This window comes from Scyliorhinus canicula, chromosome 2, assembly GCF_902713615.1.
Source record: "Scyliorhinus canicula chromosome 2, sScyCan1.1, whole genome shotgun sequence".
NCBI classification, from domain to species: Eukaryota; Metazoa; Chordata; class Chondrichthyes; order Carcharhiniformes; family Scyliorhinidae; genus Scyliorhinus; species Scyliorhinus canicula.
Window position 1 is genome coordinate 230,193,867 of NC_052147.1, and position 426,823 is coordinate 230,620,689.

Below are 426,823 nucleotides of genomic sequence, written 5' to 3' on the forward strand. Positions count from 1 at the left end.
AAACGCCCTCCATCATGGATGCTTGTAATCATTGTCTAAAAGTGCTAAAATTGGCTAAAATATCCATAGCAGGAATAAGATCATTTATGAGATGCACCCCAGTTATGTTGATGGCTATCCCAAGTGAAGTCTCCACTGCAAGTGCCCAAGTTTTTGCCAAATGCTCAAAGGCAGACTGCAAAATAGTCAACAGTTGGCTCAATTTAACCATACTTGGAATCGCATAATAGAAGGTGATTAATTCTCCTGTAGATGGCAGTGTTATGTCATCACATAGCCTTGCACAAGTGATAGTCGGCCATACCCAAGGCGATTCTAGCAAAGGTCATTGTGAAGTTATGTGACTTCAATTTTTCTATCAGTTTCCAATGGATAGCAACAACAATTTGAAATTTTATAGCATCTTTAGTATAGTAAATCATCACAAGATGCATTGGATAACACCTTTATATCTGCAATGCAGGAACATTATTAAACAAAACTTGACACTGAGCCACATAAGGAGAAATTAAGAGAGGTAACTAAAAACTTGACCAAAGGACTAGGTTTTAAGGACTATCTTCAAGGAATCACTGAGGCAGAGATGTTTGAGAAGAAAATTTGGTGCCTAGGCAGCTGAAGGCAAGGAACAATGTAAATCGGGGATGCACAAACTCACGAGGGTCTGTACGCTTTCCCGACTACTCAAAAAGAGAGCTTAACCTTCTGGATTTTTGCCATGTGTTAAATGTTCAACACCCACCACTGCTACTGCTTCATTACCGATGCTCAATGCATCAGCTTGTTCTTTCCCTTCAATATTGCTACATTCATCTTCCTAGTCAGTGTTGGTCTTTTTTCTGTGAAGAGGCGGATTGACGTTATGAGCACCGTAGACACAAGTATTTTTTTGGTTGTTGGATTTTTATTACTTAGAACATTATCCATATGCATAAAAAGGGCGTGAAAACACTGATTAAACAAATTGTAAAATGATGTATGCCAATAGTGCTGCGCACACTTTGAAAGCTTTTCCCTGCTGATATATTAATTGTTACTTGTTCATATGTAATGAGCTTTTGGTGCTTGCAAACTGTGCCTCATGCTGTGTGTCAGATTTGCTTTTAAACACACCAGAATTGGAAATTCACACAGTATTCTTTCACCTTAGAATTACTTTCTTCGTATTTCTTTCTCATTGGGACGAGAATAAAATTTGCTTTATTTTTCCACTTCTCCCATTTGCCTTGCTGTATCCTTTTCTGTGTCATGAAAGCATGTTTTTTTTTGCACATACCTATTACTACTATTACAACCACTATTTTCCTCTATGACCATTTATGTTCTGTGCTGCTACCACAGTGATATTCTGTAATATCATCAAAGGCTATTGCAGAAAATAAAAGGTCATGTTATTGGGGGTAACATATTGGCATCGATAGAAGATTGGCTGGCTCACAGGAAGCAGAGGGTAGGCATTAATGGGTGTTTCTCTGGTTTGCAGGATTTGACGAGTGGTGTGCCATAGGGATAGGTGCTGGGACCTCAGCTGTTTCCAATTTATATAAATGACTTGAGTGAAGAGAGTGAAGGAATGGTTGCCAAATGTGCTGATGACACAAAGATAGGTAGGAAAGTAAGCAGAGAAGAGAACGTAAGGAGACTGCACGAAGACAGAGATAGGTTAAGTGGGTAAGCAAAGATCTGACAACTAATGTGATAATGAGATGCAGAGATATTTAGGTGTCCTCGTGCAGGAATTACAAAAGGCAATATGGAGGTGCAGCAATTAACTGGGGAAGCTAATAGAGTGTTATAATTTATTTGCGAGGGGAATTGAATAGTGAGGCTATACTTCAGTTGTACAGGGCACTAGTGAGACCACATCTGGAGCTCTGTGTACAGTGTTGGTCACTTTATTTAAGGAAGGATGTAAATGTATCAGAAAGAGTGCACAGGAGGTTTATCAAACTAATACCTGGAGTGGGTAGGTTATCTTATGAGGAAAGGTTGGACAGGCTAGGCTTGCATCCGGTGAAGCTTAGAAGAGTAGGAGTCCACTCAATTGAAACATATATAACATTCCATGGAGTCTTGACAGCGTGGATGTGGAGAGGACATTTCCTCTTGTGGGAGAATCTACAACTCAGGGTCACTGTTTAAAAATAAGTGGTTTCCCATTTAAGACAGAGGTGAGACACAATTATTTCACCCAAAGGGTCATGAGTCTTTGGAACGCTCTTCCAGAAAAAGTGGTGGAAGAAGAATATTTGAATATTTTTAAGGCAGAGATGGATAGATTCTTGGTAAACAAGAGGGTGACTAGAGGTTGGTGGGATACAGATTTGAGGTTATTATCAGATCAGCCATAATCCTATGCAGGCTCGAGGGGCTGAATGGCCTACTTCTGCTCATTGTTTGTATATGTTTCATATGTGTGTAAATACCATTGTGCATTTCTTTAATTTATGAAGCTTCTTCTCGACCATTAGGCAGACCTTCTCCTTCACTCTTTCAATGACAAATATTTTTTCTTGTTGACTCATTTCTGTACCATCATAAATCTGTTTGCAATGGTACATTCTTGATGTTATCAATGCATACAGGGTGCGGTTTAACAAAACCCTATTTTGGGCAAGAATAGAGGGGTGTTCCTCGGAGCCTGCAGCGCCGAGAACGACCCCACTATTAAACAGGATTTTGGTTGTTTTGAGGGTCTCGGCAAGGAACGTCTCACCGAGGCCGCACTTAGCTTCATTTCCTGCACTGACTTGCTGATTAGGGGGTCCTCGAGCCCCCCGCACCCCACTTCATAAGGGCAGAACCCCCCAGGCCTGATCCCCAACACAGGCCATCCTACGGCAAGTAACTCACCTCCTGACCCCCTAAAGCCTGTCCACCCTCTACAATACACAAGTCAGGAGAGTAATGGAATACTCTTCATTTGCCTGGATGAGTGCAGCTCCAACAACACTCAAGAAGCTCAACACATCCAAGGCAAAACAGCCCACTTGATTACTCCCCCTTCAACAAATATTCAAACCCTCCACCACTAAAGCAGTGGGAGTCGTGTGTACCATCTACAAGATTCACTGCGGGTACTTGCCAAGGTTCCTCAAACAGCATCTTCCAAACCCACGACCACTACCAGCTAGAAGGACAAGAGCAGCAGATACCTGGTAACTCCACCACCTGGAGGTTCCTTCCCAGTGCACTCACCATCCTGACTTGGAAATATATCTTCATTCCTTCACTTGCTGGGGTAACATCCTGGAAATCCCTCCCCAACAGCACAGTGGGTGTACCTGCACATCAGGGACTACAGCAGTTCAAAAAGGCAGCCCCTCACCACCTTCTGAAGGGCAACTAGGGATGGGCCATAAATGCTGGCCTAACCAGTGAATTTTACATCCCATAAATAATTAATTTTTAAACACTGGCAAATTGGCACAGTAGCTTATTGGAAATGTCAAAAATCATTAATTGCTGCAGGTTTGATGTTGCAGAAAGCTATTTTTTCATCCACTGATATACTCATACTCTTAGTAACTCCCCTTTGAAAATTATACACCAACAAATAGGAATTGATGTCCTTACGTTCATTAGCAAAATACCGAATGTCTCTTTCAGATATTATTTTGTCCTTTAACAATAAGGTTGGCAGGTGTCACATTTGTAAAGAAAAATCATTTTCCAATATTACAGTGGTATATTGTGAAGCAGACTTGTGGGATTTGTGTATATGTTTGTGTGTGTGTGACTAGTTTAATTAAACTGAAGACAATCAGACGGCAAGATTTAAATCATCAAAGGGTTGGATGTAAAAGCAGGCATTTGAAGTGCAAATTAGCAAAGCTACATTGTATTCAAACAAACAACATGGATGGATTTTCATGAGGCGATAAAGGATTGTTTGTGTTTATTTGTTGAATTTCAAAGGGGAATAGAAGGAGCATTTAAAAGTGGCAAAGATCATAAATGAAGAAAGCAATGTGATTAAATTTATTTAACCCAAAACTAGTGGCCATAAAGATAAAGTGAAAGATTTTAATATTGTGGGAAAGGTAACTTATAATGAAAGTTAAGAACAATGGGTTTAAAATTGAAAGTAGAAAAACATATTTACGGAAAGATTGAGAATTGTGTGAGGAGGAGTGGCCATGTGATATCCTGAAATGTGTGCTTGGCGAGGGCAAACCTATGAACTGAGCAGTCTCTAGCCACCCCAAATCAGGCCTGTTTAGGGGCACAAAGGGCACATTGTATTCTTCTCTATGAAGTTTAGGTATTTATGAGTCATCAATTAGCTGAGGTCTGCATAAAAGACAGACAGAAAGCGCACTCAGTAAGCTAGTGCTTTTCAAGGAGACACATCCTGAGTGAGGCACATCTAGAGTGGAGATTGCAACTTGGTAATTTGGTGCAGTGAGGTAATCAGGAAAGGTAAGTGGAAAATCTAATTCTGCTGTTTTTCAGTTAAAAGTGCAGTGTGTAGCTTAGTGTCTGATTGGTTGAAGCTGCCCCCGCCCTAATTGCTGAGAGGCAGTTATCTGTCAATCAGCTGAGGCCTGTTTAGGGGCACAAAGTGCACATTGTATTCTTCTCTTTGAAGTTTAGGTATTTTTGAGTCATCGATTAGCTGAGGTCTGCGTAAAAGACAGACAGAAAGCGCACTCAGTAAGCTAGCGCTTTTCAAGGAGACACAGCCGGAGTGAGGCACATCTAGAGTGGAGATTGCAACTTGGTAATTTGGTGTAGTGAGGTAATTTGGTGCAGAGTGAGAGAATGTGCTTTTTCGGAGGTGCTTTTTAACCCTGGTAAGTGACTGGTAAGTAGTTTTTCTTTTCGTTGTCTAATTTATTTATTTTTATTTTGAAATTGTAGTTGCATAAGTTTACCTAAGGTTTAAGACATGGCAGGAGATCCCAGACCCATGTCATGCTCCTCGTGTGCGATGTGGGAGCTCAGGGACACGTCCACTGTCCCTGGCTCTTTCATCTGCAAGAAGTGTGTTCAGTTGCAGCTCCTGTTAGACCGATTGACAGCTCTGGAGCTGCGGATGGACTCACTTTGGAGCATCCGCGATGCTGAGGAGGTCGTGGATAGCACGTTTAGCGAGTTGGTCACACCGCAGGTGAAAGTTACTGAGGGAGATAGCAAATGGGTGACCAAAAGACAGAGCAAGAGTAGGAAGGCAGTGCAGGTGTCCCCTGCGGTCATCTCCCTGCAAAACAGGTATACCACTTTGGAAACTGTTGAGGGAGATGGCTCACCAGGGGAAGGCAGCAGCAAGGTTCATGGCACCGTGGCTGGCTCTGCTGCACAGCAGGGCAGGAAGGAAAATGGCAGGGCTATAGTGATAGGGGAATAAGGGGATCGTAAGGGGAATAGACAGGCGGTTCTGTGGACGCAATCAAGACTCCAGGATGGTATGTTGCCTCCTTGGTGCAAGGGTCAAGGATGTCTCGGAGCGGCTGCAGGACATTCTGGGGGGGAGGGTGAACAGCCAGCTTCATGGTGCACATAGGCACCAACGATATAGGTAAAAAACGGGATGAGGTCCTACAAGCGGAATTCAGGGAGTTAGGAGTTAAACTAAAAAGTAGGACCTCAAAGGTAGTAATCTCAGGAATGCTACCAGTGCCACGAGCTAGTCAGAGTAGGACTGTCAGGATAGATAGGATGAATGCGTGGCTCGAGAGATGGTGCAAGAGGGAGGGATTCAAATTCCTGGGGCATTGGGACCGGTTCTGTGGGAGGTGGGACCAGTACAAACCGGACGGTCTGCACCTGGGCAGGACTGGAACCGATGTCCTAGGGGGGGTGTTTTCTAGAGCTGTTGGGGAGGGTTTAAACTAATGTGGCAGGGGGATGGGAACCGATACAGGAAGTTGGAAGGTAGTAAAACAGGGACAGAAGCAAAAGGAAGTAAGGCGAAAAGTGCAAGGCAGAGAAGACATAGTCAAAAATCAAAAAGGGCGACAGTACAAGGTACAGTGACTGAGGGGAGCTCGGTGAATAGGCCCAGTAATACTAAAAGGAATAAAACTGGAGATGTTAAGATTCAAAACAGAGGTAAAAAAACCAACATAAGTGTACTTTACCTGAATGCTCGTAGTATTCGGAATAAATTAAATGAGTTGATGGCACAAATCATCGTAAATGACTATGATTTAGTGGCCATTACTGAAACATGCTTAAAGGATGGTCACGACTGGGAGTTAAATATCCGAGGGTATCAAACTATTCGGAAGGACAGAGTGGATGGTAAGGGAGGTGGTGTTGCTCTGTTATTAAAGGATGACATCCGGGCAATAGTAAGGGATGACATTGGTGCTCTGATGGATAAGGTTGATAAGGCGAAAAAGTCACTGATAGTGAGGAAATGAATAAATGAATGTGATAAAATTAGAATTATTAGTTAAGATAGGATAGATAGTAGGGCCGGTCCGATGTTAGTAGGGCCGGTCTGATGGTAGGGGGCTCACAGACAAAGGACAAAGAGATTTAGCCAAAGCCTGTTTGAAACCATCGGGGGAGGGTGGCCGCATGGTGAGCAAGGTGAAAAGGATGCTGGGGTTACAATGCAAAGTGACCAATTAGGATATAGGGCCAGGTCAGGAGGTGTATAGAATGACCAATGGGAAGCTTATATGTGAATCTTACTGTGATTTTGAATATATCAGCAGAAGTTTCTTTGTATACTCTCTCTCTTTATTCTGGGCTCTCAGAAGACAGTGTGTGTGTCCTGAGGTCCTATGGATTGAGTCAGCCTTGCAAGTTAGTTATTATTAAATGATATGATACCTGCAAATCCATCTCAGATTTTATTGAATCTAGACTGACAGCAAATTAACCAGGAATCAACAATAGGAGTAGTCTATCGGCCACCAAATAGTAACGTTATGGTGGGGCAGGCAATAAACAAAGAAATAACTGATGCATGTAGAAATGGGGTTTGGTACGTTTCGGCGTGGCCAGTTTGGCGTGGCCGATTCGGCGTGGCCAGTTCGGCGTAGCCGATTCGACGGAGGAATTTTTCGGCGGAGGGACGTTTCGGCGTCAAATTAGTTATTGTCGCAAAATGTTTGTGCAGCCCATTTCTTGTATCTTTTCCTTCCAACCGCCTCAGATATCGTGTTTGTGCACCAAACCGGGTCTCTTAAAGAAAGGCACCAACATTAAACTCTTAAAGAAAGCCGGTGTTACTGAAAGTATTGAAGCAGCTGCCCAGTGATCTACACTGCTGTCTGACTTAACACATTGTGTAAAGTCACAATATCTTCAGTAACACCGGCTGTATAAAGTCAGACCCGGTTTGGTGCTCCGCGGGGGAGCTTATGGACCCCAACTGTCAGTTGTGTCAATTTCAGCGGCCGGCTCACTTTGATCCGGAGAGGGAAGCTGCTCTCTCACTGAAGCAATCAGCGGCCGCTGAAATTGACACTGCCGGCTGCTCTCTCCCTCCAATCAGAAACATTAAAACTTAAAAGTTGGATTGGAGGGAGAGAGCAGCCGGCAGTGTCAATTTCAGCGGCCGGCTCACTTTGATCCGGAGAGGGAAGCTGCTCTCTCACTGAAACAATCAGCTGGCTGCTGAAATTGACACTGCCGGCTGCTCTCTCCCTCCAATCAGAAACATTAAAACTTAAAAGTTGGATTGGAGAGAGAGAGCAGCAGGCAGTGTCAATTTCAGCGGCCGCTGATTGCTTCAGTGAGAGAGCAGCTTCCCTCTCCGGCTGCTGAAATTTAGGGGGTTTTAAATTTATTTAAAAATCTATGCTAGCGCTTCCCATTGAGAGTCTACGGGGGTCTGACCTCTCCCCCCGCCCCCAGTAGACTCTCAATGGGAAGCGCTAGCATAGATTTTTAAATAAATTTCCGTCCCTCCGCCGAAAACCTCCTCCGCCGAATCGGCCACGCCGAAACGTCCCATTCCAATCGGCTACGCCGAACTGGCCCCGCCGAATCGGCCACGCCGAACTGGCCACGCCGAAACGTCCCATCCCTGTAGAAATGGTACAGCAGTTATCATGGGGGATTTTAATCTGCATGTCGATTGGTTTAACCAAGTCGGTCAAGGCAACCTTGAGGAGGAGTTTATAGAATGTATCCGCGATAGTTTCCTAGAACAGTATGTAATGGAACCTACGAGGGAACAAGCGGTCCTAGATCTTGTCCTGTGTAATGAGACAGGATTTATTCATGATCTCATAGTTAGGGATCCTCTCGGAAGGAGCGATCACAATATGGTGGAATTTAAAATACAGATGGAGGGTGAGAAAGTAAAATCAAATACTAGTGTTTTGTGTTTAAACAAAGGAGATTACAATGGGATGAGAGAAGAACTAGCTAAGGTAGACTGGGAGCAAAGACTTTATGGTGGAACAGTTGAGGAACAGTGGAGAACCTTCCAAGCCATTTTTCACAGTGCTCAGCAAAGGTTTATACCAACAAAAAGGAAGGACGGTAGAAAGAGGGAAAATCGACCGTGGATATCTAAGGAAATAAGGGAGAGTATCAAATTGAAGGAAAAAGCATATAAAGTGGCAAAGATTGCTGGGAGACTAAAGGACTGGGAAATATTTAGGGGGCAACAGAAAGCTACTAAAAAAGCTATAAAGAAGAGTAAGATAGAGTATGAGAGTAAACTTGCTCAGAATATAAAAACAGACAGTAAAAGTATTTACAAATATATAAAACAAAAAAGAGAGGTCAGACCCCCGTAGACTCACAATGGGAAGCGCATGCATAGATTTTTTAATAAATTTAAAACCCCCATCGTGGATCTAATTAAAACAACCCACAGAAACTTACCAGGAACTTACAAGGTCTTGCTGTCTGCACCCCATCTGCCGCACGCGCTTGCACCCTGCGCTGCATGTCAGTTTCAAAGGCAAGGCTGTGTGAGCTGCTCCTCTCTCACTGAATCTCAGTGAGAGAGGAGCAGCCGGCAGTGTCAATTTCAGCCGGCAGTGTCAATTTCAGCGGCCGGCTCACTTTAATCCGGAGAGGGAAGCTGACAGTTGGGGTCCATAAGCCCCCCCGCCGTATATCGCGAACCGCGGTATTGCGGAGCGCGGTATAATGGGGGACTACTGTATTAGTCATTTCTGGTTGATTTTCTTCATATTTGATCTCTTGTAGGTTGTCAAGAGTAGATGAGGTTTTAATTGATGCGGTCTCACTGGATTTGTGCCAAGCCACCTATATACACACCAAGAACAGGAAGCTTGAGAAACTCGGCATCACCACCAGCAGCAACCAAACCTCCCCCAGTACCACAGTAGAAAACAATACAGGGAAATCTTGTCAGACTACACCCTTCAACCAGACAAAATCGAAATCCTCCACAGAGAGCTCAATTTCTGCACCACTTCCAAACTTGACCCAAACAGCCTCGCAGCAGACACTGAGGGATTCTCAGGCTAATGAGGCTCTGGGAGTTCTTCCACAGACCCCAAGAGGCCAACAGTGAACCCAATGAGACAACCAATGAGAACAGCAGATCGAGAGCTCTACGGTGCGGCAACCAAAGAGGAAAGAATGAATTGGACCCCTCCGGAAGGCCGCTGCCCTGGACTCGACATGTATGCTCAAGCCTTCAGGAGTCGCGTCAATGCCAGATTCATCAGTCACATTCACAAGACAGCCACGAATGACACCTAAGCACAACGCAACGCCATCCGTGCTCTCAAGATAAACCGCAACATTGTCATCAAACCAGCAGACAAAGGAGGGGCCACCGTCTTACTGAACAGAATAGTCTACTGCAAAGACGTGTACCGACAACTCAACAAACAGAAACACTACAGACGGTTACCCGCAGATTTGACCAAATAACACACCCGCCAACTCAACAGACTGATCAAGACCTTGGATTCAGATCTTCAGAGCACCTTACAAGCTCTCATCTCACACACTCCCCATGTTGAAGATCTCTACTGCCTTCCAAAAATAAACAAGGCCAACACACCAGGCTGTCCTATTGTATCAGGCAATGGGACCCTGTGTGAGAACCTCTCTGGCTACATCGAGGGTATCTTGAAATCCATTGTACAAGGAACGCCCAGCTTCTGTTGCGATACAACGGACTTCCTACAGAAACTCAGCACCCAAGGACCAATTGAACCAGGAACATTCCTCGTCACAATCGATGCCTCGGCACTCTACATCAGCATCCCTCATGACAGCGGCTTTGCTGCAACAGCCTCAGTACTCAACACGGACAACTGCTAATCTCCAGACACAAGTCTGCAACTCATCCGCTTCATCCTGGATCACAATGTCTTCACCTTCGACAACAAGGTCTTCATCCAGACACACAGAACAGCCATGGATACCAAATGTGCACCTCAATACACCAACATCTTCATGCACAAGTTTGTACAAGAGCTCTTCACCGCACAGGACGGTTAACCGACACTATACACCAGATACAGCGATGACATTTTTTCCTCTGGACCCATGGCAAAGAATCACTGAAATGACAAAGACATTAATAGATTCCATTCTGTCATCAGACTCACCATGGACTACTCTCCAGAATCAGTTGCATTCTTCGACACATGCATCTCCATCAAGAACAGTCACCTCAGTACTTTGCTTTACCGTAAGTCCACGGATAACCTCACGGTGCTTTACTTCTTCAGCTTCCACCCTAAACACATTAAAGAAGCAATCACTTATGGACAAGCCTTCAGTATACACAGGATCTCCTCAGATGAGGAGGAACATAACGGACATCTACAGACGCAGAAAGACACCTTCATAAGAGCGGGATATGGTGCTCAACCCATCAATCGACAGTTCCAACGCGCCACAGCAAAAGAACACACCAACCTCCTCAGAAGACAAACATGGGACACAACCGACGTTGTTCAGTACATCCCTGGAGCGTAAAAACTATGACATCTTCTTCAGAGCCTTAAACACATAATCGATGAAGATGAACATCCTACCAACTGTCCTGGCTTGAGACAATTCACACCTCCTTAACCTGTGATTATCCCTCCTTCCAGTCGTACCATCTGGACCTGTCAAGACTTAATCACCTGCAAAGACTCACATCAAAGGATCATCTTGCATCATTAGCTTTGCGTTTATATGCTGTGTTTGTGTAACCTACCTCTTCACTCACCTGATGAAGGAGCTGCGCTCCAAAAGCTAGTGATTCCAAATAAACCTGTTGGACTTTAACCTGTTGTTGTCAGATACTTGTGCAGGGGAAATAAAAGCTAAATCCACCTGGGACATCCCAATGGAAACGAATAATAACTTACCTTCAAAAAGATACAATTAAAAGGTATTTAATGCTTCAGGAAATGGACATCAAGAAGAACAGGAAGCTGTGTAAAGATAGGGAGGGGGAGGTAGCACTAGTAATCAAGGATAGCATTGGCACAATAGTTAGAGATGATCTTGGTTCAGGAAATCAGGAAGAGCAATTGTTCTGGCTGGGGATTGGAAATAGTCAGGGAATGAAGTCACTAGTGGAGTGGCCTATAAGCATGCTAACATTAACCACAGTGTCGGACAAAGTATGCAAAAGGGGCTTGTGATAAATGGACAGCAATAATCACGGGTGATTTTAATCTACATAAACTGGAAAAATTGATTGGCAGTAGCAGCTTGGAGGAGGGGCTTGCAGAATGCTTTTGAGATAGTTTCTTGGAACAGCATATTCTGGAATCAACCGGGGAACAGGTTATATAAGAATTGGTATTGTGTAATGTGACAGGATTACTTAATGACCTCATAGTAAAGGAACCCCCGAGGTAGTAGCCACCGCAATATGTTTGAATCTTACATGCAGCTCGAAGGGGAGAAGAGTATGTCTAAGATTACTATTTTAAACAAAAATAAAGGCAACTATGTGGACATGAAAGCTGAGCGAGCTGAAGCGTACTGGGATTTGAGGCCAAATGACAGATCAAAAGCAAAGCAGTGGCAGGCTTTTAACAGGCTATTTCAGAATAAGTATATTCCTACTACAAAGAAAAATTCAACGGTGCGGCCCCCGGCATTCGTGGTTAACTGAAGGAGTTAAGGAAAGAATCAAGCTTAAGGCTAAAGCGGATAACTGTGCAAAGCTGAGCGGCAGGTCAGATGATTGGTCAGAGTATAAATTATGGCCAAAAATGACTAAAATGTCAGAAGAAAGAAATTATAATATGGGAGGAAGCCTGCTAGGAATGTAAAAACAAATAGTAAGAATTTCTGCGATATTTAATAAAGAGAGTAAGTAAAGTGAGTATTGGTCCTCGGGAGAGTGCCAATGGGGAGTTAATAGTAGATAATAAGGAAATGGCAGATGAAATGAACAAATATTTTGCTTTTTCCTTCACTGAAGAAGATACAAAACATTCCAGTTACAACTGCAAATCAGGAGGTAGAATGGAGAGAGGAATTTGATGAAGTTACAATCACTAGATAAGCATACTGAGCGGGCTGACAAGTGTCTGGGTCCGGCTGGACTTCATCCTCGGATCTTAAAAGAGATGGCGAATGAGTTAGTAGATGTATTGGTGCTAACCATCCAAACTTTGGTAGATTCTGGAAAGGTTCCAGATTGGAAAGTAGCAAATGTTCCCCCTCTATTCAAGAAGGGAGGGAGGCAGAAAACAGGAAGCTAGAGGCCAGTTAGCTTGACATTTGTTGTGAGGAAGGTGCTAGAATCAATCATTAAAGAGGTTATAGCTGGGCGCTTAGAAAAGCTCAAGGTAATTGTGAAGAGTCAGCATGGTGCTGTGAAAGGAAATCAAGTTAAACCACCTAGTGGAGTTCTTTGATGGAATAATATGCACTGTGGATAAGGGGGATTCTGTAGGTGTACTGTACTTGGATTTCCAGAAGAAATTTGATAAGGTGCCACATTATGCGTGATTGCAAAAAATAAAAGTCCATGGTTCAGGGGATAACATGTTAGCGTGGATAGAAGAATGACTGGCAGAAACAGAGTGTATGCTTAAATAGATATTTTTCTGATTGGCAGCATGTTGCAAGTGGAGTCCAACAGGCACTCTGGGAAAGTATGAAGTGTAATGTGGGAAAGTTGTTCACTTTGGCAGAAAGAATAAAAAGGCAGAGTATTATTTAAACAGAGAATAGCTGCAGAATTCCAAGGTGCAAAGGGACCTTGGTGCTCCAATGCTTGAGTCACAAGAAGCTAGTATGCAGGTTCAGCAAGTAATGAAGAGACTACTGAAATTCTATCTTTTATTATAAGAGGAATTTAACATTAAAGTAAGGATCTTCTACTTCAGTTACACAGGGCAATGATGAAACCCCATTTTGAATACCATGTGCAGTCTTGGTGTCCTTATTTAAGGAAGGATGTAAGGAGGCAGTTCAGAGGTTTACGAGAATGATGCGTGGGATGAGTGGGTTGTTGTATGGGGAAAGGTTGGACAGACTGGGCTTGTTTTCACTGGAGTTTTGATGAGTGAAAGATGACTTGACTGAAGTGTACAAGATCCTGAATGGTCTTCAGAAGGTCAGCATGGAAAGAATGTTTCCGCTTGTGGATGAGTTCAGAAATAGGGGGTACTGTTTTAAAATTAGGTGTTACCCCTTTAGTGCAGAGATGTGGAGAAATATTTTCTCTCAGAAAGTTGTGCAACTTTGGAACTCTGCCTCACAAGGCGGAGGAGGCAGGGTCATTCAATATTTTTAAGATGGAGATGGATAGATTCTCTTTGGGGTAGATAGAAATGTAGAACTTGAAACACAAACAGAATAGCCATTATCTTCTTGAATGGCAGAGCAGCTCAAGGGGTCGTATGTTCATATCTTTGAATTATAAATTGTCTATTGTATGTAAGTTAAAATCAATGAGTGAAATATAAGCTACTGTACTTCAGTTACGTTGGCCCTTCTATTAAACATTCCATTGCCAAATGTCTGAAACTATGTTATCTAATTTTTAGAAAACACTTTATAAACATCAATAAAAATAGCAAAATTGAACCATTTTACTGTAATGCTATATTGAGTCAGCATTATACTATTCATTGCAATTTGAAGGCAACATCAATCACCATTTTAGCAATTGTGTCATATCCTGTGACTGCTGTAATAATTCTAGTATATTCATAATGAATCAAAATGATCCCATGGCCCTATTCAAAAAGAGCAGATGGGTTATCCTCAATGTCCTGGCCAATAATTATCCATTAACCAATATCTCTAAAGGGAAAGAAAAAGTAAGACTTGTATTTATATAGTGCCTTTCGTGATCATGTATCCCAAATTTGTAGTAAAGAAGTACTTTTGTAGTAAAGAAATACTCTTGTGATATTTGTTAACAGATAAATATTGGCCAGGGCACTGGGGATAACTCGCCTCCCCTTCTTTGCACAGGGCCATTGAATTATTTAGATCTGACTGACAGAGCAAATAAGGCCTCAGATAACGATGCATCTGAAAGGCGACACGACACCTTCAACAGAGGAATGCTCCCTCAGCACTGGAGTGTCAATCTAGATTTTCATGCTAAGGTCCTGGAGTGCAACCTGAATCCATAACGTCCTGACTCAGAAGCAAGAATGCTACTAATTGAACCATGGTTGACATAGTAGGTAAGATTTCATTATATGCATGTTAATTTTCACAAGTAAGTTTTATTAGCAGCATGTACTTGTACATATAAACAGGTGAACAAATACTTAAATGTTAAAACACGACTATCAGCATTATGATTGCAATTTAAAATTCTCACCTGACCTTTTGCATGAGGTTCAATACAGAGAACAGTAAAAGCACTATCTTTCAGAAACGATCAAGGTTTATGGGGATAAGGCTGAAAAGTGGAGTTGAGGATTATCATATCATGATCATGATCTTGTTAAATGGCAGATCAGACTTGATGGGCCGAATGGCCTACTTTTGCTCCTATGTCTTATTGCCTTATGTTCTTATTGACAGGAAAACTGGCAAAGTTATCCATGCTCCACTTATGTATTACTCTGGATAGTTAATGAGAGCAGCACTATAGAGTAAATATGTATATCTGTAACTTGATTTATGTTATTCTCTAAGTTCATGGATGAAAAAGTTGTGAACAAAATGCCCACAAAAGTAAGGAACCATTCATTGCACAGTGAACTTAATATGGCTACCATCATTTAGTGAGAATTTCTCTTAACTTTTAACAAATTTTCATCAAAATTAAAATGCAACACAGAGAAAGCTCAGAAGAAATTCACAATTTCTTACAACTGAAAAGAGAAACCCAACTTGGCATAAATATCATAAAATGTTCACTTGCGTTTTGTTGAACTTCTAATAATGATACAGGAATTTTCAATAATGAATATCAGTAAGAAAATAAAATGGTACACGATGGGTCAGATTTTACAGTAAAAATAATAGCTAAGCTATCAGCATATTACTATCACCACCTTCTCAAGGGCAATTAGGATGGGCAACAAATGCTGGCCTAACAAACGATGCCCACATTCTGTGGAAGAATATTTAAAAACTGATGTGCAAAATGAATAGCTGCCTCCATCCACTACACTTGAGCCATTAAGCACATAAATTGGGAAGCTACTGTCTGAATGATTCCCCCAGATTGCAATAACAATATCTCACCATCTGACCAATAAACTACTTGTATCATGTTACTGTACCTATCTAATACACGTACATTAAAATCACTTGATTAAGTTAAGATTTGTCCATTCAAATGTAACTGCACTCACCAACAGCCTTTATTACTACCAAATAACCTAGCTGGGACTCTTGCTCATGTATTTGCTTTGTTTGATTCCTTGTTCCACACTGTAACCAATCACTGTTTGTCGATGTACCATTTGTCAATGTACTATTTTTTGTCTACTATTTACGTACTGTGTACATTCCCTTAGCCACAGAAAAATACTTTTCACTGTACTTCGGTACATGTGGCAATGAATCAAATCAAATCAAATCAAAAAAATTTAACTTGAGCGAGTGTGGAATCCCATTTCTTTGCATTTGAATTATTGTTGGAAATTTAAACTAAAAAGTATGTATTTATTTTAATTTTTCTTTCCCTTTTATCTTTTTCTCTATTAATCCCATCTTTCTTTTCCACTCTTTTTTTTGCTTTCTGGATTTGATTTGACATTCACTGTTCTAACTGGCGGTGTGCTCATGTTTATTTTTCAATCTCATTGGTTTGAGAGATACACTGTTGTCTGTCTGGTTTACACATGGCCCAGATGCTCTGTAGAGGGCACTGCAATTATTCGGTGGTTTGCTGAAAAGAACTTCCAATGCAAAAGCTTATAGAAAGCTAAGAAGTTTTGTATACACTTCAAATTTGCTGTCTCCTTTCTTCTGTCCAGTCCTGAAGGCGTGTCCTAGGAGTATTGCACCATCAAAGCTAGTAGTAGCCCATGCAAATGACAATACTTCATTAGTAAACTTAGATAATGGGTGAGTAAGTTATTTGATTGAGAAGTCTATAACAGCAGTGCCTTGACAGCTACCCAATCCCTATATGATAGCCACCTTCCAGCAGGGGGTAATGGTTAGTGATTAGGAGCAGCCCCCTAATTTTCCTCTCCCAATCTCAAGGGTTTTTGGTGGCACAATGGTATACATAGAAACATAAAAAATAGAATCAGGAGGCATCATGGTGATCATCAAGTTCAATACCCTGATCCCGCCTTTCTTAGCCCCAAGAAAAATATCTAATTCCTTCTTAAAATAACTCAACTACTTTGAGTTATTTCAAGAAGGAATTCCACATTTCACCACTCTCTGGATGAAGAAATTGCTCCTCACCTGAGTCCTAAATGGTTAACCCCTTGTGCTTAAACAACGACCCCTAGTTCTGGACTCCACCATCATCAGCAACATTCTTTTTGAATCTCCCCTGTCAAATCCTGTTAGAATTTTGTACGTTTCTGTGAGATACCCTCTCACGTTTCTAAACGGCAACAGTTGGGAGGGCATTGCCCTGAGAGTCCTCAACATCGACTCTGGACCACATGAAGTCTCATGGCTTTAGGTTAAACATGGACAAGGAAACCTCCTGCTGATTACCACATGCTGACCACCATGAGCTGATAAATCAGTACTCCATGTTTTTTTTAATGTATTTTATTGCAAACATGTATCAAAACAGGTTACAACACATAAACACCCCAGGAAACATACTTCCCAGCAATCAACTATACAGTCTCCTCCCCACCCGCCGCCAATGATGAACAGCTCCTCAAATATGGTCACAAACATCTCCCACCTTTTCTCAAATTCCTCTGCACAGCCCCTTAACTCATATTTTATCTTCTCCAATGCAGGAAGTCGTACAGGTCACCCAACCAAGCCGGTTGACCCGTCTGTCATCTTCCCCACTTAACTCCCACCCCCTTAATTCCACCCTATACCTAGCCAATCGCAGATGGCCCCCTTCTCCGCCCCTGACCATGTCATCTCTCACCCCCTGCCACGTCTCAACAACCTCCCCCATTCCCACCTTTTCCCTCCTCGGCCACCCCTTTCAGCCTTCTCCCCACCACCTCACTTTCGTTCACAAGCATCAACTGCTAGCATGGCAGCCTCTGCGCAAAGATACCCTCACGTCACTCCTCAGCTCAAGAAAGAAGGCTCCCTGCTGATTTCCCTCCCCCACCCAAACAAACATTTCTCCTGAGTCCCAGGCCACCTTCCCAAAAGAAAACAAACAAATGCAAAACACAAACAGTCCCATAAAACAGGAGACATTTCACCCCTTACAATCCCAACAGTAAACAACAAAGTCAAAACAGGACCCCCTCCAAACCAGAGGAGACGAAAATCCCCCAATCCCTACCGCACTTCGAACATATTCCCAACCATTATGAAGTGCCAGCACCCCAGTTCCCAAGCATTGTCCACTCAGGTCTCCCTCAGTTTATGCTCCTTAATGAAGTCTTTGGCTGCTTCTAGGGTCTCAAAATAATACTCCTAACCACCGAATATCACATAATTTTACTGGGTAGAGTATCACAAACCGGATCTGCTGCCGCTATAGCACCACCTTGACCTTGTTGAACCCTGCTGACCACTTTGCCAACTCGGCTCCAATGTCCTGATAAATTCAGACCTTGTTCCCTTCCCACTCACAGGAATGCTTTTCCCTGACCCAACACAAAATTTTCTCTTTCTCCACAAATTTGTGGAGCCTCACGATTACCGCCCATGGTGGCTGCCCTGCTCTTGGCTTCTGCCTCAGGGACCTATGCGCACGGTCCATTTCAGGCACCTTGTCTCGCACCCCTTCTGCCAGCAGCCCCGCCAGCATCTTCAAGACACACCATGTGGCACTCCCACCTTCCACTCCTTCAGGCAGGCCCATTATTCGCATGTTCTGCCTTCTTGAGGTGCTCTCCTGCTCCTCCACCTTTGCCCTCAATGTTTTGCACAGGTGCCTTAAGAGCCCCACCTCTGCCTCCAGAGCCACCACATGATTGCTGTGGTCCGAGATCACTCTTTCAATCTCCTGAATCTGTGACACCCTGCACCTCCAAACACCTTTCCACCCGTTCCAGAGAACTCTTCAGGGGTGCCACCGCTCCTTCAATGGCCTCTGAGTGATCCTCCCGCATTTCCTTCCTCTGCTGGTAAAATTCCTCCTTAATAAAATCTATCAACTGCTCAATATGGGGCCTTCCATCTGGCACCGACCCTTCCCCCGCTGCCATCCTTACACTGGATGCTGCAGCACAAGCTTCCTCTAACTCTTTGGCCAGGTCTCTCACCATCTTCTGCCAGGGTTGGTAAGCAGCAGACATGCCACTCCCGGGGGAAACTTCTCCTCCAACCTTCACCTACACCTTTTCATCAAAATTCCACCCAGTATCAGGTAAAAAGTGCTCTTTCCTGTGCCTTCAAGCAGGAGCTGCCCTGTGTGCAACGACTCACACCATGGCTGCCACCGGAAGTCCAGTACTCCTCCATGTTGAACACCACTTGAAGGAAGGACTGAGGGTGGCAAGGGCGCAGGATATGCTTTGGTGGGGGACTTCAATGTGCATAACCAAGAGTGGCTCGGCGGTACCACCACAGACTGGCTGACCAGGTCCTAAAGGGCATTAGCTGCTGGACTGGGACTGCAGCAGATGGTGAGGGAACCAACAAGAGGGAAAACATACTCATCCTCAACAATCTGCCTGCTGCAGATGCATCTGCCCATGACAGTATCAGTAGAAGTGACCACCGCACAGTCCTTGTGGAGACAAAGTCCCTTCTTCACATTGAGGATACCCTCCATCGTGTTGTGTGGCACTACCACCCTGCTAAATGGGATAGACTTTCAGGACAAGGTGACCAACTCAAAGATGCTGGTCTGCTAATTCCCTTAGCATACACTCATTGCTAAGCCTGTGTCATTGCTTTGTCCGTGCTGGCTCAGCCAAGTTCATGGGATAGATGACGATCAAATACCTTCCCTGGTGAACTGACCACTGAGTCATGACCTCCTGGATGTCCCTACATGAGCACATGTAAGCGAGATGTAAGCAGGGCTTTTCACAGTAACTTCATTTGAAGCCTACTTGTGACAATAAGCAATTTTAATTTAATTTTTAATATGGAGATGATGCACAATAGCACTGACAACTGTGAGACAGTCCCTGAAGGACTTGGGGTGCGATTCTCCGACCTCCCCCGCCAGGTCGGAGAATCGCCCGGGGCCGGCGTCAATCCATCCCCCGCCGTGTCCCGAATTCTCCGCCCCCCGAGATTCGGCGGGGGCGGGTGTCACGCTGTGCCGGTCGGCGGGCCCCCCGCGGCGGTCAGCGGCCCCCCCCCGTGGTGGTCAGCGGGCCCCCCGCAGCAATTCTCCGGCCCGCCATGGGCCGAAGTCCCGCCGCTGACCAGCCTGTCCCGCCGGTGTGGATTAAACCACCTCTCTTACCAGCGGGATTGGCGGTGCGGGCTGCCGCCGGGGTCCTGGGGGGGGGCGTGGGGCGATCTGACCCCAGGGGGTGCCCCCATGGTGGCCTGGCCCGCGATCGGGGCCCACCGATCGGCGGGCGGGCCTGTGCCGGGGGGGGGCACTCTTTTTCTTCCGCCTTTGTCATGGTCTTCACCATGGCGGAGGCGGAAAAGAACCCCTCCCCTGCACGTGTGCCGGTATGATGCGCTCCGGCACATGCGCGGACTTATGCCGGCCGGCGAAGTGGGAGGGGGTCAATCCCAGCCGGCGGAGAGTGAACCACTACGGCGCTGGCCTAGCCCCTCAATGTGAGCGCTTGGCCCCTAAAGGTGCGGACTTCCACACCTTTGGGGCGGCCCGACGCTGGAGTGGTTCACGCCACTCCAACATGCCGGGACCCCCCCGCCCCGCCGGGTCGGGGAGATTCCCGGCCCATCTCTGCAGATTAACTGCTTGGATGTACATTGGAGGAGGTGAACAGAAATTAAAACCTCAGCGAGCTGAGAAGAGCATGCAGAGAAAACAAAGGCCAGCAAATGGGTCAGCATGGTAGCATAGTGGTTAGCACAGTTGCTTCACAGCTCTAAGGTCCCGGGTTCGATTCCCAGCTTGGGTCACCGTCTGTGCGGAGTCTGCACGTTCTCCCCGTGCCTGTGTGGGTTTCCCCCGGGTGCTCTGGTTTCCTCCCACAGTCCAAAGATGTGCAGGATAGATGGATTGGCCATGCTAAATTGCCCTTAGTGTCCAAAAACGTTAGGTGGAGTTACTGGGCTACAAGCATAGGGTTGAGGTGTGGGCTTAGGTAGGGTGCTCTTTCCAAGGGCCAGTGCAGACTCGATGGGCCGAATGGCTTCCTTCTGCACTGTAAATTCTTTGAAATCCTGCACGCTCTCAGTTCTCTGACATCCTCTGTAGCAGAGACTGCCATGCCAGAGTATTGTTCTGGAGCCACACCAACTGAGGCTTAACACAGAGTTCATCACCATGATGCAAAATGGAAGGGTGCTAAGAAGAAGCAGCAGTGTTGCCCATGCTGCATTAGATTTGCAAGCCACTCACGATCTTTTCAATTCTTCACACAAGAAACTTTTTTTTTTTTAAATTTAGAGTACCCAATTAATTTTTTCTAATTAAGGGGCAATTTAGCGTGTTCAATCCACCTACCTTGCACATCTTTGGGTTGTGGGGGCGAAACCCACGCAAACACGGGGAGAATGTGCAAACTCCACACGGACAGTGACCCAGAGCCGGGATCGAACCTGGGACCTCAGCGCCGTGAGACTGCAGTGCTAACCCACTGAGCCACCGTGCTGCCCCACACAAGAAACTTGACCTGTCCTTGAATTTTTCCAAAGCAATACTCACATGTTAAACCTGATCAGCCAAATATTCCCTCTCCAACATATGCTGAAAGACTGGAATACTCTGTCAAAAGACCAACAGTGGACCATCTGCGCTAGTTCAAACCTCTGTAAACGACCTCCCTTACCGGCGGGACCAGGCAGGGCAGGTGGGCTCCGGGGTCCTGGGGGGGCGCGGGGTGATCTGTCACCGGGGGGTCCCCCCACGGTGGCCTGGCCCACAATCGGGACCCACCGATCTGCGGGCGGGCCTGTGCCGTGGGGGCACTCTTTCCCCTCCGCGTCGGCCGTGTCAGCCTCCACGATGGCCGACGCGGAGGTGACCCCCGTCAGCAGCCGCTGACGCTCCCGCGCATGTGCAGACTTCCGCCAGCCGGCGGAGTCCCTTCGGCCCCGGCTGGCGTAGTGCCAAAGGCCTTTCCCGCCGGCCGGCGGTGCGCCAGCCACTCCGGCGCGGGCCTAGCCCCTAAAGGTGAGGGCTTGGCCCCTATAGGTGCCGGGGATTCCGCACCTTTGGGGCGGCCCGACACCGGAGTGCTCCACGCCAGTCCATCCTGCAGGGACCCCCCCGCCCCGCCGGGTAGGGGAGAATCCCGCCTCAGTTCTCTCAATTCGCAAATGTCCAACCTACCATGGAAGGACAATGAAAACACTTCAAAGACACTCGGAAGCTGTCCTTGCAGCATGGTGGCATTGATGACAACTAATAAGAGCTCGATACCAATCATTCAGAATGCTGATCACTTTTCCATCAAGCTGCATCGTGCTTAGAATCCCAGCATCTTATAAAGAGGCAGAGCAGTGACAAGCGGCTGAGAAGGAAAGAAAAGGAGCCAAACCTGCACTCCAGAGCCCATTACCTCATGAGACATCCTGCTCTATGGGGTTCCAATAACTGTGATCAAGAATCAGCCTGTTGAATGACCTGAAGACCCATGGCAGGAACTCACAACCCAAAGTAGATGTGATCCTCGAATCATCGGAAAGCTGATACAACTGCATTTTTGAAAAAAATGTTTTTATTGAATTGTTATATTTTATATCCAATAAACAGCAGCATATTATTAACGATTTTGACCTTAGAGATAAAGGTGGGAATTAACTGCCAAGATAAATTTACAGAATTAAATGCAATAAGTCTCAGATATATATACATCCCATTACGCAACTATCCTAGCAGAGAGCAATGTTTGCTATTTGGCACTGTGATCTTATTTTCTCTCCATGTGAGGAGATATAATTAACATAAAGAGCATCTTCAGTTACTTGTGTCATGGTAAAGGCAAATCAGCAAAGTTCTAGGGAAATTGAAAATGCTACTCAGCATCGCTCGCCTGCTTGGATTGCCGGGTGAACATTCCAGAATGTTTCTTTCTTACATTTTTTGTGTCTTACTTACTGTCAAAAGGCTCTTTCTGCTTAACATGGGTGCTATCATTGTTGGTTTCCACTGAATAGAGGGCTGGTTTAGATAGAGTCAACAACAGCTGGGCCGAATAGAAGACAACAGATAAGACGGGGTAGAAGTGGTCAAGAACCATTCTCTTGGATCTATTTGTCGAGCAGTGCATCAGAAAGCTGTGTTTATCTCCTGGACTATTGCAGACATTTTCCTCCTGCTGGAACAAGGGATCATGAGTTAGCTCTCAAAGACAGCACAGTTTTAAATTTCTTTGCTATGAGTTTATTCTGGTCTGCTATGAGGGACGTCAATAACATTTCCCAGTGAATTGCATTCAACAGGTCACCAATTCCCTGATCATTAAAGAGGACTAAACAGTGCATCTTCTTCCTCATGACCTCAGAAGTTGACACAAGCAAGCCCAGTGACTGGCAGCAATAGCTGGTTTCCCCCAAATCCAGAATTTAGTCAAATAAAATGGCATCAAATAACAGAGCAAACCGTTTTATGATATGTACTCGAAAAACTTTCCCATCAAACGGGAATTCAAATTCTTTATTTCAAACCACCAATAAACTGCAATTCAATTTTTTCTGAGGTGACAGCAGAGCAAACAAAAATTAACAACCCCATTTGGAATTATAATAATAATGGTAATTTTTATTCATGTCACAAGTAGGCTTACGTTAACATTGCAATGAAGTGGAGATGCTGATGTTGGACTAGAGTGGGCACAGTAAGAAGTCTGACAACACCAGGTTAAAGTCCAACAGGTATGTTTCGAATCACTAGCTTTCGGAGCACAGCTCCTTCATCAGGTGAAGGAGCAGGTCTCCGAAAGCTAGTGATCCGAAGCAAACCTGTTGGACTTTAACCTGATGTTGTCAGAGTTCTTACTGTGCCCAATGCAATGAAGTTACTATGAAAATCCCCTCGTCGCCACACTCCGGCGCCTGTTCGGGTACACCGGGGCAGAATTCAGAACGCCCAATTAGAACATGAATAAAGCTGAGTTGTCAATCCAAGAATTTTAAAACATTGAAAAAGATGAAAAAGCAAAAAAGAGAACAAGGGTGGAATTTCCCCATTTTGAGACTTAGTTGTGGAGGTGGGAACGTGGAGTGTTTTCTGCTATGGAGGCCAGTAAGAAAACAGGCCGAATCCTCTGATCCCCACCTCAATAATGATGCACTGAGATGTTTTACACCTTATTACAAGGCAATGCAGGCCTGGATGGTGCACAGTCCGCTGTTGTGCCCGGATGCCATATTAAAAAGGAATCCAACATTACTGACCCACTAGTGAATAAGGAAAGTGGACCGCCTGATAATGAAGCTAGATCTTTGAGCCATCTGACACCAGAAGGTGGCCCCCCTGAGAATGAAGATGGATCTTCTGGAACATTCTGAGGCTGGAAGACGGACCCCATCCAGGACATCTAATCTGCAAGGTCCACCTGCTTCTCCTCACCCACTGCTGTATTGTTCCAGAGCCGAGGGTTCTGGGCAACCTCCACCTTGACACCTTGAACTTTGGAGGCAGTCCCAGGCATTGTTCAGGTGAGTCCTGACACCTGCACGCCATGTTGTTCCAAACGTGTTTCAAACTGGCATGTTTACCTGCTGGCATCGTGGAGAATTTGGCCTGGGTGGGGGGAGATCAGGCTTTCATTTACATAACATTTAATTTACAAACTAATTTGCAAATGAGTTTCACACTAGCCTCTGGTGGGTTTTCTGACCTGACATGGCAGTCACCAGCCGAGGATCCGGCTGTAAATATACACTGGCACAAAACTGATTTCTGGGTCACGGACTATTATGGGCCAGGGTTTAGAGAACACCATGGAGTTCACCTGACCCACAACTTTGAATAGATTTTGGTAATGGGAAGCTCAAGGGCCCACTTTACAGGTGTGATGCAACAAACATCTAAAAGTATTTTTAAACAAAAACAATGGACGGGATTCTCTGCTATTCGGTGGGGCGTGCCATACCAGCGCCGAGGAGTGGCGTGAACCACTCCAGCGTCGTGCCGCCCGGAAGGTGCAGAATCCTCCGCACCTTCAGGGGCTAGGCTTGCAGTGGCGGAGTTTGTGTTGCGCCAACCGGCGCCGAAGGGCCTCCGCCAGCCGGCATGAATTGGCGCATGCGTGGGAGCGCCGGCGTGTTCTGGCGTGATCCCAGCACATGCGCAGGGGAGTTCTTCCCCGCAACGGCCACGGCGGACCGTTACAGTGGCCGGCACGGAGTGAAAGAGTGCCCCCGTGGTACTGGCCCGCCTGCAGATCGGTGGGCCCCGATCGCGGGCCAGGCCACCGTAGCACCCCCCCTCGGGGACAGATCCCCCCGGCAGCCGTCGTCGGGGCGGGATTCACGCCATCCCCCGGCCCGGCGGGGGTGGGAGAACCCTGCCCAATGTTTATTCTATGAACCCAGTTAACATTTTATAAACCCACAGTAAATATCTTACCAACTACCAACACTGATAACCCCCACTCCAAAAAGATACAGTACTCTATAGGTAACCCTTAATAACTTTCCAAACAACATCCGTAAGTCAAAAAACCCTTTTTAACAAAGACAGGGGGCATGATTCTCTGCTCCCCCAGGCCGGGTGGGAGAATCGTGGGGGGGGCCAGAGCGGCCCTCCCACAATTCTCCCACCCCCCCCCCCCCAAAATGGTGTGTCGCGTTTTTCATGGGGACCGCCGATTCTCCGGCCCGGATGGGCCGAGCGGCCTGTTCACGCCGGTGGCAAGCACACCTGGTCGCTGCCGGTGTGAACAGTATGCGGCAGGTAAGTGTGGGGCCTGTGGGGGGCGGAGAGGGGATCGAGCACCATGGGCATGCTCGGGAGGGGACTGGCCCGCGATCGGTGCCCACCAATCATCGGGCCGGTGTCTCTAAGAGACGCACTCTTTCCCCTCCGCCGCCCCGCAAGATCAAGCCACCACGTCTTGCAGGACGGTGGAGGGGAAGACGGCAACCGCGCATGCGCGGCTGACGTCACTTAGGCGCCACCGGCCGAGTCATTCTCGGCGTCCCACCTTGACGCAAGCATCAAGGCCCGGCGGCCGAGTTCCCCGCAACGCCGCTCCTAGCCCCCTGGGGGGAGAGAATAGGGGGCGAGGAGCGGCCTCCGACACCGGTGTGAAACACTCTGGGTTTCACGCCGGCGTCGGCCGTTGCGGAGAATTTCGCCCAGTAGGTTTGCTTTCTTTACAGAAATAGGTATTACTTTGAAATCATCAAGTGATCGGGAGACATTCCTTAGATTGCAGAGAAAAAGATCAATGCACATCTGATTGGTTTGAATGCAGCTCTCCAACAGAAAGTAAAACTAAACACAGAGCCAAAAAGAGCGTTCGGCTCCACCCATTCAATGACATCACTGCAGCCATTTGATAAATCACATTTTCCTCAAAGGAACATTCACATGACACCCACAATATTCTCCCTCCACCTCCACCATTGATCTGGTGACAGGCTTTGAAGAATTCTGCCCTGGGTATTTTCAGATAGAAAATTTAATGAAATTCCATAAAGAAGGGTTTCCAAAACGTTTCAAGTCATGGAATCCCGAGTGAGTGCCCAAGAATGTCTTGGAACTCCAAGCATTTTCATAATGACGACGCCTATTTTTTGTCGCAAAATTGGTTGCAAACACAGAAATCAATGTGAATAAATCTTTTCTAGCTATAGTCTTTGTATATATTAGGAAGTAGGAAGAGGCACACAGTCACAAATTGTGATGACTGTAGAAATTGTTAGATGTTACATTTATATTTATTGCTGTATTTTTTTCAAAAGTATGAGTTAAGGATCCTTTCTCCCACATATACCCATCCCTCTCTCCCATCACACACACTCACCTGTTTCTCTCACACACACACCCTTCTCTCACACACACACTCACCCCCTCTCTCAGACATACACACTCACCCCTTTCACATATGAATACTCATTCCCTGTCTCTCACAACATAACCATTCACCCCCTCACACAACCACATACACACTCATCCTTTCCTCTCACACATACACATTCACCCCCTCACACAACCACACACACACTCATCCTTTTCTCTCACACATACACATTCATCCCCTCACACAACCACATACACACTCATCCTTTTCTCTCACACATACACATTCACCCCCTCACACAACCACACACACACGCATCCTTTTCTCTCACACATACACATTCATCCCCTCACACAACCACACACACACACACTCACCCCTCTCTCTCACACATACACTTCCATCCCCCTCTAACACACATACAGACACTCACCCCACTCTCACATGCACATTCACCCCATTGCCTCTCCCTCACACACACACTCACTCCCTTCTCTCTCTCTCACTCAAACACACACAAACTCACCCCCTCTCTTAAGAAACACATTTGTCGCCCAATGACTGAATTACAGTGGACTGAAAACCAGGGGCTGGTTTAGCACACTGGGCTAAATAGCTGGCTTTTAAAGCAGACCAAGGCAGGCCAGCAGCACGGTTCAATTCCCTTACCAGCCTCCCCGAACAGGCGACTAGGGGCTTTTCACAGTAACTTCATTTGAAGCCTACTTGTGACAATAAGCGATTTTCATTTTTCATTTTCACTTACATTGAACAAATTCATAAAATTCATAACAGATAAAGTAATCAGGGACACAATTCTACATTCTCCTGTTGGTGGGTTTGCAGGAGGTGGAGGAACCATAAAATTCCTCAGATAATCTTCCCACCAGGTTCCCGCCTTCCCTAACCTCTCTGAAATTTTACAGTGGGAAAGGTGACGCCTTGGCCAATCTGCAGCCCTTGCCACAATTGAGGCCCTTGAGTGGCCAATTAAAGACAAGTTAAGTTTGCAGTCCCAGTCTTGTTCACTGCAGCTCCGAGCATTGCTGAGACTATGGCGTTTCTGGCCAAGCAGATAGGCCAACAGTTTCCTAAGGTGGAACTTATTCCCGACTGAGGGGTGGAAGTCTCGTGTCCAGCCAAATAGCATTTGGTGGAACGTTAAATGGCTGCAGGGCAGCCAGGGTCGCTGAGGATGCATTATCTGCTGACTCTTCTGATGCTGAAAGGGAAACCCCACCATTCTAAAAATCATGCTATCATGTGACAGTCATGTAAAAACAAAAAGTGACAAATAATTCGGCAGGAAACAGGGAAGTGGTGGACAGGGTATTAAAAGAAGGAATGTTGAAATAAAATGGAATATAAGTACACCATTCCTACATTACATGTAATAAAGAATAAAGAACATACAGATGCTTCATTACTTAAGCACTTCACTGAGGACACAAACCACATACGGAATAAGGCTACATTGGTACCTTTCAGTGCTACATCTTACAGGGATGACTTTAGCCAAACCTTTGAGTTGCCTTGATTGCTCTCATATGGTGGTGGTAACCAGGTCTGAAATTTGGTAGTTTGCAAAAGAGAATTACCAAACTTGTCACAAATATTAACTCCTCTTGTTTGTGACATGAAGGGAGTTTTGATATGACTGGTATTGTAGACCTGATATCAATCTCAGTGCACCCTTCTGTATTCCTTCTGAGTGGTTTACATGAGGCCAGGGTGTCATGTAGAGACAGCATATTCAAACAAGGAATGAATGTGATAAAGTCAGGTTAGATCAACAATAGGTCATGGACAGGAGTCTGAAAGGGATGAGGGATCTGGGAAGAAAAATAGTTTTTTTTTAGTACCCTGCCTACTTAGTCAGGGTGGAATGAGATAAATTGGCACAAAGATTAGCAACTTTGTGGGATTCCTACAACATTAGAAAATTTAAGCCACTGGCAACTCAGTGCCTGTGCAACTGGCAACTTTTATGTGTGGTTAATGGGAAAAACAGGTGATCAACTAATTAAGATCACTTTTACAATGCCCGGATTTACCTGAATCTGTTTCAAGTTGCTTCTTGCATGCAGGAGGATCAACAAAATTGGACCGGGAAAAATGAGCAGAGATCAAGTAAATCAGATTTTCCCCAAATGGTCCAATTAGTGACAGCAACTTTTCAGCAGGATCATTAGATCAGTGAAGGCATAATTATCAAATTTAAATGCGAGTGAATTGTCTTTATCCTATATGCTGAATATACAAGAAAGGCTGTCAGTGTATTCACCTGGCCTTATTCTACATGTTGTAAAATGATTTTACATTCAAAGAGTACTTTCATGATCAAATAACACAAAGTGATTCATTTGTCAAATTCATGATTCAGTGGTAGCAGGTTCATTTTGTAACATTCTGAACTCTGAGTCAAAAGGTTGTGGCTTGAAGGCTCATTCTACTGGCACGAATGCAACATTTAGGCTCAAAATGCAGTTCAATAATGAGGGAGTGCTGCATTATTGGAGATATTCTCCTTTGAATAAGATGGTAAACTGATTGGGGTGTGAGCAGAAGTCAAGCATCTGCACACACTGCAGTTCAGTTAAAGATATGTTTGTAGATTAGCAGTTTCTTTCCAAGCAGTTCAGAATTGTGTGGCTGTAAGGTAAGCTGAAACAAGTTGAGAAGCAGCTTCTGAAGAAATACAGCCAGAATTTCTGCATGGTTCTGTCAGGATTCAGGTCTTTTCTTTAAAACAGTCTCAAAGATCGTGTCTGTAAAGCAAGTATGCCTGGGTCTGCTAATTGTATTTAAAAGTGGATTGAGTTCTGAAATGGTTCTGTTGCTTGCATTTTAGTAAAGATGGCAATTAAGGTTTATTGTGTCACTGTATTGATTAACATTGAGGGAGAATTGTAAGGTACTTTTCTTGTGTGATATTAACGATAGTTCATAAAAGTAATGAAGTTTGTTTTAATATACCATATCACTATTTCATGTGAATGCTCCCTTGGAGTGAGGAATCTTTTCCTCACAGTCTTACAAAATTAAAATAAAATATCAGGGTTGCTGTTTGGTATCCTAGCCAGTGTTGGGGTCTGGTCCAGGATTGTAATATCCAATCCTGGACAAAATAGAGTCAGACATTGGATGAGCCAAAATGATCTAAATACACTCCCAAAATTATTCTCTTAGGAATAATAAACAGGAAACAAAATACCTGAAAAAGGCTTTCACTAATGCAAATAAAAGAACACTTCATAAATTTTAAAAGCTTGTAATATGTTAAGTGTTCTCATTGGATTATTGAGGTTTATCCTTAAACATACTTCGTCTTATTCATCCTATTATAATGATCACGATTAGGTTAGAATTATTATCATGGTGAAATGAATAACGTTTGTAAATACACACATTGAGGGGCGGTTATTGGTATATTTTTCTATCTTTATGGCTGCCAATCCTGCATAGTGAACTGGAAGGTCACATTTTGTTATTATTTATTAATCAAAACAAACAGCTTTAATAATCTGTAACATATAATACATTGACTTTGACCCGTGGGTACACTTTCCTTTTTGCTGTGGTGAAGACTGTGCGACAGTTGTGGGAGCCAATCACTTGGTGTAGAGTGGATGGTGTGTGACACTTCCCATTGGAGGTAGGCGACACTGTGTGTGTGTGTGTGTGAGAGAGAGAGAGCAGAGAAAGGAAGGAAGGGAGAGGGGGAATCTCTGGCCCGTCTGCAAGACCGACTCAATCAGGCCGAGTGCATCAAGCAGACGAGAGAGGGAGAGAGAGGATCAGACAGCACTCAGCAGCTGCAGCCACAAGCCACCCAGTCGCCCCCTCCAAGCAGTGAACATGGCAGGTATCCTCGCCTGGTTCTGGAATGAGAGGTTTTGGCTGCCCCACAACGTGACCTGGGCAGATCTGAAAAACACGGATGAAGCCACTTTCCCGCAGGCGGAGGACCTCTACCTAGCCTTTCCTCTGGCTTTCTGCATTTTTATGGTTCGGCTGATTTTCGAAAGGTAGGGAACACAGACTCGTCTCAGCTGCTTCAGATCTGCCGAGTATAGGCCTGGCTCTCTAATGTAATATTTAAACTGGCGTTGTTTAAATAAATATCCCGTACAATAGTGCTTATCATTGTGCTCTGCCACCTTCTGTCCTCTGTGCCGGCGAGGTTTTAATAAATATATTGCATTGTAACGTGGCCATTTCAATAGAGCCGAGTGGTGGGTAACGGGGCGAAGCGAGCTCAGTAAACTTGCTACATGCCCACTGGGTGATAGTCCATCGATCGGTAAACACTTCCTCCAGTCTGCAAGCCGCAGCCAGCTGCCCAGGATTCACTTGCAGCGCGAAGGAGATAACCAATACCTAGCCCTACCTAGCCAGGCGAGCGCAATGTGTGCAAAGTATATCCTTTGCAAAAGGTGACATGATAGTCACACGCCGCCTGTGGACCTCACTCCGACAGAAATAGCCCTCGGAAATCAAATCTAGCTTTGGGAGTTTAGGGAAGCGCCGTTAGTTCTCATTTGGGAAAGTCGGTGATGCCTCGGTTGTGCAGGGAGCTGTGAGCAGAATTGTCTCATTGGGAATTTTTTTTATTCCTATACCTGGGGAAAGCAGTGATAGTTCAAATGTCGAGGTTAACAATTCCCTCAAGGGCATCATTCAGCAGATGCAGTGAGAATGGGTGTGATGCCACCAGGAATGGATCTATCGGGCAGACGTTCCAGATATGGACAGTGGTAAAGATAGACCTGGATGGCCATAGTCACAATTTGAGCCTTTCCCCATCTTCCCTGGCATGTCCTCAAGTGGCCCAGGGGTGTCCAGATTTTCTGTGCGAAGTGGCAGCCTGAGACTTCACCACTCGGTCAGCTGCCAGGTTCTTTTCTTTTAAAAAAAAATAATGTTTATTGTCACAAGTAGGCTAACATTACAAATAGGCAATGAAGTCACTGCAATGAAGTTCTGGTTGATGAGGTAAGTTTGCAATTCAGGAGATCACCCACCTGCTACGGCATTATAACTCTCACAAAGAGGTGGCTTTAATGTTGGCAGTCGAGCCCAATAAAGCAATAATATGCAGCTGGCATTGCCACACAACAAGCTTTTCAAGACAAGACCTAACGTAGTGAGCACCTTTTAAAAAAATCACTTCCATCATATTCAAATCAACTTTTTTGGCCCAGCGTTCAGTTCTTAATGATGGGCATTGTCATCCTTCATTGTGGGCAATTGGAAAGATTTGTAAAGTAGCAACACCGAGGATGAGCTTGAAACAGTTGAGTTTTGACAGCCAGAACCATTAAGCCTGCATATATGAAAATGCAGAATAAGAGAATTTTAATATGTTGGATACCATACAATAAAAAAACTAATGATTGAACTTTTAAGGAATTGTATGCAGTTTTTTATTTTAGATAGAAGATATCATTAATTGAATACAAGCCCTGTATTCACTTGATGCTTTAATTCTGTGGCAACTTTTATATTTAACCAACTCATACTTTCTGATCCGTCTACTCTATTTCTCATAGTATTTGCAGTGTTCATCTCCACCGTGACGTTTTACTTCAGTCTGAGTAATCAGTAAGCTATCAACCTGCTTGGTAAAATAATTTTGCTTGACATGAAAACTGTTTATTTTGATTTCCAAGTGTTAGCAATGATATAAATCTAATAGGACTATTTTCTGCATTCTCTGTCTTTGTTCTGTTTGTCATATTGTGTTAAAAATATGTTTGAGATTTTGTTGGAAATACCAATCAAAGGGTATCTTCATGCTTTATTTGTGCTAAAGCCACACTACTACCCCCCTCTACAAACCACTGACAGGCTATTTTAGACTTGCAGATCTTGGAATCATAAAATTGGACAGCACAAAAGGAGACTATTCCGTCAGCCATACCTGTGCCAGCTCCTTGCAAAGAGTTGTATAATTTAATCTGATGCACCAGTTTTCCTCAGAATCCTGCATTATAATCCTTTTCAAGTGCATGACAAATAGCATTTGAAGGTTCCTGAGGAGTCTGCTTCCATTATCCTTTCAGGTAACACATTTTAGATCTTAACAACCCTGTGTAAAGAACTTCGTTCTCATTTCCCCTCTAGTTCTTTTGCCAATTATTTTGAATCAATGACAACTAGTTACAGACCCACATGCCAGAGGAAACACTTTCTATCTATTTGCTTTATCAAAATCTCTTCTGCTTTTGAGCAGTTCTAATATCTCTGTGGTTTAAGGACAACAGTCCCAACTTCTCCAATCTGCTGAATCCCCCTATTAGAGTCAGAGGTTTACAGCATGAAATCATTCTAGTAAACCTCCTTTGTACTTTCCTTGATATGGTGCCGAGAACTGTACAGAATACTCCAGCTGAGATGTTATCATTGATTTGTAAAGGTTTATAATGATTTGCTTGTTTTTGTATTCATTGTTTACAAAGTTAAGTATCTCATCGACTTTCTTAACTGCCTTATCAACGTGTCTTGCTACCTTCAAAGGTTTAAATGTGTACCTCCAGGCCCTTCTTCTTGCATCTCCCTGTTCCTGAAAATGATTCAATTCAACGATACGTATTATACTGTCTCTTCATGTTATTCCTTCCAAAGTGCGGCCCTTAAACTTATCTGCATTAAATTGCATCTGCCACCTGTCTGCCAAATTCACCAATTTGATTTAATCCAACTGAAGTCGACAATTACAAAATGTAGTAATTGTTCTCAAATTGTACTCTATATGCTCAAGTGCAGGTTATTTCCTTTCACCCCATGTACTTCTGTTTCCCAAATAAGTCTGTTTTATATAAAATGGGAAGAATATAGGGGGAAACAGGAGAATGTGAACAACTGGATTGCTCTATGAAAGAGGAAGTGCAGACTTAATGGGTCAAATGGCCATGCTGTACTGCTCTATAATTCCACGTGATAATTAACTAATGTCTTTTGAAAGTCCATATACACAACCATCAAAAGTCCAACCGAGATTTAATGCTTTGAATCTAATAATTAAATTCTTTGCTGCTGGCTTAATCTATTAATTGGTATGTTCATAGTCACCTCTAAGCTTCTGACCATTCGATAGTGCTGTTTTCCTGAATCAAAGGAACCTGAATCTATTGACAATTGTCTGGAATGCATTCTTGAACATATGCTTTCCTCCGAACTCTCGCAGGGACTGTTCAGAGTTGCTTCATTCATTTTGTACAATATAAGCAAAATTTGTTTTTACTTAATTTAGACAATTATATTTGGTAAATAAAAGTATTGAGGATTTGGAATTAATTTTGAATATTTGTTTGTACTTTAGTGTTTCAGAACACAGTGTTACTCATATGAACTTCCATGTTTTATCATGAAACTGCCAGTACATGGGAAAATGTTCATGTTCAGTTGTATGAGAAGGAACTGAAATAGAATGCTTACCTCTGCATTCTAACCTCCAGCACTTGAGGCAAATGTGATTATAGTATCGGTAGGGGCTTTTCACAGTAACTTCATTGAAGCCTACTCGTGACAATAAGCGATTTTCATATTCATTTTCGGTATGTGTGATACTAAAATATTTGGTAGCAATATTCTTGATATATTTAGTCAGTTGCACTCAAGGTCACTTATTTTTCTTTAATACTTCCCAGTTATAAACAACTAAAAATTGGGAATTTCTGTTGAATATAATGTATAATATTTAATCTTCTATGGAAAATGAAATCAATGCCATGTCAGAGAAATTACAGTATTCCATGTTAGGATAGCTAGTTGGATGCTTAACTTACTTGTTCAAAAGATTTTGGAAACAGTTCTCAATATTGCTGTTAACTTGGTCTGTGGGAACCTGAAATTGGTGCTTATTTTAATTGATAGTGTACACAGAAAAAAGTTGATTGAAGACTTGAATCGTGTAAATTTTTGAAATGCTTAATTTCATTATTGAAATGTAAATGGTGTGATGAAAATGCGAGACAACATAACATATATACATGAACTGTACATAATGTTGAATAGGCACTCTTTTAAGGTAGAAAAGTAGAGAAAGGATTGAAAACCAGAGAGAAAATGCTGGAACATCGCAGCAGGTCTGGCAGCAAAGGCTTTGACAAAGGGTCATCTGGACTCATAACGTTAACTCTTTTCTCTCCCTGCAGATACTGCCAGAGCTGCTGAGATTTTCCAGCATTTTCTCTTTGGTTTCAGATTCCAGCATCCGCAGTAATTTGCTTTTATCCAGAGAAAGGATTTACTTTTATACTCCTTTGAACTTTATTTACTGAAGTCTTTAGTCTCTGTCTTTAGAGGTCTGGAATTTAGTGTCATAAGTACTTCCTTACATTGTCCCCATACAGTTAAAATGTAGTTTAATTTACTCAGTAATTAAAAGCAAGTGGCCTAATTATTAGTGAGCAGGATCCTGAAATGCTACCCCCAAACTGCCGGTAACATTTCCAAAATTACATTTCATAAAAATGGAAATTGACTTGCTCAGTGACTGTCAATCAGTGGCCCTGCCAGTTATTAATTGAGATGTATTTCCAAGAGCATGAATTGATTGAAAATTTTCCAAAGGTTCCTTCATGTAGTTGTAGATTTGTACCAGCATGTACAGTTCAATTGCTGATTTTGTCAATCATTTACATTTTTAAATCCAATGTGTTCAAAACTATTGGAATTAATGGGTTGAACATGATGAAGATTTTCTTGACCATTTTGTAATTTATGATTTGATGTCCTCAGATATAAGGTTTGCAATCCCCACTCTGAGATATTGCTTTCCTAAGCTTAAAATTATCATAGTCGATGAGTTGCAGTTGACATAGACCAAAGGACATCATTGCAGATTAAAAATCAGTAAAAATCTCAGAAATTCACCTAATCTCATTTAATAAAAACAGAAGTTGATTTATTCAGTGATTGCGAAACAATGGTTATTAATGGGGATAAGTATTTAATATACCAAGGTTGAATTGCAGATGTACTAAGAATTGAATCATAAAGCTGCATCTTTTTTATATTAGCGTTTATTATTATTTCTCCTGAAGCACGTGTTATTCCTGGAAAAGATCCTTCCTTATTCCTTTGGTACCTTTACACTTAATATTTGTACTTGTAGCTGTAGTAAGATAATGAGAGATGAATGCTTATAATCCAAAACGAACTAAGGATTATCACAATAATTTTAATGCAAAGTGAATAAACATATTTTGGTGTTGATCCATCAGCCTCCCCGGACAGGCACCGGAATGTGGTGACTAGGGGCTTTTCACAGTAACTTCATTGAAGCCTACTCGTGACAATAAGCGATTTTCATTTCATTTCATATTGCTATTTTGAAATAGTTTGAGAATTCTGTAAATATAACATTTTGGTTCAACGTAACTCCCAAATTGAGACCCAATGATGGGGCAGTAAACAGAGTAAAATTGGTTCAAAGAGGTTCCTGTCTCGAATACCCTATAAAATATCTGCCACTGGTGCTGGTGGATTGGTATGATAGTGAGCATTAACTGTCGGGTAATTAGTGCATAGTTAGAGATGGTTATGGGCCACATGACAGGAGAAGGTACATCTGCAGCAGGACAAAGTAGTCAATCTTGGAGTGCATTTTGTGAGGATTTGAGTAAAAGTTGCATTCCTTTTCTGGGTTACAGGGCTCACCGTACATTAACTAGGTATTTGCATGCATGTTAGTTTGTTCTGGATGCCTCTTCTGATTAGCCTTCTAATTTCATCACGTAGGGTCATTAATGACCCTGTTACCAATTTTGCACCCTGGTTGAGACTCAAATTACAGTGTGAGCTTACCCTTAAACAGTGGGCAACACGTTCAGCATTTTTCCTGTCGGGGAGAAATGGTTGATGGGCAGTAAACACAGATTTCATAGAATAGGAGCTGTCTCTGTGGTGCAGAAAGTTGGGACTGGTACCCCATGTATCTGTCAGGGTTCTTCATGTCAAGCCTTGATGAAGGGAGAAGTATCACATTCAGTTCATGTTTGGCGGAGGGCAGAAACACTATCATCTTCTTTGGTGTCCATTTGCCAAGGAAAGGAGTCATTAAAAGAGAAAGGAGTCAATTGGACATATTTGATGTTGTCAGTGATATGGGGATCTTTACCCCTTGAAGTGCTCCACCTGGACCCAGATTTCGAAGCCCAACCGACTATGTGGTGGATCAAGCTCCCAGGGAACTTAGTTAAATAGCTTCTGTCACAATTTTGGTGCAGCCAGCCTCTGCCTCATGGGGATGTGTATGTCTAGGATCTGGGCCAGTACAAGCGTATTTTTGTTTAAATTGAAAAATTACATTGCACTTATTATTTTCCATAGCATGAATACCTGTAACATGCACAGAAATAACAACTGTGTCATACAATTACCAAGTGATGACCATCTCCAATAAGGGAGAATCTCACCATCTGCTCTTGACGTTCAACAGCATTTCTGGCATCAATGGCTCCACAACATCAACATCCTGGGGTTACAATTGGCAGCTACACGCAAGAAGCTCAATACCATCCAGGACAAAGCAGCCTGCATGATTGGCACCCCAAGCATCGCCTTGAAAATTCATTCCCTCCACCATGAAAGCACATGGGCAGCAGTATGTACCATCTACAAGATGCACTGCACCAACTCATCAAGGCAGCATCTTCCAAACCTGTGCACTCTACCATCTATAAGGACAAAGGCAGTAGCTGTTTGGAAAAACTGTCACCTGCAGGTTTCCCACCAAGTTATACACCGTCCTGACTTGGAACTTTATAGCCACCCCTTCAATGTTGCTGGATCAAAATCCTTGAAATCCCTCCCTAACAACACTGTGGGTGACCTGCAGCATGCGAGAAGGTGGCTCACCACCACAGTCTCAAGGGAAAATAGGGAAGGGCAATTAATGGTAGCTTCATCAGAGACATATGCATCTAATGAATGAACAAAAAATGAGGTTTAACAGTTGTAAAATTTGTATTTTATGAAGTGACAGAAGAACAAACTATAACTAAAAACCAAGCCATGCAATTTTGGTTGTAGGAATACTCCTAGAATACCACATTCAAGAAAGTTTATAAGAATTTCAAAATAAATGGGTTTAGCAAGGATAGCCAGTGTGAGTTGTTAAAGCAAACGGTATTTGATTAATTCAAAGGATTTTTTGAAGAAATGACTGATTAAATAGGTAAAGTGAATGTGATAGATTTATAAGTACTTTTAGAAGGTGTTCAATAAGGTGTCTCATGGGGCTGATTAGAATATTAGTTGACAGACAGAAAACTAGCTCCCGTTTTCGCCAGGCAGGTTTGGCATCAGGAGCGGAAAATCTCATGCAATGTCTAAATCATGTTTCAAGCCAATATAGAAGTGTGACATTATTGTCTCCTCCTCCTACCTTTCACAGAGCATCATATCATTATCATAACATCATTTCCATTCATAAACATCTAATTATCAGGCCCCTATGACTGAATTAAGTCCCCCCCCCCCCCCCCCACCGTATGAAAGTCCATTCACATCAGCTTGACGGCAGGCCGGCATGAATCATGACTGGTCTCCCAAGGTGTACCCCTGGCAAGGAGAGCTGCCAGAAGAACTTAGGTGAGTGCATCACTTTGCGGGAGAGGATCGTATCTGGGTATTACCGCCCGACATTGCCTCCAGTGCCAGGGGCATGTTGAGGGGGGAGGGGATTCCAAGTGAACTATTCGCGGCCTTTAAAGATGGTGCCCTGATTTTCAAAAAGCAAAGATGCTGGTGGGGTGGGCTCTGCCAGAATAATGTTGTCGGACCCGCCCCTTGTCATTATTTTTATTATGTCCCTAATGATACAGTGGAGAATGGAAAAAGCCACTTTTTGTGCCAGTGGCTTCAATGCTGCTTTCCCCCCGCTATTGGCCTTTGCCAATATTTAGGAACATTTCGCTCAAAGTGTCAAGGCAATGCTGTCTAATAGATCAATCACTAATTACATGGGGCTATCTGGGTATTTAGATGTGCAATTGCATTTCTGATTAGTAAATAAGAAGTGAATCTATACATTGTCGTTCGACATGAGGGCCGGAATTCTCCAACGGTCAGGATTCACTTTTCCTGCTGGCAGCGCTCCCCCGCCAGTGGGTTCCGCAGCGGCGTGGGGTGGTTTCAATGGGAAATCCCATTGATAAGCGACGGGAAGATTAAATCCCACTGCCAGCGAACAGCAAATGGCCAAGAAACACGCAGCTAGAGGAACGGAGAATCCCGCTGGCATTCTCAATATTCTCAAAATGCATATTTGTACCAAGTATGCATGAACAGTTTAATTGTTTTGCATATTTGTTGGTAATATATTAAGAATATAAACAAGTTAGCAAGTGATTTAGATCAGAAATAGCGTCAGGATGTGGCTGTACAGCCCGTTGAACCTGCTCTGCCATTCAATAAGATCTTGGCCAATGTTTCACCTCAAAATCATTATCTCCCCCTATTCTTTGATTCATTTAATATCCAGCAATCCGTTGTTCTTTGTCTTCAATATAACCATCAACTGAGCACCACATCTTTGGCGATTGAAAATTCCAAATATTCACAACTCTGAGTGAAGAAATCTCTCCTCATTTCAGTCCTCTATGGTTGACTCCATATCCTGAGACTGTGACTCCTAGTTCTAGACTCTCCAGCCAGGGGAGACAACGTCTCAGAATTTGCTCTGTCACACTCTCAAAGATATATATTTCACTTAGGTCACCTCTCATTTTTCTAAACTATAGAGAATATATGCCCATTCTACCTGGTATACTAAATTGTTGTGAGTGCTTGGTATCTGAATGATTATGATGCTTATTATGTAAATATGTAAAGGGCGGCATGGTTAGTGCCAGGGGCCCGGGTTCGATTCCGGGCTTGGGTGACTGTGTGGAGTTTGCGCGTTCTCCCCATGTCTGCGTGGGTTTCCTCTGGGTGTTCAGGTTTCCTCCTGCAGTCCAAAGATGTGCAGGTTAGGTGGATTTGCCATGCTAAATTGCCCTTAGTGTCCAAAGATGTGCAGGTTAGGTGGGGTTATTGAGATATAGCAGGGGAGTGGGCCTAGGTTGGGCTCTCTTTCAGATGGCCGGTGTAGACTTGATGGGCTGAATGGCTCCCTTCTGCACCGTAGGGTTCTTCCAACATTAGTGCATAGGGTAAAGCGATATTGCTGTACCTATAATTGTGGCTAGTCAGCAATGATATTCGTCAACTCTGGTGTTTGTCAGATGTGGTTTATCTCAGAGGTCAGTGCAAGGCCTTTATCCTCCAAAGAGTTGTTTTGAACTAGGTTTTAGGGAAAATAATCACAAAGTTTGCTGATGCCACTTAGGGGACTCAGCAAACAGTGAGGACGAAAGTGAAAAACTTAAGGAATACATTGACAATTTTGTGAAATGCACATAAATAGACAAAAGACACAGTTTAATTTGAGAATTCTGAGTTAATATATTCTTGGAGAAAAAACATGGAATGGCTTGATATACATCATAGAAAGATGCCAAGGGATATGACTGCACTTAGAGGTCTAAGGGTTCAAATATGTAATGTAAAGGACAAGTGTAAGTAAATATAGTTGGGGCCTAGGAATAATTTCTCTCATGGAATAGTTGAAACAAAGATTATTGCATCTTATAAGGAAAAATTGGACCAGTGTTTGAAATACACAAAGTTATGAGACTATTTGGAAAGAATGGGGAAAAGGAGCGAATCTTGAAATGCTGCGCTAAATTGCCTCCCATAGTACCTACATAATAATATTTTATTGTCAAAAGTATGAAGTTACTGTGAAAAGCCCCTAGTTGTCACATTCCGGCACCTGTTCAGGTAAACTGGTACGGGAATTGAACCCGCTGCTGGCCTTGCTCAGCATTACAAAGCAGCTGTCTAGCCCACTGAGCTAAACCAGTTATGTTATGATTACTATTCACTAACACTCTTTAATTACTTTGCTTAGCAGTTAAAGTCTAAATAAACCTCTCTTGTGGCATTATTTTATTGCCTCTCAAAGACAGAGAGATTCAGTTGAAAGCATGGGGTAAAACTAACAATGCTTTTTACTCCGTGGACACATTGCTGAAATTGCCCAGAAGAGGCAAATCAAAGCACCCTGAGACAAAGCGAACAAGAGCTTACCTATGAAAACACCTAGAAACCAGAAATACCTAGAGTAAAAAGAGTAAAGATATCCAGCAAATTAACCATTCATATGATTCTAAATTTGAAAGTTACATGATAATGCTAATGTTGTCTGTTATTATGGAAATTTTGAGGAGCCCCAACGATTGTGAAATATATCATTTGAAGATTTGTTGCATGGGCATTGTAAAACAAAATGTCTTTGAAGAAACTAGTCATTAACAAAGGGTACATTTTTCAAAGACAAATAATTTGTCATGATGGGAATAGATAATTTAGAAATTAATGAATTTTCCTTCCAAAGTCTTGTTCCATAAGCTCTCAATTCCAGAAAGATGCATAAAAGACCTTCAAGTTGACTTACCTGCTGATCTTCTCTCCTTCACTGTTTCGCACAGTGGGGGAGATGTATGCCATGCAAGAAGCCTGACAACTTTGCCACAGTTAGTTGACTGCTCTCTAAGACAGGGCTTCATAATAAGAGAGAGGTGAAAGTCATACAAAGAACAGCACAGTGACAGGTCCTGTGGTCTGGTCTGTACATGATACCACCCTTGGCCAAAATCCTCAGCACTTCCTAGTGCCGTATCCCTCTATACCCATCCTATTCATGTATTTGTCGGGATGCCTTTCGAACGCCGTGAAAGTATCTGCTTCTACAACCTCCTCTGGCAGCGCATTCCAGGCACTCACCACTCTCTGTAAAAAATCTCGTACATCTGTTTTAAACTTTGCCCCACGGACCTTAAACCTATGCCCCCTAGTGACTGACGTCTCGACCCTGGGGAGGAGTACCTGCCCACCCACTATATCCATGCCTCTCATAATCTTGTAGATCTCTATCAGGTATCCCCTCAACCTCTGTATTCCAATGAAAACAGCCCGAGTCTATTCAGCCTCTCCGCATAGCTAACACTCTCCAGACCAGGCAACATTCTGGTAAACTTCCTTTGAACCCTCTTCAAAGTCTCCACATCCTTATGGTAGTGGGGCGACCAGAATTGTGCGCAATATTCCAAGTGCGGTCTTAGCAAGGTTCCATACAACTGTAGTATGATGTGCCAGTTTTTATACTCAATGCCCCGACCAATGAAGGCAAGCATTCCATATGCCTTCTTGACTACCTTGTCTACTTGTGTTGCCACTTTCAAAGCTCTGTGAACCTGTATGCCCAAATATCTCTGACGTTCTAAATTCCGAAGAGTTTTGTCATTTACTGTATATTTCCCCTCTACGTAAGACTGACCGAAATGCATTACCTCACATTTGTCCAGATTAAACTCCATTTGTCATTTCTCTGCCCAAGTCTCCAAACTATCTATCTACTGCTGAATCCTCTGACAATCATCAACACTATCTGCGAATCAGACCAACTGCATTTTCCTCCAAATCGTCTATGTATACTATAAACAACATGCCCCAGCACAGATCCCTGTGGAACACCACTAGTCACAACCTTCCATTCAGAAAAACACACTCTGCCATCTGTGACCCAGCCAGTTCTGTATCCATCTTGCCTCTGATCCAGCGTGACTTTCCCTTTGTACCAGTCTGCCATGAGGCACCTTGTCAAAGGCTTTACTGAAGTCCATGCAACAACATCCACCACCTTCCCCCCCCCCCATCAAACATCTTTGTCACCTCCTCAAAAAACCCTATCAAGTTACAAAACCATGCTGTCTATCGCTTATGAGCCCATTTGGGTATAAATCCTGGCCCTGAGAATTCTTTCCAATAATTTGCCTCCTACCGATGTGAGGCTCACCGGCCTATAGTTTCCTGGATTATCCCTGCTACTTTCTTAATCAGCGGTACCACATTAGCTGTTCTCCAGTCCTCTGGAACCTCACCTGTAGCCAATGAGGATCCCAAGATGTTAGTCAAGGCCCCAGCAATTTCCTCCCTTGCTTCACTCGATATTCTGGGGAAAATCCCATCCGGCCCAGGAGATTAATCTACCTTAATGTCTTTAAAACACCCAAAACCTCTTTTTTGATATTAACATGGTCCAGATTATCCACACACCCTACCTAAGAATCAACTTTGACAAAGTCCTTTTCTTTGGTGAACAGTGATGCAAAGTACTCAATTCATACCTCACCCATTACCTCTGGCTCAACACATAGATTTCCCCCACTGTCCTTTAGTGGTCAAATCCTTTCCCTGGCCACCCTCTTGCTTTTTTTACATATGAATAAAAAGCTTTGGAATTCACCGTAATCCTACTTGCCTGGAACTTTTCATGACCCCATATAGGCTTCCTAATTTCCCGCTTAACTACCTTCCTACTTTCTTTATACTCCTCAGTGGTTTTGACTGTCCCCATGCTTCCAGTCTGCACAAAAGTCTCCTTTTTCTTTTTGATGAGGTTCACAATATCCCTCGTTACTGAAGGCGCCCTAAACTTCCCATACTTATCCTTCATTCTCTCAGGAACCTGACTTTCCTTAATCCTAATCAACTGTTGTTTGAAAAGGGGCTGGTTCAGCACAGTGGGCTAAACAGCTGGCTTGTAATGCAGAACAATGCCAGCAGCGCGGCTTCAATTTTCCTGTACCGGTCTCCCCGAACAGGCATCAGGATGTGGTGACTAGGGGCTTTTCACAGTAACTTCATTGAAGCCTACTTGTGGCAATAAGTGATTATTATATTATATTATTATTATTTCATGTCCGATGTTGATTCACCCACCAACCACCCAATCCAAATTCTTCAATTCTTGTCTAATGTTATCGTAATTTGCCTTTCCCCAGTTTCGTACTTTAACCTGAGGGTTACCCTCATCCTTATGCAAAAGTACCCTAAAATTTACGGAATTGTGGTCACTGCTCCCAAAATGTTCCCCCACTGAAACCTCAATCACCTGTCCAAGCTCATTCTCCAATGCCAGGTCCAGTACTTCCTCTTCCTTAGTTGGACTATGTACATATTGCATCAAGAAGCCTCTCGCACTAAGTGAGTCCCAGTCAATATAGGGGAAGTTAAAATCCCCTACCACAATAACCCTGTTACTTTTGCATCTCTCCAAAATCTCTTGACCTATCTGCTCCTCTAACTCTCGCTGGCAGTTGAGGGGGCCTGTAATAAACCCCAACATTGTGATTGCCCCGTTCCTGAGCTCTACCAAGATTGCCTCATTGTATGAGCCCTCTAAGGTGTCCTGCCACAGTACGGCTATAATATTCCCCTTCATCAATAATGCTATTCCCCCTCCACTTTTACCTCCCCCTCTATCTCTCCTAAAGCACCTATATCCTCCAATGTTGAGCTGCCAATCCTGCCCTTACTTTAACCACGTTTATGTGATAGCCACAACATCATAGTTCCAAGCACTAATCAGTTAATCTGCCTTATCTGCTATACTTCTGGCGTTGAAACAAATACACTTCAAACTACTGTGTTTGAGCAGATGTGGTGATGTTGTTGTTCTCTTATTTTTGTTCTCTATTTCCCTTCAGTTATTACACTTTCTAAGCTAATGCTCTGGTTCCCATCCCTGCCATACTAGTTTAAAACCTCCTGAGTGACTCCAGCAAAGTTCCCAGCCAGGACATTGGTGCCCCTCCAGTTTAGATGCAACTCATCCTTCTTGTACAGATCCCACCTGCCCCAGAAGAGATCCCAATGGTCCAGAAATCTGAAACCCTCCCTCCTACACCTCCAGTTTAGCCACGTGTTTCGCTACACTATCCTCCTCTTTCTAGCTTCACTGGCATGTGGCACAGGGAGTAATCCTGAGATTACCACCCTCGAGGTCCTGCTTTTTAGCTTATTGCCTAACACCCTGAACTCCTTCTGCAGGACCTCATCGCTCTTCCCGCCTATGTCGTTAGTACCTATGTGTACTATGACCTCTGGCAGTTCACCCTCCCCCTTCGGGATGTCCTGTGTTCATTCAGAGAGATGCTTGATCCTGGCACCAGGGAGGCAACATACCATCCTGGAGTCTCTTTCACATCCACAGAAGCATCTATCTATTCCCTTTACCATAGAGTCCCCTATAACTATCATTCTCCTGCACTTTGCCCTCCCTTGCTGAGCAACAGCACCAGTTGTGGTGCCAATGTTCTGGCTGCAGTTCTTGTTTTCCCCTGACAGGCCCACCCCCACAACAGTATCCAAAACAGTGTACTTGTTAGAGAAGGGGACAGCCACAGGGGATTCCTGCACTGACTGCCTGCCCTTTCTAGCGGTCACCCATCTGTCTGCCTGCAGCTTGGTGTGGCCACGTCTCTATAAATCCTATCTATGATGCTTTCCGCCACATGTGTGCTCCGAAGTGCATCCAACCGCTGTTACAATCAAACCGCATGGTCTGTGAGTAGCTGCCATTGGTTACACTTCCTGCAGACGTAGGCGACTGGAACGCTGAAAGTGTCACGGATCTCCCACATCTCGCAGTTAAAGCACTGCACCCCGCTGAGTGCCATTTAAGCACTAGTTAATTAATTAAAAATAAATACTTATTAAATTATTTTTTTTTAACAGACAATTTTATTGAGGTATTTTTGGCATTATAAACAGTAACAATATACATTAGTGTGCAGATACCAATTATAAAAAACATAGTGCAAATAACAGTACCACTCTCGCAGATAGATCCGCCTATTCTTCCCCCCTACTCTACACTATTCTACACCCCCCCCCCCCCCCCGCTGACGATTAGTTCCCCGTGAAGAAGTCGATGAATGGTTGCCACCTCCGGGCGAACCCCGATAGTGATCCTCGTAAGGCGAACTTGATTTTTTTCCAAGCCGAGAAAGCTTGCCATGTCCGACAGCCATACTTCGGTCTTTGGGGGCTTTGAGTCCCTCCGGGCCAACAGTATTCGTCGCCGGGCTATCAGGGAACTAAAGGCCACAACGTCGGCCTCTATCCCCTCCTGTACTCCCGGGTCTTCCGACACCCCAAAAATTGCCACCTCTGGACTCATCGCCACCCTTGTTTTCAGTACCCCGGATATGAAGTCCACAAATCCCTGCCAGTATCCCCTGAGTTTTTGACATGCCCAGAACATGTGGATATGGTACGCTGGTCCTCCCCCACATCTAGCACACTTGTCCTCCATCCCAAAGAAATTGCTCATCCGGGCCACCGTCATGTGGGCCCAGTGAACTACCTTGAACTGAATCAGGCCGAGTCTTGCACATGTTGCGGTTCCATTTACCCTCCTCAGAGCGTCTGCCCACACGCCTCCCTCCAACTCCCCACCAAGCTCCTCCTCCCACTTAAGTTTCAGTTCCTCAGTCCCTGTGTCCTCCACTCCCATAAGCTCCTTATAAATATCCGAGATTCTCCCCTCTCCTACCTCACCCCTGGAAATTACCCTGGCCTGGATCCCCCTTGGTGGAAGGCGTGGAAAGGACGGGACCTGTCTACGTACAAAATCTCGCACCTGCAAGTACCGAAAGTCATTCCCCCTCCACCCGCTCCCAAACCGACCCCGTACCCACCATCCATTTCCTGATCATGGCTATGTTAGCCGCCCAGTAGGAGTTGCTGAGGTTCGTCAACGCCAGTCCTCCCTCGCTACGGTTCCATTTCAGCATCCCCCTCTTTACCCGCGGGGGCTTCCCCGCCCAAACAAATCCCAGGATGATTTTATTGATTCTTTTAAAGAAGGACCGCGGAATGAAAATAGGGAGACACTGAAAAATAAACAGGAATCTCGGGAGGATCGTCATCTTCACCGTCTGTACTCTCCCCGCTAGTGACAGTGGGAGTGCATCCCACCTCCGAAGCCTGCTCCTCATTTGCTCCACCACCCTGGACAAGTTTAACTTATGCATCTTGCCCCAGTCGCGCGCCACTTGTATCCCTAGATACCTAAAACTTTCCCCAACCAGCCTAAATGGTAGCTCCCTCAGCCAATTCTCCTGACCCCTCGCCTGCACCACAAACATCTCGCTTTTTGCCATGTTCAACTTGTAGCCCGAAAACCGGCCAAACTCCCCTAGGATTTCCATAATCCAGTCCTTCCCTGCCGCTGGATCTGACACATACAAAAGCAGGTCATCCGCAGAGAGCGAGACCTTGTGTTCTATCCCCCCCCCCCCCCCCCCCCCCCGACCATTCCCTTCCATTCCCTCGCCGCTCTCAGAGCAATTGCCAGCGGTTCTATGGCCAACGCAAACAGCAGTGGAGAGAGGGGGCATCCCTGTCTTGTCCCGCGGTGTAGTCTAAAATACTCAGATGTCGTCCTGTTCGTCCATACACTAGTCCTTACACTAACTCTTATAGCAGTTTAACCCAGTCCACAAAACCCTCTCCAAACCCAAACCGTCCAAGCACCTCCCATAAATAGTCCCACTCCACCCAGTTTAGCGTCTACATTAATCAGGGAGATTGGCCTATAGGACCCACAGACCTCCGGATCCTTATCCCGTTTTAATATCAGCAAGATGTTGGCTTGTGACATCGTCGGGGGTAGCACCCCATTGTCCCTCGCCTCGTTAAACACCCTAACCAGCACCGACCCCAGTATACCTGCAAACTTTTTGTAGAACTCCACTGGATACCCATCCAGCCCCGGGGCTTTACCCGACTGCATGGCCTTCAGGCCCCCCATTGCTTCTTCAGCTCTAATCGGGGCCCCCAGCCCCTCTACCATCCCCTGCCCACCTTTGGGAAGATCAGCCCATCTAAGAAGCGCCTCATCCCCTCCGGCCCTGTGTGGGGTTCCGAGGTATACAGCTTACTGTAAAAGTCCCTGAATACCCTGTTCAGTCCTGCCGGGTCTCCCACCCGGTTCTCTGCCCCGTCCACTACCGTCCCTATCTCCCTGGGCCGCCTCCCTCTTCCTAAGTTGCTGTGCAAGCATTCTGATGTCTTTCTCCCCATACTCATACACAGCGCCCCCGGCCTTTCTGAGTTGCTCTACGGCCTTCCCAGTGGATAGCGCTCCCAGCTCCGCCTGCAGTCTCCGTCGTTCCCTAAGTAGCTCCGCCCTCGGGGAGTCCGCATATTCCCTATCCATCCGTGTCCATCTCTGCCCTATCCGTTCTGTCCCTATGGGCTCGGATTGAGATCAGTTTCCCTCTCACCACTCTCTCACAAACCCTCTCCTCTGCCAACAATCCCACCTCTAACCTCCATTGTGGGCGCTGGTACCTTTCTTTGCAGACCAGCAGGTCGACCCAATGTGGAGCATGGTCCGAAATAGTGATCGCCGAGTATTCAGTTTCCCTCACCCCCTCCAAAAAGTCCCTCCTCATAATAAAGAAGTCAATACGGGAATAAACCTTGTGAACATGTGAATAGAATGAGAACTCCTTCGCCACGGCTGGCTGATTCTCCAGGGGTCATTTGTCCCATGAACCCTCTCAGTTCTCTTGCCATTGCCGGGACCCTGCCCGTTCTGGAGCATGACCGGTCCAGGTCGGGGTCAAGGACTGTATTAAAGTCCCCACCCATAATCAACTTGTGCGAATCCAAGTCGGGGATTTTCCCCAGCAGTCTTTTGATGAAATCTACATCATCCCAGTTTGGAGCGTAAACATTCACTCGCACCACCTTCACCCCCTCAAGCTTGCCCCAGACCATGAGAAATCTACCCCCCCCCCATCCGCAACTGTGCTGTCCGCCTCAAACTTAACCTGTTTGTTAATCATGATCGCGACCCCTCTGGTCTTAGCGTCAAGCCCCGAATGGAAGACCTGGCTAACCCAGCCCTTCCGTAATCTAATCTGGTCCGCCACTTTCAAATGTGTCTCCTGCAGTAAGATTACATCCGCCTTCAGAGCCCGTAAGTGCACGAACACACGTGTCCTCCTGACCGGCCCGTTTAATCCTCTAACATTCCAGGTGATTAGCCTGGTTGGAGGGCACCCCCCCCCTCCCCCCACGCCGATCAGCCATCCCCCTTCTTGGGCCCACACCCTGCCCATGTGCCGCGCCTCCCCTGGTCCGCCTCTTGGCAGCTCCCACCCCCGACCCCTTCCCCCTGTTACCTGGTTCAGTTCCCTCCCTCATCAGCAGATCCTTTTCTCTCTCCCCCCCCCCCCCCCCCCCCCCACCTCGCTCCCGTTGACTAGCTCAAAGCAGCTAGCCTGTGGCTTTCAACTCCGGCACCACCATGTCTCACACCTATTGCCCCCCTGCTCCCCTCCCCACCGCCCATCAACACCACCTCCCCAGAACAACCCTGTTTGAGCAATCGCTCTGGGAACGAGACAGAGAGAAAACAAACAAAGCACAAAGCAACATTCCCAGAAGAAGAAAAAGCAAAGAGAACCCAAAAAGCCCCCCAGCACCCAACAACTTAAACTTTAACTATCACTTTGGCTTTAACTTTAAAACTTTCAAACAGGCAAACACAAACACAAGAACACCCCCAATTTTAAGTAAAAGAGCATGCCGAACGACATCGCTAACACGAAGGGCAATCTGTGAACAACTGCAGACATCCCTTAGTACACTCTAACTTGTGACCATGGGTCCTCAGTTCGGCACCAGTCCATGCCCCTTAGCGAAGTCCATCGCTTCCTCCAGGTCGTCAAAATAATGTTGCTGGTATGTGACCCAAAGCCGCGCCGGGAAAAGTAGCCCAAAGTTGACCTTTTTAAACAGAATCTCTTTAATTTGTCTGTAGGCTGCCCTCCTTCTGGCCACCTCCTGGCTCAGATCCTGGTAGATGCGCTGGACACTGTTGTTCCATGAGCAGCTCCTTGTGCTCTTGGCCCACTGTAGAACCCGCTCCTTGTCCACAAACCTATGGAAGCTGACCACCATTGTCGTCGTCGTCCCCCCCCCCCCCCCCCCCCCCCCCCCTTCGTGGCTGCCTCGCCTGCACTCTGTGTGCCCTGTCCAGCTCCAACGGACGCGGGAAGAAATCATCCCCCACCAGCTTCTGCAGCATGTCTGCCACATATGCCGTGGCATCCACTCCCTCGGCCCCCTCTGGGAGCCCAATGATTCTCAGATTCTGCCGGCGAGACCTGTTTTCCAGGTCCTCCAGCTTGTCCATCAGCCTTGCTTGCTGCTCCTTCAACGTACTCATTTCCACGTCAACTACCGTTTGGAAATCCGCCTGCTTTTCCACTGTCTTCTCCAGTGCCTGGACCTTCTTAGCCTGAGCACCCAGCCTCTGGTCAAGTCGCTGGAGCGGTTCCAGATTATCCCGCTTCAGTGCTGCGAAGCTCTCTTTCATGATCTGCAGCATGTTGTCCAGTGCTGCCTGGACCGTCCTTTCCGTGGTCCATTCATCGTCCATCTTCCCTCACACTTGAGCTTCCACACCACCTTTGTTCAGCCCTTTCTTCGCCTGTTTTCGCTCCCTTCTGCTCCTTAAGTCCTTACAACTCTGTATGGATTCAGATCTTGAATGCTATTGCTTTTCACTCCAACGCTCAAAAGCTCAAAAAAGTCAGGGAAAAAGGTCTTAAAGTCAGACCGGAGTGAGAGCCACCAAATGTGCGACTTACTCCCTCATAGCCGCCACCGGAAGTACTTATTAAATTATTATTAGATTAAGTTACAATTAACTATTTGGTCCCTGGCACTAGATTTCTACTGTAAAATTAAATGCTAAATACTAATCTCCGCCCTCTGGTTTAATTACTCCTCCACCAAGTTAATTAATGTGGTTTTTTAAAAATTAAACATTTCACATTTATTTGAAAACCTCCAAATCAGAACAACTTTTCATGAAAACATTAGTTTAAGTTGTATTTGTTTACTTTTCTTAGCAGCATAGATTGAACCAATGCCACGTTAAAACGCTAAAACTTCACACTAAAACACAATACTGAAGCTGAGATAATAAAGGAACATATGCTGACTGTAGCTTAAGTTTACTAAGGTATTGCGCAAGTGGGTAATGGAGGGGGAGGGGGCAGCATGGAAACGGATGGAGAGGGCGTCCTGTGGAGATACAAGCCTGGGGGCCCTGGTAACGGCGCCGTGGCTGCTCCCTCCTACGAGGTATACCACGAGTCCGGTGGTGGCGGCTACCCTCAAGATTTGGGGGCAGTGGAGGCGACATAGGGGAGAAGTGGGGGGCTCGATGGAGGCTCCGTTAAGGGGGAACCATAGGTTCGTCCCAGGGAACATTGATGGGGGATTTCAGGGTTGGCACAGAGCGGGCATCAGACAGCTGAGGGACCTTTTTATTGATGGGAGGTTTGCGAGCCTGGGGGAGTTGGAGGAGAAATTTGGGCTCCCCCCGGGGAACATGTTCAGGTATCTGCAGTTAAAGGCATTTGCTAGGCGGCAGGTGGAGGGATTCCCTTCACTTCCCGCGAGGGGGGTGAGCGACAGGGTGCTTTCGGGGGTCTGGGTCGGAGAGGGGAAGATATCTGATATCTACAAGGTTATGCAGGAGGCGGAGGAGGCGTCAGTAGAGGAGCTGAAAGCTAAGTGGGAGGGGGAACTGGGGGAACAGATCGTAGACAGGACATGGGCTGATGCCCTGGAGAGGGTTAATTCTTCCTCCTCGTGTGCGCGGCTTAGCCTCATCCAATTCAAGGTGCTGCACCGGGCCCACATGACTGGGACGAGGATGAGTAGGTTCTTTGGGGGTGAAGACAGGTGTGTCAGGTGCTCGGGGAGTCCAGCGAACCATGCCCATATGTTTTGGGTATGCCCGGCACTGGAGGAGTTCTGGAAGGGGGTGTCGAGGATGGTGCCGAGGGTGGTGGGATCCAGGGTCAAGCCAGGATGGGGACCCGCGGGGTTTTTTGGGGTTGGGGTGGAGCCGGGAGTGCAGGAGGCGAAAGAGGCCGGTGTGCTGGCCTTTGCGTCCCTAGTAGCCCGGCGAAGGATCTTGCTACAATGGAAGGATGCGAGGCCCCCAAGCGTGGAGACCTGGATCAATGACCTGGTGGGTTTCATTAAGCTAGAGAAGGTCAAATTCGCCCTGAGAGGGTCGGTACAAGGGTTCTTTAGGCGGTGGCAACCTTTTCTCGACTTTCTGGCTCAACGATAGGGTACGGGTACAGTAGCAGCAGCAACCCGGGGGGGAGGGGGGGAAGGGGGAGGGAAAAGGTGGGGGGGGGGAGGGAAAAGGTGGGGGGGGGGCGGACGATGACTATGTTTGTTTATTTAATTTAAATTTATTTTTAAGTTCTTTTGTTGTTCATTGGGGTTGGGGGGGTGGGGGATGCGTCAATACGGTCTGGGGGTGTTACAGTTATTATGGGTTATTTTGTTGCATTTCATTGTTTGTCGTTATGTTTTATATTTTCTGTAAAAAATTCCAATAAAAATTATATTTAAAAAAAAAGTTTACTAAGGTATTATGTAATTATAAAGGCAGCAATCAAATGTTCACAAGTATATCTTCCATCTGAAGACCAGGTAAGTTGAGGATGAAGTCTGGCAGCAGTCTAAGCTTTAGATGCCCAGCCCAAAGACACACTGACTATACAAAACATGGTCTTATTTTCCCATCTCACAGTGCATCTTCCATCACCAATATTATCCCAGGAACAGGAACTAGCTGTGTGCAGACCAGCTCCATTCTTCTGCATTATCACAGAGGTTACAATATACTTGAAGGTTTTCCCAGCTCAGTGAGCTGACTCAGACACAGTTCCACCACACTTGTCGTCCACTGATTAACTCTGCTAGGCTGATATGCATTTGCACCAATTGCAGCCTCAATTGACTCTTTAATAATGCCACTAATTTCATCAACAATAAAAGCAGTCTCCTCTCCGCTCTGATATTCGTCCATTTTTCAATTAATGGGTTTTAATTCGTTTTTCAATGTTTTTTTCCAAATATAACAGAGATTCCCTACCAGCCAATCAGGTCACCAAATAACCTGTTTCAGTGATTTTAGTTGATAGATAAATATTGATGAGGACACTAGGGAGAAAGCCTCTGCTCAGCTTCAAAATTCCAAAAATGCAAGATGCCCCAAAAATAAATAGAAACGAATCACACAAAAAAAATGGTTTGGGAAAATCAATCTGAGCTCCTCAGCTCCTCATAATGACTCTTATTTTCCGGCCCCATTACAGCAACTATATGTATGTTTGTATGTAATTGTGTTTTAAATGGTTCCAATGTCTTCAACTTTGCCAATCCACCCAGAATTCGATCATGTATGTCGATTATTCTCATGTGGCACAAGTTTTACTTCTGTCTGTCTACACTTTTAACAGTTTTTTGGCATGAAAATTGTGCCACTGGGCATCATCCACATGTAGCTAACAAGCCATGGACACGAAACAGGCAGCTGGAAACCCGGCTGTGAATTACATAATTTGCGCGGATGGCAATATAATAGCCCTCGAGTTGGTTATGTCTTCTTCGTGTCTTGGTGATTATAATTGGACACAGTATTCAATGAATGGTCTCACTAGAGTATTAATCTGAATTGTACATTGATGTTTGCTCTATAATCTGGAAAACTATTAATTTCATTGATTGCTGTGACAGGAGATGTTGAGCATTGCTTCATCTTTTTCAACTCGACATTTAGCAGTTTCAGTATCATTCATGAAGTACTGATTCTTTTGTTTTGTCCAGCGTACAGTATTATCGATGTGCCTGCATTGAATTCCCTCTGTCATTCTTCTCTCGTTCATATATATTTTGTTCATGTTAATTCATTGTTCCTGATCTGACTTCATATAATTAAATTATAACTTACAGGTGTGTCTCAGGTTGATTCAAATTAATTTTCTTTTTAGTCTAATTAGTTCTAACGATACTGGAAAAAAGTATTTGTAGTCAGATGGCCTCCTATTGCCTTGATTTCAGCAGAAATCACATGTTTTATTATGAGTCACTGTATTCGGTTAAAACTCGTACAGCAAGGGCAGCACGGTGGCCTAGTGGTTAGCACAGCTGCCTCACGGCGCTGAGGTCCCAGGTTCGATCCCGGCTCTGGGTCACTGTCCGTGTGGAGTTTGCACATTCTCCCCGTGTCTGCGTGGGTTTCGCCCCCACAACCCAAAAATGTGCAGGGTAGGTGGATTGGCCATGCTAAATTGCCCCTTAATTGGAAAAAATAATTGGGTACTCTAAATTTATTTTTAAAAACTCGTACGGCTCATGGTATCTTAGAGATAGTTTTTAGTTCTCCGAAGATGAAACTTTCACTACAGCAAATGGAATGTTTGCAACTAAAGCAGCTTGAAAACTATTAAAAGATTTGGGCCATTAAGACTTAAATGGTCAACAGTTAGAATGGTAAAGCAGGTGAGCTTATTGCGCTGGCGAATTGGAGGTGAGGTATCGAGAATGCTTATGAAGAAGTGCTGCCCTGAGAGTTGCTTTGTTTTGGGAGGTAAAGCAACAATTAATTTAAAATCATTCAGTGAGCCTTAGAAGGCTTCATCATGGAGATTTTGCTGGGGGAATGAGTGCTCTGCAGTTTGGGAAAAGGCATACTGAACAGGTGGTACTGTCAGCAGGCTCCAGGCAACAAAAGTGTTGCTGTTAATTGTCTGTCTGTAGTTGAGCTCAGGAGAAGTCCTAGGAGCCATTTGATAGCTCTTTGCTGTTCGGGCTCAGGAGAGATGCTGGGAGGCCGAGACGTTTAAAGGCTAGGAATCCTACAGCAAATAACTCGCCTCCTGCTCCCCCCCCCCCCCCCCCCCCCCAAAATAAAGCCTGTCTACCATCTACAAGGCACAAGTGAGGAGTGATGATGTGGAGATACTGCCGTTAGACTGGGGTGGGCACAGTAAGAAGTCTTACAACACCAGGTTAAAGTCCAACAGGTTTATTTGGAATCACAAGCTTTCGGAGCATAGCTCCTGCAGTATGGTAGCACTATTGCTTCGCTGGGGCAACATCTTGGAACACCCTTCCTAACAGCACAGTGGGTGTGCCTACACCGCAAGAACTACAACAATTCAAGAAGGCAACTCATCACCACCTTCTGAAGGGAAACTAGGGATTGGCAATAAATACTTGCCTAACCAGCGACGCCCACATCCATAAATCTATTTAAAAAGCGGTGTCAGAAGATCACTGTCCCCTTTCTGGAAAGTATTTGGGCTCAGAAAGCCTGGTAATTATTTATAGTTTGGTGTAGCTGGGGAGATTGGAGCTTGATGAAATCCAGGGGCAGTGCCAAGGCAGTGAAGCTAACCATCTATTAAAGAACTTTAATTGCGGCAGTAAATAAACACTGGAGTTCAAACCTAAAACACCAAGGGCATGGAGTCTTGGGAGATGAAACTGAAAACCTTGAAGTCCCTCAAGAGGGATAGAAAGTTTCAATGAGATTGGTTGACTCACAGTGTTTACCAGCATCTGGGTGGGTTGCTGAGAAATCCATGTCTTATTTGTTGCTGTTAATTGTCTGTCTGTAGTTGGGGCTCAGGAGAAGTCCTGGGAGCCATTTTATAGCTCTTTGCTATCAAAGAGCTGTTCGATTGTCCTGTTAATTCATATGTGCCACATATTAATCTTGAATGCTGGTGTAGAAGTTAGATATTGTAAACTCTTTTATCCTTTTGACCTTAAAGGCTATTTTTGGTTGTTCAAAACCCATGAAATTTGTGGCTTTATTCGCTTAGCAAGTATCTTGAATCTCAAACTTTATTTACTTTAAACAAAACATCATTTGTCATGAACTGGATCTTACCAAAATCTTGGGAATCTGGTTTAGGATCAAAACAATACCATGAGGGCCTACAAGATCAAAAATGGGGTTAGGCCCTATACAAATCTACATAAGGGGCGTAATGCCTGGTCGGGGCCTCCATTGCAAAATTGATTTGGCCTGAGGCAGCCAGCACCAACTGCACACAGGATAGCCAGGTCTACATCTGGCCTAATAGGTAGTTCTTAGGTTGCAACCAACAAACTTAAATTAAAAAATATACTTGCTATACTTATGTAAACATGGAGCTGATAGGGACATGTTGTGGATGCTTGGTCAGCTCTCAACATGGCTAAAAGACTGAACCAGAGCTGTAACCTTTTCTAAGTTTTAAGACGGTGCCGAAAGATCGATTCGTTCCAGGAGTGATAGTATAAGAAATAGCAAATGGTTATTTTATAAACAAACTTTATTAAAACAGAAAACAATATTCAAACTTTAAAACTTCAACCCTAACAGTTGCAAATTAAATATAGTTTCTTATTCTTAACACACAAATTCCCATTAAACACCACTTTAAATAAACATCCAGGTCTCGTCCCATTTACACTGACAAGCTGTTTGATGGTCCACTCCCATTTATACAAAAGAACAGAGCTGTGCTATTGTTATGCAACTAAGCTCCCAATGATGGACAAAGAGGCCAGCAGACTCTCTAATGGGCTAATAGCTGGTAAGACAGGAATGTCCTGAAGAACATTGGATCTGGGGGCATCCTGTGTATTCTTACTAATGACTGGGACAATATAATTCGGTCAGGTATGGGCGTATCCTTCTGACTCTGTGCGAGCATATTTTTTTGATTAAATGGGGTACTTTAGGTAATCCCTGGTTGCATGAAATAAAATGGATCTAATTGCCTTTCTGATTCATAATTATCCAGTGACCTGACTTCCACTCTGGGTTTCACCTCCCAGTGGAACTTCACAAAGTCATGGAAAAGCAGCCAGAAAGATCCACACAAATTGCTGTGGTCGGCAGTAAATTTGAACAATAATCATCCATCAAAACTGTCTCACAGATAAGCTTCAACAAAGGGTGTATTCTGCCATTCATTATCTGTGTACTGTGTATACTGAACTATGGATACTGCACCACACACCACATATGCTCCTGTGGATGTGTGTATACCTCTACTCGCTGACTACCAGCTACCATTGTAACACCGGCACCTGACTGAGGATAGCGAGATATTAGGAACCTGGATACAAAAATGGTGTCCAAGATGTAGCAAGTAATTTAGGGGTTAAACAGACTGAAGGAAAAGACTGCCAGCAGCAGAGTCAGAGGGATATGCCCACAGCCTGAGTTACATTGTCCCATTCAGGCTTAGCCTCATTAGTAGGAATACACATGATGTCCCAGTTCAGGCAGGATGATCCACTCAAGCTCCAATACCAGTAGGGACAACTTTATTTGACCAGACATAAGCCCATCACAGAGTCTGATGACCTATTTGGAAGGTTATTTTCATATAAATGGCATAACTCTGTTCTTTTGTATAAACAGGAGTGGGCAATCAGCCAAGATAACAATAGATTCAAGTCTGGCCACCTCAGAGGAGATTCTTTGTTTGAGGGGCTGGGCTGAGCATATATAGAGAAAGAGAGACAGGAAATACTGTTTTCAATTGTTGCAGAGAGGCTGTGGAGGTCACCCAGAGAGGTCATGAAGGAAGCTGCTTCAGATTACAGACTTTCAAAAGGGTTCTAAAACTTGACTTGCAGCAGAGAATTGCTTCGTAAATACAAATATCATCTTTGCTTGTCTTTATAAGTGGAATGAGAGCTGTATGTTTATTGCATGTGTTGTCTGATGGGAACCAATATGTTAAGGTTGAGAAACTGCATGTAATATGTTAGTGTTAAACTGAAGTAAAAGTTTAAATATTGTTTTATTTTCTTGTAATAAAGCTTGTTTATAAAATAACCAAGCCCTATTTCGTATATTATCACTCTTGGAATTAATCGATCTTTCTGCACTGCAGTAAATCTTTAAAAGGTTACGGCACCTGGTTCAGCCTCTTAACATCGGTTAAGAGCTGACCAGGCATCCGTAACAGGAGCAAGAACCTTATGGTAATGGAATCACTGCTCATGCCCATCATTGATCTTTTAGTGGTAGGGCAGGATTTCTGCCATTCTGCTGATCTCCCACAAGAGTTAGAGGAGTAAACAAGGTATGGCAGATGATGCATAGAATCCCCATGGAAATTGAGGGCCAATGAATCTCTAATCCAACCATGCTCAGATTTTAAGAGACCATGGTACCATCCATGCCATTATTCAGCTGCTGAGCATTTTCTTAGATTATGCAATCACCTAACTGGGAGCAGATCTCAGGCTCACTACTTAACTCCTCTGGTTGGATGCGTCTATGTTAATACTTAAATGATGCTGCTGCGATGAAGTGCTGATTTCCTCTGAGAACTGCAACTTCTAACTGGATCGCAATCAGAAGAGAAGCATAAATTAAAATGCTGACTTCATTGGATTGGATTGGATTGGATTTGTTTAGTGTCACGTGTACCGAGGTACAGTGAAAAGTATTTTTCTGCAAGCAGCTCAACAGATCATTCAGTACATGGGAAGAAAAGGGAATTAAACAAAATTCAAGAAAATACAAGAAAATACAAGAAAATACATAATCGGGCAATACAAGATATACAATGTAACTACATAAGCATTGGCATCGGATGAAGCATACAGGGGTGTAGTGTTAATGAGGTCAGTCCATAAGAGGGTCATTTAGGAGTCATGACGGTGGGGAAGAAGCTGTTTTTGAGTCTGTTCGTGCGTGTTCTCAGACTTCTGTATCTCCTGCCCAATGGAAGAAGTTGGAAAAGTGAGTAAGCCGGGTGGGAGGGATCCTTGATTATGCTGCCCGCTTTCTCCAGGCAGCGGGAGGTGTAGATGGAGTCCATGGATGGGAGGCAGGTTCGTGTGATGGACTGGGCGGTATTCATGACTCTCTGAAGTTCCTTGCGGTCCTGGGCCGAGCAGTTGCCATACCAGGCTGTGATGCAGCCCGATAGGATGCTTTCTATGGTGCATCTGTAAAAGTTGGTCAGGGTTAATATGGACATGCCGAATTTCCATAGTTTCCTGAGGAAATATAGGCGCTGTTGTGCTTTCTTGGTGATAGCGTCGATGTGAGTGGACCAGGACAGATTTTTGGTGATGTGCAGCCCAAAGAATTTGAAACTGCTCACCATCTCTACCTCGGCTCCGTTGATGCTGACAGGGGTGTGTATAGTACGTTGCTTCCTGAAGTGAATGACCAGCTCTTTAGTTTTGCTGGCATTGATGTCGTTACACCATTCCACCAGGTTCTCTATCTCCCTCCTGTATTCTGACTCATCGTTATTCGAGATCAGGCCCACTTTGGTCATAACGTCAGAAAACCTGTAGATGGAGTTGGAACGAAGTTTTGCCACGCAGTCGTGTGTGTTCAGGGAGTAGAGTAGGGGGCTAAGTACGCAGCCTTGCGGGGCACCGGTATTGAGGACTATTGTGGAGGAGGTGTTGGTATTCATTCTTACTGATTGTGGTCTGTTGGTCAGAAAATCGAGGATCCAGTTGCAGAGTGAAGAGCCAAGTCCTAGGTTTTGGAGCTTTGTGATTCAGGATACCTTGTGATGCCTACATAGAAAAATCTTGTAAGTCACAATGTTGCTTTAGGTGTGTCCATGGGATTGGAATGTTTCCCATAGATTGTGTAGGAAAGATTTTTGTAGATTTGTTGTAAGATATAGATGATGAGAATTTCAGTTGTAAATTGTGGCTGAATGTGTGTGTGGTTGAAGTAATACCTTGTAAACAATTAATGAACAATAAAGTTGTTTTGTAGAGCTGTAGTCAATTTAGAACTAGCTGATGGAAATCTTTGTGCTGAGACTATTTTGATCATCTACTTGAAGTAGACAACTGTTGAGTTGCTTTACGGTGGTAATTTTTTCATGTCTGCTGACTTCATCTGTATTTAATCTCCGGTCCTGTAAACAACCTGGGAATTGCAGTTTAACGGGATGGATTCTTCAGTTCCCCAGCCGTGTGTTTCTCGGCGGCGCACCATTTGCTGGCGGCATGATTCTCTATTTCTGTCTCTTGTCAATGGGATTTCCCATTGAAGCCATCCCATGTCGCCGGGAAATCCATGGGCAGGGGCCCGCTGCCAGGGGGAAAAGAGAATCATACGGCCGGAGAATCCCTGCCAACATGTGCTGTCGCTTCCACCTCTTCAATGGCCTACTATGCTGTGCTGTACTGAAGAGGGTACACCGGGAAATTAAGCAATGATCACCCCATTCAATACTGCATCTGTAAAATGGGTGTTGCGATTTGTGATTTAGTTCATGCTCCATTAATTGTGGATAGATTGATTGTTGACTGAACTCCCAATGGTCAGTTAACTTTGAATGTTCATTTCCCTTTAATGCTGCATACTTTAACCAACTGCAACAGTATAGAAAATTCAGCCACCCTGCTTGTGGTGTCTCAGCAATAGCTTATTGTGTGGATGGTAGCTGACTGTGAATATGTTGTGAGGGTTGAATCAGAGTGGAATGGACTTCACAGAAGCAGATAGGTGGTTGGCCCACTCTGTACCATACTCATCCTAGAATGCCTATATCAGGAAAGTCAGACCAGAGAATATTAAAGGAGAGTGAAGGCCGTATTGTTACAGAACAGGTTTACTTTAGGGCCACAAAAAGGATATTATATTATGTCCGAGATTCTTTGGCCTCCCCGCGGAGTGTTTTTCGATAGCGGGCTGTGGCCCGCTGTTGGCCAGCAGGCAGTACCTTCTGGTCCCGCCGCTGTCAGTGGGATTTCCCATTGAATCCCAACATTGCTGGAAAGAGGACTAAAATGGGTGACCCACGGATACGCCAGAAGTGTCAGAAAAGGGTCCATCATGAGGCCAACCAGCGGTACATGTTATTTATACTGAATGCCTGTGCAATCACACACAGCCCTTCCCAACTACTGTTAATTAAAGGAACAAACATCCAACTTGCAGGTGAGGTGCTTTTGGCTTCTGCTATTGCAAAGTTAGTGGAAGTGATGTAAATTTTTTTTGGGACTTTCTGTGGTATGTTGCTGTGTACATGCAGTGAGGCCAGAGCATCTGGTGACCTAATGTTACACGCGATATTGACGTGGTTGTAGTGCCTTTGGGGCTGCAACATGACCAACAAATGGAACAGAGGCTGTGGCGAGGGGAAGCTTTGTAAAGAGGAAGCAAGAGAAAGTCTCTTCACAGAACCACCACCAATTTTTCAAGTACACTTCAATAAATTAAGAAATTGGAAATCTCATTCTAGGGCGTGATTCAGCAGAAAAATGTTAAAGTCCGCTTTTGGGTGCGTGTAGCGGGGTGTTTCTCAGCATTACAGCCGCCGAGATCCACCCCATTATTCAACGGCACTTTGCTGTCTTATTTGGCCTTGGGGAGTTTCTCCCTGCCATGGCCGCATTTAGAGGGATTTCTTGCTGGCAAGCTGATCTGAACAGCAGGGACGGCTGTTCACAGATCGGGGCGCAATTTTAATCGGCTGCCCCGATCTAACACCTCCCTCCCCAACCTTGTCAAGGTCCCTTTGAACCCAAGTAAGTCTACTTGTGACACTAATAGAGATTATCATTATTATTACTGGAGTATTATGTGCAGTTTTGGTCACCACATTACAGAAGAATGTAATTGCTCTGGAGAGAGTGCAGAGGAGATTTACAAGAATGTTGCCAGGGCTCGAAATGTGTGGCTTTGAAGGAAGATTGAATAGGTTGGGATTATTTTCCTTGGAACAAAGAAATCTCAGGGGTGACTTGATTGAGATGTACAAAAATTATGAGGGGAAGCGATAGATTGGACAGGTTCAAATTGTTTCCCTTGGTGGAGAATTCTAGAACCTGGGACATAGATTCAAGATAAGTGGCAGACAGTATAGAGGGGACATGAGGAAGAACCTTTTTCATAGATTTCATAGAATTTACAGTGCAGAAGGAGGCCATTCGGCCCATCGAGTCTGCACCGAAAGAGCACCCTACCCAAGCCCATACCTCCACCCTATCCCCATAACCCAGTAACCCCACCCAACACTAAGGGCAATTTGGACCCTGAGGGCAATTTAGCCTGGCCAATTCACCTAACCTGCACATCTTTGGACTATGGGAGGAAACCGGAGCACCCGGAGGAAACCCACGCACACACGGGGAGAACATGCAGACTCCACACAGGCAGTGACCCAAGCCGGGATTCGAACCTGGGACCCTGGAGCTGTGAAGCATTTGTACTAACCAGCTGCCCAAGTTGGTGGTGGAGGCAGAGACCCTAAATTATTTTTAAAAGTACCTGGATCTGCTCCTTAAGTGCTATAAGCTACATGACTATGGACAGCGTGCAGGAGAGTGGGATTAGAAAGGGCACCTGGGTGCCCTCGGGCAGGCATGGACAAAATGAGCCAGATTACCTCCTTCTGTGCTGTAACCTTTCTATGGTTCTATGACAGGTATTTACCCAATAATGTGGAAAATTTCCCAAATATGTCCAATTCACAAATCCAATGAGGCCAATCAGGGGACTTTTTGGTGCAGGCCCCAAGCAGCTGCAGCAAGCGGAGGTTTGATCAAAGGTATCCAGAGCAGGGAGTGCACTTTAAACTCTCGTAATTCAAACAGTTCATCACTTTACTCTGCTGGGTGGAAATTGTGGCCCCTTTTCTTCATAATCCTGCTCCATCTGCTGCAGTGCACAGAGGATGCTGACAGAGAAATGGAAGCTGGGTTGATATGGGGGCTGCTCACAGCCATGCCACTAGCAGTGAAATACGGTGCATAGACAAATTTGTGACTTTTCTTCTCTATTTCCATTGGCTGTCGGTACGTCATGAATTGCGTCCCTTTGCCCAAAAATCATGGCAGGTGAATTCAGTGCATTTCTATTGTTGTTGATGTTTGCATACATTTTAGTTGAATTAGTGAAATTAGTTCTAGCACAGTTGGAAAAGGCACATTTGAAAGTATATTTAAAGGTCTAACTTACATTGAATATCCAAACCGCATAAGTCGGGCAATATTGGCAAAGTTGCGAATGTCTGAATCTTACCCACTCCTTTCAGGCTGGCCTGGTTCTTTCAATGAAAACACAGTGCAGATGCACAGAATATATAGAGAATCTTCTCTGTGCAATTGGGTGGGTTTTGAATGAGTTAAAAATCTCATCATGTATCCAAAGGCGTGACATATGCCTTTTCATATATGAGCACTGATGTTTGCATCCCTGACTGTAATTATCCTGTCAGAATAGTACTGGTTGATTTAACTATTACCATTTGTGTTGGAAGCATTGTAAAAAAGATAATTTAATTTGCAGTTAATGTTCAGAAAATTAAATTTACCTGTGTGCAGAGAGCTTCTGGGAATCCAATTCTTGGCAACCTTCGATGAAGGTAAGTGTGTTAATTCTCATCCTGGTAATATTCCAAGCCCTTCTTTTGTTGGAAGAGTGTCACATAACCTTGCTTGCGTGTGTTTACCCAATTCCTGAAATTCTTCCTGAAGGTTTTGAAGTTGTAGTGAACAGGTAGATGTGCAATCTGCAGAGTACAATGCAAGATGATGATGAATCTTGGATTTGGGTTAGAGTTTGCCAATTGTGGACATTTAATATCTCAGTTAGAAGAAAGTAGAAGTCATAACCATGAATGAGTAAAATTGAGCTTTCAATTAATGTTTTGTGTTCTGTATACTTTAATGTTTTCCTCAGGAGTGTTCAGCGACAAAGACCTCAAAGGTTTCAGTGCTTAGAGGTACGTAGTGGGGAATGGATGGACGTACTCTCTAAATACAGTCATGGGAAGTCACAGTCACTGTGATATGCTTATCAGTGCAAAACAAATCCAAACGATTTCACACTTATCACAATTAACAAGAGCACACTTGACAAGGACCAGGCAACATTTGACTTTGGATAAGCCTGAATCTCAGCCACAATTTTAGGAAACTGGCAATGAAAATGTAAAGTATTATGTTATTTTAGGAAGTTAGAACAGAAAGCACTGAAAGCAGGAAGTAGTAACATGTTGATTAGCCAAGTAAAAACAAGAAATATTTACCCTGCAATGTTTCTGAAATGCTGCAGAGCCACTTATACTGGTTTTGCATTTCTGAAAGGGGACTTGAACTAACTATTGCTGGCCAACATTAGCCGCCACCATGAATTGTATTTTTTGCATTTTTCTTTGTCATGGGAAGTGAACATCATCTGTAAAGTCAACATTTATTGTCCATCTCTTTGAGAAGGTGGTGATGAGCTGTTTTTCTAAACTGCTGCAGTCCATGTGGTTTAGCTACACCCATAGTGCTGTCAGAAATGGAATTCCAGGAATCTGACCCAGCGACAGTGCAGGAAAAATGATATATTTTCAAGTCAGGGTGGTGTGTGACTTGGGGGGCAACTTCCAGGTGGTGGTGTTGCCATGTATCTGCTGCCTTTGTCCTTCCAGGTGGTGGAAGCCAAAGTTATGGAAGATGCTGTTGAAGGAGCTTTGTGAGTTTCTATATTGCATCTTGTAGATGGTACACGTATACTGCCATGGTGTACTGCTGAAGGAGGGAATGTGTTTAATGTGGTGGAAGGACTGTCAGTCAAACTGGCAGCTATGTCCTGGAGCTTCTTGAGTGCTTATTGGAGCTGCACTCATCCAGGCAAATGGAGAGTATTCTATCAGACTTTTGACTTGTACCCTGATTTTTAAAAATTATTTTTATTCAAATTTTTCAACAAAAAATTTTCTCCCAACAATAAAATAAACAAAGCATGGAAAAAACCGAAACAAAAGCTCCTCCCCCCCCCATACAAAGCAATAAATTAACTACAAAAACAGAAAGTAACAAACACATGGTTACAAAAACAAACCCCCTTAACAGACCGATAGTCTCCCTCTCCCCCCCCCCCCCCCCCCCCCCGGGTTGCTGCTGAAATTGACCACCCCCTAACACTCTGCCAGGAAATCGAGAAAGGGCTGCCACCGCCGAAAGAACCCTTGCACCGACCCCCTCAGGGCAAACTTAACCCTCTCCAGTTTAATTAACCCAGCCATGTCGCTAATCCAGGTTTCCAGGCTTGGGGGCTTCGCGTCCCTCCACTGTAACAGGATTCTGCGCCGGGCTACTAGGGATGCAAAAGCCAGAATACCGGCCTCTCTTGCCTCCTGCAGTCCCGGCTCCGATGCCACCCCAAAAATAGCGAGCCCCCAGCCTGGTTCCACCCTGGAACCAACCACCCTGGACAAGGTTCCCGCCACCCCCTTCCAGAAGCCCTCCAAAGCCAAACACAGCCAGAACATGTGGCTGTGATTCGCTGGGCCTCCCGAACACCTCCCACACCTGTCCTCACCCCCAAAGAACCGCCTCAGCCTGGTCCCAGTCATATGCGCCCTATGCAGCACCTTCAGCTGAATTAAGCTGAGCCGTGCGCAAGAAGAGGATGAATTCACCCTTCCCAGGGCATCCGCCCACGTCCCTTCGTCGATCTCCTCCCCCAGCTCCTCCTCCCACTTCGCTTTCAGCTCCTCCACCCAGGCCTCCTCCCCCTCCTGCATCACCTGATAAATTGCCGAGATCCTACCCTCACCGCCCCACGTCCCCGAGAGCACCCTATCCTGCACCCCACTTGGCGGCAGTAGCGGAAACTCCGTCACCTGTCGCCTAGCAAACGCCCTAATCTGCATATACCTGAAGGTATTCCCAGGAGGGAGACCCCACTTCCCCTCCAACTCTTCTAAAGTCGCAAACTTCCCATCGAGGAAGAGGTCCCCCATCCGCCTGATACCTGCCCTATGACAACTCAAAAACCCACCATCCATTCTCCCCGGTGCAAACTGGTGGTTGCCCCGTATCGGGGTCCAGACTGAGGCCTTCCCTTACCCCCTATGCCGCCTCCACTGCCCCCAAATCTTGAGGGAAGCCACCACTACTGGACTGGTAGAATACCTTGCTGGGGGGAGTGGGAGCGTGGCCGTCACCAGCGCCTCCAAAGTCGTGCCCACACAGGGCGCCACCTCCATCCTTTTCCATGCGGCACCCTCCCCCTCCATCACCCACCTACGGATCATTGCCACATTCACAGCCCAGTAGTACCCACACAGGTTGGGCAACGCCAGACCACCTACCTCCCTGCCTCGCTCCAGGAATACCCTCCTCTCGGGGTCTTCTGCGCCCACACGAACCCCAGAATACTCTTATTAACCCTCCTAAAAAAAGTCTTCGGGATCAAGATGGGGAGACACTGGAAGAGAAACAAAAACCTCGGGAGCACCGTCATCTTAACCGGCTGGACCCTGCCCGCCAAGGAGAGCGGCAACGCATCCCACCTCCTGAACTCCTCCTCCATCTGTCCCACCAGCCTCGAAAAGTTTAGCCTATGAAGGGCCCCCCAGCTCCTGGCTATCTGGACACCCAGATATCTAAAGCTCGTCTCCGTCCTCTTCAACGGGAGCTCTCCTATCTCCTTCTCCTGGTCCCCCAAGTGCAGATGGGGAGCTCTTCCCCACATTGAGCTTATAGCCCGAAAAGTCCCCAAACTCCCCAAGTATCCTCAACACCTCAGGCACCCCCCCCCAGATCCGCAATGTACAACAGCAAATCATCCGTGTGCACCGACAGCCGGTGCCCCCCCCCCCCCCCCACACCCCCGGAGAGACGAGGCGTACCCCTGCCTCGTCCCCCGGGAGAGCCAAAAATCCTCCGACCTCCTCCCGTTTGTCACCACGCTCGCTACCGGAGCACTATACAGCAGCCTCACCCACCTAATAAATCCTTCACCAAACCCAAATCTCCTCAGCACCTCCCAAAGATAGCTCCACTCCACCCTATTGAAGGCCTTCTCCGCGTCCATCGATGCTACTATTTCCGCCTCCCCATCTGCCACCGACACCATTATAACATTAAGTAACCGCCGCACATTGACATTCAGCTGCCTCCCCTTCACAAACTCCGTTTGGTCCTCATGGATAACCAGCGGGACCACATCTTCCACCCTCCTGGACAGTATCTTGGCCAACAACTTTGCGAGATCGGCCTGTAAGACTCACACTGGAGGGAGTCCTTATCCCGCTTCAGAATCAGTGAAATTATTGCTCTGGACATCGTCGAGGGCAAAGCCCCCCCTATCCTCATTCAGGGTCCTCACTAATAACAGGCCCAGCAGGTCTGAGAACTTCTTATAAAACTCCACTGGGAACCCATCAGGTCCCGGTGCTTTCCCTGTCTGAATGCTCCCCAACACCTCAATCAGCTCCTCCAACTCGATTCGGGCCTCCAGCCCATCCGCCCTCTCCTCCTCCACTCTTGGGAATTCCAGCTTATCCAAAAAGCGGTCCATCCCGCCCCCCTCCCTAGGAGGCACTGACCGGTACAGCTCCTCATAGAAGGACCTGAACACCCCATTAATGTCCCTCGCACCCCGCACCAGGTTCCCTCCTACATCCCTAACTCCCCATATCTCTCCCGCTGCCTCCCGCTTCCGGAGCTGGTGGGCCAGCATCCGACTTGCCTTCTCCCCATACTCGTATACCGCCCCCTGCGCCCTCCTCCACTGCACCTCCGCCTTCCGGGTGGTCAGTATATCGAACTCCGCTTGGAGACTACGACGCTTCCTCAAAAGCCCCTCTTCCGGGACATCCGCATACCTCCTGTCCACCCTTACCATTTCTTCCACCAACCTCTCCCTCTCAGCCCTCTCCCCCTTCTCCCTGTGCGCCTGAATATCAGCTCCTCTCTAACCACCACCTTCAGCGCTTCCCAAACCACCCTAACATGCACCTTCCTATTAGCATTAGCTTCCAAATATCCCTCTATACACCTACGGACCCGCCCACATACTTCCTCCTCTGACAGAAGCCCCACATCTAACCTCCACAGCGGGCGCAGGTCCGTCCCCTCCCCCAGCTCGAGGTCCACCGAATGTGGAGTGTGGTCCGATATGACTATCGCTGAATACTCCGCCCCCACCACTCTCGAGATTAGCGCTGAGGACAAAAAAATCAAACCGGGAATAAGCCTTATGGACATGGGAGGAAAAGGAGAACTCCCTACCTCCTGGCCTCAAAAAACCTCCAAGGATCTATCCCTCCCATCTGATCCATAAACCCCCTCAGCACTGTGGCCGCCGCCGGCCTCTTGCCCGTCTTAGACCTCGAACGATCCAGAGCTGGGTCCAGCACTGTACTAAAATCCCCTCCCAAAATCAAACCCCCCGACTCCCAAGTTCGGAATCCAGCTCAACATTCGCTGCATGAAACCTGCATCGTCCCAACTGGGGGCGTACACATTAACCAGAACCACCCGCTCCCCTTGAAGCCTACCACTCACCATTACGTATCTGCCACAGCTATCCGCCACCACACTCGACGCCACAAACGACAAGCTCTTACCAACTAAAATCACCACCCCTCGATTCTTTGCATCTAGCCCCGATTGGAAAACCTGTCCAACCCAACCTCTTCTCAGCGTCGCCTGATCCGCCACCTTAAGGTGCGTCTCCTGGAGCATGGCTACGTCCGCTCCCAGCCCCTTCAAGTGCGCCAGGACCCGGGACCGCTTTACGGGCCCATTCAGCCCCCTCACGTTCCATGTGACCAGCCAAATCGGGGGGGGGGGGGTCTTCCCCCTCCTCTGCGCCGGTCAGCCATAACTCTCCCTCGGCTCACCACGTCCCTGCAGAACCCCCTCAGGCCCGTTCCCCACGGTGGCAGACCCTCCTCCCAACCCCCTCCATCACCAGCAATTCCCCTTCGGCCTCTCCAGCAGCAACCCGGTACCTCCCCCTTACGAAGGAGGACATGGCCTCCGGACCATGTACATCAGTCCCCAGCCCCAGTCTTCAGTTCGAGTCCAACTTCTCTGCCTGAATGAAGGCCCAGGCCTCCTCTGGGGAATCAAAGTAAAGCTGGCGGTCTTTGTAAGTGACCCAGAGGCGTGCCGGCTGTAACAGGCCAAACTTCACCCCCTTCTTGTGAAGCACTGCCTTCGTCCAATTAAAACCAGCCCTTCTCTTCGCCACCTCCGCGCTCCAATCCTGATAAATCCGGATCTCTGCATTCTCCCATTTGCTGCTCCTCTCCTTCTTCGCCCATCTCAGCACACACTCACGGTCAACGAAGCGGTGAAAATGGACCAGCACCGCCCTAGGCGGCTCATTCGGCTTGGGCTTCCTCATCAGCACTCGATGGGCACCCTCCAGCTCCAAGCGCCCCTGGAATGACCCCGCGCCCATGAGCGAGTTCAACATCATGGCCACATAGGCCCCCAAGTCAGAACCTTCCAGCCACTCCGGGAGGCCCAGGATCCGCAAGTTCTTCCGACGGGAGCGGTTCTCCATCTCCTCCATCTTCGCCTGCCATTTCTTGTGGAGCGCCTCGTGCAATTCCACCTTCACTGTCAGGCCTAGGATTTCGTCCTCGCTCTCCGAGGCCTTTTGCCGTAACTCTCGGATCTCGACACACTGAGCCGTCTGAGTCGCCATGAGCTTGTCCAGCGAGGCCTTAAACGGTTCCAAAAGCTCAGCCTTCAGCTCTCTGAAGCAGCGCTGAAGCAGCTCCTGCTGTTCTTGCACCCACTACTGCCTCGCTGCCGGCTCCCCGCCCGCCGCCATCTTGTTTCTCCTGCCTCGCACCTTTCTCTGCTCCAAAGCCGATTTTTTTAACCGCTCCGCTCCTGGTCCAGTCCATCCACCGGCAGAAAAGCGCAGTGGATGTGTTCCGACACTGGGAAAAGTCCAACCAGCACCGCAACGGGCCCTTAAAAGAGCCCAAAGGACCAAAAATAGCGGGAGCTACCGAACGTGCGGCTTAGCTCCGCATCATCGCAACCAGAAGTGACTTGTGCCCTGTTGATGTTGGACAGGCTTTGAGGGTCATGAGGTGAGTTACTCACCATAGAATTCCCAGACCGTAACTTTCCTTTGTAGTCACAGGATTTATGCGACTGGTCCAGCTAAAGCTCTGGTCAATGTTAATGCCCAAGTAATTGACGGAGGATTCCGCAATGGTACCATTTATGGCACAAATGGTAATTGCCACTAATTAGCACAAGCCTGAATGTTTCCAGGATAATATCTGACTTGGAGGTGAGCTTGGAGATGGTAGTATTCGTAAGTGCCTTCTGCTCTTGTTCCTCTGGGTTGTAAAGGTTGCGGGTTTAGAAGGAACTGCCCAAGGAGCCCTGAACAGATGTTGTAAAGCATGTCTTCAAATCAATGATCTGGCATAAGCACGCAAAAAAGGGAATGGGTTGTGTTGCAAAGAAGTGTTAAAAAAGAGCACAGAAATTTATTGAGACTAACCAGAGCAGGACAGGTGGAAGGAGCAGTCAATAAAATGTGTAGTATTCTGGGCATTATCAACAAGGGCATAGAGAACACGAGCAAGGAGAATATGCTGAACATTTACAAGATACTAATGAGAGCTCAGCTGGATTATTATGGGCAGTACAATAGGGAGGTTGTGAATGCATTGGTGAGATTGTGGAAGAGGTTTGCAAGAATGGTGCCAAGGATGAGAAACTTCAGTTTTCGGATTCGAATTCGGATTTGTTTATTGTCACGTGTACCGAGGTACAGTGAAAGGTATTTTTCTGCGAGCAGCTCAACAGACCATTAAGTACATGGGAAGAAAAGGGAATAAAAGAAAATACATAATAGGGCAACAGAAGGCATACAATGTAACTACATAAGCATTGGCATCGGATGAAGCCTATAGGTGTAGTGTTAATGAGGTCAGTCCATAAGAGGGTCATTTAGGAGTCTGGTAATAGCGGGGAAGAAGCTGTTTTTGAGTCTGTTTGTCCGTAGTCTCAGACTTCTGCATCTCCTGCCCGATGGAAGAAGTTGGAAGAGTGAGTAAGCCGGGTGGGAGGGGTCTTTGATTATGCTGCCCGTTTTCCCCAGGCAGCGGGAGGTGTAGATGGAGTCAATGGATGGGAGGCAGGTTCGTGTGATGGACTGGGCGGAGTTCACGACTCGGAGGTTTCTTGCGGTCCTGGGCCGAGCAGTTGCCATACCAGGCTGTGATGCAGCCAGATAGGCTGCTTTCTATGGTGCATCTGTAAAAGTTTTGAGGATAGATTGGAGAGGCTGGGACTGTTCTCCTTGGAGAGAAGTAGGCTGAGAGGGGATTTGATAAAGATGTTGAAAATCATGAAGGGGCTGGACAGAGAGAGAGGGAGAAACTGTTCCCGCTCACAAATGAATAAGAACGGCAGGGCACAGATATATGGTGATTTGCAAGAGAAGCAAGTGCGAAGTGATAACAAACTTTTTCACACAGTGATTGGTTCAGGTCTGGAATGCACTTTGACGAATACTTGCCAAAATTAAAGCAACCTTTTTAAAGTATGGAGCCAGGAACAAACATTTTTACTTGTTACTTATTTGCTTGAATCATTCTGGCCAATCGCAATGTAAATTTTACCAAAACAAATACTACAATCCAAATACTCCAATCTCCTGGAGAGCTTAAACACTTCTGGGTCTAACTGTCTGCTAAACCTGATCACTATTTGAGGACTATCCTGGAATACAAAGATAATGCCTGACTAAATTATTTTCTTGGCTGCAGATCATCTTCTCAAACCCTACTTACTCCCCTCCGTCCTCACCTCCACCCACTATTGCGAGAAGCTTCTGGATGTCTTTGTCACAAAGGGTGAGATATTACGATTAGCTGCCTCTGCCACATCGCTTGCTCCAACAAGCCCACCTCGCCAAATTTTCTTTAATGCTCCTCCTTGCCCGAGCCCTGATGTGGCATCTTTCTCTAGTTTATTTCCTATCTCGCTGGAAGGTGTTTCTGAGCTCATCTTATAAGAACATAAGAACTGGGAGCAGGAGTAGGTAATCTGGCTCTTTGAGCCTGCTCCGCCATTCAATGAGATCATGGCTGATCTTTTGTGGACTCCCGCCCAAAACCATAACCCTTAATCCCTTTATTCTTCAAACAACTATCTATCTTTACCTTGAAAACATTTAACGAAGGAGCCTCAACTGCTTCACTGGGCAGGAAATTCCATAGATTCACAACCCTTTGGGTGAAGAAGTTCCTCCTAAACTCAGTCCTAAATCTACTTCCCCTTATTTTGAGGCTATGCCCCATGGTTCTGCTTTCATCTCCCAGTGGTAACAACCTCTGGAGGTCCCCAACTTCACAGATGACAGTCTTCAGCAAATTAAATTCACTCCACGTAATATCAAGAAATGGCTGAAGGCACCCAATACTGCAAAGATTATGGACCCCGACAATATTCCAGCAATAGTACTGAAGACATGACCTCTGAACTGTTCCAGTACAGCTACAACATTGATATCCGCCCGGCAATGTGGAAAATTGCCCAGGTATGGCCTGTACACAACAAGTAGGCCAAATCCAACCCAACCAATTATGATGCCATTCATCTACTCTCAATCATTAGTAAAGTGATGGGAGGAGTCATCAATAGTGCTATCAAGTGGCACTTACTCAGCAATAACCTGCTCACCAATATTCAGTTTGGTTTCCGTCGGGGTCACTCAATTCCTGACTTCATTACAGCCTTGGTTCAATCATGGACAAAAGAGCTGAATGCCAGAGGTGAGGTGAGAATGACTGTCCTTGACACCAAGACAACTTTTGACCAAGTGTGGCATCAAGGAACCCTAGAAAATCTGGAGTCAATGCAAATCAGGGGAAAACTCACGTTGGTGTCATACCTGGCACAAAGGATGATGGCTGTGATGGTTGGAAGTCAATCACTGCAGGAGTTCCTTAGGGTAGTGACCTAGGCCCAACCACCTTCAGTTGCTTCATCAAGGATCTTCCACTTATACTAAGATCAGGAGTAGGGATGCTCACTGATGACTGCACAATGATCAGTACAATACTGAAGCAGTCCATGTACATATGCAACAAGACCTGGACAATATCCAGACTTGGGTTGACAAATAACATTCATGACTCACAAGTGCCAGGCAATGTCAACCTCCAAAAAGAGAGGATCTAACCATTGCCCCATGATACTCAATGGCATTACCATCACTGAGTCCTCCACTATCAACATCCTGGGGGTGACCAATGACCAGAAACTGATTAGTTGGAATCCTATGGCAAGTAACTCCCATACCGACTCCCCAAAACCTGTCCACTATCTACAAGGCACAAGTCAGGAGTGTGATGGAATACTCATCCCTTGCCTGGATGAGTACAGCACCAACAACATTCTAGGAGCTTCACACCATCCAGGACAAAGTAGCCCACTTGATTCCACAGATATTCACTTCCTCACCACAGCAGCAGCAGTGTGTACCATCTACAAGATGCACTGCAGGAACTCACCAAAGCTCTTTAGGCAGCACCTATCACACCCATAACTGCTACCATTTTGAAGGACAAGGGCAGCAGACACATGGAAACACCACCACCTGGAAGCTATCGCCCCAAGTCGCTCACCATCCTTACTTAAAAATATATCACCGTTCCTTCACTGTTGTTAGGTCAAAAGCATGGAACTCATTCTCTAATAGCACTGTGGGTGTACCTACACGACATGAACTGCAGTGGTTCAGGAAGGCGGCCCACCACCACCTTCTCGAGGACAATTAGTGATGGGCAATAAGTACTGGCCTTGGCTGCGACGCCCACATCCCATAAATACATTTTTAAAAACCCCCCTTAAAGTTACCCTTTTAACCAAATGTTTAGTCACCTGCCCTAATATTTCCATCATTGATTGTCAATGTATGTCTTATTTTGCATCTTTGAGATACCTTGGAACATTTTCCTGCCTTAAAAATGCTATGCAAATTCAAGTTATTGTTGTTGAACTTAAAGATATGCTACATTTTTTCTAAGCTGACTGGTTACACTTAATGCTTAGAAAGTCCATTAACTGATCAAACTGTACCTGTAATTATTACAGATTAGCAACTGAATAAGGAGTAAATGAACCCCTTGACCCTTGGTTGACTGATTGGAAACTCTAGCACCATGATTCAGGAATGTTTGTTTAATGATACTGTGAATTCCATCATCATTATAAAGGAACTAATGGTAAAGAGTCACCAGGCAAACAACCCCTCAATCAACATAGAAATCTCAATGCCTGTGAAAACATCATCAGCTGAGTAAACATTGTGACTCCAGCTGTAAAAAGTCAGCAAAAGGTTCCTAATCAATAGAAGACAGCACAGAAATTGGTCTTTGGCTATTGAGTATTCAAAATACGAATGGTAGACAGAAAGAACAAGGTTATGAAGGATGCAACAAGCCTTGTTAATTGTTTGGCTCAATTAGAACTAGAACTAGAAAATTGCCCTTCCTATTTGCAGTTAAAATACCAAAATAGTAATGTGTTGACATGTGCTCCAAACTTCTCAACAATCAATCTCTCAATTGGTTATCGAATTTAAATATTAGCCCATGTCATTTGTATACCTAAATGTCTCTCAGGGTGTTTGAGCGATTAATAGGACTCTTGCTTTTCTTTGCAGAGAACATTCTCCAATAAATCACTTTGTACAGGTACCTTTTGAAAAGGATATTGTACAGTCATATACTTAAAGGTGACTTTTAACACCTAAAAATGGATGGGTAAGGATTGGTCAGATGTTAAAAAGTTTAAAAAGCTAAAACCTGGCCCGAGCCTGTCTCCAACTTATCCGTATGCTATGTTAAATAGAGATGGGATGAGGAGTTGGCAGCCAACATGCTCCCAGTGGCGTGCAGAGGTCTGGTGATGCCCGGGGCAAATCTTGATTGTATGCCCCAAAGACTCAAGTATAAGGCCTAATATACTGGGAAATATTATGAGAAAGGAAAACATTTTGAATATATAAACACAGATGAAACATGAAATAAACGCTTTATTCGATTTTAATATAAATCAATCAAATTTATTAAGTTCTTTTCCCCAAATGATACCTCCTGTCACAAAACACCTGAACTACTTCACTTTTACATCAGCTGTGAGAAATTCTTTTTCAATGCTTATTAAAGCCAGGTTGGTCAGTCGCTCCTGTGACATAGAAGACCTCAGATATGTTTTTATTAATTTCAGTTTTGAAAATGACCTTTCACAGCTTGCGACTGAAAATGCGATTGTAAGCAGTAATCTGTATGAAACACACAGCGTCGGAAAGACATCCCTCCCATACTGCAGTAAAGACTCCAGAGCATCTTTAGGATCAGGGGGAACTCTATTCCCTCCAGCTCGAAGGAGCATCACAAAATCAATAATTTTGTCATATAACTGAATTGCAACCACAACATTGTCATAATAATTTGCAAAGTCTGAACATTCCTTTTTTAATTTCTCTCTTTCTTGTTCATCTTCAATCACTACTGAATTCAAGTTCAGAAGAAAAGAAAATTGGTCACTGAGTCTTTGAAGACGGACACTGCGGTCTTCAATTTCAGTTTTTAATCTGTTCACAATCTCTACCATTACTCTATTCATTTCTTCTTGTGCCGTCAGTCCACTATCTCTTTCTGACTCTCCAGGCATTATTCTTCTTCTCCTTGTTCGTGCAATTGGTATTCCCCAATTTTCACAATATTCATTGGCTAACCATTTTCTCTCCACAATTTCTCCGTTTGTGGAAACTTTATCAAACCACTGTTTGGAAAATGATCTCCCATCCTTCTCAGCAAATGGACCACTTTTATTCTGATATCTTTCAGGGCCATGTTGTAATATTGTCATCTTCAAATGATCTGGAATCGGTTTCTTCAAACAGCCAAAATCGCTTCTTTGCAAAAATATGCTAAAATCTTCTTTATTTTCTTCACATGGATCATCATCCTGACAACGAGACTGAGGAGAGAGAGTATTATGTTCTGACCGAGCTGAATCCGTATCAGAAAAATCCTTCTCTGCACCCACATCATCTTTTACTTCTCCAGGTTCTCCTACTTTTTCTTTACTTCTTTTTATCCATGCATCTAATGCCCCTCTTTGATGGGACTCTTCTTTGACTCTGGCCCTCTTTTTTTTTCCTGTTCTGTGCTCCACTCGGTTGTACACGAAATACTCGTAACATTTCATTTTCTATCTCAAAAACCGTAAGACGCATGAGAAAATGGGAAGAAAATGGTAAACAATCGGTCAGTTGCAGACGGATAAACCATATTTCATTTCTTTGTTCCTTCGTATCAAATTATTTCACACTGATTCTCCACTGATAATTTTGTGCAATTTATATCATAGACTTGCAAATTAGTGGTATCTGTATTCGAATATTAGCATGTTAAGGAATAAATGTCTCCTATTCTGAGATTAAATGCCATAGCAGTCCTCTGATCATCCAGGCTTCACTCTTACTACATCCCACGTAAATATTTCAGTAAATATCACCAAAAAACCTATAAAAAACATAGTTGCACCCGTTCTAGAGCTATTCACTGACCTGAGTAGGTAAAAGAACTAATCTAGATGCACAAAAAGCTGAAGAAAAGACGAGTTATGACTCGAGGAAACGCAGGAACGAACAGCCACGTCTGCTTGTTGCTTTTGATGGTTGCACCACGTACATCATGCGCATGCGTGTGGGGGGATGGGGAGAAGCACCATTTTCTCTAGACAGAAAGGGTACACCATGTTAAAGGAATAAAGGGCAAACAACTGCCTCTGCAGTGCGGTGAGCCTCCAAAAATTGATTTATCACCACTGAAATTTTAAAATTACTATCTTATTTCCTTCTCTGATTGAATGCCCCCATCCAATGGATGCCCGGGGCCAACGCACCGTCCCCCCCCCCCCTCTCTCTCTCTCTCTCCTCTCTCTCTCTCTCTCCCCCCCCCCCCCCCCCCCCCCCCCCCCTCTGCACGCCACTGCATGCTCCCAGGAGATGAGTTGGCAATTTAAATACAAAGAGATGAGGAGGAATTTCTTCAGCCAGAGGGTGGCAAATCCGTGGAACTCTTTGCCGCAGAAGGCTGTGGAGGCCAAATCACTGAGTGTCTTTAAGACAGAGATAGATAGGTTCTTGATTAATAAGGGGATCAGGGATTATGGGGAGAAGGCAGGAGAATGGGGATGAGAAAAATATCATCCATGATTGGATGGCAGAGCAGACTCGACGGGCCGAGTGGCCTAATTCTGCTTCAATGTCTTATGGTCTTAATGAGTTTGGCAGTCTCTACTTTATGCTGCTTTGCAGGTTTGGCAGTGATTGGTTAGGATTTCCAGGCCTTGGGAAACCTGGCAGCTGGAGGGAGGCAAGGAGAAGATAAATGCCTTTATAGTATTGCTTGTGGGCCAGGAAGAACAGAATGTTTCCCCCCCAGTCTCCCAATCTCCATCCTCCTCATCGGAACTTCCAGGGTGAGGGATCAGTCTCTCCAACCCCTAAACTCAGGAATCAGACTCACCTCCATCCCAGCTGAGATCAGACCACCATTTCCCTGCCCCTTTGATTGTGGATTTGACATACCCGCTCCTGCAACACGATCCAGAGTCCTCCTTGCCTAACTGGAAGCCAAGTCTGTCAATCAGGCTGACACCTGAGCAGAGAGCCTGTCAGGTATAAAGCACACATAATGTAGTGGTAAAGGAGGGAAATTGAGATTGGTATCTGAAAATCCTGCCCCCCTCCCCATCCTTCTGCCCCCTTACCTACATAATCTGCTTCTATGAATATCTAGGTTATAATGTACAGTCACCATTATTAATTTTGCTTCTTTTTATCTGAGGTTATACCTTAAGCAGTTTGGTCTCAGCTTCAATAATGATCCTCTATTACCTCAGTAGTCAGTAGCAGCAGAATGAATTACCAACTAACATGTTGGGCTAGTTATCCGTAAGCAATCTGAAACTTGTGAGGGATGAGGTAAGAGTTTTGCAACAAACAAAAGGAGAACTAGTGTTACAAAATTATTAGTTTGTGGCTTGCAATGCATTCAGCAACATTAAAAAAAATTGTTGATGTACAATATATTTTTGTCTGCGATTTGAAGAGATTATATATAAATTGGGAAAATTCAAGGCCAAAAATTGAACCTCACCGTGACCGTTTCTCAGCTATAAAATAAATCTTCAGAGAAAATATTTTACAGAGTGATTTCTCGTGCATGATCAACAAAATTTGATTAGTAGCCGCCAGCTGTACCGAACTCCCATTAACCTATCAGGTACCATAAACTACCATGAGAATCAGAAAGAACACAAAAATGTAGAACACAATGCATTCCTTTGTCACTGTTCAATGTTTTTGATTGGGTCATTTGCTATATCCAGTGGGAGTTAATAGTCCAAAATTTGTGTACGTACAATAACTTTATAAGCAGCTCAGTATGAATGAAGGGAAGCACAAACATATTTGTTTGATAGCCAATGTTGACTTTGCAAATATGAGTCCGAAAAGCACATTTTGATATAATAAAGCATCCCAACATAATTTACAATATGAGACTGAGTGAAAATGGCATAAGTGTTAGGAAGCGTCACGGTGGCATAGTGGTTAGCACTGCTGCCTCACAGTGCCAGGGACCTGGGTTCGATTCCGACCTCGGGTAATTGTCTGTGTGAAGTTTGCACATTCTCCCCGTGTCTGCGTGGGTTTCGTCCGGGTGCTCCGGTTTCCTCTCACAGTTCAAAGATGTGCAGGTTAGGTGGATTGACCATGCTAAATTGAAGTTGCAGGAATAGGGCGGGGGATTGGGCCTAGACAATGTGATCATTCAAAAGGGTTGATGCAGACTTCTGCACGGAGGGATTCTATGATTCTAAACTAACAAAAGATATATCCAAAGAGGTAGGTTTTTAATTAAGGAAGAATGCTGGCAAGACTGAGGGATTTAAGGAGAAACCTAAAGTATGGGGCCAGGATGGCTGGAGGCTCTGTTGCTGACCATGGAGTAAGGTTTACATGGAAGGCCAGAGTCAAAACAGGAAAGGGCATGTATTGGTATGGAGGGCACAGATTGGGTTAGAGGAGGCTATAGAAGTTGTGATATGCAAGGACATCTTATCAGTTCAGTGTGGTGAAGGAGAGTGAATAGAGATCAACAAGGGCAAGGATGAGAGGGGTGAAATATTGTACATAATGAGATACAAGTAGTGGATGTTTGAATGTGTTGTATTTTGTGTTGGCACAACTAGGGGAGCTAGCAAAATGACTTGAATTAGTTGGGCTGATGGGTGATGAAAGCTGAAATGTGGGTTTCAGTTGTTGTGGAGTGATATTATGTGAGTGGACGTGTGCAATCTTGGTGTTAGCTGGAATGTTAGCTTGAAGCTCCACCATGGATCAAGCAAGTACCAAATTTGTTCAGCACCATGTCTGTGCTAAGTGAGCAGCTGGGATGAAGACAGACTCAGGCTAATGTTGAGAAGTTTTGGAGCTGAATAAAGTAACTTTGGTCTTGGTTATTGCTAAACGAGAAAATGTTCATCTCCGACTTCAGGGACCCACATAATCTGTTAATAACTTCTTCCTCAAATGGTTTCACCAGAAAATTTTCAAACATATTTATTTGATCATATTGATTAACTCTCGAAAAAAAATGAAGTAACAATGGTGCAACTCCATCGTATTCTGGCAGGAATGTGGTGAAGTATTAGACTAGTCCCAGGTTTCCCACAGAGCTTCCGAGCTAACAAAATGTAGCAGAGGGTGAGACCAATGATTCAGACTTTCATTCTGAAGGCCACAGTATAAGATGCACTAAGGACTGCTTTGGTGGTAGAAGTGGTGCTGTGCAGTGGGTTTAGGCCTGAACCGCCAAATGGAAGATTTCTGATTCAATGTTTGCATGTCTTGATTCCTGAACGAAGAAGGCCAAGGAGGATCATTTTCCTCTTTCTGTAGAGACAGCAACGCAATCCTCCCTTGAACCACCTGACCGCATTAGGATTTCCAGTTTACTTTGCCAGGTGTGTTGTGTGGTTGAGATGTGCTCCTTCAGGTGTGTCGTCCTACTTGGGCTATATAAATTAAGGAGACATCCTTTGGACTCCAACATTGGAGGCCTTGGGATATTGGATTTGGACTTGCATTTAGTAAGTTCCTCAAATGATCAATTGAAAAGCAGAATCAGAATGTTGACATACAACAACAATGATTTCCATTTATATTGCACTTTTAAGTTAAAAGGCACTTCATGGTGGCACAGTGGTTAGCACTGCTGCCTACGGCGCTCAGGACCCGGGTTCGATCCCGGGTCACTGTCCGTGTGGAGTTTGCACATTCTCCCCGTGTCTGAGTGGGTTTCATCCCCACAACCCAAAGATGTGCAGGGTAGGTGGATTGGCCACACTAAATTGCCCCTTAATTGGAAAAAAAATAATTGGGTACTCTAAATTTATTTTTTTAAAAGGCACTTTACAGGAATGTTACAAAGAACAATATAGAACAGGAACAGGCCCTTCGGCCCTCCAAGCCTGTACCGGTCATGATACCAACCTTGGCCAAAACCTTCAGCAGTTCCTTGTGCCGTATCCCTCTATCTCCATCCTATCCATGTATTTCTCAAAAGAACAAAGAACAATACAGCACAAACATAAATTGACAACAAGCTACATAAGCAAATATTAGAACAGATGACCAAACATTTGATCAATAAGTTGGATTCCAAGGAGTGTCCCAAAGGAGAAGAGAGAGGGTGAGAATTTTGGATTTTTGGGCCTGGGCTGCAGAGACACAGGGAAAGTGCAAGATGCAAGGATTAGAGGAATGTAAGGATCTCAGAGGATTATATAGCTGGAGGACTTCAAGTACTTTGTAAGCAATCCCTCTGGATCAAGGATGAGATACTTCCCCTCTGATTCAATGGGTTTTGAGGCGGCAGTTAAGTCCAATGCACAATCAGCAGGCCATGCCACATATAGGGAACTGGTGCTTGGAGGGTTGAGAAAATGAATCGTTGGGAGGTTTGTTTCTTCTCTTGGAAACCTCAACTTCACCTCTGCATGTTGTATTTGAAGCCTCTCAATGTTTTTTATGCTTTCCAGAATAAACCTTTTTCAGTGTGGTCTGTCACAAGACAGGGACTTGCACAAGTTGATGGAGGCATTTGACCTCTTCAAGGTTGCTTTGAGGATGTTCCTAAATCATGCCTGGTGTCCTCTTGGGAGTCTGCTGTTACAGTTATGACTGTCCTCATCAGCTTCCCTCGATTCAGTTATGACGTCTAATCCGGTTTGCAAGCTTCTGCCATGGGTCTTCATTCCTGACTCCAGTTCGTTGGGCGGATGGGGCAGAATATCACACATGATAGTGGCTTGTGGTGTGCTGGATTTGCTTCATTTGGTAGTAAATCCCTCCCAGTCATTATTCTCCTTCAAGGACAATTTCTTCAATGGTCGTTTGCTTTGTGGTCACCCCATTGAATCTGAAGGGTGCAGCGGAGCCATTACTAATGTAATTTGTTTAGTGCTCTTATGTGCCACTGAGTTACAGTCCGCGTCTCACTGCAGTATAGGCATGTGGTGATGACAATGGCTCTGTATACTAGACTTTTGTTGACTTGCTGCTGTAGTTTGTAGAAGGATGGGTTGGCAGAGCTGATCCAGTGTTGGGTCTCCTCAGCAATGGTGGCCTTTTGAGAAAGGAGGCTGCCAACATATGGAAAGTACTTATCGCATTACAGAGTCTCTATCTACCCCAACAAGGAGTGGTGGGATATTTGACTGATCAGGTGTGAGTTCACCTGAGGAAGGAGCAGTGCTCCGAAAGCTAGTGTTTGAAACAAACATGTTGGACTTTAACCTAGTGTTGTAAGACTTCTTACAGGTGTGGGTTGACATACAAGTTTCGTTTTGGCAACATTCAAGATCAGGCCGAGTCTCCTGTATGGAGAATTAAAGAGATAGAGATGGTTTACGGGTCTGATTGAGCAACGACACTATATTCATCGACAAACTATAGATCATTGATATATGTTTTGGTCAGCTTAGTTTTGACACAGAGGATATTGAGGAAAAGGTGGTGGAAGCAGAGTCTTTGACAATTTTCAAGGCAGAGGTGGATAGATTCTTGGGAAGATTATCGGGGATAGACGGGATGCAGATTTAAGGTTACTATCAGATCTGAATAAGTGGTGGAGCAGACTTGAGGGGCCAAATAGCCTACTCTTGCTTCTTGTTCGTATGTTTGTCTCATGAAGCAGTTTCAGGATCGTGATGAAGCTTCTTGGAGCACAAACCTCATAATGGACTGAGTCACATTTTATGGTCATGCCGATGAATGCAATGAAAAATTGGATTGTTCTCAATAGTTTTCCTGGATTGGTGTGACAAAAAAAGATCTGTCAGAGGTTCCTCTGGAAGGTTTAATGTCACGCTGTGTTTCTGGGAAGATTTTCAAAGCCACAGGGAGTAGGCAATTCAGGAAAATCTATGTCAGGATTTTCTCTTGTTATGGACAAGAAGGAAATACCTCGATAGTTTCCACAGCAGGTTTTATCTCCCTTCTTAATAAAAGCTACAATTTTTGCATTCCTGACGTCGGTGGAGAAGTTATTTTCCTCCCAAATCAGCAGGTTGAGTGCATGGATGTGAGAAAAAGCCCAACAGCTTTGAAAAGAGCTCAGCTGGAATATCACTGGGCCCCAGGCTTTGTTGTTCCCCTTCGTTGAACTGTTCGTTGCAGCTCTCCCAACAATGGTGGGCCACCCATGGATTCTACCAGAGGGTAATGTGGGATAGCCTGCAGAGTAGCAGCTGCCACTATGGATTTGTAGTTGAAGAGTTGTTCAAAATGTTTTTTTCCAAAATTGACAGATGGCATTGTCATCCTCAAGAAGAGAGACAGCATCTTGTGAGCCAATGTGTTTTTGTCCATTTGATCTTGGTCTGTGTCATAATATGCAGACATGCAGATAATGATATACAGGCAGGCACAGACAGGCAGCTAATGAACACAGAACAGGACATGACCAATGAGCAGGTAGGACACTCAGGGGTGGTATATCACTATAAAAGGCACAAGCACTCACACTCAGCCTCTTTCCACTGATGAACATCTACAGAGTGAGTCAGGGTGTATTTACAATCTCACACCTCCAGCACGTGGCTAGGAGCTAGTCTGGTTCAGTCAGACAGAGTAACCACACAAGTCAAACTCATAGAGAACTGTGCTAACTGTGCTACTTGTTCAATAAATCAGATTGAACTAACTTCAAGGTCTGGATTATCCTCTTCTTGTCCATCCTCTTCTGGATGTGTCTTTGGGTGTCAGCTTTGGACTCTTGAAATGCTTTTTAAATTTTTGGAAATTCAAGGTACCCAATTCTTTTTTTTCCAATTAAGGAGCAATTTAGCGTGGCCATCCACCTACCCTGCACGTTGTTGGGTTATGGGGGTGAGACCCACGCAGGCATGGGGTGAATGTGTAAACTCCACACGCACAGTGACCCAGGGCTGGGATCGAATCCACGTCCGAGGCGCTGTGAGTAACCTTTTAATTGCCTTAAGGCGACCTGCTGCTTGTGGCTGGTAGCTGTTGCGCAACTGATGTGGCCTCCAGGAATTTGGTGGGACTGTAGTTAGGAACTAGCACATTAGCTAGCATTGGGAACGTCAGCATCTGTCCACCTCTGTTCCTATACCCATATCGAGGGCAAAAATCATTGATTCAGGTTCAGAGTTCTGAAGAAAAGTCATCAGCCTGAGACGTCAGCCGCAATTTAATGGTGACGCTGGAAATGCCTTACGATGTTTAACGAGATCTCGTGAGCTAATAAGCTAATTTAAATATGTCTGCATTGTATATGCTTAGGACCTGGGAACTAATGATCTCGATGGGAGACATCACCAGGGATCCGTTTAGCACAAACATGGACCAGGCGTAATGGCACCTGGGGGGGAGTCTCCCAGGTCCTTAGAGACCTCTGTATTGTTGGGCTCTGGGCAGGGTGGTACCCTGGCTTTCACACAAGCGCCTTGGATCTACCATCCTGGCACCTTGGCACTGCCACCCAGGCTGATAGGTGCTTAATGCCAGGGTCTGGGCCGGGGTAGGCCTTATCCTTAAGAGGTGGGGTGAGGGGGGACTTGAGGATCCCCTGAGAAGTGGGATTGGTGTATTGAGGGGCCCGGAGGCCATGGTGGGGTGGCTGAGGGAGTCGGAAGATCGAGGTGGCATTTAAATATGGTGGTTTGATCTGCAAGTCATCAAGAGGCAAGTGCGGCCTCAGCAGGGCGTTCCTATCCGAGGCCACAAGAAATGGCAAAGTGGCGTTAAATAGCACAATATTCCTCAGCGCTGGCACCCACATTTGTGCTGATTTTTGCATCTTATCTCTGCTGACTGGTAGAAATTCAGCCACAGATTAATTATTCAAAATCCTTTGACGATGTGCTTGGAGAAAGGACAGGAGACAAATTTGTTTCTGATAAACAAACCACACAATGCACTTCATCAATTTTAACATCTCTCGGGCTGTCTTTCTAGACTGGACCAAAATACAATAATTTACCAGCATCTTAACACCAAGGCTTCTTGATTGGGCTGGGCCTGTTGCAAACAGTTTCTGTTCCAAGGGATATCTGAGCATTCACTAGGTGCTATTCCCCCCAACGGGTGTCTCTCCATGAGGCACTCAAAACCGGCTGCTAAATTCAACGGGAGCGCAACGTGGCCGGTAATGCCGGGTGAAGCTTCCCGTGAGTTTCCCCACAGCCACGACGATTCATGGGATCTACTCAAGTCCTGTGGGGCAGCGCAACCAGAATTCCGCCCACAATGTGCAGGAACAGGCCACGAGCGCTTAAGTAGGTTTTAAACCTACTTCAGAATACTTACCCACGATTGACCAGCCTCACGGGATCCACCGGCCTCCCCAGCAAGGCCTCAGCTGTCCGCTGTTCAGTACTGGTCCACACAAATTTGGATCAGGTGGAAAGGCACCCGGGGCAGGGGTGGGGGGGGGGGGGGGGGGGGGGGGGGTCATCCTGGCCATCGGGGTCCCTGGGTGGTAAGGGATAGTGCCCCCCTGGCCCTCCCTCTGGAACTCGAGCAGCTTGGCAGTGTCTGGCTGGCACCTTGGCACTGCCACCTGCCACTGCCAAGTTGCCCCCGGGTAGCACCGCAAAGCCAGTAGGAGCACTGGCAAGGTGGCAGTGCAAGGGTGCCCAGGTGGGAGGTTGCACTGCTATGGGTCAGGGCCTGGTAGCGGCATGCCCGTGAAAGGAGGGTGAGGGCCTATATAGGGGGGTGGGTGCAGGGCAGATAAGAAGGGACCTTTGGGAGGTTAGGGGCTTGGTGATGGGTGGGTGTCCGTAGGGGTATGTGGAGAGCCTGAGGAGTTGAGGCACTGAGGGACCCCATAGTGTGGTGTTCTCATTAAGAGGATGTGAGATAATGCCCACGTGTGTGGGAAGTGACATTACCCATGATGGGGGGTGTAGGAGACCCACAAGCTCACTTAGAGATCTGTCGACCCTTTCAAAATAGCGGCATGCTCTCTGGGTTCAACTCCCCAGTGATGGAAAAAATTCAAAGGGCGCGATTTAATGGTGAAGCTGCACCCGAAAAGCAGCTTAGCACAGCAGGATCTACCCGGCTCGCAATGCCTTGCGAGATCTCACGCAATCTCGCGAGATGTTACGATGGAAACCCAGCCCATAATGGGCGGGATCACCTTTTAGCAAATCTGCATATTAAAGCGAGACAGGTAGTTTCACTTTAATGTGCAGATTCATAGAATCATAGGCCCATTAGGTCTGCACTAACCCTCAGAAAGAGCACCTTACCGAGACCCAATCTCCAGCCACTCCCTGTGACCCCACCTAACCTAATCTTTGGACACTAAGGGACAATCCACTTAACCTGCACATTTTTGAACTGTGGGAGGAAACCGGGTCACTCGGAGGAAACGCACATGGAATTGATCCCAGGTCCCTGGCATTATGAGGCAGCAGTGCGAATCATTGTGCCACCATGCTGACTATTCTCGAGGTACCTGAGGCGTGGAATCAATCTCCTTCACTTCCGAGACATCGTGCGAGTGCCGTTCACTACTGGTCTCCACAAATAGGGATCAGATGGAACGGTACCCGGCGGGGTCTCTCAGGGGATCGGAGGAGTCCAGTGTCAGGCTGGCACTGTCAGGGTGCCAAGCTGCATTGTTCATGCGGTGGCGATCGGGCCGGGGTCCTTGTGCGGGTGTTGGGGTAGTGTGTGTGTGGGGGGGGGGGGGGGGGGGGGGGGGGCAGAGCTCCTCAGTGCACAAATTCCCCGCTGAGGCCCCCTATCTAACTGGTGGTGTGTTTAATAGCTAAATACTTTCGCTATGGGGCTTTCTTCCCATTTAGTTAAATCGCGCTGTCGGTGTGGGCTAAACTGGTGAGAAACTCCACAGGGCTCAAAAAAGTGACCAAGTGTTGTTTGAAGGCAGTGGGAACTCGCCGGCAAAGCGGTGGAAAACTCCCAGCAAAACCTGACATTAATGACACTTAGAAACCTCTCCGTTAGATTGCGCCCCTGGTCTTTGAAAGTCTGACTGTGGACTGCACCATCTTGGTATGGACAGCAAAAAGGTGGACAGGCTAGCTGACTGCAAGAGCAAAATATGGCAGGGGTGGAAGGTTGAATGTTACCATGCTCAGAGAGGACAGCTGGTCCACAAAGCCACTGTGGCGAATGCCTGACAATCTGTTTCAGCAGTGGGGTTTGTGGGATAAATGCAGACAAGGTACCAGGAAAGCCCCTCTACCGTTCCCCAAATAATATCACGGGACCTTTTGAAATAACCTGATAGGAAATCCTCCACTGTGCAACAATCCTTCAGCGTAGCACTCGGAGCATGTCTTAGGTTCCGTGCTGCTGTCGCAGGAGTGGGGCTTGAACCCACAATCGTCTGTTTCTGTGACAAGAGTGCCACCACTGAGCCAAAACTGAAACAAAAGAAGGTTGAACAGATTTCAAAAGCCAGGCTGGCAGCTTACAGATCAATGACAGCAGGCAGTGTTACATTTTTAATGGAATTCATTTATTATGTATCCCTTTTTAGTGCATGAAGGCAGGTCTTTACTGTTTAAGCCAGCTCTGTTCTCATTGCTAAAGTTTCTGATCCTGTGTTGATGAAATTAGTCATTGGCAGTTGCGTGAACTTTAATATTTGTTTCATTTTAATTTCAACACTGATACATTTTTCCTTATCTGGGTTGGTTCCTTTTAAAAAAAAACACATGTATTGCACGGTGCCATTTCAGAAGGTATGTTGAGAATGCAGCTAAATATAAAAGATTATATTTGAAAAGGTGCACCACAAATTGGCGCAGGATTTAGCATGAATTGGGAGCACATTTACAGTTATATTTGGAAAGGCCACAGGATGCACAAGTAACAAAAATCCACAGTAATTTGTTCTGAGCTAGGTTCAGAGCAGATGGTATTTTCTTCTGTTTCCATCCCTTTGTGCAGTTAACCTGGCAGTGCCTCACCTTATCATTCATCAACCTTAATTTTGGTAAAACCCCCTTTCAAATTATGATTTGAACAATAGAGATGGGCCAGAGAGGGAAGTGACATTTATTTATGCTTGCCCTGAAACTCGTGATTTAATTTCCAAAATATAGCGGAGCCCATTTATATTCAATGCATCTTTCTAAAACATAAGATAGATAGATAGAGAAATACAGCACAGAACAGGCCCTTCGGCCCACGATGTTGTGCCGATCTTTTGTCCTAGGTTAATCATAGAATTTTGGACACTAAGGGCAATTTATCATGACCGATCCACCCAACCTGCACATCTTTGGACTGTGGGAGGAAACTGGAGTACCCGGAGGAAACCCACGCACACACGGGGAGGATGTGCAGACTCCACACAGACAGTGACCCCAGTCGAAATCGAACTTGGGACCCTGAAGCTGTGAAGCAATTGTGCTATCCACAATGCTACCGTGCTGCCCTTAGGAAGAAATTAATCTACATTATTCTACCCTAATCCATGTACCTATCCAATAGCCGCTTGAAGGTCCCTAACGTTTCCGACTCAACTACTTCCACAGGCAGTGCATTTCATGCCCCCACTACTCACTGTGTAAAGAACCTACCTCTGACATCCCCCCTATATCTTCCACCATTTACATTAAATTTATGACCCCTTTTAATGGTTTGTTCCACTCGGGGAAAAAGTCTCTGACTGTCTACTCTATCTATTCCCCTGATCATCTTATAAACCTCTATCAAGTCGCCCCTCATCCTTCTCCGTTCTAATGAGAAAAGGCCTAGCACCTTCAACCTTTCCTCGTAAGACCTACTGTCCATTCCAGGCAACATCCTGGTAAATCTCCTTTGCACCTTTTCCAAAGCTTCCACATCCTTCCTAAAATGAGGTGACCAGACTGCACACAGTACTCCAAATGTGGTGTGGCCTGACCAAGGTTTTGTACAGCTGCATCATCACCTCACGACTCTTAAATTCAATCCCTCTGCTAATGAACGCTAGCACACCATAGGCCTTCTTCACCGCTCTATCCACTTGAGTGGCAACTTTCAAAGATCTATGAACATAGACCCCAAGATCTCTCTGCTCCTCTACATTGCCAAGAACCCTACTGTTAACCCTGTATTCCGCATTCATATTTGTCCTTCCAAAATGGACAACCTCACACTTGTCAGGGTTAAACTCCATCTGCCACTTCTCAGCCCAGCTCTGCATCCTATCTATGTCTCTTTGAAGCCGACAACAGCCCTCCTCACTATCCACAACTCCACTAATCTTCGTATCATCTGCAAATTTACTGACCCACCCTTCAACTCCCTCATCCAAGTCGTTAATGAAAATCACAAACAGCAGAGGACCCAGAACTGATCCCTGCGGTACGCCACTGGTAACTGGGCTCCAGGCTGAATATTTGCCATCCACACCACTCTCTGTCTTCTATCGGTTAGCTAGTTTGTTATTAAGGAGTTACATAAACTTACTATGTACACAGGAATCAGGAGATCTTGTGGTGGAATGGGTAGTGTTCCTGCCTTTGAGCCAGAAACTTTGGGCTCGGGTTCTACCTCCGGATGATGGCCAAGGAGGGACGTTCATAATGTGGTCAAACAGGTTGAGTATCAACCTGCAAACCCGTCCAACACAAGCCAGTGGTAGGTGCTAAGAGTGGGAGAAAATCCTGGTCAGCCATGTGATGGGAAAATTGTTGGGGCCTCTACCATCACCATCCATAGCTCCAGACTGTAACATGCATGTCAAAGTGCATATTACACAGCAACTCAGAATCCTTCAGTGAACTGTGTCATACCACCACACTGGAATGCAGCAGGCATCAGAAGAGATAGATGTCAGCTGCATAGTTCACAGCAAGTGCATCTAAAATGGAAATTAGGATTGTGCAATTACACTTTGTGCTGTGACAGGAATATTTCAACAGTACAACTGAATGTGATTTATGAATTATAGAGTAGTGAGTTGCATTCTTGCCTCTCAACCAGAAGCTGTGGTTTCAGGTCCCACTTTGGGACTCAATAGCATGCAAGATGCGATCATAATGTGGCCTAGCAGGTTGATTCTCCTTCCAGTATACCTATGGCAGATGGTAAGAGTGAAAGTGTATCTGCAGTAAAGCTCTACCATGCTCGATATGGAGTGGCACCCCTCAAGCTATAACCTCTGTTCCAGGGAAAACTAGCTATGGAAACAGATATAAGCCTGTGTGCTTTGTCTGCCTCGTGTGCCTTTAGACATGAGAGGATTTGACTTTCATATTGTTTGATGTAATTGAGCAGACACCGGACTCTGGGCAGGGTGGGGATTTACGAATATGTTAACTGAATGTGAATTTGAGTGGTTTAGTCAGTCAGCTTAGATTCCACGATCATGGTGAGGTACAGCGTCAAAAGTTTTTATACACCTTTTGTTGGTGTAACTTGGAACTGAAGTAAGACAGAGAAAGAGTAGAGGCTGGAATGGTGTCGACACTGTGCAGTTGGGGAAATTTACTGGTATTGCATGTGGCCATTACTCCTCACTGTTAAGTTAATTCGACAACACAGCCATAGTGGAGGCATGCCATCTGTCTGAGCATGCTAATAAATAAATATTTGTTTCAATAATTGTACTGGATATTATAATGGAAGATGAACAAAAGCCAACTCGACAGTCAACTGCAGTCAATGTAATTACATAGCTCCCAACTAATGTCAAATTCTGCCTTAGCTCCTTTCTTAAATAATTAGCAATTTCAAAATGAATCTCAAACACTTTTTATTTTACTGCAACATATTAGAATTGAATACTTATCAACTCCTAAAGAATGTTCTGCTTAGACTGTGATTTCTTAATGACAAATACATTCGAAAAAAACTATATATCAATTTTTAATGTATTTTTTCCTTTCCAATCATTACTTCTTTTTCATTTTGAAAGTGAGTTTGCATTAATATAACTTAAAGAGATGGGCGGTGATAATGAATGGTTGCTGCAATGATTCTTCACATACAAACATATGAATCTAGAGCAGGAATAGGCAGTTCTGCCCCTTGAGCCTGCTCTGCCATTCAATACGATCATTGTTGATCTTATCTCGGCCTCATCTCCATCTGTTAGCCCACTCCCCATAACCCTTCATCCCGCTGCCAATTAAAAGCCTATCTATCTGCTCCTTAAATTTGTATAGTGGTCCGGCATCCACTGTCCTCTGGGCTGGAGAATTACACAGATTCAATACCCTTTGAGTGAAAGCCTAATAACTATAGCCTCTCATTCTAGAATATCCAACAAGGGGAAACACCTGCTCTACATCCAGCCTGTCAATTCCCTTTAGCATGTTAAAGACCTCAATTAGATTCCTCTCATTTCGCTCATTGGGGCAGCACTGTAGCACAGGGGCAGCACGGTAGCACAAGTGGCTAGCACTGTGGCTTCACAGTGCCAGGGTCCCAGGTTCGCTTCCCCGCTAGGTCACTGTCTGTGTGGAGTCTGCACGTTCTCCCTGTGTCTGCATGGGTTTCCTCTGGGTGCTCCGGTTTCCTCCCACAGTCCAAAGACGTGCAGGTTAGGTGGATTGGCCATGCTAAAACTGTCCTTCATATCTCGATGGGCCGAATGGCCTCCTTCTGCATTGTATGTTCTATGCTCTAAACTCCAGCAAGTAATGGACCTAAACTGCTCAATCTCTCTTTATGAGACAAGTGCTCCATCCCTGAAAGCAATCTAGTGAACGTTCTCTGAACTTCCTCGAATGCATCTAGTGCATTTATGTCCCTCCTCAAGCAAGGGGAACAAAACTATGCGCAGTACTCCAGATGCCCTCTCACCGACATACGAGCAGAAACGTAAGCGGGTGAATCCGGTTAAGACGGTCACGCAATGCTGGTCCGAGGCAACAGAAGAGCTTCGAAGTGACTGCTTGGAGTCAGTGGACTGGTCCATATTCAAGAACTCAGCAGCCAACCTAAATGAGTATGCCACAACCGTCACAGACGTCATCAGCAAGTGTGTAGAGTGTGTAAAATAAAGGGTGAGGGATAGAGTGAGTGAGAGGGAGAGAGTGAGTGAGAGGGAGAGTGAGAGGGAGAGAGTGAGTGAGAGGGAGCGGAGGGAGAGAGTGAGCGGAGGGAGAGAGTGATCTGAGAGAGATGGTGAGTGAGAGGGTGGGCGAGTGAGAGGGTGTGTGAGTGAGAGGGAGAGAGTGAGTGAGAGGGAGAGAGGGAGTGAGAGTGAGCAGAGGGAGATGGTGAGAGAGGGAGAGAGTGAGTGAGAGGGAGAGAGTGAGTGGAGGCAGATGGTGAGTAAGAGGGAGAGAGAGAGTGAGCGGAGGGAGAGAGTGAACGGAGGGAGATGGTGAGTGAGAGGGGTGCAAGATCAGAGGATTTCAGTCGGGTGGAGGTTATGGGTGCTGTTGAAGGGAGTCTGGGGGTAAGCACTTTACTATTCACAGATCTAACTGATGCAATTCATGTATACAATATATTTATTGTAAGTAGGCCCCACGGAGATTCACAGGAGTGTTACCAGTCAAAACATGACATAGAGCAGCAGAAGTAAATGTGGAGTTTAGTGCCACACAATTCCTAATGAATATGTTAAATGAACATTTCTCAGCGATCAGGAGGCCTCTTTTAAACTTTACCTTGCGGGTACCTGCTGTTCATCAAGCCAACTTCACCAAGCCAATTTTACACCCCTCCACCCCCATTTGCCTACAACAGCCTTACTAATACAGAAAATCCCAATAACTCAGTTCTCCTTAATTGTGTCACAGGTCAAGTTCAGTCCAGGTGCCCCATGGATCTTGCTCTTGCCGCGACTGATTTGTCAGGATACAGCTTAAAAACAATCTTCCACCTTCATACTTTTGTGTCACTGACCTGGCACATGTCCTTTTTAAAAAATACCGGAGGCAGTCCTGATACAGGCTGGAATCCCCTCCGGCTGCTCACGGGCTCTTCCTTAAGCCCCTGCTCAAGCAGCAATGCTAACAGCCTCTCAACGCCATATTTTTTTTGATGAGTTGCAAAGTGTTTGACTGGTCTGTTGGGGTGGAGGTGGATTAAATTTATGATTGCCGCCGGGTCTGCCACTCTCCCCTCGCTGCCCTCAGTGTCACGCTCCTGGATCCCAATCCTGGGTTTATGATCTTTCTTGGGCTGCTGTGGCGGGTGCTATTTAAAACCTGTTCTGGGCAGTGGCTTCCCATGGCATGCCAGTGTACTGCAGCACAACAGTTGGGAACTTCTGGAACAGATGGATATATTCACGTAAAAGAGAAAAGGGGGTATCAGATACACACATTCTAGCAATCAGAATGCCACTGGCACAAACCTGGGGTAAATTCAGCTGCCCTCCCTCGTGACCTGAGGAAATGGCTAACCAATGTGTCCAGAAATATTGCTTTAATGAACAAAGCAATCTGTATATCTATAGAAAGATCTTAAGCAATATTTCATTTGTAGGGACATAGGAACAGAAGTAGGTCATTAAGCTCCTAGCTCAAGCCTGTACCTTCGATGAGATCATGGGTGAACTGTGAACTAATTCCATATGCAGCATACTGTTAGTGACTGAACAATTAATCTGTAATGTAATCTTTAGCTGTAATTGGATACATTGAACATCTTGGACATGAATGAAATAGATTGTTGATCAGATTAGGTTTGTAATTGAATTAAAAGCTTAAAAGAAATGGATGCCTGAATTCTGATCTCGAATTGCAATTACTGATTTGAGAGAGATGGTGGTGTCGTGGTAATGTCACTGAATTAACAATCTAAAGGCCCAGACTAATTCTCTGGGGATATCGGTTTAAATTCCACCAGGGAAGCTGGTAGAATTTAAAGCTAGCTACAATTGAGAGCTAGTCTTAGTAATGATGATCATGAAACTATCATTGATTGTCACAAAAACCCATCTGGTTCACTAACAGAACTGGACTAGCAATATATATGCTGCAACTCAAAGAACAGTTCAGAGGCTGGGAATTCCAAAGAGAGTAACTCACCTTCTGATCCCCCCAGAACATGTCCACCATCTACAGGGCACAAGTGAGGAGTGTAATGGAATACTCCCCACTTGCCCAGATGAAGGCAGCTCCAACAACACTGAAGAAGCTCAACACCATCCAGGATACGGTCACAAACATCCCTCACCTTTTCTCCATTCCCTCCCCTACAGAGCCCCTTAACTCATATTTTATCTTCTCTAACTGCAGGAAGTCGAAAAGTCATCCGACCAAGCTGCTATCCCTGGTGACGATGCCGGCCGCCACTCCTGTAAAATTTGCTGTCATGCAATCAGAGAGGCGAAGGCCACGACATTAGCCTTCCTCCTTTCCATGAGCTCCGGCATCTCTGAAACCCCAACTATCGCCACCAAAGGGTTCGGGTCCACCTCCTTCTCCACTATACTGGCTAAGACCGCGAACACTCTTGCCCAGAATCTTCCAAATTTTTTGTAACCCCAAAACATGTGCGCGTGATTCGCTGGCCCCCGCCCACACCTCTCACACTCAACCGCGACCCCCTGAAAGAACCCACTCATTCTCGCCCGGGTCATATGCACCCTGTGCACCACCTTAAACTGTATCAGGCTCATCCTTGCACAAGAGGCGGTCCCGTTTACCCTACACAGTGCCTCACTCCATACTCTACAACTGATCTCCCAATTTCGCTTCCGATTTCTCCTTGATCTTCATCACCCGCTCGCTTCCCTGTTCCCCCAGCCACTAAAATATATCCCCAATTCTTCCCTCCCCTTCCACATCCGGAAGCAATTGTCGCTCCCTGAGGGTGTATACCGGCAACCTGGGGAACCCCCTCCAGACCTTTCGCGCAAAGTCCCTAATCTGCAGATACCTGAACTCACTGCCCTTCGGCAGCTCTACCCTCTTCCTTAACTCCTCCAGTCTGGCGCGCCCTTCCTCCAAATACAGATCCCTCACTTTGACCAACCCCACTTACCTCTGCCTTCTGTTTACAACTATCCATCCCCCCATCTCAAACCCATGGTTCTCGCACAGTAGCGTTGACACCGACATCCCTTCCACCCTAAAATGCCTCCTCAATTGATTCCATATCTTCACCGTGGACTGCACCACCGGGCTCCCTGAATACCTACTCGGAGCCATTGGCAAAGCTGCCGTTACCATAACCCTCAAACTAGACCCCTTACAAGATTTGTCCTCCATCCTAACCCACTCTATCCCTTCCCCTTCCCACCATCGCCGCACCTTTCCACATTTGCTGCCCAATAATAATGAAGCAAGTTCGGCAACGCCAACCCCCCTGCTGCCTCTGCCTCTGTAGCAGGGTCCTTCCCACCCTCCGTACCTTCCCCGCCCATACAAAGTCCGAAATGATTTTGTCCACTTTCCGAAAAAAGGCCTTTGGTATAAAGATCGGGAGAGCCTGAAAAATAAACAAGAACCTCGGCAGAATATTCATTTTCACCACTTGGACCCTCCCCGCCAATGATAAGTGCAGTGTATCCCACCTCCCTGGCCTCCTCCACCAGCTTCATTAAGTTCCACTTTGTAGCCCCGTCATTCGCTCGTTACCTCAATCCCAAATACGAAAACCTATCCCTCGCTGAAGTAAATGGCACCCCCCTCCCCCAAATTAGCGCAGTGTCCCAGCTCATTCACCAGGAAATCCTCGCTTTTCCTTATATTCAGTTTGTACCCCTCCAAATTTGAGAACTCTTCAAACCTCCCCAGCAGGCCCATAATCCTTCCCTTACTCTCCAATGGATCCGAAACATACAGCAAGAGGTCATCGGCATAGATCGACATCCGTTGCTCCTTCTGTCCCCTCATAAACCCCATCACTCCGCCGACCCACGAAGAGCCATAGCCAATGGCTCTATGGCCAGCGCAAACAGCAATGGTGACAGCGGGCATCCCTGCCTCGGACACCTCTGTAGGTCAAAGCTTCGTGAGCTCATATAATTCGTCCTCACTCTCGCCCTTGGTGCCACATACAGCAACCGTACCCATGCCACAAATCTCAGCCCAAACCTTCCCAAAACCCCGAACAAGTACCGCCACTCCACCTGATCAAATGCTTTCTCCGCATCCATGGACACCACCATCTCTGGTACCAGAGCCCCCGATGGATTCATCACTACATTCAACAGCCATCTTATATTACTTGTGAGCTGCCTGCCCTTCATGAAGCCTGTTTGATCTTCTGCCACCACCCCAGGGACACACTCCTCCATCCTTCCCGCCAACAACTTAGCCAATACTTTCACATCTATGTTCAATATTGATATGGGCCTATACGACCCACATTCCATCGGGTCCTTCACCTTTTTTGGGGTTAGTGTGATTACTGCCATTGTCATCGTTTTCGGCAACACCCCTTCTCCAGTGCTTCATTAAACGCCCCCAACAGATGTGGTACCAGGTCCGTCGCAAATTGCTTATAAAATTCCGACGGGTACCCATCCGGCCCAGGGGTCTTCCCTGACTTCATACCCCTGATACTAACCAGCACCTCATAGAGTCCCAGGGGCTCCTCCAATGCCTGCCTCTTTGCTTCCTCCACTGGAACTCCTTTTCTAACAGCACACCACATGGACTGCAGCCGCTCAAGAATGTTGCCTTCATCGCCTTCTCAAGCACAATTAGAAATGAGCAATAAATGCTGGTTGCCTATGATGCCCACATTACAAGGATGAATAAAAATAATTCTCCCATTGAGAGAAATCTTCCATTCCTTAACTGGCCTGACCAACATGTAACTCTAGGTCCACAGTAATGGGGCTGACTCTCAGTGCAATGGTCTAGTTGGCTAATATGTTTAAAGGCAATTAGAAATGGACAACAGAAGCTGGCCTACCGTGACACCCACATTCCACCAAAGAATTGTTAAAAATCTTTCTAAACTGGTGGACAATTTGGAGGTGGAAGGCAGTCAATGCTGAAGAGGCCTGCAACTAATTACAAGAAAGCAGTAGTAAACTTGCAGAATGGGTATATAATTGGTAAATAATTTTCACCACTGACACAACTGTGAGGTATTAAAGTTGATAGGAAAAATGAGGAAGCGGAATATTACTAGGAAAATAAATACGAATCTAAATAAGGTTGAGGAGCAATGTGATACAGGAGTACAAATACATAAGTTATTAAAAGTAATGGCGCAGATTAATAAGATAATAATGTAAATGCAAAACCAAGCTCTAGAATTTATTTCTAGCGAGATATAATTGAAATATAGAAAAGTTATGCTAAACTTACATTGAACCTTGGTTAGACTTTGTTCGCAGTAATGTGTGAAGTATCAACATATGATGAAAAGGATGTAGAACAACAAGATGATACCAGAACTGCAAAATTAGACCTATCAGCAATGGATGAGCAGGCTGTTTCTTTTCTCTTGAAAGGAGAAAGCTGAGGCCTGACTTCGTAGGCCTCTTGAAAACTATGACAGATTTTGATAGAATAAACACAACGATAATGGAGGAATTTTCCCAGGCATGAGGAATGAAGTTTGAACATGTGCAGGGAGTTGACATTGACATGGATCAGAATCATGGCATCAGCTTGTCCTTTGGGTCTGTAAGAGAAAGTGCATCAACCCCATACTCCCAGAACACTGAGATCCACTGCCATAAAAGCAAATTACTGCGGATGCTGGAATCTGAAACCAAAGAGAAAATGCTGGAAAATCTCAACAGATCTGGCAGCATCTGTCAGGAGAGAAAAGAGCTCACGTTTCGAGTCCAGATGACCAGGCGTGTGAAAATAACTTAAAGAAGGATTGGATGATGTGAGGGGTCAGCACACTGTCTCCAACTAGGAACTTCAGTTCATTTCAGTCCTGATTAATGGGATGAATGTTTTCTTAGTCTGGCAATGGTAAGGGTCCTACATGGGTGCCATGGTAGCATGGTGGTTTGCACTGTTGCATCATAGCAGCGTCACGTCACTGTCTGTGAGGAGTCACCACATTATCCCTGTGTCTGCGTGGGTTTCCTCCGGGTGCTCCGGTTTCCTCCCACAAGACCCAAAAGACGAGCTTGTTCGATATATTGGACATTCGGAATTCTCCCTAGTGTACCCGAACAGGTGCCCGAGTGTGGCAATATGGGGATTTTCACAGTAACTTCATTGCAGTGTTAATGTTAGCCTACTTGTGACACTGATAAAGATTATTATTATATAATTGAGTGGTCTCCAATGGGTACAGACACAGTATAAAACTGCCTTTAGTTTAATACTGATAGGAAATGTTTCAAGGTTGAAAGGCTGACAGTCAAATGTATTATTGGTACACCAAGAGTGTTTTTTCTGAGGTTATGATTAAGGCATGTCATTGTAGGAAAGTGCTGTGAGCGATTGATGTTGACAATGAGGACTTGACTTTTAGTCCCCGCTGGGGTTGCGATTAGAGGCAGGTTGGACCCTTTTTTCAGCGATGGGATAGGGGAATCTGAGGGTCATGTCCAAGTAACTAAAGGATATTCCAGTTGGCCTCCATGTTCCCACAGACAGCCGGCGTTAGCTTAACTGCTCGGAGGTTGTCTCCCAGTGACAGACAGCGGTGTTAGCACGTCAGGCAGCCCTAGACTCCCCTGCCTAGTGGGTGGGTGCAGCAGGTGCAGGCTGCCTGTAGATGGTCCCATCCCACCCCTCCGTGGTGGCTGCTGTGTATGTTTTACACAGACTCACCAATCTCACAGCAGGATTGGTAAAGTATTATTTGTAGATTCATTACAGAATGGCCCAACGGACAGATCTACTTTATGGATTCAGCAATCATTACTCATAAAAACAGCACAGCTAGCTACAATTCCTCCATACGTAAGAGCTGGTCACATGCTGCTTTACATCCTGGTTACTTGCTTATTTTCATTTTCCCTTAAAGTGATACCACAAAAGTGACCTGGCTGCAAAAGCTATTTCTTAGTTTCAAAAGATTTGACGAGAGGTCACCTCCATTTTGAAGCACCCTCTCCCTCATTTTTTCCTTCTTTTGCATCCTGCTGCCCTTTTGAAGCAAATAGGCCTCTGATTGCCCTCCAGTTTCGAGAGCTGCCCACCATCCTGAGTTGGACAGTGAGTTCACCCTCTGGTCATCCATTGACCGCCCCAGAGAAAATCATAATGAATGACTGCTTCCCACGCATTGCAGTCTTCTGATCCGTATTTCAGCCTGATGATGGGGTTCAGAGGCCCACAGGGACAATCCTGTGGTGCTTGCCTGAAATGTTCAATGACCTGGTGTTCAGCACAAAATGCCACCAAAATAATGAAGAAAAGTAAAAGTATTCTCTCAATTGCGATGCATAGCTCATTCAGAAGCTATTGTACACCTCACCCATTTAGAAATGTTCTAATTTTCTCGTTCCATGAATTCATTGTAACAACTACCACTGATCCTGCACTTTCACATAACTTTTTAGGGCTCCTTAAGCAATGTTAATGTACACACAGACACACACATGTACATATATAAATAATACGAGGATACTGTTGCCTACTTATAACTTCAGAACTACAGAAGATACCTATCCCAATGCACTCTTATTTTATGCACTGGTCTTTAATCTCAATGTTTAGGGGTTTTCTCCTATATTTATTTATTTCCTCTGGTGATTAAACATGTAGAGATCATGCAAAGTTTATTAAGCTTATGTAGATTAGACATTACACGTATGATGTGAGTATTTACAAATGCAAAGACCATTTTAAAATGAAAATCTGTTTAATGTAGTTTTTACCTGTAATGAATCACGACTCATTTAAATTGGGCTCCTCATCATAATATTTAAGCTTCCCTTATCATGCAACGGCATATTTTCTTTATTTAGTTCGTTGAGAAGTATAAAAGGGATTTGACTTTTACATTCTTTATTACTTATTCCACCCACAGAATTTCTTGCTGCTTTTAATCACAATTTATTCTCTACTCATCTCCCTGTGCAGTTCCTGATGCTTATGAATTCAGTGCAAATATCCTCTAACTTCTGTCTCTCTGTTTTAAAAAAAAAAAATTCTAATCTTAGCTCAAAGTCTCTCGGGGCAGAATGGCGGCGCAGTGGTTAGCACTGCTGCCTCACGGCACCGAGGACCCGCGTTTAATCCCGGCCCCAGATCGCTGTCCAGGTGGAGTTTGCACATTCTCCCTGTGTCTGCATGAGTCTCACCCCACAACCCAAAGATGTGCAGGGTAGGTGGATTGGCCACGTTAAGTTGCCCCGTAATTGGAAAAAAGAATTGGGCGCTTAACATTTTTTAAAAAGAGAACAAAATGTCTCAATTAAGCAAGTACTTGGTGCTATAGATTTGTTGATCAAGCATCTTTTTTTAAGTACTGTTCCTGTAGAAATGAAATAAATGCTTAAACATTTTACGCTAATTACAAAGTTGTCCCTTGTGGTTCTATGTATTTCAATATTTGATGCATTTTGTTGGCCCTGGCTTTTTAACCTGTTTTCAATAATCAAACTTGTAGCTTCAGCTTTGTCTGAGTCATTTCATACATTGTAGAGTTTCTTAGTTGTCGTATGTGAAAATGTTCTGTCTCGTGCCACTCCTCGCTGTCATTGGATTGGCAATTTTTGGTACTTTAACAAAAAGCTGTTTTCCCAAATAGTATTGAGAAGGCAAATGCAAATCAATTGTTCAGCATGATAAAAAATTAACCGCTATTGAATTGAACAAAACAAATGTGAGGCAAAACCAACAATTTTAAATACGTTTGTACATAGAGGTTGTAATAAAAGGTATTTTTAAACAAGGATCAGGCCTGACCTTCTGCGCTCCTTGGAGGGCGTGGGGACTTGGTCGGGGGGAGGGGGGAGTGTTGGGCCTCAGGTGATGGGCCTCAAAAGGGTAAGTTGAGTCTCTGGGGATGGAGGGCTTACACCTTAGGGTGGGGGGCGGGTCAGGCCTTGTTGGGGGGGGGGGGTCGAGCTTTGCGGGGGGGGGGAGGAGGGAGTGGAGTGTGTTGGGATGGGTTGGGTCTTTGGGGGTAGGGTACTGGGTCAGGTCCCTGGGCAGTGGGGGGTTGGGTCAGATTGTGTCCAAAGGAGAGGTCAGGTTGGGTAACACCTCAGGCACTCGAAGATCGGCTTACGGGTGGATGAGGATGGTGAAGGTCGGCGGTTGGGCCTTGTGAAGAAGGGGTGGTTCCAATTGAGGTGCGAGGCGGGGGCAAAATTCCATTGGGAGATAGTTCCATGGGAGGGGGAAATCCTGTGGGGATGGGAGTTCGTGAGGGGGAGTTCCGGGAGAAAGGAATACTGTAGGGATATAGAGTCCCTTGGGGGGGTAGTCAGAGAGCGTCTGTGGAGGAGTGGGTGTGGTTGTGTACAATAGTTACTCAGAAGTTGGAACTGGTTGACACAAAGTATGGCCGAGTAGTGGACAGTGTAGAGATTAGCTGAAACCTTCAAAACAATATAGAAGGATTGGTGGATTGCGCGATAAAGTGGCAGATGGAATTTAATACAGTGAAGTGTGAGGTGATGTATTTAAGGAGGTCGAACAGTTGTATGGCGTACACAATAAATGGGAATATACTAATGGGGTAGATGAAGTCAGAGATCTTGGAGTACAGGTACACAGATCCCTAAAGGCAGCAGTTCAAGTAGACAATGTTGTTAATAAAGCAGATGAAATGCCCTCCTTCATTGGCAGAGGTATAGAATATAAAAGTAAGGATATAATGTTAGAATTGTATAAAACACTGGTAAGGCCACAACTGGAATATTGTGTGCAGTTCTGGTCACCACATTTCGGGAAGGACGTTATTGCTCTGGAGAGAGTGCAGAGAAGGTTTACAAGAATGTTGCCACTGCGAGAAAAATGTGACGATGAGGAGAGATTGGATAGGTTGGGGTTATTTTCCTTGGAACAAAGAAGGCTGAGGGGTGACTTAATTGAGGTGTACATAGTTATGAGGGGAAGAGATAGCATGGACAAGATAAAATTGTTTCCCTTGGTGGAGAATTCTAGAATTAGGGGACATAGATTCAAGGTAAGTGGCAGAAGATGTTGAGGGAACATAAGGGAAAACTTTTTTACGCAGAGGGTAGTGGAATTCTGCAATTTGCTGCCCAAGTTGGTTGTGGAGGCAGAACTAAACTCTTTTAAAGGAACCTGGATTTGCAACATAAGTACTGTTAGTTACAGGGCTATGGACCGGGTCCAGGAAGGTGGGATGAGAAAGGGCACCTGCGGGTCCTCGGGCTGGCATGGACAAGAAGGGCTGAATAGCCTCCTTTTGTGCTGCAGCTTTTCTATGATTTTATGATTCCATGGTTTTAATGCTTCTAATTTTTTTGGCGTAACAATTGGAATAACAATGTTGGGACCATGCAAAGTTTGTACAGTCATTAGCATTGCTGCCTCACAGCACTAGGGTCAAGAGTTCGATTCCGGCCTTGGATGTCTGTCAGTGTGGAGTTTGCACATTCTCCCCATGTCCGTCTTGATTTCCTCCCAGTATTCCTTTTCCTCTCACAGTCGAAAGGTATGCAGGTTAGATGGGGTTAAGGGATAGGGCAGGGGTGTGGGCCTAGATAGAGTGCATCTTTCAGAGGATCGATGCAGGTTTGATGGGCCTAATGGCCTCCTTCTACACTGTAGGGATTCTATGGATTAAATTGCATTTTCGTATGGTTCCCAGTGCAAGATAATTTCGCAAGCCAATTCCTGTGCAAATGTTTGTTTGAAAGTAAAACCAGCGATAGCCAAAATGAAAAGAGGGAACTGCAAGTTTTACTATAAGCAGATATATCTATAACTTAATGCTGAATTTTATGCCTTTCCAACTGTTTTCATTGGTCAGTTTAAGGGGTGCATCTGTTAATGGATTTATTTGGAGGCAGTGCCTGGCACACTTGGGGCATATGGGGCAGGTGGAGAATTGGAGCATGTGACACAGGAGTGCCTGCCGACAGTTGGTGGTGCTCGCAGGGTGTTGGGTGGATGGTGACAAAACAAAAAGTTGATGGTAAGGGAACCCAACAACAAAGTTATTCTGACTGGAGAGATTGTTTCCATGAAAGGTGGAATGGGATTGAAGGGAGGAATGGACATGGCAAGATCAAGTTTGGGATGTCATGGAAGAGAATAGAAAAGAACGAGAATGGCATGAGAGAGGTAGGATGGATGGAATTGTGTGGCAAAGGATGAAATGAGATAACAGATTCAGCGAGACATGTCCTATTCGCTGGAGCCCCAAAGCGACACCCGACCCCTAAGCCGCAATACCTATGGGAGGGTCCCCTGAACCCCTGCACAGGGCAGGCCTGGCCAGATCATCACAGTGCAAAAATGCCAGCTTGGCACTTTGGCAGTGCCAACATGGTACTGCCCCTGCCAGCACCACATGTGCATATTGGCCATGACAAGCTGGCACCAACAGTGCCAGGGTACCACCCTGCCCAAAGGGCATGCAACTGGAGACATCCGATCTCCTGGGATACCCCACGAATGCCATTCTGTCTGGTCTCTTTTTGTGGAAACCAGAACTGAATGGTGCTCGCCTGAGGTCTCCAGGGTGGAGGAGATAGATCCCACACCTTGGGTACCTCGGGAATCTGCACATTAAAGTAAGACTAGCTCTAATATGCAGATTTACTAAAAAGTGATCACGTCCACAATGTGGCCGTAAAATTGCTCACAACGAAGACAAGAGTCTATGCCCTCCAGTGTTTTTACACAGTCTAACACCAATTTTCACGCCATCCCACAAACCCAGACTCAAGGTAGGACCACTTATACTGTTGCAACAAAACTTGAATCCTGAACAAGTATTTTGTCATGAAACAAGATTGGTAGTTAGGGATGTGTTTTCTTTGATAGATGCTGAAATTATAGCAGGAATATTTCAAGGAAGTAGTGTTCATTCCTCGAGCAATATTGAGTCCAACAGATTTAAACCAACCTTTTCAGCATAAGAGGAAGCAATTCCTATTTAGGCTTTCATATATGACGATTATTAACAAACCACAAGGCAAGACTCTTTGCAAAATATGTATTTATAGTGCTAGGCATATAACTACACAGGAAGACCTTTATGTGGTTTCCTCCAGAGTGGGAAGTTTCGATTCTATTAGTCTTTGGTGAAAGATTAATGCACAGAATCATTGCATTTACATTGTTCATTGTAAGCTAGATAGAGATATATCTGAACTCCGTTTACAGTTGAATACATTTAAGGCTGGTATAGACAGATCTTTGGGGTATCAGGGAATTAAGAGATATGGGAATGGGCAGAAAAATGGAGTTGGAGCCCAAGATAGCCATGGTCACATTGAATGGCTCGATGAGCCATTTGGGGTGAGATCTTCCAGCTAGTCATACTGGTGAGATCTTCCAGTCCAGCTGACGTCAAGCCCCTACTGCTGATTTCCCGGCGGCGTGAGGTGGATTGAATGGGAAATCCCATCGCTAGCAGGCCAACAGCAGGCCACCTCCCCCCTGCCGAGATACACACTGCAGGGAGGCTAGATCATCTCACCCGTGGCCTACCCCTGCTTCTGTTTCTAGTGTGCTTGTGTACGCAGAATCTATAATTCAGAAACAGGCCATTTGACCCAACCAGTCTATGCCGGTATTTGTGTTTCAAAGGGCTTCCTTTTTAAAATTCTTTCAAGAGGTGTTGGCATCACGTGGCATGACCAACATTTAATGCCCATCCTTAATTGCCCTTGAGAAGGTGGTGATGCGTTGCCATCTTCTATAGGTAGACCTACATTTATTGCATCTCACCCAATCGGTATCCTCTATTCCTTCCTCCCTCAACTCAGCTTCAGTTGAAATATTGAACAATGATAGTGATCCTTTATTTATATTGTTCTTTCATGGCTAGTCATCTGTCACAGGTAATTATGCTTCTATCACTGTAGTAAGTACAATGAAGAAATTGCACCAAAATTATGTAAGTGATTGATGAGCAAACTTATAAATGCAAACAAAGCCAACTGATTAGAATTTGACAATTGCTGGAATTATTTCATACTTTTTTAACAGGCACCCATAACTATGGGAACACCACTAATTTTCGTTATTTTCTAAATTTATCACAGTTGCATTTATTTTATAGGTCAGTAACAGGAACAGCCAATGTGGTAATGCAGAGTGTGTATGGGAGTTTGAGCCATATCTAAATTGATAGGTGACTTTATTTTCGTTGGACATGGTGACTGATTTGGAATGAAGCTCCTCCACACATTTCAAACCCAGTCCTGACGTTTTTGGCCCTAGTCTGAGCTTGCAATGGAACTTCTTTGATGGAAAGGAAAATCACACAGGGTATAGCAGTTGTCCAGTCTTCTACAGCCTACCAACCAGATTTGAATTTTACCTATATCTCTGATAATGTCATCCAGACATACTTGAAGCTCGGGCAGCTCGGTAGCATTGTGGATAGCACAATCGCTTCACAGCTCCAGGGTCCCAGGTTCGATTCCGGCTTGGGTCACTGTCTGTGCGGAGTTTGCACATCCTCCCCGTGTGTGCGTGGGTTTCCTCCGGTTGCTCCGGTTTCCTCCCACAGTCCAAAGATGTGCAGGTTAGGTGGATTGGCCATGCTAAATTGCCCTTAGTGTCCAAAATTGCCCTTAGTGTTGGGTGGGGTTACTGGGTTATGGGGATAGGGTGGAGATGTTGACCTTGGGCAGGATGCTCTTTCCAAGGGCCGGTGCAGACTCGATGGGTTGAATGGCCTCCTTCTGCACTGTAAATTCTATAAGCTAGTTATTTGACTGTGTCATTCTTTAAGTAACTTGCATGAATAGTTTTTTCTTTGAATATGTTTTGATATGAACTGATATTGAATTTGACATGAAAACTGATATTTTTCAAGAATTTTCCAGATGGTGACGAAAAAGATTTAATCGAGAAGTCCATCATACTTAAGCCTGAGAACAATTATAATAAATTTATTTCATTGCCAGTTATTTGAAAAATAGCAATGCCATGTTTGGTACCAGAAAGAGAATAGTTACTTGGTAGTATAGACTTGAATATTGGTGAAAAGAGAAAGCTTTTCACCTTGCACCCACCAGGACAAATAGAACAATGCCAAATTTCAAACAGTTACAGCACTTTATACGACAGGAGGAAAGGGTGCTGATATGTCGGCAAATCAACTCTAATTCGCTGTTGGCAGATATTGTCTCTAAACAAAATGTGTACTGTTAAATGTGATTCAGCGATTGGGCAGCAGTTGGTGAACAACCCTGAGCGGACTAATGTATACACTAACAGCAAATTTAAGATGCGGAGATGCCGGCATTGGACTGGGGTGAGCACAGTAAGAAGTCTTACAACACCAGATTAAAGTCCGACAGGTTTGTTTTGAATCACTAGTGATTCAAAACAAACCTGTTAGACTTTAACCTGGTGTTATAAGACTTCTTACTGAGCTAATTTAAGATAATCAGTGGAACTCATAACATGACTCATTTACTCTTGATATAAGTGACATTTATATGCAGGGACCAGTTTTCTGAAACCAAAAGGAATATGTTCAAGCCTCGCGCCTTTATTTAATTATCTGGGTGCTTTGGAGCACGTAGTTCCCTGTTGTTTTCTCCATGGCAACCACTCAGCCAATCAGAGTCAACATGCCAACCAGTTAATTCTCTTTCCTCCTGTCGTATAAATTGGTGCAATTGTTTGAAATGTGGCATTCCTGATGAGTGCATGATGAAAAGCTTTGGCACCATGTCTCTTTTCAGCAATATATAAAGAAAACATTCCAGAATTGCAGCAAAATTCACTGAAGGACAAATGTAAGGTTGTATTGATTTGTTCCCGTAACCCATTATCATAAGGCAGGTTTAATTTGTATACCAGCTTGTATTCTAACTTAATGTGTCCTTTTTTCTTCTTTCATGGATGTGTGCATCTCTGACTAGGCCAGCTTTTATTGCCTGCCCCTAATTTCACTTGAGAAGGTCATGATGAGCCAATCTCTTGAACCATTGCAATTTTCCTAAAGGGCATAAGTGAATCAGATGGGTTTTTACAACAAACGATACTTCCATAATCACCATTACTGAAACACAATTCAGCGATCTGGTGGCACAGTGGTGAACACTGCTGCCTTACAGCGCAAGTGACCCAGTTTCAATTCTGATCTTGGGTGACTGTTTGGAGTTTGCATTTTCTCCCAGTGTCTGCGTGCATTTCCACCGGGTGCTCTGGTTTCCTCCCACACCCTAAAGATGTGCAGGTTAGGTGGGGTTATGGAGTTATGGGCATAGGGTGGGGGAGTGGGCCTAGGTAAGGTGCTCTTTCAGAGGTTCAGCACAGACTCAATGGGCTGATGGCCTCTATCTGCACGGTAAGGATTCTATGGTTCTATGGACATGTATTTTAATGAGTCGAATTTATATTCCACCAGTTGATCTCATGAAACTTGAATCCCTGTCCTCAGACTATTACCCTGGGCCTCTGGATTACTAATCCAGTGACAGTACGTCAACACCACCACCTTCCTTGATTTAGTGAGTCATTTTTTAATATCTGTATTTTCACAGGTTCATTGCCAAACCATGTGCTTTAGGCCTCAAAATTCAAGCAAATGGACCGCAAAAAGCTCAGCCAAATGCTATCCTGGAAAAAGTCTTCACTGCAATCACTAAGGCAAGTACATATTATTCAATGAAGTGAAAGTGTGCAAAAAAGATAAATTAGTTAATTTTCAAACTTTGTTTTTGTAAATATTGCCCTTATCTTTCTTTGGATGACACTGCTGGTTTCCTCCTCCAACTGGTGATAGCTTGGACTGTGTGGTCTTCTCCACAGCTGCAGCCAAGGTTGATTTGTGTGAGCCAAGAAAAGGTAAAAGACAAGATAAACATGATACTCTCTATCTCTCTCCAAACGTAAAGCACATTTTACTATGTGGAGCATCCTTTGTTGTGTTTTATCTCAGAAATTTGAACATTAGGAAGGCAGCACGGTGGCGCAGTGGTTAGCACTGGGGACTACAGTGCTGAGGACCCGGGTTCGAGTCCCGGCCCTGGGTCACTGTCCGTGTGGAGTTTGCACATTCTCCCCGTGTCTGCGTGGATTTCATCCCCACAACCCAAAAGATGCGCAGGTTAGGTGGATTGGCCATGCTAAATTGCCCCTTAATTGGAAAAAAAACAATAATTGGGTACTCTAAATTTATAGAGAAAAAAATAAAAAATAAAAGAAATTTGAACATTTTATGTTAGAATGGCCTCAGTTCAGACTGTTTTTCTTCTGAAATACAAGAAATCACTGAGCATTGATTGTAGTACCAATGGTAATTTCAGCCAGTCTTGAACAATCTATTATTTAAGTAATTGGGCTGGATTCTCCAAGCCTCTGCCAAAATCGCGTTCGGCACAGGGACGGTGAATGGGCGTTCGCGCGAGAATCGTGGCTGGTGCCGCTGAAGCGATTCTCTGATCCCCGGAGAATCTCTCGCGTGCGGTCTACTCGGCGCAGGTAGGGGGCCACTAACAGAGGCCCCCCCCCGCCGCAATTCACCGAGGGTAACTGGCCGAGTTCCCAACGTCGTGGTTCTAACTACATAGATCGATTTGATTTATTATTGTCACATGTATTAGTATGCAGTGAAAAGTGTTGTTTCTTGCATGCTGTACAAACAATGCATACCATACACAGGGAAGGTAGCAGAGACTGCAGAATATAATGTTACAGTCATAGCTAGGGTGCAGAGAAAAGATCAACTTAATACAGGTAGGTCCATTCAAAAGTCTGATGGCAGTAGGGAAGAAGCTGTTCTTGAGTTGGTTGGTACGTGACCTCAAACTTTGGTATCTTTTTCCTGACGGAAGAAGGTGGAAGAGAGTACGTCCGGGGTGTGTGGGGTCCTTAATTATGCTGGCTGTCTTTCCGAGGCAGCGGGAATTGTAGACAGAGTTGATGGATGGGAGGCTGGTTTGCGTGATGGATTGGGCTACATTCACGACCTTTTGTAATTTCCTGCGGTCTTGGGCAGAGCAGGATCCATCCCAAGCTGTGATAAAACCAGAAAGAATGCTTTCTATGGTGCATCTGTAGAAGTTGGTGTGTGTCATAGGTGACATGCCAAATTTCCTTAGCCTTCTGAGAAAGTAGAGTCGTTGGTGGGCTTTCTTAACTATAGTGTCGGCATGGGGGGACCAGGACAGGTTGTTGGTGATCAGGACACCTAAGAACTTGAAGCTCTCGACCCTTTCTGCTTTGTTCCAATTGATGTAGACAGGGGCATGTTCTCCACTACGCTTCCTGAAGTCAATGACAATCTCCTTTGTTTTGTTGACATTGAGGGAGAGATTATTGTCGTCGCACCAATTCACCAGATTCTCTATCTCATTCCTGTACTCTGTCTCATCATTGTTTGAAATCCGACCCACTATGGTGGTGTCATCAGCAAATTTGAAAATCGAGTTGGAGGGGAATTTGGCCACATAGTCATAGGTGCACAAAGAGTATAGTAGGGGGGGCTGAGGACACAGCCTTGTGGGGCACCGGTGTTGAGGATGATCGTGGAGGAGGTGTTGTTGCCTATCCTTACTGATTGTGGTCTTTGGGTTAGAAAGTTCAGGATCCAGTCGTAGAGGGAGGAGCCGAGGCCAAGGCCGAGTTTGGGGATGAGTGTCGTAGGAATAATAGTGTTGAAGGCTGAGCTGTAGTCGATAAATAGGAGTCTGACATAGGTGTCTTTGTTATCTCGGTGTTCCAGGGTAGAGTGCAGGGCCATGGAGATGGTGTCTGCAGTGGACCTGTTGCAGCGGTAGGCGAACTGTAGTGGATCAAGGCAATCGGAAGGCTGGAGTTGATTCGTGCCATGACTAACCTTTCGAAGCACTTCATGATGATGGGTGTCAGAACCACAGGACGATCGTCATTAAGGCACGCTGCTTGGCATTCTTTTGGTACAGGGATGATGGTCGTCTTCTTGAAGCAGCTAGGGACATCAGATTGTTGTAAAGAGAGGTTGAGGATATGCGCGAATACCCCCGCCAGCTGATCTGCGCAAGACCTGAATGTCCATCCGGGTACCCCATCCGGGCCAGTGGCTTTCCATGGGCTGACCTTCAAGAAGGCTACTCTGATGTCTGCAATGGTGATTGCAGATACAAGTTCACCCGAGGCTTCTGAAGAATAAAGGGATTAAGGGTTATGGTGTTCAGGCTGGAAAGTGGAGCTGAGTCCACTAAAGATCAGCCATGATCTCATTGAATGGCGGAACAGACTTAAGGAGCCAGATGGCCTACTCCTGCTCCTAGTTCTTATGTTCTTATTATGTTCTTTTGTTCTGGGGTGGAGGGCGTTCTCTCGCTGACCTCTTGCTCAAAGTGTGCATAGAAAGTGTTTAGCTCATCAGGGAGGGGTGCATTGGAGCCGGTGATTTTACATGCCTTCACCTTGTAGCCTGTTCTGTCTTGCAGGCCTTGCCATAGTCGGCGGGGGTCCGTGTGGCTAGCCTGGGACTCCGGCTTGGTCCGGCAATGTCTTTTGGCATCTTTGATGGATCTCCTCAGATCATATCTGGTCAGGGCCACCTGACTTGAATGCCTCAGACCCAGACTTCAGCAAGCAGTGGCTATCCCTGTTCATCCACGGTTGGGAAACACGCGGATTTGTTTCTTTGGCACACAGTCTTCTGCACACTTACTAATGAAGTCAGTTACTGTAGTGGCGTACTCGTTCAGGCTGTTCGCAGAGTTTTTAAATACTGACCAGTCCACTGACTCTAAGCAGTCCCGTAGGAGATCATCGATTCCTCGGACCAACAATACACAACTTTCTTGGATGGATTCTCCCGCTTCAGTTTTTGCTTTTTGGCCGGGAGCAGGAGCACAGCTTTGTGGTCAGATTTGCCAAAGTGTGGGCGGCCGATAGAGCGGTAGGCATGTTTGATATTTGTGTAGCAGTGGTCCAGGATGTTTGGGCCTCTGGTGGAACAGGTGACGTGTGTCGGATGGCGGCTGCGGACTCAGTCTGCGGCTGCCCTGGTTGGGGGTGGAGGGATCCTTCACGGCGGGGGGGGGGGGGACCCTCATGGATGGCTAGGCCACCATGTCGAATGCGGCAGCAGGCACAGGCCGCCGCCGTGCGCACGCGCGGACTCCTGACCGAAGGTGCAAGGCCCCGTACCCGCAGCCAGAGGTGCGAGAAGCACTCCGAGGCCCTGCTAGTCCCCTGCAGGTAGGATAATTCTCCAAAGATGGGGCTATGTCCCCACGCCAACGGTGAGACGCCAGCGTTTTGAGGCTGGCGTGGGGACATAGCCCCACCTTTGGAGAATCCAGCTCATTATATTTGAAACTAGCCAGTAGAATTCTTCACTTTTACATATTGGCATAGCGGATTTCACAGACATGCAGCAACTTACGCATACAATGCAAATTACTTTTACCATTAAAAGATGTTCTCATTTATTTCAATACAGTTATATGAATCCAAAGATTTCCTGGGTAATTTTTGGAAGCTGAGCTGCATTAGGGAGTGCTAAAAATAATGCACAATTGAATAGCCAGTCAGAAAACACCAGCAAAAATATTGCTTAACTAAGTAAACAGTCATATCCAGCTGTGAAGTGGTTATTTGTTTTGCAAGCAATGGTGAGAGAGTGCAGAAGGCTTTACTTGGTCAAGATTTATGGACCATATTAGAGCATTGTGAAATACATGAAGTTGAGAAAAAAAAAGTATCCAAATGGTTAGACAAGTGTAGAAGACCATTGCACAGAACGGCAGTAGGAAGTCATCTAGCAGGTGAGACTGAAAGGATATTTGAAAAATAACCTATTTCTTACAAAGTATTTGTTTAGAGGTCAGATGTTCCTGCACAGTTTCTGTCAGCAAGGTATCTGTATTCAGCTGGTGATGTTTTCATTTAACCGTTGCTGCTTAAAGTGCGCAGTGTAGTCTTCACTTATTAATTTATATATTTATATTCTCCTGACAGAAAAAGATGGGTGGAGGGATTTAGCGGGCCAAATCTTTTGCTTTCTTTTAAGACATTAACAAGGAAGTCATCAGCCGGGAAAACATGCAGAAGAAGAGTGAAGCATGAGCTGGAGGACAGGAATATTCTTTTTCTTTCAGCTGAATGTTTAAAATGATTGATGATGCCGGCGTTGGACTGGGGTGAGCACAGTAAGAAGTCTTACAACACCAGGTTAAAGTCCAACATGTTGGTTTCAAACACTAGCTTTCGGAGCACTGCTGAGGAAGGAGCAGTGCTCCGAAAGCTAGTGTTTGAAACAAACATGTTGGACTTTAACCTGGTGTTGTAAGACTTCTTACTAAAATAATTGGATGATAAAAATTTACAGCACAGAGCAGGCCACGCTCCATGGTGCCTGTGTCAGCTATGAAGCAGCTACCTGACTTAAACCAACTTTCTAGATTTTGGCCAAAAGCTTTGTTGATTATGAGACTTCATATTCAACCTTTTGATTCTGTTTGAGTATGAGCTAAACTTCCAAGCCCATTTACTCTCCATAACAAGCACCAGCTACTTCTGCTTCTCCTACCTCGGCCAGTCTACCACTGAAACTTTCATTCATGTCATTGTTGTCTCCATACTCAAAAATTCCATGTTCCCCTGACTGCTTTCCTATCTTCCACTTTCCATAAACATTGGTTCATCCAAAACTTTGCTGCTCATGTTTTATTCCGTACAAAGTGTTGCTCATTTGTCATCTCTGTCCTTACTCACCTTCTCTCTTGATCTTAGCACCCCGATGCCTACAATTTTACATTCTCATCCTTGTGTTTAAAATTCTCCAGGACCTCACAACCTTCTGTCTCTGCACCTTTGTGCACTGCAACCTCCCACCCCAAAGCTCTCCATTCCTCATTCTTCGACCTCTTTGAATCCCTTCCCTTTATCCTTTTGCAGATGGGCCTTCAGCTGTTTATTGCTGTTGTCCTGGGATTCCATCTGCAAACCCCACTAACTTTCCATCTCCTTAAAACCCTCATTGACCAATGTTTTGGTCATCAATAAGAATGGTACTTTCCCTGGCTTAGTGCCCATTAATTTTCCTCATTTATCATTAAAGTGCCTTTGGATAAAAGCAAATTACTGCGGATGTTGGAATCTGAAACAAAAAGAGAAAACGCTGGATTATTTCAGCAGGTCTGACAGCATCTGTGGAGAGAGAACGGAGCTAACGTTTCGAGTCTGAAAAACTTTTTGGAATGTTTTTTCTGCACTAAAGCTGCGACATGAATTCTAGCTGTTGTTGTACAAGGTGAGAGGTTGGAGATTTGGAAGGCTGATTCCTGTTGCTCTTCTTATTGATATCTTGTACTTGAAAACAGATAGCAAGAACTGAGCATTGCTTTTCAACTTGCAGTAAATCCAGGTGTGAGCATGTACAAACAATTAAATTCTATGTTAAAATAAAAGCAAAATACTGCAGATGTGAAATATAAACAAAAAGTACTGGAAAAAAGTAGCAGGTCTTGCAGCCTCTTTTGAGAGAGAAACTCAGTTCTGAAGAAGTTATATCAAAACGTTATCTCTGTTTGTTACTCCACAGATGCTGCCAGACAGGCTGAGTTTTTCCAGCACTTGCTGTTTAAATTAACTACCTTGTGTGGCTTATAGTGAGATCAATTATGAGTGAAGGAGATATAAAGGGCACTGACATGCAGATGGTAAGCAATTCAAGAACTTTATCAACATTTGGGGACCCATTGTAAATTGGAGTACATTTCTTGAAAGTGGTTGGCTCCTCTTAACTTGTGTGATAGCCATCTTGCATTGATTCTCAGCACCTTACTTTGCAGCCTTTGTTGCAAATGAGATCTCACTCCTCTGCCGAACTTCATCCAGAAGCACTTTTGCACCTACATTGGTGAAGCTGAGGCTTTTTGATTTCCTGCAAGGATAGCAAGCCTTTTTCATGCCCTGTGTAATCCTATTTCCATGGCTACCTGACATTTGAATCTTCTGAAGGCTTTTTAATTCATACAGATGTATATTAGCTATTTTTTCCCACCCCATACACAACCCCAAATGGGCAAGCTCCCAACCTTTGGTGTTGTCAACTCCTGGAGATTGCCCTGATTTGTATAAATTAGGCTGATCCCAGAAATTATAGTGGTGTCAAGAGATTTCACACTGGTTGGGTGAAATCATGTCCAGGCTTTCTGTCTCTGTGTCTGAGAGAAAAAAATCCTAAGGGGGCAATTTTCCAGCCCTGTTCTCCACAGACGTAATTCCCATTATGGCCGCTAACTCTCACGAGTGAGCAATACCAGGATTTGCACCGGGGAGGTCCACTGCCGGCAACCTAATCAGGTGCACACCGAGCGAGGGTGTGAACATGATTACCACTAATTTCCACATCCAATGAAGGAATAAAAGGAAATCCACTTAGCTAAGTGGTCAATACAGGTATATACTGAGATCCTTTTGTGGCAAATTGCTGAAGACAGTTTTTGTCAGTGAATAAAAGCAGAAAATGCTGGAAACACTAAGCACATTTGGCAGTCTGCAGCATTAAGAATTCTCGGTGGAATTTTCTGTTCCTGAGACTGAGGGGGCGCAATTCTCCCATCGGGAGACTAAGTCCTCACGCCGGAGTGAAAACCGGAGTGTTTCACTCCGGCGTCGGAGGCTGCTCCCAGCCCCCTATTCTCCCACCTCCGGGTGGCTAGGAGCGGCGCCGCGTCATTTACGCGCGTCGGGCCATGGCACCGCGTAAAAGCGGCGCCGCGTAAATTCTGGGCAGAATTCTCTGTTCCTGAGTCTAAGTGCCAATATCACTACCGGTGAGGGGCTAGCATTGGCGCCACGTGACACACCCGCTGAATGTGCGGAGAAAGGTTGGAGAATCGGCGTGTCCCGTGCTGCACATTCGCAGGACTGACATGCTGCAGCCGCTTGTACCCCCACACCCACCACACATGCCCCGGTCGCGCCGGAAAAGATGTTGCTGGCCATGCTGGACCGCGTAACCACCCATCCCAACCCCACAGCCCACCTCCTGACCGCTCCCCACCACTCCCCCAGCCCTGGCAGAAACCCCCTGTCCGGTGACATGGATCTCAGCCGTGTGTTGTGGTGCTGGACACTGTCCGCATACTCTCCCTCTCTGCAACGGCAAACTAGGCTTACGACTGCTGGGACCACAAGTGGCCTTCGCCATCGGGAACTTGGCCCATCAGAGGTGGAGCATCACGGGTGGGCCGGCTAATGACATACCAACGGATTGTGACTGCGCACGGCGTGCGTCCCACTGATGCCGATTTGGAGGGGCGGAGCATCGTGACCGGCATCAAATGGGCACCTGCCTCGATTCCGGCATCGGGAGCCATTCTCTGCCCAATCAACGTTCCCAATTTCGGCGTTGGGCTATGGAGAATCTCACCCTAAGTGTTGGCGCCTGGGCAGGATTTGTGGACTTCCACGACAGCAATACTGGTGCCGAACCTGGACAGATTCAGCGACAATGGAGGGGCTAGCACCGGTGCTGGGTGGAACATAAAGTGTGATTCGCCGGGTCCATGATTGATACTTGGGAGGCTGACAAGCTGCAGCAGCATATCTGCATTACAATCCCCATGCACACTCATCCCATCTAACAAGATGGCACTGGTTGTCTGGAGCGCGCCCATCCCCCTGACGGGTCAGCTTGGGCCAGAGAGCACCTAGCACCTGTGGCCCTAACTTCACAGTAGGCAGTCAGGGGCGTACGCAGGTCATGGCAATGGTGTTCTGTGTCTCGCCAGCCCAACCCCACAGCCCACCTCAAGGCCAGCGCTCGCTTCTCCCCCGGCCCTAGCAGATTCCCCCGAACGGCGGCACGACTGTCAGCGAATTATGGTGATCTTAGATACTTTCCATACTCCCTTTCTGCTCCTCAGCAGCCATTGCTCCTTATCACGATTTTGAAAAACACATGTGAACCGCAACATCAGGAATTTGCCCCATTGGATGCAGAGCACCGCGGAGGCCCTGAAGAACACCGGGTCAGGCCTACTTATGATATGCCAACGGTGTTTACAGTACATGCATTCTGGAACACATTGACGCCGCTGTCAAGGTGACGGGGAATTGCGATTTGGTGTGAAACCGGTGCCCGCCACAATTTCGGCATCAAAACCGATTCTTTGCCGAATCCCGTTACCTGATTCCAGCGTCGCCCGACGGAGAATCCCGACCATTAACTTTTGAGTATTTTAGAAAATGATTTTTCTTTGTGGATTTTTTTTGTTGAATAAAAACAATGCAGTAAACTCACTGATAGCAGATACATTGGGCGGGATTCTCCCCTACCCGGCGTGACGGAGGGTGCCGGCGTAGGGGAGTGGCGCCAACCACTCAGGGGTCGCGCCTCCTCCAAAGGTGGGGAATTCTCCCCACCTTTGGGGGCCAGCCCCGCGCCGGAGCAGTTTGCACCGGTAGACTGGCGCAAACACCCGGCGCAGTTGGTAGCGGGGCTGGCCGAAAGGCTTTCGGCGGTCGGCGCATGCGCCGGCAGTGACGTCAGCGGCAGCTGGCCGCTGACCTCACTGCCGGCGCATGCGCGATGCGGGGTTCTCCTCCGCGTCCGCCATGGCGGAGGCCGTGGCGGCGCGGAAGGAGAAAGAGTGCCCCCACGGCACTGCCCCGCGGAGTGAGCGGGGGGCCCTGATCGCGGGCCAGGCTTCCGTGGGGGCACCCCCCTGGGTCCGATCGCCCCCCGCCCCCCCCCAGGACCCCGGGGGCCCGCTCGCGCCGCTGAGTCCGCTGTTTCTGAGGTGGTGTACACCTCGGCGGCGGGAGAAGGCCTCCCAGCGGCGGGACTTCGGCCCATCCGGGCCGGAGATTTAAAGGTGAGTTTTAAAAAAATGAAATCCTGCCGGCGCCAGCTGTTTTCACAGGCTGCCGGCGGGATTTGCACAACGCCGGTTTTTTACCGGCGGGAGAATTAGGAGACCTGCGGGAGCGGAAATCACGCCGCTTCCCGCCAATTCTCCGACCCTGCGTGGGGTCGGAGAATCCCGCCCATTGTTTTAAACAGACGGAAAGACAGATATTTACAACTTACAAGGGGCGGCATTCTCTCCTACCCGGCATGGCGGAGGGTGCCGGCGTAGGGGAGTAACGCCAACTACTCAGGGGTCGGGCCTCCCCAAAGGTGGGGAATTCTCCCCACCTTTGGGGGCCAGCCCCGCGCCGGAGCGGTTTGCACCAGAAGACTGGCGCAAAAAAACGGCGCCCGGTAGCGGGGCTGGCCGAAAGGCTTTCGCCGGTCGGCGCATGCGCGATGTGGGGTTCTCTTCCGCTTCCGCCATGGCGAAGGTCGTGGCGGCCGCGGAGTAAAATAGTGCACCCAGGGCACTGGCCCGGAGTCTGAGCGGTGGGCCCGATCGCGGGCCAGGCCACCGTGGGGGCACCCCCCGGGATTCGATCGCCCCCCACCCCCCCCCCAGGACCCCGGGGCCTGCTCGCGCCACTGATCCCGCTGTTCCAGAGGTGGTTCAAACCTCGGCGGCGGGAGAGGCCTCCCAGCGGCGGGACTTCGGCCGATCCGGGCCGGAGAATCACCGCAGGGGCCTCTCCGATCGGAGTAGCGAGATTCCCACCACCGCCACTTCCCGGGTAGCGGAGAATCTCTGCCACGGCGGGGGCTGGATTTTCGGCGGCCCCAGACGATTCTCCGACCCTGCTGGGGGTCGGAGAATTTCGCCCAAGGAAAGTGATGAGGAGGTACCTGATGATGGAAAGTTGATTACTTCCATCCAGGCAATAAGATTGACAGACAGAGCTGAGGGCATAATGGTCTGAGCAGGGCTATGGCAGTTTATGCTCTACCCTCCTGTCCCCTCCCATCATAAGCCTGCAAACACTAACATTGCAATATTTACAGATCCTGCCCATCAAATTATCCAGACTGTTCGCAACCAGCCTCCGGTCCCTCGCAAACACATTGCAGCATACTCACTGACTTTCTTCTGAAATATATAACTTGATCTTTTTGTTTTAGTTATTATCTTCATTGGGTATTCAAAATTGTTACTGAGAGGAAACACTTTGAATAATTGGTTCATTAATATACCATGACAGATAATTGGACATGATCATTTTGTGTTTGCACAGGCAGTTTCAATGTTAAATGCTGACAAACAAGCATTTTCTAAAATAATTAAAAGGAGTATGATTTTGGACAGCAACGTGTCCATGCACAAGAATTTAAAAATTGTTTATTGATTGCCCACTTAGAGTCAAGATCGGGTTCAGTATTCAAGTTAATCAGGCTATAAAAATCGTAGGATAACTGGAAAGGTTGTTGGAGGGGAGGGGGTACGGTGGAAGGACGGACCTGGGGTGTGTGTACGGGGTAGAGGTGGTGCGGTAGGTGGAGAGGAGGGTGAGAGAAGAAGATTGGGGAAGACAGAAGGAGGAGTGAAGGACTGTGAGATATGGGCTGTACGGCACTGTGCCATGGCCCATTTCTTCATTGTAACAAGGGCCAAGCTGGTGGATGGTGAGGGGAAGTGTAAGCTGGATGGAGAAGAGAGGAATGAAAGATTAGAGAGAGGGGGTGGATGAGAAGGGAAACTGGTGGATGGGTTTCTTCATTTCTTTTTTCTTTTGTCCAATCAATCCTATTTCAGTCTTGTGTGATACCTTAAATAATCAATTTACCAATCATTTAATTTGTTTATCACATTTTCCTTCATCCAGTTTTCTATGGAGAGCTGTTCATTTGTTTGTGACTTTTTGATGAAGGCCATTCGACCCATCTTTCACTGGTTAATAGCAACTTTCCCGTTCAGCATTTCCATTCTCTTCAGTGGCAATCACTTTATGGTCAGGTTGATCTTATATAATGTTGTTCTGCTCACTTGCAACTACCTTGGATGCAAGGGATCACAGATTCTCTTCTAAAAGAAATACTTTATCATTTCTGAAGGTATTATAGGGGGCTGTCATGCAGCCCTTTGTGATCAGTTAGTCATATTGGTTTCCAATGCCTAAAATAGATAAAGTAAGAGCATTCTGAGTGACACAGTGGTTAGCATTGCTGCCTCACAATGTCAGGGTCCCGGGTATGATTCCGGCCTTGGGTAACTGTCTGTGTGGGGTTGCATGTTCTCCCCATGTTTATGTGGGTTTCCTCCAGTTTCCTCCCTCAGTCCAAAGATGTGCAGGTATGTGCAGCACGGTAGCATGGTGGTTAGCATAAATGCTTCACAGCTCCAGGGTCCCAGGTTCGATTCCCGGCTGGGTCACTGTCTGTGCGGAGTCTGCACGTCCTCCCCGTGTGTGCGTGGGTTTCCTCCGGGTGCTCCGGTTTCCTCCCACAGTCCAAAGATGTGCGGGTTAGGTGGATTGGCCATGCTAAATTGCCCGTAGTGTCCTAAAAAGTAAGGTTAAGTGGGGGGTTGTTGGGTTACGGATATAGGGTGGATACGTGGGTTTGAGTAGGGTGATCATGGCTCGGCACAGCATCGAGGGCCGAAGGGCCTGTTCTGTGCTATACTGTTCTATGTTCTATGTTCTATATGGTGGATTAGCCATGCTACATTGCCCTTTAGTGTCTAAAGATGTGCAGATTCGGTGGGTTGGCATGATCAATGTGTGGGGTTATGGGGGTAAGGACAGGGGAGTGGGCCTAGGTAGCGTGTTCACTTGGAGGGTTGATACAGATTTGATGGGTCGAATGGCCTTCATCTGCACTGTAGGGATTATATGGATGTTTGGATTTATTATCACACACCACTTTTTTCTATGTCGATAAAGGAGTGAACTGTGGTAATGATAGCTTAATGAACATGTCAAAATTTCAGTTAATTCCTTTGATGAAATGCAAATCAGATTAAGCAGAGAAGAATGCTAATTTGTTATACCAAATTCACACTTTTAATGCATATAAAGGTAAAGGATTAAACATTTAATCGTGCAGATTGTGCAAACCACTGATCACTCACATACAAAGCCAGGGTTCACAATCAATCCCAGGAAATGTTTTATACTTTGACAGCTATTAAGATTCTAAATTTGTCTGTGATAGTCTTATTCCTTATGGGACATAAATCCATCGTACAAAGCTGTCTTCACATTCATCATTGACACCAGTCATTCACAAGATTTGTTACATTTTGCCACAGAGACAGATGGTGCGTTTTAGTGTGTGCTACAGTGAAAAGTGTACTATTAATAACCATTGTGACTGCAATTAAACTATCTCCCCAGATTTTTATCTGGAAAAACTTGTAGTTAATAATCTTCTTTTGGAAAGACTTTCAGTATGCATCTAAGTATTCAGTGTAACTTTTTTTTGCTGAGTTGACTTCCTTAACAGCAGTGGTTTCTAGAGATAGAAGAGCTGTGTTTTATTTTATCCAAATGGTTTAAATTTGCACCTTTTCAAATGGCGAACAAGAACCAAATTGTGTCTTTTTTGTTGCTTTATTTTTTAAAAAATCGTTTTATTGGCATTTCTCATATTTATAAACAGTTGTACATCTACATCACATTTTTCTTACCCGGCCAACAAGCTGCCCCCAAGTACAGTGGGCAACACGGTAGCACAGTGGTTAGCACAATTGCTTCACAGCTCCAGGGTCCCAGGTTCGATTTCCGGCTTGGGTCACTGTCTGTGCGGAGTCTGTATATTGTCCCCGTGTGTGCGTGGGTTTCCTCCGGGTGCTTCCGTTTCCTTCCATAGTCCAAAGATGTGCAGATTAGGTGGATTGACCATGCTAAATTGCCCTTAGAGTCCAAAATTGCCTTCGTCTGGGTGGGGTCACTGGGTTATGTGGCTAGGGTGGAGGTGTGGGCTTGGGTAGGATGCACTTTCCAAGAGCCGGTGCAGACTCGATGGGCCGAATGGCCTCATTCTGCACTGTAAATTCTATGACTATCCAGGAAGCCTTCCTCCGACCCTTGGATGACATATTTAATCTTCTCCAGGTGGAGAAATTCCGAAATGTCAGCAAGCCAGTCTGCAGCTGCGGGTGGTGCTGCCGATCGCCAGCCGAGCAGCATTACAGAAGCAAAAGCAAGGGTGTTGGTTTCCTTTCCCATGTGTAGTTCTGGCTGCCCCGATACCTTGAAGATTGCCACTATCAGGCATGGCTTCACCCTCACGCCCACAGCCGTGGCCATTGCCTCAGAGAAGGCTGTCCAGAACCCAGCAAGTTTGGGGCAAGCCCAGAACATGTGGGTGTGGTTGGCCGGGCCCCTCTGGCACCGCTCACATTTGTCCTCCACCTCCGGGAAGAACCTGCTCAGTCGGGTTCTGGTCAGGTGCGCTCTGTGCACCACTTTGAGCAGCATGAGGCTCAGCCTTGCGCAGGAGGAGATGGAGTTAGCCCTGCTCAGTGCTTCGCTCCAGAGTCCCCACCCTACCTCCGTCCCCAATTCGTCCTCCCATTTCTGTCTGGTCTTGTCTAGTGGTGTTCGGGCTCTGTCCATTAACTGTGTGTATATTTTCCCACATAGCTCTCCCGCCTTGCTGCTTGTGCCTATCAGGTCCTCGAGTAGTGTGGTTTCTGGAGCCTCGCGATACCCTACTGTCTCTTTGTATAGGAATTGTTTTATTTGGAGGTGTCTCATTTTGTGTCATTTTGTTAGTTTCCACTTCCTCGTCAGTTCGTCCAGTGTCATCAGTCTGTGCTCTACGTAAAAGTTCCCGTCAGTGTGCCCCCGTCCAGCCTCCATATTTTGAAGGTGGTGTCTAGCATGGCTGGGAAGAATCATATATCATATATAATTTACAGTGCAGAAGGAGGCCACCTGGCCCAATAAGACTGCATCGGCCCTTGGAAAGAGCACCCCACTTAAGCCCATGCATCCCTATTCCCGTAACCGAGTAACTCCACCTAACCTTTTTGGACACTAAGAGAAATTTATCATGGCCAACCCACCTACGCAGCACATCTTTGGACTGTGGGAGGAAACCATAGCACCCGGAGGAAACCCACGCAGACATGGAGAGAACGTGCAGACTCCGCACAGACAGTTACCCAAGTGGGAATAGAACCTGGGACCCTGGAGCTGAAGCAACTGTGCTAACCATTATGCTACCATGCTGCAGATCGGTGATTGCCACAGATGGGGGCCATGGGGAACATTTTAGTTAGCCCGAAGGGTTTGGTAAAGCCAAGCCCCCCCCCCCATACACACACACAAACGCCATGATTAGACAGTCTACATTTTGGACAAAACAGGAAAGGAACCTCAGCAGTACGTTCAGCTTGATCGCCTGCACTCTCCCCGCCAGGGAGAGTGGGAGTGAGCCCCACGTTTGTAAGTCCCTTTTTTACTTCCTCCACCAGGCTGGTCAGTTTCCACTTGTGGATCTGTGTCCAGTCTCTGGCTATCTGGATCCCCAGGTAACAGAATCTGTTCTGGGCTGTTTTGAATGGGAGCCCCTCCAGCTCTGCCCTTCCCCCGTTTGGGTTCACTGGGAATGCCTCACTTTTGCCCAGGTTAAGTTTGTAGCCCGAGAAGGTTCCAAACTCTTTCAGTATTTGCAGTATTGCCTTCAGTCCCTTCTGTGGCCTTGAGACATAGAGGAGCAGGTCATCTGCATAGAGTGAGACTCTGTGCTCTCTGTCTCCTCTCCGGATTCCCAGGGGGTGGGGGTGGGGGGGGGGGGGGGGGGGGGGAGATGGGCGGGCAGGCGCCTGATGTTCGTTGTGAGCTGTCTACCCTTTACAAAGCCCATTTGGACCTCTGCGACCACCTCTGGTACACAGCCCTCCAGCCATTCGGCCAAGGCCTTTGCGAGTATTTTCGCATCCACGTTCAGCAGTGAAATGGGTCTGTACGATCCACATTCCGTCAGTCTTTATCTTTTTTGGGTATCAGTGAAATTGTGGCCTGCACTAGCCTGGGGCAGAGTGCCCCTTGCCAGTGAGTCTGCGAACATGTCCCTTAGGTGTGGGGCAAATTTTTCGTAGAAGTCTGCTGGGTGCCTTCCCCGCCTGCATGGCGTTGATGCTCTCCATGATTTCTCCCAGATTTATTGGTGCTTCCAGCTCCCTCCATCTGTCTACCCCCACAACTGGTCTGTCTAGGAACTGTTTCATTCCCTTTGGGGGGCTCGGAGGCATACAGTCCTCGATAGAAGGTCTCAAATGCCCGATTGACGTCCTTTGGTTCTGTTATCATTCTCCCTCTGCCACACTTTATCTGCGCTATTCCCCTCATGGCTGCCTACTTTCTCAGCTGGTGAGCCGACCAGCCTTTTCTCCATGATTGTAGAAGGTCCCCCGTGTCTGGCGGAGTTTCGGACTCTGGATCCGGGGTCAACCGGTGGACGCGCCCCTGCACTCCGGGGTTTCCCTTTGTTAGGGGGATGTCCATATGGCTGCGGTCGCTGCTCTCCCCATGAGGTCGGGCCTCAGCACTCCGGGTTTTCCCTTTTTCCAGGGGGCACCCAACATGGCCGCCAGCTATGTGTACGCCCCTGCACTCCGCGATCTCCCTTCGCCTTGATGCCCTCCTGAGTGCCTGTTTGCAGCGCCAACTTGGTTCCTCGCCCTGCTCCATGCCTGCCGAGGTCTGTGTCAGTTCTGCTTCTCTTGCCTCTTTGCTTGTCTTTTGTTCTGCGCTCCTCCCCCAACCACCCCCCCCCCCCGCAGTCTCTGTCCCTCTGCCCCCCTGCTGTATTCTTCCCCCCCCCCCCCCCTTCTGCCCCACCCTTCCCCCCTCTCTTTGTGCCATGCGCTCCCTCTCCGCTGAGAGGTGCGCCGCGGCCTTCCTTTCTTTCTGCCCTCCCATGTTGGCCCTCCTCACTAGCACGGTGGCTCCCCTCCAAGCTCTGGCCTTCCTTTACTTGCCTCCTTCCACCTCTTGTCACGCCCTCCTGTCTGCTTTTCTCACTCTCGCTCCCCTTGCTCCGCTCCCCCTCCTCACAGTGAGGGAAGAGATGAGCCTGTAAACGAGGCAGCACAATCCTCCGTAAAACAGAATACAACATGTACAGTTCATTATCTTCTTGTCTCTGTTTGCGGTCTGACCTCCACTCTTTGTTCCGATTCTTTTTTTCCTTGCCCCTGCGGCTTTCACTGTGCTTGCAGCTGTTCCTCCCCCAATTTGTTTGATTTAATTAATTTGGCCCCCTCCGCTGGGGTGTTAAAGTACACCTTGAATATTACCCAGAGTCTGGCCGGGAATAACATCTCAAATCGCACCCTACTTTTGTAGAGTGCTGATTTTACTCTGTTGAACTCAGCCCTTCTTTTGGCCAGGTGCTCCCCAACGTCCCGGTACACCCTTGTATTCTTCCATTCCCATGTACACGATTTTGTCTGCTGGGATTTTAAAGGATCTTTTTCCCAGTCCCGGACCTGTGCAGCTTTGCAATAATCGCTCTGGGCTGCTCCCTGGCTTTGGGCCTGGGTTGAAGCGATCTGTGCGCCCTGTCCATTTCTGGGGGGGTTTGGAAAGCCCTCCCTCCCCACTAGCTTGCCCAGCATTTGGGCGATATAACTCATTGAGTCTCTCCCCTCGATCCCCTCTGACAGGCCCACTATTCTGACGTTCTGCCGTCTGGACCCGTTTTCCTGGTCCTCCACTTTCCCTCTTCGGCTCCCCTGGGTCGTTACCGACCTTCTCACCTCGGTTTCCGGAGCTACCATCCTGTCACTCTAATCCGAGGCGGCCTTCTCCAACTCCAGGATTGTTTTCTCCTGTGCCTCCACCTTCCTTCCCAGGCCATCGATGGTTCATTGCATTTTGTCCGTCGCCTCCAACAGCACCTCTTCATCATCATGTGGAGGTCCATCCTGATCGCCTCCTTTATGGTGTTTAGCTCCCTTTTCAGCACCCTTCTCCATTCTTCCCCCTGTGCTGGGTGGGGCATATTGTTCACCACGTCCTGTTCCTGTTCCGCTGTTTGGCTGGCCAGCTTTTCCCCTTCCTGTTTCGCCTGAACCTCCTTCCTGACTCGTGGGGTCACCTGCCTGCACACCTGCATCTCCTGCCCTTTTCCTTGGTCTCCACTGTTGCTCCTTGCATCCTGCCGTCCCCCTGATTCATTATTACGTGCAGGCATATTCCTTTTATGTGCCCTTTGCGTTTTGCTGGGTGTTGGTGGAAAAAAATTAGTTTAAAAAAAAAACAAAGATTTGTTTTTCAAATTTCAGGAAAAGAAAAAAAAACTCCTCTCCGTGCTCTTTAAGCCCTCCTGACTTTAAAGTTGTTTCTTCTTTCCTCTTCGTGTCCAGCCCAACACCTATTCAGTATCTCTGTGCTGTGGGGGATTTAAACAATCAAGTCTATTTATAGCTCTTGGACGCAAGTTCAAAGTTTAAAAAAAGGGAACAAAGTCGCGATTCCCCATGGAAACACCCCCACATGCAGCCGCTCCCCTGAACACACCGAGACCAGTTTCTAAAACGACTTGTGTTTGTGAGATCAAATCTAGCTGTTCAGGAAGGTTTGACTCCATTTGCCAGTTTCATCATCCATTTCTTGTATCTTTGTATTGGTCTCTGTAACTGGCGGAAATTGGAGATTCCATTTGTAATGAACTCCAATTGGCTTTATTGGTTGGCCAATTGGAGTATGAGTTCCCTCAATGATAGCTCATTGAGGGGGCCCATATAGGCACCTGTGTAGGCTTTGTGAGCCAATCTTACGTTGACTGGACTGCTAGCAGCACTGTTTGTAGCTGCTCCTGTAATATCGTTATTGTAAATAAATATTGGTGTGGTGACGGAACTCTTGCCTCCCGTGGATTGCTACACCATTCAAGTGCGGGCGCTCGGTCGATATCTCCCCGCGTGTGATATCTGAGGCTGGTTTAGCACAGTGGGCTAAACAGCTGGCTTGTAATGCAGAACAAGGCTAGCAGCGTAGGTTCAATTCCTGTACCGGCCTCCCGAACAGGCGCCGGAATGTGGCGACTTGGGGCTTTTCACAGTAACTTTATTTGAAGCCTACTTCTCTCTCTCTCTATCTGTGCTGTCTCTTCCTTCGCTTTCTCTCATTCACGCCATCAAGTAACGACAGCTGGTTTCCTCCGATCGGGATTTCCCTGGTGCTTTTCTCAACGAAAAATAAACTGGCAAAAAGGATCAAAACACTGGGCCTTGGCAGGAGCCACCTTTTGTGTGACCTGCTTTCAGGCACCCTCTTCCTTTCATCTTTTGTTGCTTTATTGAATGAGTGTTGGAGTTAACAGAGGATAGCTTATTGATCAAAAGTCGTGATTTCCAAACAAGTCAGCAGATCAACGTGGGAAACCTGGAGAAAAGGCCAAACGAAAAAGTGTTTTTTGTTGATTCTTTCATGGGCATTGCTGGCAAGGCCAGTTTTTGTTGTCCATTTCTAACTGCCCTTGAACTGAGTGGATTGTGAGGACACATCTGAGGGCAGCTAAGGACCAACCACATTGCTATGGATCTGGAGTCACACGTAGGACAGGTCAGGTAAGGATGGCCACCTGAGAGAAAAAATGCTGGAAAGTCTCAGCAGGTCTGGCAGCATCTGTAGAAGAGAAAAGAGCTAACGTTTCGAGTCCAGGTGACCCTTTGTCAAAGCTTTTGGGAGCGGGAATTCAGAAGGCCCAATTCACTATTGGTGAATGGTGGGGCAGGCCTGGGAGGAGGTTGCCAGGGAGGTGAGTGGTCATGACCAACAAAAAAGGTTCACCCTGCAGTGCTAACCCTGTCGCGAAAGGGTGAATGCTTGAATCCACTCCTTAATGGTAAGTGAAACTCCTGCTCACTCCAAACTCACTCTCCCAGTTTGAGCGACAGGCTGCAGAGCTGCCGGAGAGGATGGGATCACAGAAGGCGAGATTGGCCTCTCCAACAAGTCTCCCTAGCCAATCACTAATCTCTCTATTCCAAATACCAACAAGTAAAAATAAAGGATGCCCTCCTGCAGACGTCATAGCCCCCAGCCCACCTCTGAAGTGGAGGCAGAACTACCATTTGATAAAAAACCTCCACCAGTGCAGGTGCATGCACCTTGTTATCGGTGGGATGGAACCTAGTTCGAGAGTAAGCTTAGCTTCACAGCTGACGATTGCCTCACGGACACGGGTCCACAGCAGGCAGAGACGGTGACAGCCAAAGTCTCCGAGTCTCAGAGGACTCCTGGAGACCAGGACCCTGCTGAGACCGAGTCCAATGACGAACCTCTGGAATGGACCCGAAGAGACATGTTGGAGATGCGGAGACAGGCAGCGGAACATCAGACTGGGTTGGCAGAGGCCATTGCCCGACAGGAATAAAGGACACAGGTGTCTGCCCATGGTCTGTCTGATATCGTGGCTTCTCCATGGGAAGGGTGGCAGCTACCTCGCAAACCCAGATCCAGCAGTTTCTGCTGGAGTTACACTCGTACCTGCACACCAGCGCTAAAGTCACCGTTCCACCAGTTGATAGGTGAGAGGGAAATTGGGGAACTTTTATCTTAACTCAGGTCTCTCTTCTCAGAGAGTCAGGGAGGAACCATTGGGTATCCAAAGAGAGGAGGAGCTTCAGCTAGGCACCTCCGAAGCCCCACGCAAGAAACTCCCAAGGGTGTCCTGCCACTCCAAATCCCCACTGACAGTCACCCCATCAACTCGAGCATGTCAAACTGGGGAGGGTGCACCTGATCCAGTGCAGGAGAACTTTAGCATGTGAGGGACATCCAAGCCTCTGAGCACCAGAGTATGCCGCAGTTAATAATAATAACAATCTTTATTAGTGTCACAAGTAGGCTTACCTTAACACCGCAATCAAGTTACTGTGAAAATCGAGAGTATAGCAGTCAGCGGGCCGCCTCCACCTCTGCTGAGGCTGTCGGGGCTGCAGCTAGATGTAGCGGGAGGGTTAGAAAAATTAAGAAGTTTTGATTGAACAGTGGTGGCTTGGGTTTTTACTTATTGCATATACTTTTCACTTCTGTAAATTTGCCTCAAAGTCTCACAGATTGAATGGCTGACCTGTGTGACTGAAGGTCCTGTGTTACACACACACACACGCACACTGAACTCCCATCTGGATCCTCAGTTGCATTAATTCTCATCTTTGATGTCAATAAAGGCACATCCTATGTGACACTGATGCTTGGCCAATACATCTGTCACCCTTAAATCTCAGACAGACATTTGGGTTCAGGAGAATTGCTCGTCTAGGTTAGTGATTATCCTGCTGTTGTCGCACTGAAGTATGTTTCTGGATTGCACAATTATTTGTCTCAGCTAACATTTTAATGGTTCTCCAATGTGTACTTTGCAATGGCATTTATTTGATGACAGTGATTTTTTGGGAAAAGCCGTATTAAACACCGAACACTATCAGCTTTTGTGCCTCTCCAGCTTGTTATTGTTTAAGGCTGAACATCATTCCAGGCTGAGTTCCCACTTTCCCTGTGCATGATGTTGAACTAGGGAAGTCTAGGATCAGTCGGGAACATTGCAGATGTCTACCAGTGGGGTATGAGTGTGTAATGTTAGAGTGTGTGCTCATTTTGATGAAGCCGTCTCCTTACCTGTAAGAATCTTATATTGCTCCTGGACAGCTGCTTAGCAATGCTTTGCATGGTATTTGTGTAAAGGCACAGCACACAACTCAATATGGAATAATAATAATAATATTTATTGTTGTCACAAGTAGGCTTACATTAACACTGCAATAAAGTGACTATGAATAGCCCCTAGTCGCCACATTCAGGTGCCTGTTCGGGTATATGGCAGGAGAATTCAGAATGTCCAAATTCCCGAACAGCACGTCTTTCGGGACTTGTGGGAGGAAACCAGAGCACCCGGAGGAAACCCATGCAGTCACAGGGAGAGCGTGCAGACACCTCACAGACAGTGACTCAAGCCGGGAATCGAATCTGGGACCCTGGAGCTGTGAAGCAACAGTGCTACCCACTGTGCTACCTGACAGTGCACTCATTAACTTTGGGTATATGGAAAGAATTGACCTTTGTGAATTGGATTGTGTCGAGGACTGTCATGCTTCAAAAGCAATGCTTTTGCATATCTACTAAATCCTCAGCAAAGTATGTTCAGGGAAGATGTTCCCATTGATTGTGTGTCAATACTGACCGTGTCACATTACTCCCTAATGTGGACCTTTGCCATGGCCGGTACTATTCCATTGGAGAGTGAGGACGCAAAGATCATCGGCAATCTCCTCCCTTGCTCCCTGTTATAACCTTGGGTATATCCCGTCTGGCCCAGGGGACTTATCTGTCCTGATGCTTTTCAAACGTCCAGCAAATCCTCCTTCTTAATATCAACCTGTTTGAGCCTATTAACCTGGTTCGCACTGTTCTCACGAGCAACAAGGTCCCTCTCTCTAGTGAATACTGAAGCAAAATATTCATTTAGGGCCTCCCCAACCCCCTCAGACTCTCGACACAAGTTCACTTCATTATCCTTTATCGGCCCTACTCTCACTCTGATCATCCTCTTATTTCTCACATGTTGCCAAGGCTTCTGTGTCTTGCAAGTATGATCCATCATTCAGGCAGAAAGTGACTAATGCTACTTCCGTGATCATTGTGAGACTTAAAATCTTTCCTGTAATGTCCATGCTGAGACTGAAGGTGTTGTTGCTGCCTCTGCATCAAATACAGAAGAAAACTCTGATTATGAAATCTTACCAACATCTTTTCTCCTGGAATCTTGCAGCCAAGAGATTGTCACAGGCAGGCCTGCCATCTTGTCCCCATGAAGTGACATCCTCATATAGCTCGTCTGAATCCTCACCCTCTTCAGGGTCATCTCCGACCAAACTTCTTCGACCAAAAAGTATTGGAGAGACCGGTCCAAATATTGGAATACATCTTTTGAGAGCCAAAGGTTTGTCCTATTAAAGACATTGTGGTGGAATATGCTGCATTGTATCTCTCCTTGATGCACTCTGTGTCTCATGAACATATGTCATTGGTATGTCTTCTGGGGTCAGCTCTTTGGTATCGAGCACAAACATGTAGGATCTGCTTTTTGTGCTCACAAAGGAGCTGTACATTCAAAGAGTTCAATCCCTTTCTATTTATGACTCTCACAGGCTTCTGTGAGGCAGCTCTTCAGTCAGTAGTACCGTAAATTTGTGCGAACCCTGAGATCACAGCAAATCCCACAGCTCAGGCAGCCTGGCTTGCATCATCATGAAGAACTGCACGTAATGGTGAGCTTTACTGAAAAGGCCATCTGTGACCTCCCTTATGTATTTGTGTGTCGCAGATTCTGTAATTCTGTAAAGGTCACCAGTGGAGCCCTGGATGGACCCTCTAGCAAATAAGTTAATTGCGGCAGTAATCTTCGAAGCAACCGGCATTGGATGCCCTCCCAAGTCCTTGTGGTGTGAGTTCTTCACAGAGAAGGTGGCAAATGAGAGCTATCACATCCCTAGACAAGCAAAGGTGCCTGTGGCAATTCCTGAATTTCCCTCCTCTTTTTCAGCACTGGGGACCCAACTGATTCTTGGCTCCTCAGGGAATCTTCCCTAAGCTGTGCCAATCAGTGATGTGCCCTTCTTCTCCTCATCATAGCATTCGACAAGGCAGTCTTGCCTGCATCCTCCACTTCTCCTTGTATCTGTGAACAGATATAATTGAGCAATCAATAGTGGCTCCCCATGAATTGTCTCCCTCCATATCCATGGCAGGAACCAGTCTCTAGCCCTTACCCTTCCCACAGTCTGCAAATAACATCCCCCAGCCTCCCCTTGCAGGATGATGACATAGAAACATACATCGAAAAAGTATCAGGAGAAGCCCATTTGTCCCTACGAGCCTGCTCCACCATTCATTATGATCATCAAGTTGAACACTCTGATCCCGCCTTTCCCCCATATCCTTTGATCCCTTTAGCCCCAAGAGCTACATCTAATTCCTTCTTGAAGTTAAACAACGTTTTGGCCTCAACTACTTTCGGTGATAGTGAATTCCACAGATTTACCACTCTCGGGATGAAGGAATTTCTCCTCTACTCAGTCCAAAAAGGTTTGCCTATTATCCTTAAACTATGATCCCTAGTTCTGGACTTCCCCACCATCGGCAACATTCTTTCTGAATCTACCCTGTCTAATCCTGTTAGAATTTTATAAGTTTCTATGAGATCCCCTCTCACTCTTCTAAACTCCAATGAATATAATCTTAACCGACTTAACCGCTCCTCATATGACTGCCCCGCCATCCGAGAAATCAGCCTGGTAAACCTTTGTTGCACTCCCTCCATAGCAAGAACATTGGATTGGATTGGTTTATTGTCACGTGTACCAAGGTTCAGTGAAAAGTATTGTTCTGTGTGCAGCTCAAACAGATCATTCCATACATGAAAAGAAAATACATAACAGGGCAAACTTAAAATACATAATGTACGTACATAGACACACGCATCAGGTGAAGCATATCCTTCCTCAGATAAGGATACCAAAACTGCCCATAATAATCCGGGTGTGGCCTCACCAATGACCAATACAATTGCAGTGAAACATCCCTATTCCTGTACTCAAATGCTCTCGCTATGAAGTCCAACATACCTTTTGCCTTCTTTACTGCCTGCTGTACCTGCGCGCTTACTTTCAGCAACTGATGCACGTGGAGGTCAAGGTCTCGCTGAGTATCCACCTCTCTCAATTTTACACCCATTCAAATAATAATCTGCCTTCCTATTTATGCTACCGAAGCAGATAACCTCACACTTACCCACATTATACGGCATCTGACATGCATGTGCCCACTCACTCAGCCTGTCCAAATCCTGCTGAAACATTTCTGCAGCCTCCACACAGCTCACTCTCCCAACCAATTTTGTATCATCTGCAAATTTAGAGATAATACGTTTAGTTTCCTCGTCCAAATCATTAATATATAATGTGAACAGCTGGAGTCCAAGCACAGATTCCCACTAGTCACTGCCTGCCAATCAGAAAAAGACCCATTTATTCCATCTTTTTGCTTCCTATCTGCTAGCCAACTTTCTATCCATCTCAAGACACTGCGTGCAACTCCATGTGCTTTATCTTTACATTCCGGAGTTTGACAGGTAGCTGAGCAAAGGGGCAGAGATAGGCTACATAAGTGGGCAGAAATTTGATAGATGAAGTATAATGTGGGAAAATGTGAACAGTGTTGACGCCGGCGTAAACTCTGGAGTGGGGTATGCCGGCGTCAACGGACCTCCTGGCCCAGTTATTCTCCGGATCTCAGAGGGCTAGAACGGCGCCAGAGCAGCACACAGCACTGCACTGCACGGCCGGCGGCGTGCGTCCGTGCACGTGCGCGACGGATGGCGCGGGTCCGCCCATGCACGTGATGGCCATCTCCGCGATGGCCCCCATCCAACATGGATAAGCCCTACAGGGGCCCTGCGCGGAGGAACATAGGCCCCTCCTGGAATGAGCGCGCCCGCCGATTGGTAGCCACCGATCATGGGCCTGGCCACCATGGAGGCCCACCCCCCGCCCCCCCGGAGTCAGATCCCCCCCCCCCCCCAACCAGGACGATACTGCAGCCAGAATGCCGAGGTCCCGCTGATTGGGACCATATGTGAACCACGCCGGCGGGCACTCGGCCCATTGGGCGCAGACAATCGCCGCGGGGGCTGCTTTCAATCTCTGGTGACCGGAGAGAATCGGCGGCCCGGCGTCGGAGCAGCTTGGCAGGATTCTCTCGCCCTCCTGGCGTCCTCTCCGACCCGGCGCGGGCTCGGAGAATCCCGGCCGTTAACTTCTGCAGGAAGAACAGAAAAGCTGTATATTATTCAAATGGAGAGAGATTGCAGAACTCTTGCGGTGTAGAAGAATCTGAGTGTCCTGACACATGAATCAAGAAATCTAGTATGCAGGTACAGCATGTGATTAGAAAGGCAAATAGACCATAAGACAGAGGAGCAGATTTAGGGCAGTCAGCCCATCGAATCTGCTCCGCCATTCAATCTTGGTTGATATTTTTTTCATCCCCATTCTTCTGCCTTCCCCCTGATAACCCCTGATCTCCATATTAATCAAGAACCTATCTATCTCTTAGTGATTTGGCCTCCACAGCCTTTTGCGGCAAAGAATTCCACAGATTTACCACCCTCTGGCTGAAGAAATTCCTCCTCATCTCTGTTTTAAAGGATCATCCCTTCAGTCGGAGGCTGTGTCCTTGGGTTCTAGTATCTCCTACTTGTGAAAACATCCTCTCCACGTCCACTCTATCCATGCTTCTCAGTATTCTGTAAGTTTCAATGAGACCCCCCCTCATTCTTCTAAACTCCAATCGAGTACAGACCCAGAGTCTTCAAACACCCCTCATTTGACAAATCCTTTATTCTCAGAATCATTCTTGTGAACCTCCTCTGGACCCTCTTCAAGACCAGCACATCTTTCCTTAGATACGGGGCTTCAAACTGCTCACAATATTCCAAATGGGGTCTGACCGCAGCCTTATACAGCCTCAATAGTACATCCCTCCTCAGCATGAATGCTGACATTGCATTTGCCTTCCGAACTGCCAACTGAACCTGCTTGTTAACCTTAAGAGAATCCAAAACTAGGAATCCTAAGTTCCTTTGTGCTTCTGATTTCTGAAGACTTTCATATTTAGAAAATAGACTATGACTCTTCTTGCAACAAAAGTGCATAGCTTTGCACTTTTCTACATTGTATTCCCTCTACCACTCCTTTGCGCATTCTCCTAGTCTGTCCAGGTCTTTCTGCAGCATCTCTGCTTCCTCAACACAACCTGTCCCTCTACATACGTTTTAATCATCTACAAACGTAGCAAAAATGCCCTCAGTTATTTCTTCCAGATCATTAATGTATAATATTGTGAATAGCTGTGGTCCCAACACTAACCCCAGTGGAACACCAATAGTCACTGGCTGCCATCCTGAAAACGACCCATTTATCCCCACTCTCTGACTTATGCCAGTCAGCCAATCCTCTGTCTTGCCCCAAACACCATGGGCTTCTATCTTACTTCGCAGCCTCCTCTGTGGCAGCTTGTCAAATTCCTTCTGGAAATCCAAATAGATCACGCCCACTGGTTCTCCTTTGTCTAACTTCCTCATTACCTCCTCAAAGAATTCTAACAGATTTGTCAGGCATGACCTGCCCTTGACGAATCCGTGCATTTCTGACTACTCCGCAATCTCATCCTTAATAATAGACTCTAAAATCTTACGAATGGAAGATTGTTGTTCATTGCAAGGGGAATGAAATATAAAAGTAGTGATGCTTTGCTACAGTTATACAGGGAATTGATGAGACCACATCTGGAGCACTGTTTACAGTTTTAGTTTCCTTAACTAAAAAAGGATATGATTGAGTTGGAAGCTGTTCAGAGAATGTTCACTCGACTGATACATGGGATGAGGGGATTATTTTACAAGGAAAATTTGGACAGCCTGGACCGAGATCCATTGGAGTTTAGAAGATTGACAGGTGATCTTTTGAAACAAAGAACAATGCAGCACAGGAACAGGCCCTTCAGCCCTCCAAGACTGTACTGGTCACAATACTACTCTTGGCCAAAACCCTCAGCACGTCCTCGTGCCATATCCCTCTATACCCATCCTATCCATGTATTTGTCAAGATGCCTTTTGAATGCCATTAATGTATCTGCTTCCACAACCTCCCCTGGCAACGTGTTCCAGTCACTCACCACCCTCTGCATAAAAAAACTGCCTTGCGCATCTTCTATAAACTTTGTCTCACGGATCTTTAACCTATGCCCTTGGTGACTGACCCCTCCACCCGAGGAAAGAGTGCCTGCTCACTCTATCCATGCCCCTCATAATCTTGTAGACCTCTATCAGGTCACCCCTCAAACTCCATCATTCTAATGAAAACAGTACGAATCTATTCAATCTATAGTGTGGCGACTAGAATTGTGCACAATATTCCATCTGTAGCCGTACCATGGTTCTGTACAACTGTAGCATGATTTGCCAGATTTGATACTTGATGTCCCGTCCAATGAAGGCAAGCATTCCGTATGCTTTCCTGACTACTTTATCCACTTGTGTTACCACCTTCAAAGATCTGTGGATCTGCATGCCCAGATTTCTCTGACTTTTGATATTCCTAATAGTTTTGCCATTTACGGTATATTTCTTCTCTATTTAAGACCTACCAAAATGCATTACCTCACATTTGTCCGGATTAAACTCCATTTGCCATTTCTCTGCCCAAGTCTGCAACCAATCTATGCCCTGCTGTATCCTCTGACAATCCTCAGCACTATTTGCCACTTCACCAACCTTGGTGTCATCTGCAAACTTGCGAATCAGACGAATTACGTTTTCCTCCAAATCGTTTATGTATACTGCAAACAACAGAGGCCCCAGCACCGATCCCTGTGGAACACCACTAGTCACAACCTTCCATTCAGAAAAAAAGTCTTCTACTACTACACTGTGCCATCTGTGACCAAGGCAGTTCTGTATCCAGCTTGCCATCTCACCTCTGATCCCGTGTGACTTCAACATTTGTACCAGTCTGTCATTGTGGGCGGCATGGTAGCACAGAGGATAGCACTGTGGCCTCACAGCGCTAGGGTCCCAGGTTCGATTCCCCACTGGGTCACTGTGCAGAGTCTACATGTTCTCCCCGTGTCTGTGTGGGTTTCCTCGGGGTGCTCCGGTTTCCTCCCACAGACCAAAGACGCGCAGGTCAGGTGGATTGGCCACGCTAAATTGCCCTTAGTGACCAAAAAGGGTAGAAGGATTATTGAGTTACGGGGATAGGTTGGAAGTGAGGGCTTAAGTGGGCCGGTGTAGACTCGATGGGCCGAATGGCCTCCTGCACTGTATGTTCTATGAGGCACCTTGTCAAAGGCTTTCCTGAAGTCCATGTAAACAACATCCACCACCCTCCTCTCATCAATCATCTTTGTCACCTCCTCAAAAACCTCTATCAAGTTAGTGAGACATGACCTCCCCTTCACAAAACCATGCTGCCTCTTGCTAATATGTCCATTTGCTTCCAAATGGGAGTAGATCCCGTGTCGAAGAATTCTCTCCAGTAATTTCCCTACCACTGATGTAAGGCTCACCGGCCTGTAGTTCCCTGGATTATCCTTGCTGCCCTTCTTAAACAAAGGAACAATATTGGCTATTCTCCAGTCCTCCAGGACATCACCTCAAGCCCATGAGGATCCAAAGATTTCTGTCAAGGCCTCAGAAATTTCCTCTCTAACCTCCTTCAGTATTATGGGGTAGATCCCATTAGGCCCTGGGGACTTATCTACTTTAATATTTTTCAAGATGCCTAACACCTCGTATCAACATCCACCAATTCCTTCTCTTTGGTGAATACTGATGCAAAGTATTCATTTAGTACCTCACCCATTTCCCCTGGCTCCACACATCTATTCCCTTGCCTGCCCTTCAGTGGGCCAACCCTTTCCCTGGCAACCCTCTTGCTTTTTATGTATGAGTAAAAAGCCTTGGGTTTTCCTTAACCCTATTTGCCAATGACTTTTCATGACCCCTTTTAGCCCTCCTGACTCCTTGCTTAAGTCCCTTCCTACTTTCCTTATATTCCACACAGGCTTCGTCTGTTCCCAGCCTCCTAGCCCTGACAAATGCCTCCTTTTTCTTTTTGACGAGGCCTATAATATCTCTCGTTATCCAAATGTTCCCGAAATTTGCTGTATTTATCCTTCTTCCGCACACGAACATGCCGGTCCTGAATTCCTTTCAACTGACATTTGAAAGCCTCCCACATGTCAGATGTTGATTTACCCTCAAACATCCGCCCCCAATCTAGGTTCTTCAGTTCTTGCCTAATATTGTTATAATTAGCCTTCTCCCAATTTAGCACATTCACCCTAGGATCACTCTTATCCTTGTCCACCAGCCCTTTAAAACTTACTGAATTGTGGTCACCTTCTGACCTGTTGCTCCGGTACCCACCCCCCTGCCATGCTCGTTTGAACCCTCCAGTGTGACACTAGCAAACCCCGCGACCAGGATATTTATGCCTCTCCAGTTTAGATGCAATCCACCCTTCTTATACAGGTCACACCTGCCCCAGAAGAGCTCCTAGTGGTCAGATAACGGAAACACTCCTTCCTACACCAGCTGTTTAGCCACATGTTTAGCTGCTCTATCTTCCTATTTCTAGCCTCACTGGCACGTGGCATAGAGAGAGTAATCCCGAGATTACAACATGAGAGGTCCAGACTTTTAACTTTCTGCCTAGCTCCCTGAATTCCTGCTGCAGGACCTCATGCCCCTTCCTGCCTATGTCGTTAGTGCCAATATGTACAACGACCTCTGCCTGTTTGCCCTCCCCTCCAGGATGCCTGCTACCCATTCAGAGACATCCTGGACGCTATCACTCTCCTCACTTTGCCCTTCCCTGCTGAGCAACAGAGTCAGTTGTGGTGCCACTGTTCTGGCTGCTGTTGTTTTCTCTTGATTTGCTATCTCCCCCAACTGTATCTAAAACGGTATAATTGTTAGAGAGGAGGACAGAAACGGGGATTCCTGCACTGACTGCCTGCCCTTTCTCGTGGTCACCGTGTGACCACGTCTCTATAACTCCTATCTATGATGCTTTCCGCCACCTGCATGCTCCTAAGTGCATCCAACTGCTGTTCCAACCGAACCACGTGGTCTTTGAGGAGCTGCAATTGGTTAAACGTCCTGCAGACGTAGTCGACAAGAATGCTGAAAGCATTACGGATCTCCCACATCTCACAGTTAGAGCACTGTCACCCACTGAGTGGCATTTAATCACTAGTTAATTAATTTAAAATAAATCCTTAAATTGTTATTAGATTAAGTTATAATTAGCTATATGGTCCCTGGTGCTAGATTGTTACTGTAAAATTAAATGCCAAATACTAGTCTCTGCCCTTAGGATTAGTTACTCCTCTACCTAGTTAAATAATAAGTTTTAATTAGTTTTTGCAATGTCTTTTTTTTCAAATTTAACACAGATTCCCTACCAGCCAATCAGATTTACTGTGACGTTAATTCTCAGTTTTTCCCCCCATAATTTGAAAACACAGAGAGACACAGACACAAATACCACTTACCTTCCTAGACTGCACTCCGGTTTCCTCCCGCTCAGCTCCGCTCCGATATGAAAGACTTACCTGCTTTACCTGCTCCTCACCAATTAGCTCTCTCCCTTGTAGTCACCTGCAGCAGGGCAAGGCCACTCACTGGAAATTTGAGTGCAACAAATCAAGAGACAAAAAGCATTTCCTCCCGCCCAGCCTCGAATTCCCACCTAGCTTCAAATTCCCAGCTCCAAACTCACACTTCGATGTGCCTCACTTGGGATGTGTCCACTGGGTCATTGGGAGTGCTCACTGGGAGTGAGCTTCGAATCCCCTTCTTAAATAAGCCTCAGATGACTCACACACCTGGTAACTTCAGAACAAAGGAATAAGCACCGCTTGCCTCCTAATAAGGCTTTAGGTGATTGACAGTTAACTGCCACTAAGTTGGGGCAGCACAGTGGTTAGCATTGCTGCCTACAGCGCTGAGGACCCAGGTTCGAATCCCGGCTCTGGGTCACTGTCCATGAGGAGTTTTCACATTCTCCCCGTGTCTGCGTGGGTTTCACCACCATAAGCCAAAAGATGTGCAGGATAGGTGGATTGGCCACGCTAAATTGTCCCTTAATTGGAAAAAATAATTGGGTACTCTAAATTTATTTTTAAAAAAAAGAACTGCCACTAAGTTATGTGAGTGGTTGGGGTAGCCCTTTATTAACTTTTATTGCACAACTTCCAGATTAAACTGGACTACTGAAACATTTAGGATACTACGGAACTTGACAGGGTGGATATTTACCCATGTGTGAAAGCTTAGCACCCAAGGACATAGTTTAAAAATAAGACTTCCCACTTAAGATGGCGGTAAGAAGGATTTTCTTTCTCTCGGAGGATCGTGGATCTGTGGAACTCTTGCTCAGTGAGAGGTGGAGGCAATGTAAATGAATATTTTTAAGGTATAGATCGGTAACAATGGAATTAATTGTTATTGGTGTGTGGGTGGGGGGGGGGGGATTCTGAGTGGAATATGGAGCTGAGGCCATAATTACATCTTATTGAATGGTAGAGCAGGCTCAAGGGGCTGAATGGCCTACTCCTGCTCTTAATTTGTATGTTTGTATTTATGTATGTTCATATGACAAAGTGGCCTCAGCCCCAGAAAACGTCTCTGATATATTCTCCAAACAACATGGCCTCAGCCCGGATAGACTCTGACCCTTCCACGGACAGTCTTTTTACTCTTGTCATGTGAAACTCTGACCACAGGATTCCGATTAAAATAAAGAAGCTTTTGTCGGACTCAGAAGTGAAAACTGATGCACAGTGAAGAGGAAAATCACGAGAGCACAAGTATTTTTTAGAATTTATGAGACATATTGAAAAGGACACGTACCTCACCCTCAGACTAATTAAGTTGCCTCGAACAAACAAAGTATTAAGAAGAACCAAAGTTAAAAGGTCCTTAGTTTGACAGAACATAAATTCCTTTGAATTACAGCTGTTACTGCAGCCAAAAGAAAGAGGCTATAAAAGAGATAACAGAATGGAACCAATAAGTGACTTTCTGTCCAAGTATATATTTAAAACTCTCAACACATAAGAGAAAACTAAATGAAACCACTCTTAGAATGACCTGCTGACCGAACATATGTTAAAACGTTTGACACTCAAACCAATATTAAAAGAAACGCCAAGCGACTTTTAAGGACAGACTTCAAGAAGATTAAGTGAAACTGCAAACATAGTTGCTTAACTCTAAGGTAACTGCTCAATATAGAGAAAAGGGACATTTGGGCTATTAACAGAAATAGAAAAAAATATACATATAAGGAACGGGTCCAGAACGGAAAACTGCTCCTTTCCCGCAGTTTCCAAAAAGGGAGAGAAAGGAGTCAAATTCCTTTTCTCAGTCTGTCGAATAAGTCTCTCAAGACTTTGATGAATATATGCCTATTATTCTTTCAAAAATGTATTAGGTAGAGATACTGGGAGATACTTTCAGATTTCCACGTTTAAATATATTTTTCTCTTAATGAAGATTAGCTGTCAGCAGATAATAACAAACTGTTAGCAGATTCATATTTTGAAGGCTTTGTAACTTTGAAATGGTTATAATAAAACCCCATTAAAAATATAAACTGTATTTTTACTTTGAGTAAGTTTTAAATCCTAGACGCTCTTTTAGGATGTCTTAAATGACAAGGATCCATGCTTAAAGGAATAAATAATTTAGTTTTGAGTGGTCTACCCGACAAATCTCCCACTAGCGGGTAACAAATCTTTTTAAGACCTGGAAGAATAATCTCCCTCTCGTGAGAGCTGTCCTGTTAAATAGCTTTCCCTCCTTTGGGGGCTTAGTCAGAAAGAGACCAGTAAGATTAGCACTTGGAGTCAGGAAAGTCCTAATCACTCACATCCCCCAGGAAGTCTTTCACTCTTTCACTCTATTCCTTGACCAATCTCTACACCTGTATCCACCTCACCCTCTCCTGTACCACCACATAGTCCTGACTTTGCCCCTATTTGTGTTCGCCTCCAGTCCTGTCTCTGACTCACCCCTCACTGATCATTTTCCCCCGGTCAGTCCTGCCACCATCACACCTTCCCCTCACATGTTTTTACTCCCTCGGCCTTACCTTCCTCTCACCCCTCCCTCTTGTGTTACATAGAACATAGAAAATACAGCACAGAACACTGTTTCACACTGTCTTCTCCAACAATATCGCCCCTCTTTTTCTTAAATACTGAAGAAAAGTACTCATTCAAGACCTCCCCTATCTCTTCAGACTCGATATACAATTTCCCGGTACTGTCCTTGATTGGACTTACCCTTGCTCTAGTCATTCTCATATTTCTCACATATGTGTAAAAGGCCTTGGGGGTTTTCCTTGATCCCACCCGCCAAAGGTTTTTATGCCCTCTCTTAGCTCTCCTAATCCCTTTCTTCAGTTCCCTCCTGGCTATCTTGTATCCCTCCAGCGCCCTGTCTGAACCTTGTTTCCTCAGCCTTACATAAGTCTCCTTCTTCCTTTTAACAAGACATTCAACCTCTCTTGTCAACCATGGTTCCCTCACTCAACCATCGCTGCCCTGCCTGATGGTGACATACATATCAAGGACACGCTGTTCCTTGACAAGTTCCACATTTCAATTGTGTCCTTCCCTGACAGGCTATGTTCCCAGCTTATGCACTTCAGTTCTTGTCTGACAGCATCGTATTTACTGTGCCCCCAATTGTAAAACTTGCCCTGTTGCACGCACCTATCCCTCTCCATTACTAAAGTGAAAGTCACAGAATTGTGGTCACTATCTCCAAAATGCTCCCCCACTAACAAATCTATCACTTATCCTGGTTCATTACCAAGTACCAAATCCAATATGGCCTCCCCTCCCCATTCTTGCCTCTGCCTCACTCCTCCCCAGTGGCCGGGGGTCCTGTGCCCAGTTTTGGCGCAGATTGTGCTACAGGCACCTGACATTTTGCAGTCGCGGACCTAAAGGAAGCGGAAAACAACATCTACTGACCTCCAAATCATGGATTAACTCAAGCTCGCCATGCGCCTGCCACTAATACATGGTAATGAATCAGACCATTCTAATTATATGCTGGCGGGGCACTTACTTTGGAAAGGCAATATAATTCCGGTAAATTGGCCTTTTTAATGATCATTCGTGAGATTCCTCACACTACGCAGTGGGAAACTCGACTGCCGTCAGAGGCAGGAGAACAAAATTACAATCCAATTTTCCGCTGGCGGGAAACTGACTTTTTCATTCACTCCAAATTTAGTGTCCCCCCTCGCCATGAATCCCACCACTGGTGGGAGTGGAAAACCCCACCCCCTGACTAACACAGATGCTGCATTTCCTGCAGTCAGTGCACTTCATTTTTCACCTGTAAATTCACTTTGCTGCAGATCACATGCTCTTAAATGTAACTCAATCTCAAAATTGTTTTGGTAAACAAAGATGAAAATAGCCAAAATGTCACAGCAACCTTATTTTCTTCAATGTTGGGCAAGATGTTGCTGTCGGAGTGAACTTAATGGTGTCTGCCATGAGTCGGAATTACAGATTTCAGTTAGTCAGATGTTTAAGATTTGAAATGTTCTCCATGGCAAGTTTCTGAAAGTCCAAACTGGTAATGTTGAAATGAGGAAAATCAGACATCTAAGGCTGGATTCTCCGCTGTTGGAATTCTCCGTTTCGCCGGCAGCCCAGGGATTTCCCGACGGCGTGGGGCTGCCCACAATGGGAAAACCCATTGGCCAGCTGGCGAGAGGGAGTATCCCGGGGGCACGCCGCACCAGAAATCTGGTGCAGCGGGACGGAAAGGGGGGGGGGGGGGTCCCAGGGGTCCCAGAGGCCCCAGAGTGGTTTCCGAGGCTACTGGAGGCCTTGGGGTGGTCAGGCTCTGGGCAGGGTGGTCTCCTGGCACCCTTGACACTGCCACCCAGGCGACCTGGCACTCCACTCTACCTCCTCCTTTAAGATGCCACTTTGACAAAGCTATTAACTAACTGCCCTCAGCCCACTTTATGTGTCGAATTCTGTTCTCTAACACACCTGTGACATCAAAGGCTTTATAAAAATACAAGTTGTGAAATAAGAATCCACACTTGAAATAGTTAATTTCCAGTATCAGAGATTGATTGGCAATAATGAATAGTTATTACATTGTTCCTCGGGAAATTAGACTAGAATAGAAAATACAACTTTCTGTGGCAGTTTAGTTCTAGCCTACTGTGAAAGTACAGCAAATTTATGCCACTCAATGCAAGTCAGAAATGTTGCAGACAACCAGATGCCATTTTTGCAGAGTATCGCAACCTGCACAGCAAGTTTTGGAGTTTTGAATCTAACCACTTTTTGTATCTCACCTGATGTTACATTGCAATTGCCATCACCATTAGTTTGGCCAGAGAATCATGGCCATTATCTCCATCGGCATGCACGGTCAAATGTTGGTGCAAAGCACCTTGAAACTTCTTACTGCGTTAAAGACACTATAACAATGTAAGTTGTTGTTACAGCTTTGGTAGGACTACTGAAGGCAAACAAAGAATACTATACTCAGGGTCCAGTACACCTGGGCTTGTGACCAGTTTTGGACCCTCAGCTTAAGGAAATATATTCAGGCATTTAAGAAGGTGCAGTGTGCAGGTTGCAAAGGATGCATCGGTCTTAGGCAAATATCAATTTTCCTGATCTCTTAGATATGTGGGGCTGGATTCTCCGATTTTTAGGCTATGTCTGGAGAAAGTGTCTAGATTTACGGTGAAAAAGTCGGCGTCGCCCCCACACCGATGCTCCATCAGGTGGGGGGGGGGGGGGGTGGGAGTAGCAGCCGTGCCACATAAAACCTCTGGCGTTCCGACAGAAATGGCCGGAGAATTACCGGGTCCATGGCAGTGCATGCACACAGCGACAACCTGCAGCTGCCGCGCCGTAAAACATGCCGCCGGCTGCATGTGGACCTGGCCTGCCAGATAGCACACCCTGTAATGCCACTCGCCACCCGATCCACCCCCCCCCCACCAGTCCCCCCAGTCCTCGCCGAAGCTCCCCCGGCCAGCGGAATGACAACCCCCCCCCCCCCCCCAACAGTTGCGCCGCTGGTCAAAGTCCATCGCCACCACGTGAGGGCGACGAAAACTCAGAGCACAAGTGCTCCACGCAAACGGGAAGCCGACACATCGGGGGCGGAGCATCGGGGGAGGGCCTTCAGGTGATGTCTGAGGCCTTCCCAACGGCGTGTGGCACACTCATCGATGACACCATTCTGGAGGGGGCGGAGCCCCCGATTTCGGCATCAATAGGGATTGTCTGTCCGATCGGCAAATACGATTTCGGCATCGGCAATCTGAGAATCCCGCCCAATTACACAGGAAGGTCTGTGTAATGAACTCCAATTGGCTTTATTGGTTGGCCAATTGGAGTATGAGCTCCCTCAATGATAGCTCATTGAGGGGGCCCATATAATCACCTGTGTAGGCTTTGTGAGCAGTCTGAAGTTGACTGGACTGCTAGCAGCACTGTTTGGAGCTGCTCCTGTAATATCGTTATTGTAAATAAATATTGGTGTGGTGACGGAACTCCTGCCTCCCGTGGATTACTACAGTCTGTACAATTTGAAGTTATTTACTTTGCTAAAGTGTAGCCTTGGAGTGATTATTGTTTTTAAAATGATGCAATATGGTTCTTTGAAATGGAATGGATGCTGCGATTGGAGGCCATGCCGCTAGATTCCAGCTGGTATGACTTGTCACAGAATCATTATTTTCTGGAGCTAATGTAATTAACATGTGTTATATCCTTTAAAAGGGAGGTTGACAAGTTCCTGAAAGAACATTTGCAGCGACAGGAAGTTAATTGTATACATTATGGTGTGTCTCTTCAGAGATTTCTTGGAGCAAGTGAGGGATTTTGCAGAGTACGCCCGGAATGTCCCAATTGGTATTCTCCAAGAAATGGCATTACGAGGAAGTGAAACGACAGAGAACACGGTTATGCTGTTAACTTTCCTTGCCCTTGTATATTTGCACGTGCAGACTGGAGATAGGCTCTGGGTCGACTCTGATATGTGGCTTGGAGGGTTCACCCAGGCAGAATCTGAACCAACGATCAATCACCATTCTGAAACCTACGCTGGAGAATTCATCTCTTCTTCTTTTTTGCTGTGACCTGTGTATGAATCAGCAAACATACAGTTAGTTAGTCTTCCCTCCACATTTATTTACAGATGTTAACCGTCACACATTTAAATCTTTGGAATAGCGTGAAACGTACAGATAATGATGGACACAAAAAGGCATTCTATTCCATCCAGCCTTGTCTACATAACTGTGATACCTTATGCATTACAATATATAAACATCCCACTTTACCCACCAATGAGATTGAGGTGAAAATTCAGGTCAATTTGCAGAAAAGGTATCTGGTAAAAACCCCTTATAGCTGATCAAAACTAATCCAGGATGTCAGTCTTGCCTTGATCGAACCATGTATTACAAGGAGATTGCTTTGCTCCTTCTACTCTGCAAACATCTGAAATCAGGGCTTCAGATCCTTGTCTCCATTGATCTCCAGCTCAGCTCTGTTACCAGCAGCCACTCCCCAAAAATACACTGATGTATTGAAACCAGTAGGTGGGTTGACCAGAGTTCACACTTCTGTGTAATTAGAGCTTGTAAACATTGTTTTTAATAAAGTGCCTACAAATTCATGTGGAGCTGACCCCTTTCATTCACTGGGAGCAGATCCAATGCATTAAAAATAAAATCATGGGATGGAGAATACATGTTGGCCATCCCAGTGATGCCCACTCTCCATGTCAGAATGTATTGTCCATCCCATGATTTTATTTTTAAATGGACAATACATTCTGACATTGCTAATGAGATCTACACGGGGAGTGGGCATCACTGGGATGGCCAACATGTATTCTCCATCCTTAAGTGTCTTCGGGAACTTGGTGGTGAACTGTCTTTATGAACCGTTGCAGTCTATTTTTTGTAGGCGCACCGATAATAGTGTTCCAGGATTTTCACTCAATGACAGTGAGGGGACAGTCATATATTTCCAAGTGAGGGTAGTGTGTGTCTTGGAGGGGAACTTACTGCCCTTTTTCTTCCAAGTGTTAGAGGTCACAAAATTGGAAGGTGCTGTTGAGGGAGACTTGGTGAATGCTGCAATGAATTGTGCTGATGGTGTATGCTGCTGTCACTTTGCATCAGTAGTAGAGGGAGGGAATAGTTCATTGATGGTTAGGTACAAATCATTCAGCCTGTTTTGCAGTGATGCCATGTGTAGTATGATTGGCTTAGATGTCCTGGTGGAACTCCAGGTTGGTGCGGCAGAAGAAGATCTGGAACACAGGGTGTGGAAATTTCTTGGAACTTGGGGAGCAGTGTGGTGGTGAGGGCGATAGAGAGAAACTAGGTGGTGATGGGGGAACTTTCCTGAAACTTGGGTTGAGGCAGGTGGCAGAAAGGCCTACAACTGAAGTGGGGGAGAAGGCCTGGAACATGGCGGTACGAGAGAGGTAGGCCTGAGATTTATGGGTAGCCTGGAACATGAGGCTGTGAGGGAGAAATTGTGGAACTTGGAAAGGGAGCAAGGCCAGGAACTTGTGTGATGGGCAGTGGGTGACTAGGAACTTGGAATAGTGGCAGGAAGAAGAAGGCCTGAAAATAGTAGGGGTCTGAGGGAAGGAAAATGGCTTGGAATTCAGAGGAAGTTGGGAAACTAGGAACTCAAGAGGAGGGATGGAGAACACGGCCAAGAACCCGTTGGGATTGGGTGGTGGTGGGGGGAGTGGGGAGGGAAGGCGTTGGTGGGGGAGAAGTAGACAGAATGAGGAGAGGCATATATAAACTGCATGATACAATTTTAAGAAGGGCACCGGACGTGAGTGATTTGAAGGTGGCAGGGTAAGACGGGAAGGTTACAAAAGGATTCCTGGGTCCTTGGCCTTTGTGATATAAACGTAGAACAGAAAAGATAGGAAGTTTGCTAAATCTCAGCTGGAGCTGTGTGGCTTATACTGGGCACTACAATTTAGGAAGGATGTGAAGACTTCAGAGCAGATACAGAGGAAATTTAGTAAATGGCCCCAACATTGAAAGGTTTTAGTTTTGTGAATACACTGGAGAAGCCAAGGGGGTTCTCCTGAAAAAAATGAGAGCATATTTTGTATTCCTGCCAACATGCTTTATGTTGCATTTATATTATTCGCCAGACTTTTCTGTTGGCCATCTCTCACCCACAATGAACGTGAGCCCATCGAAACTCGGTCACATGTATCCGAACTTGCAGCAAGTCCCATTCACTGATCTACACTGGCTTACCATTCTCAGTGTTAAAGTTCTCCAGCTCATGTTGACATCCTTCCATCCCTCAGGCCTCTTTAGCTGAAAGCAGGGGTGTGGGCAGTATGTGTTCCCTGAACACAGGAGTGTGAGAGCTTCACAGTATCTGAACTTGGTATGGTGAGTATCCTGTCTATTTCAAATTGAGGAGCGTGAGTCTCTGAAAGCAGTAGTGTTATCATTGGGAGTTTTGGAGCTTGTCTGACAATGACTAGATCTAATTTCACAATGCAGAAACACTGAACAACACTGCAGGATGCACAATCAAATTATATATTCCAGACAAAGTGTTCAATGTATCTTGTCTCCCGAGGGCAGCAATCAAAAATCTAGTCCAATCCACTTGTGGTGTAAGTAAAACACTGACAATATTTTGTTTAGTTCATCTCTGTTGGGCAAATACAGCAATTTCATGGCATTCAATGCATTTTGATGGTGAGGTTGTCAGCCGTTTCTTTTGGAGCTCATTGCAGAGTGGACATGGATTTTTGAGTTTGCCCACACATTTTCCCCTTACCTGAAATTGCTGTCGCTTTTTCACATAGGTATTAGAGAGCATCGTTACTTGGACATCATTACCACTGCCCATTACAACACAAACACTATTCAAAAGGAAAGGTGCATTTAAAAAGCTTGGTAACAGCTGGGAACGTAGAGCACATTGCTTGCATATCTCCCTCATGATCTTCATAATGCCACACATTTTCCTCGAAGGAATGACACTGCCAGAGCACACCCCGGAACAGCAATGTGGATTAAGCAGTTAGAAAATCTATTTCTGTACTCCCAGATGTTGATCATACTCTTCTGGCTAGGATTCCTGTTGGTTTTGCAATTTGTTGTTTTGGTGGGAACTGTTAACTTTCTACATGTACATAAAAGATGCAGCATCATTTTAAGTTGTAACACTTTTCTGTTTAATAATGTATGAAATTTGGAGTAATTTAAATAGGAACTAATCATGCTGAACAACGAATGAAAACAAAAGGTATTTGGCGGGACTCTCTGTTCCCGGCACACCCGTTTTCTAGTGTGGCCCGCCCCCACCGGCAGTGGGGCCCCCTGTCCCGGCAGCCGGCTGATGGGGTTTCCCATTGTTTGCACATCCACGTCCTCGGGAAATCTGTGGGCGTGAGTACGCTGCCAGCGAAGCGGAGGATCCCGCTGACTAAGAATCCAGCCCAATGGCTTTCATTTTCATTTCAAGAACCTGGGAGTGAGAAGAGAGGGCGGCATGGTGGCACAGTGGTTAGCACTGCTGCCTCACAGCACCAGGGACCCGGGTTCAATTCCGGCCTTGGGTGGTTGTCTGTGTGGAGTTTGCACTTTCTCCCTGTGTCTGTGTGGGTTTCATCCGGGTGCTCCGGTTTCCTCCCACAGTCCAAAGAATGACAGGTTAGGAGGGGTTGTGCGGATAGGTTTGTGGAGTGAGTCTGTGTAGAATGTTCTTTCAGAGGGTCATTGCAGACTCTCTGGCCCAAATGGCCTCCTCCGGTACTGTAGGAATTCTATAGTTTTAAAGAGCACTCTGGAATTCCATAAACTTTGCAGTTTCACTGTCCTCCTTTAAGTCCTTGATTAAAACCCCCCTAATCCTTCTTCATTTCCTTCTGTCCCAGTGCCTATTTATTTGATGGCACCTCTCTGAAACACTTTGGGATGTTCTTTGATGCTAATGGTCCTGGATTAATGTAAATTGTCATTGTTGTTGAAGAAGAATTTCTTAATTGGATGGTTTATATTTTTTTTAGCATCCAGATGAAAAGAGACTGGAAGGGCTTTCCAAACAACTGGATTGGGATGTCCGCACAATTCAGCGTTGGTTTCGGCAGCGAAGGAACCAGGAGAAGCCCAGCACCCTTACCAAATTCTGTGAGAGCATGTACGGATTTAATCTGTTGTGTTTTACTTAGGTAAAATTAAAGAGAGTTTATAATATGACAGTATGAGAAAAGGGTTTCAGTTGCTGGCATTAGGTCTGCTTGATGTATTGGAAGTATTCAAACACGTTACATGTGTAGTTTTGATTTTGTTGTGGAATATAAAGTATAAAAAACAAAGGGATACTTGTATTTTTCTAAGCACGGTGTTAATAAAAGTAATGTGAATTGTCAATAAAGGCTAAACTAATAGAACAGATTAGAGCCACTTGGTAGTACTGAACGTGGGTATCCCTGAAAAAAGAGACATGCTGTTGAAGCTTTTTGCCTTGCACTCATGAAATGAAATAAAAATGAAAATCGCTTATTGTCACGAGTAGGCTTCAATGAAGTTACTGTGAAAAGCCCCTAGCCGCCACATTCCGGCGCCTGTCCGGGGAGGCTGATACGGGAATCGAACCGTGTTGTTGGCCTGCTTGGTCTGCTTTAAAACCCAGCGATTTAGCCAGTGAGCTAAATCAGCCCCTATGGGGACAGATGCAATAATGCCAGATTTCACAGGGAGCAAAGATTTGTACGGCATGAGAAAAAGGGTGCTAATTGGGTGACATGTCGGTCCTGAGTCTTGAGGTGTTGCTGTGGCGAATGCACCAGGGAGCTTTTGTTTCTGTTTATTCAAAGTAGGTGAATGTCTGGACATATTCCTTTTGCCTGTGGAGGACAGGTCCCTGTATATCAATGTATGTAGCTTCTAGTGAGCCACTTTGTAAGCCTGACTGCTAATCTTAAATTGGTTGTTAGTGTAATTTTTAGCACACTCGGGATTGTTCAGCATAATCATAGAATTATATCTAATATTAGACATTATTATATTCTGAGCTTTGCAAGCACAGGTTCATTCAATACGGTCAATACTGAAACAGCTGAAAGTATGGGCTGTTCGATATAATCTCAAATTGTTGGGACATAAAAAACGATGTTCCATTGCACCCTATCTTATCTATGACAGGTTTCACACAACATGAATTGGCCAATTGGTTGAGCATGTTGCTACAATTAGTGAGGTCTTGCTTCAATTATCCAGGAGCTTGGTTAGATCGCTTGGAGTACTGTGTGCTGTTTTTGTTTTTTTATCTCAGACGGATATTGTTGCATTAGAGGGTGTGAAACAATGATTCACCAGACTTGTTCCGGTGATGGCGGGACTGTCTTATGAAGAGAAATTGAGAAAACTAGGCTTGTATTCACAGAATCACAGAATACTACAGTGCAGAAGAGGCCCTTCGGCCCATCAAGTCTACACCAACGCATGAAAGGCCCTGACCTGCCCACCTAATCCCACTTGTCAGCACTTGGCCCATAGACGTGAATGTTATGGTGTGCCAAGTACTCATCAGGTACTTTTTAAAGGATGTGAGGCATCCAGCCTCGACCACCCTCCCAGGCACTGCATTCCAGACCGTCACCACCCTCTGGGTAAAACCTCTCTCGAGGTTCAAAGAATGAGATGTGATCTCATTCAAACTTACAAAATACTTAAAGGAATAGATAGGGTAGATACGGGTAAGATTTTCTCTTGCCTGGGGAATCTAGAACTAGGGGCAAGAATATCAAAATAAGGGGGAAGCCACTTAGAACTGAGATGAAGAGAAATGTATCCATGCAGAGGGTTGTGAATCTTTGGAAGATCTCTACCCCAGAGGGTAGAGAAGCTCAGTCATTAAAGGGATTGATATATTTCTGATTAACAATAACAGGTTTAAAAAACATTGAAGTCTCTAATCAACCATGATCATCTTAAATGGCAAAGCAGGCTCAATTGGCTGAATCGCCTACTCCTGCTCCTCTTCCTAACCAGTTCAGAGATTCACAAACACGGTGCAGGATTCCTTCACTTTCATGAAAATTATACAGACATGCATATCGATGCCAATGCCTATGTGCTCATTCGACACTGCGTGCCTACTCATTAATAAACCACTGAAGAAAGCCATAGAGATTTGTACCGCATAGCTATTTCACAGCAATTTAGATGTGCCACCATGTTCTGAATCTGTGTTCATTGATGTTGGATGTTGGATTTGTTTACTGTCATGTGTACCGAGGTACAGTGAAAAGTACTTTTTTGCGAGCCTCTCAAACAGATCATTTAGTGCATGAGAAAGAAAATAAAATAAAAAGAAAATACATAATAGGGCAGGACAAGGTCCACAATGTAACTACATAGACACCGGCATCGAGTGAAGCATACAGAAATACACATTGGCACTAACGACATAGGTAGGAAAGGGGACAAGGATGTCAGGCAGGCCTTTAGGGAGCTAGGATGGAAGCTCAGAGCGAGAACAAACAGAGTTGTTATCTCTGGGTTGTTGCCCGTGCCACGTGATAGTGAGATGAGGAATAGGGAGAGAGAGCAATTAAACACGTGGCTACAGGGATGGTGCAGGCGGGAGGGATTCAGATTTCTGGATAACTGGGGCTCTTTCTGGGGAAGGTGGGACCTCTATAGACAGGATGGTCTACATCTGAACCTGAGGGGCACCAATATCCTGGGGGGGAGATTTGTTAGTGCTCTTTGGGGGGGTTTAAACTAATTCAGCAGGGGCATGGGAACCTGGATTGTAGTTTTAGGGTACGGGAGATTGAGAGTATAGAGGTCAGGAGCACAGATTTGACTTCGCAGGAGGGTGCCAGTGTTCAGGTAGGTGGTTTGAAGTGTGTCTACTTCAATGCCAGGAGTATACGAAATAAGGTAGGGGAACTGGCAGCATGGGTTGGTACCTGGGACTTCGATGTTGTGGCCATTTCAGAGACATGGATAGAGCAGGGACAGGAATGGTTGTTGCAGGTTCCGGGGTTTAGGTGTTTTAGTAAGCTCAGAGAAGGGGGCAAAAGAGGGGGAGGTGTGGCGCTGCTAGTCAAGGACAGTATTACGGTGGCGGAAAGGATGCTAGATGGGGACTCTTCTTCTGAGGTAGTATGGGCTGAGGTTAGAAACAGGAAAGGAGAGGTCACCCTGTTGGGAGTTTTCTATAGGCCACCTAATAGTTCTAGGGATGTAGAGGAAAGGATGGCGAAGATGATTCTGGAAAAGAGCGAAAGTAACAGGGTAGTTGTTATGGGAGACTTTAACTTTCCAAATATTGACTGGAAAAGATATAGTTCGAGTACATTAGATGGGTCATTCTTTGTACAATGTGTGCAGGAGGGTTTCCTGACACAATATGTTGACAGGCCAACAAGAGGCGAGGCCACATTGGATTTGGTTTTGGGTAATGAACCAGGCCAGGTGTTAGATCTGGAGGTAGGTGAGCACTTTGGAAACAGTGACCACAATTCGGTGACCTTTACGTTAGTGATGGAAAGGGATAAGTATACCCCGCAGGGCAAGAGTTATAGCTGGGGGAAGGGCAATTATGATGCCATTAGACATGACTTAGGATGTGTTGGTTGGAGAAGTAGGCTGCAAGGGTTGGGCACACTGGATATGTGGAGCTTGTTCAAGGAACAGCTATTGCATGTTCTTGATAAGTACGTACCAGTCAGGCAGGGAGGAAGGGGTAGAGCGAGGGAACCGTGGTTTACCAAAGAAGTGGAATCTCTTGTTAAGAGGAAGAAGGAGGCCTATGTGAAGATGAGGCGTGAAGTTTCAGTTGGGGCGCTTGATATTTACAAGGAAGCGAGGAAGGATCTAAAGAGAGAGCTGAGACGAGCAAGGAGGGGACATGAGAAGTCTTTGGCAGGTAGGATCAAGGAAAACCCAAAAGCTTCTATAGGTATGTCAGGAATAAAAGAATGACTAGGGTAAGAGTAGGGCCAGTCAAGGACAGTGGTGGGAAGTTGTGTGTGGAGGCTGAGGAGATAAGCGAGATACTAAATGAATACTTTTCGTCAGTATTCACTCAAGAAAAAGATAATATTGTGGAGGAGAATGCTGAGACCCAGGCTATTAGAATAGATGGCATTGAGGTGCGTAGGGAAGAAGTGTTGGCAATTCTGGACAAGGTGAAAATAGATAAGTCCCCGGGGCCGGATGGGATTTATCCTAGGATTCTCTGGGAAGCCAGGGAAGAGATTGCTGAGCCTTTGGCTTTGATTTTTAGGTCATCATTGGCTACAGGAATAGTGCCAGAGGACTGGAGGATAGCAAATGTGGTCCCTTTGTTCAAGAAGGGGAGTAGAGATAACCCCGGTAACTATAGGCCGGTGAGCCTAACGTCTGTGGTGGGTAAAGTCTTGGAGAGGATTATAAAAGATACGATTTATAATCATCTAGATAGGAATAATATGATTAGGGACAGTCAGCATGGTTTTGTGAAGGGTAGGTCATGCCTCACAAACCTTATCGAGTTCTTTGAGAAGGTGACTGAACAGGTAGACGAGGGTAGAGCAGTTGATGTGGTGTATATGGATTTCAGTAAAGCGTTTGATAAGGTTCCCCACGGTCGTCTATTGCAGAAAATACGGAGGCTGGGGATTGAGGGTGATTTAGAGATGTGGATCAGAAATTGGCTAGTTGAAAGAAGACAGAGAGTGGTAGTTGATGGGAAATGTTCAGAATGGAGTTCAGTTACGAGTGGCGTACCACAAGGATCTGTTCTGGGGCCGTTGCTGTTTGTCATTTTTATAAATGACCTAGAGGAGGGCGCAGAAGGATGGGTGAGTAAATTTGCAGACGACACTAAAGTCGGTGGAGTTGTAGACAGTGCGGAAGGATGTTGCAGGTTACAGAGGGACATAGATAAGCTGCAGAGCTGGTCTGAGAGGTGGCAAATGGAGTTTAATGTGGAGAAGTGTGAGGTGATTCACTTTGGAAAGAATAACAGAAATGCGGAATATTTGGCTAATGGTAAAATTCTTGGTAGTGTGGATGAGCAGAGGGATCTCGGTGTCCATGTACATAGATCCCTGAAAGTTGCCACCCAGGTTGATAGGGTTGTGAAGAAGGCCTATGGTGTGTTGGCCTTTATTGGTAGAGGGATTGAGTTCCGGAGCCATGAGGTCATGTTGCAGTTGTACAAAACTCTAGTACGGCCGCATTTGGAGTATTGCGTACAGTTCTGGTCGCCTCATTATAGGAAGGACGTGGAAGCTTTGGAACGGGTGCAGAGGAGATTTACCAGGATGTTGCCTGGTATGGAGGGAAAATCTTATGAGGAAAGGCTGATGGACTTGAGGTTGTTTTCGTTAGAGAGAAGAAGGTTAAGAGGTGACTTAATAGAGGCATACAAAATGATCAGAGGGTTAGATAGGGTGGACAGCGAGAGCCTTCTCCCGCGGATGGAGGTGGCTAGCACGAGGGGACATAGCCTTAAATTGAGGGGTAATAGATATAGGACAGAGGTCAGAGGTGGGTTTTTTACGCAAAGAGTGGTGAGGCCGTGGAATGCCCTACCTGCAACAGTAGTGAACATGCCAACATTGAGGGCATTTAAAAATTTATTGGATAAGCATATGGATGATAAGGGCATAGTGTAGGTTAGATGGCCTTTAGATTTTTTCCATGTCGGTGCAACATCGAGGGCCGAAGGGCCTGTACTGCGCTGTATCGTTCTATGTTCTATGTTCTAAGTGTAGTATTAATCAGGTCAGTCCATAAGGGGGTCGTTTAGGAATCTGGTAACAGCGGAGAAGAAGCTGTTTTTTGAATCTGTTCATGCGTGTTCTCAGACTTTTGTATCCATTTTGTAATAATTCAAACTCCTCCTCCAAGTCCTCCAAACGAGGAAAGCTGCCGTCAATGAACAGATCCTCTAACTGCTCAATACCAGCTCACGATCATCTCCGAAACCCTCCATCTAACCTCCCTGGCACAAACCGGTGGTTGCCACAAATCGAAGTCCACACCGACGCTCCCTCCACTCCCATATGCCTCCACCACTGTCCACACACCCTCAAAGCCACGACCACCACCGGGCTTGTGGAGTACCAAGCCGGGGAGAATGGCAGAGATGCCGTTACCAGTGCCCCTAAGCTTGTGCCCTTACATGATGCCACCGCCATCCGTTCCCACACCGACCTTTCCCCCACTACCCACTTCCTAATCATAGCTATGTTTGCCGCCCAATTATAGTTCCTAAAATGCGGTAGTGCCAACCCCCCTCCCTCGGCTCCACTCCCAACAGCACCTTCCTTACTCATGGGGTTTTGCCCAGCAACACAAACCCAGAGATCGCCACATTGACCCTCTTAAAGAAGGCTTTTGGATTAAAAATAGGGAGACACTGGAATATAAACAAAAATCTCGGGAGAACCGTCATTTTTACAGTCTATACCCTCCCCGCCAGTGACAACGGGACCATATCTCACCTTCAACAGTCCTCCTTCACCTGCTCCACTAACTGGGCCAAATGTAATTTATGTAGCTGCTCCTACGTCCGGGCCACCTGGATTCCCAAGTATCGAAAACTCCTTCCCACCATTTTGAACGGCATCTCCCCCAGTCTCCACTCCTGCCCCCCTCGCTTGGATCGTGAAGACCTCACTCTTACTCATATTCAGTTTATACCCCGAAACCCCATCAAATTCCCCCAGGATCCTCATAATCTCTCCAATCCTCCCAGTGGGGTTCTGTCCGGTATCCTAGCAACTGTTGAGGTCTGGTCCGGGTTCCTAATAATTGGCATTGGGATTCCTACAGCTCCATATGCTACAAGATTGGCCTTTTGGACAATTTTATAAATAGGGCCTGAGTCATTTGCTCGCTGTGCAAACTTGACACTGAAATACATCACATTACCCCTATTCTGTGGGATAATAGATGCCCTGATCAGATCATTCCTCGCTGTTCATTGCACATCCTCACAAATTGGCCTAAGGCTACCACTCTTGGACCTGAAAAGTGCCCTGAAAAGGACAGTGAGGAGCAGGGGTTTGTAACTTTTGGGCTGGGGGGAAAGTGCTAAATGAAGTATCTTAAGGATAATTGTTGATAAATGTACTGTTTTCTAATTTACAATAATAGCGTGGATTTCTTGGCCCTATTGTGGCAGGACTGGCCGCGGGAAAATTTGGCAGCCCAGCCAAAAGTCTGTTCACTTTTGATATGTTTGGACGATCCTGGCAGTGGGCTGGGCCAGAAAATCCTGCCTAATAACTTGGATTCAAAAACCTAATGCAGGCTGAACAAGTTCATTTACAATACTAAACTAAGAAGGACCCCTCATGAATCTGTGGATGAATCTGGGGAACTACAAAATTAGTAGGTGGGTCATAGTGATCAAATTTAATCTGGACAATTGTAAAGCAGTGTATATTGGATGAAGAAAAGGGACCACAATTAGTCAGTAAACTGGGAACAAATAAATTAGTAAATACTTGGAAGGTACGAAGATTTTGTTGAATTGATGCTCAAGGCATATAATTATTGTAGGAAAAGTACCAGCAAAGTAAATAGAACTGCTGAATTATTTAACCAGAAAAGTAATGTACACATTAGCGAACATTCTGTTCATGACCCGCAGCATTTCCATCAGATGACAATTTGAACTCTTGTTCAAAGATAATGAAAGGCCAATGGTAAGTCAGAGAGGGAAAAAAACACTAGACAAAGCAATACGGTCAGAACACTGAGCAATGAGGAAAGACAGGAAAAAGATTTAGAATAATTTTTATTAGTGTGACAAGTAGGCTTACATTAACACTGCAATGAAGTGACTGTGAAAATCTCGAAGTTTTGAAAGAAGGCAGCTGAGATGACTTTATAAAGACAATTATAAATGGTATAAATAAGGTGGATCCGGAAGACTACTTCAGAGTAAACTTCATGGATCACAAAAATGGAGAGATCTAAATAGTCTCTGATCTGCACCATTGAGTTGGGATTCCAGATCACCAGCGTTCTGTAGCATTAGGAGGTGGATCGTTTGGAGCATAAATAGCAGCATAGACTATAGTTGGGCCAATTGGCCTGTTAATGTTCTGTAATTAATCTTACCATATTTGGTGGTTCTAATGTAAACTGGAAGGACAGTCCAAGCAGTGAGTGCAATATTGACAAGCCAGGTTTGAATGAAGAATACAACAGAAGGCTGACAAAGTAGCAGGTACATAGATAAGTCCTTAGCTCAACAAGTTGACTGTTATGCAGGTGCACTGGTAGACCTGGAAAAAGATGGGTGAAGACATTGTAAATTGTTACAAATGGAGAGCACTCAGTTCATAAAAACATTTCAAAATTTTTATAGAAGATGCAACAAAAATATCTCGAAACATATGGAAGAAGAAAAGGGATCACAAGTAGTCAGTAAATTGGGAACAAATAAATTAGTAAAAACTTGAAAGGTATGAATTTTTCATTGAAGATCAATGCCCCAGTGTTCAATGAATGAGCAATAATAGACAATATAAACATACTAACCACTTTCCCTTTTCTTTTCTGATCACTTTACCTTCCATATTTAGAATTACAAAGTTAACCCTTCACACAACAGTGTTTAAAGAATTGCAATAACTTGAAAGCTTACAGTATTCATCACCTTCTACTCTAATAAGAATTAATTTCATATAAACCCTTAAAGCTATTTTCCCACTTTTGCATGATTGGAACATAGGAGCAGGAATAGCCCATTGAGCCTGCTCTGCCATTCGATATGATCATGGCAGAGCAGGCTCTTCAAATCCGGTTTCCCAAGTCCACACCTTACTTCCTGCAATTGAGAAATGTCTGCATATTTGCTCTAGAATATGTTTGATTGTTCTCTAACAATGAACTGCACCCTCCTGCTACGACAAGAAAGATCTGTGTTACCTTAAGCTCCTGGTGGTAGATCAAATATTCATGGGGTGGGACCGGGGATGCTGATGCTACTAGGAAGGATATTAATTCCATAGAGGGAATGCAATAACGGTTCACCGGCCTTGTGCCCAGGATGGTTGGTCTCACTGAAGAGATAATGGAGAAAATGGGCCTGCATTCTTTAGAATTAATGTGTACCCACTAACCATGTACAGGCACTGTGCCAGCAACCTCATAGTTATAGTAGAGTTCCAAGTTGCTCTTCATCGGGAGTGAGTTCTTCAATCTTGGCGATTTGCTGTTCCATTTCCCTGTATCTCACGGGCATTGTGCACATTTCTCCTGCAAGAGTCAATCAGGAGCGGGTTGTTTCATGGGTGGCATCGGACGCAAGAGATTTAATGTTTATCGCAAGAGGGTTTCAGTACAAGAGTAGTAAAGTCTTGCTTCAATTGTATAGAACCTTGGTTAGACCTGCCTGGGGTACTATGTGCAGTTTTCGTTCCCTTGCATTAGGAAGGATATTGATGTCACAGCGGGAGTGTAATAAAGGCTCACCGGCCTTGTGCCTGGAGTGGTTGGTCTCAGGGTCCTATGAGGAGAGATTGGGGAAACTAGACCTGTATTCTCTAGAGTATTGAAGAATAAGAGGTGATCTCATTGAAACTTCTAAAACACATAAAGGGACAGACAAGGTAAATGTATGCAAGATGCTTCCCCTGGTTGGGAGGTCTAAAACCAGGAGACACAACCTCAAAATAAGGGGAAAGCCACTTAAGACAGATAATTAGAACTTGTTTTACTCAGAGAGTTGTGGATCTTTGGCATGCTTTATCCCAGTGGGCTGTGGAGGCTCAGTCTTTGAGGATGTTTAAAATAGAGGTTGATAGATTTCTAAATGGAGAGTACCATCGACATTGCAAGACCTGCGGTCACAGAGTGCGCGGCAGAGTGCGTGGTAATGGAGATTACTGGGCCGTTCATGGGGTCCATGTTTCTGGTTCTCGTAGACATCCACTCCATCTGGCTGGACATGCACCAGATATCCACCACCACCTGGAGAACTACCATGGAGCAATTACGGTAATCATTTAGAACCCACTGGATACCAGAGGCATTAGTCACAGAAAACGGGACCCCGTTCACTAATGAGGAGTACCAATCATTTTTTTTTTGTAATAATTTTTATTGAAATTTTTACAAAATACAAAATATAAACATCTTAACTCTATTAACATCCAACCGCGGTAACACCCCATGAACAATACCCCCCCCCCCCCCAGCTTCAAGAGCAACTTCAAACAAAAGGAAAGAACAAAAACAAAGAAAAAGAAAAAAAAGAGAGAGAGATAGCACCCTCCACAAACCCATGTGCACAGTTCTCCCTCCCCCCAATCCTTACCCCCCCCCCCCCCCCCCCCCCCCGGGTTGCTGCTGCTATCGGCCCATTTCCCTACCTTTCCGCCAGGAAGTCCAGGAAAGGCTGCCACCGCCTGAAAAACCCTTGTACTGATCCCCTCAGGGCAAATTTCACCCTCTCCAATTTAATGAACCCCGCCATATCAGAGATCAGGGCTCCATGCTTGGGGGCCTCGCATCCTTCCATTGGAGCAAGATCCTCCGCCGGGCTACTAGGGACGCAAAGGCCAGAACACCGGCTTCTATCGCCTCCTGCACTCCCGGCTCCACTGCAACCCCAAAAATTGCGAGTCCCCAGCCTGGCTCGACCCTGGATCCCACCACCCTCGACACCGTCCTTGCTACCCCCTTCCAAAACTCCCCCAACGCTGGGCACGCCCAGAACATATGGGCGTGGTTCGCTGGGCTCCCCGAGCACCTAGCACACCTGTCCTCTCCCCCGAAAAACCTGCTCATCCTCGACCCAGTCATGTGGGCCCTATGCAGCACCTTGAACTGTATGAGGCTAAGCCTCGCACAGGAAGAGGAGGAATTCACTCTCTCCAGGGCATCCGCCCACGTCCCCTCCTCAATCTCCTCACCCAGCTCCTCTTCCCATTTACCCTTCAGTTCCTCCACCGAGGCCTCGTCTACCTCCTGCATTACCCGGTATATGTCCGAAATCCTCCCTCCTCCGACCCACACCCCCGAGAGCACCCTGTCCCGTACCCCACGTGGGGGCAACAAGGGGAACTCCTCCATCTGCCGCCTGGCAAACGCCCTAACCTGCATGTACCGAAACATGTTCCCAGGGGGAGCCCAAACTTCCCCTCTAACTCCCCCAAGCTCGCGAACCTCCCCTCCACAAACAGGTCCCTCAACCTCCTAACCCCTGCCCTGTGCCAGCCCAGAAATCCACCATCAATGCTCCCTGGGACGAACCGATGGTTCCCCCGTATCGGAGCCTCCATTGAACCCCCCATGTCTCCCCTGTGCCGTCTCCATTGCACCCAAATTTTGAGGGTAGCCGCCACCACCGGGCCTGTGGTATACCTCGTTGGAGGGAGCGGCAAAGGCGCCGTTACTAGTGCCTCCAGGCTCGTGCCCACACAAGACGCCACCTCCATCCTCTTCCACGCTGCCGCTTCCTCGTCCATTACCCACTTACGCACCATCGCTGCGTTGGCCGCCCAGTAGTACCCACAGAGGTTGGGCAACGCCAGCCCCCCCTATCCCTGCCTCGTTCCAGGAACACTCTTCGAACCCTCGGAGTCCCATGCGCCCACACAAATCCCGTGATACTCCTGTTGACCCTCCTAAAAAAGGCCTTCGGGATAAGGATGGGGAGGCACTGGAACAGGAACAAAAACCTCGGGAGCACCGTCATCTTGATGGACTGCACCCTCCCCGCCAGTGACAGCGGTAACATATCCCATCTCTTAAACTCCTCCTCCATCTGCTCCACCAATCTTGTGAGGTTGAGCTAATGCAGGGCCCCCCAACTCCCAGCCACCTGGACTCCTAGGTACCTGAAGCTCTTCCCTGCCTGCTTCAGTGGGAGCCTACCAATCCCCTCCTCCTGATCCCCCGGATGCACCACAAACACCTCACTCTTGCCCAGGTTCAACTTATACCCCGAGAAACCCCCGAATTCCCTAAGAATCCTCATCACCTCCGGCATCCCCCCCACCGGGTCCGCCACATACAGCAACAGGTCGTCCGCGTACAGCGACACTCGATGCTCCTCCCCACCCCGCACCAGGCCCCTCCAGTTCCCTGACTCCCTCAGTGCCATGGCCAGGGGCTCAATCGCCAACGCGAAGAACAAGGGGGACAGAGGGCACCCCTGTCTCGTCCCCCGATACAGCCGAAAGTACTCTGACCTCCTCCTATTTGTGGCTACACTTGCCATCGGGGCCTCGTAGAGCAGCCTCACCCACCGGACAAACCCCTCCCCAAACCCAAACCTCTCCAACACCTCCCACAAGTACTCCCACTCAACCCTATCGAAGGCCTTCTCCGCGTCTAATGCCACCACTATCTCCGCCTCCCCTTCCACAGCCGCCATCATAATGACGTTGAGGAGCCTTCGTACGTTTGTATTCAACTGCCTTCCCTTCACAAACTCCGTCTGGTCCTCATGTATGACCCCAGGCACACAATCCTCTTCTAGTGGCCAGGATCTTTGCCAGCAGCTTAGCGTCGGCGTTCAGCAGCGAAATCGGCCTATATGATCCACACTGCAGATGGTCCTTGTCCCGCTTCAGGATCAAGGAAATCAGCGCCCGTGACATAGTTGGGGGCAGAGCACCCCCCCTCCCTTGCCTCGTTAAAGATCCGGACCAACAGGGGGCCCAACAGGTCCAAATACTTTTTATAGAATTCAGCCGGAAACCCGTTCGGCCCCGGCGCCTTCCTCGACTGCATGCTCCCTATCCCTTTGACCTCCTCCTCCAGCTCGATCGGCGCCCCTAGTCCCTCCACCTTCTCCTCTTCCACCCTCGGGAATCGCAACTTGTCCAAGAAGCGCCCCATTCCACCCCCCTCCACCGGGGGTTCAGACCGGTACAATTCCCCATAGAAATCCCTGAAGACCCCATTGACATCTACCCTCCTCCACACCACCTTCCCAGCTCTATCCATCACTCCCCCAATCTCCCTGGCCGCGTCTCGCTTCCGGAGCTGGTGCGCCAGCATCCTGCTCATCTTCTCCCCGTATTCATACACCGCCCCCTGTGCTTTCCTCCACTGAGCTTCCGCCTTTCTGGTCGTCAGTAGGTCAAATCTGGCCTGAAGGCTACGCCTCTCCCCCAGCAATCCCTCCTCTGGGGCCTCCGCATATCCCCTATCCACCTGCACCATCTTCCCTATCAGTCTTTCCCTTTCCCTCTGCTCCCCCCTCTCCCTATGGGTTCGGATGGAGATCAATTCCCCCCTCATCACCGCCTTCAATGCCTCCCAGACCGTCCCCACCCGAACCTCCCCGTTATCATTGGCCTCGAGGTATCTCTCGATACACCCCCGGACCCTTCCGGCCACCTCCTCATCTGCCAGCAGCCCCACCTCCATGCGCCAGAGCGGACGTTGATCCCTCTCTTCCCCCAGCCCGAGGTCAATCCAGTGCGGGGCATGATCCGAAATGGCAATGGCCGAGTATTCCACTTCCTCCACCCTCGACACCAGCCCCCTGCTCAGGACAAAAAAAAATCAATCCTCGAGTAGGCCTTATGTACATGGGAGAAAAATGAGTATTCCCTGGCCCTTGGCCTCGCAAACCTCCAAGGGTCCACCCCCCCCCCCCCAATCTGGTCCATGAATCCCCTCAACACCTTAGCCGCCGCCGACCTCCTACCCGTCCGGGACTTGGATCGATCCAATGGGGGATCCAGTACTGTGTTAAAGTCCCCCCCCCACGATCAGGCCCCCCGCCTCCAGGTCCGGACTGCGGCCCAACATACGCCGCATAAACCCCGCATCGTCCCAATTTGGGGCATAAACATTCACCAACACTACCCGCTCCCCCTGCAGCTTGCCACTCACCATCACGTACCTCCCGCCACTGAAGCCACCACCTTCAACGCCTCAAATGACACCTTCTTCACCACCAGGATCGCCACCCCCTTACTCTTCTCATCCAGCCCTGAGTGGAATACTTGGCCCACCCACCCCTTCCTCAGCCGGACCTGGTCCACCACTCTCAGGTGTGTCTCCTGGAGCATGGCCACATCCGCCTTCAGTCCCTTCAGGTGCGCAAATACTCGGGCCCTTTTGACCGGCCCATTCAGCCCCCTCACATTCCAGGTTATCAGCCGGATCCGAGGATTCCCTGCCCCCTTCCCCTGCCGATTAGCCATACCCCATCCCTTGCCCACCCCCGGCCAGCGTCCCACGCTCTGCCAGTTTCCCACGGCGGCAACTGAGTACCAACCATTTATGCGTGCCAATGGAGTAAAGCACATCCGTACCACCCGTCCTCAAATGGTTTGGCAGAGCGGGCGGTTCAAGCATTTAAATAAGGCATGAGGAAACAGAATACAGGCTCCCTTAATAAAATGCTGGAAAAGTTCCTGTTCCATTATCAGACCATACCTCACATCACAACAGGGTAAACATTGGCGGAGCTATTCATGGGCTGATACCTCCAAACCTGCCTGAGCCTTGCATTCCCAAGTCTAGAAGTAGAGACAAAGCAGAACATCCAGAATAAGTATCACTACCACTGGATGTCTGGGATTTGTTTTAAACCCGTAGACGCCATTTATGTCCAGAAATTAGGTGACAGCTTCCATTGGTTCCCTTGGATCGTGCAGAGAAAACAGGCCCATTTCGTACAAGGTCAGAATTCGAGAGAAGACCTTGTGCAAACATCTGAACCACCTCAAGGGCAGGGAACCTGCCTCAGAGGAAACAACGGCAGGTACGTCAGTGCCTCTACCACCCCTGGTACCGCCGTAAAGTCAAGAGGCACAACCCACCGTGGGCCAGCATCCAGATTATCAAGATGATGACAATTCGGCATCGGGGATGGACACGGAAGTACCAGCACTTATGGATGGAGCCGAGCACCAGCCAGTGACCCTCCGTTGTTCGTTGCCAAAAGGCGATCAGCGGCTCGATACCCGCCCCCCCCAACCCAGCCCGAGCACTGGCAGAGGCACAACCACGCGTGAAGCAGCGAAGAAGGCCCATCCTGCTGACCACTGGAGTGGAATGTTCTGACTTGGGGTGGAAGGGTTGTAATAACCTTCACAAGACCCACGGGGATAGTCTAATCGGTCTCACCATGGGACTCGTGGAATACGGGCTTCCCCGCTAGTGGGCAGAGGCCCAACCAGTTGGGACTCATTACTAGATCATGTAAAAACCGTCCCGGACAGGGTCCAGCATTCAGGTAGTACCGACAGGGAATTATTCTCTGTTTACGCTGGCATAGCGGCAGTTTTCTGTAGCTATAATAAACTTATGTTTATTCATTTACAAGGGCCTCTTGGGTCATCATAAGAACAAAGAGGCAGACTTTAAAAAGAACTGTAGTTAGGAAACCACCTGCTCACCTGCGTTGATGGATCCCTGCAAAGTTATATAAATAAACAATCTTATCTCTCCTTTGAATCTGCCTTGCCCTGTCAATCATAAAGGTCTCAGGAGGCAGTGGTGTGTGAAATGGAATGTAAAGAATGCAGTTCAAAGCTTTTAGCTTTCTGGGCATACAAACAGGCTTCTACAATGAAATTGACTGAGAAAACTATTTCAAAAGTTTCTACCACATTAAAGCAATTACTTTTACCTTCATCTCACAGATCTTTACACTTGGCATATTGACTTACTTTTTTTAATGTTTCAGGGTACGTATGGGAACACCTTCACTTTCTTATGAGAGAACCTTAATTTTTAGATACTGACAGACTGTTTAAAGCGTGTTTGACTGCAGATGTGGAAACTTTCACTTTATTATCAGGAAACTTTAATTTTTAGATACTGGCAGACTGTCTAAAGTATTTAAAGCCTGCAGATGGGAACAGCAGCCAAGTGACCCCCATCCCAGGAAAGACCCATGACCTGAATCCCTACAAATTAGGACCTTGGACTACAAGCTGCCAGGTTCACGTTTCTCAAGGGCTGCACCAATTCACGCCAGCGGGACTCCCGGCTTTGGGGGGGGGGGGGGGGGTGGGGAATGCCTGGAGCATCCCTGGAGGCAAGTGAGTTAGGTGTCCTGCTTGTGAATCACATTCAAAACAGTTCTAAAGAGCTTTATGTGTGTTCCAACCGGATCTGGGTGGCAAACTAATTGGGGACATCGAGAACCCCGTTATGGCTGGCAGGATGGGCCACAAGAGTCACACTGGTCCAATGCGGGATTCAGTGGGCCGTTGGGCACCCACCGCTAGGGGACAACCCCACAGAATTCCAGCCAGAAACTCCATTTAACCTGCCTTTGCTCCAAGTCCTGTGAATGCTAGAGAAGATAATCATTTGTCCCACCTCATTATATCAGTCAGCAGGAGAGATCTCATGGAGGTTAGTCGATGCAAAAGAGAACAAATAGCTTATAACTAATTGATGGAGAATATTTATTACATACTGATAATTATCTCAACCTATATTAAATTATATATGCTGCTGAAAAAAATGCTTGGAGCTGCCTGCATGATATGGAACTATTAGAACCGACTTGTGGTATTGTCACTTCACGTGATTTATGGTTTCTTAGAATGTGTTTTTGAAACTTGAAATGTTTGGTGCCAGAATTGCAGTGATGCATAACGCACAACAAATTCTGAAATTGTTGTTAGGCTAATAATTTTTGTCAGTCCAGACAGGGCATTAGCCGAGCTAGATGCATCACACCATTACTCACATAGCAATTTAAACTTGACATTGGAAATAGGTAAGCGTGAGCTGATAACAAATGTACATTCCAATCAGACAGATCTCAAGCAATGTGTCAAGCAATAGCTCAGATTTATGTTCTTTTTTGCCCAGTAATCTATAATTTTTTTATGAATGCAGTATGGTGGATAAATTATAGTTTTGGGAGCTGCAGTCCATGGATGACACTGGCATATTTTATTGTTGATTGGCTTTGCTTATTGCAATTCATCCAGCTGTTCAGGCCGACAGTATTCTAAAATCTTCAACTGATAAAGGCTGTATAATAGTCACTGTAATACCCTTAAACGACCTTTGTATTTGAGCAGTTAATTAGAATAAAGCCATAATAAATTAGAATTTCAGCAGTCCTATTTTGTATGGTGTGGTTTGTGGGGTTTTCAGGAAAGACATTGAATGCACCTTTTTCATCAATTGATTCTAAATATTGCTTAACTGGCAATCCTCAAGTGAGGAAGATGTAAAAGCCCTTTTGCTCTAATGTTATGAATTATTCAATCAATAAATCAAATTACTTAAAATGAACTGCTGACTTTCATAAGCAGGTTTACCTTGAAAGCATTTCCAAAGTGCATTATTATGAATAATTAGTAAATTCAAAATTGGCTTTGAATAGTGAAATCAGTTGGAGTCAGTTAAGATTTCTGTGCTGATTTTTTTTGTGCTGATATGAACTACCCACAAAGCATTGGGTGGCATTTCCCGACATTTGTCAGAGTGTCAGGCAGACTGAAAACTGGCATGTTTCTTTCCAGAAACACAACTGCGTTTTTGAGCCAGATGTTCTGGAACATAGTGACAGAAAATCTAGGGCCATGGTTTGCGGCATCATTCTGGCAGGGCGGAATAGAGCCAGAAAGGCCTGCTCCACAGACATTGGGGTGCAGACTTCAAGGGGCGCCCCGATATGCATTTAAAATAAGTTCCCCCAACCCCCCCCCCCCTCCATCCCATGAACAGGGAAGACCACCCATCAAGCTTCGGGGTCACACCCTCCCGACCACGGAAGTATCTGGGGGCATTTTCTCCCTGTTCCCCCTCCCCCTCGCCAAAAACGTATTGGGGGGGCACCCCCCCCCCCCCATGTTCTGTCTTCAGGGTTCTTCCCTCTCCCCCCTCACCACACAGAAGGGAAACTCCCCCAATGGAGTAAGGTTACCCCTGGAAGTGCCCGCTCATCACTACCCACATCAGTGCCCAATTCTGCCCACTTAACATTGCCCACTTCAGTGCCCACTTGGCATTGCCCCCTGGTAGGGTGTCAGGTTAGGTGGATTGGCCATGCTAAATTGCCCATAGTGTCCAAAAAGGTACGGTCGGGTTACTAGGTTATTCGGTTGCTGGGTTACGGAGATAGGATGGAGGTGTTGGTTTGGGTAGAGTGCTCTTTCCAAGGGTCAGTGCAGACCCAATGGGCCGAATGGCCTCCTTCTACACTGTAAATTCTATGATTCTGATAAGGTCACCTGCAAGATCTCGGTTTGAGATCTTCCCTGTCATCCACCAGTGACGTGATCAAGTTACACCTAGAAAGGGCGTGCACCTGATTTCCATCAATTTAAATTTAAACGTACTGAAATAGCTTTACACCTTAGCGGCTGGCCCCTGCTGGCAGCATGATGTCCTGTGTCGCGAATGACTACAGCTTTTCAAAAGCAAAAACCAGTTGTGATGACCAGATCAGAGGTGCGGAGGTGCCAGGAGACACCGGGGATTTAGGGCCAAGGCTGGCCATTGCCCCCTGACACTCTACCAAGGGGCAGTCCCAAGTGGGCACTGAAGTGGGCATGAGTCTCCGGCCTCATTGTGCTCTCGCTCGAGTGAAACAAGTTCGGTGAACAGTGGGGAGGCTGAAAACGAGAATCGCGCCAGACGACAGTTTGCGATGCAACCGGTGTAGACGAAATATGGGGATGTCGCCGTATTGGTATTGTGGTGAGAAGCCAATTATCACCACGTAGGCCCTATTTCTTTACAATTAACGGGAGTGACCACATATCCAACAGCCTCCCGCCATTCAGCGGCTTCCCCAGCAACTGGTCACACTGGCACCAATTAGGACTCCTATTGAAAACGTGAACCTGACGGAAGGGCTTCTGTGGGAAGCCGAGGAAGTGAGTAGCCATCTTTGACAAAAATCTTGAGGGTGCTAGGCTTGCCACCCCAGTGCTCGGCGGGGAGTGGGGGAATCCCTGGCTCGGGGTGGGGGACCCCCACTGACTGCCGAAGCCTCTGCCCGTGCAGCTGAAGACTATTGCTAAAAATAATTGGCAATCGTGGGTGACCACCTGACACAACCCAAGTGGATTCCCGTGGGTGGGAGGAGCATGTAGCATGTGGGAGTCAACCCTGCAGGAGGCAACACCACACATGCAGCAGCCAACACCTGAACACCCAGGGTGCTGGGATCGCGTTGGCACTGTCAGCGGGTCACTGTCGAGGGCCAGGGGATGATGATAACACGCAGAGAGCTAAGTGCCAGTGCTCCTCAATCTATGCCATATTCTGACACCTGCCTGTCTGCTAAGTGCTCGCTCACACCCATCACCTGCATGTGGCGTGCCTGCGGGTGGGGAGGGGGGGAGGGGGGGGTGGAGCAGATGCCTGGAGAGATGGACCAAGGTTTCGGAGTTCACCTGCAGAACATCCATCCTTCAAGGAGGTGAGGATTCTTATGTCCGGCACACCTCCTCCTGACGGTTGTGGTAGAGCTTTTCCTGAGGGGACGCAGAGAGGGCATCATTACCCACACGCACGTTCACAGTGGTGTGAGTGTGGGGAGGGGAGGTAGTGGTGCAAAGGAAGGACTGTAGGGAGGGGGAGGTGAAGGGAGGGTTGTGGCCCGCATGGAATGTTGTGGGGGGGGGGGGGGGGGGTGAATCCTCCGTGTGGCCGGAAAGGTCTCAGGGCGGGGGGCTGCGTGGTACGCTGGTTGGGGGGGGGGGGGGGGGGGGGGGGCCTCCGATGCGGCCTGGCCAGCGATCGGGGCACATTGATCGGCGGGCCGGCCTCTCTGGCGGGGGCCTCCTTTCCTATGCGCCGGTCCCTGTAGTCCTGCACCATGTTGCGTCGGGTTTGACGCGTTGAGGGAAGGCACTGCGCATGTGCGCGTTGGCGCCGGTGCCACTGCGTGTACGCGGATCCCACGGCATCCAATTCGCGCCAGGTTCAGCAGCTGGAGCGGCATGAACCACTCCATTGCCATGCTGGCCCCTTGTAGGGGCCAGAATTAATCGTTAGGTCGGCCCGTTCATGCCATCGTAAAACGCATTGGCGTTTCCGATGGCATGGACCCTCTGCCGCGGGATTAGAGAATCCCGCCCCAGGTGACCTCAGACTGACTGGAGACCAGGGAAGAGGGAGTTATTTGTGCATGATCTGACTGTTATTTCCCCTGTTGTTTTGTAGTTGACCCACAGTTAATGTTAATGTTAATAAATCGTTTACAGTTTTAGCTACAAGTATTCTTGTAATATAAATCAGACCATCCAACAAGAACATTACACTATTGGCGGCGCGAGGCAGAGAATTTCGGCCCACGTCTTTTTCCAGACATTCTTACAAAGGCACATTCTAGAAGTAAATGATGACAGTCACTTTTCTACTGAAGCCATCTCAAGAACAGTGTGCGGTGGGTCGTGACTCTGTATGGACATGAAGGATTTAACTGGTAAGGCCATTCTCATCAACAGCCAAGCTTTGTCTTGGTATTTGTTGCAACATTTTGGCGATGAGGAATTCTACCAAATGACTTTGATAGTCTACTCAGAGAATTATCCAACTCAATCTACACATAGCTTGGTACAGTCGCACCCGTGTCCATCAGGATGAGGGATACGCTGGTCACTTTATCCATCTTTATCCAGAGCATGGTCCATTTCAATTGGCAGATAAAATGGAAGATGACTCGAGTGACTGCCAAGACACAAAAGCAGGGGAAGAGAGTGATGGGCAAACAGGAATCAATGTAGGAATGGGGTCTGTCAGTTTATAAAGATTAGACAACTGGAACCCGTGAAAGTAGACAATGATCAAGTGTATCTGTGACGCTCATCAGGGCTTTATTGTACAAGTGGAAATGAGCAGTATTTATGAGAGAGTTTGTGGGGCTTGATAACTTTTTTATAAATTTAGAATACCCAATTAATTTTTTCCAATCAAGGGGCAATTTAGCATGGCCAATCTACCTACCCTGGGGGGGGGGGGGGGGGCCGGGGCCCGGGACCCGGGACACGGGACCGACGCAGACACGGTGGGGGACCCACGCAGACACGGGGAGAATGTGAAAACACCAAACAGACAGTGACCCAGAGCTGGGATCGAACCTGGGACCTCGGAGCCTTGAGGCAGCAGTGCTACTCACTGCGCCACTGTGCTGCCCGAGGGCTTGATAAATTGACTGTGTTGATTAGAATGCCCAGATTTTACACAGTCTGGTTCAAACAAAGCTAGTCAATGAGGAAGAAGATGGGAGCCTATGGCAAGAGGGTATTGTTTATGTTCGGGATTGAAAATCGTTTCTTTAACCTTCTTACTTTTCAGCCAAAGGAAATTGTGGCTGATCCATGACTTGATGCTGGCCAAGCAGTCTGGCAGATTAGAGTTAGTTGTGCAGTCAAGAGAAATGATAGAGAAGCAAACTGTAATGCATTAGCTTCAAAAAGAAGGCTGACCCCCTTATGTAGATGTTATCACGGTGGGGAAGTCTGCAGATGAATAATACAATAAAATATGCTACTGATTTTACTGATTCAAGTGCATGATGGAGGCAGAGATAGGTACTTCTTGATCTCTTCCACAAGGAAAATCCATTTTATAGATGTTAATAGAGTATGAAGGAGGAGGGAGGTCTGTTTTTATTGTGGGAAAAATGTAGTGGTGTTGGTACAATACATTGATAGATGGAATAAATGTCATACATGAATACAAATTAATAAATGTGTTAACAAAGCCTGGCAGAGTTTTGTCTCTTTGGAAAAGAAAATCACACTTTTCGATCAAAGTGGTCAGTCAGCAGATGAATTGAAACATTAATGCACAACACAAGAATTAGGAACAGGAGTAGGCCATTCGACCCCTCAAGCCTGTTCTGCCATTCAATAAAATCACACGTTGATCTGATTGTGGCCTCAACTCCACCTTCCTGTCTGCCACCTGTAAGATATATCTAATGTAGCCTTGAATGTATTCAATTACTCAACCTCCATTGCACGGTGGAAGAGACTAATGATCCTCTCAGAGAGAAAAGAAATCTCCTTACTTCAGTCTTCAATTGGAGACCCCTAATTCTTAAACGGTGCCCCTCGTTCTTGTTTCACCCACAAGAGGAAACATCCTGACAGGCATCCACCCAGTAAAGCCCCTTTAGAGTATTATATGTTTCAATAACATTACCTCTCATTCTTCTCAACTCCACTGTAAGCCCAGCCTGTTCAAAATGTCTTCAAAAAATAATCCCTGCATCCCAGGAATCAGCCATGTGAAACTTCTTTGATCAGCTCGAATGCAATTATATATTTTTTTATTACCAGTATTTTAGTATTCTAGGTAGTCCAAAGAAAAATGGAATGTAAAATAAAACAAAAGGAGTGCAGTAATGGCATTGAAACTTTTGTATGAATTTTGTTGTTACACACTTTAATTTAAATTCTATATGCACCCCAGAGCCGAGCAACCCTAGAAATCCATTATAAATTGAAGCAAAGATCCCTCATTGATGTTAGAACATAAGAAAACAAGGTGTACATCGAAATGATGGCACTAATCTTATTTCACACGTTATTATGAATCTCCTCTTATGTAAATGCAGGGGAGAGCAAACCCGGCGAAGATTCAACAGAACCCATTACATAAATGAAATTCTGAAAGACAGGTGAATTTGTTGTAGATTGCTATGAGATGATACAAATAGGAACGAGAGATAAAATATAAACATGATACGAAGTGATCAGCTCCAGAAAACAGTTTGGTTTGATGAGTGAGTGCTCACTGAAAGCTTCCAATAAATGCAAATCTGGTGCCATCAATAGTTTTACGCATGGTGATCCATTTAAACTGTGTGCAGACTTTGAGGTGATTTAATGCCATTATCACAAAACAATTATTCACTCAGAAAGGACAATTGCTGCTGTTTACAGAACGATTCAGAACAAAACAGTCACATATTTCTGAGAGAAAATTTTCTTATTTTTTCAGTCACAGTGGTTGTCCACAGACTTTACTGTTTGATCAATATAGTATTGTGCTACAGAAACCTTGAACAGTAACTTTCTGTGAAAAAAATCTTTGCGCTTTGCAACACTTTTTTCACTTGCTCAAAGCTGCGCTGCCTCCAGTTTAGATGCATAATTATTCTTCATTTTATAGTATGATTATGGAGGTAATTTTAACTAAAACAACACACTGGTTCTGTCTCTCATCGTTTGTTGATAATCTTGACCGAGGAATTTCAATTCTTTCACATTTTATTTCTTGCCCGAGAGAACAGCAACGCTTATTTTTGAATTACCAGATTTCTCATTGCTAATTTTTTTTGTTTATTATTGAAGAAATGCAAGAGACCAAGAGCAATGATGATGTAAAGCTGGAAGGAATGTGATCTGTGCAGGGGTTGCAAAAAGGTATCGGCAGGTTAAGTGAGTGGGGAACAATGTAAGGAGTATAATTTGGGGAAGTGAAAGGTCACTCATTTTTGGAGGGTATACTTACACAAGGAAGATAGAAAATTAGCGTGCAGCTACTGGAAGCAATTAGGAAAGCAAATGGCAAATTGACCTTTAGCGCAAGGGGTTTGGAGTACAAGAATGAGAACTTTGGTGAGACCACACCTGGAGCATTGTGCGCAGTTTTGGTCTTCTTATTTAAGGGAAGATATTTTTTGGAAAAGTATCTTTGTGCAGTATGGCCATAGGCTTGACATAGCCATGTGACCTCTGATGTCAGCCTTTGTGTTTAAAGGCTTAAGAGCAGAAGCCATTTTATATAGCACTTGGAACATGGCGTCAAGCGGAGAGTGCAGGTGAAATTCAGTATATATTGACAGCTGTAAGAGAGCCAGCAGTTGTCAGAAACAGTGGAGAATAATTAAAACTTCAGTCTGTGACTTTGTACAGGAAATTTAAGGCAACACGGTGGCACTGTGGTTAGCACTGCTGCCTCACAGCACCAGGGAATGGGTTCAATTCCGACCTTGGGTGACTGTGTGGAGTTTGTACATTCTTCCCATGTCTGTGTGGGTTTCACCCGGGTGCTCCAGTTTCCTCCCACAGTCCAAAGATGTATACACATGACTGTGTGGCAAAATTTGGCTCCAACTCCATTACAGGTTTGCTGATGACACGACAGTAGTGGGTTGGGTCTCGAACAACGATGAGTTGGAGTACAGGAGGGAGATAGAGATCATAGTGGCATGGTGTAACGACAACAATCTGCCTCAACATCAGCAAAACTAAGGAGCTGGTCATTGACTTCAGGAAGCGAAGCATCGTACACAACCCTGACTGCATCAATGGTGCAACGGTGGAGATGGTTGACAGCTTCAAATTCCTAAGTGTGCGCATCACCAACAATTTGCCCTGGTCCACCCATGTTGCTACTACGACCAGGAAAGCACAACAGCACCTCTACTTCCTCAAGAAACTAAGGAAATTCGGTACGTCCACATTGATTCTAACTAATTTTTACAGATGCACCATAGGAAGCATCCTATCTGGCTGTATGACAGCCTGGTATGGCAATTGCTCGACCCAAGTCTGTACGAAACTACATAGAGCTGTGAAAACAGCCCAGTCCATCACACAAAACTGCCTCCCATCCATTGACTCTGTCTACACCTCCCGCTGCCTTGGGAAAGCGTGCAGCATAATAAAAGATCCCTCCCACCTGGGTTATTCTCACTTCCAATCTCTTCCATTGGGCAGGAACTACAAAAGTCTGAGACTAACAGGTTCAAAACAGCTTCTTCCCCGCTGTTACCAGACTCCTGAATGATTCTCTTATGGACTGAACTGACCTCTTCACACATCCTTTCTACTGAGTTGTACTGCACTCCGTATGCTCACCCGATGCCTATGTCTATGTATTTACATTGTGTCTTTATGCATGTCCTATGTTTTTCATGTATGGAACAATCTGTCCGGACTGTACACAGAACAATACTTTTCACTGTACCTCGGTACATGTGACAGTAAATCAAATCAATGAATCAAAGGTTAGGTGCATTGGCCATGTTAAATTGCCGCTTAATTTTAGATTGAAGACCCTATTTTCAGAATGAACTATATCACTTTCACACTTAATGTAACATTCTGTCATATTATGGTTATTGTTTCCTAAAGACTCCTTTACAGCAAGGTTATTAATTAGTCTTTTCTCATTATCAGCCATGATTGAATGGTGGAGCAGACTCGAGGGCCGAGTGGCCCAATTCTGCTCCTATGTTTTATGGTCTTACTTGATACTAAATTTAAACCCAATCTCTAGTTGGCTTTTCAATGTACTGCTCCAGAAGCCCACCTTGTACACACTCCAGTAATTCATCCTCCACAGTGTTTGTGCTAATTAGGTTTATGCAGTCTATATGTAAACAGAAGTCGTTCATTATTACTGTATTTCCACTGTTTCAAAAAGCTCCAGTTTCCTGATTTATACTGTGCTCAACAGAACCACTATAGTTTTGTGGCCTGTAAACAATTTCCACCACTGTCCTCGGCCCCTTGCTGTTAACTCCACCCAAACTGATTCTACATCTTGATATTTCTATCCAAGATCCTCTTTCACTAATATACTGTTCACACCCCCTATTAAAACAACACTACACTACATCCTTTACCTTTCTGTCTCTCCGTCCTAAATGACGATTATCCTTGAATATTCAATTCTCAGTCTTGGGCATCTTGCTACCACATCTCTATGATGGCAATAAATCATGCCCGTTTACCTGTATTTGCGCCTTTAAAACATCTACCTTATTGCGAATGATGTCAGTGCATTTAGATAGAGTGCCCTCAGCTTTGCCTTTCTAACATTATTCCACACTCTGATCTGAACTCGACGCTTGCCTTCACCTCATCTGATTTCTAATTTTGCTTGCTACTTTACTTCCTGCTACCAGTTTTGCTTTCCTCTAACTGCTCCCTCTCAGGTTCCCTTATACCTGCCAATCTAGTATAAATTCTCCTCACAAGCACTAGAAAATCTCCCTGCAAGGATGTCAATCCTAGTCCTGTTAAGGTGCGACCCATCCATTTTTACAGGCCCCACTTGCCCCAGAACCGATGCCAAAGACTCAAAGGTCTGGTGACCTCCCTCCTACATCAATTCTCCAGCCATGTGTTCAATCACTCAATCCTCCTATTACTTTGCTCACTAGCATGTGGCACAGGGAAGAATCCTGATATTACTGCTTTTGAGGTCCTTCCTTTCAAATTTCATAACTCCCTAACATTTGCTTTCAGGATATCTACCAATATGGATGACGAGGTCTGGCTGGTCATCCTCTCCCAGAAGAATGTTCTGTAGCCGCTCTGTGACATCCTAGACCCTGGCAGGAAGGCAACATACCAACCTGGAGTCATGTCTAACGCCGCAGAAATGCCTGTCTGTTCCCCTGACTAATGAATCCCCTATCAGTTTGCTCTTCCACTCTTCATTCTCCCCTTATGTGCAGCTGAGCCACACACAGTGCCACAGACATGCCAGTTGGTGTACTTCTCTGTGGAGCCATCACCCTCACCAGAGTCCAAAATTGAAAACCGGTTAGTGAATGAGATCGACTCAGCAGGCTTCTGCACTACTTGCCTGGTTCTCGTAGATGAGTCAGCTCTGCTATGAACCAGATTTACCCAGCTACCTACTTAACTAAATACATTATGAACTAAATTAAGCCAGGTTATATGATAGAACAATTCTCACGGCAAGAGGACAAACTAACCTGACAGCCCAATGTAATGAGATGAAAGAGGAAATGCAGTTCCAAATAGTAGACACCAGGAAAAATCCACTCGACTCGGCTGAAACAAGTTAAAGGCTTGGGACTGGTAACCATCCATGTCCCAGACAGAAGAGGCTTCCAGTGTATCATATGGTACAAAGGGTGGGATTTTCCGGCATTGACTTTTCACGCTCTCCAAATTTTCCTGTCCAGCCCACGACGATACCTGTCGGGGCCGGGAAAAGAATGGCCAATGCCTTAGGCTGCTGAACAGAGAACATACAGTTCAGAAGGCGGCCATTTGGCCCATCGAGACTGCACCGACCCACTTAAGCCCTCACTTCCACCCTACCCCCGTAACCCAATAACCCTCCTAACCTTTTTGGTCACTAAGGGCAATTTAGCATGGCTAATCCACCTAACCTGCACGTCTTTGGACTGTGGGAGTAAACCGGAGCACCTGGAGGAAATTCACGCAGACACGGGGAGAACGTGCAGACTCCTCACAGACAGTGATCCAGCGGGGAATCGAACCTGGGACCCTGGCGCAGTGAAGCCACAGTGCTTGCCACTTGTTTTACCGTGCGCCCTAAACATATTCTAAAATAGTAACAGTGTTTTCATAATTCTGGGATGTCTTCCTAGTGAATATCATCTTGAAGCAGGTGAGAGGGTGTGACCAACTGGACATCTTCTGAGAGTTCCAGCTGCCCTCAAGTCCAGCCTGAAAGACAAGGGCCAGGATTCTCTGCTATCTGGTGGGGCGCACCATACCGGCGCTGAGGAGTGGCGTGAACCACTCCGGCGTTGGGCCACCTGGATGGTACAGAATCCTCCGCACCTTCAGGGGCTAGGCTGGCGCTGGAGGGGTTGGCACTACACCAGCCACCGGCGGTGCGGTTGGCGCTGCGCCAATCGGCGCCAAAGGGCCTCCGCCGGCCGTCGTGAGTTGGCGAATGCGCGGGAGCCCCAGCGTGTTCTGGCGTGATCCCAGCGCATACGCAGGGGTGTTCTTCTCCGCGCCGGCCATGGTGGACCGTTACAGCGGCCGGCGCGGAGGAAGTGTCCCCACGGCACAGGCCCACCCGCACATCAGTGAGCCCCGATCGCAGGTCAGGCCACTCTGGCCCCCCCTCCCCCCTCCCCAGGGCCAGATCCCCCCAGCGCCGCCCGAGGACTCTGCAGGCCACCCGCAGAGCCAGGTCCCGCCGGTAAGGACCTTGTTTGATTTACACCAGCGGGACTGGCTGAAAACGTGCGGCCACTCAGCCCATTGCGGAGCAGTGAACCGCCGGGGGGTCGCTGCCAACGGTCCCCGACTGGCGCGACGCGATTTCCGCCCCCGCCGAAAAACTGCCGCCGGAGAAACCGGCAGCCAGTGTCGGGACAGGATTCACGCCGTCCCCCCCTACCGATTCTCCGGCCCGGCAGGGGGGCGGAGAATCCCGCCCAAGATAGAGGAGCTTGAAAAGATGGGAGTAATGGATAAAGTGACAAGTCCTACAGGTTGGATTAGCAGCATGGTATCAGTGAAAGAAAACTGGAAAGCTGAGTGTGTGCAGAGATCCAAAGGGTTTCAATAAAGTTTTGAAGAGCTCTCACTACCCCCTGTCAATCAGTGAAGACATTTGCAGCAACTTTACCACCCTAGGTGCAAAGGATGGATACTGACAAGTGAAGTTGGATAAAAGTAGCAGTTTTCTGACTATGTTCTGGATGTCATTTGGGAGGTACAATGGATGTGCATACCGTATGGTATGCCATGTGACATGACAGAAGGGTATCAATGCAGACAGCGTGAGATAGTCAATGATCATCCAAGAGTGGAAGTGATCGGAGGTGATCTGCTAGTTTATGTATGTAGAGATATGATTAAAGAAGGCATTGCTGACCATAATCAGAATCCAGTGAGACTGTTCGAGAGAGCTCATGTGATTATCCTGAAAATGAATAAGAAAAAAACTGAAGCTGCAGAAGATTGAAGCCAAGTGCAGAGGTGATGTTCTGACACCAAAGGAATTTGCTCTAATCCTGATAGGGTACGAGCTGTAGCACCCTACAGATATGAAGGCAGTGCAACCATTTGTTGGATCTGTGAACTACCTAGCAAGGTTCATAGAATTATAGAATTTACAGTGCAGAAGGAGGCCATTCGGCCCATCGGGTCTGCACCGGGCCTTGGAAAGAGCACCCTACTTAAGCTCACGCCTCCACCATATCCCTGTAAACCAGTACCCCACCTAATTTTTTGGATACTAAGGGGCAATCCATCTAACCTGCACATCTTTGGACTGTGGAAGGAAACATGAGCACCCGGAGGAAACACACGCAGACACGGGGTGAAAGTGCAAACTCCACACAGACAGTCAACAAAGGCCGAAATTGAACCTGGGTCCCTGGAGCTGTGAGGCAACAGTGTTAAACACTGTGCCACTGTGCTGCCCCAAAAACAATAAAGACACTGCATAAACCCACCTTTGGACAAGCTTGTTGTCACCAGTCTTCATATCTCCTTAGCGCTGTGTCAAATTTAGTTCTGATAATGTTTTTGTGAAGAGCCTTGAAAAGTTTTACAATACTAAAAGGCGCTGTATAAATACAAATTGTGTATCTAACAGGTGACATGCAACTCAACTAAGAGAAACCCCAGTCACCAGTTTATTTGACCTTCAATGGCATTACAATGACCATATCCTCCACTTTCAAGATCTGGGAGGGGGACAGGTAAGGTGGGGGGATGCTGGCCACCATTGACCAGAAGCAGAATTGGACCAGCCATAATAACCTCTATCAGTGAGGACAACAAAAGGAGCAATGTAATGGGAACCTTCAAGTTAATCGTTAAGTCACCACTGGACATGTTTTGCCTATGGTTTGCCATAGGGGCTGGTTTAGCTCACTGGGCTAAATCGCTGGCTTTTAAAGCAGGCCAGCAGCACGGTTCGATTCCCGTACCAGCCTCCCCGGACAGGCGCCGGAATGTGGCGACTAGGGGCTTTTCACAGTAACTTAATTGAAGCCTACTCGTGACAATAAGCAATTTTCATTCATTTCATTTCATGTCACTACAAATTTTGGAATTCACTGCCTGCTTCCATTGTGAAAGCATCACCACAGAACTGCAGTGCTTAGTGATCGCCAACACCAAGCTCTCCGAGAAATTAAAGATGGACAATAAATTAGCCCTTGCCATTGTAGCCCACATTCTGAATATTAAGGGGAAACAGTAAAGATTTGGGCTTCAACCAACAGCTTTGCTTCGTGAACAGTTTCTGTAAAAAGACAGATGTTGCTTGGGAAACCAGTTACTGGAGAACATGTAAGATGCCATAAATTTGTCAGTTAAGAAAGAGATCAAATATTTTTTTTGAGGATATATCGACCTTGATTACATAAAGCAACCAATGTGCACAATAATTCCAATCTTAAACCATAACTTACAAAGGAATTCTTCTCCTCAATAAGAATTAATGGTTCAATGCCTCTGGTGCTTACGTTAAATGCTGGAATACCCTCCTCCCTATCACTACTGAAATTAAATCCCCAAAACTGTCACTTCCCAGGATTAAAATGACGAAACTGGCATCTGACAAATCTAATCGATGAAGTTGACGCAGTTTAAGGCAATCAAATAAAGAACTACATTTTTAGGAGGCTTTATCAAACAGAATGAAAATTCTACATTCAGCAGTAAGGTATTTGTTAATATTACTAACGATAATGGTGGAGTCTGCAGCATTGACACAAAAAATAGCCGAGAGTTCAATGCCAAGAATCCTGGATTTTTAAAAAACATAATTTCTTGATAAAAACATTACCTTCATTTTGTATAAAACCCTATCCAAAATTGAATATATGCACCAAAGGGAGCTGAACCAAGAATGCCCCTTGAATTTAACTTTGTCGACATCCAGATTCTTGGTTTTGTACAAAGGTTCCACCATACAGTACATTGTCAATATTGTTCCTATTATCCCCCTGATCAGTGATGACAGGAAAGTTACCATCACAAAAAGAATATATATATATTTATACTTATATAATCATATTACATAATAAAATTTGCTCCTATGGTGAGTCTCATGTACTTCTTGTGAATCTTTCCAATTCCTGTGTGAAAGTACAATATTTTGAGGATGACTGCAGCATCCCAGCTAGTTTTGCAACTGGTGATTTTGATCGATTTTTGCTGTAGCAATTGCTAACATTTGAAATTAATTGGTCCAAAATGTGTTCAAACTGAATAGCCCTAGGAAATTATACCACAAGAATTGAAGCAATTTTGTCAAGGGTGCCATTATTTCCATCATTCATGCATCAACAAATGCTGACTGGGTAAAACTATCATATAAACATAGTTATAACGGAAGCTACAAAGAAGTTACATGCAAAAATTATTACTACAAGATTAGAAAGTGTACAACGCACCTGATCAAACAAGTTGCTAACTTACAAACAGCAAAAACAATTTTATTCCAATTTGATAGATGGAAAAGGCTGCTGTGGACAACAGAAAATAATCTGAGATGATATTATAAAACTCTGTTTAAAACCGGGTGAGAGGGTGTCATTCCACCAAGGTGGTCACGAGGTGATGCAAAACTGACATTTACCTAGGCATCATTTTTAACCTGTAATAGTACTAATTCCTGATTATGTGGAGTTTGGACATTTGCTAATGCGCAAAACTATGCTACAAATTATTTTTAAACTATTAAGTTTCTCTAAAATCTCTTTTAACATTAATTTGGCACAAGCAACTTAGATTCACTTTTTTTTAAATTGCTTCACCAAAACATCATGTTGAAAAAGCATCAGAAGGATCATTTTGTGTCATTTAAACAGGTTTGAAACTCTCACGTATAAATAATTGGCCGAAGTGATAACGTGCCAAGAACTAAGTTTTGATCACCTTGACCACATTCAAAGCCAAGGACTGATTCTCATCCTCGGTGTACAATAATGTTTTTAAAATTACCAAGTACAGAACATACATAGGAATTAAGAGGAGTAGGAGTAGGACACTCGGTCCCTCAGGCATGCTCTGCCATATCTGCCTACCCCGATAACCTTTCACATCCTTGTTTATCAACAATCTATCTAGCTCTGCCTTAAAAACATTCAAAACTCTGTTTCCACTGTCGTTTGAGGAAAAGAGTTCCAGAGGCTCACGACCCTCAGAGAAAAAAAGGGTCTGTCTTCAATGAAAAACCCCTTATTTTTGAACAGTGATTCCTAGTTCTAGATTCTCCCACAAGATGAAACATCCTTTCCACATCCACCCTGTCAAGACCCCTCAGGGTCCAAAGGTTTTGATCCTGCTGTCTCTTAGCCTTCTAAATGCTAGTGTATACAAGCCTCACCTGTCCAACCCTTCTCATAAGACAAGCCACTCATTCCTGGTATTAGTCTAGTAATCTCTGAACTGCTTCTGAAGCTTTTATGTAAGTATCCCCATCTTAAACCTTGCTTTCCCTGCTTGAACATTGCTTTCCCTGTGTAATCCCCTTTATGTTCCATTATGCTGGCTGCTACAATTCTGCAGATTACTTTTAAACTAAAATAACCCCATCAAATGTGCTGTTTGGACTGGTCCAAGAATTCCCTCAGTACAGTGCACTATTTGGCATGGTCCAGTGCTGTCACATTTTGATGAACTTGGTTAGCAGCCAACCAACTCTTTTGGAATCCCGAGACTTGTGTGGCTTTCGGCTTTGATTGAGAAAGAGTTTCAGAAGTTCTGGAAGAAGGAGGGCAGACCCCATTTTAAGTTTACTTCTGCTTAGTCCAGGAGAGAGCAGAGACACAGGTTTCGACAGTATCATCTAATGTCTGGTGATTTCAACTCACTATAGCCAGCCTGTGAATGTTCTAACTTCTAGGTGAGGAGTTGTGGAAGGTACAGCTCTGATATATCTCCTGAGATCTCTAAAGGCCTTGAAGAAAATACCTTTTTCTTTCTCTCTACACCACAAACAGCTAAAACCTGCCAGAAGACCAGACCAGTGGCCGAGAAATGGAGTGGATAGAAAATCCTCTGTTAAATTCTCAGGCCGAAAATTCAAAGTTTATCTTCACGAGACTGAAAGCCAATCTGGTGGAAGTCAGTCAAGTGACAATGACTCCCTAGGAGAAATTCTACAGCCTGTGGGTTCTAATTGAAGACACAAACCAGATAGTCTGATCCAAACAGTGGGTTTCACCACTTAGCGTCCCGGGGCGATAGCCGATAACAAAGACTACAACCTCAGCAGCGAATATACTACGTCAGCAGCGAAGATACTCATCTCATGTCCCTTTTAAAACCCATTATTTTGATCCTTCTTTTCCTCACTGTGTGTCTGTCTTGTGTATATGTGGTTGGAGGGTGGGATGGTAGAATGGGGAGTAATTAGATTAGCAGACTGTTGTTCTATTATCACCAGTACATGTTTATCTCTTCTCTTGTTATAAATAAACAGTTATTAAGTTTTACTTACAAATCTGGGGCGGCATTCTAAATGCGGAGTAGGGGAGTGGCGCCAACCACTCAGGGGTCGCGCCTCCCCAAAGGTGGGGAATTCTCCCCACCTTTGGGGGCCAGCTCCGCGCCGGAGCGGTTGCCACCAGAAGACTGGCGCAAAAAACCAGCGCCCCCGGCAGCGGGGCTGGCCGAAAGGCTTTCGCCGGTCCGCGCATACGCCGGCAGTGAAATCAGCGGCAGCTGGCCGCTGACGTCACTGCCGGCGCATGCGCAATGTGGGGTTCTCTTCCGCTTCCGCCATGGCGGAGGCCGTGGCGGGCGCGGAGGAAATAGTGCAGCCAGGGCACTTGCCCGGACTCTGAGGGGGGGGCCCCGATCACTGGCCAGGCCACCGTGGGGGAACCCCCCGGGGTTCGATTGCCCCCCGCCCCCCCAGGACCTCGGGGACCTGCTCGCGCCGCTGAGCCCGCCGTTCCGGAGGTGTTTTAAACCTCGGCGGCGGGAGAGGCCTCCCAGCGGCGGGACTTCAGCCCATCCGGGCCGGAGAATCGCCGCAGGTGCCTCTCCGATCGGTGGCGGAGAATCTCTGCCACGGCGGGTGCGGGATTTTAGGCACCCCCAGGCGGATTCTCCGACCCTGCTGGGGGCCGGAGAATTTCGCCCCAGCTGGTGCCTGTAAGCCATTGGAGAAGTCCAAGATTCAAAGATCTCAGAAAATATATGCGAGTTACTGAAAGTACTATGATGGTAATGATAAAGTCACCCTACATTGTGATGCTGGCAAGACATTACTTGGAGCAGTCCTCATGCATTTGTATCCAGAGTGTTAACACAAACTGAACAACACTATGCACAGATTGAGAAATTGGCTACTGTTTTTGTTTGTGAGCATTTTGTCGCTCTTTGGAGAGACAAGGAGAGACAAACTGATTTTAGAATCTAACCACAAACCAATTCAAAGCATCTTTCTCCAACGATTTCTACCTGCTCCAAATTGTATGCAAAAGATGTTACTTCATTTGGAGAGATAATCATTTGCTCATGAAGTAGAAGCAGGGGAAGAAGATGTACATTGCCGACATGCTGTCAGTAGCTGAACTCTCTTTGAATGAAGTTGATGAGTGTGAAACCATCCAGACTTATCAAGAAGCAACAGCATGACATACTCTGGAAAACAGAAACCCAGTAGAGACATTCAACGGAATTTTCCCACCCGGGGGGGGGGGCGGCACGAATCCCGTCGCGCTGCCGTATTCTCCGGCGCCGGTTTTTGGGCGGGAGCAGGGGTCACGCCACACCGGTTGGGGGCTGTTGGCAGCGCCCACCCACCGGCAATTCTCCGGGTGCTAATGGGCCGAACGGCCGGCCGTTTTTGGCCAGTCCCGCCAGCGTGGGTTACACATGGTCCCACACAGCGGGACCTTCCACAATTCCTCACCTAGAAGTTAGAACATTCAAGGCTTCAAGGCGGCTAGGGCGGTCCTCCCGGGGGTGGGGCACAGTGGCCTGGACCACAATCGGGGCCCACCGATCTGTGGGCGGTCCTCTGCCATGGGGGGCACTCCTTCCTTCCGCGCCAGCCCCTGTAGGACTCCGCCATGGCCAGCACAGAGAAGACATCCCCTTGCGCATGCGCCAGAATATGCCGGCCGGTCTGCGCACATGCGGAAGTGTGGAGAATTCCACACTTTCGGCAGCTATTGACGCAAGAGTCGTTCGCTACAGTTTTCCTGCCAGCGTGGGGACTTAGTCCCCGTAAAGGTGAAACCCACCTATTAAGTCTGACAGACAAGCGTCTTGCTCATAACAAGCAAATGACACAACATGCAACTCTCCAAGTGCTGCAGGAAGTGGTGATGAAAGTATGGCTGGAAACCATGAAGGACACACCTATTATAAGAATATTGTGCATGTTGGGATGAACTAATTTCCCAAGATGGTATCTTGTATAGAGGAAATAGAATCATCACCCCTATGCTTATAGTTTTTAAGGTCTTATTTTGTGGGTCATCGTTTGTAAGGGCTATATTCTGTAATAACGAGGAGCAGGGAAGTCTGGCCCCAGGGTAATTGATATTATTTAATATTAAGTATCTTCTCGAAGTTTTTAATTAATTTAAAGGGCAGGAGGACTCAAAGTGGTGGTGTGCTGATCCTGCTCTATGTGGGAAGCTGGGAACATTTCATTTGCCCGCGGCCAGTATATGTGCAGGAAGTCCCTCCAGCTGCAGCCCCTGGAAGCCCAGGTTCCGCAGATGGAGCTGTGGCTGGGGACACTGTGGAGCATCCGTGAGGCAGAGAGTATCATGGATAGCATGAGAATGGTCACATCACAGTCTAAGAGTCTCCAGGCAGCAAGGGAATGGGTGACCACTAGGCAGAGCATGAGGACTAGGAGATAGCGCAGGGACTCCTGTGGGTATTCCCGTGGAAGTCAGATATACCGCTTTGGATACTGTTGAGGGAATTGGCCTCTCAGGGGGAGACAGCAGCAGCCAAATTTTGTGCACCACTGTTGGCTCTGCTACATAGGGGAGAAGTACAAAGTGCAGGAAGACAATAATTATAGGGAATTCAATTGTAGGGGAATAAATAAGTGTTTCTCTTAAGCCATAAACAAGACTCCAGAATGGCACGTTGACTCCCTGGTGCTAGGATCAAGGATTGGATTGGATTGGATTTGATTAATTGTTATATGTACTGAGGTGCAGTGAAAAAGATGTCTCAGAATGGTTATGGGCCATTTCAGGCGGGGTTGGGGGAGGTGGCGGCGATGTGAACAGCCAGTGCTCGTGGTACACATTTGTACAAATGACAGAAGGGAATAAACAGGGTTGAGGTCCTAACAGCAGAGTATAGAGAGTTAGGAAGTTACTTGTAAAATAGGATGTCAAAGGTAATGATCTCAGGATTACTACCAGCGCCACATGCTGATCAGAGTAGAAATAGCATGATATATTGGATTAAAATGTGGGTGAAGAGAGGTTGTGAGGGGGAGGGTTTCAGATTCCTGGGACATTGGTACAGTTCTGGGGGAGGTGGGACCAGTACAAAGTGGACAGGTTACACCTGTGCAGGACCGGGTCTGATGTCCCGGGGTGGTGGGGGGGGGGGGGGGGGGGGGGGAATGATAGTCTAACATTAACTTACAGAGCTACTGCATGCCATCTGGGTGGCACCCACACTGTAAGGTCTCATCTGGGTGCCGATTAGTATTGGTGTCCACAAGCAGAGACCAGTCGTGATGGCCATTCAGGGGTCCCAAAGGCCATTGGAGCCCCCCAGGTGTTTGGAGACAAGGCAATACCCTGGCATGCACATTGGCATCCTGGCACCCTGACAGTGCCAGGGTGGCATTTCTAGGGTGCCAGGGACACTTCCTGGGTGCCAGGCTGACAGTGCCCAGGTGCCAGGTTAACACTGACAAAGGTCTGGGCCTGAGGGGCACCATGCCTATGAAGTGAGGGGGGCTTATGAAGGGGCCTCATAAAGATTGGAGAAGTTGAATGGGTGAGTTCTTAAAGGGGGTGCCAAAAGGAGATAGGAGAACTGAAAAGGGGAGGCACTTGGCTACCCCCTCGCAGGATGTGCTCACGTGAGGGAGCGGGGGGGCGGGGGTGCATGTTGGGACAGGTGAAAGTGGATCAGTCTAGAATGACCAGTTTACTGTACATGCCTGATGATTTTCATTCTAGGCCATGAATGTATCTCACTTGCAAGTGCAAATCATAGTTTATGCAGCTTGTTTTTTAATGATGAAAAGGGGGATGTTTGGAGAAGTGTCTTTGTGCATTGTGACCAAAGACGTGCCATTGTTATAAGTCATCCTTGGTGCATAAAAGTTTGAGAACATAAGCCATTTCAACCACCAGTTGAAACAGATGTACTTGTATTGGAAGCAGTACAGCAAAGGTTTACTAGATTGGTTGCTGGGATGAGTGGCTTGTCCTGTGGTGAGAGGCTAAGTAAATATTTTCTCTGGAGTTTAGAACAATAAGAGATCATAGAAAGGCTGACAGGGGGATTCCTGGAAGGATCCAGAAGTGAAGAAATTCAGGACTGTGGTGATCGTAATGCCCACTGGCCATGTGTGCCCACATGGATTACTTCTATATGCCCTGTCCTAGGCTTATCTCCTCCTTCAAGCTGGAGCTGTGTGCCCACCCATTGTGGAACAGTATGTTGCTGTGGAGAAGGCTGCTGCTCTGTAGGTATTGTTGCTGCTGCCGCTGCATCTGTTGGTGTGGGTTCTGCTGCTGTTTGTGGTGTAGCTGCTGCTCCTCTTGTTCCTCATCAGAGGTTCATGCTAAAGCACTGTAGTGAAGGCGGACAGCAGCGAAGTGCAAATCAAGATTAGGAGAGCAAAGAACGGACTTCTGAAAAGCCGTAAAATCACAATTGAAGCAGTGAGATCAAGGTCTCAAAAGGAGTGCTGTGAGTACAAGCCTTTCACAAAAACAGGCCAATGGCTGTGCGATGTTACTCTGGAAAGACTTTCCAACCTGCCAGTTTTATTGAGCAGTAAGTCCCCACTATGCATGTTCCTTGTTAATCCTGACCAGTGCCACATAACTTGGGAAACCAGAACATTGGCTGTTAAAGCACGAAGATTGGGTTACATTCACAATTGACTATCTATTCCCATGCTGAACCTATCCTACCCAGCAGTTGCACAGAGCTTTGCTGTTTAGCTCCAAACACGCCTTGGTTAAACCTGGAAACGGTTGGGACCATGCCAGATTTCCAACCCAACTCCACTTTCCAGGGCTTGAACTTCCACCTGCACCTGAATCTGAGCCTGCCTTTCATGTGGCGGTTAAATTATTGCTGAGAAAATCAATTTAATACATTTCATTAATTCCCTTTCGCAAAATGTACCATGCTGGAAATGTTGTGCTTTTTGAAAATAAAAATGACAAAATATATTGATTTATCAATTTAATAGTAAGTCTGTTTTCAATGGCTAGAGATGTGAATAATTAAGATTGCTTCAAGCTCGGAACGATGTGTGAGGAATTGCTTAAAGCAATGAATCAAATTTGCCTTTTTATTGTGAAGCAGGTCATTACTGCAACCCAGTGGATAAGAACTATCACTGTCACATTTAAGCTATTTAAATCAGTAAATATTTTTGAACTAATAATGTACTGGAGATACTTTTGCGCATACAGTTGTAATTACCAGAGTAAGCCTCTGTGTTAAAATGCTATTCCTTTTGCTATTATATCTTTAAATTTCTTACAGCAGAGTACATTGACGCCATGTTCTTGACTGATGTTCCTTTTATTTCATGAGATAGTGTAACCATATGAATTTTAAAAAGCTAGATGAGTGCCAGTTTCTAATGAACACTCTGTACTTGCGAGGCCTATGGTGGGTCGTTCGTATCTTGCAAAGGTTGTGACGGTGTTGCAGGAGGCAAAGTCACCCCTTATTGTAAATCTAACACAAGCAGGACTGATTCATAGTCATAGAGGTTTACAGCATGGATCAGTTCAAACTGGAGCATTTTCCTCTCATCACTCTTTTTTTCCATGGTTGGTTGATATTTTTCTTTTCTCTCTCGTGTTGAATTATCATACCCTCCAGGTTTCATCCTGCCGACTTGTAGAATGTGTTTTGTTGTGTCAAGTACACAACCGTAAGAGCCTGATTTGCCTCATGGAAATCTGACAATTGAGGTCAGGACTGATGAGCTGAAAGTGTTCGGAAATGAGAATTTAGTTTGGCATTTTCCAAATCCATCAGAAATGTCTGACAAATCTAGAGGACATTTAAAAATATCTGTAGAATCTTCATGAAACCCTACATGCTTTCCTTTGCAATCTACATTGTTTACCCTGGTGCTTTGTTGCAGTAGTGATTTAAAAACCATTTAGACCGTTTTTTGCACACTGTTGATCCCTGACATACAAAAATCTCCGACCTTATCCTCCGTAAAGATTGGTGGTGCAACTTATCAACCCTATATTTTCTTTACATTCCTACCTGCCCCAATTAAATTTCCCATCATAGTTATGAAGGCTGCCCAATATTTAAAGCATATTTTATTGTGAATTAATAGTTTGATATTCTTTTCTTTGGTGCCTCTGCTTTTAATTAGATTTTTCTTGACTTCCATCATTTTCCTGATCCTTTTGCTTGTAAGATTTTCTGTGTTATTACATAGTACCAACTTGTTCCTCACATATTTAATCGTACTGCAACTTAACCATTTTGGTTTGATTGCACTTTCAGTTGTTCTGATGTTACTAGGATGTTTGAGTGCTTAGCGTCACTGCTACTGAGTTAAAGGTGACACAATAATTTACTCTCCGAGTTTGTTTTCATTGTTACACTGGTAACAACATGATAGCAGTTTACTCAAATGTGATTTTCAATGTTACCAAATTCAAACAGATCTGTTTATTGGCATTGATCTAATAGGTCACCTAATTCCACCCATGTAGATAGGATGCTGTCACTTTAATTAGCCTCGGTTACAAGAACAATTATACAGGAATATATAAAGGATGCTGCCCACTTTTACATATGTGTTGCATTCCACAGCTATCAATAATGAAGGGAGAGGCTTTAATTTTCTTTCCATCACAGGACTGACCAGAATCTCTCGTGGTCTTACTGTACATCATTGGTGTGTGTTGGAAGGATTATAAGTTGATACTCAACAGAGTTGGTCATGCGCACGCCTTCCTTAGCCCTCAAGTCCTGGAGTGGATCTTGAACCCAGACACTACCAAGACACCACAAAATCTTCCTCTTGTGAAGAATGGTCGAACCTTATTCAACTTCCATAATATAATTGGACCTCAAAGTATCTCAGTACACACTTCTATTACCAAACATATTACCTGCAGACGTATTTAGATTTGTGCTCCTGGTAAGATTGTGATTTGATTGCAAAATAGGTCATAAGTGGAGAAACAAACATTAGCTGCCGCTGTGAAATAATGACACTTGTCTTAATTGTCTGCTTTGAAAAAAGTTAAATAGCTTGACATTTAATTGCAAGCAGTACTTGTTAGAAATGATTATAGCTAGGAAGGAGAAACCACGTTGTGTTGTCCAAGGGAGACTTACTGATTAGCATCAGCTTCAATCTGCTTTTCATTTTGTGATAATGCATTACATTATGGAAAAATTGTACTTCCTCAGGTAAAGTTAAGGGTTGCCCTTCAGAGTTTACAATGCCCAACAGCAGCACATTATACTTCAGGGTCACTCAGAATATTAAAAGAGCTGAAGTTTATGGAGGGTGTTTGTGGAAAGCCTGTCAGCAGAACATTTGAATAGTCGAATCTGGAGGTAATAAAGGGATGACTAAGGGTTTAAAATATAGCTTATTCCAGTAAAGGAATTGAAATTTTAAAATAATTTTCCATTTTTACTGAAACAGTTGTAATGTTCACCCTGACAGTACCAAGCACTGACGTGAGCCAGACTATGCAATATCACAAGGAAAAGATTTAAAAATGTAATTCTGTTCTGGACAGGCCACGTAACAAATTTTAGATTTGGAGGTGGTAATTTTCCCTTCACCACACCACCAGCCCATTGAAAATTCATAACTGTGCTGGAGGCATTGGGATTCGATTCTGGCACAACCTCCAATACTGTGTTTTCAAAGCTTGCGCACTGGGTCCCAACTGCATGACCCTTTGTGCAGTGAGTTTAGTCATGGCCAAGGCTACTGGTGTTGTTGGTATGATCATGACTGACCTTGACTACTATGAGGTAATCAAATCTCTTGCATCACTGTTTCCATGCTTCCTGGCATTGATCTCCGTAGCTATCTGCTCTCATTACCTTCTCTGTGTGTGCCTGGATTCCTTCTTCACGCTCCATGGATCCATTACACCTCTCCTCCTTTCTATCTAGTTCATCGAGACCTTCAGTGCAGTGTCCAAGAGCTTTGATGTGTCATCCTTCAATGTTTCCCTTGTCAGTATCACTTCCTGTATGACTGCCAGCACCTGATCCAGCCATAAATCCCTTGAAGAGGTGCAGGCTAGCTTTAAGCAGTGCAAGCTCGCATTAAGTAATACAAGCCACTTATGATACTGGTCCTCTGCTGATGTGTCCAACCAATCAACAATGTTGTTCACGCTGGCTGGGCGTTGAAATCATTGAAAAGAGCAGACAGCATTAAGACTAATTTAGTTCCCTACATCTTGCCACTGCTAGCTGCCAACATCGCATTGCCAAATTAAGCTTTATGTCACTGTATCATATGACAGGCAAAGATTTATTCCTGAACAAATTTATATAGGAAAAGGACTGTAATAGCACGAGAAAAAATAAGTTTCAATCATTATCATATACTTCTTATTTTGATGTTTATATTACTGTATGTATTAGACAGGCTGAAGCTACTATGAGTACTTCATCTGTGAGTCAAACAAAGATGTAGCAAATTTGTTAAGTGAGTTCAACAAGATTCCAGGGTCAATTCAACTTATGTGCACCCAGAATGATCAACCATCACAAGGACAATGGCGTCCTGTTCAGTATTGCAACAACTAATAAAAGCAAACTTGTTACTCTTGACATGTATTTGCATAAACGTATGCCTGTTTCCATCTTAATATTGGACTCTTTTTTAGATGTGTTTTGTAGCAGATCTTGACCTTCATAACTATTTCATATTCTCCTAATGTTACTGTTATTGATTTTGTAAGTCTCTGATATAATTTACAATGAGTAACTGCTTTTTTATGATTGTTGTATATTTTCTTCCTCTGCAGGTGGAGGTTTACATTTTACCTTTACGTATTTTCCTATGGTGTAAGGTTTCTGAAGAAGGTAAGGCTTACCATGTTGAAATATGTTGGAATATCTTTTATTCAATTCACTAATGTTAATGACACAAGTTGATGGAAGCATAGCAAAGAGAACACTGCTTTACGCTCATATCTGCTTTCTGTTTAAAATCCGTGAAGGAATGGTGTATTTACGATATGTGAATAATGTTGAGAAATGAGCCTGAAGATGAGGTTAGGTGGATTGGCCATGCTCAATGCATGGGGTTACAGGGATAGGGCGGAGGAGTGGGCCCAGGTAGTGTGCTCTTTCGGAGGGTCAGTGCTGACTCGATGGGCCGAATGGCTTCCTTCTGCACTGTAAAGTCCATGACTATCCAGGAAGCCTTCCTCCGACCCTATGAATGCCTCTTTTTCATTATATCCAACATACTGCTGGTCTTGAGAAAGTTAATAGACTTCAAGAATGGGGCTATATGCTAATCAGACATTTGAAAGACATTCTAACTATGGACAGTGCAGAGAAAAAAGACCTAGGGTGGGATTTTCCTGTCCTGCCCACTGAGGAACTGGAACTACCCATCCTAAGTAACGTACGCTGGTCCGTCACATTTTCTGTCCCACCTGCAACAATTCCCGCCATGGGTGGGACTGGAAATTCCTGACCTTTAGTCTGACTGTGATTTAGGTCACTAAAAATAAGTATTAAGCCAACTTAATGGCCACGCGGAGGTAAATTATAGTGTTCCACTTGATACCTATACAACATTGGATTATTTACTTAATATCTATAAAATATTGAATTCTTTACTTAATACCTATACAATATTAGACTCTATGTATTGCTAAAGTCCTTCTGCAATTCTAACTGTATGGAAGGTCAGTTTCGCAGATGTTTCGTGAATTTATATGATAGTTGTGTGCATTTTGAAATTGCTGCTTTAAAACTACTGGTCATCTCCCACATAATCATGGATAAGATCAGAAATCCCTGATGTAATCATGCAGTTATGATTGGGTGTTTTATTGACTATTTGTAACTTTTAGTTTTCATGATTATGATTCAAAGTTTGTGAAAGATGATGAAAACCATTTTATATTTCTATTGAGGATTAAATTGAGTAATGTACTTGATTGTATTCAGCTGGCTGGCAATATGGTGCAACGTGAAAAAAATGAAAAATGAAAATCGCTTATTGTCATGAGTAGGCTTCAATGAAGTTACTGTGACAAGCCCCTAGTTGCCACATTCCGGCGCCTGTCCGGGGAGGCTGGTAAGGGAATTGTGCAATTTAATATTGGGCTGAATAGTTTAATACCTTAAATTCAGTAAGAGCTCCTATGATACTCGTTGCAGTGACCTGGGAGTTAGGTGTCTTTAAATAAGCAATGAATGAGTTGAGCGAACACTTATGAGGTGGGCATCAGATTAAATACCTGTTAACATGGATGGAGCTGTTTCAAAATAAATGTCATAATCAAATTCAGAAAATCTGAGAGCATTTAAACAGACATAGTTATGATTTTTAAAGTGTCATGGGTGATTTGCGGAGAATCGTAAAGGCTGCTGTGGGACAGGCCGTGACCCACGGCAGCCTTCACGCCCACTTCCGGGGCCGATTCCCCCCCTCCCCGGGCGGGGTTAGGAGCGCGGCCCCATGCGTCACGGCGGCGCAGCCTTGACGACAGTCGTCATGGCCGCACGTCAAGCATCACGCCGGCTGACGCGGCCGATGACATCAGCCGCGTATGCGCAGGTTGGACAACGCCAACCCGCCGCATGCGCAGTTGGCGTCTTTTCCCTCAGCCGCCCCGCAAGACGAGGCGGTTTGATCTTGCGGGGCGGCGGAGGGAAAAGAGTGCGTCCGTTACGGACGCAAGGCCCGCGATCGGTGGGCACTGATCGCGGGCCTATGCCCCCCTTGGAACGGGCATCTGGCACCCGTTTCACGACGGCAGCGAGCAGGTGTGTTTGCTGCCGTGTTGAAATGGCTGTGAAGGCCCGGCCGCTCGGCCCATCGGCCTCGGAGAATCGCTGCTCGCCGTAAAAAACGGCGAGCGGCGATTCGTGGCGTGGGTCGGTCATGGGGGTGGGGAGAATAGCGGGAGGGCCTCCCGATATTTTTCACGCCCTCCCGCTATTCTCCCACCGTGGGGGGCGAAGAATCGCACCCCATACATTTTCAGATGTGTGTGGTTCAGTTTGTAAACACTATGTTAGGGCCAATTTTCCAATGCTTCCAGTGTAATGTTATTTCTATTGGGAGCACATATTGCGAAATTGTGAGACGTCCCTGATATAAGCTCCAGTGGGTAAAGCACGTAATCGCAAAATCAATCTTTATTTATCAAAATCAAGCTTGTGATTAATCCTTATTCTTCTCAGTAAAGGAACTACCAATGTGATACGTGAGATTTACAGAGGAGGTGTGTGTCCTTAATGGGATTAATTATCCCTATATTTTAGAAGTTAAAATATGCCTCATGGAAAACTCCATTAGCCTAGATAAATACAAGGAGTGCTTTGACTGGAAGAACTAGAAAGTGCTGAGAGTGATTCCTAATAATTACATGTCAGAAATACAGTACCAATTGATGAATCCATCATTAAGCTTTCAATCTCTTTTAAAAATACAATAAATTAAGCTGAATTAAAATTTCCCCCTGCAGACTTAAAATCTGTTACCACTTAGTCAGAAAACATTACGGAGTATATCCTTGCTAATTTATTATTTCAACAATTGCTGCGAATTCAACTCAAAAGCATAAATTAAACTAACCATTAGGATTATGACATGTGATGAGAACATAGAATCCTTTGCCAGAAATCTTTGCTGAAGTCTCAAGTAGCAGGAATATTAAAGGGCATGCAGGAGAACAAGATTAGACTATGTGACTCATGAAGAGAAACCAGCCAAAAAAAATCAAATGATCTATCTCTGTGCTGTATTCCAAGATTCTATAGGACCTACTGTCCTTGGTCCCTTCTGCCTGAGAGTTAAACAGCACCCAGCACACCTGTAACACACTTGCCAATGCCAGCAATCGGATCTGGAAATTCAGCGGCAGTGGCAGGCAACCATGTTACATTTTTCTAAGTTTCCTTGCACTGGAGCATCCAGCAAATTTTTCAAATGGCAGTAAACATGGGAATCCCTCCTCTTACATCTTTCATAATGCTCCACCTGGCACATCCCTTCTGCAGGTATGTGCTGGCTCCATAGGACTTCCCCAAAATCCACAGGGCAATATTAAATGGCTGAAATGGAGAACTGGGTTTCTATTGATTTCTCAGCCTGTACTTGCATAATGCTCAATATATCAGGCAAAAGAGGTACATAGAAATCAGTCCTTAGGATTCTGAAGATGATGGGCGGGATTCTCCGTCCCGCCAACCTTTTTTTCCGACGTGGCGCGCCCACGCTGGCAGCGGAATTCTCTGTTCCCGCATCCGGCCAATAGGTTTCCCATTGTGGACCATCCTATGTCATGGGAAGTGCGCGGGCATGGGTGCACTGCCGGTGAGGCAGAGTATTCCACCAACGGAGAATCCCGCTACCATCTCTGTATTCTTTAATGGTTTCTCACTAAGTGACAACAGATTATTTTTGTGCTAAAGTGATGTTTACAGGGTTATTATTACAGGAATACTAAATAAACCTTTTTGTTTCCTATATTTTGTGCTTTAAGTCAACCAAGGATCTATAATAAAAACTGAGGCAGCTGAACCTGGACACTCCAGCCTTAAAATGTCAAAATTTGTGCCTTTGTAGGATCTGGAATTTTTGACTTAGTCACTGGACACTCAGGTTTCCACTGCAGCAGCACCATGATACAAATTTCATTGATTTGTAGGATGTGCTAAATAAGCAGTCAGAGTGCTAGTGGCAACCATGTGCAAAGAATAGAGTTAGGGATGGCTGATGTCAGCCAAGTTCAATTCTTTTACCTTCCCACCTGTCCTTCGGAATGTGTGCCACTATTTAAAATACACGGTTTCCTATAACTAAGATTTAGTGTTTAGTTAAACTCAGATTGATTTGCTGACTTTTGGCCATATATGCAATTATTCGAGTAATATTTCTACTGTTATATTCAAGAGACCATTTTCTATATTGGAAAGCATTGTGTTTCAAGCCTGAAGTAATATCTAAGGGCTGCACAATGGACTCCTCAGTGGGAATCCCAAAATACACAGAAATATAGAATGGTTAAAATGCAGAAGGAGGCCATTTAGCCCATCCTGCCTATGCTGGCTGTCTGCAAGAGCAACTAAACTAGTCTAATTTCTCCACCCTGTTCCCATAGACCCGTAAATGTTTTCTCTTTATTTGCATGCAGGAGGTAGTGAAGAGACAGTAGAGGCAATCAGACTGACCGGGCAGCAGCATAGGACAGTCAGTCATCTGGACCAGGCTTGTCCAACCTTATGGCATAGTGTTGGCAGTTGTGGTGGGATGAGATGGGCTTTAGGGAGAGCGCAGGGGGCAATGAGTAAATGTCAGAAAGCTGAGGATAAGCACAACATTAAACATGAATTTCAAAAGCTGATGTATCCAAAAATAAAGCTTGCTGAGCAAAAGAATAAGTCACAACAATAAATTGATATATTTTTAATAAAAACAACCATTGGAGTGTGAAAGAGTGAGACCATGTGTGTCCGGCTCACTCGCAGTCTCAGGGAGCTCAGTCACTCCCCTCACCTACCGTGAGAGTTCTTTTTTGTGTGTGGTAGTTGAGAACCCTGAGACTGGGAATTAGGCTGACAAATACTGTGATTTAACGCCTAAAAGGGAGGTCCATTTGGGCGCATATTGTGAGGTGTTTCTCGGCACCTACAGCACTGAGAATGACGCTGATATCAAACGGGGCTTTTTTATAGTTTAGGTCGGAAACATCCGGCCAGTGCCCCATTTACCTCACATAATTTTTCAATGTTGCCCCGATCTTTTGACCCGCTGGGTCTCCCCACCGGGGCCACAGGAAGGGAGGATTCGGAAGAACTGGAAGCCGGGCAGGACTGGAACCAATGTCCTCGGGGTGCTTTTGCTAACACTGTTGGGGAGGTTTTAAACTAATGTGGCAGGGGGATGGAAACCAGATTAGGAAGTTAGAGGTCAGTAAGGAGGCAGCAACTAAAGCCAGTAAGGTACTAGATAATAAACTCAATGTGACTAAGGGGAAGAGTAGCCAGGGAAGAGATGATGAATGCAAAGGGACAGGTGGTCTGTCGTGCATTTGTTTTAATGCGAGAAGTGTAGCAGGTAAGGCAGATGAATTTAGGGCTTGGATTAGTACCTGGGAATATGATGTTATTGGTATTACTGAGACTTGGTTGAGGGAAGGGCAGGACTGGCAACTGAATATCCCAGGGTATAGATGCTTCAGGAGGGATAGAGAGGGAGGTAAAAGGGGTGGAGAAGTTGAATTACTAGTCAGAGATAATATCACAGCTGTGATTAAGAAGGACACTATGGAGGATTCGAGCACTGAGGCAATATGGGTGGAGCTATGAAATAGGAAGGGTGCAGTAACATTTTTGGGACTTTACTACAGGCCTCCCAAAAGCGAGCATGAAGTAGAGGTACAAATATGCTGACAGATTATAGAAAAATGTAGGAGCAATAGGGTGGTTGTGATGGGAGATTTTAATTTCCCCAACATTGAATGGGATTCGTGTAGTGTTGGAGGCGTAGATGGAGCAGAGTTTGTAAGGAGCATCCAGGAGAGTTTTTTAGAGCAGTATGTAAATAGTCCAACTCGGAATGATCCCGGCCAGGTGGTTGAAGTTTCAGTCGGTGATTACTTTGGGAATAGCGATCACAATTCTGTAAGTTTTAGAATACTCATGGACAAGAATGAGAGTGGTCCTAAAGGAAGAGTGCGAAATTGGGGAAAGGCAGAGTATAACAAAATTCGGCAGGAGCTAGGGAATGTGGATTAGGAGCAGCTGTTTAAGGGTAAATCCACATTTGAAATGTGGGAGTCTTTTAAGGAAAGGTTGATTAGAGTGCAGGACAGACATGTTCCTGTGAAAATGAGGGATAGAAATGGCAAGATTAGGGAACCATGGATGACGGGTGAAATTGTGAGACTAGCTAAGATGAAAAAGGAAGCATACATAAGAAAAAGGAAGCATACCCTGCAGCAGGGTAGCATGGTGGTTAGCATAAATGCTTCACAGCTCCAGGGTCCCAGGTTTGATTCCCTCCTCGAAGCTCTCCTCTGAGTGGGTCCCTTGGATGGCATGGGGGTGAACAACTCCAGATGATCCGGTCCAATCAGATGGAGATCCTGCAAGAAAATGGACATGTGGTCAGTGAGAGGGAAGGGTAATTTTGTTTGACAGGAGCAACTCACTTGAGACAAGTCATATGGGTGATATCCTCACCAGCGGATCCTCACCTCTGCGGCGCAAGCCAACCTCACTCTCGGTGACTGCTCTCTCCTCGGGCGGGACCGCGATTTACAGGGCTCGTTCCTCATAGAGGGTAAGGGCTATCATCTTCTGTGGGGAGAAACAGAGGGAATATGGATCATGGGAGGTCTATAGCAGGTTGCATGAGTGGGCACCGCAACTGGACATGAAGGGGTTGTACCAGTAGGTGCCAGAGAGTGCTGAGGAACAAGCAGGAAAATCTGAAGTGGGGAGGGTGCGAGGTTCAGCCAGTGATTTGGGGGGGTGGTCGGGAATTTGAAGGCTGGCAGGCAGAACTGATGCCAGGAAACAGATGGTAACTCCCCCTTGGAGGTTGTTGGTCTTCTTCCTACACTGGACAGCGGTCCTCCTGGTCATGTTGCCCTCACTGACAGCAGCTGCCTCGCAGGTGTATTCGTGGCCCTGCTTCTGGCCTTCCGACCCTCTCGGGGGACCAGGATGCCCCGTCACTCATTCACAGTATCGAGAAGACTTGTGAGGTTGGAATCCCCAAAGCGAGGAGAAGATCTGCATGCTGCAATTCTTGTGAGTTGACTGGGAGTGGGTAGTGAGGCAGTGTTTAAAAGATGCTTCTCCTTGTTAGTAGCGGGTTGCTGAGGCGTGAGTCTGGCGAATCAGACAGTGAGACAGCCAGTGATGGTGAGAAGCCTGTGGGAGCTCATTACCGCCAGTAAAGTGCCATTAAGTCCGGGCTGCCCGAGAACTACAGCTGTCGAGAAACACCCTGGCAATCGTTCCTAAAATTATTTCAAATGACTTCAAAATGTTTCCATTAAATTGCGCCCTTCGTCTTTCTACAATAATATTCACTGAGGTCAAATGTGTTATTATCAAAACAACCATGGAGATATGAATAGGGCCTGGATTTGAGGCACCAGGGAGTGGAGAGAAATTTGCCAATGACAAGTTCTAAATATGCATGAAAATACAACCACTATGGTCATAAATACAGCAGGTGCAGCTCCTATCAACAGTGGACTCTGGTGATGTGGGGATCGATGTGTGCTGCATAACATTTGAGATGTTCACCAAACTGCAAGTTGACATCCACCCAGGCATAGGGGGTTCATACAAAAAATTCATTCCATGTTATATTGTAATCCTTCTTTGTCCCTGGGCAAAACTCTAAACTGCATCTGTGCTGTGCGATGGTCCTCATGTTCTGGAAGGCATTGCAATTAATTCCATTTTTTCTGCACATTTGAATGGTTTACCTGCAGGGAAGCAGTAGATTTTTATGAAGGTTGAGGACTAGGAGTAAATTCAAAGCACTCTGAGCCATCGTACACTATCTGAGACAGAACTTAATTAAGAAAATTTGAGATATTATAAAGGAGAGTGTTATGGCAATGACAAGACCCTGATAAGGTCATGATGGGAAAACAGTACTTATCAAACATGGCATCAGTATGCTTGCTCCGAATTAATTACAGAATTTCAGACTTGACCAGCTCATCGAAGTAAACGAGGCACCTTGGGCGGAATTCTCCGCTCCCGTGATAAATCGGGAAGGCCGTCGTGAACTCGGCCGAGTTTCACAACGGCCTCGGAGGCCGCTCCTCGCACCTAATTTACCCCCACCCGGGGGACTAGGAGCGGCGCTCTGTAAATCTCGGCCGACGGCGACGCCTATGTGACGTCAGCTGCGCATGCGCAGGTTGGCCGGCTCCAACCCGCGCATGAGCGGCTGACGTCACGGCGGCTGACGGCTCCAACCCGCGCATGCGCGGTTGCCGTCTTCCCCTCCGCTGCCCCGCAAGACGTGGCGGCTTGATCTTGTGGCGAAGGGGAAAGAGTTCGTCGCTTTGAGACGCCGGCCCGACGATCGGTGGACACCGATCGCGGGCCAGTCCACTCCCGAGCACGGCCGTGGTGCTCACTCCCCTCTCCGCCCCCCACAAGCTTCAAACCAGCTTTTGGCGCCCATGTTCACGATGGCAGCGACCAGGTGCGGTTGCCGCCGTCGTGAACCGGTCGGGAACGGCAGGCCGCTCGGCCCATCCGGGCCGGAGAATCGCCGGTCGGCGTGAAAAACGGCTGGGAGAATCGCGGGGGGCGTGTCGTGAGTCGCCCGACCTTCCCGCGATTCTCCCACCCGGCGTGGGGAGCGGAGAATTCCGCCCCTTGTTTTGGACGTGTTTAGTTGGGTGTTTCTCAGCTTCTGCAGGACTGAAAACGACCCCACTATCAAACGGGACTCTGTTTCTCCATTTGGCCTTGACAAGGAAAGCCCTATCCAGGCCCCATTTACATTGATTCCTGCCATTTTTTTATCTCTCAACCCCTTCTGCTTCCTCAGCCTGGCCTCTAGACCCCCCCAACAACCCAACTTACCTGTTAGTGGGTCCTCGTGCACCACCCTCACCCCACCTCATAAGGGCAGGGCACTCTTGGGCCCGATTACTGGCATGGGCAACCTGGCACTCTGGCACCTTGGCACTGCCAGCCTGGCACATTGGCATCACCCTGCCAGCTTGGCAGTGCCACCCGGGCACCCTGACAGACCACAGAACAATCTCAGAACAGAACTAGAAGCAGAGATCCTCATGATTGTGAATTTTTTTGGTTGATATTTACACACTGGGAACAATGAAAACTATTTTTAAGTTTCCTCCATGGGTTTCCTCCTGGTGCTCTGGTTTTCTCCCACAGTCCAAAGACTACAGGGTAGGTGGATTGGCCATGATAAATTGCCCTTAGTAACTAAAAAGGTTAGGAGGGGTTATTGGATTACGGGGATAGGGTGGAAGTGAGGGCTTAAGTGGTTCCATGCAGTCTCAATGGGCTGAATGGCCTCCTTCTGCTCTGTATGTTCTATGTTCAGAATGAGGAGACCCTAAGTCTTCAAAGACCAAAAAAGGTGTTATCAGTATCAATTTTCAAACTGTTGTGCTGAAGTGAGTTCCTTTGTTTCAAAGATAAAAATAACAGTGTTGAACACGGTAGCACAGTGGTTAGCTCTGTTCCTTCACAGCTCCAGGGTCCCGGATTCGATTCCCGCTTGGGTCAGTGACTGTGTGGAGTCTGCACATTCTCCCCGTGTCTGTGCCAGTTTCCTTCAGGTGCTCCGGTTTCCTCCCACAGACAAAGATGTGCAGGTTAGGTGGATTGGCCATGTTAAATTGCCCTTAGTGTCCAAAAAGATTGTGAAGGGTTACTGGGTTACGGGGATAGGGTGGAGGTGTGGGCTTAAGTAGGGTGCTCTTTCCAAGGGCCGGTGCAGACTCGATGGGCCGAATGGCCTCCTTCTACACTGTAAATTCTATGATTCTATGATCAGAGATAGCTGATTAACATTTATACTCGAAGTCCAGGTGAGTAGGTTTCTCGCTACCATGGAGAGGAGGGTAGAGGAAGCCATTCTGAAATTAGATTATAGGCTCCCCTATAAACCGAGAAATATCACAGTCAGAAGGAGGGATTTACCCTCCCCATCCCATGGCGTATTTTCCAACGGTGAGACATCCTGCCATTGGCTGGCAGCAGGATCCCCTGGTCCCACCGATTTACGGCATTTTGCATGTGCCACGTCCTCTGCGACCAGGGAACAGGTCGCAAGGAGTCACCATCAGCTGGACTGGAAGGTCCTGTTGGCAGGAGCGACCGGAAAAGTCCACCGAGAAAGGGAATTGCAGTTATAGTTTGATCCTGGATGATCTGCAGCTGATTGGGAGTTGGGGGGAGAAAGGGATAGATATTAGCAAGGCCTGCACCATAAGCAAAGAAAATGTTGACTCTTTCATTCGCCACATGGAATCCTTGTGGGAGCTTGTGCTTAATTTGAAGACTTGAGTTTGTGAAAAGTTAAAGAGGTTAAAGGGTTAACCTAGCTGAAGCTGGAGGGAGAATCTCAGGAACATTTTAGAGCGGAAGATAGTATTTAGAAAGAAAAAGAAAATAAAGTTAATCCTTAGGAGCTGGGAGAACTTTGGATTGGTTCCAGGAGATTGGTTGACCACTTAAAAGACAGAATAACATAACCAAATTGGGGTTTTTGGTTGCCTTTATAAGCTGCAGATGGGCTTCTGGTCACAGCCACAAGAAGCTTGTTGGACATGCACCAAAAGTTAAGGAAACATATGGTGGAGGTGCCAGAGGCCATGCGCTGCTTCGTGTGGAAGATTGCGGAGTCCAAGCAAGCCATGAGTTCTGCCATGTCTTAGGTATATGAGCACATAGCTTCCTCCATGGAGATATTGGAAACCTTCATAGTCAGGCCCAGCAAATAATCTATATGTGCTCTGATCTGAAATCTGTCACTCTACCCATGGGCTCCATACAACAGTAGATAGGCATGCGGGAGTGAGGCACCTGCACCTCCCTCCAGGTGCCCTTTGTCCTCAGAGAAATAGGGAGGTGACACCGACAACAAAATGGAGGAGGAGAACGTGCCATCCGCGTGGTGTTTCCTTTGGACACCTTCAGGGTGAGGCCTCTCCTCATTTCCTCTGCCATTGACCCCATTGCCTTCAGTAGGTGATGCTATGGAGGATGCCCCTGCACTCATTCTGTAGATCCTTAGTAAACTGGAGCCATCAAGGCCTTGGACCTCCAGAGGACACCCGCCATGGTCAACAAAGGCAACAGGGTACCACACTGAGCAGTCTGCCTGCACCTCAGCTGCTGATGTCGGAGTTGTCCTGAGGCATAGTGGACGTAAGCAAAAAGTTAAGAAGGTACGAGAGCACAATGGTGGCTCTGGTCTTCAGGTAGTCACATCTAAATATTGCACATTATATTGGTTTCATTTCACTCATGTGTTCATCCTTATCATTTTTTGAGATTGGCTGTCAGAGGCTAAATGTGCCTGCACACTTCATGTTTGGCATGCAGTGATGGCTGCAGTGAATTTGGGGACATTTCCTTTACTGTAAAGGAAACAATGTTTGTGTACTGTTTTGTACTCACCAGTCATAGGAACATTTTCTGAGCATGCAGGCTCCTCATAGTGAGTCCGCCAAGTTAACTGTGTGAAGTTTCATTCATAATGCTGCTGAGCAATGTGATTTTCTTGTCTTCCTGTATGAACTACACCGAAAACTCCTTCCTCTACCCACCCCCATCAGTGGCCCCTTCCCTCTTGGACCTGGACTTTTGCCCACTGAAAGCAAGCTAGCAGAAATAGCCAACAACTCAATCAGACTCATCCTCCACCTGGGACTCTCCACTCTTCCTCTTCCACATTTGCGTTTGTGGCCATTCCTCTTGACTCTCTGTATCTTCCCTCTATCAACCTTGACCCTCTCACCATCACGCTTGATCCTGTGACAGTACACAAACCATCTCACCCCCATGATCCTACCCGCTCACTGCTGACATTCCTCCTCTGTCTCTGGGCCCTCCCCCTATCATTCTGTACATGTCCTTAGAATCCCTTGACTCATCTCTGAAACCCTTGATTATCTCTACCTCCAAATGGACCTGCTCTTGTTCTGCACCGACCTCCACTGGTAACTGGGGACCTTCCCAATGGTCAGACAGTTTTCTCATTTAAACATGCAGCACCTGAGAGTGGACAGCACAGAACAGTCCTGGAGAGGTTTTTAGGCCCCTCATTTTGTATTTCCTGACAGCTCCCTCTCTCCCCTGATCACACTCATTATGCCAGGCCCTTCCTGTTGAGCACTGCCCAGACCCCACATGCTCTCCTTTCTCAAAGCCCTCTTACTCCCATAGATGTCCCTGACCCAAACACTGTGCAGAAGGAGGCATTTGGGCCATCGAATATATGCACCAATCCTCTGAAAGAGCACTCTCCCCATGCCCCCTCCCCAATTTTATCCTGTACCCCTTTGCACAGATCATGGCGACCTAACCTGCACATCTTTTGGGCCTCACGGTAGCATGGTGGTTAGCATCAATGCTTCACAGCTCCAGGGTCCCAGGTTCGATTCCCGGCTGGGTCACTGTCTGTGTGGAGTCTGCACGTCCTCCCCGTGTGTGCGTGGGTTTCCTCCGGGTGCTCCGGTTTCCTCCCACAGTCCAAAGATGTGTGGGTTAGGTGGATTGGCCATGCTAAATTGCCCGTAGTGTAAGGTTAATGGGGGATTGTTGGGTTACGGGTATACGGGTTACGTGGGTTTAAGTGGGGTGATCATTGCTCGGCACAACATCGAGGGCCGAAGGGCCTGTTCTGTGCTGTACTGTTCTATGTTCTATGTTCTATCTCTGGACATTCCGAGGGGAAATTTAGCATGGCCACTCCACCTAACCTGCACATCTCTGGACATTCCGTAAGATCATAAGATATAGGAGCAGAATTTGGCCATTCGGCCCATCGGGTCTGCTCTGCCATTCGATCATGACTGATATGTTCCTCATTCCCATTCTCTTGCCTTCTCCCTATAACCCTTGATACCTTTATTAATCAAGAAATCCCCTTATTAATTAAGAGCACCAGATTTGAGCTTGAGGTGTTGTTACCTACAGGGCTACAGACCAAGAGCTAGAAGGTGGAATGAAACAGAATAGTTATTTCTTAAAACATAAGAACTTTGAGCAGAGTAGGAAATTTAGCCTCTCGAACCTGCTTCACTGTTCAATACAATCATGGCTGTTCTGATCATGGCCTTAACTCCACCGTTCTGCCCATTCTCCATAATCCTTCAACCCATTTCTAATTAAAAATCTGTCTAACTCCTTAAATGTGCTCACTGTCCCAGCATCCACCGCAGTCTATGGTAGTGAATTCCACAGATTCACAACCCTTTGGGAATAGTTTCTCCTCATTTCTGTTTTAAATTTGCTACCCCTTACCCGAGACTATGACCTCTCATTCTCGAATACCCCACAAGAAAAAGCGTCCGCTGCACCACTACTTTATCCATAGCTTTTATCATCTTGTCTACCTCAATTTGATCTACCTTCATTCTTCTAAACTGTAAAGAGTATAGGCCTAAACATCTCAATCTCTCTTCATAAGACACTCATCTCTGGAATCAATCTAGTGAACCTCCTCTGAACTGCCTCCAATGCCATTACACCTTTCCTCAAATAGGGGGACCAAAACTGTACACAATACTCCAGGTGCAATCTCACCAATGCCTTGAATTTAACTTCAAAAGTTTTAATCTCAAGAGCATTCAAGGGATGTAAATGTTTTGAAAATAAGAACTCGCCATTGCACAGCATGAGGCCGGCGACTTAATCTCTACATTTCAATCTGCCGTTGCAATACTGGAATTTCACAGCATGTCTCATTCATTTCTCTTGCCTTCCACATTTCCCGCTCCCGGAAGCCACATTAAATTCCTCCCCAAGAAGGGAAGCTTGGCATATTTTTCAATTCTTAGCCTGGGGCCAGTGCCCTCATTTCTGACCCCATCATTGTCTCAGCTAAGATTATATAACACAGAACAATAGCCATAAATGTTCATCATTCCTGCTTCGTATGGATGAGCCGAATTCCACTGAGTGCATTATGAATTTCTTTTAAAGCAATTGATTTTAAGATTACGAAGCATACGATAATAAATTGCAACACAATAATAGAAAGCTTTATTAAGCAACTAATAATGACACGCTTTCTACACAGGATGCCGTTATTCCGATGATAGAAATTCTGTTTACTACAGTTAAAAAATGATCAGAACTGAAACGAATGTCATAGAAAGGCTTGTGCAGCACAATCCTTGTGATGGTTGTATGGTTAGTTTCATTGCTGTAATAAAGCAAATGGCCAGTAATAAAAACACAGATGTTCAACATTTTAGAAAGTGGGCTACAGAAAGACATAACAGTGATCAAACGAAAAACAGAACTAGAATAACTAGTAGAAGAATGGAATTATTTTCAAACTATTTTTAAGAATATGGAGATTGATTTATCTTTTGTAAAATTGGGGTAAAATAACAGCCGGAATCACAGCAGCTGAATCAGATAGGTAATAGGAGGGGTGACGCCGATTTCCGGCGATGCATTGGGTGGAGGGTGGGGGGGAGTAATAAGAATTTCTATTTTTAAAGAAATCAAAAAATAGTGAAGCCTGGAAGCCTTTAGAAGTCAGCTGAAGATAAGAAATAGAGCAGAAGGCACAAGACAAAGATCATGGACAGCAGCCAGAGGAATCCAAGGAAACGTTTTCAGCTATAAATAAAAAAAATAATAATCTTTTATTTTTTATCTTTCACAAGTAGGCTTACATTAACTCTGCAATGAAATTACTGTGAAAAGCCCGTAGTCGCCACATTCCGGCGCTGTCCGGGTACAGAGGGAGAATTCAGAATGTCCAAACTTCCTAACAGCACGTCTTTCGGGCCTTGTGGGAGGAAACCGGAGTGCCCAGAGGAAACCCACGCAGACACAGGGAGAATATGCAGATTCCGCAGACAGTGACCCAAGCAGGAAACAAACCTGGGATCTTGGTGCTGTGAATCAACAGTGCTAACTAATGTTAAAGACCCAAATAGTTTCTTTATATTTGGTTCAAATATTGCAGAGAATTCAACCGATGGGGCATGTGTTGAATGTTCTTTAAAGGCTGGCCATTTCTTGAAGTTTTCAGCTGATATACCATCATGCCGAAAGAGAAACCAATAGCAAAATGGCAAAATAACTTGGATGTCAAGACTAATTTTAATAAAACATTTATGTTACACTAATTACTAAAAATGTAAACAAAATTACAATTTCTAACACCTTTTTTCTGCACATTTACTTCATCCATCTTCTCTAAATTTTATTTGATTTTATTTCCATCTAAAACCCATTTTTCTATTACTTGATTTCCTCTGTTAGCTGGATCTCAGAGAGGCGGGGGTCATATTGAAATTATTAGGAGCTAAAGCAAAAAAAACATAGACCATACAGTGCAGAAAGAGGCCATTCGGCCCATCGAGTCAGCACCGACCCACTTAAACCCTCACTTCCACCCTGTCCACGAAACCCAATAACCCCTCCTCACTAAGGGCAATTTACCATGGCCAATCCACCTAACCTGAACGTCTTTGGACTGTGGGAGGAAACCAGAGCACCCGGAGGAAACCCATGCAAACACGGGGAAGAATGTGCAGACTCCGCACAGACAGTAACCCAAGCCAGGAATCGAACCTGGGACCGTGGCACTGTGAAGACACTGTGCAATCCACTTGTGCTACCGTGCTGCCCATTTTATTAAATGGTTGCATTGCAGTGGCAACACTGTCAGAAGGCATAAGTATAATATTACGAGTTTAGACATTCAGCTTTGTAGTAAGGACAGATGAGGGGGTGGAGCAGGGACCAAGGTCCTAAAATCCAGCCCAATTTGGTTTTTTATACTCTTACTGTCCAATGAGTCTGCCGCATAGATCATAAAAATTCCAGTGAATCTACAGTGCATCTCGCCAAACTATGAATCTGGGACTGGGAGGGGGCAGAATGCACATTGTCAGGCTGTTTGTCCAGGGCAATAAACAGCAAAATGATGACAGGAGAGACAGGACTATATGAATTATGTTGCACGTGAAATTAATTTCTTACAATGTAAATTTTAGGTTACAAAATTTTGGTTTGAATTAGCTGTTTGTGGTGTAACCACTGTATTATCAGCACTAGCATTAATTGTGCTGTAAGACAAACAGTGCATTTCATTATTAATAAGTCAATTTTTATTTACGTTCTGAGAAAACCTTGTGTTACAACTATAGTGGCAGATTTTATTTAACATCTACACACATACCCCTTATGGTAATGACTGACAGGGTGCCCAGGTGGCATTGCCAGGCTGGCTAATTATTTAACCTGATACAGTGCAATCATTCTAGTGCCTTCCAGTCATCTCTTTGGGACATACAATACATTCCACCATTAATAGACAGAAAAACTGCAACTATCAACTAAATAATTATTTTGTGGTGAATAGAAAGTTGATCAATATGAGGAAGGGTAGTCAGTGATGAAAAATGGAATGCCTTTATACATCTCATTCCTTCTCCAGGAACTGGATTAAAGATGCACCCATTTATTTTAGTCAGAACCATAACAGTCACTAGATCTGAGAGAGACCTCCAAACAGTTTGCACTTGATTTAACAATAGCTTTGGAAATAGATGGATAATGTGTTCAGCCTTGGTTTGTAGAAACATTTTGGCATTGTGGATCTATGAAAAGTAAGGATACATATGCAATTTGTTTTCATGGTTATAATTGGTCTGGACGATTTATGATTTATTTCTCTTGTCATCGTTGTACACTCTGCAATGGAGAGTGATAATCCAGAGAATGTGTTGCCTGCCTGGTGCCAGGTTTTGGGATATCTGCGCACGGCTGGAGAATGATTTGCAGAGGGAGGGGGAGGATCCTCATACGACAAACTCTTCATTCCAGGGATCATTCTTGTGAACCTCCTCTGGACCCTTTCCAAGGCCAGCACATCCTTCCTTAGATATGGGGACCAAAACTGCTCACAATAGACCAAATGGATCTGACCATAGCCGTGTACAGCCTCACAAGTACATCCCTGGTCTTGTATTCTAGCCCTCTCGACATGAATGCTAACATTGCATTTGGCTTCCTAACCGCTGACTGAACCTGCACGTTAACCTTAAGAGAATCGTGAACAAGGACTCCCAAGACCCTTTGTATTTCTGATTTCCAAAGCATTTCCCCATTTAGAAAATAGTCTATGCCTAGATTCCTCCTTACAAAGTGGATAACCTAACACTTTTCCACATTGTATGCCACTTCTTTGCCCACTCTGCTAGCCTGTCCAAATCCTTCTGCAGCCCCCCCTCAACACTACCTGTTCCTCCACAGATCTTTGTATCATCTGCAAACTTAGCAACAGTGCCTTCAGTTCCTTCTTCCAGATCATTAATGTATATTGTGAAAAGTTGTGGTCCCAGCACAGACCCCTGAGGCACACCACTAGTCATTGGCTGCCATCCTGAAAAAGATCCCAACTCTCTGCCTTCTGCCAGTCAGCCAATCCTCTATTCATGCCAGGATCTTGCCCTTAGCACCATGGGCTCTTAACTTATTGTACAGTCTCCTGTGCAGCACCTTGTCAAAGACCTTCTGGAAATCTAAATAAATCATGTCCACTGGTTATTCTTTGTCTAACGTCCTTGTTACCTCCTCTGAGAACTCTTACATATTTGTCAGACATGACCTCCTCTTGACGAAGCCGTGCTGACTCAGTACTATTTTATCATGCACTTCCAAGTACTCCGCGATAGTTTACAAGAAAAGTAGATACTATTATATACAAAAGTGTTCTAACCATGACTAATCAAAGAAATATGAAAGAAATCGAGGATAGTATTAAATGAAAGGAAGTGTCAAATAGAATGGCTAAAAAGAATTATATGGCCGAGAACTGGGAGAAGTTTGAAATCTGCAAAGAAGGAGAAAGAAAAAGATTAAGGAAGGGGGAATAGAGCATGAGAACTAGTGAGAAACATAAAAAGGGATGGTGAAAATTACAAATGAGCAAAAATTAATGTGGGTACAATGCCTGCAAATTCAGGGGAATATAATGGGGAATAAGGAAATGGCGGAGAAACTAAACAAATATTTTGTGCCTGTCTTCACATAGGAAAATTCTAAAAACTTACCAGAAATAAAGGAGAATTGAAGGACTGATGTAAGCAAAGAACTGCAAGATATTAATATTAGTACAAAAACTTGAGAAATTAATGGGAATTAAAGTAGATAAATACCCTGGATCCCTGGATCTGATGAGCCACAACCTAGAGTGTTGAAAGAAGTGGCTTTAGAGATCGTAGATGCATTGGCGGCCACCTTTAAAAGTTCTATGGACTCTGGAGTGGTATCTACAGATTGAAAGCTGGAAAATGTAACCCCACAAAGAAGGGAAAGAGATAACGGGGAAATATAGACCTGGTATCCGAACATTATTAGTAGGGAAATATTACAGTATATAATAAAGTATGTGACACCAGGACATTTAGAACATAATGGTAGGATTTATGACAAGGATATAATTTTTAACAAATTGAGAAGGTGGGCCCAGTGAACATAGAATCCCTACTGTGCTGAAGGAGGCCTTTCGGTCCATCAAGTCTGCACTAACTATCTGAAAGAGCACCCTACCATGACCCACCGCCCGTAACTGCACCTAACCTGCACATCCCTGGACATTAAAGGACAATTTTAGCATGACCAATCCACCTAACCTGCATACATTTGGACTGTGGGGGTGAAACCAGAGCACCCAGAGGAAACCCATGCAGACACGGGGTGAACATGCAAACTCCACACAGACAGTCACCCAAAGCCAGAATTGAACGCGGTCCCTGGTATGTGAGACAGCAGTGCTAACCACTATGGCACTGTGCCACTCACATATGGTACACTTAGATTTTCAGAAAGCCTTTGATAAGGTCCCACATGAGTTTAATAAAGAATATTAGAGCACATGGGATTCGGGGGAATATACTGGAACGGATTGAGAACTGGTTAATGGACAGAAAACAGAGGGTAGAAATAAATGGTTCATTTTCAGGTTGGCAGGCTGGGACTATTGGGGTACCATGAGGATCAGTGCTTGGGCGCCAGCAATTAATAATCTCCAAGCACCTGTGCCGTAATCCCGCTCGGCACGGGGGCGGAGAATGGGGCATCAGATCCGCGATCAGATCCGATTCTCTGACTCCCAACCCCATGCGCGTGGTCGATGCGGCGCCGTTTGGGGGCCATTGAAGGAGGCCCCCCCAGTGGCGATTCTCCGTGGTCGACCAGCCGAGTTCCCACCGAGTTCCCTCAGCGTGGTTCCTCTATGGTTTCACCCGGCGGGAGCTCGGCCTCACGGCTGCAGTGGCCGTCCTGTGGGGGGGGATCAGATTCCGGGGGGCTGTGCTGGGGAGCCTCTAAGATCGCCAGGCCCGTGATCGGGGGCAACTGATCGGCGGACGCGTGCGATCCGGTGGGGGCTATCTTCTTCCACGCCGGCCCGCTGTGTGGCTCCGCCATGTTCTTCGGGGGCTGTGCAAAAAGGGCCACGGTGCGCATGTGTGGACCCACTGCTGGACGTGCAGGGCCCTGTATCGGCAGCAGAAGCTGCGGAGTGTAAGCCGGGGCCTTGCTAGCCCCTTTAACACCGGAGAATCACTCTGGACTTTTTGGATTGGATTTGTTTATTGTCACGTGTATCGAGGTACAGTGAAAAGTACGTTTCTGCAAGCAGCTCAATCATTCAGTACATGGGAATTAAACAAAATTCAAGAAAATACATAATAGGGCAACACAAGATATACAATGTAACTACATAAGCATTGGCATCGGATGAAGCATACGTGGGTGTAGTGTTAATGAGGTCAGTCCATAAGAGGGTCATTTTGGAGTCTGGTGACAGTGGGGAAGAAGCTGTTTTTGAGTCTGTTCGTGCGTGTTCTCAGACTTCTGAATCTCCTGCCCGATGGAAGAAGTTGGAAAAGTGAGTAAGCCGGGTGGGAGGGATCCTTGATTATGTTGCCCGCTTTCCCCCGGCAGCGGGAGGTATAGATGGAATCAATGGATGGGAGGCAGGTTTGTGTGATGGACTGGGCAGTATTCACGACTCTCTGAAGTTCCTTGTGGTCCTGGGCCGAGCAGTTGCCATACCAGGCTGTGATGCAGCCCGATAGGATGCTTTCTATGGTGCATCTGTAAATGTTGGTCAGGATTAATGTGGAGATGCCGAATTTCCTTAGTTTCCTGGTGATAGCGTCGACGTGAGTGGACCAGGACAGATTTTTGGTGATGTGCACCCCTAGGAATTTGAAACTGCTAACCATCTCCACCTTGGCCCCGTTGATGCTGACAGGGGTGTGTACAGTACTTTGCTTCCTGAAGTCAATGACCAGCTCTTTAGTTTTGCTGGCATTGAGAGAGAGATTGTTGTCGTTACACCACTCCACCAGGTTCTCTATCTCCCTCCTGTATTCTGACTCGTCGTTATTCGAGATCCGGCCCACTATGGTCGTATCGTCAGAAAACTTGTAGATGGAGTTGGAACCAAGTTTTGCCACGCAGTCGTGTGTGTACAGGGAGTAGAGTAGGGGGCTAAGTACGCAGCCTTGCGGGGCCCCGGTATGGAGGACTATTGTGGAGGAGGTGTTGTTCATTCTTACTGATTGTGGTCTGTTGGTCAGAAAGTCAAGGATCCAGTTGCAGAGTGGAGAGCCAAGTCCTAGGTTTTGGAGCTTTGATATGAGCTTGGCTGGGATTATGGTGTTGAAGGCGGAGCAGTAGTCAACAAATAGGAGTCTGTTGAAAAACGTCTGGAGTGATTCGCGCCAGTTTTCTGGCGAGCGTGGTGACGTAGCCCCGTTTACAGAGATACCCGGTTAGAGTATTTCATAAATGGTGAGAGGCTCGGATGTGTTGAACTTCAAAGGGACCTGGGTGGCTTTTGTCCTGAGTCAGGGAAAGCTAACATGCAGGTGCAGCAGGCAATCAAGAAGCCAAATAGTATGTTGGCTTTTATTACAAGAGAGTTTGAGTATAGGAATAAAGATTTCTTACTGCAATTATACAGGGCCTTGGTGAGGCTGCACCTGGAGAATTGTAGTCAATTTTGGTCTCCTTACCGAAGGAAAAACATACTTAACATAGACGGAGTGCAACAAGGTTTCCTAAACTGGGCTGGAGGGATTGTCCCACGAGGAATGATTCAATAGACTGGGCCTTGAGTCTCTGGAGTTTAGCAGAAGTGAGGTGATCTCATTCAGACATATAAGACTCAACAGGATAGATGCAGGGCAGATGTTTTCTCTGGCTGGGGTTCCAGAAGCAGGGGACTCTGTCCTAGAATATGGGCCTGTCATTTAGTACTGTGATGAGGAAGAATCTCACAGAGGGTGCTGAATCAACGGAATTCTCTGCTTCAGAGGGCTGTGGAGGCTTGGTCGTTGAGTAATTTCAAGACTAAGACTGATAGGTTTCTACATATTAAAAACATCAAGTGATATGAGGATAGTGCAGGAAAAGGTCTTGAAGTAATCGTCAGTCATGATGTTATTAAATGCCAGAGTAGGCTCAAATGGCCTAATCCTGCTCCTATTTTGTATGTTTGAACTTTTTGATGAATGCCAAACTAATGTGTTGAAGTTTCTTCTTTGTTTTTAGTGTAATTTTATTCATCTTCCTCAAGTGACTCTGGAAAACCGCAGTGCCACTCTCATTCCAGCGAGCTCCATAATAATATTCACAAAGCTCAGAGATAGCGAGGATCAGATTCTACTTAAGTAGCTTGACAGCAATTAATGTTTATCTGATTACATTCCAGTGAAGCACATTAAATGTTTTATGACTTTTAAAGTTGTAAAAAGCAGTGCAAGCTATGGTTGTAACAAATGCAGCTCACCTCCCCAATATGTTTTACTATACAGAAGGAATCATTGGATCACCGGACAGCCCTTGGTGATAGGATAAGAATACTTAAATTCTGCTGTTGCCCTCTGTGTTCCTTCATTTATATGTACAGTCAACTCCACCTCTATAGCGAATTTGTTTATCCACATGAATGTAGTTGTACACGTGTAATCATGGTTCACGGCCCCAAAACTTCACTCATCCACGATTATAAACATTGAACTCTCACCTTTCCCAAAGAGAGAGCGCGCACTGTGCATGTTCGCCATTCGGGATTTTACACTTAATGAGGATTTGTGGGAATGGAGCCCCTGTGAATGGTGAGAATTGACTATATCTCTGTACCTTCTGTAAATCCACTTTAGGTAATCTCGATCCCAGTGTGATGTTGCTTCTCATCAACACCGCCCCCTCCTATTTTCTGTAGGTTGTATGACATCAAAAGTAACACTGTGAAGCATCAACCAAGAAGTTGAAATTGATACGTAAACAGCAATAAAATATTTGGTAACATTACTCTGGAGCAAAGCACACTTTAATACCAGACTGGAATTTTATACTCATAGACCACATACTTTATGTTGTATAATTTACAACAGTTTCAATTGAGACTAATTGAGAATTCCTTCAGATTATCAAACAGGAGCAATGATCGGAATGCCATCATGGTCTTTTATCATGTTTCCCTCATTAGTTTGGAACAGCTGCATGTAATTAAAATAATGTCAATTGTTTAGTAATATTTTGTTTTTATTCTCAAAGATTTAACACTGGTCTATTGTTTTCATTCTGTTTGATATTGTTTTAAATGTCAGTTGGTTTAGTTAGTTGAATTTTTGTTTTCAATCTAATTAACAAGTTTGGATCTTGTTCCTGCAGTTGTACCGGATAGTTCTACTTTTTTTGGTCTTTCGCAGGGTGTGGTTGTGAATAGCTAGGCCAGCATTTATTGTCCATTCCTAATTGTCCTTCAGAAGATAGTGGTGAGCTTCTGTCTTGAACCACTGCAGTCAATATATTGTAGGTGCACCCAAAGTGCTGTCAGGAAGGGAATTCCAGGATATTGACTCAGTGGCCGTGAAGGAAGGGTGATATATTTCCAAGTCAGGATTATGGGTGGCTTGGAGGGAAACTTGGTGGTGTAGTTCCCATGCATCTCCTGCCCTTGTCCTTCGAGGTGATAGAGATCACAGGTTTGGAATGTACTGTTGAAGGAGGCTTGGTAAGTTGCTGCAGTGCACCTTGCAGATGGTACTGCAGATGGTACTCGCCTGCCAACGTGCATTGGTGATAGAGAGGGTGAATATTGAGGGTGGTGGATGGGGTGCCAATCAATTGGTCTGGATGGTGTTGAGCTTCTTGGGTTGTGTTGGAAATGCATTCATCCAGCTAAATGGATCTCATCTTGTTTCTTGTAGATAGTGGACAGACTTTTCCGGAGTCAAGAAATGGGTTATTTGCCACAGAATTCCCAGTCTCTGTCCTGCTCTTGTCGGCACACTATTTATATGGCTGGTCCAATTCAGCTTCTGGTCACTGGTAACCCCTGGGATGTTGATAGTGGTGGATTTAGTGATGTTAATGCCATTTAATGTCAAGGGCAGATGGTTGAATTCCCTTGAACGTACCCAACATACGAACATATAAATTAGGAACAGAAGTAGGTCATTGGGCCCCTTGCAGCTGCTTTGCCATTCGATAAAATCATGGCTGATCTCTTTGTGTTGAGTTTTACATCTACCCCATAACCTTTGGTTTCCTTGCTCAACAAGCATCGATCTATCACTATTTAGTGATCTCCCTTCCAAGGCAGAGACTTCCAAACCGCCCAATCCGCTGAGAATCCCATAGGTGGGTGTGCGCTGTCAGTGGGAAAAGAGAACCCCAACAGCTGGAGAACTCCAGCCATTGTAAATAATTGTGGCCCCAGAACAGATCCCTGTGGTACTTCACTTGTTACAAGTTGCCACCCGGAAAATGCCCCTCTTATCCAAACTCTCTTTCTTTATCAGTTAGGCAACTAATATACTATCCTCAACACCATGGGCTCTTATTAAGAAGTGTTTTGTGTGGCACCTTATTGAACCCTTTTTGGAAATCCAAGTATATAATGGGCGCCATTCAACTGAAACATTTCTATGTCAGGTCTCAGGCAGTTTAGGGGGGCATTTCTCAGCGCCCGCAGCCCGGAATAAGACCCCGCTATCCAATGGCACTTTGCTGGTTTTTCTGGCCTCGGCGAGAAATGCCCCGTCAAGGCTGCATGTACATCACTTCCTACACTGGTGACTCCAGCTACTCGGGGCAGATCTTTCAACCCCCCTCAGCAACCCCACCACAGCCTCCGGACACCCCCCCCCCTCCCCCCACCCCCAGTCATCCAACCCACCTCTTCCAGTGACCTCGAGCTCCCTCACCCACAGTTAACTTGGCACCTTGACACAACAAGCCAGGCACCTCGGCAGTGCCCTGCCAGCCTGACAGTGCCACCCGGACACCCTGGACGTGTCGTTGAATCATGTCCTACATCTACTGGTTCCCTTTTATCTACCTGCTCCGTGTCACCCCAAAGAATTCTAATAAATTTGTCAGGCATGATGCCCCCTTCATGAAGCCCATGCTGGCTCTCCTTCAATATATTATGCTTTTCTAAATGCTTTGTTATTATATCCTTTAAATTGGACCCTTACATTTTCCCAATGACAGATGTTAAGCTAACTGGCCTTTAGCCTTTAGTAACTTAATTTATATCTCCCTCCTTTTTTGAAAAAAGGTGATACATTGGCAGTTTTCCAATCCTCTGGGACTTCTCCAGAATTTACGTATTCTTGGAAGATTATTACCAGTGCATTCACTGATGCATCCAGTAAATCCTTTAATATCCTCGGATGCAACCCAACAGGTCCAGAGGATTTATCGGCCTTTAGCCCCATTGGTTTCCCTAATACTGATTTCCTTAGTGACTGTTATTGTATTTATTTCCTCCCACTTCTGCCCCTTGATTAATTATTTTTGGAATTTTATTTGCATCTTCCCCTGTGAGGATAGGACTCTATCTATTCCCCTGATCATCTTATAAACCTCTATCAAGTCGCTCCTCGTCCTTCTCCGTTCTAATGAGAAAAGGCCTAGCACCCTCAACCTTTCCTCATAAGATCTACTCCATTCCAGGCAACATCCTGGTAAATCTCCTTTGCACCTTTTCCAAAGCTTCACATCCTTCCTAAAATGAGGTGACCAGAACTGCACACAGTACTCCAAATGTGGCCTGACCAAGGTTTTGTACAGCTGCATCATCACCTCACGACTCTTAAATTCAATCCCTCTGCTAATGAATGCTAGCACACCATAGGCCTTCTTCACAGCTCTATCCACTTGAGTGGCAACTTTCAAAGATCTATGAACATAGACCCCAAGATCTCTTTGCTCCTCTACATTGCCAAGAACCCTACCGTTAACCCTGTATTCCGCATTCATATTTGTCCTTCCAAAATGGACAACCTCACACTTGTCAGGGTTAAACTCCATCTGCCACTTCTCAGCCCAGCTCTGCACCCTATCTATGTCTCTTTGAAGCCGACAACAGCCCTCCTCACTATCCACAACTCCACCAATCTCCGTATCATCTGCAGATTTACTGACTCATCCTTCAACTCCCTCATCCAAGTCGTTAATGAAAATCACAAACAGCAGAGGACCCAGAACTGATCCCTGTGGTATGCCACTGGTAACTGGGCTCCAGGCTGAATATTTGCCATCCACCACCACTGTCTTCTATTGGTTAGCCAGTTCGTTATCCAACTGGCCAAATTTTCCACTATCCCATGCCTCCTTACTTTCTGCATAAGCCTACTATGGGGAACCTTATCAAATGCCTTACTAAAATCCATGTACACCACATCCACTGCTTTACCTTCATCCACATGCTTGGTCACCTCCTCAAAGAAGTCAATAAGACTTGTAAGGCAAGACCTACCCCTCACAAATCCGTGCTGACTATCCCTAATCAAGCAGTGTCTTTCCAGATGCTCAGTAATACTATCCCTCAGTACCCTTTCCATTAATTTGCCTACCACTGAAGTAAGACTAACTGGCCTGTAATACCCAGGGTTATCCCGATTCCCTTTTTTGAACAGGGGCACGACATTCGCCACTCTCCAATCCTCTGGTACCACCCCTGTTGACAGCGAGGATGAAAAGATCATTGCCAACGGCTCTGCAATTTCATTTCTTGCATCCCATAGAATCCTTGGATATATCCCGTCAGGTCCGGGGGACTTGTTTATCCTCAAGTTTTTCAAAATGCCCAACACATCTTCCTTCCTAACAAGTATCTCCTCGAGCTTATCAGTCTGTTTCACACTGTCCTCTCCAACAATATGGCCCCTCTCGTTTGTAAATACTGAAGAAAAATACTTGTTCAAGACCTCTCCTATCTCTTCAGACTCAATACACAACCTCCCGCTACTGTCCTTGATCGTACCTACCCTCGCTCTAGTCATTCTCATATTTCTCACATATGTGTAAAAGGCCTTGGGGTTTTCCTTGATCCTAGCTGCCAAAGATTTTTCATGCCCTCTCTTAGCTCTCCTAATCCCTTTCTTCAGTTCCCTCCTGGCTATCTTGTATCCCTCCAACGCCCTGTCTGAACCTTGTTTCCTCAGCCTTACATAAGTCTCCTTCTTCCTCTTAACAAGACATTCAACCTCTCTTGTCAACCATGGTTCCCTCACTCAACCATCTCTTCCCTGCCTGACAGGGACATACATATCAAAAACACGCAGTACCTGTTCCTTGAACAAGTTCCACATTTCACTTGTGTTAAAGGCAGCGCAAAGGTGAGCAGTGTCTCAAAGGTCAACTAGGAACTGGGAACGTATGGCCCAAGTGGGGTGGGGGGAGGGGGGCTAATGGTGAGGAAAAAACAGATCAATGGAAGGAATGAAAATAAACTGACAGAAATAAAAATGTGGTGAAGATGGAGGAGAGAGTTCACAGTCTGAAGTTGTTGAACTGAATGTTAAGTCTGGAAGGCTGTAATGTGCCTAATCGGAAGATGAGGTGCTGTCCCTCCAGTTTGCGCTGAGTTTCACTGTAACATTCCACTATAACATGGCCAAGGATGGGCATGTGGATGTGAGAGCAGGGCAGTGAATTGAAATAGCAAGCCACAGGAAGGTCTGGGTCCTGCTTGTGGATGAACCGAAGGTGTTCTGCAAAGCGGTCACCCAGTCTATGTTTAGTCTCTCCAATGTAGAGTAGACCTTATTGGGAGCAGCGAATGCAATAGACAAGATTGAAGGAGCTGCATGTGAAGCGTCGCCTCACTTGAAAAGCGTGTTTAGGCCCTGAGATGGTGAACAGGGAGGAGGTGAAGTGGCAAGTGTTAAACCTTCTGCAATTGCATGGGAGGGTGCCATGGGAAGAGGGTGAGGTTGTTGGGGGTGATGGAGTAGTGGACCAGGGTATCCCGGAGGCCCCATGATTCTTTGAATGCAGAAGCTGGTGGGTGAAAAGTGAGGACAAAGTGGGCCACATGCTTGTTCTGGGAGGGAGGGGAAGGGGTGAGAGCAGAGGCGCAGGAGATGGGTCTGATACGGTTGCGAGCCCTGTCGACCACAGTGGGTGGGAAACCACGATTAAGGAAGAATTAAGTCATGTCAGCAGCACTGTTTTGGAAAGTGGCAGCATTGGAACAACTTCATTAGACAACCCGCACATTCCAGATATCAATTTCATAAACCTTCTCTGAACCGCCTCCAATGCATATACATCCTTTCTTAACTCAGGAGACCAAATCTGTACAAAGTATTTGAGTTGCACTCTCACCGAAGACCTGTATAACTGAAGCATAACATCCTTACTTTTATGTTCAATTCCTCTCATATTAAAGGGTAACATTCTACTAGCCTTGAGTATATGCTGCACCTGCATACTAACCTTTTGTGACTCATGCACGAGAACACCTAAATCCCTCTGCACCTCAGCATTCAGCTATTGTTCTCCAGTTTAGTAATACTCTGCCTTTTCATTAATCCTGCCAAACTTCACACTTTCCCACATCAAACTCTACCTGTCAGATTTTTGCCCATTCACACAACCTCTTTATATCCATCTGCAAACCTCATATGGCTTCTTCACAATACACTTTCCTACCTACCTTTGTGTAATCTGAACATTTAGCACCCGTGCCTTCGCTCCATGTCAGTGATGTAACTTATAAAAAGTTATGGCCATATCCTTGTTCTGGGAGGCAGGGGGAAGGGGTGAGAGCAGAGGTGCGGGAAATGTCTCAGACAGAGTTGCCACTCATCCCATCCTGCCAATCACACAAAGACCCATTCATACATACTATCTGTTTTCTGCCAACCAGCCAGTCTTCAATCCAGGCCCTCTACACCATGAACTTTTATTATTTGCAATAACCTTTGATGTGGCACCTTTTCAAGTACAGTGTCCACAACACATGTTACTCTTTCAAAGAACTCAAGTGAGTTGGATAAACATGATTTCCCTTTCACAAAGCCAAGCTGATTCTTCCCAATTACCTTGAGCTTGTCCATATGCTCAGCTATAACTTCTTAAATGATCAATTCTAACACCTTCCCCACGGTAAATATCAAGCAAACTGGCCTATAATTTCCTGTTTTCTTGAATTGAGGGGTTATATTTGCAACTTTCCAGTCCCATGGAACTTTTCCAGAATCTGACGAATTTTGGAAAATTAACACCGTTATTTCATTAGCCATCTCTTTTAAGACCCTAGCATGAAGTCCATCAGGATTCAGAGACCTGTCAGCCCGCAGCTCCATGAGTTAGCTCAGTACCGCTTCCCCAGTGATTGTAATTTTACCAATTTCCTCTCTTCCCTCCAGCTCCTGATTTACAACTATTGCCAGAATGTTTCTTGTATCCTCTATGGTGAATACAGAAGCAAAATTCTGGGCATAATGTTTTTCCTGGCAGTAATCTTTTGTGGTTTACCTGTGAAGGGTTACGTGTATGGTGTTATTATCGTCCGGTACAAATATATCGTACAGTTTATGTTAAATAAGGAGATGTTTGCATTTGGATTTTGGATTTTGTTTATTGTTACGTGTATCGAGGTACAGCGAAAAATATTTTTCTGCGAGCAGCTCAATAGATCATTAAGTACATGAAAAGGAAATAAGGACACAATTAAAATGTGGAACTTGTTCAAGGAACAGAAACTACGTGTCCTTGATATGTATGTCCCTGTCAGGCAGGGAAGAGATGGTCGAGTGAGGGAACCTTGGTTGACAAGGGAGGTTGAGTGTCTTGTTAAGAGGAAGAAGGAGACTTATGTAAGGCTGAGGAAACAAGGTTCAGACAGGGCACTTGAGGGATACAAGACAGCCAGGAGGGAACTGAAGAAAGGGATTAGGAGAGCTAAGAGAGGGCATGAAAAATCTTTGGTGGGTAGAATCAAGGAAAACCCCAAGGCCTTTTACACATATGTGAGAAATATGAGAATGACTAGAGCGAGGGTGAGTCCGATCAAGGACAGTAGCGGGAGATTGTGTATTGAGTTGGAAGAGATAGGAGAGGTCTTGAACGAATACTTTTCTTCAGTATTTACGAATGAAAGGGGCCATATTGTTGGAGAGGACAGTGTGAAACAGACTGTTAAGCTCGAGGAGATACTTGTTTGGAAGGAAGATGTGTTGGGCATTTTGAAAAACTTGAGGATAGACAAGTCCCCCGGGCCTGATGGGATATATCCAAGGATTCTATGGGAAGCAAGAGATGAAATTGCAGAGCCATTGGCATTGATCTTTTCATCCTCACTGTCAACAGGGGTGGTACCAGGGGATTGGAGAGTGGCGAATGTCGTGCCCCTGTTCGAAAAAGTGAAGAGCGATAATCCTGGGAATTACAGGCCAGTTAGTCTTACTTCGGTGGTAGGCAAAGTAATGGAAAGGGTACTGAGGGATAGGATTTCTGAGCATCTGGAAAGACACTGCTTGATTAGGGATAGTCAGCACGGATTTGTGAGGGGTAGGTCTTGCCTCACAAGTCTTATTGAATTCTTTGAGGAAGTGACCAAGCACGTGGATGAAGGTGAAGCATTGGATGTGGTGTACATGGATTTTAGTAAGGCATTTGATAAGGTTTCCCATGGTAGGCTTACGCAGAAAATAAGGAGGCATGGGATAGTGGGAAATGGCCAGTTGGATAACGAACTGGCTAACCGATAGAAGTCAGAGAGTGGTGGCGGATGGCAAATATTCAGCCTGGAGCCCAGTTACCAGTGGCGTAATGCAGGGATCAGTTCTGGGTCCTCTGCTGTTTGTGATTTTCATTAATGACTTGGATGAGGGAGTTGAAGGGTGGGTCAGTAAATTTTCAGACGATATGAAGATTGGTGGAGTTGTGGATAGTGAGGAGGGCTGTTGTCGGCTGCAAAGAGACATAGATATGATGCAGAGCTGGGCTGAGAAGTGGCAGATGGAGTGTAACCCTGAAAAGTGTGAGGTTGTCCATTTTGGAAGAGCAAATATGAATGCGGAATACAGGGTTAACGGTAGGGTTCTTGGCAATGTGGAGGAGCAGAGAGATCTTGGGGTCTATGTTCATAGATATTTGAAAGTTGCCACTCAAGTGGATAGAGCTGTGAAGAAGGCCTATGGTGTGCTAGCGTTCATTAGCAGAGGGATTGAATTTAAGAGCCGCGAGGTAATGATGCAGCTGTACAAAACCTTGGTACGGCCACATTTGGAGTACTGTGTGCAGTTCGGGTCACCTCATTTTAGGAAGGATGTGGAAGCTTTGGAAAAGGTGCAAAGGAGATTTACTAGGATGTTGCCTGGAATGGAGAGTAGGTCTTACGAGGAAAGGTTGAGGGTGTTCGACCTTTTCTCGTTAGAACAGAGAAGGATGAGGGGCGACTTGATAGAGGTTTATAAGATGATCAGGGGAATAGATAGAGTAGACAGTCAGAGACTTTTTCCCCGGGTGGAACAAACCATTACAAAGGGACATAAATTTAAGGTGAATGGTGGAAGATATAGGGGAGGATGTCAGAGGTACGTCCTTTACCCATGGAACGCACTGCCTGTGGAAGTAGTTGAATCGGAAACATTAGGGACCTTCAAGCGGCTATTGGATAGGTACATGGATTACGGTAGAATGATGGGGTATAGATTAATTTGTTCTTAATCTCGGACAAAAGTTCGGCACAACATCGTGCGCCGAAGGGCCTGTTCTGTGCTGTATGTTTCTATGTTTTTCTATGTTCTGAAAGAAAATACATAATAGGGCAACACAAGGTACACAATGTAACTACATAAACACAGGCATTGGGTGAAGCATACAACGGTGTAGTGTTAATGAAATCAGTTCATGAGAGGGTCATTTATGAGTCTGGTATTAGTGGGGAAGAAGCTATTTTTGAGTATGTTCGTGTGTGTTCTCAGGCTTTTGTACCTTCTGCCCAATGGAAGAAGTTGGAAGAGTGAGTAAGCTGGGTGGGAGGTGTCTTTGATTATGCTGCCCGCTTTCCCAAGGCAGTGGGAGGTGTACATGGAATCAATGGATGGGAGGCAGGTTTGTGTGATGGACTTGGCGGTGTTCACGACTCTCTGAAGTTTCTTGCGGTCTTGGGCCAAGCAGTTGCCATACCAGGCTGTGATGCAGCCAGATAGAATGCTTTCTATGGTGCACCTGTAAAAGTTGGGAAGAGTTAATGTGGGCATGCCGAATTCCCTTAGTTTCCTGAGCAAGTATGGGCGCTGTTGTGCTTTCTTGGTGATAGCGTTGACGTGCGTTTTCACCAAAAAGTCAATGCTCTGTGCATTCCAGCTTATTTCTGTGGGAATGCAAACGATGAACCTGCCCTGTATGAAGGAAAAGTTTTTGTGTGTACAAAGATTCTTGCACTAACTTTAATAATAGCCTGATGCTTGTGAAGCTTTTCCTCATTCGCTGCCAGGTGTAGTAGATTTGGGATATTACATTCACTCAGTCAGTGACATGGGACCTGCACCTGGGAAATGCATCCAATAGGGGTCCCAGGCTTCACTGGAGCTCTTGTTGCACCGTCTTCAACTAGTCATGACAGAAGTCTTTGATACCTTTGCCATGATAAATATGACACTGCCAAATTTGTTTCCTTCCTTTACTGACAAATTTCAAGCTATTCTCTTATACAGCAAAGCTGCAGGGCTTTAAATAGGGGGCTGGTTTAGCACAGTGGACTAAATAGCTGGTTTGCAATGCAGACTAATGCCAGCAGCGCGGGTTCAATTCTCACACTGGCCTCTCCGAACAGGTACTGGAATGTGGCAACTAGGGGCTTTACACAGTAACTTCATTGAAGCCTATTTGTGACAATTAGTGATTATTATTATTAATACTACCACTGAGCAAGGATTTAGGCTTTTGTTCTTTCCCATGATATTACCCTTATCTAAATACCAACAGCCAGCTATGGGCCACTTGATTTTCCAGAGACCGACAGCTTGTTCCAGGCAGAAAGTGGGCCATCAACAGGACAATGATGCCTGGCAGTGTGAGTCAGAACCAAACTGATTTCCAATGTGGTTTCCCTCTCGAAACCAGCCGAGAAATAAGATCATCCTCACTGTATTTGTGTATCAGTGTTATACAAAGTGACTATGCAGTACTCATTTGGGGCAACAGTTTTTTTTAGAATAAGTCTATGGGTGAGATCGTCTGGCTGTTCACACCGGCAGGATCTTCCGGTCCTGCCAATGGCGCAGTCCCACTGCGGGATTCCCGCCGGTATGTGGTGGATTCAATGCGAAGTCCCAGTGGCAGCGGCAGAAGCTCCCGCCACTGGCCAACAGCGGGCTGCTTCCCGTGAAACACGCCATGAGGAGGCCAGAGAATCCCACCCTTGGTTACAATGATCCAGATTAATTTCAATTCAGAAGTTACCTGGAGCTTATTCTTGGAGATGACGTGGTGTTACCTTCCATGGAGATAATGTTAATCTGAAATTATTCTTTTGGATTTTAGTTTGAAGGGAACCTATTTTTCTCTTGCACAGTAAGTTTTCACTTGTTCTGATAAAGATGGCAGTTATTTGACATCGCTGTCAACACAATAACAGAAGTTATTTTTTCAGTATGTGCCAATTTGTTACCTAGCAGCAGTATACCAAGCTGTCACAGGATGCTTTGAGGAAAACAACAAAGAACCAATTACGGCAGAAATAACAATGGATACACATTTATGGGCGCGATTCTCCGCCCGGCCGACTTTTGCGACAGCCCGACACGGCCCAGTTCCCGACGTAGTCACGTCCGGGAAATGGGCTAGGAACGGGGCCGCGTCAATCACGTGCGCGATGACGCCGGAACGCGACAATAACACGAACACGCCCACGTGACCCCGCCCGACGCCGTAAGTAAAAAGGCGCGGGCGAGCACAGAAACTGTAGGCCAGGATGTCGGAGCTCAGGAGAGCAGCCCCGCGATTCGTGGAGGCTGACGTGGAGACGCTGCTCGAATCAATCGAGCAGAGGAGGGGCATCATCTGCCCACGTAGAGGGCAACGCCACCCTGCCAGCGCGGTGCGCCAGGTCTGGCGTGAGGTGGCTGCTGCCGTTAGTGCTGTGGGGCAGACCCCTCGCTCTGCAGAGCAATGTCGGAAAAAGATGCACGACCTCACCAGCGCTGCCAGGGTAAGTGCCAAGAGGGTGCCCCCGGGTCACAACCATCCCTCCCCCCCTTACTTAATCACCCACCTCCCCCCCCCCCCCCCCCCCCCCCCCCCCGGCACGGGGGGTGGAGGGGGATTGGGGCAGAGTGAGTTGAGGGTGGTTCACAAAGTACTCACAGACCCAGCGCTCTGGCCCCCGTGGAGAGATGCAATGGTCTTATTACAACTTGACCCCCAAACTGTGCCAGTATCTGAACGGACTGCTGATACCTGGTGTATTGTAATGATCTACCTATGCCCCCTCCCCCAACAGGACAAGACCGCTCACAACACCCGTGAGCGGAACAAGACTGGAGGGGGTTCGCACATCCTGCACCCCCCCACCACGTTTGAGCAGAGGGCACTGGAACTTGTTGGGGGATCTGCCACCCGGGAGATCGCGCAATGCGAGGTTGGCGGAGCTGCAACAAGTGAGACAACCCTGCATGACAAACACCCCCCCCTCCCCCATCCTCTGTCCCTTCACACACCCTGCCCACTTGGACACCTCCCCATCCTCTGTCCCTTCACACACCCTGCCCACTTGGACACCTCCCCCATCCTCTGTCCCTACACACCCTGCCCACTGGAACACCTCCCCCATCCTCTGTCCCTTCACACACCCTGCCCACTTGGATACCTCCCCCATCCTCTGTCCCTTCACACACCCTGCCCACTTGGACAGCTCCCCCATCCTCTGTCCCTTCACACACCCTGCCCACTGGAACACCTCCCCCATCCTCTGTCCCTTCACACACCCTGCCCACTTGGATACCTCCCCCATCCTCTGTCCCTTCACACACCCTGCCCACTTGGACACCTCCCCCATCCTCTGTCCCTTCACACCCTGCCCACTGAGACCGTCCAGCGCCCGGCCGAGCGTCTCTAAATAACCCGTTTCATTCTCTTCCCTAGGACGTGATGCCGAACGATCTGCCTCCAGGCGGACACAGGCATCTGCCCCCACCTCACTCAGGGCCGCACGACAGAGGGTGCCTGATCAGCGGGGAGTCCCATCCTCCCCAACCGAATCTGTGGAGCAGGACGCCCAGAGGGCGGCGAGAGAGCAAGAGAGAGAAATGGCCCGCGAACGCCCTGCGGCCACTCAGCGGGCCGATGACATAGAGGAGGTGTCCACTCAAGACGACCTCGAGCTTGCGGCACAGCTATCTCCCACACCATCCACCATCCCAGAGACACTCACCCCGGTTGGGCTATTTAGTTATGAGGCTCCTGGGTCACAGTCTGGGTCGCACGTCACAGCTGAGCAGGTACAGCAGGTGGAGGTCGGAGCAGCCGAGGGCCCGGACTGGCGGAGGGCAGGCCGGGCCCAGCATCCACTGAGTTGAGGGTGGTTCACAAAGTCCAGTTTTCCGAGTTCCTGGACTTTCTCAACCCACCAGCACAGCCGATGCATCAAGAAACCCAGGGACACAATGACGGGATGAAGGCTGTCTTCCAGACTCTGCAGACGCTGTTAGAGGAGTCGAACTGCGCCCACGAGCAGGGAGTGGTGCCGCTCATGGCAGAGACCCAGGCTGACACCGCACGGGTGGCATCCGCGGTGGAGGCAATGGGTCAGGTTATACAAGGCGTTGGGCTTAATGTGCACGCGTCATCCTCGGCCCTGGACAGGGTTGCCCTCTCACAGGCAACAATGCACCAGAGCCAACACGACATTGCCGGCGCGCTGCGGGCCTCGGCCGAGTCTCAGCAGGTCATGGCCCAGTCGCAGCACGCCATGGCACAGTCACAGCAGTCCATGGCACAGTCCCAGCAGTCAGTTGCGGAGAGCATCAACCGCCTGACACATGTGCTGGATGGCGTTGTGCACTCACAGGTTGGGATCGCACAGTCCCTGGCGGGAATGTCTAACTCCCTGGACTCCGTCTCTGCAAACCTTCGGATCCTGGAGGATACCGTTGCAGGCCTCCAGGACTGGCAGCGCCAGGTGTTGGTGGTGCGACGGGGCACCTCCCTGCTCGCACCCCTGTCCCAAAGTGAGGCCCGGGGGCCACCGGGCTCCCCGAGGGAGGAGAAGGTTTCGGGGCCCGTCCCATTAACTCCATCACGGGACGTCCCGGAATTCTCGGCCTCCCCCCGTCCCATCCCTGGTGCATCGGGTGGGCAGCAGGCAGAGCAGGGTGGCACAACGTCACCCGAGACGCCCGCAGAGCAGCCTGGCCCATCAAGGCCAGGTCGCCCCAGGAAACGCTTGCCGAAGGAGAAACGAGTCGAAGGGGGCGATTCGCAGCAGTCCTCCTCCACTCCTGCTGTATCATCTGGGGAATCACTTAGACGTAGTGGTAGGGCCCGTAAGGCAACAAAGAGAGACACTGAGTAAGTTGGCATGGGTGAAGGGCACAGTTTAGTTGTTGGGGCTAGGGCACCTGTAAATTATTGTTAACATTAAATGCACTGTTCCACCTTACTTGTAATACCGTGTGATTATTCCACAGCCACAGGAATCGTGATGGTGACCGAGTGTCGCTGGGGTTGACGAGCGGTGAAACTTCGGTGCCGGGTGTGCAGTCCCAGCCCCTCCCCCCACCCCCTCCCACAGCTCCCCCACGCGGCCACGTGATGGAGTGTCCGTGACAAACTCAGCGGCCACCAAGGTGGATGGTTCGGCTATTGTCATGGGTCAGACTCTCTCTAACGATTCTGAGTTCACAGCTCATCGTAGAGCGGGCTGTCATCATTCCACATGGCACTGATCACACGCGCTGACACAGCCATCGATGTTGTACCATACCGTCTGGACCCAGTGGTAAGGGTGATGTCGAAGTGGAGCAGTGTACACTGAGAGGGGGTGGGGGGGGTGTGCTGGTGGCAGTTGTGTGTTGACCCTCTGCACGACTAGCGATGCAGGTGGTGGTTTGGTGTTCAGCGGGGATGTCGCATGCGACGCGTGAACCGTGCTGCCACCAAGGCGTCGCCTGCCCGCCTTCCTCGCCGGGTCCGTCGTGCCGCCTCCTGGGCATCACCAGCACCCGGGTCGTGTCTGCGTGCTGCACCCGCCACTCTGCCAGACTCCTCCTCCTCCTCCTCCCTCTCCTCCTCCTCCTCCTCCTCTGTGCTGGCACCACTGCCACTGGCTTCTCCCTCCGCCTCCTGCAGCAGGTCATCTCCCCTCTGCATCGCGATGTTGTGCAGCGCACAGCAGACCACAACAGTGCGAGCGACCCTCGGCCTGGTACTGCAGGGCCCCTCCGGAGCGGTCCAGGCACCTGAATCTCATCTTCAGGAGGCCAAGGCAGCACTCCACCACACCCCTGGTTGCGGCATGGGCCTCGTTGTATCGTGTTTCCGCATTGGTCTGAGGCCTCCGTATAGGCGTCATCAGCCAAGACCTCAGTGGATAACCCCTGTCGCCTAGCAACCAGCCCCTCAGCCGGGGGGGACGTCCCTCAAACATCGCAGGGATGTACGACTGCGCCAGTATCTAGGAGTCATGCACACTCCCTGGGAACATTGCACAGATGTTCATGAACGTCATGTGGGTGTCGCATACCACCTGGATATTCATGGAGTATGTCCCCCTCCTGTTTGTGAACACCTCCCTGTCCCCTGCAGGTGGGCGCATGGGGACGTGAACACAATCGATTGCCCCCTGCACCATCGGTATCCCGGCCACGCTGGCAAATCCACGAGCTCGTGAATCTTGACTTCCTCGGTCCTCGGGAAAGGTAATGTAGCGGTCCGCGATGGCATAGAGGGCGTCGGTCACATCCCGGATGCACCTGTGGACCGATGACTGGGAGATCCCGGAGAGGTCCCCGCTCGGAGACTGGAAGGAGCCGGTCGCATAGAAGTTAAGAGCGACCGTCACCTTGATGGCAACCGGGATCGCGTGTCCTCCCCCCGTTCCACGTAGGGCGAGGTGCGCCTCGAGGTGACAGATGTGTGTCACCGTCCGCCTACTCAGCCGGAGTCTCCTCCTGCAGGTGATGTCCGTCGTTGTTAGGAAAGAGATGGGGACACGGTACGCCCTCGGCCTTGGTCGTCGCCTCTGGTGCCGTGGCTGCACCCTCACTCTCTCCTCCTCCCCCTCCTCCTCCTCCCCCCCCATGCTGCTCGACGACTGGCAACTCCTCGGCCCTTCCCTCTGCTGCTGCAGCTGGCCCTGCATCCACTGCGGGTCGTGGCTGTGGATGCTGCTCCATCTCCAAATGCAGTGCAGCGGCCCCAACCACTGCGCAGAACATAGCCGTTCTGTTCACAGACGTTGTGCTAACCTACAGAAGGGTGGTGGGGGGCAGAGAAAGGGGGCATGTTAGACGGAGGTTAGTCGACACCTCGGCAGCCGCCTGCCACGGGATACCTGTGTGTCCCGGTGGCCTGGTCGTGCTGCTGACACGCGGGCAGCCTAACCCCTGATCGCTTTCTGCATCCAACGGGCAGTTAACTACGTCCTCTTCACCGGTGCGTCAGTGGCCTGTGGCCGTAAACCACAGGGGAACCAGCGGCCGTGTCCTCGTGACTGGCACGCCATGGCATGGTGGCAGACATTTTGTAACCGGGGTTGGACGAGTCACTCGCTCACTCTCTCCCTACCCCCCCACTCCCACTCCCCCCCTCCGCCTCCCCCACTCCCCCCTCAGTCTCACCCACTCCCCCCTCCATCTCCCCCACTCCCCCCTCAGTCTCCCACACTCCCCCATCAGTCTCCCCCACTCCCCCCTCCGTCTCCCCACTCCCCCCTCTGTCTCCCACACTCCCCCCCTCCATCTCCCACACTCCCCCCTCAGTCTCCCCCACTCCCCCCTCAGTCTGCCCCACTCCCCCCTCAGTCTCCCCACTCCCCCCTCTGTCTCCCACACTCCCCCCCTCCATCTCCCACACTCCCCCCTCAGTCTCCCCCACTCCCCCCTCAGTCTGCCCCACTCCCCCCTCAGTCTCCCCCACTCCCCCCTCAGTCTCCCCCACTCCCCCCTCAGTCTCCCACATCCCCCTCCGTCTCCCCCACTCCCCCCTCCGTCTCCCACACTCTCCCCTCAGTCTTCCCACTCCCCCCTCCGTCTCCCCCACTCCCCCCTCCGTCTCCCCCACTACCCCCCTCGGTCTCCCCCACTCCCCCCCTCCGTCTCCCACACTCCCCCCTCAGTCTCCCTCACTCCCCCCTCAGTCTCCCCCACTCCCCCCTGAGTCTCCCCCACTCCCCCCCTCCGTCTCCCCCACTCCCCCCTCTGTCTTCCCCACTCCTCCCCTCCGTCTCTCACACTCCCCCCTCAGTCTCCCTCACTCCCCCCTCAGTCTCCCCCACTCCCCCCCTCAGTCTCCCACACTCTCCCCCTCAGTCTCCCTCACTCCCCCCTCCATCTCCCACCCCCCCCCCCCCCCCCCCCCCCCGGCGCTCTGGACCCCCTCCCGTTCTCGGAGATGCCTTCCCCGTTGTGGCCAGACTGCAGCAGTGCGCTGAGCGGTGCGCTCACCTACTCGAAGCTCTCGTCAGCCAGCACGACTGGTTGACGAACTTGAAAAGCAGGTGTGTTGGCTGGCGTGAAAACATGGCGTGAGGAGGTCGGGACTTCGGCCCATCCGGGCCGGAGAATAGTGGGGGGCCAATAAGTCGGGCTTCTGGTCGTGTCGGGGGGTCTTTCGAGGCTTTTGCCGGGAATGCCGACGTGTAGTTTGTGCGGGGTTCGGAGAATAGCGGGAGGGCGTCGGACCGGCGTCGCCGTGAAAATATGCGCGGCACGCTATTCTCCGAACTGGCGTGAGAGCGGAGAATCGCGCCCATGGTGTCCTGGAAATTGTAATGTTGACAGCATCTTTTACTTTTTCCATTTTATTTATAATGCTTTGTGATATTTCAGTATCAGGATCATCATTCCTGGTTGAAAAAGAACTGTTCACTTTAGTTAGGATGTAAATTTCCAGAGTTAGCATTTTATCAAAATCTTGCTGTCATCAGCACTTAGAATAAAGTCAGTGGTGATTCTCCCATTCGGCGGCAGAGTGTCCATGGCGTTGGAAACGCTGTCGTGCTTCACGACGGCTTGAACGGGCCGCTGGGAGTACCGATTCTGGCCCCTACAGGGGGCCAGCACAGCCCTGGAGCGGTTCAAGCCGCTCCAGCCTCCCATCCCGGCGCGAACTGTGCGTCGCGGAATCCGTGCATGCACAGTGGCGCCGGCGCCAACCTGTGCATGCGCGTTGGGCTCCCTCAACGCGCCGGCCCCGACCAACGGGAGTTCAGGGGCTGGCGCAGAAGAAAATAGGCCCTGGGAGCAAGAGGCCGGCCCGCCGATCGTTGTGCTCCGATCGCGGGCCAGGCCAAATCGGAGGCCCCCCCCGGGGTCGCAGTCCCCCCCAACAGGCCGCACCCGACGCTGCGCACAGAGTTCCCGCTGGCTGCGACTAGGTGTGGATGGTGCCGGCAGGACTCTGCCTTTTTAGAGCGGCCGCTCGGCCCATTGGCCCATCCGGGCCGGAGAATCGGCAGCCCAGCCACGTACGGCAGCCCAGCCGCGTACAGCAGCCCGCGACCGGCACCGCGCCAAACGTGCCGGTGCCAATCGCGGAGAATTGCATGCCCAAGTGGCCCGGTTGCAGGGATTCTCCAGTCCGGCCCGGCTGGGAGAATCCTGCCCAGTAACTCACAACTGCTGTATTTATAAAAGTCTGTTCCAAGCCACGTGTAATGTTCTTGTCGGATGGCATGATGTATATTACAAGAACACTTGTAGCCAAAGCTGTAAGTGATTTATTAACATTAACTGTGGGTCAAATATATCAAAAACAGGGCAGCACGGTGGCCTAGTGGTTAGCATAACCGCCTCACGGCGCTGAGGTCCCAGGTTCGATCCCGGCTCTGGGTCACTGTCCGTGTGGAGTTTGCACATTCTCCCCGTGTCTGCGTGGGTTTCACCCCCACAACCCAAAAATGTGCAGGGTAGGTGGATTGGCCACACTAAATTGCCCCTTAATAGAAAAAATAATTGGGTAATCTAAATTTAAAAAAAATATATATATCAAAAACAACTGATAACAAAAATAATCTTTATTAGTGTCACAAGTTGGCTTACATTAACATGGCAATGAAGTTACTGCGAAAAGCCCCGAGTCGCCACACTCCGGCGCCTGTTTGGGTGCACGGAGGGAGAATGCAGAATGTCCAATTCACCTAACAGCACGTCTTCTGGCACTCGTGGGAGGAAACCGGAGCACCCGGAGGAAACCCACGCAGCAACGGGGAAATCATGTAGACTCTGCACAGGCAGTGATCCAAGCAGGAATTGAACCCGAGACCCTGGTACTGTGAAGCAACAGTGCTAACCACTGTGCTATTGTGCCTCCTCAGGTTATCTCTGTGGTGACTCTGCTTTCAGCCAAGTTGTATTCTTTTGGGTGGCGATTGATTACTTATCCTTCTGCTCCGTCACAACTGCAACGTTTAATATAAAAATCATCATTTATTTGAAACTTTAAGAAACCAGTAATGACAATGCAGAAACAGATTTGTCATAAGCTTTTCACTGTGTCATCATAAATAAAAACAGGTATTAAAAATGTGACTGAAAAATGAATGGTAATATCATAAGAGGTATGTATAATATTATTCTCTTGTCATCAACACAGCAGCAATATTAAAGAAGCCAGTGTGTTGTGTACGTCTATTTGAATAGCAATGCATCAGAAATGTTTCTAATTTCCACGTTAATATATTCGTAGAAATAAATTATTTGACTTACAATTAGAAAACTCATCGAGGCAGCACGACGGTGCAGTGGTCAGCACAGCTGCTTCACGGTGCTGAGGTCCCAGGTTCGATCCCGGCTCTGGGCCACTGTCCGTGTGGAGTTCGCACATTCTCCCCATGTGTGCGTGAGTTTTGCCCCACAACCCAAAGAAGTGCAGGTAGGTGGATTGGCCACACTAAAATTGCCCCTTAATTGAAAAAAATGAATTGGGTACTCTAAACTTATTTTTTTTAAAAGAAAACAAGGAATAATAATAATTGCTTTTTGTCACAAGTAAGCGTCAATGAAGTTACTGTGAAAAGCCCCTAGTTGTCACATTCCGGCACTTGTTCAGGGAGGCTGGAACAGGAATTGAACCCACGCTACTGGTCTTGTTCAAGCCAGCTGTCTTAGCCCACTGTGCTAAACCAGCAGTAAAGCAATTTTAATCTTTAAATTCATCAAGATATAATCAGCAATGCAGAATGGAATAGCTACATGAGGCAAAGAGGAGAAGACATAACTTAGCTCGTAAATAAAGATACATCTTTATATTCGAAGAATGTTGCCCTGGCTTTTGTCTTTGTTCTCTCATTTTTACATTTAAAACATCATTTAATTGTGAAATTTAAATTATTCTATGAAATTCAAATCAATGTAAGTCAAAGATAATTAAAGCAGCCTTTATGTCATGTAAGACAATGGTTTGTCGGTGGTCAACTCTGTGTTAAGCATCCACTAATGTGGCTCAGGAGCCTGCTCTGGCATGGCAGTCTCTGCCACATTTGTTACAGAGAAAGCCAGCTGAGAAGGTATACAATTCACTGGCCTGTGTTTTCTCAGCCTGCGTTTCGTTTCTGCTTGCCTCTTCCAATGCACTTCCAAACTGTGGGCCTCCAAAGATCACGGACTTCAGTGACCACCTCCCAGTTGTTAGTGTCCGCCATCTTCATATCTCTCCTGCAGGTGTCCTTGTAGCAGAGGTAATGGGCACCCAGGAGGTCGAGACACAATGGCCAATTCACCATATAGAAAGTCTTTGGATATACTCCATCATACATCCAATGAACACGGCCAAGCGAGCACAGGCACCCTTGGTTTCGCAATAATTGTATGCTGATGGAATTAGCGTGCTCCAGGATCTCTGTGTTTGTGACCTTGTCCTGTCAAGAAAAGCAGAGGATCTGTCCAAGACAGTTAATGTGCAAACTGTGCAGCCTTTTTTAATGCAAAGCATATGTTGTCTAGGTCTCAGCATTGAGGACTGCACAGAGGACACAGGCTTAGAAGACTCACAGTTTGGTGTTCTCAGTCAGGTAGTTTTTGTTCCACACTCTCTTACTCAGTTTGGACTTGGCAGCTGCACATTTTCAATCAGCATCAAGTGGCAGCTTGCTGGTGATTGTGGAGCCGGTATATACGAACCTGTCAACAACCAACCTCCAAGGCAACATGGTCAATGCTGATTGGTGACACTATTGCCACATCTAGAACAGTGACATTTGTCTTTCTCTTGCTGATGGTCAAACCCAAACATTTTCCAGACATGAGAGAACCTGTCCATTTGCCGCTGAAGGTATTCCTCAAGATGGAATGTTGCGGCATCGTAAGTGTAGAACAACTCTCTGTTGAGGCCTTTGTGCGTTTTTGTCTTGGATTTCAGCTGAGCAATGCTGAACAGATTTCTGTCAGTTCTGGTATGTAAACAGACACTCTCTGTACATGACCTGAAGGCATCTGACAGCAGTAAAGAGAGGAATATGTCAAAAATGATCAGTGTCAGAACACAACCTGTTTCACTCTACTGTGGATCTCACAGAGTTCAGATGTTGTCCCGTCCTAGTTGACCTTCCACATCATGTTGTCAGGGAAAGAAAAGAATCACATTGTACAGCTTCAGCAGCAGCCAATTTTCTCCAGCAGCTTTAATGCCCCTTCTTTTAGCTGACATTGTTTAGATGCCTTGGTGAGATTGATGAAGGCAATATACAGTGGGCTCAACATAAGAACATAAGAACTAGGAGCAGGAGTAGGCCATCTGGCCCCTCGAGCCTGCTCCGCCATTCAATGAGATCATGGCTGATCTTTTGTGGACTCAGCTCCACTTTCCGGCCCGAACACCATAACCCTTAATCCCTTTATTCTTCAAAAAACTATCTATCTCTTCCGGTGGCGGCGATGTCCGAGTGAGCCGCACATTCGGTGGGCTCTCACTCCGGCGGGACTGAACAGCTGTTTCCCCGCGATAGCGGGACCACGGAGGCGGCAGAAAGGCTGCCGGGAACAGAAGAGGAGAGCGGGCTGCAGAAAATGAAAGTGTGGGAGGCCAGCAGGTGAGGAAGAAAGAGAGAGAGACGGAGGCAAGGAGGAAGCTGACCTGCAGGGTAAGATGGCGGACCCACGGACCTTCCTTCCTCCAGGACAAAGGGAAAAAAAAGTTTGGAGTTGCTGAGGAGGGACAGCTTGGACCCACTTCAGATGCCCAGGAGGGGGTAAAAATTTAAGGTGCTGGGCAAAGGAAAGCGGCAGCGAAGGCGCTGAGGAGCGGGCTGCGGCATATGGAACAGCGGGATTCCAGAAGGCAGAAGAAGAAGGAGAAAAAGGGACAGAGACAAGGACCTGAAGAAAATTACCTGGGACCTAAGATGGCGGACACACGGACCCCGGACTCAGCAATCCAGTTGGCGCTGGATAACATGCTCCAGGTAATGAAGTCCAGTTTTGAAGCGCTGAAGCGGGACAGCTTGGACCCAATCCAGAAAGCGGTGGATCAGCTGAACCAGAGGATGGACGCCCAGGATGTGAAAGTTAAGGAGCTGGGAGAGGCGGTGGAGGAGCAGGCGGATGCGCAAACGGTTGCAGCGGTAGAAGTGGACGGCCTGAAAGAGCGGCAGAGAAGACTGCTGGACAGAGTGGAGGAGCTGGAGAATAGAATCCGCAGGAACAATCTGAGGATGGTCGGCCTCCCGGAGGGGGCTGAGGGAGCTGATGCCGCAGCGTTTGTAGCAGACCTGCTGAAGCAGCTGATGGGAGCCGAAGCCTTTCCACGACCGTTGGAGCTGGAGGGGGCACACAGAGTGCAGGCAAGGCAGGGGCGGCCGGGCGGACCCCCCCGCCCGATGGTGATTAGGTTCCACAGGTTCGTGGACAAGGAGCGGGTGCTGCAGTGGGCAAAGAGCGCCAGGAGCAGCACGTGGAACAACAGTGTTCTCCGCATTTATCAGGATCTAAGCCAGGAGGTGGCTCGGCGGCGAGCAGCCTTTAAGAATGTCAAGGAGGTGCTGTTCAAGAAGCACGTGAAGTTTGGTCTGCTGTTCCCAGCCCGGCTATGGGTCACGCACCAGGGTCAACACCACTACTTCTCCGAGCCCGAAGAAGCGATGGATTTTGTGAGGGACCTGGGGCTGGTCCCGAAAGGAGGCCCCAAGGACGCGAGTTAGGGCCCGAGGATTTTTGTGGGAAGGAACGCCGAATGTGCCTGGACCGCTGCTCAACGGTTTGCTGGGCCAAAGGGGCCAAGCGGAACATTTGAGACTCTTTCCTTTGTTCATGGACATTTATGTGCTTTTTCTCTTTTTTCTGTGGTTTTTTTCCCTTTTTATGGGTTTTTTTTTTTTTTTTTTTTTCCCTGTTTGGGCTTTTTGTGCAGCTCGTGGAAGACACTGGAACCGGCTTGCCCCAGTGGGTGGGGAGGAGGGCGGGGAAACAAGGGGAATGGGACAGGAAGGCGCCGGAGTGTTGAGTCACCGGGCTAGCAGATTGGCTAGTCAAGGAAGTCAGATGGGGGGGAAAGTAACAGCCAGTAGATGGCGGGGGTGGGGGTATCGGGGGATGGGGTTAGGGGAGGGGGGGGTTGTTCTGCTGACGGGAGAGGGACTTGAAATAGGCACTGGAAAGGAGGTCGAGGGTGGAGGCAGCCAAAGGGCGGGCCAGGAATGGCGCGACGCACGGGTCAGGGGCCGGCCCGAGAAAGGCTATGGCTGACCGGCGGGGTGGGGGGGGTGGGATGTGCCCCCCGACCAGGCTGATCACCTGGAACGTCAAGGGACTGAATGGGCCGGTTAAGAGGGCGCGGGTGTTCGCGCACTTGCGGGCCCTGAGGGCGGACGTAATTATGTTGCAGGAGACACATCTGAAAGTGTCAGACCAGACCAGGCTAAGGAAGGGCTGGATTAGCCAGGTCTTCCACTCGGACTTGGACTCGAAGACCAGAGGGGTGGCAATCATGATCAACAAGCGCGTGCAATTTGAGGCAGAGGGCATATCTGCAGACAGGGGGGGCAGATACCTGATGGTACGGGGCAGACTGGAGGGGAGAAGGGTGGTGCTGGTGAATATATATGCCCCGAACTGGGATGACGTGGACTTTATTAAAAGAGTGCTGGGGAAGATCCCGGACTTGGATTCTCGCAAGCTAATAATGGGAGGGGACTTTAACATGGTCCTTGACCCGACTTTGGATCGGTCGGGTCCCAGAACGGGTAGACTCTCAGCAATGGCAAGGGAGCTGAAAGGGTTTATGGGGCAAATGGGGGCAGTGGACCCCTGGAGAGAGGGACAGCCAACAGGAAGGGGCTACTCGTTTTACTCGCACGTCCATAAAGTATATTCCAGGATAGATTTCTTTGTAATAAGCAGGGACTGTATGGGGGAGGTAAAGAACACGGAATACTCAGCAATTACCATTTCAGACCATGCCCCGCATTGGGTGGACCTGCAGCTCGGGGGAGCGAGTTATCAACGCCCGCAATGGAGGCTAGATGTGGGACTGCTGTCGGAGGAGGGGATCTGCGAGAGGCTTCGGAAATGTATAAAAAATTACCTGCAGGTGAATGACACTGGGGAGGTCTCAGCGGCGACCGTGTGGGAGGCGCTAAAGGCAGTAGTTCGGGGGGAGCTGATTTCAATTGGGGCCCACAAAGCCAAGGCAGACCGGGCAGAGATGGATAGATTGGTCAGGGAAATGGGCCAGATAGATGAAGAGCACGCGGAGTCCCCGGGGGAGGTTTTACTCAGGGAAAGGCGGAGGCTACAGGCGGAACTGGGGGCACTATCCACGAGCAGGGCCGTGGAACAGCTTAGGAAGGCGAGGGGAGTGGTGTACGAGTATGGGGAAAAGGCTAGCAGACTGTTAGCGCAGCAACTCAGGAGGAGGGAGGCGGCCAGGGAAATAGGTAGAGTGAGGGACGAGGGGGGGCGCAAAGTGGAGGATCCGGCAGAATTGAATAGGGTATTCCGGGACTTCTATCGTAAGCTGTATACTTCGGAGCCGCCGGAAGAACCGGAGGGGATGAAAAGGTTTCTGGACGGGTTAACATTCCCAACAGTTGGGGGGGGGCAAGTGGAAGAGCTGGGCGCCCCGATTAGAGTAGAGGAGGTATTGGGGGGCCTAAAGGCCATGCAGTCGGGGAAGTCCCCGGGGCCGGATGGATACCCAGTAGAGTTTTATAGGAAGTTCTCTGAGCTGGTGGGCCCGGTCTTGGCGAGGGTTTTCAATGAGGCAAGGGACAGAGGGACCCTGCCGCCGACAATGTCACAAGCCACCATATCTCTGATATTGAAGCGGGGTAAAGACCCGGAGGTGTGCGGGTCCTACAGGCCAATCTCCCTGATTAATGTAGACGCCAAGCTCCTGGCAAAGGTACTGGCGGGGAGAATGGAGGACTGTGTACCGGAGGTGATTGGGGAGGATCAAACTGGGTTCGTTAAAGGTCGGCAGCTGGCGGCCAATCTGAGGAGATTGCTCAACGTGATAATGATGCCCCCGGCGGGTAGAGATGTGGAGGTAGTGGTGGCAATGGACGCCGAGAAGGCCTTTGACCGGGTAGAGTGGGACTATCTATGGGAGGTGCTCGGACGGTTTGGGTTCGGGGAGGGATTGGTGGATTGGATCAAATTATTATATCAGGCCCCGAGGGCCAGCGTCAGGACTAACAGAGAAGTGTCGGAGTACTTTAGGTTGTACCGAGGGACCAGGCAGGGCTGCCCGCTCTCCCCGCTGCTGTTTGCGCTGGCCACAGAGCCGCTGGCGATTGCGCTGAGAGCCGCAGAGGATTGGAAGGGGATGGTGAGGGGCGGGGTTGAACACAGGGTTTCTCTTTATGCAGACGACCTGCTCCTGTACGTGTCGGACCCAGTGGCCGGGATGGGAACTATACTGGGAATGCTGAGGGAGTTCGGCCAGTTCTCAGGATACAAATTAAATACGGTCAAGAGTGAAATGTTTGTGGTCCAGGCAAGGGGCCAGGAGAACAGATTGAGAGGGCTACCGTTTAGGCTGGTTGAGGAAAATTTCCGGTATTTGGGAATCCAGGTGGCACGAGACTGGGGCAGGCTGCATAAGTTAAATTTGGCCAGGGTGGTGGAGCAAATGAAGGGAGAGTTTCGGAGATGGGATGCACTCCCGCTGTCGCTGGCAGGGAGGGTGCAGACTGTAAAGATGACAATCCTCCCTCGATTTTTGTTTATTTTTCAGTGCCTCCCGATCTTTATCCCACAGTCCTTCTTCAAAAGAGTTAACGGGCTGATCATGATCTTTGTCTGGGCGGGAAAGTCTCCGCGGGTAAAGAAGGCGATGTTGGAGAGGAACCGCAGCGAGGGAGGGCTGGCTTTGCCGAGTCTGGTCAATTATTACTGGGCGGCCAACATCGCTATGATAAGGAAGTGGATGGTGGGTACGGGGTCTATTTGGGAGCGGGTGGAGGCGGCTTCGTGCAGGGGCTCCAGTTTGGAAGCCCTGGTCACGGCTCCTCTACCGCTGCCGCCGGCCAAGTACACCACCAGCCCGGTAGTGGTGGCGACCCTGCGGATATGGGGCCAGTGGAGGAGGCATGTGGGGGAGATGGGGGCGTCTGTCTGGGCGCCAATCTGCGACAACCATCGGTTTGCCCCCGGCAGTATGGATGGGGGGTTCCGAGTATGGCGGCGAGCAGGGGCGGGAAGGGTGGGTGATATGTTCCTGGAAGGGAGCTTCGCGAGTTTGAGGAGCTTGGAGGAGAAATTTGGGGTGGTAAGGGGAAATGATTTTAGATACCTACAGTTGCGGGACTTTGTTCGTAGACAGGTCCCATCTTTCCCGCGCCTCCCGCCAATGGGGATCCTAGACAGAATAGTCTCTGGGAGGGATGAAGGGGAGGGTAGAGTCTCGGGTATTTATAAGGTGCTCATGAGGGAGGAAGGGTCCCAGACAGAGGAACTGAAACTTAAATGGGAGGAGGAGCTAGGCGGGGAAATGGAGGATGGGCTGTGGGCAGAGGCCCTGAGGAGGGTAAACTCGACCGCGACATGTGCTAGGCTCGGGCTGATCCAATTTAAGGTCGTTCACCGGGCCCATATGACGGTGGCTCGGATGAGCAAATTTTTCGGGATAGAGGACAAATGCGCTAGGTGCGCGGGAGGACCAGCGAACCATGTTCACATGTTTTGGGCATGCCCTGAGCTGAGGGGGTACTGGGAGGGATTTGCGGGGGTCATGTCCCAGGTGCTAAAAACAAGGGTGGTGATGAGCCCAGGGGTGGCAATTTTTGGGGTTTCGGAAGACCCGGGCGTCCAGGGGGAGAAAGAGGCCGATGTGCTGGCCTTTGCTTCCCTGATAGCCCGGCGACGAATACTATTGGCGTGGAGGGACTCAAAGCCCCCGAAGACGGAGTGGTGGCTTGCGGACATGTCGAGTTTCCTGGGGATGGAAAAAATCAAGTTCGCCTTGAGGGGTTCTGTGCAGGGGTTCACCCGGAGGTGGCAACCATTTATTGACTTCTTTGCGGGAGAGTGAGCGTCAGCAGCGGGGGGGGGGGGGGGGTTAGAGTAGAGTAGGAGGGAAAATATGGCGGGTAGTACCGGTGGGAGGGGAGCGGGCTTGTGCAATATGTTACGGTGGAAGTATTGAAAGAACGTGGATGTTTGCACATTTTTGCCTTTTTTGCTTCCTTTCTGATGATGTCTGTAACTGTTTATAAAGCCAAAAACTACCTCAATAAAATTGTTTATTAAAAAAAAAACTATCTATCTTTACCTCAAAAACATTTAATGAAGGAGCCTCTACTGCTTCATTGGGCAAGGAATTCCATAGATTCACAACCCTTTGGGTGAAGAAGTTACTCCTAAACTCAGTCCTAAATCTACTTCCCCTTATTTTGAGGCTATGTCCCCTAGTTCTGCTTTCACCCGCCAGTGGAAACAACCTGCCCGCATCTATCCTATCTATTCCCTTCATAATTTTAAATGTTTCTATAAGATCCCCTCTCATCCTTCGAAATTCCAAAAAGTACAGTCGCAGTCTACTCAACCTCTCCTCATAATCCAACCCCTTCAGCTCTGGGATTAACCTAGTGAATATCCTCTGCACACCCTCCAGTGCCAGTATGTCCTTTCTCAAGTAAGGAGAACAAAACTGAACACAATACTCCAGGTGCAGCCTCACTAACACCTTATACAATTGCAACATAACCTCCCTAGTCTTAAACTCCATCCCTCCAGCAATGAAGGACAAAATTCCATTTGCCTTCTTAATCACCTGTTGCACCTGTAAACCAACTTTCTGTGACTCATGCTCCTTTGTTCACATTTATCTTTCAACTGCCAGACTGAGAATCCATAGAATCTCTTACCGTCTGAAGGAGTCCATTCGGCCCATCGAGTCCACACCGACCCTCCGAAAAGAGATGGCAGAGAATTTGAATAGCTTGAATGCACATTTTAAACCCATGTGATACATATGAGTGATATGTACTCAACGCTAGAGTTCAGTGTGAAAACAGACTATTGAATGGTACATGATGACAGCAACCCAGCTGGCAGAGCCATGTAAATTCAGACAGCTAAAAGATGATCTGATTAAAAATAGAATGCAGCATTTTCCAGATTCAATGTGCAGCAGCTCAACGTTCCCTGGAAGCCATCAACCCAGCAGAAACATTGTTTGTTTTTGTTTATTGTCATGTGTACCGAGGTACAGTGAAAAGTATTTTTCTGCGAGCAACTCAACAGATCATTAAGTACATGAAAATAAAATAAAATAAAAGAAAATACATAATAGGGCAACCCAAGGTCTGAATCTGACAGAGAAGTTCTTTGCTCAAATAACACAAACCACCCAACATGAGGTCTCCCAGGCATGGAAGTTAGTCCATGGGCCTCGGGGGAATCTAGCACAAACATGTTTTTGAGAGTTGCAAATCTCACCTCTTGCAAGATTTAACAATTTCATTGCATCACCGAGTCGGACATGACGAGACCATTTGACTACGCCCAGGGAGTGAGTTTAAGGATTCAGCAAGTGCTGCAGACCAAACCTCTGGCAATAGGAAATGCTGGAGGAGATTCATGATCAAGTGATGGGGGAGGAGACACAAAAGTCTGAGAACACGCATGAACAGATTCAAAAACAGCTTCTACCCCGCTGTTACCAGACTCCTAAACGACCCTCTTATGGACTTACCTGATTAATACTACACTCCTGTCTGCTTTGCCCGATGCCGGTGTCTATGTATTTACATTGCGTACCTTGTGTTGCCCTATTAGGTATTTTCTTTTCTTTTCATGTACTAATGATCTGTTTGAGGTGCTCCCAGAAAAATAATTTTCACTGTACAAAGAACAAAGAAAAGTACAGCACAGGAACAGACCTTTCAGCCCTCCAATCCTGCGCCGATCATGCTGCCCGTCTAAACTAAAATCTTCTACACTTCCGGGGTCCGTATCCTTCTATTCCCATCCTATTCATGTCAAGATGCCCCTCAAACGTCACTATCGTCCCTGCTTCCACCACCTCCTCCGGCAGCAAGTTCCAGGCACCCACTACCCTCTGTGTAAAAAACTTACCTCGTACATCTCCTCTAAACCTTGCCCCTCGCACCTTAAACCTATGCCCCCTAGTAATTGATCCTTCTATCCTGGGAAAAAGCCTCTGACTGTCCACTCTGTTTACACATGACAATAAACAAATCCAATCCAATTCAATCCATGCAGAAGCTGAAAAGCAAAGAGAAGAATCTACAAATCAGTTAGTTGCAACAGAGAGATTTAATGGTGTTCCTATCAGGCAGTTGCATGAGGAAGCTGCTTATGTCAACTGTTATTCAGCTGCTGAGATCCCATTCCTATCAGATTCAATGGCAGCCTGTGTGAAAGTGATAAATGGTAGTATAAGATATAACTACTCAACCCGCAATACAAATGATCAAGCTGACTGACTTTAATAAAACGTAGGGTCAGGATGGATGCCTGCAGGCTCAATCACACATTATTCAGGGATAGTTTGAGGATATGTTGTATGTGCTGTTGCACTTGCCACTTTGGATCTTTCAGAATAAATATCCTTTCCTTGACAACATTGGGTTTGTAACTCTGATATAATCACTATATCTATGATATTGATATTCACATAAGAATGAAAGAAAATCTTTCGGTATTTTATACACCTAGTAATATAATTATGTAATTGGTCAGTCTATTGAATCAATTTGGTGGAGACAGTCTTTTGTTGCTCCCTGACCTCTGTATCATGCTATCTTGTGTAAAATCTATCTTGCTTATCCTCAGTTCAGAGGATAACTAGCGAAGTACATGTAGCAAGTGTGGATGTAATCACTGAGCATCGGGCTTCAGAACTTTCTGTTGATGGATAACTTCCAGCGACTGTTTTTAATGGATGAATTGAACTGTAACTTCGCTATTGCAGAACCTATTAGTTTTCTTCTAAAGCCAAACTCAGAGCATGCATCCCTGGTATTTACCAAGATGGGGAAAAGTCGGGAGAATATAACGATTGGGAAAGTTGGAAATACGGGTATCCCAGGGTCCTGCCAAATTTAAAATCAAGGCCTGGTCTACATTTTTGGATTCTGTTTCCCGCTCTAGCTCACCAGATGAAAAGATTGGCTGTTGAATGGGAAGTCCTTTGACACCAGACCACAGCCAAGGAGTGAGAGTAAGTTGTAGATTGAAAAATGTTGGTGGGGGGCAGGAGATGGAATAGCCCAACGATATTCATCTGGAGACTTGGGCGGACATCAGTTTGCGGGGGTGGGGGAAGTTGTTAGCACCAGAGGTGGGGGCAGGAGAAGGGAACAGTCGCAGGGGCCAGTGACAAGCATGGGGGTGGGTGGACAGCGCAAATTTGTTTAGGGTTAGAGATTTGCTTGCTGGATCCTGCAGTAGCTCTCTTGTTCGTCTTGATCCTCAAACAGTGCTGGAATGAATTGGAACATTGAATCCAACCATTCCTGCCTTTCTGCAGTTTCATATCTCATGAGACTTGTAAAAAACAAGCCTAAAACTCAGGGACAATCTGAGGCACCTAGCCTCATTCAACTATGAAAAATGAAAATCGCTTATTGTCACGAGTAGGCTTCAATGAAGTTACTGTGAAAAGCCCCTATTTAAACTAAGGACCATCTCCCAAGCTGACACTTTCAAATTTCCAATTTTCTGTAGCTATCAGTCCGTTCAGTTACCCATTCACCTCCATTTTGATACCTTTGTCTCCACCACGCACCTGCCCGTCCCTCATAGTATGACTCTTTTCTCCATGTTTAAGGGATGCATACTTGATCATTTACAGTGGACAGCTGATCAGGTCTAGTTACACTACAGAAAGCACTATTGAGCCTTGCTGTCCCCTGCAAAACTGTTTAATTTCCTGACATCATCCTAGAATATTAATATACATAACAAACCACCTATTGAAACCCCTCTCCCTCTAGCCCTGAACTGACATCTCTCTCTAGTTTCTCTCCATTTCCATTAATGTTCTGTCAAGCTCATCCTAGTCAAATCTAAGTAGGCATCTACCTCTTCCCACAGTACAAAATGGCCTTTATCAAAGTCACAAGTATCATCCTATGTGACTGTGACCATAGTTTTCATCTTGCTTGTAACGTTTTACATGGTTGACTACACCAGCCTCCTCCAGTGCCTCTATTCTGTAATTCAGCTTGATGAGACTTCCTCACCTGGTTCGATTTTTATGTATTAAGCCCTAGTCAGAGAATCACCTGTAATGGTTTATCTCCCTATTCCGACGCTGTTGCCTCTGGAGTCCCTGCAAGGATTTATCCTCATTTTGCTGCTGTGTCACATCTAACACTACTCTTCAATGAGGTCATCTTAAATTCAACGTAAGGTTCCAAATATATACTGATGCCACCCAGGCCACCCTCACCATCTCTCTTGACCTAGGGGGGTTATGGAGATAGGTTGGAGGTGTGGGCTTGGATAGGGTGCTCTTTCCATGGGCCGGTCCAGATTCGATGGCTGAATGGCCTCCTTCTGCACTGTAAATTCTATGATACCTCTCCAATGTCTCTGATTTTTCACAGTACACAGCTGACAGCTGAATGAGCAGAAACTTCAGCCAACCAAATATTGGGGAGGCAGAAACCATTGTCTTCAGTTCCTGCCACAAACTCCGTTTCCTCCCCACTAACTCCACCTCTCTCCCTGGCCACTTTCCAATACTGAACCAGGCAATCTGGAACCTTGGTGTCCCGTTCACTCCTAAAATGAGCCTCTCACCACATGTCCGCTTCAACACCAAAGCCGCATATTTCCATCTCCATAATATTACCTGTCTCCAATCCTTCCTTAACACATCTGTTGCTGAAACCCTCATCGATGTCTTTGTTACCTCTGGGCTTCATTGCCCCAATGCTCCCCTGGCTGGCATCCCATTTTACCCCCTCCATAAACCTGAACTCATCCCACACTTTCCTGTCCATCTATTAACTCACACCAAGTCCTTGTCACCCATCACATCCATGCTTGCTGATCCACTTAGGCTCCTGGAGCAATTGCTTGATTTCAAAATACTCATCCCTGTTTTCAAATCTCCCCATGGCCTCGCCCCATCTTGACTCTGCAACTCCTCCAACCCTATAGCCGTCTGAGATATTTGTGTCCTCCAATTCGGGCTTCTTGCACTCCCTAGTTTCAGTTGCTCCACTATTAACAGCTGCACCCTCAGCTGCTTAGGTTTTTAGTTCTGGAATTCCCTCCAGAAATCTCTTTGTATCTCAAACTCCCTTTCATTCTTCAAGACAATACTTAAAACTTATGGTTAGGTGGATTGGCCATGCTAAATTGCCCGTAGTGTCCTAAAAGTAAGGTTAAGGGGGGGTTGTTGGGTTACGGGTATATGGTGGATACATGGGTTTGAGTAGGGTGATCACAACATCGAGGGCCGAAGGGCCTGTTCTGTGCTGTACTGTTCTATGTCTGTGTCTTATCACAGTCACATAGAATGATACTTGTGACTTTGATAAAGGCCATTTTGTACTGTGGGAAGAGGCAGTCTTTGGGTCACCTGCCCACTATGGCTGCTTATCTGGCTGGGTATCAGGTTTTGTGGAATATACCTTGGGATTTTTTAATGGTACTGTCTGCAATTTATTGTTGTGTTAGGATCACATTTCCCACGTGTAGATGTTAACCAACCGCCAAGTTAATTAAGAGCCAATTGAGGCCAATAGACCCACTGGAATTTTCCAGTTGACTTTCAGGTTCCGAGAGGCAGTGGAAGACATTGGCTAGTTGAAGTACCTGGACACATGCACCCGGTGGCAGTCCAGGAGAGAGGGGGCAGCGCTTCAACAGGCCTAGAGGCTCTTTCAGCCTGCCTGAATGCAGGAACAACCCTAGGCTAGCCTGTAGAGGCTCCTCCCTTGCCAATTAAGAGATACCTCCATAAAAATCAGAGTGAGTGACTGTAACCCCCAGAGGCTGGTTCAGCCACCCTTCAATAGCCCTGACCTCTGTTTTCAGCCCTCAGAGGAAAATTTCAACCCTATAGCCTCGTCATGCTGCAATTTTTTGAAAAACAACATTATAAAGTTAGGTAAAAACTAAGAAAAATGTTGCTTGAGCTGAGGTTTTAATAGATCAATAGAAAGTATCGGGGACTGTTTATTTGAATAGAAATAATGTGCAGGGTTACAAGGGAATTAGGAGAGCTGGTGCAGACTGGATGGGCCGAATGGCCTCCTGCACCGTAACAATTCTGTGATTAAAGAAAATATTTTCTGCTCCAGAGCCACTAGAACTGGATGCCCACATGAGAATTGAAGACCTTGGCAGATAATAACACATTGACCTTTGTTTATATCCCTCAGGAACATTTCAATTCCACATGCAGTAGTCTAGACATGCACCACTCAGAGCTGAGGGTCAATACAACACACATAATGAAGCAGCACTCCCTTGGAACACATGTTCAAATTCAACCAGATTAAACTGTTGATGTGGTCTGTGTCCTGTGGAATTAGATTAAATGGAACCATTCTACTAGGAATTGATAACTGCTTTCTTTATTCCTATTCCATATTTGACGTGCTACTTTTCTCCGTTCGTTAATCACGCTTTTAGCACTTTCATTGTTACTGTCATGGTATAGGCTCATGCAAGTCCTTTGGAGTTTGCAATGTCGGTATGTCCTGGCCAATCAACCAGACACTATTGTGGTCAAATCACGTCAATATGACTGACAAACACAGATAGAATTTCAACAGCACCCAGTTTTGAGCATAAAGATAGTGAAGCTACTGCAACGTGCACCCGAACCGAGAGCCCCAAGGCACCGCTTGTGCCTCCACTGGCAGATTACCCATTTAAGGAAGTCAAAATCAGACTTGCTACCTCCGTGATTTGAAGCTATGAAGAGAGATGGGAAGCAGCAATGGGGAGTGCTGATTGAGATACTCGGGAGTTTAGGGAGTTGCTCTTCTCTCAGCTCCACTGTAAGATTTTTTTTCTTTATTCTGTCTTCCCTTTAATTGGAATCCACTGCCTAAGGCTTTGGCAAACACGGAATAATCCTGAATGGAGCAGGACTGCTTGCTCTGCAATGCCACAACCTCCAGAGAAGAGCCTGAGTTAGGTCCTTCAACTATATATGTAAGGACCTGCCAAATATTTTAGACAGGGACCAGAAACATTTGTGCTAATGGCCTGACTCATTACCAAGTTAGTTGTAAATGGGTACTTCAAGGTCCAATTTCTACCTCACTGTATTTGCAACCTTCCAGTTAGGCACAGAAATGCGATTAACTTTGAAACAGATCCCCATGCATACCTTGTGTTAGTCATCAGGCTTTTCAACTCTGTACTTTAAAACTGTGAAAATGACTACATGTGCGACAGCTTTAACATTAGGGAGTCTCATTACTGTCGGCTGAAAAACACAATTCCCAAGTCACTATTCGTTCTATTGAACTATAAGCTGTGACAGTGAATACTGCCAGGATAGGGTAGGTTTCTGGACTAGCTGAGTGTTGACATTAATTATTACCATTTGCCAGTATTTTTACTACTGATAGACAAGGAGAAATCTATTTTGTTTTTGTTCTTGTGTGCCTATAAAAATTGTAGGATGTGTGCTTATAATTCATGATTTGCAGCACAGCTGATTATTTCCTCCGAGAATGTTTCGCCGAATTCTGAGACAGAAGTTAGAAAGGATAAACCTGTAGTTAAAATAAAACTAACGTTTTCATAAAAAAAGAGCACATTTGCACTTTTTCCTCTTTGAAGCTAATGATAAATATGTCAAGAACGGGTTTTGTTATTGTATTGTCTTGTGTTTGTTTTCTATAATGTCTCCTCTTTTTCTTTCTCATTTGTTTCTTCACTGGGTATTACTTTACCGAACATTAGGGGAACTCAAAATAGGAGGTGAAGGGAGGAGATTAATATTGGGCCAATATTTCCAAATAACATATCGACCATCAGTCTTTCTACCCAATTTTGTTTTTATTCGTTCTTGGGATCTGGGCAGTACTGGCTGGGCCAGCATTTGTTGCCCATCTCTAATTGTCCTTAAACTGAGTGGCTTTCTAGGCTATTTCAGTGGGAGACCATTAAGAGTCAAACGCATTGCAGTGTGGGTCTGGTTTCACATGTAGGTCATACCGGGTAAGGATGCCAAATTTCCTTCCCTGAAGGACATTAGTGAACCAGAAACGAAAGAGAAAATGCTGCAAAATCTCAGAAGGTCAGGAGAGAAAAGAGCTACTGTTTCTAAGACCCCCCACGCCGGCGGGAAAATCAGCACGAACCACTCCGGCGTCACCAGCCCCCAAAAGTGCGGAATTCTCTGCACTTCTGGGGGCTAGGTGGATGCTGGAGTGGTTGGCGCCGTGCCAGCCGGCGCCAAAGAGACTGCACGAGTTAGCGCATGCGCCGAAGGGATCTCGCACCTGCACAGACCGGCCGGCGTATTCTGGCGCATGCACAGAGGGTTGTCGTCTCCGCGCCGGCCATTGCGTAGTCCTACAGGGGCCGGCGCAGAAGGAAGGAGTGCCACCACGGCACAGGCCCGCCTGAAGATCGGTAGCCCCCGATCGCAGGCCAGGCCACCGTGGGGGCCCACCCCAGGGGTCGGGTCTCCCCGCCCCCCACCCACCCCCGAGGACCGCCCCAGCCGACTTGCCTGCCAGGTCCCGCCGTGTGGGACCATGTCTAATCCACACCGGCGGGAGTGGCCAAAAACGGACAGCCGCTCGGCCCATCGGGTCCTGGAGAATTGCCGGGGGGTGGGCCGCTGCAATGGCCCCTGACTGGCATGGCGTGAACCCCACCCCCACCCGAAAACCGACACCGGAGAATACAACAGCCGGCGTCAGGGCGGGATTCGCGCTGCCTCCCGGGGATTCTCCGACCCAGTGCGGGAGCAGAGAATACCGCTGTTCAAGTCCAATGACCCAATGACTCTTTGTCAAACCAAATGGGTTTTTACGACAATCGGAAGTGGTTTCATGGTCATCATTAAACTTTGAATTGCAGATTTTTATTGAATTGAAATTTCACCATCTGCCGTGGTGGGATTCGAACCCGGAACCACAGAGCATTATCCTGGGTCTCTGGGTTACTTGTCCAGTGACAATCCCACTATGCCACTGCCTCACCTGCCATTGGAAAGCGTTGCTGAGGTAGGGTTGGGGTGTTATCTGGATGGGAGAAACTTCAAGTTGATCATTTAAATGCGAAGAACATAACATTCAAAGTAGGAGCAGCAGTAGGATATTGAACCCCTCAAAACTGTTCTGGAAGTCATTAAGGTTATGGCTGATCTGACTATGGCCTTAACTCCACTTTCCAGCCTGTCTCCCACAACCCTTGACTCCTATTTCAATCAAAAACCTGTCTAACGCAGCTTTGAATATATTCAATGGCCCAGCTTCTACTGCTCGCTGGGGGGAAGAGAATTCCAAACACTAATGACCCTCTGAGAGAAGTAATTCCTCCTCATCTCCATCTTAAATTCTAAAATTGAATTAAATAATATCACCCTGTTGTACTGACAAGCAAAAATTATAATCCGGGCTCAGTGCAGGAGTGATGGTCTTTCCTTTCATATTCAAATATAGAAGCTCCTTTTTTTGAATGCTTCAATCAGGGTGCCTTCTAATTTATTCGATGTTTTCCTCTTTCATGAAAGTGCTTTGATTCCCAGTTGACAAACTAAAACCACAGAAGGCACCAATTTACTTTGAATAAGAAACTGAAATCTTATGTGGAGATATAATATTTTGCAATCTGATTATAATGTATTTTCTCTCACTAGTTTTCCTCTATTAATTTCATCTTCACCACTTGTATCGAAGACATAAACACATTTATGGGCAATACTCAAAATGGGGTCTGACCAGAGCCTTATACAGCCTCAGAAGTACATCCCTGTTCTTGTATTCGAGCACTCTCGATATGAATGCTAATATTGCATTTGCCTTCCTAACTTCTGACTGAACCTGCACGTTAACCTTAAGAGAATCGTGAACAAGGACTCCCAAGTCCCTTTGTGCTTCTAATTTCCTAAGCATCTTCCCAGTTAGAAATAGTCTATGCCTCCATTTCTCCTTCCAAAGTGCATAACCTCACACTGTTCCACATTGTATTCCAGTATTCCATCTGCCACTTCTTTGCCTACTCTCCTAGCCTGTCCAAATCCTTCTGCAGCCCGCCTGCTTCCTCAATACTACCTGTCCCTCTACAGATCTTTGTATCATCTACAAACTTAGCAACAGTGCCTTCAGTTCCTTCCTCCAGATCATTAATGTATATTGTGAAAAGTTGTGGTCCCAGCACCGACCCCTGAGGCACACCATTAGTCATTGGCTGTCATCCTGAAAAAGACTTCTTTATCCTCACTCTCTGCCTTCTGCCAGTCAGCCAATCCTCTATCCATGCCAGGATCCTACCCTTAACACCATGGGCTCTTAACTTATTTAACAGTCTCTGATGCGGCTCCTTGTCAAAGACCTTCTGGAAAGCTAAATAAATCATGCCCACTGGTTCCCCTTTGTCTAACTTCCTTGTCACTTCCTCAAAGAACTCGAACAAATTTTTCAGACATGACCTCCCCTTGACAAAGCCGTTCTGACTCAGTCCTATTTTATCATGCACTTTCAAGTACTCTGCGATCAGAGCGGGAGCGGAGGAGCCGGAGCGGGAGCGGAGGAGCCGGAGCGGAGGAGCCGGAGCGGAGCAGCCGAGGAGCCGGAGCGGGAGCGGAGGAGCCGGAGCGGAGGAGCCGGAGCGGCAGCGGAGCGGCGACAGGGGGGCCCAACAGCAGCAGGTCCATCCCCTCTCCCTCCCCCCCCCCACGCGGGCCAGGAGCGGTGCGGCGGCGGCGGCGGCCCCTCTTCTCTCCCCCCTCCCCCCCCACGCGGGCCAGGAGCGGTGCGGCGGCGGCGGCCCCTCTTCTCTCCCCCACCCCCCCCACGCGGGCCAGGAGCGGTGCGGCGGCGGCGGCCCCTCTTCTCTCCCCCCCCCCCCCAGCCAGCAGCGGGGACACCCCCCCCCCCCAGCCAGCAGCGGGGGCACCCCCCCCCCCCCAGCCAGCAGCGGGGACACCCCCCCCCCCCCCCAGCCAGCAGCGGGGACACCCCCCCCCCCAGCCAGCAGCGGGGACACCCCCCCCCCCCCCCAGCCAGCAGCGGGGACCCCCCCCCCCCCCAGCCAGCAGCGGGGACACCCCACCCCCCCCCAGCCAGCAGCGGGGACACCCCCCCCCCCCACCCCAACCGGCAGCGACCACCGGCCCACTCGCCCCTCCCCCCCCCCCAACTGATGTGACCACCACGTGGCAAAGACAAAGGGACTCTCTCTCTCTCCTGGTTGAATGGGGAAAGAAGACAAAAGAAAAAAGAGACTTGTATTTCTGTTCTTCCCAAAAGAAAACTGGTAAAGAGAAAAGGGGTAGGGGAAATAAATTTAAAAAAAAAAAATATATATATATATATATATATATACATATATAGATATATAATAATAAATAAAATAAAAATAGGGTGCGGAAAAGGGGGAAAAAGAAGAACAAGGAGAGAAGAAAAGATGAAGGGGAAGGGGGAGAAAAAAGTGCCAGAAGGGAGCCAAGAGAAAGGGGGCACCGGAAGTAGACTGGGCAAAGGGAAAGCCAGCTCGGGCGAACGAGTCAACACGCGAAGCGGCGGGAAGGATGCTTCGCCGCATCCAGAAGAGCTGGACGGGCGGGCAACCTCTCCCCTGGGGTTAGAGGGGGGCGTGAATTGGAAGGAAGCCTTTGCCGAGGTGGTGAGGGAGCAGCTGCAGGCAATCAAGGCAGAGTTAAAAGCAGACGCAGAGGCCGCAGCACAGGCAGCAGTGACCAGGGCCATGTCAGGGGTGCAGCAGGTTCTGACCAGATTGGAGAAGAAAGTGGATGCCCAAGGGAAGATACTGGAAGCCCAAGGGAAGATACTGGAAGCCCAGGGGGCAACCATTAAAGAGCTGGAGAAGGCAGCGACTGACGCGAGCGACCGGGTCATATCCCTGGAGAGGGGAATGGTGAAACTGAGTGCAACACAGGGGAGCCTGAAGGGCAGGGTAGACGACCAGGAGATCAGCTCGAGAAGGCAAAATATTAAGATAGTGGGCCTGCCAGAGGGGATAGAGGGTAGAAATCCCACAACATTCGTGGCTGCGATGCTGGGCTCCTTAGTGGGGCGGGAAACTTTTCCCACCCCACCGGAAATGGACAGAGCTCATCGGTCACTGCGCCCGAAGCCCAAGGAAGGGGAAAAAACCGAGAGCAGTTATAGCCAGACTGCACCGGTACCGGGATAGGGAGACAATCCTGCGCTGGGCCAAGGAGAATAGAGCCTGCAATTGGGACGGGCACGCCATCCGAATCTACGAGGATTTTGGAGCGGACATAGCTAAGAGACGGGCGGAGTTCAACAGAGCGAAAGCAGCTCTCTATAAGAACAAAGTACGTTTTGGTATGCTGTACCCAGTAAAACTCTGGGTCACATACCAACACAAGGAATATTTCTTTACAGCCCCTGCCGAGGCGAATAGATTCGTCGAGGAGCACGGGCTGGAAAAACGCCATGGGAAGTAGGGACGAGGGGCCCATGGCAAGGAGATACGTCATGCCGACGGGGGGGTGGGGAGGGGCGAGGCAAAGCCAGCCCCCTCCCCCCTGGCAGGAACACCCAGAACGGAAAACAACCCAATGCCCATGGGCCCGCTCCAGGTGGGAGGCCAGGCCCCGGCACGAGGGAACGGGAGTACTGGAGAGGGGAGAGGGGAAGCGGGACAGCAACCTCCGAGAGGGGAGCCACCGTGCTAGCAGGAAAGCTAGCGAAGGGGGCGCGCAACAGAGCAGGGCTGCAGCGCACCCCCAACAGGGGGGAAGGCGCCAGGCAGGGGAGGGGGGGGATCACCCATCAAAGGTGGGAGAGCAAATGGGGACAGGAATGGGGGAGAGAGGGGCAATGGAGGGGTACACAGGGGTATCCCCGAAAGGGATAGAGCGGGGGGGGGGGGGGGCACTCGGGGGCGAGAGACCAGGGAGGGGAAACGCAGGGACGAAGGGACAAAAGAGGCCAGTAAGGGAATAGGGCCACAAAGTGCCACAGACAAGGGCTCGAAACAGGGAACTGCTGCAAGCACCCACCCAGTACGGTCTGTGGGTAAAGGGACCCCCCGGAGTGCAGGGGACTACCCGCGTGGCGGACACAAAGTGGACGGCCATGGCGGGTGTCCCCGGGACAAGGGGGAACCCCGGAGCGCAGGGACCCGACCGCATGGGGAGAGCAGTGATAGTGGACATCCTGGACGGCCCCCTAACAAAGGGAAACCCCAGAGGGCAGGGGCGCGTCCACCGGACAAATATGGTTAACCCCACAGGAGCAAGGGGGCAGAAGCCCCCCACCAGAATAGTCACCTGGAACGTAAGGGGACTTAACGGCCCAGTGAAGAGATCTAGAGTCCTCACCCACCTTAGAAACATGAGGGCCGACATAGTCTTCCTCCAAGAGACGCACTTGAGGGAGCAGGACCAACTGCGGGTAAGAAAGGGCTGGGTGGGACAAACCTATCATTCCTGTTATGGGGCAAGGGCCAGGGGGGGGTGGCGATCCTGATTGGCAAGAGGACAATGTTTAGGGCGACAAAGACGGTTACGGACCCAGGGGGACGGTATGTCATGGTCAGCGGGGCCCTGGATGGGGCGCCGGTAGTTCTAGTTAACGTGTACGCGCCCAACTGGGACGACACGAGCTTCATCCAAAAGACCATGGCAGAAATCCCGGACATAGCGACGCACCGACTAATCATGGGGGGGGACTTCAACTGTGTACAGGACCCAACGACGGACAGATCAAACCACAGAACGGGGAAAACCTCAAACATGGCAAGGGAACTCAGCCACTATATGGAGCAGATGGGAGCAGTAGACCCCTGGAGATTCGCCCACCCGGGGGAGAAAGAATTCTCTTTCTTCTCCCCAGTACACAACGTGTACACCAGAATTGACTTCTTTGTGGTGGGGAAAACGGTGCTTCCAGAGATAGACAAGGTGGAATACTCCGCAATTGTGATATCAGACCACGCTCCACACTACATGGATGTGCGGCTAGAGACGGGAAGGGCCCAGCGCCCCAAATGGAGGTTGGACTGTGCCTTACTAGCTGACAAGGCCTTCAGCGAAAGGATAGCGCAGGCCATAGCGGAGTACACTGAGATCAACCAAAACGGGGAGGTCTCACCCTCCACGTTCTGGGAAGCGCTTAAGGCCGTACTAAGAGGGGAAATCATAGCCTACAAAGCGCAAAGAGATAGGGAGGAAAGGGTGGCTAGGCAGAAGCTGGTCGACTCCATACTGGAGGTAGACCATAAATACTCCGAGGCCCCGACTGTAGAACTCCTGGCGGAGAGAAAAGAATTACAAAGGAACTTTGACCTGCTCTCCACCAGGAAAGCAGTACACCAACTCCGCCAGGCACGCGGGGCCCTATACGAACACGGAGACAAAGCCAGCCGCCTGTTGGCCCACCAGCTGAGAAAGCAGGCAGCCACCAGAGAAATTGCGCAAATCAGAGATACCAGAGGCACGTTGGAAACAGAACCAGAGAGGATTAACAAAACCTTCAAGGCCTTCTACCAAGAGCTGTACACCTCAGAGCCCCCAACGGGGAAGGCTGGGATGAACCGGTTTCTTGACGGACTGAACATACCAGTTGTGGGAGAGGGCAGAAAACGGGATCTGGAAGCACCACTAGCACTGGGAGAGATCATGGAGAGCATTAGCTCCATGCAGGCGGGGAAGGCGCCGGGACCGGACGGATTCCCGGCGGACTTCTACAAAAAATTTGCGACAGCGCTAGCCCCGCACCTGCGGGAGATGTTCACAGACTCGCTAGCTAGGGGCACGTTGCCACCCACGTTAGCACAGGCCTCAATCTCGCTGATACCTAAGAAAGACAAAGACCCAACGGAATGTGGGTCATACAGACCCATATCTCTGCTGAATGCAGACGCCAAAATACTGGCCAAAATCCTAGCCAAAAGGCTAGAAGACTGTGTACCTGAGGTGGTCACAGAGGACCAGACGGGCTTTGTCAAAGGTAGACAGCTGACCGCGAACATCAGGCGCCTGCTGAACGTGATAATGACCCCCTCCGGGGAGAGAACACAAGAGGTGATCGTCTCCCTGGACGCAGAAAAGGCCTTCGACAGAGTCGAGTGGAAATACCTCATAGAGGTACTGGAGCGGTTCGGGCTTGGAACAGGGTTCACCGCTTGGGTAAAGCTCCTGTACAACGCTCCCATGGCGAGTGTACAGACCAACAATACCAACTCCCAATACTTCCAGCTGCACAGGGGCACCAGACAAGGATGCCCACTGTCCCCGCTGCTGTTCGCACTAGCAATCGAACCGCTAGCAATCGCGCTCAGGGCAGCAAAAAATTGGAGGGGGATCCGAAGGGGAGGTAGAGAGCACAGAGTCTCACTCTATGCGGATGATCTGCTCCTCTATATCTCGGACCCACAAAGCAGCATGGACGGAATCATCGCGCTCCTGAAAGAGTTTGGAGCCTTCTCGGGCTACAAACTCAACATGAGCAAAAGTGAGATCTTCCCATTACACCCGCAAGGGGGGGGGGGGGGGGGGGGGGCAGCACTAAAGGGGCTGCCGTTCAAACAAGCCCGACATAAATTCCGCTACCTGGGGATCCAAATAGCCCATGACTGGAAAGGGATCCACAAATGGAACCTCACCAGCCTGACGGAGGAAGTTAAAAAGGACCTGCAAAGATGGAACACACTCCCGCTCTCCCTCGCGGGGAGAGTTCAGACGATCAAAATGAACGTACTGCCCAGGTTCCTCTTCCTGTTTAGATCCATTCCGATCTACATCCCCAAGGCCTTTTTCAAAGCGCTGGACAAACTCATCATGGCGTTCGTATGGGGGGGTAAAAATGCTAGGATCCCAAAGAAGGTCTTACAAAAAACAAAAACCAGGGGAGGGTTAGCCCTCCCGAATCTACAATTCTACCACTGGGCAGCAACAGCCGAGCGAGTAAGGGGATGGATCCAGGAGCCAGAAGCTGAGTGGGTGCGTGCGGAGGAGGCCTCCTGCATGGGAACCTCCCTCCGGGCCCTCGCCACGGCAGCACTCCCATCCCCACCCAAAAAACACTCCAGCAGCCCAGTGGTGACAGCCACCCTCCAATCCTGGAACCAACTGCGGCAGCAACTTGGCCTGACCAAAATGTCGAACAGGGCTCCCATCTGCAACAACCATAGGTTCAAACCAGCACTGACCGACGCCACCTTCAAAAGGTGGAGGCAGGACGGGGGAACATTGACAGTCAGGGACCTATACACGGACGACAGGATCGCAACACTGGACGAACTGACAGAGAAATTTCAGCTAGCTGGGGGGAACGAGCTACGGTACCTGCAGCTCAAAAACTTCCTACGAAAGGAGACAAGGACGTACCCACAACCGCCACGACAGACACTACTGGAAGACCTACTGGACGCAAGTATCCTAGAGAAAGGGAACTGTAGTGACATGTATGACCGACTGGTAGATAGGGACGACACCGTACTGGACGCAACAAGGAGGAAATGGGAGGACGACCTGGGGATGGATATAGGGTGGGGACTCTGGAGCGAAGCACTGCATAGGGTCAACTCCACCTCCACGTGCGCAAGGCTCAGCCTGACGCAACTAAAAGTGGTACATAGAGCCCACCTAACAAGAACCCGTATGAGTAGGTTCTTCCCGGAGGTGGAAGACAGATGTGAGCGGTGCCAAAGAGGCCCGGCCAACCACGCCCACATGTTCTGGTCTTGCCCCAGACTTGTGGAGTACTGGACAGCCTTCTTCGAGGCTATGTCCAAAGTGGTGGGGGTGAGGGTGGAGCCATGCCCGATAGTGGCGGTCTTCGGGGTTTCAGACCAGCCAGATCTATTCCTGGGGAGGAGGGCGGACGCCCTTGCCTTTGCCTCCCTGATCGCCCGCCGTAGAATCCTGTTTGGCTGGCGGTCAGCAGCACCGCCCAGAGCTGCGGACTGGCTGTCCGACCTCTCGGAATCTCTCCAAATGGAGAAAATCAAATTTGCCATCCGAGGGTCGGACGACGGCTTCCACAGAACGTGGGAGCCATTCATGCAACTGTTCCGGGACCTATTTGTGGCCAATGTACAAGAGGAAGAATAGTCGGGGGAAGGTAGCGGGAGGGGGGGGGGGGGGGGCTAAAGGTTCGTTACGGGGGTTCGATGGCTAGCTAAGGCCCAAAACCAAGCTAAATAAACATGTTGAGGGGGGGGGGGGGCGCAGTTACTACTACGAAGATGCTTACCTGTAAATATGTATGTTAATTTTTGCGTGTTTGTTTTTGTTTGTTTTTTTTTTTGTTTCTCTCTCCTAACAATTTGTAATTTGTTCAATATAAAATACGAAAACTGAATAAAAACATTTATAAAAAAAAAAGTACTCTGCGATCTCACCTTTAATAATGGACTTTACAATCTTGCCAATGACCAAAGTCAGGCTAACCGGCCTATAACTTCCCATCTTCTGCCTCCCTCCCTTCTTAAACAGGTGTGTTACATTAGCCACTTCCCAGTCCTCTGGAACCCTTCCTGCCTCTAGTGATTCCTGAAAGATCATCACCAATGCCTCTCTAATCTCCTCAGCTATCTCTTTTAGATCCCTGGGGTGTATTCCATCCGGTCCAGGTGATTTATCCACCTTCAGACCTTTTAGCTTCACCAGAACCTTCTCCTTAGTAATGGTCACTGCACTCACCTCTGCCCCCTTGTTCTTCTGGAACTCTGGCATCCCACTGGTGTCGTCCACCATGAAGATTGATGCAAATTAACTATTTAGTTCATCTTCCATTTCTTTGTTTCCTATTATTACTTCTCCAGCCACATTTTCCAGTGGTCCAATGTTTATTTTTGCCACTCTCTTACCTTTTATATATTGAAAAAAACTCTTCCTATCTTCTTTTATATTACTAGCTAGCTTGCACTCATGCTTCATCTTCTTCCCCCTTATTGCTTTTTTAGTTGTCCTCTGCTCGCTTTTAAATTATTCCCAATCCTCTGGCTTCCCACTAATTCTCGCCACTTTATATGCTTTTTCTTTAGCTTTTCTGCTGTCCTTGACTTCCCTCTTCAGCCATGGATGCCTTGTCCTCCCCTTAGAATGTTTCCTTCTCCTTGGGATGAATTTCTGTTGTGCCTCCCGAATAACCCCCAAATAACAGCTATTGCTGTTCCACTGTCTTCCCTGCTAGGCTCCTTTTCCAATCATCTCTGGCCAGCTCCTCCCTCATGTCTTTGTAGTTACTCTTATTTAATTGTAATACCATTACATCTGATTGCAGCTTCTCCTTCTCAAACTGCAGGGTAAATTCTATCATATTGCGGTCACTACTCTCTATGGATTCCTTCACCTTAAGTTACCTCATCAAGTCTGCCTCATTACACATCGCCAAATCCAGAATTGCCTGTTCCTTAGTAGGCTTTGTCACAAGCTGCTCCAAAAAAACATCTCTTAGACATTCCACAAATTCCTTTTCTTGGGATCCATTACCAACCTGATTTTCTCAGTCCACCTCCAGATTGAAGTCCCCCATGAATATTGTAATATTGCCTTTTTTACATGCCTTTTCTATGACCTGATTTATTTTCTATCCCACATCCTGACTACTGCTAGGGAGCCTGTACATAACTCCCATCAGGGTCTTTTTACCTTTACGATTCCTCAACTCTATCCACAGAGATTCTATGCCTTCTGATCCGATATCGCTCCTTGCTATCGATTTAACTTCATTCTTTACTGACAATGCAACCCCACCCCCTTTACCCATCTGCCTGTCCTTTTGGTAGGACACATATCCTTGGATACTTAGATCCCAGCCCTGATCTCCTTGCAACTACGTCTCTGTGATGCCCACAACATCGTACCGGCCAATTTCAATGTACACAACAATCTTGTCCCGTATACTGCGCGCATTTTGGTACAACACCCGCTATCCTGCATTGACCACCTCCCTTTTAACACATTTTTGCTCTGCCTGAGGTGATGTTGTTCTTTTATTTTGGTTCTCTATTTCCCCTTCAGTTGATACACCTTCTAAACTAACGCTCTGGTTCCCACCCCCCAGCCATACGAGATTAAATCCTCCTGAGTGAACCTAGCAAACCTCTCTGCCAGGATATCGGTGTCCATCCAGTTTAGCTGCAACCCGTCCTTCTTGTACAGGTCCCACTTGCCCTGGAAGAGGTCCAAAAATCTGAAACCCTTCATCCTACACCACCAGTTTAGCCACGTGTTTAGCTGCACTATCCTCCTATTTCTAGCCTCACTGACAGTTGGCATCCTGAGATTACAATCCTCGAGGTCCTGCTTTTTAGCTTACTGTCTAACTGCCTGAACTCCTTCTGCAGGTACTCATCACTCTTCCTGCCTATGTCGTTAGTACCTTTCTGTACTACGACCTCTGTCTGTTCTCCCTCCCCCTTCAGAATGTCCTGTGTTCATTCAGAGACATCCTTGACCCTGGCACCAGGGAGGCAACACACCATCCTGAAGTCTCTTTCACGTCCACAGAAGCACCTATCTGTGCCCCTTACTATAGAGTCCCCATATAGCTATTGCTCTCCTGCACTTTCCCCTCCCCTGCTGAGCAATAAAGCCAGTTGTGGTGCCACTGTTCTGGCTGCTGTTGTTTTCCCCTGATAGGCTATCCCCCTCAACAGTATCCAAAATGGTCTACCTGTTAGAGAGGGGGACAACCACAGGGGATTCTGCGCTGACTAGCGGTCATCCATCTGTCTGCCTGCACTTGGGTGTGACTTTTGGCTGGATTCTCCCCTACCCGGCGGGGCGAGAGGTCCCGGCGGGATGGAGTGGCGTGAACCACTCCGTCATCGGGCCGCCCCAAATGTGCGGATTTCTCCGCACCTTTAGGGGCCAAGCCCTCACCTTGAGGGGCTAGGCCCGCGCCGCAGTGGTTGGGGCCCCGCTGGCCGGCAGGAAAGGCCTTTGGCGCCACAACCGGCAGAAGGGAGTTCACCAACCAGCAGAAGTCCACGCATGCACCGGAGCGCCAGCGGCTGCTGACGTCATCCCCGTGCATGCGCAGGGGAGGGGGTCACTTCTGCGTCGGCCATCGTGAAGACTATGGCCAATGCGGAAGGAAAAGAGTGCCCCCACGGCACAGGCCCCACCCGCTGATCGGTGGGCCCCGATCGCGGGCCAGGCCACCGTGGGGGCACCCCCCGGGGCCTGATCTCCCCACGCCACCCCAGGAACCTGGAGCCCACCCGCGCCGCCAGTCCCGCCGGTAAGGGAGGTGTTCTGATTCACGCTGGCGGGACCGGCATTACAGCAGCGGGAGTTCGGCACATCGCGGATCGGAGAATTTCCGGGGGGGGGGGGGGGGGGGGGGGGGGCTGCCAACAGGTGTGGCGCGATTCCCACCCCCGCCAAATCTCTGGTGCTGGAGACTTCGCGAGACGGCGGGGGCGGGATTCATGCCCCCCCCCCCCCCGGTGATTCTCCGACCCAGCGGGGGGTCGGAGAATCCAGCCCCATGTCTCTATAACTCCTATCTATGATGCTTTCCATCACCTGTGTAGATTGTGAATGGCTGCCGATCAAGCACTGACCTTTGTGGGCGGATGTTCATATTTTCCTCTGTGAAGACAGGCACAAGATATTAGTTTAGTTTCTCTGCTGTTTCCTTATTCCCCATTGTACCTTCTCCTGACTGCTTATACTGTTATTATAATAATTATCGTTGATGTTTTCCTTTTTATATATCTGTGAAACTTTTAACAGTCCTTTCCATTTTGCTGCTAGTACATGCTCATATTCTATTTTCCTTTTTTAAAAATCTTTTTGCAGAATTCAAACATGCTCCCAATCCTCAAGTTTTGTTTTGGCCATTTTATACTTCCTTTGATGTGCTGCCATCTTTGTTTTATTTTGTTAGGCACATTTGGAGCACTTTCATTGCTGCAGTTGTGCATATTATTAAAGGGATGTAATTTTATTATACATTATGTATTAGTTCTTTAGATGTTAGCCATTGTCTGCCTATCGTCATACCTTCCCAAACTGCCAGAATCAGTTTTTCCCTCAAACCATCATAGTTTTCTTTGTTTAGATTTCGAATCATAGAATCCCTACAGTGAAGAAGGAGGCCATTCGGCCCATCGGGTCTGCACCGGCTCTTTGTAAAGGGCACCCTAATTAAACCCACACCTCCACCCTATCCCCATAACCCTGTAACCCCACCTAATTGGACACGAAGGGGCAATTTAACATAGCCAATCCACCTAACCTGCACATCTTTGGACTGTGGGAGGAAACCGGAGCACCCGGAGGAAACCCATGCAGACAAGGAGATAAAGTGCAAAGTTCACACAGACAGTCACCCAAGGCCGGAATTGAACCTGGATCCCTGGAGTTGTGAGGCAGCAGTGCTATCCACTGTGCCACCATTAAAATCCTAGTTTCTGATTGAACTACATTATTTGCAAACTCAATGTAAAATTCTATAATACTATGGTCACTCTTTCCTCAAGGCAGCAGGGTAGCATGGTGGTTAGCATAAATGCTTCACAGCTCCAGGGTCCCAGGTTCGATTCCCGGCTGGGTCACTGTCTGTGTGGAGTCTGCATGTCCTCCCCCTGTGTGCGTGGGTTTCCTCCGGGTGCTCTGGTTTCCTCCCACAGTCCAAAGATGTGCGGGTTAGGTGGATTGGCCATGCTAAATTGCCCTTAGTGTCCGAAAAAAAGTAAGGGGGAGGGGGGGAGGGGGGGCGGGGGGGGGTTGTTGGGTTACGGGTATAGGGTGGATACGTGGGTTTGAGTAGGGTGATCATGGCTCGGCACAACATTGAGGGCCGAAGGGCCTGTTCTGTGCTGTACTGTTCTATGTTCTATGTTCTATAACAAGATTATTAATCAGCCCTTCTTCATTGCGCAATACTAGATCTAAAATAGCTTGAACCCTGGTTGTTTCCTTAATGTGCTGCTCTAGAAAACTATCTCCCATACATTCTAAGAATTCATTCTCCACAACATTAGTACTATTGAGGTTTACCCAATTTCTATGTAGATTGAATTCGTCCATGATTACTATATTACCCTAGTTTCATGCACCTCTAATTTTCTGATTTATGCTATGATTTACCTTATCACCACTGTTTTCTGCTCCTTGCTGCTTTTTAGTTCCAGCCAAACAGATTCTACATCTTGATCTTTAGAACTAAGCTAATTTCTCACTACAGTACTAATGCCCTATTTAGTTCACAGAGCTGCCTGACCATCTTTTCCCTGCTTGCTGTTCTTTCTTTTGGTTTCCTTGTCATTTCTCTTAAATTTATCCAATCTTCCTATACATGAGGTGGCATGGTGGCACGTAGTAAGTACAGTGGCACTGTGATTAGCACTGCTGCTTCACAGCGTCAGGGACCCAGGATCAGTTCCAGTGACTGTGTGGAGTTTGCACATTCTCCCCATGTCTGCGTGAGTTTCCTCCGGATGCTCTGGTTTCCTCTGAGAGTCCAAATGATGGGCAGGTTAAGTGATTGGCCATGCTAAATTGCCTGTAATGTCCAGGGATGTGCAGGTTAGGTTACGGTAATAGGTGAGATGGGCGGGGCAATGGACATGGGTAGCATGCTGGTACGGAAGGATGATGCAGACTCAATGGGCCGAATGGCCTCTTTTTGAACTGTGGGGATTCTATAATTCTATGATGCCTTCCCCGTCCTATTTAGTTTCAAGCCTTCCCCAGTGATTTGGCTTGTTATAACACTGGTCCCAGAGTGGTTCACGTGAATTTCATCACAATGGTACGGCACCCACTTTCCCCAGTACCAGAATCCACTTCTCCAACACGAGGCTTTGAGCCACGCATTCATCTCTCCAATCTTATTTGCACTACGTCAATTTGCATGTTGAGCTCAATCAAGCATTCACCATGGGGTTCCTTCCCACAGCTGTAGAAACAAATTTTCTTCGAGCTGACTGTATTGAAACTAGTGAAGCAGGTTGAACCGATGGCCACATGGCTCAACAGGCAGCTGACTTTTTTGATTGTTAGGTCAACCTTCTGTTCACACTCTGACGCTGCCTAATAGATGTTTAGCCTGCTTCAGAGGTTTTAATTATTCACTCTACAGTCTCCCATTGTACAATGGAGTCTAACTGGATTCATCTCTGCAGGACTTGTTGACACAACTGTCAGGGAGACTGTAAACTTTGTTTGACAGTTTTAGGAGCTGCTGAAAGAATTATGTTTCAAGGAATTTTTTTTTGAATGCTTGTTGGATTATTTAGATTTCAAAGATTTCCCAGTGCTATTATCTTGAGTTCTGCCCATGGTGGATACTGGAAGTTTGCTTCATAGGCTCAACAAATGTCTAAATTTTAATGTATAAACACAAGACCATAAGATGAGAAAATATAGGAACAGAATTAGGCCATTCGGCTCATCGAGCAAGCTCTGCCATTCAATCATGGCTGAAATGTTCCTTATCCCATTCTCCTGCCTTCTCCCCATAACCTCTGATCCCCTTATTAATCAAGAAACCAGACTTGTGCTTGAGGTATTGTTACCTACAGGGCTAAAGACCGCAAGCTGGATGGTGGAATTAGCCAGAATTGTTCAGAACTAGGAACAGGACTGGGCAATTTAGCCTTGAGCCTGTTCCACCATTCAATATGACCATGGCTGATCACATCCTGGCCTCATTTCCACCGCCCTGTCCATTCTCCATCACCCTTTAACCCATTTCAAATTTAAAATGTTAGATTTACTCACTGCCTCAGCACCCATCGTAGTCTGGGGGTATCGAATTCCACAGATTTACAGCTCTTTCGAAGAAGTAGTTACTCCAAAAATCTGTTTTAAATTTACTACCCCTTAACCTGAGACTATGACCTCTCGTTCTAGAATGTCCCACAAGAGGAAGCATCAGCTCCACCACTACTTTATCCATAGCTATTATCATCTTATATACCTCAATCTGATCTCCTCTCATTCTTCTAAACTCGAGAGAGTATAGGCATAAACTGTTCAATCTCTCTTCAAAAGACAAACCCCTCATCTCTGGAATCAACCGAGTGAATCTCCTCAAATAAGGGGACCAAAACACCAAACCTGTGCATAATACTCCAGGTGCAGTCTCAACAATGTCTTGTATAGTTGCAACAACACTTCTTTACCTTTATACTGCTTTTGTTTAGATATGAATGCCAACATTCCATTTGCTTTCTTTATTACCTGCTGTACCTGCATGTAGTTTTCTGCGGCTGATGCACAAGGACACCCAGATCCCTCTGCATCTGAGCACCCCAATGTATCTCCCCATTTTGATTATAAGTTGTTGTTGCATTTTTCCAACCAAAATGGATGACCTCACACTTATCCACGTTAAACTCCATCTGCTCCATCACCTAACCTATCTATATCCATTGGTAAGGTTCTTATTTCTTCACTGCAACTTGCTGTTTATTTTTGTGCCATCTGTGAATTTGGCTACAGAACATTCTATCCCTGTATCCAAGTCATTAATAATAATAACAACCTTTATTGGCACAAGTAGGTATTAACACTGCAATGAAGTTACTATGAAATGCCCCCAGTCGCCACATTCCGGCACCTGTTCGGGTACACAGTGGGAGAATTCAGAATGTCCAAATTACCTAAAAGCACGTCGTTCGGGACTTGTGGGAGGAAACCGGAGCACCCGGAGCAAACCCACGCAGACACAGGGAGAATGTGCAGATTCCACACAGCCAGTGACCCAAGCCGGGAATGGAACCTGGGACTCTGGAGCTGTGGAGCAACAGTGCTAACCACCATGCTGCCATTCTGCCCTATAGATTGTAAATAGTTGGGGCCCAAGGATCGAACCCTTTGGCACCCCACAAGTTAGATCTTACCATCCAGAAAAAGACCCATTTATTCTGACTCTTCATGTTCTGTCCGTCAGCCAGTCTTCTATCCAAGCTAATAATAATAATAATATAATAATTGCTTATTGTCACGAGTAGGCTTCAATGAAGTTACTGTGAAAAGCCCCAGTCGTCACATTCCGGTGCCTGTTGGGGGTGGCCGGTACGGGAATTAATACATTATCCCTAACCTCATGTGATCTATCCTTATGTATTAACATTCATTGTGGCACCTTATCAAACACCTTCTGGAAACCACATCTGCAGGATCCCCATTACTTGGCTTGTCACATCTTCGAAAAACTCTAACACACTTGTCAAACCTGATGTCCCCTTCATAAAACCATGCTGACTGATGGATTGAGTTTTGACTTTTCAAATATTCTGATATTACTTCCTTAATAATGGATTCTAGCAATTTCACAACAACAGTTGTTGAACTAACTGGTCTGTTATTTCCCACATTCTGCCTCCCTCCCTTTGTGAAAAAAGCCGTCACCTTAGCATCTTTTCAAACCACTGGAACCGTTCCCACATCCAGGGAATTTTGGAATATTACAACCAATGGATCCACTGAGGTTCAGATGATACTTTAATATCTGATTCCGAATAATGTTTAATACATAAGAGCACTTTTGTAGAGGAGAAAGTACTCCTAATACATGTGAATAATTACACAATGTTGGGCAGATCCCCATGATCAATCACTGCATTCAATTTCTTTTTTCTTAATTTAGAGTACCCAATTCGGTTTTTTTTCCAATTAAGGGGCAATTTAGTGTGGCCAATTCACCTACCCTGCACATCTTTTTTGAATTGGGGGGGGGAGATCTACACAGAGAGAATGTGCAAACTCCACACGGACAGTGACCCGGGGCCAGGATCGAACCCGGTCCTCAGTGCCAAGAGGCAGCAGTGCTAACCACTGCACCACCCTGTTTTACTGAATTAAATTTATTTAACTTATCATACAGTGTCTAATTATGACAGTGGAAGTTAGTAAGATCTATTGAACTTTCCTGCCAAAAGGTTCCAGCCTTCTAACCAGGCTTCTTCAAAGGTCCACAACTCCTCTGACGTGCTTTGGTGCCTCCTGACAAAATGACACGGACTTCATGAAAGTAGCAGGGTAATTAAAATTGAATTCCCTTCTCTGGCAGTCCATCAAAGTCGAGGATGATTTGCTTGCACACTAAAATGTGGTTCTCAGGTGACTGAGGAGTTCAATGTGCGACCTGCAGTCTCTGTCACATGTGGGGCAGAAGGTGCTTGGAGGAGTGTGTGGATGGGGTGACCAGGTTGCGGTGCGCTCCTCCCACTGTCAATACTTGGCTTCAGCTTGTTATCGGCGGTGAAACACGAGGTGTTCGGTTCCTTCTTGGTGCTTTTCCTCCACTTCGGCTGGCATTAGGCCAGGGATTCCGAAGTGTCAATTGGGATGTTACACTTTTTCAAGGAGCCTTTGAGGGTGTCCATTAATCATTTCCTCTGCCCTTCTGGAGGTCCCTCACCGTGTTGAAGCGCTGAGTGTCAATAGTCTCATGTCCGGCATGTGGATGATGTAGCCCACCCAGTGGACTAGATCGAGCATAGTCAATGCTTTGATGTTGGGGATATTGGCATGAGTGGGAACACTGATGTTGGTGTGCCTATTGTGCCAATGGGTTTGCAGGATCTTACGGAGGTAGCAGTGGTGGTACTTCTCCAAAGTTTTGATGTGCCTGCTGTATATAGTTCATGGGCTGGATTCTCCGATTGCCGATGCCAAAATCACATTTGCTGATTGGCCGGAGGATCCGTTTTGACGCTGAAATCGGGGGGACCCGGCAATTCTCCTCCGTATCTGCAGGTAAAGCCGGGCTTTACATGGTGTGGCTGCTAGCTCCCCACTAGGTGGAGCATCGGTCTTTTTGGTCCTAAGACTAGACACATGCTCCTGACATAGCCTCAAAGTCAGGGAATCCAACCTCATGTCTCTGTGCCATATAGAAAGGTGGCTATTACTACAGCTCTATAAGGGCAGCACGGTGGCCTAGTGGTTAGCACAACCGCCTCACGGCGCTGATGTCCCAGGTTCGATCCCGGTTCTGGGTCACTGTCCGTGTGGAGTTTGCACATTCTCCCCGTGTCGGCGTGGGTTTCGCCCCCACAACCCAAAAATGTGCAGAGTAGGTGGATTGGCCACGCTAAATTGCCCCTTAATTGAAAAAAATAATTGGGTAGTCTAAATTTATTTTTCAAAAAATATTTAAAAAAGAACTACAGCTCTATAGACCATGAAGTTGGTGACAGGTCTTAAGTCCTGGTCATCAAACACTCTTTTCCTCAGGCGCCTAAATGCTGCGCTGAAGACGGTGTTGAACCCCATCATCAATGTTTGCCCTTGTTGGCAGCAGGCTCCGAAGATAAGGAAAGTGGTTCACATTGTCCAAAGCCTTGTCGTGCACTTTCGTAACCAGGGGAAAGTTCTGGGTGGAGGGGGCAGGCTGAGGACCTTCGTGTATGGATATTTAGTGTAAAGCCCATGTTCTCTTATGTCTTGGTGAAGGTGGTGACGATGGCTTGGAGCTTGGCCTCCACATCATCTACAGACCATAGTTCAATGTCAGAGGATGGGATGAACATAGATCTGGCCTGCAGGCACCGCAGGTTGAATAGATTCCTGTTTGTCCTGTAGTATAGCTCCACTTCCAGGGAGCTTGCTGAGGGTGAGCTGGAGCATTGCAGCAAGGAAGATAGAGAAGAGCATCGGTACGATGACAGTCTTGTTTGACCCCAGTTCAAACATGAATTGCTTCTGGGGTGGATCCATTGATCAAGATTATGGCTTGCATGTCATGTGGAGCAGGTGGAGGATGTTGACAAACCTTTGGGGGCAGCTGAAATGGAGGAGGATGCTCCATATTCCCTTGTGGTTGACAGTGTCGAAGGCTTTTGTAAGGCCAATGAAAGCCATTTCTAAGGGTTGGTGCTGTTCCTTACAGTTGTTGCACAGTGAAGTTCATGTCCTTTGTGCCCCCTGGTGGGCAGAATCCACACTGTGGCTCTGAAAGGAGCTCTTCAGCCACAGGGAGAAGGTGATTAAGGAGGAATCATGCGATGACCTCCCAGTTGGCCGATAGCAGAAATTCCTCTGTAGTTACTGCATTCTGACATGTCACCTTTCTTGAAATGTCACAATTACGGCATCGCTGAGGCCTGCTGGCATGTTGTCTCCTCTTACCAGATAAGGGAAATTAGGTCATGTTTTGACGCCAATAGTGCTTCTCCACCATGTCTTACTTCTTTGACGGGCATTCCATCTGCTCCTGATGCCTTCTACATTAGCTGTCGATTGAGTAGGCAAGGGCAGAATTACTTTGTGTCGGCTCCCTACCCAATTGAGGCATTGGCCAGAATTCTCTGGCTGTTGGGAATCTCTGTTCCCACTGGCAGTGTAGCCCTACACCAGGGCTTCCCGGCCGCGAGGGGTGGCTTCAATGGGAAATCCTATTGACAAGCGGCAGGAATAGGGAATCCCGCCACCAGCAAACAGCGCTGCTGGGAAAAGCGCGTCTGGGGGACCGGCTTTTACAGAACCAAAGCTTCAGGACCTCAACAGCTTGTCGATATATTGGCGGATTTTATCTGCCTAAATTACACCGCTAACAGGATTTTTTGTTTGGTGAGTATCACTGTACTCATTAGGATATTGACTTTAAGCAAAACCTGGAATTGAATGGCAAGACTCTTGGTCCAGAGTGACAGATCTATCGCATCAGGTTCCATTACAGAGTAAGGGTGCTTATTCATTATTAACAATGTCCAGCACATGGCAGACCTGTCAACTTCAAGTGTTGGATTGCCAAGTCTGTCACAGAGGCTTGACTTGAGTTTTGAGTTGCCATTGCCAGGAGCTAGACATTACAAGGGAGCTGAATCAGTGGATAATCAATTACCTAAATCAACTCATTAATCTTGTTCTTTCAGCTGTATATGTTAATTCAGCTGCTTTGCACTGCCTGGCTCGGTGACTCATCATAGCCAGTTTGCTGTGCATGAGTGTAGAAATGAGGTTGGAGAGGGGTGGGGTGGGGTAAGTCAGGGGGAGAGATGTTAACGTAAATCTTAAGTTAATTCTAAATTTCTTTTAAAGTTTTGAAGTTAAAATATTCCACAGAAAACATACATGATTGAGAAAGGAATACAGTTTTTCTTTTGGTTGAAACATTTAAATAAACATTTTTCTTGTGTAATAACGGAGTGCAATTTGGTTAGCTATGAATCAAATACTGTCCAAATTAAACAGAAAAATTAAAAAGCTTTATTTATCATAGTTGAAAGGAATAATCTTCATTGCCCAGACTTCCTATATTTACCCGGTCTTTCAAGTAGATCCAATTGGATCTCAGCTAAGAACCAGTTGAAGGCCTTCAACTGAATTTTAATGAGGATTGATTTGGAATTAATATGCACATAAAGTACACAGTTAGATAGCATTAGAAATGCAATGATGCTGTTGCTGTGCTGTGGTTTCTATGGGGACCAACGTGCTGTATTTCAGATGAAGCTCATGAGAGTCAAAAAGCTTGCTTATTTGCTTTGAAAGGTAGATATTATAATGTTACCAAGCCTCCCAATCCTCAGGATGGAACAAAGTACTTTTAGGTTTTGGGATATTTTTTATAATGATTAAACAACACTCCTCTAGACTTAAGATAGTTCCACTGTTAATAAACACTGCTGCAATGTTTAACATAACGTATTGTCTTTTGCTCTTGATCCATTGTACCACTGGATAAAGATCAAAGGAACATTTCAGCAAGGGTAGGCCACTTGGTCCATTGAGCCTGCTCTGCACTCAGTACAATCATGGCTCATCATCCACTTCAACACCTTTATCCGCACACTATCCCCATATCCCTTTATGTCATTGATAGATTTCTATCTCTACTATAAACATTCGTTTGAGCTTTCACAGCCCCCTGGGGTAGAGAATTCCAAAGATCCACAACCAACTGAGTAAAAAAAGTTGTCCTTATCTTAATCTTAATTGGTGTCCCCCTTATTTTGAAATTGTGTTCCCTGGTTCTAGACTCACCAACCAGGAATAGCATCTTACCCGCATCTAGCCTGTTTATCTCTGAAACTATTTTACAGGTTTCAATGCGATCGCCTCTCATTCTTCGAAAACCGAGAGAATACAGGCTCAGTTTCCCTAATTTCCCTTTGTAGGACAGTCCCGCCATCCTGGGAACAAGTCTGGCGAACCTTGGCTGCATTCCCTCTCTGACAGTGTTGGGCAACCGGCAGTCTGGGGCCGCATGCGGCCCATAATGATTTTTAAGTGTGGCCCAAGAAACATTTTGTTGACCGTTGCCCACGCGCAGGATTGCCATATTCCGCTGATTTCTGTCCACATAGTTTGTTTCCATCCTGGAGTCACATTTACAGCTCCAGGAATTCTTGCATGATTCCCTGACTGTTGAATCCCCGAGCACTATTGCCCTTCTACTCGTCTTCCTTCCCTCCTGTGCAACTGAGCCATGGTGTCACGGATTTGACTCTGCCTGCACTCCTCTGAGGAACCGTCACCCGTACCAGTATCCAAAGTAGAAAATCAATTAGCAAGCAGGATCAACGCGCATGACTCTTCCATTACCTGTTTAGCTATAGATACATAGACCATACAGTGCAGAAGGAGGCCATTCTCTTGGACTGTCTGGCGGTCACCCATTCCCTCTCTACCTGCACACTCCTTACCTGTGGTGTAACCACCTCCTTAGACATGCTATCCACATAGTTCTCTGCTTCACGGATATGCCACAGTGACTTCAGCCCAGCTCAAGTTCCAAAACCAGGAGCTGAAGCTTCTTCAGCCACTGATGCCTTTACAATCCCACACTTGTCAAAAAATCAACAGCGTGGAGAAGGACTGTCAATTTTCAAGCAGGTTCACTGGGATTTTGAGATGGTGTCAGTAATAACCAGTGTTCAGTACTGTTCAATATTGTTTCACTTCTGTCAGTGTGTTGGATTTACTAGGCCCTGGGAGTAACTGCAGAGCCCACGGTGCAGTCAATATTTTCTTCATAAAATAACAGAGTATTTCTGAGCTGTCGGGGTGCTGGGATAATCCAAGCAGATATATTACATATGTTAATCTGGATCTTTCCCAACGAGCTGTCTCGTGAGGAGTTCCGAGTGTCACAAATCTCGTTAGAGGCCTCACGTGAGATTTAACGGCCTCATTGCATCACCGAGTCGGACACGACAAGCCCGTTAGATCGCGCCCAACGTTTTACCCTCTTAGGGAGATATTCATAAAGTATTAGCGGGTTATTTGGGGGAAAGGGTGAAAACAGGTACAAATGATGCTCTGCTTGTTCAGCACACTTAGTTAAAATTCTGCCTTTAGCCTGCAGCCTGGGTGCTAATTGATAATTGCCACCATTGAAATGTACCTGGATGTGTTGAAATGGGCACCTGCATATTTAGCACTCAAGCACCGTATGAAAGCAATTTTCTTATCGTATTATATTTAGACTTCAAGCACTCACTTGACTGAAGTAGTGGACTGTAATGTCTGACAGACAATGGAAGATTTCACAATGTCTCAGAACCAAAGGAGAGAGTACACAGTTCAGAAATGGCACTGCCAGGTTCTGGTGGAGGAGCTTTAGGAGGAAGGACACCCAGTACCCACAGGGGGTAAGGAGGCCACAAAGGTAGCTAATGCAGCTGATGTAGGAAGAGATGTCCCATTAGATATGAGTGGTATGATATGAAACAACCCACCTGACAAACATACTGTTCACGAATTGCATCAGCATCAACACACTTCATCCACCATCTAACGCTACACTGACATTCACATACCTCACACCATTGCACAGGCACTACTCAGACAGCACAAGTATCACAAACTTCTTTGAGAATGTGAGGCATCGCACAAACACATACCTCCCAGTACACTCATTAATCACTGCTCTTTCCCTTGCTGGACAAGATAAAGCAGCATCTGACAGGGGGAGGGAAAGCACAATTCTACCCTTTCCCTTGAGGAGGCCATGCTGGCCATGATGGCATGGGGGAATGGGAGACACTGGGGTAATTTGATGCCAAGGACATGGCACAGATGCCGCATTGTCTCTTTGTTTAGATGGAGTCCCCTGCAGCACAGGCTGGACGCAATTCAACCAAAACATTTTGAAATATCACTTTGGGTGAGTTTGGCAGGGTGTTTCTCATGTGCTCCACACCGCTATTCAACCACACTTAGTCATTTGTTTGTGCCGTGGGAAGTTTCTCCCCAGTCAGGCCCACACTAAGGGCACAATTTAACAGAAATTAAACAGAGTCCCATGTCGAGCACCTTCAGCTGGGTGGTTCCTGACACTGGCAGTGCTGTGAACGACCCCGTTATTAAACAGGACTCTGCTTCATTTCACAGCCTCAGCAAGGAATATCTGAACGAGGCTGCACTTAATCCCATTTCCTGCACTGCTTTGCCTATAGGGCACCCCTGGGTCCGATCCCCCACATAGGCAAAATGGCACCTTGGCACCGCAATCCTAGCATCATCCCTGCCAGGCTGGCAGTCCCACCTGGGCACCCTGGCAGTGCCAGGGTGGCACTACCAGGGTGTCCAGGTAGCACCAGCATTACTAGGACACCACCTTGCCTAGAGGCCGACCAGCCGAGGGCCTCCGATTGCCTGGGTGACCCCCAAGTGCCATTCCGCCTGGTGAAGACCAGTGCTAAACGGCGCTGGCTAGGGACCTCAAGTCACAGGGGTTAGATCACACTGGGTAACTCCAGTGAGAGCATATTCAAGCGAGCCTAACTGCATATTTGAATGTGCAAATGTATGCCCCATCCATTGTGGGTGGGATCCAGATCACGGCATCCTGTTAGATCTCACGAGGAGTGATGAGCTGGGTAAATCTCGCAAGAGGCCTCTCGCGAGATTTACCAGCCGAGCAGCATCCTGAGTTGGGCACGGCACGGCCGTTCGATCACTTGGGAGCTCAACATGCCTGTGAGTCCACCTTCTCAGAGATCTGTGCGCCATTTTGAAAGTGTTCCCCGATCTCTAAGTGAGCTTGAAGGTCCCCCACACCCCCCATCCACAGGCAATATCACCCCCCCACCCACAAGGGTATTATCCCCACCCCAAGTGAGGACACCCCGCTATTTGGTCGCTGAGGGCCCCCCTTTTCAGGATCCCCCATCCCTTCTTTAGTCCTCCCCTTCTGGTGCCCCACCCATGACACCCCAAACCTTTATTAGGCCCCTTCATATACCCGCCCTTCACCCCACACCCTTGGCAATGTTACCTGGCCCCCAGGCATCATGGCAGTACACTTTGCAGCCTAATGCTGAGGGAATTAATGTGACTGCATTCATAAGTCTCCTCTTGTCCTGATGGAACTCATCCGCACCCCATGACAGAGTTCCCCACACTGCCCATGCAGCCTGGCTTTTCACTGGACCCCATCCTGGAACCTCACTGTTGCCTCCGGTGCTCATCCTTTGAATTTACCCACTCCCAGTTACTTCCAGCTGCCAATCCAGAAAGGCCATCCCTCCGAGGAAACATCGTTTCAACCACAGCAGGTGCCGAGAATCATAAACTCCACATCAGGGACCAGACCCTTGGGGAACCAAGAAGTCCGCAACAATGAAGGCTCACAGGCCTTTAATGCCTGTGATTAGCAAAGCACCCCCCTCCCCGCCGAGACTCATCCCGCCCCAGCCCAGAGAATGACTTAACTGCTTCCCCCACCCACGTACTCCCTGGTGCCCCCTCACCATTCGACTCACCGGTGGGTAATGGTGACCTGTGCGCTCACCTTTAATATCCCCTTCCGGTTGTGACATCGCCAGGTTCACATTTTCATAAAGCTGCTGTGATACGTCGGTATGCCATGGGCAAGGAATGTAGAAAATTGAGAAACAATTGAGAAAATTGAGAAACAATTGAGAAAATTGCGGTTTGTGCTTGCAATTATACTGACAGTGGACCCGGGCTCAGAATTCCACCCACAGTGTCCATTCTCAGTGAGTATTTGCATATCCTATACAAGGCTGATTAAAGCTGTACTTTTTCTACATGGAAGCCCTTCAAGCTCTTAACACACTTCATGTTTTATGCCTTATTTTTCTTTCAATACTGAAGAAAAAGAAACTCACAATGCAATTGCATATATAGCACAATGAGAGCTAGTGAAGTGTATTATAACGATTAAAATGGTATTTTGGAGTTTGTGAAGGAAATAACCCTAAATTCTGTCTTTGCTTGCTTTTTATTTATCAGCCTCTTGTGATGCATAAGAGGGCAGATTGCTATTACGTTGCTGTTAGTAATCAGATGAAAATAAGTGTTGTCATGATATGCAAACATGCAACCAATGAACACTCAGAATAGGACGCAACCAATGGGCAGTCAGGACATTCAGAGGCGGCATCACCCCAAGGGGGCATGACATAAACACTATAAAAGGGATGAGGCACTCACACCCTGCCTCTTTCCATAGACAGACATCTAGAGAGTTAGACAGGGTTGATCAGCCGCATCACACCCCAGCATGTGGCTTAGAGCAAGCTGGTACAGTTAGACTGAGTTACTACAGTTAGATTATCAGAGAGTCAAACTCATTTGAGAACTGTGTTAATAGTTCAATAAACACGTTGAACTCATTTCAGAATCTGGAGCACCTTTAGTTAAGACTGCATCAAGTAGCAGCCTGTATTATCCAAAGCAGCATAACACAGGTGTGAAGTTTTGAACCAAGATTGGCCAACTTAAATTTGAATGGCTGCAAGTACAATAGATCCCTTCACTGAAACACCACGAAACCAGGAGTGTGTTGTACACAGACATCGCCAGCAAATGGAGCCCGTTGTTTGTAATGGTATCACATTGGTACAACTCCGCTGCATCTGGTTGGCAGCAAACGCAGCCAACTTAAATAGGCTGCTGTTCTGAACTATCAAATCATGCTTCCGTAGTGTGTTGGGTTAAACCCAGTCTGGGGGGCATAGTCCCTTATGATATATTTTTAGCCGAGTTAATTAATCTTTTAAATGTCTCAGCCATTAACTAGATTGGTTCAGGTCCTCCCAGGGAAGAGCTATTCACACATCCAGTGAAGCCACAGTGACTTTCTGTTTACCTTTGTGGAAATGCGAATTGAATTTTCAAATGTCTTCACATGTTTGGATCTGCCCACATGCAACCCACTTGGAGCCTTCTAGAGCTTAACCACTTTGCAGTTGCAAAAGGTCAGATGACATTTTTTAGGCATTCTTGTGTTCATTTGAAAAGGAAGATTAAATGTGTAACAAGAACCTATAATATCACACCGACACATTTGTGAGAGGAGTCAGAATGATTCTGGAGACCTAGTTGTATTCCTGACTCTCTCTTCCAGAAGCTGGTGCTCCTCTGCCTGGTCTCATCTCCTCCTTCCATTCCTCTTCCAGACCACCAAGAAAGATCCCCACAACGAATTGCCTTCCTCCTGGTGAATCCTATAAAATCAGCAATAAGATACAACACTCACTCTCTTCAGGTGAAGTCCTCAGAGAATTTCAAAGACAAAAATCATGTGTTAGCACTGCCCATAGAATAGAATCCCTGCAGTGCCGAATGAGGCCATTCAGCCCATCAAGACCACACCGACCCTCTGACAGAGCACACAACCTAGGCCCAATCCCCCATCCTATCCCTGTAATCCCACCGAACCTGCACATCTTTGGACTGTGGGAGGAAACTGGAGCATCAGGAGGAAACCCACGCGGACACGGGATGAACATAGAAACTTCACAGACAGTCACCCAAGGCTGGAATCGAACCCGGTTCCATGGTGCTGTGAGGCAGCAGTGCTAGCCACTGTGCCACTGTGCCGTCCGTCTCTGGACAAGGTAGCCCAGAAAGCCTCCCAATGTGTCTCAAAAGTCCTCATCAAAGACAGTCTGGGCAGCCAATCGCCAGCAGCAAATGAATAATGAAAGCTGAACATGGCTTTACATAGCACACACAATCTACAGCATCCTCTTTACTCCTGTTCATGCAACATTTTGCTGTTAGGAGAGGTTGTGCATTGCGCACAAGCCTGCAAAATGGTTTGCAACCTTTCTAATGATTGCTAGAAGTCAAATTAATTGGTGTCTTAACAATATTTGGAGTAGCTGTTCCTCGCCCACATTACAACCACTTTGACCCGGTGCCAACCTTTGCTAAAGACATGGTAAACTGGCTTTGTACCTCAAGATGCTATGTTGTCCATCTCAAAGAGTCTTTCATGCTTATCGGGGGGGATAATCTCTTGCTTCGCTTAAACACAAATGTTATATAGAAAGTACATCACCTTCTTCATTATGTTAATGAAAACGTTAACAGAGTAATAGCACAGCTTTTAGATGTCACAAATTAGCCACTTGTTAGGGAAAAGAATTATGGAATGAAACTATGCAGTATCTGCAGCCTGGTGTAAATATGAAGGATGTGTTTGCCCAATACCTCTGCTATCGATTCTGATAAACTTTGTGGAGCCCAGAGGAGGTTCCTTTCATTTAAATGTCTTAGATGAGCATTTGCTCTACCTGAGGACACCGTGAGCACCTGCTCACTAAGGGAGATAGGATAATGCATGTGAAAGTGTCTGAGATCCAAAGGGAAATTCACCCTATAGTCAAAAGCAGCCACTAGTGTCCTCGTAGCCCTTTAAAAGGTCAAAATCAAAAGGCTATCTCAATCTCGTGCCATAATCTCACTGGACTAATGGCGGCTGCGGGTTTTCAACATCCACGGTACGGTGGCACAGTGGTTAGCACTACTGCTTCATAGCGCCAGGACCCGGGTTCAATTTCAGCCTTGGGTCACTGTCTGTGCGGAGTCTGCATGTTCTCCCCATGTCTCCGTGGGTTTCCTCCGAGTGCTGCGATTTCCTCCCACAGCCCACAAATGTGCCTGTTAGGTGGATTAGCCATGCTAAATTGCCCTTAGTGTCCAAAAGTTTAGGTGGGGTTATTGGGCTACAGTGATCGGGTGGGGGCATGGGCCTAGTGGGTGATCTTTCAGAGTCAGTGCAGACTTGATGGGCTGAATGGCCTCCCTCTGCACTGTAGTGATTCTGTGATTCATAAATGTTGTTGGAGGCTATGTGTGTGCTTCTTCTGATTAACTAATAAACTAAACCAGCAAATTGAGGGATAAATTAAAATGCAGTTCCTGAAAGGGGTAGTGCATCAAAGTGAATAGAAACTCAAAGGAAACTTAAAACATTACAGCAAAATGTGATTGAAGGGGTCAATAAGACACCCCAATCCCTGCGATGCCCACTGGGCACAGAGCAAGTGGTGCGTTTGCGAGTTTGCGAATTTTGAACTGATTAAGTTGAGAATTGTTTAGTGCTGCAGAATGGAATCACTTCTCATTTATGATGACCAGTATCAGCATTAAGCATCATCATGTATACCCAACAACCTGCCTCACACCAACCTCAGAAGAGCAATGTAAACCATCTTCGTACATGATTTCTCATTTCCCACACCAACCATTCTGTGGCAGCTTTAAGGAAGATTAGTACCAAATTAGGGGCAATTCTGTACACTCATGACTAATAGCAACTGGATTCAGGATTTGTTTATTTGTCTTTCTAATACTGTAATGAGCCAGATACCATGGTATATTGGCACAGCATCACAGCATGATCTGGAATTCTTGCAATTTTGTACTAAAATTGAATTTCCTGGCTGTCTTTAGCATATTTGCGTTGTAAAAATGGCACACGAAAGCGTTTCAGGCAGGATAATTGCTAGAAGCTGTCTCTGTCCAATTTCTATCATTAAAACATTTCTTCCAAGTCCCCAATGCACTTTCTGAATGTTCCTATTATATACCCACCAAGTGCTGACTGATTTCATTTGCTTGTCAGCATGGGGGCCTGTGGCAGTGACATTCTGGCTTTGCTGGTTCTGCATTCCTAATGTGCTGTAGTTAACACGCTGAGATGCATTGGGCAGAGCAGCTGCCTGTTCAGCTGTATACAGGTGGCAGTGAGAGGTTTCGGAGTCTGCAGGGTTCAGTCAGCAATTTCTGCAGCTGCAATTTTTTTTGGGCCATTCTACCTCCAAACAGGTTTTGCAGCTGATGATTACTGACAGTTTCAGGCCACCAAAATTACTTTTGGCCTCACTCACCCTCTATACAAAATGATTAAACAAGTGATACAGATAGTCAGTTAGGACCTCAAAGTGAAAGCTGGAAGACTACATTTAGGCAGGGTTCAGAAGTCTGTCATGCACAAGGCTAGTTAGGGTCCATTTTGTCGAAGTCAAAACCACTGATGGCGTTGTATTGTGTTGTCCTGAATGGACAAAGTGACGATGAAACGCAGCTTCGTGATTCGTAACTTGCCTCATTCTGCCAAAGGTTTTATCGCTCCATGTTCACAGAGGTTGAAGAAGGACACATGTGAAAGATGTGAATTACAAACAGGAAACGCAGGCCTGGCAGTGTCTGTGGGGAAAGGTTTCAGGCTGATTCCCTTTCAGCATAACGAGGAAAAGTTAGAGATGGAATAGGTTTCAAGCAAGTGAAAGGGGCAAGGGTGGTTTAGTGACCTGAGGAAGCCATCGTTGTGGAATAAAGATATACAGAACTGCAAACTGTATTCTGCTCACAGTCCAGAACTTGCTGGGAGAACTAAGCACACCAGGCCGTGCCTGGGCTGGCTTTTATGAGTAGTTTATTTTTAGGAAATATTTTATTGAGGCATATAACCAACAAACCCCCCAAACACAACCCCAGCCAACATGGCTTGCACAAACAGTGCCACCTAACCCAGCCACCCCTCCATTGGTTCTCCTGTCCGTACTCGTTTCTCCCATGCCTCCCCTCACCCCACCTCCTCGCTGACAGCTTAATCTTACTCAAAGAAGTCAATGAATGGCTTCCACCTCCGAGCAGACCCCTGCCATGAACCCCTCAAGGCAAATTTAATTTTTTCAACTCTGAGAAACCTCGCCATGTCGCTAACCTATACCTCCAACTTCAGGGGCTCCGAGTCCCTCCATCCATCTCCGGGCCACCAGCGAGGCAAAAGCCAGGACGTCGGCCTCTCTCCCCCCATTGGACTCTCAGATCTTCCGACACACCAAAGATTGTGACCTCTGGATTCAGCACCATCCTCACTTGTAAGACATTTGACATGACGTCAGCAAACCCCTGCCAGAAACCCCTCAGCCACATACATGCCCAAAACATATGGACATGGCTCAAAGGACCCCTCCGCACAGCGCCCGCACATCTCCTCCACCTCCTCAAAGAACCTGCTCATCCGGGCCACAGTTATATGTGCCCTCTGGACCACCTTAAACTGTATCAGGCTGAGCCTGGCACATGACGAGGACACATTAACACTCCTCCCATAGTCCGGCCTCCAACTCCCCACCCAGCTCTTCTTACACTTTCTCTTGACCTCCCCTATCGAGGCTCCCTCCCACTCCATCAGCTCCTTATAGACCTCTAAGACCTTCCCCTCTCCTACTCTCTTTCTCAACACCACCTTATCCTGTAGCCCCTGGGACAGAAGGTGTGGGAAGGTCGAAACCTGCCTCCGCACAAAATTCCTCACCTGCAGCTACTGGAACCCATTCCCCCCATGACAACTGAAACTCCTTCTCCAGCTCCTACAGGCTCGGGAAACCCTCATCAATTAAGAGATCCCCAAACCTCTCGATCCCTGCCCGCTGCCACCACGAAACCAACTGTCCAACCCCCCAGGAGCGAACCGGTGGTTATCACATATCGGTGCCCACATTGACACCCCCTCTAACCCACTGTGCTGCACCCGCTGTCCCCACACCCTCAGGGATGCCACTACAACAGGGTTTGTGGAGTACCGAGCTGGCGAGAATGCTCCCAAACCCGTGTCCTTGCATGATGCCGCCTCCACCCACTCCCATACCGACCTCTCCCCCACTACTCATCACAATATTCGCCGCCCAGTAGTAATTAATGAAATTTGGAAGAGCCAGCCAAATCCCCCCCCCCCCCCCCAATGCCTCCGGTCCAGCAGCACCTTTTTCTTTTTTAAATGCATTTTATTCATTCAAATAAACACCCCGGGAAACATTCTTCCTAACAATCAACCCTCCAGTTTGTACAGATTTTTCGCCTTTAACACCCCCCTCCCCATCGCCCACCCCCCACCCCCCTGTGACGAACAGCTCCTCAAACATGGTCACAAACATCCCCCACCTTTTCTCAAACTCCCCTGCTGAGCCCCTTAACTCATACTTTATCTTCTCTAACCGCAGGAAGTCATACAAGCCAACCATGCTGCTACTCCCCGGTGGCGATGCCGACTGCCACTCCAGCAAAATGCGTCACCGTGCAATCAGAGAGGCGAAGGCCAAGACATCGGCCTTCCTCCTCTCCATGAGCTCCTGCTTCTCTGAAACCCTAAATATCGCCAGCAAAGGGCCTGGATTTACTCCCTCCTCTACTATCCTGCCTAAGACCGCGAACACTCCCGCCCAGAATCTTCCCAATTTTTCATAACCCCAAAACATGTACGCATGATTCGCTGGCCATCGCCCACACCTCTCACACTCATCTGCTAGTCTGCTACCCCACTCATTCTCGCCCGAGTCATATGTACCCTCTGCACCACCTTAAACTGTATCAGGCTCATCCTTGCATAAGAGGAGGTCCCGTTTACCCTTCGCAGTGCCTCACTCCATACTCCCCAATTGACCTCCATTCCCAACTCCACTTCCCATTTCTCCTTGATCATCACCACCCGCTCGCCTCCCTGCTCCCCCAGCCACTTATATATATCCCCAATTCTTCCCTCCCCTTCCACATCTGGAAGCTGCAGTCACTCCAGCAGGGTGTATCCCAGAAGTGTAGGGAACCCCTTCCAGTCCTTTTGTGCAAAGTCTCTAACCTGTATGTACCTGAACTCACTCCCCCTCAGCAGCTCTACCCTCTCCCTTAGCTCCTGCAGACTGGCGAACCCTTCCTCCAAATACAGATCCCTCACCTTGACCAGTCCCAATTCCCTCCACCTCCTGTATACACTATCCATCCCCCCCCTCCCCCCCAGCTCAAACCCATGATTCTTGTACAGCGGCGTTAGCACCGACATCCCTTCCACCCAAAAATGCCTCCTCAGCTGATTCCTTCACCGTGGACTGCATCACTGGGCTCCCTGAATACCTACTCGGAACCATTGGCAATGCTGTTGTCACCATAGCTCTCAAACTAGACCCCTTACAAGATTTCTCCTCCATCCTAACCCACTCTACCCCTTCCCCTTCCCACCACCGCCGCACCTTGTCCACATTCACCGCCCAATAATAATGAAGCAAGTTTGGCAACACCAACCCCCCCTGCTGCCTCTGCCTCTATACCAGGGTCCTCCCCATCCTCGGCACCTTCCCCGTCCATACAAAGTCAGAGATGATTGTGTCCACTTTCTGAAAAAAGGCCTTTAGTATAAAGATCGGGAGAGCTTGAAAGATAAACAAGAACCTCGGCAGAATATTCATTTTCACCACTTGGACCATCCCCGCCAACTTTAAGTGCAGTGTTTCCCACCTCTTAAGATCCTCCCTGGCCTCCTCCACCAGCTTCGTTAAGTTCCACTTATGGAGCACCATCCATTCCCTTGCTACCTGAATCCCCAAATACCAAAACCTATCCCTCGCTACCGTAAATGGCATCCCCCCTAAATTAGCCCACTGTCCCATCTCATTCACCGGGAATACCTCGCTTTTCCCTACATTCAGCTTGTATCCCGAGAACCCTCCAAACCTCCCCACCAGGCCCATAATCCTTCCCATACTTTCCAATGGATCCGAAACATACAGCAAGAGGTCATCGGCATAGAGCAACATCCGTTGCTCCCTCTGTCCCCACATTATCCCCACCACTCTGCCGACCCCCTGAGAGCCATCACCAATGGCTCTAAGGCCACTGCAAACAGCAGCGGCGACAGCGGGCATCCCTGCTTCGTACCCCTGTGTAAGTCAAAGCTTTGTGAGCTCATATCATTCGTCCTCACCCTCGCTCTTGGCGCCACATACAGCAACCACACCCATGCCACAAATCTCGGCCCAAATCTAAACCTTCCCAAAAATTCGAACAAGTACCGCCACTCCACCCAATCAAATGCTTTCTCTGTGTCCATGGACACCACCACCTCCGGTACCAGGGCTCTCGGCGGATTTATCACCACATTCAACAGCCGTCTTATATTACTCGTCAGCTGCCTGCCCTTCACGAAGCCTGTTTGATCTTCTGCAACCACCCCGGGGACACAATCCTCCATCCTGCCGCCAACAACTTAGCCAATACTTTCACATCCGTGTTCAATAGTGATATTGGTCAATACAACCCACATTACACTGGATCCTTCCCTTTTTTTGGGATTAGTGTGAGTACTGCCTGCTTCATCATCTCCGGCAACTCCCCTTTCTCCAGTGCTTCATTAAACGCCCCCAACAGATGTGGTGCCAGGTCTGCCGCAAATTCCTTATAAAATTCATACCCCTAATACTATCCAACACCTCCCTCAGCCCCAGGGGCTCCTCCAACGCCTGCCTCTTTGCTTCCTCCACCTGGAGAAATTCCAGCCCTGCAACTTTTTCCTCCTCGCCAATCCCTCCACGGTGGGCACCCTCGAATATTCCCTGTCCAACTCCACGATCTCGCTCACTAGACGGTCATGTTCCGCCCTCCTTTCCTTATTCGCACAAACCATAAAGGAGATAATTTCTCCACAGACCACTGCCTTAGGTGCTTCCTAAAAAATGCCTGCCGGCACCTCCCCATTCTGATTGAACTCTACATAATCCCTTTCTTTTTAAAAGTATTTTTATTAAGGTTTTTGCAGAATTTTTCATACTAAAACAGTAGTAACAACAATAACAAAACAAACTAGAGTCAACATTAACATAGTGTAAAAAGAGAATATACAATAACAATTAAATAGACATTACCCCACACAACTCAGTCTTCCCACACCATCCCAGTGAAGCACTCCCCCCCCCCCCCCCCCCCCCCCGCCCCGCCACGGATTGCTGCTGCTGCTGACATTTTAATTTTCCCTGAGAAAGTCAACGAACGGCTGCCACCTCCGAGAGAACCCTAGCGTAGACTCTCTGAAGGCAAACTTTATTTTCTCGAGGCTGAGAAGCTACACTCGGAGGCTTTGATTCCCTCCACGTTAATGAAATCCGTCTCCGGGCTACTAGGGAGGCAAAGGCCAAGACGTCGGCCTCTTTCGCCCCTGGACCCCCGGGTCTTCTGACACTCCAAAGATCGCTATCTCTGGACTCGGCACCAGCCGTGTCATAATATACACACAGGTATATGATGGTGCACAGGCAGGCAGTGATTGACACACAGGATGACCAGTGAACACACAGAACACAGCAGCAAATCACCAGACAGGACACAACCACTATAAAGCCAGAGGGCACTAGTTTTCCCGTTCTCTTGGGATCCAGCCTCTGAGACAGCCAGAGCTCGTGAGCAGCAACTAGAGCACACACCATGTGGTAGTAAGATAGTCTGGTCAGGTTAGCCTCAGGTTTCCAGTCAAGTCAGCATAGTGTCAACCCACAGTTAAAGTATGTATGATAGTTAAGAGTTCAATAAAATCGAGTTGCATTTCTTCAAGTATTGGAAGCCTGTCTCTCTCACTGCTGCAGAAAACGCAGTCCTTGCAGACCCAACTTACCCAACACATCATGGTACCAGTGAGTCATGCTCAGGTTTGATGAACGTACCTTGAGATAATCTGCCTTTGACCAGCGATCAGCCATCCGGTAACATGGACAGCGTCCGCCCTCCTCCGCAGCTCCGCATCGCCGGCAACCTCGATGCTAACTGGAAGATTTTCAAGCAGAAGTTCCAGCTATATCTTGAAGCCACTGACCTCGAGGCCGCATCGGATGCCAATAAGATCACGGTCTTGCTCTCTACAGCCGAGGACCACGCTATCCACATCTTTAACTCCCTCTGCCACTGTGACATCAAAGTCAATGAGAGCTTTGAATGCTATGTGTTCCAGCAGAGGCTTCAGGGTAAGAATGAACCTTTTCAGTCCTTTTTAACCCATCTCCGCATCCTCGCGCAGTCCTGCAACTATGGCTCCACTGCCGATTCCATGATCCAGGACCAGATCGTTTTCGAGGTCCACTCCGATCCCCTTCGCCAGCCGCTCCTTAAAGTTAAGCAGCTCACTTACCATCGCCATCGAAACCTGCATCCTCCACGAGCACCCTAACAACCGGTACTCCCACATCAAGGCGGAAGAGACGGCACGGCAAGGCCCCCACGATGTGGAGCGGGTGCAGGCCGTCAAACAGCTCCAGGGCCTGAGTCTGGATGAGGGCAGCCATTTTGCGCGCTTTTCCCGGGCTCCTGCGCATGCGCGCCATGGCCGACAACCGAACTGCGCAGGTGCGCACGTCGTTCGACCGCACTGCGCATGCGTGGTGGCGCACAGAGCGTCCTGACATCGGCGCCATGACGTGCAACAACTGTGGCTCCGCCCATTTAAAGCGGCAATGTCCCGCAAAATCTCGACGCTGTTTCCAGTGTGGCAAGCTTGGCCACTACGCAGCCCTGTGCAGATCTGCTCAACTGCCTAACACACAGTGATCCCAGCTGCAGCGCAGGAATGTCCGGTCAGTACAGCAACCCATTGCAGACTCCGACTCCGACATGCTTCCAGATCCCGATACCGAGGGCCTCACATCCCCATTCCGGGGGGGGGGGCATCATCACCAAGCATACGTTGCCTTCAGCAAAGATGGTGAAACAACTCGAAGTGATGAGCATTGATCCGGACGACGAGTGGTGTGCCACCCTTACGGTCAACAAGGCTCGCATACGCTTCAGGCTGGACACCGGCGCTTCAGCGAACCTCATCTCAAAGTCTGACCTCAACACCATCCGCGTCAAGCCAAGCATTCTTCCACCAGCCTGCCAGCTCCTCGACTACAATGGCAATGCCATTGCTGCCAGTGGCTCATGCCAGCTTGCGGTATTCCATCGTTCTTCAAAAGCGACGCTTTTGAAATTGTAGGAACCAACAGAGCTTCCCTGCTCGGTGCTCAGGCCTGCAAACTCCCGAACCTTGTGCAGTGGGTTCACACCATGTCGTCCGCAGAGGAAACGACCTCGCCAGATGTCAACTTCCAAGCCCAACTCGATGACATCATAGCACAATACCACAGCGATTTTGAAGATATGGGCACACTCCCTTACTGATACAAGATACTGCTGAAGCCGAATGCCACACCTGTGGTCCATGCACCGCGTCGGGTACCGGCACCCCTTAAGGACCGCCTCAAGCAGCAGCTGCAAGACCTCCAGGACCAGGGCGTCATTTCTAAGGTCATGGAACCCACGGACTGGATTAGCTCCATGGTTTGTGTCAAAAAAACGTCAGGGGAACTTCGCATTTGTATCGACCCCAAAGATTTGAACTGTAACATCATGAGGGAACACTACCCAATACCTAAACGAGAAGAACTAACCAGCGAGATGGCTCACGCCAAGTTTTTCACGAAGCTGGATGCCTCCAAGGGGTTTTGGCAAATACAGCTGGACGCGTCCAATCGAAAGCTGTGCACATTTAACACCCTGTTCGGTCGCTACTGTTACAACCGAATGCCCTTTGGCATCATCTCCGCCTCGGAGGTGTTCCACCGCATAATGGAGCAAATGATGGAGGGCATTGAAGCGGTGCGACTGTACGTCGATGATATCACTATCTGGTCCACAACTCCTCAGGAGGACATCGATCGCCTCAAGCGAGTGTTCCACAGGATCCACGAGCATGGCCTCCGACTCAACAGAGCCAAATGCTCGTTCGGTCAATCAGAAATCAAGTTCCTTGGCGACCATATTTCGCTGTTCGGTGTGCAGCCAGATTTAGACAAGGTGTCAGTGATCAATGCCATGAAGACCCCGGAGGACAAGAAGGCGGTCCTCCGCTTCCTAGGGATGGTCAACTTCCTTGGGAAGTTTATCCCCAACCTTGCATCACACACCACAGCTCTCCGCCGTCTTGTTAAAAAAACTACAGACTTCCAGTGGCTCCCCGCTCATGAGCAAGAGTGGCGTGAGCTCAGGGCGAAACCCGCAAAGGCCCCAGTAGTGGCGTTTTTCGACCCCGCCAAGGAGATGAAGATCTCCACCGACGCGATCCAGGCTGGCATTGGGGCAGTACTCCTCCAGCGGGCCGACTCCTCCTCCAGTCGCATATGCCTCTAGAGCCATGACACCCACTGAGCAACGATACGCTCAGATTGAAAAAGAATGCCTGGGCCTCCTCACAGGGATTGACAAATTCCATGATTATGTGTATGGCCTCTCCAAATTCACGGTCAAGACGGACCACAGGCCATTGGTTCACATCATCCAAAAAGACCTCAATGATATGACGCCACGGCTACAACGCATCCTCCTCAAACTCTGCCGCTACGATTTCGACCTGGTCTACACCCCGGGCAAAGAGCTCATTGTGGCCGACGAACTCTCTAGATCCATCACCACGCCGTGTGAGCAGTCGGACTTTGTCTGTCAGATAGACGCTCAGGTGAAGTTTTGTGCCTCCAACTTTCCAGCCACACAACACATCAAGCCGTGTGTTAAGCACTTTGGACATTGCCCGTGCGAACCCTTGCCAGAACTCTCTCAGCTACGGGCATGCCCAAAACATGTGGACATGGTTTGCAGGGCTGCCCTTGCACCTCATACAACTGTCTTCTACCCCAAAAAACTTGCTGATTCTCGCTGCCGTCATGTGTGCCTGGTGGATCACTTTAATTTGAATTAGACTGAGCCTGGCACATGATGAGGAGGAATTAACCCTGCCCAAGACCTCTGCCCACAGACTCGCTTCCAACTCCTCACCCAGCTACTCCTCCCACTTGCCCTTGAGCTCCTCCATCAGGGTTTCCTCTGCCTCCTGTAGTTCCTGGTAGATATCCGACACCTTCCCCTCCCCCACCCAGGTGCCGGAGACCACCCTGTGTCCTGTATCCTCAGTGGCAGCAGCGTCGGAAAGGCCACTACCTGTTTTTTCAGGAAGGCTCGTACTTGCAGATATTTAAAGGCGTTTCCTGACGGCAGATTAAATTTGTCCTCTAGCACCTTCAAACTGGGAAAGCTTCCGTCTATGAACAGATCTCCCATCCTTCTGATGCCTGCCCTCTGCCAGCTCTGGAACCCACCATCCATCCTACCCGGGACAAACCTGTGGTTGTTACATATCGGGGTCCAGACCGACGCTCCCTCCACCTTCTTGTACCTCCTCCACTGTCCCCAGATCCGCAGTGTCGCCACTTGTGGAGTAATGGATCGGCGAGAACAGCAAAGTAGCTGTTATCAAAGCCCCCAGACTAGTGCCTTTACATGATGCCACCTCCAGCTGCTCCCACGCCGCCCACCCTTCCCCCATCACCCACTTGCTAATCATAGCTATATTGTCCGCCCAGTAGTAGTTGCGAAAGTTTGGCAGCGCCAACCCACATCCCCCCCCGACTGCGCTCCAACAACGATTTCCTTACTTATTCGCCCACACAAAGCCCATAATGATCCTACTCACCCGCTTAAAAAAGGCCTTAGGGATGAAGATGGGGAGGCACTGGAAGACAAACAAAAATCTGGGGAGGACAGTCATTTTCACGGTCTGCACCCTCCCTGCCAGTGCCACCTTTTAAAGTCCCCTTCCATTTGCTCCACCAACCGGGTCAGGTTGAGCCTGTGCAACGCATCCCAATTCCTGGCCAAACTCCACATAACCCCCAAACATTTGTACCCTACCCATCGACCTCGGGCTCGGTCTATCCACCCTCGGCCCAAGACAAAGTTTAAATCTCCTCCCATGATCGGCTGGTGCGTGGCCAAATTCGGGATTGCTTCGAGCAACCCCCTCATAAAACCCACATCATCCCAATTTGGGGCATACACATTTACCAACACTACCGGTGCTCCTTCCAATACCCCACTCACAATCACATATCTCCCACCTGGATCCCTCACAACCTTCGCATTTACGAATCCCATTTTTTTGCTCATTAAAATCGCCACACCCCTCGATTTCAACTCAAACCACAAGTGAAAAGCCTGCCCAACTGACCCCTTCCTTATCCTAACCTGGGGCGGGACTCCCTGACCACCCGACAGGTAGGAGAATCGCCGGGGGGGGGGGGGGGGGGGGGGGGGGGGGGGGGGGGTGGCGTGAATCCTGCCCCCGCTGGCTGCCGAATTCTCCGGCGCCAGGAATTTGATGGGTGCAGGAATTGCGCCGCGCTGGTCAGCGGCCGCTGGCAGCGCCCGCCGATTCTCCGGCCTGCAACGGGCCAGGTGGCCGCCTGATTTTTGCCGGTCCCGCCGGCGTAAATTAGAGTAGGTCCTTACCGGCAGGACCTGGCGGCGCAGGCGGCCTCCGGGGTCCTCGGGGGAACGCAGGGGGATCTGGCCTTGGGAGGTGCCCCCACGGTGGCCTGGCCCGTGATCGGGGCCCACTGAGCCGCAGGTGGGCCTGTGCCGTGGGGGCACTCTATTGTTCTGCGTCGGCCGCTGTGGTCCTCTGCGATGGCCGACGTGGGGAAGATCCCACCTGCGCATGCATGGGGATGATGCCAGCCCAGCGCACGCTGATGCTCCCGCGCACGCGCCAACTCATGCCGGCTGGCGGAGGCCCTTCGGCGCCGGTTGGCGTGGTGCCAAGCCCCTTCCCCGCTGGCCGGCGCGGCGCAAACCATTTCGGGGCCGGTTTAGCCCCTGAAGGTGCGGATTCCTCCGCACCTTTGGGGCGGCCCGACACCAGAGCTACTCCTTGGCGCCGGGACCCGCCGCCCCGCCGGGTAGGGGAGAATCCCGCCTCTGGTCCTTCGCATGGAGGTGTCTCCTGCAAAAAGACAACCCCCGCTTTCAAGTTCCTGAGGTACGTGAATACCTGCGCCCTTTTAACCTGCCCATTCAGTCCCCGAATGCTCCACATTACCAACCTTACCGGAGGCTTGCACCTCCAATCCCCTCTACCGTCCGCCATCTTTCTCACTTAACCCCCGCCCCTTTAATTCTACCCTGTACCTAGCCCATCCCAGATGGCCCCTCTCTTCGCCTTTGACTCTGTCGTCTCTCACCCCCTGCCGCGTCGCCGAATCCCCCCCCACTTTTCCCCTTCCCCTTCTTCCCCCCCCCCCCCACTTCCCCTTTCCCCCCTCCCCCCGGCTACCCCTCTTGGCCTTCTCCCCCACCACTCACTTCCGTTCACCAGCATAACCTGCCAGCATGGCTGCCCCTGCCCAAAGGCACCTCCTATTGACCTCCCTGTCCTGCTCCCCTCCACCCACTCCTCAGCTCAAAGAAGAAGGCCTCCTGCTGGCCTTACCTTCCCCCACCCAAACAAGGACCTCTCCTGAATTCCAGGTAGCCTTCTCCAAAAGGAAACAAACTAATGTTAAACACAAACAGTCCCATAAAACAGGAGGGAGGATGGGAACTTCCATCCCCACATAAACGTTTCACCCCTACAACTCCTTACAATCTCAACATTAAACAGAACCCCCCCCCCCCTAAAAAAAGACGAAAATCCCCCACTTCAAACATGCTCCCGACCATTACATCATGCCAGCACCCCAGTTCCCAAGTATTGTCCACTCAGCTCTCCCCCAGTTTATGCTCCTTAAAGAAGTCTTCGGCCGCTTCTGGGGTCTCAAAATAATACTCTCGGCCTCAGAACATCACCCATAATTTCGCTGGGTAGAACACCCCAAACTTCATGTGCCGCCGATACAGCACTGCCTTGGCCTTGTTGAAACCTGCCCGCCGTTTTGCCAACTCGGCTCCGATGTCCTGATAAATCCAGACATTATTTCCCTCGCAATCGCAGCTACGCTTCTCCCTGGCCCACCGTAGAATTTTATCTTTCCCCACAAATTTATGGAGTCTCACATCACCGCACGTGGTGGATCCCCAGCTCTCGGCTTTTGCCTCCGAGATCTATGCGTTCGGTCCACTTCAGGTGCCTTATCCAGCACCCCTTCTGCCACCAGTCCCGCCAGCATCCTCGAGACGTACCTTGTGGCACTCACACCTTCCACTCTTTCAGGCAGGCCCACTGTTCACAAGTTCTGCCTTCTCGAGGCATTCTCCTGCTCCTCCACCTTTGCCCTCAGCAATTTACAACGGTCTCCTAGGAGCCCCACCTCTGCCTCCAGAGCCACCACACGATCGCTGTGGTCTGAGATCACTCCTTCAATCTTCCGAATCTGTGACTCCTGCACCTCCAAACACCTCTCCATCCGCTCCAAAGTACTCTTCGGGGGTACCACAGCTTTTGAAATGGCCTTTGCATGATCCTCATGCATTTCTTTCCTCTGTTTATGGAATTCCTCCTTGATAAAAGTCATCAGTTCCTGGAGCTGGGGCCTTACAGCTTGCCCCTCCCCCTGCCTGCATGCTGGAAGAGACTATCTGTGAAGCACAAGACTGTTTCAACTTTCCAGCCAAACCTCTCACTGTTTTCTGCCGGGTCTGGTGATCAGAAGACATACCATTCCAGGGGTAAACTACTCCTCTAACATTCACCTACGCCTTTTCATCAAAATTGCACCCGGATCTGGGTAAAAAGAGCCCTTTTCTGTGACTTTGAACAGGAACAGCCCTTTATGTGACCAATCACTCCATGGTCACACAGCGGAAGTCCCAGTCCCAGCAGCACCTTTTTCACCCGCCCAAACAAATCCCAAGATCACTGCATTCACTTTTTTGAAGAATGCTTTGGGGATAAAAATTGGGAAGCTCTGAAAATCCAACAAAAACCTTGGGAGGACTGTCATTTCAACCGTCTGAATCCGCCCCACCAATGACAACGGGAGCACATCCCACCTCCGAAAGTACCCCCTCATCTGATCTACCAACCAACCCAAATTCAGATTATGCAGCTGCTCCCACGCCATCTGGATACCCAAATATCAAAAGCTCTCTCCCACCATCTTGAACGGCATCTCACCCAATCTCTTCTCCTGCCCCCTCCCCTGGATTACAAAGACCTCACTCTTACCCATATTCAATTTGTATTCCGAAAACTGGCCGAATTCCTCTAATACCCCCATAATCCCAACAATCCCCCCCTGCAGGTCCGATATGTACATATGTACATCATCCGCACCAAGTGAGAATCTGTGCTCCACGGCCCCCCAGCCCCTATTCCCACTCCATCCGATCAAAGGCCTTCTCTGCGTCCATAGCCACCACCACCTCAACCTCGTGCCCCTCTGGAGGCATCATAATTACATAGAGCAACCTCCTAATGTTGGGCGCTAAATGTCACCCCTTAAGAAACTCTGTCTGGTCCTCCCCTGGGATGCAGTCTTCGATCCTTGTGGCCAGGATCTTCGCCAATAGTTTGGCATCCACATTTAACAGGAAGATCGGCTTGTATGACCCACAGTTTTCTGGGTCTTATCCGGCTTTAATATGAGGGAGAACGAGGCCTGTGACAACATTGGGGGAGCACTCCCAACTCCTTTGCTTCATTGAAGGCCCTTACAAACAGCGGTCCCAACACCCCCGAGAATTTCTTATATAATTCTACTGGGTACCCATTCGGTTCCGGGGCCTTGCCCGATTGCATCGCCTCCAACCCTCTACTGCTTCCACAAGCCCAGTTGGGGCTCCCAGGCCCTCCACTAGCTCCTCATCAACCTTCGGGACCTCCAACCCGCCCAGAAACTGCCTCATCCCCTCTTCCCCGGCTGGGGGTTCCGACCTGTACAATTTGCTGTAAAACTCCCTGAACACCCCATTCCACCCCCGCCGGGTCCAAGACCGTGTTCCTACCTATGTCCTTCACCTACCCAATCTCTCTCGCCGCGTCCTGCTTCACCAACTGGTGCACTAACATCCTGCTCGCTTTCTCCCCATACTCATATCCCGCCCCTCTCACCCTTCTCAACTGCCCTACCGCCTTACCCATGGATAACAGCCCAAATTCCATTTGCAACCTCTGCCGTTCCTTTAACAGCCCTTCTCCAGAGCCTCTGCATATCTCCTGACAACCTGCAAGATTTTTCACTAGCCTTACTAACTCCACCCGCTCCGCCTTCTCCCTGTGTGCCCAAATCAAAATAAACTCCCTCCCTGACCACTGTCTTCAGTGCCTCCCAAACCATACCGACTGAAACCTCAACATACCCCTGGGTAGCCTTTCTCACCGCTCACACACCTCTTCCTCCGCTAACAGTCCCATATCCAGCCTCCGGTGCGAGGCATGGTCCGACACCGGTATTACCGAATTCTTGACATCTACCAGCCCTGCCAACAGCATCTTATCCAATACAAAGAAACCTATTCGGGAATACACCTTGTACACATGGGAGTAAAACGAAAATTCTTTCGCCGCCAGCCTCCCGAATCTCCACGGATCCATCCCACCATATGCTCCATGAATCCCCGAAGCTCCTTAGCTGTAGCTGATTATGTGTAGCCTTTAACAAGCTCCAGCTGGGTGGCCTCCACCCCTCGCCTGGGAAGATCATGGGGAGATCAACAATGGTTTCCCCGTGGCCCTCGTGGGGATTATAACAGGTGGAAAACCAAAGACAAGGGAAAGTCTGTGATAGGGTGGCAGGCAGAGGAAATGAAATGGCAAACATGTTAATGGTGCAAAGTTGGAGGGAGTGGCAAAGTAATGAGTAAGAAACAAAAGATGTTTCTGGAGGAGGTGTGAATGACAGAATCATGACCAGCGGCAAAATAAGAGGGAATAACCAAAACCAGCAAATGGGGACAAAACAGGAGGGGCTGAGGTTGCCATCTGAAATGGTGAAACTCAGTATTTTATCCGTAATGTGCCTTATCAAAAGATGAGGTGCTGTTCCTCAAGCTGACATTGAGCTTCACTGGACCACTGAAGGAGGCTGAGGACAGAGAGCATTCAGAGCAGGAGGAAGGCGGAGAATTAAAATCACAGGCAACCAGAAACTCTTGGTCATGCTTGCAGACTGAAAAAAAGTGTTCCACAATGTGGTCACCCAGTCTTCATTTAATCTCCCCAATGTAGAAGGGGTAACATTGAAATGAGCTTTGACAAAGGGTCATCTGGATTTGAAACATTAGCTCTTTTCTCTCCCTACAGTTGCTGCCAGACCTGTTGAGATTTTCAATCGTTGTTTCACTTGGAAGGAGTGTTTGGGGTCCTTGGTGGTGAGGTACCTGGAAATATATGGAAAATAGAAGCAGGAGGAGGCCATTCAGCCCATCGAGCCTAGTTCCACCATTCATTATGATCATGGCTGATCATCAAATTCAGTACTTTGATCCCGCCTTACCCCCCATAGCCCTTGATCACTTTAGCCCCAAGAGCTATATCTAATTCCTTCTTGAAAGTACACAATGTTTTGGTCACAATTACTTTCTGTGGTAACGAATTCCACAAATTCACCACCCTCTGGGTAAAGAAATTTCTCCTTACCTCAGTCCTAAAGGTTTACCCCTTATCCTCAAACTATGACCCCCTAGTTCTGGACTCCCCCACCATCGGGAGCATTCTTTCTGAATCTACCCTGTCTAATCCAATTAGAATTTTGTAAGTTTCTACGAGGTGGAGCCACATCTTTTCTGTGTGCATGGAAAAGTGCTGTGGGAAGGGGACGGGCTTTGGGGCTGATTGAGGCGTGGACCAGAATGTCACAGAGGAAAACCCCCTTTGGAATTCTGAAAGAGAAGGAGAGGGGAGGATGCGCTTGGAGGTGGCATCATGCTAACAGCATTTGTGGAGAGAAAATAAAAATAACAGAGCGTGGCTACAGAGATTGGTGAGATGGAAGCTGAGAACAAGGGGAAGCCGATCATCTTCCCCCATTGTGATGAGTATCACACTGACTACAGAATCAGATCAAGTAAAAACTCGTGGCCAAGAGTTGAAATGGTGCACAGCATGTGTAACCATGCACTTAAACAGTCACACCACCAGTTTTCGGATAGCTAAACAGTGTAAGTAAATTCAATATCATGTAATTGTGATTCGGGATCCATAATACACGTTAAAAAAACATACAAACATAAATTATAAATCAGACTTACATACATTAAATTGCCTCAGACAATCAAAATAGTATGAAGGGAACAAATTATAGATAAACCTTGGATTGATAAACATGAAACCCTTTAATTAAGAAACGGCAGCAGCAAAACGAGAAGCCCACAAAGATAATACGATATAGCCACTTTACAATTAACCATCTGTTCGATCATATATTAAAACATTTTCACACTCAAACCGTTATTAAAGTACCAATGCATCGCCTTCTGAAGACCGACTGTCATTAAGATCAAATAACCTGCAAATGTAAATGACTAATTTTGAGAAAGTGTGGTACAGGCTGCTTACTACCAGGATAAGGAATATTAGGCCATTCTAAGAAAGTGTATATAAAACACAGATCCAATTGAAGCAGCACTCACTCTTCTGCAGGAAAGGAGTTGAAAGCTGTTGCTCGCCTGTTAGTCAAGCAAATTAATTGGACATGTATGAATGACTTTGTGACCTTGTTAAAAGTTTTATAGTAGATAGCCTTTGGATATCCATAATCAGGATATTTCTCTTTTAGTAATGACAATCTGTCAACAGATTTACACCTTGTAAACTCTGTAAATCTGTTATATACTTTAAAATGTTTGGAATCAAACCCCACTAAAAATATAACTGTGTGTGTGTTACTTTGAGTAAGCTTAAGTTCCTAGACGCTCATTAGGAAGTCCTAAGAGACAAGGACCTACGCTGATAAAGTAATAATTTTGTTTGAGTAACTTATCTGGAAAGTCTCCATTAGAAGGTAACTCATAGTTGTTTGACTACTCAGGGTTCTGAAGATTATCTCCCCATAGCAAGAACTGCCTATTGTTCTGTCGAGGAAGATAGCTTTCACTCTTTCGGTGGCTTAGTCCTAAACAGAAAAGTAAGATTAATCATCCAGGTCAGAAACCCTAAATCATTCATACCATGACCCACTCATAGACTTCTCTTTTGGTCTTTTTCCGAACCCCCCCCCCCCCCCCCCCCCCCCCCCCCAACCCTTCACTTGCTTAAAACCTATTAGGGCAGCAGGGTAGCATGGTGGTTAGCATAAATGCTTCACAGCTCCAGGGTCCCAGGTTCGATTCCCGGCTGGGTCACTGTCTGTGTGGAGTCTGCACGTCCTCCCCCTGTGTGCGTGGGTTTCCTCCGGGTGCTCCGATTTCCTCCCACAGTCCAAAGATGTGCGGGTTAGGTGGATTGGCCATGCTAAATTGCCCGTAGTGTCCTAATAAAAGTAAGGTTAAGGGGGGGGTTGTTGGGTTACGGGTATAGGGTGGATACGTGGGTTTGAGTAGGGTGATCATGGCTCGGCACAACATTGAGGGCCGAAGGGCCTGTTCTGTGCTGTACTGTTCTATGTTCTATGTTCTATCTCTAACTTTTCCTATTTTTGATTAAACTCTGCTCTTCTCTCCACAACTGCTGTCAGACCAGCTGAGTATGTCCAGTATTTTTATAGTTCCCATTTTAGGCTTCCAGTATCCATGGTATTTTGCTTTCATGAAAAAATTGAATAGCTCACAGAGGGATATTACTGTTGTACTATTGTATAGTTAGAAATTGGAAAATAGGTCATATCCCAAAAGACAAATTGTTTCTGGGAGTGCCTAACACTGCTTCAGGTTTTAAGGCAAAAGTATAATGCTGTGAGACTAGACTAGGCATTTTTGTACAAGGCTGTTAGACTCTAAGACTCCCTTCTTATTTAAAAGAAGAGAAAGATGTGCACTTATATAGCTCTTTTTCTAAGCACCAGACATAGCAAAGTGCTTTACAGCCAGTAAGTTATTTTTGAAGTGATAGTCACTGTTGTACTGCATTTAACAGAAGTTTTTATTTCCTTACAACAGTGTTAATGTTTTAGTGAACCTGGAAATTCACATGTTTCAACTCAGTAACATTGTTATTTGTTCACCCAACTCTCAATCTGCAAGCCATGGTGTTTGAAGCCAGGCCCAAGCTAAAATGAGAAGATCCTGATGCATGTTGAACACAAGGGCGGCACGGAAGCACAGTATTAGCACTGTTGCTTCACAGCGCCATGGAACCGGGTTTGGTTCCCGCTTGGGTCACTGTCTGTGTGGAGTCTGCACGTTCTCCCCGTGTCTGTGTGGGTTTACTCCGGGCGCTTCGGTTTCCTCCCACAAGTCCCGAAAGACGTGCTGTTAGGTGAATTGGACATTCTGAATTCTCCCTCAGTGTACCTGAACAGGCACCAGAGTGTGGCGACAAGGGGACTTTCACAGTTACTTCATTGCAGTGTTAATGTATGCCTACTTGTGACAATAATAAAGATTATTATTATTATATGCCAGTTCAAGGCTAAAACACTAGATGGAGTTTAGGCAGCAAATGAGCATTCTCCTTTTAAGGGGAGAAGGCATTGAAACATCAGTCTCACGACTGCACCGGTCACCTGTTTGGAAAAATCACACCAGGCAAGGCGAAGAAAGAAATGCGGCAAAACAAAATGGCAGTTCAGAGGCTCAGACAGATAAATATAGAAATGGAAGGAGGATTTTTCATTCTCCAAGTCATGAACTTTTAGGTCTGTGTGAAAATGCATCAATACGGAATTTTCCTCCAGTTATATTGTTTCACATTTGCTGCTGCCTTTAATTATTGTTTTTTCCCAAACGTCTGGCTACTTCTCAATACAGTTTTGTTCCTTTGCTTCCATTCCAAGCCCAGACCTTCCTACGGCTTCTCCAGTTTGAGACCAACTAGAGTGGACACTTTATTCAATCATCTTTAAACAAGTGGAAGTGCTCAACAAATGAAATAGACTGTACTGTAAATGCTGAAGAAACAGTTTTAGTTCTGTGAGGTGTTTGGGTGCGTCCACTCATGTGGAGTAAATGCAATTATTATCTCTTAAGTTGGTAGTTGACAGAAAACCCTTATGAGAGCTAGAAGTGGGGAATCAAAGTCACTTCTTCAAATAGGAGTCAATGAAACAAGAAATAGGGCCAATGTCTGGGTGGAAAAGAGTTCAAAAACAAAAGAAACATGAATTCTCCTTGACCATAGATTTGTGCCTGATTTGCAAAAAGAGATGAACTCATATATATGTATTAATGACCAAAGATTGTTCAGCATTCCTATAGTTTCTTAAGATTTATTCTGTTTCTTCTATAGGTTCCTTGGTTATGGGAAACAAGGCACTGTTGGTACAGCTATCCCTACCAGGTAATATATTCAATGCCATTCAACCCATAGCTTTGAGGTGTTGTTATATTGGCAAACTGCATGAATAATCATCAGTGTCTTCAGGTTTTCTGCTTTACGTACAAATAATAATACTTTTATTTTAAAAAAGCAATAGATGCATAAAATTCATGAGAGCATTGTTATTGCAAGCCTTGGTCATCGTACTATGTTGAGATAGTAATTTGATAACTGATGCTCATATTATTAATGCTCTCAGACATGGAGGGATCAAGATTCAGAATCATATTGCAAACTTATGGGGGGGAATTCACTTTTTCTGAGACTAAGTCTTGATGTTGACGCAAAATTTGTGGACTTTCATGACAGCAAAACTGGCGCCACACTTCCACCGATTCCGCTATTGTTAAGGGGATAACACCGCTGCCACATGGAACAATCGATTTTAATGAGAAATGGGGCCGAATTGGCCGGTTTTGTGATTGACACACAGGAAGTTAACAAGCTGCAGTTGCATACATACACTGTACTCCCCACACACACCATCCCAGCCAACAAGATGGCAGTGAGCAGAACGGCACCATGGTTCATGGATGCCAAGCTGGAGACCCTCCTGGATGCTATGGAGGAGAGGAGAATGACTCTGTACCCAGGAAGGAGGCTGCCAGCTGCTGCCGTTCGCCGTGCAGGGCGCAGGTGGCAGAGGTGGTGACTGCCATGAGCAATGCCATCCGGACCGGCCAGCAGTGCCGGAAAACACTGCAAGACCTCCTCGGGGAGGCCAGGGAGAGTATGCAGCACCATGCCTCTAGCACCAACCCCAACCCCCTCAGTTGGGCACTTGAGTGAGGAGGCTCCTGGGACACTATCTGGTGCACACCACACAGCTGATCCGGTACAGCAGGTGGAGGTAGGAACACCCAAAGGGGCGGACGGTAGGAGAACAGGTCGACCCCGGAATTAGCTGACGTCCAGATGGGTTTCGAGCGCCTGGAACAGACAGTCCCATCAATCATGGATATGCAGAGTCAGGGACTACATGAGGGGTTGACGTCGAGCATCCAGTACCTGCAGGTGCAATTGGAGGAGTCCAACCACATGCAGCAGAAGGTGGTGGTGCCGACAATGCGTGCCACCCAGGCCAGCGTGGTGGTGTCCACACTGGAGGCCTTGGGGCTGAAGGTTTTGGCTATGGATCAACATGTCCAAGGCCTGGGGCATTCTGTACAGGCCAAGGCCCAGGGCAGGGCTGTCGTCTCACAGGCAACCAAGTGCCAGGATCACCTGGGTATCGCAGCGGCGCTCCTCAGGTGGCCCAGTCACAGAAAGCCATAGCTGCTAACATCGGCAGCATTTCCCAAGCGCTGGCCAACATGGGCAGACACAGAGGGAAGTGGCCCAGTCCCAGAGAAAGATGCCGCAGTCCCATACAGAGATGGTCCACTCCCTGTGCTCCCTGACCATGAGCGTGTGGACCCTGGCCGAGACCTGAGCGGGCCTCCAGGACTGGCAGCGCCAGGTGGTGGGGGAGGCTCAGGGGATAGCTCCACTCACACCCTCATCCCGTTGTAGTAGCCCGAGGACAATTGGGTACCCCGAGGGAGGAGGAGGTGATGGGGCTAGTGCCGGTGACTCCTGCAGCAGAGTGCCGAAACACTGCAGCTCCTCAGACACAGCCTTCCCTCCCCTGCTTCCTGTCCCTGATGCATAAGGTGGGCTGCGGGCAGAACAGTGCGACACCATATCATTGGGACACCCAAGCAGCAGCCAGGCCCATCCAGGCCAGTGGCCCCAGAAGACGCCTGCCCACGCAAACTCAGGTCGCAGGGCAGGAATCACAGTAGGCAGCCTCCACGCCTGCTGTACTGTCTGGGGAACCATTGGGGCCCTTAAGGCCAGAAGGTTAGACACCAGTTAAGTTCAGTAAGAAGTCTTACAACACCAGGTTAAAGTCCAACAGGTTTGTTTCAAACACGAGCTTTCGGAGCACGGCTCCTTCTTCAGGTGAATGGAAAGGCTTGTTCCAGAAATGTTTATATAGACACAATGTGGAGATGCCGGCGTTGGACTGGGGTGAGCACAGCAAGAAGTCTTACAACACCAGGTTAAAGTCCAACAGGTTTGTTTCAAACACGAGCTTTCGGAGCACGGCTCCTTCTTCATTCACCTGAAGAAGGAGCCGTGCTCCGAAAGCTCGTGTTTGAAACAAACCTGTTGGACTTTAACCTGGTGTTGTAAGACTTCTTGCTATATAGACACAGTCAGAGATGCCCCGGAATGCGAGCACCTGCAGGCAATCAAATCATCAAAGATGCAGAGAGAGAGGTAACTCCAGGTTAAAGAGGTGTGAATTGTCCCAAGCCAGTTCAGTCGGTAGGCCTCTGCAAGTCCAGGCTTGTTGGTGGGGGCCGAATGTAATGCGACATGAATCCCAGATCCCGGTTGAGTCCGCATTCATGCGTACGGAACTTAGCTATAAGTTTTTGCTCAGCAATTTTGCGTTGTCGCGTCTCCTGAAGGACTCCTTGTAGAATGCTGACCCGGAGATCAGAGGCTGAATGTCCTTGACTGCTGAAGTGTTCCCCAACTGGAAGGGAACAGTCCTGCCTGTTGATAGTCGCACGATGCCCGTTTATTCGTTGTCGCAGTGTCTGCATGGTCTCGCCAATGTACCACGCTTCGGGACATCCTTTCCTGCAGCGTATGAGGTAGACTACATTGGTCGAGTCGCACGAGTATGCGCCGCGTACCTGGTGGGTGGTGTTTCCACGTGTAATGGTGGTGTCCATGTCGATGATCTGGCATGTCTTGCAGAGATTACCCTGGCAGGGTTTTGTGGTGTTGTGGTTGCTGTTCTGAAGGCTGGGTAATTTGCTGCAAACAATGGTTTGTTTGAGGTTGCGCGGTTGTTTGAAGGCCAGTAGTGGGGGTGTGGGGATGACCTTGGCAAGATGTCCATCCTCGCTGATGATGTGTTGGAGGCTGCGAAGAAGATGTCGTAGTTTCTCCGCCCCAGGAAAGTACTGGACGACGAAGGGTACTCTGTCAGTGGTGTCCCGTGTTTGTCTTCTGAGGAGGTCGGTGCGGTTTTTTGCTGTGGCGCGGTGGAACTGTCGATCAATGAGTCGAGCGCCATATCCCGTTCGTACGAGGGCATCTTTCAGCATCTGTAGGTGTCTGTTGCGCTCCTCCTTGTCTGAGCAGATCCTGTGTATACGGAGGGCTTGTCCATAGGGGATGGCTTCTTTAATGTGTTTCGGAACACCGTGCGACTATCAACAGGCAGGACTGTTCCCTTCCAGTTGGGGAACACTTCAGCAGTCAAGGACATTCAGCCTCTGATCTCCGGGTCAGCATTCTACAAGGAGGCCTTCAGGAGACGCGACAACGCAAAATTGCTGAGCAAAAACTTATAGCTAAGTTCCGCACGCATGAATGCGGACTCAACCGGGATCTGGGATTCATGTCGCATTACATTCGGCCCCCACCAACAAGCCTGGACTTGCAGAGTCCTACCGACTGAACTGGCTTGGGACAATTCACACCTCTTTAACCTGGAGTTACCTCTCTCTCTGCATCTTTGATGATTTGATTGCCTGCAGGTGCTCGCATTCCGGGGCATCTCTGACTGTGTCTATATAAACATTTCTGGAACAAGCCTTTCCATTCACCTGAAGAAGGAGCCGTGCTCCGAAAGCTCGTGTTTGAAACAAACCTGTTGGACTTTAACCTGGTGTTGTAAGACTTCTTACTGTGCTCACCCCAGTCCAACGCCGGCATCTCCACATCATGACCAGTTAAGTTGGCATGGGTGCAGGGCACAGTTTAGTTATAGGGGCTGGGGCATGTATCTGTAAATATTTGTTCACATTAAACACCTGTTACCACTATTCCAACCTGTCTCGGTGCTTTGTCTGATGGGTGTGAGGGGTGGGCTGGTTTGGATTTGTCAGAGGAGGGGGTAGGGGCGGAATTGGCAGACGTTGAGGGCGGTCTGCCCCCCTTCTCCCCACTTGGACGGTCTCCACCACCGCCACCACAGGGAATCGATGGGGCCGTGTGATGGAATGGCCAGATTGCCTGCCGGGATCACCAAGATGGACGGTAGAAAGTGCAACCGTGGGCAGGAGTCAGACATTGGCATACGATCCAGAGCACCAGAGCTCATGCAGAGCGGGTTGTCATCATTCTACATCCCATGGACGAGACCCACTGTTACAGCCAACCAGAGCCCACACCCAGTAGTGCGGCAGGTATGTATCACGGAGGGGGTTGCAGGCGGGTTGCCGGGTGGGCGGGGGGAATTGAGGGGGTGTTGAGGTGGGATGCTGTGTCCATGCCCCCTGGCCAGTCCTCCCCACCTCAGTGAACCTGGAGGCGATCAGAGCACCCCGTGCACGTTGGCTCTGGCACACACGTTGTACGGCCTCCCGTGCCTGCCTGAGCCCCATGCCCTGCCCACCCTCGCCCTCCCTTACATCCTCCTCATCAGAAGAGGCCTGGCATTCCTCCTCCAGCACATCGTCCCTCTGCTGCATGATGTTGTGGAGACCGCAATAGGCTGCCATGATGCGGGCGACCGTCTCAGCATCATAATGGAGGGCCCCTCCAGACTGGTCCAGGCACCTGAACCGCATCTTCAGAAAGCCGGAGCACTGCTCGATTATGGACCTGGTTGCTGTATGGGCGTCATTGTAGCGGGTCTCTGCATTGGTCAGTGTCATCAGCCACGACCGCAGTGGATAACCCCTGTCACCCATGAGGCAAACCCCCCAGCTGGGAGGGGCCGCTCGAACATGTCAGGAATTGTCGAGTGTGCCAGGATGAAGGTGTCGCCCACAGTGCCTGAGTATCGGGTGCAGAAGTGTATGATGTATAGCTGATGGTCACATATTCATTAAATGGAACCCCTTTCGGTTAATGTAGAATGGCCTGTCATCTGCAGATACTCATAGGGGGACATGCAGCCCACTGATCACCTCCTGGACTCAGGGCATCCGGTCGATGGTGGCGAGCCCCGCTGCCCGGGCATCCTGGTGGGCTCGGCCCACATTGAAATGGATGTATTAAGCCACCTGGGCATATCGGGCCTCCGTGACGGTGCGGATGCACCTGTGCACCGAGGTCTGTGAGATCCCAGACTCAAGGCCTGGAAGGATCCCGTGGCGTAAATTTTCAGGACAACCGTCACCTTTACGGCCACCGGGAACGGATGCCCTCCCCCATAGCCCTGCGGTGCCAGGTGTGCCATCACCTGGCAGATATGATGCACTGTTTCTCTGCTCACCCGGAGTCCCGACAGCATGCCCGGTCTGGCAGGCCCTCAAGTAACAGTGCCAGTACACACAAGGCCTCCTGCAGCGCCTCCTTGGCACCTCCTCCTCGGCCTGTTGGGCAGCTGGCTCTCCATCTTGGTGCCTGCCACCTGTCTGCCTCCAAGCTCGCTCTGCTGCTGAAAGCTCCGCTGATGCAGTTTTCTCCTCCATGAGCAGCTCCAGCTTGTACAGTCGCAGTGCATCCCCCAGGGCCGCGCAACTAGCAGGTAGGCCACCATTGCTGCTTGAATTCCAATATCCATTGTCTGCATGAGGTGAAAGGCTGGCATATTAGCATGGTGCGTATCCCCGTGCCCAACCAGGTCCAGTAGACCACATGGTGGCCCCCGTTGGCACTGTGGCCTCTGCCCCGCATGCCCCCCCCCATCTCCACACCCCTGACCCCATCATTGCCCAGCACCATGGAGGCCTCTGGCCCCTGCGCCTGTCCCTGATGTGAGGTGTACCATCGGCCGGCACTGCCCTTGCCAGGGGTCTGCTCTACACCCCCTGTCCCATGCTACCATAGGGGCTACTGTGGGCATTGTCCTGGGGGGCCACCGGCAGGTGGCGACTGGGTTAGGGAGGGTGTGGCAGAGGGTGGGGGGGTGGGGGGCTCACTTACTGCCGATGTCTCTGCAGAGCCAGGGGCCAAGGTGGGTGGTCAGTGGGGTGTGCAGCAAGATGGCTGCCTTGCAGGCCATGGTAATGGCGGTTCAGGACTGGACATTGTCATCAAATCGGCGTGCGCCACAGTTTTGCCATCGGAACCTATTATCTGCCCAATTGTGTGTCTGATTTTGGCATCGGCCAATGGAGAATCCTGCCCAGAGACTAAATCACTGAGATCAAGTACTGCAGTAGCAAACTATAAGGATTGAACCTGGGAATTACAGATAAGCAGTGCCAGTGGGTGTACTTTGCCTCATTGATGAAGCTAAAAAGAAAAAATTACAGCAGCACAAGTCGAGAAAAATATGACAATAATTAATATAGAGAAAAAAGATAATAGATAAAGTAGACAAACATAAAGAGGACAAGATCCCTGGGTTCAAATGGATAACATCTCTGGATACTTAAAGCAACCAAGGGGGAGCTAGCAGAAACTAATATTAATTTATTTTAAAATTCATTATAAAAGGGAATAGTGCCAGAGGGCTGATGAGCAGCAAATGTAATTCCTGTAATCAAAAAGGCAGATAGAACCAATCCAGAGAACAATAGATCAATTTTCTTAATGTCAGTGGTAGGAAAGATACTGGGACCTTTCCAAAATGAGGAATCCAGAGCAAAGAACAATAACAAAAATAATTAGCATAGATTTCTAAAAGAGAGGTCATCTTTTACCAATCTTAATTGAACTTTTGGCAATGTAACAAAAGTATAGACAGAGACAGTGCAGCAGGTGTAATGCATTTTCAGAAGGCCTTTGTTAAGGTGCCGCATAAGAGATTTATCTTAAGCGAGCTAAGGTATAGTTTCCTGCTTTCTGTCTTCCTTGAACTTTTACAATTTGCTATTTTCCCATCTAATGGTACCTTCCCCGAATCTAGTGAATTTTGGTCAATTAAAACCAATGCATCAACTATCTCAATACTGCTTCTTTTAAGGCCCGAGGATGAAGTCCATCAGGACCCGGGGATTTGTCATCCCACAACTCCAACAGTTAGCTAAGTATCACTTGCCCGGTGATTGTAATTTTCCTGAGCTCCTCCGTTGCAGTTTCTGATTTTCTGGAAGCCTGAAAAACAAACTCTGGGCGATATTCTCCGTTTCGGAGATTATGGGCGGCATCGCCAATTGCCGATGCTGAAATCGCATTCGGCGATTGGGCGGAGAATGCCTTTTGACGGCAAGATCGGGTTGGCGCCTGTTTTCAGATGCTCCGTCCCCTCCAAAACGCTGTCATCGGTGAGTACACCGCACGCATTGGACGGCCTCAGGACATCACCTGAAGGTCCTCCTGATGCTCTGCCCCCAATGGGCCGACTTCCCGATGGTGTAGATCACTTGTGGTATGAGGTTTCATCAACCTCACGTGGCAGTTGCGGACTGCGTCCAGCGCCGCCACAGTCAGGGGGGTGGGAGCCGTTCCACTGGCCGGGCAGGTTGGGGGGGGGCTTCGTTGGGGGCTAGGGGGACTGGTGGGGTGGTCCGGGGAGGCAATGGGGGTTACCAGTGGGCACTATCTGGCAGGCTAGGTCCGCGCATGGCTGGCGCCATGTTGTACAGTGTGACTGCTGCAGGTCGCCGCCATGCACATGTGCGGCCACGGACCTGGCAATTCTCCATTCCTGTCAGGAACGCCGCGGCTGCTAGCATCCCACCGGGCGGAGCATTGCTGTGGGGGCGATGGCGACATTTTCATTGTAGGACTAGACACATGCTCCAAACATAGTCTCAAAATTGGAGAATCCATCCCTTTGTTCTCCCACCGGAGCTGAATTACAACTCGGTAGCGCAAATCGGGTAGTGATTCCCAATCCTTTGCCATGCAGATTTATGCATTGTGAAAGGTCCCTTGTTCAGAGGCAATTGGTGTCTGATAGAGGAGGTGGGCATTGGGACGTGGAGTTAGAGGGGGCCCATTGGAGACTGGCGGCTCCTGAATGATGGGCAGCACCACCAGGGGGACAGTGGCTGCCTTTGATAATGAAACCACCAGTGCCCAAAATCATCTTGGGAATGGATTCCTCCTTTCCCCAGTCCGTTAAGTGTGGAATGGGAACCACAAAGACTGGAACTGAAAGACTATATCAAAAGCTGATTGTTCCAGCTATTACTTGAGAAACATGATTTAGTCAACAGCGTAGCCGTATCTGTCATCCTCTTGCAACAGTTATTTCACACCATTATTATTTCAAAGTCAGAACATTGATCATCACATTATTATGCATTTTATAAATCTTTACATTATACTGCACTGATGATGATAATCTCCCATCAACTATAATATGGTAAGGGTAATAAAAATGCAGCTTTCTAGACCCAGTGTGAGTCAAAATATAATTTGTCATTGATAAACTCATCTACTAGAATCTTATGGGAACAATTAACAGGGATGTACCAGAGAGAATGATCATTTATTACTATTTTACAGTCTGACGAAGAAGCTGAGTGTATTTCAGTACATTATTTCATTTATAAATATATAATATTCATTTGATAGACAAAGTTTTTTTTTTATAAATTTAGATTACCCAATTATTTTTTCCAATTAAGGGGCAATTTAGCATGGCCAATCCACCTACTCTGTACATTTTTGGGTTGTGGGGGCGAAACTCACGCAGACACGAAGGGCCTGTACTGCGCTGTATCGTTCTATGTTCTAATGTGCAAACTCCACACAGACAGTGACCCAGAGCCGGGATCGAACCTGGGATCTCAGCGCCGTGAGGCGGTTGTGCTAACCACTAGGCCACCGTGCTGCCCATAGACAAAGTTTCATGGTAAAATATTGATATTGCATTAATATTTGCAGCAGAATTCATCATCATTTTTTATTGTACATCATTGTGACAGATTTCTCACACTATTACCCATTGATGCTGCCAGATTTGAAAAAAATAAATAAATTTTTAAGTAATTACATTCTGTGCAATGAGATATTGCCCCAGCTTGGCCATTAAAAACTCCAAGACTGTGATTGCTAGTCAGTACATGCATCAAAATGTGAAAGCCAAATATTTTACCAGACTACAATTTTGGCTGGTATACAATGACTGGAGACAGTACTTTATTTGAATTAAGATCTTCAAGAGCACATTATGTAGAATTGTTATATTTGTTCGAGCTTTATCTGGTTAAGCAGTATGCAGTGCTACTCTGAAGAAGTCATACAAACTCAAAACCTTTTCTCTTTCCTTAGATGCTGCCAAATCTTGTGTGTTTTTCTGGGATTTTCTGCTACTTATCGTCCTTAGCTTAATATTTGTCTTATATTATACACACTCAAAGTAAAAGCTTATGATAGAGAAGATAAGGTCGCAGTGTTTGATTCACTTTGAAAATTCCAAAAACGCAATGCACATATAACAGGAGCTAAGTACTGTTTCAAACTTCAGTAAATACATATTGATAAAACTTCCATAGCAACACTTATTGAAAAGAGTTAATAATTCGTTCAAAGCAGAGCTACACTACTTTGCATTACAGAAAATGGAGAGGATGTCTCAGCCTCAATTTCCAATACACATTGCTTGCAATAATTTAAGCTTGCCTGGAATGTGCCCAACCCATAAACAGTTGCAATGCCTAAACTGTCTATTGCTGCTTTGGTCTGTTCAATAAGTTGCAAAAGATTATGAGATAATTGCAGAGAAGAAAAGCAGTAGTAAAAAGAGACATTGAAGTATGCCTCGGTAATTCGAGGAGAATGAAGGGAATAACTTTTAAATAATCTTTATTGTCACAAGTAGTGGCAATAATAAGTGAAGGAATGTAGGACAGATTGTCTATTTGTATTTCTAATATGAATAACCTCACACTTTCTCACATTATATTCCAAACCTGCTGCCCACTCAGATCACTCGCCTATATCTCTAAGAAGCCTCCTTGTGTACGCCTCACAGCTTATAGCAAACTCAAACATTACACTTGGTCTCTTTGTCCACGTCATGAAAATTGATTATAAAAAGGCGAGGCTCTGGCACTGAAATTTGTAAAACACCCATTGGGCATCTCCTGACAACTTGAAAATATTATTGTAATAATCTTTATTGTCACAAGTGGGCTATACATTAACACTGCAATGAAGTTACTGTGAAAAAACCCTGGTCGCCGCATTCCGGTGCCTGTTCGGGTACACAGAAGGAGAATTCAGAATGTCCAAATTACCTAACAGCACGTCTTTCGGGACTTGAGACCCGTTCATCACTACTCTCTACTTTCTATCTGTTAACCAATCCTCCATCCATCTTAATATACTGTCCCCCAACTCCACAAGTCTTTATATTGTGTATTACATTTTAGTATGACCTTCAAGAACGCCTTTTGGAAATCCATACATACTACATTTACTGGTTCTGCTTTTTGTGATATGATGTACATGCACCTTTAAGGCTGTGCATCTTAAACATTTGTCAATCATTACCACTGTTACGATCCCTGGGGCTAGTGCACAGTCAATTCCAGCCCCACTTGACCTGGAATCACAACGCAATTGAAATCATTCTCAGAAAAACATCCAAAGCCTTTGGTCCTTGGCTGCCAATAACTACAGTCACCAGGTTTGTAAATTTAAACACAATTAAGTTTATTAACAGCAGTAACTATAATGAAATATGCAGCTAATACAACAGGTTAAGTATTATCCAATTCCTTAACCACCCCACATAAACTCGCCCCACCCTCTACACATACAAGATCTACAAACACAGAGGCGAGAAGAGGGGTGTAAAAATAATATTTGAAGTAAAAAGCTAAGTCTTTGCTTCAGATGGTTGTTTCTAGCACCCCTTTCTTCAATCCAGGCTTTCAGTTTGAGGTCTCTGTTTCCAGTCTGTAATGGTGTTCATTGTAGATTCATTCAGGTTTCTGCAGTTTCAGAAATACAGCAGCTGTACAGCTTTTCTGGAGAAAACAAGAGAGAAAAGAGAGCGCGGGTCCTTTCCTCTGAGTACCCAGGTCTCCAACTACTTTTCCTGGCACTCTGAGAGTCATCCCACTCGGGCAGGACCCATTTACCACCTGTTACTGGGCAGATTACATCCTTTTGGCCAATTCATTGGCCAGCAGCCAACCAATCGAACCGAGTTCCACCGATTTCTCAGGTGCCACAAAGTTCTGCTGTCCAAAGCTAGCACAGTGTACTGTGTTGTAACTTTTGAGTTCCTCATTTCCACTGCATGACTTATACATACATGTTCATTAAGCATCCATGGATCAAAATGATAACAGCAAAAATAAAGAAAGGGGAGAAATAGGGAACCGACAGGAAGGGCCCTTACCACCACCTTGACAGGATATGATGTTGTAGTCCTGTGCCTTGTCAGTAGTTAGCAGGTAACGATCAGATGTACTATACTTAGCTACCCAGTAAATCTATCTATATATAGTCTTACTTCAAATAAAGAGTCCACATTCTTGTGTATGATTTGTATGTTTATATTGAAAACAAGCAGCAAGTAACAAGGTGGCTGTGCGATTCTTGAAGATTTGACAGAGCAAATATACAAGCTTCAACCCTTCACACACAACCGAAGAAAAACGTTGGTGTGAAAGTTAAATAACTAGCCAGCTTCACCATGTGTAAGGGTTCTGCAGCATTGTAGGGATTGTACAAATTGTGATTCCAGGCTCACCCAGCAGGCATTGGGTCTCAGTAAGATTGTTAGCTTTTGGGAGAGCTTAAATAGTAAATGTTTATCTGCTGTGATGTTGAAGCAGGAACAGAAATTAGGTAGCAGACTACAGGTGCTCTCATTTTAAGTAGAACAGCACAGACATGAGAATTCATTATTCCTGAAGATAAAAAGTCTACCTGTTCAATAAATTGTATTAGATTACAAGAGAATTGCAAATAGGAGGAACAGTAGTAAAAGGGGGTACAAAAATGCGCTTCAGTAATTTGAAGATAATGATGAGAAGTAAGGAAGAGAAGAGCTGGGGTTAGAAATTACGCAGAACTCCCAGCTGGAAGAAACTGTATAGAATTATGAGGGCCATAGGATGGATAGGAAGGTACTTTTCCCCTTATTGGAAATATGTTTTTGGGGCTGGTTTAGCACAGTGGGCTAAGACAGCTGGCTTGTAATGCAGAACGCGGGTTCAATTCCCGTACCAGCCTCCCCGAACAGGCACCGGAATATGGCGACTAGGGCTTTTCACAGTAACTTCATTGAAGCCTACTTGTGACAATAAGCAATTATTATTATTATTGTATATCATCATACTGAAAATTCACTGATTTACTTGAACTAGATGAATGCACCATAATAATGTCAAAATACAATAGCCAACATTATGAAGTGCGAGATATTTGTGCTCAAAAAACTGATTTTGACCCAATTAGGTTGCCACTCAAGAAATTTGCAGTCAACCCCCTTTGTAGAGCCATTTAATATATTGCATTGCTGACCCTGATACATCCGTTATGCAGTACATACTAACAGCTTCTCTTTTTATTAACAGGTTCTAACCTCTGATCTCCATTACTATTACATAATGGAGCTGGCATTCTACTGGTCTTTAATGTTCTCTCAGTTTACTGACATCAAAAGAAAGGTAAGAACATTACACGTGAATAAATGTCAAAGAAACTTGCTTCTCAGAGGGAGACTATTTTCCCATCTCTGCTGTCTCTTTGAAAGACCAGTTGTGTTTAGTTCTATATTCCCAGCTCTTGGGTTCCTCATCCTCAAGTACCTGCCCCAACTCCCATTTAAACTATTTTTAAAAAATATTTAATTCAAGCCATTTACCAAATGGGGCTGGTTTAGCACAATGGGCTAAACAGCTGGCTTGTAATGCAAAACAAGGCCAGCAGCGTAGGTTCAATTCCCATACCGGCCTCCCCGAACAGGCACTGGAATGTGGCGACTAGGGGCTTTTCACAGTAACTTCACTGAAGCCTACTTGTGACAATAAGTTATTATTATTAAATGTAAACAGAATATCAGAAGAACAACACATCCAATGAACAACCACAACCCTCCAGCCCCCCTGACACCAACCCCCCGCCATGTCCCGCATTTCCCATTTTAACCCACTTACCTCCCCCTTTGCTGACCCTCAATTCTCCTTGAAGAAATCGATGAATGGTTTCCACCCTCTGGGTGAACCCCCCTACCAACACTGCAGAGCAAACGTAATCTTATCCAACCTCAGGAATTCTGCCAGGTTGCTCACCCACACCCCTGCTTTCAGCGGCTCCGAGTCCCTCCACATCAGCAAAATCTATCTCCAGGCTATCGGGGAGACAAAGGCCAATATATTGTCTCCCCCCACCCAGACTCCCATGTCTTCCGGCACACCACATAATGCCACCTGCAGACTAGGAATCACCCCCATGTCCAGCACCTCGGCCATCACGTCCAAGAACCCCTGCCAGAACGCCTTCAGAACATGTGGATGTAATTCACAGCCTCCCCCCCCACACGTACACAACCCACACCTATCCTCCAGCCTTGCAAAGAACTTGATCATCCTCGCCAATATCATGTGGGCCCTATGCACCACTTTAAATAAGATGAGGCCTAACTTCACACACTACAGGATGCGCTCACCCTCCGCAAGGCCTCAGCCCATGTCCCGGCCCCAACCTTCCCTCCCGGCTTTTCCTCCCATTTCTGCTCAACATCCTCCAAAAGAACCCTCCCTCTCAGCCATTTCCTTATAAATATCCAACACCGTCCCCTCCCCTATTTCATTCTCCGATAACAGCTTGTCGTGCAACACCAGAGGCAGCAACCTGGGAAGGATGGCACCTCTCTCCTCACAAAACCCCGAACCTGCAGGTACCTAAAACCATTCGCCTTGGGCAACGGATACACTTCCTCCAACTCCTCCAGGCCTGTAAATTTGCTCCCTATGAACAAATCCCTGAAGTACTCAATCCCCACCTGCCACCACTCCCAGAACCTCGCATCCAGCCTTGCCAATATGAACCTATATTTGTCTCAAATCAGTGCCCACAACGACATACCCTCCAACCCAAGAGCTGCCTCCACACCCTTAAAGCCGACACCACCACAGGGCCCTTGGAGTACCTGGTTGGCGGGAATGACAAAGGCATCAACAACAAAACCCTCAAACTTGTTCCCCTATACGATACCGCCTTCACCTGCCCCCAAACCAACCTCTCCTCCACAGCACATTTCCTCACCATCGCAATATTTGCTGCCCAATAATAATTTATCAAATCCAACACAAACCCCGAGATCAACCCAATGACTTTCCCAAAAAAGACTTAGGGTCAAAGATTGGGAGGTTCCGAAACACAAACAGAAACCAAGGCAGCAGTTCTCGCACCGTCTTCTCCACCTTCTGAATCTCCAGACCCTGAGCCTCCAATCTCTGCCCCACTCTCTCAATCGAAGCTCTGAGTGGCTCCACCACCTTAGCCAAGTCTTCCGAGGCCTCCTTCCTCTGCTGCTGAAATTCTCCATTCAGAAACTCCACCCATTGTTCATCGACCACTGGGCGGGCAGCGCTGCTCCCTTGACCTCAGTCATCTTAACCTGTGGTGTACCACAAAGACTGTCTTGCTCCAGCTGCTGTCTCTTTCTGGTGGCACTTTTCATCCATACACCAATCTCACCCATGGAGTATTACCTTCCCTGGGCACTCACACACCTTTTGCCTTCAAAAAACCCCCATAAAGGTGGGGAAGGACCAACAAAATCCACCTTGAGTGGGAGCCACCAAATGTGTGACCAGTCACTCTATGGCTGCCACCAGATCCCCCATTTATACTATTTACAGATTCCATTCCCACCATCTTTTTAGCTAAAATATTCTAGATCCCAGCAGCTAAGTGAAAAAAATTATTCTCATCGTCCCTCAATCTTTCGCCAATGATTATGAATCCATGACTTCTATTTTCACCCACTTACTAGAGGGTATTTTTTTTATTATTTACTCCATCAAAATCCTCATTCGGTCACCTCTTAACCTTCCATGTTCCAAGGAGAGTAATTCCAATGTTTCCAACCTCCATGAGTTCCCCATCCCTATTAACATCATGGTAAACTTCCCCTGTACCCGTCTGAATGCCTTCACATCATTTGTGAAGAGTAATGCCCAGAATTGTCTACAATACACCAGTTGATGCTTAATAAGTGATTTATAAATTTCTAACAGAGGGAGGTATATGGTGCAGTGGATAGCACTGGGACTGTGGCGCTGAGGACCCGGGTTCGAATCCCGGCCCTGGGTCACTGTCCGTGTGGAGTTTGCACATTCTACCCATGTCTGCAGGGGTTTCACCCCCACAACCCAAAGATATGCAGGTTAGGTGGATTGGCCATGCTAAAAGTGCCCCTTAAATTGGGGGAAAAAATAATTGGGTACTCTAAATTTATAAGAAAGAAAAATATTTCTAGCATGGTCTTTTTGCTGGTAAACCCCAATACTTTACTCCAGTTACTTATAAGCCCCAGTGACACATATTATTTTTGCAACCAACTTATCAACTTGTTATTCTACCCATAAATGTGCACATATATATATATGTATAGACACCAAGGGTGGGGGGGGGGGGGGGGGGGGGGGGGGGGGGGTGGTAGATTTTTGCTCCACAGTGTTATCTGCATCTTCATGGTACTAGGTTATGGGTGAGAACACACATTGCCAGTGAACAACGACATGGTTGTCATGGGAGACCCAATCCCTCCGCTGCCTCCCGCAGCCACATATCTCTGCTTCTCACCAAGCTGTGTTCTCCCTTCTGCAAAGAGAGAAAGCAGAGATCTGAGGCTGTTCATAATGCTTTGTGTGTAGGAGGGGGAAGTCACCATTTGTGGAGGGTTACTGTAAGGCATAAGTGCAGGGATGAGTGTGAGTGTTGTCTGCCCAGATGTGGAATTGAGGTATCTGCAGAGAGAGAAACGAGTTGGAAGGTTTGTTGATCTACAGAGTGTTGTGGAGGAGCATGCTGGACAATTCACTGTGTTAGGTTCTGGACACCTGAAGATGCAATGCCATTTACCGTTCCCATCCTCCTGAGTTCCTAGAATTTCCTGGTACACCGTCTCTGGATTGGAGGGAACACATTTAACTTCTCACTTACTCCAACACTTCCATCATGTCTAGTTGGTTGGAGAGGCAATCCTCTTCCACGCATAGGATTGGATAGCTCACCTCACTGCAGGCACTCAGCTGGACCTCCAGGTTAGAGTGGGAGACCCAAGGAACAGCCTTCCCAGGACTCCTCTCCATTCCTGTGGATGCTGCAGCCTAAAACACACAACTGTTGGTCAGCTTGTCTGCAACATGCAATGGTCCCTTTAAAGAGAAGTAATTGCTCTGGCAAAATGGCCACATCATCCTGCCTTCCCTTCCTAACTGATCCAGAAGGTTGACTCTTCATTGATCACCTTCCAGAAAGAGGAAGCAGAAGGCCCACTATTCTTCATTCGAGCTCCAGACTTACAAATAGTCCCAACGCTCCACGAAAATCGAAGGTGGTATGATTCCAGCCATGATATCTCTGCTCATCCATATTTTTCTGAATTATGCCATTTATATACTCACTCATGGGATGTGGGCATTGCTGGCTAGGCCTGCGTTTATTGCCCATCTCTTTTTTTTTAATAAACAAAGAACAATACAGCTTTTTGGTATTATAACAACACAATAAACAATGTACATAAAACTATAAACATAGTGCAAAAGCTGTCTCTCTCCCTTACAGGTCCTACTTTAATTAACCCCCTACTCTAAGCTAAACTAACCCACCCCCCGTTCTGCTGACAATTAATTTTCCACGAAGAAGTCGACGGACGGTTACCACCTCCGGGCGAACCCTAACAGACCCTCTCAAGGCGAACTTGATTTTCTCCAAACAAAGAAAGCTAGACATGTCCAATAGCCAGGTCTCCGACTTCAGGGGCTTTGATTCCCTCCAAGCTAATAGTATCCATCTCCGGGCTACCAGGGAAGCAAAGGCCAGAACATCTTGCTCTTTCTCCTCCTGGATTCCCGGGACTTCTGACGCCCCGAAAATCGCCACCTCTGGACTCGGTGCCACCCTTGTTTTTAACACCGTGGACGTGATATCTGCAAACCCCTGCCAAAATCCCCTAAGCTTCGGACATGCCCAGAACCTGTGGACATGGTTCGCTGGTCCTCCTGCACATTTTGCGCACTTGTCTTCCACCCCAAAAAATCTGCTCAACCGAGCCACTGTCATGTGATTCTATCAGGCTGAGCCTGGCACATGTTGCGGACGCATTGACTCTACTCAGCGCGTCCGCCCATAGACCATCCTTTATCTCTCCTCCCAGCTCCTCCTCCCACTTGTGCTTCAGCTCCTCGGCCTGCGTCTCCTCTGACCCCATAAGCTCCATATAAATGTCCGAGACGCTCCCTTCTCCTACCCACCCTCTGGAAACTACCCTGTCCTCAATCCCCCTTAGCAGTAGGAGCAGGAAGGTTGACACCTGTTTACGTAGGAAGTCCCGCATCTGCAGATACCTGAATTTATTTCCCCTCGCCAACCCAAACTTCTCCTCCAGCGCCCTCATACTCGGAAAGCTCCCCTCTATAAACATATCCCCATCCTCTCAATCACTGCTCTCCACCGTATTCGGAACTCTCCAGCCATACTTCCCGGGGAAAACCAGTGATTATTACAGTTGGGGACCAGACCGATGCTCCCTCTGCTCCCACATGTCTCCTCCTTGCCCCCAGACTCTCAGGGCCGGCACCACCACGGGGCTGGTGGAGTACTGTGCCGGCGGGAACACCAGAGGCGCAGTTAATAACGCCCCAAACTGGTGCCCTTGCATGAAGCCTCCTCCATGCGCTCCCATGCCAACCCCTCCCCCACCACCCACTTCCTGTCGATGGCTATATTCGCCGCCCAATAATAGTTACTAAAATTTGGCAGCGCCAGCCCGCCCTCTCCCCGACTCCGCTCAAGCATTACCTTCCTTACCCGCCCAAACAAAGCCAGAGATCACTGTGTTGACCCATTTATAAAAGGACCGCAGAGTAAAGATGGGGAGACATTGAAACACGAACAGGAATCTCGGGAGGACCATCATCTTCACCGTCTGCACCCTCCCAGCCAGTGACAACGGAAACCCGCCCCATCTCCGAAAATCGGCCTTCATTTCGTCTACTAGCCGGGCTAGATTTAATTTATGCAGCCGGACCCGTTCTCGCACCACTTGAATGCCTAGGTACCTAAAGCTTCCCCCTACTAATCTAAACGGCAGCTCCCCCAGTTGCCTCTCCTGTCCCCTCGCCTGGATCGCAAACATCTCACTTTTCCCCATATTTAGCTTATACCCCCCAAAACCGGCCAAATTCCCCTGGAATTCTCATGATTTCTTCCATCCCCTCTAATGGGTCCGATACATACAGAAGCAGGTTGTCTGCATAGAGCGAGACTCTGTTCTCCACCACCCACTGGACCAGCCCCTTCCAGCCCCTTGAGGCTCTCAGAGCAATTGCCAATGGCTCTATGGCTAACGCAAACAACAGCGGGGAGAGGGGCATCCCTCTCTCGTCCCCCGGTGCAATCTAAAATAGTCGGATGTTCTATTCGTCCGTACTCTTGCCACAGGAGCCCAATACAGCAACCTGACCCAGTCAATAAAGCCCCGCCCACATCCAAACCGTCCCAGTACCTCCCACAGATAATGCCATTCAACCCGATCAAAAGCCTTTTCTGCATCCATAGCGATCACTACTTCCACCGCCCTACCTTCCAGGGGCATCATGATCACATTTAACAGCCTTCTTACATTGGCCACCAACTGCTTACCCTAAATAAACACCGTCGGGTCCTCCCCAATAACATCCGCAACACAATCCTCAATCCTGGTGGCAGAAGTTTGTCGTCCACATTCAACAGGGATATCGGCCTGTCGGACCCACACAGCTCCGGGTCCTTGTCCCGCTTCAGAATCAGCTAAATTGTGGCCTGTTACATCGTTGGGGGCAGCACCCCTCTTTCCCTTGCCTCATTGAACATTCTCATCAACACCGGCCCCAATATCCCAGAGAACTTTTTATAAAACTCCACTGGGTACCCGTCCGGCCCCGGGGCTTTACCCGCCTGCATGGCCTTCAGACCCTCCACTATCTCTTCTAACCCGATCGGGGCCCCCAGCCCTTCTTCCAGCTCCCCGTCTACCTTTGGGAAATTCAGCCCCCTGAAGAAGTGCCTCATCCCCTCCGGCCCCGTAGGGGGTTCCGACCTATACAGCCTACTATAGAAATCCCTAAACGCCTTATTCACCCCTGCTGAATCTCCAACCTGGTTCCCATCTCCGTCATTTACTTTCCCTATCTGCCTGGCTGCCTCCCTCTTTCTAAGCTGCTGCGCGAGCCTTCTGCTGGCCTTCTCTCGATACTCATAGATCGCCCCCCCTCGCCTTTCTCAGCTGCTCCACCGCCCTCCCTGTGATTAAAAAGCCGAACTCCGCCTGTAGCCTCCGTCGTTCCGTTAAAAGCCCTGCCTCTGGGGCCTCCACATACCTCCTATCGATCTGTGGTATATCCTTAACCAGTTGGTCCATCTCTGCCCTGTCCACCTTCTCCCTATGGGCCCGTATTGAGATCAGCTCCCCTCTGACCACCGCCTTCAGTGCTTCCCAGACCACCGCTGCTGAAATTTCCCCCGTATCGTTAACCTGCCGGTAGTTCTGAATACATTTCCTCAGCCGCTCGCACTCCCCTTTGTCAGCCACATCTAACCTCCAGTGCGGGCGCTGGTTACTGTCTTTACGAACCTGCAGGTCAACCTAGTGTGGAGCATGGCCTGAGATTGTGATCGCCGAGTACCCCGTGTCCACCACCCCTGCCAGTAAGGCCCCGCTCAAAATGAAGAAATCAATCCGGGAGTACACTTTATGCACCTGTGAGTAAAAGGAGAATTCCTTCACCGTCGGCTGCCCAAATCTCCATGGACCCACCCCCGCCCCATCTGCTCTATGAACCCTTTTAGTTCCTTTGCCATTGCTGGCACCCTGCCCATTTTTGAGCTTGACCGGTCCAAGCCAGGGTCAATAACCCTGAAGTCCCCTCCCAGGACCAACCTGTGCGAGTCCAGGTTTGGTATCTTCCCCAGCATCCTCTTTATAAACTCCACATCATCCCAATTTGGCACATACACATTTACTAATACCACCTGCACCCCCTCCAGTTTCCCACTGACCGTAATGTACCGACCTCCCACATCCAAAACTATTCTACCCACCTCAAACACCACCTGCTTATTGATCAGGATCGCGACCCCTCTAGTCTTTGAATCCAGTCCCGAGTGAAAGACCTGACTGACCCAGCCTTTGCTCAATCTAATCTGGTCAGTTACTCTAAGGTGCGTCTCCTGCAACATTACCATTCAGTACCCTAAGATGTGCGAACACACGCGCCCTCTTGACCGGCCCATTTAACCCTCGAACATTCCACACAGCCCCCCCCCCCCCCCCCCCCCCCAGGCAGCCTCTGCCCCCAACCCCCTCTCTATCCCTTGGCCCAAGTCCCTCCCTTGTCAGCAGAATATTCGCTCCCTTCCCCCCCAGTAACAACACTGTAGCCCAACCCCTTTGATAAACCGAACATATGCACACACCCACTGCGCTTCCATGAGCTAGCCCGCCCAGCTAGCTTGGTGGCCCCCATCCCTGGTGCCAGATAGTCTCCCACCTCTCGTTCCCTCCTCACCCACACCCCCACCCCCAGCTCATACAAACATACTCTAACATCAAACAATCCCCAGACAATTGCCCGACAGAAAAACATCAAAATTTAAGCAAGCACACCTCCATCCCCCAACAGTGCAAATGCAAACCTTAACTCACTCAGCTCTGTCACAGGTCCCAAATCAATACAGAAGGCATTACAAACAGCTTCCACAAAAAATGAGAAACTTTTTTTAAAGAACAGAGAAACAAAAAGAAAAAAAAGCATGAGCCCTGCAGCAAAGTTCAAAAGTTCTCAGACCATCACCAGTCCTTTCCTTTTCACAAAGTCCAGAGCGTCCTCAGGCGACTCAAAATAAAAGTGTTGTTCCTCGTACGTGCCCCAGAGATGGGCCGGATACAACAGTCCGAACTTCACCTTTTTCTTAAAGAGCATCGACCTAATCTGGTTGAAGCCTGCTCTTCTCCTGGCCACCTCCACACTCAGGTCTTGGCAGACCCGCAGGATGCTATTGTCCCACTTTCAGCTCTGTGTCTGCTTGGCCCACTGTAGAATGCGTTTCTTATCCAAGTACCTGTGGAATCTCACCACCATTGCCCTCAGGGGGGTCTCCTGTTTGCAGCTTTCTTACGGGTGCTCTGAAAGCCCGTCCACCTCCAAGGCTCGGGAGAATTCCCCACTCCCAGCAGCTTCTCAAACATATCTGCGATGTATGCCCCAGCGTCTGCTCCTTCGCACCCCTCCAGGAGCCCAACGATTCTCATGTTCTGCTGGCATGACCTATTCTCTAGGTCCTCCATCTTCTCCAGGAGCTTCTTCTGCTGGTCTCTCAGCATCCCCACTTCCAACTCCACCGCAGTTTGATGTTCCTCCTGCTCAGCCAGCGCCTTCTCGACCTTCTGGATTGCCCGATCTTGGGCGTCCAATCTAAGCTCCAGCCGGTAGAAAATCGGGGGAAAAGTTCCAAAAGTCCGACCTGAGCGGGAACCACCAAATGTGCGACTTACTCCTTCATAGACGCCACCGGAAGTTATTGCCCATCTCTAATTGCTCTTGCGAAGGTGGTGGTGAGCCACCTTCTTGAACCGCTGCAGTTTTTGTTATGTAAGTACACCCACAATACTGTTAGGGTGGGAGTTCCAGGGTTTGGACATATTTGTTCTCCCAAAGTTTGTGACTTCACACCAGTCTGTACTGAACTCCACTTGCACTGTCCAATTCACAACTGTATCTATGTCATGCTGAAGCCTATATCTATGCACATCATAATCTACTACTTTACCAAATTTTGTTTCATCTAAAAACTTTGTAATTTGCTTCCTACATTCGAACCTAGGTCATTATTAAAATTATGACGAGGAATTAAATGAAAATGAACCCTTAAGGAACAGCACTGCTCGCCTCCTCCCAGCCTGAATAAATCCACCCATCACCACTCTTTGCTTCTTATCACTGAGCCGATTCTGTGTCCGTACTATCACTTTCTCTTTAATTTCATGGTCTTCCATTTTCATAATAAATCTCCAGTGTGGCTCTTTGTTGAATGTCTTCCAAAAGTCCATGTGGACATCCGCTGCACTACCTTGATCAATCTTTCCTGTTGCTTCACCAAAGAATTCAATCAAATTAGTCAACATGATTTAGCTTTAAAACACCCATGCAGTCTCTCCTTGATTAACCCAAGCCTTTCCAAATGAAAGTTTATTTTGTCCTTGATAATGGTTTCTAATAACTTACCCAGCGGTTGACGTAATGTTGGCTGGCCTGTAGTTTTTTGGTTTATCCCTATTCCCCTTCCTGATTAGCTCTATTAGCAGCCCTCCAGCTGTCTGGCACTACTCCTGTATCAAATGAGGATTGAAAGATTGTGACCAGTACCTCTGGTATTTTTACATTTGCTTCTTTCACCAACCTAGGATCTGAATCAGGTGACTTAGCAACTTGCGGTAATAGTAATCTTTTTCGTGCAAATACTCTATTATGTTTCAGTCCATAATCTTCCTCTCTCTCAGTGTTACTTTTGCATCATTCGCTTCCTTTGTAAAGACGGATGTAAAATAAACGGTTATTACTTTTTGTCTTGTCCTCTGCCTCTGCAGGAAGATTTCCCTTTAGATTCTTCAGAGGCCCAAACCTTTCCCTAGCTGACTGCTCTTTGTGTTTATAAAGTGTTTCATCTTAATTTAGTGCTGCTGCTGATATTTTCTTGTGAACTCTGTGTTTCCCATATTAACTTTATTTTTCCAAGTCCCTCCTGTGCTTTCTGGTTATTAATTGCCCCTGATTTTTGTCACATGCCTCATTTATCTGACTTATTTTAACTTTTCGCTCCTTTATTATCCATTAGCTTTGGATTTTCTGCCTTTTTTCTTCAAAGAGATATGCCTAGTTTGTAACTGAACTTTCTCTAAACGTCCTCCATTGTTCTGTTACACTGCTATCCGTCCCTCGTGAAATCATTGAAATGCTCTTCTCCAGTTGAGCATTTTTAACTTTGACAGTTTCTGATCCCTCCCCATCATTAGGGCAGCACGGTAGCATAGTGGTTAGCACAAATGCTTCACAGCTCCAGGGTCCCAGGTTCGATTCCCAGCTTAGGTCACTGTCTGTGTGGAGTCTGCACGTTCTCCCCGTGTATGTGTGGGTTTCCTCCGGGTGCTCCTGTTTCCTCCCACAGTCCAAAGATGTGCAGGTTAGGTGGATTGGCCATGATAAATTGCCCTTAGGGTCCAAATTGCCCTTAATGTTAGTTGGGGTTACTGGGTTATGGGGATAGGGTGGAGGTATGGGCTTGGGTAGGGTGCTCTTTCCAAGAGCCGGTGTAGACTCGATGGGCCGAATGGCCTCCTTCTGCACTGTAAATTCTATGAAAAATTCTATGAAATTACTTTAAGGTCTATAACACCAGGTTAAAGTCCAATAGGTTTGTTTCTAATCACTAGCTTTTGGAGCGCAGCTCCTTCCTCAAGTGAATGCTAGTGATTCGAAACAAACCTATTGAACTTTAGCCTGGTGTTGTAAGACTTCTTACCGTGCCCACTCCAGTGTAACAACGGCATCTCCACATCATTACTTTACGTTGATTATGTTTAGTGTTAGTAGTTGGAGCAGAATTCTTACCACACAAGAATTCATGTGACAATTTACACTGACATAAAAACTCCATTGATTAACAATTACGAGGTTATACTTTTCTTTATTCACTGTCTTATTGTAACTTAAAATGCATTAAGTTGTCTGTTCTGTTATTCCATTAAAACTATAGTTTTCTCATAAAACACAACAAGGTAGATATAATGAAACAAATAGAAACAGTAATATCCCAATATTATCACAAAATAACAGATTTGCATGTTAAGTGTTGTGAAGTATTTGTTAAAGGACAACCTGGAACAAATCTTGCAACTTTACTTTGGGTAGAATATGTACAAAATCTAAATACAGTGCTCGCAGTCATACCTGGCAGGAGAACTGACAGAAGCAGTGATCTTCAACAGCTTTAAATGGGCATCAGGGGAACAATTTGCACTTGCAGCACCAACCTGATCTGACTGAATTGAATCTCCAACCTAATTCAATCCCTAACATAGCACAAGCATAGTGATTACTAGCAGAAGTCTGGTTGTGGTTGCCAGCATGTGTCAGGGCTTTGTAACATGTGTTGTGAGGAGAAGGAACAATGCTGGATTTTTGGTAAACATTGGATTGAAACTTATTATTATCAATTTTTAACAGAAACATCTTATATGTGTAGACTTGTTAATGTTATAAAATGATGCTTAATGTGGAGTAAACTATTAAAAGCAATAGTAAGGAGCCTTACAACATCAGGTTAAAGTCCAAAGGTTTGTTTCAAATCACCAGCTTTCGGAGCACTGCTCTTTCCTCAGGTGACCTATTGGACTTTAACCTGGTGTTGTATGACTTCTTACAGTGCTCACCCCAGTCCAACGTCGGCATCTCCACATCATATTAAAAGCAACACACAGCAAAATATATATATGGGAACTCCAGCTACCAAATAGGATGTCAATGGCCTGGTCTGTCAACCATGTTTCATAAAACATTTGTGCCCTTGACACCTGGAAATTTTATTTTGTTTATTTGTTATGCACAATTTAAGTGTTTGAGAACATGAAAGCAACACTAATGTTGGGGGGTTTGTAGCAATTACTGATTCTACTGCATTGAAAACTATGTTGACTGTAAGTAGCACTCTCCTTTAGGTCAGAAGAGGAAATGCGTAACATTTCAGAAAGGTTGCAATTTGACAGGAAGGGCTAAATCAAAATTTGCAAGCACGACAATGTTCTTGTCAATATGTCTTAACTTGATCGATAGTCTGCAGTAAATAGGTATTTTATAATGGCATGTTGTTCAATGACTGACTTAAAATCACACTCAGTCAAGTGCTACTTAAACGTTCCTTCTTATTTTCAGCAGTATTACATCCTGCAGTCCCTAGTCATTGATCACACGTGCTTTTTACATGACACTGCTAGATGCTGAACCACGATAATCTGAAGAAACAATGTAATAGGATTAGCTATCCCTTTCTCATTTGTAAGGTTTTGAGGTATAAAACTCTTCAAAACAAACTCTAGGTCTGAACACTAGAGTCCTCATTTATGCTTGACCTACAAGGTACAAACATTTATGAATCAAGTAGCATTTATTAGGCAAAATTTTACATATACTTAATAAGAAGCAGTGAAGGCAACATAGATTTCTCTCACTTCTCATGATCCTAGGAACCATAAGACCATAAGACCATAAGACATAGGAGTGGAAGTAAGGCCATTCGGCCCATCGAGTCCACTCCGCCATTCAATCATGGCTGATGGGCATTTCAACTCCACCTACCAGCATTCTCCCCGTAGCCCTTAATTCCTCGCGACATCAAGAATTTATCTATCTCTGCCTTGAAGCCATTTAGCGTCCCGGCCTCCACTGCACTCCGCGGCAATGAATTCCACAGGCCCACCACTCTCTGGCTGAAGAAATGTCTCCGCATTTCTGTTCTGATTTACCCCCTCTAATTCTAAGGCTGTGCCCACGGGTCCTCGTCTCCTCGCCTAACGGAAACAGTTTCTTTGCGTCCACCCTTTCCAAGCCATGTATTATCTTGTAAGTTTCTATTAGATCTCCCCTTAACCTTCTAAACTCCAATGAATACAATCCCAGGATCCTCAGCCGTTCATCATATGTTAGACCTGCCATTCCAGGGATCATCCGTGTGAATCTCCGCTGGACACGCTCCAGTGCCAGTATGTCCTTCCTGAGATGTGGGGCCCAAAACTGGACACAGTACTCCAAATGGAGCCTAACCAGAGCCTTATAAAGGCTCAGTAGCACATCGCTGCTTTTATATTCCAACCCTCTTGAGATAAATGACAACATTGCATTCGCTTTCTTAATCACAGATTCAACCTGCATGTTTACCTTTAGGGAATCCTCGACTAGCACTCCCAGATCCCTTTGTACTTTGGCATTATGAATTTTCTCACCGTTTAGAAAGTAGTCTATGCTTGGATTCTTTTTTCCAAAGTGCAAGACCTCACATTTTCTCACGTTGAATTGCATCAGCCATTTCCTGCACCACTCTCCCAAACTGTCTAGATCCTTCTGCAGCCTCCCCACTTCCTCAGCACTACCTGCCTGACCACCTAACTTCGTATCATCGGCAAACTTCACTAGAATGCCCCCAGTCCCTTCATCCAGATCATTAATATACATGGTGAACAGCTGTGGCCCCAACACTGAACCCTGTGGGACACCGCTGGTCACCGGCTGCCATTCCGAAAAAGAACCTTTTATCCCAACTCTCTGCCTTCTGTCAGACAGCCAATCCTCAACCCATGCCAGTAGCTCACCTCGAACACCATGGGCCCTCACCTTACTCAGCAGCCTCCTGTGTGGCACCTTATCAAAGGCCTTTTGGAAATCCAGATAGACCACATCCACTGGGTTTCCCTGGTCTAACCTACTTGTCACCTCCTCAAAGAATTCTAACAGGTTCGTCAGGCACGACCTCCCCTTACTAAATCCATGTTGACTTGTTCTAATCCGACCCTGCTCTTCCAAGAATTTAGAAATCTCATCCTTAACGATCGATTCTAGAATTTTACCAACAACCGAGGTTAGGCTAATTGGCCTATAATTTTCCATCTTTTGTCTTGATCCTTTCTTGAACAAGGGGGTTACAACAGCGATCTTCCAATCGTCCGGGACTGTCCCTGACTCCAGTGATTTTTGAAAGATCTCAACCAACGCTTCCGCTATTTCTTCAGCCACCTCTCTCAGAACTCTAGGGTGTAGCCCATCGGGGCCAGGAGATTTGTCAATTTTAAGACCTTTTAGCTTTTTTAGCACCATCGGGAATATATAATATGGGGCCTCGTGGTAGCATGGTGGTTAGCATCAATGCTTCACAGCTCCAGGGTCCCAGGTTCGATTCCCGGCTGGGTCACTGTCTGTGCGGAGTCTGCATGTCCTCCCCGTGTGTGCGTGGGTTTCCTCCGGGTGCTCCGGTTTCCTCCCACAGTCCAAAGATGTGCGGGTTAGGTGGATTGGCCATACTAAATTGCCCGTAGTGTAAGGTTAATGGGGGGGATTGTTGGGTTACGTGGGTTTCAGTAGGGTGATCATTGCTCGGCACAACATCGAGGGCCGAAGGGCCTGTTCTGTGCTGTACTGTTCTATGTCTATGTCTATCTCTTTTGCAATGGCAACCATACTCAACTCAGCCCCCTGACCCTCTATAATTTTTGGGATATTACTCATGTCTTCCACTGTGAAGACAGATGCAAAGTACTTATTAAGTACTCCAGCCATTTCCTCGTCTCCCATCACTAGCCTTCCGGAATCAGTTTGAATTGGCCCAATGTCTACTTTGGCCTGTCATTTGTTTCTTATGTATTGAAAGAAACTTTTACTATCATTTCTTATATTTCTGGCTAGCCTGCCTTCATATTTGATCCTCTCCTTCCTTATTTGTCTCTTTGTTAACCTCTGTTTGTTTTTGTAGCCTTCCCAATCTTCTGATTTCCCAGTGCTTTTGGCCACTTTATAGGATCTCTCTTTTTCTTTGATACATTTCCTGACCTCCTTTGTCAGCCATGGCTGTCTAATCCCTCCCTGGATAATCTTTCTTTTCTTGGGGATGAACCTTTGTACAGTGTCCTCAATTATTCATACAAACTCCTGCCATTTTTGCTCTGCTGTCTTCCCCACTAGGGTCTGCTTCCAGTCGATTTTCGCCAGTTCCTCTCTCATGCCCTCGTAATTACCTTTATTTAACTGTAACACCATTACATCCGATTTTGCCTTCTCTCTTTCAAACTGCAGACTGAACTCAACCATATTATGATCGCTGCTTCCTAAGTGTTCCCTTACTTTAAGATCTTTTATAAAGTCTAGTTCATTACATAGCACTAGGTCCAGAATAGCCTGCTCCCTTGTGGGCTCCATGACAAGCTGTTCCAAAAAGCCATCTTGTAAGCATTCCATGAATTCCTTTTCTTTGGATCCACTGGCTACGTTATTTACCCAATCCACCTGCATATTGAAGTCCCCCATTAAAACCCTTGGTATTAGCAGCACAGCCAATATCCCTCCTCTTTGTCTTTATCTTTGACATGATATTGAACTGTGCCCACAAAAGTCATGTCCCAGAGCCATGTGCCAACAAGAATTACAATTCGCAACTTTTATTCCTCAGTCTCCCATTCCTCCCTTTTTTTGGAGATGGTCCAAACTTACTCCTCCTATTGGCTATGGGATGCAATTCATCTTGTGTCACCCCATCTTTGTAACAACTCCTGCTTTATAGGTCATAAACTCCAGAAGTTTTAATTTAATCTCAAACAAATGCACATTTCCTACAGAGAAGCCATGAATAAATCTACATTCTCTTGTCAACATATCTCAACCCAAGCCCCATATTAAAGCTATTAAAATGAACAGTTAAGACTGCTTCTTATTATAAAATCAAAAAATAAAGGATTCCTGCTGGTACAGGTCAATTGATGCAATGCATGGTTTCTTTAAACATAGTACCATCCTAACTTCAGGTTGCTTTGGGATTGCTTCAAAATAATGAAAAAACAAACACCTAAACGTATTTTGGCCATTAAGACAGCTTCATTTCAAGACTCAAATAGGTTGCACCATGAAACAAGTGGTTTCTTTTTTTAAAAATAATTTTTATTCAAATTTTCACATTTTCACAAAAAAGAAAACAATAACAGAAAATTCTAAGAACAAAAAAAAACAGAACCACCCCCCCCCCACCGTAAATACAAAAGAGAAACAATAGATTAACGCCCGTCATTGGCAAAAAAACAGATATTCAACCCAAAACAAAAACAAAGAGACAAACCCCCTCCACCCGCTCTCCCCCCCCGGTTGCTGCTGACCTTTTGTTTTTACCGTTCTGCCAGGAGATCTTGGAATGGTTGCCATCTCCTGAAAAACCCCTACACTTAGGGCAAATTTCACTCTCTCCAATTTAATAAACCCCGCCATACCATTGATCCAGGCCTCCACACTTGGGGGCCTCGCATCCTTCCACTGAAGAAGAATCTTCCACCGGGCTACTAGGGACGCAAAGGCCAGAACACCGGCCTCTTCCACCTCCTGCACTCCCGGCTCCACTGCAACCCCAAATATTGCGAGTCCCCAGCCAGGATTGACCCTGGATCCTACCACCCTCGATACCGTCCTTGCTACACCCTTCCAAAATTCCCCCAGCGCTGGGCATGCCCAGAACATGTGGACATGGTTTGCTGGGCTCCCTGAGCACCTAATACACCTGTCCTCGGTCCCAAAAAACCGGCTCATCCTTGTCCTGGTCATATGAGCCCTATGCAGTACCTTAAACTGTATGAGGCTAAGCCTCGCACACGAAGAGGAGGAGTTCACCCTTTCTAGGGCATCCGCCCACATCCCCTCCTCAATCTCCTCACCCAGCTCCTCCTCCCATTTATCTTTCAGCTCCTCCACCGGGGCCTCGTCTACCTCCTGCATCACCTGGTACACTTCCGAGATCCTCCCCTCTCCAACCCATACCCCCGAGAGCACCCTGTCCTGGACCCCACGCGGCGGCAGCAGGGGGAATCCCGCCACCTGCCGCCTGACAAACGCCCTTACTTGCATGTACCTAAAGGCGTTCCCTGGGGGGAGCCTGAACTTCCCTTCCAACTCACCCAGGCTCGCAAACTTCCCGTCTATGAACAGGTCCCCCAGCCTCCTGACACCTGCCCTGTGCCAACTCAGGAACCCGCCATCAATTCTCCCCGGAAACAAGTGGGCTCTTCTTCACCAACAACTGCTTTTCCTATTTCTCCAACTACCTTGACTGTTAATTGCCTAACAACAAGACAAAACTGAACCACTTAATTTTAAACTGTGCTAACAGAATATATTACAGATTCAAAAGAAATTAGTTGAATTCTCCAAGTCTTACTTGGAGAACACGACCCTTTTAACATTTACGCTCCTGTGTACACGTTCTAAGTTTATAATCTTGTGCCAGCTTCATCACACTCTCTGTGAATTATCTGGCAAATGTTTCAGTGCTCCTTCTGCACCCCTACCCCATTTCATTGGTCAGAAGTACATTAACTCGGCTGCAGAGTTTTCCAGCTGTGTTCACCTGAGAAGAAGCAAGTTTGACTGTGTCATTCCTGAGACTAAGGGCGAAATTCTCCCCCCCCCCCCCCCCCCCCCACGACGGGTGGGAGAATAGGGGAGGGCCTTCCCGACTTTTTTGACGCCCTCATCGCTATTCTCCCCCCCCCCCCCCCGCCGAAATCCCGACAAGAATCGCTGCCGCCGTTTTTTTACGGCCGGCAGCGATTCTCAGCTGTTAGAAGGGCCGAAGTCCCAGCCCTTTACGACCTTTTACGAACGGCAAACACACCTGGTCCTGCCGTTCGTAAAAACGTCGTGACAAACTCGCAAAAAATAACCATGGCACCGATTGGCACGGCAGTACCACGGTCGTGCCAAGGGTGCCATGGGCCCGCGAGCGGTGGGCACCGATCGCGGGCAGCGGGCCCGATGCCCGCGCACTATTTGTCCTTCCGCCGCCCCGCAGTATCAATACGCTGGACGGCTGAGGGGCAACCCGGCCCGGCGGGTTTCGCGCAAAAACGCGATGACGTCATCCGCGCATGCGCGGGTGGAGTCTTCCCACCTGCGCATGCGCGGCTGACGTCATATGACGCGTCAGCCGGCGCTAACTCCGGCAAGCGGGCTTAACGATTTTCGTTAAGCCCGACTTGTCGGAGCCTCCGACGTCGGGCTGCTAGCCCCGACGGGGGACCAGAATCGGTCCCCCGTCGGGAAGGGGCGCGCTGCCGTAAAACCCGCCCGGGTTTTACGGCAGTTTTACGATTTCTCCCGTTTTGGGAGAATTTCGCCCAACGTGTTTACACTGTGGCAGGATTCCATGACAGCAAAACTAGCACTGTACCTGGACCGATTCAGTGACTGTTGAGCGGCTAGCACCGGTGCCACTTAGAACACAATTTATTCCAAAGAGAAATGGTGAGGGACTCACAAATTCATGATTGACACTCAAGAGGCTGACAAGCTGCAACCCCATATACACTCTTCACTCCCCACACACCCTCATACCAACCAACAAGATGGCACTGGTTGCGCTGGAGTGCGCCTATCCCACTAATAGGTCGGCTGGGACCAGAGGGCACCTACAGAGGGTAGCCTGGGGGGACACCCATATGACCCGCGGCATATGACTGAGCATAACAGTGAGCAGTCAGCAACATGCGCAGCTGCATCCTCGTGGACACCCTGGAGAATACCAGGTCAGGCCTACTATTGAAATGCCAACGGCTTTTACTGTACATGCAGAGTGGAATGCATTGACGGACTGTCAAGTTACCGGAGAATTGCGATTTGGTGTCAAACTGGCGCCCGCCATGATTTAGGCTTTAAAACCAATTCTCCACCCAATCGTGATTCCCGATTCTGGAGTCAGCCAAAGGAGAATCCCGCCCGACATTGAAGGCAATGTGCTTACAGACTTGTGCTTACAGTCAATGTGCTTACAGACCTACAGCGGGTCGGTGCAGGCCTGATGGGCCGAATGGCCTTCTTCCCACTGGAGGAATTCCAAGATTCTATTCTATGATAGTTACTGGTTTCTATGTACTATAAATTACAACCATGGTTTGCTATTTCATCTTCTATTCCTTGAACTCTTGTGGCATTCACACAGTTAAACATCAACCATTGTTTTCGCGAGAGGCAGCACGATTTTGTGAAGGGAAGGTCGTGTCTCAGTAATTTGATGAGTTTTTCGAGGAGGTCACAAAGATGATTGATGCAGGTAGGGCAGTGGATGTTGTCTGTATGGACTTCAGTAAGGCCTTTGACAAGTTCCCTCATGGTAGACTGGTACAAAAGGTGAAGTCACACGGGATCAGAGGTGAGCTGGCAAGATGGATACCGAACTGGCTAGATCATAGAAGGCAGAGAGTAGCAATGGAAGGGTGCTTTTCTGATTGGAGGGCTGTGACTAGTGGTGTTCCGCAGGGATCAGTGCTGGGACCTTTGCTGTTCATAGTACAGTAGTCCCCCTTTATAACGCGGGGTGTTGGGGTCCAAGACAGCCACCCGCGTTGCATCCGAGCCGCGGATATCCACGATGGGGGTTTTAAATTTAATTAAAAATCTATGCTTGCGCTTCCCATTGTGAGTCTACGGGGGGCGGGGGGAGAGGTCAGACCCCCGTAGACTCACATGGGAAGCGCTAGCATAGATTTTTAAATAAATTTAAAACCCCCATCGTGGATCCAATTAAAATTTCAGCGGCCGGCTCACTTTGATCCGGAGAAGGAAGCTGCTCTCACTGAAATCAGCCGGCCGCTGAAATTGACACTGCCGGCTGCTCTCTCCCTCCAATCCAACTTTTAAGTTTTAATGTTTCTGATTGGAGGGAGAGAGCAGCCGGCAGTGTCAATTTCTTTTTTTTTCCTCCGGCTTGCCCCCTCTCCCCCCACATCCTCCAACTAGACCCCTCTCCCCGCACACCCTCCGACTCGCCCCCTCTCCCCCCCCCCCCCAACACCCTCCGGCTTGCCCCCTCTCCCCCCACACCCTCCGGTTCGCCCCCTCTCCCCCCACACCCTCCGGCTCGCTCCCTCTCCCCCTCTCCCTCCTGCTCTCCCCCACAGCGTCCACTCGCCCCCTCTCCCCCCACACCTTCCGGCTCGCTCCCTCTCCCCCTCTCCCCCACACCCTCCTGCTCTCCCCCACACAGCGCCGGCCCTAGGGTTGCTGGCGCCCCGGGCAAGCTGAACTTCGGCGCCCTGGGAGGCGGGGCCAGGGGGGGGGGCTGGGGGGGGAGCCGAGGGGGGGGCGGACCCGAGGGGGGGGCGGACCCGAGGGGGGGGCGGGGGGGCGGACCCGAAGGGGGGGGCGGGGGGCGGACCCGGCGGGGGGGGGCGGACCCGAGGGGGGGGGCGGGGGGGACAGAGGGGGGGCGGACGAAGGGGGGGGGCGGGGGGAGCGGACCGAGCGGGGGGGGCGGACAGAGGGGGGGCCAGCCCAGGGGGAGGGCGGCCCTGGGGGAGGGCGGCCACCGCTCATGCGCTGGTTAGCACCGGCCCAACTGCGCATGCGCGGGACCCGAGTATGGCGCCCCCAAGCACATGGCGCCCCGGGCGACTGCCCGAGTTGCCGGTGCCTTGAGCCGGCCCTGCCCCCACAGCGTCCAGCTCGCCCCTGTCCCCCCACACCCTCCGGCTCGCCCCCTCCCCACACCCTCCGGCTCGCCCCCTCCCCCCCCTCTTCTCCCATGTCCCCCAACACCCGCAGGGCCCCCCTCTCTCCCCCAACACCCGCAGGGCCCCCCTCTCTCCCCCAACACCCGCAGGTCCACCCTCTCTCCCCCACACCCCCTGGGGGGTCTCCCCCACACCCACCCACACCCGCTCCCCCCCAACACCCGCAGGGCCCCCCTCTCTCCCCCAACACCCGCAGGTCCACCCTCTCTCCCCCACACCCCCAGGGGGGTCTCCCCCACACCCGCCCACACCCGCTCTCCCCCAACACCCTCAGGGCACCCCTCTCTCCCCCAACACCCGCAGGTCCACCCTCTCTCCCCCACACCCACAGGGGGGTCCCCCCCAACATCCGCCCCCCTCCTCTCCCCCCCCAACACCCGCCCCCCTCCTCTCCCCCCAACACCCGCCCCCCCTCTTCTCCCCCCCAACACCCGCCCCCCCTCTTCTCCCCCCCCAACACCCGCCCCCCTCTTCTCCCCCCCCAACACCCGCCCCCCTCTTCTCCCCCCCAACAACCGCCCCCCTCCTCTCCCCCCCCAACACCCGCCCCCCTCCTCTCCCCCCCAACACCCGCCCCCCCTCTTCTCCCCCCAACACCCGCCCCCCTCCAACACCCGCCCCCCTCCTCTCCCCCACCCAACACCCGCCCCCTCCTCTCCCCCCCAACACCCGCCCCCCTCTTCTCCCCCCCAACACCCGCCCCCCTCCAACACCCGCCCCCCTCCTCTCCCCCACCCAACACCCGCCCCCCTCCTCTCCCCCCCAACACCCGCCCCCCCTCTTCTCCCCCCAACACCCGCCCCCCTCCAACACCCGCCCCCCTCCTCTCCCCCACCCAACACCCGCCCCCTCCTCTCCCCCCCAACACCCGCCCCCTCTTCTCCCCCCCAACACCCGCCCCCCCTCCAACACCCGCCCCCCTCCTCTCCCCCACCCAACACCCGCCCCCCTCCTCTCCCCCCCAACACCCGCCCCCCATCTTCTCCCCCCCAACACCCGCCCCCCCCTCTTCTCCCCCCCCCAACACCCGCCCCCCCCCTTCTCCCCCCCCCCCCCCCCCCCCCCCCCCCCCCCTCGGCAGTGTCAATTTCAGCGGCCGGCTGATTATTTCAGTGAGAGCAGCTTCCCTCTCCGGATCAAAGTGAGCCGGCCACTGAAATTGACACTGCCGGCTGCTCTCTCCCTCCAATCCAACTTTTAAGTTTTAATGTTTCTGATTGGAGGGAGAGAGCAGCCGGCAGTGTCAATTTCAGCGGCCGGCTCACTTTGATCCAGAGAGGGAAGCTGCTCTCACTGAAATAATCAGCCGGCCGCTGAAATTGACACAACTGACAGTTGGGGTCCATAAACCCCCCCCGCGGTATATCGCGAACTGCGGTATTGCGGAGTGCGGTATAACGGGGTCTACTGTATATAACAATGATTTGGAGGAAAATGTAACTGGTCTGATTAGTAAGTTTGTGGACGACACAAAGGTTGGTGGAATTGCGGATAACGATGAGGATTGTCAGCGGATACAGCAGGATTTAGATCGTTTGGAGACTTGGGCGGAGGGAAGGCAGATGGAGTTTAATCCGGACAAATGTGAGGTATTGCATTTTGGAAGGTCTAATACAGGTAGGGATTATACAGTGAATGGTAGAACCCTCAAGAGTATTGACAGTCAGAGAGATCTAGGTGTACAGGTCCACAGGTCACTGAAAGGGGCAACACAGGTGGAGAAGGTAGTCAAGAAGGCATACGGCATGCTTGCCTTCATTGGCATTGAGTATAAAAATTGGCAAGTCATGTTGCAGCTGTATAGAACCTTAGTTCGGCTACACTTGGAGTATATTGTTCAATTCTGGTCGCCACACTACCAGAAGGATGTGGAGGCTTCAGAGAGGGTGCAGAAGTCATTTAACAGGATGTTGCCTGGTTTGGAGGGCATTAGCTATGAGGAGACGTTGAATAAACTTGGTTTGTTCTCACTGGAACAAAGGAGGTTGACCTGATAGAGGTATAAAAATTATGAGGGACATAGACAGAGTGTCCCAACCGTCAGCCTCTTGATACACTTGTCCAAACAAACCCCTCAGGTTAAATTGCTATTAGTCAGCTCTCAAAGAGAAGAGCAGCCTATGGCCCTCTGTGACTGTGGTGACATTTATACCGTCCTTAAACTCTACTGTCTTATTAGTTCTCCCCTTTTTCAATAGCTTTCTCAAAACTGCGGGTAGAATTCTCCGCTCCCGCACGGCATCGGGAAGGCCGTTGTGAACTCGGCCAAATTTCACGACGGCCTCGGAGGCCTCTCCTCGCACCCTATTCACCACCCCCCCCCCCCCCCTCAGGGGGCTAGGAGCGGTGCTCCGTAAATCTCGGCCGCCGGGCCTTGACGCTTGTGTCAAGGCGGCACGCCGAGAATGACGCGACGGCGGCATCTAAGTGACGTCAGCTGCGCATGCGAAGGTTGGCCGGCTCCAACCCGTGCATGCGCGGTTGCCGTCTTCCCCTCCGCTGCCCCACAAGACGTGGCGGCTTGATCTTGTGGGGTGGCGGAGGGGAAAGAGTGCGTCTCCCCACCACCCCTACCCCCTCCAACGCCGCCCCCCATCTCTCGCAACGCCGCAACCCCCCACCCTCACAACGCCGGGTCCCCCCCCCCTCTACGCAGGGTCCACCCCCCCCTCTCCTCTCAATGCCGGTAACCCCCTTCTCCCCTCTCCTCTCAACTCAACGCCGTAACCCCCTCCCCCCATCTCCTCTCAACGCAGGTAACCCCCTCCCCCCCTCCTCTCAACTCAACGCCGTAACCCCCTCCCCCCCTCTCCTCTCAACGCAGGTAACCCCCTTCTCCCTCTCCTCTCAACTCAACGCCGTAACCCCCTCCCCCCACCTCTCCTCTCAACGCAGGTAACCCCCCTCCTCTCAACTCAACGCCGTAACCCCCTCCCCCCCCCTCTCCTCTCAACGCAGGTAACCCCCTCTCCTCTCAACTCAACGCCGTAACCCCCTCCCCCCCCTCTCCTCTCAACGCAGGTAACCCCCTTCTCCCCTCTCCTCTCAACTCAACGCCGCAACCGCCCCCCTCCCTCCCTCCCTCTCCCCCTCCCTCTCCCCCTCTCCCCCCTCCCTCTCCCCCTCTCCCCCCCCCCCCAAACAACGCCGGTCTCTCTTCCGCCCCCCCCCAAACAACGCCGGTCTCTCTTCCCCCCCCCCCCCAACAATGCCGGGTCTCTCTTCCTCCTCACCCCCCCCCCCCCCCCCCCAAATGCCGGGTCTCTCTCTCCCCACCACACAAACGCCGGGACTCGCCACTTCCGCAGCTGGTGAAACTGACGCGTATCGCGTCAGTCCGCTGCTGGCCCTTCCGGGAAGGAAGATTACCGGCTTAAAAGAAGGCCCTGACGCCGGAGTCATCAGCACCGCTTTTTCCCGCCGGAAATGGGCGTCACGTCGGTCCCCGGAGAATTTCGCCCACGGTCACAAACATCCCCCACCTTTCCTCAAACCCCCCTGAAGAGCCCCTTAACTTATACTTTATCTTCTCTAACTGCAGGAAGTCGTACAGGTCACACAACCAAACCGCTGACCCCAGTGGCGATGCTGACCACCCCTCCAGCAAAGTTTGCCACCGTGCAATCAGAGAGGCAAAGACCATAACATTGGCCTTCCACCTCTCCATGGGCTCCGGCTTCTCTGAAACCCCAAATATCGTCACCAAAGGGTCCGGGTCCACCTCCTCTTCCACTATTCCCGCCCAGAATCTTCACAATTTTTCACAACCCCAAAACATGTGCACTTGATTCGCTGACCCCCGCCCACACCTCTCTCACTCATCTGCTACCCTCTGAAAGAACCCCACTCATTCTCGCCTGAGTCATATGCACCTTGTGCACCACCTTAAACTGTATCAGGCTCATCCTTGCACAAGAGGAGGTCCCGTTTACCCATACGCAGTTCCTCACCCCCTACTCCCCAATTGATCTCCCCTCCCAACTCCGCTTCCTATTTCTCAATGATCTTCACCACCTGCTCAACTCCCTGCTTTCCCAGCCATTTGTATAAATCCCCAATTCTTCCCTCCCCTTCCACATCCGGAAGCAGCAGTCGCTCCAGCAGGGTGTATCCCGGCAACCTAGTGAACCCCTTCCAGACCTTTTGCGCAAAGTCCCTAACCTGCAAATACCTGAACTCACTCCCCCTCGGCAGTACTATCCTCTCCCTTAGCTCCTCCAGACTGGCGAACCCTTCCTCCAAATACAGATCCTCACCTTGACCAGACTAAATGGCATTATGATTACTGAGTCCCCCACTATCAATATTCTGGTAGTTACTGTTGACCAGAAAATGAACTGGACCAGTCATATAAATACAGTAGCTACAAGAGAAGGTCAGAGGCTAGAATTTCTGCAGTGAATAATTCACCTTCTGACTCCCCAAAGCCTGTCCCCATCTTTAGTGCACAAATCAGGAGGGTGATGGAATACTCTCCACTTGCCTGGATGAGTGCAACTCCAACAGCACTTAAGATGCTTGATAAGTTCAGGATAAAACAGTCTGCTTGATTGGCAGCCCATCCACCACCTTTAACATTCAGTCTCTCCACCAGTACAATGGCAGCAGTGTGAACCATATACCATTTGTACTGCATCAACTCACCAACGCTCCTTTAACAGCATCTTTCAAAGCAATGACTTCTACCACCTGGTGGGAAAAGGACAGCAGATGCATGGGAAAACCACAACCTGCAAGTTTCCTTCCAAATTGGCTCGGAATATATCACCGTTCCTTCACTGTCACCAGTCAAAATCCTGAAACTACCTTCTTAACAGCACTGTGAATATATCTACACCACATGGACTGCAGCCCTTCAAGACAGTGGCTAACCATCACCTTCTCATGGGCAATCAGGTCAACGAATACTGGCCTTGTTAACGATACCACATCCTATGAAAGAATTTAAAAAAGGATTTTGAAATATTTATTTAAATGTTTGCTATTGTTTATCTACCATCATGCTTATTAAATTGATTTCCCAATCTGCTTTAGCCACTTTTCCCCAATACCTATGTTTTATTTAAAGGCGATACTCCAGTGTCAGACTAAGGGACATCATTCTCAAGCTCAGAGTAATATATTATTCTGATGGATGGTTTGCAAAGGTCCAGAAATTGGGGTACTTTAAAGTAAAATTAAATGCTTTACACTGATTCTGGCATTAAGCTTCCATTAAGAAATATAACAGAGAGAAAACAAGGTGAGAATCTACATCTCATTACTATTTTAACCATTTGATCAAAGTTTTTGTCTGTAGCTCCAAGAACAAAAACACAACTTCTTCTCGGACATAATTTCTATTTGCAAGTCCTGTACTGTGAAAGCTGTCATTAAACAGGAAATCAAGTAGAAACTTGAACAATATCTGCCTCATCAGCTTCCAAGAGTAATTTTGGAGGTAAATTATATCAAGACTACCAAAGACAGCAGGTGGGGTGTAAAAGAACAAAATAAATCTCTTTTAAATTCCAAGTCCTTTCAATGTGAAATGACTTGATCTAATGTAATGAACACATATGTAAGCTTTTGTAGGACGCCATCACAGCTTATGTTTAATTTCCTCCCACTGTTGAAAACTTTATCACAAACCTTCGATGAAGTCACACTTAGTCAGGCTTGGCTGCTCTTCAACATTTCTTCTGTTTTAATATAATTTTTACATGCACTGGCATACACACTGTAATTATTTCAGACCTTTCCTCCTCACTGTTATGCCAATACTGGGTACTGTAGGCCTGGAATATTCATTCATGTTTTACATTGCATTTATTCTTACCCATTCCAAAACCAATCTCAGTTATATTTACAAAGTAAGCAAATATAATATAGTTATATGCTCTCATTTTTGTTAATAAAAGTCCTAGAGAATAATCACAATGACATATTTGTATTTTTGTCACTATGTTTAATGACGTCAGTCTTTATGCTTATGTCATATCTACTTACTTCAAACGCTGAAACAGAAATCATATGAGAAACATTTGAGCTTGATTTTCTATCTTTAGCGACAGAATAAACTCCCTTTATGGGCTCCTTGAAGGCTCAGCATTTCTTTTCCAATGAGCAGCGAACTCAAAGTTTGATTTCAGTCATGTGCTGAGCTCAACAAGGACAACATTAAGGATGCAACAATTGGTTTACGCACCCCTGGATGAATGAGCAGAGAGTTAGCTGGGGTTCCTCCTCCTGACATTGCATGACAGCAGTCAGCGTGTTGGCCACTATCAAAACTCATTAATGAAAAATGGCAATTTGTGCATCTGCCAGAGGGTGCCAGTGCCCATTGGTCTGTAACACAGTATAGGTTTCGAGGAAAAGAGACCACCAACAGAATTGATTAATGAGTAAAGGAAGGGGAAAGTATGGCTGGGGTTTTCCACTATATTGGCACAGGCCGAAGTCAGCCAGGAAAAGCTCCATTGAAGCCAGCAGCGACAATGGTGGCTTTTTTCACCATATAGTGCAGAACTTCTTCAAATTACGGGTCCCACGAGGTATTGTTGGTGGGCGGCTTCTGATTCACCCGCCAACATCAACTCAGATCACTCTATGATCCAGCGTGCCAATTGTAAAGACTATCCCAGCGACACACCAGTCTGCCTAGTGTTATGGGCCAGACTTTAGAGAACCCCAAAGTGCATCATGGTGTTCACCTGACCCACAACTTTTAATAGATTGTGGTTATGGGGAGCACACGGGCCTACTTTACAGGTGTGGTGTAACAGAGCATTAATGTACTTTTAAATTAAAACAATGTTTATTTATGAAAACAGTTAACACTTTATAAACCCACAGTAAACATCTTAACAACGATCAATATTAATCATCCCCACAGATACAATATTCTATAAGTAACCTTTAATCTTTCCTTGCAACATCCATAAGACAAAAGACCCTTTTAAACACAGAGATCAGGTTTAAATTCTCTACTGAGAGCAGTTATCACTTTCAAATCACCCAAATGATCTGGAGACAGTCTTTAGAATGCAGAGAGATCCTTATATAGCTGCTTGCTTTTCCTGCAGCTATCCAGCTCTCAAAGACGAAACTAAAACACCCTGTAGCTGCCTGCTTAAAAACGAAAGGGAAAGGCAGACAGCCCAGCTCCACCCACACTCTGATCACTGCTGCTATTCAATAAACACCCATTTCTTAAAGCTACTCTCACATGAAACTAGATGCCCCACATTCAATGTCGGGAAATGCAGCCTGTCACTGATAGGAAGAGGGAAGAATCACTTCATGCTTTCACGCCAACATAAAACACAACTTTGCACTTCTAGCGATATGTTCCGCTCCCAAAACCAGGTGACGCAAACGGGAAGGAAAAACCCAGCCTATGTTTTTTTAAAATGGAAACTGCATATTATTGTTTAAACGTATTTTATGTTTTGGAGAGGTGTGGGTTGTTTTATTATCCTCTCTTAAATGGGCAAAGAAATTGAAGTTTTATATGTTGTGGGGCAGTCGACTTCACTATTCTTTGATTATTGAAGAAGAGATGGCATAATGACATCAGCTCAATGATAGTGCACATCAAAGTCTGTGATGAGGTGGTGAATTCAGCATAATACCAACCTTTATTTTAAATAATGGCCAAAATTCACCTCCCCACCAACACCATAAAGGTGAACCATGATCGGGCGGTGAATTGAGCGTCTGGCCAAAATTGAGGTCTGCGCTCAGCACCAGATTGGGCGCCATGCTCCAATCCTCATTGCTGGCGATAGCGAGTTTTGCACCCTGTGCCAGCGGCGGTATGCAAGACAAGCAATTGCATGCATTTAAATGTGATTAGCGAGTTGGACACAATATTTCCTTCTCCACTCTTCCCAGGAGGAACTTTGATGGGCATGAGTCACTACAAGTATTTACAAACGTGGACTGGGCGCCTTGGTTGCGGAGGAGGAGTGTGAGACTAGAGAAACACTAAAAAGCCATTGAAAACTGAAAGCCACAGGGCCAGGTAGTCCTGGTACTTGGTGTCCCCCTCAGGAATGGAATGGCCTGGCTCAGACTAAAGTCTGTCTTTTAAACACACCCCATTGGTGCTACAGGCTCCTGGCTGCTCACACTGTATCCTTGAAATGCTCAGAAGATCTCGAGTCATTTGATAGCCCACCAGGCCACTGCTCTGGACACCCTCATACACCAGCTGTATCATCAAGGGTCAGCTCAATCAAGAGCATTCCTCAGAACCTCTGCCCCACTGCAGAGGAAAAAAGGGGGTCATCAGAGCTTACCCCAACCAGAGGAAACCTGTACCAGAGCCTTTGGAACCCTCCCTGGTTCTCTGCCCCTCTCGAGGCAGAGCACTCACCAGTGACCCTACCCCTCTGGAGCACCAGCTGTCTCTTTCTGGTGAGACTGGCAGTGCTGACTGCCTCTGCCACCTCCCAGGCAGTGTTCAGGAGGGCAGGCTTGAGTCTGCCACTCAAGCTGGGGAAGAGTGTGTCCCTCCGCCCCTCATTGGCATGGAGCTGTGGGTCCATCTCAGACTCACAACCTCGAGGGCAGGTCTTCTCTGGGCAATCTTGGTGGCTGCAGTGAGTGTGTGGTAAGTGGAATGCTTAAAAACAGCTCCAGCTACCAGGCTGTTTGGTGCTAACTCCCGCTGGGCCGGGAATTGCTGGCAGAATGCTGGCCCATTAGCACGTCCTGAATTGCTCCGCAAATAATTCAGTCCCAGTGCAACACTTTCTCCCAAATCCAGAATTTCACCCAATATTTAAAACAATAATCTTTTGTGGAAGTATTCTGGTCACTGACAGGCCAGGAGTCAGTCTTAGCCATTGAATTGTCTTAAAAAGATATAAACCTAAATTTTCCATTGACAATAGCATGAAATATATACTTCAAAACACAGTCAGAGTGCAATTAGAATGGTTTCTGTTCTAGTGCCTAGTCACATAATTTTGAAAATAAGGCGTAATTGCAGTGGGAATAAATGCTAATCCCAGTTTGTAGATACAAAAGACAAAAGATATCTGTACTTTAGTGCCAGCAATAAGCATCCATTAAAACTGTTCAATGTTTCTGGTTGTCAGTAATATATAGCATATAAAGAATGCCCTCTGTAACATGCCAATCACTGTAACCTGCTCTTTGACTGGCTTGTATGTTCCAGGAAATGTCCAAGTTTAACAAGGATGTCCACTTGTACAAATGTTATTCAATCATGAACCATATTCCTATCTTAAAATGTATATTGTAGTGACAAAAATACAACTAAATTAATAACTTTATGATCAAGTTAAAATGGTGGATATTTAATATAGTAAATATGATTTGCTTTTAAATGTGGACATCATAATCCTGAACAGGAACACTCTGAAAGCTGTAAGAAAGCTGGACTGATGTATCTGTGATCTCAGTGTTCTTTTGGCAGGACTCATTGCTCCATCTTCTGACCCAATCTAAGACTACAGTAAATCTCTGTGCTAAAGGCATTATTAATGTTCCGTGCCACCTTTGAGGTATATGAGAAATGCTCTCTTTTAAGAGTACGTATAATGAATTGTTTGTACTGTCAGACTGAGGCCCACAGTACTTGACTTTTCGTCACATTTCACGGTCCCCTCCTTGGAAGTACCTGCTTGACTGTATGCACATTGCGTTTGTGTTTTGTTTTCCCTTTTAGTTCTTCCATCCATAAATGGTTCACTGTGGAGACTTTCATCACTGCACACCAGACAAATACAGTATCTTGCTTCCTCTCTGTTCCTTTCTCTGTTGCTTAATATCTATCTCTAGAGTCCTTCACATTCCAAATGTAGTTCTAATAGTTAATTTAAAGGGGATTTTTTGATGCATTGCAGATTTTAATTGCCTTTTCAGTATTGATGCACCCGGAAGTTATTTAACTCCTTCATGAGCACAAATGCTCCAGTTGTTTATGCACCGACAAGGTTTTAAAGCAGTAGTAAAAATGCTAATTAATATAGAACGGTCAAGATAAACTCAATTAATTACCTAAGTTGACATTAACTGTACAATTTATATTATTTGAAACTAATGTTTTTACAGCATTATTGAAAATATTGAGCTGTTTGGAAAAAAACCTTTTATGATTAGTTTTTAAAAATAAATTTAGAGTACCCAATTATTCTTTCCAATTAAGGGGCAATTTAGCGTGGCCAATTCACCTAACCTGCACATCTTTGGGTTGTGGGGGCGAAACCCACGCAGACACGGGGAGAATGTGCAAACTCTACACGGACAGTGACCCAGGGCCAGGGTTCGAACCCGGGTCCTCAGCGGCGTAGGCAGCAATGCTAACCACTGTGCCACCGTGCTGCCCTTTATGATTAGTTTTAAAGATACATTATTTTAAGAGTCAATTTACCTCACAAAATCAGCATTGGTGCAACGTGGTTTTGGCATCATGTTAATTCTACAATTGTGTAACATACATTCGTTGTTAGGATGTACGCTGACTCAGAAGCAAACCCGCTTCAGACAGTCTTCCCGCACGTCCTTCATGGTCATGCTATATTTATGCCTGTAATTGGGGCATCTCAGTGAAGAGAAACCACATCCCATAGAATCATAGAATTTACAGTGCAGAAGGAGGCCATTCGGCCCATCGAGCCTGCACCTGCCCTTGGAAAGAGCATCCTACTTAAGCCCACGTCTCCCCCCTATCCCCATAACCCAGTAACCTCACCTAACTTTTTTGGATACTAAGGGCAATTTAGCATGCCCAATCCACCTAACCTGCACATCTTTGGACTGTGGGAGGAAACTGGAGCACCTGGAGGAAACCCACGGAGACTCGGGGATAACGTGCAGACTCCGAAAGACAGTGACCCAAACTGGGAATCAAACCTGAGACCCTGGAGCTGTGAAGCAACTGTGCTAACCACTGTGTTACCATGTTGCCCCTAGATCACTGCAGTTGCACCCCAAACAGCAGATGTTTTCTTTACACAGTTGTCATTCTACCTCTTCTGCCTGAAAGTCAGAAATCATGGGATAAAACCGTGATGGCATCATTCGGCTGGCCCAGCCTAGGTACAGCAAATGAACCTTGTGCTGGAACAACTGGTCCCAAGGCAAGATTAGCATTGGTCCTCGGGCCTGAATTTAACAGTACAGTGAGTTTTTCATTTCTGCTGTGCATCTCCAGGCAGCCAGCTGGTGTTGTATGTTTACAATGATACAAAAGCCCCAATCATTTACAAGGGATGGCATAAACACGTTGTGTGTTCATTTATAGACTAGGCACATGGGAACATTTATACTTGGATACAAAGCTTGATGACATCAGTAGCAGAGCTGTGTTTGCTGTATTCTGCTCAGAGTTCAAAGTGAAGCTGAAACTGGGTCACATGCTGTTATCCATTAAAGGCATATTACAACATCCCCCTTTCATTTCAAAGATACATGACTCCATCCAAAGAAGTAGAACTATTAATAATACATGTTCATATTTAGTTACAATTACAAAAATATGCAGAAGTGATGAACCTATGAGGCTGTAAAGCTTGGAGGTACTTGGCTGATACATCCAGATCTAGTATTGGTAACTTTGTCTGGAGGTATCTTTGATTGTTCATAGTATTCTGCGGGGTTGTGATTCATGGATGTTGTTCCTGGTTGCATTTGGGGTCTTGTCCTTGAGGCAATAGGACTGATTTATCCTTGGTTCTGCCTGACTGTCACACCTTTATGTGTAATAACTTCATAGGACCTAAAGAAATCCACGTGACCTCAACTGGTTCCCACGTACTTTTCGTGAGATCCTGGAGAAGAACCTGTTGCCCCAACTGTAAACTTGGCAATTATAATAATAATAATAATCTTTATTATTGTCACAAGTGGGCTTATATTAACAATGCAATTAAGTTACCATGAAAAGTCTAGTCGCCACACTCCGGCGCCTGTTCGGATACACGGGAGAATTCAGAATGTCCAATTCACCTAACAAGCACGTCTTTTTTGGGACTTGTAGGAGGAAACTAGAGCACCCGGAGTAAACCCAGGCAGACACAGGGAGAACGTGCAGACTCCGCACAGACAGTGACCCAAGCGGGATTCGAACCTGGGACCCTGCCGCTGGTGAAGCAAAAGTGCTAACCACTGTGCTACTGTGCTGCCAGTCCACATGACCAACCAAATAGGGGTCGTGCACCCAACCCAAGGTCAGCCATTCCCACCATGTGGGGCATTCCGGCAACTACTCAAAGAGAGCTGACATCAGGCCCACCCAAGGTAGTCACACCCATCAAGGCAGAACAAAGAAAGGTTTGCAGCCACTTTCAGAGAACTACCCCTCCCCCATCAATACCACACTAAATAACCCAGCAAACAACAAGGCAAACAAAGACTCCCACCTTCCCTCTCCTAACTTCCAAACCCCAACCAAAACAAAAACAAAACAAAACTCATGCTAAAAAAAACAACAGCATGAGCTGCAGAGACCCACCTCCCTCCACTCCCATTAACTAACTATTCAGCTATTTATCTAGCAAGGTGGCCCCCGCACAGAGTAAAAGGCATAACAACAAAAACCCAAACCAGCAACCAGCCCCCCTCCCCGCCGCCCAAATCCAACTTTAATCATTCCAGGGGAAAAAGAAAGATACATAAACAGCAGTAACATCCATCCCACAAAGCCCACAGGACAAATCTAGGTACAAAGCTCCAAAACGCTCAATAAACACCCCACGAAAAACCCACAAAATTCACCCTCCCACCCCAACACCATCCCAGCCATACATCTCCCAACCAATATAATTCAGTTATCTCGATCCCAGTCACTGTTTCTGCACAAACGCCTCAGCCTCCTCTGGAGTTTCAAAGTAGTAATCTTTCGATTCATAAGTCACTCGGAGGTACGCAGGGTAAAACACGTCAAATCGAAGATTTCTCCAATGCAACACAGCATTGGCCTTGGTGAATGCTGCATGCCTCTTGGCCTCCAACATCTTGATAGATCCTCTCACAACGCGGCCCTCCCATCTCTAGTCCTGATAATCTTTTTGCCCACTGCAGAACTTTGTCTTGAAAAAGGTGAAAGCACATGATGATCGCATGCAGTGGCTCACCAGCATGGGGTGCCTGTCTCAACAACCTGTGAGCCTAATCCAGCTCAGGAGGGGATACCATTTCCCCCTCCCCAACCATCTCCCAAAACAACTATGACATAAATCTTTGTTGGACGCAGACCATCCAACAACCCGACCATTCTCAAGTGCAGTCTTCTGAAGCAATTTTCCAAATCGCCCACCTTGGCTCTTAATGCCTTGTTGGCACCGGCCACTCATGCCATCTCCACCTCCAGGGAGGTGATCTGGTCACTTTGCCTTGAAAGAGACACCTCGTTTATCTTCGCGCTCCACCTTTACCATGTCATCCATTTTTGCCAAAGCCACTCATACAGAGTACATCTCCCCCTCGATCCTCAGAGACCTTCTGCCCTAGTTTTGGAAATTCACCCACTAGGATGCCTGTAAGCATCTCAGTGGTTAGTGGGATAGCCACTGATGCTGCAGGAACCTCCGCCATTTTCCTCACAGACAAAGCTCTCGAGGTCTAATTTCCTTATTTTTCTGCTGCTTAGTCCTGTCTTTGTTGGGCATCTCTTTGACTTGGGAATCTTAACCCATCACTCTAACGAAACTCCAGCCAAATCTCCTCCAAACATCAGGCTTAAATAAAAGTTCTCTGGCTCTTCTACATGTCACCACCAGAAGTCCCTGCTGCTGTTAATCCTGATGTGTTCAACCTATGAAGACTTTCATTTACAATCGCAAAGCAAATCTTTATGGCTTGCTTGTCTGGTTCAGAATACACGAATTAAGGAGCCATGGGTGGGATTTTGCAATAATTACACAGAGTGCTGGATCAGACGAGAAAAGCTGTGTGAAACTCACTCACCTCAGATTCCTTTTCTCTCCTAATTGAACTGCATTCTGTGCAAGTTCAAAGTGCTGGCAAGGATCACACAGCCAGCGTGGGGAGGGAAGGTTTAAACATGTCATAAACAGCATAACATGTCAGTGAACGGGATTCTGAGATGGGGCACCATTTTTAAAGGGTGTCCTGATCTCAATGTTGCATTTCCTCTACGGATATCAGTGCCCCCACCCCCCCCCAAGCTTCAGGGCAACTCCAGCCCCCCCCCCCCCCCCCCCCCCCATCACCACCACCACAATGCCAACAACATCGGGGCACCCCTTTCCTAGCAGGCATCAAGCCTCCTCCCTCGTTGGCATTGGGGCTTTCCCCTCTGCCTCCCATCACACATAAGTGGAACAACCCCAATGGAGGACGGTTACCCCCTGCTACAACCTGCTTGGCATTGCTCCCTTAATGTGCCCCTGTGGCACTGCCCACTTGGTAGTGCAGCTTTGTCCATCATCCCCAGGGCCTCCAATCACCTCTGCACCCCTTGAGTGGTCATCACAACTGGTTTTTGCCTTTGAAAGCCAGTAGTGATTCGCGTTAGCGTGAAGTCACGCCGTAGTCGGGGCGGTGTGGGGGATTGGAGGACCATAGAATCATAGAATTTACAGTACGGAAGGAGGCCATTCAGACCATCGAGTGTGCACCGGCCCTTGGAAAGAGCACCCTACCCACGCCCACATCTCCACCCCATCCCAGTAACCCATCCCAACTTTTTTGAACACTAAGAGCAATTTAGCATGGCCAATCCACCTAACCTGCACATGTTTGGACTGTGGGAGGAAACCGGAGCACCCGGAGGAAATCCACGCACACATGGGGAGAACGTGCAGACTCCGCACAGACAGTGACCCAAGCCGGCAATCAAACCTAGGACCGTGGAGCTGTGAAGCAACTGTGCTAACCACTATGCTACCGTGTTGCCCTCTATGCTACTGTGCTGCCGTGGGTACGTGTGCGTAGACACTGTGGCGTAAAGCCGTTTAATTACATTATGAAAAAATCTTAATTCACTGAAATCAGGTTGGCACCCTCATTGGGTGTAAACCTGATCACGTGACTGGTGAGGGCGGGGTAGATCTCAAGCTGAGATCTCGCCAGAGAAAATCCCATTTTTGGCTACTCACGAGATTTAACGGCCAGAACGGGATTTGTGCTCGCAGTGAAGAAGGCCGCTAGATTGCGCCACATGGGTCTGTACACTAATTAAACTGTTTTAACTTGGATAGTAGGTCAGCTGCACCAGTTCAAAGTGGGCAATTTTGGGGACATTCTGACAATATCCCTTTGACCTTCCTCCTTGTTTTCTCCTGAAGCCATCCATTGTAATCGCAGCCTTCTCTGGCCTGATCTTATGACTGTTCTGATTGTTTCATTTTTTTGTTTCACTTTCCCTCACTTGCTGTTGATCTGGCCCGCAGCCTGATCACTCACCTTTCCTATCTGGACTAACTCGGATGGTGCTGGTCCTCTCGACGCACTGTCCCACTCACAGTACTGACAGGTTATGTACTGCCATCTCACTATGAGAGATCTGTCTGCTTACCAGCTCTTTAGTTGAGCCTATCACAGTTGAACTTTCCAATTTCAACACTCGTGCTGCGAACACCAAAAAAACAACCCTCGAAGGTTGCCTCAAGCCATATAGCATGATCTAAGCTGTCGCCATGTCGCACCTTGCTGCCAGCCTGTTTGACTACCACTGAACACCATGCCATGTTTTATAATGATATAAAATCACCAATCACCCATAAGGGATTGTATAAACATGAGGGTTCATTTACTTAAAGAAGGCACATGAGAGTATAATGGATAGAAAGGTTGAAGGCGTCAGCAGCAGAGCTGTACATGCAGTGCTTTGCTCACAGGCCAAAGTGAAATTGAGATTATATCACATGACGCATTTTCCCACAGGTGATAGTGTGCTTCTATTCCTGGAAGGCATATTACAACAGCCAGCAAAACGGAGTTCACTTTTGAGACACTTAAGCCTGTTTTTGACAACCATCCAGGACTCCTGCCAAACAGCCTTTAACAAGACAGCATTGCCACTAATGCAGGCACACAGCGCCGGCCCTAGGGTTGCTGGCGCCCCGGGCAAGCTGAACTTCGGCGCCCTTCGGGGGGGGGGGGGGGGGGGGGGGCGGCGGGGGGGGGGGGGGGGGCCGGAGTGACCACCGGCGAGCCTGGAACCATCCGCCATGTTTGTGCGGGGCGGCCTGAGGGAGGGCGGCCACCGCGCATGCGCTGGTTGGCACCGGCCCAACTGCGCATGCGCGGGACCCGTACTCCTTGATGGCGCCCCCTAGCACATGGCGCCCTGGGCGACTGCCCGAGTTGCCGGTACCTTGAGCCGGCCCTGCAGGCACAGGTCAGACAGCAGGCATCGCACCCTGAAGAACAGGAACCAATTTCTGTCACCTGGGACGGGCCCGCGATGGGCCGAAGTCCCACTGCTGACTAGCCTCTCCCGTAGGCGTAGATTAAACCACCTCTCCTACCGGTGGGATTTGCTGCGCAGGTGGGCGCCGGGGTTCTGGGGGGTCGTGGGGCAATCTGACCCCCGGGGGGTGCCTCCATGGTGGCCTGGCCCGCGATCGGGGCCCACCGATCGATGGGCGGGCCTGTGCTGTGGGGGCACTCTTTTTCTTCCGCCTTCGCCGTGGTCTTCACCATGGCGGAGGCGGAAGAGACCCCCTTCCCTGCGCATGCGCCGGGATGGCGTCAGCAGCCGCTGATGCTCCGACGCATACGCCAAAGTCCTTTCGCCCCTGGCTGGCGTGGCGCCAAAGGCCGTTCACGCCAGCCGGCGGAGTGGGAACCACTCCGGCGCGGGCCTAGCCCCTCAATGTGAGGGCTTGGCCCCTAAAGGTGCGGAGTCTTCCGCACCTTTGGGGTGGCCCGACGCCAGAGTGGTTCACGCCACTCCAACACGCCGGGTTCCCCGCCCCGCCGGGTAGGGGAGAATCCCGGCCCTGAACTTTAGGTCAGGACTTGTGCAACAGACTGAGGCAAGAAAGGGCACCCTGACGACAAATGTTATTTAAGAATATGTGTAATGCCAGCATTATATCACATTTTCTTCTGCTTATGACTTACTTCAGACTAATTGTTACTTTTATATACTGAGACATGCAGGCTCAGAAATGGTGCACTGCATTCTATGAAAGATGATAATTCTCCAAGTATTTTATTTCTGTTCTAAATTTTTAAGTGGGAACTATTTTCTTTATGAAATTAATAAGAGCAGACTTATGGCATTGCTACACCAAATGGACAGATGGAATCTTTATCCATGGCTTGAAAGCTTGGAATGGATTGTGAGAAATGCTGCAGATAGATCTCTCTTTATGGGCTGTCTGAATACAGGCATTTGGTAAGTCGAGGATTGATATGTTCAGGAAAGCTTGAAGAACTTATTTGGGATATGATTTAACATCGGCCAAACAAATTGCATTTTCCTGTTATTTTACAGGCAAGATGACACCCTTGCATCCAAAATAAATTCCAAGCATTGCTATGTAATTTGTCAGACACATTGTATTCAAAATGTCATTTTTACAATTCGCCTGCAGACATTTGGTAAATAGTGTTGAGGCACATTCAGAGCGGTCACCTCACCAAGCAATAAACACTTTGTGTGTCCTCAAATTTACTAGGTATGTGTCCAATGCAATTTTTTGAATGCTTCTATTATCCTGAAATTGAATTGAAAGCAGAAACTCAAGAGCAGAATTCACAGCTTCAAAGCCGAGGGGTGTCACATCTCTTCCAAGTCATGATCCTGTCAGTTTCATGAGATTGCAGTCAATGGTGCCCTGTAACACTGAACAAAGTGGTAGGGCTCATGGTTAATGTGGAGCAGGAAGGCACAAGCCATCGGCATATTTCTGGAGTTAGCTATAGATAAGATAGATTAAAATTTTTAATGAAGAAATCCATGGTTGGAAAAATCCTTAAGAGTAATTAACTAAATCAATATATTAACCATGAGAGTGACAAAAGCTGAATGACTGGGAATTGATGAGATAAGACTTAATTTTCAGATTTTGAAAGTCAAGCAAACTGCTAGAGTCTACAAGGTCAAGTAGCAGAAAGACCCTTTGTGTGAAAGAGCTGGACTGAGATCCCAGTTCCGTTTCCATGGTAATGACAAGTCAACCCATAGTGAGAAGTACTGGTGGGAAATGTGTTTCGGTCAAACAATGTTATGGAAAATTACACCAAGTCCTTATCTCTTAAATTGACAGACAGACAGTTCGGCCAAATTAGAAATTAGTTAAAACCAATCGTAGTTGTAAAGAGGGTATGGCAGGGGGGTGGGCACCGGAGCAATAGGTCAGAAGGTGAAAGCACTGAGGGAGAACTAGGGAATAGGGCCAGAATGGCTCTGAGGCAGAACAGACAGGGAGATGTTGCTGAACACAATGGGTCTGGTGGCCTGAAGTGCATATGCTTTAATGCAAGAAGTATTACGGGTAAGGCAGATGAACTTAGAGCTTGGATTAGTACTTGGAACTATGATGTTGTTGCCATTACAGAGAGGGAAGGACAGGATTGGCAGCTAAACGTTCCAGGATTTAGATGTTTCAGGCGGAATAGAGGGGGATGTAAAAGGGGTGAAGGAGCTGAGCTACTGGTTAGGGAGAATATCACAGCTGTACTAAGGGAGGACACCTCAGAGGGCAGTGAGGCTATATGGGTAGAGATCAGGAATAAGAAGGGTGCAGTCACAAAGTTCGGGGTTTACTACAGGCCTCCCAACAGCCAGCGGGAGATAGAGGAGCAAATAGGTAGACAGATTTTGGAAAAGAGGAAAAACAACAGGGTTGTTGTAATGGGAGACTTCAACTTCCCCAATATTGACTGGGACTCACTTAGTGCTAGGGGCTTAGATGGGGCAGAGTTTGTAAGGAGCATTCAGGAGGGCTTAAAACAATATGTAGAAGTCCAACTAGGGAAGGGGCTGTACTGGACCTGGTATTGGGGAATGAGCCTGGCCAGGTGGTAGAAATTACAGTAGGGGAGCATTTTAGGAACATTTTAAGAGTGGTCCTAGGGTGAATGTGCTAAATTGGGGGAAGGCTATTTATAACAATATTAGGCATGAACTGAAGAACCTAGATTGGGGGCGGATGTTTGAGGGTAAATCAACACCTGACATGTGGGAAGCTTTCAAGTGTCAGTAGAAAGGAATTCAGGACCGGCATGTTCCTGTAAGGAAGAAGAATAAAATGGGAAAATTTTAGGAACCTTGGATAACGAGATGTATTGTAGGCCTCATCAAAAAGAAAAAGGAGGCATTTGTCAGGGCTAGAAGGCTGGGAACAGACGAAGCCTGTGTGGAATATAAGGAAAGTAGGAAGGAACTTAAGCAAGGCGTCAGGAGGGCTAGAAGGGGTCACGAAAAGTCATTGGCAAATAGGGTTAAGGAAAATCCCACGGCTTTTTACACGTACATAAAAAGCCAGAGGGTAGCCAGGGAAAGGGTTGGCCCACTGAAGGATAGGCAAGGGAATTTATGTGTGGAGCCAGAGGAAATGGGCGAGGTACTAAATAAATACTTTGCATCAGTATTCACCAAAGAGAAGGAATTGGTGGATGTTGAGTCTGGAGAAGGGTGTGTAGATATCCTGGGTCACATTGAGATCCAAAAAGACGAGGGGCGGCATTCTCCGACCCCCCCGCCGGGTCGGAGAATCGCTGGGGGCCGGCGTCAATCCCGCCCCCACCGTGCCGCGAAGTCTCCGGCACCGGAGATTCGGCGGGGGCGGAAATCGCGCCGCGCCGGTCGGCAGGACCCCACCAGCAGCGATTCTCCGGCCCGCGATGGGCTGAAGTCCCGCCACTGTCATGCTGGTCCCGCCGGCTTGGATTAAACCACCTACATTACCGGCGGGACCAGGCGACGCGAGCGGGGTCCTCGGAGTGCCCCAACGGTGGTCTGGCCCACGATCGGGGTCCACCGATCGGCGGGCGGGCCTGTGATGTGGGGGTACTCTTTTCCTTCTGCCTTCGCCATGGTCTTCACGATGGTGGAGCCGGAAGTGATCCCCTGCGCATGCGCCATGATCGAATGGCGGAGCAGACTTGATGGGCCAAATGGCTTACTCTGCTCCTATATTTTATGAACTAATGATTGGCTAATTTGTCACCACGCCAACTCATGTTTCAGAATAAGGCGGTCCATCCTGCCAACCGGCAGACCTCTCTCGCCTCCGGTTCCCACTCTGTCCCGATCCGGGGTTTCTGCCTGGTTAAACTTACTGTACAGGGTGTGGAATTCGACCGTTTCCGTCTGTACATTCTCCCCAACCTCTGCGCGTCACTCTTACTAGGCCTGGATTTTCAGTGCAATCTCCAGAGCCTCACCCTCAAATTCGGTGGACCCCTACCCCCCCTCACCGTTTGCGGCCTCGCGACCCTCAAGGAAATGAAATGAAATGAAATGAAAATCGCTTATTGTCACGAGTAGGCTTCAATGAAGTTACTGTGAAAAGCCCCTAGTCGCCTCATTCCGGCGCCTGTCCGGGGAGGCTGGTACGGGAATCGAACCGTGCTGCTAGCCTGCTTGGTCTGCTTTAAAAGCCAGCGATTTAGCCTTGTGAGCTAAACCAGCCTCCCTCCCTCTTTGCCAATCTGACCGCAGACTGCAAGCCCGTCGCCACCAGGAGCAGACGGGACAGCACCCAGGACAAGGCCTTCATCAGGTCCGAAGTCCAGCGGCTGCTTCGGGAGGGTATCATTAAGGCAAGCAACAGTCCTTGGAGAGCCCAGGTGGTAGTGGTTAAGACCGGGGAGAAGCACAGGATGGTCGTGGACTACAGCCAGACCATCAACCGGTACACGCAGCTCGACGCGTACCCCCTCCCCGGCATTTCTGATGTGGTCAATCAGATTGCACAGTACCGAGCCTTCTCTACTATTGACCTGAAATCCGCCTACCACCAGCTCCCCATCCGTAAATCGGACCCTACACTGCCTTCGAGGCAGACGGTCGTCTGTACCAATTTCTTAGGTTTCCCTTCGGCGTCACGAATGGAGTCTCGGTATTTCAACGAGAAATGGACCGAATGGTTGACCGGTACGGACTGCAGGCCACCTTCCCGTACCTCGACAATGTCTCCATCTGCGGCCATGACCAGCAGGACCATGACGCCAACCTTTCTAAATTCCTCCACACCGCATCTCTCCTTAATCTCACATACAACAAGAAGAAGTGCGTGTTCCGCACAGATCGCTTAGCCATCCTCGGCTAGGTAGTCCAAAACGGACTACTGGGGCCCGACCCCGACCGCATGCACCCCTTCATGGAGCTCCCCCTCCCCCACTGCCCCAAGGCCCTCAAATGCTGCCTGGGGTTCTTTTCTTATTACGCCCAGTGGGTCCCACAATACGCGGACAAGGCTCGCCCACTTATCCAGTCCGCACACTTTCCCCTCACGGCCGAGGCACAACAGGCCTTCGCCCGCATTTGATCTGACATAGCCAAGGCCGGGATGCACGCAGTAGATGAGACACTGCCTTTTCAAGTAGAAAGCGACGCTTCAGATGTCGCCCTTGCTGCCACGCTGAATCAGGCAGGCAGACCCGTGGCATTCTTTTCACGCACCCTCCATGCCTCCGAAATTCGACATTCCTCTGTTGAAAAGGAGGCCCAGGCAATCGTTGAAGCGGTGCGGCACTGGAGGCATTACCTGGCCGGCAGGAGATTCACTCTCCTCACTGACCAACGGTCGGTAGCCTTCATGTTCAACAACACGCAGCGGGGCAAGATCAAGAATGACAAAATCTTGCAGTGGAGAATCGAGCTCCCCACCTTTAACTACGAGATCTTGTATCACCCCAGCAAGCTCAACGAGCACCCAGATGCCCTCTCCCGAGGTACATGTGCCAGCGCACAAGTGAACCATATCCGTGCCTTGCACGAGAGCCTTTGCCATCCGGGGGTCACTCGCTTGTACCATCTAATCAAAGCCCGCAATCTGCCCTACTCCGTCGAGGAAGTACGGACAGTCACCAGAGACTGCCAGGTCTGTGCCGAGTGCAAGCCTCACTTCTGCCGGCCAGATCGCGCATGCCTGGTGAAAGCGCCCCGCCCCTTTGAACGCCTCAGCATGGATTTTAAAGGGCCCCTCCCCTCAACTGACCGCAACACCTACATCCTTAGTGTGGTCGATGAATTTTCTAGGTTCCCCTTCGCCATCGCATGCCCGTATATGACGTCTGCCACCATCATCAAAGCCCTGTATTCCATTTTCACTCTGTTCGGTTTCCCCGACTACATCCACAGTGACAGGGGTCCTCGTTCATGAGCGATGAGCTGCGTCATTTCCTGCTCAGCAGGGGTATCGCCTCCAGCAGGACGACCAGCTACAACCCCCGGGGAAAGGTGCAGGTTGAGAGGGAGAATGGGACGGTATGGAGGGCCGTCCAGCTGGGCCTACGGTCCCGGAACCTTCCAGCCACTCGCTGGCAGCAGGTCCTCCCTAACGCGCTCCATTCCATTCGGTCACTATTGTGCACCGCAACTAACAGTACACCCCATGAACGTGTTTTTGCCTTTCCTAGGAAGTCTACATCCGGCGTGTCGCTCCCGACTTGGCTCACGACTCCGGGCCCGGTCCTTCTCCGTAGGCATGTCCGGCACTACAAGGCGCAACCCCTGGTGGACAAAGTACGCCTTCTCCACGCCAACCCTCAGTATGCCTACGTGGAGTTCCCCGACGGCCGCCAGGACACAGTCTCGCTCCGGGACCTGGCTCCCTCAGGTGCCGATCCCATGCCCACGCCCCTTTTCCCCCCCGCGCCACCCTCCTTTTCCCCGGAGCCCCCGTATTCGTCCCCACCAGGTCCATCCATCGTCCCCCTGCCCACACTGGAGGACACGGAAGATTTTGGCTCGCTCTCGGAGTCATCCCGCCAGCAGCAAGCACCAACACCGCCAGCACCTCCACCATCGTTGCCATCACCGCCTGGGCCGACGTCGCCACCACAGCTATGTCGATCACAGCGGAACGTTTAACCGCCAATTCGGCTCAACCTGTAACCTGCTAACCGGATGGACTCTTGGTTTTCTTTGTTTGAACCCTTTTGTAAATATATCATCCGTTGTATTATAGTTACACGTCACCCCCGTCGGACTCATTTTTTTACAGGGGTGAATGTGGTGATAAGCACTGTAGATGTGCATACTTGCAGGAGGGGGATGTATGGCTGTACCTGTAATACAGGTTCCTCCGGTAAGCCCCTGCCGGCTAGCTCCGCCCACTTGGAGCTTGTGTATAAATATGCGTGTGAGTCACTCAGACCCTATTCTACAGTTGCAGCCGGAGAAATAGCATCACACAGCAGTAAAGCCTCGATTGTGCATGTCTCTCGTCTTTGAATGCAATTGTTAGCGCCACAGCAAGTTGCCAAGAAACTGGCAAATTTTCCACTTCCCCACTTGGAGGAAATATGCTGACCTTAAATGAACATAATATTTTCAATTGTCTAACACCAGGAAAACACAAGGCAGGGCAAGTACAACTCTCAAGCACACCTGTGTCTATAATTAGAGTCAATGCATAAGAACTTCCATGTGTGTAGCACGTTTAGTGGAGTAAAATGTGCCAATGTACTTCACAGGAGCATTGTCAAACTAAGTCTGACAGCGAGTCACTTCAGGAGATATTAGGACAGATGACCAAAAGCTTGGTCGAGGATGTAAGTTTATGGAGCATCTCAAAGGGGCCTGTATCAAACAGTTGATGAGTAGAAAATCCAGAATGAGGAGCAACTTTTATAGGACCATAGCTCTCCTTTAAAATGGGATGTTGTGGGAGAGAAGAACAGGGAAATTGATCATATTAGAGTGCAGTGAAGACATTTGGTAAATATTATTCCATTTGTTGTTGCAGAGGCAAAAGGTCCTGCAGCAGGAGGTACATCAAAGCAGAGCGCCCTATTTGGGACTCAAGACCAACTTTCAGTAAAAACACAGGTACAAACCAGATTGAGGGAATACCAAACCTATCGCAGAGAATTGGTTTTTTTTTCCAATTCAGGTGCAATTTATCGTGGCCAATTCACGTACTCTGCACATCTTTGGGTTGTTGGGCTGAGACCCACGCAGACATGGGTAAAATGTGCAAATTCCACACGGACAGTGACTGGGGCCGGGATTGAACCCGGGTTTTTGGCACCGTGAGGCAGCAATGCTAACCATTGCACTGTGCTGCCCTGCAGAGAATTGATTTTGCTTCAGTCTTCCTCTCATGTTCATGATAGATATAAATCTGAACTTCAGTGTTGCTACCCACATTGTGACCCCTGACAACACAAGATGGCCACCGACACCTGTCTGCACGTGCGCATTTGTCCACGCATGCACAGAAAACCTAAAGCTGAATCTTGCTGACAATGGAAAACAGATGTACAAATTTAAATTCAGAATTTGAGGTTAGATAAAATATAAGGCATTGAGGAACATTGGGTGAGGAGGATCCCATACCATAAGGGAGTCAGCCAATTTCTCAATCCATGTTTAATCTTTGTGGATGTGTCCAGGTGTTTCAGTAGCTTCAAAATCAGAAACATGAAAATCTGCTCTATTGCATTTTAAAAGGAATTCAAAGTCTCCAGCTTCTATCTACACGCTCACTTGTTTGAAATTGGTGCATGCAATAAAACAAAGTTAAAGAATATTGCCTAGGTGAAAGTAGGTAGGTATTTCCTTTTGAATTAAATGCCCTCCTGGTTCCAAAATCCTTTTGAAAATGAGAAACTAAATAGAGAGGATAAGTATCACAGAGAGTTTGGGGGAATGAGTAGGGATCCTGACCTCTGTCACTCGCAATAATGTCACAAAACAAAGCAATACAACTGCACATGCATCGTATTGGCAGCAAACTCAGTTGCCCACTCTAAGTATTAGCCATCATGGCTAGCATTCTCCAATCCCGCGGCCACGTTCTGACACCGGCCTGAAAAGCGGGGTGAGCCTCCAGCGGGCCTTGAGTGGCAGGTATCCACCCCTTTCTAGGGGGCTAGTACGGCGGCGGAGTGGTGTCCGCAGCTCCGGCGCCCGAAAGCCGGCGCGCCACGAGTCCGCGCATGCACGTCATGGCCGGCACGAGTTCACGCATGCGCATGGGTTCCCGTCTCCGCGCCGGCCCCTGGGTAATATGGCGGAGCCCTACAGGGGCCCAGAGCGGAGGAACATAGGACCTCACGGAACTAGCCCGCCCGTCGATCGATAGGCCCTGACCATGGGCCAGGTCACCATGGGCCAGGTCACCACCCTCTCCCCCGGGGTTGGACCCCCCCCCCCCCCCCCCCCCCCGCCAGAACGGCCCCCGCAGACAGAACTCCGTGGTCCCGCCAAGTGGGGCCATACATAACCCACTCCGGCGGGACTCGGCCGAACGCGGCCGGCGCTCGGCCCGGAGAATCGGCGGGGGGTGCGCTTTCAACGGCCCCTGACCGGTGCAGCGGCAATCCCGCGGGCGCTCAAGAATCAGCGCCGGAGAATCAGCGGGCTGGCGTTGGGGCGGCATGGTGCGATTTTCGCGCCCCCTCGCCAATTCTCCGACCCGGTGCAGGGCCGGAAAATACAGGCCCATGTCTCCTGTTATTTACAGTGCACCTGTTTCTTTTTCTGCCCAGCATACTGAGAAATTATAGCAAGAAACAACAAATAAGTTTTACTTAGTAAACACGGCAGTAGTCTATGGCACAATCACATAATTCTCCTCTCCTTGAAAGGTGATCTTTCAGTCAGACTGAGTATTAGGTTGCGAAACCCTGAAATGCAAATGGTTCCTGCACTTCACTATTCTCGATACACTGTAATAAGAACACTTCTTCCGTATAAAATGTCTTTAACATGGAAGCTGATTTCTTCTTTAATCACAGTGAAGCATACTGCAGTTTAAATCTAGGACATTGTTCATGGGGATAAGATCAGCCCAGTTGTCAATACCCTTTGTAGATACTGGGTGGGATTCTCCCCCCCCCCCCCCCCCCCCAGCCAGCCGCGTGTTTCTCAGTGGCGCGCCCTTCACGAGAAAAAGGATTCTCTCTTCCCGCCGGTTGACAATGGTATTTCCCATTGAAGCCACCCCACACCTTTGGGAAACCCAGGAAAAGAGAATCCCCTCAAGCGAAGAAATCCAGCCATCCTGAAATTGAAGGTTACATTTCCTTTTCTCCCATGTTATATGTATTATGTATGGCACATGGTGAATGTCGTGCATGGTGTAACTTTAATAATAATCTTTATTGTCACAAGTAGACTTACATTAACAAGCAATAAAGTTACTGTGAAAAGACCCTAGTCATCACACTCCGGTGCCTGTTCGGGTACACAGGGAAAATTCAGAATTTCCAATTCACCTAACAGCAGGTCTTTTGGGACTTGTGGGAGGAAACCGGAGCACCTGGAGGAAATCCACGCAGACACGGGGAGAACGTGCAGACTCCGCACAGTGACCCTGGGTTCCTGGCGCTGGGAAGCAACAGCCACCCTTAATATTAAGAAAGGGAGCCAGTGAAGTTTCATGCATTTTTTTTGAGGAAAGATGAAAGGCGGTGACATTTAGGGCAGTTTGTAATCACTGAGATTTGTATCAAACATTATTTTCTGTCAGGTACTCAGCCAAAAATGAATGTTCGAAAGTCAGATCTTATGATAGTATTTTCATATTCAGTTTGTAAATTGTACACTGTATAGTGTATCGGAGAGTTGATGTGAAGTTTGCATTAAACTGTTACCTAGCTGTTTCTTCTTGTTTTAGGACTTTGCCATAATGTTTGTGCATCACCTTGCAGCAATAGCACTTATAACATTTTCATATGTCAACAATATGGTGCGTGTAGGAGCACTGGTCATGTGCCTTCATGATGCATCTGATTTTCTGTTAGAGGTAAGGAAAGTGTTCATCACCTTTAATGATTCCTTATAACAAAGTAATTAGACAGCATCACACGTATCACTTTAGAGAAAATATTTTTCCCCTTTTACAGCATCTGAACTGATAATACTACTTGAAACAGAAATGGGGAGAAATTACAAAAATACTTAATAATATTCCCACTCTATTTTTTAAAAACTTTTCTCCAACTGATTGTTTGCCTTTTGAACCTCTACACTGTTACACAGTTGGTAGCTCCCTCTTGGTGGGTTACAAGCTGACCTTTGCTTGACATTTACCCTTAATGAGTTAGCCAATATACAAAATCAGCGAACTAAACCTTGTTAACTGTACTGATAAGACATTCTCAATTTAGATAAAAGAAGTAATGAGAATTTGATGTTTAATGCTTTCTTTCTTCCAGACTAATTGTCTATTAACTCTTTGGTAGGGCATAGTTTGCCATTGCTGAAGCAATCATGTTTTGTTCATGTACCTAAATTCTGAATGCAGACCATGCCCTGATCCAAACCCATATCCCAACATATGCGCACATGAACTAACAGCAGGAAGATTGGGAGCAGGAACCCTGACTGATTGTCAACTTTCTAATGCAGCAGTTCCGAGATCAGTTATATTTCAGCAAGTGGCGGGATGCAATCAGTTAACTCAGTACAAGCCAGGGAATCGAACCAACTACATTCTCAATCTCTATGGCTCAGCACCTTGCTGCCTTGAGTGTAGTCGCTGGGGAAGTGTGCAGTAGCTGATTCAAGCTGGGGTGGGAAAGCAATAACAAAAATGAATGTTCAAGGGCCCAAATGCTCAAAGGTTAGATCAAATATTTTAATAGTTGCAACAAATTTGGGGCAGCACGGTGGCGCAGTGTTTAGCACTGCTGCCTCACGGCGCCGAAGTCCCAGGTTCGATCCCGGCTCTGGGTCACTGTCCATGTAGAGTTTGCACATTCTCCCCGTGTTTGTGTGGTTTTTGACCCACAACCCAAAGATGTGCAGGGTAGGTGGATTGGCCACACTAAAATGCCCCTTAATTGGAAAAAATGAATTGGGTACTCTAAATTTAAAAAAAATAGTTGCAACAAATGGAAATGAGGTGCCATATTGAATATTTTTGGCAAAGACAAATTCTGACAAGCAGGATCTGTTTTAAAAATTGAAGCTCGAACGCACTGTGCTGTAGTAAAGTGGGTTACAGAGCTATCTGTTTATCTCAGGTTTTGGGTTCCAAAAATAGCTCATACTGATGGAAATAAAGTCTCCTGGTTTGACACATGAAGGAATATAAAGTAAGCTAAGTTTTATTGTAAATATTTTTATTTGAGTTTTTTCCTTTTTTTAAACAAAATAATATACACCCATAAAACTGGTACAGTGCAGCACAAACATTTCACCATATATGCAAAAAAACAGTGTTTCAACCTAAAAGAAGATAGATAAAAGACTGGAGAGAAAAAGGACAGAATACAAAGAAAGGGAGAAGGGGCATACATCCTTATGTAATTGTACGAGGAACAGTGGGCGGGATTCTTCATTTGGGGGACTGTGGGACGGAATTCTCTGTTTCAGAGACTAAAGTGTTGATGCCAGGACTGAATCGGTGGACTTCCATGACAACAAAATTGGTGCCAGTCCCAGACCAATTCATCAACCATAAATGGGCTAGCACCTTTGCCACATGGAATAGGATCGACGCCAATGAAAAACGGTATTGGAATCTCTGGGGTTGGGACTGGCACTCGAGAGGCTGACAAGCTGCAGCCGCTTATTAACACTCCACTCCCCACACACACTCGTCCCAGCCGACAAGCTGGCACTGGTTGCGCTGGAGCACGCCCATCCCATTGATGGTTCAGCAGCTGGGGCCAGAGGGTATCTCCTCTCTCTCCCTCACAAGCATTGGCACCTGTTTCCCGGTTTTTAAAACCACAAGGCAAACCCACCATCGATAATTCCTCCTCGTGGAGGTGGAGCATCACAGGAGCCCGGAGAATATTGGGTCAGGCCCATTAATAATATGCCAACAGCATTTACTGTAAATCATAGATCATAAGTAAATCATAGAATTTACCGTGCAGAAGGAGGCCTTTTGTGAGGAGTAGAATACATTGGCGTTGCCGTCGAGGCACAAGAGCATTGCAATCTGTAATACTTACCTTGCAGCTCCACGTGTCCATTCCTTCAAGGACAGCAGCTGTGCCTGCATCTGGTTCCCACAGAGCCATTATCTGCAAGCCATTCATAGCTTTCAAGTAGTGTTCTGTGATTGACAGACTGTAAAAACCATCTGCAGCTTTGATCCATTCATATCCCTTCACACTACAGTGGCCTAAGTGGTGAAACCCAAATGTTTGTAAACATTGATCACATCAAAGAGCGGTAAGTGCAGTGAAATCACACGCTTGAGTGACTGGAATGCAATTAGTGCTTGGAATGCACTTACATCTCTTTGGCAGCCCTTGACTCACAGCCCGGGTGCGCACCACACATGTGCTGCCGTACATCAGGTGGAGGTAGGAACCCCTGAGGGGATGGACGGTCGGAGGGTATTCTGACCCCAGGGACCAGCTGCTGTCCAGACAGGTTTTGGGCTTCTGGAAAGGGTAGTCCCATCTATAGTGGAGATGCAGTCATAGAGCAAGGAACTACATGAAGAGGTGTCAGCAACAATCCAGCGCCTGCAGGTTCAGTTGAAGGAGTCTAATCACCTGCAGGAGAAGTGCCAACCTTGCGTGCCACCCAGGCCAACACCTTAAGGGTGGTGTCTATGGTGGAGGCCGAGGCGGCAAAGTTTTCGGCCATGGATGTCCAAGACCTGGGGCAATGTGTGCGGTCGATGGCCGAGGCACAGGACAAGGCTACCTTATCACAGGCAGCTATGTACCAGGGCCACCTGGACATTGCAGCAGTGCTCCAGAGCGTGGCCCAGTCACAGCGGGTCATGGCTGTGGACGTTGGCGGAATTGCCCGGGCACTGGCTGACATGGCACAGCCCCAGAGGGAGGTGGCGCAGTCACTATCTGATGTGGCACAGACCCAGAAGGTGGTTCCACAGTCACAGCGAGATGTAGCGCAGTCCCAGAGGGAGGATGATCCACTCCCTATACATGGCCGCAGGTATTAAGACCCTGGTTGGGACAGGAGCAGGCTTCCAGGACTGGCAGCGCCAAGGCCGTGGGCCCTCAGGGGATAGCTCTGCTTGCAGCCTCATCCCATGTAGTAGCCCGGGGCCATCGGACACCCCGAGGGAGGAGGAGGTGATGGGGCCCATGCCAGTGACTCCGGCAGGGGAGGTCCGGAACATCACAGCTCCCCCATCCTGTCTCTGGCACATCCAATGGGCAGCAGGCAGAACAGGGCAGCGCCACGCCACCTGGGACACCCAACCAGCAGCTGGGCCCATCCAGGCCCGGTCACCCCAGAAGACGGCCGCCAAAGGGCAGCCAAGTCACAGGGCAGCAATTTCAGCAAGCTGCCTCCACTCCTGATGTACCTCCTGGGAATCCACCTAGGTGTAGCGTTAGGGCCCATACAGCCAGAAAGGTAGACGCTGGTTACATTGACATGGGTGCAGCATACAGCATTAGAGGCTAGGGCACAAACCTATCAATGGTCACTTGTTGACAATAAACACATGTTCATGACATGACAACATGCCTCGGTGCTCTGCCAGAAGTGTGTAAAGGATGGTCTGGTATGGGCTGACCGCAGAGGGAGTGATTGGGGGGGGCAGGTGTTAGGGATGGGAATGGGCCAGGGACTCCAGTTTAGCCAGTGCTCACCAACCCTGTGCCCCACCCCAACCCTCTCCGCCCTATCCCCCCATCACCACCTCTTCCACCCCAAGAGTTCGGTAGGACCATGTGATAGAATGGCCAGATCGCTTGCAGGGATCACCCAGATGGACGGTGGAAAGTGCTACCATGGGCAGGAGTCAGATATTGTCAAACGAAGCCGAGCACCAGAGCTCATTGCAGAATGGGTTGTTATCATCCTCCATCCCATGGACCAAACTCGTTGTCCTAGCGTTATACCGGAGGGTCCCTCCAGAGCGGTCCAGGCACCTAAACCGTATCTTCAGGATGCCGAAGCACCGCCTGATCACGCCACTGGTCACGGCATGGGTATCGATGTAGCGTGGCCCAGCGTCGGTCTGTGGCCTCTGGATAGGCGTCATCAGCCAGTGCCACAGCGGATAACCCCTGTCACCCAGGAGCCAACCCTTCAGCTGGCGGTGTGCCTCAAACAGGTCTAGAACCGATAAGTGTGCCAGGATGGAGGTATGTGCACGCTTCCTGGGTATTGGACGCAGACATGCATGATGTGCATCTCATAGTCACCAACCAACTGCACATTCATCAAGTGGAACCCCTTTTGGTTTGTGAAAACATGCCTGTCATGGGTCAATGCTGATATGATGACATGCATCCCGTTGATCAACTCTTGGACCCAGGGCACCTCGGCGATGACGCAGAACCCCGCTGCCTGGGTATCCTGGTGGGCTTAGTCCACATTGAGTTTGATATATTGTACCGACCAGGTATATAGGGCCTCCATGATCATGCAGATGCACCTGTGCCCCGAGGTCTGTGATCTTCCGGATAGGCCGGCACCTGGTAGGACCCCCTTAGCATAAACGTTCAGGGCGGCGGTCACCTTGATGGCCATCGGAAGCGAGTGCCCTCCACCTTTCCGTCCCGGTGCCATGATCTGGCAGAAATGTCACATTGCCCCCCTGCTCAGCCGGAGCCTTTGACAGCATGCCCAGTCTGGCAGGTCCACAAAGGAACGGTGCTGCCGGCATACATGAGGCCTCACGTGGTGCCTCCTTCGCATCTCTTTCTCGGGCGGGAGGCTCTCCAACCTCACCGGCTGCCTCCTATTCCTCTGGGGCAGGCTTTGCTGCTCAGGGTCCTCATCGAAGAGTTCCAGCTCATACAGCCTCAGTGCATTCCCCAGGCTGCGGCAACTTGGCTGAAGGCCACTATTCCTGGTTGGATTCCGAAGTCCATTGTCTGTGGGAATGAAAGGCAGACATGTGAGGATGGTGCATTCCCCTGTGCCCAGTCAGGTCCAACGGTTTGCACGGTGGCCCCGGCCTGTACTGCAGACCCTGCCCCCACATGTCCTCCTCCCCCATCCCACACCCACTCCCGGCCGTTTCACCTGGCATTCCACCCTTCACACCCTTGGCCCCGTCGGTGCCGAGCATCATGGGGGCCTTTGACACTGATGCCCATCCCTGCTACCAGGGATACCTTTGACTGGCGGTACGCACCATGGCCCTGTCCGGTAACATCCTGGAGTGGCTACGGGTAGCAGCCATTTTGGGGGTGGAAGGGGTAGAGGGTGGGCAGTGATGTGTGGAGGTGGTGGGGTTGGGCTGCAGTGGCGGTGGGGTGGTGGCACCCATACAGTCGGTGTCACTCTACACAACCGCAAACCATGGAAGGCGGTCAGTGGGGTGTGCAGCACGATGACCTCAAAACCCCTCCACTGGTCAGCCGCATTCCCCCCCCCCCCCCCCCCCCCCCCCACTGCCCCACTGGGTGGCTATGATTTCAAAATTATTAAAACCACAAGAGAAACTCGCCATTGGTTAAGCCCCCATCGCGGAGGCCCCGGGAAATACCGGGTCAGGCCTGCTAATAATATGCGAACGGTGTTTACTGTACCTGTGGAGTAGAATGCATTGGCCGCCCGCCACGATTTTGGCTTCATGTCTGATTCTCCGTCCAATTGTCCTTCCCGATTGCGGCATTGGCCAATGGAGAATCCCCTCCAGTGAGTATCGTCCCCATCTTATGTCTTATATTTGGTTTAATATGCAAATGATGTAGAATTTTTATTTGTATCTCCTTGGCTCTATCGCAGCCAGAAATTTTATTTGCATTCTCCCAGATACACATCCAGGTCTCTTTACCAATATTCACTGGGAGATCCCTTTCCCAAATCCACAGTACCTCCTACATAGATCATAGGAGCATAGAATCTACTATGCAGAAGGAGGCCATTCACCCCATTGAGTCTGCACTGGCCCATGGAAAGATCACCTTACCCAAGCCCACACCTCCATCCTATCCCTGTAACCCAGTAACCCCATCTCAACTTTTTGGACACTGAGGGTAATTTAGCATGGCCAATCCACCTAATCTGCACATCTTTGGACTTATTCGTATAGGATCTAGAACATGGGGCTGGATTCTCCGATTTTGAGGCTATGTCCGGAGCATGTGTCTAGTCTTACAACCAAAATTCCACGCCGCCTCTGCACCGATGCTCCACCCGGTGGGGTCTAGCAGCCATGCCATGTAAAGCCCCTACCTTCAGATACGGACAGAGAATTGCCAGGTCTGTGGACATGCCTGCGCACGATGGAGACCTGCAGCGGTTGCGCTGTACAACATAGCGCCGGCCGCACGCGGATCCGGCCTGCCAGATAGAGCCCCCCTGTAACCCCCTCACCATCCCCAGACCACCCCCCATAATCGCCCGCCGAAGCCCCCATGGGGGCCGCCGACTGGCGTGGGGTTCGGAGCTTCCCGCCCAAGATCCTCGTGTTAAGGTGTTAAACTGGGTAAATGCAAATTACGAAAACATTAGCCAGAAATTGAATTATTTGGATTGGGTGCGGCTGTTGGAGGGTAAATCAACATTGGACATGTGGGAGTCTTTCAAGCGACAATTGATTAGGATTCAGGAAATGCATGTTCCTGAGATAACGAAGGATAAGTATGGGAAGTTTAGGGAGCCTTGGATAATGAGGGATATTTTGAACCTCGTCAAGAAAAAAAAGGACACTTTTGTACGGTCTAGAAGGGTGGGGACAGTTGAAACCCTCAAGGAATATAAAGAAAATAGAAAGGGAAATTAGATGGGGTCATGAAAAGTCCTTGGCAAGTAGGACTTAGGTGAATCCCAAAACTTTTTATTCATATGTAAAAAGCAAGAGGGTGGTCAGGGAAAGGAATGGACCCCTGACAGACAGTGGGGGGAATCTTGAGCCAGAGGAAATGGGTGAGGTACTAAATGAGCACTTTGCATCAGTGTTCACCAAAGAAAAGGACTTTGTGGGTAGGGTGTGTGGATAATCTGGGTCTTGTTGACATCAAAAAGGAGGAGGTATTGGGTGTTTTAAAATACATTAAGGTAGATAGGTCTCCTGGGCAGGATGGGATTTACCCCAGAATACTGAGGGAAGCAAGGGAGGAAATTGTTGGGGCCTTGACTGATATCTTTGTATCCTCATTGGCTACAGGTGAGATCCCAGAGGACTGGAGAATAGCTAATGTGGTACCACTGTTTAAGTAAGATAACAGGGACAATTCAGGAAACTATAGGCTGTGAGTTTCACATCAGTAGTAGGTAAATTATTGGAGAAACTTTTCAGGGACAGGATTTATACCCATCTAGAAACAAATGGACTCATTAGCGATAGACACCATGGTTTTGTGAAGGGGAAGTCATTCCTCACTAACTTGATCTGCTTTTTGAGGAGGTGACACAGATGATTGATGAGGGGAGGGTGGTGGATGTTGTTTACATAGACTCTGACAAGGTGCCTCATGGCAGACTGATACAAAAGGTGAAGTTATGGTACAGTGGTTAGCACTGGGACTGGGGCTGGGGCGCTGAGGACGGGGGTTCGAATCCCGGCCCTGGGTAATTGTCCTTCTAGAGTTTGCACATTCTCCCCATGTCTGTGTGGGTTTCACCCCCACAACGCAAAGATGTGCAGGTTAGGTGGATTTGCCACGCTACAGAACATAGAACAGTACAGCACAGAACAGGCCCTTCGGCCCTCAATGTTGTGCCGAGCCATGATCACCCTACTCAAACCTACGTATCCACCCTATACCCGTAACCCAACAACCCCCCCCCCCCCCCCCCACTTAACCTTACTTTTATTAGGACACTACGGGCAATTTAGCATGGCCAATCCACCTAACCCGCACATCTTTGGACTGTGGGAGGAAACCGGAGCACCCGGAGGAAACCCACGCACACAGGGGGAGGACGTGCAGACTCCACACAGACAGTGACCCAGCCGGGAATCGAACCTGGGACCCTGGAGCTGTGAAGCATTTATGCTAACCACCATGCTACCCTATTGCCCCTGAATTGGAAAAAAAATATTTGGGTACTCTAAATATGTTTTTAAAAACCCAAAAGGTATCAGAGGTGAGGTGGCAAGATGGATACGATACTGGCTCGGTCACAGAGGTCAGAGGGTAGCAGTAGAAGGGTGTTTTTCTGAATGGAAGGTCGTGACCCACAGGGATTGGTGCTGGGGCCTCTGTCATTTGTAGTATGCATAAATGATTTGGAGAAAAATGTAGCCGGTCTGATTTGTAAGTTCACAGATGCCACGAAGGTTGGTGGAGTGGCAGATAGTGTTGATGGAGTGGCAGATAGCCTAATGGCTTACTTAACTATGCATATCTGGATCTCACCCGATGAGGGCAAGATCCAGATTGCAGCATCTCGCCAGATTCAGATTCTGGCATGTTTAAATAAGCCAGGATTACAAGTATTTCAAAGATTTTTCACACAGCAGAATGCACCTTTTTCAAAGTATCAGTGTATTTATTACATCAGGAAAGGTTTTCTTTTTCCAAGGAATTTAAAATATTTCCATGGACATTGCAGTGGGATCTGACGAGAGGTAGTATAGAGAATCTGAGGAGGCATGGACCATACACAGAGGCATAGAGGTGGCATGAGATACTGTGCCGGAGAACCATGTCAGGGTTTCAAACAGGCCTGCCCCCACACCCACACTTCTCTTCCCCTGGTGCACGGCTTGCAAACCGTACTGTGAACCTGACCCAGCGTGAAAAGACAAAAATGGTATGTGAAGTCACTCGTGGATCAGGTGTACAGTTTTTGAACTGTGAAATTGCACAGGTTGGGTTTTCCTGAGCCCAGAGGAAGATTCCATCCATGGGCTCATTGCAAATAGACATGCAAAACCTCAAGAACAACACACTTAATAATTATTCTATCAGTTTCTTCACATATTTTCAACCAGGTTTGGTGTTATAAAACAATTGCCCAAAATAGGCTCCACATAAGAGGTTCCTTTGTAGATTTTTAAGGATGATTGTCAGCTATTTACTTCAGGTAACAAATAGAATCGGCCATAGGTCTGTGGATTGTCAATATTATGGATGCTGTATTGCTCTTTGAAGTGAATGTACAAGCTACATTCTTGATTTTTCTTATTTCATTCACATTATTTCCATTTGCTAACTCAACTAATTGAATACAAATGAATGTCAGTAACTGCGTAAATGAGCAAGATCCGCAGACTCTAATTAGGTGAGAAAACACTCCAAGCCTTTTGATACCATCGTTTTTAATGATCCTGGGACAATATTATTTGTGACTAGACACAGATTAATGAATTGCTGGGCCACTTTTGATCCAGATAAGAGTTCTGGATAGCAGCATGTTAAAGACATGCTAATATTAGTCAAACATTGAAAATCCAAACAGTGTTTTTTAATTCACAGGCAGCTAAAATGGCAAACTACGCCAAGTGTCAAAGACTGTGTGACCTTCTGTTTGTAATCTTCGGCTTACTCTTCATTAGTACAAGGCTTGGCCTTTACCCAATATGGTGAGTAAGCTATCAATCAGATAGCTCAATTTATTTAACAACGACTTCCCTGTTCTCACGTTTTCATGCACACTAAGAATGTAATTACAGCAGAAATGGGACACCTCTAATTAAATAACCTTATTCGACAGATATCTTGGGCTGGATTCTCTGTCCAGCCACGCCAGATTTCTGCCGGTGGGTGCTCCGTTTCGCTGGCTGGTCAATGGGGTTTCCCAATGTGAGGCAGCCCCACGCCGTCGGGAAACCCCTGGACTGGCTGCAAAACGGAGAATCCCGATGGCGGAGAATCCAGCCTCTTGAATCTGAAGTGAAATGAAATATTAACAAAATATCAATCATTCCTACCTCATTGAGGATTATTAAAAATTATGATTCTGAAATACTATTTTGCTTTGCAAACTGCAGTTTTCCAGTTCTGGCTTTTTCTATCATCGAATCCCAACAGTGCAGAGGATGCCATTGAGTCTGCACCGAACCTTCGAAAGAGCATTCTACCCATGTTCACTCTGCCCTATCCCTGCAACCCCATGGCCTAACCTGCACAACCCTGGACTCTAAGGGGAAATTTATCATGGCCAATCCTAACCCGTACATCTTTAGGAGGAAACCAGAGCACCAGGGGGAAACCTACACAGACACGGGGAGAACATTCAAACTCGACAGAGTGACCCAAAACCAGAATTGAACCCAGATCCCTGGTGCTGTGAGGCAGCAGTGTTAACCACTGTCCCACCGTGCTGCCCCAAGTTGACATGTTTTTCCTTTGAGTACTTTATTTCCAAATTATTTACTCTATGCTCATGGGGAATTATCCACAAATCCAAAAAATACTATGAATACTATTGCCTCAATTTTGCATTAGAGTTGGCTACTTGGAATGACTCTTGAAAAAAGGACTTGTTTCTCCCCTTGACCAGAATGTCCTCACTTACCCCCCACCCCCACCCCCAGGCGGACCAGTCCAAAACTAGCAAATAGGCAACAAGAGAAGCCTGAATCGAATGCCAATTGAGACACGTGCTAGAGTTAGGGTCTCACTGATGAGCGGACAATACTTAGACATCCTAATTGCCTTGCAGTGTCTTTCAAATGCTTCATCAGTTTCATCCCTGTTTTATAAATTCAGAGTGACATAGAAAGTGGTCTTAATTTTCATGCTGCTGGTTGGATCACAGCTCATCAAAGGTGCTCCCATTCGCTGTAAGCATTCTCTGTTACTTTAAGAGTAAACATAATTCATTCTTGGCATATTTCTACTTGTATAAATGTGGGAAATGTTTCAATTCAAGCCCCCCCCCGCTCTCTCCTCTTCCTGCTCCCTAATTTTATTACGATTCCCAACCTGTCTTCGCTTATTTTATTCTCTGATTGCATCTCTGTGAAATGCTTCAGAACATTTTTCTCTAATGAAAACAAATTGTTATCATTATTCTCCCATTCCAATTTCTATCTTTTTTAAATTATTTTTTATTTATTTGCACTCTCCTAGCATTTATTTTAGATTGAGTGAAGTAGCTGACAAGCCCTGTATAATGTGAAGGACATGGAAGCATCCAAATAAATGGCAATTAAATTAATAATGTGTCCACATTATTGTACCTCATTGCAGTTTACCTTTTGAATAACCTATGAACGTGAAGCTGCTTTATTCAAATACATCCTATTATGTTTAGGAGTGTCTAAGGACTCTTTCTATGAAAGAAAAACAATGTTCTCTTCATTTGTTGACCTCAGCGGTATTTCATTTAAACTAATGACTAATTTGCCTTGAAATCAGTTATAGTCTTGAACACTGTAGTTTCCCTCATTGCATTATGAAATCATAGTTTTAGCTTTACAAGCATTTTTAAAAGTTATGTGTGATGTGTTGGGTAAGCTGGGTATGCGAGGACTGCATTTACTGCAGCAGTGAGAGAGACAGGCTTCCAACACTTGAAGAAATGCAACTCTATTTTATTGAACTCTTAACTATCATACATACTTTAACTGTGGGTTGACACTATGCTGACTTGACTGGAGACCTGAGGCTAACCTGACCAGACTATCTTACTACCACATGGTCTATGTGCTAGTTGTTGCTCACGGCTCTGACTGTCTCAGAGGCCGGATCCCGAGAGAGCGGGAAAACTAGTGCCCTCTGGCTTTAGAGTGGCCGTGTCCTGTCTAGTGATTGGCTGCTGTATTCTGTGTGTTCATTGGTCATCCTGTGTGTCAATCAATGTCTGTCTGTGCACCATCATATACCTGTGTGTATATTATGACAATGTGGGCAGTAAGTCAGTTTTAATTTGCCTCGGCAACCACACTTGCAAGCTCATTTACAAAGATCTAGCAGCTGTCGCCATCTTTGGTAAGGCCCTGAGGTGGCCAGCCAGCAGTTTTGAGGCTTCCAGTTTTGAGATGGTTGTGTTCAATAAAGGACAAATACCTTGAGGAACAACAAATATCTGACAGAAAGTTTATAACAGCAATTCAGGGGTGGCAAGGTGGCACAGTGGTTAGCATGGCTGCCTCATGCCGCCAACATTTCCAGGCTCAATCCCGGCCCGTGTGGAGTTTGCATGTTCACCCCATGTCTGCGTGAGTCTCACCCCCACAGCACAAAGATATGCAGGGTAGGTGGATTGGCCACTCTAAATTGCCACTTAATTGGAAAATTAAAAAAAACAGCAATTCGGCATTCGGCTCCACTCACATTTATGGCATTTTAAGAAATGACTTTCTGCTGTGAAATTTTCTGCTGGACTTTTATTTTCACATACGTATTTATTACACTTTATTGTGATTTTTAGCAAGAATTTTCAAAGCTACAGCTTTGTTTTTTTTATTGGTTTCAAAATATTAGCATGCATGGTGCAGACGTTACCATGTCGATTGAGTAAAGCTTTAGGGAAAATGAATCCTATTGACATTCAGCACCTGCAAAGACGTGAATTTAAAATTCAAAGCACGATGGTTTATTTTAAATTTGGAATTTTAAAATGCTGTTGATGCTATAAGTGCAACAATTGAAGCTATTACTGTAAACTAACTGCATATGCATATCTTTAAAACTATGTGATCAAAATAATTTACTTTGTGTTCTCGGCGATTATTCTGTGCAAGAAATAGTGATGTACCATGGATTCATGTTGAAACAGCCCTTCAAGCACAATACTATTTGGGGGTGGAAAAAGGCCTGGCAGCTTAAAGAACAGTTTGTTTAATGCTGGGAAAGACAGTGATGGAAAAATCAATGCTACAAATCAGACTTTGTGCTGTCAAATCTCAATTCAAATCTGTAATATTGACTGGAAACACTATAGTTCAAGTACTTTAGATGGATCCGTTTTGGTCCAATGTGTGCAGGAGGGTTTCCTGATGCAGTATGTAGATAGGCCAACAAGAGGTGAGGCCGTATTGGATTTGGTACTGGGTAATGAACCAGGACAGGTGTTAGATTTGGAGGTAGGTGAGCATTTTGGTGATAGTGACCACTATTCGATTACGTTTACTTTAGCGATGGAAAGGGATAGGTAAAAACCGCAGGGCAAGAGTTATTGCTGGGGGAAAGGCAATTATGATGCGATGAGGCAAGACTTAGGATGCATCGCCTGGAGAGGAAAACTGCAGGGGATGGACACAATGGAAATGTGGAGCATGTTCAAGGAACAGCTACTGCGTGTCCTTGATTAGTATGTACCTGTTAGGCAGGGAGGAAGTGGTCGAGTGAGGGAACCATGGGTTACTAAAGCAGTTGAAACACTTGTCAAGAGGAAGAAGGAGGGTTATGTGAAGATGAGATGTGATGGTTCAGTTGGGTCGCTTGAGAGTTACAAGTTAGCTAGGAAGGCTCTAAAGAGAGAGCTAAGAAGAGCCAAGCGAGGACATGAGAAGTCTTTGGCAGGTAGGATCAAGGATAACCCTAAAGCTTTCTATAGGTATGTCAGGAATAAAAGAATGACTAAGGTAAGAGTAGGGCCAGTCAAGGACAGTAGTGGGAAGTTGTGCGTAGAGTCCGAGGAGATAGGAGAGGTGCTAAACGAGTATTTTTCGTCAGTATTCACACAGGAAAAAGACAAAGTTGTCGAGGAGAATACTGAGATACAGGCTACTAGACTAGAAGGGCTTGAGGTTCATAAGGAGGAGGTGTTAGCGATTCTGGAAAGTGTGAAAATAGATACGTCCCCTGGGCCGGATGGGATTTATCCTAGGATTCTCTGGGAAGCTAGGGAGGAGATTGCTGAGCCTTTGGCTTTGACCTTTAAGTCATCTTTGTCTACAGGAATAGTGCCAGAGGACTGGAGGATAGCAAATGTTGCCCCCTTGTACAAGAAGGGGAGTAGAGATAACCCCGGTAACTATAAACCAGTGAGCCTTACGTCTGTTGTGGGAAAAATCTTGGAAAGGTTTATAAGAGATAGGATGTATAATCATCTGGAAAGAAATAATTTGATTAGAGATAGTCAACATGGTTTTGTGAAGGATAGGTCGTGCCTCACAAACCTCATTGAGTTCTTCGAAAAGGTGACCAAACAGGTGGATGAGGGTAAAGCAGTTGATGTGGTATATATGGATTTCAGTAAAGCGTTTGATAAGGTTCCCCACGGTATGCTATTGCAGAAAATACAGAGGCATGGGATTCAGGGTGATTTAGCAGTTTGGATCAGAAATTGGCTAGCTGATAGAAGACAAAGGGTGGTGGTTGATGGGAAATGTTCAGACTGGTGTCCAGTTACTAGTGGTATACCACAAGGATCTGTTTTGGGGCCGCTGCTGTTTGTCATTTTTATAAATGACCTGGAGGAGGGCGTAGAAGGATGGGTGAGTAAATTTACAGATGACACTAAAGTCGGTGGAGTTGTGGACAGTGCAGAAGGATGTTACAAGTTACAGAGGGACATAGATAAGCTGCAGAGCTAGGCTGACAGGTGGCAAATGGAGTTTAATGCAGAAAAGTGTGAGGTGATTCATTTCGAAAGGAATAACAGGAAGACAGAGTACTGGGCTAATGGTAAGATTCTTGGTAGTGTGAACGAGCAGAGAGATCTCGGTGTCCATGTCCATAGATCCCTGAAAGTTGCCACCCAGGTTGAGAGGGTTGTTAAGAAGGCGTACGGTGTGTTAGCTTTTATTGGTAGAGGAATTGAGTTTCGGAGCCATGAGGTCATGTTGCAGTTGTACAAAACTCTGGTGCGGCCGCATTTGGAGTATTGTGTGCAGTTCTGGTCGCCACATTATAGGAAGGATGTGGAAGCATTGGAAAGGGTACAGAGGAGATTTACAAGAATGTTGCCTGGTATGGAGGGAAGATCATATGAGGAAAGGCTGAAGGACTTGAGGCTGTTTTCGTTAGAGAGAAGAAGGCTAAGAGGGGACTTAATTGAGGCATACAAGATGATCAGAGGATTAGATAGGGTGGACATCGAGAGCCTTTTTCCTCGGATGGTGATGTCCAGCACGAGGGGACATAGCTTTAAATTGAGGGGAGATAGATATAGGACAGATGTCAGAGGTAGGTTCTTTACTCAGAGAGTAGTAAGGGCATGGAATGCCCTGCTTGCAACAGTAGTGGACTCGCCAACACTAAACGCATTCAAATGGTCATTGGATAGGCATATGGATGATAAGGGAATAGTATAGAGGGACTTTAGAAAGGTTTCATAGGACGGTGCAACATCGTGGGCCGAAGGGCCTGTACTGCGCTGTAATGTTCTATGTTCTATGTAACTCTTTATGTCGCCATCAATAGTTACATGATTATAGAGTATGCACCATTTGAAAGGTTTAGAGATCATTACTATTTCCTTGTAGATAATGGTCTTCCATTTGAAATATGAGCACATTTTAAAACAAGTGGATGGATTGTGATGACCAAATAAGCATCCTGGAGGATAATAATGTTCAAGTAGTTCAAAGAGCTTGTATTGAAGAACTGAACATTGATTTTGGAGTTGAGAATTCAGGGCATTATATTCTCTAAAGTCCTGTGTGCAACAGGAAGCCACTCCATTAATCACCTTACAATTTTATTGGAGTGATAGCCTCCATGGCACTTGAAATACTCATAAATGTATTCTCATCCAAACGAAGGTGAAGGCTGAGGGTTTTTTCAAATAAAAGACGGTCGCAGTGAACATTCTCTGTGAGGTGAACAGGAAAAAAAGAGGTCAAGTTTTGACACCTAAACTCCAATTTTAACTCAGTATTTTCAGGGTGGACAGGCCCACAGACAATTTAAATCCTGGGTCTCATTGGCATTCAGCAACACTGTCTCCCTCCTGAAACTGGTGGTCGTGGCAACAGGACAGGAGCAGGGATGCAGACAGGAGCAGACAGATGCCACATGGAGAAAAGAGAAGACTTACATTTATATGGTGCCTTTCACAACCACAGAATGTTCCGAAGTGGATTACAGTCAGTGAAGTACTCTTGAAGTTCAGTCACTGATATAGTGCAGGAAATGTCAAAACGAATTTGTGCGCAACACAGTTCCACAAACAACAACGTGACAATGACGAGTAATCTGTTTTTAATGTTGATTGAGGGATAAATATTGACTAAGGCACGAGGGAAACTTCCCTGCTCTTCTTCAAAATGGTGCTGAGGGCCAGGCTGTCAGGATCAAGTGAAGGAGAGTGCGGGCCTAGTTTGGGAGAATAGGGGGGAATATGAGGTGAGCATGCAATAACCCATCAACCTGCAAAAAGCCATCAACTTACAGCTGGTGACCTGGCCACATGGAATGAACACCTCCTAGCCATTGTAAAATACCAGCAGCAGTGGGAATAAACCCTGAATTGGCTATTAATTGGGTATTTAATGGCCTCACTTGGCCCTGAGGCAAGATGTCCAATGCCTCCGCTGTTGCAGGTAAGATATCTGGGGTGGTACATAGGCAATGTGCATTGTCCTGTCACATGGCACTCAATTGCCTCCTGCCTGACTGCTCTTGGAAAGGCCGTAAAATTCCATAAAGTTATGAAATGAAATGAAAATCGCTTATCGTCACAAGTAGGCTTCAAATGAAGTTACTGTGAAAAGCCCCTAGTCGCCACATTCCGGCGCCTGTTCGGGGAGGCAGGTACGGGAATTGAACCGTGTTGCTGGCCTGCCTTGGTCTGCTTTCAAAGCCAGCGATTTAGCCCTGTGCTAAACCAAAGTTAATGCTGGGGATGAGAAGAAGCAGATGATGAAAGGTGATGCCAGTGGGCAGAGGCATGACCAAGAATTTCAGTAGATCATGAATATCTACCAAGAATATCTGTGAACTAAGGTCAACAGGATTTTCCTCGATGCAGTTTATTCAACATCACAAAACTCTACCCTTCCTACCATGAAACAAGGATAATGTGGGATACTTTGAAGGAATTTTAATTTGGCAAAGATAAAACATTAGCAATCAATCTCCTCTGAGAATCAAACCTAAATCTAATTTGCAGGTCAAAGAGGGATAGAGGATGGAGGATAATTGGCCAATGACCAAAGAATGCTAGGGCCAAGAGCAGGCAACCATTTGGTAAGCAGAGGCAGGGAATGCCCTGTAGACTACAAGGTAACAGACAGAGCACTGAAGTTGTAAGTAGACAGGAAGGTGGACAGAGAGCCAGCCAGATGCCATGAATAATAAAAAATAAAAGCAAATTACTGAGGATGCTGCAATCACAAACAAAAACAGAAAATGCTGGAAAACAGCAGGTCTGACGAAGAGTCATCCGAACTCAAAACATTGGGCGTCATTTAACGGCCGCGTTGTGCCGGGTGCAGATCTGGGCATTACCATTGAATCGCGGGAGAGGGCAAAATTGGGTTTGGCGCCAGGTGTAAATGGTTTGCGATTTAACCTGCCCGCTGCCATTGGTGGGTTCTGGATCCCACCCAGATATGACGAGACATTAATTGAGACCAATTAAGAGCAATCTCCATCTCATTAATCAGATGGAAGCCGAATCTTGGGTCTCCTGGGAACTAACTGGCTCCCCAACGATAGGTTCTGCAGGTGCCATTTAGCACTCTTATTTTAAAATGGGGAGCTGAGGAAGTGAGTAGCTATTTCCAATCCCAGCATGAAGCCCAGGGGCACTGGAGCTGCAGCCTCAGTGCTCGAGGGTGAGGGAGTGTGGGACGGGCCTGGGTGGAGGGCCTGGCTGCCATAAGTCAGGGGTCATCCCTGGGCTGGGGGAGTGAGGGGCTCGGCATCTACAGGCCATCCTCCAATATTAATTAATAATCTTCATTGTCACAAGTAGGCTTACATTAACACTGCAATGAAGTTACCGTGAAAATCCCCTAGTTGCCACATTCCGGCGCCTGTTCGGGTACATGGAGGGAGAATTTAAAATGTTCAAATTACCCAACAAGCACGTCTTTCGGGACTTGTAGGAGGAAACCAGAGCCCCGGAGGAAACCCACACAGACACGGGGTGAATGTGCAGACTCCGCATAGACAGCAATCCAGCCGGGAATCGAACCTGGGACCCTGGCGCTATGAAGCAACAGTGCTGCACACTGTGCTACCATGTTGCCTCATATTGTGCATACCCATATCTGGGGTAACTAAGCTGCTGCCTGTCCTACCAAACACTTCCACGATAGAGCTCTTGTTCTTGGTTATATGCTGATGGTCACTATGATAGTTGAAGACTATTGCTAATAAGGACCCTGCATTGTTAGTTGTAAGAGCTCTTCACAACTGCAGGTTGTGTTTGCTGCTTGCTCCTGCTTGCTAGCTGCAGATGCCTGGAGGCTGTTGTTGCTCCTTCGTTCCTTTTCTGTAGCCGGAAAGAAGACTAACTTGTTCCAAGATCCCTGGGTCCTGGAACACCGGGCTCGGGCGTATGAGTTCGGGTTTGAACTGAGATAATGCTCTGAGACCTGGTGCGCGACATTGATCCAAATGGGCCACTTGATGACGTTGTTGAAGAATTGATTTTGCAGAATGCTGATGCTTTTGTTGCTGATGTGGTGAGTGCAGCATGTAGCTGGCACATCACCGCGGGTTAAACATACTGGAAGTTGGGCAGCACGGTAGCACAGTGGGTTAGCCCTGCTGCCTCACGGCGCCGAGGTTTCAGGTTCGATCCCGGCACTGGGTCACTGTCCGTGTGGAGTTTGCACATTCTCCCCGTGTTTGCGTGGGTTTCGCCCCCACAACCCAAAAGATGTGCAGGGTAGGTGGATTGGCCACACTACATTGCCCCTTAATTGGAAAAATGAATTGGGTACTCTGAATTTTTTTTTAAAACATACTGGAAGTCAAGGATGTTCAACTGCACTGTCAGCACCAGTAGAATAGTATGTGGATGCCAGGATTTAGTTCCTGTGAGATTGGGCCCTGTGGGATGGCCTGCATATCTGCAGCTCCTGGACAGAGAATGGCACTGATGTGTGGAACGAGTAACACATTAATGGACAGATCATTTCTATGACAAAGTTCTGTCCTCCGTTCCTCTTGAGGAACCTGCAAGGGGTGGTTTGTTTGTGTTTGTTTGTTTTTGTGAAAATGAGCTGATATAGCATTGTAGTTGTACTAATATGGAACGGTGACATTTCCTTGGTGTTTAGGGCAGCACGGTAGCACAGTGGATAGCACTGTGGCTTCACAGCGCCAGGGTCCCAGGTTCGATATCCCCGCTGGGTCACTGTCTGTGCGGAGTCTGCACGTTCTCTCCGTGCCTGCGTGGGTTTCCTCCGGGTGCTCCGGTTTCCTCCCACAGTTCAAAGACATGCAGATTAGGTGCATTGGCCACGCTAAAATTGCCCTTCGTGACCAAAAAGGTTAGGAGGGGTTGTTGGGTTACGGGGATAGGGTGGAAGTGAGGGCTTAAGTGGGTCGGAGCAGACTCGATGGGCCAAATGGCCTCCTTCTGCCCTGTATGTTCGATGTTTCTTTGTTTAATAGTTAGTGTGATGTTTGGAATGTTACGCAGTTGATTGTCAAATCTTTGTTCCTGTTGACCAGTTAATAAACAAAATATTTTCAAGTGGTGCTGCAGGTTGTGTTTGCTGCTTGCTGCTGCTTGTAGCTGCAAATGCCTGGAGGCTGCTGCTGCTGTTTCCATTTTCAGTAGCTTGAAAGAAGGACAATTTTTTCTAAGATTCCTGGAAACTGGAATACTGGGCTCATGGGGATCTGTGAGTCCAGAAGGCAATCAGATTTGAAGCAGACTCTGCGGGACCTGGTGCGCAGCATTGATCCAAATGAGCATCCTAATGAGGATGTTGAAGAAATACTATCGCAGATTACTAATGATTTTGGTGATGTTATAATGATAATGGTGATGTTTCCTTGTTGTTAAATGGTTAGTGTGATGCGTGGACTGTTATGTAGTTGCTTTTCGAATCATTGTTACTGTTGACCATTTTTGCCAATAAAATATTAATTAAGTGCATTCTTGTGACCCCAGGCGGCCCGGTTCCATCAGGTAAACATCCTGCAAGTGAATGGACATGTCATCAGAGAGAGGGAAGGATCATTTGTCTGACAGGAACAACTCACTTGGGACAGGGTGAAGGGGCAATTGATCCTCACCTCCGCAGTGCAGTTCAACCTCGCTGTCGGTGACTGCCCTCTCCTCGGCCAACCCCATGATCTCCAGGATTCATTCCATATAAGGGACAAGGATTCGGAACCCCACCACCCATTTGGGCCTTTTCCTGCCTAATTTGGGCCAACCTTTCGTGCGGGGACAGAGAGGGGCATTGTCAACCACACGCTTGATGCATGGGGTAGTGGGGGGTTCTATGGCAGGTAGCATGTGTGGGCACCGCTCCTGGGCATGGAGGGGTTGTGCTGGTGGGTGCTAGGGTGTGCTGGGGCACAAGGCCGGTGATATAAAGTGGGGGGGTAAGGTGTCAGCGACAACTTGTTGGGAGGGGGGTGTGCAGGAGGTCAGGGGGATGGCAGGTGGGACTGATATCAGGCAGCCAGTGTTAACTTACACTTGCAACCCGGTGATGGTTTTCTGGTCTTCTTCTGACATTGGACAGCATTCCTCTGGTCGCACTGGCCGAACTGAGGGCCGCTGCCACAGCATCCCCCGTGGCATTGGCAGCCCTATTACTGGTCTGCCGATCCCCTCGGGGAACAGCGTGTCCCGACTCACCTCCACAGTGCCCAGCAGCCAGGCCAGGTTGGAGTCTCCGAAGCATGGAGCAGGTGTACTTGGTGCCATGGTCATGTGTTGCCTGAGAGTGAGTTCGGGGGGCGTGTTTATGAGCAGCTCCCCACTTGTTAGAGGCAAGCTGCCGGGCACGGTTCCGGTGAATCAGCTGTGGGACAGCTAATTCAGGCTTGAAGGTCGTGGGGGATCATTTTCAGCACTAAGTGTCGTGAGCAGTACGGTAGCACAGTGGTTAGCATTGTTGCTTCACAGCGCCAGGGTCCCGGGTTCCATCCCCGGCTTGGGTCACTGCCTGTGTGGAGCCTACACTTCCTCCCTGTGTCTGCGTGGGTTTTCTCTGGTTTCCTCCCACAAATTCCTAAAGACATGTTTTTCGGTAAGTTGGACATTCTGAATTCTCCGTCAGTGTACGCGAACAAGCGCCAGAATGTGGCGACTAGGAGTTTTTCACAGTAACTTCATTCCAGTGTTAATGTAAGCCTATTTGTGACAATAAAGATTATTATTAAATGCACCACGATCTCACCGACTTGGCCGTTGGGAAGCACCAGGATGTTGCACTCAATGTGACACTTAGAACTTTTCCTGTTAAATCGCACTCATTAGCTCTGTTGTCTCGCTACAGATGCTGCAGTTTTCCATCATTTTCTGGCTTTGTGCCATGTATAATAAGCCTGAATAACAAGGCAGGCAACTGCAGGCATACAATGGGTCAGAGTTCACTGAGAGTTGACGCAACTGTTTACAAGGAGGGAAAGATAGAGGCAGGCTAGGCCACAAACAGAAGCTAGGACAGTCTATGGATTATCACCGGGACCGGAAAGCTCACAACAGGCTGGGTATTAACCGCATTCAACCAGCCCAAACTTGCAAAACTCTGAATATAGTGGTCAACATTGAATGTGATTCTGTGAATAGACCAAATTTACTAAACAGTCCCGATTGTGCAGAATTCTCAACTAAAATTCCTGATCAGCATAAAAAGGGTAAGAGAAACAAGGGGCGCAATTCTCCGACCCCCCCTGCAGGGTCGGGGAATCGCCCGGGGCCGGCGTAAATCCCGCCCCCGCCGTGGCCGGAATTCTCCGCCACCTGGGAATCGGCGGGAGCGAGAATCACGCCGCGCTGATCGGCGTGCCATCCGCGGCGATTCTCCGGCCTGCGATGGGCCGAAGTCCTGCCGCTGACATGCCTCTCCCGCCGGTGGGAATTGGAGCACATCTGGTGCCGGCGGGATTGGCAGCGCAGGGCGATCGGTTCCCGGGGGGTGCCCCCACGGTGGCCTGGCCCGCGATCGGGGCCCGCCAATCGTCGGGCGGGCCAGTGCCGTGGGGGCACTCTTTTTCTTCCGCCGCCGCCACAGCCTCCACCATGGCGGAGGCGGAATAGACCCCCCCTACCGCGCATGCGCCGGTGGTGACGTCAGCGTTAATTCTTCAAGGGTTGCTGCAGAAGCTTTATACCCTTATCACCAGCTCACTCCCTTGCCACATGCCAATCAACGCAAAGATCCCTAGGAGAATACACTTAAAATGCCTTGTGAAAATGAGACGTTTCATAGCTATCCTGCGGTATAATGGCTAACCCAATCAGATCATTGCTCGCTATATATGGAGTGTGGAGTATGCATTTTCTCCCCATGTCTGTGTGGGTTTCCTCCAGGTGCTCCGGTTTTCTCCCACAGTCCAAAGATGTGCCAGTTAGGTGGATTAACCAAGCTAATTTGCCCCTTACTGTTCAATGTTTAATTGGTGCTGCAGGGTTATAGGGATCAGGTGGGGGAGTGGACCTGAGTGGGGTTCTCTTTCAGAGGGTAAGTGCAGACTCGATGGGCCGAGCAGCCTTCTTCTGCACAGGAGAGATTCTATGATTCTATGTGTAGCACACAAATTCATAAATGAACCTAACATATGGTCCTGAAAAGTACCCGGTCTACGTCAGATTACTCTGCAAGGGTAATGGGTTAAGCGAGCTGTTTCACGCAGCTACTGTGCAATAGCAACACGAGTGGTATTCTTCACTAATAGGATGCTGCTACCAAGCCAAAAAGACATTCTATCAACCACACGAATGAATAATGTGGTGTATGAATTTTAGTGCTTGTGTGATGCAAGGCATGTAAGCTGTATGTCCCAATGCCTAGTGGAGCGTTTCAAACAAAATGGGTGGGATTTTCCGCACAATCCGCCACATGTTTCATGGAGGCGGCCCGCCATTAGCCAATGGCAGGATCTTCCCGCCCCTCCATTTGTTAATGGGGTTTCCCATTGACTGGGCACCTCAACACCGGGAAACCTGTGGCAGGGGTGAGGCAACAGCGGGACCAGAAAGTTCCAGTGCATGTCTCTTTGGCCGTTCACAACTGGCTGCGTATTGACCACACTCAACCAGCCTAAGATTGCAAAACTCAGAACATAGTGTTCAACATAGTGTTCAACATTGTGCTCCTGGGAATGGACCAAATTTACTAAACAATCCCAACTGTGCTGAGAATTTAAGATTATCAGTTGGGCTTGCAGTGTGGCTGACTTACACTTATTAGAAGTTGAATATATTCATGTGCAGAGCCCTGCCCTTTGCAAACAAAAGAAACATGTCCAGGCATTGCACCTTTTTTCAATACAACAAAAGCTTGAGGGACAAGTGATTCCTGATGCATTCCCCATGACAAGACCTCGACCAATCAGAATCAACTTGCCTGGTTTGAATTGAAACAAAAGCAGGGGGATGGTGCATTCTCCATAGTAATGCCACTACCAACCAGAATTCACTTGTCAATCAATCAGCACAAATTCCTCATGTGGCATGAATTGTTGTTCCCTTTGAGATTTGCTATTCTTGTAATTCTGTCCTGGTGAGTGCAAGACAGAAAGTTTTGACAGCATGTCTCTTTTCTCAGCAGCACTCAAATGTTGTACTGCCAAGCAAATTTAGAACAGAAAATATCAGCAGGAAGTGAATGCCAGAATAATGGGGTAGACTTTAATTATTGACAAAACATGTAGGTTAGCTATCTGAGGGCAGTATTAATAGTGCATTTTGAGGTTTGGGTCTCATCAGCATAGAGCCAACAAACTGTCATAGAGAAAGAGAGACCTAGCCAACTCTAAACCATTGTAATACCTGTAGCTGGAGGATAGGTCCAGAGGAGTTCTGTTCTCGGAAGGAAGTTCGGAATTGTATGGGGGGAGGTGGTGCTGAAACCAGAGTGGCAGGACCCCGGTTTTTGTGGAGTTTGGAGCACGTCCTTGTTAACAATTCCTTGACAACTTTCAAGATGGCTGCGGTAGTCAGCTCCTTTATGAGCTCCTTTTTTTGTATCTGTTGCCAATCTGCTACTAGCCATTTCCCTTTCTCTCCCAGATTGGGGGTCCCAGTACTTTTTTCCAGTATCCAAGTTCCAGCAGCTTCAAAGTGGATGCATTTCGGCCCAATTATAAGTTAACTACAAGTTGAAACTGACATTACCCATTCCCACGATATGCTCTCTCTCTCTCTCTTATTGGAGCACGATCTTTACTCAAATGTGACCTCCAAATTTTTTGACTTCTGTAAATGGCAAGAGTTTGTGTCAGCACTGGAATGCATTCTAATACACAGCTGCTGTGTAGCGGCTCTGTTCCTTAAAGTTTAGAAAGTAACTTTGATCAGTTTATAGCCCAACCCACACTGCTGCTTCCTCCTGAAGCTGTGACTGCTCTACTGGTTCCACTGGTTTGTCAGCTTCAGGTACAATCCTGGCTAGAGATTCACTCTCTTGAGCTGAAGCACATTCCTACACCACTTCTGGATTTTTTGATAATGTCACCTTTACTTTCTCCTTTTCCTGCCCTGCAACCAATTCTGCACACCTCCTGGATCTTGAAAATGAAAAATGAAAATGAGAATTGCTTATTGTCATGGGTAGGCTTCAATGAAGTCACTGTGAAAAGCCCCTAGTCGCCACATTTCGGCGCCTGTTCAGGGAGGCTGGTACGGGAATTGAACCGTGCTGCTGGCCTGCCTTGGTCTGCTTTAAAAGCCAGCGATTTAGCCCAGTGTGCTAACCCAGCCCCATAATCTTCATTCCTATGGAAACTTCTCCATCAGTGCACTCCTACATTTTGCCGTTCAAATAGCTTCTGGACTTCACTCGCCTGTCACCTTTATTTCTGAGATTGGACTGTTCATTGGTGCTCCATGCTGACCCACCCAGCCTATGTACGTTAGCTTTACCCAACCAGAAAACCTTTGATTTTAACTCTGGGCTCTCCCATCTATCACCTCCTCTCTATTTCTGGTTTAGTATCGAAACACTTGTATCCTAAAAATTGTTCTGTAATTAGGCCTAATTCCCTCCATCGATGCACATTTTGGCTGCCATTGTGGAAAAGGGCCCATCTTTCTTATTCCTACTTTTTTCAACCCCTTTTTATTTTGATCTCTTTATCCCTCTCCTGTCACCATACCTCCTTTCACTTTTCCCTTGTCTGGTACTCTGCCCTATCCCTATCTAACTCTTCAATATTCCTTGAACTTCCTACTTTCATTCTTCCATCCCAAGCTTGATTCCTTCTTGGATAAAGTAACAATTTCCCTCTGAGCCCCATTTGTCATCTTCCAAAGACCCCATCGATGGACTCATTGCTGCCCTCTAATGCGCAGAAACCGCAACTGACTAATCCGACTGTCCATCATTCCCACCCAGTGTCATTACTGAGGGATAATCTTGTCAAATTCATCTCATTTCTCGCAGTTGACCTGGTAGCTTTGCTCCCACTGCCCCTGTCCATATCTCCCTTGGTCTGCAGCTATGAATAAGGCACTTGCTGTGAGCTCATTGTGCATAATTGCATTGATATCATGGCACCTCACAGAAACAGAAGCCCCCCGCCACCATCACCACCTGGCGACACCTTACATCAGTCGACAGATGTTGGCAGTGGCTAAATCATGCCTTTATCTGTTCCCCACTCCTCGGGGACCTACTCCACTTTTTTTTTTGAAAATCTTTTTAAGGCCGTTTCTCATATTTATAAACAGTTATTGCTTATATACATTACATTTTGCTTGCCCGCACTAATTTGCTTTATTTTACAGAGAGGTTTGTTTTGTCCTTCATTTGACTAACTGTACTGCCCTCTGGATCAGTCTATGATATCCCCCCTTCCTCCACCCCCCCCTCCCCCGCTCCACCGGCCATTGGTTTCAGCATCCTTCCTCTTCTCTTGTGGTTTCTCTCCCCCCCCCCCCCCCCCCCCTCCCCCACAGGTTGCGCAGTCCTTTTGTTCTTTTTTCTTCCCTGGCTTACTCTTCATTGCTGGCCTCGAACAGGTTTTGAAACAGGCCAACGAACTGCCCCCAAGTTTCCAAGATGCCTTCCTCTGACCCTCGGATGACGTACTTGATCTTCTCCAAGTGGAGAAATCCCGGGAGGTCAGTGAGCCAGTCTGCAGCTGTGGGTGGTGCTGCCGATCACCAGCTGAGCAGGATTCTCCGGAGTGAGATTAGGGAAGCAAAAGCAAGGTGTTGGCCCCCTTCCCTATGTGTGGCTCTGGCTGCTCCGATACCCCGAAGATTGCCGCCATTGGGCATGGCTTCACCCCCACCCCTACAACCTTGGACATTGCCTCGGAGAAGGCTGTCCAGAACCCAGCAAGCTTGGGGCAAGCCCAAAACATGTGGGTGTGGTTAGCCGGGCCCCTCTGGCACCGGTCACATTTGTCCTCCACCTCCGGGAAGAACCTGCTCATTCGGGTTCTGGTCAGGTGCACTCTGTGCACCAGTTTGAGCTGCATTAGGCTTAGCCTTGAGCAGGAGGAGGTGGAGCTCACCCTGCTCAGTGCTTTGCTCCAGAGTCCCCAGACCTACTCCACTTTTGAGTATCTAACTTTATTCCACCCCTCTCATAGTCTCATTGAACGTCCTCATACTCTATCACCCAGCCAAGCATCGTAAAACTTTCTCACAAAGATATCCTTGCCGCTTTCATCCTCAGTTTCTATATTCAGCCTATTCTTATTCTCAGTGATTTCAACCTCTATCTCATGCTCCCTCGCCTCTGAGATCCTATTCTTCCTAATCTCCACCCTCTCTGTGTAAACTCCTCCGTCCATAATCACAGCCGTTCCCTGCAACTTGCTATTCCACATGACATTGCTACTCACACCGTATCAATCATAGATAAGGCCATCTCTGAACTCTTCCTTATATTGTTCTACACCCACATCCTCCTTCCCCCTCCCAACTCTATTTCCTTCTGTGCCTGAACTAGAAATAAACTCTGACCCAATTCACTCCCAGCTGCGTTTGCAAAAATCCAACTGGCTCTGATCATCCATTCAATGTGACATTGCTACAACACCGGATTACTCAACCTCACCCCCATCTCCACCGTGCCTTAATCCATGTGAAAGACATTACGGTCCTTCTCAACCTGACCGTTTCCTAGGTACAGCCCTCATTTCCACTCTGAATGCAGACTTCATCCCGTAGCACCATCATAGAACGCAATGATAACCCCCAGCTTATTTTCTTAATTAAAAACCATTTCCTTAAACCCTTTATCCACTCTCCTAGCCTGTCCAAATCCTTCTGAAGTCCGCCTGCTTCCTCAATACTACCTGCCCCTCTACAGATCTTTGTATCATCTGCAAACTTAGCAACCGTGCCTTCAACATCACGCCCACGGATTTCCCGATGGCTTGGGGGTCCCCACAATGGGAAATCCATTGGCTGGCTGCCAGGACGAAGAATCCCACTGTCGGCGGGGGCACTCCTACCAGAAAACAGGTTCAGCGGACGGAGAATTCCACCCATAGCTTTCTCTAGTTTGTCTCCTATTATGCTCTATCATTCAGTCATCTTGTCTATGTGAACCACCTCCTATTCTCTTGATCCTGTCGCCACTGAATTGCTGACTATCCAACTTCTGTTCCTTGTCCCCATGTTAGAATATAATTAACTTTTCTCTCTCTTCAGGTACTGTCCCTCTCTCCTTCTAACCTGCCAACATCATGTTTCTCTTCAGAAAACACAACCCTTTACCCCCGGAGTTGCTGCTAATTATTGCCTCATCTCCAATCTATCTTTCCTTTCCAAAGTCCTTGAACATTATGTCACCTCCCAAATCCACAGTCACTCCTTTTCTTGGAAGTCCATATTTGAATCTATTATGATCCAGCTGACTGGGACTATAATCACAGGTATTTCTTTCTACCCAGTCACAGCGAGTGTATCTGCCGTTATCTAGCTGCCTGCAACAGCTTCTCTTCCTGCTACCATACCATTATCTCTGGTGTTTCCTTGTTCCCCCTCCTATTCCTTTTCTCAATGCTGCCCATCAGCGACATCATCCAAAAACACCAATGTCAACATGTATGCTGATGACAGCCCGTCCTAACTCAGCACCTCCTCTCTCAGCTGCTCCACTATCTCTAAATTGTCAGACTGCTTGTCCAACATCCAGTTGTGGATGAGCAGAAATTACCTCCAGTAAAATATTGGGAAGATTAAAGCCACTGTACCCACCAACAGCTCTGGCCTCTTGACAATGGCTCAGCCCTTGCGATTAACTGTGGCTGATTCAGACTGTTCACAGTCTTGGTGTCGTATTTGATCCTGAGATATGTCTCTGACCACAAATCACTGGGCCACCTATTTCCATCTCTGTAACATCACCTGACTCAGCCAGGCTTCCACTCATCTGCTCCTGAACCTTCACCTAGGCCCGAGTTACCTTTAAACTTGACTATTCCAATGCACTCTTGGCCAGCCTCCCACATTCTATCCTTTGTCAACTTGAGGTAATCTAAAACTGTTGCCTGTATCCTAACTCACACCTAGTGCTGTTCACCCATCAGTCCTGTGTTCGCTGACCAACATTCGCTCTTGGTTAAGCCACGTCTCAATTTTAAAATTCTCATTCTTGTTTTCAAATTGTTCCATGGCCTCACCCACCCCTCCCTTTCTGCATGATCTCTTTCAGCCCCACAATCCCCAGAGATATTTGGGCCTCTCCAAGTCTGCAGTCCTGAGTATCGCCAAATGAATGAATCTGCCATTGATGGTTATGCCTTCACCTACCAAGCCCTGAATCTCGGAAATTGCCTCCACTAAATCTTTCCTCACTGTCTTGCTTTTCTCTTGTCAGGCATTCCTTAAGACCTACCTCTTTCACCGAGCTGTTAGGTATCAACCCAACCATCTCCTCATGTGTTCATTGTCAGAATTTGTTTAACAATTCGCCTGTGAAACACCTGAGGATGCTTTACTACATTAGGGTAGCTACGTGAATACAATTTATTATTGTTCTACTTTAGATGCTGAGTAAACTATTTAGAATAATGATTGGAATGAATGGTAATTTTCACCCTACATTAAATACTGAACTGCCCATTCCATAAATAGAATGTGCAATTTATCCATTCTAGAGTCTGTAACATCTGTTTTAAAACCCTGCAGTTGAAGATGAGAGAGTGTAATTATGTTCCATGTACTGCAAGAAAAACAGTTGCGATGATTCTACTGACGCAATACAGAAATAAATCTATAGCAACAGCTCATATTTACCCTATATATCACATATTTACCCTAAATATCACATATTTACCCTATATATCACATATTTACCCTATATATCACATATTTACCCTATATATCACATATTTAATGTAGAAAAATATCGTAAGCCGTTACACAATACCACAAACAGATATAAATGATTGCCAAGAAACAGGAAGAGATATTAGGAGGGACAACCAAAATGTTCGCCCAAAGTGTTTGATTGTGATGAGGATCTGAAAGAAGGAAGTGACCAGTTGGCCAGGTTTAGAGGGGGCATGTCAGACCAAGGGACCCAGGCACTTCAAAGGATGGCTGCAATGGTAAGATGCTATTAATGGAGGAACAACAGACCAGAATAAGAGGACTGAGAGCTTCATGCATTGTTACAGAAAAAGAGGGATGTGGTGGCAAGGTTATGAAGGGATTCAAAAGTGACAGCGGGAATTTAAAAATTGCATGTTTGGAGGCTGTGCAGATCAGCGAGGCATGGGGTGACAGCTAATTGTTTGTTATTTATAACTCAGAAGGTGGCCATTCGGTCCATCGTGTTTGCAAAGACTCCCAAAAGAGAAACCTTGTGACAATAAAGATTATTATATCATATAAGTACATCACAGGGGCTGGTTTAGCTCACAAGGCTAAATCGCTGGCTTATAAAGCAGACCAAGCAGGCCAGCAGCACGGTTCGATTCCCGTACCAGCCTCCCCGGACAGGCGCCGGAATGTGGCGACTGGGGCTTTTCACAGTAACTTCATTGAAGCCGACTCTTGACAATAAGCGATTTTCATTTTTTCATTTCATTTCATTCAAAGATATATCCAGCTCTCTTTTGAAACCTCCTATGAATCCACCTCCACCACTCTCCCAGGTAGTGCATTCCAAACCCCAATAACTCTCAATGTTTCTCTTCGTCTCACTCCTAGCTCTCTTGCTGACTATCTTGAAATTGTGGTCTCTAGTCACTGACATACCAACCAGTGGAAACAAAATATGCTTCTTTATCCTGTCAAAATTGTTCAGAATTTTAAACACCTCTATCAGTTTGCCGCTTAATCTTTTCTGCTCAAAGGAGAACAAGCCCAATTTTGCCATACTTTCCTCGTATCTAAAAATTCCTCATTCCTGGTATCATTCTAATAAATCTCCTCTGCACTCTCTCCAAGGTTTTAACATCCTTCATTAAATAAGGTGCCCAGAATGAACACAATACTCCAAATGTGGCTTGGCCAATGATTTGTAGAGGTGTAGCATCACTTCCTTGCTTTGATACTCTGCCTCTATTTATAAACCCAAGGATGCTATAAGCCTTCTTAACAACTGTTTTAACTTGTCAGGACACCTTCAGAGAATTATGCATTTGAACCCCGAGGTCCCTCTGCTCCTATACTCACCTCAAAGTTGTACCATTGAGCCTATATTGTCTCCCCATGTTTCTTCTACCAAAACACGTTAACTCACATTTCACTGCATTGAAGTTCATCTGCCAGATGTCTGTCCATTTGGCCAACTTATCAATGTCCCTTTGAAGTCGCTCAGCATCATCCTCACAATTCACTATTCTCTCTACCTTAGAATCATCTGCAAAATTAGAGATTTTGCCCTCAACACCCACTTCTAAATCATTCATATAAATCAGAAAGAGCAAGGGTCCCAACACTGATCCCCGGGGAACACTACTTTCAACTTGTCTACAGTCTGAGAAATGCCCATCTATACCTACCCTCTGTTTCCTATCTCTTAGCCAACTTCTAATCCATGCAGCCAAGGACCTATCAATCCCAAACATATTAAATTTGCTAACCAACCTGCCATGTGGCACTGTATCAAATGCTCTCTGAAAGTCCAAATATACAGCATCCCCTGCCTCTGTCACCTAGTCAAATATCACAATTAAATTTATCAGACATGACCTGCCCTTGACTAAGCCATGTTGACTGGGACCTGGAGTAGGAAGGAATAGGGACAGCTGAGTTTTGGATGAGCTTAAATTTACAGAAGATGATAGGTTGGCCAAGAGAGTTTGGGGATGACAAAGGCATGGCTGAGAGTGACAGCAGTAATTGAGTTGTGTTAGGGGCGTATATATCCGTATATTAGATAGTCTATGTGATGGAGAACACATGGAATTTACGGACGTTCTCACCGGCAGTGAACCCCTGCCGCGGATTTCCCGGAGCAGGGGGTGCTCAGAACGAGAGACCATTGACAGGTCGCCTCCATCGCCACGGAACACACCGCAGGAGAGCGTGGAAAATCCCACCCATAGACTTAAAAGCACAGCTTTGGATCAAATTGGATGCTGAGGTTGCAAATAGTCGAGTTCACCTATATCAGAGACTGGAGAAGATAGAATCAGTGGCAAAGGTATGGGGCGGGATTCTCCATCGGCACGCCCCTGCCAGCAGCGGGATTCTCCGTCCTGCCAGCTGGCCGGTGGGATTTCCCATTGTGGGCAGCCCCATGCTGTAGAGAAATCCCCAGGCATGGGTGGGCTGCCGGTGCAATGGAGAATCCAGCCAATTATATTTCATTAAGCGTGCTATAGCTTCAACCTTTTGAGTGTTTAGATGATGAACGCTTTAGCTAATCCAAATTTTGGATGTTCAGTATAAGCAATTTGACATCACAGAGGCAATGAAGGAGTTGGGGAAGTTGGTGGAGACGTAAAGGTGGATGTCATTAGCATACACAAGGAAGCTCCATGACATGGAATGATGGACGAGAAATTTCTCTGGGCCAGCAGTTCAAAGCGAGCCTTTAGTAAGTTGGTGGCACATTTTTCACAACGCCAGATTCTCTTTGAGCAATCATTCAAACTCTTTTTGAAGACTAGTTCCCTCGTTTCACCGTCATTTCATTTGAATTGAAATTAAAACTTTTGGCAGCATTTTCCAAGCCAACGGGAAATGAAAATGAAAAATTGGCTGCCAATCCACTGTGAGACTGTTTTGCACATGATCATTTTGCCTCTCATGTTTCAAGAGGCAGTATGAGGATGGAAAAGGAACGAAGGATAGATCCTAGGGAGACTGGGTGGCAGCAACAGGTTGAGAAACCATTGTTGAAGATGCTCTAGCTACTGGGAATGTAACAAACTTATTGGAGCACAGGGTATTGTGCTGTTTATTCTCTGAGCAGCTAATTTAATTCCATTAGCTGTAAATAAATGTGATTAACACCATCTTTCAGTATTTACTATTGAGAAAGGCATGGATGTCAGGAAACTTGGGAAATAAATAGTGATGTCTTGAGGAGTGGACATATTACAGAGAAGAAGGTGCTGCAAGTCTTAAAGCGCATCAAGATAGATAAATGCCCGGGACCTGATGAAATGTACCCCAGGATGTTGTGGGAGGGTAGCTGAGATATTTGAATTGTCGACAGCCACAGATGAGGTGCCTGAAGATTGGAGGGGAGCAAAAGTAGTGCCTCTGTTTAAGAAGGGCCGCAGGGAAAAGCCGGGAACCACAGCCGGTGAGCCTAATGTCTGTGGTGGTTAAGTTGTTAGAAGGTTTTCTGAGAGGCAGGATCAACAGGCATTTAGAGAGGCAAAGACTGATTAGGGACAGTCGGTCATGTATCACGAATTTGAAGGTGTAGCTAAGAAGGTAGATGAGGGCAGTGCAGTTGATGTTGTTGACATGGACTTTAGCAAGGCCATTGACAAGGTACCTCATGGTAGGTTTTTGTATAAGGTTAAATTTCATGGGATCCAGGGTGAGGTAGCCAATTGGATACAAAATTGGCTTGACAACAGAAGACAAAGGGTGGTTGTAGAGAGTTGTTTTTCAAACTGGAGGCCTATAACCAGTGGTGTGCCTCAGGGATCAGTGCTGGGTCCACTGTTATTTGTTATTTATATCAATAATTTGGATGGGAATTTAGGAGGCATGTTTAGTAAGTTTGCAGATGACACCAAGATTGGTGCATAGTGGACAGTGAAGAAGGCTATCTAGGATTGCAACGGGATCTTGATCAATTGGGCCAGGGGGCCGATGAATGGCAGATGGACTTTAATTTACATAAATGTGAGGTGATGCATTTTGGTAGATCAAATCGGGGCAGGACCTATTCAGTTAATGGTAGGGTGTTGGGGAGAGTTATAGAAGAAAGAGATCTAGAAGTAGGGCAGCACTGTGGCGCAGTGATTAGCACTGCTGCCTCACGGCACCGAGGTCCCAGGTTCGATGCCGACTCTGGGTTACTGTCCATGTAGAGTTTGCACATTCTCGCCATGTTTGCGTTCCAAATATGTGCAGGGTAGGTGGATTGGCCATATCTCTTAGCGGCTTAGATGGGGCAGAGTTTGTAAGGAGCATCCAGGAGGGCTTCTTAAAACAATATGTATATAGCCCAACTAGGGAAGGGTCTGTACTGGACCTGGGATTGGGGAATGAGGCCGGCCAGGTAGTAGAAGTTACAGTATGGGAGCATTTCAGGAACAGTGACCACAATTCAGTAAGTTTTAAAGTGCTGGTGGACAAGGATAAGAGTGGTGCTAGGGTTAATGTGCTAAATTTGGGGAAGGTTAATTATAACAATATTAGGTGGGAACTGAAGAACCTAGGGCGGGATTCTCCCCTACCCAGCGGGGCGGGGGGTCCCGGCGTAGCGGAGTGGCACCAACCACTCCGGCGTCGGGTGCGGAATTCTCCGCACCTTTGGGGGCTAGGCCCGCGCCGGAGCAGTTGGCACCACGCCGACTGGTGGCAAAACCGGCACCAGCGGCCTTTGACGCCCGCTCGCCACATGCGCGGTGGGGGATTCTCTTCCGCCTCCGCCATGGTGTAGGCCGTGGTGGCGGCGGAAGAGAAAGAGTGCCCCCATGGCACTGGCCCGCCCGCCGATCGGTGGGCCCCGATCGCGGGCCTGGCCACCGTGGGGGCACCCCCCCGGGGTCCGATCGCCCCGCGCCCCCCCCCCCCCCCCCCGGGGGTCCGCTCGCGGCGCCGATCCCGCCACCACCAGAGGTGGTTCAAACCTCGGCGGCGGGAGAGGCCTCCCAGCGGCGGGACTTCGGCCCATCGCGGGCCAGAGAATCGCCGCAGGGGGCTCGCCGCTCGATGTGGCGCGATTCCCGCCCCCGCCAATTCCCGGGTGGCGGAGAATTTCTGCCACGGCAGGGGCAGGATTTTCGGCGGCCCCGGGCGATTCTCTGACCCTGCGTGGAGTCGGAGAATTTTGCCCCTAGATTGGGGCGGATGTTTGAAGGTAAATCAACATCTGATATGTGGGAGGCTTTCAAATATTAGTTGAAAGGTATTCAGGACAAGCATGTTCCTGTGCGGAAGAAGGATAAATACGGCAAATTTCGGGAACCTTGGATAACAAGGGATATTGTTGGCCTCGTCAAAAAGAAAAAGGAGGCATTTGTCAGGGCTAGAAGGCTGGGAACAGACGAAGCCTGTGTGGAATATAAGGAACATGGGAAGGAACTTAAGCAAGGAGCCAGGAGGACTAGAAGGGGTTAAGAAAAGTCATTGGCAAATAGGGTTAAGGAAATCCCAAGGCTTTCCACACGTACTTAAAAAGAAAGAGGGTAGCCAGGGAAAGGGTTGGCCCATTGAAGGATAGGCAAGGGACTCTATGTGTGCAGCCAGAGGAAATGGGCGAGGTACTAAATGAATACTTGGCATCAGTATTTACCGAAGAAAGGAATTGGTGGATGTTGAGTCTGAAGAAGGGTGTGTAGATAGCCTGGGTCACATTGGGATCCAAAAAGACGAGGTGTTGGGCATCTTGAAAAATATTAAGGTAGATAACTCTCCAGGGCCTGATGGGATCTACCCCAGAATACTGAAGGAGGCTAGAGAGGAAATTGCTGAGGCCTTGACGGAAATCTTTGGATCCTCACTGTCTTCAGGTGATGTCCCAGAGGACTAGAGAATAGCTAAAGTCGTTCCTTTGTTTAAGAAGGGTAGCAAGGATAATGCAGGGAACTACAGGCCGGTGAGCCTTATGTCAGTGGTAGGGAAATTACTGGAGAGAATTCTTCGAGACAGGATCTACTACCATCTGGAAACAAATGGACGTATTAGAGAGAGGCAGCATGGTTTTGTGAAGGGGAGGTCGTGTATCACTAACTTGATAGAGTTTTTCGAAGAGATCACAAAGATGATTGATGCAGGTAGGGCAGTAGATGTTGTCTATGGACTTCAGTAAGGCCTTTGACAACGTCCCTCATGGTAGACTGGTACAAAAGGTGAAGTCACACAGGATCAGGGGTGAGCTGGCAAGATGGATACAGAACTGGCTAGGTCATAGAAGGCAGTGAGCAGCAATGGAAGGGTGCTTTTCTACGTGTCGCGTCTTTTCGTCCGACGTCACTTCGTCCAACGACACTTCGTCCACGTCTTTTGGTCCTATGTCTTTTTGTCCGCACGTCTTTTGGTCCAACGTCTTTTTGTCCAATTACAAATAAACTCCGTAGAAAACCAGGTATAATATCTTCAATGATAGATTCACAGAACTAATAATTTATTATGAGAATTTTATTGATAAAATGCAAGTAAAATACAGCAAGTAAATCTAAAAGTTTACTAATTACTTAAAATTCCCGAAAGATATCATATCACTTAGATAAGATATCACTTAAAATTGATGCAAATTATATGCAACATTCCTCAAAAAATCAATTTTTGTTGTTGAATCATATTCAGTGACCAATCTTTTGAGGCGTTCAGTTATTTTTTTATATCGCGTACATGAAGTCGACTGATCTCCCCGAAGAATTTGAGCCTTTTTGCCTATTATGAACCCTTCCTCTTCCTTCAGAGTTTTGATTAACCTCCAAATATTCAAATGAGCTCCACCCACCGAACGCTTTATCGCAGAATGAAACCACTCAGCAGCATTATTTGTTCTCGGTAGATCTTGTAGAACACGCTGATTAACATTCCATACATATGTATGGAATATGTAACGATAATAACTATCCTTTAACGAGGCTCGTTAAAGGAAAGAGAACGATAATAACTATCCTTTAACGAGGCTCGTTAAAGGAAAGAGACCAATAATAAAAATCCTTTATTACATATTATACCTTGCTATGTGCATTAGTGAAGATATTATACCTTGATTTCTATTTCCAAAAAGTCAAGTTACAAAAAGTCTTTGACAAAAAAAATCATCGGACAAAAAGACGTAACAAGTTACAAAAAGTCTTTGACGAAAAAAATCATCGGACAAAAAGACGTAGGACCAAAAGACGTGCGGACAAAAAGACGTTGGACCAAAAGACGTGGACGAAGTGTCGTTCGACGAAGTGATGTCGGACGAAAAGACATAGCACCGCTTTTCTAATTGGAGGGCTGTGACTAGTGGTGTTCCGTAGGGATCAGTGCTGGGACCTTTGCTGTTCGTAGTATATATAAATGATTTGGAGGAAAATGTAACTGGTCTGATTAGTAAGTTTGCAGACGACACAAAGATTGGTGGAATTGCAGATAGCGATGAGGACTGTCAGAGGATACAGCAGGATATTGATCGTTTGGAGACTTGGGCAGAGAGATGGCAGATGGAGTTTAATCCGGACAAATGTGAGGTAATGCATTTTGGAAGGTCTATTGCAGGTAGGGAATATACAGTGAATGGTAGAACCCTTAAGAGTATTGAAAGTCAGAGAGATCTAGGTGTACAGGTCCACAGGTCACTGAAAGGGGCAACACAGGTGGAGAAGGTAGTCAAGGAGGCATACGGCATGCTTGCCTTCATTGGCCGGGGCATTGAGTATAAGAATTGGCAAGTCATGTTGTAGCTGTATAGAACCTTAGTTAGGCCACACTTGGAGTATAGTGTTCAATTCTGGCCGCCACACTACCAGAAGGATGTGGAGGCTTTAGAGAAGGTGCAGAAGAGATTTACCAGCATGTTGCCTGGTATGGAGGGTATTAGCTATGAGGAGCGGTTGAATAAACTCGGTTTGTTCTCACTGGAACGACGGAGGTTGAGGGGTGACCTGATAGAGGTCTACAAAATTATGAGGGGCATAGACAGAGCGGATAGTCAGAGGCTTTTTCCCAGGGTAGAGGGGTCAATTACTAGGGGGCATAGGTTTAAGGTGCGAGGGGCAAGGTTTAGAGGAGATGTATGAGGCAAGTTTTTTACACAGAGGGTAGTGGGTGCCTGGAACTCGCAGCCGGAGGAGGTGGTGGAAGCACCATAGTGCTTCCACCACCATAGGACGATAGTGACATTTAAGGGGCATCTTGACAAATACATGAATAGCATGGGAATAGAGGGATACGGACCCAGGAAGTGTAGAAGATTTTAGTTTAGATGGGCAGCATGGAGGGCCGAAGGGCCTGTTCCTGTGCTGTACCTTTCTTTGTTCTTTGTTCATAGCTCCTTGAAAGTCGAGTCATAGACAGACAGGCGCCGACTTCCGGTGGCGGCAATGACGTAGGAAGCCGCACATTTGGGAGCTCCCGATTCAAATGGATTTTTTGGCTCTTTTTAGAGCCCAAAACGGAATTTTTACGACGTCACCTGGTGGGAGAAGGTGTGGTGATCAACTTTCTCCACATTTAATGCCTCGAACTCGGAGTTGAAAGCGGGAAAAAACAGCAGCAACTCTCCAGAAAAAACGGGGGAAGGATTCCAAAATGGCGGCCGGCGGAGCACCAGAGGGGTGGAGGCTGTGGGCGCAGGAGCAGCAAGCTGCTCTCCTGCGCTGTTTTGCAGATTTTAAGGCTGAGGTGCTGAGTTCTCTGCAGGAAATGAATAAAAAGCTTTCGGAGATTCAGACGACCCAGGGTGCTGCCATCCAGGCGTTGCAGGCGCAGGCCGCTGAACGAGAGGAGGAGGCCGTGATCCTCGTGAGTAAGGTGGAGGGGCACGAGGCACTCCATAAGAAGTGGCAAGACCGCTTCGAGGAGCTTGATCTCCGCATGAGGCGGAAGAATCTGAGGATCTTGGGCCTTGTAATTTTGATATGGTTATTTATTGGGGTGTTGTTCTGTTTTTTGTTGGGGGGCATTGTTTGAGTTTTGTATCTTGCGGGGAGGGTTGGGGGGGTTTGTTGTATTCTATGTCGGGTTGGGGGTATGGAGTGGGGCTGGTATTTGGGAGCTGCGTCAGAAGGGTGTGGTGGGGCAGTGCGAAAGCGCGGGCTTTCCTCTGGTTTCCCGCGTTGCGGGGCTGGGGGGTGGAGATGCTGACGGGGGGGCGGGGCCTTAACTGGTTCCTCCCCGTGCTGGAGCGGTGCCTTGAGGAGTGACAGGATGGGGGATGATCCCACTTTGGGAGGGGTCGAGTTTTTGGCGGGAGTTTCCGGGGTCAGCAGAAGTTAGCTGACCCACGGAAGTACAATGGAGGACGGTTCGCGGCTAGGAGGGTTCCTAGCCTAGGGGGAGAGGGAGGGGGGGGAAAGGGTAGACCGGGTTGCTGCTGGCAGGGTCAGGAAGGAGCTGGTATGGGCCGGGGGGTCAGAAGTGAGGTGTTTGCGCCGTGGGGACTGGGTCGGGCGGGGGGTGCTGGCCTGGGGCGGGCAGTCGACGGGCTATGGCTAGTCGACGGGGGAGGGGGGCGGGACCACCTCTGATCCGGTTGGTCACCTGGAATGCGAGAGGACTGAATGGGCCGGTGAAGCGGTCTAGGGTACTTGCTCATCTGAGGGGGATAAAGGCAGATGTGGCAATGCTTCAGGAGACCCACCTGAAGATGGCGGACCAGGTCCGGCTGAGGAAGGGGTGGGTGGGGCAGGTTTTCCACTCCGGGTTGGATGTGAAGAACCGGGGAGTGGCGATTCTGGTGGGGAAAAATGAGTCGTTTGAGGCATCTGAGGTGGTGGCGGATAAGGGGGGTAGGTTTGTTATGGTAAGGGGCAGGCTACAGGGAGAGAAGGTGGTACTTGTTAGTGTGTATGCCCCAAATTGGGATGATGCAGGCTTTGTGAGGCGTATGCTGGGACGTGTCCTGGATCTAGAGGCGGGAGGATTGATTATGGGGGGGGACTTCAATACGGTGTTGGATCCTTCACTGGATCGGTCCAGTTCAAGGACGGGTAGGAGGCCGGCGGCGGCCAAGGTGCTGAGGGGGTTTATGGACCAGATGGGTGGGGTGGACCCATGGAGGTTTGTGAGGCCGAGGGCACGGGAGTACTCTTTCTTCTCCCATGTACATAGGGTTTATTCTCGGATAGACTTCTTTGTGGTGAGTAGGGGACTGATTCCGAGAGTGGAGAAGGCCGAATATTCGGCCATTGCAATCTCCGACCACGCTCCGCATTGGATGGAGTTGGAGATGGGGGAGGTGCTGGACCAGCGCCCATTGTGGCGGTTGGATGTGGGGTTGTTGGCGGAGGAGGAGGTGTGTAGGAGGGTCCGGGCATGTATTGGGGGAACCACGAGGTGAATGATACGGGGGAGGTTAAGGTGGGAATGGTCTGGGAAGACCTGAAGGCAGTGATTCGTGGGGAGCTGATATCCATCCGGGCACACAGGGAGAGGAGTGAGAGGAGTGAGAGGGATAGACTGGTGGGAAAGATCCTGGAGGTAGATAGGAGGTACGCAGAGGCACCAGAGGAGGGACTGTTGGGGGAGAGGCGCAGCCTACAGGCTAAATTTGATTTGTTGACCACTAGAAAGGCGGAGGCACAGTGGAGGAAGGCACAAGGGGCAGTGTACGAACATGGTGAAAAGGCAAGTAGGATGCTGGCTCATCAGCTCCGCAAGCGGGATGCGGCTAGGGAAATTGCTGAAGTGAGAGACAAGAGTGGGAATGTGGTGCAGAAGGGGGTAGAGGTGAAGGAGGTCTTCAAGGACTTTTATGGGGAACTGTACCGGTCGGAGTCAACGGTGGAGAGGAGGGGAATGGAGAGTTTTCTCGACGGGCTATCTTTCCCGAAGGTGCAGGAGGAGCAGGTGGAGGGATTGGAGGGGCGCCGATTGAGCTGGAGGAGCTGGTTAAGGGGATTGGGCAGATGCAGTCAGGGAAGGCGCCGGGGCCGGATGGGTTCCCGGTGGAGTTTTATAAAACGTTTGTGGATCTAGTGGGCCCCCTGCTGGTGCGGACACTTAATGAAGCGTGGGAAGGGGGGACCTTGCCCCTGACGATGTCGCGGGCGCTGATTTCTTTCATCTTAAAGAGGGACAAGGACCCCCCAGCAGTGTGGTTCATACAGGCCCATATCTCTCCTTACTTTGGATGCCAAGGTGCTAGCAAAGATCCTGGCCACCAGAATAGAGGACTGTGTGCCAGGGGTTGTACACGAGGACCAGACAGGTTTTGTTAAGGGAAGGCAGCTGAACACGAATATGCGGAGGTTGTTGAATGTCATCATGATGCCGGCGATTGAAGAGGAGGCTGAGATAGTGGTGGCGCTGGATGCGGAGAAGGCCATCGATAGAGTGGAGTGGGGGTACTTATGGGAGGTGTTGGGGAGGTTTGGATTTGGTGAATGGTTTATTAGATGGATGAGGCTGCTAGATGAGGCCCCGATGGCGTGTGTGGCCACGAATGGGAGGAGGTCGGAGTACTTCCACTCTACCGAGGGACCAGGCAGGGTTGCCCCCTGTCCCCCTTGTTGTTTGCATTGGCAATCGAACCGTTGGCGATGGCGTTGAGGGATTCAGGAAGGTGGAAGGGTTTGGTGCGGGGTGGGGAGGAACATAGGGTGTCGTTGTATGCCGATGACCTGCTACTGTATGTGGCAGACCCAGTGGGAGAGATGCCGGGGGTGATGGAGCTGCTAGCTGAGTTTGGGACCTTTTTAGGCTATAAACTAAATCTAGGCAAGAGTGAGGTGTTTGTGGTGCACCCGGGGGACCAGGAGGAGGGAATTGGTAGGCTCCTTCTTAGGAGGGCAGGGGAGAGTTTTAGGTACCTGGGATGCAGGTGGCCAGGGACTGGGGGACTCTTCACAAGCATAATTTCACCAGACTTGTAGATCAGATGGAGGAGGAGTTCAAAAGGTGGGGCATGCTGCCACTGTCGTTGGCGGGGAGGGTGCAGTCCGTCAAAATGACGATGCTTCCGAGGTTCTTGTTCTTCTTTCAGTGCCTGCCCATCTTCATCCCCAGGGCCTTCTTTAGGAGGGTGACTAGCAGTATTTTGAGCTTTGTGTGGGCACATGGGACTCCGAGAGTGAAGAGGGTTTTCCTGGAGCGAGGGAGGGATGGAGGCGGGCTGGCGCTGCCCAACCTTTTGGGGTACTATTGGGCGGCCAATGTGTCAATGGTGCGCAAATGGGTGATGGAGGGGAGGGGGGCGGCGTGGAAAAGAGTGGAGATGGCGTCATGTAGAGGTACGAGCCTGGGTGCCATGGTAACGGCACCGTTGCCGCTCTCCCCTAAGAGGTTTACCACGAGCCCGGTGGTGGCGCCAACCCTAAGAATCTGGGGACAGTGGAGACGGCATAGGGGGGAAACAGGGGGCTCAATGGAGGCTCCATTAGGTGGAAATCATCGGTTCATCCCGGGAAACACTGATGGGGGATTTAGGGGTGGCAAAGGGTGGGCATCAGTAAATTGAGGGACCTGTTTATTGGTGGGAGGTTTGCGGGCCTGGGGGAACTGGAAGATAAATTTGGGCTTCCCCAAGGGAACATGTTCAGATACTTGCAGGTAAAGGCGTTTGCTAGGCGACAGGTAGAGGAGTTCCCTTTGCTGCCCTCGCGGGGGACGGTGGACAGAGTGCTTTCGGGGGTGTGGGTCGGTGAGGGGAAGGTGTCTGACATTTATAAGGTAATGCAGGAGGTGGAGGAGTCGTCAGTGGAGGAGCTGAAGGCTAAATGGGAGGGGGAACTAGGGGAGCAGATAGAGGATGGGACTTGGGCGGATGCCCAACCTCATGTGTGAGGCTTAGTCTCATCCAATTTAAAGGAGGGTGTTCTTTATTGTTTTTATTTTTTTTTCTATGGTTATTTAACTTAATATTGTGTTAATTTAAGTTGTTGTTAATATGTTTTGTTGTTCATTGAGGATGGGCGAATGTTTATGACTGTTATCATTATTGTTATTGTTGGTATTTTATTGCGGTTCGTTCGTTGTTGCCAAGGGCAGGGGTCAGTGTAGGTCAGGTCTCAGGGGGGCAGGTGAGGCCGGGTGGAGGGGGGGTGCAGCTGAGAAGTAGAGCACAGGAGACTTAAGTGGGCAAGGGGGGGAGGGGGGGGCGGGGGTGACCAGGGATCCCCCGGGGGGAGAAAGCCGCTTGCAGACTCTCAGGGAGCAGCGCAGGAAACCGACAGCAGCAGCACCCGAGAGGGGGAGGGTTAGAGCCACGTTAGTTTAGTTGAACACGTGTGGCATGGGCAAACAGCTGACAGGGGAAGTGCCTTATTAACATGTTTATTCTTTCCCACTGTTCGTTTTCACTATGTGAAGGCTCTATGCACAGGCCTTTTTTCTCTCTGTAACTGTTACAAATTTGTTTTGAATAAAAAATATCAAAAAAAGAAAGTGGAGTCATAGGTGGACAGGGTGGTGAAGAAGGCATTCGGAATACTTGGTTTCATTGGTCAGAACATTGAATACAGGAGTATAATACACCTATTATAGAAAGGATATTATTAAACTAGAAAGTGTGCAGAAAAGATTTACTAGGATGCTACCGGGTCTGAATGGTTTGAGTTATAAGGAGAGGCTGGATAGATTGGGACTTTTTTCACTGGACCATAGGAGACTTAGGGGTGTCTTTATGGAGGTCTATAATATAACAATGGGAATAGATAAGGTTGATATTTTTCTAAATGCAGGAGAGTCTAAAACTAGAGGGCATAGGTTTAAGGTGGCGGGGGGGGGGGGGGGGGGGGGGGGAGTTGGAGAGATACAAAAGGATCCAGAGGGGCGATTGTCTCACACAGAGGGTGATGAGTGTCTGAAACGAGCTGCCAGAGGCAGTAGCAGAGGCAGGAACAATTTTGTCTTTTTAAAAGCATTTTAAAAGCAGCATGGTAGCATTGTGGATAGCACAATTGCTTCACAGCTCCAAGGTCCCAGGTTCGATTGCGGCTTGGGTCACTGTGCGGAGTCTGCACATCCTCCCCGTGTGTACGTGGGTTTCCTCCGGGTGCTCCGGTTTCTTCCCACAGTCCAAAGATGTGCAGGTTAGGTGGATTGGCCATGATACATCGCCCTTAGTGTCCAAAATTGCCCTTAGTGTTGGGTGGAGTTACTGGGTTGGAGTTGGGTGCTCTTTCCAAGAGCTGGTGCAGACTCGATGGGCCGAATGGCCTCCTTCTGCACTGTAAAAATTCTATGATAATCTACGATTAATCTAGGAAAAAGGTTCAGCACAACATCGTGGGCCGAAGGGCCTGTTATATGTGCTGTATTTTTCTATGTTCTATTTAGACCAGTGGTGCTCAACCAGGGTCCACATGGACCCTGGGGGTCCATGTAACATTACTGGGGGTCCACACAAAAAAAATACCGAATTGGGGGTCCACGGTGATATTTTAGTGGTCCATAGAGCAATTCTACTTCAGAACAATTGTTATTACTGAGAATTAAATTTTTACAGTAATCTACGCCATATTAAAATACTAAAAGTAGAAAAATTCATGTAGCTATGAATTTTTTATGGCAATCAAGTAGAAGAAAAAAACTTTACATTTGACAGTGTCGTAAATTTAAAGTTACCTAGAACAAACGGAGGTGAAAATCACCCATCTTTTCTCAGGTAGCAGGCAGCAAACTTAGATGTTTGTTTTCATGATGAATATTCACCTTTCTCTCTCTCTCTCTCTCTCTCTCTCTCGCACTGACAAAGGTCAAAGAGAGATTATAATCTATCTAATTTACCTTGAACGCCTTGTAATGCATACTGAGGTGGTTATATAGAACATAGAACAGTACAGCACAGAACAGGCCCTTCGGCCCTCGATGTTGTGCCGAGCAATGATCACCCTACTTAAACCCACGTAACCCGTATACCCGTAACCCAACAATCCCCCCATTAACCTTACACTACGGGCAATTTAGCATGGCCAATCCACCTAACCCGCACATCTTTGGACTGTGGGAGGAAACCGGAGCACCCGGAGGAAACCCACGCACACACGGGGAGGACGTGCAGACTCCACACAGACAGTGACCCAGCCGGGAATCGAACCTGGGACCCTGGAGCTGTGAAGCATTGATGCTAACCACCATGCTACCGTGAGGGAATTGTCTTCATCGTTTTACTGAACTTTGGGACTCTATTGTCTTATTTCTGGCTAACACCCAGCTTGGAGAACAACTGCTTGCAGCTAAATGTGATGTATTTTACTTATCTGATATATTTGAAAAAATCAATTTACTTAATAAACAGCTCCAAGGAAAACATTCTGATCTCATATCCAGTAAAGGTGCTATTACTGCTTTTCTGAGAAAACTGCAGCTGTACAAAATTAATATCAGACGTCGTGCATTTGAACAGTTTCCTTGTTTGACCTCGATTAGCAGCGATTTGCACGATTATGACCTTGCATTGTCAATTTGCAATTGGAAAATTTGCATGAAAATATGCAAGCTCGGTTTAGTGACCTACTCATGATGGATATACCAACTTGGGTGGTAATTCCTTTTGAAGTTAATTCTGCCGATGTAGACATTTCTTTACAGGAGACCCTCATTGAATTACAAAGTGATGAAATATTGCACACAAAATTCAAAGATGGGAAGCATAATATATGGAAAACAAATGACACTGCTAAAAAGTACCCACTACTCTGGGATAAAGCACAGCTCTACGCTATAGCTTTTCCATCATCTTACCTTGTTGAATCAGGATTTAGTCGTGTTTTTCACTTATTTTTCTGTGGAATGGCTATGGGGGTCCACAAAAAAAAATTAAGAGGAAAAGGGGTCCATGGGTTAAAAAAGGTTGAGAACCACTGATTTAGACAGTTGTATGGGAATGATGGGTATTAAGGGATATGGGCCAAGTCGGAGAATTGGGACTAGCTTAATGGTAACAACAGGGTGACATGGATAAGTTGGGCTGAAGGGACTGTTTTCATGCTGTAAACCTCTATGACTCAAAAAGACTTTTATGTCTGCAAGTTCAAATTAAAAGTAATTGACCATAAGTTATGTCCCTGTCTCACATCAGCAATTTAAAATCATTTTAATATTGTCCCAGCCATATGGTCTTTCCGGATAGCTGGACTTTCCTATAGGGACACTAATTCCCACTCCACCAGCAAGAACCAGATATTAGTGATCCCAAACTTGTTAATTGTATTTTGTAAATCATTGTTACTGGCCAGAAGCTTTAAAAAAAACTTATGGAACTCGTAGAGTTTAATGAATAGGAAACAAATTGCAACACAGTAAAATGTTGAAATCAATTGCATATTCTGCTAAAGATAGATATATGATACTGCCTCTGAGAGACAGGGGATAAAGCAAGCTGCTATTAATGGTTTGTTGTGTTAGCTATATTGTGTGAAGTGGCGAGCTTATTGATAATGTGCTCTGGAAAGCAATGGTGTATTAGAGTTTTTACAAAATATATCTTTAAATCGCCATACTTTGTGTTTCAGGATTTGCAACTGGATTTATAAATGCATTCTCTGCTGACAAGTGTGTTTTGTTTCAGGATATTAAATACGACCTTATTTGAAAGTTGGGAGATTGTTGGTCCATATCCATCATGGTGGATTTTCAACTTGCTTTTGTTGCTGCTTCAGTTGTTGCATAGTTTCTGGTCATATCTCATCATAAGGATCACTTGCAGAGCTATTGCTAAAGGAAAGGTATGTTATCCTTAACACAATAGTAAAATACTGTGGATACTGGAAATCTCTTAAATCTGTGAAGTGACTATGTTATATGTTATAATATATATTTCCCTGGTATTCAGTCAAGTTAGCACCTCTATAACTCAGTTACGTCCAGCCATCTGCAAGCGAACCTATGCAATTCTACCTGTATAGTCGAACAAAATCTGACTCGTGCTGTGCTGCATGAAAGCATTGAAGCCCTTGCAAATAGCAGCGTTGCAACTGACCTTTAAGCCTGTAGTCGGAAATCAAATGTACAGATGCAGCACTAGCCGGTCAGATTTCCCAAGGGAACACCAGCAGCTAAATAGAGATGGGAGTAGTGGATTAAACAGCCAAGTCTTTTTTTTATAGCACTGTCTGTGAGCCAGGAGGATCCGGAGTGCTTCCCCCTCAGAACCTCTAGCAAATCATTTGCCGACCACAGCCACTGCCATGGTTGATCAACTCCCAATCTTTGCTTTCCTCCCACCCCCGCCCAATGCTGAGCTCCAAACTCTTCCTACCAAAAAACAATCTGTTAAGATTAGTGTGGAGCATCCCCAACAGTCCCCAGCTGTGGCCTTCGACCATTCGTCTTTGCACCTGGCAGCTGACCAGTCTGTCAATTTGGCTGGCAGCAGAATGGGAAGCGGCATAAGATAATAACATTGAAATCCTGCTGCTAAATTTGGCAATGCCACTCACATTCCTGAGCATCACCCCACCTCGCATTGCCACAACTCTGTCGCCCCTCAAAAAATCAGAGGTATGTTTTTCCAAAGGCAATCTATTTCTCTTTCCCCCAAATCCTCTTCCATCACTCCTTGCCTTGGTAATGCTCTTTTGTTTGAAAGGAACTTCGAGCTATCGAAAGTGCTATATGAAAATCTTTTTGCTCAAATATTTACCATTCGGATTCTCTGGCATCATGAATGGTTATTTTAACAGCTGGGTAAAGCTTTTGTTTTTAAATATGATCTCCAGCTCACAATGCAGCTGTACTCACTGTATTAAATGAGATGGCCCAGCTGTTCATTTTGGGTCTTGGCAATGTTAGAGAAAGATCAAATCAGTAAATAGACTAACAAACACAAGACAGGGAGATTGCTCAGACAAATAATTAAAGTTCTCGTGGCACTAATTGTAATTTGTAACTCCTTCACATTTCCAAAATTGTTGACAGCACAAAACTAAACTATGTTGTTAACAACTTGTATTTGTATTCATTCTACATATTATTTGCAGACTAAAATGAGAAAGATTGACTAGCAAAATGCTCCTGTTCTGACCAATGGATCATCAACAACAAGGAGAGGAGCATCTCACATTTGTTTGGAGCCTTTAACATACAAATAAATGAAGGCATTTTAACAGGATGTGATCAGGCAAAAAAACCTTGGTCAGGGAGCATAGCTTGAAGGAGTATCTTAATGAAGTACAGTAAGAAGTCTTACAACACCAGGTTAAAGTCCAACAGGTTTGTTTCAAACACGAGCTTTCGGAGCACGGCTCCTTCTTCAGGTGAATGGAAAGGCTTGTTCCAGAAATGTTTATATAGACACAGTCAGAGATGCCCCGGAATGCGAGCACCTGCAGGCAATCAAATCATCAAAGATGCAGAGAGAGAGGTAACTCCAGGTTAAAGAGGTGTGAATTGTCCCAAGCCAGTTCAGTCGGTAGGCCTCTGCAAGTCCAGGCTTGTTGGTGGGGGCCGAATGTAATGCGACATGAATCCCAGATCCCGGTTGAGTCCGCATTCATGCGTGCGGAACTTAGCTATAAGTTTTTGCTCAGCAATTTTGCGTTGTCGCGTCTCCTGAAGGCCTCCTTGTAGAATGCTGACCCGGAGATCAGAGGCTGAATGTCCTTGACTGCTGAAGTGTTCCCCAACTGGAAGGGAACAGTCCTGCCTGTTGATAGTCGCACGATGCCCGTTTATTCGTTGTCGCAGTGTCTGCATGGTCTCGCCAATGTACCACGCTTCGGGACATCCTTTCCTGCAGCGTATGAGGTAGACTACATTGGTCGAGTCGCACGAGTATGCGCCGCGTACCTGGTGGGTGGTGTTTCCACGTGTAATGGTGGTGTCCATGTCGATGATCTGGCATGTCTTGCAGAGATTACCCTGGCAGGGTTTTGTGGTGTTGTGGTTGCTGTTCTGAAGGCTGGGTAATTTGCTGCAAACAATGGTTTGTTTGAGGTTGCGCGGTTGTTTGAAGGCCAGTAGTGGGGGTGTGGGGATGACCTTGGCAAGATGTCCATCCTCGCTGATGATGTGTTGGAGGCTGCGAAGAAGATGTCGTAGTTTCTCCGCCCCAGGAAAGTACTGGACGACGAAGGGTACTCTGTCAGTGGTGTCCCGTGTTTGTCTTCTGAGGAGGTCGGTGCGGTTTTTTGCTGTGGCGCGGTGGAACAGGAAACTTGAGAAACTTGGCATCACCACCAGCAGCAATCAAGCTTCTCCCGGTACAACAGTCGAAAACAATACAGGGAAATCCATTGTCAACTTGTCAGACTACACCCTTCAACCAGACGAAATCGAAGTCCTCAGCAGAGGGCTCAATTTCTGCACCACCACCAAAATGGACCCCATCAGTCTCGCGGCAGATACGGAGGAATTCATCAGGCGAATGAGGCTCCGGGAATTCTTCCACAGACCCCAAGAGGCCGACAGCGAACCCAGGGACACGACCAATGAACCGGAACAGCAGACCGCGAGATCTGCAGTGCAGCAACCGAAAAGGAAAGAGTCAAATTGGACCCCTCCGGAAGGCCGCTGCCCTAGACTCGACATGTATGCTCAAGCCGTCAGAAGTCGTGTCAATGCCAGATTCATCACTCGCAATCACAAGGCAGCCTCAAACGTCACCCAAGCACAACGCAACGCCATCCGCACTCTCAAGACCAACCGCAACATCGTCATCAGACCAGCAGACAAAGGAGGGGCCACCGTCATACTGAACAGAACAGACTACTGCAAAGAAGTATACCGACAACTCGACAACCAGGAACACTACAGGCAGTTACCCGCAGATCCAACCAAGGAACACATCCGCCAACTCAGCAGACTGATCAAGACCTTAGATCCAGACCTTCAGAACACCCTACGTGCTCTCATCCCACGTAATCCCCGCATTGGAGATCTCTACTGCCTCCCGAAAATACACAAGGCCAACACACCAGGCCGTCCTATCGTTTCAGGCAATGGGACCCTGTGTGAGAACCTCTCTGGCCACATCGAGGGCATCTTGAAACCCATCGTACAAGGTACACCCAGCTTCTGTCGCGACACGACGAACTTCCTACAGAAACTCAGCACCCATGGACCAGTTGAACCAGGAACATTCCTCGTCACAATGGATGTCTCGGCACTCTACACCAGCATCCCCCATGACGACGGCATTGCTGCAACAGCCTCAGTCCTCAACACCGACAACTGCCAATCTCCAGACGCAATTCTGCAACTCATCCGTTTCATTCTAGACCACAACGTCTTCACCTTCGACAACAAATTCTTCATCCAGACGCACGGAACAGCCATGGGGACCAAATTTGCACCTCAATATGCCAACATCTTCATGCACAAGTTTGAACAGGACTTCCTCACCACACAGGACTTTCAACCGATGCTATACACCAGATACATCGATGACATTTTTTTCCTTTGGACCCACGGCGAGACATCACTGAAACGACTACACGATGACATCAATAAGTTCCATCCCACCATCAAACTCACCATGGACTATTCTCCAAATTCAGTTCCATTCTTGGACACACTCGTCTCCATCAAGGACGGCCACCTCAGCACCTCGCTTTACCGCAAGCCCACAGATAATCTCACGATGCTCCACTTCTCCAGCTTTCACCCGAAACACATTAAAGAAGCCATCCCCTATGGACAAGCCCTCCGTATACACAGGATCTGCTCAGACAAGGAGGAGCGCAACAGACACCTACAGATGCTGAAAGATGCCCTCGTACGAACGGGATATGGCGCTCGACTCATTGATCGACAGTTCCACCGCGCCACAGCAAAAAACCGCACCGACCTCCTCAGAAGACAAACACGGGACACCACTGACAGAGTACCCTTCGTCGTCCAGTACTTTCCTGGGGCGGAGAAACTACGACATCTTCTTCGCAGCCTCCAACACATCATCAGCGAGGATGGACATCTTGCCAAGGTCATCCCCACACCCCCACTACTGGCCTTCAAACAACCGCGCAACCTCAAACAAACCATTGTTTGCAGCAAATTACCCAGCCTTCAGAACAGCAACCACAACACCACAAAACCCTGCCAGGGTAATCTCTGCAAGACATGCCAGATCATCGACATGGACACCACCATTACACGTGGAAACACCACCCACCAGGTACGCGGCGCATACTCGTGCGACTCGACCAATGTAGTCTACCTCATACGCTGCAGGAAAGGATGTCCCGAAGCGTGGTACATTGGCGAGACCATGCAGACACTGCGACAACGAATAAACGGGCATCGTGCGACTATCAACAGGCAGGACTGTTCCCTTCCAGTTGGGGAACACTTCAGCAGTCAAGGACATTCAGCCTCTGATCTCCGGGTCAGCATTCTACAAGGAGGCCTTCAGGAGACGCGACAACGCAAAATTGCTGAGCAAAAACTTATAGCTAAGTTCCGCACGCATGAATGCGGACTCAACCGGGATCTGGGATTCATGTCGCATTACATTCGGCCCCCACCAACAAGCCTGGACTTGCAGAGGCCTACCGACTGAACTGGCTTGGGACAATTCACACCTCTTTAACCTGGAGTTACCTCTCTCTCTGCATCTTTGATGATTTGATTGCCTGCAGGTGCTCGCATTCCGGGGCATCTCTGACTGTGTCTATATAAACATTTCTGGAACAAGCCTTTCCATTCACCTGAAGAAGGAGCCGTGCTCCGAAAGCTCATGTTTGAAACAAACCTGTTGGACTTTAACCTGGTGTTGTAAGACTTCTTACTGTGCTCACCCCAGTCCAACGCAGGCATCTCCACATCATATCTTAATGAAGGAAAGGAAGGTTTAAAGTAGAGGAGTTGAGCGACTGTGGGGCCTACATGACTGAAATTACAGCCAGCAATGGTGGCACAAAAGGAAGGGTGGGGAGAGGTTATACAAGAGTCCACTTAGAGCCTTGAGTTGCAGAACCAAGTCAGGTAGATGCTATTAAGATACAGATCTGCCATGATTTAATTGAACAGCCACTCCTGTTACATTTTCCTCTCTACATTATGCCAGAGCTGAAGAGAGGTCACACCATTCAACAGGGAAATTATGGGCTGAATTTTGCAGGGTGCTGCAGTCCCCGTGGTCCCCAGAACACCGGCTAAAAGGTTGGAGGTAGGGGAAGCCCTCTCACATACCTGATGCTACCCCACCTCTTATAAAATTTCAGACAATTCATAGGCAGGCGATGGGTGGTGAGAAGGCCATCAGCCTTCAAAGCTGGTGGGGAAGCATAAAATCCAGCCCAATGGTACATTAGTAATCAATATTGTTACTGCAGCTCATTAGCTTTGAACATAGTTGAAACAGCAGGATGTTATGTCATACCATGCATTCACTCATTTTGCCTGTTTAATCTCTTCCTCGTGCAAACTTGGAAAGGCTGGGAAGTGGAATCCTTTGCATGTAAGTTACACTGGTTATTTTTCGGCAAATGGATTTCCTAACATTTGAATAACTCTTTCATTTCATTCCCATAATCCTTGATGTGATTTCTCTTAATGCTCCCACAGATGCCACATTTCATTTTAAATGAGATTCATTCTTTGCATGCTAAATATACTCATTTCAAGAATAAGTAGTCAACTTGGAGCTGTTCTGAATATGAAGGTTACAGATGACCCTGCACTGACAACAATGTCACAATTAAAAGCTCTGCTTGTTGCAGTTTGGATTTCAGCTGCTTCTTTAATTGCTCGTGCAGCCCCTGCTGCAAAGATATTGCGAGCAAGATATATTTAGCGAGCCTTGTCCAAAATGCTGAAATGTTTCAGTGTGATGAAGATCTGGGTACTTTAGATACAAAAAGAGTACAGTGAATGTTGACGATCTCAGAATATATTTAAGACAAATTGAAATACAGAATTGATCAGCCAGTATTTCCAAGATGGAATCATTTTAAAAGGATCATGTCCAAATATCACCTGATGAGGACCTGTATACATTTCCAATATTATCCAGCTGGAACTTGGTTCTTTTTATTTTTCATATAACATTTGAAGAACCGCCTTGGTTTATTTCATCGCGGTTGGAAGGTCTTTTAGATTTTTCATAAAAGTTTGTTCCGAAACTGAAAAATAAATTTTCAATTAAACAAAAGCAATTACAGGAGCAACAGGAATGTCTGATTTGGACAAAAGACGAATAGAGTAATGCAAACAACCTGCCCATCGACGCATCCATTTTATGCCCAACTCAAACTTAATTTCCATTGGCTTCAACGGAGAGCCTAAAAAGGCAGGTGAGGTTAAAGCTCACCCCTTAGAGCTGCTAAGAGGGGTAGATTTTGTTCTGTCTTGCTACTTTTATGAAATATTCAACCTGAAGTGCATTATTAATGAATTTTAGGCACCCATATGACAGACCTCTGTTCGTTATTTAACACAAGAAATTAAAATAAAAAAGTTTACCACCTGCATTAGCATTACAGAGAAGCATCATTGAACAACATTAAGCATTCTTCTACTAATATCATGTTGTCTGTAAAATTCAGGCACTTTGACCAGTTTAGTATTCAAACGTTTTAACCAGGTGTCCTTATTTGCGAGATGAGCAAAGGACAGATGCAAATTAGCAGTTCAACCCAAGTTTATTTTTAAAGACATAAAACGGTTATCTCCCCCAAATTATTTATCCCAACTAGAATATGCCTAAGATTCTTAATACTACCCGTTCCGATGAACTGGATCGAGGTGCGGGTCCAATCCTCTGAGTCTCGGTTGTCTCAGGGCCTTCATCTGTGAAGGTGGGTCTCATACGCTGCTTCCTACTGTCCTCTAGTCTGCCATTGAGTCTTCTCCGCTATCTCTACATCAAGTGTTTTTGTTGGGAGGGGTCTCTGGATGCCTCTTTTTTAAACCCCTCTTCACACCTTTCCAGAAACTTCTCTGGCCCTCAGCCAATGAGGCCACTGGAATAGTCGCACCACCCAATGGAGTTGCCAATTGAAACTCTGCAGGACACCAGGAACTTCCCCCCAGATGTCCATCCTCAGGTGCATTGTGTGTATGGAACCTTTTCCCGTAGAAGGTGATCTAGGTGGTAGAAAGTCTGACTTCATCTCGGTAATTCACAACTATCGATCCATTTGGATGGGGCCGATTTTCTTCCGGAACAAGTCCAGACTTGCCCTGGCTGTTGTCTCTGTCCTGTGTACTCGTGTTTGGCTGTTTGACTTCCCATCAAGCCTGCCTGTGGGTCTCACGGTGGTTTTAATTTAAAGTGTCCAATTCTATATCGGGCCTAAGATTCAGGCCATTGGTCATTTTACCACAATAATTTAAAATCACTTCTTTGTTTAATATTTTATTGAGGTATTTGAAAAATTTTTATAACAGTAACATAAACAATGTTATCAACATGGTAAAATAAACATTCCCCCCCCAGCCCAATCTTCACACACCTCCATCATACAACAACAATCCGGCCCTCCCCCCCCCCCCCCCCTTTGGAATACTGCTTCTGCTGGCATTTTAATTTTCCCCGAGAAAGTCGACGAACGGCTGCCACCTCCGGGTGAACCCTAACATTGACCCTCTTAAGGCAAACTTTATTTTCTCGTGACTGAGAAACCCAGCCATGTCACTAACCCAGGTCTCTACACTCGGGGGCTTCGAGTTTCTCCACATTAACAAGATCCGTCTCCGGGCTACCAAGGAGGCAAAGGCCAAGACGTCGGCCTCTTTCGCCCCCTGAACCCCCAGCTCTTCCGACACTCCAAAGATCGCTATCTCCGGACTCGGCACCACCCGTGTTTCTAGTACCGTGGACATTGCCTTAGCAAACGCCTGCCAAAACCTTCTAAGCTTCGGGCTTGCCCAAAACATATGGACATGATTTGTTGGGCTTCCCGTGCACCTCACACACATATCTTCTACCCCAAAAAACTTGCTCATCCTAGCCGCTGTCATGTGTGCCCAGTGGACTACCTTAAATTGTATCAGGCTAAGTCTGGCACATGATTAAGAGGTATTGACTTTGCTTAGGGCATCCGCCCATAGACCCACCGCTATCTCTCCTCCTAGCACGTCCTCCCACTTGTCCTTAAGCTCCTCCACAGGGGTTTCCTCCGCTCCAAAAGCTCCTGATAAATATCCGATACCTTCCCCTCTCCCACCCAGGTACTGGAAACTACTCTATCCTGTATCCCCCCGTGGCGGCATCAGCGGAAAGGCGGGCAACTGTTTTCTCAGGAAGTCTCGCACCTGCAAATACCTAAAACCATTCCCTGGTGGCAATTTAAATTTATCCTCTAAGGCTTTCAAGCTGGGAAAGCTCCCATCTATAAATAGATCCCCCATCCTTCTAATTTCTGCCCTTTGCCAACTCCGGAACCCTCCATCTAGCCTACCTGGTACAAACCTGTGGTTATTAAAAATCGGGGTCCAAATCAATGCTCCCTCCACTCTCTTATGTCTCCTCCATTGTCCCCAGATTCTCAGCACCGCCACCACGACCAGACTTGTGGAGTATCGGGCCGGCGAGAACGGAAGAGGTGCCTTTATCAGTGCTCCCAAACTGGTGTCTATACATGACGCCACCTGCATCCGCTCCCATGCTGACCCCTCCCCCACTACCCACTTCCTAATCATGGCTATATTAGCCGCCCAGTAGTAATTGCGTGAACCCACCCTCCCCTCGACTGCACTCCAGCAACACTTTCTTCACTTGCAGGGTTTTACCCGACCACACAAAGCCCAAAATAATACTCACCTGCTTGAAAAAAGCCTTTGGGATGAAGGTGGGGAGGCACTGAAAGACAAACAGAAATCTGGGGAGGACCGTCATTTTCACGATCTGTACCCTCCCCGCCAGTGATAGCGGGAGCTTGTCCCATCTCTTAAAGTCCCCTTCCAGTCTCTCCTTCTGACCTCTTGCCTGGATTGCAAACATCTTGCTTTTTCCCATGTTCAATTTATACCCGAGAAATTGCCAAATTCCCCCAAGATATGCATTACTTCTCCCATCCCCTCCAGCGGGTCCGAAATGTACAAGAGCAGGTCATCTGCGTAGAGCGAGACCCGGTGCTCCACCCCCACCCCGGACCAGCCCTTTCCAGTTGCTAGAAGCTCTGAATGCCATGGCCAATGGCTCTATGGCCAGCCAAACAGTAGCGGGGAGAGGGGGCACCCTTGCCTCATCCCTCAGTGTAGTTTAAAAAACCCTGACGCACACTCGCTACTGGTGCCTGATAGAGCAACCGCACCCAGTCAATGAAGCCCTCACCAAACCCAAACCTTCCCAGCGCCTCCCACAGGTAATCCCACTCCACCCGATCAAAAGCTTCTCCTCATCCATCACTACCACCACCTCCGCCTCCTCTCCTTCTGCAGGCATCATAATAACATTCAGCAGCCTTCGAACATTGGCCTTGAGTTGCCTGCCCTTAACAAATCCTGTATGGTCTTCCCCTATCACCCCTGGGACACAGTCCTCTATCCTTGTGGCCAGTATCTTATCCAGCAGTTTGGCATCCACATTCAGTAGAGAAATCAGCATGTATGTTCTGCATTGCTCCGGATCCTTCTCCTGTTTCAGGATCAATGAAATCGAGCCAGTGACATTTTTGGGCAACTCCCTTCTCTCTTGCTTTGTTAAATGCCCTCACTAGCAGTGGGCTCAATATGGCTGAAAACTTCTTATAGAATTCCACCGGGTAGCCGTCCGGCCCCGGGGCCTTGCCCGACTGCATGCCCACCAGCCCCTTGATTATTTCCTCAATCTCAATTGGGGCTTCCAGCCCCTCCACCAGGTCTTCCTCCACCCTCGGGAACCTCAACTGATCCAAAAACTGCCTCATCCCCTCCACCCCAGCCGGGGGTTCCGGCTCATATAATTTACTATAGAAGTCCTTAAACGCCTTGTTTACCCCCGCTGGGTCCAGGACAGTATTACCGTCTCTACTCTTTACTTTACCTATCTCCCTGGCCGCCTCTCTTTTCCTGAGCTGGTGCGCCAACATTCTGCTTGCCTTTTCCCCGTACTCATAAATCGCCCCGCTCGCCTTCCTCAACTGTTCCACCGCTTTCCCTGTGGTCAACAGCCCAAACCCCACCTGTAACCTCCGCCGCTCCCTCAATAGCCCCGCGTCCGGGGCCTCCGAGTATCTCCTATCCACCTGGAGTATCTCCTCAACTAACCTGTCCCTCTCAGCCCGTTCCACCTTTTCTCTGTGGGCCCATATCGAGATTAATTCCCCTCTGACCATTGCCTTCAGAGCTTCCCAAACCGTCGCTGAGGAGACCTCCCCCGTATCATTTGTTTCCAGGTAGTTCTTGATGGACTTGTTAACCGGCCCACAGATCGCTTCGTCCGCTAACAACATCACATCCTGTCTCCACAGCGGGCGTTGCCCTCTCTCCACACTAACCCATAGATCCACCCAGTGCGGGGCATGATCCGACACTGCGATTGCCGAGTACTCAGTATCCACCACCTCCGGTATTAACGCCCTGCTCAGAATAAAAAAGTCAATGCTGGAAGTTTTAGTTTTGTGAAAAAAATGAAAACTCCTTTGTCCTCGGCCGTGCAAACCTCCATGGGTCTACTCCCGTCGTCTGTTCCATAACCCCTTTAATTCCTTTGATGCAGCCGGCCTCCACCCTGTCCTGGATTTTGACTGTTCCAAAACTGGATCAATGACTGTTGAAGTCCCCTCCCATGATCAGGTTATGTGACTCCAAGTCTGGGATCTTACCTAACGCCTGCCTCAAATTCCACTTCATCCCAATTCGGAGCATATATGTTCACAAGTACCACTCGCACCCCCTCCAGCTTCCCACTCACCATTATGTACCTACCCCCGTTGTCTGACACGATTCTCCCTGCCTCAAATGCCACTCATTTGCTGATCAAGATCGCTACTCCCCCTGGTCTTTGAGTCCAGTCCTGAGTGGAACACTTGGCTAACCCACCCCTTCCTCAATCTCTGGACTGTAACCTGTAGGTGTGTCTCTTGTAGCATTGCCACCTCCGCCTTCAGCCCCCTCAAATGCGCAAACATGCGAGCCCTCTTGACCGGCCCATTCAGTCCTCTCACGTTCCATGTGATCAGCCTGGATGGGGGGCTTCCAAACCCCCCCCCCCCCCCCCCCCCCTGTCGCCTCCTGCCGACTAGCCATCACCCTTTTTAGGCCAGCCTCTAGCTCGCGCCCTCTGCTTCCTCGAGTCCCCACTCGGGCAGTTGCCGTTCCCAACCTCCCATTTGTCCCCTAGTAACAGTTCCTCCACTGTCAGCAAAGCAATTCCCCCTCCCCTTCCTCCACCCCCCCCCAACCCCCAACCCCCAGCAACAACGCTAGAAACCCAATCCCCCAAGTCAAGCTCCAGCTTAACACCTGCTCACCCCCCACTGACTTGGTAGCTCCCACCCCTGGCACCAAGCAGTCTGTCTCGCTATTGTTCTCTCCCCTCTCCTCCTACATGAATAAACATTTTAAAAGCATCACATTCCCCAGTAAACAAACATCAGAAAAAACAGTGAAGAAACAGTCACTTTAGAAAATAGTCACCCAAAAAGCAGAACCAAATTCAAAGCCCATCCTCCCTCTAACCAGCTCCCTGCAAGACAAAGCAACCTTTAACCATCCACACAGTCCATTATTTCATGATGTGGAGATGCCGGCGTTGGACTGGGGTGAGCACAGTAAGAAGTCTTACAACACCAGGTTAAAGTCCAACAGGTTTGTTTCAAACACGAGCTTTCGGAGCACGGCTCCTTCTTCAGGTGAATGGAAAGGCTTGTTCCAGAAATGTTTATATAGACACAGTCAGAGATGCCCCGGAATGCGAGCACCTGCAGGCAATCAAATCATCAAAGATGCAGAGAGAGAGGTAACTCCAGGTTAAAGAGGTGTGAATTGTCCCAAGCCAGTTCAGTCGGTAGGCCTCTGCAAGTCCAGGCTTGTTGGTGGGGGCCGAATGTAATGCGACATGAATCCCAGATCCCGGTTGAGTCCGCATTCATGCATGCGGAACTTAGCTATAAGTTTTTGCTCAGCAATTTTGCGTTGTCGCGTCTCCTGAAGGCCTCCTTGTAGAATGCTGACCCGGAGATCAGAGGCTGAATGTCCTTGACTGCTGAAGTGTTCCCCAACTGGAAGGGAACAGTCCTGCCTGTTGATAGTCGCACGATGCCCGTTTATTCGTTGTCGCAGTGTCTGCATGGTCTCGCCAATGTACCACGCTTCGGGACATCCTTTCCTGCAGCGTATGAGGTAGACTACATTGGTCGAGTCGCACGAGTATGCGCCGCGTACCTGGTGGGTGGTGTTTCCACGTGTAATGGTGGTGTCCATGTCGATGATCTGGCATGTCTTGCAGAGATTACCCTGGCAGGGTTTTGTGGTGTTGTGGTTGCTGTTCTGAAGGCTGGGTAATTTGCTGCAAACAATGGTTTGTTTGAGGTTGCGCGGTTGTTTGAAGGCCAGTAGTGGGGGTGTGGGATGACCTTGGCAAGATGTCCATCCTCGCTGATGATGTGTTGGAGGCTGCGAAGAAGATGTCGTAGTTTCTCCGCCCCAGGAAAGTACTGGACGACGAAGGGTACTCTGTCAGTGGTGTCCCGTGTTTGTCTTCTGAGGAGGTCGGTGCGGTTTTTTGCTGTGGCGCGGTGGAACTGTCGATCAATGAGTCGAGCGCCATATCCCGTTCGTACGAGGGCATCTTTCAGCATCTGTAGGTGTCTGTTGCGCTCCTCCTTGTCTGAGCAGATCCTGTGTATACGGAGGGCTTGTCCATAGGGGATGGCTTCTTGTATACACAGGATCTGCTCAGACAAGGAGGAGCGCAACAGACACCTACAGATGCTGAAAGATGCCCTCGTACGAACGGGATATGGCGCTCGACTCATTGATCGACAGTTCCACCGCGCCACAGCAAAAAACCGCACCGACCTCCTCAGAAGACAAACACGGGACACCACTGACAGAGTACCCTTCGTCGTCCAGTACTTTCCTGGGGCGGAGAAACTACGACATCTTCTTCGCAGCCTCCAACACATCATCAGCGAGGATGGACATCTTGCCAAGGTCATCCCCACACCCCCACTACTGGCCTTCAAACAACCGCGCAACCTCAAACAAACCATTGTTTGCAGCAAATTACCCAGCCTTCAGAACAGCAACCACAACACCACAAAACCCTGCCAGGGTAATCTCTGCAAGACATGCCAGATCATCGACATGGACACCACCATTACACGTGGAAACACCACCCACCAGGTACGCGGCGCATACTCGTGCGACTCGACCAATGTAGTCTACCTCATACGCTGCAGGAAAGGATGTCCCGAAGCGTGGTACATTGGCGAGACCATGCAGACACTGCGACAACGAATAAACGGGCATCGTGCGACTATCAACAGGCAGGACTGTTCCCTTCCAGTTGGGGAACACTTCAGCAGTCAAGGACATTCAGCCTCTGATCTCCGGGTCAGCATTCTACAAGGAGGCCTTCAGGAGACGCGACAACGCAAAATTGCTGAGCAAAAACTTATAGCTAAGTTCCGCACGCATGAATGCGGACTCAACCGGGATCTGGGATTCATGTCGCATTACATTCGGCCCCCACCAACAAGCCTGGACTTGCAGAGGCCTACCGACTGAACTGGCTTGGGACAATTCACACCTCTTTAACCTGGAGTTACCTCTCTCTCTGCATCTTTGATGATTTGATTGCCTGCAGGTGCTCGCATTCCGGGGCATCTCTGACTGTGTCTATATAAACATTTCTGGAACAAGCCTTTCCATTCACCTGAAGAAGGAGCCGTGCTCCGAAAGCTCGTGTTTGAAACAAACCTGTTGGACTTTAACCTGGTGTTGTAAGACTTCTTACTGTCCATTATTTCACATAGCGCTACTTAAATTTATATATTCCAGCACAAAAAATTGCCGTCACATTACTTCGCCAAGGCTTCAGTGTCTTTTAATTCGCCTCCAGCTTCATTTCTTTCATACTTTGTCTGGCGTTTCAAAATTGAAGTCCCGTTCCTCATGTGTGACCCACAGACGGACTGGGTACAGCATCCTGTACTTCATCCCCTTCTTAAAGAGGGTCATTTTTGCCCGATTGAACCCAGCTCGTCTCTTGGCCAAATCAGCTCCCAGGTCCTGAGAGATGCGCAACTCAGTTCTCCCACTTGCTGCTCCGTTCTTTCTTGGCCCACCATAAAATGTGTTCCTTGTCCATGAAACGGTGAAAACGTACCACCATGGCCCTCGGCGGCTCGTTCGCTCGGGGCTTCCTCATGAGGGCTCTGTGTGCTCTGTCCAATTCCAGGTGTCGTGGGAACGCCCCAGCCCCCATCAACTTTTCCAATATGTCTGTCACATAAGCCCTCACATCCGATCCCTCCCTGCCTTCAGGGAGGCCAACAAATCTGAGATTCTGCCTCCTGGACCTATTCTCCAGGTCCTCCAGCTTCTCCTGCATTCTTTCCTGGCGGTCGTTCATCATCCACACCTTGCTTTCCAGCACGGTTATATACTCCTCGTGCTCGGACAACTTTTGTTCCACCTTCTGGATCGCTCTCCCGTGGGTTTCCTGATTCTGAACCACTTGATCAATCGAAGCCTTAATCGGGTCCAGCGTTTCCTTCTTCAGCTTGGCGAAGCAATCCTCAAAAAACTTCACCAGCTGCTCTGTCGACCACTGTGCCGTCTCCCCGCAGCCCTACTGCTCCGCCATGCTGTCCCGTGTTACCAGCTCTGCTTGCGTCTCCCTCATAAGACTTTGTCGTCTCACACAGCCACTTCTGGTCCAATTCTCCATACACCGGAGGGGGATTTCTCCTTCCTGTATCACTCTTCGCCGATTTATCCCATAAAATCCGGAAAAGACTGGGGGAAAAAGGTCCAAAAGTTCATAGCATGGCGGGAGCGATCAAATGTGCGGCCTACTCCTCCATGGCCGCCACCGGAAGTCTCTTAAAATCACTTTTTACCTGTGATTTTATACATTTATACATTTGTCACTTGAGATTCAGATTGAAATTCTATTGGTGACAGATTGTGAATTTGCACTGTTAAATCACAGATTCTCTAAGCTTATATAATAAATTCTATCAAAATGTTTTTCGCACAGATAATTAAAGTAATGGACAGGCGGTTTTGAGGAGATATGAGGAAAAACCTTTTCACCCAGAGGCTGGTTGGAATCTGGAACTCACTGCCTGAAAGGGTGTTAGAGGAGTGAACCCTCACAACTTTTAAGAAGTATTTAGATGAGCACTTGAAATGTTATAGCACACAAGGCCAAGTGCTGGGAAATGGGATTAGAGTAGTTAGGTGCTTGCTAGCCGGTGGACACAATGGACCTCTTTCCATTCTGTAAAACTATGATCTGCAGCAGGCTGAATTTTCCTGTCCCATTGGCTATTGGCTGGGAGGCAAGGGTGCTGAAAGAATGGCAGAAGGAGGTATTGGGAAGGGGTCCCAATTGAAACTCTGCAGGACAACATATTGCCAATCTCATATTGCCAATGATGGGCAAGCTGCTGTCTCAGCCAGGATGCCAATTACGAGCCTCTCCCAAGGTCCAGGTGCCTTTTGCCTGTATCGGAAGGGCTTGCTGCCAGGTGGGAAAAGAGTTAGCTAAACACAGTGACCTTCCAACAAGTTCCAGAGGCCTTTTTCCTGCCCTTTGTTGGCATTCCATAGGCCACAGAAGCCAAGCCAGAAGTAATGACTGCTCTCACGACAAGAGTGCCACCAACACTCCATGACCCCCCACCCCAATCGCTGAGGCCTTGTAAACTCTTTTTATTTTCTATTAAACTGTAGCCTCTTAACTCTTATTTATTTTCTCTGTAAATCAATGATCACAAATCTTATCTTCATACTAACCAATTCGTACAACCTTGATCTAATTCATCTCAGCTGCCATGTTAATTTGGATTTCCTGAATGTAGTAGTATGCTTTTAATTTGCATGTCTCCTTTGTAGTTATTGCAGCTGCAAAGCCTGCCCTCTTTGCATTAATGCCTAACTTATTTTCCTAATTTGAATGTTAGGTATCAAAGGATGACCGAAGTGACATTGAAACCAGCTCTGATGAAGAGGATTCACCACCTTCTGCTTCAAAAAGTGGACATAACAGCACCACCAATGGGACAAATGGTTACCTGAGTGGCGGTGTTTATTCAGAGGAACATTAGCCACTTGAGTGCAAAGTACTTACATAGTGTTGCAACCCCGTTAATTGTACGTAAGGCACGGACAACCTGAAACTTGATCCAGGAAGTATTTCACAAAATGTATTATTGAATGCATTTTATCATGTAACTCAGTATCAGACGAAGGTTTAGAAATATCAAACATTCTGATAGTTGCACTGCCATTTTTCTGTATGAGAAGGAATGACAATAAACATTATGTACATGTAGGCATGCTATGTGTGTATACGTAGTCCAACTCAATGGGAATGGTATTTTCAGATGTATTGTCTTTGTATATTACATTATTTATTTTTATATGTTTAAGATTTGTGGAAAAAGGGAATTTCTCAGTGGTTTATTCTATTACTTATTCATTGGGAAGAGTAAAAGCCATTTTAGATTAATTATGTTGTGCACAGCTCTATCTGCTGTAACCTGTGATTTGTCACATGCTGTAGGCCACGTCTAGCTCTCGAGTATTGTGGTTTAGCCAGCGATAATGATATGTTCTGTGCTTTTTTTGTGTTTCTAATTATTTCCTTTAAAATTACTATGATATTAACAGAGGCCATCTTGTCCCCGTTGAAAGTAAAAAAAAGAATGCCTGAGGCAAATTGCTAAACTATACAGCAAGATTACTTTGATTATGTTTCTGTGGAACAATCCAATCACCTTTGAATTTGTGACACTGATAAATAAAAAAAACCTTCTTTCTGTGCAACAGCAGTGCAAATTTTCACTATTTTGTTCTTCGCTCAACTGAAAACAACCACCTCTGTTGATACTGACCCTCAAATTATCCCAAAGACAAACACTGGAATAGAAAGCACAGTGGGCTAAATAGCTGGCTTGTAGTGCAGAACAATGCCAGCAGCGCGGGTTCAATTCCCGTACCGCCCTCCCCGAACAGGCGCCAGAATGTGGCGACTAGGGGCTTTTCACAGTAACTTAATGGAAGCCTACTTGTGACAATGAGCAATTATTATTATATGTAGCTATCAAGAGTCAACAGTGTTCGGGTAGAGTAGTAAGTAAAGGAAGTAATCTTGATTGTCACAAGTAGGCATACATTAACACTGCAATTAAGTTACTCTGCAAAGCCCCTAGTCGCCACATTCCAGTACCTGTTTGGGAGAAGAGGGAGAATTCAGAATTTCCAATTCACCCAACAGCACGGGCAGGATTCTCCAACCCCCGCCGGGTCGGAGAATCACCGGGGGGGCGGCGTGAATCCCGCTCCTGGCGGCTGCCGAATTCTCCAGCACCCCAAAAATCCCGTCGACGTGAATCGCGCTGTCCGCCTCGGAGAATGGCAAGGACTGGGTGACGAAATGGGCCCCGGGGCCGCCAAAATTCCCCAGGCCGGATGGGCCGCAGTCCTCACGCCGGTGTAAATCAAACCACCTATTTAACAGCACCAACCAGTCATTTGGGGGGGGGGTGGAGGGTATGGGGAAACAAATTAGAATTATCACCATGTCTCCTGACCACAATGTCAAACCAAAGTTTGTGTATTTGCTGTAACATCTAAAATGACAGGTAGACCTGACCGTTATCGACAAGGAAAACGCACAGGTATTTGCTGCTGGCACAAGTGTTGGGCGCATTTGAAGGCCAAACGATTGTTTGGGGAGGGGGGGAGGGGGTTTGGGGAGGGGGGGGGGGTTTGGGGAGGGCGGAGGGGTGTTTGGGGAGGGCAAGGAGGGAGTTTGGGGAGGGCGGGGGATTTGGGAGGGGTGGTTTTGGGGAGGGCGGAGGGGTTTGGGGAGGGCGGAGGGGTGTTTGGGGAGGGCGGAGGGTGGTTTGGGGATGGCGGGGGGGGTTTGGGGACGGCGGGGGATTTTGGGAAGGGGGTTTTGGGGAGGTTGGGGGGAGGAGAGGCGAGCACTTGGGGGGGGGGCGAACGCTGGGGGGGGGGGCGAATGCCGGGGAGGAGAGGGCGTCTGCCGGGGGGAGGGCTTAGGGTGGCGGGGGGTGGTGTTTGGTGAGGGCGGGGGAGGGGGTTTGGGGAGGGCGGGTGGTTTGGGGGGCGCGTGCCAGGGAGGAGAGGGTAAGTGCCGGGGAGGAGAGGGGTGGGGTTTGGGGAGGTTGGCCACCTGGCCAGGTGCCAGCTTCCAACAGTCGCGACCATGCAACCCATGGCATCTGGCTGCGGATGGGGGGGGTATGGACAATGATGACATGTCGTCTATCCCTTCCGCCCCCAACCCCACCCCCTGCAGGCTGTTATGTTTGGTCATCACCCAGCGATGTTGGCTGCCGTGACGGGAGCCACACTTCTACATGTTGCCCTGGGGGAAGAGGAGGGGCGTGCCAGGGAGGCGGCGGAGGCTGCCGTAAAGGAGCATGCTGCAGTGAGGCAGGTGGCAGCCGCCCAGGCTGGAGGGCCGCCCGCCCGTCAGGACGAGAAGGAGGAGGAGGTGGTGATGCCACGGCGATGGAGATGCCCGATGAGGCCCCGTGTGTACCGGTCCTGCTCGTCGTACCAGGACCTCACGGACCGGGAATGCAGGAGGAGACTCTGGATGAGCCGGGAAACTGTCGCCCGTATCTGCCACCTGATGGCACACCTGGCACCGCGTGGCACTGGAGGAGGGCACCCTCTCCCTGTGGCCATCAAGGTTACCGTGGCTCTGAACCTTTATGCCACGGGGTCATTCCAGGCACTGAGTGGGGACCTGTCCGGCATCTCGCAGGCATTGTGCTCCGGTGCATCTGTGCAGTGACAGACTCCCTATATGCCATTGCGGACCACTACATCCAGTTCCCTGTAGACCGGGCCAGCCAGGATGCCTGGGCAGCTTTGCTGCGGCGGCCAGGATGCCTATGGTCCAGGGGGCGATCGATGGCCACTTGCGGATAACAGGGCCATGTTCACGAATAGGGAGGGGACCTATTCCATGAACATTCAGGTGGTCTGCGACCACCGCAAGAGAATCCTGCACGTCTGCTCCCGGTACCCGGGCAGTGTACATGACTCATCTGTATTGGCGCAATCTTTCACCCCACCATGTTCGAGGAACGCCCCGGCTGAGGGGCTGGTTGCTGGGCGACAGGAGTTACACGTTGCAGTCGTGGCTGATGATGCCATATGGAGGCCACAGACTGACATGGAGAACCGCTACAACAACCCCCATGCAGCAACCAGGGGTGTGATAGAGAGATGCTTTGGGCTGCTAAAGATACGCTTCAGGTGCCTGGACTGCTCTGGGGGGGGCCCTCCAGTACCCCTCAGATAGGGTTGGCCGAATCATTGTGGTCTGCTGCGTCCTGCACAACATAGCCCAGCAGAGGGGCGATATGCTGCAGGCAGAGGAGGGGGAAGGGGAGGAACAGCTAGACAAGTAACAGTCCTCCCCAGATGAGGAGGATAGGGGCAATGGTCAGGACAGATGGGCTGGACATGGACGGGTGGCTACCCACCGTTACTTGCTGGGCCAGCGGGCACGGGACAACCTGATCGCCGCCCGGTTCACGGACTAGGGGGGCCGTGGGAATCGCCGAGTGTGGGCACAGACTGCCCACTACGGCACCAGCCTACCACCCTCACCCCATCCACCCTACCACCCTCACTCCACCCACCCACCACCAACCACCGTCACCCCACCCGCATGCACATCAGTGCTCCATTGCACATCCACCTGCGGTACAACGTACTGTGGGCCAGGCTCACACGGTCGCCGGTGGAAGCGCGCCTACTGTAGGCCATGGAGGATGATGACAACCCGCTCTGCGATGAGCTCTGGGCTCTACATCGTTGGACAATGTCTGACCCATGGCCACAGTACCACCCTCCACCCGGACCATCCCTGCATGCGGCCATGACACTGCAGCGCACGGTCCCGTCCTCTGCCCGGGGGGAGGGGGGGCACACTCACCTGAGGCCGACGTTCTATCACCCCTCGCACACCCACTGGCACTCACCTCACACCACACCCCCGCACGCATCGGACAGAGCACAAAGGCAGCTTCTGTAGGTGTGAAAGTGATTTTAATAACAAACAGTTCATACAGTGCCCTAGCCCCTATAACTAATCTGTGCCCTTTGGTGGCCGTTTCCTGTGGTGGCCCGGCCTAGATGAGCGCCTCTGCGATCTGCTGATGGCTCTGGCTCATGGCTTCCTGTGAGAGGGCAGCCATGTCCTGGGTCACGGACGCCGCCCGCACAGAACGCCCCAGGCCTTGCATCCTGCTCTCCATGTCTGACACCATCGCACCCATTGACCCCACCATGGATGCCACCCGTGCGGTTTCGGCCTGGGTGGCACACATGACCGGCACTATTCCCTGCCCCTGCAGCTGCCGCAAGCCGGTCCCTTGGGCCGTGACTGCATATGGTCTATGGGTGGGTGTGGTAACTCCTGGAACCCGGGACCCTTCTGGGCAGCAGATGGTTGCTTGTGCCAGGCTGCCCTCCAACCGACTGACCCCTCGGTTCCACCTGCTGTACCGGGACGGCTGTGTTGTGCGCACCAGTTAGTGTCCCAGATGCCTCGTTGCTAAAGTGCCCAACCGAGGTGAGTGTCTCTGTGATGGGGGAGGGTGTAGGAGATAGCAGTGGCGTTGTGTCATGCTCGTCATCCGAGCCGAAGTCCTGGGTCCTCTGGAGTGGTGATTCTTGTGCATCCGTCCCCTGTGTGTGGGTGTTGTGTGCGTCAGTGTCGTGTGCGTCAATGTCCTGTGCATCAGTGTCCTCTGCGTCAGTGTCCCCTGCGTCGATGTCCTAGGCGTCAGTGTCCTGGGTGTGTGTGTCGTGGGTAGGTGAGTGCTGGGTAGGTGTGTCCGGAGTTGGCTGCAACGGGGGCCTGTTCCTGTGGCTGCCCCCCTCATCGCTGGGTCTGGCCCGCCGTCAACGCCGCACTCGCACGTGATGGGGGCGTCGTCTCCCTGGTGCTCTGGGTCTGTCCCTGGCTCGTGGCCGTCCTGGATCATCCTGGGGACGGTCGCCACCTGCGGGGATGGGTGGGTCGACGTTTGGTCCTGCAATACACAATACAGCATGCATGGTGGAGGGTGTAGGAGATAGCAGTGGCGTAGTGTCGTGATCGTCATCCGACCTGAAGTCCAGGGTCCCCTGGAGTGGTGATTCTTGTGCATCTGTCTCCTGTGTGTGGGTGTCGCTTGCGTCAGTGTCCAGTGCATCTGTGCCCTGGGCGTTAGTGTCCTGTAGGTCAATGTCCTGTGCGTAGGTGTCCTGGGCGTCAGTGTCCTGGGTGTGTGTGTCGTGGGTAGGTGTGTGCTGGGTAGGTGTGTCCGGGGTTGGCTGCAATGGGGGCCTGTTCCTGTGGCTTCCTCCCTTGTCGCTAGGTCTGGCCCGCCAGCGACGCTGCACTCGCGCCAGATGGGGGCGTCGTCTCCCTGGTGCTCTGGGTCTGTCCCTGGCTCATGGCCACCCTGGATCGTCCTGGGGGCATCGTATGCCTGATGGGCCGGATCTGTCCCTGGCTCGTGGCCGCCCTGGATCGTCCTGGGGGCAGTCGCCATCTGCGGGGACGGGTGGGTCGACGTTTGGTCCTGCAATACACAATACAGCAGCATGGTTAGACACGCAGACGGGGATAGGGGGAAGGGGGGATATGGGGGACAGGGGATATGGGGGACGGGGGATATGGGGGAAGGTGGAAAGGAGGGCAGGCAGTGGGACGTCTCACTTGGTGGTTAGCCCCCGACCTCTGCATCCGCAACCTCCCGGTCCTCGAGTCCGCATGCAAGTTCCACGGCCATCTCCTCATGGATGTTGACTGGTCGCAGTTCGGGTGTACCCCCTCCAGTCCTCTCACGCTCCCGGTTGTTGTGAGCGCGCTTCTCCTGTGGGGGCGGGAGGGTGGCAGGGATAAAGGGCAACAGTGTTAAGCAGAGTTATACATGCGGACCAGCGGTTGTGTGTATGTTGGCAGATTCACAACCCATCCTGCCAATGCAGCCTGCATGGGTGGGTGCAGCCATGTCGTTGCACTTAGGGCTGTGCCGCCCAGCAGAGGTCGGGGGGGGGGGGGGGGGGGGCACTCACCCTCGCTTCCCTGCCAAGGTCATTGACTTTCTTGTGACACTGATCGCCTGTCCTTGCTGTCACAGCTACGGCACTGATGGTCTCTGCCATCTCCCACCACAGGCGCCGGCTGAGGCGTGGTGCAACCCTGCGGCCGTGTCCGGGGTACAGGGCCTTCCACCTCTGCTCCACTGCTTCCAGGAGCGCCTCGATGTCCTGCTCCTGGAACCACGGCGCTGCGCGGCGGGTGGCCATTTCAATGGGTCTCTGGGTGGAGGGCCGTCTTTTGTGCTGCGACGTGGGGGGGGGGGGGGGTGTGCATTTTTTGTGCTGCAACATGGGGGGGGGGGGGGGCGGTCCTTTTTGCTGTGACACTGCCCGGCATCACTGACGGCGCGCGCGTCTGTGACGGGTGACGCCGTCGCGAATGGCGTCACGCCGTTGCTAGCCCATTCCCTGCCGGAGAATTTGCGACGTTTTTGCTGCCAGGTTTGGGCCATCGAGCTGATTCACGGAGAATCCCGCACGTCTTTTGGGACTTGGAGGAAACCGGAGCTTGCAGAGGAAACCCACGCAGACACGGGGAGAACATGCAGACTCCGCACAGTCAGTGACCCAAGCTGGGAATCGAACCTGGGACCCTGGCACAGTGCTAACCACTGTGCTACCGTGTTGCCTACAGTAGGCTAGTATGGACTCCGTTTGTACTTTGCTGTAGTAAAGTAAAAAGCATCCATAATCATGCTTTGTTACTCCTGAAGGACAGAGTCATAAAGAAAAGGTGCACCCATTTTGTTCCCATTTTAATCAATTGGCACAGCCATGGTGGGGCAAAGAAGGCTAACATTTTCAAGGATCCGTACATTGAAATAGGAGGAAAATCATGGAAGGCGCTGGTATCAAAGGCAGACTCCATTGGACTTGCTTCTCTTTCTTTAGAGATATCAAAAGTGAGATCAATAGATTTTTGATAGGTAAGCATATCAAGCGTTACGGAGCAAAGGCGCAGACCAGCCATTATCTTGCTGAACCGTAGAGTAGATTCAAGGGGCTGAATGGTCTACTATTCCAGTGTGTGGGATTCAAATGCTCCAGTGATTCATGGACATGAACAGTGTTCTTCCTAGGCAATCCCTCAGGATTGAGGATAATTTGCTTCACTACACTTTGATGAGTTCTGAAATAATTGGTAAGTCCGATGCACAGACTCTACCACATGGGGCAGATGTTGCCTTCAGGAGCAGGTAGATAAATTGTTTGGAGGTTTCTTCACTTCTAACAACTTCACCTCTGAACATTTCCAGCAAAATCCCGCAATGTGTTTGGTGCCTTCCCAAATGAGGCTTCTCCATTTTGGTTGGTTACACGCTAGGGTCTTCCGTGAGTCAGTGGGTATGTTTGACATTTATAGGAATGCTTTCAGGACATCTCGAAGCATTTCTGTTGTCCGCCTAGAAGTCTTGTGCCGAACTGAATTCCAAGTGGAACAGTTTCTTCGGGAGACTCAGTCAGATATATAAATGACATGCCCCGCCCAGCAGAGCTGGTTTATGTGATTAGCACCTCAGTGCTCATGGTAGCACAGTGGTTAGCACTGTTGCTTCACAGCACCAGGGTCCCAGGTTCGATTCCTGGCTTGGGTCACTCTTCGTGCGGAGTCTGCACGTTCTCCCTGTGTCTGCGTGGGTTTCCTCCGGGTGCTCCGGTTTCCTCCCACAAGTCCCGGAAGACGTGCTGTTAGGTGAATTGGACATTCTGAATTCTCCTTCACTGTACCCAAACAGGCTCCAGACTGTGGCAACTAGGGGCTTTTCACAGTAACTTTATTGCAGTGTTAATGTAAGCCTACTTGTGACACCAGTAAAGATTATTATTATGCGGCTAAGTTAGGTTGAGAGAGGACACTTGTGCCTTTCTTGCCAATGGATTTGGAGTTTGTTACGAAGGTACCGTTGGCGGAAATTCTCCAGTCCTTTAAGGCATCTGCTGTAGGTTATCAAAGGGCTGAATTCTCCGGTCCCCCAGGGCATGTTTTGCTATCACGCACCATTCACCGGTGGTGGGATTCTGTCCCCCCACTGCTTGTCAAGGGATTTCCCATTGAAAGTCCCCCACACCACCGGGTAACCCGTGAGCGGTGGTGCGCTGCCGGTGGGAAAGGTGAATCACAATGGCCGGAGAATTCAGGCAAAAGTCCTCCAAAGCATAAAGGAGCATGGGAGTCACCTCTGCCCAGTAAACAACGACCTTAGTCTCAGGTTTGAGATCTTCACCCTCAAATACTCATTACCACAGCCAGCTGAAGGCTGAGCTGATACAATGCAGATGAGGTGCAGCATTACAGTGTGGAAAGTGGAGAAGAGGGTTGGTGCAATGCTGCAGCCTTGTTTTACCCCAGATTTCACTGAGATATTGTTGAGGATCAGAGCTTGCATGTCATCATGGAGTAGATGGAGGATGTTGGCAAAAATATGAGGGAAAACAAATTTGAGGAGGATATTCCATAAGCCTTGGAGGTTGACAGAATCAAAGGCTTTCTGGAGGTAAAACAATGGATATGTACAGTTGTTGGTCCTCTTCCTTGCACCTTTGCCACAGAGTGAATAGTAGCAAGCCAAAGAAGCCATATTAATCCCCTAAATTGCTTATGGAAAAGGACATGAGTGGTCCACAGGTGAAGGTGTTAGACTGGCGGAAGGCTACTTCCAACAGCATTAGGCAGGGTCTGGAGAGTGTTGGCTGTGTGAGGCTGTTTGAGGGAAAAATTTACATCCGGCATGTGGGAGACTTTCAAACGTCAGTTGATTAGAATTCAGGACCAGCATGAACCTGTGAGGATGAAAGATAAGGGTGACAAGTAGATAGAACCCTAGATATCGAGGGATATTATGAGCCTTGTCAAAAAGAAAAAGGAAGCATTCGTAAGGTCTAAAATGCATAGGACAGATGAAGCCCTTGAAGAATATAAAGCAAGTAGGAAGCAACTTAAGGAAGGAGTTAGGAAGGCTAAAAGGGTTCATGGAATGTCGTTGGTAAACTGGATTAAGGAAAATCCTATGGTGTTTTATACATATATAAAGAGCAAGA

General features: G+C 47.5%; 1 protein-coding gene and 1 pseudogene across 6 annotated transcripts; one reads left to right on the forward strand and one right to left on the reverse strand.

Moving 5' to 3' along the window:
• The first annotated feature begins 30,094 nt into the window (after positions 1-30,094).
• On the forward strand, positions 30,095-418,468 carry cers6 (ceramide synthase 6). 6 transcript variants are annotated; one of them, XM_038789744.1, is made up of 12 exons: positions 30,187-30,550; positions 106,163-106,268; positions 147,146-147,276; positions 188,944-189,001; positions 295,038-295,088; positions 307,514-307,606; positions 355,242-355,370; positions 364,891-364,997; positions 401,172-401,328; positions 406,977-407,000; positions 408,474-408,588; positions 417,604-417,738. In XM_038789744.1, exons 1-11 carry the CDS (start codon positions 30,381-30,383, stop codon positions 408,540-408,542), a joined length of 1,095 nt encoding a protein of 364 aa, XP_038645672.1. In that variant the 5' UTR covers positions 30,187-30,380; the 3' UTR covers positions 408,543-408,588; positions 417,604-417,738. The 6 variants fall into 6 exon arrangements, with proteins under 6 accessions (XP_038645675.1, XP_038645673.1, XP_038645672.1 ...); XM_038789747.1 differs by lacking the exons at positions 30,187-30,550; positions 408,474-408,588 and adding an exon at positions 30,095-30,177 and having other exon boundaries at positions 147,146-147,307; positions 417,604-418,468; XM_038789745.1 differs by lacking the exons at positions 30,187-30,550; positions 408,474-408,588 and adding an exon at positions 30,097-30,177 and having other exon boundaries at positions 417,604-418,468.
• On the reverse strand, positions 51,992-52,341 carry LOC119962479 (annotated as a pseudogene).
• Positions 418,469-426,823: the final 8,355 nt, after the last annotated feature.

Bases quoted from the DNA above. Each gene is read 5' to 3' on its own strand.
- cers6 (XM_038789742.1), top strand. From the start codon at position 30,381: ATGGCAGGTATCCTCGCCTGGTTCTGGAATGAGAGGTTTTGGCTGCCC. The intron at 30,551-106,162 runs GTAGGGAACACA...GTATTTTCACAG, and splicing joins GTTCGGCTGATTTTCGAAAG to GTTCATTGCCAAACCATGTG. The intron at 407,001-417,603 runs GTAAGTTACACT...TTTGAATGTTAG, and splicing joins GGAAGTGGAATCCTTTGCAT to GTATCAAAGGATGACCGAAG.